Here is a 576,716-nt window from a genome sequence, read left to right as displayed (position 1 = left end):
TCAATCAGCAACTGTCTCTGCAACGAACATTCAAATGAAGAATCGCGTTATCCCGTTTTATCCGAGGTCAAGACTTCGCTAGGGCCTTCCGGGAATAATCTAGTCATTCGTTTGAATTTATTTGCTTAAAATTCAAAGGTTAGGAACTGGATAATGCAGCATTGCAGCAGCGTGAAGGGTCTAATCTAAACTCAAAACACCCTTCTATAAGGAGAGTCCAACCCCAGCAATATTAAAAATACTGACAATAATGCACGTGTATCAAAAACGTAAGGAATATATTCACAATTTTGTCATTGTCGGTTTGAGATTATTATTTCCTCCAATTGAAATTGCAGCAATAAAGAATATACTACACCAACGAAAGATCGTTTTATAATACCCCAATTTAAATAAGAGATAGATTTAAAATACGCTACACGTCATGACCGTCGTACTCATTTGTGAAAATGTGGTGCCAATAGTACACGAGACGAAACTATTAGAACAAGGTATGTCATGAGACTAGAACGAGACTGTTCGACTTTTGAGTTTAAAATATGTATTATAAATAAATAAAGTTATGCCCAGTGACTAATTTAAAAACTTTTAACTTATGTTCAAAGAGAGAGAGAGGGAGAGTTATCAGAATGAAGACAAGATAAACAGAAAACACAATAATAATATATTTTCGAACCGGACATAATATGTAACCGAAAATATTTTATAATAATATACTATCGGTTACATATTATGTTCGGCTATGTTTAAATTTTTAGTTTAATTGTTTTCTCGTAACAAATTGAATTTGTAAGGCTAATTCGAAAAGAGAGAGTTTGAACTGAGTCTGTTAGTTATCTGTATTTCAAAGAGACACAAGAGTATATCTAAAATTAAAACCCTAAAAATCAAAATATGCATTTTGCTTGCAATAATAGCAATTAGTTTGTATGATTCCTTCTCGACATTTATTGGAGTAGCTTTACTCATATAGTTGCTACAAACCCTTAATTTAATGAATAATTTTGTCTTTCTGTGTTTTCTCTTTATCTTGTCTTCGTTCTGATAACACTCTCTCTACCTTTGAACAATAATAATATATTTTCGGTTTCATATGTTCGGTTATGTTAATTATTATATATTATTACAATTACATAATAATAATGTATACACTACTCAACACTACTCAGAAAGTAATCTACTCCACTTACAATATTTATACTATGCATATTAAAACTGCTTGTAACGAATGTAATTTAGCAATATATCTTAGGCGTCCCTATTGTTCAGTTCACAGTTCATTAATCAAGTCATTGTGATGGTTCGGGATCTTCTTTGACCGCTCCCACTGGAAGCTGGAATGATTTAGGGCCTCACCTATTATATTCCCTACTGGCTTACGGTCGTTACTTCTTTGTCGACTATAGAATTAGATTAAATTAAATGTTTTAATATCAATGCGTATAAAATCTATATTTAATTGACTGTGATTGAAGCGTCTCTAAATTATTTTACGCTTTTAAATAAATCGTGTTATTCCATCGATTTAATATGTTAAAACTCACAAAAAAGAAATTTTGAAATTAAATGTTTTTAAACATTAATAAATAGTAAGTAAGTTTACGAGCATGAAATTGTTATTAAATGCGTTCTACTAAAAGTGGTAAAGTAAATCTAACTGCTTAAGTTTACTTTCATCATCATCATCACCATTAACAACCAACGGACGTCCAGTGCTGGACATAGTCCTCTTGATGAACTTCCAAATAAAACAAACAAAGCGGTCTCGGACCACCAGGTTTATTAGGTAAGTAATTTTGCTTTATTATGTGTCAATTTAAACTCAAAGATTAAATTACAAATAGTTGTTCGGCATTCGGCATTAAATATTTCTCGTAGATTAACTACCCGAGAAATAAATAAATAAACATGACGAACATTTTTATAACATACCAACGATAAGGTAACTACTGGCGATAAGCATTATACCAACTAAAGCCACCTAACTAATTAATACGAAATGCACTAGTCTGAATATACGAGTAATACAATCAATATAATATAGACAGAATCTAATTAAATAAAGTGTGCTACGTTTCCCGTCGTTAACTCTAATAGCACAATACACGCTGTCTAAGTTAGAATTTAATTTACGATAAACCTACGACAGTCGACATTTTATCATCTATATGACATAATCGCATTCCTCATCTTGGAAATAAGCGGTCTTATTGACCCAGATATGTATCACTGTCATCCTTATTGGCTCTAAAACACAGAAAGTTATTAAACGCTCACGTAATACAAGGAATAGGTAACGTGGGACCTGACATTCTTGAATTGCCTTTAGCAACCGCCCCTCACGTATAAGGAAAGTGATATCTAGTAGAATGCAGTTGGTTTTCATAAAAAGATTATGCGTACTATGAACCTATTCTATACGGTACCTGCTGTGAAAGTTTGTATTTTATACCCCAACGTATAAACTTATCTATACTAATATTATAAAGAGGTTTTGTGATATTGTAGAGGGTAAACTCTGGATCTAATAAACCGATTTTGACAATTCTTCTACCACTAGAAAGCCATGTTATTTGTAAGTGTCATAGGTTTATCCCCGTATTCTCACGGGAACGGGAAGTACGTGGGTGAAACCGCGGGGTATCGGCTAGTATGGTATTAGTTTGACATAATAATATTATGTATCTGTTAGTCTGTCGGTGGCATCATAACTTAGCAAACGTGTGAAAGCAAACAATAGTAAAATGTTGTCCGCAATCTCACTTAATGCTTCCCGAAAAAAAATATTCACAAATACCGCGGGAACCATGGATTTTTCCGGGAAGAAAAGTAGCCCATGTATTAAACTAGAGTAAAATCTATTTACATTCTAAATTTATGCCAAATCGCTGCAAAATTAGCAAAGTTTCATACAAATTTTTATATCCTATTTTATCCCTTTGGGGTTAGAATTGATCAAAGTCCTTTCTTAGTGGATGCCTACGTCATAACATTTACATGCATGCCAAATTTCAGCCCGATCCGTTCAGTGGTTTGGGCTGTGCGTTGATAGATCACTATGTCAGTCAGTCACCTTTAAGTTTTATATAGATAGGTATTTAGATTGAAAATTAGAAATTTAGGCGTTTTCATTGTTTATTTCAAAATTTCCAGACTCAAAACAGAAATAATTATAACATGTGTATTATAATAAATATTTTGTAACCAATTTTACTTTGTGGTAAAAAAGTTAGCGGTAAATCCAAAACTAAAAAGATTTTTCGGAATTTACCACTACCATTGGGCCCATCAACTAATTTTGACACAGGGCCCCTCAAAGGCACGCTACGCCACTGGGATTATGATGCGGTTTTTGTTTTAAATCTAACATAATCGAGATGGTTCCTAGCATAAACGATGAAGATCCGATAAGCCAATCCGAAAATAACAGTGTTTTCTTATTATTATTTGTGTCAAAAGTCGTTACTCTAATAGCTAAAGCTCGCGACATATTTTGAAACATAAATATGTCGCGAGCTTTAGCGTGAGCTGAAGTTGATTTCAATAATATGTACATTTGTCTTACGATTATACTAATTATAGTAGGTACATCACCCGACAAGTTAGCTTAGGAATTAGGTTATGGGTAGGGTAGGTCGCAGTACATGGTGGCAAACGTAATTTATACGTTATTCTTTCTTTTTTCTTCATGACTATTAGTATTAGAATTTTTGCTTATCCTATGACCTACATCAGGATAATTACTTTCTTTGTCATGCCTTTAATGTGAAGAATCCATATAAATGGCCTACATCTACTTACCGTTGAATAGAAGCCATTAGACAGAATGCCCGGGAGTATTTCCCATAACTTCAAGGAGTTGACGAGTCCACTTACAGGAGCCGAAAAATAAGATTTTTTCATGTTTTCATACAAAGTAATTCAAATATTTCCGACTATTCATGTAACACGCGCCTTTATCTATGCGTGCAATTTAAAATACGTAAAACTTGGATACGTCATAATTATAACACATTTTAAGATTTATTTACATATACATATAAAAATGTTCCTTGAACATTTTTAATTAATTTACGATAAAAAATATAATATAACCCCAGAGTTGTGGGAAATACTACCGAGCACCCTGTATATTACATCATTTTTACAATACTCTCGCGATCTATATTTCGATACCGTAAAATAAAGTACGTACGGCGTACCTAAGTACTTATTGTTATATTAACGACATCATATAATTGTAACGAGCGCATGCTTCGTAATCAGTACAAACAATAGGCCAATCCCGCCAACGAAGCTGGGCTGAGGGCAAAGACACCGCATTATCACTTAACGAGAACAAGTGACTTTAATTGTGTTTATAGCATTAAAGTAACACAATAGGAATGTCCTCTCTGAGGTTTGTTCCACGGTACGCTTGTTTTGTGCGTGAACACCAAGGAGTCCGTTTTCATGTTTATAGAGAAAAAATACAATAAGGAAGGCTTACTTTTCCTTACTGGTTATAGTACAGTTAATTAACGAAAAATATACTAGCAGACCCGGTCAAGATTCGCTCTAACTAATTAACTTTATTTTTTTTTCTCTTATTTATATAACCTTTTTAAAATTTTTAACAATGTTGATAAAATACAAAATATACTTAATACAAAACACTATAAAAAAAAATTCAACCCTCCCGCTGCGGGACATTTGAGTGCCCATGCAACCGGTGGTCAGGGTTCCAGAGTGAGGAACCTCCTCACAATACGCGCAGTCTCAAGAATAACTGCCTTCTGTATCTGACACTTTAAACTTATCATTATCATCATCATTATCAGCCGAGGGACGTCCACAGCTGGACATAGGCCTCTTACAAGGACTTCCAAACAACGGTCTCGAGCCGCCAGCATCCAGCGGCTCCCTGCAATTCCGCTAGGAGGTCCTCGGTCCATCTAGTGAGGGGTCGACCAACACTGCGCTTTCCGGTGCGGGGTCGCCATTTCAGCACCTTGGGACGTCCATCGAAATATGAAGCCTGCCCATTGCCTCTTCAGCTATGCAACTCGCAACTTATTTAAACTTGTATTATTTAATAATTACTTTTGCGTCTTTTTTGTTCAATCTTGAGGTAAATACGTCCAAAACCACCATGTACATATTAGTAGTAAATGTGATAACAATAGTTAGATTAAATTATAAAATACAAATTGCCGCTATTTTCCATACAATCGCATGCATAGACTTTTTTCTTCCATTATTCCCATGTCATCATAGTGGGAATGTGAGTGCATATAAGAACTTTACGTAATTGTATTGCATAAAAACAATGGGAACTCGTGAGAAACTGCCTGCACCAGAAAGTCCCTGCATAGAATATTGAGATATTAGATCCCCATAGTATCTACTAAACATTTGCCTAAAATTGTAGCCTATTACTAATATTATAAATGCGGAAGTTACCACGTTTAGACTGCTAAACAAATTTTGATGAATTTTAGTATGGGTTTAAATAGAACATTGGAGCAGAACATAGGCAAATTTTTGTCGGAAGGGAGAGGTTGAAAGTTAATAGGATATTTTTTATACGTTTATTATCATTATCTTCTATACTTATAATAAATATGTAGAGAGGTCAATTCTGTACATGAAATATATTTCCAAAATAACTATCAGGGGGTGATTAGTGATCGATACTGATGCCAAAAATGCAATCAATAAAATTTTGGTCTGTCTGTCTGTATGTTCGTTATAGAAACAAAAACTACTCGACCGATTTTAACGAAACTTGGTACAATTATTCTTCATACTCCTGGGCAGGTTATAGTACACTTTTCATCACGCTTCGTTCAATAGGAGCAGAGCAGTGAAGGGCAATGTTGGGAAAACGGGAGAAGTTACTCCATTTTTACAGCGATACTGTCCGCGACTTCGTCCGCCCTTAGACGTCTTTAATCCAGCCCGTACAGTACAGCATTAAAGACGTCTAAGGGCGGACGAAGTCGCGGACGTCTGCTAGTAAGTACCTACATACATGATTATTTTCTTGTGTTGTGGTCTTAAGCGTTTGATTTCCACGCCACAGTAAAATCTACTATACGTTTGGAAAAGAGAAATATATGGGGTCTACATGTCGAAATAGCCATATCCTCTAGGATTTTATTGTGTTTTTAATTTCATTATATAGTCCAGTCAGGGCAGCAGTGAAAAGTCATAAAAAATGTTTCAGCCAATATGGCGCATCGCTCGCTCTTAGCCTTCATTAGTGTTGAGAGTGGCGGCCAGTGAGAGGTCTACAGGTTATTTAAAAAAGTTCAAGCGCTTATTAACACTAGTGAGTAGTACTTTTGTTAGCTTTTATAATCATTATCAGCCTTTTTTATCGTCACACTAGAGGACCAGGCTTCCCTCATGATAAGAGTGACTAGCGGACGCCTGCGACTTCGTCCGCGTGCAAATCGATGTAAACTTTCAACCCCTATTTTGCCCCCTTCTATTTTCTTCAACAACTTCAACCTTTAGGGGCAGAATTAAAAAAAAACCTGGAATAGCATTATTTTTAGTATTTTTCTGGTAATTTACAACCTACTATTTTTACAAATGTAACATGAAAGTGAAGGCCTTTCAATACAAACTCTCAATTATTTTCAATTCCTTCTGATTTAATTTTCGCCACAAAAATTACTCGTATTATGATCTCAAATCATGTTAAGTATCATTTGAATTAATTCAGTAGTTTCATAGTGATTCCCGGTCAACATTAAATACGGACAGACAGCCAAAAAATACCAAAAATATATTTTTGTTGTAAATATGAATTTGACCTGTTACAGTTTTATTATAAGTATAGATGATATTGGGTAGACCCACTACGCTGATTCAATGCGGGTTTGCGTTTTATGGTTTCTATATCCACCTTTCGCCACTATCATTATATTAGACCATCTCTATGGTACCATATTATTGCATTTTAACCTATGTAATGGTACACAATTCGAGTCACACTGAGTGGTTTTCCAGTCCAATCAAAACCACTTTGACACACACAAAAATATTTGATCCACACTTATTGAGAGGGCAAGTCAATTTAATTTCATAGAATTCTTTTTTTTTATTCTTGACTACAATCTTACGTGATGGTAACGGTAAGTGATGATGCAATCTAAGATGGAAGCGTACTAACTTGTTGGGAGGAGGATGAAAATCAACAACTTTTCGGTTTCTACACGACATCGTACCGGAACGCTTAATCGCTTGGGGGTACGTCTTTGTCGGTAGGGTTGTAACCACGGCCAAAGCCTCCCACCAGCCAGACCTGGACCAATTAAGAAAACCTCAATCTGCCCAGCCGGGGATCGAACCCAGGACCTCCGTTATGTAAATCTACCGCGCGTATCACTGCGCCACGGAGGCCGTCAAATTCAGTAGACATTATTATATATTTTACACTAATTCTAGCAAACAGACCTTCACCCAAAAACTGTTTGACCCAAAGGTCGAGAATTCCCCAGAAATTCTTCAGTTTGATTTGATTAATTACAGTTTGTCGACAATAAAATAGGGATCAATAGGCCAATAGCTTTAGAAATCAAATTTCACAGCGTTCAAGTAAATGCTATTTATTAACTTTGCAAAAAGATATGAAAGCGCCAGTCATTCAGTAGTAGTTAAGAAAACATCAAGTAAACAAAACCGAACCAAAGTTCGTTGCTAATGGATCATTAAACTATACGTGTATGTGTGGATATTGGATAGAAGCAGGCGTTACTTTGCGGAAGTTCATCATGATTATATAATGATTTATTTATTTTGCTATCATCCGCGAAAATTCGGCGAACCCATGCGACAACGTCACCCAGGTCCGACAAAATACTCTCAAAAGAGAGTATTGAGAGTATTTTGTCGGACCTGGGTGACGTTGTCGCATGGGTTCGCCGAATTTTCGCGGATGATAGCAAAATAAATAAATCATTATATAATGTACTAGCTGACGCCGCGCGGTTTTACCCGCGTGGTTCCCGTTCCCGTATGAATATCGGGATAATATATAGCCTATAGCCTTCCTCGATAAATGGGGTATCTAACACAGAAATAATTTTTGAAATCGGATCAGTAGTTCCTGAGATTAGCGCGTTCAATCAAACAAACAAACAAACAAACTCTTCAGCTTTATTATATTAGTATAGATGTGTGGACTTTTTGTATGTCTTACAGGGTCGTAAATTTTGATATACTGCTTTAGCACTACTCTGTGCTTGTCCACAAAGAATTTCTATGTTTTACTAAGATAAGTTCAGTACTTAGTTTCATAAAAAGAATGATTGTACCTACAGAAGATTTTCCATTTAGGCAGACTGTCGGTTACTGAACGGCCCATTTACTAATTTGGTCTTTATTAACAACCTATTAAAATAAACATCAATGTGCCTATAGTATGCGCATTATCATCTGAGTCGTCCGGTCATAAAAGTCAAAAAAGATAGGAATGTGCAGCGCGCCTACCTGCGCACCCTAATTATCGATAAACGGCTACCTGCGCACGTGCTAATGATGAGTCAATAATGATTTGGACGATTCTGATTGGTCGGTTTCTAATGTAATTGCATTGCGTATTTTTTTTGCTATAAATGTGTTTACTGCAATTAAATAAATACATTCATGTGTTACTCGTTGCGCACTATGGATACTAATATATAATAAATTTGGCAGAAGACGAAGATTCTGATGATGAAGACTCAGATGAAGATTAATTTTATTTAGTTAATAATTATATAATATGAAATATGTATTATATTAAATCAAATATTGTTAATTTTTTTAATTTTGTGAACAAGATACGATAATAAACTTTACTTATCGATAATATGTCTTTCATTGTTACACCCTTCACTAGACGGCTCCATAAGACCCATAAGTGCAAGCGAGATAGATATAGAGAAATGATTTATGGCCCTAAGACTCAGTTGTTAATGCTATTAGTATAGTGGAGGTTTTCAATATTTTCATACTGTCACTATAACGTTGACGTAAACGCGAATTTCAGCAGGCAGGTTATCTTCTCCCGGATAAAAATCCAGGGTACGGCCCTCCAGGCTATCCCTCCTTGCCCGGGTAAGGCGCGGGGGATCTTGTTCCCCCGGTCATGTTCTTCCAGCCCCTTTCGGGGCTGAGGCCTTTCGGCCTAAGGGTAGTAGACGATGTCAATCAAGTGCCCCGCGCGGACTGCAATTTATATGTAATTGAAACAGTTGTGCAGTATTGCCACTAGATGGCGCTGTTTCAATTCCTTAGAAATCATCATCTACCTACTGTAATATATTCACGTATATGATGGGGATGTCAGTATGCAGCGGATGACATTTGTAACATAGAATCTCGATTTTATTTTTGTAACATAGAATCTCAAAGTTACTGAAAGAGTCTGCTGGTGCTGAATGAAAGGATCATGGAAAAACTTGACACAACAACGGTTTTATACAAGTCCGTCAGACACAACATGGATACAACATAGCTTTAATTGTTATGTCAGACAATCTGCCAAACCCGAACTATCTGCTGATGCTTCATCTGGAAATTGACGTAAAGGCAGTGCCTATACAAAATTTTTAGTAGTGTGGGGGAGATTCCCCCGGGGAGTGATTTTAGTGGACTGTATTTTACGTAACGAATGTAGGGTGCTGGTGGAAGGAGTTTATTCGAATGTTTCCTTCATTCTAATGGGCAGGCTCCTATCACCGATACGAAAGGTAATTCTAACAAACCACCTACCTTTCGATGATCTTCTGCTGCCCAGCTGTTGGAGTCCAGCTCCCACGCCGACACGTGTTGATGACGCGCACACGCACTTGGCCGCGGCCTTTTTACACCGTGTCTCTTTATCACGATATCGAACAAAGTCAAATAATAAATAATATCGATGATTATATTGTCACCCGAATTAAACGCCCGTTCCGAATAAACGGGCAGCGAATACAAAGCGAAAAAATGTCCGACGAATAGGCGAAAGGTCGACAATACAATTCGCGAGCGACTGACGACAGGGCGCTCACAGCTCCGAGCGCGGTGAGGTAGTCTGTAGAATACCCTCAAAATCGGCGACAAAAGTACCCACCAAAATTGAGGAATTTTCGAACTCCGAATTAATCGAATATTTACGAACACCGCCCACCGTTAAAATGGAATTTTAACCCAGCTTAATAATGAATGAAATCGGAGAAAGAGAAAAAAAAAATGAAAATGATTATATAAAAATAGAAACTGAGTTATATAGGAAAACGAAATAAGAACGAATAAGAATCTAAAACTATGAAGCTAAATAAAGTAAACTAATGGAATTAATCTGAATCTGATATAGGTAACGGAGACAACCTATGAACTGGTCGTTTCAAGAAACCGTATTCAGTTTTAACAGTGACGGAACGAATGACACCATCTTTAGAAAGGTTCACTTCAGGAACCCGGCCTAGCTTCCATTGAAATGGAGGTACGTTTGGATAGTTTGTAAGAACTAGTGTACCGATTTTAAGATTCTCGAAGTTCTTAGTCCATTTACTTCGCTGCGGAAACGTATTCAAGTATTGGATGTGCCATTGCTTCCAGTTACTTTGGATTAAATTTTGAATTAACTGCCAACGCGACAACCTCTGTGGTCCGAACCACCACAGTTTGTAAATTTTAATTTCTGACGCGAAATCCGCTGGGTTATCGAATGAACGAACGTGTCTCCATTTATCTGGAGAGACTATATTAAGAATCGAAACGACGCGATTTGCTACATAAGTAGACCAGTTATGGGGAGCAGCCCGTAACGAACATAAAACGAAGCTTGAATCGGTCCAAGCTACCTCCCGAGCGATTGGCACCTTGGACTTTATCGACTTACGAATAAATGTAAATAACGAAGGTAAGAAATTTGCAGCGCACAGTTCTAACCTCGGCAAAGATAATCTTTTCAAAGGAACTACACGAGATTTGCCTGATATAATATGTACAGATACATTTTGATCTGGATGTACAACTCTATTATATATAACTGCTGCGTAAGCAGCTTCTGAGCTATCACAAAATCCATGAAGCTCAACACAACAATCAGTCGAAGATGGAACGAAACGAGGAATGTGGATGGTGGATAGTTTTGGAAATTCTGAAACTATACGAAGCCACTTACGTTGAATGTGAATTGGAACCTCTGCATCCCAGTCAACGCCGGCTAACCAAAGTTCTTGAATAAGAATCTTGGCAGCAACAATGACTGGACTTAGAAACCCGACAGGATCAAAAATGCGAGCAATTTCGGACAAAATTACACGTTTTGTTACTTTATCGTGCAGAGGCTCTACGTGATATACAAACACATCCTTCAGGGGCTGCCACGCTAGGCCTAAAACTTTAATTGAACTGTCTTCATCAAGGGAAACTGTTGAAGACTCCACCTCCTTTACTTCATCAGAAAGACGTTGTAAAAACAAGGGGCTCTTCGAGCACCACTTACGAAGTTCAAATCCACCTCTTTTTAGAAGTTCAAAAAGTTGATTTTGGAGATGAATAGCGGATTCCACCGAATCAGAACCACTTAGAACATCATCCATATAAGTAGAGTAACGAATAACTTCAGCAGCTTCCGGAAATTCGGATTGATGATCGATAGCTAGTTGCTGAAGAACACGAATCGCTAAAAACGGTGACGACGAGAGCCCGTAAGTCACTGTTTTCAGTCTAAAAACTTGAGGCTCAACGAAAGGGTCTGTACGCCATAATATTAGCTGAAAATCTCGCGCAAAACGACGCTCCATCGAAAGTAAGCGTTTCATCGCTATCGAACGCAAATCACCAAGTGATGGTTCCCCTTCCCGAAATGGAAGTGATACGATGAACCTACCACATGTCAAGCGCTTGTGAGACTGAACGAATATTTCTTCACATCGCTGATCATCAGGCGATAGGACTACTTGTTCTGGAACAGACTCCCAGAATTTAGGAATTAAATTATCAAGACTGTTTTCTTGATCTGAGACGACGAAAGACGAAATCATTTTATGCGAATCATGATTACGAACGAATTTAAGGTCAACTTTTCCGATAAGAAGCCAACCAAGCGAACTAGAAATGGCTATTGGTGTACCAATAGGCCCACGAATAATTTCTCCGACGAAAATATCATCATAGACATCTCCTCCGAGCAAGATGTCTACAGATGAAGGCGAATTGAAATTTGGATCCGCTAAATGTAAATGTTTTATATGAGACCACGATTTTGTCTCAATAAAGTTTGACGGTTTAGCGGATGTTATATTTTTTAGAATTAATCCGCGAAGAGTAAATTCTAATCCTGAAGCCGTGTGTGATTTAACTACGGTCGTTACGAATCCCTTTGAACAAGTAGTCAAATCACCGATTCCTTGAATAGGTGTACCTAACTTACGACGAGTTAAACCAAGACGAGTAACCAGATCTTCTGTAATAAAAGAAGCTTCAGAACCTGGATCAATAAGAGCTCGAGCACGAACGAATTTTCCTGAAGAATCGCGGATTAAAATTACAGCAGTTGAAATTAAGACCATACTGTGATTTGAAGTAACATCTGTCGAATACAAAGAGACGACATTCGTTGACTCATTTGAGGGCAGTTCTGATTTCGATAGATCTTCAGATGTAGTTTTTGAATTATTTGCGAAATGTAACATGGAACAATGATGAGAAGCATCACACACTGAACAACGAATTTTTGCGCATGTATCTATAAGATCATGCATGGGCTTAAGACATTTCAAACAGAGACCATTTTCTTTTGCGAATCTAAAACGGTCGTAGGGTTTTTTCTGCTTGAACGAATAACACGAAAATAAAGAATGCGAACCACATTTACACAGCACGCATGTCGAATTCGACTGGACCGAATTACCAGATTTTGATTTGAAACTACTTGCAGTACTAGATTCAGGAGAAGTGACAAATGAGGACTTAGCACGAGTCGTATCTTGAATTTTTGAAAAACGCGTTGAATCTAAACGTGATGTTGAACGTAATGTTGACCTTGAACTTTCCCAAGCGATTATTTCGCGATTTAAAAATTCTTGGAGTTCACTAAAGCGAGGTACTTGATTTGTTGCAATAGATTTATCAAAATTAAGTCGCGTATCTTGATCCAACTTTCTATACAACATGTGAAATAACACGAAGTCCCACTCCTCAATAGGGAAACCCATAGAATCTAAGGCACCGATGTTTTCTAAGAACCCATTAAGAATAGTGCGTAGTCCGGAGGCGGACGGTGAATTTAAATTTGGCAGTTTATATAAAGCGTCCATATGCTGCATTGCTATTAATCGTTCATTTTTATAATTATATTCTAAAATGCCCCATGCTTTTCTATAATTACTACTGGTAATCGACATTCCTTTTAACAATTTACTAGCATCGCCACGAACGTACGATAATAAATATTGAAATTTAGCTACATCTGAAAGATCTTTATTGCGATCGATTAATGATAAGAACAAATCACTAAAAGAATTCCACTCTTTGTATTCACCGGAAAAAGGTGGTACCGATAAAGGCGGTAATTTTACTGCAGTATAATTTGAATTTAAATTTTGATTTACTTCCGGTTTTGGTTCGGAAGTAGATTCCTCTAAACCGAATTTAATACTCATAATTTCTCTAATTAAGTCATTAAAAGTCGAACGAATATTGCTATGTTCAGGTTTCAAAACTTTTGTGCTTTCCAGTTCCAAAGTTTCAATAGACGATTGAATTTGTTCAAATTGGTCCTGTATACGGGCGAGTCCCATACAAGAAACCATAAATTTTCGATAAGAATTCACGTCTGAGTTTACCTCCATACCTAACTCAATTATAGTATTCAATTCGCGCTCGATGCAACCTCTGCGATGCATTAAAGCAGCGTGCTCTGTTGATTCCGTCATATTGTAAAATAATTAATAAACTATAAATAAAAATAAAAAAAAAAATAATAAAAAAAGTTCAAGAATAAAAATATTTTTTATTTACCGAACTTGGCGTATTCACTGCCGTGCCCACTACGGAACGGCTTACTACACGAAAACATAAAAACTCAAATATAAAAAAAAAACAAAATAAAAAAATTAACATAAATTTTTGAACAATGTCGTGAGTCGTAATCGTATCGTATGGTATAAATGCTACATGAATCCGATCGAACTTACTTCACTCAACGTAATCTCAAAATTAAAACGAACTAAAATGGACTAATTCAATACACCTCGAGTAGGTATAAAGACCAATTCCAAACAATTACGATATATTAAAGATAAAATAATACGAACGGAACAGTATAATAACTGGCGAAACTAACGAAAATTAGTAAGGTAGGTAGGTACCTCACTTCTTAATAAAAATTACCTATCACTTTTACGAATACTTAGATTATTAGAATGAGTTAAGTTTATTATTATTTATGAGTAACGAAATATACGCGGCACTAATTATTATTATTATTGTATTATGCAGTTTTTAACGAAATAAATGGATCATCTAGAATTTGACCTATATAATTTAACTTTGAATGCGAAGAACGAACAAAGAATGAAACAATAGGTATGGCGTCATTCGAATTCCGATTGCAATGATTTTAGGTTATAAAATATAAGAAAATACGTGTATGGCGGGGTGTTTCGATTAAACAGAATAAAGAAAACTTAATATCTGGCTACGAAGGCCAATAAATGTGGGGGAGATTCCCCCGGGGAGTGATTTTAGTGGACTGTATTTTACGTAACGAATGTAGGGTGCTGGTGGAAGGAGTTTATTCGAATGTTTCCTTCATTCTAATGGGCAGGCTCCTATCACCGATACGAAAGGTAATTCTAACAAACCACCTACCTTTCGATGATCTTCTGCTGCCCAGCTGTTGGAGTCCAGCTCCCACGCCGACACGTGTTGATGACGCGCACACGCACTTGGCCGCGGCCTTTTTACACCGTGTCTCTTTATCACGATATCGAACAAAGTCAAATAATAAATAATATCGATGATTATATTGTCACCCGAATTAAACGCCCGTTCCGAATAAACGGGCAGCGAATACAAAGCGAAAAAATGTCCGACGAATAGGCGAAAGGTCGACAATACAATTCGCGAGCGACTGACGACAGGGCGCTCACAGCTCCGAGCGCGGTGAGGTAGTCTGTAGAATACCCTCAAAATCGGCGACAAAAGTACCCACCAAAATTGAGGAATTTTCGAACTCCGAATTAATCGAATATTTACGAACAAGTAGCTATTGTTTTGCTATCAATTAATGAACGTTAAGAGTCTGGCTAATTTAAGTAGAGGCTGAAATCGCCCGCCAAATTTTAAACAACCATTTAATCAAATTAAAAAAGCATGCGATTTTTTTTAATTTGGCGGGCGATTTCAGTCTCTACTTTCTTTAGCCAAACTCGAATTGTATGTTATTTCAAAATTACAGTTGCAGGGCTATTCTGTAACGATGTTTTGTATGACTCGCAAGTGCGGGTTTTGAGTTCAACTCTACCTTTCCCTGTCTAACACGGTACTACAGTAAGGGAAAGGTGGATCTGAATTTGAAACTCGCTATTGCGAGACATACAAAACATCTACACTGAATAGTCCCGCTGTACTTTATTTTTTTAAATATTCAAATGTCCAAAAATAGAGTCAGTTAGTGAAGTGGAATTTCTGATAAAAATAACCTTATCAAATAAATTGACATTGTGAAATCCACAAGACCACCCACGCTCGAAAGGTCAGATTCTTTGAATGTTAAAACTTAAGTTGCTCACGAAGGAGGGATATTATTCAAAAATTTTAAAATTAGCATCAACCAAGACAAAGACAAAGAGTTACAAACTGAAATTCTTTGTCAAACGTTATCGGGGTAACAAATGGGGCTAATTATTAGCAATTAGCAGGGTTGCATGAAACCTGCACGGAGCGGGCTGTGTCAGGCACGGCTTCGGATTCCTAGTAAACTAGGAAGTATCGTCACCCCGACTAACCTTAATCGTCAAGTCGACTTTTGAGATCTGTCTTTAGAAATTACAAATCGTAGGTAGGTATATGACGAAACATTAACTTTTGTGCTCCTAGACAAAAGCTAGATAATAAAGGGGAGTAAGAACACTTTTATTGGGTAAAGTATACATACCTTTTAATAGATTAATAGACTTGCGCTTGACTACAAACATGCCTGGTGGAAAGCAATGATAAGGTCTAGGTTGGAGCGCCCTTGCCTAGAAAATGCCTATTCACTCTTGTCTTGTGCACGAATCATAAGTGTTAGGAAACACAGAAGCCGGAAGGGCATTCTACATCTTCGCGGTTCTTATTAGAAACGTCGATGCGAAACGTTTTGTGCTATTGGTAGAACTTCCAAAAATAAATAAAGTTCTCCATTAATATGTTTGTTGAGCATTTCCAAAGATTTCTTCGTCAGTTAAAGCCTCAATAGCTCAATGATAGAAGCGGTTGGACTCATCACCGAGGGGTGGTGGGTCAATCCTCTCCCCGTTGGTCTATTGTCGTACCCACTCCTAGCACTGCCTTTCCCGACTAGTTGGAGGGGAATGGGAATATTGGTCATAATTAAAAAAAAAATTAACCAATTTATTTATAGGAGAATTATCACGAAACTTTCTCACTAAAATGTTTGTTACCATCTACCTAACTATTGTAGGGGGTTATCTCTGGACCTACAGAACCGATTTTGAAAATGCTTTTACCACTAGAAAATCATGCTATTTAAAAGTGGCATAGGCTATATTTTATCCCAATATTCTCACGGGAACTGGAACTACGCGGGTGAAACCGCAGTACTTCGGCTAGTTCATAATAAAGTAAAAACGTGTTTCGTATTTTTTATTTAAAATATTTATATTCGAATGGGAATAATGACTTTATCTGCAATTTGAAAATAATCTTAGATTAGATTTCTAATCTTAAATTACAAATTAAAACCAAAAAATAAAACCTGAACTTAGCGTCAAACGATTAGCATTAAGATATATACCTATATAGGTAAGTATATAATTTCCATAAAATTATTTATGGTCCAATATATCCAAGCAAGACTCTGAGGAAACAGGGATTTAGAGTTTAGAGACGCTCCTCGAATAGAGGTTGGTGGTCTAATAAATAACATAGACAATGTTATCTTATCGTTCAAGTGATAATTATTATCTATAGCACGTTACATGATAACTGATAAAGATTTCACCAAACAAGGTGTAAATGTAATATCATCATCATCATCATCATCATCAACCCATATTCAGCTCACTGCTGAGCTCGAGTCTCCTCTCAGAATGAGAGGGGTTAAGCCAATAGTCCACCACGCTGGCCCAATGCGGATTGGCAGACTTAACACACTCAGAAAATTAAGAAAATTCTCTGATATGCAGGTTTCCTCACGATGTTTTCCTTCACCGTTTGAGACACGTGATATTTTATTTCCTAAAATACACACAACTGAAAAGTGGGAGGTGCATGCCCCGGACCGGATTCGAACCCACACCCTCCGAAATCTGTGGCAGAGGTAAATGTAATATACCATTAAGAAAATATATTAGAGTATATACCTACCAACACGTATTACGTTGAATGATAATGATTTTCAAAGAAGAAAAGTGGGATAGGTAACTATTCTTAGTATTACCACCTACATGTGATCTATTTGCAGCTACATTAGCACGGTCAACGAAACCTATTGCAAAATCTAAATTTAAGTGGGTAAGTTTTATATTTACCGATCCACTAGATACTAAATAGATACCTAGTTGAAAAACTAGATAAGTAGGTATATAGCTAATATTTATTATTATTCTAATAATAAACCATTAAATAAAACCGCAAGATTAAAAGCTTTATCTTTATTAGGTGCTTATAATCTATATTGTAACTATTTAACACAATAGCCCAATTTATCAGATGTTTACTAAAAGGTTTACAAAATTCTACAAATAGATCTCGATGGGATAAGAAGATCGCCACTTTCTAAGAACTAAAGATACTATATATTAGTGCATTCTGCAATCATAGCTTCAAGTATATTCATAACAACTCTAAATTTACTAATTGGGAGGGGCATTTGTCTCTATAACACTAATTGGTAACGTAGCGCCCATTCGTTTTATCAAACTCACAAGGGCAGTTCGTGTGAGTAGAATTTAATGATGATATACCTAACTTTAAGGGTGGCATCTGTGACGGTATTTGCAACACGGACATCTAAATAAAACATTAATTGCATTTTGTTTTATATTTAAATGCAAAATAAAATAACTTACCACGCACGACTACCAATTTAATTAATAGTATGACTAAGATCGAGCTTAAAAATCGATAATTAATGGTCGATAGATTTAGTCTCTAATAACGGTGTACCTAATTCTTAAATTGATAATTGTAGTATGTTCTGTTTTATATTGACAACATTCAATTTTACAAACAAATATCTTTAATGTAGGTGCATAATGCTTTGCTTTTATGATTATACCACGATGTTGGAATGATTGTTGATTAAAGTAGTTTCCACAAAAATAGCTTCTTCCATATAAACCACAACAATGTCTTACGTGGTCTCACTTTGCTCATTAGGCATTCACTAGAAGGCTACATTTGTTAAGGCTATAACGTCAAAATTACGTAAGACATCCATTTACATATATGTGTATACTAATGTATGTATACAACTAAGTGTGTTTTGCTTGCAAATTTTCCCGAGTTTTCTGCTCCCAAGTCTATAGAAGTAAGATACTATCTCTATAGAACACGAATTTTTTTTATTTTTTTTATTCCTGTATGAAGTTAAACAAACAATTGGTTTCATAGTTATCATATCAAACCTTAGACCTTTATTCGTAAGGATCTTGTATACATAAATTGTAAATTCTTCGATTTTTTATTTTGGAAAGATAACACCACTGCTAGGGCATACCTAAATAATGATTTACAATTTTAACTAAGGATGAGTGAGTTTTAAATAGATCTCTTGATTGCGATTCTTTGACTAAACCACGAATTTAAAAAGTAAAAGCGTTATCTTTTAGCGTTTTCGGATCTGTGGACAAAACCCTTAGCTATTTTAATCAAGACTATTTAGATTTTAGAGCATCCTAATACAACTTTTTTCTACCAAAAACAACATTTTTAAATTTTTTGTTATAATGATTATTAATTAGTATCAAAATTACATCTAATTGTGATGTTCTGCACTCCATAAATTACCCGGTATCAATCTACAGAACAACTCTCAGTATGGTTATCTATAAAATTCGACTTACTCGTATGCGATTATTAGTTAGGGAAGTGTAGGGAGCTTATGTCTAGTCACGTTCAAAAGAGTGCTCGTGTTTGTAGTGCCTTTGTTGTGTTAGCCTTAGTTGTAGTTGGGAGAATTTTTGCGACTACGGTGTTTTAGAGTCCACGACACTACATATTGTTTGTTGGTGTTATCAATCTGTGTTGTATACCTGGTCACATCTATATATATGAATCCATATATGATATGTGGTTTAATTTTTTAGATATTATATCCTTGGTCACGCCATCACGCGTGAACGGCTGGACCGATTTCAAATTTTTTTTATGTGTTTGTTATTGTCAGGAGAAGGTACTTATGACAGAAAAAATAAAAAAGGGGTAGGATAACGGTAGGGGTAGGGGTTGGTTAGGGTACTTAGGGTAGGGGTAGGGTAGGGTAAATTTACATCGAGTTTCACGCGGATGAAGTCGCGGGCGTCCGCTAGTATTATTAAAATTTCTTAGAACATAATATTTATCTATGATTTCTGTATTGGAAGATAATGCTGTGTATCTAAGCGTAAGACTTTAATCATAAGTAGTTATTTGTAAACGTATGTTTGTATTTCTATTGACGAATATATTTTAATCTCAATCTTCAGATCAAAGAGCCGATGTAGGAAAATTAGGGTTCTGTGGTGCTGGAATGGCGCCTCCGCAACGGAAATAATTACAGCGTTATCTCAATATCAATCGCTAAAATCATCATCATCACCATCAACACCATCATCACGTAAAGGGGATGGACTCATCACCGAGAAAAGGTTCGATTCCAGCCCGCTGGACCATTGTCGTACCCACTCTCAACACAATCTTTTCCGACTAATGGGAGGGAAAGTCGTTTTAGACGTTATTTGCAAAAAAATAAAAATATAGAATTGCAGGTTACCTACTGTAATTATCTGAAAGGTTTTAACGAAGTAGGTTTCCGACTCCTCATTAAAACTACTTTTACTAAAATATAAGATTTCAGTGGATCAAAAACCCTTTTCAAAAACAATTGGCACTCTAACATAGGATAGGTACATTTCTAACTAGCTTCTGCCCCGTATTTATCTGCTGGAACATCGGGTCATGCTCTATCTCCAATACTCGACCCAATCTAAAATTGATTTTAATTTGTTGCGCGCGACTTGGTTTTTAATTTGTTTGAATAGAAATGGATAAAACATGGCATATATTTTACAATAAAACGGCGAAAATCAAAATTGAAAATTTGTTTACTGAGCAGACAAAAAGTAACCGAAACTCATAACTCCCAAAAAATAATTGCATGAGAGTTATTAAAATCAATTTTCGCCCTGTTTTTTAAATCGTGAAAGGTTTTTGCCTAACAAGATTTTTGCTCGTACGAACCCTTTGATCAACGACATGGAATTAATTAATAGTAAGAGGAGAGAGTACCTACTCTACGCTTTTACTCCCTCGAGGGTTGGATTCGAATAATTAATGCCTCGTTTCTACATAAACTTCGAAACTACGTAGGCAAGTTTTTTGGAACCATTTAGGATTACCGTACTTAGGACTTGGTAAGTGAGACTTAAGTGCTACGAGTAGGTAAGTAACTACAGAATAAATACAATATAGTTAAAAACATTAACTTAGTATGAAGATCGTACTCACCTGAGTCCCAGAGTCTAGACTTTTAACTTTAAAACCTACCTTCTGAACCGGTGGGACAATTACTACTGACTGACAAGACTACTTGAAAAAATAAGAATTTGAATTTGAATTTTTGGGTTGCCGTGTTGTCGACGCTGGCATTTACGAGTAGTGACGTCTTGACAGACGATTTATGCACTGTCTAGCGACACTTTTACGTATACTTCGTTAAACGTACGACGACGACTTTGGGGTCCCAAGGTGCTGGAATGGCGACCCCGCATAAGAAAGTGCAGTGTTGGTCGAATCCTCACTAGGTGGACTGAGGACATCATGTGGGTTGCAGGGAGCCGCTGAGTGCTGGCGGCTCAAAACCGTGTCGATTTTAAGTCCATGCAAGAGGCATATGTCCAGCAGTGGAAGTCTATCGGCTGTTATTGATAATGATGATGATGACTTTGTTAAATAACCTCACAGAACATAGAACGCTAAAGCCTGAGCGACATTTACAAATGCAAATAATATGATAAGGATATTAGTTGATTCTATATATATCACTAGAGAAGAGCCGATAATTAGGTACAGTTATAACCCAGGGGCGAAACAAACAAGCTAAGCTTTTCCTTGGGCTTAACAAACCAACGCTCATATTACATAATATTAAATACATGTTAATTATAAAAAGTTAATCAATCTCTATTATATTGTAATGTCTAACTTATTAGCCATTATAGTACAATGTTCACTGTTATTAATAATACCAACAAAGTTTGTTTTTACGATGCTAAACCGGTATGTTAATCTACCTTTATGTGTAGTAGAACTAGTACACGGACAATCTAATAACGAATTTTGAAAATTAACTTTTCTTTACATTTTCCTATTCTGTATTTCCAACCTAAACTAATACCATAGAATGTATGTACAATAATACTATAAATGCGATACGAAGTCAGTCTGTTACGTTTTCACGGCTAAATCCCTGAATCGATTTTGATGCGTTTTGGTAAAGAGGTAATAAATATAAATTGTACTTTGCAGCAGATAAAAATAATGGAAAGGGGTGAAACATGGGTTGTAAATTTGTAGAAAATTCTTAATTTTTTAAAGGTTTTTTTTTATGAAAAATTGCGCAATTTTCGAAACTCCTCTCCTATCAAAGAGTTAAAAGAGATTGAAAGATTGTCTAAAATAGAAATCAGTTATTGCTAAAATTGTTTTGTAACACGGCAGGTTAAAGACCTATATACAGGGTGATTCGGTCTTTAGTGCGGATATTTTTTTTCGTGGTTCTGTATCATTAATAGAATATAAATCTACAAACAGTTCGATACATTTTATGTAATTTTTTTTTTTAATTTATGTCTCTAAAATAACAAAATAATGTACATATTATTACTAAACAAGATATATTCAGCTTAAAAGTGATCTGGTGACGTTCTTTAGGTATCAAACGTAAATAAAATAAACGCACAATAGGGTGACCCTTAAATTCTTTTCAAAAGTAAATAACTTTAGCTAACGATAATTTTGTTATTTTTGAGTTAAAAAAAAAAAGAAAAAATACGTGATCATTAAATTTTGTTTATGTACAAAATATAAAAATATCCGCACTAAAAAAATTTTCTTCCTGTATAAAGACGATAAACCATTTATCGTGTTTTAAGAATTTTAAATTTTCATCCCTAGACAATAATTTCAAACCCCTACATTTTATCCTCATTAAATGAGTTGAAATTTTTATGAAAATCTAAAAAAAATATGATAAAATTTAAATGACGGCCTCCGTGGCGCAGTGGTATGCGCGGTGGATTTTCAAGACGGAGGTCCTGGGTTCGATCCCTGGCTGGGCCCATTGAGGTTTCCTTAATTGGTCCAGGTCTGGCTGGTGGGAGGCTTCTGCTGTGGCTAATTACCACCCTATCGACAAAGACGTACCGCCAAGCGATTTAGCGTTCCGGTACGATGTCGTGTAGAAACCGAAAGGATTTTCATCGTCCTCCTAACAAGTAAGCCTGCTTCAATCAAGGGCTAACTTGTAAAGATTATAAAATAATAAAAAAAAAGCGTGATGAAGGTTAAAAGGGATAAAATTAACACTGATCTTCTCGCAGATGATGTTGCAGACGTCCGCTAATAATATAATTATTAATTAGGTAGGTATTTGGCTGATAAGGTTTACCTGTGTTGTGTTTGTCTACGTGCTTCTTTTCGATAGACGGCGATTCATTTACGTCCGCCATATTTTCACTTTTCACCTGTAAATCGAAATGTTTTTCATGAAATAAGTACAATTTTATGTAAGTTCTAAGTGACGCGCGGTTTTACCTACGTGGGTAGCCTTCCTCGGTAAATGGGCTATCTAACACTGAAAGAATTTTTCAAATCGGATTAGTAGTTCCTGAGATTAGCGCGTTAAAGCAAACAAACAAACTCTTTAGCTTTATAACATTAGTATGGACTGTATGTTTATTTTAACGACTTTAAACGAGACATTGAAACATTACTTGTACTATTTTCTTAAAGATTGACAACAAAGACAACAATAAGGTTTTAAAAATATTCAACACGCATTTGGGTATTTCAGCACCGTAGGTACATAGACAATTATGAAAGTCACGGCTTCAAACTCACTTGCAAGCAACTTATCTTACTTAAGACTTATCGGTATTTTCAATGAAAATTATGTCCGTTAATTCACATGGAAAATGAAAACCTAAATTACCACGTATCTATCATTGAGTACAAAATGTCGAACCCAACAGTTCTGTCGTGAACGGAAATTGCATACCTATCTCAGATTACATTATCTACAAATATTCACAAAAATGTAGGTAGGTAGGTATTATTCATATTCTAGACTTAACAAATCAAATAAATACTAGTTGTTTACTGCCAAGTCTTTTGTCAATTACGCACCAATTCACGGACGCGTTTTCACGATTTATAAATATGTGTAAAATGCTCTACATATTTTTGGTATCACACAGGTATATTTATAATACTTACTTGTATATATTAAATATATAAAGCCGGCACGTTATCACTAATCACACACTCACACAGCCCGACAACGGATGACGCGCACTCGCGAACGAGATTTGAATACTGCGCCGTCAAACAACTTCTATGGGACTAGTTGAGTCGGAAAGCGTAGAAGTGTTGCCAGTGTTGCTGTTTCATTTACCCAACTTCATCTGTAAATAAAATTGATATTTTGTTTTTTCATTAGATTAGATTATGTTAATACTATAATAAAGGTACGTCAGATTATTAAAATATCTTAATTAATATGTTTTTGAATCCGACTTAGTAGATAGATGCTGATGCTTCAATAATGTAACAGCTTTTACAGTATATATATTTCTGATCATAGAATATTATGATTTGATTTGGCTGAACGTACAAAGCCTGGCATGGTAACCTAACTATTGGCATAGTTTATGTAATTTACTTTTAGTTTTGTTATTAAATTATTTAAAAACCATAATAAGTAATTAGTTCTTATTTTTAAATAATTTAGTTAGGCAATTTAGCTTTTATTTTAGTATTTTGAGTTCTTATAACAACATCATAATTATTATTATCAACGGTCCACTATAGGGCAGGCGTCCCTCCTTTACTCCTAACAGAAGTTTATAACTACGTTCTAAAATGTTAAGCAGTGTTTGCTTAAATACATACAATATTGTTTTTCTACTAGTATTTTACCATCAAACAGGGTGAAACTGTGCTGGCCACACCACATTACAGCTTCATGTCGAGGGCACGATATTATAATCCGAAGTAAACCGAACGCACCCGATCTCGCTTATTGATGCCGCCAAAACATTTCCCGCGCCATTTTCCCGGCCAGAGAGTGGGAGATCATTTAGGAAATTGTGAGTTTGCGTAGATGAATCTGTGAATACTCTCTCTAATGAACATAGATCGTAGTTACTAAGTAGGTTTTATGTATCTAGCACCTACCGACCTATGGTATACGAATATGTCTATTATGTATAGTAAATAACACACTAATATTGTAAATGTCAAAGTATGGAATTGAATTTGAAATTACGCAAAAACTGCTGGATGGAATTGGATATTTTTTGTATAAAAATACTCGTAGTAAAGAGCCGGTGAACACCAAACTTTCGTCATTTTATAAAGCTGAGAGCTTGTCAGCTCATGCTCCTGTCTCCTACCATAGGTATAGATATATTTATGTACCTAAGTATTATGTACGTTTGTACATTAGGTTGCACTGGGACTGGCTAACACGTGGTTACACTGCAGCAAAACAGGGTCTTTGTGCTCATATGCAAACACGTTATCCACGCTGTATTATCTCAAAGTATGATAAGATTACAATATTTTTAAAAACGATAATTAATCGACTAATCCTTAAAACAACTCCTTTAAATGCTAGCCACTCACCATCAGTCCAACACACAATCAGTTTTATCGGATGTCCTGCCGTTAGCACTGCAGGAAAGGAACTTATTGGTATCAAGATGGTATCAACAATCAAGTTTACAGTTGTGTGAAGTTTACAGGATATATTTATTGGTGTTAAATATTTTTGATGTGTGAGTTTTCCTCGAAAACTTTACTTAAAAAACGACAGACCATTTTGTTTGAAGAACCCCAATTTTTGCAATCCTATTGGTTAATATTTCACCTTTTCTCGACTTCGCTGCCTTTTTTAAAATTTATTCTTTACAAGTTAGCCCTTGACTACTATCTCACCTGATGGTAAGTGATGATGCAATCTAAGACGAAAGCGGGGTAACTTGTTAAGAGGAGGATGAATCCACACCCCTTTCGGTTTCTCCACATCGTACTAGCTAAATCGCTAAATCGCTTAGCTGTACATCTTTGTCGATAGGACGGTAACTAGCCACGGCCAAAGCCTCCCACCAGCCAGACCTGGATCAATTAAGAAAATCTCAATCGGCCCAGCAGTGGATCGAACCCAGGACCTCCGACATGTAAATCTACCGCGCATACCACTGCGCCACGGAGGCGTCAAGTGAGTGCCTCGCTCCACTTTGGTGGAGTGGCAGCTTAAGAGTCATAAGTTATTCAAACGTATCTAGTGCGTTGGTGGATGTAGAAAAGGAAAATACTGATATTTTATAGGAAGCTTTCGAATTTCGAAATCAAAAAGTTTTCTAAGAATTCTACTGTGCCTTTAGAGGGAGTTGTTGATATATTAAAAGGTCAACATATCACAGCTAGTAAAAAGCAGATCGCAAGTCTCCTTATATTTTTTTGAGTAATGTCTTGATACCATATATTTAAGAGTCGGTACAAAGTATGCTTGATACTTGATACCAATATTTTTTTAGAAACATTTACTGCTTAAATAACTGAAAAAATCAATAAGGGAATTGGGTTCTTAGAAGGCTTTTATACTTCTTTATGAATGGCGTAACTATTATATATTATAAGAATAAGGTGATAGAAAATATATAATTTTGGTAGCACTTCAAAGATAAATATTTGAAAGTTCTTCTTTTAAGAATAATATTTTAAAAATTTAAATAACGTGAGGAATCAAGTTCTACGAATTCTATAATTTATCAACTAAATCGATATAATGTAGACACAAAAGAAGGAAGGACCGATCGTTTTAATAGTTTATTATAAAATAATTTACGTTTTTTTTTTAAATGTTTTTATGTCATTATAAACGTACTTATAAATAATAATAAATTTAAAAACACGTACAACGTGCGTTCACAGTACTTTCTTTAATCTTACTTTATTAAAGTCATAAACATATTGTACAAAATGTATATAATTGATGTTCCGTATAAAAAGGGGTGAGTCGTTAGATGGTATGTACGAGGAAGTTTCGCAAGGTGGTCAGTGCGAGGGCGTGCCGTAAGATGAAGGCTACGGTGGAAGGTCGAAGGTCGAAGGTCGACGGCCTCCGAGGGGGCTTAGCCCTCCGCGGGCGCTGCTTCCGCCGCCGCCGGTGCTGCCGCCACTTTCTGAGGGCCCTGCCAACCCGCAACCATTTTTTTGAGGAAAGCTGCAAATTGGGGAAACAATATCAGAGTCTGACATATATGCATTCTATTTCTGTTAATAAATATAGTGAAACGAACATATTTTACAGTAGATTCCCTAGAATCTTTTTCTTGGAACAACATAGCTTTTTTTTAACTGGCGAACTGTTGAACAAATGTAGATACAAATAATGTTGTTATAATGTAATTACCTCAGTTCGGTTTCTTTGTTTTTAAATCTCTTGAAAATATTGGTGAAATGTTATTAAGCCTGAAGAGATGCCATAAGTAATGATACTTTTGGTATTCTACTTACTTATTTCTTACATAATTTTCTCTATTATTATCATAGATTTTATTCCCTTTATATTTTCAATCATCAATTTAATAACTTCATTTTAAATTGTAATAATCTTACTTAATTAACTATATCTGATTTGCAGAAAGAACTTTTAAAAATCAGGTTCCTAAAGTATATAATGTAAAATGTTATGTTTGAAACAGAAACAGTAGTTATACACATAATTGTACACAAAAAAAGCGTCAAACAAGAAATATTATAGATAGATCCATAAAACGTAGACACGACAAACGTATAGAAGAAATGCTGGAATAGAACAAAATATAAAAAATTGTAAATGAAAAGTAAGCTTGCGTAAGCGACAACATTTATGAGCATCAGCGCCACTGTAGCGTTTCACTTACGATCTTATAGCTAAAGATATGACGACATTTGAAGTCCTCTACGCCATCACCTTCTTCAGGAATGCTGTAAATGGAGAATCGGTAAAACAGGGGTTCACACGCACAAAACAAACTACTATTTAAATATAGCATCTATCTGGTGCAAATAAGGAATGTAATTGTGCATCTGGATACTAAACAGGTAATTCCAGTAACTTTAGGAGTGCAATTTGCCAGTAGACACATGTAAATAAAAGGACATGATCTACCGGACAACTAATATCTATAGGTGCATCTAGTGCATGCTTAATATCTAGGGGAAAACTTAGGTAAGTATGGTCACGTTTATTCCAAGGCCATCAGTCAGGAATAATTATAATTATGTATATAGTAGGATAAGGCACTAAAGCGTGTTTGTACTTTTAAAATTCTGGTAAATGGATAAAACAAAATCTTTAAATTCGTGTTCATCAATTTGTGCAACTACTTTTGAGCATTTATTGTGAATTGGTAAAAATGTACGAACAAATAATGTTTCACCTTCCTTTATTATACTTACATGCATAAGGGATCATGCCGTCTTCATCTTCAGGTTCCATGCAGTCCTTTACAATTTCGTTTACTTCTTTCTCTTCGAGCTTCTCGCCTAAAAATGATTAATAATTGATATCATTAATTAATTAAAATTATTTACATATTCGACTTTATTCTTTCGTCTTCCTGGCAGAAACAACATATTGATTGGAAAATCTTAATTTTATATACAGTAATCTCATTATTATACAACATCGACGTTATCTTTAGCTCTACCTGCATATAAAATAACATGGCTATTCGCCAAATATCTATTCTAGTGAAAGTGGTTCGTCCACTTAAATTTAAATAAAAGATTTGTGGAAGATTTTTATATATGCATTTGATTAAGATATATGAATAAGAATTATGTTTTGTTTCTAAAACAAACAAAATTCGAACAGTGGCACTTTCAACAAACAACATACATATTTTGCAAGAATATGAGATTACATTTACTTTTAAATTATTGATGGCTTCCTTAACTCGGCGCAGGTGAAAAACGAGAGGCACTTTGGAAATATTTCAAAGCATTACTCGTAAATGAATAAAATAAACAAGTTCCATTAAAAACTAACCTAACGCAAGAAGTGTGTGTGTAAGTTCAGCTCCGAGCATAAGGCCGTTCTCGGCTTTGTCGTAGAGTTTCAAACATTCCAAGAAGTCTTCATAGCCGCCCTGGTCTTTGTCTTTCTTGCATTGGCTGTAGATGGGAAGGAACTCTTCAATCTGCAATGCAATTACAAAAAAACATTTACATTAGTTTACGTCATACTTGTGTTAGATTTTTAATTATTTAAATAATTATAAATACATAAGACAACATATAAAAACTCCTTCTTCCAGATAAATGTTTTAATCTGTACTGTTTATTAATGATAATGGTTTTATTCTGAGGTTGGTAGGGTATTGTGACATATACTCTATGTAAAAGAGGCGAACATGCGATTATGTGGCGTGAAGTTTATTTAATTAATGTATTATTATCCATCTACCAAAGTAACGATTTGTTTAAGAATGAGTAATAAGTTATTTGAAATACAGTTTATACATTCCAGCTTGTGTTATTTTATTCCATTGCTTTTATCAGAAGTGAGAGTACCTACGAACACGATGTCATTACCTACATTAAAGTCGATCTACAGAAAGAAATGTAACGGCATTTAAATGAAGTGTGAATTTGGGAAACAGTGGTTTACATTACGAGAAATGCGATAAAAATCATACGTGTGTACAACCATTAAGTATGTATACCACTGACGGCTATGGGACGCACGCCGCACTGGTCCCGGTAAAAGTATTTATGCGATGTCGGTTGTCGATGCTTACAATATCTAACAAGAATGAAGAAACGTAAACGTAACACACTTATACCATGTTGACGATATTTATGAGCAAAACAGTCAAACAGTCCAACAGCACTCATAAGAGGATATTATTTGAAAAACTGCGAGAGAACAGAGAAGAACGTGTAAATTAATAACAAAATACAAAGATGCATGTGTGGTGTTAGCTGCAGAGTTATATGAGATGGAATCCTGTTGGTTTGACGGATGAGAAATACCAATGATGTCTAAATATATTAAACTAGGTGTCTGGTGAGTTTTATTAGTTTGATTAAACAGCCTCATAAATTATTCAGTTGTGACTAATATGAAATAAAATTACAAAGAATAAATAATCACTAGGTGAAACTAAGTATGGTTGATAGGTTGTCAGTTTGTCTGGCTTATTGTCAAAACATTTTTGTTAGATGACTATATCTAGGAAACCAAAATCATTTAAGTGAAAAGTACACACACACACACACATACACACTGCTCAAGAAATTAACGTATGAAGACAGACCACTCTAGGGTTGTTAGGATGTAGGACACTGGCATAATGTAATATTGAGAAATCTTAATTATAGAACTACATTACATCCGTTGCTGACATGGGACTAAAATGAATTAACTAAAATATTGTTTTTTTTTGTGCCTGTAACTTCAAACTATACATTTGTTATATGTGAGTTTTTATGACTGAATAACATAAAAATTAAAAATATATGAAGTTTTATGTAATGGTTCAAGTATTATTTTAGGCCTTGATGTAGGTACCTGATAACAAGTTTTGAGACAGCTATTACAATATTTTCAGATAGGATTTGCTTAGATATATCATTATGTAGATTACTGTATGTACTTAATATAAATTTTTTTAAATCTTTTAAGAAATTGGATTGATAGATTTCTTGAAAAATAAATTTGTAGTTATGTTTGAAAACCTATTTAACTATTCAAGCGTTGACAACATGCCTTCAGCCTATTTAGTATAGAACAGTTATTAACAATCTGCAGCAACACAGTAAATGATTCTTATCCATGAATATTATTATATTCGGCTTATCTACAAGAGTACTAAGAGATATTATGATATTCATCTTAATGAAATCTTATAATTAATTAAATTGGAGATTTTTTTTTAGGGTGATATTAAAAAGTTACTTGTGTGACAATTGAGTAATAAATAATTAATTATAATAATATCATTGATCACAAATTGTCTTAGAGCCCAGTCTGTATGGACTTCAAGTAAAGAGACACAGATTGCCATAAATAGGTTGTAAAATATTTGTCTAAGACATATTTTGACAGTTTTGTGGGTGGGTGACGTTGGGCTCTCTTTTCATTAATGGTCATGTGCAGATGTATAGATTCTACATACAAGTAAATTAACCATACTATTGCTGTTGTTTTAGATTCAATCAATCAGTTTATTATTTGCAGATACACTAGTGTATTTAATCCATGTCTCATTTGTTTATTTCTAGCATTTTATTAGATTGCAACATTTTGTATAATTATGAAAATTAGTAATTATTATGGGGTTGTGGTTAGAATTATATATTTGGATGGTTACAATGATATGTGCATAAGGTTTTAACTAGGGTATACTAGTACACTAAAGGTAAAAAAAAAAAAATTAGAAAATTCCTTGGCCAACATATTAAGTGGTATAGGTTTTGAATATAGATTTGTATTGGGTCCTTAGGTAGTCAGTACATTTGTGCATCTACAAAGTGCACGCCACCGAGTTGTTGGTACCTGCATGCAACTGATGGGTGGTCTGCATCAAGTATGAATCAATATAGAGACTTAAATCATTACATCAGTAAAATAATTAATGGATATAGCCAAAAAAAAAAAAAAAAAGAAATTTAACAGAATTAAAAAAAAAAAGAATATACTAAAATTAATGAATAGGTAAAACCTCTGATAGCAAACTAGAGGTATATAACAAAGGGGGTGGTCTGGTCTAAGACAGGTTTATGCTACTATTATTACAAAAAAGGGGGTAGTCTGAAGATAATTATACAATACATAGTCAAATATCATCTTTTCTTATCTAGTGATAACTACTAGGATTGGATTACATACTAAAATTATTACAATCATAAATCGCAATATTTTCAAGAAGTCTTTATTATCATTAAAAAAAAAAAAAGCATTTCTTTAAGAGAAAGAGTCTTTTGTCTGAATTAAAGTAAATTGATAGATTAACACATGTTTAACATTTTATTTCATTTTATGTACCGGGTCTAAGGTTCATTCAATTATAGACTGATTTTCTCTTGGATGCTAGGTATGCTAGTTATGTTAAATTAAATTATTTGTCAAACAAGTATGATATTTATCTGAACGATTAAGTGACTGAGCTATGTGATACTGTGTGAAAATATTTGATTACAGATCCGAGATGCATGGATATTGATTGATGAATATGGGATATATGAGATTCTCATGATAATCATTGGGTTGAACACAGCCCTATTCGACAGTTGACCCAAATCACAAAGATGAGAGAAGTTACACTATGTATTGATAACACACGATTTAAATTTAGTATTTTTATTTATGATATGATGATATTATAATTATGTATTATATTGAGAGTTATTAGTTTTGATATCATATATACATATATTTTAAATATTTGCTCACATCCATGATGTTATTCATTAATTATGACTTACTGATGACGATTTGTGTTTTGGTAAAATTTTAATATAAGGATAGATGTATTACACAGGCCGACACGATTTTCGTTGTCCAAGATATAATTATTTTTTTTCTACTGATTTTGTAGTGCTGATTACGAAATCAGACCTAATTTTATCATATCACATCAGATTTTTAGTAAAATTAATATATTCGCTAGTTTTGATTTTTCAGTGAAATTTTCGAGTTTTGGCACTCTTTCTTTGAATTAAGCGACCTCTCATGAGAAATTACTTCAGTTATAACAACGACACACCTATTTGTAACGCGTTTCGTGGAAATAAGCTGTTATAGTGCCTTTGTTAAAAAAAAAATATATATATATTTTAGTTAATGGTTTTTTTTTTGTTGTTGGAAAACGTCTGATAAACATAACGTCTTCTATAAAGTGTCACAATAGTCCAGATATATTTTGTTACATTTGTTGAAACTTTATGATTCTAAGCAAAAACTGAAAAATTTGTGGAAAATATGTATAATAAATATGTAGCTTATTTTGACTTCAAAATACAAATAAAATCGTGGACTCTGCAGTTTGTACTAATCGTGTTGAACAATTAAGGCAGTGGACACTGGACATACAGCAAAAGACAATCTCTACCTTTTGGTACTACCTATGATATAGTGAAAGCAAGACAATCATACAGATATTGTTATTTTTGCTGTATGTTAGAAGCTTTTAAAGTAAAATTTGTTTTCCTTTTTGTAAAAAAAAATTGATGTGATAGAGTAATTGTGCAGGTATTTTTGTGTTCAAAATACTATAAATTACTGATAATTTTTACTGAAATCAAAACAACGTTCAAAAAGTATTCATTTGTCGGCCGGTGTTATCGATAATATTTTAGATAGTATTATAGTATAGTAGTGTTATGACGACTAATATATCGTTATTTGTTTTGTGAATGATTATGGATATATTTGTTGTATAATAATTTCTCTATTGATTATTACACAGCAAAATAAAATAAATAAATAAATATAAAAAGATTCCAACGAATTGATAAACTCCTTTTTTTTGAAGTCGTTTAAAAATGTATGTATATGTATTTATATCTGATTTTATATTTTGATTATCTTCTATCACATGTCATCTGGAAGTCTAACACGATCATGAAGTCCTGTAACTATATTAGTTCTGAACTTGATGGTGAGGGGTTCGGTGCAGATGCAACACATCATCTGGAAGTCTAACACGATCACAAAGTCCTGTAACTTTACTAGTTCTTGACTTGGTGGTGAGGGGTTCGGTGCAGATGTCACACATCATCTGGAAGTCTAACACGATCACAAAGTCCTGTAACTTTACTAGTTCTTGACTTGGTGGTGAGGGGTTCGGTGCAGATGTCACACATCATCTGGAAGTCTAACACGATCACAAAGTCCTGTAATTTTTCTAGTTCTGGACTTGGTGGTGAGGGGTTCGGTGCAGATGTCACACATCATCTGGAAGTCTAACACGATCACAAAGTCCTGTAACTTTACTAGTTCTGGACTGGGTGGTGAGGGGTTCGGTGCAGATGCCATTAATCGATGATGACGAATTTGACAAATATAAATAATGTTTTGAAATGATGAAAATAGATAAGTTGATTGACAAAAGCTTCACATGAACATTATGTTTATTTATAATATGTATCACTCTTATTCTTATTTAACATTTTTATGATAAAAGTATATAGAAGAAATCAAGAATTTCATTATAGTTTCATTGGATTCTTTTAAATAACTTATGGGATGCTGTGTGATAATTAATTATAAAATTTTATTGTTAACATTGTTCTATTTATAGTTGATATTATAGTAATGTCATAATTTCATGATATTCTTGTGTTGTTTGGGGACAAACTTTTAGTAAGGATGGCCGAATATTAGAAGATAAAGACATTACATTTGTAAATATTACATATCGTCTATGTACTTAATGCTTTAAATTAATCTACTACTCTGTCTAAGTTAATTACAATATTTAATAAGTCTCTGTCTAGAGTAAAGCTCCCTCTTGTCATCTGGAAGCTCAGACAAATATTAGAAGATAAAGACATTACATTTGTAAATATTACATATCGTCTATGTACTTAATGCTTTAAATTAATCTACTACTCTGTCTAAGTTAATTACAATATTTAATAAGTCTCTGTCTAGAGTAAAGCTCCCTCTTGTCATCTGGAAGCTCAGACAAATATTAGAAGATAAAGACATTACATTTGTAAATATTACATATCGTCTATGTACTTAATGCTTTAAATTAATCTACTACTCCGTCTAAGTTAATTACAATATTTAATAAGTCTCTGTCTAGAGTAAAGCTCCCTCTTGTCATCTGGAAGCTCAGACAAATATTAGAAGATAAAGACATTACATTTGTAAATATTACATATCGTCTATGTACTTAATGCTTTAAATTAATCTACTACTCTGTCTAAGTTAATTACAATATTTAATAAGTCTCTGTCTAGAGTAAAGCTCCCTCTTGTCATCTGGAAGCTCAGACATACATAAGACCTACCTCGCTAGATGTTGTTTTTCGTCAAAGTACATGATTTACTTGTATGATCTAATGCGATTATAAGAACTGTCTCTGTAGAATCGAGGTTTCATAGTTATAACTTTATATTAACATAACTTTTAGTTTAGTTTAGGAATGACAAAATGACAGACAATTTTGTCATGAATTTGGGTAATTGGACTGAATCTGGAAGTGATTAAAGATTGAATTTATTTCAAATTTGTAAAAACAAGAATTAACATACCAGTTTAACTGAATTTAAGTGTTTGGATTTTTATCAATAGAATCACTATCAAAATCTGTATAGGTCTGTATTCACAATTTGTAAATATTGAATGAGAAATCTGTTAAACTATAATTATATAATTCTTAAAGAATAATTAAATGTATTGTAGGATGTTTCGACATATTGTTAAATCAAGGTTTAAAATTAGAAAATATCTGTAATGACAAAATTGAATTTTACTACTTGTAAATCAGTGAATTTAACAAGTAGTAATAATAATAGATTAATTGGGACTCACTTTTGTTATAATTAGAAATTATTGGAGAATTAATGAGTTGTGGTAATAAACATAAATTAAAATTTTAAATACTATGAGACATAGTTCAGTGAATCTTTATAATAATGTAATGTTAGAATTTATTTGTGTTTACAAAGTTTGAGGACAAACTTGTAGTCAGTATGGCCGAATGTTAGATTTTTAATTATTTAAATAATTATAAATACATAAGACAACATATAAAAACTCCTTCTTCCAGATAAATGTTTTAATCTGTACTGTTTATTAATGATAATGGTTTTATTCTGAGGTTGGTAGGGTATTGTGACATATACTCTATGTAAAAGAGGCGAACATGCGATTATGTGGCGTGAAGTTTATTTAATTAATGTATTATTATCCATCTACCAAAGTAACGATTTGTTTAAGAATGAGTAATAAGTTATTTGAAATACAGTTTATACATTCCAGCTTGTGTTATTTTATTCCATTGCTTTTACTTGCTTATGTTACTATTTAATGGTACTGTTTCTGCTTCTATATTACTTTATTTTTAACTATAACCCCTTTGATATGCGTACATAGTTTCAAAAGTAATTAATATTTTATGGAATCAATATGGTAATTTTATAAGCAATTAAATGAATATGTTTTAAATCAAAGTATTTAGTTATGACGATACTTAAAACTTGAGGATCCCACGAACAAATTAAATGATAAATTAAACAGTCACTATGAGGAGACTAGTAGTGCAACTAAGAAGAGATGAGGAAAAGGAGGGGAGGATAAAATAATAATCATACTGTAAGCTTCTTCTCGCCCTTCTTCTTGGTGCCTCCAAGTTTTTCAATAGTGGCCAGTGTGGGGTTGGAGTTGAGTGCCCTCAGGATGTCGCCCACATTGAAGGCATCGACTTTGCCACTGCCGTCGAAGTCGTAGATGGAGAAAGCAAAGGTTGCCCCTGTTGTATACAATAGTAACATTAATATGTAAATAATATATGTTTATACGTTATTTATCGAACAAGGACTAGTCTATAATTTAGGAGCAAATGTCCTTGCACTGAATTTGCACGTCTACTTCGAAAATTAGAATTTTGGTCAAAATGTTAGTTTAATAATTGACTGAAAAACCTACTGATCTAAATCAGATCTGGATCTGAACCAAATATTTTTTTTTGTAAACCATGATGCTGTCGCACTAAAATTTAAAATAAGTTCAAGAGGTGTATATGCATTAAGGCATATTCTAGGTAAAGGATCTCCATGGCATCAGGTATGATTGTACTGAAGTACGTCTATCTAATGTGGAAACATCTGAACGTAATAATAAATGATAAAAGAAAATTGACTCTGCAGGAAATATCCGCAAAGGAATAACAACCGTTTCTTAAAATTGAGGAAGTCTTAATTGCTTAAAATTAAATTCCTAATTTAATTTCACTTTAATATAAGTTTATCCACGTAAAATTGTTATCTGAATCTAGATTATGTTTGTTTACCAACAAGTTTAAGCGCCTATTAAATATTTTTCATCATCGCATTAAATTTAAAAGAAAATCCTCAATCTAAAGTTATTCATCATCCAATTCTGTTTATCTATTTAGATATACGTAACTTAGTAGTATAATTCATTGTATTATGATTAATTAAGTAGGCTTGTCAGCTTGAAATAACTTGAAATTAAATTTCGTATTGTTCAGTGGAAGGAATTTGCGAAAACATTCTTTTCATGGTTCATGTGACAGTGGGCGGACTAGCAATGCTATACCTTTGCTTCCACGAGTTTAGATTTGTACACAGTGACTCACGACTCACTGTCTAATTATAAACCGATTGTTACCGTGTCCCAATTCCGATAGGTTTCCTCCACAGCTACTTATAACTTTTTTTCAAATATATCCCGTCTGTCTCGATTTAAACCCGAATGTCTGATATCGCTATTACGCGGTTATTATTTTATTTGTCTACAATGAACTTGATTTCTATGTTAGCATCATTACTTCACATGGATAAATCTAAAATGATGATTCCAAATTAATCGACCTTGATATTGACAGCCGATTGTAAATCTTACCACGAGTAGAAACTAATTCAGAATCTGTAGCACTTTCGATAATTGAATAAGCAGTTTTGACTTCAAAAGAGAGTAATTACAAGCAGTCGATAGTGCTTTATAAAATAAGCAAGGTTCTTGCAGTGAAATTTGAGCGGAGTTTCTCTGTTTGGGCGGGCGGGTGGAGTTAGACCACGTGACGCAAGAGTTTAATTTTGGACCGCTGAGTTCTCGCATAACGCGCACGCCGCTGTCGTACGAGCATCATATCTCTTAGCAACCCGAACCATTTATGAGAATTGCGCTATACTTAGAATTACGATTACATTTCCCTGCAATTCTATTCAATTAGTGAACTAAAGTATGTAGTGTATTAAAACAGCGATCATGTAGTTCTTGACTGTTAATATAAACACAAAAGACATGTACAGTTAATAGATTTATAACACGATCATCGTGCGTTTGAGATGCATTTTGAAATTATTACACTATTGTTATTTCGTATGAAAATAAAATAATTAAATATTTTTATACTCACTTTCAATGTCGTTCTTGCTGAGGTCGCTCTGAAATTTACCAAAAATGATTTGTTACTTTCATTCAATAATTTAAATTGTGTAGGTTTATGATAATATGGTAGAGGCATTATTTTGTGTTACGTCACGACACTTAAAATCAATTTATCATCTCTTGCTTCGCATTCAACTACTGTATGACACTTTGCTACGCACATCACTGTTTTCTCGAATTATTTCTTGTAATAAATAGTGGTGTCACTTCCGGTCAGCGGAATAGATGACACCGTGTAAACGCCGGTGGTATTCACTTTTTTACATTTATAATCCGTTAGAACACTGAACTCCTTGTCACAATTTCATTGGCTGTAGATCTAACTCACCATTTTGTGTGGTGTTAGGTGGTTCCCTCCCGGTCTTCACTGGCAGACGTTCAGACAAGAAGTGGGGCTTGAGCACTTTTCGCTGGACTGTTTTAACTGACTCAGATGGCGCTCTCGTATGGATATTTGAGATTTAGCCCAGGAATCTGCAATCGTTCTATTTTCGGCGGAGTTGAACTGCGCCGGCGGCACCCTCAGACGTTCCTCACACACTAACGTGTGAGGGAGATGACAACAATTTCCCAACGCCTCACCTTACGGTAACGAGAAAACGGACAGTCCCGATGATGAATCCTCATTTACGTTTAACTATTTCGATCCAATCTCTCCTGTATATAACATGCATGAGGAATCTAAGGTGTCGGAGCATAGGAATGCCTATGGAGGCGTGACGACTCGTTATTTATTAATAAAAAAACAAAAAGAAAATGTATTTTTATGGAAAATTTATTGTATTAATTAGAAAGACAATTTTAAAGGTTAAAATTCGTCGTTTTCGTTTAGACTCTTCTTTAAGGCGAGTTCCTTCCAGCGTGACGAATTAACGAGACTCTCGTTAATAGTATTAAATTTCCAAGCCAAAGATGTGGAAGGGGTGGGGCTTCCTAAATGCCGTTGGTCTAGAAGACTAGCCGCTCTGCGTCGCACGTCCGGCGACAGAGGGCAGAGGCCACGAATCGATCCAGGCGCACGCGGTACCTGAAACAATACTAATATTACGAAAATCTTTCTCAACAACATCTAGAGTCTTTGGGAGTACATCATAGTTACGTTCTTCATCATAATCAGCCTATTTGGATGACCCACTATAAAGCCAGGCTGACACTTCAGGTTGTTCTAATGTGCGTTGATTCGGAAAATTCAGATTCAGATTATGTTAATGATACTGAACGCGACCGATGGCTTAACATGCACTCTGAGGCAAGGGAATGTAGGTAACATCACCAAATTCTCACCTCCGGGTTGCTACTGAGAATTTCTAAGAAAACCTACTCGTATTTACACATCTCGTCTCAGACAGATTTCATGATCGGAAGCCACAGACTAACCACTGAACCAACGAGACAGACAGAATTTGGCAGATGCAAGTACGAGGTCACATAATAATTATTATTAACTGTAGTTAAACGCGAATGTCAAGAACTGTCTCTCAATCTGTTATAAGATCTTATAGGTGTACGAACGATTGTATATTCAATCGAAGCCACTGCTTTGCTAGGCTTTGAGGACTTTGACGACCTCTGTAGGGCAGTGGTTATCGGTGGATTTACAAGACACAGATCCTGGGTTCGATCCCCAGCTGGGCCGATTGAGGTTTTCCTAATCGATTAGGAAATTAGTGTAGTTACCACCCTACCGACAAAGACGTACCGCCAAGCGGTTTAGCGTTCCGGTACGATGTTGTGTAGAAACCGAAAGGGATGTGGATTTTCATCCTCCTCCTAGCAAGTCAGCCCGCTTCCATCTTACATTACCGTCAGGTGAGATTGTAGTCAACGGCTATCTTGTTATGAATATATGAAAAAAGGTTAAAATTCAGAAGATCAATAGTCAAAGAATAGCAAGTTCCACACAAACATGAGTTCCACATAAGTATGTAATTTAAAACAAATGGGAATTTCATGCACAATTAATTAACAGAGGTACGAAATTAGATGTATAATGTAGTGAATAAAACCAAAGTTCTTCATCAACAATATAATATTAGTTTTATTTTTTTTTTGTCTAGTAGCTTTGTTATACTGAAAATATCAAGTACCTTTCGTTTGCCGGGCAACTTGCGTCTCCACCACCATCCTCTGAAGCATGACAACAGCCTCGCTCCTTGGATACGACATCGGTGCACAAGACTGCTCTTTCGAGAACCAGCCACTGAGGTAGACATTGCACAGGAACCTAATTCCTTTTTTTCCTTCAATACACGAAAAATATTTCGTAATGAGTGATAGTTACAGCTAAGTTATCAGGTTCACAAGAGCTCTTGTTATGCAACGTATAACATTTATAAACATAAGCATAAAAATAAAGCAACTTTTGCTTTTTCTAATTTGGTTATCCAAATTTTAAGTTAGCCAAAGCAGACTTTAAAATTAGACCGCAAATTCTGTACCGTAGGTAAGTGCTCTTATACGGGCTAGCTGGCTCCGGGTAATATGTTTAACTCTGAAACGATCACTGTCTGATGATAATGAAAATAACCATGACTGATGGCTTAACGTGCTCTCCGAGCCACAGGGATGTATCACCACCAACTTCCCACTTCCTGGCTGCTGTTCGAAATTTCTCGGAAGAAAGCCAAGCCAAGCATTTTTTCGAAATTTCATATCCCCAACATATATTCCGAACCGCATGATTCGAAGCCACTTATGCTATTGAACGATTGATAAAAGATCAAAATTCATTTATTTAAATTAGGCGTAGTTGGCAAGCACTCTAAACGTCAGGTAACAATATTATAAGGTGATAATAATTAGTCGAACACTTAAAATTAAAGTTACGAGGGCTCCAATGTTTGATAATACAATGCAATTATGAATTAGAATTACAGTAAGTTTTACGTGGTTATAGAGTAGGTAATGTTAATACGAAATAAAATGGTGCTACATGAAGTCTGTGATGCGTTTTTATAAACTGTGAAACTACTATTTGGCGATGACTGTTGAACAATGAAGTAATGCCTAGCTATATGAATTTTAGTCGTAGTCGTGTCGTAATTCGACACTGTAATGATTTGTATAATCTATTCTTATAATAAATCTGTAGAGAGGTCAATTCTGTATATGGAATATATTTCCAAAATAACTATCAGGGGATGATCGATACTGATGCCAAAAATGCAATCAGTAAAATTTCTGTCTGTATGTATGTTCGTTATGGAAACAAAAACTACTCGACGTATTTTAACGAAACTTGGTACAATTATTCTTCATACTCCTAGGCAGGTTTTAGTATACTTTTCATCACGCTACGATCAATAGGAGCAGAGCAGTGAAGGGAAATGTTGGGAAAACGGGAGAAGTTACTTAGATGATTAGTTGTTTATCAACAAGCGTTTTTTACAATAAATAATACGTTGTAGCTAATAAGTTTGTAACGAATATTACTTGATGTAGCTCTACATTTTCTGAAGATGTATTAGCGGTTAATAGTTCCACTTCTTGCATTGGCACTGTCTTTGGATCTTGCAGCACAGGTTCTTCCTCATCCGAACATGGTTCATAATCGCCTGTATTTTGTGTAGTGAAATTAGCGTAATATTATTTCATAAACAAAAGAAATCTGCAGTTTGTACTTACGATTCAGTGTTAAATAAACATTTTCATAAAAAGCAACTTCATTATCATTTTTCTCATTTTCATTTGCAATCTAAAATTGTAAAAATAATTATATAATACGTACAATATTGCTGGTTTGTTACCTACTATTCTTTATTGTCCCTACAACATGAATTAATCGACCGTGAAAACATAGTCTAGAATTATAGATCCTATTCCTAAATACTGAAATTCGACAGCTTTTATAAAACCCAAAAGAAGACGTAGGCGTCAACTAGTAGGTATTTTGCAAGAATAGCATTTTAAAAATAAATATCAGATTTTGCTCAATGTCAAGATTGATTCACGTGCAAAAGTATTATTTCGGTCTAACTACATATATTTCTATATTCCTACTTAAAACTACTTAACCCTAGGCTTGAAATCATTAAATTAATGACTTAAGTACCCCATTACTTGAGCTCTTCTCATCATCAATCTTTTTATCGCAAACGTCATCTTCTTTTATCTTTAGACATGTATCTTTAGGAACATCAGCAATGTCATTTAGAAAAGAATAGCTTGATTTGTCAGTGAGATCCTCGCTGTAGTGAGATAGAGAGTCATCTTCCTGACCGTCTTGTCCAAATAAAATGTTAAATGCATTGCTAACAAAAGAATCTATAATGTGTTCCATAGTATTTATAACAAAGTCGTTGGATTCAGAGCTTTTATTAGCTGAAATAAAATCTGTTTCATCACAAACAATTACGTCATCAACTTCGCTAATATCAAAAAGATGATTTATAATTATAGATGGGGACTTCTGTAACGTAGTGTTTGTCTGAAAATAAGTAACATAAATTACGAATAATAACGGCATTAAAATTAAAGAATAAAATCCACTTCAAGAAAAAACTTGTTTGTTTCTTTATTCCTATTAAATAATTATTATAAAAGAGAAAAACAATAAACACTTTATTTTATGTATAACTAAAAATATCCCTATTACCATAAGTACCAAGACACATAAGGTAACTAAGGCATTATTATATTAAAAACTAAAATTAATATGTGCTACGACATTATACGACCGTGACTAAACCTGCAATAATAAATAAAATAAAATAATTTTATTACAGGCCAGAGTCCAGGTACACAATACACTTAGTATAGAAATACAGAAAAGCAGACTAAAATTAAACCGAAAAACATGATTACAAATTAGAATTAAAATCAGAGAAACACAGAATATTAAAATTAAAAAAATGAAAAGGCACCGGCAAAAAATAAAAACAAACAACTAGCTTAGGTACATGAACCTAAGTGTCTATTAATAAGTGAATAAAAGAAATGTCTGAACCTATTGGATATAGGCCAATAGTTACGGAGATACCTATCACTTCACTTACCACATCAAATTCTTCATCACCTTGACCTATTATCATATTTGAATCGTTCCTAAATTGCCTGGCCAGAGCTGTAAAAATATTAATATTATTTACAAGGAGTCTATAGGCGCATACATTAAAATGATAATATAAGTATAAATTATTTTACGAACAAACGAACAGGCACAAACTGAAATCCAACGCAGATTTCTCCATGCACAAAAAAAATGCCACCAGTTAAACAGGCCGCTCAGGCCAGGTCACAATAATTTATCTAATCAAATAGATCATAAACTACACTACACACATGTAGTATTCAAATGTACAAGTTTACCAAGTCTTCATCGTTTACAAATCAATCAGATTTTTTTATTAGGTGCGTATCAACTTAAATAATGCATGCATGGAATTAGAAAACATTGATATATTTTAGTTTACAATCAGAAGCTATAGTATATAACTCTGTGTAAAAATGTCTGTATAAAAATCTGTGTTTAATAATTTCAGATGAAACAATAACATAAAATTGAAAATTTTGAAAACCCCCGAAGGACATCCAATTATTAATTACACTCTCGATCAAGTTATCAATATTTGCTTTCAGTTCTCTTTCATATGAGACCCCACTCGAGTATGTTTGCATACATTCGGTTATCATTCCCCACTTTCACATCCCACAACTTTTAAACGGCTCAACTGATTTTCATCAAACATGTCAAATTGCACTCGCACATTATTCACCTTTAATACGAAAAAACTAAATTCAAATCGCTTCATCCGTTCGGGAGCTATGATGCTACAGACAGACTGGCAGATAGACAGACACGTCAAACATATATCTCCCTTCTTTTTGCGTTGGGAGTTAAAAACACAATATGCTCTGCCCAAACCCCCCTTTGACGCCCCTGAGGTCCCATTAAGGAGCCTACGGCACTTACAAAATAATCAACTTTTGTATACAAATCAAAATTCTGTTTACCAATTGGTTGTTCTGGTGTAGACGTGACAATAGTATTTAATAGATTTTCGATGTTATCGTTTAGATATTGGGTGTCGCCGTTTGATACCGTCGTAAAAGTCATATCTTCGTCATAATGTTGAACGTTCAAATGGGGACTACGTAACTTTTTTAAGCTTGATATGTATTGCCAGTGTAGACCTTAAATTAATTCATTAAATAACCACTACGTTTAGGATCATCTTATTTTATAACAGCAGAATATATCCAAAGAACTGAAATAGGTATCTAATCTTCATCAGCAATATGATTATCATCTAAAGGACACTGCTGGACATAAGCCTCTTGTATGGACTTGCAACCAGTCGTCTCCCCGACTAGTGAGGAGTGGGCCAACACTGAGCTTTCTGAAGCGCTTCTGGTCGCCACTTTGGGTTTCCAACGTCTATCAGTTCTTTGATCTAGCTTTAAAATGTAAGAATGAAGTTTTTCGGCAGGTTAAAGGCTCAGAATAAAGAAAACTCGCTTTTAAAAGATATGATCGCGCATAGGAAACCGTTGAAAATACTCTTTTCTGGTTTAATTTCACGAACAAGCGATTAGTCACTCTGTGTATGCCGTGTTGACGACTGACGTGCAATTTTTGGACACCATGAGTGCCTTATAATGACGCCTGAACGTGGTTTCTGGTGTTTTCTGTATTCTGAGGTTAAAGGGTAGAGCCGAAGCTTATAACTTAGGTAGTCATTAAATTGAAGTGTGCATTAAGGACTTACCTGAATCTCTAGCAGCATTGGCAATAATTGAGGCCTCGTCTAGTACCTGGCTTATCAAACTCACCGCCAGCACAGCTGCAAGGCATCCAGGATCGCCTTCTGGATTTTCAATCTCTACAACAATATTACCAATTACTTTAATATATTTATTTATTTTTAATCTTAAATTAAAAGTTTAATTACCCCTTGTCATTTTCTGTAGGTATTAATAAGAATTATGTCACATTTATTTCAAATTACTTACATAATAATTTCAAAGTTTTATATACTTCGAGATGACAGTCCCATGCCAGTTCTAATAGAGAATGATCTCTAATAAGGTATTTTACCATCAAATAATATTTTTTCTTTATATTTATAGTTGATTTAACCTCTCTACCGACTCGTAAATCTATGCATACAACAATGGCTATAAATTAGCATAAGGTAAAATAAGTAAGTAAGTATAAATTATAAATTAGCTAAGTATAAATTAGCATTAGCCATAATTTACTACTTGGATAATAATGGTATTATGTGCCTAGGTGATTGAAATGATAAATTAAATTATTATTAAGAGCAATAGGTACCTATCCTTAATGATACATAGGTATTTAGAGGCACAATTATCCGCCCTCTTTAATATGACGCGAATATATTAAAGTGGGCGGAGAATTGTGCCTCTGAGTATATGTTGCGCGAAGTTTAGAGCTTAGACCCGGTTAGTAAAATTATCGTGTTATCTAAGGCACGGAAAGTCTTTGAATTATAATTTACCCAACAATTATAATTTATATATACTTATTCGATGTTACCTACCAATGACTAAAGCGGAGTTTACTTAAAGCTTCATTCAAAAACACAGCTTCTATTTCTGTACCGCCCAGCCAATCGCTACAGTAATCTTTGGCCTCAAACTATTTTAGCCAGTTTCTCGATTGTACTAAGAAAATTTATGGCTGATGAAATTTCGTATTGCATCGTTTTGTTTACCAACGAATATTACCTACAGAGTACAGATATTTGCCATATTAACAGCTATAATATACTAAAAACTTAAAAGTTCAAATTAAAAAAAAAAACGACTGACAGTTATGAATGTACACTTATAATAAACTGTCCTACCTAACAGGTAGAATTATGTACATTGAAGATATTTTAAAAAAATATAGGTCAATCGATACTGAAGCCTAAAATATTATTTTTGATTTCTGGTCTGTCTGTATGTCCATATTTTTTGATGAAACTACGCAATGAAAAAAATGCAAAATGTAATGTAATTCAAGAATTTTTAAAATTCAACCCATTGAAAGGGGTTGGTGAAAAAAGGGTCTGGGTGTGCTTATACATTATATTATGTAAGTATATAATTAAATCAGCTATATTTATCATAAATTAATAACACAGGCTTTAAGTACCTAGTTATGTATGCTTAATTGCTTACTATTAACGCTTTTGTTGAACGAAAATTGTTTTCATATTGTACGTAGACAGTCAATGGAAAACAATCTATAAAGTAGGAAATGTAAGTGCCGCCACACCTTATTGGACTCTATTTATAAATTGCCTGCCGCCTTGTGAACATAAAGCTACATTGTTAATTCTATTGCCTTTACTGGCCATATATTAACCAATTATCGTAATGAAATGTTTAGTGTTCTTTAAACCACTACCAAGCCTAGGCCTGTCTCGTTAGTCCAGTGATTAGCATTTATGGTTTGATCACGAGGTCAAGGGTTCGAAACCTATCGAGCTATGAATTACCTACTGAGTTATTCTTTCTTATAAGAAAATTTCCGTTGGTATCCGATCTATTCGATTCATCACGGAGTTGGGAAGTTGGTGATGTCACTCCTCCATGCCTCGACGAGTACGTTAAGCAGTCGGTCTTGGCTTCTAAGGAACGAGAGTGTCGGTCTCTGCTTAGCGTGCTTTTCACGGCTCCACTGCTGCTTCCTGACTCAGTATTTCATAACTCGACATGGAACTAGAATCCAGAACCTCGTGATCCGAAGTCATATAGGCTAACGGCTAGCCACTGGACCAACGAGACAGTAGCAATGAATAAATACGGGGCCCTTAGTCATGAGCAATATGAGTTCGAAACTAATCGGCCATACTACAATGTTGTATCACGTGAGTATTGGCCGTGTTTCGTTACAAATTAATTAATTTCTAAGTATCACGTGTCTCAGTTCAATGAATTCAAGAAAGATCAATCAAGACTTAATTCTGTATGTATAAATTCTGCCAGTCTGCAGTGCTGCCAAATTAGGTGGTGCTATGAGCCCTCTAATTCTGAGAGGAAACTCGTGCTCAACATTTACACGATATTGAAGGGGGTGGGTATAAAAAAAATTAGACCAACAAAACTCTTGGCAACATCCAGAATACTCAGCATTCTTTTTTTAAAACTTTGAGCAGAGTGCGGACATATAATGCCCACTCAACCCATTTCAGGGCCTGGTCAAAATATTGTAACGAACTTTACCTAGGCTGGACCGGTGAGGCTGCCATATTGCCGTTGCTATGACAACGAGAGGCTGCTGTTTCACATCTATATGCGCACAAATCAATAAAATCTTTGTAGGGTTGTCACTATCTGACGACTATTAATCTTAAGTGTAAATTTTAAGCTTTACCTACCTGAATGTGACTCATCTGTCCGGTATCGAACTCTTCATTGAAACACAACAATGAATATTACCGGCAAAAATAGGCATGGTAGTATTTCACCAGACGGCTACTGCTACTGTCTGCTACTGTCACAAAAAGTCTATACTATACTACTAAATAAACATGAAATCGATATTACGAGTAGTTAATAATATTTATTACCTAACTAATTGCTTACTTTAGATTAGGTCTTGAGTTCGATTATGAACCTACTGGAAAATATTTTTTATATGTATGTACCTAATTCAGAACGTCAAGTTCAACTATTTGTAAAGACTACCGGTTCGTAAGGCAGGTTCTGCTGTGAAATACTTAACAGTTGCTCTGTAATTATTATTAGGTAAGTACATAAAATTATTTTATACTCATGTGAAGATAAAAGCAATTGTACTGCTTGCTATTTTATTACATTGCTTAAACTTATACATTGGCATGTCTATAACATAAAAGTGTTAACCCTAGCTCCTCGTCTCGTAGCGAATGCGCAAAGCCTCACTCTCAGGCGAGCCTCCCGGCACGTAGCATCAGTCCGCCCCGCGTAGTTACGTACTAAACGTTCAACCCCTGGAAAAAAAGCCTTCCTTTGTGACCTAATTTTGCAAGTGCGTCTTTTCTCAGCAACAAAACCGCGGTTGTTTACCTAATAATGGATACGTATTTAGTTTTCGAAATTAGTTTGAACCTGATTTTATTTGTTTTACAGTAAGTATGCTTATTTATTTATATAAAATAATATAAATGAATAATTGCTAATTGGGTTGTCTATCTCTGTAGTAGACAACTTTACCAATTGAAAAAAAAATACGCATCATTTACTTAGGTTTCAAATGAACATTTTTATGTTCAAGTACATTTAAGATTCCCCTACATGATGTATAATTAGTATTTACCTATTTAATACCTTTACAAATATGACTACGGTGGATTAGAAGTTGATGATTTTTTATTATTCTATAAATTATTATTTCATCATCCCGGTACAAATTCTGGATTTTTACTTGTATTTCTCAATAATGTCGATCTCAATAATAGATCGACTTACCCATAAAATGTACGAATAAATTAATTGATAGGTAGGTAGGTAGGTATATCGCTTTTCTCAATAAGTTGTATGTATTTACTTCCTTAATGATTTTGGTTTTGGTAGGTGAAAATTGTGTTTAATTTTGAAAAGATATACCGAAATTAGCTCACTTCTTATACATTACAAGAAAAATTTGAAACCTTTAAATTTTTAATGTATCTATAGGAGGGCAAGATGCTTAATTATGTGTGAAATATGCATATCAAATGAAAGTTATGAACATCTCAAATATTATTTTTAAAATTATAAGTTTAGTATTCACGTGAATAGGCTCACACGAGTTCACCTCACACTTGTCCGGTTTTTTAACCGACTTTAACCGACTAACGAAAAGGAGGAGGATCTACGTTCTGCTGTATGTACTCGTATGTTTTTTATGCCATATTTCCGTATGCTGTATTTCGGTTTGCTGTATGTACTCATATGTTTGGAAAATAAATTCCTTTAACAAAGCATTATACGTGGGCCAGAGACCTAATACCTAGCTACCTTACAAAAGGAACTAAACAATCTTAAATTTATCTTTAAACAATTTTAAAAAATGTAATGATGCCTATTTAATTTATAAATACGAGTACTTTAACTATTACTATTGCTCTAGGGTCCATTACTTTGATTTCTGAAAATGAAAATGAAAGATTTATCCGACGACGACACCAACAATGACGACATCGTTCCAATCGCCGTACAAATATTTCTATGGAGGCAAACGACGCCTTTTATGCGACCAAGATTTGGAAAAGTTCATGATTCGGCGTGCATGGTTAGTAAAATATTTTTTTTAACAGAATATTTGCCATATCGAACCTCTCGGTGATGAGTCCGACCACTTTGTTTTTAATAACTGTGTATTTTTAAAATCAAATATATTATACATATCTAAACCTAACCTTTACCTTCCATTCCAATAATTTAATAACAATAAATAGGAGCAGAGCATCAAAGAAAAGTGTGGCAAAATTAACACACCCTATCTACTAAAAGTATTTCAGATTTTTTCTACGACCTACTTTTAGCTTATCTACCAACCCCCTAATTAATCTTTATTAAAACTTAATTTAATTACAATACCTAATACGTAGAACCGTTATAAAATTATATACGTACGTTGTACATATATATTCCTGCCTACAATCCTGAAAATGTTGAGTGTTTTCGCACGTTCAACATATTATGCTTTCATTAATATTTATTTAAAAACAAAATAAATAGTTTACCTTTGAAACTTTACTATATCTACCGACATATACATATTATATATAAGTACATGATGCAATTACTATATATGAGTTATTTATTTAATTTACTATGTCTATAATTTAATTATTTATTAAATTATTACAATGCTATTACAAAATATAAATACAAAACAGAACACTATTAAAAATTTTTAAATATCAATAAGTTGCTTATTATTGTTTATATTTATATACTACATAATTCTTGTAAATATACATACCTACAGTAATTTTGAAATGTAGCATCCAGTAGTGTAGCTAGGCTAGTCTACGCAGCGTTCCTCGGCTACAGCCTTGCACCAAAAGGTGCCCTAAATATATACTAAAAGGGCCTCACGAGACCTTTCAAGATGGGTTTTGCTATAACCTTCAAAAAGCTGCAGCATTAAAACAGAAAGTGATAAATATTTGGAAAAGAAATATTCAATGAAAATAATGAAACTGTTTCTTAAAGAACAATTTTATTATGGTAACCGTAATTTACTTTACTTATTAACCGTAGTTATTGTTAAATTTAGAAAATACTACCAGTTGTCTACTTGGGAAATCCGAGTTATTGGCGTGTTTTGTAGTCTGCAAAAACATACATTTATTGAGCACGTTTTTCACAATTAAATAAATACTGAAAGATATGTGCTATGATGCGATTCGTTCACGTTTAGATTAGTCCACGCTACGCTACTGGTGGCATCCACTAAATATTTTGCATCATCTCTATATATCTATCAATAAATATAGGGACTTTCTAAATGTTTTGTCAATGTGATGTTTGTACATACAGCTGTAACGCATATTGTGTGTATTTGTTGTGTGCAGTTCTGTCAACGAGCTCCGGGACATCATGTAAGTTTGTAAATAATAAGAGTTTTGTGCTTTCCTTATTATTTAAAACTATTTAAATAGAATTTTGTTTGTGGTAATATACAATAGCGAAAAATTGTTAATTTAGCTTGTTTATTATGAGAACTTATCACATTATATATTATATATTACACATGTATTCCTTTAGCCTTAAAGTGCATGAATCCTTAAGGTTTTGAATAATAATATTTTCTATTCTACCACTACTGTAGAACAAATGTAGCTACTTTATTTTCAAATAAACTAAAATCTAGATCCATATAACGTTTTATTTTTTAAACAGTGCCAATGACATATTATTTTCCAATGTTTGACTTATCAGGAGTTCGGCGGGAAAACCTAGAGGTAGCTTTTATTTAATTTTCATTGATTTGCTGTATTTTAGAGTTTTATAGAATGCATTTTATTCAATATAGTTCTGTAAAGGTGCACAAGAGAAGTATATACTTACTCTACTCCTTGGAAGCGGTGGTTGAGCAAAGAGTGTTTTTAAAGGTTGCCTTTGCCTTAATTATACATTACATGACTCGATTCAGAAGAACGACGGACGATGGACTATATAAAAGTGTGATAAGGTTTTATTAAAACACAAAACGTACAACTTAAGTATTAAAATAGGCAAACATTAAAATAAATTAACTAAATGTATAAAATTAAAACAAATTGAAACTAATAGTTAAAACTAAAAATATTTCACGTCACGCATTTCCGCATTGAATTGCGATTGAAATTCTTTGCAAAAGAAAACTAGCCCGAGAGACGCCTGTTGCCTCCCTGAGAAGTTTGCTAATATCCTTGTGGAGAGTCTGGGCGCTCCTGCCCCACGGACCTAGTGTGTTGACGCTAAACGAGACGAATTCATTCTGAGGGTCAGACAACTGTATTTCAGTATCTTTTGATGCTGCCGCGCATCTACCGCCGCCCTGAAACGTCCGCTAGTCGACTGAATTGCATGTAATGTTTAATTATAATAATATGAATACACCTAAGACATGGCTGTACTGTGTAATACCTTTGCCTTTTCCTTATAGGAAAGTTTAAAGACAAAATAAAGTTGACGTTGACTGTTGACAGTTGACAGGTAGTTGTTTATTTATTTGTAAACAATAGACATATTTCGGTTGAAAATTTTAAATTTCATTTTCGAGTTTTAACGCTCTAAAAGTAACATTTTTACAATTTTATGATATTTTATATTATCATTGATACTTACTACTAATAAATTACTGACACCTAACGTAATCTTTTTCATGCATTCCGCTTTAGGAATTAAAAGAAGCTTGCAAGGTAATGTCTAAAATATGTTCAGATTTTACTTTTTATATATATCATCATTCTTAATTCAATATTAAATTAAAATTTAATTACTGAAGAATAATTAGGCCTTTGCTTAAAAGTACATAAATATACCTATTTTAGCTACTATTGCATTGCTATATAATTTGTGAATATACTGCATTTGAAAGAAGAAATCCAATCTAGAGGTGATTTTAATAGATTAAATACTGTAATAGTTTTATTTCTTTAGACATTATTCACTTTAATTTATTACATACTTAGATGTAATATTTTTAAATTACTTTCCAGTCTTTTGAGAAAGTGTTAGTGCAAAATCTTCGCTTTGGACTGGCAACTAATCTCACTGATGCTATAGAGGCAATCCCAAGATGGCGACTTATACAAGCAGCCTTACCACATGTGATGCATGCCTTAGCAGGCCTTCTTCACAACAGGTAGATCCATGCTAATATTAAGTAATTATACAAGTAAGATAATTTTAAGAAATTAAATATCATGTGTCTCAAATGGTGAAGAAAAACATTGTGAAGAAACCTGCATACCAGAGAATTTTCTTAATTCTTTGCGTGTGTGAAGTCTGCCACTCTGCATTGGGCCAGCTTGGCGGACTATCGATCTAACCCCTCTCATTCTGAGAAGAGACTCGTGCTCAACGATGACAATACAAGTAAGTCAGTCTGTGAAAAGGTTACAGACAGTATGTTTTTATTTCATAGCTGAACTTCTGAACTGACTAATGAATTTTGGAATAGAGATAAATGATGAAACAGGCATACTTTTTGGCCAAGAAATTAATTTAAAACCAAAATAAAACAAAGAATTTGTGAAAAAAAGCTCTAAACATAACTCATTACCAACTTTGCCAGAATGGTTTGACAAATTACTGCTACTAGTTTGTTTTATTAATTTTCAGAGTAAAAGACAATATGCAAACCCTGGGCAACATAGAAACAAAACTTCTGTACACCTTACATTGGATATTACTTGATGCTTCTGACGAATGTGCTGACAATGACTATGAGACTGGAAAATATTTCTCTAGTCCCTTTCACTATTTATTTTCTGTGCCAGCAATGACTGTAAGTTGTATACTATTTCTAAGCTAATGATGCTTTAATAAATAGGGCTATGTTTCTAAGAAAATTGGTTCATCAAAAAGACTTCATAGCTAATTGTACAATTGGTCCTGTCAGTCCTGAAATATAAAAAGTATCCTTTAGCTTATCTTTTTTTAATTCACACTTGATAGTGTAAAATGCTAGCTACACTGATATTACAAACCAGAATTAGCTTCACTCTTGATGGTGAGTGACAATAATATAATAAAAAAATATTTGTTTCAGCTGTTTGTGTTTCTGTTTGCACCTATATCACAGCACTTAAAAGAGTCAGATTTCACTAGCAACTACAGGTTAGAGAATGGACTAAAGCTGTGGCAAGCTCTTTGGGAGTTTAGGCACCCAGATGCTTCTTGCTTCACCACATTAGTCAAACCTAAACCCAGGCCGCTTGGTGGAAAGTATTCAAAAAGACCACAACAGGGGGATATATTCATGGGTCGTAAGTATTTTATCCTTATCTTGTTTATTTGTAAAGAATTTTAAAACCAAATCTCAAAATTGACTCTAATGAAATGAAAAATACCAAGAGACCTATTAGAATTACCTTACCAACACTGATCGAGAAAGGCTGATAAACAGCGAAATAAATTTGTTTTATATATGTGTTATGCAAAGTACACATATAATATAATATAGTCTATGTTTATATTTGCATACAAGCAATTGATGTAAAGTGATTAGTTGTAATTTTAAAAATATTTTTATTTTATATTTATTAGGTAAATTTTCAAAAGAAGAAAGTGCAGTAAATGGCAGCCCCCCAAGTCAGAATGTATCAGTATCGCAATCTGAAGCACCGTCGAAACAAGCGAGTACTGAAGAAGAACCTTGGCTGTCATCACCTAAAGATACTGTTTTCCCAGAGACCATCCCAGAAGAGAGCTCTAGTACAGAAGAGGAGCATGTGGTAAATATTTAATATTGATTACCCATAAATAACAATTCTTTATACTCAACCAATTTAATTGACTTATTTGTTGAACCCTATGGTTCCTCTATGTCTATGTGCTTATATAGAATGTTTCAAAATATACGAGATGAATATCTTAGCAATCCATGATTTCATTGTGCGGGTGCTGGGTCCATCACATGGCAGAAAGAAATCTTCGAGCAAAGTCCAAGACTTGTGACCAATAGATGTAGGGTTAAGGAATTCCTTGACAATTGTTTAACACTCCCTTTCTCCGATAACGATTATGAAAACACATGCATACATTCGTTTGAATGGATTCTATGTATAGATGGATGGACCCTAAAATACATAATACAAAGTGTAAACAAATTGTCTTTGCAGTTTATATACCGCCTACCGTCAGAACAGAATTATAGCGGCGTAAATAGAGGTACCTACACAGTGTATGCAGCTGATCCCAGCATATTTCAACTCCGAAAAACAGATCCCACAAAACCCACTCTGCCTGGTATAAAACCATTACCACAAATCACTAAAATGAGGTAAGTCTTTAAAATACCTACATTGAATTTTAATAATGCACACTAATTATATTTTTGTACTAGCTGATGCCGCGCGGTTTCACCCGCGTAGTTACCGTTCCCGTGGGAATACTGGGATAATATATAGCCTTTCTCAATAAATGGACTATCTAACACTAAAAGAATTTTTCAAATCGAACCAGTAGTTCCTGAGATTAGCGCGTTTAATCAAACAAACAAACAAACAAACAAACTCTTCAGCTTTATAATATTAGTATAGATGTAGCGAATAGAGAGCCATGATATCTCAGTAGATGTAGATAATAAATAATAAATAAATAAATAAATAAATATACTTAAACAATACACATCATATCACGTAGATGACCTCTGACTTCAATTCAGAGGGCGTAGATTCGGCCAATCAATCAACTATCACCAACTTTTCAGTTATGTGCATTTTAAGAAATTAAATATCACGCGTGTCTCAAACAGTGATAGAAAAATATCGCGAGGAAACCTGCATACCTGAGAATTTTCTTAATTCTCTATGTGTGTAAAGTCTGACAATTTTCAATGGGCCAGCGTGGTGGACAATTAAGCTAACTCCTCTCATTCTGAGAGACTAATATAAACTAAATGTTATACCTGCATTCCCATGGAAATAGGAACTAAGCTGGTGAAACCGCAAGGTTTTGCTAGTTAAAAATAAGCTTAAATATCACTCAGTATAAAAATTTATTTTTACCCAACAACTAACATAGCTGTTTGTCAGCTGTATCTAGAAACAATAAACAAATTACTAATATGATACCTTCATTAGCCCTAAAAGAGGCTGTGAAACTTGATAACCAGAAATGGTTAATTTTTCTGAGAGGTTATGCCCAGACAAGGAAAAGTATCTGGAAGCCCACATCTCCAATTAATCCTGGTTGAATAGAGAAAATCATTTCTTCATCACCATGGCCTCGCTAATATCTTAATAATGATATTGGTTTTTTTACTGTAAATTATCACCACAAAACTTTGATATTAATATTACAGTTCATCAGACAAAGAGTCATTATCTGACAGCGGCGGCGGACCAGTAAAAGGCACTCCCACTGCTGAAAAATCTAGCAGCATCAAACAAATACAACACGTAAGTGAAAACCGCATTATACCCATTTTAAAGTAACTAAAACACGCACATACAAAACATTAGTATAAACATTTAATAAGATCAAGCCTTATGTAAGTATCAGTCAGGTCATATTTATGTTTCAAAATCCATTTTTTTGTTTTAGGTATCTGCTGCAACTTTTTTGGATGTTGCCACTTTGCGATGTCTATTTGCAGCACAATGGCAAGAAGAGGGAGTTTATTGGGCTTTACACTATTTATACAATAGGTAAGTGCCTTTCAAAGAGCATTATGAAACTCATAAAGACTGTCAAGTATTTTTCAGATCATGTTCAAATAATTAGTAATAAATCTAATTTAGTTACACCAGAGCCGTGGACGATCTACAATATTTTTTTTCTGACTTTTAGGCTACGTGATATTTGCGACGACATGTCAAAACAAACCCAGCCTCGAAGAAGAAGTAATTCATTACCGATACCTAAAATAGAAGTATCTATTTATCAAAGCCCAGATATAAAGGAGCGAGATTCATTAAAAAACTTTATGGAGGTTCCGGAATCCAAAGACATTTCGCCGATAACAGAAATTCCGTACAATGTACCTAAAATAGACGATGAAAACATTATGACGCGAAGAGCGAGCGAAAAAGTTAAACGGAAAATGAAAATGGCCGACCTAAAAGCGTTTGTAGAAACGAAACTTTTATCGAAATCCGAAAAAGCTTTAGAAAAAATTGGCCAAGAAGATCATAAATTTAGTTTTCATACTGCAGTAAGAATGATATCTGTAGATATATTTTTTCTTAGCAACAATTATTTTGTAGTTCTCACATGTTAATATAATCCTAATTGTAAAATCTGTTATAGGAATACCATCGGAGTCTCGATAATGCAGATGATCGCCCTAATTCAGCTCTTGCAAGCAACTTTCCTCCCTTGGCACCCAGACTTACTGGTGACCTTCTTCAGTGCAATCTTATAAAAGGGAAGAGCATGCCAAGTCTTAGGTATGTAGTTTTCAAAACAAATCTACCATTACGATTTTTCCATATTACGTAATCGTAGTTTTAGTAAAAAAAGCAATTTTTTAAACTTAATATAAATTCAGAGATTTATAACTATTTCTCCTCTCTAATAAAACCTCTAGAAAGCTTAATTTTATATTAAAAATAAATCTGCTGCTAGGGTGAAATTTCTTAAAACACTGCTGTTTACTGAAAGTAGCATAATGCAGTGCTCTCACTCTGATACACTGTTGTACTGGCGGTGTATTTAACATAATGTCCAATGTTAGAGTATCAAGGCCAACTTAGGCCAATAAGAAAAATTATTAGATTTTCTCTCAAGAAATTCTCAGTAGGTAGCATTAAGTTAAAATAACTGTGTTAATATTATGGAGCGCCATAAAAAGCTCGTGATCGGCCCCATCATGCTACTCGTTTATGTGTCTGGAAAACGTAAATTTGTTTGTGCATAAACGAGTATAGCGAAACTCACTTGTAAATTGTCTTCTACGTTACATTGCCTCAAATTTGCCGCCAATTTTATATGATGTAATATTAAAAAACACACACTGTGCCTACACCCAAGCACCCTGTATATACAATATCGTGCTGCATTATACGACCAAAAATTAGGATTTCTAAGTTATTTTTGATTATCATAAGCTTTCAATTATTACAGCTACTATTAATAAGTATAGAATGCAACGATTATTTTTTTTCAATTAACTTGTACTTTATTATTTAAATTAGTATAATAGGACAGAACAGCATGCAGTATCTAACACAATCATTAAATAAAGAACCGATTTTTTTACTATTTTTTCTATTTAAATTGAATTTTTCTCTCTCTCTCCCGTGTTGTTTGCGCTTAATCCTGTACACTGTTCGTGGACGAACAATACGCTAGCTGTCTTATAGATGAGCTAGCATCTAATGGGTAAGTCGGTGAAAGATATGAAACGATCGTAGAAGCTTATTTAGTAGAAGAATAGTAAACAACAATTATTGACAATAGTAAAACATAATGATTTGTTGATGCCTAGACTTAGCAAATTAATAGTAGCAATTATAACTGAGTAATCAAAGGCTTAGCTTAGTAGGTATTGTTCTTAAAATGCAATTATAAAATAAATACCAATTGAAATATTTGATATTTGCCTCGTACATTAAACAATATAATATAATGTTAATCAGCGAACCATATAAAGCTTTTAGAATATAATATGAAGTATTACTAAGTTTTCATAACAAGTGCAAGATCATTGCAATCATGAAAGCATGTTATCACTCTATTATCTATCACAAATAAAATTAAACAAGAACGACATTGCATGAATGTAGACGAGAACTGCTTGACAGATAATAATAAAAGTAACAAGAACTAAAGATTTTCATAGTATAACAGAATAACTAAATATAAGAATTAATGCAAACATTTAAAGTTTTACCCAATTTTGGTACTAGGTACCTAATTACCTATGTATGAACACTATGTATGAACCCTCTACATTTGCACAATTAAATTAGAATTTGTCATATTCATACAACATTATCATAAAGTATAAAATCAAACTAACAAAGTGTCAGTCAAAAGATAATAAATTCAAATTAAAATGTTGTTTATATTTCAGATACATTGGCGAAATCAAAACTGAGCGCGCCCAAGGAGTTGCTATTGCAAAGCCATCGACCCTTCAAAAAAAGAAAAATCCGATCATAACTGTAACAGAACATACACCTACGCCATCACCTGATTATCTGTCCAAAACTAGACAAGTAAGTTAATTAAATAATGTTTGCTTCATCACATAACCATGACATATGTCCTATGCAGGATATAAGCCTTTTGTATGTTATTTGAAACACGACGGTTTAGAGCCGCCTGCATCCAGAGATCCCCTACGACTCGCTATATGTCGCCAGTCCACCTGGTGAGGGGAATGAAGTTGAAGTATATCCTGGACTAACAAATAGAAAAACCTACCTTGAGGAAACCATGGATTTTTCCGGGATAAGTAAATCGAAGCCAGGATTTCCCTGATAAAAATCATTAAATACACAAATGTGCCAAAGAGGTCATCAATAATTTTTCCTCTCTGCAGGGTTCGTTAGAATCTCAAATGGACTCAGTGAGCATGCAAGGGTCACAGCATATTCCAACACCGGAGCGCAAGCCGAGCTTGACAAGGTCACAAACTGATTCTAATATAACATACATTGTGGAAGAAATACAAGAAGCACCCGGCTCTCTTTATTATATCACTAAAGAAGGAGACATTGACTTTCAAGTTGTTCTTAAGGTATCAGTATTCAATATGGTATTTCTGTTTGTTATTACAATAGCTGACGCCGCGCGGTTTCACCCGCGTGGTTACCGTTCCCGTAAGAATATGGGGATAATATATAGCCACAGCCTTCCTCGATAAATTGGCTGAACACTGAAAGAATTTTTCAAATCGGACCAGTAGTCCCTGAGATTAGCGCGTTCAATCAAACAAACAAACTCTTCAGCTTTATAAAATTACAGGAAAAGTTGAAGGCGTGCCTTATGTTTAGTTAATAACCATCAAATAACTTGCAATTCATTTATTTAAAGTATTCGAAACGTCAGTTTATTTTGTTATTTATATTGATAAGTAAATTGAAAACTGAAAATTAATATTACGAGGGTTGCAAACGCGCCTTTGCCCGAAAAGAGTTAGTTTTTATGATCTTCTAAAACACGCCACTCTTACTAGTATACCATTTTAAAACAAGAAGCGGCTGTGATTATTTGCTGCAAGGTGGAAACATTTACCTAAACGAGCATCATCACAAATTTGAAATTATGCCGCCACCACCACGTAAAAAGCAGTTTATGTATTTTTAGGCAATTTATTCGGTTTCGATCATGGATAGTTTCTATATAACAATGAGAGTAATGGAGGTGATGCTGAATTTAGTTGATACGCTAATGGAAGTCGGTGTACACAAAAACTGGCAATCTGATGCTGATCAGGACCCACAACCAGAGACAATTGATCCTTTAGCGGATTTTCAGAAGGATAAGGACAGCAAAGTAAGTTATACTTTATGATATGAGGAGGCTGTACATATTTCCAATTTTAAAGTAACATTAAATTTAATAAGCGTTTAACTAAATTATTGGTTGTTGCAACACAAACCAGTCGGCTTGGGAATTTCCGATATCTTTCACAATTCATCACCATTTAACCCAGTACAAAACCCTTATATGCCTAATTATGTTTTTTTAACCTTTCTCATGATTACTCACTATTGTTAGAAACCATTTAAAATCTATTTAGTAGAAATGTGATTATTTTTTGCTACTTTCAGAGAGTTGTAATATTTTATTGAAATTTCGTTTATAGGAAAGAGATTCAGGAATACCTTGCGCTCAAAGTCAAGATTCAACTAACGTTGAAGGTGGCGACGGTAAAGAAAAATGTAAGGAAGAAGAAAATTTTGACTGTCCGTATTACATGATTATGTATATTATTCTTAGGTAAGCAAGTGTGTTGTGTGATTTGTTGTGCAATAACTGTATGCGCAGGATAAGTTCTTTAAGCAGTGGGGTCTACTATTATTGTGCGTTTATTGGTGTATTAAGTAAAAATTGGGACTGTTTACTTAAATTATATTAAAATCTTACATGATTTCGTAATTTTATTTAATGTCTCTGATTAGTTCACCAGTCATTAGTGCTTTGCACGCCACTTCGTAGGAAGACTACGGGTTCATATTTGATGTTATTATTTTAGGTTGCTACGTCAGTTAGGCTGTTCTCATGGCTGTACAACGGCTCTAAGGGGGCCTCAGGCCGAGTGTCTCCGCGTCCAAGCAAGAAATTCTCTCCGCCAATTACGTACCGAGTCCGTCACCAAATTCACTTTACGTCTCAAAGAAATGACCAAATTCGCCCCTATAAGGGAGGTGTTGGACAACCTTCATTCCACTCTGGGTTATTGCGCTGAACCGGCTTCGATGGTCTCGCCAATAAGTAAGTTCAATGTTTTTTTGTACATTTGAAAAAAAGTTGAATCCCTAAAATTATGTTTTATCTTATACAGGCCAACAAAAAAGAAACTTCACAAAATCTCCAGACATGAATCACTTACAGGCGGGTTACGCTACAAATTTTGGAGCCGGCCAAGGCCCCAATGCTAACAGAGCTTTGGAAAACTTTATAGTAGAATCTACATTCAGAGTACTGGTTACCAGATTTGCACTAATGCACCGAGAATTGAAGTTGCTGGATAACTCGGTAGGAACTTTGAATATGTACTATGTGATAATATAGTTTGTCAGTTTAAAAATCTTGGTGGTGGTTATATACAAAGTACAATTTTCAGGCCTTGTATGCAGAAGTACGTTTACTGCTAAGCTATGTCTTAGAAGCTCACGGTGGAGAGTTCCGTGTAGTAGCTTTTAGTGGTCTAATGGACACTGCAGAACGACCTGGGACACAACCTAAAGAATCTCACATGCAGACCACTAGGGTTATAAGGTTTGTCTTGTATATTAAACATTATTAATGAGAGATTTTCCTCCTTAATCTGTCCCTATCGCAAAATTCGTTACAACGCACGTCTACTAACAATAAACTACCTCCCTGCCAAATTTCGACTTTGTACATCAAGCAGTTTACGAGATTTCGTGATGAACTTCTATATATTTTAATAATTAATAAAGAAAGTTTTTCCGATTTAGGTGAATACATGATCATGGCTCATCATCAAAGAGTTGTACTGGAAGTCGTTTTGTCGAAAGCTTGACAAAACTTTAGAAGCTTTTGGAGAGATTTTGTATCCAAGGCCACATTCAGAAGACAGTAATACGTGTTATTAAGTTTAGTTTAATTTGTATCCCATCCGTTTAGAGCTTCAAGATTAAATTCTTTTTCTACTTTTTGAACAGTTAGTTAGATATTTTAAAGACAAAAATATTAAAGAAATAATTAAATAATTGAGGGTATTTTTATTTTTACAGGCATATTCCGAGAATGACTGACGACGAGCGCAGTTCTGATACGGGCGCAGACTCGGGTTGCGCTACTGACGACCGCAGTCATAAAAAGTTCACATTCAAAAAAAGAAGCACTTCTTCAACCGGCGCCCACGTGAGTTTGATAAATGTACTATCAGGTTTTATGTATAACATATTTAAAACTTCTTATCATCTCTATACAACCCTAAGTCCCCGCACCACCCTAAATCCGCATACACAACAAAGCACTTCTTCCACTCAATCTGTATCAACTCAAGTGAACTATAAAATACATGTGCTAATGCTAATATTACATTATATACACCTTCAGAACGTATATCCGCTACTCTCCATAGCCATCTCATCACGCTTTCCCTCCGCTGTTGTTCTTTCTTTTCTACTTTGATTGGAATGATTTACAAAGAATACGACTAGTATACGACTCTTATGAATTTAGAAATAAATTTCATTTTAAACCCAATTTTTAATGCAACTTTATGTCGAACCTAAAATTTGTTAGTACATATAATGAGTTATCACATTTCACAACGTTATAAATCCACACCAGTTGGTAGAAGATTAATGAAAGAAATCTCATTGACAACGTTACTCAAACATTCCCAGATGCGTTACCTAATTTTATAAGTATTACGCCCTGTTCTAACTGTCATATATACAAATCACCGGGCGTGTAGGTTTGTGGTAAAGGCTTATAATTATTATTGGTTTGTGTTATAGTATCGTGTTATATATACGTATGTCGTTAAACATTCGTGTGGGATTCCATTTATTTAACCTATCTTTTCTCTTGGTTGTAGAGTCTCCTAGAAACGGAAGCAGGAGATGAATCTGCAAGTCAGTCCCCATTGTCAGTACGAACAAGAAGGTATCAACTCACGCCGCGACAATCTGAAAGGACGATTCCTTCCGCGTCGTCAGCGGATATCACACCCCACCACACCATAGCGCATTCCAAGTCAATACCTTCGAAATTTCATATAAGTGGCATTGGTAAGATATCGTGTATTCTATGTCCTCGTTTGATAGACGGAACACATTTTCTATCTACCATTTGACGTACATTTACGGCGAGTCTAAAAAATCACATATATGATATATTTATCATTATTATTATACATGAGATGAGTGCAAAAGTGAAAAACGGGCACAAATGCGTTAAATTTGTAAACTGATTGTATTTAGTACTATAAAAAAACTGATCCAATTTTCAGTAAACTGGTTCCGTCAAAAGCCTCAACCACAGCCTTTAGCGCGAAACGGAGCGGGTTCTGGAGAGTCTCTGCCTATATCGGGCAGTATGGCCTCTTTGGCGCGGCCGTATCACACGCAACCGATACATGTGTCTCGACCTGTGCATGTCAAACGACGCGTCGGCTATACGCTCAACAGGTATTTACAACTGCCTAAGTTTTTAGCTCAACGAGTTGCGAAGCTGAAGTGGCAATGGGCGGGGCACATAGTTCGAAGAGCCGATAGACATTAGGGTCCCAAAGTGCTGGAATGGCGACCCCGCACTAGTAAGCGCAGTGTTGGCCGACCCCCCACCAGGTGGGCTGACGACATCAAGCGAGTCGCAGGAATTCGCTGGATGCAGGCGGCTCAGTATCGTGATGTTTGGAAGTCCTTACAAAAGGCCTATGTCCTGCAGTGGACGTCCATCGGCTGATATGATGATGATGAAGTTTTACAAATACAGAGGTTATTTAAAGGTGTATTTATGTACCGATACTATTATTATAAACACTCACAAGCTAAAAGAAAACAGACTAAGGTGGTACGTTACGTTGTTCGTAAACCTGACGACAATGTGCTAAAAAGCGTTTTTCTAATGGGGAAGAGAGGTAGGGGTAGACCTCTGACTACTGTCCAGAAAGGTTTGCGAAGTGACGCCGATTGATTGGAAAAACAAACCCCGTGTAGAATATGCGAAGTGAAAAAAGAAGAAGATACTATTATTATAAAGAGGTAAAGAGTGTGAATTTCCGAATTTGTGATGTTGTAGGGGTAATCTGCAAATACTGAACCGATTTTAAAAAACCTTTATAAATCAATAAAAAGCCACTTCATATGTGAGTGTCATAGGCTATATTTTGTCCCTGTATTCCCAAGGGAACGGAAACTACGAGGGTGAAACCGCAAGACGTCTGCTAGTGTTTCAATAGGAATTGGCTCTTGCATTTGTATACATTCGTTGCTAATCTGTCTTCGAAGGTCAGGTTAGGCTTACTATTACAATTTTTGGTTACTTTGATTGTAATGTAAATTATTTGTATATTTCCTTTCAGAGCGAGGAAAAGAGTCGAGGATAGATTAAACAGGTTTGGTCTCAGAAAAATTGGGAAAAAACGTGACGGAAGTATTGAAGAAACCACTGGAGGATGTAATATAATTTTAATATATACAAATATTATAAAAAGAAAAGATTTCATTGTTTGTTTGCTTGCTTTGAACATGCTCCGAAACTACTACACTATATACATAATAGCTACACTATCCACGGGTGCCAAATTTTATCTACTATATATTTTAGTATATTTTATTTCCGTATTCCTACAGAAAATGGAACTACGCGGATGAAACCACGTGTCGTCTGCTATTTCAACGTTCTTAAAACATGGAATATCATTGAACAAATATGCTCATATTTACATTATTGTGAACTTAAGGAATGTTGAAATACCATACCAAAATCTTTTAATTTTCGTAGTTTATAACTTTTTTATGGTTTTTGTTTATATATTTTATTCAGATTTAATAAAAATAAAATTTGTTGTTGATGTCTAACTTGATTTGTTTTCTCTAATTTGTGACAATTTTTTTCGGATTATGTTGAAGACATGTCCCGTCGCGGTTCTGCTGAGGGTGGTTCTGGTGGTGGGGATTCGGAAGTGGTAGTGTTGAAGCGACGTAGACTGGTAGCCGCCGCGCCGTTGTACGCCGGCCTGGCGCGTTTCAGCTTCATATTAGACGCTACACAACCAGGTGGCACGCCTGATGCGCTGTTTATGGCTGCATTATTAGATCTTGTAAGTGCTATGGAATCAAATTATATTTATCTTTTAAAAATATTCTTAACCATTTAGGCAACATCTTCGCTTATTAAGAAGAATGACTTCTGTATGTATTGCTTTTTTTTTAATTTGAAAGTGGTGTATTTCTTATATCAGTGTATTGTTTGGCGTATTTGTTATAACGATTTACAGGAATTAGGATTCGATGATTGATGAATTTCTTAGATTTCTGTAAATCTACAACAAACTAAAGTAAATCACACAGTAAATATTACTGGATACTGCAATCCTTTACGAATACTTAATGCCGTTTAATTGTTACAGCCGCATACGGTAGTGGTTGGGCGAGCTGCAATACTTCTTGAGTGTGCATTTTTAGTCCATAACTGTAACAAAGGACAGTGGCCATATTGGTTGAAATCAAACATGGCCAAAAATCCTTGTAAGTTTCTCAGTTTGTGTTTTCGTTAATTACTTTATGTGAAGGTAAAGAGGCAGTTGAATTAAATCTTCATTATATCTTTAACAGTATCTTCTGGGCCCCTTCAATTGAGGCGGCAACGTTTAGCTGGAAAGCTATTCTACCAATGGGCAGAAGTAAGTGAAGATAAAACCTACAGCATTTGTGATACTACTGATTATGATTTCTCATTATTTTGTGACATTCACAGGCAATAGGGAACAGACTCGAGGACATGTTGAATGAGGACAAAAAGCACATAGACACTGTTGTTAACCTTGTGAACGATCCCGATGGACAAAGAGAATTGTTACAGCAAGATGAAGAGGAAGATTTCTTAGATGAAGGTAAAAACTTGTGCCTTCAGATTTTTTTAGCAAATAAATGTTTTGAGCACTAAACACATGTCAATGTTAACCCACTAAACATACAAAACTGGCACTAAATCACTCGAAGATTGAGTATATTAGTGCATTCTTGTATATGAAACGCTTTGCGAAGCACATTGTATCGTTACCCCAATATTATCATGTAAATGTGTGAATTTACCAAGTTATACAAGACCCCTATTTGCTTAAACCATTCTTGCATGATTACTTGTATGCTACGAGTCTCAGACCAGTAACTTTTTTTAAAGGACCTGCCTGCTAGAGGTAACCCTCTGTCAAAACTATTTGATCATGATCAACGTGTTCATACGAACTGCGTCTGTCAGATCGATGTTTCATTGTGTTAAAATTACACGTGTGTATATTTTTTAAGATTTAAAATTAATAGTTGTGTGTAGTGTAAGGACACAGGATATATTTATTGGTGTTAAATATTTTCGATGTGTGAGTTTACCTCGCCCCCCCCCCCCCCCCCTCAAAAAACAACAGACAATTTTGTTGGTGAATTTGAGTTGCTATAAAAGTCCAATAGAAAGTAATTTGTCTGAGCTACGAGTACCTCAAAAACTACGTTTTGAAATGGTAACAGAAATAAATTTACCTTTTGTTGTAACCACAGCCAGTATTCGATTGCCTGGGAAAACTATCGGTGCGGAATGTCCTCGAGCACTTCGTATGATTGCTTGCGTCTTGCTGTTTGAAATCACCGCTTTCCTTCGAGAGACCTACCAAAACTTGCCTAAATCATGTCGATCTTCGTTGAAAGAAAGAGGGCCTTGGGACAGGGTATACAGGTACGCTTTTTGCTTGAACAATCCATAACGTTTATTTTTTTGGTAAGTAGATGCAATTACTATACATATATATATCTATTCGTTGTGTCATTGATTTCTTTTATTATTATTTTTTGCGAAGGTGGATGCAAAAGCGGAGACGTTTATTGTGTAATAATAAGTGAGTTCATTATGTTTCGTACATTAGTAATGATTAAGGAGTGCATAATTATGATCAAACTTTTCATTTTAACAGGGCTCTTAGCAGTCAACACACATTAATGCCAGTCGAGTATGTTGTTTATATAATGCATGTTTTATTGCACAATATGTGCATGCACATAGTTTTGTAAATACAGTTATTGAGATCACGGTTTAAAAGTCAAATTGTAAATTCACTGATAGTTTTGAGATAATAGTTTAGGTTTTTCACTTGTAATATTATATAATTATATCTAATATCTAGGCACGGGATCCAGTAGTAAACGCAGACAACTCGTTCCTAAAACTCATTTATGAACTATGTATTTTCAATTCGAACTTTAATTTTATAAATTAATATAATCGAAAACAAGTCAAATAAATAAACGGTTCAGCTCATGTAAATTTAATAAAGTACTAGTTCTCATTATTAAAAAATTGCATTATAGTCGCATATTTTTTAAACATGGCTTTTCCAACTAACCTACCTTTCCCCTTCACTAAGCGAAGCTTTTTGATAGGAGTGGGTACGACAGTAGCCCAGAGTCTAGCCCCTCACCGATTTTTAAATCTATCCAAAGTTAGAAACATGAGATTGCCCATGCCACGTACAATAAAGCAAACTTCGTTCCAGTTGCCACCAGCGCATTTTGCGGACTAGTTTAGTATATTCCGATAGATTCTCCTGAGTTGAGCCATTTACTTATTTCATTATTTACTTATGAAAACCACTAAATAAATTTAAAATTATAAAACGAAAAAAATATGTCTGCTTTTATACGTAGATCCATTAACAAAAATAATTAACAAATTTTACCGACTAAAGTGCTACCAGAAACGAGTTTACAAGTGCATGGTATGCTAAAAGGAAACAAAATAAAATGGAAAAACAATTAAAAGTAGGTAAAATATAAAATTATTTTTGAAAGTTCATTAATTTTACAATCGAAAATAGTTTAGAAATAGAAACATCGTATTCTGCTTTGCTACATTGGCATGCCAAAAATTATTCGAGAATAAAATTATGGTACAGAGAAAGTACTCTTTATAGTTCCAAATAGTACTCCTAATATCGCTAAAAAATCATTACAAGATTTATATTTGCACTGTATATAAATGGACGGTTGTTTCCGATACAGAGAAGCCAACCGTCGATGGAGTATGGCTTTATCAAGTATGGGACATTCTCAAGCTTCGGCTCAAAGTCTACAATCCATTGCGGGGGCCGAAACAGAAAGGAAAATCTCTTTTGTATTACACGAGCCAGAGAATGTATCTGGTGGCAGTAGTGTAACGGTAAGCATATTATATGATACACTTATCAGTAAGCTTTTTGTAGTGTCTATCTCTATTCTTATCTTAAAAACCTCAGACAGAGTTACTGTGCTCGCCTAAACCCCCGATGACACTGCTTCGGTTCAGTTAATGAAATGAAATGAAATGAAATGGAATGAAAATGAAATGAAATTTTATTATTTTATAGTTTTACAGTCTCTGATGTGGCTGAGACCTTCTTTTAAGTTAAAACCTGTATCAGAAGGTCTCGCTCTTCCTTAATAACAAATTTAAACTTAACTTAACATGCAACATGCAATAAACGCTGGTTTATATGCGTGCGTGCGTGTGTATGTGTGTGTGTGTGTGTGTGTGTGTGAAATTGTATCAGATGTTGTACTTAATATATGTATGTAAAATTATTTACGAATTTTTAGGAGATCTTTGATTATCTCTTCATACAAGGAGTCACCGTTCGTTTCCAGACATAATTAAAAAGTTAGACTAGCCTAAAAATACCACTGGCATGTACAAATATACAATATACTTATTTTGGCTGACTGTAAGCTATGTTTCCTTTTATTAATTGCATTAGTTACCGGAGGCAATTCCAAGCGACGACAAGAAATCAAGGTTGGGATCTCGTGCGAAAGGCATCGCCCGCCGCAACACTCAACAGCATGCAGCTTACGGGTCATTCAAACGACGTTCTATTAAGTTGCGGCAAAAAGATCCTCGAGAACTTGATGAATGTAAGTAATTTTTAATTTAATTTCTGCTTCTTTGTAGTGTTCTTTCTACTTATTCTTTAAAGTTAGGTTTAGTGAGCCGTGTTCTATATTAACTAGTAGATGTACATTGTAGATACATCAAAACCGCCACGTCATTTCGTGGCTTCGTCGTCTCGCCTCTTCCGCTATTTATGATGTCATTTACGCTTCTATAGTATCTGATGAAAATATATTTTTAGGATCCCTATTGCCTTTCGGTTTTTGCGTATGATTGTATATTCGAAGATAGGGTGAATGAGATATCTAAATTGTGCTTCTCCACTAGATCTGAAGGAAGGCAATATTAATGTTACTAATACCTTCCTTCAGGCATGATTTTAGCTAAGCGCTTGCACCATTAAAATTATTTATGAACGTTTTTTTTCAGTTGTAACTAAAAGGTCCGATTCGATACAAAGTAGAAGAAAAGTTTCTTCGTTATCTGATAGAAGTGACACCTCCGAAGTTTATCCTGGAGCAGGTAACGCCGCGGAATTCATTACAGCTTTTTTCAACAACGAGTGCCTGCCTGATTTGAGATTAGATTTCACAAGTTTCATCTTTTGTTAATACAGAAAACTATTATTCCTTTTAAAAGATTGTGGGAAAAGATTCTGGATTTTGCACCAAAATTTTCGCCAATGATTTCAGGAGGTACAGTGATAATGCCAAACGAAGTCGACAGCGGTGGCGAAGAAAGCCCAGGAGTTTTATCCGACGATCACGATCACCCCCCCGATAGTCCTGATAGCAACTCGACCGACCCACCCGACATAAATAAAGGTTTCCCTTGGCTTAAGGTTAGACAGATTTACCACTGAACTATATTGTGAAGTTAATAAACCTCTGAATTTTTCTGAAAATAATAATGATGCTTTCAACTTCACAGAACTCATTTATCTAAACTACTTATTTATACTACTATTACTAGTAAAGATATACTTTACTTAAACATTTTCAAAAAATTTGATCATGTATTGAGGTAAAATCAGTCCATTTAAATTTATAGAAACGACTTTAAAGATTAATTATCTAAATGAAATTATTTTGAAGTACCTTACCAGTAAATAATGCAATGTCACAACACCGAACCACACAAGGAGGTTAGAGTCTATGAAAGGGAATGTGTCTGCAAGAGAAGTAGATTTTAGGAGTAGTTTGATAACTTAACGTACGTTAGATTTGAATGGAAGAGAGTAACATGTCGACTCATTTAAGTATTATAAAGAAAAGACGCTGAGATGTATACTGAAATTAACACAATTTACAGGTGATAGTAAAGTTCTTGAACTCATTCAATTATGTATGCTGTCACCAAAATTTTTGCCATCCGTATTGCTTTAGACGCAACATGCGGGCAACTGTTCGACTTACGAAATCTGTTCAAAAGGTAAATACATTGCTCAGTTAAACTATTTTTTAACCCGCTATGGGCAAATGATTAGTATGTTTTGAGTCCTTCATAAAAATAAGTAAAATTTTCCTCAAATCAATCAACAAAATGCAAAATAAATTAAAGGTGAATAAATAATTTTTAATCATTAAATTTTTCTATTCTAAATACTTATTTACATCTCAATTTGAAATGTTTCCTTACTTAACCAGAAATCCGAATAAGAAAAAATAAAGAGTCGTAAAATATTATATGGCTGTTTATGCTTGTTAAAATAAAAATGTTTTCAGATATATGGAGAAAAATTCGGTCCAGAAATAAATACAACTAATAACGACGAGGGACCTGGCGGAGTCAGACGAGGACGACGCACACGAAAACCATCTGAACACGCAAGTGATAGGTAGGACAAGTGACTAATAACTATCAAATCGTATTTACACATGTGTTTTGGAGATCTCTCATATCTCATATTTCACGTTTATTTATATTTTATTGTTATGTTAATATCAAATGTTATCCTTCGACTTGATGAGACGTAAACGCGAGAGAAAGCCAAAAAATTAATTTAATTTTTATAAAGCAATTTTATGATCAAGAATTCAACAAATAAGTAACCTTTGTCAGGAAATTGTAATTTCTAGTTTTATGTTATTTTACGTAATTTCAATCATGCTTGCAGAATCGATCGATCCGTCATAGAAAGCGCCGGTTTGGCTTATCGCACGTCAGGGGTGGAAGCAACTGTACCCAATAATGAAACCCCGCCTGTCACTAAACCTGGCAACATTCCGTACCCGCCTCTCGAGCCGCCGCCTATATTGAAGTACATTAAAACGCATGTAAGTTAACATTAATCCACATGATTATAGGCAAACCAAACATTTGAGTCCTCGCTCGCGCAGTGCAGGAGTGCAGAGAATGGCAACTGAAACATGTGCTTTTCAATGAATTAATTTAATTATTCTAGTGTTCTTTCCTATCATAATTATTCTGAGTTAAACCGTGTGTTCCCTAGCCCTGGCTGCATTAGAAATCGTTCTGAGCTTCAAGTTCCCCTCTTTTACCTTAAATTTGCGCCTTATAGCCTTGTGCCCTGTCATTGAAAACACGGCGATGATGATTAACCCCATTATTAGGACAGGTATGCGACGCTTACTACACGCCGCTTTCCGCATTATTCAAAGGCGCTCTCACTCTCCGAGGATGTCCTAAGCTTATAATGAAGAAGTCTGTAACCTATACTTGGCCACAAAAATCAGGCTGATGATGTTTAACGTTATGGTCAGGTACGCGACGCATACCACGCGCCGCTAGCTGCGTTGCTCAAAGGCGCGACCACTCTCCCCGAGGACGTGTTCGCGGACGTAGCGGGCGCGGCGTGGCACCTGCTGCTAGAAGCGGACCGCGAGTTGAGTGCGTGCGCGGCGGGACTGTTCATTCTCACGGCAGTGAAGGCGCCCGCCGCCGCCGCACACCTGATGCATCGACATCTCAAACACCCAGATCCTACTGTCAGGTAATATAACCTAATTTACTGCAATATGTACCCTGTGAATTCGATCCCCAATTGGTTTATTATAACATAACACAGCTTATTGTTACTCGCTAAGTTGAAGGGGAAAGGAGATATTCGGCATTTAAAAATATGTCAAATATTTTATGTTTATATAAAAAATAATGCTTTCTGAGATTGCAAATTAGTCAATTGTGAATTTGCAAAAGTATCCAGTATTTGCTAGTATTTGGCAAAAAAAAACAAACGTATTTTTTAAATCAAAATCTAATATATTATCAATAAAATTATGTAAGCCAGCCAAGAACGTACTTAAGCTGTGGTTTGGAATTTTGTAGATACAAATGAAAAACGAATGGACTTTTCATACGACTTTTCGTTTCAATCATTTCAGAATCAATGCCATATTACGATTTCAAGTAATGTGGAAACTGCGATACCAAGTGTGGCCTCGAATGGAAGAGGGTGCGTCGATGACATTCAAAGTGCCTCCGCCGGGGATCGAATTCACTCTCCCTTCACCGAAGATAGGGATCGAGTCGTTAGCTGTAGTGGATCCGCCGTGGAGTCCGCAAGTTAAAGACAAGGATATGGAAATGACTCTTAACCAAGAGAGACATGTAAGTGACATAAAATTCTTTTTTGAAAGCTATCGTTTGGTATTTTATTTTAAACTAGCTGACGCCTGCTACTTTTTCTGCCTATAGACCTCCTTAATTTGGCCCTCTCGTAAAATACGTTTGTTTTTAAATTTTATATTGCTTCCCTGTCAGGTTTCAACTTTGTACGTCAAACGGTTTTTGATATTTCGTGATAAGTGTCCTTTCGCTTGTGTATACTCGTATATAGATTATCAATTTATTGGCAACAAAAGTCAAGTTAACTAAAGAAAGTTTGATTCGGAATAAAATACAAAAATGTAATTTAAATAATTCTACAGCACATGAAGAGTTGCATAAAAGCTGTTTCCTCGCAGTTGTGTGTTAATTTCCTTGTCTCAAGATAGCGGTCTAAAGTCTAAACATTTTCTTCAACTTACAGCGATCATTAGTGACTGCAACAAAAACCCGCAAAAAGCAACAAACAGAAGCTATAAAGAAAGCTTTACAACAGCGTGACGATAAGAAAAAGGCTGAACGAGAGAGCTTCCTTATCACTACCATTCCGATAACTCGTCAGGCAGCGAGAGAGCCAGCGTTGGACCATGCTGCCGACGATCATATTGAACGTAAGTATATTTTGTGAGTATGTATATATCCGCCAAGCAGCACTGAAACCCGCGGTGGATCTAAGTTCCAAAAGATGTGACCCTGTAGACTTGTAGAGGGATGATGGCTTTTCCAATATAAACCTTGCATCAAGTAAAAAGATATGGTACAGTTCTTTACCATACCCACGCAAAATTGTGCATAAATCATTTCATAACTAAAATGCACGTTATTAACGTTACCTACATCCTTAAAACACGAAATTCTAATTTAATATCTCGGCTGACCATCCTATATATATCCAGCTACTTTGCAAAACTTTTATATATTTTAGGAATTTCGCAAGTTTACAGTCGGTGCTTATAATAATTTATCTACATAATCTGTTGATAGCAATAATTTCTATACAATTTTACTCGTGGACTTGCAGAGTTACAGTAAAGATTGACCTAACTTGGAATATTAAGTAAGTTTTTACTTTTAGCTCCAGCAGACGAGGAAATAGTGGAAGGTGTACGTGGATCTCACCACACTCAAGTAGCGTCAGCGTTGTTTCCTTCTGTGCTGTGCTCTGCGGTGGCAGAAATCATATCACTGTTGGATGATGCTGCAGTTTCTCGCGAAGGGTGCTCGGTGTATGAAGTCGCCTATCAGGTAGCATTTTCTGTAACTTTTTAAAAGGATAGAATCCTTTTAAAAAGTACACCTTCCAATACAATAGATAGATTTTAATTTTGTAAAGCCTCCATAAATTGACAGAAAGAAAAAACGTTTATTTTAAAATTGTGCCACACACTATTGTAGTGCCTGATACCAGACCTGAACCTCTTAAGCAAGTCAAGACCAAACGTATTTTAAGCATCAGAACACCACTATGTTGTTATGTGCTTATGCTTATATTCAGCACTTTTAATTTTGTTTTACAAGTAAAATCTGTTTGCTTAAAATACATTTTGTAGAATACACAGTAGTTGGATATAAGTATATCACTATTTCACTCAACATGCCTTGTCAAAAGAAACTTTGTTTAAGAAAAATAAAATGTAAGTTTGGTCTAAGAACTACTTTACTTTAAAATATCACATTTTGCAGGTTATATGGGGATGTTTAGTAGAAGATTCGGCGCTATTTTTACGTCACGTACTCGAAAGATTGACAAGAGACCATCAAGACGAGATGTTTAAGCTCCTACGACACTTGATACGATTCATACCGAGATTACCACAACAAGCAGCGTTCGCTTTGTACAACTACATCATTGGTTATGTTATGTTCTACGTAAGATCGCCGCATGAGGATGGACAGAGACTTATCGGCGCTGCATTATCAATACTGTGGATGGTACGTATTCTTCTGATTAAATCGTCATTAGCAGCCTATTTTATTGGTCTACTAAATGGCTCAGGCCTCTCTTCTTTTATGAGAGGCTTAAGATTCACCACGCTGTCCCAATAAGGGTTGGCGAACTGATAATGACAAAGATCATATTTACACACCTGATTTCGATTCCGGGCTGATAATTTTATGTAGAATTTCTCGAAAGGAAATAACTCAACATTTCATAGCCTAACCCAGGGCGCAAACCCAGGACCTCGTATTCTAAAGCCAATTAGGGTAATAACTAGAACTAAAAATCTGTCTGCTAATTCAGTAAATCGTTGAAAAGTTAATATTTTTAGAACCTTTATAACGAAATGTGTAGTTAACTTAATGAATGTATTTGTAGGTAGTGCACAGCGTTCACGGCATAATGTTTAAAGATTTAAAACAAATATTGCGTAAAGAACAATGTGACGCTTCGATCCTGTTAACTGCAAACGTACCCGCTGCCAAAAAAATTATTGTGCACGGCCCATGTAAGTCCTGATGTATACAATCCAAGCTTTATGAAATATAAATGCGAATACCATCATAAGCTTATAACCGTAGCTTCTGTATATGTAAAATCGCTTATAATAATATTCATAAAATAAGCTACAAATGATGCATATGACCGCAAACATTTCAAGAAACAAGTAAAAATTATCGTATATTTATAAATAATAGATTTATCATCTTGAATTGAATTGATTCATAACCATGTTTTATTTGACAAAGTCCTATTTTGAATACTTTTTAGCTGACAACGAAGGTAGTATACCATCGCAATTTCCGGTACAGGAAGACACCCAGTTCTGTCAAATTTTAAGAGAATCTTTGGATTACTTTGGCATTCCAGAAAAATTACATGAGGAGCATTTTCTGGTTGATTTTAAAACACGTAAGATTTGTTGATCACAATCATCTGTAAATTTTTAAATGCAATCTGTTAAGTAAGTGCAAGTACTTTTGATTTATCTCAAATGTCTCAATAATAGAATAACTGTATCTTGTATATTTTGTTTTTATGTATGTTCTTATGTTTGATATGTATACTTAAATTAAAGATGTTGGTTTTCAGGTCAAATTCACAACGCTCAAAGTTACGTCCGTGACCACTATTTCTTCAAACGCTCCCAATACCCCCAACTGGGGCTCGTACATTTGGAGCCAGAAGAGGCATTCGAAAAATTACAACAGCAGGAACTGCTGCAAAAATTTGTAGAAATCGGAAAAGTATCGCTAACTTGGGCTATTCTTAAAAATGTGGACATGGTAAGTAAAATTACAATAACTATAAAGGTAGTACAAAAAAGTGTGATGCTCAGAAGAATCTAATTAAAATGAAAGTTACGTAAATATGTAATGTATTTTTCAGGTAGTTCAACGTGTAGTATTCCTTCACGACGAGCTTATGAAGTTGCCATCGTTTCCAAGAAAAGCTCTGGAAGCGGATCTAGTTCTGTATAGCCGTGGACCTTTGGGTTCGACTCTACTGGGCTTAGATGTACTGCACAAGTTTATGTACGTTGTTTTAGTCGTGCTCAGACTTTTGGGGGAGGGTGAATGTAAACGTTAGAAGGGGGGAAGGGCTAAGCAACCTTGCCTTAAAGATTTAGGCATCTACAAGGCAGGCGCGCTACATCCAAGACCTCATTATTGCTTTCCATCAGGCATGATTGAAGTCAAGCGCAAGTCTATTCTAAATGAAAAAAATATGAATCGATCATACAAGTGGAAGGACGTGGTTTCTGCCTATCCCTTAAAAACAAGGCGTAATTATGTGTATATCTGTTACATTTACAAGTTAGTATAAAATTACATTTATTATTTCACTTTTAGGTGGGTTCGTCTAATAGCCCGTATGTTCGAAGCGATGGCGGGGAACTTTACATCCTCAAGAGACATTCACCTGTTTTTAAACGTACTGAACGGTGCCTTGATGCTTCATAGTGAAGATTCACTTATTCTCCGATATGTTATAGCAACATATGTCAACGCAGCTTTTAATTTCAAGAACATATTTTCAACTAATGGGTACATATGCACAATTTTATTACTATTGTCGATTCAAATTCAAAATCAATTAATTTCAAGTAACCTTAGTTTACAAGCTCTTTTAAAATGTTATGTTACATAGTAAAATTATTAGTATTTTCTAGCTATCTCCTCATAATGCCGACACTTCTACAAATATACTCCAATTTCCAAACAAATAAATTAGTGACGACAACAATAGAATATGCCGTGAAGCAGTTTTACTTGCTCAATAGAAAACCATTCATTTTACAAATGTTCGGATCAGTGTCTGCTATTCTGGATACTGATGAAGACGCAGCTTTTGGAGACGCAAGCAAAGTAAGTAAAAATTCCAGCTAGTTAGTTAGTTTCTTACAGATAGGGTGTATAATAAACCAATAAGTGCAATTAGTTGATATTCTTTTTTACCTCAAATAATAAAAACTCGTGCCAGTAATTGGTTGAGACACTTTAGTGATTGCAGAACTCCAATCCACTTAAGTCATTGAAATATACATAATTATCTCCTATTTTCTTGTCTTGAGCCAAATAATGTCTTTCATCAAATCAATTTTCAAAAATGTCCCATATTTTTTACCTTTTAGGTTCAATCTAGCTGCCTCTTCAATCTTCTTTTGAGTTTAGAAACCCCATCGCCAGACCCCCTTCATATAGCAGAGCTGATCAAAGAAGAGAAGCCGTTGAAGCCCATAGACTTCTGCTACCGGGACGAGGAAGAAATGGTCAATGTGCTTGACTGCATCAGCCTTTGTGTGATGGTCGTGTCGTATTCTGCAGAAAGTATGCGTGGATATCAAATGCTTGTAAGTTATGATTGTTTTATAAAGAAAATATTTAAGTGCCTTTAGCATGACCAGAAACATCAGATCAGTTTTTCAACAGGGCAAGCGAAATAAAACCATTTAAAAACCTGGATTGGAGCCCCACAAGTATTTTTAGCCGTCTGTAGAAGTAAGAGTGTGTGGACCATCCGCACCTGGATCTCCATCCGTCCGGGTGGGGATATAAGCCTCCTTGTCCGGGATAATTACATGGAAACTTGCTTTCTCGAGGATCTATCCATCCTAGCCACTTTCAGGCCTAAGAATAGCCTATAGATCAAATCCTGTCAGTGTCTCTAATCCAGGCAGTGCCGGAATCCTGTTGTCTAATTCAGGGTCCTACACTGTCAATAATATAGATAACAACGTCATGTGCTGTGCTATGTATAGTAAAGCATTGAACTAACATGCTATGGTAATGGAAAAACTTAAATGTTAATTTTTCTGGCCAAGTTAAACTTACAATACTAACAAAACTAAGGACACAAGGTATCCTAATAAATGAAATCTGATTATTATATTCAAGCTTTTTGAATTGACTTCAGAATCGGGAAATACAATTAAATTTCAATATTTATGCAAGCTTTCACTTTAAATTTATTTTTGCAGATAATACTCGAAGCGATACTGCCATGCTATGTGAAGCAAATACAACTTCCAACCTACAACCGAGAAGGCAAAACTGAGAAAGAAATCATTCAACAACTTGCCATAGCTATTAAAACTCTTGTCAATAATTGCGAAGGATTGTCCAAGTAAGTTAAGAAAATAATGCGAAGCGAGGCATTTTTTTATATTAATTATGGCCTTTGTTGATTTAAACTCTAAACCCTTTTGTATAAGTTGTTTTTGGCAATTATTTTCATATTGTCGATAGATCATACAACGGCCCGTACCGCACATCTCCAGAACACAAAGGCTCCTCGCAGCGCGGCTGTCCCAGACCGGCAGCAACTCCGTTCTTGGCTCTCGATATACTGGACGATGAGTCGCACTCGCGTTACGTGAGCGACCACTCTCGTATGCCACCCGTCACTGATTACACGGGCACTGAGGATTCTGAAGTAAACTATTCACTTTTGCACAAAATTAGTTTATATTTATAGTAGTCAAATGTTACAGTGATTTCTAAAATTTGTAGTACGAGTATAGCATCTGAGACAAATTGTATGTGTGTATTTTTTTTTTAAGTTAGATTACTTCTGAGCTTACGGCCTCGGCTCGAGTGCCTTTTCCAGTCAGGGGACCATGACGTTATGACCATGACGTTGCCAGTCCTGTAGCCTACAAAGATGCCACTGTCCTAAAAGTACTAAAGTTACTGACATCGCTCAAAGTGTAGCAAAGCTGAAGCTGATTGGGGTCCCGAATTTTTAGAAAGCGACCCCGTACCCGGAAACGCGGTGTTGGTTAAAAGTTGGGCCCAGTTTTGACATAACTTTAATAAAAGCGCAGAGAGAAACTAAACAGCATGCGCAGGTATGAAAGTATCTTAGCAGTCTATGTCCAGCACAGAGTAGACATTAATTGACTCATGGGATAATGATGATAAAATTAATCTAGCTAATATGGTACTAAAATAACTCTACATTCAAGTGACTTGTCAATTTGAACATAAGTTGTGGTTGCACATATTATCTTTAATTACTTATACTTTTATTTATATTAATTTATGTCATACAGCTCGTACGTGCAGAGTATCGCCGGCCTCGAGACGTGTTGCTCTCATTAGTGGGTGATTTTATCGACCGCGCCACAACACGCTTGCTAGATTTAAACGGATCAAAGGGTAGCGGTGGCTCAGAAGGGAAACCTGTCGAACTCCTCGATTCGAAGTCACATGCGGTATAAAAATAACCTTTAAAATAATAATTTTAAATTTAAATAATTTAATTTTAATTGAAAATAAATAATTTTACTATATAGAAGTCGCCTGTATGGATTCCCCAAAATATTTCCATAATTTCCTATTTCATCCAAACCGTTTGTGAGAAGACGTCTCTCTATTTCTGACGTCATCTTTTCGTTTTTTCGACCCTAGGCACCTTTTCTGTGACCCATTTGGTCCAACTTTCGTTCTCCATCTTCAAATGCCCAATCAAACAAATATGTCCAATATTTTTTCCAAACAACAATGATTCTTCGCTGATTATTATTACCTTTGCAAGTGCATATTCGACGATTTCCCCCTGTAACGTAATTTCTCGCTCTACTGTCCGAATCACTTGCTTCTCCTATAATTTAAGAAACTTATAAGTTCGTTTTACTTCAACATATTTAATGATGATTTTTCAGAGATTAGCCGAAATTGCCCATTCATTGTTAAAAGTGTCCCCATACGATCCGGAATCTATGGGTTGTAAAGGTTTGCAACAGTACATGATGCAAGTACTGCCAGCTGCTGATTGGGCTGATGATTCTTTAAAACCTGCATTGATTATGATTTTGCGGAGGCTCGATAAAGTCTTTATGAAGATAGCAAAAAAACCTAGTATTAGAGTGAGTATGAAATAAAAATCTCATAGTATTTAAGCGGCTAAAAATTATGTTTGTCGCCGATAGCTTTCTTGCGTCAAAGCGTAGCTTGACTGATTTCGCTAGTTATCAATGATGTTAGGAGTAAATTGCTGGAAAAAACTATAATGATAAAGAGAACTGTTAGTGAGTGCTGCCAAAGTGCTATCTCGTTAAAGCAATTGTGTTTTCAGAGAAACACTGATTGGGACTCTGCAGCAATTTTACTCAAGGGAATTTATGAAACGATGCTACGTTGCCCATATATAGTCCACTGGCAACAAGTCAAAACACTTCTAAACACTGTTCAGGTAAGACGTCTAATATTGAACTTATTGTACGTATTGTTTGTCTATAACATTTGTCTCGTTTATTAATGAAAATATGTTTCAGGCATTAATAGTATCAGATAATAATAGTGGGGAGAATTTATCATCCGCGACGGCTGCTTTGATGTCACAACCACCGCCGCCACACTTTGGCAGCACTGTCGTTCGTTTGATTGCATTGCAAGTTGGCCATACAGGGGTAAGCACATCCTGTATTTATCGTCAACATCATTATCAGTCGAAGGAAGTCCACTAATGGACAAAGGCTAGTAGCTCAAGAGACCATCGTGTATTGAGTTTGAAATTGTTCCAGTAACCAATTTGTGTATAAGATATTGTGTGCTTGTTTCATCATATTTCTTTAATTTGCAGGACAGCTACACCTTAGAACAAATGTGCGGCGGTAGTCCAATATTTCAAACTGCTGAAAAAACTGAAAACATGCTGATGAATTTGATAATGCCTTTGAGTTTAAGAGTTGGCGCTGGACGAAAAGGTTAACCAACTTATCTCATATACTACAATTAAAGCTCGATATTGGTATTCTTAAAGAGCCTAACTACAAATTACATCAACAAGTGTTAGCTTATATTCTTGAGAACAAATAAAAGTCACGGTTTATACTAGATGATACCTGATGGAAAACTAGGATCGATTGAGGTTCACTTGCCTAGCCATAGCTTTTTCATTCTTGCTTTGAAGACAGTCATATCGAACTTAGATAACAATGGGTTACCCTTAGTTTCTTTTTATTCCCTTAGTGTATTAAATGTCTGAAACAACTAGAGAAACATTCAAGTCTTAATAACTAGGCAATAGCAATGGTATGATACGACTTACGAGTATGTTAACGTTATAGTGCCGGTGACTCTGAAACGTCGAGTGCTAAAACAATACGCAGATTGATAAATACGACCGACCTGCTTGCGACTGTAAAACGCGTATACTTGTGGAGTTTTGAGGTACCTGTGCATTATTGGTTTTTAATGGGAATAATTTCTTTCACGGTATAGATGTGCCGCCGCTCCGTCAATCGGACGTATCGTACCTAGTGTCGGTGGTAGTTAGTGCGTTATGTCCGCCCGCGCCGCCCGGACAAGCGTTCGCAGTCAACGCCAAGCTGGGCACGGATGCGCGCGCCAACTCGCTCACCTTCACTGGCAGTCGGGACACGAGGAACACCACACGTTTGTCCAATATTCTGTACAGGATCGCATTTTTAGGTACGTTACGTTCATTGGGCCTAGTGACAACATTATTCAAGACAATACTGCTCAAAGTTTGTTTTCATGCCGAGTCGAACAATGAAAAAAATTACAATCTAAAAACCGATTTTTGATAGAGTAGATAAAGAAATATCACTTAAGTATAAATATAGTTACAGTTAAGTGGTAACCTTGTCGGACATTTTTCACGGAGCATCTTTGTCATCGGACGTACCGAAATCTTGAAAATGGCAATCTTTGCATGAAAACGACCCCCTCACCGAGGTTCGCTACGATCATATTTTGTCCGATTCGCTATTTCACATACACAAAATTTGAGCAGTATACATATTATTTATTGATCATGTTCAGATAAATATTTTATCGGACCCAAGGACACTGTTGTCTACTAATACAGTGTTCTTCAAGAATTTCAGAATAGTCCGACAAGGGGAAATAAATCAGTTATGAAGTAGGTATATAAAGCGTGTAGGTATATAATATCATAGAAACATTTTATATGTCTTTGCAGCGCTGAAAGTGCTATGCGCATGTTTCACCAGCGAACTATGCAGTGAGTGGGGTAGAATCGCAAGAGCCATTCGGGAATTAGGACGCCGTAACGAGGCAGCTCACCATTTGTGGGACTTCCTCGAATACATCGTCACGTATCGCACGCCGCTCTACATCCTTTTGCAGCCTTTTATCGTGCACAAGGTAAGTAAGATTTAACTATTTAACTAATGAAGCCGTATTTCTATCGTACACAGTAAGTAATAGAACGAAAATATGGCATTCCCTCTAATGAACTATATAAAGAAACGAAATAAAGCGATTCAATATCCTGGTGCATCAAACACAATAGGCTTCTTAACTAAACAGAGTGTTTGTCCAAGTCATTCTATTCAATTTTTGATTTTATGGCTTGCTGCTGTATTAACTGGGTACAATTTACTTCGCCAATGTCGCGTGGTAAGGAAGACACTGGGAATCAAGAATTGATTATTAATCAGCTTAATTTTGACACTATAAATAGCGGTTTTTTTTTGTTAGTGTGGTTGTTAGTCACATTTCTGAAGTCCAAATCATTACTTAATAATTAGTCTGACGTTTATTCCTTTAGTGACATCAAGTAACATCGTGACATCGGGTCGGTTCGGACGGATAAAATGAGAACTACAACCACTTTTTAGCTCTAAAAATCTCCATTACAGCTATCACAACCGCCAATCGGCGACCACGAGCGTCATATGCAGTTCGTGGTGCGCGAGCGCATCCGCGGCCTCAAGCTGCCGGCGGCGCGCGCGCGCGGCTCGCTGCTGGCCGAGCTGGCGCGCGAGTTGCGCATCATGCGGGACACGCACGACAACTACAAGTTCGGTTAGTTCTTTCTTTGAAATCGTTGTCAATTCATCAACAACAAGGGACGGATAGTAGTAAGATACAGGCGAACGAAATGCGTATGTTGAGATGGATGTGTATTGTGACATGAATGGATAAAAGGAATGAGTTGGTATATAAGAGGAAATCTGAAAGTGGCGACAGTGACACAAAAATTGAGGAGTAAAAGGTTAGCTTTGTTCGGACATGTATTGCGGAGGGATGAAAGTCATATTACTAGAAGAATGTTGAATTGCAAGTGAAAGGACACAAGATAAAAGGAGACCAAAGAAAAGATGGTTGAGAGTGTGCGATAGAGGACATATGTGTAAAAGAAGTGGATGATGTCTTGAAGATTAATAGACGTGAATGGAGGAGATTGACATATTTTGCCGACCCCATCTAGGTGCGATAAGGTACAGGAGATGATGACTAGTCGCACTAGTCTACCAAGGAAAATAACACAGCAACAGAGAGCCGATCAATGGCACGCATCGAAATGTCTTCAAACAACACAGTTATGGCTCAAGACCGTGTTGTTTGAAGACATGTCAAGAGTCGTAAACGTCAATCGGCGGATAATGATGACGATTACATCAAGACAATTTGAAACAGGTGCTGTTTGTGGCTCGGAATTGTGGTATTTCGAAGTTCTTACAAGTGGTCTAAGTCCACTGAACGCCCATCGGCTGATAATAATCTATAGGTCGCTGGTTCATATCCGGCTCGAAGGACCACTATTTATACTGAGACGTTTGTATGTATAACTTAAAAGACTGTATAAAAATGGAATATAATATAATTTAAACTGATTACATCGAATAATTAAGTATGTGCATCGGTTAGTGGTATGCATCCGAGTTCAGAGTGTTCGGGCCGCGCGCCTCCGCGGCGGTCACGGTCCCACCCCCCGCGTCTCCACCCGTGCGTAGATGGACGATGATCGAATTGTGACCATTACATCAAGCTGATAACAGACTTGACTCGGAACTCGTATGCCCAGCAGTAGATATCCATCGGCTGATAATGATGATTATATGTACAGAACAACTAGAGAACCTCGGCCAAGGCGGCGGAAAACGCGCCTCGGAAGCGGTGCCGCGGTCGGGGCTGCCCGACAAGCAGCAGCAGCACCGGCCGTCGCTGATCTCCATGCTGGTGGGGCGAGCTGCGCCGCGCACGCCCGACCACCCATCCGCGCCGTTGTCGGCACAACGAGGTAACTCTCCTTCCTTTCCTTCAGGCATAATCTATTAATACATATAAATAACATTGAAGTGTCTGTGTTTTAAAATTTCAAAGTAACTGTGTTTTCTCAATTGCATAAACACAACTAAACCTTAAACGATTATTTTTTTAATTTTATCTGTTTTTCAGGGATAGTCTCTGGAACCGGTTATTGAGCAACATACTCGTAGGCTACTCATTATTCCAAAAAATCCGTGGTTCCCACCGGGATTTGTGAAAAACTGAATTTCACGCGAATAAAGTCGCGGGCGTCCGCGAAAACTTATATTAAAACTATAACAGATCTAATTTGTACATTGAGGATATTTTGAAAATACTTATTGGAGGGCATTTATTATTAATACTAAAGTCAAAAATGTATCCATCTTTTTGTCGACCGTGTATCATGCTGGGACTAGACTTCGCGCCACGAAAGAAGTCCCACGGCTAAAACCTGAACTAAAATTTACAGCGCCTTACACGTACACAAATGACATTAAGACCGCCATTACCAAATGACAACGAGCGCCATTATGACATTAGCGCCGCGTCTACTGGGCTCGGAGTCTACAAAATGAATTGTTGTGAAACAAAATCAGGATATATTTTTCAGAAACCCTTTTGAATCCTTATGATGGAAAAAATTAAGAGTTTCACGTCCTAATACAGACTTACAATTTTAGACAAACTATTTTATAATTTTCTGTTACATATATTAATTCCCAAATAAACATGGAAGTTTCATTATATGAATTTGAATTGAGAAATCTATATTTTCCTTACAGAATCACTGTCTAGTAGTTCAACAACAAGTCAACCTGTATTCGACATACCGTCCAACAACAACAATGGCAGGTTTAGTGACAACAGTAACAACAACATCAACAATGCTAATATAGGTAACAAAATCCACTTTACTATTAATACAAAGTTTATATTGCTAATTGCTATTTATTTACCTGACAATGTCTAATGCTTTGGTATCATGTACGAGTATATGTATATCCAATTTGTCAAGTTTTAGCGAAAATTAAAAAAAAGTTATTTATTTAAGTAATACACGCCTTATATGCCCGCTAAAAGATAACGAAATAATTTTACGTCCCAGCGAAAGAAATGGCATAAATACCCATTTACCAAAATCCATATTGATCGGTTCAGCCGTTTAGCCGTGAAAAGGACAGACAGACTTAGTTTCGCATTTATAATATTAGTATAGATGTAGTCAAAATTAACTCGTTATCTTTCGGCGCGCAACTTAGACCTTTTGAAGTTCCGCTGTTTTTGATGTAACAACACCTTATTCTATTAAATAACATATACTTTAATCTAAATATATATCTTTAACCAAAAGTTCATTTCAAACTAATACGATCGGTTTCTCCACAGGAACAATAAACAACAATTTTGGCGGAGACCAAAAACCTGTGCTCAGTACACCTCCATATGGAAACGTCCAACCAAAACTGCGTTTCGTACCTTCAGTCGAGTTCAAACTGACTACGGGTATGTTATGATAAAATCAATTAAAATTATTGCCGTGTAATATGCTGCTGCTGTAAGCTGTGATAACCCAGTGAATATGACCTCTGCCTCCGATTTCGGAGGGCGTGGGCTCGAATCCGGTGCCGGGGCATGCACCTCCAACTTTTCAGTTGTGTGCATTTTAAGAAATTAAATATCTCGTCTCGTCTTAAACGGTGAAGGAAAACATCGTGAGGAAACCTGCATACCAGAGAATTTTTTTAATACTCTGCGTGTGTGAAGTCTGCCAATCCGCATTGGGTTGGCATTATTGGTCTAACCCCTCTTATTCTGAGAGGAGACGAGATCAGTAGTGAGCCGAATTAGGGTTGATAATGTTGATGAACATAACTGTAGTGGGCTGTTGAACCTGGCTAAAATGATGGTTAAATATATCTCACAGGAGCCATAGGCGAGGCGGCCCTGACTCCCCTGTCGCCGGTGTCAGCCGTGTCGACGGGAGAGTCGTGTGAGGAGGCGGGCGAGGGTGCGGAGGACGATCGGCCGCGCCTGCACCGAGCGCATGGACCCTCCAAAAAGACCTTTAAGTTCCGGCGCAGTCGACATGCAAAGCCTGAGGTAATAAGCTTGAAGTTTGTCTCATCATCATATATTTTTTTTTTAATAACAGACACTTCGTCAACGAATAAATCGGTGTAAACTCTCACAGCCATATTTACAAACATGGATTATTATTTAAACCTCAACTTTCTTGTAACTAAAATTAATAGCGATGATTTGAGGTTAGGTGAATGTACGTTACAATTTTTAAAATATTTCCGATACTTCCAACATTTATCATCAACATGATATTTCAACGGATATCGTAAATTTTTTTTTACTAACAGACACTTTGTTAGCGAATACATCGGTGTAAACTCTCACAATAATATTTACAAACATGGATTAATATTTAAATCTCAATTTTCAAGTAAAATTAATAGCAATGATTTGAGGTTAGGTCAATGCACGTTACGATTTTTAAAATATTTCCAACACTTCCAACAATTATAATAATATTTCAACCAATTTACACAAAACTTTGACAAATTATATGCCTAAACTTTCCTCATATATCACTCTATCTATTGGTGTAAATCGCATAAAAATCAGTAGTTTTCCAATTTATCGCAAACAGACAAGGCGTCCATCGGCTTTCAAAACTAAGTGCCCTGCCCATTACCACTAGCTTCGAGACTTAGGTTCTTCTGCTGATCTCCTCACGCGGAATAACTCCTAGCATAGCTCGCTCTATCGCCCGCTGAGTGACTAAACCTTATTATGAGGCCCACGCAGTGTTGGTCGACCCCTCACAGGTGGACTGACGACATCAAGCGAATCGCGTGGATTCGCTGGATGCAGGCGGCTCAGGATCGTGATGTTAGGAAGTCCCAACAAAAGGCTATGTCCTGTAGTGGACGTCCATCGGCTGATATGATGATGATGTCTTTTCTCTTCACGAAATATGTTGCTGTCACATGCAAGGCCTACAGTTAGGCCATATGCTTGGTCCGTCGATTATTACCATAAAATATACATATATGTAGCCATCTACACACGTTCGCTTGGAGTCCGACGAGTGTTCATCGCCTGGGCCCGAAGGCACGCCGCTGCGCCGCGCGTGGCCGTCTCTGCTGCAGCCCACCACTACGGTCACCGATACATCCTACGACAGCGAAATATCACAAACGTCCTCTACTTCTGGATATAGGTTAGTTAAATAGACTTGTGTAATTAACCTAAAAACCTGTGCTGTACTCGTATATTGTATAACAATAATTTGGCAGTTGTGAAGATTATTTAGGTTATTTTAGCTTATAGGTAAACAATGATGATACAATTTTGCAGTATAATATATTGTAAACTAGCGGACGCACGCGGCAAGGAATTCAGTTTTTCACAAATCCCGCGGGAACAATACAACAGAAAGACAATCGACGTGCCACATGGCTACAAGCCCAGGGTTGGCATATGCAACTTGCGGCTCGAAGGTTCAAATAGGCCCCACAAGATGTGGTCTAGAGCTGAGAAGTACTCTAACATTTAAAAAAAAAAACGAACACGATTATTCTGGGGCCCCATCTAATGAATTAGCCATGGGTCTCAGATGGCACAGTTACTCAACTACAGAAACATATAGCAATGGGGTATATAACTGCGAAGTACGTCGTGTTGAAATGACAGAGCGGACTAGCAGCTTGGCGCATATCTACATATAGAAGCTATTGAGTTTTATACAGACCTTGATACGTTATAGTTACGCTATTTGCCATGTTCAGAGCAGACTTGAAGATTTACGCATAAACCTACTAATATTATAACCGCGAAAGTTTGTATGGATGTTTGGATGTATGTTTGGATGTTTGTTACTCTATAACGCCGCTACTACTAAAGCGATTTAGATAAAATTTAGAATGGAAATAGATTTTACTCTGGATTAACACATTGGCTACTTTTTATCCCGAAAAACCCATGGTTTCCCAAGATTTGCGAAAACTGATGATTTTGGTGATATGAATGTTTATTACTCTTTCACGCCTCAACTACTGAACCGAATTAGCTGCAATTTGGTATTGAGATATATTATAGCCTGGATTAACACATAGACTTCTTTTTATCCCGGAAAAATCCATGGTTCCCGAGGAATTTGTGAAAACCTAAATTCCACGCGGACGAAGTCGCGGGCGTCTGCTAGTATACCTATAATTGTTAACAAAATATATATTTTCGTACTGTAAATGTACCAGGGAGAGTTACAGCCTGCAGGCGTCGATGTCCGAGTCTCCCGGCGGGTCGGTACGCGCGGTACGCAGCGAGTCGGCCACGCCACACGCCAGCCCCGACGGTAAACAGCTCGTATGTACCGCCTCGCAATACCCCCTACCCTTTCCCCTCTCACACTCTCGCTGTAGCTCTTTCTATTTCTCTTTTCTCCTAATAAAACTGTCACTGCTATGCTCAGACCAATTATAGATGGACCAGTATACCAAGCACCAGCACCCAAATTCACGAACAAAATTGTCTGTCATTTCCGCAGGATAATGTGCTACTAGTTTAGTATATATCTTATACTTAACTAGAAGTATTTGGCCGTTTTTTACGCCATTCAACTAAATAAAAAGGTATTTTTAGAATCGCATTAGATCGTTGATCATATATTTTGACAAAAAAGTATGGTCTAGCAAGGCAGGTCCTATACAATTGATCTGAGCCGCTATGCATGCATCCTTCTTACTGCTTTTAATTATAAATTACTGAAGATTTGAAGAAGAATAGATCACGTGACCTGTCGATAGCTAATGTCATTCCCATACATTTTTCTGGCTTTCGAAGCGTTTGCGATCGTAGAAAGAGAAACGACGTACTACTTGACTACAGGGGTTGGCTCTGCTCGGAGTTTGGGACTTGTGACCGACAGTGTAGGGTTAAGGACCTCCTTGGCAGTTAACTAACACTCCCCATCTCAGTTCGTGTTGTTCTCCCTGAGAGCAGCTTTGAATACCCGTTCTAATATAGAAGGCTAGTTCTAGAGAGGTCAAGATCATTAAGCAAGTTATTAAGAGATTTTGCCGGTCTTACTTCTACGGCATACAAACTAACCACATTGGTACCTAACCATTTATAATTACCACAATAGTTAGTTCATTTGAAAGATCGTAATATTTCTTTACTTTGGCCTAACCCGGTTCCAACACCGGAGAAAGCTCATGTAGGGATATTGATAGTTGATACTATATTTAGTTTCAACTGGCTATTTTAAGAATCATTGTTATAGTCCTCGTATAGTCTGGTCATTTTAGTCCAAAAAGTTGGAGTGTAGGTACACTTAAATTCCCAAGTAGCTGAAAATTTAATTGTAATTAAGAACACCAAAATAATGAATTTATGTAAAGTCCTCATATATTTAGATGCTCTTACTTCTCTGTTAGTTAGTTTTTGAATATTTCCCACATTGTTTATGCTTAGCTTTTACTGTGGTTTGTTTGCTTGTTTGTGGTTTGTTTGATTTTATATGATAGGTATACAATATTTCCTAAAAAGTTTGACGCAATATTCTACAGCGTGGAACATAGGGAACATCATTGTAATTTATATAAAGCCTGAGGGAGAGCTCCAATTGCGAATTTTAGATTCGCAATCTGGAGTCCACTTGAACATACACAAAAAATTTCAACAAAATCGGTCCAACCGTTCATAAATCTAAAGATGAAAAACAAATGTTGCAAGACTAAAAAGATTACCTACTTTTGGCGCATATTTAGAAAAACGGCTAGTTCAGTTGATTGGTATCCGTGAAATCGTATTACGTTGAGCTGCTATGTTTAATTAATTAGTAATTCGTCATCAAGCCGTGAGGCTCGTAAGACTGCCTCGAGCGATTATAAAATATCAATAGTTTATTCATAGACAATTTTTTATGCTTTTAGTATTTTGCCGGTTATACGCTACAGTATGCAAATAGAAATATGTATATTGTTAAAAACTTATATGTTTACATTTTTTCCTCATAGGTCATATCATAAAAATGCAAATTCATATTAATGTATTTAACACTAATAATTTTCACAGCTTCTCTAAGCTGCGAATCGGCCACATCGTCTGCTGAAAGGACTGCGTTACTCGGCGCGGCGAGCCAGCGCTCTCTCCTGTTGAGCAGCGAACTTCGAGATGAAGATACTCTGCTATAATCTACACATAATAAAATCAAAATTTTTTTTTTTTTACAAAGAAAGAAAGAAAAACATCCAAATACTAAATAACATAAGTAGGAGTAAAATTTAAAAGTCATGAAATTGCTAATTAAATAATTCAGTGCGCTTTCATTTGAGATCCCGCTCGAGTCTTTTTGTAGACATTATTCTTCCCCACTTACAACCCTCCCCCCCCACATACAACTTTTAAACAGCTCAACTAATTTCATTGAATATAAGAAAACTCGCACGTGTCACCTTTAATACAAAAAAAACTAATTTGAAATCGCTTCATACGTTCGGGACCTATGGTATCACAGACAGACATATGACACGTCAAACTTTTAACACCACTTTTTTGCGTGCGTCAGGGGTTAAAAAGACATCTTTCACCACGTTTGTCAGTCAATTCTCAATAAATCCTTTAACTACTGAATGGATTAATTTATTATGAAACTTGACTAAACCTAATGTGATACAACGTCGGAGTATGCCCACCTAATTTCGAACCCATACGGGGCCCTTAGTCATGAGCTGGTTCTTGCAACGCGGCACGATCCAAACTCCGTCAGAACCGATCAGTTCGAATAAGGTTGTATGACGTGAGTTTTAGTCGTGTTTCATAATAAATTAATATGAATAATACACTCACGATAGTTTAAACTCTGAAATACTGAACAGATTTTTCTGCAGTTATCACCAATAGATAGTGATTTATAAGGAAGGCGTATTTAGGTATATAATTTGTCTAGATTTTGTGTAAACCAAACCGCCTGGGAGCTTCTATAACACTAGGTAATCCCTCTGAGAGATAAGAAAATAATGTACTGTATTGTAGGGTAGTTCTCTTTTAAAGATCTACAAAAAACTTGGTGTTAAAACTAGTTATCTTATAAATTGACTGAGATCATGATGAAGATTTTAAATTACAAGTAAAATAATGTCATATTACTGGATAAGGAATTGTGTAGTCAGCTCTGAACAACATATAAATGTAGTAATTAAAAAAAATACAATTTATAATATTGATCTAATCATATGTTATGTATGATGGAGGTGGAATTTCCAATCAATATAATATAAATAGTTTACTCATTTTAAAGCCTAAGAAAAAATTCAAAAATAAGTGTTTTCTATAGATATGTTCTTCTAATAGAGATTTAATTGATATAGCTGTGATTATGATATACAGAAATGATTTATTATGAAGATTTATTTTATGTAATAAATGTTTTGTAGATGTTTTTGTCAATGGCTGTTTTATTTTTATCCTATCTGATTTTTAATAAACTTATTCTATTCTAATCTTTAAAGTTTGAGTAAAAGATCATTCTTACTTATAGAATAGGAATACTGGGATAATATGTAGCCTATAGCCTTCCTCGATAAATGGGCTATCTAATACTGAAAGAATGTTTCAAAATGCACCAGTAGCTCCTGAGATTAGCATGTTTAATTAAAGAAACAAACTCTTCAGCTTTATATATTAGTATAGAGTATAGATAACTGTTATTATTAACACTTATTGAAAATAAAACAGTATGATTACTAAAAGTTATTTATTAAATTACAAAATATCACAATCATGGTTCTTTACACAATATAAATGGTTGAATGGCTGTTAAAACATCAGGATCCAATGGTATCTCATGAATGTATTTTGAAAAAGTAAGTACAATTTTATATAAACTTCTTTTAACAGCTGACAACAGAGCTGATCTATTTTTTATTGCAAGTGCATCATTGAGAATATGCTTTCTAGGTACAAGACCAGGTTTAGTCAATTTATCTAAGTTCTGTTTAAGACTAACAAATGCTGCTAATACTGTAGGCAAGTCATGTTGCACAATACCATATTGATCTTCTTTTAATGATGATGATACAATATAAGCAAGACCTTCACATGTCCACATAACTGGCTGCGCTTGGATAAGAATAAATTTCAATTTAGTATCCACAAGCTCCCCAAAGAAATAACTTATTCCTGGTTTTTGGCATAGTTTCTGAAGAAAACTGTTGAACTCATCTTTTACTGCTGTAGCAAGTGTATCGTCAACGATAGTTGTATTTTGAGTTTTTAATTCCAGCAGTTGGGGAGAGGCCATATTTCGTAGAGATCCTGTATACCGAGTCGGTGAAGGTGCTACTTTAGGGAATCCAACCTTACTCTGTATACCATTATCTACAGTACAAGAATCTCTGTTGATACTTTCTAACTCCTTATTGAATTCATTAATAATGTACAAACATTTCTCTAACAAATTGTTCCAGTTCTTGGGATGCCTGCCTGGCTGGGAGAGGGTAAAGATTTGACCTCTTCTTGCAGGGTCAGTCCTTGACAAGTTCTTCAAATCCAGTGCCCCCAAGTAACTGGTAAACTGAAGTCTTTCAGACAGTGCAGTGGCCAATGTCATATCTTTGTTAGATTCTATAGGAAACTTCATAGGTTCCGTAAGCACTACATTGAAAACAGTCTTCATTGTATAAATTGAAATGAAAAATAGACTAGCATAAAACCAGAGACCAATCCATATTCCTGAACTTATTAAATTAATAATATTGTCTAATGGTGGATCTTCCAAGTACAAACTGTAAACATCAGAAACAACACTCCTTGGTTTATTGCCCCATACAAAGTAGAATAAACAATAATAAGCCACTGGTGTGATGGAATGCTGGAACCCCATAGAAACAATGTTGCTTATAACAAGTTTAATTTGCTGAAATTTCTCTTGATAAATATGTGGGAATGTCAACACAGCAGCTCCAAACAAATGTGATTTAGTAAAATAATGTAATCCCATCCACATCCCGCCAATCTGCAAAAACAAACTTTGCTCTATCAAGCATTGTCCATCATAGTTTTCACATTTCTTCTTCAAAACATTAAAGTTGCTTTTAGCCAGTGAAGAATACAAGCTCATAGTAAAATATCCATTCAGAGCGTACAGTGTGCTAAATATAATATTCTGCAAGGAGAACATGTTTAGAAACATTGAGATTCTAGTGAAGTATTTGGGCACTGGCATCGAATATTGACTTCCGTATAAGTAAGCTTGAAAACATGATACTAATCCAAGCAGTACAATGTTCAGACTCATCTTCCAACTGAATATATCATTAAATGTTGACGTTATCCATGTTATAGGGTGAATCAAATCAATCTGAATAAAAAACACCAACAATATGGCTAATATAGTTTGCAGACAAATGTTCCATATTACTGCTTTTACTAAACGTTGAGAGAATATTTTGCTCTTAGTTTCCATACCGGTTTTAGGTTAGGTATCCTGTATTTTAAATATTATTTTAATCACGATAATGCACTTCATTCAAAAAATCAAAAGATGACTCATAAAATCCACTTCATGAGATATAAATTAAATAACGACAAAGAACTAAATTACGAAGGCTATTACTAATTTTTCAAATTTATTTTATTTGAAAATGCTAACGGCAAAAATCACAGTTTGACAACTGAGACTGACACTGACAGTGACGTGACGAGTTACAAGATGTAAAAAGATTTTTTTTATTACACTGACTATAAAGCTATGAGGTTCTAGCTTTATTGAGCCTGTCAAAACTGTAGATTAAAACAATCGTTGTCTGTGAGACACTGCAAATCAACTTATTTAAAAAAAACTTAAAACCTTTATGAATGATAAACATACATAGAGTATTGCTGTAAATGTCAATTGTCAAATCAAACCATAGATCAATGTAGTCTATATAGAATCTTATCAATGCTGCCAGCTCAGTGGAATTTCCACTAAATGTGGTGGCTTGGACTCTCGGACCAAATTAGTAATCGAATATTCTGTGTAATGAGAGTAAGTAAGCAATATGTTTGTAAAACTGTTGAAGATTACACGTGTATGTATTGCAAATGACATTTATAGTTGTGTGTAGGATAATAAAATATTTATTGATGTTAAATATTTTCGCAGTGTGAGTTTATCTCGTTCCCCTCAAAAAATTACAGATCAGCTCGTGAATTTGGGTTTGGTGCAACTATAAAGCAAATTTCTCTGTCCTCGTCACAATTTGTACTAGTTCAGCCAAAAATTCTAATAGCAACTAGATATTTCCAAAAGTAAAAAATAAATCACATACCTTGTAGTTATTATTTGTCCCTCATATATTTATTAATCTTTTTTTTTAATTTTTAACAATGTTAAATATAAAAATATAATACAAAACAATATTAAAAATTAAAAAAATATATACCCTCCCGGTGCGGGACATTTGAGTGCCCAAGTAACCGGTGGTCTCAAGAATCACTGCCTTCTGTATCCGACTCTTGATCCAACAGTTAAGTGAAAGCTTCTTAAGATGTTGTCGAAGCTTTTCGCTTTAAGACAACATCCTTGACCGACCATATGACGACCCAGACGTAGGCTTTTTAACTCACGATCTCGGGGTGCCCGGACTGATACACTCAGGCCAAAACCTCGCACAGCATTACAACTATGACGAATCCTAGTTGTAATGCTGTGCGCTTGTACTGCCGCCACCTCGTCGCATGTTTTGTGTTTTTTGTGTTATTCATTGGATTCATTTTTTGATTTTTCATTTTAATTCTGTTCGTATTCGGTTTGGTATATAAATATTTTAATTTTATTTGTTTGATTGTTCAAAAAATATGTCAGTCACAACGGATGGCAGGTGTCAAAGTATTATTATTATTATTGGGTACTTTACTGTCTGGCATGATGTGTTGGTGGTGTTCTGGTTTACCCTATCACAATTTATGGATGCCTTAAAATTAAGTTGGCAACACTAAATCTAATAGTCAAGTCAACTAGTCAAGTCAAAATGAGTCAAATCAATCGCGTTTGACTCGAGTTGTGACTTCTTTTCAAGTTTTCACTTTTCTAATAAACATTTAACATATTTTTAAACGAGCGAAGAAGTGCTGTAAACTTTTACAAATCATAAATAAAAAATAAACTAACAAGTCTTCGTAGCGATGTAATCGATTTTTCTGTGAAACGTTTCTAAAATTATTCGTGCCATTTAGAAATCTCGACCCATAGCAGGGAAGCAATATTCTCGTAAACAAGTGCCCTACATTTGTTTCTTTTCTCAAAATGGATGAAAGTCGTCTATTCGGAGTGGCTTTTACTAAAGAAGTCACCTAAAACCGTGTAATGGAAAGCCACAACTTGGGGTGTATATGCATTGAATAAGCATCTGTTGTTATGTATACTTTAATGGAGATAGCTCTCACCATAGTAGTGCTCACTACACTCGTGATTGTTGTGTTTGCCTGTGTGTGTGGCTGCAAAAACTCCAACCAAAAGTAAGTATTAAACAGTTTTTACACAACACATTATACTTCACATAGATTTCATTTATGGTCACTTTCAGCCACTAAATATTGTTATAAGCGAGACAATACTACTTTTTTACTAAATAAAATCCCTTCATTACAACACTCATTGATGTAACTTAATGTTAGTAAAATATAAAATAAAAACATAGATCAAAAACAACTTTGTAATGAAGTACTTTTTTTACATATGAATATTTGCCATATATTTTATTTTATATGACTAATTTTCCCATTCCCCTCCAACTAGTCGGGAGAGACTGTATTAGTGGGTACGACACTAGATCAACGGGGAGTGGATTTAAATACCACCCCTGGGTTATGAGTCCGACTCTAAATGATACATAAAACGGAATAAAATAAATAGTAATAAAACCTTTTAAAGTTCTGCTTTACAATTTTAATATAGTTACATCTTAGATTGACATATTACAGATTTTTTGTATTTAACAGAAGTGAGTTGGTTGGGACGGCCGGTGTTGTCAAAATCCGTTTGGATGAGGAGGTACCTTCCCCGGTGCCCACAACTCCCGCGTCTGTCAAGCGGTTTGTCTCAAAGCATGCCCTAGACATTACATTAATGGGGCTAACATAGTTGTTAAAACTAATCTCATATTAATTAACATTAATTACTAGATCATCAGGCCTAAGAATTATGCCACAACATATCTTATGAAGAGAAAAAGACATTGTTGACCAATAGCGGTAGACAAACCATAAATATTGCTCTCCTTTGTACTATTGCAAAAAAAGAGAGAGATATTTCTGGTTCAGTCATGTATTATGTAATTTTGTCTTCATGAGATATGTTGGAGCACACATCATAGGCCTACATAACATATTTATGTATATTATTTATTCATTTTGTTTATTAATTGTCTTTTCTTATTGTTGAAAAAATTATAATTATGAATAATACAATAGAACCTCTTTTTATGTCAAACCTGGATAAGTCAAAACCTTCACAACTAAATAAACTCCAAAACCTCCATTACTCGAAATTTTAACTCTCTATAATCAAATCAAAATAATCTATAAATATTTTCCCTCCATAACTTGAAAAATATTCCTGTTTAATTATATAACACAAATTATTAAAAGTCTCATTTTATGTTCTTCTTAGGTTCTATTGTGTTATAATTGTGTTATAATTGTTCCCGCTGTTGCTCTTGTGCATATAATATAGCCTTATATTAGATAGCCTAATAACCTTTATCAATTAATAGGCTATCAACACTGAAAGACTTTTTTCAATACAACTGTAGTTCTTGGGATCAGCACATTGATTATTGTGAATGATTATTTTTTTTATTCCATAAATATACATAACAAGTTTTAGTAATACACATACTATTTATTATTGAAAGGAAAATAATAGTTTTATGATAAAATATTTATATAATTTATATAATTTATTTATCTATATATTTATAAAAAGCACACCAACAATACAAATTAAACATTAAAAAAATCAAATAAAACATGTCACATGAAAGAATTATGAAATGCTTATGCATATAAACAATAGGCGCACATATCATTTATATAATTATATGTCAATATTATATAATTAATTAATAACTCCCATATTATAAAACTTATAACTAGTGAGTAAAGTTTTTACTTAGAAGTTAAAACTCTGTATAAAATGCAGAATAATTATATTCTTCTTCTTTGTCGCTGCGCTCTTGACAGAGCGGTCGTGGTCTTTAGGAGGTGTTGGAGGCAGATGTAATATGCCTCACGAGCATTCGCCACTTAATTATATTACCTATTACTTAATATGTAACACAAAAACTTTAGTGTATTTTTTGAATAGTATTAAAAATTAACATGGTTTTTAATTTTTTTATTAATTATAACATGGATAATTGAGGCATAACTGGGTTTTCTTCTCGTTTATTTTCCACTTAAATATAAATTTGTGTTTGCCAGGACAATGGTAAATTTAAAATCTTATTAGAAGTTGATGTTTATTTTCTAAAGTGACTCATAGAATCATTCACAAAATCAATACAAATATTACAAATTTGAAAGTAAGATTTTCTATGTTTTACCTTTCATAGCTAACTATATCTAAACCTATTTAGATAAATTTTGGTTACTGATAACTTGAACCCTGGAGGAGAACATACTACATATATCATGCTATTGAGATACAGAAGATAATATATGTAAATAATATAATTCAACAGTCTATAATACATATTAACCATTGAAATTATTCATAAGGTCAAAAGCAAGCCCTCCCCAAGCAATACATAGCCCCCCGTCTGATAAAATCTGTGCATTATTTTTTGAAATAAGTTTGACCATTTATTTTTTAAATATAATCAATATTACCTGTCCCTTCCAATATGTAGTTTTTGCTTGTATACATAGGGTGGTGATTGAACCCAAAACCATTTGGGTTCAATTTTACTTGGGAGTTACTTAACTGTGGCACTATTTTGTTTTGTTTGTTTTCAATACTTTATTGAACAAGAAACATAAACAACAAAGGAAACATGATTGAGGCATTTTCTACCAACTACTGAGATTTTTTATACAGCTAGCCAAGAAAATATGACCATTGAGGCTTTCAATGTTGGTATTTTTTTTAATTAGCCATTAGGTATATCAGAGTGACTACAGATTACATATTATATTGATATCCATACTAATATATAAAACTGAAGAGTTTGTTTGTTTGCTTGAATGTGCTAATCTCAGAAACTACTGGTCTGATTTGACCATTTGATTCAGTGTTAGATAGCCCATTTATTAGGAAAGCCATAAGTTATAGCTATATTTATATATTATCCCCGTATTCCTACAGGAACGGGAACCATGCGGGTAAAACCGCGCGGGGTCATCTAGTTGAAGTATCTAAAGAGATAATGTACCTGACACAGCTCATTAGCATATTTAGATGTTAAGTTAATATGCTATTGTGTAGCAGCTACAATTTATTTTAATTTATTATACTAACATGTTCATTAAACATCTACTTTATTAATGTTGTCCAATGCTAATTAATATTGCATGTGTTAAACTGTTGTTTAGTTTTATTATTGGAATGCTACATGTAAATAGCTGTTATTATTTTTATAGTACCTAATAAATAATTAATAACTTTAAACAATCTTTTAATTGTTTTAATCTAGTTTTGTTATTGTGTCGATTTTTCACAAATCGGTACTGATTGTGTCCATTCTTCTAACTTTTATTTCTGAAATTTTTTTTCTTTAATGATCTGACCCGATTTGTGAAAAATTGTGTAGAATAACGAAGTTGGATTTAAATATGTAATTATGATAATTCCCACTTTCACAAAAAAAATATTAAATAATCCTACAGTACAATATAAGAACCATCACAGAAAAATAAAAAATGATTTTATCTAAATTGTAATTTTCAGAATTAACGAAATTCAGTATCATAATTTTCTTTCCTTCATAGGTAAACCCTATATTATTTCTCGTACTACATCGTCTTCCATCATACTTCAGTGTAGTTAATAGCCAGAAATATATAGAAGAAGTCTCATTTTTTAAACATGATTAATTAAAAATAAATCTGGATGTAGGGCGTCGACGCAAAACAGCCAACGCAGCCTGCCGGAAATACCACATCCCGTTGGTAGACATGACAGCGGAGACACCGCGTCGGAAATATACGCTACAGTTACAAATGTAGAGGAAGGTAAAAATATTTTTAGTAAGTTTCTGTATATTCTGGCAAGTTCGTTCATGACACTCCCATTGTATGCGGGCGACGAGGGGAAAGACTCTCCCTGGGTCCCTTTAAGGGTGTGAAATCGTGCGTGCGGGGAAGTGAGGGCGTCAGTCGTGGGGTTTTTCATTCATCGCTACAGGCCCGCTCCCGCGTCAGGAGTGTTACGAACGAAGTTGCCAAGCTATAAGAGTATTTTTTTACTCTTTACAAGTTTGCACTTGACTACAGTCTCACCGGATAGTAAGTTATGATGCAGTCTATGATGGAAGCGGGCTAACTTGTTAGGAGGAGGATGAAAATCTGCACCCCTTCCGGCTTCTATACAATATGGTACCGGAATGCTAACTCGCTTGGCGGTACGTCTTTGCCGATAGGGTGGTAACTAACGACTGAAGTCTCCCACCAGGCAAACCTGGACCAATTAAGAAAACATCAATCGGCCCAGCCGGGGATCGAACCCAGGACCTCCGTCTAGTTATTCCACTGCGCATAACACTGCGCCACGGAGACCGTCAAAATGAGTTGGAGGTGTAAATATCTCAGCCCGACCCAGGATTCAAACGCAGGATCTCGTGATCTGGAGCTACCAGTAATCTATCCTGTGGACCAACGAAGCAGTTAAATTATGTAAATGGGTCAATTGTTGTTGGTATTTGATTATCTATGTATGTAATACCTACAGTACTACAATTACTTCTCAAAACAATGTCTCACATTCTAAATATTACAATTGACGACTGAATTCAACTTGAATTTCCGAGAAATTATTGTTCTCCTCGAATAGTGTAAGACATTGAATACAATACAATACCAACATTGTAAACTTCTGTGAATCATTTGAACGGATCTCGCATTTATTACGAGGTTCAATTGACAAATTAACCATTTATCCCTCCTGAGCGGAAAAAGAAAACTTACGTACCTAGATGCAATTAAGTAATTGCATTGTCTTGCTACTGAATACGATCGAGTTGGATCTAATCGATGATCATATCAATAAACATTACATAAATTATACATTAAAGGACCGCTACTAGGAACTGATCGATACGTACATCTTAATCGATTAGTTTATTTTCAGTATGTTATCAAGTTCTGCATTCTTCCAGGTAACAAGGCCTTAGTGGCCGCTTCTACGAGCCGGGACCATCCGTATGAACACGCATATGCTAAGCTACAAAATGAAAGTCATAATGTGTAAGTATTTTTTTTTATTATTGACAAATTAATACTTGAGTACAATAACCGATGCTTAGATGACTAGTTTACCATGCAACCCTGATTGACATCATTCCGGAAGGTTAACCGCTTGACGAATACATCTTTGCCTACAATTCTAGCGAAGCACGGAAAAAGCCTACCAACAAACCAGTGCGGTTAAGTTTATGCTCTCTTGGTGACTTTCGTGATAAAGTCAATCGAGCCTGTCGATTCAATAACAAACGTTATTGAATGATGCAAAATCTATTTTGTAGCATTTTGTCTGTAGCAAAACTATAAACGTCAAAGGAGTTGGGAAGCTTCCATTTTGAAGTGTTAATTTCTTATGGGGGTGTAAACCACTTGGTAACGTAACGCGTTACATCTTTTTCATGACGTTGGCACGTTTAACACTATTGCACTTGACAGAGCAAACTTTGTATTAATTTTACGACCACAGACTATTTTAACTATTCTACTAACGACTATTTTCCATGTTGCTGCTGTCAAAACGTTCTTCACTTGTCTCCGACAGAGGATTTTTAATTTCATTCAATAATTAATTAATTAAAACAATTAGTATAAGTCGAGCCACGTTTTTTTTATTTGCTGCTTAGCCAAGTTAACTAAATAATATAAAATCCTAATTTTCCACCAATCCAATCTCAATTATTCAAAATTAGCATCATAACATTCCAAGTGGAAATCTAACCCAGGTCCTCTCGGATGCACAAACGAATGCATCGTTTAAGTAGAGGTCGAAGTTGTTTGTAACTTGATGCATGAATGTAAGAAGCATGATACCAGCAATTATTGTTCTAATAAAAAAGGCGATCGTTTGTTTTGCACTTGAGAAATCTTCACATGGACGCGATGAGTATTTTAATCTCTGATTTCTCCAAAGCGATTATGATAAACTGCAAGTATAATCGGATTTTTATTGGCATAATATTCCCAGCACTTAAATAAATTAAATAAATTGAATTAATTTTTCATTAAAGTTTGTTTATATATGAAGTGTGATGATTGTCCACTTGAAAGTTGATTTGGGGGATGAAAGTAACATCACAAGAAAAATGCTGCAAATAGAAGGACAATAGAGAAGAGGTCTTAAAGCCAAAGAAGAGATGGTTGGAGTGTGTGTAAGAAGATAACTGTGTGTGTAAAGGGAGTTAGTGATGAGTTGACGCGTGAGAGAGGTCAATGGAAAAAGAGGTCATATGGTGCCGACCCCACTTAAGTTGGATAAGGGCAAGGCAATGATGATGATGTTTTACATATCGCTATCCATCCATTGCTGGCAAGGTTTTTTTTTTGTTTTTTTGAATATCATCGTCACCGATAGACGTCCACTGGTGGACATAGGCCTCTTGCGTGGACTTTCAAACAACGGTTTCAGAGTCGCCAGCATCCAGCGGCTCCCTGCATCCCGCTTGATGTTCTCAGTCCATATAACGGGACATAATGATAAAATATAGTACCTACTTAATAATAAACTTAAAGGAGCAAATTTGTATTACATCCGATATAGTATAATTTGAAAACGGAACGATTTACCTTTAAAAAAATATAAATGCACAGTACATACATAGCCCATAGTGCTCGAAATTTTATCTGGAAAGATAGAAAAATTATGTAGACGTATGCTCCATGTTTGCGATGCCGCGTGCATGTCGCTATTAAATAGCAATCCTCATTTGCAATGGATTAATTAAATGCGTTACAATAATTTGATTTAAGTTTGCGGAAATAATCATTACATAACGAGACGTATTTTTTTTTACAGAACGGTGGAAATAATACCAGATCAAAGTTCCGATAATGATATTCAAATAGAGGAAAGAGAAACAGCTTCTGCGGCAGCAGGTATCTATAATATCTACGATATTTATCTTTTAATTGTTAAGCCGTGTTCGATTTCTATCGTCTATCAACATGATAAAATTTACTATAACAGATTCATTATGAAAGATTTATAATCTCTATTAGTTATTTGTATAATCTGTTTATTTACAAACTTTAAATTTGAATCTTTCAAACATCCCTTGCAAGAAGGTTGACTCGTAAAAGATATAAAGAAATAGATTACAAGAAAAGATATACAATAAATACTATATTTAAAGGGTTTTGTGCGAATATATTACAGTAAAAGGTAAGCCTTATGGTATTTATCATAGGCAGCTTGTCTTTAATATATCAATTTAAAATAAATATTGCAGTCGTTATCATATTATGCAATTTGTTTTTAGAATCATGTAAACATTTCAAGATATTAAGACCACTCATATCGTATTTTTCGAATAAAAAATTCCATTCGCTGATTGATCATCGAAGATCAAATCTATACATAATTTCCTTGTAATATACAATCTTGAGATTTTGCACAAGTAATAAAAGAAGATTATCTATATATGCAATGATAAATTTATACTATAATTACGGGTAGTTTACGTCCCAAAATCACAGCAAAAAGTGATTCGAATTTAGCTTTAATTCCATTATACAAGCTAGGTCTCACAAAAAAAATATATTAAAACATTTTTGTTGTAAATAAAATCTCTACAATTTTAGTAACATTCAATCGTAAAACCAAACCAGACATTGTTTGTAGAGGGGTTTTTAGGGATCTGTATCTCATTACTAGCTGACGCCGCGCGGTTTCACTCGCGTGGTTCCCGTTCCCGTAGGAATATGGGGATAATATATAGCCTATAGCCTTCCTCGTTAAATGGGCTATCTAACACTGAAAAAATTTTCAAATCAGACCAGTAGTTCCTGAGATTAGCGCGTTCAATCAAACAAACAAACAAACTTTTCAGCTTTATAATATTAGTATAGATAAACACAAAATGTCATTATCATTAAGTTTTTACAGCACTGTGAGACAAATACTATTCTCCTGTATCCGTAAGCTCTACAGCTTTCTTGGAGTCTGCAGAATCAACTTGATAACTCAGGGGTTTTGAACTTTTTGCTGACATCATTATCCTGTCCATATTTCTTCGCAGTCTTCAGGCTATGGTAGACTTTAAAATTGTGGAAATATTAAAAGTACTCTTTCATAATCAAAGAACACTTATTTCAAGTAGCAAGTATTCTGTTCACAAGCACTTTTCAAACGTCAATTTTGACTGTTTTTAAAGACTCTACGATAGGTTCAGAAAGCAGATTTTGCTAAGTTCTTTGTAACATACAATTTTAATCACTGACTTGGCCAAATTAACAGTGGTTTACTTAAACACGTACAAACATAATACGAGAGCTAGAACCCTCTCATAGCCCCACCGTTTTATCCTCACTTGACCGAATTGTGCCCATTCAATTGAAATCTATGTCGTCAAACCACTTCGTGATGAAATATAATAGGTATCTTAGTAGGTACTAGCGGGGACGCCGTCGACTTCAACAACGCATAAATACATTTATATAAAAATACACCTCTCTACTTAACGATGAAAAGCAAGCTGCGTATTTTAAAATATCTAAGCGTAACAATAATTGTTGGAATTTTCAGAAAAAGTCTTGCCGCCTGTAAGTTTTCATAGAAAACACTGCCTAACTCCTTCAATGCAAGTTGACAAAAGTCCGTGATGGTGTATCTTTTAAGGATACCAATAGTCTAAGAGACGGTGAACCACAGACCTTCGTCATTTTATAAAAGATGATAGTTTGTTAGCTCATGCTCCTACCATAGGCGGTTCATAGTACGGTAGCAAATTATGGAGTTTAGATCGTGGTGGCTTTGGAAGTTAGTAGGTTTCAAGGATCCAGATCGTCAACCGTCATAAGTATAAAGTGTAATTTTTTTACGTTTTCCTCTGCATAATATGAGAAATTATATCCCCTTTCGCCTGACACCTAGAGCTTTATGGCAACCCTACACTAGAGATCCTTAAAGTTTTATTTTAAATGGTGTTAAAGGTTGATGCGAAGCTAATTGACTGGTGACTGGGTATGTAATTTTTCTTATCATGCTGATGAAAATGCACATTTATTATTTATACTTAGACGGTTGAGGGTCCGGATTCTTTAAGCCTGCTTACTTCCAAAACCACCACGGTCTAAACTCCATAGTAGGCCACCGTACGTACTTACCTATGGTGTCAACATGAGCTTACAAATTTTCAGCTTTATAAAATGACGAAGGTCTGACGTTCGCTGGCTCTCCGTCTACAATGTATCTACAAAATATGGTCACGTAAAATAAAAATTTTAATAAAAAAAATACAGCCGACTTCAAAACCTAAAAACGTACCCACTAAACTAAAAAGCGAAAAATAACATTATAATATGTTCTACCTGCTGATCAGTATGAAGGCGGTGCTAAGCCGGTGATGTATTAATTCAAGCCATGTGAGCATATCTTATAGATTTAGATTTTGCAGACAATGTTGTTTCATGTGGTCCTGTCAGAAATGGCTTAAATTAAGACAACACCGGCTAAGCACCGACTTCATACTGATCAGCAGGTAGAACATATTATAATGTTATTTTTCGCTTTTTAGTTTAGTGGGTACGTTTTTAGGTTTTGAAGTCGGTTGTATTTTTTTTATTAAAATTTTTATTATTTTTCAATTTTTAGGGTAAAATTTCATCTCAAACGAATACATCAGACCACTAATGACAGTCACAACCCATCTTGGTGCAAAATTCTTAGCAATACAAATTAATCAAGCCCAAGCACAAGGTAGCTACCGTAAACCGTCAAGGGGTTCCCTTCATTGACCTTGGTCTTCATCATCAGACCCCTAATAACAGACACAACTCATCTAGGTAGAAAGTTCTCAGCAATACGAATTAATCAAGGCCAAACACAAGGTAGTTACTGTTAACTGTTAAGGAGTTCCCTTAATTGTCCTTGGTCTTCATCACCAAACCCCTAAATGACAGTCACAACCTATCTATGTAGAAAGTTCTCATTAAGACAAATTAATCAAGCCCAAACACAAGGTAACTGCTGTAAATCGCCAAGGAGTTCCCTCGTCTGTTTTATGACTCCATCATCAGATCGATTTTAAACCTTCATAATTTTGTATTTCTTAAAGGCACTAAATGGAAAAGCTCACGAACACACTAGACACCCATATAATATTTGAAAGTTCCCCTCAATTTCTCCAGGATTCCATCATCAGATCTTGTCATGATGGCAATGGGACCAAATGGGGACTATACCGTTTCAAACAAAAAAAGAATTTTTGAAATCGGTCCAGGCGTCTTTGAGTAATCGGTGTACATACATAAAAAAAAAAAAAAAAAAATACCGACCGAATTGAGAACCTCCTCCTTTTTGAAGTCGGTTAATAAGAGTTTACACAGATTTTCTTGCGGACGAAATCGCGCATATTGTATTTCATTACAATGTTTAACAATTGTCAATTAATGAACATAACTTTCTCTAATATTATAAATGTTAGTTTAGATATCGGTTATCACTGAACACACTTGAATTTGAAGTGGTGTTGTGATATTGATAATGTAAATTGGATGTATTAAATTGCTTTTGTTGTCACAGTAATCCTAAAACTGTTTAAAAATGATTTGAAAATCGTATAGTGCTTTATTTTAATTGTTAATATTCATTCATAGTATAAAATTTTAATTAAAGATTAAGAAAATCAACTTTATTTATTATTTTAAGTTACATCTCCATTATATAAAAATACATGTCATAAATTAAATTTCAACATAATAATTATTACAATGGACCTCGGCGGATTTATTCATTTCCGGTCAAAAGTCTTATTATAGTAAACTTTTTCAAGCAAAAAAATAATTTAATGATGTCAAAAACCCATTGATTTTTTCTTTAATGTTTAACCTTTCACTAAGGTGAAATGTTATCTATACCTACTTATAATAAATCTGTAGAGAGGTCAATTCTAAACGTGAAATATATTTCCAAAATAACTATCAGAGGTTGATTAGTGATCGATACTGATGCTAAAAATGCAGTCAATAAAATTTTTGCCTGTCTGTCTGTATGTTCGTTATAGAAAAAAAAACTACTCGGGACCATCGGGAGTGTAACGAATGAATTTGCCAAGCTATACGTACCTACCGCGTTGTAGTAGCAATTGATGTCAAGGGCAATTTGTTAAAATAGTTTTGATGAATATTGTTGTCACTTATTTGGATAAGGATTAATATCATGTCTATAAAAAAAGTACCGTAAAAAAGTTTATAGTGAGTTAAAAGACAACAATTCTGTCTTACATAACTTTAAACGACTATCTAAGGCAGGGCACGCAACGAAAGCTCTCCAAAGGAATATATATTTCCAGTTTTCGCCAAATTTTTCATTAATGCTCCTCTCCTATAGATCATAGCGTGATGTTATATAGCCTATAACTTTTCTCGTTAAATGGACTAATCAACACAAAAATAGTTTATTTTCAGCTGTCAATGATGATTAGTATAGATTTGACTTCCATTACTATACTTAATTGTCATTGAAAAATGCAAATAATGCGATGTACTCAGCAGAAGCGGTGCTGATATCGGCGTCAGTCGCCATCAGCGGGCAGCTGCCGTCGAGCCAGGAGCTGCCCTACATCACGCCGCCGTCGCCGCGCGCGCCCGACACGCACTTCAGCGGGGACTCCACCGACTCCGCCAGTACGTACGCCAGTGTGTTACTGGGAACATTTAGCAGCAGCAGTGCTGATATCGGCGTCAGTCGCCATCAGCGGGCAGCTGCCGTCGAGCCAGGAGCTGCCCTACATCACGCCGCCGACGCCGCGCGCGCCCGACACGCACTTCAGCGGGGACTCCACCGACTCCGCCAGTACGTACGCCAGTGTGTTACTGGGAACATTTAGCAGCAGCGGTGCTGATATCGGCGTCAGTCGCCATCAGCGGGCAGCTGCCGTCGAGCCAGGAGCTGCCCTACATCACGCCGCCGACGCCGCGCGCGCCCGACACGCACTTCAGCGGGGACTCCACCGACTCCGCCAGTACGTACGCCAGTGTGTTACTGGGAACATTTAGCTACGCGAGACTTCTGACAAAACAACACAAGAATAATATTTTTCATCAGCTTATTAGTATAGCCTGCTCAATGCAGGAAACAGGTCTTTTTCTCCATCTGTGAAAAGAAGGAAAAGGATGATAATTAATAGAAAGAATGATTTGGTTACAGAGGGTTACACCAGCATATCGGTGCGGGAGCCGCTCAGCAACATTCGGGCGCAGAACGTCAAGCCGTTGCAGCCGCACTATGCCACAGTATCTGATGACTCTGGTTGGTACATTCGATTAAGTAGACATTGTAGTAATTTGTGTTAGTTTATTTCATTAAAATTCATTGTAGTATTTTAAAGGTTAATTCTAGATTTTAAATCATATGATATTTGTTGTTTTTTCTAGTCCTATTTTGTAATCTACTCGATATAAAACCTCAAACCATAATACACGCACTATGCTACAGTATCTGATGATTCGATGAAGTAGACATTCTAGTATTTTATTTCATTAAAATTCATTGTAGTATTTTAAAGTTTAATTCTAGATTTGAAATTATATGATATTGATTTTTATTCTACTCCTATTTTGTAACCTACTCAATATAAAATCTCAAACCATATCAAAAAGCTATTTATTTCTACAGGTCGTTTGGTAATGTTATTATCACACGGGTAAACAGTGCTGCAATTTTTGTTTTATTAATTTTTAATGACTTCCATGAATTTTCCATTACTTAATGAAATCAAGTATAATTAATTAAATGTTTCCATGAAGCCTGAATTCAGGCTTCCTTAGAAGAGACATATCCTTATATGCCACTGCACGTAATTAGTCCATTGTAGCACTCGTATTGACTATTGTGCAATTAGTTTCACCTTGTTGCACAAAAATCACTCGTGTACCAATTTCATTACATGACAGTAACATGAATAACTATCATTTGACTCAGATAATTTAATTATCTGAGATCATTTCAAATTTATCTAGGTTTCGGGCATATATGACTAAATTGGCTGCAAATTAAGTCTTTTTTAACTTCCCGCAATGTATCTTTTTTCCGAACATCCTGTATATCTTTAAAAATAAGAACGCGGTCCACAGATGAAATGTACGAAGCGATCGAGGGCGCGAGCGTGGGCGAGGGCTCTGACACGTACGCGCAGATCGCGCCCGAGCCGCGCCGCCGGCAGCCGCCCGCTACTGAACCCGCTACCACGCCCGCGCACGCCCACGCCTCCGCGTCCGCGCCCGCGCCCGTACTACAGCCGGACGTGGTGCACCACGCTAGGTAACTTGACGTCTTTGGGATTGATACCACCATGGGCGTAGCCAGGATTCTATCTAGACAGGGGGGGGGGGGTCAGCTATAGTTAACCCCCCCCCCTCTCCCTATTTGTAATGTGAAATGTGAAATACTCAATTTAAGTATTTAAATATACTTAAATTGAGTATTTCACATTAAAAATTGATAATGTCCACTAAAACTAGTTTTACGGCCGAAACCGAAACCGAATTTAAGCCTTATAAGGCCCCCTTCGCAAACGCTTCGAAAACTAGAAAAATGTATGAGAATGACATTTGCTATCGAGCTATTTGTCCCCATCTAAATTCACTGAGAAAAGAAATATAGTTAATGAAACGGGGCATGCGTTAACAAAAGAGTGTACGAGATATCAACAACAATACCCAAAGATTACCTTTTAAAAAAAGTGCTATTCCACTATCTCTGTATAGAGATTCATTTTTTATTCTTTACTATAAAGTTGACTCTTATGTAAGTAGTCGGGTGAGGATTGAACCTATGTCCTTTCGGTTGTATCCGGTAATTTATATATCTGGTAAGCAAACATATAACCCCGTCTCGCGGCAACTTTGGTTAATTAATTTAATGATAAATTATTTTCTTACTATAGGAGAAGTGCACCGCCTGAAATCGGAACGTCAACTTCTAATGCTACACATTCCAGACAAGGTAAATTAATAATGTACCGTTTTACCTTACTTTTAATTGTTCTTCTGATATTAAGACTGATAATGTATGAAGTCTGCCAATCCGCATTGGGCCAGCGTGGTGGACTATTGGCCTAACCCCTCTCATTCTGAGAGGAGACTCGAGCTCGGCAGTGAGCCGAATATGGGTTGATAACGATACGATACTTCCTAAAGTCTCCACACTTAAAAGTCCACAATTGGGTATTTGAATACCTTTTATTTTTATGAGTCATTCAGGAAAGTGTCCGCGTGAAACTCATTTTATAAAAATCACGGGCGAACCGATTTTTCCGGGATAAAAAGTAGCATAAGTGTTAATCTAAAGTAAAATCTATTTCCATTCCAAATTTCAACCAAATCGTTTCAATAGCTTCGGCATAATAGAGCAACAAACATACTAACACACTTTAATAATGCCTATAATAGTGTGATATTACAATTTCAGCGTCAATGTCCTCGTGTTCAAACTCAACTGGAGCGCTCGGCTCGCCCAAGCCGGAGAAGCGACAAGCTAACTCCCCACTGCCGCCACCCCCCCACACCAATCACCCTACCCACCAGTCACACCAGTCTCTGCCGCCGCACCAGACTCACCAGTCTCACCCACCACATCCACCTCACCCGCCGCACCAGTCGCACCCGCCTCACCAGTCGCACCCGCCGCACCAGTCGCACCCGCCTCACCAGTCTCACCCACCGCACCAGTCTCACCCAGTGCACCCGCCTGCGCCGCGCTCCGCCGACCCACTCGCGCAACGACATCAACGGATACTGAGCACTGGTAATTATCTTTCTATATGCATATGTTTGTAATAATGATTATAATGGTATATAACGCCTATATTGAATGTGCTTAGTTAGAAAATGCCTATTGGCAATTGTATAGTAGATACTTGTTGTCAGTCAAGTAATATTTAGTAAGATTTTTCTATTAAAATGTCTAAAGTGTTAAAAAGTTATGTAGCAAATAAATAAGAATGATAAGTAAAATAATTGTTAAATATTCCTTTAGTGGTCAAAAACTTTATATCGGCATAACAAATAAAACACATCAAGTGTTTCGTAGCAGGAAGCATGGCTCGGGATCATGGTGCTTGGAAGTCCCTACAAAAAGCTCATTTCCTGCAGCAGACGTCCATCGGCAGATGTGATAATGACGAGATTTTTACTTTTACTGTCATTTGTTATTTTTGTTTTGGTGTTAATTTCCTTTGTCCTCGTCAGGTGACCTCCATTTCAATCACGACAAACTGCGGCGCAGTCTCAATGAGAAACACCAACGCAACAACAGTTGCGTCAGTTCCTCCGACTTCTACGGTTGCAACTACCCTGTCGAGAAGCATCGCTTCAGTTCCGGGGATTTAGTCCGGCCGCTAGTGGCCAGGGAACTGAACTTTGACATAGACCAGAAGGAGAATGTGGCAGATAATCTGTACAACTCTATCGACGCCCCCGGTGGTCCTGGATACAGTGACTATTCCTCTGCGGAACCCAACAACAGTCTCGGTTCCGAACACCGCGCCACAGAAAGCCCGTCGCGTAACGTCGAAGAGATGTACGCGAAAGTGATGAAGAAAGCGAAAACCAAAGAGGAATCGCAAAGGAAGTCGAAAGATTTGACGAACGACGCTGAGTCTAAAAACGCAAAGTATCGCGGCGACGATCCCGGCTACGAAACCATTGATAAGAAGTTGTTCGCAAACCACGGATACGAAACCATCGCTAGGAAAGAACGTAAGAACTCCAACCAAGACCCGGGTTACGAGACAGTGAAGGATATAAACAAAAGTGGATCAGGCTTCAGTAACAATAACTTGTTGAAATTGAATCACATAACAGCAGATAGCGGTCCCAACAGCATCATGAGCAGTGACCCTGGCTACGAACATATATCTAAAGGGGATGCGAACGCTTCTGACTCAGATCCTAACTACGAAGTGCTGAGGAATCAACCCTCCACACCCCCTTACGCCACGATCGCACCCAACTACAAAGTACAACCCACTTATTCGACAGTGAACAAACGACCGGCACACAACTGGCAGGCGAATAACAATGACGAATCTGTCGTTGAACCGAACTACGAATCAATGACCAACGATCCGTTGTACACTACGGGCAGTGAATCAGATCCGAATTACGAGTCGGTCCGGCCCAAGGATCCTAATTATGAAAGCGTCAACCAGGATCCCAATTATGAATCCTTGAGGAGCAAGGATCCGAAATACGAATCGGTCCGTTCTAAAGACTCGGCGCGTTCCAAAAAGGACCCGAACTATGAAAGTGTTAAATATTTCGAATTGTCCAAGCGTGAGCCGCCTTACGAGAAAGTGAACTCGGAACGAAACGAAGGGCCCAGTGTGGACCGCTCGGATTCTTCTGCGGGATACGAAAAAATCAATGTCCCTGCGACGAAGGATTCAAAAAACAGTATTAATAATGGTGCTGATTGCACTGTGAGTGATTATTTCCAGGTTTAATTTTGATATAAGACTATTTATTTAAATAATTTGAACCTAGACGATGATACTGCGTGTATGTTAGTGTTTCAACCGTACCTAGGAATCACTTTGAGATTGTGTGCTTTTTTATTTATTGAATATTTTTACAATAACGCTATGTATTACCTCAAAGATAGATTAAATCTAATATCTTCCTTAGGTATCTGTGATATATGTATTATGAGTGTGAATATTGTTTTACTCGATTAAGTTTTTTTTTTATTCCCATGTCGGTGACATTTTATTTTTTTAAACGGACGGAATTTAAAAATGTTTGTAATCTCCATTTATTAGCGTGTTCATATTTTTATATACGAACTTATTATACACGTGATTTTTATATCTACCGCATGTACAAAGTGTATATTGTACATAAAATACACGTTTTAGGTAAGATGTTTTACACGTTTTCTTAAGTTGAATACATAGTGTCATCACTATCAGCATATCTTTGGTTTTTTAAACGGAATAGGAAGAAATATGGCCTAGATTTTAAAGCTTATAAACCTTTATACTATATCTGTTACTAAATATGCTTGATGCCCGAAACAAACACAGACAACCGAAAATTCTATTATTAATTATTTTTCTTTAAGTTAAATTTTAATTAACATCAATTAGTCTCTAAACCAGTTCACGTGTTAACCGAAAACAATAGTATAAAGAAAACCGCTTCTGTACGCTTAGATCGTTTAAACTACGCAACTAATTTGAATACGGTTTTCATCTAATAATGTGATTTAAGAAGAAAGTTTATAAGTACATCACATTGTTTTCCACGCGTATGAAGTCACGGGCGTCCGCTAGTGATATACACCGTTAAGTTTCCTTCGTCTTAAACTGAAATCCCACATAATGTACCCAATGTATATTCATCATCATCATATCAGCCGATGGACGTCCACTGCAGGACATAGGCCTTTTGTAGGGACTTCCAAACATCACGATACTGAGCCAACTGCATCCAGCGAATCCCTGCGACTCGCTTGATGTCGTCAGTCCACCTGGTGGGGGGTCGGCCAACACTGCGCTTACTAGTGCGGGGTCGCCATTCCAGCACTTTGGGACCCCAACGTCCATCGGCTCTTCGCACTATGTGCCCCGCCCATTGCCACTTCAGCTTCGCAACTCGTTGAGCTATGTCGGTGACTTTGGTTCTTCTGCGGATCTCCTCATTTCTGATTCGATCACGCAGAGATACTCCTAACATAGCTCGTTCCATCGCCCGCTGTGTGACTCTGAGCCTTCTTATGAGGCCCATAGTTAGCGACCAAGTCTCGGAAGCATAGGTCATCACTGGCAACACGCACTGTTCGAAGACTTTTGTCTTCAGGCACTGAGGAATTTCGGACGAAAAGATGTCGCGAAGCTTCCCGAATGCAGCCCAGCCGAGTTGGATTCGACGGTTGACCTCTTTCTCGAAATTGGACCTACCTAACTGGATCATATGTCCTAGGTATATGTATTCGTCTACAATTTCGAGTGCAGCGTTCTCAACTATAACTGGGTGGAGCGATACATGAGCATTACACATTATTTTTGTTTTGCCCATGTTCATTTTCAGGCCCACCTGTTGAGAAACGCTGCTGAGGTCATTGAGCATGGTACTAAGGTCATCCAGAGTCTGTGCCATGATGACTACATCATCCGCGAACCGCAGTTGAGTGATGTACTCGCCATTGATGTTGATGCCAAGTCCGCCCCAGTCCAGAAGCTTAAAGACGTCTTCCAATGCGGCGGTAAATAGCTTCGGAGAGATCACATCTCCCTGACGCACTCCTCGCTGCAACTGGATTGGCCTCGTAGTCTGATCCTGAATACGGACTGACATAGTGGCGTTCTCGTACAAGCACTTCAACGCTTGGATATACCTGTAATCAATTCGGCATCTCTGCAATGACCTTAGCACAGCCCAGGTTTCCACCGAATCGAAGGCTTTCTCATAGTCCACAAACGCTAAGCAAAGTGGCTGGTTATACTCGTGAGTCTTCTGTATAACCTGCCGCAGCGTATGGATGTGGTCTATGGTGCTAAAGCCTTTTCGGAAACCGGCTTGTTCGGGAGGCTGGAAGTCGTCAAACCTATTAGCGAGACGATTCGTAATGACTCTCGAGAACAATTTGTAAACATGGCTTAGCAGCGAGATGGGTCTGTAATTCTTCAGCAAGGTGTTGTCACCTTTTTTGAAGAACAGAACCACCACACTCCTATGCCACGCCTCAGGCGTCGTGCCCTCGTGAATGACGGAATTGAACAATCGCTGAAGGACTTTAAGTATCGGTTTTCCACCCGCTTTCAGGAGTTCTGCTGTGATTCCGTCCTCACCTGGCGCCTTATTGTTCTTCAGTTGTTTGAGAGCCACACTAATCTCGTATAGGCTGACGTCCGGGATATCTTCGGTATAGTGTCGGGTCAACTTGGCTCTGGGGTCTTTAGCCAAGTTGTCAACAGGCTGCTGAGTAGTCATGTATAGCTGTCCATAGAACTTCTCGACCTCACTTAATAACTCGGGCTTGGAAGAAATAAGATTACCGTGCTCGGTCTTCAAACGCGTCAGCTGCCTCTGTCCAATAGACAGATCTCTAGCGAAAACTTTCGAGCCGCGATTGTTTTCAATCGTGTATATTGTAATGTATATTATCCAATTCAAAAAAAAAAATCAAGGAATTACGATTACGATTATCTTAAAACACCCTGTATTTTCAAACACCTTTTAAAACATCCTGTATTTTCAAACACCTATTCGCCGTGATGCCGCTATGCGGCTCGTCGGTTCCTTAGGTCATTTAGCCTAAACTATACTAATAGCATTAACAACTGAGTCTTAGGGCCATAAATCATTTCTCTATATCTATCTCGCTTGCACTTATGGGTCTTATGGAGCCGTCTAGTGAAGGGTGTAACAATGAAAGACATATTATCGATAAGTAAAGTTTATTATCGTATCTTGTTCACAAAATTAAAAAAATTAACAATATTTGATTTAATATAATACATATTTCATATTATATAATTATTAACTAAATAAAATTAATCTTCATCTGAGTCTTCATCATCAGAATCTTCGTCTTCTGCCAAATTTATTATATATTAGTATCCATAGTGCGCAACGAGTAACACATGAATGTATTTATTTAATTGCAGTAAACACATTTATAGCAAAAAAAATACGCAATGCAATTACATTAGAAACCGACCAATCAGAATCGTCCAAATCATTATTGACTCATCATTAGCACGTGCGCAGGTAGCCGTTTATCGATAATTAGGGTGCGCAGGTAGGCGCGCTGCACATTCCTATCTTTTTTGACTTTTATGACCGGACGACTCAGATGATAATGCGCATACTATAGATCAAAGTTCAATGACTTCATACAAAACAGAATTAAACAGGATGTTGAAATTTTTCATAAATTAATTTTTCTTTTCGCTGTGAGTTTGAGTGTGAATTAGCTTGAGGTCATTTTTAATGTTGTTAATAGGTTTCTTGTATTGGACTAATAAAAGTCGGGGCAGCTTACAGACGATGGAACTAGCACTGTGTATAAAGGAATGAATGAGCTTAAGTGACTGATACACAGTATTTGTATCTGTCACCTTGATTGATTGAATGAATACGATGATTGAATGTTTAATTGATGATGAATAGATGATTGAATGTATGAAAAACATGATCAGATATTGTTCAGAGTGTAATTATAAACGTAACAAATGTACTAGGATTGATTGTGGTTGTCGATGCATGCAGCGCAAAAACATTGTTAAACCACTTTAATAAATATACATAATCGGAATTTTAACTACAGAACCGAAAGACACATTCAATATGCTATAGTCAGTCTATAGGAAAAATCTAGATTATAAATGGAGTCTACTTTTAAAAATTGCTGTATGTATATGTCGATCTTTACCTCCAAATATCTCTTTATCGTGACATATTACTTGACATTTTGACGTGACAACGTTTTAAAATTCGAAGGAGCCTCGAAAGAAGATGACGTCATACGTCGTTCCCTCGCTCTAGGCTTGCCAATTTTTTTTTTAAAGAAATATAGTATATTCTGGTCTATGAAAATTATTAAACAGTATTTCAGAAAAACGATTTTTTTTTAATTCTAACCATTCCACCAGTATTTTCTTCTGACATTGTCACGTTCAACTATAGTCAGTAAACCGACATTACAGACAACCGGTTTTTATTTGTTTGTCCTATCATCTATGTTTATATAGGAGGTTCTATGTTTGTTTTGTCTTGAAAAAAATTAAAATATCAACGAGTCCATTATGCCAGTCTTTAAGCAAAAAAAGTTTAAACCCCATTGACTTTAAACACATTTCCTGTTACTTACTACTGTAGTTTTATGTTACTCTTTTGCGAGAACTGATTTGGATTATAAAAAGTTGTATAAAGCATTTAACTTTTACTTATTTTGAAACTCTTTATAACATTAAAAACATAATTATGTTTAAAATATTAAATTAGAATTGTATGATATTAATATTATGTTTATTCTAGTTGTATTTTGTTACTTTTACACAAATTATGTTTTTTTAAGTATTTTTAACATTAACTCGACATAAATGTTTAATATGAAATATGATAAATTGATAAGGTAACTTATAAAGTAGTACCTGAATATTTTGTTTTTGCTAATAATAATAATTTATTATAAAAAGTTTAACAGATCAGTTGAATATGGTATGTTCTTATTTATGTACTTTTATTATAATTAAATTCAAGTCACACAGTTTATAATTCCTGCTGAACTTTGTCTTTTATATTATGCAGTAACAGATTCCGTTTCAAAAGTTAATTTTTTAAAAATATGTACTTATTTAAATTAATAAAAAAGTAACTAACATACTTAATATTTCATGTTAACAGTTTCTAAAATAATAAAAACAAAAGTTTTGTCATTTTATTTTTAAATTTAATTTCGCAATAAAAATCCGAAAATGATTATTTTTACCTGGGCACATATTGTGCTTCGGTAGTGTTTATGAAGCGAAATAATTACTTCACACTAAAAGTGATATTTTGTGCATTCATTCATTCATTCATACAATACAGAAGCATAATATATGGAGATCTCAGACCAATTATTCTAAAGGACATGCCTCGCTAGACATTAATTTTCTGTCAAAGTTTATGATCAATGATCTAATGCGATTATAAAAACTGACTCTATAGTATCGATGTTTCATAGTTGTAATCGTGTTCGTCGGTTAAAGAGTTTCGTAAAAATACCTTTATGTGTAATTGAATGGTGTAAAAAACGGGCAAAAACTTCTAGCTTAAAAGATTTATACCAAATCTAAGCTCGTTTTCCTCAAAAACAATTACAGAAAAATCGTTTGTGAATGTCGAAAGGGTCTGGTCCTACTATAATTGGTCTGAGATTGAGATGAATCTAGAATTAATTCACCGAGTTTATACCTCGTATGGGTAATATTTTAGCTATTTTTTAATGTAAAATGTGTTATCTGTCTAAGACTGTGTTTCGTCGCATTTTTTTCAATAAGTACTGTAAACCACCCTGTAAATATCAACTGCTTACTGCATATTTAATACTTACTATATTTTTTATGTATTATTCTACCAATATATTATGTACTTTTTATAACAATATATTACTCTTATACATATTATTGTCATTCCATTTGATTAGATACAATCATGAAAATGATATTAAAGAAAATAAAATAATGCCATACTTTAAAGATGTTTGATACTTACTCGTAACAACCTACATATTATGTCATTTTATATATGATCATTGTTAATTATAGACTTTCAACATGACAGCATTCCGTAATGACCGGAACACTATAGCTTGGCAACTTCGTTCGTAACACTCCCGATGGCGCGAGCCGGGGGGCGTGTAGCGATGAATGAAAAACCCACGACTGATGCACCTCACTTCCCCGCACGCACGATTTCAAATACGCGCAGTCTTTCGCCCCCCCATGCCCGCATGGGGTTGTATCAACGAACTTGACAGACTATAAATCGATTGGCGCACGCACCTATTTGCCACTGTGGTCAATTACCACGGCCAAAGCCTACCCATTTTCATAAATTACGCAATTCATTGATACTAAAATACACTGCTCAGGGTAGGCTAACCCTGAGGACCTATTATGAATCGTAAGTATAAAGAGTTTTCTATTTAGTGTAATTTGTTGCTTTGTCTTCCTGAATTATTAATCTTGTGAATGTCACTGAAGAGTTTGTATGGATAGATTATATAGATCTATTTCTAATATTTTAAAGAGGAATCATTTAATTGTTTGCATTGAATGGGCTCTGAAACCACTGAACCGATTGTCTTTAAAAATGCTATAAAATTTTATCCCGTATTCCAACGGAAACCACGCGGAGTCTCCTAGTAAAATATAATTAAAACCTCAACGGTGAAACGGTTGGACTCATCACCAAGGGGTGGTGGTTCGATCCCCGCCCCGTTGTACTATTGTCGTACCCACTACAGTATTTCCCGACTAGTTGGAGGGGAATAGGAAATTAAAAGATTCTACGTTTTTAGGGCTCCGTAGTCCACATAGAGGGAAACCCTTATAGTTTCGCCATGTCCGTCTGTCCGCGGTTTAACGCAAAACTATTAATACTAGAAAGCTGTAAATTAGCATGAGTATGTAAGTAGGTGTGACTACATACTACCTACATCAAAAATGTGACCAAATAAAATTTTGAAAAATGTTTTTTTAAGGTACCTACCTCCTCTACATACAAAGTGGGGACGAATTTTTTATCCTCTATCCCATTGTGTGGGGTATCGTTATTGGTATTTTTGGCTTTATAAGGGTTTAAAGTGCTAATTTAATCTACGGAACCCTATACCGCCGTAACTCAACATGCGCAGTCGGTTTATATATTATATTTATATACTTTTATTTTGAACGAAAGATCCATAGACTAGATAGATACTAGTTACTCTAAAAGAGGTATGACAAACTGACAGTGACAAATATTTGTTGACGTTTTGACAATGACATTGACAACTGTGAAGTGATATTTTGATTTTTGACATTTAGATCTAAATTCTAAATAATTTTCAATAAATTTTGTTTTGTGGCGGCTTGTGGAAAAAGTTCAAGCCACTAAATATATAAAAATAATATAATTTATTTAATAACTTATTAAATTTATTCACATACAAAAGAAATAAGCTTAAAATTGTAAATACGGATGCAAAATGTCTGGTTTTACGAATCAGAATGAATATTCTTGGCAAAGCCAAAACAACAGTGCCCCTTTTAATAATTCCAATGCATTCGGAGACTCTCAAACTCTAGGTAAATGCTATATTACATATTATACTACATGAAAAAGATATTGTATCTTGGTGTGAAATAATAACCAAAAATATTTGTTTAGATTTTCAGAATTTCACAGCCGACCAACAAAACTATTCTTTTGATCAAGGACAAAGTATTCCTGTGAACAACAACCAATACTACAATCCAAGTTTATTCACCCCAGCACCTATACCAGGAGAGCAGCCTACAGAAGCATCAGATTTTGATGAACCACCACTACTGGATGAATTAGAGATATACCCAGATAGAATATTAGAGAAAACTTTAGCCGTACTAAATCCATTTCATGGTCAATCAAAAGCAGATGATGCAAATTTCTTGCTAAGAGATACTGATATTGCTGGTCCAATTGCATTTTGTTTAGCACTAGCTGTATGTCTATTCCTATCAGGCAATAAAGCTCATTTTGGTTATGTTTATGGATTGTCAGTGATGTCTGTTATATTGATGTACTTCTTACTATCTCTAATGAGTCATACAGAAGGAGTATTTACTTTATTGAGTGTTGCGAGTGTATTAGGATATTGTATGCTGCCAATGGTTGTCTTGGCATGTTTAGGTATTTTTCTATCGCTTGAAGGCACTATTGGTCTCAGTCTGTCGGGTGCCGCAGTGATTTGGTCTGCCCTGTCAGCAAGTCGCCTATTTGTTACCATGTCTGGAGATTTTGAGCAACGGCCTCTCATTGCATACCCATGTGCTTTAGTCAATGGTGTATTTGCACTTCTCGTCTTATTTTAACTCATTAATGTTTAACCTATAAACTTAAGATAAGATATATTTTTATAAAATGTATGTTTTTACCTAAAATATTTATATTGTGTAACCCCCGTTCTCATTAAACAATTGGGTTTTACCAGATAGATGAATATGAAATGTGCTTTCATGTCTTAAGAGTGCAATAGCCAAAATTAGAAGATTTTTGGTTTATAAAGATCAAACCTAATAATGTTACTCAATGTAAAACTGTCAAATTGTATATATTTGTTTGCTAGTTCATCTAAATAAAAGTGTAAAACTGGTCCAAAATAAATTATATGCAATCTAACATTAGTATTTTTTATTATACAGATATAGATTTATAGAAAAAGATATAGAAATATGTATAGTTGTAGCTCTACAAAAAGACAAGTTGTTATTTAGTACATGCCTAGACTAGATAAGCTTTAAGTCTTGTCTTCAGTTGTGGTGAAAAGGAAAAAAATCACCCAACTATTCCAGCTCTGAAAATACCAGAGAATCAATTACAAATGCAAGACTTTTCCGGTAAATACATAATTTGGCAGTGCGGGTAGGGTTAAAAAGAGATCATAATCTAACATTATTAACATAGTGCAACAAATGAAGTATTTTACATACATTGTTCAAGTATATACATACATTGTTTATATGTTTCATTAGAAAGGAGGTATGACATTTAAATCATAACATATAATGAACTTGTACTTTCAAGGTTGACACGTTTTAATGTAAAAGAATTTCCAGGTAATAATTATAATCAGTGGTGGGCAATAAGGCACTCACTAGGATAGGCAATTGTGCCTACCATAGTGTGAGTGATGAGTGTGTATAGTTAATAATTGTACATAATGGAAAATTTCTTAAATACACATTTGTAATGATTCCTCAGGTCATGTAAAGCTTTTATGTATCTATGAACTAAACGCCACTGACAATAATTATGCATTACACAGATAAATCAAACCAGTCATATTATCCCATGGAATATATTAATATATACTATTTAACATTCACTATTACATTTTATTATATAAAGTTGGTCTATCGCTAAAGAAGTTCTTTAAGATCAAAATTTGTGCAAATGCAACACAAACTATAGCTATAGTTTCGAATGTCGACCACCATAGCACTCTCTCGTTTAGATGTTCAGCTGCTTTGCGCCCTTGAGCCTCTTTCAGCCTGTGGTGAGTTTGATGATCAATGATTCTGTTTAAGGCTGAATGAATTTCATCTGCTGAAGTCTCAAGCTGAAAAAATTAAGTTATTTATAACATAATTTATACACAAACTTAACATTGTATTACAATTGAAATCATACTCATAAAATCAAATTATTAATTGAAAATTTTCAATTAATAATTTGATTTTAAAATATAATTAAAAAAAATTAAAAATGAATTACTTTTGTAATAAATGTAATATGTAAATATTACATTTATTACAAAATGTAATATCACTTAAATGTGAAATGTGTGTAAATAGATTGGGTGATTTAAATGTTGATAATAATTAATCATTATGTAATTTGCACTAGGGATTTAAGTTATAATTTGAAGAATAAGAAAAATTTATTCTGAAAGAACTTGAAACTTGTATTTAAAATGGTTTGAACAGTTTTGTACCTGTGTGAGTACTGTGGCATGTTCTCCAATACCAGGCAGTGGCTGCTCGGGCCCCACATTTAGCTCCATATATACAAGTTTGTGTGAAAATGTACTGAATTCATTGCTGAAGCAGACTTTGTACACTCCTAAAAAATATTAGTTTTTTTTTTACCAATACAGAATAAAAGATAGAAATAATAATAGAAAATTAATAGAACTTTCTAGAATCAAGTGGTTTAAGTGTATTTTTATAACCAAACACATCCAGTTATAACCATCATTCTTATGACAAACCTCACTTGTCTCTGTCCTGGTTTTAAATGTAAGCTTGCTAGTGAAGTTGCTGGTTGAGGGTCAACTTAACAAGTATAGAGCTTTTAGAACTCATGAGTTTTATCAGCCTATTTTAATTGTCTCATCTATTACAGGGCCAGGTCTCACTCCTTATATTAGCAGGATATGAAACTTAAGACCGACTACACAGCACTGTGGGTTGGCAGGCTTGTAGTGACTTGAGTAAATATGTTAATAAGTGTATGTGGATCACCCACTTCTTCTGACAACAATTTATATATATTTAAAAATGGTTTTCGTATATTATCATAATCCACATGTACCTGTGTGTTGGGCTGTGAAGGGATGGGAATCATATTGCATTTTTTGTTGTTGATATATTATTTGTTTGTTTGGGCCTTCAACTTTCACATCCACATCATACTGCCCTCCTGTTATTACCTACAAATTAATAAACACCACATAATATTATAGTATGCTAATTCACTAAATTCTACAATAAAAATCTAAAATGGTCAAATAAGAAAAATATTTTGATTGGATTAGTGAAAAAACCATTATCACATAATTTATCAAGATAATTAAATGACAACACTCATTATTTGGTTGATGATACTAATATAAAGGTTAGTTTGGAGAAAAACATTAGGTACATTATTTACAGCTCCATAGTTGATTTGCAGGTTTATGCCTTTAAATTTCACATTCCTACAATTAATATAATGATTAATATCATTATTCGTTATGTAGGTAGATATGTACCAGGAATTATTACTTCTTAGCATGGAGAAAATGTTATAAGCCAAATGATTCGACATCATTTGGCCTGTAATCAAATCAGTTATACTCAGGGCTTCACTTGTGTAATCAAAAGATGATCATTACCTGGTATTCCAACGAAGCAGATGTATTTTGCTCGATTTCTTGGTAAAAACATTCGACGGCATTATCGGGTAATTCAAATGTAAGTTCTACACTTTTGGAAAAAATACCACTAATTAGAGTGACTAGTATCGTAAACAGGAGAGGTGTGATCAACATTTTTGGCTTTGGTTTTTCATAAAACAGTAATTCTTTAAAAATAATTTACTCGAAATAATTACTAGCCAAACTCCAAAGCATTACATGACATTGACATTTGGAACAAGACGTCAACGTTTTGGCATTTCGTACACGTATGTATCAACAGCAAGCACAGATTATTAAAATGCATGCATATCTTTTGCTATTTGCCAGAGAATAGGCTAATGGTGCGTAGACAGAGGAACATATAAATATAAAAATGTAAAGCTTTCTCTGAATACAACTTACATTTTAAGAAAACCTATAAATCAATAATACTCATAGATTTAAGATAATAGTAATACTACCCTATCCACTGTAAAATACATAAGTCATGTAATTTCAATAAAATCAAAGTAACTTTTAGCAGAGACTAAAAATAAAAAGAGTAAAATACATACCCTTAGACCTCAGACTAATTACAAAAGGACCTATCTCGCTAGATGTTACCTCTCTGTCATAGGCCGTACAGACTTAGTATTTTAGTCGAGTACGAACAACTTTTGGATTTACCGTCCAAAATCAAAATGTAAGAGGATATAGATTAGTGGTGTTAAAAAATATTTTCGTTGTGTGAATTTCCCTCTCAAGAAATGACAATTTTTGTGCGATGCATCACCATACATATTTATAATTCCTAAGTCTGCAGCTAATCTAAGCTAACATATTATTAAAGCGAAAGCCTGTGATTTAATTGACTTTGACAGTCAGCAGGTAACAGAGGTCTAACTTTCAATCATCCAAGGTATAAAACGTGTTGTTTTCAGGATCACAGATTAAGACAAATCATAGCCTCAGTCGCTGGACAGAGACAGACAGTTTCATGGCACGCTTTCGCCAGACCAATGGCTTAGCTTGGCAACTTCGTTCGTAATACTCCCGATTGTCGATGAATGAAAAACCCACCACTGATGCACCTAACTTCCCCGCACGCACAAAATCACACCCGCGCAGTCTATCCCCCCGTCGCCCGCATATCATGGGAGTGTCATGAACGAACTTGCCAGACTATAATCTAAAGATGGAGGAAGAAAATCGCTGATGCGAGGCCGTTTTCTTTCTATTGTGTTTAAAATAACTTCAAAGTGCCACCTCGAAGCATTTGAGGTAAACGAACTGATATGTTTCGAAATTTATTTAGATAAATTACATGTATCAATGTAATTTAATATCAGTTACCTTATTTTCTTACCTCTCTCAGTGTCGCCGCACAGAGACCACACGCGACAGCCACAAACGCCGCCAAGAAGCAAGAAGGGGCCACAAAAGTAGCTGAAGCGTGCTACAGCCACTCGTGGCCGGTGGTCGACACTTGTGGTCGGTGGCTACTACTTTTTTAATACATGCAGTATCATAATCGCGCGAGTGGCGTGTTTTAATTTGGGTTGTAAATAATCCTTCTAATATTATAAACGCGAAAGTTTGTATAGATGTTTGGATATTTGATTGGATGTTTGTTACTATTTAAAGCCGCTACCACTGAAGCGATTTGATTCTGGGTTAACACGTAGGCTACTTTTTATCCCGAAAAAATCCATGGTTTCCCGAGTTTTGCAAAAACTAATGATTTTTATGATATGAATGTTTGTTACTCTTTCACGCCTCGACTACTGAACCGAGTTAGCTGAAAATTGGTATTGAGATATATTATAGCATGGATTAACACATAGGCTACTTTTTATCTCGGAAAATCCATGGTTCCCGAGGGATTTGTGAAAAACTAAATTCCACGCGGACGAAGTCAAGGGCGTCCGCTAGAGTACATAGTATATTAACAACAACAAGACTCGTCTGATCTTTCTCTAAAACTCGAAAACGGCATAACTGATGCAGGACATGTAAAGAACATTCCTAGAACGTGCGGCACATCAAACTACACGTGGGTGGTAAGCCTTGTCTGTACTTACATCGGCCACCATGCCTTTTAGATAAGAACACAGCAATGCTGTTTTTTGACCAAATTAAGTATAACGGTAATTTCCCAAACGAGCTGTATATCACAAAAATCCCTACTACTAGAAATTATCATAGGATAAGAATTTGAGAGACATTTTCTCCGGTGCTCAATATTCTTTAATGATCAATAACATGTTTAACCGCCTTATTAAAAAAAGAAGGTTTCTCAATTCTTTTCAAACATTAAAATAACAATAATGTAGAATAACTTTGACAATGTTTATTAAATAATATTTAGATTTTAATAAGTTATTTATCTATAAGAAAATGATACCAAAAAACAACAGTAAAACAATTTATTTCGAAAATTAAAATTGATATAATCGGAAATTTAAATAATCACTTACAGGTATAACAATATTTCGCTTAAAGTTTAAAAATAAAAAAGCCATGATTTTACAACGAAAAAAAAAATAATACAATACTGTGATTATGTCTTAAAAGTTATACTTAAGTGCAAAGGGGACTATATAGTCTTCAAAATGCAGACAATACTTAAATTCGTAGTGAGTTGTTTAGAATGCGAGACCGGCGTCCGCGTATGTCGTCACGATCTTCTCTATGGAGTTGGCGTACGCGGCTGTTCGCAGGTCCAGACCCAGGTCGAATTTCATGGCAGTTTTCATTATGGCCTGAAAATAATAAAATATAATTTAACTTTGAGTGCTTAATTTTATTGGTATTTTAGAATTTAAACTATCGTGAGTTTTATTCATATTAATTGTTTATGAAACACGGCTAAAACTCATCTATACTAATATTATAAAGAGGTAAAGTTTGTAAGTTTGTAAGTTTGTAAGTTTGTAAGTTTGTAACAATTTTTTGAAATTGGGTAATCTTCGGAACTACTGGACCGATTTTAAAAATTCTTTCACCAATAGAATGCTACGTTATCGGGGAGTGCTATAGGCTATATTTTATATTTCTATCATATATAACTACTGAGATATCGCGGGTTTTCTCTTACAGGTCAGACCGAAAAACTTACTTATTCGCATGCGCTGCCTCAACCATTGCGTATAACTGAAATAAATGTATGGAGGCTTTTTGAACCTTTAAAAGTTCTACAAAAAAGTCCGCGACACCATATATCTATCTTTTATATTTTAGCAGATATAGTACCTTTAGTACTTTAATAAATTATTTAAATTTTAAACTAAGGTTTACGTCATTATTTACACAACTAAACTTAAATCCTTATCAAAATAAATTATTTAATAATCACAAGGATATTATAGAGATAAGATTTGCCCTTTACAGTATGTTAATTAGTTATATAGTTTCGGAGATAATACAAAATTTCTGAAAGTCGCAGAAATGCCGCTATATGACGCCCCGCGGTTTCAATTACGTGGTTCCCGTTCCCGTATGAATATGAGGACCAAACATAGCCTATGACACTCGCAAATAATGTAGCTTTCTATTGGTAAAAGAATTTTCCAAATCGGTCCAGTAGATCCAGAGATTACCCCCGACAACCACACAAACTATACCTCTTTATAGTATTAGCATAGAACTCGCTTGGGAAATTATAGTCTTTTAGTCATTGCACCACGCACAAAAGGCTGGACCAATTTTGCTGAGGGTAGGGATAGGATAGAGGTAGGGAAGGGGTAGGATAGAGGTAATTAGAGGGGTAGGGTAGGGGTAATTTAGGGAAAGTGTAGGGTAGGGTAGGGTAGGGTACGGATAAGGTAGGAGTAGTGTAGGGTAGGGGCAAGGTAGAGATAGGGGAAGGATATGGAACGTATAGGGTAGGGCAGGAGTAGGATAGGGGTAGGGTAGGGTAGGGGTAGGGTACGGGTAGGGTAGGGTTAGGGTAGGGATAAGGTAGGTGTAGGAAAGGGTTAGGGTTAGCGGTAGGGTAGGAGTAAGGTAGGGGTAGGGTAGGGGTAGATTAGGAGTAGGGTAGGATATGGTATGGATAGGTTACGGGTAGGGTTAGGGTAGGTGGGGGGAGGGAAGGGTTAGCGTTAGCGGTAGGGTAGGAGTAAGGTAGGGGTAGGGTAGGATAGGGTAGGGTAGGGTTGGGTAGGTTTATGAGCAGGGGAAGGTAGCGGTAGAGAAGTTTACATCAATTTTTACGCGGACGAAGTCGCGGGCGTCCGCTAGTATTATATAAGGTCGGAGTATGCTAGACTAGTTTCAAACCCATACGGGGCCCTTAGTCATGAGGTGGTTATAGGTTTAGCAGTGTTTCATAATCAATTAATATGATTGGTGTTAGTTTCTCTTCTAGTCTGTCCACATTCCACATTGTTATAAATGCGAAAGTAATGCCCGAATACTTAATACATGGGTTTTCATCATATTTTCGTTTTCGCAATCATATATAATATGTTATTTTCAACGAAATAACATAATTAATTTCATTTCATTTTAAGTGGCATTGGTACAATAGTAATTTAACGATAAATGTTATTAACATATAATTAATTTTAGTCATAAGTCTGTCTGAGTCCTTGCCTGTTACATTTTACGGCTATACTGATGAGTATATTGACGTAAATTAGAACAGTGTGCCTAGTGGGAGTTTTCAATGTTTTCATACTGTTACTATCGCGTTAACGTGAATTTATATGGAATTGAAACAGTAGTGAAGTAGTGCCACTAAATAGCGCTGTTTCAATTTCTTAGAAATTCGCGTTTACGTTAACGTAATCGTCGCAGTATCAAACTGCCACTAGGCCCTCAGAACATCTCTGAAGGCAGTTTATTTGTGAGGAGTTAACAGAAGGTCAACTTACCCTGGCGGACCTCTCCATGGTGTAGTCGAGGCCGGAGTGCACAATATCTTTCTCGGAAGCACCAGAGATCCTCTTCTGGAAGGACTCTGAGGCGGTGACGGGGATGCGACCGCCGACGCGGCCGAATCGTCTCTCCAAAGACTCTTGTACAGATTCTGCAAAGAGATAAAAAAAAACATAATAGCTTCACGATTATGAGACCAGATTCAAATACGAGGGAACTTGAGTTTGAACCGACCTTTACTTACCCAATATTGTACACAAACACAGGCAATTCGCTTAGTTGACTAGTAGTAGTAAACATAACATACACTAAAGACATGATAGTATTATAACACATGTATGTGTATATGTGTATTTATTTAGTATGTATACTTTTTTAATATTACTAATTTACGAGAATTTCGAATTTGCCTTAGAGTTTTGTCTTGTACTTTTTTCGGAATTTAACATTATACATTAATTTATAATTTATAGTGAAAATGAATTTCAGAAGTAATTCAATGCTACTATCCATTTAGCGATCAGATAGCAGTTAAATAAATTAAAAAAGTGTATTTACCCAATAAGTGGTAATTGGATTCACGTTCATATTTGAATGTGAGACGGCCGTACGAGACGTGGTTGAGGTTCTTCAGCCATTCGAAGAAGGAGACGGTGACACCACCAGCGTTGATGTACAGGTCCGGGATGACCAGGATGTTGCGGTCGATCAGGATCTTGTCTGCAGCTGGTGTTGTCGGGCCGTTGGCGGCTTCCGCGATAATCTGGAGACATATAGTATAAATTAGTATTCCGCTAACTTTATGTATTCAAGGAAACGAACGTACACCATGGATAAAGCAATGTTTGTTTCATAATTTCATTATGGGTCTTTGGTGGCCTCCGTGGCGCAGTGGTAATCGCGGTGGATTTACAAGACAGGGGGTAGATAGTAGGTAGTTGAGCCGATTGAGGTTTTCTTAATTAGTCCAAGTTTGGCTGGTGGGAGGCTTCAGCCGTGACTAGTTACCACCCTACCGGCAACGACGTACCACCAAGCGATTTAGCGTTCCGGTACGATGTCTTGTAGAAACCGAATGAGGTGTGGATTTTCATTCTACTCCTAACAAGTTATCCTGCTTCCATCTTAGATTGCATCGTCACTTACCATCAGGTGAGAATACAGTCAAGGGCTAACTTGTAAAGAATTATAAAAAAGGTATATTTTGTCAATCTAATACAATTGTCAAGGTAAATTTAATGCCCGGAAACAGATACTAAACTGCAAGTTGACAAAGTAGTGGATTTACCCCACATACTTTGGAGAGCATGAAAGGCTTGACATCTAAAAGTGGTCAAAGAAATTATCATTATCACCCTAAGCTTGCGAACCTTCATTGGAACAGCGTGGTGAGTCCAAACTCCATATCAATGGTGGATGTAAAACAGACTGACAATAATAATTAATGAAACACTGAAAATTGTATTTATACTGAAAGTAAAAGACAGCTCTTGTTCTAGTTGTTGTTAACTCTTTTGTTTAGTTTAACTTTGTTCCTTTAGTAAATTAAACAAATAAGTAAAAAAAATGTGGGTATTTCATTTTTCAACCCACCATTTTTTAGCTTAATATTGTAAAATTACTTAGTTACAATCACATGACAATTACTTTACAATACCCAGTGAAATTACAAGTATTTCTAAAAGATTTGTTATTTTTCATTATCACGTTTCTATGACCAAACTAATATTGGCACAGTTTACTTCGCGATATCGGAATATGAAATTGATAAAGTGTAATTACGCAACCTTGAAGCAATAGAGCCACCTGTTTATATAACAAGATGGAAATATAGTACAACAAGATAAAATGAAAAACTTAAAAGGTATAAAGTATGCGGTTTACGTAATTTTTTTTTACAATAGAAATTCCGCATTGCGTACTTATTAGCGCACAAAATCCAGGTGAACGACCCATTTAAAATTGGATTTTTGTTGTTGGACAAAGGCCAGCAACGACTATTCGACTATTCCAAACGGTTACGTTGAGTAGATTTCAAGAATAGCTTTCTGGTAATACGAATTGTCTGAAATATCAGATAGTCAAAGATTTTATAATACAGATGTGTCCCTAGCGCGTCAAAATTGAGGCGAACAAAAGCGGCTAATTGACCGCATTTCATTGAGTCGCTTATTAAACGATATTTAATCAAATAATGCCTAAATATACATATACAATGTCGAGTTGTGTACTTAGGAACTTTAAAAACTGTATATACATAATAATAGGGAAGCCGAAGAGGGTAGAGAGATATTTGCAGTTACTTGAGTGCGTCAGATGAACATAAAGAAGTATACCTTGCACGTTGTTGATTACCTCCACCAAGTATGTGTATACCTTATGAGAATCCCTTATTGCTGAGTATGTTTAGGACAACCAAAAAAAAAACTAACTTTAAAAATACTCAATCAGCACGTCAGATTAAAATAAGGTAGGTGAGTTGATAGGTAAAAGCGTGAATTTCAAAAATTTGACGATTTGAGCGTAACGTAAAGGAATGGGAGGGTTCCAAAGATACAAAATAAAACCCCTTATATCGAGCCACAAGCGCGAATAATTTTTTACTTATTTTGAATGAAATAATCTCCTGAATAATCGCTCATGTTTTCTGATGATTTCAGTAAGCCAAAGTAGTAAAAACTATCTTTAAAATCTGTAGTTTTTTCCCACCGCTGAAAGCGAAAAGAGTACATAACCATTTATTCTTTCTATCATCTAATATACCAAATCGAATCGATTTCAATGACGCTTTATTAACTGCAAATTTAGCATCCTGAGCTCCACTTATATTATAAATACTTATTGGAATTAAACACAAATTATGCGCGTGTGCGCTCAGCAGAGTCGCTGAATTCGGCTCACTTTTTGCTGTGATTTTGTATGCATGTAACATGTCTATAGTATAAAATGTCATTACAAATAGTGATATATGAGTTAACTGGTAAGCCCTTTGTAGTTAGTCTGAGCGGATTTAGAACAGCCTTGAACATAACACTTGTTTGCCTGGCAACTAATCGTCCCACTGTCTCTGCACTTATCTAATCAGGTCTTTTATTAGGACTTTGGGATGTTACTAAGCGATATTTATTATCTGCATCGTATGAATACGTGATGAAACTTATCTGTAGCTATCAGCATCGATCATTGAACCTATTTTTAAACGACTTCAAAAAGGAGGAGTTTTTTGTGTAGTATGTGTGGAGTTGGTATGTTTGTTTGTACTCATTAAATATTCAATTTAATGGTATAAAAATGTTAGATCATTTCAAGGATTGAATACAAAACAGACTTCTGAGAACTTTAAACAGGTTTCCGGACTTACTTGCTAACTATGGGCTTCATTTAGGACTTGCGAGTCACACAGCGGGCGATTGAACGAGCTATGTTCGCAGTCTCTCGTGTGATCCAATCAGAAATGAGATCCGCAGAAAAACCAAAAAGAAGCGTCTTGAAGCTGGTGTGGAAATGGGCGGGGCACATAGTTGATTCGCAATACACACACGTGTAAATTTTACACATCGCTTCGACTCGTTACACATAATATTCGATTACTTAAATGATGTTATACTGTTCCGGCCGATTTTTAGATATTGTATTTATTACAAATTTGATATATGTAATTAAAAATTAAAAATGAATCATAACATCTTTTTTAAACTCGAAATTGTTGACCGATTTGAATGTCCTTAAATCACAAAAACCGGCATTTCTATGGAGCTCTTTACACAACGAAAACGATTACAACAATGAAACATTGATTCTATAGAAACAGTAAGTATTTAAAAACGCGTTAGATCGTTGATCTTATACTTTGACAGAGGGGTAACGTCCAGCGAGGCAGGTCCCTATGTAATTCGTCTGAGATTCTCACACTGACCTTAGCGTTGATCTTGTGCGCATTCTCCTTGTGGATGACCTGCTCGATGGCAGCGGGCACAAGGATGTCGCACTTCTCAAACAGCATATTCTCTCCTTCGTACGGCTTGGCGCCGGGGAAGCCCACGATAGTGCCGTTCTCGATCCTGTAGTCTTCCAGAGCCTGATGTGTAAAAAAAGGAAATTAATTTTTAAGACACGATTGCGTGAAGTAGACAAAGAAGTAAATAGACAAGTGGCGTGCCGTTGTTAAGTCGAAAGATAACGATTTTGACATCCCAAACCATCCCAAACACTGCCTACCTCATTAACTTTTTTACTTCACTTGGTTCGTATAATTCGCAAGACTTTTAGGTTATAATTTCATACTCACAGTATATTCTATACTAAAAACTTAATATCTATAACTAGCGGACCCGGTCAAGCTTCGTTTTGACTTCTTCCCTAACCTATCCTATTCTACTCCAACCCTACTCTACTCCTATCCTACCCTACTATTTTAGTATTATTCCGAATCGTTTGTATGGGAGTACAGAATAATTTTTTTTAGACTAAAATTTTCTCTCCGTAAGATCCATCCTCGTACTTCAAGGATTATTTTTAATATGAATTAGCGAAATCGGTTCAGCCGTTCTCAAGATTTGCGCTTAGGAAGATTCAAAACTTTTATATTTGTCAAAGATGATTGAACTATCGCCTAATGTTGAAAAAAATATATAATAAGCCTAATCTAGTTTCCTTGCAAAGTCTACTCACTATGGTCTTCAAGCCAGGAACAGCATTGTACACTGACAAGCACTGTACAATTTTTGTACAGTGCTTGTCAGTGTTGTTTTATGCAGCCTAAAGTTGTGCTTTTTTCATAACAATGTGATTTGGATTTTTAACCGACTTCCAAAAAAGGAGGAGGTTCTACGTTCGGCTGTATGTATGTCCAGCGATCATTCCGTCATTTATAAATCTTGAAGATTCTTTTTTTGATTTTGATTTTTTTTTTTTTTTTTTTCTGTCTATTTACTTCTCTATCTATGCGAGAAATTTTGAACATTTTTAAACCCCATGTCATGTTCACTGTCATTGTTTTGTTTACTGCGATATATAAACTACAAATTACCGAATTAACAAAGTATGTGGATCAAATAAACATAAAGAGGAAGGAAAATATTAATTAGTCAGACGGAAACCGAACTATATCTGTTTTTTCCTGGTATTTTGTCTAAAGTCTTATTAAATATTTTGCAGCAAACGAAAATTAATTTACACAAGGAAGTGTGTTCGTATGTAAATCTCTGTTGCGATCGTAAGTGTGACAATCAAGGTCTATGACAAATCGGAAATGACTTAATTTAAGATAGCACACTATCACAAACAGACTGTATTTTAATTTTTACACAATTATGTCATGAAGATAAGAAAATCGTATGTTTTTATCTGGTAGCTTTTATTAAATTCTTATCACCACTTGGATACTATAAACCGTTACAAAACAAGATTGTTATCTATTTTACGTCACATTTAAAGGGAGGTGTGACGTCGTTAAATATACCTATGTCTATGTATTAATATAAAATACTAGCGAACGCAAAAAACTCTGTGTGAAATGAAATACATGCATGCACGCATGCACGCTCGAATGACAAAATAAGTACGAGTATATCATAGCTTTAATATCATTCCAAGCTATTAAATCATTGGTTCCCAAAGTGGTTCAGGGACTCCCAAGGGTCCACGGGAGACTCAACAGGGGTCTGTGTTGTCGTAACAAAAAAATTGGGGTTCACGGTTCGTAAGCGGCGATCCATGAAATTGTATCTATTTTCATGCTGAATGGGTCGTTTTTTATATAAAACGAGTGAGAATTTTTCGAGTTCTTGTGAGTACATAGATGTAAACAGCAAAGTTTTTTGATTGGCCAACTTTTCTTATTTACATCCACTCACAGCACAATAATTTAATTAATTCAGCAATTAATTTTCACTTTTTTTCGAAAACTGATAATTTTGTTGTTAATTTGATTGGAACTGAGTCGCAACGTAAAATTCCTCAGTTAATTTTCTCGATAATTTGGGAAATGGTAGAAATGTATCTGCTGGTTCGGTAGACCCCCACCGAACCGTCTAGATTTGTAAAGTGGTCTATGAGAAAAAAATGTTTGGAAACCTCTGTATTAAATAATCAACTAATATAAACATTAACCTAGTAATAAATTTAAGTAAGTAGGTATCACAATACTACATAATAATAAGTACATATTATTGGATATTAAATTACTATAAGAGGCTTTTGAAGTATCAATTGAAAATCCCTAGAATAAATATCATCGATAATAGCAGTTACGTATGCAGATTAGAGGATTAGCTGTGCTGTGTGTTGTAGAGAATAATAACTCACTTACTCACAAATACCGTGGCTTTTTATTGATAAAATAACATACAAAGTTTCATTTTATTATTGGATGAACAAACTTCATGTACCAATATACATAAATGTAAATTCGTGATGTTGACTATGACGGCCTCCGTGGCGCAGTGGTATGCGCGGTGGATATACATAACGGAGGTCCTGGGTTCGATCCCCGGCTGGGTCGATTGTGATTTTCTTAATTGGTCCAGGTCTAGCTGGTGGGACGCTTCGGCCGTGACTAGTTACCACCCTACCGACAAAGACGTACCGCCAAGCGATTTAGCGTTCCGGTACGGTGTCGTGTAGAAACCGAAAAGGGGTATGGATTTTCATCCTCCTCCTAATAAGTTAGCCCGCTTCCATCTTAGACTGCATCATCACTTACCATCAGGTGAGATTGTAGTCAAGGGCTAACTTGTAAAGATTAAAAAAAAAAAATTACTCTAGCCAGAGTGTCAGTCAAATAGCCTTATTGAATTGAATCGAGACTTAAGTCTATGCCAGGGCCTATTTCATTAGGGTGACCTACATTGATAGGTTTCTAGTTTTTTCTGTCTTAAAATCAAATCAAAGATTTTTTTAGCTACCTGAAATTAAATATTTTCTTTATTACACGTCAAGGAAGCATCTAACTCCGATCTCACCTGATAGTGGTATTTCGTAAGTTTTGAATATAATTTTAAATTGTTCCTACTACGCTTCTACGGGAATAAAAATTCTATGAAATTCACGAATAAATTGGTAAGTGGCTTTTTATTGGTAAAAGAGTTTTCAGCAGGTAAAAGACTTTACCAGCTGTGTATAATATTAGCATAGATTTGACTTAGTAACGATAACTATCAGATGTTTTGATAACAATTATCGAGATTGACAACTTTAAGATGAGATGGATGGATCTAGGTATTAGTTTAGATTATAAGGTTGTGTTGGCTGTGTTCGTGGCGTTACCCAAACTGTGGTTCCAACTGAAAATCAGCGCTACGTGTCCAAATTCAAATGGTCACGTAGCTTTATGCTGAGCTGGTGCCATTTTCTGGGTTATGCCACATATCGCAGGTTATTGTCCTGGATGTCATGGTGTACTGGAGATATTGTGATGTGTGGCATAATTTCGAAGTAAACGAATTTTTCTTTCTTTCTATCTATGTGGATGGGTGGATGGATGGATCTGGGTGGATGGATGGTTACCTTGGGGTCGATGCCGTCAGGGTTGTGGATGGCGCCGTCGTGCTCGATGACGCCGATGCAGGTGGCGCCGGCGCGCACCAGGTAGCGGCACGTGTGGAGCCCCACGTTACCGAAGCCCTGAACGATGAACGTCTTGCCGCCCCAGCCGGGCGTCGTGCCTGTACACGGTATTTGTTTATATAAGCGGATAAAGTCTCCGTTTGTCGCTGATAGCTTGCGTAACTATACTATAGTCTGGCAAATTCGTTGATGACACGCCCATGATATGCGGGCGACGGAGGGAAAATACTGCGCGGGTGTGAAATCGTGCGTGCGGGGAAGTGAAATGCGTCAGTCGTGGGTTTTTCATTCATCGCTACACGCCCCCCTGCCCGCGCTGCCTTTTCGGGAGTGTTACGAAAGAAGTTGCCAAGCTATAGGTAGCTAATGGGGTTAAGTTGTCAGTTGTCAGTTCACATCGAGTCTAAAGCGTTTCACAGTCGTCGTGTTGGTTTGTTTATTTCCTCGGGTTATAGAGACCAATCTAACAATTTAATTACAAAAATCCTTTCAGCGGTTTAGAAGATATGAGGTAATAAAGAATATTACATACAAACATATATAAGATACGCGCGAAAAACATAACCTTTCTTGCAGATGGGTAAAAATACAAAGAAAAGAGGACATTCAATCAAAATTAATGATTTCAAATAATCAAATGTATTATGTGGGATCATTGATTATTTATTATTTAAGAAATTGTTAAAGAAAAAAATAAATAAATACTAAACAGAATAAATTAGCGAATTAGGTGATACCTTTAAGGCTAGTTTCAAGTTATGATAAAAATAAAAAAATAAATAAAAAAAAATGATGAAAAAAAAATAAAATAAAATTGTGAAAAGACATACCAATCATGCTCATGTAGTTAGCTTCATTGATGAAGTTTTCTAGACCGTGGAAGACACCTCTGCCGGTGGCAGACACTCTGCCGTGGATACCACCCTATTGCAAAACAAAATATAGGTATTATTATACATCTAATTTATTTTTTTATAAACTTTTACACATCCCACTAATATTATAAACTCGAAAGTTTGTATGGATGTTTGGATGTTGTTACTCACGCACGCTCCTGTTTGCCTTATCAATCAAAAGACAAGGTCAACCCGCTTCGACATACTAAGTTGAAAACTAAATATAACACACAGAAAGTAAGCCAGTTACGAGTGCTATATATGTAGTATTCGTCTCTCCTTTTCGAGGGAGAGATGACGAAGAGAAAGGCCAAAGCAGAGATTAGCGGACGAAATGATACGGGTGGCAGAAGGCAAATGGACAAAATCTGCAAAGGATCAATTATGGGAATTATGGAAAAGTTTGGAAGTTTGGAGTAGGTCTTCGTCCTAAAAGACAATCATACAAATTCTGAATCTCTTATTATTGTTTATTCGCAATCGTAGATAGTTATTATTGTAGCAGCAATAACGCACTTAAGCAATTAAGCATTCCCACTATGTAGAAACTAGAGACAGACAAGAGGTTAGAAGTTGGTTAGGATAAAACTGGTACTTCTAACAAGTTAGCCCACCACAAAGAAAGAAAAGAAAGGAGTCAAAGAAGAATAGGAAGAACTGCATCTTCACTTAACATCAGGGAGATCATAGTTAAGGGCTAACTTTTTTTAAGAATACTTCGCCATATTTCTTAAATATAACCAGTATTTCTGTTCCCCTCCAACTAGAAAAACTGTTAGGATTGAGCTTGATTCGATCCCTACCCAGCGGGGAAGGATCAAACCACGACCTCTCGATGTTAAGTCCGGCCCCTTTACCGTGCTGTACGAGTACATACCTGGTTGATGGGTTTGCCCGTGACGCAAGCGTGGGCATTGATGTCCTGGAAGCCGATGGTCTTGGCGTACGTGTCAGCGATCCACGACATCTCGCGCTCGCCAGTGCCCATGTCAGGGGCGGGCACATCCACGCCGGGCCCTGGAAATATTTCGCCGTTGAGCAAACTTCATACGAAACAAGACCGTTATGACAGATGCACATGATCAAGTTTACGGACGGAAAGCCGTAATAGCCCAGTGAATATGATCTCTGCCTCCGATTCCGGAGGGTGTGAGTTCGAATCGGGTCCAGGGCATGCACCTCCAACTTTACAGTTGTGTGGATTTTAAGAAATTAAATATAACGTGTCTCAAACGGTGAATGAAAAACATCGTGAGGAAACCTGCATACCGGAGCATTTTCTTAATTTTCTGCGTGTGTGAAGTCTGCCAATCCGCATTGGGCCAGCGTGGTGGACTATTGGCCAAACCCCCTTTAATTCTGAGAGGAGTCGCGAGCTCAGCAGTGAGCCGAATATGGGTTAATAGTCAACACTATTAACCCATACAAATTACGGACGTGGGACTGTAGTGAAAAAGTTAATATCGAAGTATGGATATTTATTTCACTGCCCACATCTCTATTTATGCAGTGCGCTGCAAACTTGACGGTATACTTTACCGTGTGTACCGATAGGCCAAATTTAAATTTATATGCAATTAAGAAAAGGGGCACATGTCTGATAATTTAAAATGTCCAGAAATTAAAAAGAACACTAATTATTTTTCAAACCAGTGTATAGGTAATTTCTAAAAGTAACTATTGAAGAAATAGCATATTCAAATGTACTAAAACCATCTATGCAGGATTATTATGTATCTCGGCGCTACTATTATTAGCTACTATAGCTAATGTCAGTTTACGTAACTATGTAATTTCGTTAAAAACCCAATGTTAGATAATTGCACAAACGAAAATACGATGTAAAACGATGTAGTGATTCATTATTTTGAATGGTACACCTAGATACATAATAAACCTGCTGATTGGCTCGGCACGTTTTGGTATCAGTGACGGGGTCGCGGACAACAGCGGGTATCTTTCGAGCTGTGGTGCAAAAGTCTACAATAGATAAAGTCAAAGAACAAAAACCGGCCAAATGGACAGACGGACGAATAGTCGAACATGGCGAAACTACAAAGTTTCTTTGTGGACTACGGAACCCAAAAAAAGGAACAATGATTAACAACTTGTAAGAAGTTATGTAGGCTTATATAACCTGGGGTCTGGTGAAGCCATGTTAAGAAGGTGGCCCGCCCTCCTTATATTAGACTAACGGACATAAAATCAAAGCATAAGCGTGCATTATGTTCGCCCATATAACAACGTAAAACTATAAAAAAAACATGGTTGTGAATAATAATGCTGACGCAGCTTCTTGCATTTCCGTTGCGGAATGTTTATCTAAATACGTTGACTAGTGTTTGCAGATCACATCGTCTTTGCGTTACACAATGACGTGTTATGATAAGAAGCTCTAGGTATTGCAGGTTATGGTTACGATAAAGTTGCTAAATTGTTGAATTTAACTTTAAAATGTACAAACACGAACGTCAACGTTATATTTGTGTTTTATAATTGAACTGAATGAGCAGTAAGTTAAATTAATTATACTTGTTATCTAATTAATCTTATCAACGTTACGTTGCAAGAACAAGAATTCGTCATTACGTTCGTGCGCAATTAACTCTTCTTGGCGCAGTTTATTTTAACTATGAATAAGATTTCATTTTATAATATACTATACACAGTTCCTGAAGGAATTCGGGGATAAAATATAGCCTATAGCACTCCGGGGATAAAATATAGCCTATATCCACTTCCCAACAGTGAAAGAATTTTTCAAATCAGTTCAGTAGTTCCAGAGCCTATTCAAAACATATAAACAAACAATCAAATTTATCATCTTAATAATATTAGTACAAGAAGTATAGATTTTTAAACCAAAAAAATATATTAATTTTGCAGCATAATTATATTTCAGTTACGAATGGGTATCGGTCAGACAAGCCGTCGAGCGCTATACGAGCACAAAGAATTTGTTTGTATTAAGATTGCAATAAAATAAATAAATAACAAAAAAACATCCTTCTGCGTTGTTTGTTCGTCGTAGTTGCGACTCACTTTCCTTGTTGCTCTGCCAAAATAGTCGTACTGAACGGCATACTGCAAAGACACGCAAAATGCGATCACATGACTTCGAAGTAACTATAATAATTATACGCGTATTCGATGCCTATATCTTTGTTTTGTCTACTGCACGTCTGCGAATTAATTGCACTGCAAAAAGCAATCGCCACAGGATGCGACTGATAATAATTTTGCTGAAGATAACTATACAAACTAGTCGATGCCCCGCGGTTTCACCCGCGTAAATCACGTTCGCGGGAGAATACGGGGATAAAATATATGCTTATGCCACTCACAAATAACGTGGCTTTCTAGTGGTATGGTAATGAAACTTTTGTTTTTCGCCTTTCCAAAGACAACAAAATCATGTGTTTTTAACCGACTGCAATAAGGGTTATGTTTTTGTTAAGGCATAAATAAACAGCATTGTGTAGAATAGGTCTCGACCTGCCGGTAACAACGGTTTGAAACTGCCTCAACTATAACTTCGACGATAATTTCGGCAACCTTTATTTATTCTAGAGTGAAAGGTATTGTTAAAACTGTGGCGTTATATTGTTATAAGGATTATTTTAACAGGTGAGGTTTTATGGATTAACTAAGACTATCAATGTCACTAAAATAACTTATTATTCGTTAATTGAGTTAGGTAATATGTATAGCATGATGTATACAAGTAAAATGTAATTAGACAATTAATCACTAATCACATTCAGCATAACTAATTTAAAAATTTATTAATATTATCTATGTTATTAGAATATTAGAATTGAAAGTGTGATAAAAAATATTTCCTTATTTGTCCATTCCCTGTAAGGTTATACATCTACTGCCTAACTACGAGTATGCTGTATTTATTTAGTAGTTCTAAATATAAAAATGTAACATTTAAAAAAAAAGAAAATATTAATTATGACATATGTTTTCTGTGATATTACCTACGTGCTAAAGCTTTTAAACTTGCCGTATTTTAGTTATATATCCTACTGCATGTTATTAATTATGTCTAACAGAAAACCATTGTATACATAACAACAAGTTAAATCTAATGTCTATAAAATCACATTCATTAACTGCGAGTCGGCATTGGTAATTGCTTACTTGTTCTTTTAATGGATTAATGCTAATATCGCAGTGTTATTTGAATTTGCACATTTGCCAGCCAGTTTTATGTGAAAACATTAATTAACTTTGTTTAATGAGAGTATCGATAAAAGATTACTTTGCTGTAAGTTCTCCCTGACAAGAAGTAAAATAAAAGTTTTAAGACGAGATATTTCTCCTTCCTTATCAAAAAAGCGTAAAATCTGTATTTAGGAGTGGGTATAATGATGCAGAAAGTAAGGAACGAGCGACTTTCTAAACACTTTTTCACTTAACCATTGGCATTGACCTGTTTTTCCAACAAACCAAAACCGAGGAAACGAAATTGCCATTATAATGTAAAATCGCTAGGTACGTAATATTCATGGCACGACCTTTGAAGAAATTCACGGTTCTACGACCTGAAACCTATTATAGCCAAGTAAAAATTATTTTATTACATTTACAGCGTTGGCAAAATTTAAGCTATTAGGTATGTACCCGTAGATGTACAGATCGCACACAGAATAATATACGAGTAATTTATAACCGTAATCTTATGGTATGTATATACAAGTAATTTTATTAATTTTAACAAATATACGAATATTAAATTTAACGTATATACGAGTAGTTTATAATCGTAATGTTTTGATATGGTTAGTGATGTATATCTTATGGTATCCTGAACAAATACGGATGGCCCACAGAATATAATTTATAACTAAATATAATAATACCTAATCCACGTTTTGGTAAAACATGGTTACTATTTATCCTGATTTATCTGTCTTTATATTATTTTATATACTTTATAGTATTTATTTATCGAGTGGCAATTACATTTTCATCTCAGTCGGCGATATTAATTACTCCTGTGACTTTGAGGTAACAGCCTAACGAAACCGATAGCAAAGTTTTACGAGAACTCAACCAACCTTGTCCTTTTCAGAATCACATTATCAAAATCCAGAGTATATGTTATGTTTATATATCTTTCCATATAAGATATCAGGTTATATAACATATCAGGTAGGCGCATCTACGTCAGAGAGCTTGTTCATTGGCAATTTGCAACGGCACGAAGATATAATTTCATTCAAACCGACGCGGGCGAACGGTTATTGACTTTAGACGACCATGGCATGACCTTTAGGTGTTGGTACAGATAGTTTGTAAGTTCCGATAGTGTGTGGGTTGTAGATTATTAAAAACGATTACATCTAAACACCATAAATAAATTCCATTTCAGTTTAGCTAACACTAGCCGACGCCTAGTGGTTTCACCCGCGTAGTTTCCGTTCCCGTGAGTTTATGGTCTCAAATCGTACCAAGTTTCATTTAAATTCATTCAGTAGTTTCAGCATGATGCCCGGTCCAAAAAAAACGGACAGACAAAAATAATAAATATATATTTGTTGGCTTGAGTATCTATACTAGTATTATAAAGCTGAAGAGTTTGTTTGTTTGTTCGATTGAACGCGCTAATCTCAGGAACTACCGGTCCGATTTCAAAAATTCTTTCTGTGTCAGATAGCCCTTATCGAGGAAGGCTATAGACTATATATTATCCCCGTATTCCTACGGGAACGAAAACCACGCGGGTAACACCGCGCGGCATCAGCTAGTAGGTTATATAATACCTTCCAATTTTTAATGTACAGAATATGTATATTAAAGATATTATAGAAGTAAATATATGTTTGGCTTTCCTCCGACGCGACGGTAGTCATGAATACAGTTCTAGGTCGAAACAATCTCGATAATATGCTGCTAAATGTTTATACACATTATCTCGTCCTACATATTATATGCAATAGTAAATATTTGATTTGTTTTGTAAACAATTGGACAAATTACATAAGAATATGCGAATTACAAACGTAGCTTACGATACCGAAGTAAACAAATTACTAATCGTAAGGCACGACAGAATTTTTACAAGTTCAAACTATTTTATGATACAGACGTTTTATAATGGAATACTACATTTTCTAATGTGGCTGAAGATTTAAGGTTTCAGTCGGCGCCTGTGTTTATGTAGCCTTGGCCTTGTTTCAGTTTAAATGTGTAATCTAGTAATATTAACATCTATGTATTTTAAAACCAAGTCCTCTGACGCGTCTTTAAGACATCCGTCTGTCTGTTGAAAAAAATTCAACAAATTTTAATGTGATTTTCAGCAATAGGCAGAGAGAATCATGAATTAACGAGAAAGGTTTAGGCACATAATTTATCAAGGTTTGGTGTAAATTGGTTGAAATAATATGACGATATTTGTTGCAAGTATCGGAAAATGTCAAGTGGTCTGAGAGCTGTCCCAGACGACCGTCATAAAAACGTCTATCCCTTTGAGATAAAAGTTCCTAAATACACTTAAGGCCCCTTTTACACGTGCGGCGAGCTGGCAGAGGCCGAGGAGACTGCTGCCGTCGGCAGCTGTCAGTGTCGGCGGCAGCCGTAGACATGTCAGCGTCAATGATCTGCTTCTGCCGTCGACGTCTCTTATAATACAAAGGCTATTTGCAAAATGGATACCGAGAAAGTTGTTTTTTTTTGTGAAGACTTACACAAAAACGTAAAAGAAAAAATATGTTCATTTTTGTCATGTAGAAAACGAGATGGACATTTTTTGCACTCTATCCATTTTTACGGAAGAAACGAACAAAAAGTTTTTAATTGTTTTCGAATGTCAATGCTTCTTTTGACGAGCTTACAGCTGCTTTTGAAATGCAACGACAAATATAGACACATCAATTTAATGTAAGAGAAATCCACGTACCAATAAAGCCCTTCTTTGCCAACTCAAGTGTGAATCGTCGGGTGATCTTCTCCAGTTCATGCTCGGAGTATTCCTTGGGGTTGATCTTGATGCCGGCCTTGGCGCCACCGAATGGCACATCGACGCAGGCGCATTTAAACGTCATCAGGGCCGACAGGGCCTTGACCTCGTCCCTCGTCACATCAGTTGAGAATCGTATACCTGTAGGAGAGTAAAAAAACACCTTTTAATTACAACAATTACAAAAACATCTTTTCAACTCTCTGACCGGAAAAGCCATCTTTTATATCACGAAATTGGTGCGCAAAACCCAATACTGTAAAGTGAACTGTAGGTATGTCATATCAAATGTTTTAGTTGCATAGTTTTTCGTGGATTTTTCATTGAGATGTTTTTATGTTGCACATAGCTGCATAATTACATGTACTCAGTACTGAGGAAATCCCCGCTATTTCAAGGCTCTTTTTATTTTAATATTCGAATCTTTTGCTTGCTTATGCTACATACAGATTGCCAAATTTTATGTAAGCCCATCACTTCAAAACGTCTGGAGCAGATGACCTATTCACTATTTTGGTGTTTATTATTAAAATAAACATCAAACCAATTGAGAAATGTCATCTACCTGCTGTATAGTATCCACCAGTAAGCACCGCGTGACATTTGTTAGATATAATCTAAATGTCAACATATCATACGTCAAAGATAGTGAATTAGACTGCTGGACTAATGTTGATGAAACTGTCTGTGTTGAAGAAATTGTATGCGAGTGAATATGAATATACGCACATAGGCAACAAGTCGGTATGTATTTAGGATTATTTCTCTACTTCATTCCATTGTTTCTTTAAAATATACTAAGTAATTAAATGCACTTCATTATGTATGGAGGTGGACTTCTTAGTCAAAACACCATTAGTGTCGTGTATTGTGATAGTGAATGTGAACAAAAGCATCATCATTTTAATATTTTGGAGGCCGACAACTTGAAAATAAATAACAATTTACATGCCAAACTGTGATATAACATTCGCCACGTAAAAGCGAGTGGTAAGACTAATTTATTTATTTCTGTCTGACATTTTTAACCCGATTTCCGAGGTATTTATTTCTTACGAGTATGTGATATCCAGAGTTTCCTTATTTTGTTTAATGCTGAAAGTATGCCTATGCTTCTATTTCTACCTTAAGTAAATAAGGATCGCGAGAATTGACTCCATCAATTGGTAAAAACCGCATGAAAATCCTTTCAGTTGTTGTTGAGTTAATCGCAAATAGACACATAGACAGATGTGACGGAGGCTTTGTCTTAATATGTAAAGATAGGAGCATATAGTACAAAAGTTCAGCTTTTACAAAATGGCTGGTCAAGGAATCGCCAGCTTTCACTCTTTATGTATTGTTTGACAGCTCTACAACCCAATCTAATATGTTATTGTGAATGTGATGTATATTAAACGAGATCATAAAGAATATATGCCCTCATCTGTCATTTCTTTCGGATTACACTAATATTATAAAGACGAAAGTGTGTGTGTGTGTTTGTGTGTGTGTGTGTGTCTTTGTATGTTAAAATGTAATGTTTCTTGCAAATAAATGATTCTGATTCTGAATAAGTATTAATATTTGTAATTATAAGTTTAATTATAACAGATCTAGGTAGGTACGATTGTGTACTTGCATACATCATGAAGTCAACTCTATCAAGATTTTAATTTATTTTTCTTTTTGTTTAAAAATTAAGCTTCTTAAAGTAATAAAGGTTTTTATCACTATAATAACGCTTAAGCATTCTTTTATTATAATTCTTAAACCTAAATGTATTATTATAGGCAATTATTGGATAACAAGAAACTTATCTCCATAATTTATGTTAAGAAGTTTCTGTGACATTTTTTCAAGTAATATAAGTAATACTTAAATTGGCTTTTAAAGTACTGTTTCTTTATATCAGAAGATATTTTAAACATTGCGAGACACATTTTCTTTAAAGTATGTGTAAAAACAAGTTAAGTGTGTAGCTACATACTTCTCTTTCTTTTTAAAGAAAACATAATTATCCTTTACGTAATTTTATTTACATTTCATTTACGTTTTTTTCAAGTTGTAATTCTTACAACTACTTACTAGCTCATAAGATTTAATTTTTCAAATTACATCTATTAATAGAGATGCTAATAGTAAAATCATTTTCTAAAAGTATCATGATATCTGCGATCATCAAATTTGCAGCGCTGCCACAGATCCCTGAAAAAAGCCCCAAACAAAACGGCACGAATTAATGACGTCGTTGATTCGCTGATCCTTAGATTTGCATGGGTGTTCTAACAAAATTACGTAAGGTTCGAGTACCTAAAAATGTATGAATATTCATCTAATTACGATAAAATAATTTTAGTAGATTTTGAAATGTTATGATCTTATTTATTTTGCAAACATCCAGTCAATCTTCGTTTTATATTAGTTATTGTTAACCTTATTTACCCGAATGTCAATAAATTCAAACCTAGTCATCATCCCCATTATGGACCCCTTGCAAAAAATTGTTTTTCCGGTAACAATAATATGGACAGTTGAAAGACGCGAGCATGAATGGTTGAATGGATTCGGCTTTCCTACGCATTGCGACGGTATGGTATTTTTATACCCATAGTATACCTACTTATAAGAATGAGGCAGGGCCTCCGTGGTGCATTGGTATGCGCGGTGGATTTACAAGACGGAGGTCCTGGGTTCGATTCCCGGCTGACCCGATTGAGGTTTTCTTAATTGGTCCAGGTCTGGCTGGTGATAGGCTTTGGCCGTGGCTAGTTACCACCCTACCGGCAAATCTTAATCGGTCCAGGTCTGGCTGGTGAGAGGCTCTGGCCGTGGCTAGTCACCACCCTACCGGCAAAGACGTACCGCCAAGCGATCCGGTACGACGTCGGGTAGAAACCGAAAGGGGTGTGAATTTCCATCCTCCTCCTAACAAGTTATTGCATCCATCTTAGATTGCATCATAACTTACCATCAGGTGAGATTGTATTTATTTATTTATTTATTTATTTATTCGGAAGCCAACGTTGTATACAAAAAAAAAACTTATGACTAATTAAACATAACATGCATTAAAATGTAATATGCTACATTGTACACCCCACTTATAGGCTAACTCAACATGCGTTTATTTTAATACAATTCTTAATTTACCATTAAAAACAAAAGAAACAAAACTAAATCTACCTACCACTAAAAATAAAAAAAAAGAAACTAAATGAAAGAAAGAAAAAAAAAAAATTATTTATTGTAGTATATTTATTGTAGTCAAGGGCTAACTTTTAAAGAATAAAAAAAAGCATCATTTATATTTTTATACCATGACAAATGCCAATTACGGATATTTACGCGGCTGATACACTATTTCGTGATTTTGATCACTTAGCGATTTCGCTAAATATCATATTGACACAACATTATATAAGCTAACGACTTATATAACAAGGTGATGCTAAACACGTCACAGCCACGCCTCCCGTGCGGCGGCCTCGCGTGAATATATTCGTGGAATTCTTTTTTATCGCTCACTTTAGGCCAATAATCACCTTCACCTGTTACATGCCTTTGTATCATATCCTATGATTGATAAGTTTCGAGCAAAACAAAACATATCAATCATAACTTTTTATATTGTGTGATAATATTTTATCACAACTCATTGTATGGAAAATAGTTTATTGATTATAAAAGGAAAAATAATAGGTAGATTTATGTTGAAATGGGAACTGTAATTATACCTAAATGTGAATTCTATATCTGAGACCAGCATTTTACTATTAATAGAAGTTTATTAGAGTATTCACATACACCTTTCTTGTTTCTGCTGTTATGAGTAGAAACATATTTGGTTTTTAAATATAACCAATATTCCTATTCCTCTCCAACTAAGGAAAGAATGTATTAGGAATGGTTACGACAATAGGCTGAGCAGGGAACGAACAATCACCCCTCGGTGATGGACCTGACCGCTCTTACCGTTGAGCTATTGAGATAGTTGGAGATGCATGAGGTTTTTACAGATCGAATATTTCAAGTAGCCCTATGCCTTAAAGTCAACAGCTGTTGTAAGTGTTCCTTGAATGTAAAGCAAGTCCTGTAAAGTGTTTGTCTTATTGTGAAGTGGTTTTACACTAAACATTAGGTGAAGCAGTGGCGTGCACAGGGCTTTTGAACTAGGGTAGGCATTATACATACTAATTGCACAAAATGGAAAATTCTTTTTTGCATTTTTACATCTATAAAGTACACACCACTGAGCTGAACCATTTGCTTCTTCTGTCAAGTATCATATTGCTATGAATAAGAATTATATTTTATTAAGTTAGATATTCTTTGCAAAAATAACCAAGTACTAAACCATAATGTTAATAAAGTCATAAAGGTTCATGTATTATGTATAACTCATGAATAGCATAAACAACAAGCTAGTTTGTTTGCATAAACAGTACTTCAGGATGTTAGTAATTGTTTCATTAAACTAACAACATTTTAATTAGTTGACTTATTTAGGTAACAGTATCTGTATGAGCGATTTTGTATTCCCACAACTGGAAAATAAGTGTGTCTGGATTATTCATACATGATATAAGTATTTATATGTAGTATAGAATAGTTTTGAATATTTATTAGTGTATTTGTATTACTAATTGCATCTTTTTGTATAATATCAACAATGTTTGAATTTAAAAAAGAGTATAAATAAATGAGATAGCAAGACTGTTCACACAATCACATTCTAAATTCAAATGTAAGTTACTCTTAAATTTGTAATTGAAGGCAATTACAAATGATTTGTTAAAAGTAAAACTACTACCTGGGGGATTATGATATTTCAGTTAAAAAAGATGGCTTTCAGTTAAAAAAGAGACAGTTTGTGCCTTGTTTATGTCTATAAGGCCTCAAATACACTACTCGCTTCAACGAAGACCTGAAGGGACCTGAACGGAACACTATAGCTATATTACAGCCCAACTCGATGTGTACTATACTGTGCTGTGCATTTTCTACCTTCATTTCTAATATGTTTGTTGGTAAACAGTACACAAGAACCATAATAGCCCAGTGGATATGACCTCTGACTCCTATTCCAGAGGGCATGGGTTTGAATCCGGTCCAGGGCATGCACTTCCAACTTTCCATTTGTGTGCATCATCAACATGGTAGACTATTGGCCTAAACCCTCTCATTCTGAGACGAGACTCGAGCTCAGCAGTGAGCCGTTGATGGGTTGATAACAAAACAGTACACATCAAGCAGGGCTGTAGTATAGGTGCTTCATGTTCGAACCTCAGGGTTCAGGGTCCTTTGACTTAAAGCAAATATTAACAATAACCGCTATAAACCTATGAATAAAATAGCTATGTAGTTAATTGCAGTAGAAATGGGTGCAAGAGGAATACCAGTGAATAGACTAATACTGCAAAAAAGAAATATTTGTAGTTTTGTATGTAATAATAATGAATTTTACAATGATATTATCTATTAATTCTAACATTTCAACCAATTATGATAACTATAAATTATATAATGATGGACAACTTTTAAGCAAATAATAAACGAGATTAAGTATTAATTAAACATTAATATTATTATCAAGTATTAATATAATATTATTGAGTGTAATTAAGTGAATTTTAAATAATTTGTAACTATTACTTTAAGAAAATAATGTGTACATAATATAAATAAAAAACTTGAGGTTGAGAGGTTGATAATTAAACACTATGGGAGTGTTTTTAATCAAATTTAAAAGTTCCTAATAAATGAGTGATTGTTTGATAACTTTATTAAATCACTGTAAAGAAAAATCTACAGCAAACATAAAATTATACAATATTTATTTCCAAGTACAGTCAAATACACATTTTTCATAATTTAAACATAATGTTAGAACACTATGAAACAGAATTTTGATAATTTTACAAATTATCAAGGCAAATAAAATTGGAAAGAGCAGAAAGAGGTTATGTTCATGCAGATTTTGATAGTACGTAACATAATGAGCGGCATCACGTGTCTTCGGCCGAGCTATAAATAAAAAATCTTTAGTGACAATAACTGCGACAGATGGATCTGTATGGGTGATGTAAGCTAAAAAAAAGTTAAAAACGAAAGTGCCTACCTCCTTTTGTTGGGGTTCTGTGGGAAGAATGTTGAGCTCGATACCCGAGGATCATTTCGTAATCGCCAGAATCGCGACGCAGCGGGAATTGTATTTCGATGATGTGATCACATGGCTGCATCAGTTTCAGAATACCGGCGACCTTCTTCTTCCTCTCTTCGATGGAAACCCTAGATTTCATATCTTCGACCAATTTGTCTTCAATCACTTGACACGCCCGATGGAAAAAGTACTCCACCATGTCGAAGAATCGTGGATTTGCACTCGTCGGTATATCTTTGAGCCTGTCTGGGATTTCATGGCTTGCATAAGTACGGCAACTAACGTTCACTGCGGCAGGCACGACTCTTAGCATATTATTCACTCCTTCATTTTGAATGGTGTTTTTGAGGGGCGGCACAACAGTTTTGGCGATATTCTTTAGATGTAACATTGTTTCTGATTTAATTAAGTACTTAGTCGGGTATGGTTTCGGGTCGCCCTACACTTTAAAATTATAATACACGAACTAACGATTAAAATGGAATTGCAGAGACGACCCGCCCCAACGAGAACCGCCCACAGAGTACGAGACAGAGACAAGACTAGAACTAGAGCAAAGAGTAAATTAAATTAATACAAACTAAAGCAAAGAATATATACTCCAAGCAGAAGAAGGGAATCTACATACACGAATACGTTGGACATAGCAGCGACATTATTTTCGCATACGAAATATTTTTGAATTAAAGTCAGCGGCAATTGTAAATGGAGATTATTGTATTTTTTTATCGAGGTTAATTAAAACGCTTACTTACTATTAAAATAGTTGAATAAACCAATGAGAAACACGGAAAAAAAGACAAAAATGTTTTTCTAATATAACCCGGAATCGAACTCAGGATAATTGGCTACTTGACTGTTGTTACAATAAAATATAAAATGAATTGAATAAGGTAAAAGGTTTCATAACTGACCGTTTTCATGCTATAATTTAATTTCGATTTAAAAAAAATTTAAAATAATAAAAAAAAAGTGTGTCAGCTCCGTCGCACGAATGGAGTTTACTCTTTTCAATAGCAACGCCTGAAAAGTGAAAGGTGCGCAACCGAGGTGCAGCGCTGCGTGCGCGCCCGCCAACAGCATGCACGTGCGTGCGGACGCGCTAGGCATGTGCACGCTATGGCGGCTACGTACGGTGAAAGGTGCGCAGAATAGGTTGCGCACAAAAAACGTACCGAGGGGTATAAATGAAAAATCGATTGTTAAGGAGTAACTCCAATAAGTTATGAAATGACATGCGTTACGTTTTTTGTGCGCAACCTATTCTGCGCACCTTTCACCGTGCGCTATGCCGCCAACAACTTGCACATCGCACCCATGTGCACGCTGTAGGCGGGTGCGCACGCCGCGGCCTGCTGCACCTCGGTTGCGCACCTTTCACTTATAAGGCGCGAGTATTGAGACGTGCTTCGAGCTAACTTTTTGTTTTTTTTAACATACACACTTTTTTTTGTTGGTAAACAGTGCATATCGAGTAGGGCTTTAGTAATACTTATGTTAAAGAAGACTAAATGTATAGAATTGTAAAATAACTAATAGACTTTATAATATACTTCACATTATATATTTTACTCTTACAATGATATAATCATTAAACAAACAAGCCCAATAACATATAGTATATAGGTATAGTCGCCTATACAGCATACCCTATGTACTTCTCAATACACTCACAGCTAAATTAGAAAGTTGCGCACTAAAGGTGCGCAACTTTCCACTGCGCAAAGTGGAAAAAAAAACTAACTTTTAACTTTTTTTGGTTAGTTCAAAAAGTGTCACGTTTTTGAACTAACCAAAAACGTGACACTTTTTCGTTAGTTCAGTTGGTTTTACCCCTCGGATTTTTCTCATACCGGGCGCCTTATATATAAAAAATCGATTCTTAAGGAGTAAACTCCAAAAATGGTGTTTATCGAGAGAAAAATTGTTGTGACTATATCTAAAATAAATAGTTGAACTGTATCCGACTATTAATCCAACAGTTAAGTGAAAGCTTCTTAAGATGTTGGTTGAAGCTTATCGATATAAGACCATTGACTGAAACTTTTTCGGTTTTAACCAGATTATCGTCATGTGGAACAATAATATCAACAATTATTGCACGACGCACTGACCGATCGACTAGCACTATATCAGGTCTATTGGCAACAATATATCTGTCAGTAATAATCGTTCGGTCCCAGTCGAGCAACGCACTGGTATTATTATTATTTATATTACCAAGGTATGTTTATTTTTTGACGTGACAACGTCTTATAAATTGGTTTGCCGGGTGACATTTCAAGAAACTGCGTTACGCTCACGTTATGCGCTCACAATGAGAGCGAGTGAATAAAATTTTGTTAATATGAAATTCAGTGCGAGATTCTTTGTATAAATTAATGTTTTAAATATAATTCTTTGTATAAATAAATGTTTTAAATATAATTCTTTGTATAAATAAATGTTTTAAATTGTTACTATTATTTCATCCTTCTTCCTACTATACGAATGAATATTTACATTAAAATTATTTTACCACTCAAAGTCGTTGTCACGTAAAACTTTCGCCCGTATACCGACTTTACAGGCAACCAATTTTTTTTTTTTTATTTTATGTTAAAATAATCATGAGTTAGATTCCGGGTAAAAATAAAACTTTGTTTTGTTTTTCTCAATTGGTTTCTAAAACTATTTAAAAAATAAGTAGGCGTACCTCGATGAAAAAAAGAAAATCAAAACCAAAAAATCGCCATTTAATATTGCCGCCGTTTTAATTCTAAGATATTCCGTTTGCGGAAATAGTAGCGCTGCTACATCCAACGTTTTCGTGTATTCAGTTCTTCTACTAAGAGTATATATTCTTTGGATTTGTCATTTGAGTGACATTGACAATGACAATAAATTCTTGATTTGACGTTGACGTGTGTTTGCAATTTTGCAAATCAAATTGTTTGTTTTGTTAAAAGAATAAAAATAGATTTCGATGAATTGCATGTTATAATAAATGTAAACCAGTCCAATTTTCGTTGTACAAAAAAGCAACGCAATTACCTTAATTATTTTTTAATGTCTAAAATAATTATTACTTTGTCTCATAGCCACATAATTGAACTGCTAAAGTTCTAAATAATTCCGGTATGTACAACACGAAAATATTATTTTAATTTATAGGTAATTACTTTAATAATTAAGTTTGCTTTGTTACAGACATTTTTGTTTAAAAGATGACCATCGACGAGAACGAAGTTGTATTAAATTATATTAATGGTTTGCCTGACGAATTACTGTTGGATATTTTCAAACGTTTGCCCCTAGAAACCTTGCTCACTTGTGAACATGTATGTAAACATTGGAACAAGCTGGCCAAAGATCCTGCGGTGTGGAAGCATATTTTATTAATATATTCTGGTAAGCCTGGTCAAAGTGAAATAAGTGAGAAAAATCTAGATATTATAACTTCAAATCCCGAATATGTTTACCGCATAAAGATTCAATATGTTTATAATTATTCTGTAATTAAATCTGTGATAGAACATTGTTTTAAGTTAACTAGTCTAGAACTTGTTATGTGCCGTATTAGTAAAGAATTTGAAGAGGACATTCTAAAATGGCCTAATTTACGAAAAATAAGTTTAAAAAATTCAATTTTACTATCTAGCGAAGTAGATTTTTTGATAAAGTTTGATAAGTTTAAAAGGTTAAACTATTTAGCCCTCTCTGATTTTGGGTTAAACTCTCTAAATTGTGAGACACTACTGCAATGTGATTATTTGACTCATATTGCAATTGAAAAAATCAAAGATTTGGATTTAGATTTTATAAAGAAATTAATATTGTCGAAGCAGAGATTATTGAAGACTTTTCATATTTATGGTGGGAGTTCTGTTGATGATAGTGTTTTACAATTGTTAGCTCAATGTACAGAACTAAAGGATTTAGCCATAATAAGAAGTGAAAGTTTAACAGATAGAGGTTTGAAATGTTTAATGTCTTTGCAAAGAATAGAGCACTTGCAGATCTGGAACAACAATAACTTTTCTGATTTAGCTCTTCTAACAGCTCTGGAAAGCCCAGCACTAATTACTTTAACAAGTTTGAGTTTATCTAGAATACAGAATATCACACCAGTTATTGTTGATCTTATATCTGACAGTTATAAGAATCTCAAATTCCTAGCATTATATCAGTGTCCTAGAATTATCAATACAGATTATGAGAGGCAGCTAAAGTCCAAATTTAGAAATATTGATGTGGTCTTATTTTAAAAAATACTAGCGGCCACCCGCGACTTGGTTCCATGTAAAACTCAATGTAAACTTTCAACTACCCCTACCCTACCCCTATTCCATTAATCTTTAAATTTTTTTCTATCATAAGAACCTTTTGCAAATAACAAACACATAAAAAAAATAGTGAAATTGGTCCAGCTGTTCACGTGTGATGGGGTGACCAAGGGATATATGGATTCATTTTTATCTATATAGATAATAATTTATAGGAGTATAAAAAATACCATGTAAAATTCACAAACTAAGTATATTCACAGTATAAATAATGGCATTTTCATAAATCAGAAAGGGACAAGTAAAAGACTAATTAATTCATTATTTAACTAACACAAAAACAAAAGATCTTGATTGTGATAAACAAGAGGACCTATTCACTTTTAATATCATTTATCTCTTATAATAAAAGGACGCACAATCAAGGAAATTTTCACTTAAAAACTGGCCAATTTTGCTTTGAAAGTTTTAGAATTATTGGTTAAGAGAATTATACCTAAATATAGTCCAATATTCAATGAAATCCCAAATTCAACCTTAAGAAGTTAGTTTAAGGTTGAATTTGCAAATGAGACTACTTGCATTGCCAAGAAGTTGTGTTTGGCACTCATTGAGTGGGGATGTTTTTTGGTCGCTGATTATGCATCCACTTTTTAATAAGAGATTGATGATTAATATTTCAATACATTTGACATCAAACACTCAACTGACTTGTAAGATGTTGTCATTGAGAAGTATCAATATTAAACTATGTTGTACTAAAGTTTTATTCAATTTTAGGTAACATGAGCAGGTACATTTAGCAACTTGCCACACCACCAATCATTCTTGTGCACTCCTAGCATGTGTCAATAATACATCTTGTGAAGAGAGTATATTGTCAACCAATAGCAGCTAAAACTATCACTCTTTCACAAAATGAGAGGAATATTTTTGAGTTCACCACTTTTGGTTGGCAATATGTCTTTCTTTTGTCACAAGTTATGTTTGTTACACATGCTAGGTGTCCTGATTGGTCTAAATATATGGATATATGGAATCCCTCTATTATCTCGTATTGTATCTCACCTCACCACCAATAAATGTCTGATATCTTATTCACAAGTTTTGTCTTTGTCAAAAAATATAAAGTAAGAAAGTGATACTTATGAGAAGGAGGCCAAACAAGCCTTCGTTTTTTTTAAATGTGACCAATATTCCCATTTCCCCTCCAATTAGGTGGGAATGACTGTTAGGAGTGGGTACAACAATAGACCAACGGGGCAGGGATCGAACCACCACTCCTCGGTGATGAGTCTGACTCTTACCATTGAGCTATTGAGGATATAATATACATAATGATTTGTCCAATGTGGCATGTTGCATATAGTGTGCCATTTGCATACTTTTAAAATAAGATACATTTTTAACAAATCATGATTCTTTTAAGTATTTTGCTCTTACAAAATAAATTTATTTAAAAATTATTTACAGCTTGTCCAATGTTAAAATCCTATATATTAGATGACCTTGTAAAGGGGTCTGTGGTCAGCCAAATAAAGTAAAAACATAAAAATGAGACATGAACATAGATTGTTGTGATAATTCTGTGATGCAACACTAAGTTACTATTTTTAGTAACTTATGTTATACATATTTGTAAGTTGTTTCATTGTTGTATTGCATGTACTACGGAAACCCTACCCTTTATGTATATTCTAACACAGACTTCATATTTCAAATGAAATGAAAAACAAAGAGATGAAAATTTCATTTTTATTATTTCTTTAGCTAAAAGAAATATCAACATATGTATAATTTATAATAAGTAATTGAAAAAGATAGTGCTATTTATTTCATATTACTAATAATGTGATGTTTATTATCCCATAAGTGTTAATTATACCTAGTGTGTAGTAAAATAAGTGAGACAATCATTTCTGTAAGTGTAAATAGTATGAGATCCAGCATAAGGAATATATATTTCTAATGCCGGATCATAGACTAAAAGATTTGAAGGGCATTCAAATCTGTGAATGTGACTGGATTAAATTCAAAAATTTTTATTGAACAGATTTAAATCAAAATTTGATAATTGTATACTAATTATTATTTTTTTTGTAGAATTGTCACACATTTGAATGCCATGCAAATAGTATAAAATATTAATAATATTAGTTCAGAAATAATCACAGCAATATCAATAGAATAGTATGATTGATTTTAAAAGTACCTACTATAAGTATTTAAAAAAAATAGACTCCACAATTACATAAATACCAAAAATGTTATCAATAATAATAATAATTATAAATATTATTTATTAATAATGTTGATGATGACTATGTATTTTACATGAATTTTTATATCACTAAAATCTAGACACATTTAAAATTTGTTTGATTTTTTAGAGTGACCTTTTGTTCATATTTTAAAAATTTCTGGTACATTCACATTTTTTTTTGGTTTCACACAGGAACAAAAATTTTCAACCATTCTTAATTATGAAAATATTGTAATTGTTACCTCTTACCTCTATATCTAGGACATCCATATTTACAAGATCTATATTATTTTACATTCTAGTACTGCAGTACATTAAAAAGGTATAGAAGAAAGAAATCATTGTTTTATTTAAAACTTTCTACCATGTAGATCTTTTTATTTGTTTTATTAGCAATGGTATAATTTATATGTTACTAGCTTTTACCCGCAGCTTTACCTGCGTGTATGTTATTTACAAGCTAAACTGTCTTCTTAAAATTCCGTTTCCTTGAAATTTTTTATACAAAATTTCATATTGACTGGTTGTGTCAGCATGAAATGTTGTTAAAACTTGAAGTCTTTACACAAATTTACTTTCACATTTATAATATGTATAAGTAAGGATTAAGTTTAAGGTTTGATAATAGTTAATGAGTATGCAAGTCACCACTAGTGATTTTAAAGTTTATAGATTACTAGAGAAATCCCGCATGCGCGATAATTCCCATGATTTTCCGGTAGCATAGATAAAAAGTAGACTCTGTGTTAATCCATGGTAAAATTACCATGTCTACTTTTTATTCCATTTCCATTCCAAATTTGAGCCAAATTGGTTCAATAACTTCGGCGTAAAGGAGTAAACACATACAGACTTACACACAAACTTTCGCCTTTATAATATTAGTGGGATGTGATATCGAAACTAATATTTTAAAGAGGTAAGATTTGATTTTTCGTTTGTTACGAATAAACTTCAAAAATTCCTTCACCACAGGAAGACTGCATGACTGCAGACTATATATTTTTATCCCCGTATTTCCACCATTACGGAAAATTCGCGGGGGAATTTTAGAAAACATAGTACAAATAACACTAATCACTAATATACATTTTAAGCGTATGTAACTAAGAGTTATTGCTTGTTTATAAGTATGAAGTAAACCATCAAAACACACCAATCCATACAAAAATTGTCAATATCAAATCACTGGTGCATTATGGTCCTTATTTGTTACAATTATTTGAAATACCACCTAAAGATGGTTCTAACAAAATATATACCAAAATATAAAAAAATATATACCCTCACAATAAAGAAAACACCAAAAGGTATGAAGACGTTGACAATACTCTTTTTCAGTGTAATTTCAAAAAGAAATATACCCTCAGAATAAAGAAAACACCAGAAGGTTGAAATTACTCTTCTTTTCAGTGTAATTTCACGAATAAACAATTACTCATTCTTTGTATGCCATGTTGTATAACATACAATTTTTGGACACAATATGTCCTTTAAAATGACGGCTGAACGTGGATTCTGGTGTTTTCTGTATTCTGAGCTTTATACCCTGCCAATAGACAATATTTTTTACTTTATTTTGGGTATGAATGACACTATTTCCTGTGAAATATAAACACATATTTGTGTATTTTAACTTCATTGTCAAGTGTGTTCATAATATTATGTTCATTTAGAAAAAACCATTTAGGTGAAATAAATTTAAAGTTCATTCATATACTTAACAGTAATTTGGATTTTTCGAAATTGGATGTTTCGGTTACGTACGATACTAAGGCTGAAACTGAAATTAGATTTCGGTTTCAGGCGTAAAACTAGTTACAGTATCAATTAGATAGAATCCTGGCTTCGCCCATGGTCCACTGATATAGAATAACTATACTATACTTCTCGGACCAAGGCGCGTTTGGAACCCTCGTAACTTTAATTTTAAGTTTTCGACTTCAATTACCACCATTAAATCATGACATTATTTGACTTTTCAAAAGTGCTTGTAAATTAAGCCCAATTGAAATAAATGAAATTTGAATTTCGAATTTGATAAAAAAAAAAAAAGTTATACATTAACAGCCAGTTTCTTCATGTAAAGCTAAAGTAATAGTAAAAGTAGTAAGTAGTAAAGAAGACTTTATTTTTCAGTGAACAAGACCGTCACTTTTGATTAATGACGTTACTTTGACTGTTACTTGCGATGAAGAAACTGGCCTTATAGTAGGGGAGCCCGGGATGCTAAATTTGCAGTTACTCGAGCGTCATTGAGACCGATTACATTTGGTAGATTAAATTATAGGAAGAATAAATGGTTATTTACTTTTTCCGCTTTCAGCGGTGGAAAAAAAAACTACAGACTTTAAAAACAATTTTTATTACTTTGGCTTACTGAAATTGTAAGAAAATTTTAGCGATTAATTAGGAGATTATTTCCTTAAAAATAAGTAAAAAATTAATCGCACTCGTACCTCGAGCCCTAAAATATAAGGGTTTAATTTTGTAACTTTGAAACCCTCCCATTCCATTACGTTATGCTCAAATCGTCAGATTTTCGAAATGTGCAGTTTTTAGCTATCAACTCACCTACCTTATCTTTATCTGACGTACTGGTTGAGTATTTATGAAGTTAGTTTTTTTTTGGTTGCCCTAAACGTACCCACCAATATTAAGGGCTCATACTCGGTGGAGGTACTCGACAAAGTGTAAGGTATAGTCCCTTATGTTTATCTGCCGCGCTCGAGTAACTGCAAAAATCCCCTCTTCGGCTCCTCTACTATTAAGTGAATTTGTTACTCTACGTCATTACAAATTAAAACATTTACAGTTATGCTCGTGATATATGTCACCGTTTATCATCGTTTCCGTCCGCGCATGAACTGGAGAGCCTTCTGCATGAGGGGCGCCTTTTTGGGCTTAAGGGCGGAGGAGGAGGGCGTGAGGACGGGCGCGGGGGCCGCCCGCCCGCCCTTCAGCACGTTGGGCGCGGCGGCTAGGGCGGCCACGCGCGCTGCCGGGCTGGCAGTCGCTGCGAATGCTGTCCCGTGTTGGGCCTGAAAAACGAAAGCCCAATATTTATTTCAACCCCTATTCGGCTCACTGTTGAGCACGAGTCTCCTCTCAGAATGAGGGGGGTTAAGCCAAGAGTCTACCTTTGTGACCCAATTTTTGACAGACTTCACACACCCAGAGAATTAGATAGAAGATAGAGGAGGTTATTGATTCTCGTTCGTTCGTCATTTAGTCGTCTTTTTTAAACGACTTTGTAATTTCACACGAAGTCACTTAGCCAACTTAACCGGTTGTTTCTGGTGTAAAAAGTAGTCAAATTGCTCAATAAACTCCTCTATATTCTAGTGAAAGTTTTATATTTTTTTATTACGATTGATGTTTTCATAGCTTCAAGAAACTAGACCTGTGCATATGGTTTTTCATTTCAATTCAATACACCATGCATTACCGGTATAAAGGGTATTGACAGACAGACCAATGTACAGACATATATGATATTAGATATTAGACCTGATATTAGTCGTAAATCCATATAGATCTACTTACTTGTTTCTTCAGAATGTTTCTCGGCGGTTTCACCACGGAGTCCACGTACGCCATTTTGGTTTGTTTGATTGGTGCCTTCTTAGCCTCTTGAGCAATCTTTATGTTGTTTGTGAGAGATTTCAATCTTATTTCTTGTTCTTCTTGGCACCGCTATAAAAAAAAAATATATATTTAGTAGGTATTTATTATATTATTCAACTAACGGAATTAACAAATCCCGCGAGAACCCCCTTTTTATCCCGATAACATATGGATCTTTTAGAGTGCTACAATCGCTAATCACGTGCTGTGGGATACAATACTTTTTCTACAATCATGATAAAAGAATCATTAAAATTTGGTAAATAATACATAAATGACATAAGGCACGACTTCTCGATTTTTGTATCGGCATAGTCTCTTAGATTTGTCTCTTATAAGGAAGCCTGAATTTTTGTAGCCAAAAACATGGAACTATTTAAAAAAAATCATTGTAGCATGGTTTACCCATGTGGTAACAAAAATTACCAAATGACCTGTAGAAATTAATAACTTAATGATATACTTTGAGGTTTTAGATTAAGTAGATTACGAAATGAAAGTAGAAAAAGATTTTTTACTCACTATGTACATTTCTCTCCAGCTTTCGTACTCTTGTCGTTTCTTATTTCTGAAGCTTTTCTCGCAAAACTTCTGCCACAAATGATCAGTGTCCTCCATGAGATAAGGGTTGTAGTGCTCCAACATGAACAGCTGTTGCGGGGTCGCTTTGTCTACCACTGGCTTCAATATCTCGTATGGAACACCACCCGTATATTCAAGAGCTAAGAAATACAAACATAATAGGTTAAAAGCGGTTTCTGTACCATTTGATAAGTGTTTAATAGGATCTTATCTACAACTTTCGTCATTTAAACTACAATTTAGTGAAAATTATCTAAAAAATCATCATTGCTCTATTTATGTGTCAATGCTGTAATAGTTATGCTATTATAATATGCCACCGTCATATAATAACAGGGTAGGGGGTAGTACGAGTGCTACAATCGCTAATTACGTGCAGTGGCAGACAATTCTTTTCCCAAGATGATAAAAGAATTATCATAACTTGGTAAATAATAATATATTAAATTCTCCTCAAATTTTGTATTGGCGTGGCCTCCTAGATTTGTCTAACCCTCAATTAAATAGCATTGATATTTCAAAATTAATGCACATAAATGGGACCTACCGTCAATATGTTCTTGAAGGATTTGTACACACATTTCATACAAAGATGTAATTTTTCCCATCACTTTGTTGCCAGAGTAAACTTTTGTTCTGAAAATAAAATAAAATATTTAGTTATTGGATAATTCTAATTTGTCCTGCCTCATTTTTCCATTGGTTAGCTATGCGGCTTCTGGCCATGAGGTCCTAGGTACAAGTCCTTGGTTGGGCTATAAAAATATGAAACTTTTATTATTCTTTCTTATGAAAATTTGTTTATAATAACTTAGAAGATTTTTCACAAAGTCTTTGAACCACTTGTTCTTGAGATAAAATGTTTTGACGGACAGACAATATTTTGACAAACAGAAATTCAGACGACAGACCTGGTTCAAGGTACAAGCTGAAAATCAGCACTGTATGCCTAATATTTGCTTGATTTTAGCTCAGCACAATGCTGAGCTAAAACCTTTTTAAGCTTGTGCCAAACATGGCTGAGTGGTGTTTTGATTCTAAATTCTAAGTAGTCGAGGTATCAGGCACATTTTTTCCTATAACGGTACAGTTTTTTTTCGTTTTTGGTTTAGGTATCAAAAAAAAAGCAAAAATCAAAAATCATTTATTTCAAGTAGGCTCAGTTTACAAGCACTTTTGACACGTCAGTTGACTATTTGTAAAGATTCTACCACCGGTTCGGAAGGCAGGTACTGCTGAGAAGAAACCGGCAAGAAACTCAACAGTTGCTACTTTTTAAAAAATCATACAATATTATAATTTACAATTGATGATAACATTAAAATTTCTTATAGTTTTACTGTTTGTGTGAAGGTGGAAGCTGATCCAATGGCCTCCAAGTGCTTTTATCTTTAAGGAACTCATCAAATTTGTAGTAACCTAAGTAAGTGTTTTTTAACACATTGCTTAAAGTTATGCATTGCTATCTTAAAAACTAACCTTTGGTTCTTGGAGGATATGGCAGCGCTCATAGCGTGCTCGTCCGTGAAGTGTGGCAGACACTTGGGCGGCGGGCGCGGCCGGTAGTTGGGCGATATTTCTGGTAAAGCTGATATTTCGAGCGCGGGCAGCGGCGCCAGCTTAGCGGTTGGCGCTAAAAGCGTCGCGGGGCTTAGCTGGTGACAACCAATTGATAATAGTCTAAGATCATTGCAAATATACAGGGTGCTCGGGAGTAACTCCTATAACTTCAAGGTAGCTGGTGACAACCAATTGATAATAGTCTAAGATCATTGCAAATATACAGGGTGCTCGGGAGTAACTCCTATAACTTCAAGGTAGCTGGTGACAACCAATTGATAATAGTCTAAGATCATTGCAAATATACAGGGTGCTCGGGAGTAACTCCTATAACTTCAAGGTAGCTGGTGACAACCAATTGATAATAGTCTAAGATCATTGCAAATATACAGGGTGCTCGGGAGTAACTCCTATAACTTCAAGGTAGCTGGTGACAACCAATTGATAATAGTCTAAGATCTGGCATTGCAAATATACAGGGTACTCGGGAGTAGTTCCCATTACTTCAAGGTGTTGACGAGTCCACTTATAGGAGCCGAATTGCATCTATACTAATATTATAAAGCTAAAGACTTTGTTTGAACGCGCTAATCTCAGAAAACTGGTCCGATTTGAAAAATTCTTTCAGGGCTAGATAGCCCATTTATCGAGGAAGGCTATAGGCTATGTTATCCTCATATTCAAATAATTCCGACTGTCCATGTAACACACGCCTTTATCTATCCTTGCATTTTAAAATACATCAAACTTGGCTATGTCATAATTATAAGGTTTCATATGAGTGACACAGTTTTTTATCTATTTACAATATAATATTATTTAACCCAAAAATATCAATTGAACACATGTTCCTAGAACATTTTTCATACAAAATCTAGGAAACCATGAACTAGATCAAAGGCACGATAAAATTACGCTTTTTCGTGCCAGAGGATCGAATATTGAGTTTTTGTAAGCAAACTGCAATTTTATCATGATTTTATATACTCACATCTTCGTTACATGAATTAGGTGATTGTGTACTATCTCTAGTAAAAGATTTCTTTTTGGATTTAGCTGGACTTATCATGCCCAGAGCTTCCGCGAAACTGGCACCTAAGAAAACAATAAAAATAATTTATTTAAAAAATTCCAATTATTATCATTGAATAATGTTATGACAAAAATGTTGGTGTTTGCTTGCACTTACCTGAACCACAGTCAATGCCATCATCACTGTTCACATGTTCACCATTCGTTTTAGATTTTGTCTTTGGTATATCATCTTTTGATTTGCTGCTGGATTTGCTAGAACTAGAACTACTCGATTTATGTTTACTTTTCTTACTACTTGCCTCATCATGGTTACTATCAGACTTTCTTTTGCTGTCACTAGTTTTTACAGCTGCATCATATGATGAAGAATGTTTTTTATCACTTTTATGACTGCTTTCTTTCTCTTTAGAGGAACTAGACTTGTCTTTTGATTTTTCTTTACTCGATGAACTATGCTTATCTTTACTACTACTGCTGCTAGCACTTATTTCTTTTGACTTATGCTTATCACTTGAGATCTCTTTTTCTGATGAGCTTTTGTATTTGTCTTTATCAGATTTACTAGAACTATGTTTGTCAGTGCTGCTTGAACTTTTTTCTGGTTGTGTTCTATGTTTTTCCGAAGAACTGGATTTATGTTTTTCTGAACTACTACTGGACTTGTATTTTTCAGAACTACTACTAGACTTATGTTTTTCAGAACTACTACTAGACTTATGTTTTTCAGAACTACTACTAGATTTATGTTTTTCAGAACTACCACTAGACTTATGTTTTTCGGAACTACTACTATGTTTATGTTTTTCTAAACTACTACTCGTTTTTTGTTGCTCAGGCTCTTTTCTAGACTTATGTCTGTTTGATGAATCTTCACTGTGACTTCTTTCTTTCTCTAGCCTGTATTCTTTTTCTTTTTTCACAATAGACATATCCACTTCTTTGGAACTTTTGTGTGAATCGGAATTATTTGGTTTATGATATGACGATTTTTCAGAAGAATGTTTTGTCTCTGACGTGTTATTTTTGTACCGTTCTTGTCCACTTTCAGAACTAGATTCATATTTATGCGCATCATTATTACTGCGAGAGGACTGTTTAGTGGAAGATGAACCATGCCTTTCAGTTTTTTCGATTTTCTCTACTTTTACTTTAATATCTGGTTTTCTTTCTTCCTCAGAAGACTGTGAGCCTTCACTGTCACTTTCACTTGAAGTATCATCTTGACTGTCTATTTCACTATCAGATGGTTCTTGTTTTACTCGCACTTCAGGTTTTGTGTATTTGTTATCTTTTGTACTTGAATGTTTTACTTTTTTTATATCATGATCTTCTTCCTAAAATATATTAATAATAATTTAATGAAATGATTAAATACAAAATTACACATGATAATTATACTTTTTCGATTGGTTGGTTAATTACCTTCAAGATTTACATGTACTTTGTCGTAAGACTATAAAATAAATACATAATATATTTCTTATAACATGTAAAGTAAATAATTGGAGAGTGTAGTTTTTGATGCTACTATACATAAAATTAAATATACAATGATAGTTTAATAAAATATTCACCTCACTGCTGTGATATTTTCTCTTATTCCCACTGTGATCTCCATTTGACTGTGTATGGTGCTTTTCCTCGGTTTTTTGTTTTCTATCATATTTCTCTTGCTTGTCATGTCTATTTCGAGACTCTGATGGATTACTGTCGTAATCTCTCCTATTATCATATCCATTGTGGTTTGTGGCTATAAAAATGGACACATTTCACATTAAACATATATATAATTCATATTTGTATTTTTATATTTATACACGTAGTATAAATAAATATACCTTTTTTTTCTTTTGTTGCACTATCCCGCATTTAATTACATTGATTCCTTTATTCAAAGGTTGTCTGGCAGATATTGCTATAAGAAATAAGACTGCCTTTGCACATACTTGATTTCTATGTTTTCTTTTGTTTTCACAGTTGTTGTTTTTGTTTTGTGCAATAAAGTATTAATAAATAAATAAATAGTAATGACTTTCTTAATTATGTATATTTAAATTTATGTGTAAGTCGTACAGGGTAAAGACAGTTCTCAGTTTTACAAGATCAAATCAGTGTTGGGAGCAGTAATCAATCAATCAATCAATCAATTTATTTCTTTGCAGATACATGCATTATTTATACAGGTGGTCGGTAGATGTAGATGGTAAATGTATCTTGCCAATTAGGCATGCAAATTATTTATTAAATATTTAATGATTCAAATGACAATTTCACCATTTAAAATTTACATCTTTACAATTAAAATATGTATGAAAATAACAATAATATCAACTTAAATACTCATTTACACTGTAGAATGCCTGTTGAGTTAGGTATTTATATAAATTATTTTTAAAGCAATTTATATTCTTTTCTTTCCTAATTTCTTTTGGTAACTTATTATAAATTCTTACTGCCGCAATGAATAAACTATTATGGTACAGAGTACTTTTATGTTGTTCGCATCTAAATTTATCATTGTCGCGTTTATTTTCATAAGGTATAAATATTTTTTTGTTATTAACTACAAACATGACTATTTCATAAATATATAATGATGGTACCGTTAATATTTTTAATTTTTTGAAGAACGGTGTACAACTGTCTCGTTGATATAATTTACAAATTGCTCTGATGCATCTTTTTTGCGCTATCAAAACTATTTCCCCAGTATATGATACCGTACCCTAGTATAGATACTACATAACCATGGTATGCAGTCATTAGAACATCATGGTTTACCTTTTTTGATAACATGTATAAACTATACGACGCCTGATTAACTCGTTTAAAAACATACTCAATGTGATTTTTCCATGTCAAATTTTTATCTTGGTATTGTCAATTTTATTATTTATATAATTAATATAGTATATATTATTATTACAGTACACCCTGTATACTGCCGAATTCCCTGATATGCCAAGTATCCTCACTGCAACGTTCGCTGATGACTCTGCGGCGCTACACACAAAACAGAAAAACTATCTCAATGACATTAACCAGTTGATGGGAACATCGAGAGTCAAAGCCAGCGCGGCCTACGCTACCCACATCACATTTACACTTAGGCCCGAAAATTGTCCAGAGATAAAGCTTGGTAAAGAGAGTCTACTACAAAACAACGAAGCTAAACATTTAGGTATTCATGTAGATAGGAGGTAAACCTGGCAAGCACACATAAAAAAAGGAGAGAGAAGAGCTCCGCATTCGCTAGATCCTTGATGTGATTACTCGGCCGTCACTGTATGAGTCCAGACAGACGCTTAATAACAAGTTACTGTATTGTACAACTGCTTTCTAAAACCAATCTAGATGTATGGCTTGGAGCTGTGGGGCATAGCCTGTCCCTCCAATATTGAAATACTCCAGAGATATCAGAAGCTACTTTCTATACAATACTAAACGTCCCCTGGTTCATCAAAACAGCAGACATGCATTAATATCTTTAAATGCCGACATCCAAAAAATGACATATAACACATAAGCAGACTGCCAAAGCACACAAATAGTTTTGCTAAATTACTAATAACACCTGTAAGACCAAAAGGCTAAAGTGATCCACTGTGGAAGAGTTGTGTGGTGGACAGTAATGCTCAAAGAAATGACTACAACACAGAGAGTCGCTTAATGGAGTGACCTTTAACCTAAAACATCCTCTGCTATAAAAAAAAGTTTGTATAACTTGGCAACTTCGTTCGTAACACTCCCGATGGTCCGCGCAGGCCGGGGTGCCTGTAGCGATGAATGAAAAACCCACGACTCATGCACCTCACTTCCCTGCACGCACGATTCACGATTCACAGCCGCGCAGTCTTTCCCGCCGTCGCCCGCATATCATGGAAGTGTCATCAACGAACTTGCCAGAGTATAGTCAAGCAAGTGATCACCGATAGATATAACTAAACACCAAAAAAATTGTATGTTTATGTGAAGTGTCTGCATTTTTATGTAAAGTGTTGCCTTTGATTTGTGTTGGGGCAAATGTTTAATTTTTTAGTTGGCTGTGGTGCAGTAGTATGTATACAGTATAAATGTGTTTCTGTTACACTGTACTAATGTATAGTGACCAAAAATGATGGCCAAAATGATGGACAAAGAACATACAGTTCTTAGTCTCTTATGACTACTTGTAAGTTACAGTACAAACTCGGTTATCTAGACTTGTTATATAGATTTACAAATATCACAGCTGTGATCCAGTCACTTATATAAGTATAGTCTATTTACTCATATATAGATCAATCTGAGCATGCATTGGACATATTGATATAATATGCAGTGTGGTGCATAATGTGTGCACTTCATTATAATATAAGTAGGATAATCAATGTGACTAAAACATTGATTATTGATTTTTCATTGAGTAGCAAAACCGTTTGCTACTCAACGAAAAATTTAAAAAATAGATTTTAATTTACAGAATTATGTATCTGGATTGTTGATTTATCGGAATACCTTTACAACAACAATGATAGTAAAGCCATACTTGTTGTGCGCAACCAACAAACATTAAAAATGAGGGTACAAATCGCAAGTCATTACATATCTAATAATAATTAAAACTAACTTAAATTAATGAAAATAAATTTGATTAATTAACTTAGAATAATTAGGTAGTTAATAATTATATTTGAATAACATTTTATGGAAAATCAATACATAATTGAAAATAATTAAGTTATGTAATGACATGCATTTCATACTTTTAATGTAAAGTTTTATTATCAGGTATAAAAATTTCTTACTGTCATCATCAATGTTTTCCTCTTGATCACTTTCTTCAGCTGCTACCATCACCTTCCATTTATACACGAGGGCTCTCGCCGCCTGCCCTACATCACCAGGCTCCTTGCGTAAAGCATTGACAGTACGACCAACACCTGTCTCTTGTAGGTGTTGGACCGTCACCCCTAAGTTGTATAGTTTATCTATACATTTTAAAACCTGTAAAAACATAAATAATAGTTTTAGACATTTTCCTTTGTTATTTTGTATAAAAGTTATAACAAAAATGTTGTAAAAGATGAATTTTTAATTTAATACAATTCACTAATGTTGTTAGAACAACAAATCAATTCTATTATTAGTAAAGTTCTTTGTAAGAGCTCCGGAGTAGTAATACCACTGTCAAGACATGTTCTTAGTATGACCTTCTAGATGTTGTATATGTCTATTATAGGTGATGGATGGGGTCGGAGATAACACCAGATGAGCCATTTACTAGTTTTGTAACTATTTATATTATATTTTAATTACAAAGAAATTTAAGATTATTAAATAATATGTGTTTCAAACAGTGAAGGAAAAACATTGTGAGGAAACCTGCATGCCAGAGAATTATGTTTCTGTGTGTGTAAATTCTGCCAATCCATATTGGGCCTGCGTGGTGGACTATTGGCCTAACCTTCCTAATTCTGAGAGGAGACTCGAGCTCAGCAGTGAGCTGAATAGCCATGATGAGTATATATGCCAAAGACAGGCATATTCATTATATGCTTGTGACACACAATCTATCTAAGGAAGCAATAGGGCAAAGGTGAGTCCAGTTGGGCAAATATACCTATTGAAAGGTATCATTTGAATATTTAATGGTTTTGCATAGAAGGCATCCTTTTATATTTTATACTACTCAATGAAGTTTTAATGTTTAACATTATTTTATGTATATACTATTGTGTAAGACTATAAGTAAGTGCACAATTGTGACCCAGCAGGGCAGATTTAAAATAAAACATTATATTGGCATTTCATACTGGAAATATTATGATTTATCTATTCTTTTTCTGGCCGGGCCTTTTCTGCACTTAGCCAGCACAGATTGTTGTTTTATGTCTTCTTAGATTACTTTAGAAGTTGCTTAAGAAGCTTAGCAGGCAGCCAAGGTTGTCAATAGCATAGAATATTTAAAACAATTTGTTTATTCAGTTTTATTTGACATTATGGTGGCTACTGTTGCTAGCTGAGCTGATAAGCTAGATGTTGTAGTAACCACCACTTGACTAAAGTTTGTGTGTTGTAGCATGGTGCGGGTGATAGTTGCCTGTATGACATTCACAATACATACTATTATTGTGATTGCGGCAACTGTCAAGAGTGAAAGGAACTGTCACCCGCACTATGCTACAGCCCACAAACTGTACATGGATTGTAAATAAGGCCAGTTTCATTGTGACAAGGAGATTCTAATATCGATAATTATATCAATTTTATTTTTTTGAGATAAAATTTAAACATAGATAAATACATCATATAATCATCAGAACGTAAACAGAAAAATACACTAGATTACATACTGTGCAAAACAGTTTACCATTAGCTATCATATATTTGTGACCTTACTTAAATATTTGTGTATTCATTATGTTCATAATTAACAACCCATATTTGGCTCACCATGCTAGACCAAGGTCTGATTGGCATGTAGAAAATAAAGAAAATTCTCAGGTATGCAGGTTTCCGCACAATGTTTAGTCTTGATCCTTTGGAGACACGTAATATTAAATTCCTAAAATGTACACAACTGAAAAGTTGGAGGTGCATGTCCTAGACCAGATTTTAGCATATTCCCTTTAATTCAAAGACTGAAGTCATATCCACAGGGCTATTGAGACTCTATTTCCCTGTGTTTGTTAGTATTAGATAAGTATAAGTGCGCCAATGCATAGCTAAAGGTGGCAGGGCTAGCAAAATGCTACAGGTTCCTGGCTCGATAGGGCTTCTGGCCCAAGATAGAGTAAGCCCAGAAGTAATCTAACATTCAATAAATACAATACGATTTTTCTCGTTCCTTATCCAATAAATTTGCATTGGACCACTGATTTTAGTACCTATTGTTACTTTGATGACATATACCTTCGGAGATCTTAGAAAATAACATTATTATTATTATTATGAGTTTTACACTCAATATCTCTACCAAGGAACATACAGACATAATATGTCACACTTCCAGATAGGTTAGTATAATTTAAAGGGTAATTTATTAGGACTTCCAAATAAAAATTCCAACATATTGATTTCCATTGTGGCTAATGTCATAACATTAAAAATTTATTAAAATTTTAAATCTACTCTGATTTTGTTCTCTCACGAGAGTGCATTCCTTAAATGAGCCATTTTAAATGAATATTGCGTTTTAAAATATGTAGATATTTATTGACTGTAAACATCAATTTACGTTTGAAGTTGACCAAAATTACAATATTAGTGAAATTTAAGCCAGTTTTGAAATTAATGTAGAGATCCATTAGGCCTCGTGACGACGAACTTTATTTTTTCAACATTATCAGATTCCATTATCCATGTATCGTGAACTCGTGCACTCAAAGCAGATGTACTTACTTTTTGTTCATCATTTGGGTATTTTTCAATTGAATGCTGGTAATGTTTAATTAAATCCAAAATAGACGCCATAACACCACACGTTTACACAAAAGATATTTTTTCAATGATTTATAAAATAAGTGCCAGCTGGTAAACGGGCACCATTTTTGATACACACATGTCTAAATATGACGTATGGGATGAGTTACGTTGCGATTGGTGAATTAAAGGATGCGTTTTGTTTATGCTTCACAATTTAGCATTTTCAGTGCATTTTAATCAGCAATTTCGACATTTTTAGAACTCTTGGTCATAACTCATAGTACTATTTGTATGCTCTTGGTTATATCTATGGTCATGAATAATGGTCCATGGTCCTCTATCTTGCGAACTGTAAGAAGTTTAAAAAAAATGGAACTTAACATAGTGAGTAGGCCTTCTAGAAGATCGGGGCCCGACCGTCTAGACGTTACTCCTTTTTCAAATTATAAGATCAACGATCTAATACGTTATAAAAATTGTCTATAAAGAATTGATTTTTTTAGTTGTAATCTTTTTCGTCGTATACGTACGGTTTGTGTAATCAAATGGTGCACGGTCAACAACTTCTAGTTTACTAAAATATGAAGTTACGTTTAATTTGTAAGTAAGTATTTCTAACATAATAATATCTTTGTGATAAAAACAATATTAATCAATTCTTCAGCTGGAACATCAAAAGATTGACCAATATATAAATTATGTATTATCTGTATCAAAGTTACAGGTGTGATTGCGATTTGAATTGATAGTTGTGTGTAGTGTAAATACACAAAGTATATTTATTGGTTTTACCGATTTTCGATGTGTGAGTTTACCCCGTCCACCTCAAAAGTCGATAATTTTATTAGTGAATTTGGATTGCCCATACCTGAACTACACAAACCGGTATTTTAGGGAGTTCTTTATACAATGAAAACGATTACAACAATGAAACATCGATTCTATAGAAACAGATTTATAAACGCGTTAGATGATGACTTTGACAGAGTGGTAACGTCAAGCGTGACAGGTCCTTATATAATTCGTCTGCGGTTTCATCCTAAAGCGTAGAAGGAGAATTATATGTTAACATCCTTTGACATTGTTACATCCATCTAACATCCGTATGTCTTTCTCCGTCTACGTATTTTCAAATTCTCCTAATTTTTGTGTCCTCCTACTCCCAATGATAATTTTATACTATAGATCGGTTACGTCCAAAAAATGATCCGAAGAATAGGCTACAACTTTTGTCTTTAATTCCAATGTATATTTATGTATACTTTTATAGTTTTTACACTACCTGAACACACAACTCGACCTTGTAGACGCTACAAAGGTATTATTTGTTTAAATAACGTTCGTTGTTGACCACAACTAACATTGAGTTGTGTGTAAATTTCCTCTTTTGAGCGTCTCATTTTTCATGCGCTAGTAACACATTTAGCAGTATTTAACATCATTCATCATTCATCATCATACTCCTACAAACAATTGATTCATTTATTAGCACTACGTATCATATTAACTGTAAATGGTTTGGGGGATGGACCCAAAGTATCCATATTAATCTGTGCTAGAGCCCAAATTAATGGATCTTCTTTGAGGATCTTATTAATGTCTATTTTATTTCGAAGACACGTAGTCTCCTTCATTTATCTTATTATAACACCGCATCAAGTCTCTATAATTTTCCTAGTTGTTATTTCGCCTTTTGCTCTCTGAACTTCGACATCGTTTTTCCTAAATACGTTGTAATCATGCGATTACTTAGTTTCACGGTGTACCATTTACGTATAGTTATAATACCATGTCAAAACTAATCAAAGAGTTCAGCTGCTATTACCTAAATTCCTAGATGCGTTATTGCTTGTGAAATAAGTATAGGTATCTACCGAGCTATAAAGTTATATTGTAGTTAAAGGATGTTATCGCCGTTTAGTATTGGAAATAGTAGTCTGTGACGGATATGACGTCGCTCGATCTCGTGTTGGCTTCAGTGTGCTCGTGGCGTTCGAGCCGTCCACATCCCTTGTTGTGTAATTCTTTATGGGTTACTTGGGATAGGCGGGGAGAGTGACTTGAGTGGAAAAGGGGAGTGTTTGATATCAGTCAAAGGATCCTTTAACCCTACATACATCGTTCGCAAGTACGTGACTTCACTCAAGATCATTCTCTGCCATTCTAGGGTCTTATTTTGGTTACAGTTTAATTTGTTAATTAAGTTGTCCTGACAAGTGTTGTGAATCATAACCTTTGTTTGACATTACTTTTCATATTTTTATAATCACCTTTGAGTCCACTAAAAAGGACAAACTTTTCTTCGTACCTATTCAATAATTTTGTTGCTTGCTTAGCTACATACCTACGAAATTACGAATACCTCAAAAATATATACTTAATTCAACGACAAATCGTAATAAATATGATAAATAATAAAATATTACTACCCGCACTGGAGGAACGTGGCGGGTGTAAGTTCCAAAATCCCCTACAAGAAACGAAGCGTGGCACTAGTTGGTTGGTCAATAAAATAGGCTGTTAATTATCAAATTTAAAATAAAGTAAATTAAAATAATTATTATTTATTTTTAGAAGAGGGTAGTCAGAACAAATAACGACGGCGCTCGCTTGTTTTAACAACGCGACGTAACGACGGCTCGTGATTAGTTAATGCGGCGAAGTGGTGGTGGTGGTATGGCCGGTTGCAGTATTATTTTGAATTTCGTGCAGGGAACAAGTGTTAACATTCTCGTGCGTGTAAATTCAATTAAAAGTTATGCTGTTTTATAATTATGTTTGTATATTATATACATGTTTTTTAAATGAAATTTATAATATATTTGTATATATATAAATAATTAATTTATTAAAATACCCGCGACTTTTCGCTGGCGTAGAACCCTTCTATACAAAAGCGGAATATCCCACTAAGCATTTTCTTAACCCTTTTTTTTGAAGTTGGTTGAAAATACAGCAACTGGTTCCTATTAAGTTGTTTATAGTCTTGGCGCTTGATCGAAGTTTATGATTCGGATTCGCTAAGCGCAGCATGAGACGTTATGTAAATAACTACACACGGTCTAGCGGGCATTGCAAAGGGCAAGATGTAATGACCGGCGCCGTCGTCCTACGCAGTACGTCTGACCCTGCGTGCCCGCAGCCCTTGTCGGGGCAACCCAACTCGAGCGACATGTAAAGGTGATAGCACACATATCAACTGCCTTGTTGGGTCGTTGGTCCAGTGTTCAGCCTATGTGGTTACGAATCGTTCGAGTCCTGGATCCATGGAACTACTGAGCTTTCTTTCTTCTAAGAAAGTTTTCAGTTTGGAAGTTGGTAGTGTTACAACTTACACCCCATGCATCGGTGAGCACGTTAAACCGTCGGTTCTTGTTATTGTCATTAACATCTGATATTGACCGATAATTTCAGACTCATCCCTCGCATTGGAGCAGGATGGTGGGTGTAAGCTCCATCCCCTTATTAATAAGGAGGGCGGCCTGAACCAGCAGTGGGCCGTTAAAATAGGCTGTTAATGATGACGATGACACATATACCTACACTCGGAAAGCAATCAGCACTGTATCAATTCGAGCCGTCTAGTATTCTTTGTAGGAAACTCACTCCTTACTGAAACACATCCTAATCGGGATCGTAATGTACCAAAATCGCCTTGCTTCGGGGCAAGCTTATGGCACTATCACGTATCTCCGTAGCCGAGCACATATTTTCTTGAACACTTTCCCCTCTCACCACCTTCGTATCGCCTCATTTGCAACCCGCGGTCGGCGTGTTTACGCGCGACGTCATCTAGCCATAGCCAAATCGAGGCGATGGTTAACGGCGAGGCGGTACGGTTATGATCCCTTCCGAGTTAATATTATGTGCTATGACCAGAATGTCGCCGACTTGCCGTTACCTGTCAACTATTTACCTTACTACACCTTGTATTAGAAGCGTATAAATCTTGAATAGCTATTTTCATAGTCCATACAAATAAATGTCTGATTATTGTAAGCGGCAAAGTGTTTTGATCTGTTGGTACTTATAATACTTTGGTTTACCATAGCCAGATTTACTCATATTCATACTCATATAGGTTAGTTTGTTGGGCAATTTGGCAGACAACATCGTGGCCAAAGGAGATAACAGGTTACAATGATTAATAGTGGAGTCCATAGATCTAGTAAAGGCACCCCCAGTTGACCGTTGAGTGTCATATTCTCAAACAAATAGAGGTTAAATTCGACACTCAGCGGCTGAATCAGCCCCTGGGGGTGCCCCTACAACGTCTATGATTTCTACTGTTAGACAATCAAATTGTCCAAGTATGAGGCCGACCTACCTAGTATTTTATTTTTCTTTTGGGATTAATATGAGGAATAAATCCCCCAAAATTATAAACGTGTGTAATTTTGGCAACCCTACGAAAACCATCGATAAAGATTAAACTTTCAGGGTCTCTAGTAAAAGGCTACCACGAATTACTTGTCTGATAATTGGGAATATTTACAACTTTACCGGTGAACGTGCCGCAAGCAATAACCCAGGTTTCTTACTTGGAGCCAAGTTACTTGTATCGCTAGCGTTGTGGACTGCTTACATAGTCGCTGAACACCAAGTGAGATAGCACAGTTGTTGAATAAAATCAAAAGAAAAGGTGCAATTGACAGAAATAGGAATAGAATATGAATATCCATGTTTATGTTTATTGCAGTGTTATTTTACTAAACATAGGTGAGTACCTAATTTAAATGATTTATGTATACGTAAGGGTAATCCTGAGCGACGCGGCGTCAAAAACAGTAAGACTCGATCTGAATGGATTCAGCAATTCCGAATATCCGAATGCACTCGAATTGTGGTTTCAAACCTTGCATCTAGATGCATAATAAAACAATACGAATATAAGATCTGGAAATTCCTGTGTAATTTGCGATACGCAATATAAAACAATTGCTTTATGTTTGTATCAGGCGCAAATAAACAAACCGTTAGAAGTGCAATATTTTGAACGGTTCTGTAGGTCAATCGATTTATGAGTACAAACTCCTCTTGTTAGTTGAATGCGTTTTAATTAAGTGCATCTGTAAACTTGCGAATTGTTGATTTTCTAAGAGTACTTGCTCGAGATGTTTATTTAAATAAAATTATTAAAGGTAGTTCCGCTGTCTCGTTGGTCCCGTGGTCCATGTGGCTTCAGATCACAAATATTCAAGTTCGAAACTTTATCAGGCAATGAAATACTGAACTTTTCTTTCTTCTAAGAAATTTTCAGTAATAATTCTCAGCCCGGAGTTGGAAAGTTGATGATTCACTACACCCGTGCCTTAGATAATTTGTTAAGCAATCGGTCCCGGTCATAAATTTGAAATTGATCTTGGTGGGTCTTAGATCTATCATATCCTCTCTTCTTTATGACCCTCGTTATGAGGTTTGGTCCTATAGTGGACCGTTAAAATAGGCTGAAAATAAATAAATAGTTTCCCTAATATTTACTTAGTTTCAGGTTAATCCGCATAAAATTAAAATCGCAAGTAAAAGAAAAAGCTAGAAAAAGCTCGAGATTACTGCTTTTAAAATATAGAAAGGTAACATTCGACTCATCAATATTAAGGGCGAAAGTTGTTTCCGCCTGTCACTATGCATCAAAACTAGATTTACATGCGGAATGACCATTGCATGTAGGTAAACTAGTGAACTCTAAATTACCTACTTGAGAATAGTCGGCATGTCACTCCCGGTGAATTATGGCTCGGTTAATGCGGACGAAGAAAGGGCCAGCGCGCTCACGTATTTCCAGGCACAATGGTTGGTTTCGTACGCAGCTAGATCGTTATCATTTGGGAATCACGCTAACAAGGCAACGTGCTAGGGAATGGGAGTCGGAACGTTGAGCCAAATTCAAAATGGCGCGGAAGCGTTGCTGCAATCTGCCCGCGTCGGTCGCGAGCGCCGTACATCGAGATGCTTGTATGTTAATGGGACCCTTACCGTGCGACCGCGCAACAACCTGATGGGATAATATCCAACCCCATATAGAGTGATAGGGACATAAGATACAGGCATCGATAACTTGGCTACGAACGAACGTAAGAGACAATCGGTCTGGATGTCCTTGTCACTTTCGTTACACCATTAGATAACAGATACATAATCCGAACTAATAATCCCATTATCTTGGTTGAAGATTTTCAAGTTCCTCCTCTTTAAGTTCAAGATTCCATGTTGATAGACATTTCAAAAGGTAACGAGATTATGTAAATAGGAAAAGGTAATTTAACTCAATATTCCTGTTGTGCGACTTTAATTTCCTGGATCAGGGAAGCCTCGTCGATTCATATCTGGATTATCAGTCTAAAGTCTGGTTTTAAAGTAGTACCTATACAGAGTATTCGTTGGGAACTTTTGTAATTAGTACTTCGTTTTTTTAACACAACGAGTAGATAATGTAGTTTTTACTAATACTCGTTACATATTTAGTTATATGATTTGGAAATACTCATAAGTATTTAATCAAAATCGAAAGATGAATTTAGTAGGTTGGTAGTTGGTACACGATATGTATTCTTTTATATTTCATCCATTTTGTGAAAGTAAAGAAACTAAAATGAGTTAGATATTAATTCTTCGAACACAAAACAATAAAACATTTTTCAAATTTTCAAAAAAGATAACATTCACACCTACCTACCTAAAAAATTAAAATTTACTGTAATGTTTGAAGTAAATTTAATTAAAACTTAATAGTTGCGTACATGAATTGCTAGTGCAAAGTTTTAATTATTCGTTTCATTAATCATACAGGTATTTCATTATAAATGATCCAGTAACGAATAACAGGACATGAAAGCGGCGTTCAGTGCCGAGATAATCTGATCAGTCGCGATTCGCGCCAAAGCCTCGCTCGGGAACAAGGGCCCAGTAATCTAACAGTATAATTGCTGATAGCCGCTAGATTTATTAATTTATAACCGTCGTAAACAGTTCCTCCTGCAAATTACGAGTCCATCATTTGTCTGCTTTATGGAGCTAAGAGGTCGCACTTAAGTATGTTGGTAGATAGATTTTCGAGGGAGCTACCCAATGATATTTTATACTGTAGATGTGTTACGTGCTTACAAAATCACCGCAAAAAATGATCCGAATTCTGCTAATCCACTGAGCGTACACGTAATAGTATAAAATATTTAGAGGTTCCTATAATAGTTGCAGCTTTAGCACAAATAATTGAAACCTACAGTTATATCAGTTTAGATCGTGCCACGTTGCAAGAACCAGCTCATAACGAAGGGCCCCGTATGGGTTCAAAACTAGTGGGGCATTATATCACGTGAGTTTTAGCCGTGTTTTATAACCGATTATAATGAATAACACTAACGATAGTTTAAATATAAATGAAACCTGTAGGTTTATATTTTTGATGAATTATTTAAGAGCGATACAAATGACTAAATTAAGACTTTTGTTATGACGTAGTTATTCGAAATGTAAGCAGAGATTTTACGAATTTACAATTTCCTCTACAGGTGACTATTGAGCATAGAGGTGCGTTGTTTTAAAGACTTCGTTCGAAAACCAACTTTAAAATTACGGATGAGTTAAAGTCAGTACTTAACTTTACCTTTTAAAATAACTTACGACGTGCAAACATCTTTTACTACGTTCCAACTCAGTGTTGTCTTAACATTAAAGTAATAACAGCTTCCAAGATATCCATGTACGTACTGCGCCTGCATTCATGCAGGGCATTAGGATTAGGCTCTCAGATAAGTATAGGTAGTATTTCAGCCGAGATCATCTACTCGCGCCTTATTACATCGCCATCAAATTGATCGATGTCCTGTCCGCGATTGAGTTGTATGATTCCTGCAACAGCTCTGCTGTAATAAAGGGCTAGTGTATTTCTTAGCTAATAACAAATGATGGAACGACTAAGCTTATATTGTTTGGTGGACTGTCCACGATCAATTCCGTATCTAAATGGAAGGTAGTCTGAAAATTATTAGGTATGTCATTATACAGACTAGAGAGAGCCATAATGGCCCAGTGGATCTGACCTCGGCCTCCGATTCTGGAGGGTGTGGGTTCGAATCCGGTCCAGGGTATGTACCTCCAACTTTTCAGTTGTGTGTAAGAAATTAAATATCACGTGTCTCAAACGGTGAAGGAAAACATCGTGAGGAAACCTGCATAGCAGAGGATTTTTGTTTTGTTGGAACTCGAGTTCAGCATGAACCGAATATGGGTTGATAACGACATACAGACGATAATAAAAATATTAAGGTATATTGAACGTGTCTGACTTGTTAGTCCAGTTGTTAGCTAAGGATTACGAGGTCCGAGGTACCTAATGGTGTGAAATACTCAACTTTTCTTTTTACCAAAAAATTTAGATTCAGGCCGGAGTTGGGAAGTTAGTAGTGGTGCACCCCCGTCCCCCACTACTAACTTAAAGCACGTTAAACTATCGGACCTTCTGCCATATTCTGTAACTTTAGATAGTTACTGAATACGGCACAATATAATTATAGAGTAAGTGGATATTCAAGAAAACTACCAAGTAGCTATTGTTAGTATTCCTAAGTTACATCTTTACGTATTCGCCATTTACTTATCAGTATCATCAGCCTGTATGCTCCGTCCGCTGCTGGACATAATTCGAGTGCGCGCCACCACACACGATTCTCTGCCTTCCTCATCCAGCCACTTCTCACTACCTTCTTAATGTCGTCGGACCATCTATCTGGAGGGCGGCCTACACAGCACTTGCTGGTACGTGGTCTCCAATCTAGAATACGCCAGTCCCAGCGACCATCTGTTTTACGACAAATATGGCCCGCCCACTGCCACTTCAGTTTGCTAATTCTTTCCTTGCTGTCCTTCTGCTCCTATTTATTGGTAACTTTCAACATTAGTAACCAGTACATAATGGAAGCCATACATTTTGCCTTATAGTATATACGGAGTATCTGGAGCAAAATGGACCTATAATTGCTAAGTTAATAGCGTTCCAAGAGATTTTGTAAACAATGTCATCTGGTGACTATTGAGAACCCATCAAGTATACTATAGAGTAGGTAGTAGTAGTTAGTTGGAAGTCTAATTGGGTTTTACGTCATACGGAAAAAATGCGGTTGTCATTAATTTGATGTACTTACTTAAATTATATTTAATTTTTTTTTTTAATTTATTATTTACATAAATTATATTGGGGGGCTAATATACACCAAAGTTAATAAATAGGACTGCTGGCCATTATCATTAAAATGTGATAATAATCTTCACAAACTCAAACATTACCCTAAGCCCACCAACACTAACAAAATTCCATATCGCCTCTTTTACAAGGAGGGGGGATTGGCTTTGCAGTGAGCCTGTAAAATAGGCTGATGATGATGATGATAATGATATGCTTTGATAAACCTACGAGGCATTCGAAGTAATATAAGGAGAGTAAAAGAGGTATTACAACCTGGAAAATGGAATTAACAATTAATATGGTGGAAGCTTTACGAACCTAATTCCCAAGGCGATTTATTGCTAATGCGATGGGCACATAAATGATTTTAGTGCCGTTTGGAACTCCATGCTTGTTCCGTCGAGAAATTCCTTGCGAAGTGTAATTTTCCTCTGCAACTAGGTTCAGCTGTAATTTTCATTACCCGTCCCAGAGGTTCGCGACCTACTCTAATTAGCTTAGATGCTTATGATTAAACGGCTCGGTCACGATTTGTCGATTTACTTCAAATCAGTTGCGGTTTTGTCTTGATAAGTTGAACATCAGTCAAGACTGTTCTCAACACATTTACAGCGAGATTTGTTTCAATTCGCAAACATAACATATCTAATTGTACGACCTAGAGCTATCTATAGGTAGCATATCGTCATAACTAGTGTAGGTATGTATATAATGTATTTATACATTATATAAGTAAATATTTATATGTAGTATAAATATATTTATGCTAACTTAGTACCCATAACACAACTGTTCATTTATGAGTAAAATACAGTTAATATAAGTTTATTTTGTGTTACTCGTATAATGTACCTAGTATTGATTGATTTGTAATGTTGATATATAAATATATATAGATAGATAAATTGTCCTTTTAAAAATTGGTGATATCTAAAGTCTAATATACTGGAGATATTTTAAGAATTCAAAGATTTTCATACCATTGATTGTAGGTAATTATCTATAGCTTCCTGAACTATATATTTGTAACATATTTTTTCGATTGCTGTTTCAGAGCAAATACGAGTTTAAATAGGGGTTAAAAGAAATATGTATTATGCTAAATACATAATTTCTTTTGAACCCCTTGTGACGTCCTACTTGTCACCAGGATAAGGTAAGGCTAAAATCCAAACACAAAATAATTTATTTGACAAACTCGTGCGTGCACGTCCGCTCGGCTGCCAATGCCTCCTCGTTCCCCCCTCTCCGCGCCCCCTGCCTCGCGCCGTGTCATCACGACTTTATCGTTTAATCTATGGTCATCACACCTCTCCTTTTTTGACAAATTGAAATATTTAAATATAATTCATATACAACAATAATTAACTGTAATCATACTTAAAACAAAACTAAACATCTTTAATGCGTCCGCAATTATAGAAATTATTTAATCGCTGTTAAGATCACTTATTTTATCCGAATCATCTTCATCACCTCCTACTACTCCCCACTGACCTTCAATTCGTTTTAAGTGAATAATATTTCTCCTTAATTCTTGTCCTGTCTCATCGTTTCGTATATTATATTCAGGGCCTTTGTGGTTTAAAACCGTATGTGTTGTTGGATTAAAGTTTGTGGTGAGTTTATTCTCCTTTACCATGTTTTTGACATATACCTTCTCTCCAAAGCCAATATCTATATCTTGTGCCTTCCTTCTCCTATCTCCATATTCTTTCCCTTTCTCTTTCATTATTTTGTCTTTATCTTTAATTTCTGAAATTGATGTGTTTTCTAAATCTATCAACGAAGGAAGTTTATCCCTAAACTGTCTGCCAAAAAATAACTCTGAGGGAGTTTTACCAGTAGTAGAGTGGGGGGTACTGTTGTACATAGTAAGATACAATAGTAAATCCTCATACCAATTTGATTTCTCAGATTGACTAATTTTAAGACGTTTAAGGATATCCCGGTTTTGTCGTTCAACTTCGCCATTTTGTTGAGGAGAGTATGGTGTAGTATAAAAAATATTTATTCCTAAAATTTTACAAAAGTTTTTAAATTCATCGCTACTAAAAGATTTAGCATTATCGGCGGTAATGCTAAAAGGCGATCCTAGCCTAGAAAAAATTTCTCTTAAGACTTTAATTGTTTCAGCAGATGTTATCGTTTTCATTGGTTTAATTTCTTTGTATCTACTATAGTAATCAACTATAACAAAAAGATGATGTCCGCTAGGCAATGGACCGAGAAAATCGATTGCAACGTCAATCCAAGGCTTAGATGGCAGCTCACGACGTTTCATTGGTATTGGAGGATTCGGTGCAGAAACCAAAGTGCAACCCTTACAACTCTTTACAAATTTCTCAGCATCACTGTCTATTTTGGGCCACCATACTTTGGTTCGTAAACGTGCTTTCATTGCACCAATACCTGGATGTCCCTCGTGGGCTGCCTCCAAAACTTGGTGTCGTAACTTTAAGGGAATGACAATCTTAGTTCCTCTCAACAAAAGGCCTTCATATGTCCAGAGTTCAGTTTGAAATATTCTATAAATATTTATTAATGGGTCCCAGTTATTGGATGACAAAGCTTCATTAACTAGTCGAATTTCATTATCATCTAAGGACAATTCCGTTAATGTTTTCATCTCTAAGGCACACGGTCTAGCTAGTTGAACAATTTGATCTATGTGATTTTCATCCTCAAACGGCTGGGGATTATTTGTAGCACATAATCGAGATAGACAATCGGCAATATTTGTTTTGCCTGGCTTATATAGCACCTTGAAATTATAAGCTTGAAGACGAAGCACCCAACGCTCAATTCGGGCACAAGTTTTCAAGCGGCTGCCGAATATAACCTCTAGCGGTTTATGGTCGGTTACTAAATCAAACGTATCTTTGCCGAATAGATATATATCGAAATGTTCAACTGCCCAGACTAATGCAAGTGCTTCCTTTTCTGTCTGACAGTAACGTTTTTCAACGTCAGTTAGGCTTTTATTGCCATAAGCAATTATACGAGGTCCGTTACTGTCGGACTGAATAAGCACTGCACCTAACCCTACCGGACTTGCATCTGCCATAACAGTAGTTTTATCGTTCAGATCATAGTAGCCGAGAGTGTGAATATTACTTAGAGAGTCTTTGAGCTCTTTAAAAGAGTCGGTCTGTTCAGGACCCCAATATGAACCGATATGTGCATTTTTTTCCTAATTTTAGGGTCAATAATCTTCTAAGGGGTTCAGATTTAGTAGCTAAATTTGGTATCCACTTATTTACGTAATTAACAAGGCCTAAAAAACTTTGCACTTCTTCAACCGTTGTCGGGTTCCTAAATTGTTTTACAACCTTGACATATTTATCTAGGGGCTTGACCCCTTCTATTGATAACTCATGGCCGAGAAATTTTATACTTTTCACACAAAAAACACACTTATTTTGGTTTAGAAGAATATTGCTTTCTTTTAAAGTAGCTAAAAGTTTTTCTAATCTAGCATTATGTTCGGCTTTATTTTCTCCATAAACTACAATATCGTCTATAAAGTTTACCACGCCCTCGCACGGCAAAAGGATTCTTTCAAGTATTTTTTGGAATTGCTCTGGAGCACATGAAATGCCAAACATTAATCTTTTATAGCGATATAAGCCTTTGCTGGTAATAAATGTCGTTATATCTCTAGAATCCTCACTTAATTCAACTTGATGGAATGCGTCTTTAATGTCCAATTTAGAGAATAGCTTGGCTTTTTTAAATTTAGGAAGCAACTGATCCATTGTAGGCAAAGGATAATTTTCTCTTACAATAGCCTTATTTGCGTGTCGCATGTCTATGCATACCCTAATTTCCCCATTAGGTTTAAGCACTGGAACTATCGGCGAAACCCAACCAGATGGAACTTTTACTGGCTCAATTATATCCAATTTGACGAGATCTTCTATTTTTTTATTAATTTTTTCCTCCAGTGGTATGGGTACTCGCCGACAGGGCTGAGCTACAGGCTTAAGCAATTTATTTATAGATATATTAAGTTCCACGTTTTTAATTTTAGGAAAACTAGTTTCGCTTACCGCGTTTATTTCTAATCCTAATTTAAGCACTTTAAGAGATATGGCAGTATCTTTTCCCAACAAATCTCGTGTTCCATCTTTTACGACATAAAATGTTGCCGTTTGTACCTGATCTGCTACTTGAATATCAGTATCAAAGGATCCAGTTACGATAAGAGGTTTATCACTACCATAAGCAATAAATGTTTTATCCGGCTTAGCAATTTGATTTCTAACTGCCACTTTATACTTTTTTAAGTAACTCCAAGTTTTGTCACTTAAAATATTGTGTTTGCTGCCGGAATCAATAATCATATCAATTTGAACTCCTCCTACATTGCAGCTCATTAAGGCGTCGTCGTCAATGTGAAATATATAATTAACATCAGTTTTGATATGAGATGTAGTATACGGTTTCTGGTTAGTTTCAGATTTCTTTTGGTCATCGCTTGCTATCTTCATTTTTTTCCTCGGATAATTATCTGTTGCCTTTAAAATAGAACTATTCCTTTTGCTAGCTCGAGTTCGACATTTATTTCTAAAATGTCCTAGGAATCCACATTTTAGACACTGTTTATTTCTTGCCGGGCAAATATTACTGTCTGCTGAATGGCGCACACTACCACACCGAAAACATTCTGAATTTTCAGACTTAATGTATTTTGTGTCAATTTTATATACACCAGATGTGTTAGATGCTTGACCGAAATCATCCAGTTGCCGTTCAACGGCCTCAATGGCATTTGCCTGAGCTATTATTTTGTCAAGAGTAGCATCATCGCCCAGTGTAAGTATTTTTTTTCTTAGATCTTTAGAATTACATTTCTCTACGATCTGATCAATAATGTTATCCTCATTATTAGAAAATTTGCATTTACTACTTTGATGACGTAATCGCACTAAAAATTTATCGAATTTTTCATTTGGCTCCTGTTTTAATAATCTGAATAAATGTCTTTCATAAATTTTACTTTGCATCGGAGAGAAGAAAGTATCAAGTTTCTTTATTGCAAAATCATATTCATCAGCATCAGTGTTTTGTTCGCCCGGTAAATTATAGTATATTTCTTGTAACGCCAACCCTCCCAAGTGGAGTAAGTTAGCCTTGCGTTTTTTTGGATCGCTTATATCTGACGCTATTAGAAATATTTCTAAACCACGTTTCCATTTCTCCCACCGCAAACCTACAGATGCGGAATCGCCATCGCAATCGAATGTTTCTAAGGATGGTATATGGGACATTGTTTGTGACCTGTAGCAAAATAATTTCGTTGTTAGTACCAACCGACGTCCTTGTCAGTTTACTACTGTTTTGCTAGCACCAACTGGATTATCCAGTTTGCTACTGTTTTTTTTTTTTTTTTTTTTTCTTAGTACCAACTGACGTCCTTGTCAGTTTACTACTTATACGTATATTATAAATCGTATGTTTTTGCTAGCACCAACTGGATTATCCAGTTTGCTACTGATTCGTTTTTTCTTTTTTTTTTTTTTTTTTTAAGTACCAATTGACAATGTCAATTTACTACTGCAACATACATGTGGATTGTTGTAACACTCGTTAAAAGGCTTAATTTTAGAGTGCGAAATGTTTGCCTTGACATCCATATTAAACAAAACAGTTACGTAAGTACCCAAAATAATTTCAAATTTATGTTGTATTTCTTCTCTCTGACCGGCTATAAAACAACAACTTTTGATCAAATATTTACAACAGTCACAATTCTTCTATATCTAAATAAATCTAATTTTAACAACTTGTACCCTAAATTTGTTCATTTAATTTACTTTATTTTATTATTATTATTGCTATTTCCAAACGACTCTAATCGTGGTAACAATTCAATTTACAAAGAATCACTCATACTGATTTTAAAAATTGTACTGTACGGTGTGATACCTTTGCCTTTTCGAATTGACATTCGAAATTAAAAAAAATAAAGAAAAGAAAAAATATTCATAAATTTTTTCAATACGCTTATTCATTTATTTAACGTATTTACTAAATTGGAATGTTTTTTTGTTAGGATTAATGATTTATTATTTTATTTACATTTTATCAACTAGAATACACGTTATTGAAACGGAATTTGCTCATGCAAGTTGCAACCTGTACCTAATGGCGCCGGTTTTTTTTCGTTGGGTACTTACATAGTATTTTATTTTATTCGATGATCTTTTCCACATTTATTTCTAGCGCTTACCCTTTAGGACTCGTCGCCAGTTGTGACGTCCTACTTGTCACCAGGATAAGGTAAGGCTAAAATCCAAACACAAAATAATTTATTTGACAAACTCGTGCGTGCACGTCCGCTCGGCTGCCAATGCCTCCTCGTTCCCCCCTCTCCGCGCCCCCTGCCTCGCGCCGTGTCATCACGACTTTATCGTTTAATCTATGGTCATCACACCCCTAAATTTGTAATAAACGTGCACACAGAACATATTAGCAAATTAGAACTTCTAAAGAAGCTGGTGGGAGGCTTCGGCCGTGGCTAGTTACCACCCTACCGACAAAGACGTACCGCCAAGCGATTTAGCGTTCCGGTACGATGTCGTGTAGAAACCGAAAGGAGTGTGGATTTTCATCCTCCTCCTAACAAGTTAGTCCGCTTCCATCTTAGATTACGTCATCACTTTCCACCAGGTGAGATTGTAGTCAAGGGCTAACTTGTAAAGAATAAAAAAAAAGCTTATAACGTGTTAAATTTTATATATCCTTATTTATCTTACAATTTTAAACAGTTTTTATACCCCATGAGACTTGGAGACGGATATCAAATAAAAGGGACGTAGGCACGAAAAGGAATGTAAAATTAAATGACATCGTAAAGTTCTATATTAGAATCATTAAAATAAAGGATATTTAACCACTTCAATGAAAACCCTAACACTAATTAAATGTAAGTTAGATCTGATTCACAGACGTTTTAATTTATTTCATGCATTTAGATCCTATCAAAGTTCCAAGTCCAGTCCATGTGAACTTCATTCCTGATTTGCATGTTTATCTCTTTTTCTCTACTAATTAAAACAGCAAGGTGTCAATTTATGCGATAAGCTTGATTGATTTAATTGCAAGACTTTTATTTGTAGAAAGGGTAATAATTTGTTGTTAGATAATTGTATCTGTATTTAAATAAGCAACAGACTGTTCAGATACGTTCCAATTTTTAATATTGGTTATAGGAAAATTATAAATAGCTATAAAAATAAATGATTAAATAATGCATTTATAAACCTTAACAACTTGATATATTTGGGTCTAACTGAATTAACTGAAAAAATAATTTCAATTAAGGCAATTTTTAGTTCACAACGTTGAGTTCTACGCTACAGAACCCAATGGTATGTTACACGAAGGCTCATAGAGAAGATGACTTAGAATATTACAAATATTTTTCTTTTAATATATATAGAGTTACACTTATTTTTTTTTTAACAATACTTAAAAAGTATAGTTAGATGTAGACAAAACTATTATATTTTTTCATTTTATATTTATATGGGAACCGTAGTACCGTTTTATATTTTAGTTCCCGTTAGTAGTTAAATAAAATATAGCCCATTAGAGGTAAAATAATTTTCAAAATCGGCTCAGTAGATCCAGAGATTATCCCCTACAATACCACAAACTTTACGTCTTTTTATTATGAGTATAGAGTAGGATACTCAAATATTAAATTTTAGATTTCAACGCGCACACAGCTGCCTGTTATGACACTAACGAACACTTAATATTATAAAACAAAACCAACCGGTAAATATTTGTACAAACTGAAGATTTTTCTTATACTTACTCGTTTAATTAAATTCTCATTCAAGATACGAAGTAAAATAAAAAGTTCAAGTTTGATAAAATATACCTACTAAGTAAGTATTTCAAAAGAATCAAAAATGGGTTTTACATAAAGAGTTTATCTAGAGAGGGTACGGTAATACTAATAATGCAATGATCTTATTGGAGTTTAGTGTAATTTCTAAAGCTTTTAAAATAAAATGAATAGGTATATTCACAAATACATCGTAACAAATGAACCGTTATGGGTTACTCCAAAGAATTCATTGTACGACATTCTAATTAGGCAGTCCGCCCCGAGTTATATAGTGACTAAAAATACAGTTAATAACTTCGTTAAAAATATTACACTAATTGCCGGTTAAGTCATACGCTTCGGGCCGCCTTCGCATTCTAGAGCAAAGAATACATATCCTTGCCCAGTCTATGCTATAAAACATTGCTTAGGGCACTGCCCACGGAGTCTTAATCGGTCCCCTGGGAACCTGCTCTCTAATTACGTGGGACCCTCGTAATAGTCTCGAAAGCTTTTATTAATTTGCGTCGCCTACAGTATATTAAAGTTAGCAAATACACGTATCTACTGCCCTATAAGGCGATAGATGTTCACATCACATTGTAGCATGCAGTCTGTGCCCATAAATTTGGCACACCTTATGTGGTTATTTATTAAATCTATTGCACTGTTAATAGGGTAGTACGAACGTATTAGTATTTCTAAGTTTAAAAAAAATTGTTGATTACGTTAGTCAAATTATTGTGTCTACGGTCCAGTGGTTAGCCTATGTACATACCTACATCCTACATCCTACTCCATATATCCTCTCTTACAAGGGAGATTGGTTGTTCTATTTGTCTGTTATTTAAATATTTTTGTACAACAGTTATAGTCCAGGATCCGTGGAACATTTTTACAATTATTGATTACTATTTATCTCGTTCCGATGCTCAGAAGTTTTTCTTACCTGGTAATCCAGTTAGTTACCAGAATCAAGATCATTAGTAAATAAAAAAGTTGAGCGTCTCATCTAGATGAAGTTACTCACGGAAAATTAATTTGATATTAATCAATTGTAAAAATTCCACAGATCCTGAGCTATAGGTATGTATACTGTGGCTATAGGTATATATGTTATAAGTATAAAAAGTCAGATTAGTTATATGCTTATAAAAGTTGGTAAATCCAGATTGGATGAACTGATATTGATGACACTTCTATCAATATACAATACAATCTAACGACTAATTAACTAATTTAAGTTCACAAGTATGTGTCATAATTGGTTATATGGTAAAAATAGAAATAAACAAGAATTTCCTACATTAAATCAAAGGCGTAGTAGGCAAAACAAAAATAGAACGTACCACAGATTATACAATTACATTACCATAAGGTTTTAGCTGCCTACTATCTCGAGACGCAGGGTACAAGCACAAAGTAGTTATCCTATTATTCGTAATTTCTTGCTTTTTTGAATGTTATTTTCAGATGTTCTATAATAACTTGTAAGTTCAGTTGTTTACTGCTGAGTAAGTGGGGTTTTCAGAGAACAGATACTTACGAGTAGGTAAGTATAGGTACTCGTAGGTACTAAGTAGTATTCGTTATCAACCCATTTTCGGCTCACTGCTGAGTTCGAGTCTCCCCTCAGAATGAGAGGGGTCCAATAGTCCACCACGCCACGCACGCCACGCAGAGAATTAAGAAAATTCTCAGGTATGCAGGTTTCTCACGATGTTTTTCCTTCACAATTTGAGACACGTGATATTTATTTCTTAAAATGCACAAACTAAAAACTACAAAGTAGGAGGTGCCTCGGAATAGATTCGAACCCTCACCCTCCGGAATCGGAGGCAAAGGTCATATCCTGGGCTATCACGTATCATGTATATACTAAGTAGTATAGTTTATCTTTATTTAATACTGGTCACGGAAATATAGAGTAGACAGTAGTACCTAGTAGTAGTAGGCATTGCATATATGGATTGAATACCAATGTACAAAACATCATTATCATTACATTACATAGTATAAAATGAAGCTTAGCTTAGCTTCCGCTGGACATTCGCTTATATCTTATAAATTATTCAACAGATTTTAATGCAGTTTTCAACAAAAGATAGAGTTCTTAAACAGCAAAGTTTATATGTACAGAAGGTATATGTGTACTTATATATAGTACAAAATTATATCAGATACTTATTTAAAAAGCGGTGGCACACCGGATAGCTTGCAATACGTTTCGTCCCGGTTGTCAGCGGGCGTCGAGCGCGGGATGTACCTAAAAATTATCCTGTACTGTAGATTAATCATAATATTATTAGTCACTCCACACTGCCCCATGATAGTATCTACATCGTGCAAAACCGGGGCGGGTCGCTAGTAATTGATGTATATGTCATTTATTAATACATATATATATGTTTATCATTAACATAGAATCTAAAGTACCTTCCAATTTAATGTTACCTTGCATTTTTCTTGAGGCCTCCTGAAGATGCTGTCCGTTTTTGTAGATTTTAGAGATTATTATAATTTACAGCCCTAGTGCAACAAACTAAGGTATTAGTGAGTAGTAGTAGTAAGTGTAATCGTGTGTTGAGTGCAAATGAACGCGTGCAGCCTACAAAAAAGAATCAAATCTAACAGATGATCATGAAGTGACCGATGCAACGTGACTTTCTCGTAAATATATCTGGCACAGTAGCTCAGATCGGCAGGTAAGTAACGGATTTACATCTGCCGCGTCCTCGCACGTAGTATTGTTATTGTTTCCGTTCACTTATGCAGGTATTTTTCCATTTGCGCCGGGCCTGCATTGTAGTTGATGTAGGTTGTGGTCGGTCCGTGCGGTTCCCGTTCATACTTATATTGACCGTGTCGCGGTCAAGAGTCCTCTCGCGCGTCTTACAGACCAGTGTTTGCGGAGCGGCTTTCACTCGCCGCTCGTCTCCCTTTACACCTGTCAATTAAGCGTGCCGCGGCCCCCGTGGCAGCTTAAATATCGCACGCCGCAATTACAACCCACGTCCAATTTGCTCGTAGTAATAAGTCCGCCGCACTTTTTTGTCAAGCCAAAAAAACTAATAACTACGTGCCAATACTGTTATTTTCGTTTTGCATATCGGTTTCGGTCTATTGATAGACGCTCGCCCCGCGCCGTACGGTCCGCTCGCGCGATCAGATATCGGTTCGTCCATTAGAGGAAAACATAAAACATACCACCTGTAATATGTACCCGCATCCGTCAAGATGCTATCTGAGTGAAATAAATTAATGAATATTGCCGAGATGAATCAACAGTGAGGAATCATGACGATGCAGATCGCAACCGACCGCACTTCGCAGTTCGGTATCAGAGGCTAGAACAATCGAATGGAAACATGAGCTTCGTAATAGCAGCAGACGAAGTGCTCACAAAAAGTTAGTGCACAATTATTCCGAGTGCAACGTCTTTTCGTAATTGAAATGGATCGTAGGTTCGACTGACAAGGTGGTCGTTTCTGTCCGATGTGGTTTTACTACTACAATCTCGGCTGGTTGGACTAATTGGGTACGGGGAGCGTAATAAGCGAGCGGCCATTAGGGTCCGCACGCGTAGCGCCCGGGCGGCGGCGGCGGTCGCGCGCCCTCAGAGAACGCATTAAAGCTCGCCGCGCGCGGTGACATCGACCCGCACCGGCCCGTCGCAGCGGATTTGCATGATCGACGATACTCCACTCGGAGTAAAAGATGATTCATACAAATTCTTTTCAAATTTATTACCAGCGAAATATGTAGATATCAAATATCAGAATTCACAAAAGGATGCGAGCTTTTTATAAAATATCAAAATGCATAATTTGTTATTCGCTCCGTGGAAGAAAAAGCATGACAATATTTGCATATCGTAGGCGCTGATCTGACTTTTAAAACGCGGCACCTGCTAATCGCCGGAACAGCGTAACGAAACGCTTTCAAAGTGCGTGCTTTTATTTTTTTCTCAGCTTAGTCTTACTAACATGTTTTAGTTATGCAGCTACTTTCCTACCTAGTAAGAAATAAAGCAAAGTAATCAAGCCGATAGTTATTTAATCAGCAAGCTGCGAAGAATTTACTATTTTCAATTGCGAATCAGATTCCATTGCGAGGTATAGAATCGATGGGTATCAAGCTTATTAAAATTTTGGATGGTATTTTAACCAATAAATATTATTTTAAGTGCCTTCGATAGATCTCTGAGAGCAGAGTTGTCAGTGTGACCTAATAAACGAATAAAAGAAAATAATAATACTTGAGACATTCTACAAGTGAACAACTCACTGGTTATGCGTGTAGTGGCAATTGACTTACCAATGCATACTGCATACTCGTGCTACAACTTAGTACCACATGGCTACTATGTCAATAGGTAACTAGCATTTGAATAAATCAACTGTGAAATTATTATTTTCTTAACTATAAAACTTAACAGTACCCGTAGTTAATGGGCGTGTGAATTTATAATTGCCGTGAAATATGACGGGGATGGGTAAAAAAACAACTTTCTATAAATAACAAAACTATATATAATATTGTAATGTGTACTTATTTATTTTCCTTAATAATAATAAACGTTCATCAAACATGAGACTTGGTACATAATAGTTTCGATATATTTGCAAGTAGTGACGTCACTGTTATCGAAACTTTAAAAATATTGTCTTGACGAATTTATGCACTTATCATTGATGAAAAATATTTCCGTATGGACAATTATAAAAGATCGTGGTATGAAGTACCTACATCTTACAAGACTTGGAAGTTAAGGTAGTTTAATATCTATTTGGCGTTTGTTTTCTTGCAAATACATAGAAAACATGGTATCATACCGCGTGTGCATTGATAAAATTAATGAAATTCTCGACGTTGTTCAAACCTTCACAGTCTGGCATAGTTTCCATGTCGACCTTAATTACCAACTTTGCACACTTGTACTATATATAATTACAACATGCTTAGCGTCCGATCCAGTGAAACAAACTTTATAATATAACTTGTAAAATGTAAATATAATTATAAGAACATATATGGGCATTGGTTCAGTAATATATTTTTGTGTTGTAGCCAGCGACAATGCGACATATACCTACAAGAACAAATCTAGTAAGAATCTCTCGGTGATAAAGATTTTTCCCGTATTCGAGGGACAGTACTTTTTTTATAAGATTAGGTAATTTTTCGAATAAGTCCTATGGCGACGTACGAGTAGGTAAATGTTACAATACACCTTCTACTGTGTTGCCAAACCAGAAATATAAAAACTTGAATTACTGGCGACATTATGGTTTCTGGCAGACTGTGCTTAGTATATTAGTAAAAGAAATTGGTTCCTCTGTTTTCCACCGGCCTACGATTTATCTATTTTTACTCTGACTATACATTAATATTCAAAATATTAACTTATTATATGAGTATATAAACGTATAATCATATCCTAAGTACATACAAAAATAAGAGCACAAAAGCAAACTTTGTACTCCACGTTCAAGTTATTCTTATTTACTAAACACTCATAGCGCTTACGAAAATTTGAATACGAGTAAATTATGCATTTTGTGAGAATACAATGACTAAATCTGTGGCTTTAAAAAAGGTAAAACCCACTCGACTTATTCAATGTGTGCTTCAAATTACAAAAGTAATTTGAAGCACACATAAGTAAACATCAGATTAGCTCGATAGCCTTCATTTTTCAAAGCCACTGAGTTAGTGGATAGTCCAGCAGATCGGTTAACAAAAGTCAGCTCGAAACACACATAGGTCGTTAGATTAAAAACAGACTTTCTTGGCTATAATTTGTGAGCGTGATAAATGACACTATACATCTTCATAACATTGAATAAAATACTCGTATAAAAGACTGACATACTCGTGAGCAGAAATAATTGATAAACTTACCTATTAACTACTACGCTTTAAAATCAGACGCACGGAATAGAGGCACAAATCGATATACATTTCAGGAATTTAATAATAATAAAAAATCAGTTTATGCTCAATACTTCAGAGTTTAGACTGTGCGTACTTTATGCAGTTAGTGGCTAAACGGTTGCCGACTTACACAGCTAGCGGTTGATATGCAACGAAATTACGATCTGCTTCAGTAAGCTCACTCGATAGAGCACCGCAAAAATTTGCCGCTGATTTGCGGCTCAAAGTCTACCGGTATGGTAAATATCAAAGAAACTGTTAGCTTACACTTTATGTCAGCAGTCAGCGGAAAAATACCACCATTGATATTATTTTTAAAAGGACTAAGGATGAAAAAGGATAAGATAAATAGTTTACAGATTCATGAGGCCTCACAAGAAGGTCAGAGTAACTCAGAGGGCTATGGAGCTATGCTCAGAGTCTATCTGGATGTTCAAATGAGAGATGAAAAGATTCGCAGAAGATTTAAAAAGATACCAACCTCAATGAGTCATAAAGCTGAAGCCACATTGGGCAGGGCATCGCAGTGGGGTACTCCGGGTGGGGTACGGGCCTCGTGGCTTAGCCTCCTTGCTCGAGTAAGATTCGAGGGAACTTGTACCCCCGGTGGATTTTTCCAGCCCCTTTCGGGGCTGAGGCATCTTGTCTTATGAGTCGAGTTTGCTTGTTCACTGCCCCTGGGCGGATTGCAATTTTCGCTGAGGCGATATCATGTCATGTAGTTAATCCCGTGCTAGTAATGATTCAGTGGCCACCCTGCCCCGGGACACATAGTTCGAAGAACTGAAGTGCGTTGGAGTTTGAAAGTGCAAGTGTGGCGACGCCGCACTAAAAACGAAGTGTGGGTCCTCCTACTAGGCATTGATATGGAACGGGTTTCGGAGAGCTTGTATCCATGTGACTCAACATGGTGTCTGGTAGTCCTCACAAGAGGCCAATGTCAAAAACGTGCATCCGCTAACGATGATAACCCCATGTCTAAAATTAGAGCAGAGTGATGCATCGTAGGAACTTTTCTTTGACTCACAGACGAGAAGTTTATGCTTAAGGTCTAGGCGATTGTTATATGTAAGTGGGTATAATGTGTATGTCACCTTATATTAAGCCCGTCCTATTTTTTTGTTCGATCAACTAGAAGCATATAATAAGTATGAGTATCAAGTCTATTAAAAATGTAATTACCTATGTGAGTGTAAGAAGATACCTACACATGTTACTCGATCTGCATGGTACATAATATTATGATCATGAAATCCTCAATTAATGTACTTTTATATACACTACTACTTCGCCTTAAAGCCATTTATACAAAGTAACAGCCATCATAGTAAATAGTACAAGAGTTAAACTCAATTACATTCATTTCAAATTATAATCAACAATTTTATTAGATGCCATTTTCTAAGTATTACTTTAGAAATAGATTTGTATGTTAAAAATAGCAAATATTTCGAACATTAACTTACTAATATAAATGCATTTAAATTTTGGAGTTTCGTTTTGTACTAGTACGGATTTCTATAATTTATCGAAAGTTTTGTTTCCAAAAAAAAAAAATAATTGCAAATAAGATCGATTATAATTATAGAAACCGACTGTTTAGCACATTGCGAGACAAAACTCAAAAGAAAAATGCGTTACTTATAAAAAAAAATAGCATTTACATTTTACTTGCTATCAAAATAAAATTGTATTGTCTTTTAATAAAACATTTGTTGTTGGTTTATTAGACATTTTAAAAATTACTCACACCAATCCTACACTCAATAATGTTTTTATAAATTGACACAAATATACAATATCATAAACCATTAAGATGAACTTTTTTTGATACACCGAAGTTCAAAGCACGTAATAGCTTGGAAGCTTTTAAGGTATTAAATCACAAAGTATAAAATCTTTGACATTGTTTTTTACTGTTAATAAAACAAACATTATAGGAATCCAAGACTCAAAAGCAAAAGTTACGATAGACAAACACACCTTAGTCACTATATTATGTATATTATGTAACTCAGTCAGAACCTGAGTAAGGCCGGCTGGACAATGTTAATTCACTTTACATTTTTACATCTACCTAAGAAAAAATAAATGACATTTAAGAGTCCCGTGGAATTATCACAGACTAAACAACTAATTAAAATGCTTAGGTTAACTTTTAAATTCTGTAAATCTTTCAAGCAAGGCATAACGTTGACTTGGGACTTTAATGATCTGTGATATAAACACCGGTTCGCTTCTAACAACAATCACGATTATTTTACATGATGAGGGGCGAAAAGTTTCGTCACATAAAGTGTTATTGATTCTTGAAGATTTCCCGTTCTTGTAACTAAAATCAGATGTGATCAGATTCTAGATGAGGACAAAATCTTTGTTATAAAAAGCTGGTCTCTCACAACTTTAGGGGACGTCTTGAGAGTAATCACATTACCATATAATATTCTTTTTTAATATTAAATACATTTCTTCGCGTATATTTTTTTTTCCAAAATGGCGTCAGTATTTAAATCAGTCCAGCCATTACACACTAACTCTCGGCAACTGTGGATGTACCTACATAGATATTTATATTAAAAAAATAATTTTGAAATATTTTGTTAAAGTTTATTTTAATAATAATAACTACTTAAATTAAATGTGATGAAATGTCAAGATGGCCTCATACTCCCTTAATAACACACCAATTTGTTGTCACTCCTTTCTTTATCACCCACCTTGTTTATATATCAAAATACAGTTGTAGGTACTTAAAAAATAACATAGGTGGTAGTCAGAGTTTTGGTTTAAATTTACTACATTTTTGTGTACAACTGACATTCTTAAATTATTATTATTTTTATTCAAAATTCATTTTAATATTCAAGAATATATAATAGACTAGTATAAATATAAAAAGCTACATAAAAAAGCTGAATTAAACATTTATTTTTAACAAACAGTGAAAATCGAAACTAAATACATATTAGGCACTAGAATCAAAATATAGCACATGAAATATATGTCTACAATATAAAGATATTTTTGGTCAAACCAAAAATATTTTTAAATGTTATTAATATATAAACCTAACTACTTAAATACATACTTTCCTTAATATACATACTTTTATTAATATACATTAATTACTTAGGTCTGATACATTTTCAAGTTTCATGACACTGTTAATATTATTATGCTTTCTCTATATATAAGTATAGTTTTAAATACTTTTTTAATTTTCATTTATTTCTTTTAAAAATATACGAAATCCAATAAAAATATAGTACTTATGACTTCCAACGCCCGTCTTTACCTTAGTACTATAACAAAATCGAAACGGTTTTTTTGAAAATAGAATATCTATACTTAACATAAAAAATTGTGGTCGTGACATCCTTCAAGTTTAAAACATTATTTACTCGATAAGATTTATCGAGCGATAATTAATATTATATATAGAACTTATCTATCTATAATAATCCAAACCTAGTACTAAAGTAAAATGTATGTAAATTGAAAATATATTCGTAATAGAAAAATTGGGTTTCACAAGTTTGGTACTCATTAATTGTTATATATCCATTCCGGTGAATTATTTTATAAAGTCCACACATTTTTCGTAACCTACAGAGATATCTACTAGGTCAGACTTAAAAATTGAGGTATACTTTTTAAAAAATTTGCTCTTTACAAGTGTCAATATAAATGTTTGGTTTTTGAATTTCATTATAGCGCAAGTTACTTCCGGAAAATCTGTATAGTAGTATATTTTCAATGTCCGTTTAAAGACAAAGACAAAATATTTCAAAAGTTTAATTTTTTACTGGCCTCAGAGATTAGGCAATTTGGGGTATATTCCATTTGCTTGTAAAACGTAATTTCGTACTTTTATGTAATGTCCATTTGGAAAAATTATAATCTAAATACATATGCGCACGTACACATAAATACATTTGAATTAAATGGCAACACAGCACATACGACGAACGTGTAAGATAATATTCGCAACGTCCCCTTAACGAAAAGACTAATAAAAGGCACATATTTTCAGCAAACAATGCATTGCTGCTTAATAATAATAATTTAAAATACTTAAATGAGTAAGTGATAGCTTTAAATAGATAGTAAAATAGATTTTCATATACATAATGCAAATAGGAATTATTAAACATAAAAGAGTAAGTTATAAGTTTATATCATTATCAGCTTATTTTAAGGTCCTATAACAGGGCTAGGCCTCCCTTGTTATAGAAGAGGGAATATGAAGCTTACCACGCTATCCCAATGCAGTTAGGCGGGCTTAGGGTGATCATGTTAAATTCATTAACGATCACAATCAGATGTTAAAGATAATGATTTCATATAGAGTTGATAACAAAATTTTTTTTTTATTGTAAACAAATTATTTTAAAGGGGAGGGGGGATAAGGTGGAGTCGCAGGCACTAGCAAGTGAAGCATACAGTGCTTGCTCCTTATAGCTTCCCTCTGTCGTCAAACGAGATATCTCAAAAAAGTTAAATCGAAATGTGCGAAATCAGCGTAGCAAATAAATATTAGGGAGAAATTATGAAATAATTTGGTAATCTTTATGTCAATATAGTAATAGGTGCATTATTTACATAAAGCTTTATTATTAAATTTATATATCTCCATATGTTTATGAAGATAAATAAATTTGTGACAACTTTGAAGCAATGATTTAATGTCATCTATTTTCAACTTCCATTTATTAAGTTTGTAGACGGAAGACATAGATTAATATAAAGTTCGACAACTTGACCACTGTTCCCAATCATTTTTTATATTAAAATACAACTTAAATTAAAGCTAAATATAATATTATACAGGTCAGTACGGAATTCATTAAAAACAGAAAGAAAAATACTTGTGAATAGTTGTCGACATCGCTAACGATATTTTAAAGACGACCGTTGCGTCGTCACCGTTATGTAAATATACGGTCTATAACGAACACTGGCAATTTAATATCTTTAAAAGTAACTATGACATGTTTTTATGGCAAGAAATGTAATTAATATAGAGAGACTGTGCACCGTTTTGAAATCCCATCCGAATTTCAAAGTATACGCAAGTTAATGGAGGCGAAGGTTAACGGAGCGTTAATACATGTTCGCGGCTCCGGATTAGGTTTTTTGAACGAATTCCAAACACCGTCGTCGCAGCAGTTTCGGGTAATTAAGCGGTCTGTTATACGCGTAATTACATGTGAAAATAGCGCTTCATAAATGGTGCGGGGTCGTTGGACTGGCGTGTAAAAAATGTGGTAAAAACGTCGGTAAAAAACGAGCGAACGCGTCCGTCAAAACATCGCGTCACGGGATTATGGATGTATGGCTCAAGGCGCACGCACGCGCCTTCACCTCCACATTATAGACTGACCAGATAAATAAAGCCTGGTTTTGGGAGCGCCACTAGCTATTTTAAGACATATGTTCTCTCACTATATAAAGAGAATTTGAAGTACAACTCCCCACCATGCTGTCCCAATGCATCTTTGTGATAATGTTACAACTCTGTAATGATCTTTGTGAAGTATCAGATGAAAACCGGGAACAACTTCTTCAAACGTGGTTGTGACACCACCAACTCCCGAATTCAGCTATTACCTACAGATATTTTTTTGGAAGAAAGAAAAACTAGATGCCATCGCTATTTCAAATGTCATCATAAATAAGTTTAAAGCAAAAAATGTCTCCATTTACTCTCGTAACTATTAAAATTGCAAAACTATAGTTCATTTAATGGCAGTCCCAATTGATATTCTTCTTCTTCTATTCTCTTTAATTTGGAAGTTTTAATTTTTTTTTCCTTTTTAATTATTACCATAAAAATTTTCATTCTCGTTTTTTATGTAAAGTGACACGGTTTGAGGGACCGTTTATATTTTGTACCTAGTTATTTTCTTTCGAGGAAAATTGAGTAAAAAGAAAATAAGGTCTATTATTTTTTAAGCAGGACTACAATACTTTCACGACGGCATTTAAAGGTTAAAAATGTTTCAACCAGAAGCCTCTATTGTTCAGTTCAATAAGGCTCAAGGTGCCGAGTTGTGATCAAGCTGGAATCCTTTGTGTGCTAATGAATGTTCAACACAGGTGGTTCGTGATCCACCGCCCTCGAGTTAAACAAATATGATGTCACCGTGACAGTAATGTACGCCCGTTAATTTATCGTTCATTGTGATCTAAATTTGAAAATGTTGCTTTGTAGTTCTTGTATCGCGATTTAAATTAGAGCTAGCGTTCTAGCCACTGCTCGCTGCTTCTATTGTTTTGCGGTCTCGGTTTCTCACGTCTGTAGTTTGACCAAATTGTACCTAACGCAGTTTTTAACTGAATACAAAAAGGAAAAGCTTCTGAATTCGTAGCAATCTTTTATTTTTCATGAATATTCTCCTATTAATCGAAGATGTCTGGACTAATTTGGATTTTTTTGGATGATAGAGTTTACTTCCCAGGTGATACCATGCTTATCTGATAATAGGTTCTTGGTGAAATTGACGGTGCACTTCGAATTGCAGTCGGTATTTGTTTTTTTTACACAAAAACTTCAAATTACATCTACACGTTAAAAAAATTACACCATGGTAAATTTTGGCGTGTGTCTAAATTAAATTATTTTGGAATGTTGGTTTCCATGATATAGAACGCTGAACAACAATATGAATGTGTTACTTGAAAAGTTATTGTATAAAAAAAAGTCAAATTTTAATTTCAATATGCCAAACATAATAATTTTCATGGAATCAAACATTTATGGCAAGGTAATGTTGTTGTTTCAGACATGCCTATTAAATTATATACCTCATACTTCAACGTTTATAGATTTTATCTTACATAATGAGGAATCATTATCATTGAGTAGGTTGACGAGAACCGAGCACCCATGATCGGTTTAAGCGAATCGTTAAAATAATAATACACGCTTTTAATGTCGTTACATTAAAACCAAGGTAACTTTTATTCATAACAAATTATGAAGTACGTTGCTACAGCAGCGTGCACTTCATATATGCATTAATGCAATAGCTACCCTGGAGATTAAAGAAAGCGTCCGTAAACAAGAAAAAAAAAATTCGTCGGTCATTTTTATGAACAAGAATTAAGATTGAAATTTCAATTTTGTTCAAAGTAAAGTGGACTTGATCACTAATATTTAAAGTTCACTTTACTTTGAAGAAAATTGAGGTTTAAATCTTAATCTGTGTTTATTAATATAACCTGTGACGTCTAATGTCTAATTAGATTCGCGCGATTCCTTGCTACAGTTGTTCTGCATCAGAAAGTCGGTTCGGCTTTTTTAGTAGTCCAACGACAGAACATTTGTGTGAGTAAAGTAAAGGAACGTCAGCATAGTAGAAATAAGTTATGTAGTGATACAGGAGGAGGCATAATATAAATCTATTGTGATTCTGGCGCATACAAACTGTTGCTTAGCAACCTATTACAGACCTCTGATAATTTCTAAACATCTTTCTGTTTTACTAACGCTCCTTCAGTTTTAAACATTAACGCACCTGTAAAACGCTCATCTGTACACCTTACAATTATAACCGAAGCCAAACCGTATTCCGAAAATGGAAGATCTCAGCTTTGCAGGAAATTATAATTAAGCAAATAAATCTGAAATAGCTCAAGTGTATGTACGAGTAGTAATTTAATTTAATAAATACTAGGTATCCGTGGGAATGCTATACTGATGACAGTAATTATGGGTCTGGAGACATTTATTAAAATGTTAGGCAATTACAGAGTATCACATCCAATGACTATTAAATTTCAGTCGAGAAACAAATTTTCCATAATACAAATTGTAACATTAATAATAGCACCTTTTCATTTATTTTCGACCAATTTTTATAACTATAGAGACGAGTGTGTACTTAATTGTTTTTTTTTGAGTTTTTACATTTTCGCGTAAATATTTTACAGTCTGTTGCAGGTAACAAAACCTCATGTGATTTTTTTTAACTTCATAAGGAATCAACGTAGCGCCTGGACGCATTGATGTTTTCTTTCATGTAAATCGCTGGAAGATGTCTGTGGTGAGGCCTTTAAAGAAGTCGAATACCTCTGGACTGTCGCTCTCGAGTTCTGTAACATTCTGACTGGCTACCTGAAAATTAAAAAAAATTAATTAGTGCATTATGGAATCAAAAGACACAACATCCAAAATTTTGGAAAAGTTTAGAATACCTCAAGTAACTACTGCAAAGTGTCGACATATACTTTCTCTTGACCTGACTGCCATATTTTGTAATACGATGACTGTGAGACCCTAGGTGATTCGAGGTGAAAAAAAAATAATAATATTTCCCAGTCTTTTAAATATGACCAATATTCTCGTTCCCCTCCAATTAGTCAGAAATGACTGTGTTAGGAGTGGGTAAGACAACAGTCCAGCGTGCGGGAGATAGAACCCACGACCTCTGAGGAGGACGTCCGTTTTACCGTGAAGCTAGTGAGGTATATTAATCTAACTTTTATACCCTGTTTATACTCTGAGCTCTTTTACATCTACACTAAAAGCAACGAATACTGAATTAAAGCTCTTAGGTGCTCCTTCATAAACTAATATACGAAAAATATCAGTAATAAACATAATTGTTTATTACTCGTACATTTTTTCATTAGGCAAAACATTAAAGTCTTAACATAAAGTAATGTAAATTACGTTTTATTAACCCCTATAACTTACTCGCAATTAAAGATAAACGACTCGTTACGTATGTAATAAATTACATAACCAATACAATTTGTTAGATGCTAATAAATAAACGCAATAAACAATAATATTGGAATTGATATGTCTAATGAATGGTAACCGTTATTAACTGTTCTCGTATATTTGTATATCACCGCACTATTTCAAATCGAATCGGAGCCCTGGATTTATATCGTTCGTTAGTGGATCGCCGACGTTTACTAGGGTTCGATATCAAACATCTATATACGGAAATCGTTAGTAATAATTAAAACATATCTATTTGCATAAAAACTAGACACGTACTATCTTTCCCTTTCGCTCCGATTGCTAGTTACAATTTGCATGACAAAGATAATAAGCGAACGTAAAACAGCATTCGGATGTGTAAAACTGTGCTTAATGAACATAATAAGAACAATTTACTACTTTTTTCTCGGCACGTTTACGCAAATGGCGAAATGATAGCTCACAAAACGCGTGAAGATAATTTAATCATGATAATACACTAAACTGGCCCGGGGGCAAATCGTCCCGTTTAGGTGTTTAGAGGTAATAAGACAAAAAAAATTGCGACCCACATTTTTAAGACAAGAGATAGTATCACAAAAACTTAATGAATGGGACATAGGCAATGAGTGTGTTTCGTGCTCATTGTTGTCGATTTCTCATAGCGATTTGCTAATAACTGTTATTAGACCGCCTCCGGTCAGCTCTGGGTGTTGCGTGCGGACTACCGGCCTTGTCGGCGAGCAAAAAATACAATTATACCGAAACGGTATCACTAAATTAGTCTTATTAGGAGGTGATATGAGTGTCGCGGCGAGCGAAGTGTCTATAACCGACGTCGCCTTTTACCATAATAGGTAATGTAACGCTAGACTTAATTTAATAAGAAGCCGCATAAGTAATTCTAATTAGCTAACCAGGGATCATCGAACCTGTTCCCTTGATCTCGTCAAACGACTTCGGTGTAATATTTTCGCACAACAGTGACGGACGGAGACGCCTGGGGCGGAAAGTTTGCGTCCACATTTTTTACCGTTCAACACATCAATCTAATTAATTAATTAAAGCTCATATTACATAGTATTTACTAACCAATCGGATTTTTTGCGGACTCTGATCCAGTTTGCTCGCATGTGTCGGATTACTACATACGAAAACGTATTTGTATGTAATACTTTTACAACGCATTCACTGGTTAAAACTGAGATTTTGTTCCTGGTATATAATATTTATGTTTTTTTTTTTAATTTCCAAATCTTCCAAAGAAAAATAAGATGTAGACCCGTGGGAAATTTTTTTCCGGGATAAAAAGTAGCATGTGTATTAGCTAAGATATAATCTACCTCCATTACAAAATTTAGTCAAATCCATTCAGTAGTTTTTGCGTGAAAGAGCAACACGTCACGCATGTTGCAATAGTGATGAACAAAAAATAAACCCTGGCTGAGTTTGTTGTGGGCTCTTCTCAGATCAAGACGCGTTTGGAACCCTCGTAATTTTAATTTTAAGATTTCGACCAATTATTATCACCATTATCTAATAATATTGAAACCTATATACCTGACGTTTTGAAAGTGACTGTAAACTAAGCCTAATTGAAATAAATGAACTTTGACTTAATGTTGATGTATACCAGGTACTATATATATATATAATACATCCACGGGTCGATATTTTTTATGATCTATATTCTCACAAAGCTTTTTTAAATGTTGATAACATGTCTATGCTTTGTCTAATACATTAAGTTTACAGATTAACAAACATCATGTCGAAGTAGACCAACATAAAATTTACATAAATTGCCAAATGTCATGTTTTAGTGAATTCATCCAAATTTCAAGCAAATTAAAGTCATAGAACGCCATCATCATTGTTTTTAAGCTTGAGAACTTACACTATTACGTTTGGCCAGATACTACCGATACAAGTGTGAACGAGTCGTACAAATTGTATGCATTGGATACAATTTGTATGACTCGATATGGAATGGGAGTGGGCAATGGGAAATCTATGATACGTAGTTTAATAAATATATGTTTCAAAACAGCAAATTGAATTTAGCAGACGGATGAACGGATTTTGATACGGTATTTGTTTAAATAAATGTGATTTCTTGATGGTTCTATGTATTATGCACGAGTGGATTGGAATTGTTACGAATGTATTAGCGTTTTTCCATTATTACGGACGGACACTTACACAAAATTTACATTTCTAGATTATTTTCTAGCGGACGCCCGCGGCTTCGTCCGCGTGGAATTCAGTTTCTCACAAATCCCACGGGAACCATGGATTTATCCGGGATGAAAAGTAGCCTATGTGTTAATCTAGAAAAAAACCATTTTCATTTCAAATTTCAGCCCAATCGCTTCAGTAAGCGCAGCGCAAATTCGGAACAAACATACACACTTACACACATTTTCGCCTATAAAGTATCAGTGTGAATGAATTTTGCGGAATGTAAAATAAAATCATATGATGTTTCTAGATTATTTATTGGATTTTGTGGTCTTTTTTTAATTTAACTTGTTATATTCCTGAATAGTCGAGTTCAGATGCACCTCAATGACACCGTGAGATACCCTTATCGGGCCGAGCACCATTGATCCATGCCACGAGTCACGTACAAATAATAAATGCATGAATAATTTATCAATAAACTCGGATTATAACCACAAATCATGGTATTAGACACACGGCATATCGTGTTTCTTTTCAAATATTTTAATGTACGATTGAAAGAAATATGGCACAATATTTCATGACCCAATAGCAGTTTCAAATAACAAAACAGCTTATTTTAAGCACGAAGCCTCTATAAACCTATTTGGAAAGCCATTTGATAATATTTATAACATTTTGCCCTATACCTTTGTCTGCGTGACAAAAGCTATTTTAGGATTTGAACTTCGGATCAAATTATGATAATATTTTCATATCGAATGATATCTTACTTTAACTCATACAAATGTTTGAACTCATAGAAAAAGAAAATCTATATTCGGATGATCAAGTTGATCATCACCTTTACCTTGGAATAACATTAAATGCTCAATTTTCGTTGAAATATTATTATCGAAATCGGATTGGATAGGAAGAAGATAACATGAACTCTCTATTGCATTGCATTTATTACTTTGTTTTATATAAGAATTAAAGTTAGCATGCAAGAGGTGCTAACTTTCATGTTTTAAAAAAACTTGCCAATTGTATTTTTTACTAGACCAGAAACTGAAATTCAGTTTTTCACAAATCTCACGGGAACCATAGATGTTTCAGGATAAAAGTAGCCTATGTCTTAATTTAGCATATAAAATCTATGTTTACTTGAATTTAAGCCAAAACCATTCAGTATTCTTTGCGTGAAACAGTAACAAAAATCCATTCAATCTTTCGCCTTGGCGTTTAGTAGGATGTCAACAAAAAAATCACAATTATAAGCCTCTTATTTACCTGTACAATAAAAAAAATAGCAGATTAGCATTTACCAGCAAGGATGATCAATCCCAAAAATATAGTCACTCGAAAACTTCACACAGTACGGACATAGGATCAAAGATCTCACTCAGTCGAGTCATTGCTCACCTGTCCAATAGCTGAGAGGTGCAATTTCATTAGTTGCGATTCACCATATTCATTAGGCCGCACTTGAAGTCCAGTTACGTCAAGCTAACGTGTTATTTGTCCATCTGATGGATTGGCGGCGACAGTGGTGGCGGAATGTGGCCTTATCAGAGAGGAAACGATTAAGATCTGAGTAGTTCGTGTCGCGATCGCAGGGGTCATTACGCCGAAACGCCTGGACCGGCGTCGCCACACAACGGTACCTATAAGAGGCCGCTGTGGCGCTTGGGGCACTTTTTTGACAACATAATATCACAGCTTTGTTTACGGTAGCGGAGGTAATTAGCGAGCTATACAGCTGATAATGATCTGAAGATGATGTTTTAGATTAACACGTTTATGTCGTGTGATTGTGATGGAGCATCAATTTGTGGGGTCGTCTTTTGTGACGCGGAGTGTCATTTCGTTGTTAGAGAAATTGATACTATGACAGATCTTTGAGAAATGTACATACTTGAATGGATCTAACGATTGTAAATTTACTTGTACCACTATAACAAAACATGTAGTTGTGTATTAACGCGTAAGTGTAGGAATGTATCCCGTATAGAATACTGAATTATTGATACATCAAAATCCTACGAATTGGCGCTACATGTTCGTTTTTCCGAACAAAAGAAACTAGTAACTTTGGCAAATCTCGTAGGTTTGTACCAATACCACCGACAATGCTCGTAAAAAGGGGGTTGAAATTCATTTTCACGTATTGACTTTTTTACTAAAGCAACAATACGCAAACGTTTTTTACCTAGTTACTCGTATCTTTTTATCGTTATCAAATACTTAATCGCAAATAGGTATTCGTAATGGCAAAGGAACAAGTGTTATTAAGAAGCCTACACTTACAGTGTTGATTATTTGTTTGCAATGATTATTTGTTTTCTTTAAGTATTACCTAATAAAAAAATGTAATTATACTCGTAGATTTCCTTTATGTAAATTAAATAAATAAGTTGACCCGGCGAATATTGTTCTACCATATAAATGTCTCTTATACAAAAATACTAAAATCGCAATTAAAAATGGGTGTCGTGTTAGAAAGGTTACCAATACCTTACGAACTATTCTCATACCTATCTAGATACAAAAAAATCATTAAACTCAATCGAGCCGTCTAGCCATCGAGGAGGAGGCAACGTAACTTACCGTAGGTGATATCAACTTTAACCATATAGATATAGATAAGATAAATATCACTTTAGAATTTTTTTTAAACTATTTTCAAATATTGACTTAAAAAATTCATTACAGTTTTTATTTTTCACCAACCGCGTAATACAGTCCTCGCCTGCGCAGGATAGTGGTGAGGGTCATAACAATAGAGGACAGCGAAATTTTTTTTTGTAATAAATTAAATGATAATACAAATGTGCACGGTCCATTATAACGAACCGTTCGGCAAATTCATGTCGCGAGACAATATGGTCCGGCCGCGGTCGGCTCAAACCATACATACAGTCATACAAAAACCCAATGAAAGTCGAAAGTCAAGCTTTCACTTGTCGGCATTCATTGTCCCTCGCTATTCCACACTCATTTTTTAACAATAAAGTTTTCATATAGTTAATGGTCGAATTATTGGTAGAAGCCTAGGTGATTAGGTCAGGTAAGTTATTACAGACGAAATTGCTATGCGGTAGATGTCTGTCAGTCACCATTGACGGTTTATTAGATATTTTATTCATTTCGTGATGCCGTGTTATTATTTCTAACATAATAGAACCGAACATTTGAGATTAGAAAAAAGAAAGAATTCAGTTTAAAGTGCTTGCCATACATAAATAGGTTTTAGTTCATATTACAAAAAAAAAAAAACAAAGAGCGTTTTATAGCTTTATAAGGAAATTTTGTACTTTTTGCAGTGACTTTTCTTTTTCTTTCCAAAAACCCTTTGTAACGTAACAAAAATACACTACTGTACAAATAGCTTCAGTAGTTTCGGATGTCAGTCAGTTACTTCTTTATACACCACACTGATATTATAAAGGCGAAAGTATGCGTGTAAGTGTGTTTGTTTGTTCCTACTTTACGCTGCGGCCACTGTACCAATTTGGCTGAAATTTGGAATGGAAAGAGATTTTACTCTGGAATAACACATATGCTTATGCTATACTTTTCATCCCGGATAAAGACATGGTTCCCGCGGGATTAGTAAACAACTGAATTTCAGGCAAACGGAGTCGCGGCTGTCCGCTAGTATAGATAACAAATGTAAAGAAAATTAACAATGAGCTATTAAAATTTTTCGGTTCCGTAACGCGAGAGATAGCTTTCAAAGAACGATTTTATTGTACGAACAGTAATAATAAACTTAATTGCTGTTATTATCTCATATAGAGCTGTAAGTTCTTTTTGTATTCAATAAACCGTTGAAACAGATAGGTAATGGATTACTTTTAAATGTAAATAATTAGGTACTAATTATGATTACAGGTTCTGTTCCAGAAAGATGGTTTACAATTAAAGGACTTACGGCCAGTTTCTTCATCGCAAGTAACAGTCAAAGTAACGTCATAAATCAAAAGTGACGGTCTTATTCACTGAAAAATAAAGTCTTCTTTACTACTTACTACTTTTACTGTTACTTTAGCTTTACATGAAGAAACTGGCTGTTAATCAGAGCACACAGCATGTAAAATAAAGGTATGTCAGCACGACAGAAATACATCGTTAAATTATGATGATGATGATTTTTCGTCACCGTACAAAAGTGACGAAAAAATAAAGAACAATCGAAAATTCGTTGCTTAGCAACCTCTTATAGTCTGCGGAAATATGCATATAAACATGCTTTCTTTTTCATTACTAACGCTACTTCTGAAACTGAGAAAAATCCGTAGAACAACGAAATTAATCGACGTAGCCCAAAGGATTAGCAAATTAAAGTGGCAGTGGGCGGGCCATATCTATCGCAAAACAAACGGCCGCTGGGGCAGAGGTGTCCTGGAGACCACGAACCAGCAAGCGCAGTGTAGGACACCCTACAACTAGATGGTCCGATGACCTTAACAAGGTAGTGGGAAGTGGCAGGATGAGGAAAGCGGACGATCGTATGTGGTGGCGCGCTCTCTGAAAGGCCCATTTCCAGCAGTGGACTGATATAGGCTTATGGTGATAGCTTCTTCAGTCTCACATATAAACACCTGACTACACTTTACTAATACAGCCAAAGACTAACGATCTTTCAAAATTTATAATATCAATTATTAATATTATAATATCAACTATCTTAGCACCCATAGCACAAGCTACTCTGTATGCTTACTTTGGGGCTAGATAGTGATGTGTATTGTTTAAGTATATTTATTTATTTATTTAATTGTAACAATGTCTATATAGAAGAATGCCGTTAGTGTATGCTCCTTAGCAACATGTACTCGTACGTCGGTATGAAACATTATGTGAGGTTCTAAGTACTAACAGACTTGGTTTAATAAAAAAGTCCTGTAAAGAATTTGTCTAGATAGCGTAACACTGTCAACTGCGACCTTCACAAATTATGAACAGTACGGTGAACTCAACGAAGAAATTTACAGGTAGCAGTACATAGGTACAATGGTCACTTTTATGTGCATTTAACTTTATGGTGGTTAAAGTATGTTCGCGACAAAAAAAAAAAAAGTAAAAGCATTGCAATACAGACTTAGAGAACATTGCAGACTGGGCTGATTCAAATCAACTTCTCTTAAACTCAAATAAGACCAAATACATGATTCTTGGTACTAGGAGAAGTATCGAGAAAATTCCACACAATGCTCCCCCAGTATGTATTAGGGGCGAAGTTTTAGAACGTACAAATGAAACTAGGAACTTGGGTGTTCTAACTGACAGTGACCTTCGGTTCGAAAATTATTTACTTAAAGTAGTCCGAACTTGTTTTTACAAGCTAAAAATTTTATACCGCGTGCGACATTTTCTTGACATACGAGTGCGACTTAAGGTTTGCGAGTCTCTAATATTATCAAAATTAAATTACGCCGATGCACTGTATGGTCCTCGCTTATTAGCCCGTACTCAACGATTAGTGCAGCGAATACAGAATGCTTGCATTCGGTACTGCTACGACATCCCTCCCAGATCTCACATTTCACCATATATTAATAATGGCAACTTGCTAAATATGGCAGCTAGAAGAAAATTGCACTTGGCAACTCTTTTGTTTGGCATTCTTAAAGACAAAGAACCAAAATATCTCTTCGATAGATTGCATTGGGACAAAGAGTCTAGCGCCCGTTCTAACAGAGTCTGGACACTGAGAGCACCTCAACACTTTACTGCTGCGTTTCGGGGTAGTTTTAGATACGCTGCCACCAAGTGCTGGAATAATCTACCTCCCCCCATGCGCAATGTCAGTAAGTCCAAAGCCTGGTTTAGGAAATCGGTAAAAAACCTTTTACTTTTACAACAGCAGGGTAAGTAACAGTCTCCAATCCCAGGCTCCTCACCTACCCTCTTTAATTAATATTAAATAGTCTCCGCGAAGGTTTTGAGGAGGTAATTTTATTTATTTCTACTCTATATTATATTTCTCACTGACAACTACTAATAATTTATTTAACACATTATATATATATATATATATATATATATATATATAAATATATATGTATATATATATATATATATGTATATATATAAATATAATTATAAAGGTATATATATATAATTATTTATTATGTTCTTATTACTAATTATCAATTAGTAACACTTCTTCTTGTTGTTTCCGCCCGCGTCACCACATGGTTCCACGGAAGACCAGCGCTGCGCTGGTGCATCCATCACTAGCGTAACACATGCTGAGTGGAGACCATTTTGGTACCACACACATCATTTTTTTTTTGGATTAAATTTAATCATTAGTTTAATATCTTTAAATTATTAGTTTACTATATTTTTAAAATTTCTGTCTTTTGTTTTAGGTATTTGTTGTCTTTTGTGTATTATGTGTGTGTGTGTCCAAATAAAATAATTTTCTTTCTTTTCTTTCTTTCTTTCTTTCATTGCGAATGACTGAAGCTAGAAAACCCACTCATATATTCTTCTTTCATTATTGACATAATAGTCCATTTTATCTAATAAATGGAAACTGTATCAATTTTTGACTATTTTTTATCCAGCTGTAAGTATTTTGAGGAAACATGGCACAGTTATTTTTGTTGATATAGGGCTTCAATCATAGTCCTAAAATAAATAATGTAAAACAATCTTAAACGTTTGTATCATAATTCTGTAAAGTGATACAAAAGATATAAAAAAAAACTGCAAAATGCGTCTGTATCATTAAAGTAAATTTTTTTTATATTAAAAAAAAACTATTGTATTATGATTATAATATGCATAACTAGCGGACGCGTCCGCGTGGAATTTTGTTTTTTCACAAATCGCTCGGGAACCATGGATTTTCCGGGATAAAAAGTAGCCTATGTGTTAAACCATGCTATAATATATCTCAATACCAAATTTCAGTTAATTCGGTTCAGTAGTCGAGGCGTGAAAGAGTAACAAACATTTATATAATCAAAATCATCAGTTATCGCAAATATCGGGAAACCATGGATTTTTCCGGGATAAAAAGTAGCCTATGTGTTAATCCAAAATCTATTTCCATTCCAAATTTCAGCCAAATCGCTTCAATAGTAGCGGCGTTAAAGAGTAACAAACATCCAAACATCCATACAAACTTTCACGTTTCTAATATTAGTAGGATTTGTAATATTTGTGAAACATTTTCTGCAATTACCTACATATTATGTGAATAAGCTTCTACGTTTTAAATTCGGTTAAATAATATAGTTACATATATAACGCACTTTACGCGATGTGTCTCGTAAAATACACTTTATAATAAGTAACATAAATATGGATACATACATTTTCGGGTCCAGTTATTTTTGGCACTTCCTTGTCAAATTATTGTCAAGATGACATGACATGATAAGAACGTGACATGAATGAAAACGTTAATATTGTAACATTAAAAAGCACATGTAATTTAATACTGCTACTTGTGAAATGTTGAAAAACTTGTATCAATGTCGAGATTAATTGTCTTTTACCATTTAAGTACATGAATAATTGTGTTTTTGGTGTGAGGGCTAAGACACGACGCCGTTGGATGGTACAAAATCTGCATCAACCTCTTTTTTAATCAATGACAAGTTAGCCCTTGATTGCGTCCATAGACGTATATAGAGGGGCGCCGGGTGGGTCGTGCATTATCCTAGAATGGACCTGTGCCCACCCTAGGATTCTGGGCTACCGATATGGAATTCTATCATGATACTAATAATAGACATGATGTCGGGGGCCAGGCCCACCCTAGGAAATGATTCTAGATACGCCAATGAAGTGTCTCTTTATCTCACTTATTAAACATTGCATGCAGTGCATCGAGTAACGATGCAGTTAAAGATGGTAGCGGGCTTACTTAAAAAAGGTCCAAGTTTATTCTACCTATACCTCTGTCGGGTTCAAAGCGGCATCGTACCGGTACGCTTTATCACTTGGCGGTACATCTTTGCCGGTAGGGTGGTAACTTACCACGGCATATGCCAGACCACTAGACTAGGCCTGAGCCAGTCTAGAATAACCTGAGCTGAGGATTAAATCAAGGACCTCTCTGTTGACCTTGACATTAATCGCTTCATAAAACTGAAAAAACTTATTTGAATCGCGCTTGATGAATTTTCTTTTTGTTTAACCGCATGTTGGTAATGCAGTTTGGTATTGTATTTAGGAATTCATAATTGCCATGCTATAAGTTTCTTACAAGTGGCACAAGTTGGTAATTAAGGTCGAAGCGAAAATTTAAACAGCCCCAAAAGATTAATTATCAATTCACGACTGTATGAATTATTATACTTCATTTTCAATCAATTAAAAAAGCATTAAGTTAAAACCACCATATAATGCACAGTGGGTGGTGAGGTATCTATAGCATAGTACGAGTATACATAATATAGAAAAGTGTAATTTAAAATTATATTACTCAGTCAAACAATCAGTCTTTGGCTACTTAACTAGACGAGAAAATCAGTCGATGGAAGTCCACTGCAGGACATAGGCCTTTTGTAGGGACTTCCAAACATCACGATATTGAGCCACCTGCGTCCAGCGAATCCCTGCGACTCGCTTGATGTCATCTGGTGGTGAGTCGACCGACATTGCGCTTACTAGTGCGGGGTCGCCATTCCAGCACTTACGACCGAGTCGACCCGCTTGATTTCTTCAGTCCACCTCCACTAGGTGGACTGAAGAAATTAAGCGGGTTGCAGAGAACCGCTGGATGCTGGCGGCTCGAGACCGTTTTGTTTGGAAATCCATGCAAGAGGCCTATGTCCAGCAGTGGACGTCCATCGGCTGATAATGATGATGATGATGATCAATGCGTATATAGGTCAAGTGAAACTTGACCTATATACGCATCACACAGCGGGTAAAGGAAGAAGTTAAAGTACAAGAATATAATATTATTTTTTTTACTCAAAACGACGTACTAGTATTTCATATCAAATGTTTAGTTAAATGGTTGTCTAATATATCAATATTTAATTATTTATATCAAAATTGCCGCACAGATAATTATTTACACAGTCTCATGTACTCGGCAGGTCATCGAAAGCTAATTTTCATTACACGCCCCTTCGTCGTCGCCAATAAAAGCGACTTTGTAGCTTTAATAGAAACATCGTCTAGCTATTAGCACGAAAATCATATTTGTATTAACAAGCTGCTAACTAATGATTTTATAAGCGAACGCTCGCGACGTCGTCCGCCTGAAATACGGTTTTTTACAAATCCCGCGGGAACCATGGATTTTTCAGGTATGTATTAATAGAGTAAAATCTTTTTCCATTCCAAATTCCAGCACAAATCGCTTCAGTAGCTTTTGTAAAGGAGGAACAAACATACACACTTACACACAAACTTTAACCTTTATAATATTGGTGTAATTTACTAGCGACGTCCGTGACTTTGTGCGCGTGAAATTCAGTTTTTCACAAATCTCGCAGGAACCATAGATTTACTGGAATATAAAGTACCCTTTATGATGTTAAATAACTTCGTTTATCTTTCAGTGAAGTATCATTGAAACCCGTTCAGCCGTTCCAAAGATTAACCGAAAAATAGACATACAGACAGACAATTATTTTTAAAAAAGCTCATTTATGTTTTGATATCGTGTAAATAACTAAAATCACTTGAGAAAGCAGTAATTTTGAAAACACATACAGACACTTACTTTGGTATAGATTGTTAGCGTTTTCACCAGCTTTGTTACCATTCTGTTGGGATATGGCATAAAATACTCGCTGATAATGCAACTTTCTGTCGTTGAAAGGATTGAACTTTGTTTTATAATATGTTTAAATGATTGTACTTTACTTACTTCTTCTGCTGGTGGTACTGAGAGGGTGGCCAGTTCTGTTGCCTGTCACAAATCTCCCCAAATGACTGCGCGCTTCCCTCGATCAACCGACGCCAGCAGGCCAGACTGTGAATGCCATGAAACCGCCGTTACAGCAGACCTGATAAAAAAAATCAAACTTTAAAATTTATTTCCACCACGTGGTTATGAACACTACAAAAGCTGATTGATGATGTGAGATTTAATCCGCACGTTACATAGTGGTAACTACAGGCGTATTTGTATAGAATGTCATACAAGTGCGTCCACTGATCCGCATCGAACGGATTTTTTCTACCGTTAACTTAAAAATCCGTTTGATGCGATGCGACCGATACGTACGATGCGGATCGGTGGACGTCTGCCATTTGTGGTACTTCACAAATATTATGTCGGTATGTAAATAATGTACCCAAATAATTTATAGTACTATTATAAAACACTACTTGCTACAAGATGGTTTGCATGAAATCGTCAAAGAGCTTTGACATTTCCAGTGTCGACTTAGCGCTAAATATGGTTCATAGCGAAATATCTTCCTAACACGGGCTCACGACTGGAAACAAATGGCCTTTATTGCATCCATGAGCTTAGTTGCCATAGAAATTGTATCAAACTCATTTTGCATCAGTGTTCATACTAAAAGTATGTTTAACTCAAAACCACGGTGTCATCTAGATCAGGGTAACAGCTGACAATCAGCGCCATATGCTTCAGCATTTGCTAGGTTCATGCAGAACAATGCTGAGCTGATAGGTGCCTTTTTCAAGGTTGTGCCAAACATAACAGAGTGGTGTTCGATGCGTTACTTGGGTTATGGTTTTTTCTTGCCCAAGTTGAGGCGTCCGACAATACAATAGTGCTCAGGCATTGTGGTGTGTGGCACAATCTTTACTAATATTATAAAGCTGAAGAGTTTGTTTGACTGAACGCGCTAACATCAGGACTTACTGGTCCGATTTGAAAAATTCTTTCAGTGTTAGATAGCCCATTTATCGAGGAAGACTATAGGCTATATTTTATCTCCGTATTCCTATGGGAACGGGAACCACGCGGGCGAAACCGCAGAGGCGTCTTAAAATAAACGCCATTTTTTTCTTTCTAAAATACGACGCTCTTGATTTGCGCCATTATCAAATACTCATGATACAAGTGTTACGGGGCCTGTTCCCCGACATAATCTAAGGTTAAAAGGTCATAAAATGCCAACAGATAGTGCTGTTTTATGACGAAACTGGTGCATTTTATGTTGGAGTCGGCTGGACCGTTACACTTCTGAGAACACTCGTGGTGGCTATGAACGGTATCCCACGTTATAAGGTCGTACATTACAAATATTATGTCGGCGCTTGTATTCGTGTCACTAACACTTATGAGATACTCATCGTGACTTTTATTAATACGCAGCGCCTAATGAGACCGACAAAAAAATTAAGAATACATCATCGGTGTTGGCAGTTTGCTATTGTCAATGAATCGCGGTCAGGCTTTACTGTATATGAGTTTGGACAAACAGATTAAATTATAATCGCCGAAATATATAGTTGGAGAGCCAGCGACAATCAGACATTCGCCATTTTATAAAAGCTGACAGTTTGTCAGCTCATGATCCTGTCACTTTGGGAGGTAGCAGGATTTATTAAGGAACCAGTGTTAAGTAAAAGGTGTATTTTTATATTTTCCTCAGCATAATATAAGAACTTATATCGCCATTCGCCAGTAATTTAGCTTCGCGGCAACCCTTCGAAAAACACTAAGTATTCAAGATAAAATTTTAAAGGTCTCTAACGATTTTTAAACTCCATAATTTGCTATCGTAGTTAACTATGAGCTCTTTTTTTATTCTTCACAAGTTATTCCTTGACTGCAATCTCACCTGATGGTAAGTGATGATGAAATCTAAGATGGAAGCGGGCTAACTTGTTAGGAGGAAGATGAAATCCACACCCCTTTCGGTTTCTACACGATATCGTACCGGAACGCTAACTCGCTTGGCGGTACGTCTTTGTCGGTAGGGTGGTAACTAGCCACGGCTGAAGCCTCCCACCAGCCAAAACATATGCTACACAGTACAGCTTCTATTACACATGAGCATACACTATTAATATGAACTGACAAAATTTCAGCTATCTCTTAGTCTAATATGTACATAAAAAGGTATCGATAGTCTACGCGGAATAGATGATTTGGTGCGCCGTTTCGATTGTCGGAAGCCGCTATACGGTTTTATATCTCATTATGCAGGTTAAGGTCTCATAAACAAGAATTAGAGTGAATTTGCTCGGTTCGTTTACACATACCGCTCCCGGTTGCGTTTAACGAGCTAAGGAATATCCGATATGGTACTAGGAAGCGACGGTAATACCTAGTGAAATAGCGTACAATTGTGTTTGAAACGCATACGCAACAAAAGGGATATAACAGTATATTATTTATTTTATGGAGATAACGAGATATACGGCCACATAAAATACATTGTTAATCTTATGTTTTGGCGTTTATGTATTATTAATAGATACACACCGACCAATAGACAGCTATTAAGTTTACAATTCTGTTTATAGATGGCGATCGTTTTTTTCGATTCGAAAGAAATTACCATATTCATTCAACGTAGTTTGTCTGAGTTTTTAATCAGTAAAGAAACAATTTTTTAATAATTGGATACGTTACAACGACCAATCGTAGGGCAAAATTTAGTAACGGTAATCAAACAATAAATCATACTGGCAATGAATATTGAAAACATTATTAAATTGCTAAGTGGATGTAAGTAATTATTTTTATTTACGATTTGTGGAAATGTTATTAAATGGCATCAGGTAGGTAAGTTTTTAAAAGTATAATTTAATGGTAGGTAGATATAGTCAAATCGTAATGCACGCGATTGACGATCAATTATTCTCACGTTTCTGCAGCACCCACGACTCTGATCGTGTATTGGTCACTGCGTGCATGACGGCTCGACTTATGAAACGTCTACGCTGCCGTTGGCGCTGCAGAAACGAAGACTACTTGACCGTCAATGGCTGACTTAAGGTAAAGCGGAGCGGGAGATTTAAATTAAATTATAATAAAAGAAAAATATGACACTATAAACAAAAATTAATAAATTCTTAGAATTTTAATCTTAACTTCACGTTAAAATACAAAGCTTTAATAAGGTTATAATATTAATATATATGAGCACTGTTCGATATTTTTGGTGTTTAAGAATATTAATCTCCTGATATAAGTGTCTTACTTTGTCACTTCGGTAATTAAGAACATAAATAATTGATCTCATTTAATGGTCGCGTCATAGAATAAACCCATACCTAATATATATGAGAGAAATATTTCATACTTATAGACAATTAGCAGTCTACCACGACTTTGTTCAGGTGAATGTTTAAATATGCAGTGATAAAATTACTAATTTCTGGCTTTGGCCGTGGCTAGTTATCACCCTACCGGCAAAGAAGTATCGCAGGGCGATTTAGCGTTCCGGTACTATGTCGTGTAGAAACCAGAAGGGGTGTGGGCTTCCATCTTCCTTCTAACTAGTTAGCCCGCTTCCATCGAAGATTGCATCATCACTTACCATCAGGTTAGATTGTAGTCAAGGGTCAACTTGTAAAGAATACAAAAATAAAAAGAAACTTTCATTAAAAAAATATCGATATTTTGTATGTAATGATCATGTACTACTCTACTACTGAATAAGAGCCAACAAGAAACTGAGCAGTCGGTCTTTTTAAATCTTCTTATACATACCTACCTGTAAAAGATAACTTATGGAAGAAGAGGTATAAGGATAACATAACTGATCTGTGTCGAGGAAAACACCGTTCTACATTGTCGAAACCAGAGGTTCCCAAACTTGATAGGGCTCCGTCCCAAACAAAAAAGGACGAAGTCCGGGACCGTACCCCTCGACCGTATAAAAAGGGGAAAATAATTCGCTGACGCACTTACTATTTTCATAGGTTATTAAATTGTCATCATCACATACAAAAATAAATAATCATTGTAAATTAATAGTTTCTGTTACAGTCTGCGGCCCTCCGGATGTTATAGCTTGGCAACTTCGTTCGTAACACTCCCGATGCGAGAGCGGGCGAGGGGGCGCGTAGTGACGAATGAAAAACCCACGACCGACACACCTCACTTCCCCGCACGCACGATTTCACATCCGCGCAGTCTTTCCCCTCGTCGCCCGCATATCATGGGAGTGTCATCGACGAACTTGCCAGACTATAGCACAATCGGTCAGTTTATCTTATGTTGTAGGGCTCGCGACCCACCTCTGGGTCGCACCCATACTTTAGGAACTCCTGGTCTAAACGTAGATACCTTAAGATTGACGGTATAAATATGGGCAGAGTCTGTAGCTATTCAAGTCACGTTTTGATACATAACCGCATTACACGCCTACCGTATTCGGGAACAGGTTCCCCAATAAAGCAATTTCAAGAATCTATTCGCGGTCGATAGCCTCGTGTTCACAAAAACCTAACCAACGCGTTAACATCAAGTTAACTTCGGTAACCGACACAGACTCAGCAGATATCATTATTCTATTTTAACGGCGTAATACGAGTACAAGGTCTGACCTACCTTCTCTTACAGGAGAGGTGATAATGGAGCTTACACCGACTGCTGCGGCTCGGCGGGTTGATAGATTGATAATAATGTTAAATTCTTTAACGACCACTCTGATGTTGATAATAATGATAGGACCTTGCTCTAGAAATTACCGCCAAGTAGAATGTTGAGTCAACTATTATTGTTCCGATAGTCGTTTTAGTCAATGGTCATAGAGCGAAAAGCTTTGACCAACACTAAGAAGCTTTCGCTGAGCTGCTAAATCAACAGTCAGATACAGGAGGCAGTGATTTTTTAAGACGGCTCGTATTGTGAGGAGGCTCCTCACTCTGGAGCCCTGACCATCGGTTGCATTGCTATAATTAAAAAAGGATAATTACGTAAATTACGGGTACCTACAGCTTAACGAGCTCTCTGAGGTATGGAGGTCCTTTCCAACTTCTTAGAAGAAAGTTCACCTATGTAATAGCTGGACCTAGGACCAAACCCAGGATATCGTGATCTGAAGCCATATAATCGATGCACATGACGCAACGAGAGAGTTCTCAGCAGTAGAACCTCGTAAGTATAAGTTACTGAATACATCTCAGAGGAGCAATAATAATATACGAGTATTTATAACCATATACATTGCAGTAAACGGAAACTTACACCCGTTACTTAAGTAACCTTGGTTATCATATCATCATCATTAGGTACTCGGACCCACCGCGCATTAGTAAGGTCTATCCTTATAAGAAAGCAGATTTGTAGCTTAGAGCCACCATGCTGGTCCAATGCAGGTTGGTAAGCTTCGGGTGATAATGCGTAAAACGATCATTATTAGATATTAAAGTCCGGCCGCTCAGATATTGCGTTTATGACAGGTCGGGATCGAGTGGGCGATGTAACTTCGAAGTAACGGTAATATTTTGAATATATTTCATTAAGTTTAAATAACGAGTAGTAACATTAAAAATAGAATAACTATGCTAACTTACAATAAACGTATTAATTTTGGGCTAAAAATTAATTAATTAACAAATATAAAAAGGTGACACTGACAGCTGTCAGAAATGCAATCTCTGAGCGGCCAGACTTTAATAATAATTACTGGAATCAACAGCTTAAGGCGCTTTCCGAAGCATGAATATGTAATAAATCATCAATTTTCCAAATCCGGACTGTACTAGAATCATAGACAATCAAATATTATTATGCACTAAGGAGTTCCAAATCCGGAGTGTACTAGAATCATAGACAATCAAATATTATTATGCACTAAGGAGGACCGAGTCAAGCGAGTTGCAGGGAGCCGCTGGAAGATGGCGGCTGGAGACCGTAGGGTTTGGAAGTCTATGCAAGAGGCCTATTTCCATCAGTGGACGTCCATGTTAATGAATTATGATTAACATGGACGTCCACTGATGGAAATAGGCCTCTTGCATAGACTTCAAAACCCTACGGTCTCGAACCGCCGTATTCTTCATGATGAAGAATACATCATCATCAATAATCAAGTGGTTAGCGGTGATGAATACGAACATTATAAAGTTAAGTTTGCTACATGATAATGGTCCACAGATAGCTTGCATCACGGACACATTAATTATCCTAAAAATGAAAAAGTTATCGTACGTACCTATCCTTGAAACTACTTTAAACCGCACAACAGATAGAGTTCGCGAGTGTCTTCTAAGAGCATATTTTTAGCCTCATATAAATGAAATAGTACTAAACCTACTCGTATTTGTCCACACAGTGTTGCAAGAGGAAATTTGAAGCAAAGCTGGAATTTTACGAGAACCACGACTTAGCGAGTTATGTGAGCACGCACGGGACATTAGTTCGGTTTGCAGTTAAAAGTGGTTCCGTATCTAACGAGTTAAGGAGCTTAATAGAAGGTTAATAGATACAGAACATGATAAGCCAAAATATGGGATGTTAGATTTTAATCTAATAAGTCTTAAATAAAGTGGCTGTTGTGCGAATATACCCGATTGCTAGAAAATATTTTCTAATAATAATAAATTTACCGAGTAAAAGTTAAGTGCTTTTAAAAGGCCCACCTGTTGGACAAAGGCTCTGTTCAGTTGAGAGGAAATTTGTGTCAGATGAGACAAACAATTTTCAAATTATTTTTGTACACAGATAATATCAGATTTGGAAAGGAACATACGTTTCTGGCCATTTTACCTAATTTTAGAATGTTAATTGCCGATCTATCGTGTTGTATGAATTAATCAACATCATCATCATCATCATCATCATCATCATCATTATTAAACAATAGAAGTCCGCTGTTGGACATAGACCTCTTGTTCATCATAACACATTGGTTCATTACCACGTCCATGGTGTTGGTGATGTCAATTTCCTCAATAAGCCTCAATAGCTCAACGGTTAGAGCGGTCTGACTCAACACGGAGGGGTGATGGTTCGATCCCCGCCCCTTTGGTCCATTGTCGTACGCACTCCTAATACAGTCTTTTCGGACTAGTTGGAGGGGAAGGGGAATATTATTTAAAAAAACATCATTAACCTGCAGCAATTATGATTGAATTATAACAAAACGAACAACAATAATTTTGTCAAGTTATTTTAGAACGGAACTTGACAAATCTACGCGGCAACTGCACCCACATCCGACATAGTATATCCAACTTTTCATTCCGATACTAGAGATACTTGTGGACGAGATTTGACTCCACAATATTCAATTGCAGCGATTGCCAATGTCCATAGAGAGATTGCAAATGACTTTAAAAGTTCGTTTATCACAGTTTCTGCGCGGAAAAGACGCACGGCAACCTGTGTGGTACGTTAACATTTATTGCCCACAATTAAATTTAATATGCCGAAGAAGAATTCACTTGCTAAGAATGAAAATGAATGCTAATTGCTAATACATTCTCACATTAGCGTAATCTATCTAAGTCCGAACTGCCTTGTTGGTCCAGTGGTTAGCCTATCTGGTTTCGGACCAAGAAGTCCTGGGTTCGAATCGGGTTATGAAATAAGCTTTTCATTCTTGACATAGCAATGCACATTTTTAGCCAGAATTTGGGTATTATGCCTCGGAGAGCGTGTTAAGCTGTCGGTCTCGGTCATAATCATTAACATCTGATAGACATAATTATCAACCCATATTCGGCACACTGCTGCGCTCGAGTCTCCTCTCAGAATGAGATGGGTTAGGCCAATAGTCCACCACGCTGGCCCAGTGCGGATTGGCAGACTTCACACACGCAGAGAATTAAGAAATCTCTGGTGTGCAGGTTTCCTCACGATGTTTTCCTTCACCATTTGAGACACGTGATATTTAATTTCTTAAAATGCACACAACTGAAAACTGGAGGTGCATGCCACAACCTTCGGGATCGGAGGCAGAGGTCACATCCTCTGGGCTATCATGGCTCAACATATTCAACATATATATGTATATATAGTGATTGTTAAATATTCAAAACATTATCATTTTGGTGAGTCTAAGCTTGTTTCTTCTTCTATAAGGAGAGTAGCATGGTCCTGAAGTGGGCCGTCAAAATAATGATAATAATGATAATGATCTACGTCCAAATCACCATTTCTATCAGCTGAGATCGCACTAGAACGCGGTGCTGTCAACGATAAATAAATGTACACAATTTTCGGCTTCTTCACAATCAGATAAGACAATTAATTTACTTTACGTCCCACTTATTTTATATATTTCATTGAATTCCAGAAATAGCATTGGTGACTAATATCCGCTCTTTTAGTTGCTGGTAGCACTCGACACTATTAAAGATAAAGATTAAAAATAGTATCTAGTTACTTTAACAACTTGCACGGCGAGCTTCTAACATGGCTAACTCGATTTTAACTTTACGACTTAACGTTATTAAAAGTAATATAAACTGCAATGGCTGTGTTATTTTGGGAGCCGTAAGTGCGAGTTACATAAGTTTAAATATTAAACCGTTAGAAGTAGAAATGTTTTCTTAAAGACAGGAAAGGAATGCATATTTATTTAAATTCAGTTAAAAAATTAATGCTGTATGCATTGTAGTAATCTTCTAGCCTTGCATTGGAAAAACGGGTAACGTAAGCTGAAACTTCACACTTCAATATACAGTAGATTATCGAGCACGGTAATTTTTTGGTAAATTTTCGAAAATCAAACTTAACTTGGTCGGTTTATCGCACCCTAAACTGCATACTAAATTTCATGAACATCCTTAAAGCAGTTTAAGAATACGGGGACAATGCCTATGACACTTAGAAATAACCTGGCTTTCTAGTGATAAAAGAATTTTACAAAAAGGTTTCGTAGATCCAGAGATTACCGCCCTACAACACTACAAACTTTACTATATACTATTACTACACAAGAATTGCTCGTAAAGGTATTGGAGATAGTTTTTTTTATAGATCTACTTTTATTCTCGGCGTTACCGACAAAATAAGCAAGTACCTAAAGTTATACAAATTGACTGTAGATATCACATATTAACTATAATAAAGTTGCTAACATCATAATTCTTAACTAATACATAGGATAATCGTATTAGACTTTCTTTCCAATAAATGTTTCGTATGAGTATTAGATTTACCTTTAGTTTAAGATTTTATCGTAAAATATGAATAAATCTTGATAAATGAAATGGAATACTTATAGCTTAGATAACGTTAAAAGCTTAATTTTGATAAAATCTGGATTCCAATCTAATTGCTAGTGGGATTTTACAAATAAGATTTGATTAATCTTGTAGTAAGACATAGATTGGAATGAGTAGTAATGAGGAAATATGCTTAAGCCTGCATAGAAGAGATAGAGAGAAATAGCTTATGTGTGAGGTAAACTAAATACGAATTAATCTATACTAATATTATAAAGTTGAAGAGTTTGTGTGTTTGATTGAACGCGAAAATCTCAGGAACTACTGGACCGATTTAAAAGTTCTTTCAATGTTAGATAGCCCATTTATCAAGGAAGGCAATGGACTATATATTATCCCCGTATTCCTACGGGAACGGGAACCACGCGGGTGAAACAGCGTGGCGTCAGCTAGTTAATAATATAACTACTGCTTAAGCTGCGAATAGCTAAAAAAAATAAGAGCTGATTGCTACTATTAATTCTATAAGCTTTGCATAATAATTCGACAGTTATTTAAATTGCCAATTAACATCCTAACTAATCTTAACGTAACACTTTTTTGTATCATTCGTCTTAATGTGATTTTTACGAGACGATTTCATACATTTCATTAACGACTGAATATTGTATCAAATTACTGAGGAAATAATATAATCTAACATGCACCGACTACACGCAATATCGCAGTTAAGTATAATAATAAAGCAGAAAGAAGCTCTACATCACTGTACGATGTTAATTATGTCGCTATTTACTCCCACATTATATTGCTTTAATACAACTTTGAAGTGGGCAGTAAGTCGGTACTTAATAAACTGCTGGAATTATTTAAAGAGATTTCACGTATACTTTGTTGAGCGGCAATTGATTAGGTTTCTGGGTTAAAAGCGAGCGATAAAATGAAGTGATAAAGTATAAAACAAGTTGATTGATTCGCGAAATAAAGCTTCTGACTTTTTGCACGTTACTCACGGAGTAAACTTTCACGTGTCGATAAATAATAGGCCCGGAATTGGGTTAAATACATCACTAAAATATAATAAGTGTAGCCCGTAAATCTTGCACTATAAGTATCAAGTAGTCAATCAATATAATAAAGCCCGATAATGGCGTGCTTAACCTTTGAAAGTAACGCTAAATTTCTGTCCCACTTTGGTGTCTCGGCAGTGGATCTTTCCAGTGGCGGATTTACAAGTTTGCCGCCAGTAGCCTGTTTTTGATGCTTCAATTACTTTAGTTTTGATCTTCAGTTATACAGGTGGTTGAAGCATCAGACACCACAATAGTGCTGACTTAGGCATTGTGGTGTATGGCTTAATTTTCAAATAAACGTATTTACTTTCTTTCTTCTTTCATTTCTTTCTAATGATGATTTTTTTTTCAAATAAACATTTTTGGGCCAAATTTACAGCCCCCTAAAATTTGCTGCCTTAGGCTTAGCCTGTTGGTAAATCCGCCACTGGATATTTCTTTATCGGAGTCCGGAGTCTTGTAGCTATTATGTTAAATAATTTTCCCAAGGTGCAGCCACGGTATCTTGGATGATACAAATCGGCGATAGCGGCGATGGGGCTACGCAATAAATCATAATGTTCGCGGACGACAACACTAAATACGTGTCGCACATAGTGTTGCCAACATCAACTTTCCCAATTCCCCATAAATCAAACCAAAACTCCCCGATTTTGGAAAAATAAAATTATATAACCCCACATATTCCTCTAAAAATAGAGGAAAAGTAATTTTAATGGATTTTTCATCTATATTTAATAATATTTTTGCCATATTACAATGTAACATTTTTTATCTAAACAATCATCCTGATTTTATTTAGTATTCATAAAAGTAGATAGATAGTATAGTTGTAGAATTAAAAAAAATACCTGCAGTTGGGGAAAACTCTCCCGTGAGGAAAGAAGTTAGGTACATTAAAATTATAACAATAACTTAAAAACAAGGCCTTAAAGTTAGAATCCAAGATTATCTTACATACATTTGACACATTGAAAATATGTTTAATATAAATGTTATGTTATTATGTTATGTGTTTATCTATATATATCTTGAAAATGTGTTCAGTTCCGTCGTGACCACGATCAATGCAACTGGGACGAAATACCGATATTAAAAATCCCGTCGTTTTATCGTGATGTGTACCCATTTAAATAATATTCATAATGTTTATTTATAGAAAATACGCTATGATTGCTCCCCAGTTCAGTCTACTGCACCGCGTAACAACTTCATTCTTTAGGTCCCCACATACAACCAATCCACACAATTGGGCAATTGTCCAAAATTGATATTAAATTCCCCACAATTTAGGGAATTCCCCACATATCAGCAACACTCTGGCACATGCTAGCGACCGCACGCTGCGTGCGGACAGCGGCCGAGCGGTGCGGCGCACATTACAAAGATAACATTCAAACGCCCGATCGCCACCCATCACACTGACATCGCTCCGCAGTACAACTCCGGAAACCTTCTCTCCCCGTCCGACTTCGATCACGCAAGCGCAAACTGAAATTCAAAGCGAACTCTATATTTAACCTGTGACCCTACGTACGTGAGTTGAACGGCATAAAATGAAATGTTGCGTTTTATAATTGATCAAAAGTACAATTTTTTAAAAGTTTTGTTTAAATTGCACTAGTAGGTACTAGTTTAGTGTACAAATTTATAAATTACAAGTATGTACCCGTATATACCTAAGAGGACTAAAGTGAGATTTGATGAAATACGCGATGTATTTCGTAACTTTGTTACTTCCTATTTCGAGGTCTACAGAATTTTAAATTTTATATTTATTATCTCATCCATAATAATAGTAAAATACGAAAGTAGGGTAGGTATAGGGATAGGGATAGGAGTAGGATAGGGTAGGAGTAAACTGGGGTAGGATAGAGTAAGGATAGGGAAAAAGTGCACATACGTCAAAGCGAAGTTTGAACGGGTCAGCTAGTATCAATATAGATTTTTAATCAGCTACGGTAATTTATAAAACCAAATTAAGATAAACACTTCAAACTTACCTAGAATGTAAAACTGTTTCATGTTTGCGGTTAAATGCATACGAAGTGCAGAACAATAGCTGAGCGAAATGGAAAATAATCTTTATTGTTCATCTCACTCTAATTCGAAACTGTTCCATTGAAATTGATTCACATAAAAGGAGATAAAATTAAAATTTACGACGAACGGTGCAAGCTAAGGTATTGAAGTCATCCAATAGTAATATTTGTTCAACACTGAAATTGAGTTACATGAATAAATGAAATAACGAAGTTTGAATAAAGATTGCTAAGCATATGGGGAGGAAAGATTGTTATTAGAGTTTTCTTTTAACTACAAAACCGATAATCTTGAAATATTTACGGGTCAATCTTTAAATATAATTGTGCATCTTCTAACATAGTTTATAAGTTATCTTAATGTAACTAACCAATGGGCCTTTGTTGCCATAAATAAAGAAATTATTATTATTATTATTATTTAAAGACAACGTTCACTCGTTAATAAGTTACAGCTAAGTGGACCTTACCTTACCTTATCAGCTGATAGACGTCCACTGCTGGACCTCCAAGCACAACTGCCAGTATCCAGCGGCTAAGTGGACATTTCGCCTTAATTCTTCTCTCAACGCGGATTTTTGGCATCAAAAGTATCCCATCCTATCCTTCCCTTCGTCATAGTACCTATGAGCTCAAATCATACCAATTTCCATTTAAATAAATTCAGTAGTTTCGCCGTCATGCACGGTCGACAAAAGACGGACAAAGAGACGATATATGTATGTATGATTGATAAGTCATAAATTTAATAAAAATTTTCAAAACAATTACCTATATTTTTTGTGGCAATTATAATTAACTATGAAATGACTATAATACCTACTACATTGTCGTTTAATCCATTCGGATTTTACTACGAATGTTGACTTTAAAAAAAAAGTGCCTTTCTCGGTAGGTACAATGGTATATTGAAGTCATCAAAAAATTCTTTGTGCTATCTTATGCGGAATACTTTGCTGATTTCAATTAGGACTTTCACTTGGCAAAATCTTGTTAAACGATCTAAAAAAATAAAGATGGATCGATAGACTCTTTATTCTTTATTAGTCATCACAAACATTTATTGGAGAGTAGATATCTACGTTCTACATGTCTTGAACAAAAACGTTATATCTTGATGTATTTCAGAGATCTCATTTAGTATTAAACTTTTATTCAAGATATGCATATTTTATTCTAGATACCTATATTGTGGTTTAAAAAAATTGTACTTTTTTTTTGTATTTAGAGAGTTGTTATGAAGTTTACTAGTCTCTAAGTAGTATAGCTTGATTCATTAAGATCAAATGCAAGAAAAAGCTTATCCAAAAAATCACAGCATTTCCCATGAACGGAAAGCAGGCGTTCATTAATGCTGCATACAAGTACTTACAATTTGACTGCACTAATGTAATTCCTTAAAGCAGTTTCTCACAGTGTATTTCAGTGTGTGTATTGTAGCGATTCTTCTCCAATGCATTTAGAGTCTGAACATTATAATTCGAGAGCCAATGATGCTAAAAGTGTACTCATTTTAGCATCGCGGGGACCGATTAGATTAGGTCTATTATACTCGTATGATCGTAAAAACAAGTGGTCTTTTACATTTTTTTTTTGTTATTTTGGGATTATTTTCTTCAAAAAAAAAAAATAGGAACTGTATTTGGCTCATGGCTTGAATTTTATATTCACAATTTGTTGCTATTAACTACCTACCACCTTACCCTATTCTGACGTGCTATTTGAGTATTTCTAAAGTATGTATTTTTTTTCTGGTCGCCCTAAGCGTACCCACAAATATCGAGGGTACGTTACGTATTAAGTAGAGGTGGTTATCAGCATGAAAGCTTCCTCCCTTCGGCTTGACACGCTCAAGTAAACCCAAAAACCCTTTATCGGCTCCTCAGCTATTACCGAAAGTAATTAATTTACCGCACCAATAAATCAGCGGTGCACAATGGTTAACACCAACTAAACACAGCCACCGGTATGTGTGTGGGAAAGAGAAATTTGCACCGGGCGGTGAGACAGCCCGATGCAATGTTGACCTCACGATTTCAATTGTCCATGCGAATGTTACAAGGGAACTAAACGATGTCACGAGCGAGACAATTCTAGTTTTAAATTCAAGGTCAGATATGTGGCCGCCGAGACGTTATTACATGTCAAAGGGGCAAGCGCGCGTCATACGACGCAGTGAAGCTTTGCACATCAAAGCGAATTGCCTGTTTTGCGCCTACAACCTATTCTTTTTATTGCGTTTATTGTTCGGCAGAGTAGCAATATGCCGTTTTTTCTTTCAGCGAATTTTTCACCATTTTTTTTGGTTAACTCTATGGCAATTACTATAAAATATAAAAAAAAGCTTTTATTACATACATCAGGTTAGTTCCAGTTAGGTTGGTTCAGTGGTTAGCATATATATATGTGTCTCCTCTCAGAATGAGAATGGTTAGGCCAATAGTGAACCACGCTGGCCCGATGCGGATTGGCAGACTTCACACACGTAGAGAATTAAGAAAATTCTCTAGTATATTTTCTCACGATGTTTTCCTTTACCATTTCAGACACGTGTTATTTAATTTCTTAAAATGCACACAAGTGTGAAGTTAAGAAATTATGATACATATACTAATTAGTAAGTATACTAATTAACGTCAAAAACATTTTACAAGTCTTTGGATATCTTTGCATTAGAAAAACCGACGTGTGATTAGATATTGCAGTTATGATTTAGCTTAGTTACATTTCTGCATTAGTTTAATTAATCTATATCGCAAAAAGTTAAGCTTGCAGGGATTGCGTTTCGTTCCTTAGTGCTTAGATAAATGAACTAGTCCCTGTCATCCGTTCTAAATAAGTAGTTCCTTTATCAATGGTGCTTAGAGCTGAGAAGTTTATTAAGAGTTTAAATTGTTCCTGACTGTAGTGAGATTAATGTTTAATAATATAGTTTATAGGATAATATTGTATGCTGTGTTAGAATATAATGTAGGCATCTACATTACGTACACGTATTAAAATAAAACTATAAACATTTAAATGATTGGCTGTTTGTTTCACTGCGTTCTATTCTAATTTCTATAGTATCTTGAGTAAAATGTTAATCTTAAGTTGTTAGATTAAAAATTCTTAATTTTCATCTCCATTAACTCGATGACTATAATTGGATGATTGTGTTATAAAAAGCCTCAAAGCTATGCTTGAAGTTTCTCTACGTAATCGAAGCAGAAATGAGGAAATCCGCAAACCAACCAAAGTCACTGACATAGCTCAGCGAGTCGCGAAGCTGAAGTGGCAATGGGCAGGCCACATAGTTCGAAGAGCCAATAGACGTTGGGTCCTAAGGTGCTAGGTGAACCGAGGACATCTAGCGGTTTGCAGGGCGCCGCTGGATGCTGGCGGCTCGAGACCGTTTCGTCTGGAAGTCCATGCAAGAGGCCTATGTCCAGCAGTGGACGTTAATGATGATGACGATGATGAATTAGACGACAGGATCTATCCATTTCATTGAGAGTGCTATCAAATTATGCAGTGGCTTTCCTTCTGCAGTGTTCAGAACTAGCTTTAACATGGTGTTATACTGGGGAATGATAAAGTCACAAAAGCAAACTCTTCGTTGGTGTCTCTGAACATACTCGTACCTAAAAGTAGTACTCAATGATAGACGATAAAAAAACAGAAAGTCAAACTTTGCAATGAAATTACCAACTTTTAGCAATTATCTAAGTAGGTATTCCTCATGCACTTTCTCACATCGATGTCTAGTGAAAATAAAATAAAACAGAAAGTTCAAATGATTTAAAAAGTAAAGATTTGAATTGACAATAATAAATTAGAGACCGAATTTCTTTTTAGTCTTCGTGTAAAGCTTCTTATTGTTAGATTTAAAAATAAATAGCAAATGCATTGAATTGATGTTCAGCAGCCATTGTCTTCTTGTTTAAGATACACATCTCAGTTTTACAAGTACTCCGTGAGTAATAGACAGCGAAGTGGGTGCTATTTAATAATAACTGATGTAATTTGAAATCTAATATTATAAAGCTAAAGAGTTTGTTTGTTTGCTTGAACGCGCTAATCTCAGGAACTACTGGTCGGATTTGAAAAAACCTTTTAGTATTAGATAGTCCATTTATTGAGGAAAGCCTTCCTCGATAAATGGGCTATATATTATTCCCGTATTTCTAATGCCTTTTTTAGGCCCATGCTGATGCTATAAATAAATATTAAAAATATGAATAAATATTAAAAATGATTTGGTCGGTCCATTTCCTGCAGTAGACGTCCATCGGCTGATGTGATGATGGTGATTGTTGCACTCCCAAGCTTTAAAGAGCAAGTTAAGACGTCGGTTCCGTTCATTATCATTAACTTCTGATAGCTCTAACACACGGTCAATTTAGCATGACGCGGCAGACTTCATCATGGCGGCAGAATGGAAATTAAATTTTTGTTTCAAGTATACATGGCATGCACACCACGAGCCACATACCATAATGTTTACTAGACGGCGCTTCAAGTTCACTTTACACTTGACAGCAGACCGAGTGAGGCTGGTGATGCACACTCGAAAATTATCACTCTAGGCTCACCAACACAACGATTAAGAGACGAATCAAAGCTGTACTTACTGGTGGTCCTTTAATACAGCCTCCAGTCTTCCGGAATGCGTGTTCCAGACATACGCAGCGCCGTCCGCAGCGCCCACCGCTAGTAACCTGCCGGCCGGACCGAAGGCTGCCCTCGACCAGTCGCAACCCACCTTGAAAGACTCGTGACTGAAAGAGAAGTGTGATGTTACATTGCGTTTAACTGTGACTGTAAGAAAAGTGTGATGTTACAAAAATTGGCTTTAAAAAAACAATGTGATTTATTCCTAGCTACTCGTAAGTCTGCTAATAGGTCGTTTTCTTATAGTCAAATCCTACTCCTGTGGGAATAAGAAATACAATTCGAACATCTTCAAGAAGCAAGAAAGAACAGGCATCTTCTACATTATGCGCGCTCTAACTGATTCCCAAGTGACATAAGATGACAAATGATCGATGACAAATTGATGCTAATATTTGTTACCAAAATAAAAATTAGAGTTATTTTTAAACATAACCAATATTTCCCTTTTTGTTCCAACTAAGCGAAAATACTGTGCACGATATTAGTCCAGCGGACAGGAATCTAATTCAGGCCCTTTCTTAGCGGACTGAGCGTACTTCTTTCATGAAAAGGACTCTAATTTCCTATCGTCCGATTTCTTGCTTATGAGATGGCACCTTTAAACATTTGGAATCCGTGGCAGTATATTAACAATGTTTACAAAGCCTCAATAGCTCGACGGTAAAGGGGTCAGACTCATTACCGAGGGGTGGTGGTTCGATCCCGGCCCGCTGGACTATTGTTGTACCCACTCCTAACACAGTCTTTCTCGGATAGTTGGAGGAGACTGGGAATATTGGTCGCATTTAAAAATATATGGCAAATATTTTTTTTAAATATGTAGAAAATATTTTATGCGTGCATCAATAACATTGAAACTTAAATAAAATAATACTGCCGTTTTACATAAATGTTCACATTTAAATATTTAATGCCGCAACAATTGCAACTTTCGTACACCACATTTAATTTTTTGGGTTAAATTTGAATACGATTTCCGGTTTCGAAAGCGGTACAATAAATAAAAAATAAAACGGAGATAACGATAAAAAATTCGCCACAGCATCTAAACGGTAGAAAGTAAAACATTTAATATATTGTCAATTTAGTATTTATAATAAATTCCTAATTCAACTTATTTATCTACAAGATAAGTTTTGTTTCATGTTTTTAAAGTAAATTTTAAATATTGCACGACTTAGACTGCCTGACATTAAGGCTCCTGCCTTAAATTAAGGATAGTTCTAGCTTCTCACCGCCAGACCAACCAATCACACTAATAGGTATTTAGGTTTGTTACTTCTTTACGCCTCAACAACTGAACATAATATTTGGCTGAAATTTGACATGTAGATTTGATTAGCACATAGGCTACATGAAAAGCTGCGGGTGTCCGCTAGTTAAAAATTATCTACTTTTTATTAAATCAAGAAATCTCTTTACAAGAAGAGAATCAAAATTAGAATATTTGATTGTTTCTTTATTCCAAGAAATTCTCAATAAAAAGATCCAAACCTGGAGTTGGGACATTGGTGGTGTTACACCCACTTCCGAGAGCCATCGGTTCCGGTCAATATCATTAATTAAATATTTAGTTAACGTTATGCTAGCCGCTCACCATCCAATAAGCCTCATGCCTGTAGCGGTCGTCAAAACTGATCGTGTGTTGGTCGCGATGTTCATAACATGATGCAGATCGCGACCAACACACTATAAGTTTTTCGGATGTCATGCCGTTAGTGCAGCAGGCATGTGGGCTTATCGTACCATGAGTTGCTAGCAATACAAAATCAAACATTATCTGGCAAATCACATTGAGGCACCGTGATAGATCTAAACTTCACATCCCTTGTCCTGTAATTAGGAAGGCTTTGTACTATAATAGGCTATATATATTTTTTTTCAATATTATAGTTATGTTCTTACCTGAACGATCGCACTATTGTGTTCATCCGTAGGTCTATGAGCTGTATCGTATCGTCTCTGACGCACGCTAACAAATAATTGCTGTCTGTAAATAAATTTAGACACAGTAAAACCTTAAAGCTCATATATCAAAATCAAAAGAATAATGTCGAAAATAAATTATATGAAAGGCAACGACCGCTGTTTGAAATTGTATATAAAATTTTATTTACACTAAGCTTTAATAAATGTTGATTGCATATTGATACAAGAGCCGCGCGCAGCGAATATTTCAATTCTGTCGAGGATAGGAAATAATCGAATTGCATAGCATGTCTCAATTTAATCTGTAGTATGTCCTTTGAAAGCATTCAATATATTGTACAATTATTGTACATAACTTTAATTAGTCAGGCACGCAAATTAAGCATGTATACAAGTGGAAATATTAGATTTTTTTACTAATTGATAACATTTGCAACAATTATACTTACGTTATCTAATATTTAATTTTTTTCTTATCATTTATATTTAAAATTTTAAAATTGTGTAAAATTTTGGAATATTTTTTGTTATTGCAAATAAATTTTAGGCGCAAAATAGAACGTTTGCGGCTTGTGTCAGTGTACGATTGTCTCCAAGTCGTCAGTCAAAATAAGTTGGTAGGCAATTTATTTTACGAGTCAAGACAGCACCGGTAAACTTTTAACTGCGACTGTGGAACGACACAATTTTAATGTTTCAAGTGAAAAAGCTTAAGGTCATCTCAATTAAGACTAGCTACATCTGTCGGCGAGCAGGTTGGGAAAGTAACTTCACGGGGCCCTTAAGCCCTCATTCGCACGAGAGTTTTTTTAACGGACGTTAAAAAAGCGTCCATATATAGTATGAAATTAAATGAACGTTTATTTCCAACGCCCAAAATTGAAAATGCAACATTGTTCGAAAAAAAAAGCATTGTGTTTTGAAAACGCTGTTGTGTGAACATACTCGTATACTTGGGAATGCATTTGTTGTATTTGAACGCTTTTTCAAGGTCCGTTAAAAAAACTCTCGTGCGAATGAGGGCTAACATGGCCGCCGCTGTTTTACAGGAAAGCCGTGACCGTGAAAGAACCATTAGAAATTTTATACGCTGCGGCGGCACATAAAAATAGCAAAGTATTCAAAGATACGAGCAAGAAAGCAGTTTCATTGCCATTAACTTGGACCACATTCACAATTATCTATACTGATATAAACTTTGAAACAAGTATAATTTATTTTAGTTATTTTATATTTCCGTACATTTAAAGCAACCAGAGTATTACTCACTTGTTCTAATTAACTGTTATTTTTAATTTTAATTTGGCATTTTTTTATTCAATACAATATAATGTATTAAATTACAAAAATTGCCAAAATCATGGTCAATTCCTTCAGATAGGATTCTCACGGGTCAGTCGGATCTGCCCGTAACAACAAATCATAAAGTTACGAGCATGTCTACAAAGATCTAGTGGTTATAATAAACTTTGATGCACGAGAAATAAAAATAAATAAATAAAAAATTCTTAGAATTTGATTGCTAACCATTTATATAAACAACATGAAATATTTTTATCAATATCTGTCCAGTAGTTATGAAGTGGACACATTTTAGTAATTTGTAAAAGACAAGGTGTTCATTAATGTAATTTTCTTTTGAAGATGCCGTTCTAAATACCTGTTTTACATTTATACTTTAATAGCAAGTATTACGGTAAAATTATTACGTACTCTCTCGTAGATCTTCGTAATTAGGAATGTCTAATCGTTGTCAAAGATAATGATTTAAAATTAAAAACTTTAATCCCTTCATTACATTTAAGCTTAACTCAGAGCTCACCAAAATGAAAAAGTGGCAACGCATTTAATATCAATTCGAATGACTTCTTTTTATAAATGTAAGTTATGAATAAAACATTAATCGTATAATCACAAGTACATTTATATAGAGATAAGATGGTGGCTTAAGTTGGCTTAAGCAAGTACTATGCAAAGCAAACAAAAATGAAGACCGGGGCCCCGTTATCCAAAGCAATGGTAATTTAGGCTTGTCACCGATCCGCATTGCTCTGTCCGTCAATGCTGTCATATAGAAATGTATAAGCGCTGTAACGGGCAACTAGAAAAAAATATTTACCAAGATGCAAGAATGATTGCGAAATTATGCGGACGAAGTCGTCCGATTGGGTGATTTATCTTGTGCATCACGATTCGACAGGCAGATATGAGAATACTTTATTATTTTGTAGGAGAGTAACCTACCATCTTGGGTATATATTTTTTTCCAGCGTCATTTGTAATTAAAATATTTCTAATTAACGAATACCTAGAGTTATACTATGGGATATAGATAATGCTTAAGGTAATAAGTGGCGTATTGCGTGCGTTTTCGCCGCTCGGGCCTGACTGGTATTTCGCTCTCCCCCCTTATTTTAAATACTTTAAAGTTTAAATATTTATTCAATGGACCTAATTTACATCGTACAACTTATTGCAATTCAAGATAATATCTCTATTTAAGATATAGTTAAAAAAATCATTCTTGGTAATACGGTGGACCATCGCGTAGGAATGAGTATTTTAGTTCAAGGATAAAACAGCAATATGTTTGGTACATTATACAGGTCGTGTACAGCATAGTTGATATATGGATACTGACACATTCTTTTTTGATTGCCCTTTTAATTAAAATGTGATTATATCAGGTTTCTCATGACTTTTCTATTGCAAAGTTATTTATATTCACGTGGGAACAAACTTAATCTCTATGTTAATGTGCACCGTGAGTTACATCCGCCCCAATAACCACATATTTAGATCACGAGCGAAGTTTGTGTGACATGTAGGGTGTCAACCAGCCACGATTTCTGTAGTAAACGTCCAATACACTGACATATTTAGAGTGAGCGTGATGCGTAACTGTGAATGGTTTCCCTATTCATTTGTCGGCGAGGTCTCGACTGCGACGAAATCGACGTGATTTAATCAGCCGCGCAGGCAGTGACGTCCCGGCACTTCGATTGATTGAAGGTATCAATCTCGCTGTTTCGTGCACCGAACGGACCGTTACTGACAAAAAAGGGTTCGATCGAGACACGCGTAACGGAAATGGGCATCGCATACCCGTCACGTCGTTGCGCTGACACGAATTCCGATACTAATATACTGTGCATTCAATTATCTGTGAATACAAGTTTGGGGCAATAGAAATTAAGAAGCCATTCCCAATAGCACACATCCAACAGTTTAGCGGGCAAGAGTGTATAGTTATTTAGCAGCGGTCGTGCGTACGGCGCGGTGTTTAATTATCTCGCGGTGATCGATATCGTGATAATGATAATATGCGCACCTCTGCTGAGGTCGAGCGACGTGACCTTGCCCTGGAGCATGATGTGATTGGCCGACATTTCCGTGCGTATGTCCCAGAAGCGTATCCGCTTGTCGAAGTGCCCCGAGATGATGGTGGAGCCCGCGCCGTCTGACGTCACCAGGTCGTTGCAAGACGATCCTGCGAACTTAGTTTCTGTACCTGTGAACGGTCGAAAAAATACACAAGGGAAGTAGTAAAAGAAAAACGCTGCGCCGCTCACGCAACGCAAGCGCATTATTAACCCGGAGGTAGCGGATAGAGGTAACGTGAGAAAATCGCGTGTTGCAGCCTTAATAACTATAGCTATCTATGTTGATTTAGGATAATTTTCTTGTAAGTAAAGTGCAGGCCGCGATACACTGAATCTCGTTAAGATAGTCACCGACAGATTGAGGGAGATTTAAATTAAGATAAATTAATTGAACAAATGGTTACTGACTATTAGTAGGTAATTAATTAACAGTCTCGAGATAAAATCTGTTAACGAAGCAACCAAACGATTAAGTGTTTTTCTATAGTATTATTAATCATTTAATGGTTTTCGATGTGTCTAGTACACCTGTGTGTATCTTTTAATAAAATAATTTATCTGCTGGTGAGAATTATTGTGGTTAGCTTCAGTATTTTAGTTTAAGTATATGTTTTCAAATGACTTACACATTCTACTCCTGAGGTCCCATATTTTAAGCGTTCTGTCATGGCTGCCAGTGATGACTTTGGTTGGTTCTCCGAGAAATTTTGCCGCCATTACTTTTCCGCTGTGTCCCGTTAACGTGTGCTGTGGAAAGAAGGAAACATTAATTTGATTTTCTGCTAGTACATTATTCTGCACCTAAATCATCAATAGATATAAGTGTTTGTCTGTGATTTCAAAATAACTGTGTTTTCAAAAACACCTTCAATATTTTTTTGTCTGTCTATATCTGTTTGTCACGGCTAATCTTTGGAACGGTTAAACGGATTTTGTTGGGACTTCCACAGAAGATACAGGAGGTATAGGATTTTTTTTTATCCCATTAAATCCATGGTTCCCGCGGGATTTGTGAAAAACAAAAAGCACGAGGACCAAGTCACGGGCGTCCGTGCGCTAGTTTTAAAAATGAGTATGGTAGTTTGTTTATATCTACTATGTTAACTGCAACTACCAATTGCAATAATATTTTCAGGGGAACTACTACACAGAATTTACACAGAAACTAAAATTATCACAAGTTCATTAATGTTAGAGAAGTTTGTGTACAAAAAGATGTAAAAATACTTCTTTCTACTTTTTTCCAAGAATCTATTAAATTACCAATATTACTGTTCCTCTACAACGAGTCTGTTAGGAGTGTAAATAGCCGAAAAAGACTGTGGGTGACAATACTCCAGTGAGCTGGGAACGAATCACGACCTCTCAATGATGAAGTGCATGCGTATGGTGGAAAAAGTAATTTTCACCAAACGGTATTTTTAAAGGCTCTATTTGCTACAAGGCTTCTTTATAGAATCGCAGCATTCACTGGAAGTCCCGGCGTAAAACCTATTTATTCCATAAACGAACCCGAGGGGTCTCATCAGGCGATGCTTCTGCGCTCGCCCAAACCCCCCGGTAACGCCGCTGAGGTCCCATTAAGGAGCCTACGGCACTTACACAATCAGAAAAAAAGAACGTGGATGGATTGACGATAATCTAAAAGCGTCTCCTGTGAGACTTGGATGTAAGTTTACAAGGAAGTTAAAATGAGGAACATGAAGTAGATTCAACCCGATTTAATAGCTTCCTACAAAAGTTCCGCTCCAACATAAAGCACCGAACAACGAACAATAACCATTTACACGGGGCACAAGCAACGATTATTATCGTCCCTTCTGCAGATTCGTGAATCTCGGTGCAACTAACCTCTTGCGCTATATTGTCAACTCACGAAGAACCCCAGGAACGTTTGCATGTAAACTATGGATTAATTTTTCAATGTCTGCGAGATTTGTGGGTCAAAGTTATTCGTTCGTCGCATTCTCCTATTTTTACTTCTTAGATATTATACCGTGGTGATTAGATATTAGATTTCTAATGGACGTAATAGATATTAGATATCTAATCTGTGATTAGATATACCGTGGTGATTATAACGGCGGTGGTGAGAGCCAGTGGATATGACCTCTGCCTCCGATTCCGGAGGGTGTGGGTTCAAATCCGGTCCGAGGCATGCACCTCCAACTTTTCAGTTGTGTGAATTTTAAAAATTTAAATATCACGTGTCTCAAACGGTGAAGGCAAACATCGTGAGGAAACCTGCATGGCAGAGAATTTTCTTAATTCTCTGCGTGTGTGAAGTCTGCCAATCCGCATTAGGCCAGCGTGGTGGACTATTGGCCTAACCCCTCTCATTCTGAGAGGAGACTCGAGCTCAGCAGTGAGCCGAATATGGGTTGATAATGATGAAATATTATACTGTGATTAGAATCTATGTAATATGGTTGGATGGGATCAACGGATGTGTCATCCACATGACACATCCCTTGATCCTATAGGATTCGGATAGGATTCTATAGGATCCAATCCGATCCAGGATAGGCGTTTTATGGGTCCAAGTGTCCACCACTTTGACCCGTACAACGCTCCTGTTCGAATTAATAGGCTCAATAATGTTACACATATTTTTTAAAACTTTATATAAATATCAATAAGTACCTAGTCGTAGTCATGTAGTACAAAATAATCAATTTCATTTGCAAGATAAAAAAGTATTCCTTAATTAGCAGTGTCAAATTAGTGGTAAACAAAAACAAGTAATTATAATAGTAATGTAACATAACTGTAACTTAAAGGTTTCATCTTTATGTTATTATAACGAAAACAAAATAAAACTACATCGTTTTAAACACTGTTGGGGCTACTTAAATAAATTTATCTCCGATACAAGAAATCGCCGGCTACTGAATGACACCCGATAGCGTTTAAAAGGCAATGTTTAACAGCGACTAACGATTATTGGTCTCTTTAACGGCTTCGTGATCAACAAAGAGTATCGTGTGCTATATCCACGTATCACGAAAGAAATGGCGCCGGACTATTTGCATACTACGAGCATAACCGCGATTAACGGGTCCAACGCAATACGACGTAATTTAATAGCGAGCGTACGACGCGTTATTATATTCGTATTGTAACATTTGTAACCTAATGTATACAGTGGCGTGCACTTCATACACGCATTAAAGTACTGCATACCCTAAGAGAGCCGTGATTGCCAAGTGGATATGACCTCTGCCTCCGATTCCTACAATTCCTGCCTCCTACCTTCAACTTTCAGTTGTGTGCATTTTAAGAAATTAAATATCACGTGTCTCAAACGGTGAAGGAAAAACATCGTGAGGAAACCTGCATACCAGAGAATTTTCTCAATTCTCTGCGTTCTGCGCGTGACTATTGGCCTAACCCTCTCATTCGGAGAGGAGACTCGAGCTCAACAGTGAGCAGAATATGGGTCGATAATGTTGAATGAATGATGATGATGATACCCTAAAAGATGTTTTCTTAATCCTTACTAAATGAAGATTTTCCCAGTTTGGTTATTTTTTTTTACTAGTGCATACCCTGATCGAGAACCATATGCACGCCACTGTATGTATGGGTTCATTGTAAAACGGATGATATTATACGATTAACTAGCGGATTCCCGCGATTTCGTCCGCCTTTAGACCTCCTTAATCAGGCCCTGGTGCAAAATCCGTTCTAAACGTACGTCTTTTACGTCCGTCGTCGTCGTACGTCAAATTTCATCTTTGTCCAGTGTTTTTTGAGATTTCGTGATGACTGACCTTTCGCATTTATATATTAAGATTTTCTCATGATAAATAATGTTCGATGATCGATAGGACATAGAACGCAAACTTGAATACAGTCGGAAATGTATTAGCACAAGTTTTAACTGCCGGATTTTTTTCTTTTCCTTTAATTTTGAGACTTTAGATTTTGTTTATGGTTATATGGGTTAAAACAGGAATGCCTTATAGAATTCATCGTTTTGTCGGTTCGTTTCGAAAGTTACGTACGTAGTTCCGGAGATTAGCAATAAATAGATAAACAGACAGGAAATTTAAAAAACGTTGCACACTTCCTCCTCCGTGTTATGTGTGTAACATATCAAAATTTATTAAAATGATTGCACTTTTAAAGAATATTTGCCACATCTTTTAAATATGATAAATATTCTCATTCCCCTCCAACTAGTCCGAAAATACTGTATTAAGAGTGGGTGCGACAATAGTCCTGCGGGCGGGGATCGAACCACCACCCCTCGGTGATGAGTCCGACCGCTTTACCGTTGAGCTATAGAGGCTCTACCTTTGATAGCCATATTACAAAATGTAGGTCAACCATGAAAAAATACTTATTACTACTAATATTATAAAACTGAAGAGTTTGTTTAGTTAAACGCGCTAATATCAGGAACTACTGATCCGATTTGAAAAATTCTTACAGTTTTAGATAGCACATTTATCGAAGAAATCTATGGGCTATATATTATTTCCGTATTCTTACGGGAATTGGAACCACGCGGGTGAAACCACTGGTCTTTGATATTTATATTGTGATGGGGTAATTTGGATGAAAACGATGCCTTTAACGAATCGTTAACATAATTATGACAGTAGCACTATATCAAGCAACAACGGTTCAAACTGTACTCATGATTTATGACACGATAACGTATAACATTGTAGATGTTCATATCGTAAAATATTCAATCTTCCGTTATTGTCTATTAAAATGTGATGCATTTGGCCATTGTGTTATAGTGCTAGACCCAAATCAGGCCAATAGAATTTCTCCCTAGAGTGCATAAAAACAACAGACGCAATAGACGGAGAGCCAGCGACAGCCAGACCTTCGTCATTTTGTAAAAGCCAAAAAGTCCGCTCATGCTTCTAACATAGGTAAGCACGGTAGCCAGTTATAGAGTTTGAACTGTAGTTATTTTGGGAGGTAGTAGATTTTAAGGATTCCAACCCTCAACTGCTTAACTATAAGGTGTTACTTTTTTATATTTACCTCCGCATAATATGAGAAATTATATCCCCAGTCGCCAGTCTTATCTTAGCGGCAACCCTTTGAAAAATACCATTTAAAATTTTATGGGTCTAAAATTTTAGCTTTTATTATAAAATAAAAAATAAAAAAGTCTCAACAACTCAGTGGTAAAGGGGTCAGACTCATCACCTAGATGTGGTGGTTCGATCCCCGACCGCTGGACTATTGTCTCCCACTCCTTTACTGTCTTTTCCCGATTAATTGGAGGGAAACGGGAACATTGGTTATATTTAAAAGATTTGGCATATGTTCCTAAAAATAAAATAAAAAAAGACGAATGTCTGGCTGTCGCTGGCTCCTGGTCTACAATAGAACTCTACGTAGACGCTAATAACCAATTAAAAAGTAAAGAGCGAATAAACTGTCAACACAACTCGTGAGATAACCGCCCGGATCTGTCTCTCGCTCTTAATTACCAACAAAACGCCTTATTATCACGCAGCTTTGTCGAGTTCCCTTCCATTTTAGTGCTGAACAATAACATAAAGTAAAGAGTAGAATTGCTAGCACTATTTTCCACATGAATTCTATATATTAGTTGCGTATAATTTTGATACATAAAACTTTATGATTATTGACTTCTCTGATACAAAAAGTTTCGTTTTGGTGAAGGCCACAGACTCCATTTCTGGTGCTGGTTTAACAATGACAAGCTTCGTTTATTTATATGTATAGGGTTGGATTAATAGGTGGTTACGAAAGAAGTCTCGCACATTTTTTTTTATGCAATATAGGCTTGCACTTGACTAGAATTAAGCCTGATGGAAAGCATTAATGCGGTCTAAGTTGGAGCGCGCTTACCTAGAAGATGCCTATTCACTCAAGCTTTGAAGGTGTTTAAATTATAAGTGTCAGGAAACACAAAAGCCGGAAAGGCATTCCAAATTTTTACGAGTTACCTGGACATCCACAATGTAAGGATGTCACTGCTCGCGACGTCGTGCTGTTTCGTGGTAGAAAGGAGAAGGGGGAACTAGATAGTAAAGTTCCTGAGCACACTCACCAAAGTATATCTGGTAAAAAACTAACAGACCAGCTACATTGCGACAGTGTTGAAAAGTCTGCAATTTCGCCTGTGTCAACAATTCATTACCTTTCATTGCTTCTAGCGCGGCGATCTATCGAGTCTAATGTATCAAGCTGATATTTTGCAGGACCATCCCAGAGTTGACTGCAGTACTCCATATAAGTAAGATAAGTCAAAGCAAAGCCTTATCGAGTCCACTAGTTATAAAAAGTGTCAATGTGTCATAAATACGAGTATGAAGCACATTCAAGACAGAAAATTTGTAAAAAACGATTGCCTTCTTGTGAAATTCCCATCAAAATCAGCTGACATTTATTGTTAATCAAGATCGTGCGAGTATTACGAAAATAATTTTCTTCATCTCAACCGACTGTCGACACCATCCCATCGTTGCAAAAAAGTAATCAATAACAAGTTTATTCAGCAAAAAATGGTATACGTTGTCGTCAACATATTTACGGGCCTGGTTAAGCTGTCAATAATTCTACATTACATGTGTATGTAGGTGATAAATTCTTGTAAATTTACTCGTTGAAAACTAATTTAGCCTTTTCTTCGTATCCATAAATATGTGCCGAGACAACGGTTCATGAATATATTAAAGAAAAATTAATGTAAATAAAAAGTAGTGTACCCAGTAGGTAGCGGCTATAATGTACTGGTAAATACTAGAACTGTTTTAGTCCTCGTGCGAAACTAAGCGAGAATAATGTCGCGTTTCTATGTTGCCGCGCGCGGATATCGACTAGCGATAGCTTGCCCAAATCCGTGCCTGCGACTACATTTCGCGAGGAGGAATTAATTAAACGTAATCCGCAAGGCGCCATTACCCACGGAGCGCTGTCCACACAGAGAAACAAACGGTACCTTAATCCTTATCGTCGCGTTCAAAATTTATAGTATAACGGCTAATTAAGAGTGGCTCCCTACACTTAGCTCCACCACCGCATCACGAATACGTGGAAGGTAAATTACACGAGATGTTTCGGGTTATTGCTGACATCAGTACGTACACTAATTGAAGAGGTTAAGGGATATCATTCCGACAGGTCTAGCCGACTCTAACGAGCTCATATAAATGTCCTTCCGACCAAGCGCCCATGCGAATGCGTTGACCCTTCAGTTTATTAGAGGGAATTAAACATTCATATAAGGCTCTCCGCAGTTCAAACAATAGACAATTAAATAAAAAACAAGAAACTGTCGCGTTTAATATTGCATTCCATTTGTTTGTTTCTTAATTATCATTCACGACATGCATACATGTTTATTTAATAAAGATGTAAGATCGCAGCGTAGTCGGCCCTTGTTCGAACCGGTAGCAAACATGGGCCGCGAGCAATCATCATATTATGATCAAAGAACACCAACGCTGAACCGACTAAGGGCACACATTGCATTTACCAATAAGCGCGCCACAGTGGCTGCCTATCCTTACTTTATAAATGCGAAACTACTTGTAACTGTATCTGTTTGTATATTTCGTTATGAACTGATTTTGATTTATTTTGATATAGAGATAAATTAAACTTTGGAGAAGAAGGTACAGGGCTCTTTAATACTAAATTCAAAGTTTAAACTTTTTATTGAACGCAAGCTTATAGGAAAGTCTTATTATAGTGTTAAGGCTTGGTATTGAACTGCACTACACGATTGTGTGACTTTGTTAAGTTGTTGTGGGCTCTTTTTGGATCAAGGCGCGTTTGGAATTTTAATTTTAATTTTTGAAAACTTTTATGTTTTCGATTTTAATTACCGGTCGGTTCAAAAGTGCTTGCAAACTAAGCCTAATTGAAATAAATGAAATTTCATTTGATTTGATTTAAAATAAAACTAACGGGTCGAAATAGGGGTTAAAAGTTGGAAGTAAGTTTTTAAATTTTCGAGTTATATTTAAACAATATACTGTTTCAAGAATTTAGGAAATTCCACCGGAGGTAAATTCAAAAAGAGGTGATAATACTTTGCACCAATTTTCTTTGCGAACAATACATAATTTTTATTTAAAGATTTTATTATTTTTATTTAAAACCAATTATATAACAGTGAAGTAATTTAATAATAATAATCGATATGTATGCATTAAAGTTTTCATTTTCAAAACCAATTATAACAGTGTAGCAATTTAATAATAATCGATAAGCATTAGCTCCCCAGGGTGGGTATCAGACATTCGCTACACTTATCTCTGTGCTATGGATTTGAATATCTGAGTGGCTGCTAGAATATATAAATAATGCACGTGCTCGCAGCGAAATAACTTATTCCTTATAAATCAGTTGATTTGAATTGCACTCTCTCATTAGCGATTCCAGTTGTGGTGCGTTGGGCAGAACTACACAACTTATTACTTTAGCTGGACAATTAAATGCATTCGCAAAATATCTTATAACATTGTATGGAAGTTATGCTTAGATGTTTTTGCGCTTAGTCTGAAGTTTAAAATAATTCCTTGTATGTGAGATATTTCTATCTGAGACGGGTGTGAGTTAACTCGATACAAATATTGTCAAGTATCATAGGTATAAAGATAATACAAATATATCAATTGATTGGATGGATTAATCTATACTAATATTATAAATATACCTAGTCTGCCAATCCGCACTGGGCCCGCGTGGTGGACTATTGGCCTAACCCCTCTCATTGTGAGAGGAAACTTGAGCTCAGCAGTGAGCCAAATATGGGTTGATAATGATGATGATGATGAATATTATAAAGCTGAAGAGATTGTTTGTTTGCTTGAACGCGCTAATCTCAGGAACTACTGGTTCGATTTGAAAAAAAAAATCACTGATGGGGAGCTACACTATCTCCAAATGCAACAGGCTACTTTTTATTTCTTTATTCCTACGGCAACGGGATTCACGCGGGTGAAACCGCGCGGCGTCCGCTAGTCAAAGATATCACGTACATACTCTTTAATATAAACATACTCTTTTAATTCTTGGTGGCAAAAGTATGGTTACAGAAATTCCATATAAGATAGAAATAAATTGGAATGGATCCCTAAATTTTAACATGAATTCTAATAATTTGTGTAAATCATTTTTAGAATGTGCAATATTAGCATTCTTTTAATGGTCTATAAGAGAGATATGGACCTTAGATTCACCATGTTGCTCCAATATGGGCAGGTGGACTAAAGCTGACAATACTTGCTCTTTAATGATCACTATAAGAGCTTAATAATTAACTACCAGGATCGAAGGTTTAAACAGACAATTTCTTATGTGAAATTGAAAATCAATATTTCATAGCCTAAATACCAGCTGGTCTATTTTGGTCTTCATTATAAACCTATTAAAATAAACAACAATTCTATTGACAAAATGTCATCTACATACTATGATACATAATACAAATGTCATCCGGTGCTTACCTACTGGTGGATATCATATAGTATGTAGATGACATTGTCAATTGATTTGTTATTTGAATAGGTTGATAATAAAGATCAAAGTAGTGAATAGGCCAGCAGGACTTCATAGAGCTGCATAAGCTACTGGACAAAGTTTTTAAATAATAGGCCAACGAGAATTTACAACATAATCAGTGGCAAGTATAAAAGACGCTTAAAGATAAAATAATTCCTAAGCACAACGCAATTACTACCGTTGAACGCTCGTTACGCAAAATCCACTTTATCAGTTATCACATTGTCTCCAGGTGTTGTACCGGTCACGTACTCGGCACTTACTCGCACGAGTACGTACCCCCGTATCTTAGGTTCCGTGCACTTCCTCATCGATGTTATCGCGTTGAGTAAACTACGGTGGATGACCATTAAATCATATGTGTCCGCTATATGGGACTGACGTGGTGATTTAATCACTTGTAGTGTAGATGCAGCGAACTGTACACGCATGTGTTTGTACGCCGGTCGTTAAACTATGCCCAACCGATGTACGGACATATTTGCAATTACAGCTTTATGTGTGAAATTTGATGAGTTGTAAATATGGTAAGGTATTTCTTGTCGGTATAAGTTATAATACTAAACATAAAATCATTTATGTGAGGCTGTAGCTAAACTAATTATTGGTACTAATGTTAGTTCTGATTTTAGTTTTCGGTGTCAAACTTATATATAGTAAACTAATTATCTTGTAATATTATGCAAATATTATGTACGTGATTCAAAAAATATATACAGTTCTGCGAAAAGTAGTGTTCTAGAATGTAGAGAAAAAAATATGTAGGACGATAAAATTAATTTCAATGGTAGGTCCATAAATTAATAATAGTAAAGTAAATGTTAAAGATACTTTGTTTGTGAAATGTTTAATGTATATACGCTTAAACAGCTATACTTTTTTGATAAAACTTGGTACTATTATAAATATGACTTAAGTAAAGTAATAGGGGATGAAAGTTAGAAATTAAAAATATAAAATTTTGATTCCGAAATTTACGCTTCTTCTTCAGTTATTATATGAAAACTAATATTGAGCAAATTGTTTACAAACCATATAATAATTTAGTCTATAATTTCAAGTATAGGCACACATGTTTGCAATACATAACTTGCCACTACTATTTATGGGTCAAAAAGTCCCAAGTAATTTATTTTCAAGTTTTCACCTACGAATAAGCAACATAAATCACATAAATATTTTTAAAAATTTAAAATGTAAAAATGTAACACATATTTGCTGCTTATTTTAATTTAGTTAATTTAAATTTATTTGTACAATTATAAGCTGTGACGTCACACGGGTCTCAGCTGAAAAGCGCCGTGTATTATACTTGCACGTAATGCACGGCATATGCTGAGCTGTACACCCTTTCTTTTTAAGGGTTACAGACAGACATGCTGTCATAAGGATAGGGTAGGGTAGGGTAGGGCAGACTGTCCGTAACTTTTAGATTTGAATAAATTTATTTTCTTTCTTTCTTTCTAAATTAAGTTCTACTCTATCTAGTAAATAATAAGTATAGATAATATATCAAATGAAGTATCTTAACAATAATCGCAAATCAATACGCTGCTCCAGTTCAATGTTGCGTTTGTTTCGTTTATTACCCGTCTGATAATAACGATTGTTTTCTAAATGTTTACATAGTTAATGGCTAACTCGGGGCGTTTTCCAGCGCGCTTATCCTAAAGCTAAGATACTATAACGCAAGGAACTGGTGCAATAAAGCCAACGATAAGTATTAGTTATGGGATTATAACTAACAGGAAGTCAATGATCTTGACTAATGTATTTATGATATCCAATAATAATAATAATGAACAAGATTAAATGGAATGATAGACACAAATTTGTTACAAATTTCTATTACACTAGTCATTTTGAAGTAGGCACTGGTTGTACAGGTTCAATGCCAAGCATCCGCTGATAATAATTATTCTAAACTATAAAGCGGAATGCATATCAAGAATTGCGGATACGTTATTTCTGATGTGTATCTTGATTTTTATCGACCAAACTTACCGTTATCGAATTATTTATTACTAAATTGCATCAGTCATCCATCCGTCGAATTGTTTTTGAGTTAAATAGTAACAAAGAAACAATAAATTACATCTAACCTTTCAAAATGAAATCTTAATTCATTTACTTCAAGTAGGCTTTTGAAGCAAGCACTTTTAAAACTTTTTACAATACACATTAGCCTAGATAGCTAAATGTACCTGGGCTTGTAAACAAGTGGCAGGTCGATTCTCTTTCTACAAACGCTAACGCTACGAAAACTAAAAAAATATATGGAAATGACAGATCCGATCGACAACTTGATCATGTGACCTGTAGATACCAAATTTGGCTGGTGGGAGGCTTCGGCCGTGGCTAGTTACCACTCTACCGGCAAAGACGTACCGCCAAGCGATTTAGCGTTCCGGTACGATGCTGTGTAAAAACCGAAAGGGGCGTGGATCGCCTTCCTACTCCTAACAAGTTAGCCCGCTACCATCTTAGATTACATCATCACTTACCACCAGGTGAGATTGTGGTCAAGGACTAACTTGTAAAGAATAAAAAAAAAAGTCATTCCTATTAAATTTTGAATTTTCGAAGCATTTGCGATCGTAGAAAGCGAATCGACTTGGCTACAGGTCCTATACCTAATAGAACTATATATTTATAAGTATGATAATATTTAATTTATAGTTGTAATGATTGCATTATTAAAGTAGTTCAGAGCGAAGATTTCTTTTTTTTTATATATTGCAAGCAGTACAAAATATTTTAACATTTTGCATAATGGCCTGGAAATTGGCCAATTAAGCAAGTTTCATTCTGCATAATTTGAGCAGAGATGTGCATGATGTTAGACGATAAGGCAGATACTGAGGTGCGGCGTGAGAATACTTGCTTTATTATATTTAAATATATGAGAATCAACACGAATTCGTGAATCGATTTTTTTTACGTATATTTAGGGACTCAAGATTTCTTAACTTTTTTTACTCAATTATTAAGTTTCTGGATATACTCGTAAGTCTGTATTATTATCACTACTTAACAAAGATAATCTTCCGAAAGTAAAATTCTAGTTTTCCGAGATTGTTTATGGTTATCGATTATTTTTCTAATAATTTGTTTAGCCTCTAGTCAAAAGTTCATTTTCTAAGAGAACATAATTCTATTTTAAAATGTGGTTTATTCTACTGAGTAAAACTAAATCCTACTATCTATACTAATATTATAAAGCTGAAGAGTTTATTTGTTTGATTGAACGTGCTAATCTCAGGAAGTACTGGTCCGATTTGAAAAATTTTTTCAATGTTATCGAGCCTATTTATCGAGGAAAGCTATAGGCTAAATTTTATCCCCGAATTCCTACGGGAACGGGAACCACACGGGTGAAACCGCGCGGCATCTGCTAGTAATCTATACTAATATTATAAAGAGGTAAAGTTTGTAAGTTTGTAAGTTTGTCACATTTTTTAAATTGGGTAATCTTCAGAACTACTGGTCCGATTTCAAAAATTCTTTCACCAGTAGAATGCTACATTATCGGGGAGTGCTATAGGCTATATTTTATATTGGTATCATAAATATTAGCCGAGTTATCACAGTTTTTGTCATACAGGTCGGACTGAAAATCCTCTTAAACAGACTTATTCGCATGCGCTGCCTTAACTATTGTGTAAAATCGAAATTAATGTATGGAGACTTTATGTATCTATAAAAGTTCTACAAAAAAGTCCGCGACACTATATGTCTATTTTCTATATATTAGCAGATATAGTACCTTTTGTGTTTTAAAAATTATTAATTTTATATACTTAGGTTTACGTCATTATTTATACAACTAAACTTTAATCCCTATTAAAATAAACTATTTAATAATCACAAGGATATTATGGAGATAAGATTTGCCCTTTACAGTATGTTAACTACCTAAATAGTTTCGGAGATAATACAAAATTTCTAAAAGACGCAGAAATTCCGCTACATGACGCCCGGCGCTTTAATTTACGTAGTTCCCGTTCCCGTGTGAATATGGGGATCAAACATAGCCTATAACACTCGCAAATAACGTAACTTTCTATTGGTAAAACAATTTTCCAAATCGGTCCAGTAGATCCAGAGATTACCTCCTACAACCACACGAACTTTACCTCTTTATATTATTAGCATAGAAGTCTCTATTTCTCTTTGTCATACCACCACTCTCAAAGGACTGGACCCATTTTGCTAAGGGTAGGAGTAAGATAGAGAAGTTACAGGGTAGTGTAGGGTACGGGTAGGGAAGCGTAGGGGTAGTGTATGGGTAGGGTAGGTTTAGGGCCGGGTTTAGGGCCGGGTTTAGGGTAGTGGTAGAGGTAGGTTAGTGGTAGGGTAGAGGTACGGGTAGGATAGGGAAGTGGTAGGGTAGGGGTAGGATAGGCGTGAGATAGGGGTACGGGTGGGATAGGGGTAGGAAAGGGATATGGTACGGGGAGGGTAGGGGTAGGATGGGGGTAGGGTGTAGGTAAGGTAGGGGTAGGGTAGGGGTAGGTTTGGGGTAGGGTAGGGGTAGGGTGGGGGTAGGGTGGGGTAGGGGTAGGGTAGGGGTAGGGTAGATGTAGGGTAGGGGTAGTAGTAAAGTTGACATCGAAATTTACGCGGACGAAGTCGCGGGCGTCCGCTAGTTAATATATAAATACAAATTATTCACAAGCTTTCACATATTTAACATTAATGTATCTGTACTAATTTCTATGAACATTTTAATTTGAGTTATTAATTCATTAAAACTTATTAACACATTCATTAAAATATACGATAAGTTTCTATTTAATATACACTCTGACAAATTTGCAAAATAAACAATTATGATTTAAAGCCCGATTTTCCTACTTTAGCGAATATTAAGTTTCATAAAGAAAGTTTTATATTTATAACGCACGGTTATTTCAAAGATGCTAATCACGAAGAAAACCCATATCCACACGTTAACCTACAAAATATTCGTAATATAAAATCTGTCTGGCGAGATCTAGTCTGGAGGCATTTAATTAAACAACATTACGAGTTTATAATTATTTGCCATTTATTTACGTTATCTTTTAAATCTTGTTATGAACGGAGAGCCTGCGATGGTCGGACATACCTTATTTTAGTCTATACTAAAGCCATACTCGAGGATTACTGTCTACTAACAATCAAATTAGAAATGTAGGTAGAAACGCATGTCATTTCATAACTTTTTTATTTTAAATTATATATTGTTGTTTTATAAATTATCTTTCAAAAATATATTAGTCCTATTCTTGAGTATGGCTTTAGTCTAAGTTTGAAAGTCTATGCTCCTACCATAGGTAAGTACCATGGCAAATGCATTTGGAGGGCCATAGGTGTCAATGGTCCAGATCCTCAATCGTCCAGGTATAAGCCGTATTTTTTTATATTTTCCTCAATATAATAAGAGAAATCATGTCCCAAGTCGCTAGTCGCCTAGCTTCGTGGCAGCTCTACGTAAAACATCGTTAAAATTTTTATTCAAGAAAACCTATATTTACCGTAGGCGTGCATAAGGTTTTTAACTAGGGTATGCAGTATAAGTAAAATTTGTATTGAGTCCTTAGGGTAGGCAGTGCTTTTTTGCATTTATGACCCATGCTCCTACCCAAGTGCACGGCACTAGATAGGAGCATGGGCTGACAAACAATGAGGCATGTCTGACTATCGCATCCCGTTCTATTAGCAATAGTACTGTGGGGACGTTTAGCGTACAGCGGAGCACTAAAATAATATGAACAGTGTGCAGGCCGTAGACTGTGGACAGAACATGCCTTAGATGTCGAGCTTTTGGTTGTGCGGGGGTCACTCGCGTTCAAGAAAGGTACAACTCTCATTCATTAGACAATATATTCCATTCATTCACTATTATAGTTTCAGCAAGAATAAGAGAAAAGATAAATTCAAGACTCACTTTATACATCTTTACAACTACTTTGGCGAGTACGCACTTATTTATGGAGGATACATGGAGAAAGCAATTTAGTACTTGCTACAATCTACCTGCGACGTTGTCTATTACTTTATAACGATTAAGAGCTTTTTAATAAAGCGTTATCTATACTAATATTATAAAGAGGTAAAGTTTGTGGTATTGTGGGAGACAATCTCTGGACCTACTAAACTGATTTTGAAAAATCTTTTACCACTATTAAAAACCATGATATTTGTGAGTGTCATAGGCTATATTTTATCTCTGTATGTATGGTTGCCAGAAACTACGCGGGTGAAACCGCAGGGCGTCGGCTAATTTTTAATATATTGTATGGGACAATTCTTCGACCACATTCATGGAACTTCTACAATCAAATTCAGTTATGGAAATATTATAGAATTAAGTTGAATCTGTGGCTAGGATTGTCTCCTCGTGAGGGTTTTCTGCGAGGGTTAGGGTCATGAAAATTTGCATATTCATTTAATTTCGATTGCGATTTTACATAATTATATAAAACTAAAAGACTCTTTTTTTAATATTTTATTAATTTTATAGCAACACATTTTGGTCATTACTATTTTATTGTTATCTACTGTTGTACATGAAAGAAAGTTTGATTGATCTATCAATTAAGATATTCGACATATCAGTCGACATTTAACGTTCACTTTGATATATAGTCGAGACAAGACCTCAATGTTCAGAGTGCACTCATATTTCGTAGGAATGCCAGTCGAAAACAATGCCGCAAACGGCACGTGTTATAATAAATCAAACAGATTTTATTAATTGATTGTAAGATCTCTCGTTTTATTTTGTAGTGGCCAATGTCCATAGAAAGTCCACGGCTTTCCAAGCCCTGAGGTCACTTGACGTCGCGTCGTTTAAATTTACTCCATTGCCATGTCAATTGCCTTTACTTTATTGTGCGGGCTGGTTAACCTCAATAACGGTTATTTGTTGATAATATTATATTCTAAACAACAGGCCGACGACAGCATAAGGGCGAGAACATACTTGTAACACAATACGTTTATCGAATCGAATCAAATCAGTAAATGAGTCTAAAATTATGTTAAAATTCCTTTGATCTGAAGGGCATGGATGGTTGCCAGACATCATATCAGCCGATGGACGTCCACTGCAGGACATAGGCCTTTTGTAGGGTCTTACAAACATCACGATACTGAGCCACCTGGTGAGGGATCGACCAACACTGCGCTTACTAGTGCGGGGTCGCCATTCCAGCACTTTGGGACCCCAACGTTCATCGGCTCTTCGAACCATGCGCCCATTGCCACTTCAGCTTCGCAACTCGTTGAGCTATGTCGGTGACTTCGGTTCTTCTGCGGATCTCCTCATTTCTGATTCGATTACGCAGAGGTTGCCAGTGTTTATATTTATTACAGACAAATGAAACTTAACACCTACGACTCAGGTTGATAGACACATCACTTGGTAATGATCCTTTCATATCCTGCCAATTTTTGCTTTAAAACAATAGGTATATTGATGTATTTGACTCAACGAGCAGAGTAACTTATAGAGTTTTTGATCCAAGTCATAAATTATCGTCACACTACAAACATTTGTAATTATAAATGCGACATTGTTGGAATCCATCTAACTGAACAGATCCTTCGTGAATGGGAAAGCGATAGCGTCAGTCAAGTAGACGTTCATATTCGCATCCGCATCACTTTAACCGGGTCTCCCTGAGAAAAATTCTATCTGCTCGTATATCTACAGAATCTATGTTGTTCCCCTGTCTGTTTTATTTACTTGAAAAGTGATATTACCATCTCAAAGACGCGGCGCAGTGGGGCACATAAAATTGTAGTCTATCTATCTCTATCTCTATCTTCAGTTAAGTTTCTATTAATGCTACTAATATTATACTTGGGATATCTGGACGATCGAGCTCAAGTGGTTATTGAAGTTTTGTTTTCAGTTATAACGCCACCCCTTAGATTTTGAATAAGTATTAGGTATTTGTATGATACAAAACCATTATGTAGGTATATATTATTTAATAAACATTACGACTTCAAACCTTACTACTTCGATGATGTACGAGACTTTTTAAAATGCGATTTTTGTAAAACATCATTACCGACTCTACCACCGGTTTGGAGGGTAGATTTCTACTGAAAAGAGCCGTTGCTCATTTAAAATAATGATAATTTACTATCTTAACATATTTATTTATAATTTATAAGTTACTAGCGGCCGCCCACGACTTCGTCCGCGTGGAAAAAACTTAGCTTCCGTGTAAGACTTCATACCAAGCAATATACACCTACCGATGTAATTCTCAACATACACTAATTCCCAGTTCAACGTTTTTAGGTTAAGCCAATATTGAATGGCGCAAAAAGCTTAATGGCTGTAAAACACTTTCTGTATCGTCAATGAAGCGAGCTGTCGAAGCTAATGAAGACTCAGCACACAATGCTGCAGCAAACAATGGGAAGTGGCGCTAAAAAATAACCTATCTGTTATTACGGTCATTCTCACATATAATCTGTGGATAAAATCGCGTGATCGACTCACTTCAGATATTCAATCATCTTTAATTTATGTTAGCAGGCTGAACTCTTTTTTATCAAGTATAGCTTAAGATTATTGATAAATTTAATAACAATTTAACAAAGTAAGATACACAATCGATAAACAGTTTCTAACTTTAAATACAATGTTGCATCAAAACCGGAAATTTCGAAGATTCAACTTTTATAGTCCTAAAGTTGTATGTCCACGCTAACTCCTAATAAGTAACCGATATTAAATTAATATTGTTGTTTTTGCTTCTAAGAATTACTTGATCTGCTGGTTTATTCACTATTTTGGTCTTTATTAACAACAAAATGTCATCTACATACTGTTTAATAACCCCAAGCGCTGGATGACATTTGTTACATAGAATCTCAATTTCGTATATGTCAAAGATAGTAGATTAAAGATTAAAAAATTTCATTTGAAACAAAAAAAAAATCAAAAATTTTCTTGCGCAACCTTACTTATACTTTCTAAGATAAACCACAAAAACCAATTGTATCTCTTTTTCAAAACGGCGCCAGCAGGAAAAGGGAAGAAAAAAACTTTACACACCTTGAAAAAATGAAATAGATGACATATTAAACAAGGTCAAAAATGACATTTAAATGGACTAGGGGTCAGTTAGTAAATACTAAAATAGTGTCATCATATTGTCATATAAATTTCACAAATTTATACAGTGTCCACGGTAAATTGCGTGAGCCTGTCCATTTATTATTAGTGCATGACAATAGTGACCGACATTTATTAAGACACGTACTCAGTAACGCGCTTTGGTAGGGACTTTCAACTGATTGACATCAAACATGAAATCAGCGACATATCTACCCACTTTTTCTGTATTAGGGCACATTAACGATTAATAAATCTATGTGCATATCAGTTTAGGTATTTAGCATAATCCAAGACCAGGTTAATAGTGAAAATGGCGATGAGTAGGCAGACGCTGTAACTATAGCAAATTGTGGCAACAAAAATGATTGCCTTGCAGCAAGCTTCTGCCAGTATAGTATTCATAAAACCATTAACCTACAACATCTAGCTATAAACATTTTTATAACATCCTGTCTAGTACTGTAGCAATAAAGTTAATAACTTTATTCTAACATGGAAGCCAAACTTTTTATACTTTTCAGCGACGCAGTGGGAACATAAGACAATGAAGATGCAGACAAAAAACATCTCAGTGATTCCATTGTAAAATACAGATATTAATTAACACGAACATAAAATTACCAAGTATACGATTAATAAGAAGAAAAGTAAAATTGTCACGATCAATATCATATTAAATACGAAATATATTTGCGGAATTAAAAGATTTAATCTTTTTTATATTATGCCGTGAGAAACAGATCAAAGAGAACAAAATTATTGACACTGATTAAAATAATTAACGATAAAAATAAAGGAAAAAAAAATCAGTTGATACGACTGAAATAAGTAGAGCATAAAAAATATTTAAATTTGTGTAAGTTGACGTGAAAGTATGAAAATATCTTGAATTTTGTACGTAACCTACTCTGAATGATATTAACTTGTAGAATATATGACTACAAATTAAATCTAATATATACAATTTTCGTGTCGCGTAGTTTGTAACCAAAGCCCTCCGGAACGGCTAGACCGATTTTTATGAAATTTTGTGTACATATCAGATAGGTCTGACAATCAACCAACATCTATTTTTCAATATACAAGGCAAAGCAAAGTTTGCTGGGTCATAATAATATAAATGTGAATTACTGTCTTATCTTAACGAAATTAAGTACATTAAACAAGTTGCCACAGGTTTAAGCTTTTATCCACGAAGTATGAAGGTGTGTCATAAAAATATTAAATTAAATGAGTTATACATACGAGTCATCATCATCTCATTATCGGCTCACTGCTGAGCTCGAGTCTCCTCTCAGAATTAGAGGGGTTAGGCTTTGGTCTAACCCCATACTCCCACGCTCCATCACGCTGGCCCAATGCGGATTGGCAGACTTCACATACGCAGAGAATTAAGAAAATTCTCTAGTATTCAGGTTTCCTCACGATATTTTTCCTTAACCGTTTGGGACACGTGATATTTAATTTCTTAAAATGCACAAAACTGAAAAGTTGGAGGTGCATGCCCCAGACCGGATTTAAACCCACACCCTCCGGAAGGCGGAGGTCATATCCACTGGGCTAAACCCTACCTACGAGTATTGCTATTAATTGCAGCAGAAAATTGCAATTAGAACATGTGCAGGCAGCTCGAACCACCATACTGTGTCGTGTTACAAGGAACAGGAAAAGCTTGTCGAAACAGAAAATAGAGAGCCCACATATATTCAAGTTCTCTAAGTGGCGACCTAAGTTCAGACGCTTGTACTTGGAGTGTACACAGCGTGCAGGGCGGGATACTGTGAGGCTGCCTTCACATGTATTTAAATCAATACATATAAATGAAATTGAAGTGTCTGTCTGTGATTTCAAAACACTTTGTTGTTTGAAGTGCTTATAATAGAGAGCCTACATATACATTCAAGTTGTCTAAGTGGCGACCTAAAATCAGACGCCAGTATTAGGAGTTTACACAGCGTGCAGGACGCAGGATGCAGGATACTGTGAAATACATGTCCTATAATTCTTTAAATCAATACATTTAAATAAAATTGAAGTGTCTGTCTGTGATTTAAATATAACTGTATGTATGCTTATAGCTATTTACACGACACTAAAACATATTCAAGCTTTTTTAAAAATTTTCGCCTGTCTTTCTTTCTGTTTGTCTGGGTTAATCTCTGGAACGACTGAAAAAAATTTAACGGGACTTTCATTCGAATATGGAGCAACATATACTTTTAATCCCGAAAAAATACATAGTTCCCGCGGGATTTATGAAAACTAGAATTTCACGCGTACGAAGTTGGGGGCATTGCCTAGTAGGTACATAGAACTGGAATTTTCACTGGAAAGTTTCCTTTTAAGGTTAGCTTAGCTAAAAGTATCACAGGTTAATAACAATACTTGTAAAAAGAATGCCCTTGAGATAACTGTATCAATTTTATTAGCCAATTGTAAAGTGGACCACCGTGTTTTGCGTGAGGAAATCTTGCCCGTAAAAATGCCTCATCACCAACAAAGGCCATCAAGCATTTCCGATTACACGTGTTTGAATTAAAAACTGTACATTCAATTGCGAAACCATGTTTGTATGCATAGCAGAAATTCATAAAAATCCGTATCATTCGAGTTTTCGCACGCTCACGTGAAATTGTTCGACTGGGTTGAAAATGTACGCGGTGTAAAAAATTGGGCGGTCAAGAAACGATGTGACCGTGTTACAGATGTAGTAATGCCTTTATGGCGTGCCGACACCATCTCTAATGTGGTTATAATGGCGATATCGGGCGGGTCCGTGGTGCTAAGTAATTGATAGAGCAACTGGCTATCGTCTAGCGATTAGGAGCTAATATAATAACTTATTGTGTTTATTAATAATTGCTTCATTTTGATTTATGTTTCAACTTCACTGGTCGTTTTATGTATAGGCGAAATATATCTCTCAAATAATAATTTTCACCTCTGCGTTGCACATAATGGGCCGGCAAAGCACTTACAGGAATTTGCATGTACGGGAAGAATGGACATCTTTATAAAGTTGTAAAATGAAATAACAACAAGCAGGAAACGGCATCTCGGCTTGGGCCGCCTTCGCTATAGACGACCATAAAAACATTGGCAACATCATTTCCACCTCAAACAACTTGATGTGCCCATTGTAAAGCCTATAACAATAAACAATACGTAAAAATGCTTTCTATACAAAACCGTGGTACTAGTAAAAGTAAATTCTGTGCATTATCATAATCACAATTACCCGATAATCGGTTAAGATCAATGGTCAGCGCAGACTGAAATAAACGATAAGATTCGATTGTTTGGCTAAGGTTTGCGGCGTCTGTTTTTTAATGGGCCATTCACTAAATTATACGTTTTCATCACGAGAAAGTTTTAAACGGGATTCAAATTCTATAAATTGTCTCTCGCAGTGAAAGTGGTCATCGTTTTGTGGAGACGAGCCTTGTAATGGGGATAATTCTATATTTATATTTTTTGTTCCAACAACGAGAGTAAACTATGCGGCGCATCGTAAAATGTAAGAGCGGCTTAGATTGAGAGGTTTCACCGTCAAGGGCTGCCTCGTTATTGTAGAGCAAATATCGTTAAATCGGGTAATGGCTCTCGGGCGTTCTCAGAGGCATGAACATAACGTTTAGAAGTGGGCGCGAAGTGTTCCGAGTGGTCTTGCTTACAGTGTAGGCAAAGTGTAGCGAACAAAGGATCGTTCATTCGTGGGAGACAATGCCGACTCCTGACGGCCGAGTCGCGTAACGTGGGGTGAATGAATCCAAAATCAGTTCACGCTGCAGCCGTTGCCGGCAACTCAACATTTGACGACTTCCTATATTTTCACACAATGTGTTCAGGCTTTAGCTTCGTGAAGAATGTTGCCTAAACGCCTCAACTAAACCCAACTTTGTCTTTTAATATTTATTACATTTGGTTAGGTTTCTGTAAAACGTCATGTTGAGGGACTGTACTGTGTAAATTTTATCTAATTCGCGAAGCAAAATTTATGACTAACGTAACACGTTATACTAAGTTTACTAGTAGTCGCAAAAACACAAAATTATTTAACCTGTTTATTTATTTTATACACTGATCTATCTGGGTTCTGATGCGTAAAATAATTTAGCGACAAAAATCTCCAGTCTTTTCTGCTTAAAAATAATTACTTTATACTTAGCGATTATCTGTGGCGATAAAGTTTAGTCCACTTCATCGGACGAGAAAAAAAAACAAACGAAACGCAAGAAACAAGTTCAGTGGAACATTGAGAATTTAGTGTATTAATTCTCCCCGCCTTTTAAGGTAAACGAGGTCTAAATACTCGTAAGTAAGTTGATGGATGATACGTATAAGGAGGATGTCTGATGCGGGCTGAGATTTTAACGTAAAAGCGTTATCTTGGAACTTTTCATCGGCTCACATGCAAATTGACCCAAAATCACGGTCAATCTCGCTTCGGCTGTGGTCCAAGTGAAGCTCAACATCTAATACCTGTATTTATTTATTTACTAGCAGAAACTCGCAGTTTTTAACCAATTTCAAAAAGGAGGAGGTTCTCATATCGCGTAGAATTCGTTCCCGTAGGAATAAGGGGAAAAATTATAGCCACTCAGGGATAGTATAGCTTAGCTTCCAAACAATGAAAGAGTTTTTCAAATCGGTTCAGTAGTTTCAGAGCCTATTTAATGCAAAAAATCAAATCTTTCCTCTTTATTAGTATAGACCTATTTACTTATTTATGGGTTGTCTCAATTACCAAGCATCTATGTGCAATTTGTTTACTTATGCTGTGAGTTACCAGAAATAGAACTATCTAAGTTGTCAATTTTTTAGTGCTTCAATTTTCATGATAAGCACAGGCCTTATTGCTAGTCTCGACAGACTGAAGCAAAGAAAGCGACAGATCGGTAAAAAAATAATAGTACTGGCACTAACTATGTATGTTAAATTAATATAAAAAATATTCAGACCAATCCTGAATTATAAGAGCGTCATACTTCGGCATTATACCCTGTAGATGTAACAAATAAAGTAAGTTTGTATTTACAAATAGAACATGTTGCAGCTGAAATAAAGATAATTGTATCTTTTTATAAAGAAATAAATATTACTGGGTAAAATAATTTATGTAACAAAATATTTTATTTGCCTTAGGAGACAATCAAAACGCATCCCCCTTAATTGCAAGTCTAGACGTAAAGTGTGAAAATCTCAAAAACGAGCACGGTAGCTAACAATCGTTGTAGATAATGTCCAACGTGGCTGACACTGCTAATGCAGCTAAGTACGCGAGGCAGCCCCGGCTATAAATATAGCAAGCGATAGCGACAAAAACTACGATAAATCTTCTAGACCGAATGTATCATTAAGCTTTTCAGTGGTAAACGTTGTAACATGGCATTAAGACTGCTACGAGTACTAATGTTAACGACCTTTACAAATAATTTCCATACACTTTGACAGACATCGTTGATCGCGAGCTTTTCGTGTTTTTTTTTTAAATTAATAACTCAAAAATTATTTATCTAAATTTTTAAGTCAAAACGGTAACTTTGTTGCAAACATTATGACCTATTTTTAGTGCCAGTGCACCCAGATAGGTTGAGGAAAAATTCAAAACGTAATATACATATTTTTAGATATAAAGAAAATATACAAAAATAGAAAAAATAGGAAATGGCAAATTTGACTTTCTCAAACTGAAAATCTATATGGTATTTATTGTATATGGTTTTATTAGTCTGCATTTACAAAATGTTTTAGGTTAAAAAAGATTTACATCTTGAGTTTTTCAGTGATAAATATGGCATGTTAAAATTATATTTATACGTTTTGCACATTGACTAATACATAACATAAAATCACTGAAGCTAACGCTAGGACTACTAATAACTAGCGGGGACTTAATCAAGCTTTGCTTTGACAGCTACGCAAGCAACCCAACGCAAAAAAGCTATCGGCGATAAACAGAGTTTTTAGCCGTTTATATATTAGAGAACCCATTAGAATACGCCGTACGTTCGTTGCTTGTTGCATGCAAATGTCTCGCGTTTGCGGTAAAGTGCGGAAGGTGCGCGGTTCTCGCTATCGGCCCGCGGCCATCTGCCTCCGTACATCAAATTAACGGTGCGGAACTGGGAACGGTAAGGTCGGTAAGGCAAAGCGACCACACGCCGAATTTCACACCTACGAGTATACGCACTCGATGACTAAGTCGTTCACATCGCAAATATTTACATACGACCCGTCACTTGAGACTTAGCACACACTTTTCAGAGTACACTACAAACACAAACTTAATTGGGTATTAGCGCCCGTCTATGTCTTTCAATGTAAATAGGTTTTATAATAAAACTAGCTGACGCCGCGCGATTTCAGTCGCGTGGTTCCCGTTTCACGTAGGAATACGGGGATAATTAAGCCTATAGCCTTCCTCGTTAAATGGGCTATCTAAAGAATTTTCCAAATCGGATCAGTAGTTCCTGATTAGAGCGTTCAAGCAAACAAACAAACTATTCAGCATTGAATTTAATTATCTAAAATTGAGTGTATAGAATAACAGAGTTAAGAAAATTAAAAAATATATTTCTAAAATGTTTGCTTGTTTTCGCTTTTCTCAGACATTAAGAAAATTATTTTATTGCAGTGCAGTATTTATAACAAATCATCATCACCATTATCATTATTAACATCCGTTGGACGTCCACTGCTGGACATCAAGTCATCATCATCATAGGCCTTTTGCATGAACTTCCAAATAAAACGGTCTCGAGCCTCCGTCGATAGCAGGGAGCCGCTGGATGACGATGTCCGGAACTGACTTCTTTAGGAGCTCTCCGAGACACGGGAATGAAACTACTCACCCACTATTTTCCCAAATGTGGCTGTTACTGATACTTGAAAGATCTCAGATCAATTATAGAAGGACCACTATCACACCCAAATTCACGAACAAAATTATCTGTAATTTTCTGAGCTTAGATTTGGTATATATCTTATACTAAACACGTTTTTTAAGCCATTCAACTACACAAAAAGGTATTTTTACGGAGCTCTTTAACCGACGAGCATGAGATTACAACTATGATACATCGATACTATAGAGACAGTTCGCATTAGATCGTTGATCATGTACTTTGACAGAAAAGTAACGTCTAGCGAGGCAGGTTCTATACAATACGAGTAATTGGTCAGAGTGAAAGATTGACAATAACAATAGACATATTTTTAATCCGACCCGATTCCCTATGAAGCTTAGTCAAAAAAGTTAACTAATCAATCTAAAACGCACCACCATTAGGATGAGTAGGATCATAGGTTCATTATAATCACAAAATAAGCATGAAGACTAGATTACATTAGCTTTTAGTTTTTCATTTTAAACGTGTTAAAGTCAATCGTGCTTTATTTGCATAATTTATTAGTTCCGATAAAATAGAATAACAAATATGTCCAGATTAGACTGAAGTTGCTCTCAATAAACAGTCACGATTTGTTGGGACCTGTAGAAATGTAATTTGTAAAAGTCCAGCTTCAAATATATGGACGCTGTTCACTGGTTTCCAATTATTGTAATATTTTGTTGTACTGCAACAATGTAACAATTGAAATTGTTATTATTGATCATATAATATAAAATATAAAAAAGCCATGACAGAGAAATATAAATATAAATCCTTTATTCTAACAAGCTTTTAAAATTTTTATTTAATTTAAAAGCCGTTTTGAAAAGTTGAGTGCTATTATACATGCTATATATATGAAATAAATGTACCGTATATATATATGAAATAAGTGTGAGCCGTGATAGCCCAGTGGATATGACCTCTGCCTCCGATTCCGGAGTGTGTGGGTTCGAATCCGATCCGGGGCATGCACCTCTAACTTTTCAGATGTGTGCATTTTAAGAAATTAAATATCACGTGTCTCAATCGGTGAAGGAAAACATCGTGAGGAAACCTGCATACCAGAGAATTATCTTAATTCTCTGCGTGTGTGAAGTCTGCCAATCCGCATTGGGCCAGCGTGGTGGACTATTGGCCTAACCCCTCTCATTCTGAGAGGAGACTTGAGCTCTGCAGTGAGCCGAATATGGGTTGATGACGTAAATGTACCATCGGATATTTCAAAAGATAGATTTATCACAATAAGTAAATAATAGAACTTCGAATCCATGTTGTAGCCATCAGTTAAAATTCATTCATACAGCGAAGTGGCTAAAATGTCTCTTTTTTATAATTTTTTTCGGCTTTGTGCTGTCAGAGAAAATAATACTCTCTTTATTTCCTCATTAAGCATAAAAGTTATTTTGAGCAATCAAATTTTAAATAAAATAAAATTATGTATGTATTAAATGAATTGAGCAACTTTGTTATTTTTATTTTCTCGGAGTACCGAACACGAACCGGACCGTTATTTTTAACATTTTTGTTTCCGCTGGGATAGTTTTAATAAAATAATAACATTGCAAAACCTAGGAACTAACGTAAATTATAAGCACGTACCGTTAACAACTATGCTATACTTATTTTTATTACGGCTTCACTCGACCAATAAGGAAACTATTTTTATTATTAAAATCTAAACTTTCCTAGTAACCGCATATTCCAGTGGCGTACGGTGTCTTGGAGGGACCCTTTATTAAAATTAGTTTACCCACTGAAGGGTTAAAAGTTCTCAAAAAAGAAACAAATATGCTTGCTTAAAATAAATATGAAAGTAACCTAACAATTTTTTTTTTCTGTCTGAGTAGATGCCGATAGCTCCCTGCGGAACCACTACGGCGTCACCGGGGGGATTGGGCGAGCGCAGAAGCATCGCCTGATGTGGCCCGAAGGCTGAAAGAAAGATAGAGGACGGAACGGACCTAACACCTATGTAGGATGTTTCCTATACGCAGGAATAAAGAGATTTTTTGTGGATTACATTTTACTTAATTTTGCTTTATGTGTAATAAGGGGTCCCTGTAGTCCGGGGGCTCCGTATCACAAATACGGCGGTAGCTACGCCCCTGGCATAGTCAGAGATCATAATAATAATGTCCGTAATTCATCATTGGTTTTTGTCGCACAAAATATATGGGCACGGCCGCGTTTAGATCTTGTAACTGTTTTTAATGAGCACGTTTTTTTTAAATATTGGAGTAAGCCATCAATAAATCATCAGGACAGAAATGAATTTTGCATGAATATTACTAATAAATCAGCGTCTCATTATGTCATGACAAGTTGTAAGATTTCATTTTAGTTTTCGAATTCCCGCCTACCTACGTTTTTTTTATTCATACCAAATCGAATCAGGTGATAAGTTATACATTTCTTATTGGATTAATCTTTTTCGTAACGGTTAATAAATTGTAAATTAATGCCTTATAAATTATGTATAAATAATAGGGATTTTATAAGTGTTGAATCGATGTAATTTTTCTAATGCAATGACTAATGGTTGAAAAGAAAATACCTACCTAATAGTCGAATAACATAGAATTCTTTATAAAATTTTTTAACCTGTTTGCCACGTTGGTATGGCGAGTTACCTGATGATGAAGTATCTGATACTACATCTTAAATTAAGGCGAAATAAATTTTGCATTAATTCAATTATTATTACCAATTTATTAACCTTAGTCAACGAATGAGTTTGGCCACTCAAAGAGATCTTGTTTGCGCTTAAGTTCCTTTCTTAATATTAATAATCTTTGATGCAACACAAACCAAAACAAATCTCTTATGAGGCAATTTATTTTCCAATAAACATACTCGTATGTACTTTATGATGAAGTTAAGTGTTTAGTTCTATTACGTCAACTTTTATTATCTATTTATGTACAGTAAATACATAATATGCATAGTATATCAACGTACTACATAAATTTTAAGTACGTGGGCAAAATTCACTAGCTTTCAAAGTCACTGTCTAAAGAATGATTATTTGTCGTCATGCTCAATCAACGTCAATCGAGATAATATGAGTTATATGATATTATCTGTCACTCATACTTTACTCTCTCCACGCGTCCGGAGTTAAGGTCATAGCACATTATATCACCTATCAACTCGAGCTCCCCAGCAATCTTTGTACGAAAATTTAGGGGGAAATCCAAGTCGAAATATAACTCGAATAGCATTGAGCCGCGGCTCATGTGGGAATATATGTATAACAAAAGTCTATGTGCTATTACAAACAATAATATCTATGCTAAATTTAATGCTTTCAGTTGATTATGTTATCACCGCGTTGCAACGATTTGCGGTACGGACGGCTTCAGTGTGCTCGCGGCGTTCAAGTCGTCCACATCTATTGTTGTATAATTCTTTATGGGTTACTTGGGATAGGCGGGGAGAGTGACTTGAGTGGAAAAGGGGAGTGTTAGATATTTGTCAAAGGCGTCTTTAACCCTACACATTCACAAGTGCGTGACTTCACTCAAGGTCATTCTCTGCCATTCTAGGGTCTTATTTGGTTATAGTTTGATTTGTTTATTAAGTTGTCCTGACAAATGTTGTTAGTCATAACCTTTGTTCGACATTAGTTTTCTTATTTTTGAAATCACATCTGAGTCTGCTTAAATTAATGTGATTGAATAAAAAACATTCACTCATCTAAGCTGCCGTTTCTCTATTCATCTAACGTGACGTTTCAACAGTGCTTGTAAAGTAACGTTGTTTGAAAATAAATGAATTTTGAATTTGAATTTCGAATTTATAATATCAGTATCAGTACAGATTTCTTGCACAAATGTAACAAACTGGCCTCTATTCGGGTATGGACAGAAACATGAAAGCTGCACTGCGCATAATCGGGCGGGCCGGGTGGCCAACAACTTAAAAGCACTCCTACACGCGTGCATCCAATCAGTGCTTCATTAATATGCCGCACAAACTTCCTATGTGCTATTCATTCACTTTATGAGATTGTGGTTTCAAAATATGTTGTGGAAATTTAACTCGAATTAACGTATACTTTGGTGTAGTGTCTTGCTGGCTGCAGCACAGGTTTTTGCATAGTACAAGCTTCGAGCATGCAAGGTGCATAGGTAGCCCTACAATCTATACTATCTGCGCTGTAGCATGGTGCGGGACAGTTGCCTTATGACGTTCACAATAGGTACGTACTAATATCGTGAATCGCGGCTAACTTTCAAGAGTTCGGAGGAGAGACGAACTGTCACCCGCACCATGCTACAGCGCACGAGCTATAAACACCTTAAATCTTAGACCTCATCATTGCCTCCCATTAGACATTTTTGTTATCATCAACATCATCATCATCATTAACAACCTATATTCGGCTTACTATTGAGTACGAGTCTCTTCTCAGAATGACAGGGGTGCTTAGTCCACGCTGGCCCAATGCGGATTAGCAGACTTTACAAACGTAGAGAATTAAGAAAATTCTTTGGTGTGCAGGTTTCCTCACTATGTTTTTTCTTCACCGTTTGAGATACGTGATATTTAATTTCTTAAAAATATAACTGAAAAATTGGAGGTACATTGGAGGAGGCCCCTAGAACCTCCGCCCTCTGAATCAAAGGCAAAGGTCATATTCATCTGGCTATCTCGTCTCGTGTATGTCACATGGACTATAAAAAAGGCCTAGGTCGCTAACTACGAGCACCATAAGAAGGCTCACAGTCATTCAGCGGGCGATAGAGTCTCTGTGCGAATATGCGGCTATACTTGGAGTATGTCTGCGTGATCGAACCAGAAATGAGAAGATCCGTAAAAAAACCACATTTACCGACATAACGACATAACCGACATAAAAAGTCCTAAGATGATTTGGCAATAAGCGGTGCACATAATTTGAAAAGCTGTTGGACATTGGGGTACCACGTTGCCCCCACCAGGTATACTGACGACACTATAAACGTGTCGCATGGATCTACTGAATTTGGAAGTCTCTACAAAAGACCTATGTCTATGGTAAAGTTTACCAAAGTGTGGTGCTCATATAAGAAATTAGTCTCTATGCCCTGTATAATGTGATAACGTTGATGAAACATTTAGTAACGTTACAAATAACGTTCATTGGAAACATTGTGAGCCCAGAGCGACCGCATCGAAAGCTTTTATGATTTTCTGGCAAGCGCTAGCAATCATTGCTACGTACGGACCACTGATAAAAAACTGGTATAATATGTGTCTCCAGGAAAGAGTATAAATTCTTGTTTGCGCTACTAAAGTACAGTTACTCAAGTAAATGGCTCTAATCAAGTAAACAGTCCGTTTAAATCCACACTAGGCGAGATTAGATCACTTTACGGGTAAAGTGTTCAGGAAGTAAGGCGGAGGAGACAATGCGTGCGCGCGCACATCCGCGAATATTTCATGGGATGGTGTACGTAATTAGAGGACGGCAGGCGACGGTATCGCGGCATCCGGCGCCGCGCTATCATGTGAGAGATCATCTCCCGCCTGAACCCGCTTGCACTTAAGCCAAACACATACAATTAGTTTTTTGCCGTTTGGGAAAGATCGCATTGAATGTACCATATCTGTAATTACACTACCTTATACAAGTACCTACAAACCTAACTGACTTGTTGTTACAGTGTTTAACCTATGTACTTTGGATCACGAAATCCTGGGTCAGGCTATGAATACTGAGCTTTTTTTAAAGGATTTTTTTAGTAAAATTAGTAATAGTTGGGAAGCTGGTGTTACACATCCCACACATAGTGTTTGTCACAAAATCAGACATTATCACACACTAAGCCCGCCAACTTGCACTGTAGAAACATGGTGGGTCTAAGCTATACCATATCCCCTCTCCTAAAAGGAAGTTTAAGTCCGATTATGATGATACATAATGCCTGTTTCCTCCCACTTACGAGTATAACCAAACTCCATAGCTGACTACCGTCTATCGTACTTACCTGTGGTAGAAGCACGCGCAAACTTCCAGATTTTTTCAGTCTATCAACTGTGTAGTAGTGGTTCTCAACAGAGAGGATCTGGGTTCAAACCCAACCCAAGTCAGTTTAAGATTAACTATTTTCTAAATTTGTTCAATTCTGGTCCGGTGGTAGGCTTAGGCCGTGGTTAGTAATAGTAAGCACTCTATCGATAGAGATGTACCGTATGTAAGCTATTTAACGTTCCGGTACGATGCCGCGTTGACCGTCAGATGTGTGGGTAGACTAATCTTATACCTCTTCCAAGTTCGCCCTCTTCCATCTTAGACTGCAACATCAGGTGAGATCGCATTCAAGAACTAACTTGTCATAGAATAAAAAAAATAGTTTTATATAAGGACGTAGACTAGCTACAACATTCTCTCGTTGTATTAGTAATGTTGCAAAGCCTCCATATTTTATTCATCTTGACATCATAATTTCAAAACTGTATTACCAGTGTGTACACTATCGAACAAATAAAACTTGTTCAACGCACAAATAAAATTTGTTCGGGATATGCGCTAGCGTGGGCGTCAAACTTTCAAATCAAATATTTGCCCGACGTATACTTATTTTACTGTCTAGTTTATTATTGATAAAAATATTTCACTTTGTTACTTAAGAACTTGTCTCGTCAAGAATATTTATCACCTGACTCGAGGGATTTGGTAATGACTAATATTCGTCAATCATGAAATACAAGTATATCTAAAAATGTTTGGTATGTTTACTCTTAAGTCAATTTCAATACTCGTAAAATCATATCTTTATTTATTGTAATATGATTTTGTATATCCTTATATACTGTTTTTCAATTCCTTACAATCTTCGTACCGATTTTTTTAAGAAAAAAATGCATTGAAGTAACAAACACCTTACTGAGAAAATCACAGATATACATGCGATTCAAATACAGAACACACGTTTTCGAAGTCGGTTAACAATAACTTATATCATTACGACACGCCACAAATCAATTGTAAATGTTTAAAGTATCGATCTCCTGAGTACGCCTCTAAATTATTACTAAAGAGGTTTATCGATTATATTTTCAAATATTTATGGAAGTCATAAATTCTCGAATCGCAAATCGTGCCGAAACGGTATTTTCCCGTCATAAATTTTGTTGGCTATGAGTTTGTGATAAACACCAATAAAAATTGGAACTTTGACGTACCTACTATAAACACAAGACGAACCAAATGTGAGTCTTAAGTGTCCTAAGGGTTCCGTAGGTATGCAATAAGAGATAGCTTTTCAAGAAGTATTTACAAGAATCTTGTTTTTAGTAAACAATTTATCCCACACTGGAGTAGTTATAGTAATAACTCTAGATACGGTTATACTTTGAACACCAGTAAATGTTAGCTATAAAATAAATAGTAAGTAATTGATCTGGTTGTACTGTCAGATCTCAATAAACCAGTTTACCGATTGTGTTTACATATTTCACTTTTCATATCACGGAATCCTGAAATTAAAATTATAATGATGATGGAGTTATCTTGTTTCCACTAACCTGCTGGGAGCTTCCGTCGAGTACATAATCAATATATTGTGTAAATTTAAAGGACCGACGACCACTTCAAGATAAATTATTATTAGTTCTCGACACGTCATCTCTTTTCCTTTCCTTTATACTCGTATTCTTTTACATTTTAGACAACATTTACATTACGAGTAGCTTTGCCAAGTAGCGTAAGAGAGTTGCCAGTAAATATACAATTGCGTTAAAGTAAGTACGGCAAATACGGAGTTTAGGTTGTAGTCTTTGAAAGAAGTTTCTTTTTTTTTTTGATTTTTTGGGTATCCAGAAGTTTATATTTTAATTTTTCCAGGATTTTATTATTGTAATTACAGATTTTTAATTCTTTTAGTTTTTTTTTTGTTTTTATTTTATGATAAATTAAGAATTGTCTAGAATTAAACACATGTTGAGTTAGCTTGTAAGTGGATTGTACAATGAAGTATATTATTTTTAATGCATGTTATGTTTAGTTAGTCATAAGTTTTTTGTATACAACGTCGCTTCCTAATAAATACATAAATGTTCGAGCCGTTTCAAAGTAATTATTATTTTATTAATTTGCATTTATTTGAATTACAATCATTAAACAATTTTATAGAATTTAACTACATTGAAACTATCCTATGATATAGTGATATTGATAGCATAGAAATCTCATGGCATTTGTTTAGTTGGAGAGAAGGTGTTCGCCACGCACGGGTGGCGGCGGTATCAATGCGGTCGGCATTAACTGTCAATAATTAACATTGGTAGTTTAATGGTCGTAGACGGTAACGGCTCTTGGCGATCCGGATAAAGCATTGTACTAGTAAGTGATAGATTACGGTACAGTTAACAGTCTTCTGCAATTATAAATAATCAAATATTTTTTTAGCTTACTTAACCTATTAGGCGTCATTCGCACGAGAGTTTTTTTTAACGGACGTCATAAAGCGTTCAAACATAACAAATGCATTACCAAGTATATGTTCACACGACAGCTTTTTTAAAAGACGACACTTTTTTATCGAGCAGTGTTGCATTTTCAATTTTGGGCGTTGGAAATAGACCATGAATTAAATAATTACGAACGTTAATGAAAGCGCCAACGCTGGGTTTTTTAACTCTAGTGCGAATGAGGATTTAGTCTATAGTAATATTATAAAGAGGTAAAGTTTATTGAAGAGGAAAATATCTGGATCTATTGAACCGATTTTGAAAATCTTTTACCACTAGAGCTTTCTAGTTATTTAAGAGTGTCACGTTATATTTTATCCCCGTATTCTTACGGGTTCGGAAAATAGGCAGGTGAAAACGCGAAGCGTCGGCTAAAGTAAAATATAGGTAATACTATCTTAGTATAACTGCTGATGTTTGCTGATGTTCGTCTACTTGTAATCAATATGGAAAAATAAAATTTTACAGGTTAATAAAAAAAAAACAAAATTTTTGTGTAAATACAGTTTTAAGAAAATCATTTCTTTTTCTCTTAGTGCATCGTGGTGGTCACATATTGTAGCCAGCATGGTTTTCATTTATTTTTTCGTAGTGCATCGTGGTAACCACATATTGTAGTCAGCATAGTGTATACATTGTGTGTAGTACATATCGCTCATAACTATGTGCATAACAAATGCAGACAGCTAAGCAAACGTCCAGTGTGCACTTGCAATACAGCTTAGCGTACAAAGGAGTGGCAGACAGTGAAAAATAAGTGAAGAGTAACATCAAGACCGTAATTCAAATACCAAATTAAATATTTATGTCCTTCATCTCTTTTACTTTTGTGCTTCCATCTCGCATAATATGATAAATACAAACTTGCGAACTTATCGGCGGCATATTTTATTTTTCCGTGTGTGGGCACAATCTCTACATAATTCCAAGCGTATCGGACGTAATAATGCTTTGTTGCCATTTTAATAGTGAATTTATCTCGCATTTCGCTTACGTATATTTTTATTGGTCACAGCTGCACGTTTCAATTTACGAGTCTTTCAGACGTACATTAGCAGGTGCCTACAATAATTTTTAATATCCACACAACTTTTTACATCAACACAATCCATAAGAAAGTAGCCTCTGATAAAGCAGGTTTCGACTAATAAATAAAGTATGGATTTTTCTTTTCATTTTTACGTGCCAGGCCTGTGCTAGTTATTTAGATTGCAACTCAACAACAGCTACAATATCGAGAGAGGTTTTGTATAAGGAATATTTGCAGCTATGATTTCCAACGTCGACAATCGCAGGGTAACGATTGAGGTATTGAGGCTTATGAATGATGTATATGAGCCATATATGAGCATTTTGATTCCGGGAATGGTAAACAGAGAAAACGAGCGCAAAATTCAGCGGGCTCAGAAACACAGAGGCCAGTGGTTCTCGGTACGTTATCCATACGATTGTATTTGAACTATGCGCAGTTGAATTATCACCGTGGCTTCGTGTGTCGGGGCCTTTGGTCGCGCTTCCGCGAACGACGCGAGTCGCGTGTCCCCATCGATATGAGCATGACGCTCGCGGTCCTTTTGATAATGCTAATGTTTGAGATACGATGAACGAGTCCCGATATCCGAGCCACATACAATGACCGCGCTGGCTAAATGGGCATCAGGCAGCTGATTTAGATGGAATATTTACTTTCCAACGATTGTGAGACAGGTATTTAAGATATAGATTGTAGAGTATGGCAAAAACCACATATCATGAGATGAGAGATCAATAAATGTAAAATAGATAAATATTATTGAAAGCGGTCTTCCACTTTAAGAGATTATCTACTTGTAAATAGCATATTGTGAAGCGGAAACGTCTGCTTATTATTCTAATACAGTTTTATTCAATTCTATTCCTAATCTGTTTTACATCTAGACTGTAACCGGTTGGCCTGTAACTTTCGCAATTCGTTTGGGACCACGTACCGTTTCAATATTTCCCAAGATAATTTAAGGACCTATCTTCAATACAACTACAATTTATCAAATAACAAGAAACATCGACGGTCGACATGAAGTGTCGACATATAAGAGAAAATAAAACAAAGATAAAACTGAGTACATTTTCTCGAGCAAAAACACATGTAGTTCTTTGTTGAATACTGCAATTCTCTTTTTTCGTTCTAAATGTTTTTCTTTAGAAGCTGGTTACTAAATAAGGTCAACACAGTATGAACACAGTTTCTGATTAAAACCAACCAGTATTTCATAACGGGCAGGTATGATTACAGGACACGCTCGGTTAAGTGCGTGGTGATGGGGCAAATCAAATTATTGCGTCGGCTAATACTTTTACGTGTGCATACGTAATGGAGTAACGTACGTGCCGTCATTACGATGCAATCATTTACAACTAGTCTATTAATTAATTAAAAACACTGATTGGTACAATAATACCCCATGAAAACAGTTTTAGTCTTAGTCGATCGTCAGTTTTTAGTATCGGTTCAGTGCACCGACAATTACTTTTTTCTACTCCAAGAAGCATACAATAGCTGCGTTTAGAGTAAATAAAAAAGTGTACAAAAATTATCAGATACTCGTATTATTATATCTGTATTTATTCTGTTGTAAGCTCCCAATAAGACAACCTCTTTGAAGTTAAAATCTGAATAAATTTTTAGGGTAATCTTACGGGAACGGAAATTACCTACGCGGGTGAAACTACGAGGCATCAGCTAGTCTATACTAATAAAGCTGAAAAGTTTGTTTTTTTTTGTTAGTATGTTTGCTTGAACGCGCTAATCTCACCAACTACTGGTCCGATTTGAAAAATTCTTTCAGTGTTAGATAGTCCATATCACGCGAATACCAATAGGAGCGGAGCACCAATGAAGAATGTTCCAAAATCGAGGGATTTTTTCCTATAAAGAGCTTACGCTGCGTGCGGTTTACGGTTAAAGTTTCGCGATCAAAAGATCATGTATGAAAATTGTTCCCCTTTAAAAGTTCTAAAAAAAAATCCGCGAGAGTTCCCACGGGATTTGCGTAAAACTGAAATCCACGCGGACGAAGACGCGGGCATCCACTAGTCTAAAATAAAGGCCTCCGTCCAACTTACCGTCAATAATTAGGCCGGTGAAGTCGGAGAACAATTACGTACAAACAACATTTTATAAAACTTAATTCAACGAAATTGGTGTAATAACTATTCATCCAGTTTATAAAATAAAGATGAAGTTTAAGTTGAAGCCACCCACATTGAATAATTCTCTCAATTTGTCTGAGTTTATCAGACACTCGTAAAGTCGGAAAAACCAGTCAAAGCTGTTATTTAAATTCGTCTAATACTGATATCGAAAGTTAACCTGCAGTAGCTAGATAGTATATCATTTTATGAAAGCTTAAAACATTTTTTTTTTCATTTATTTATAAAAGTTATATTTAAAGTTTCTCAGTACAGCTACATCCTAATACCAAAGTTTAGAAGGCAATTATGGAGATTAAACTGCGGTGGCTTTGGAAGGTAATAGATTTAAATATATCCTTAATTGTCGAAGTATAAAAAACATTTTTTGATTTTTACAACGGGATATATTCATGAATCCCTCTCATTCTCAGAGGAGACTCGGGTTCAGCAGTGAGACGAATATGGGTTGATAACATATTCATGAATGAATAATGTCTTCAATCAGCCAGACCCATAGCTTCGTGGCAACCCCTTGCTAGATACCCTTAAAATTTTATTTTAGTTGGTTACCTTTATGATTAACATGATTTCTGAATTTTGAAAATTTTAAATATAAACGGTTTATACTGGGACGTGGTTGAGAGTCTGGACCCATGAAACCTTCCAAAGTCCAAACTTCATAACTGGCTACTGTACTTACTTCTTTTTTGCATTCGACTACAATCTCACCTGATGGTAAATGATGATGCATTCTAAGATGAAAACGGGCAAACTTGTTAGGAGTGGGATGAAAATACACTGTTTTCGGTTTTTACACGAAATCGTGCCGTAACGCTAAATGGCTTGGCGGCACGTCTTTGCCGGTAGGGTGGTAACAGGCCACGGCTCAAGCCACCAGCCAATACTTAAAGTAGGACTACAATAAAATGTGGTATGTCTGGCTAAAGCAGGCTTCTAATCCAATGTTTGAAGGTGTTATCTTTATTTACAATCAAACTGATTGAAGTTTAATTGGCAGCTTGGAAAGGAAGTGAGCCTACGCTCTGAGTACTGAGTAGGTATTGTTGAACATAAACGTGGGTGACAAGGGTCAAATATACTTGAACCCGGCAATAATCACCGTTCGGATGTAGCAAATGCTTTTACTGACAATGTGTTCGAGTATTCTCTACGTTGCCTCTAATTGGTACTATTTTCCATAGGTCAAGAAGTTATTTGTAATAACTAATAAGAATAAAAGTTAATGGAAGTTCTTCGTAGTACTACTAACTATCATACTTTCATATTATAAATGCGAAAGTGAGTGTGTTTGTTGGTGTATTTAAGTAGTAGTAAAGTTCTTATCAAGCCGTGATAGCCCAGTGGATATGACTTCCGCCTTCGTATCGATGGGCGTAGGTTGGAATCCGGTCCGGAGTACCTCCAACTTTCAGTTATGTGTATTAAAAAAATGAAATGTCACGTGTGTCAAACGGTGAGGAATTTTCTAAATTTCTACGTGTGTGAAGTATGCCAATCCTTGTTGGGGCAGCGAATCCTTATAACCCCTCTCATTTTGAGAGGAGACTCGTGCTCAGCAGTGAGACGAATATGGCTCGTTATTGATGAGAGTTCTTGTGCCATCGATTGTTCGGGGAAGCCATACCTATTAGTGGCGCCAAGCAGCATTGCTGCATTCCACTCTAAAGGGAACTCTTATTCATTTCGGTTGCTGGTAAATTAAACACTATCGGTATTTATTTACAAGGATTATTATTTAAACCTCAATTTAGTTCAAAGTAAAATGAACCTATTCACTACTGTTTAAAGTTTACTTTATTTTGTAGAAAATTGCGATTTAAATCCATGTTAATCCATGTTTATAAATTTGGCCGATAAGGCTTAATAAGACACGCATCAGGTTTTCCTTATATCATATCCTGCAAAACGATGGTTTTCACTGCCTGATGTTAATGTGTTCCGTCAACTATGACTGTAAAAAAACACAGAACTTTATATACTCTTATTATTTTACTAGCTAGTAAACTCCTAACGATCATTTGGCGCAAGATGAATGTGCGAACAAAAAATAATTAGCAAGGAAATTCTTTGTCTGATTTACTTTCACCCATCTATGAATGGAATGATTAACGAACTAATTTAGAATTTTTCTCTCTTTTTGCCCATACCCCGGGTAGTGTGGCGCTAATTAGCCCAGGCACCATCGGCTGCCTCATGACGTGATATACGCGGTAAATTTATTTCTAGCGCGGGACTAACAAAGCGGTTCATTAAATAAAATGCAGAACTTTCATTTCGCAGACGCATAAGCATAACAAGTAACATATTGAATAATTACACAGTTCTCTTGTTATTTCAGATATTTGACTTTGAGTTAGCTGATGCTAGACATTCACCATCCGATAAGTCCACATAACTGTGCATAAAACTGATCGTGTGTTGGTCGCGATCTGCATGATGTCATGCACATTGCGACCAACACACACGATCAGGTTTATCGGATGTCAAGACGTTAGCGCTGCAGGCATGTGAGTTTATTGGATGGTAAGTGGCTAGCATGAGATGTGGTCATGTGCTTCAAAGAAACGAAGATCATAATTATTGTCTTGAAAAAAGTACTATTACTGCGAAATTAAAAAAAGAGATGGGCTTCTAAGCGAGTAAATTTCTGCATAATGTTATTTTCAAATTTAGATTTTAGTTATGATTTGTTTAATAAAACGGCTCGTTAGCTTTTTTTCATGTTTTATTAATCACTAGCGGACGCCCGCGACTTCGTCGGCATGGAATTCAGTTTTTCACAAATCCCGCGGGATCCATGGATTTTTGCGGGATGAAAAGTAGTCTATGTAGCCTACTTACACACAAATACAAACTTTCGCCTTTATGGCCCACTGCGAAACGGCAGACTTCATACACGCAAAGAATTAAGAAAATTCTCTGGTATGCAGGTTTCCTCACGATGTTTTCCTTCACCGTTTGAGACACATGATATTTATTTTTTTAAAACATTAGCTATTTATTAAATCGTAGAAAATATTTCAAGAAGTTTGGGCCAACGCTTCAAATATCAGAAAGTAGGCGTTCAAATGCTCCAATTTGAAGTCTTTAAAAAACAAAGGTACTAACTTATGACATATAATTTTGATATGAGCAGATACACAGAACAGATAGTCCCCTCAAATATCATCTTTATGTAGAGCGACGTTATAAAAAAAAAAGCTTTCATCTTATGGGAACTATAATTGAAAGATCACGTATTTGCACTTTGCACCTCCGCTCGTGCTGTACGAGTTTTGGCGTTGATGGTATTTGAAGTATGACATATTGCTTTTACTTTATGAGTCCCGAGATATAAGACGAATTGGTCACGTAGGAGCAATGGGCACAGTGTAGAAATAAACTTTAAGTACTAAGTACGAATTTTCGTGCAGAATGGGTGAGTGGGATTTTAGGTTTCTTAACTACCTTACTTCATCAACCCATTTTACGGCCCACTTTAGGGATTGGCCTTCCTTATAGTATACAGGATATGGAGCATCGAACCACCTCACTGCTCAAATACAACCCGCATTGGAGCAGTGTGGTGGCAGTATTTGAGTGATAATGTTAAGTTAATAGCTACTATCAGAATTTAATGATAGTTTTAACGTGCTCTCCGAGGAACGGGGATGTAACACTACCAACTTCCCATCTCCGGGCTTAGAATTTTTACTGACAATTTCTTTGTAGAAAGAAAAGCTCAGTAGGTATTTTAATGACCCAACCCAGGATTCGAACTCAGGAACTCGTGATCCGAAGCCACCTCCACTGGACCAACAAGGTAAAAAGGTCACATAAAATAGAGCTAATAATTAATTGATGAAGGAGTCGGATGACCTATCTGTGTATTCTATAACTATGTTATTTTATTCTTGACAGTGTGAGCTTTAAACTCGTCTCTTTCTAGACATAAAGAAGTAGAGATAAATTCGAGACTCCGACTGTCGAGATATGAAAACATCAACAAAGAATAGCGCTACAGAAGTGGAAATCCGACGGGACTTGCTAAGGATATCGTAGAATACACTGCACTGCAACTATAATACAACAACAGATTTATAGGTGTGAACTTCTACCCCATACCCTATAACAGAATACAACAATGCTGATTGCGACAGAAATAATCACACTTCACCGGAGAGCACTATTAATTGTAATACCTATCGTGACCGAAGGAAGTCTTTTCTGACATCAAATCAACTCGCACGAAACATTTTTTAGACACGTGTCTGTTACGAATGTTTAACGTGTGAAATACATTTCCTGTGTTGGCGAATGTCTTCTGACACCTAACACAGTATTTCCAAGACAAAAAGGAGGCATGTACGAGACAAGCGCACCCTAACCTAAATTATTGCTTTCCACCAGCCGTGACGGTTACTTAGCGCATTCTTCAGTCTGGCATAAAAAAGTCTCCTGAGGCAGCACAACGTTTATACTGCCTTAGGTACATACGTTAAGTTGATCGCACATTGCTCCATGAGAACGGAACCCATTGCATAATTTAGTATGAGTAGAATGGATCTCACAGGACGCGTCGAATAAATCGAAGTGTTCCACTGTAATGTACGATTAACATAATTAGTTTTCATGTATAGAAATAAAAAGAAAAAAAAACTGAAAGTACGAGTAGAAAGTCTCTAAAAGTTTTTTCTTCATTAGTAAATGTTTAATACATCTGTGCCGGTGAAAAAAATTGTGTAGAGATCCAAATGGACACAATGCATAAGGCGTCGTACGTGATCGACCGACAGACCTACTCGATTTAATCACATTAATTGATACAACCGTTACGACATAATGATGATGTATTGTGGAAATAATTTGATATTTTAAAGCGTTGTGATTGTTGTGTGCACAAAAAAAAACGAAATTCGTGTACCGCAAGTGGATGAAATGATAAAGACTCTCCCATATCAAGCGTATCCTGATTTAATTTTAATTTCCAAATAAAAAATATTTTTTAAGAAAATTATTTTTAATTTGTGTTTTTTTTTAAATAATTAGTGCATAGATAAGTGCGAGCATATAAACGTGGAGTTCATTCATGCTTCCACGTAGTCGACTAGACTACCATTTACAGCTTTTACTAAAAACAATCTTGATGTTTAAAGGTTTGTAGTTCTAAGCGGTGCTGTTGTTATAGCATTATTGTGTTTATTTACATTATTTACTTATGTATATATAGTTCCTGAATACAAAACTCGACATTGTAGACAATATTTATTTAGGTAAATATTTGTTTAAATAACTTTCGTTGTTTATTAGGCGACTAAATGAAATTAAGACAATTAGGCGCTTTTGTTTGCCTGAGTTTGGAGGCGCTAGTGACATATCTAATAGTATAAAATATCTGGGTAAAACACGGTTTACCCTCAAACTAAACAATTGTAAGCATATTTTTATTGATTGTCATTATTTATATTTTCCGAATAAAGTCAATAGTTAATGAAAAATGTTAAATTATAATAGCGAAGTTGATCTAGATTGAGTTTACTAACGCTCGTCTTTTAAATAATAATTGTAGCTGCCAACGATAGTGTGCAATGTGCAAGGCGCGGACGGTGTAGCCAATTAATTATATAATGATAAACGATCCACATGTACCGCCAGCCTACATGATAAACGATCTCATGACGTCTCCGACTGCTAGTTCTATACGTAGAGATAAGTTAAATTGATAAACGACGATAGTACTGAAAAAACATCTCTCATCAAATTAGCCTAATTACTGTCTCTACGCATAGGCCTAGAAATAGAAATAATCAGCTTTGATGTAAAGAATCTGGAATGCGAGTAGATTACGAACATGATGAAAAATAAACACTGGCTGAGTTTATTGTGGGCTCTTCTCAGACCAAGATGCGTCTGGAACCTTCTTAACTTTAATTTTAAGGTTTCGCCCATTTATTATCACCATTATCTATTAGTAGTATTACCTGACGTTTCGAAAGTGCTTGTAAACAAAGCCCAATTGAAATATATTAACTTTGACCTTGTCGACCTAAGTTTCAGTTAAAAAAATACAAATTCAGTTTTACAAGGTCAGTCGTCTGTGCAATCGACATCTGTCTTAGTAGTATAATCAGCTCAATAGAATGATTTTCACGGTTAACACAGGTCATATTCCTGCTAGTAACCTAAGTGTGACACTTTCGTTACGAGTAATTCATCCTGCTTTAGGAGACATTACTTAGGTAGCATTGTTACACCATATGTGGAATAACCTTTATATATATTTCGTTAAGACTAGAAATTCGCGAGTTGCACTTGAAGGCCAATGCCATCAAACATGACTAATATAATTGCTCTTTCCCTGCTATGTAATCTAAAGCAAATTACGCATGAATGAGATTCAGTTTTTTTTCGGCCAAGTTATACCGGTTTACACCAAGTCAAAAAGAGAGATGCACAACATTTTTTGCTGACGTGTGCTTCATTAAACATTATGGTTCTAAGAGATAATGGTAGTGTCTCATTATACTTATTATGTATGAATCATTATATCTGTATTTCCTAATATGGCGTATAATGTTGTATAGATTTTTTTCCATGATTTGCTTTCTCTGTATTTTAGAGTTCAACGGGATGTCGGTGTTTCCTGGAAATATATTTGTGTTGTGTTTGAATTTATAATAGTTTTAATAATTTATAATAATTTATGCTTGAAGTCACGTCAGACTTGTTTTACAGTTAAAGCACTATCAGCTAAAGTAGCAAAACGCATTAATTACATTAAAAATAGTACAAAATTTTATACTATATACTTGTAATTAGTAAATCCGTTGGAGGTTTTGAATATGAAATTATTTTAATTTTAGCAGTATTACCCTGATAACAGTTATACGTATTTTAATAGAAAGGAGGAAATTATCACAGAACTATATTTTTTTATCTCTAGATCACATTAAATAGTTCTAATACTTTAATAAATAATTAAATTTAGAAATTATAATTAAGCGAAGCGACAGTTATATTACTTTAATTTAACAGAAAGACAATTCTCACGCGGCACTACAAAGATATACGGTAACGGTACGAATAACCAAATTCCAGCATGCACTGATCCAGGAGGTAATTAGGCACTGCGGTCACGATTACAAGCCGAAGTGAAAACATTAAGACGTGTGAACCCATAATTTAATACAAATCTTTTGGAGCGTTGAACTTACAGTAATTTAAGTGGCAAGAAAATGATCTAAGCACTTTAGTAACTAATTTCGTTACCGAATCGAGAGCGGCCATTGGTTATTTTAATGACCGGGGTTGTGGGCAATTTTCACGGACCAATTGCGTACGAGATAAGATCGCTCTACTTGCCAATCATAACAATGCTACTTAAGAAAATACTTTATATACTCACTGCCGACTTTCAATTTTGGAAAATTAATAATATTGATATATTTCAATTATGTTTTACGGTATAATACCTATAGGAATACATTTAAGAAGCGATATGAAGGGGCATATCAAAACGAAGTAAATAAAGGTAGCACTTTTTATATCCATCTATATCATTCAGTTACTATGATGTGCAAGTTTTAGTTAGTAATTAAGTAGCTAGGTATACTTAGTAAAAATCTTTGAAAAACATCAATTGTAAAATAGCTTTTTTACAATATTATAACTAACAGAACCATGGCCCACCTGATGGTAAGACAAAAACCTACCTATAAACAGAATAACACTTTGAAGGGCATGAACGTCTTACAACTACCCGGTGTCGACATCATAAGCGTGTAATTATACCGCTAGGTAGGCAATGACATCAACATGAAGCATATGTGTAATTACACACTACTTCTATGTACTAGTAGCGAATACTGAAATTTTGTCGTAGGTCACCAATTATATCACAATATGTGTTTTTACTTTTTGGCTGAGTAGGTAAGTTAAATTATTTACGTCCGTGAAACTTGTGGATTTTTAAAAGGTAACCCGATAGAAATCGGGTTTTTAGGAAGCATCGCCCCTGCTATGTACTGCTACGTAGGATTTTAGCAGCAGAAATGTATACAGAGTTCGCCCGAGTAACAGTTAGGTGTGACGACTTGTGTCCGCTCCGGGGGGAGCAGTGCCGACAACCAAACCAGAGTAAAATTTATTTATCGGCTATCCCGAGCATCGTAGCCCGAGGAGGGCGGCTTGGAAATTGAGCAGGCGATGTGTTTGTCGATACGGGACAGTGCCCACTTCCTAACATAAATTCGGTGTGCGGGAATCGGATATTATTATTCAATCGTACGATCGAAGTTCGCTCGGAGGCCATAAGTCACGGCGACGCGAGCGCCGGCGGGCGCCGTGAGTAGTGGCGCACGAGCGCGATGCCATCGGCGAACCGCTAGCTAGACCAGGCAATGTGAGGAGTTCAGTCTGCATAATATGAATACTGCACTCTCTTCACAGTTTTGAACTCAGAAAAGCATGCAGATTATGATTCTGGATGTTACCAGGAGGTTTGTTGGTACATACTTTTTGTTCCCTTAAATATCGAGTAAATGGACTAAACCTACGCGAATCAATTTTATTGTTATTAAGAAGATTGTTTCTTGTGATTAAACACACTATATCGAACCAATTTAAAAAAAGTACTAAAAAGTTAATAAATAACAAGAATTATTTAAAACGCACATCACTCCAAAACAACTGGATGAATTCAAATGAAATTTTCGATTTGAGGTCGTCATATAACGCACACTTAACTCCTCACAGCGCCTGATCTAAGGCGCACTCCGGCTGCTTTGACGTAGCGGAGTCAATTTATACATCATTTTAGCATACCGCTGGATTCGTCTGTGACTTATAAAGGTAGACTTCCGTTAGACGCCGACACTAGAGACTCATTAGGTATAACACTTTATGAAAATATGTCTGGACAAATCTATTAAGATTTTATCACGGTGCACACATAAATTTTTAGTGCATTTATAAGTCATTAACCTCTTCATCATTAATAGAGAAGAGGGGGTATAAAGCGCAGACTTAGACTCACCCAAGTTGCTCCGAAGCGGTATGGCCGGACCCAAGAAGATCACTGTCAGATGTGAATGATAATGTCCGGGATTGAATGCGGACCCGAATCTAGGACCTTGTAATCCGAAACCACATAGGTTAACCATGATCATTTCACTACTATTGATAATGCGTAATTCTAAAAAATAATTGATTTTCTACCTATTTTTGACATGTTACTTGGCATTAGTAAGGATAGCGTTATTGTAACAAAATCGCCTCTTCAAAGTTTCTATTACGCCAGCTCTTTCAAACTGCCATAATAAAAACAATGAAAGCCATGTCTTTGATTGGTTCTTAGAATAATAATTAGAAATAACGAGGTAAGCAGCGCGAACTTATTAAAGCAACTATGTTAAAAGTAATTAGTTATGTAGGCATGGTTTACGAGTGAATATCTCTCATAAAACTGCACCATGAAGTCTTAAACCGCTGTTCAGGAGAGAAAACCTCATAATGAATGCGCAATTCTGTTTTAAACTGTAGCCGGTTTTCTAGCCACTTTGCGCGAGTGTCGTATTCGTTTTCCGGTCGCTTCCGCTACGCAAATTTACCTCTTGGACATTTTAAACACAGTCACGGCTAAGATCAAAGCAGTGGTTTTTATAACTCTTCCATGAATAAGCTCATTTTATAACCTGTAAAGTCTTGTGCAGCCTACGCTCAAGTTAGAATTTAGTTTTATATTTAGTGCATAAAACTTTAACGGATTATATTTTATATCTATTACGTGACTGGCTGATTAGGCAAAAGTGGGAAGAAGTGAACATATAATGGCGCTATGATGTCAGCCAAGAATTTACTCATTTCAGCAATTCAACATTTAACAATATTATAAAGAAGTGCCTTATTGGTCCAGTGAGTTTTGCTTCTAAATTTTTTTCGTTTCGGTCTCAAACTTTCATCAGCAGCCCGAAATTGATTGATTGAGACGGTGCTTGTAAACTCCATGCTTTTGAGAGCATGTTAAGCCTTAAGGTTTTAGTTATTATCATTAATATCTGATATACGTAGTTAATATTACAGATTTAAACTTAAGTCGCCATCTTGTATAGGGGCAGTGCGGATGGTCAATATTTCCCAATTTCCTTCTTAGATGGATATATGAGAAGAGACTCGTGCGTTGTGCTTTGCATATAATGTTGAGAACCAGATATATTTAATTATTCGTTCTACTGCAAACAGAGGTATTATGGATTAGTATAACTCAGACAACACGGATCTAAGTTGTAGAAAAAATACCAATACAAGCTGTAGATGTGATATAACATTCGTTCCTTTAACTCGTTCCGGGTATAAAGGAGAGAATGTAACAATTTAAATAACACCGAGCATAGCAAGCAATAATATTATTGAATTCCAGCAAAGGCTCATTGACAAGGCACCGGCACCAAGAGGCATCGCAACCTACGCTTTATTAAGCGCAAATGGTGAGTCGGTCACGCTTACGTGGCATTAAAGTGGCCAGTAAAGCTAACGCGGGTTCGGCGTGGTTGAACACGGACACAGTGAGGACTTCATAAAGCCGACCCGCGGAACTGACTGTTATGTACTATTGGACTGAGAGCCTGCGATTGCCAGACATACCTTTACATTTTTTAAAAGCTTTTATTTAACTTACAATGAATGCGTTGTATGTCATGGTGGAATCTTTGAACTTAATTTTGAAGTAGATATCATCAACTGATTGAGATGAAATTTTGTATACTCGTCACTCGTTGTTATATGACGTCATTCTAAATCCAATATAGCGCACCGCACAAGATGGCAATGGCAAGATGACAATAGTTATTTTTAATGCATTTCTACAATATGAGTATCTAATAAAAGGGCTTATTAAGAGTAACTTGAAAATATGAACAGACTCAGACACCTAGCCAGCGATAACTAAAAAATTAAAATGAATTAAAATGAAAAAAAATATTTGAAAATTTCGTAAGTACGGCAGCAAATTATGGAGTTTGGACCTTGGTGACTTTGGAAGATTTTAAGGGTCCAAATCCTCAATTGTAATATATAAGTATAAACGTAATTTTTAATCTATTCTCTGAGATATCATGATAAAAGAACCCTCCAGTCGCCAGACGCTTATTTTTGTGGCAACCATTCTCTAAAGATCCTTAAAGTTCTCTTGGAAAAAAAGTATAAGGATGTTTTGCGGGTTTTGCCTGTGACTGGCTATTACATACAGGTACATAGCTTTTGATATTGTGCCGAGAAAAATTAAAAACAAAGGGTCTGGACCCTTAAAGCTTCTGAAGTCACCACAGTCCAAATTCCGATATTTGGCTACTTAGCTATACTAAGATCATAGGCTGACAAAGTTTTATTCTTCCTAAATGAGGTATGTCTACTGCAGGCTCTCGGTCTATATATAGCACAGTGTTGTCATGCGGACGAACCGACGCACTGTTTCATGTCAATTTGAAACGTGAACTTGAAACGTTTGCTTTGTAAGGAAGGCGCTAAGTAAAGTATGATTTAAATGTTCAAATCATCTAAATTATTATTAATGTTAAAAGAGTTGAAGCCTCAATAGCTTCGTTAACAGGCCGGACCTACACCCAAATGGACTAAGATTCGATTTCCGGCCGTAGAACTATTTTCGTAGCTACAGAATATAGATAAAGCGCTTCAGCTAGCTTCATGGATACGTGGTATCCACGTCATAGAGGCTTTCCGATTACTTGGATTTGAAGAATATTGGTGGTATTCAAAAATATTTTATCATTATAAAATAACAATGAGAAACAGCATTTTATTTATAACAGCACAAAGCTTTTATAAAAATGAGTTTTTGCACAAATGCGCTAACTTTTAGCACCAGAGTGTTAGCCATGTTCAATGTGCCGAATGAGTTTGTTTTGTTTAGTTTTAGATTTTCCATGGCCATATTCGAAATTTATCAACAAAGCTGCTGCCTGGTAATAAGAATTAAAAGTCAGGAAGTATTTATAGTTAAATAAAAGATTGTAGGTCCGTGTGAAGTGGTCGTTAACCACCTACAATTGGTACAAGTGTTACAAGGAGGTTCCGTACCCAAAAGGGTAAAACGGGACTCTATTACTTAGATTCTGCTGTCCGTTCTTCCGTTTTTTGCCAGGCTGTGAAAGACGGAATGTGAAAAACGTGATAGCTAGCCGGAATTTTCACAGAAGTATTTCTGATGACAACAAAAAATAGTAAAAAGCAGAATAAAATATTTAACGGAGCCCCCATACAACAAATGTGATTTTTTGTTGCTCGTTATAGATAATGAACTCTTTGTGCGTAAGTCCAACTAGCACTTGCCGGTTTTATTGAAATTGCTTTTTAGTCACAAAAATTAACAATACCTAAGAGTATCTTACAAATTACAACTAAATCCATCATATTTACAAAATCAGTGAATGACTCCACTGCTTTTTAATCATCATCATCAACAACCCATATTCGGCTCACTGTTGAGCACGAGTCTCCTCTCATAAAAAGAAGGTTCAGGTCTTAGCCCACCACGCTGGCAAAATGCGGATTGGCAGACTTCACACACGTAAAGAACTAAGAAGAACTCAGGCTTTTAAATCATTGAATATGAATTTTTCTCATCTCACGAGAGCGAAAAGTTATTTTCTTTGCAGACACTTCCTTTCCCACGCGGGCGAAGTCGCGGGCAACCGGTATTTACTGCATCAAATTGTTCAGGATGAGCTTTAATGTCCATGTAGCTTATGGGTTAAATTAAAACTTAAGTGTACGACAGTCAAATGAGAGCATTAACGTTCTAACATATAATAAGCAGTAAACGTCGGGATGGGTGAACTCGGCGTTGGCTCAAACGCATTTATGGCTAATTTTAACGCGGATGTAATTGTACGACTAAGACTAATTAAGTTTTTTTTTTCTCTGTTGTAAAGTACCAATTTGGTACTTCATAAAATTACGATCTAGCCTACTATGTGACGACCTCCGTGGCGCAGTGGTGTGCGCGATGGATTTACAAGACGGAGGTCCTGGGTTCGATCCCCGGTTCGATGTCTGGCTGGCGGCAGGCCGTGGCTAGTTACCACCCTACCGACAAAGACGTACCGCCAAGCGATTTAGCGTACGATGCCGTCTAGAAACCGAAAGGGGTGTGGATTTTTATCCTCCACCTAATAAGTTAGCCCGCTTCCATCTTAGATTGCATCATCACTTACTATCAGGTGAGATAGTAGTCAAGGGGTAACTTGTAAAGAATAAAAAAAAAAAATTGTTATTTATCTTTAACCTAAACTTCTAATATATTATTATTATACTAAGATATGGTCCAATAACTAATCTAATCTTAGTCTTTCACTGACTATAACGTCTTTAGGTCACATTTGTTCACGTGATCTTCCATAATTAAGTAAGTGCTGTTTAATTTTAATAAAACATTTATGTAACTCAATCATCACGCATTCACTAAAAGATTAAATCAAACATTTTGTTTTCCTAAAAAAATCAAATAGCAAAGTTAGAATCAATTTAATAACTTTGTAAAATTTTAGTATTTGGGAAACCAAGATATTTGTCTGCAGCTTCCCTGGCATTAATATAAAATTTGACAATCAATTTTAAGCCGGACGATTGGAGTGGACTGGCGAGAGAAGAGAAGTATGTTTTTTTTTTGTAAAATTTTAAAGGACAGTAGTAAAGGTGTCACAAATCAAAATCGTACAATACTTTTAAACTTTATTAAGGAATTTGTTATTTTAAATTTTGATTGAACATCAGCGGTCTATTAAATTAATGAAAAAAATAATGATGAATCCAGTTTCAATTACGTCCAACGATAGACACATTTTCCAACGAAACACATTATTATTTTTAAAGCAAAAAGATGGATAAGTTTTCCCACGTCGCCGTCATCGCGGTGAAGTATCTGACCTTTCTAGAAAAAAGAAAAAAGCTATAAATCGAAGCTTATCCAATACATAAAAGGTCATGGGACACGCGGGTCCAATGAGAGAAACAGCTTGAATGGCGTCTAATTGATGCCACATGCATTGTGAGCCACGCCATTAAATATGTGCTCCTCATGGAATATTCATCGGGCTATTGTCTGTCGGCGTCTGCGCCAACGATTAATGTTCTGAAACCTTCTGAAATAAAAATGTATTGCAAAGCCACGGCTGCTGTCAAGAAGGTGTACTCAATTAATAGAGCTGGAAGCCTGTCGACCTTCAACGAAGTTTCGTACTGAAGTACTATCGGGATATTGGATCACGATTTTCCCACATTATACTACAATTATAGAGCCGTGATAGCCCAGTGGATATGACCTCTGCCTCCGATTCCAGTCCGGGGCATGCACCTCCAACTTTTCAGTTGTGTGCATTTTAAGAAATTAAATATCACGTGTCTCAATCGGTGAAGGAAAACATCGTGAGGAAACTTGCATACCAGAGAATTATCTTAGTTCTCTGCGTGTGGGAAGTCTGCCAATCCGCATTGGGCCAGCGTGGTGGACTATTGGCCTTACCCCTCTCATTCTGAGAAGAGACTAGAGTTCAACAGTGAGCCGAATATGGGTTGATTACGACTACAATTATTAATTGCATGAAAATTTACTTTCTATTTCACTTTACAATATCATTCAAAAAACAGCGTGACATAATTATGGATAATACAATGTATAACACATAGCAATTTTATATTTCCATGGCAATACCGATAAATAAAGCTGATGTTTATCAGGGATAATATAGGAGTATAATGGTGAAAATTTTCAAATCGGTCCAGCAATTTGAGAGCTTCAATTGAAACAAACAAACCAAATCAAATTCCTCTTTACAATGTTTCTAAAGAGCAATTTGATAGCGAATCTCCCGCGGTTTTATTACCCCCGAAGTTCCCATTCCTGTAGAAATGGGGATAAAATATAGCCAATTGTCACTTGATGGTAATGTAGCTCTCCATTGGTGAAAGAATTTCTAAAATCAACCCAGACGTATTCGTAACAAACAATAAGCAAAAAATGTAATTTAACTATTTTATAATATTAGTTTAGAAAAATTAAAAAACGATTTCTTCTTAGGCTTAGACGTAGTCAAACCAGTTTAGCATGAAAAAAAAAGGTTTTCCTACATTACCCCGTTACAGCAGTCCATCATAAAATGATTACCTGCCTACAAATATTTAATCACTGCGCCTTTGACGTTAATTGGGATAAAACTCGCCGGCGAACAACAAGTCGCACCAACGCGAGCCGGTGTTACGACACGTGTCCGTCGGGCACAGTACCTGCGGCCATCAGTTATTGCACTATATTCCCGTTATCTACATAAAATTAATAGCCATCGAATGAATTCCATCCAATCCGTACATTAACAGTGAAAAATGATCAACAACTATAATAATAAAAATGAAGATTGGTCGTGTTTGTACGTTGGTTACGAAATATGTGTAATGTGAGTCTGGGAAACACGAATTATTTTTCTTTTTAAAATATTCTACTAGTAGACGCCGCGCGGTTTCACCCGCGTGGTTCCCGTTTCTGTAGGAATACGGGGATAGAATATAGATTATATCCGTCCTCGATAAATGGGCTATCTAACACTGAAAGAATATTTAAAATCGTACCATTAATTCCTGAGATGAGCGCGTTTAAACAAACAAACTCTTCAGCTTTATAACCTATATACCTTCTTGTAACTTTAACGAAATACTCTTAATGTATTAGTATACATTAAGAGTATTTCGTTAAAGTTACAAGAAGGTAATGTTACAATAGATTTATTTTGTTTTTTTCGTAGATTAGTTACAAAATGACATTGTGTCTACAGAACACGAAAAATATTAGATAATATTACCAAGAATAATTCGTTAAAGCTGCATGAACGCTACAAAGTTACCAACATTACGCTATGCTTATTGAGTAGAATTAGCACTAAATGGGTACGAAAATTAGCGATTATGATATAGGAAAGCATTTAGGCTACCAGGGCTGGAAATGATTACGTAAACTTTACGGTGAAAAGGTTAATCATGGGCAATCTGGGATCGTATATTACGATGGAGTATTTTATATCTTTATTAGTGCAGGCGTAGTAGCAAAAGTCAGCAGCTTTTGCTATATAACCATAAGACCGTTTACGATCCCGAGATTCCAATTTGTGTATAATTATGAGCTTACATCACTTGTTTATTTCAAATGGTTATTACTGTACGCCAACATGGGAGATTTATAGAGTTTTAAAATATGTACAGTTACTTTTAAATGTTTTAATTATATACGTCGAACGCCTTTATGTGTGGTGTTCGAAGGGAGATATTAGTCTTTTATTGTTAACAGATTTTTGTTATGGAAATTATACGTTTACAGAGATTGGTAATATATTATTAGGAAAGGAAATTCTGTTATTATATTAGTCTTAATTCTAAACATCTTTTTTTATTACAGAAAAAAAATCAAGTGGTTAATGAAGATTAAACTTAAGCACAGGCAGATACAGTGTACCTAAATTACTTTAGATATCTTTTTCTATCTTTCTTATCAAAGTGGTGCTAACTTATCAAACTATGTTATTTGCCGGTAATCTGTATTATTTCAATGTATTAGAAACATATAACTCTGTTTAGAGTTTCATATCGTCATCTATAACATCGAAAATCGCATGAAAATCCGTTTTGTAGCTTTTGTGAACAGACATACAGAGACACAGCGGAGGAGTAAGTTTTATAACAAGTAAGTATAAAAGAGGTTAATTACAGAAGTTTCTATGTGGGTCAGGCGGAAATATTGGGCCTTAGAGTCTCTGACTGGGTATCCTACTTTCGTTCACATCTCTGCGTATTGAGTTCAATAATGCACGGATTAACCCCTACGTAGAGCCATTAGGAGAGGTAATGAGATAGTAAAAGCACCTTATTGGAAATGGTTCTAGCCACTCTAATCAAAGTACCAGCAACACTTTAATGCGCTGATCATGAGCCTAAATCGACTACTCGACTACTATCTTTTCGTTAATGATGATGCAGTATGTGAAATAATGTTGATTTTGTGACGATGGGGTAGATGACTCATATAAAATTTAATATAAACAATATTAATTTCGTATAGCATATGGAATATGGAGCCGAAATGTATCGATATTACTTAATATAAGTTAAGGATTTCTTATAAAACTTAATTCAAAAATCATGTATTTTTAAATTTTTTCCAAACCACGAGAACGCTCTCGTCCATTTGTGACGTCACGATGTTATTTGATGTCACTAGAGGAATAAACGTCAAACTAAGGCAATATTATGCTTCTTTCAGTCTTGTTATTATACGGTTTAGTGTAAACGGGTTTACGTTACACAAATAAAATATAGACCATCATGGCTGATAGCGTTTTGGCTCGTACTGTCAAAAATATTTAAAAATTAAAATTTTTATGTATTCATGTCTTTAAAAAATATATTGATTTCTTTTCGATCTAGTAAAACAATAATGAATAATTTAAGACCCTTTTTAAAAACTGTGTCAACTAGCCTATTTGTGTTAAATGTGGGTACGACAATATTCAGCAGTTCAGTAGGACGGGGATCGAACCACGACCTGTTGAGACTTCGATTATAATTATTATACATATAAGTATTTAATTTTATTTTTCTTTTAAATGTTTAATAATAATAAAGTGCTATGGTTGAACATTACTAATATACTAATATATACTAATGAAAATAATTCGTTATTAGTTATTTTAATTTCAGTCACGGAGATTTTATTTGGGCGGAGGAATTTCGAACCATGATACTTTTCCAATCCAGGTTGACGGGTAAGATACACACCCTCATTACCCACTTTTTAACGGCATTATCTGACAATATCGTCAGCTGATTACTGACGACATACAATAAGATTAGTTGTACACTATTATTTTAACGTCCCACAAATCTGATCTACGGAGCTCACTGTAGCTCTCGTATCTAACTATCTCGCAACAAAAGTATGTCGCCTAGAACAATCTGAAAAATTTATTAGAACAAAAAAGTTCGTGCTCGGCTACGCTATCGGGAATCGGATGACACGAGACGAGTGCCGAAGTAGCTCGGCGTAGATTGAATTGGACAGCCGGGATGATATTGTTGGAATTACAAGCGTTTAATCGTGGAGAATGAGCGCGCGACGCAGCGTCGTCTGTTGCGATGTGCTGACGGTCTGCGGCGGCCAGACAATTTCATGAAAACTGTAAGTTCGTTAGTCTGTGGACCTCTATAGGTAAATACGCCAATTGTGGAGTTTGGATCGAGGCAGATTTGGAAGGTAGGTTCCAAGGGTCAAGATCCTCAATTGTGAAAGTATGAAACGTAAATTTCTCAATATTTTTAACGGATATGATATAGGAAATCGTGTCCCCAGACGCCATTCACTTGGATTCGCGGAAAATAAATTCCCTTCGACAAATAACGTTAAAGTTTGTTAAACAGAACTTTAAAGGTCTATAGCGTGGGTTGTGTGTCGCTAATATAAAAGTCTTGATAGATCAAGTAGGAGAGTGAGTGAAAGATAGCGAGATGCACGGAAGAATGTTTATTACAGCACAGGCACAAGTATAAAGTTCACAAGAAAGAGTAGGTACATCAAACACTAGAAACTATAGCTATTTAGCAGATACGTAATTAAAGAGAATAGGTATGCGCGCGAAGTATAGCCGAAAGCAGACTTGAGACTACTCGCCGCGCCGCGCACGGCACCGAGCGAGCCGCGTGCGATACCGTTAACTAGTAGCCTGTGTGCGTCGCAGTGTACAATGCACGCACACTAAGGCCGCGCGCTAAAATCTAATATATTAAATAATTACATTGGCTAACAACGCATATTTATGTAAAATGTAATGTTAAATCAATTTAATAGACATTCAAATGTAATATAACATAATAAAGATATTTAATGACTTTCAATTATGTGCCTATGTGATTAAGCTATACAGTACAAGTATTTACGCGTCCGCCACAGGTCTCTAGCGAAAGGTTACCACGAATGTAAGGGTCTGGTAAATGGAGACATTGATATCTTATAGAAAATACTAAAAAAAATAATTTTACACTCCAATAATTGAGGATCTGGACCCTTGAAACCGGCTTCCTACAAATCCACCACGATTCAAACTCCATAATCGACTACGTTACTTACCTATGGTAGGAGCATAGACTGACATACTGACGCCTTCATAAATGAGATATGTCTGGCCATCGCATGCTGTTCTACGACGCCGACAATGGTCGCGCCGTCATGCCGAACGTCGTCCCCGCGTCCGATCACGACCGCGACATCGGAAATCAATAATCGAATGATTTAGCTACCGCGCCGCCTGCGAACTTGATTAGACACGACACTACTAGCTGCATCTCCAACGAAGGTTATGACAACGATGGTTCAGCTCGAGGAGTATGTCAAGTGTTCTGCAGGTTCCACCACTGCCATACACCTCGACCGAAGTATTCTTTGGCATCCCACAGCATCTTTTTTGCATCTTCCAAAGTCTTATTCACACTTTTTGGACACATCACCTAGATTTATATATAGTACGGGAGGAATGGCGACGGATTATAAAGCTTGCCACCACCCCTAAAGTGACGACTATGACCACTCTGTTAGTGAGTGCAGCGATGAAGAAGAAGTTTTCTGACGTCATTGGCCGAATTTAGCCGGCGAATTGAAACAAACATAATTAAACGAAAGCCTGCGATGGCCAGATACACCTCATTTTATGAAGGCTGAAAGTTTTTTTTTTTTTATTATTTTTATTATTCTTTACAAGTTAGCCCTTGACTACAATCTCACCTGATGGTAAGTGATGATGCAGTCTAAGATGGAAGCGGGCTAACTTGTTCGGAGGAGGATGAAAATCCACGCACCTTTCTGTTTCTACACGGCATCGTACCGGAACGCTAAATCGCTTGGCGGTACGTCTTTGTCGGTAGGGTGGTAACTAGCCACGGCCGAAGCCTCCCACCAGCCAGACCTGGACCAATTAAGAAAATCTCAAAATGCCCAGCCGGGGATCGAACCCAGAACCTCCGTTTTGTAAATCCACCGCGCATACCACTGCGCCACGGAGTCCGTCAAAAAACAGGTCATGCAGGTTTGTACCGGTACATAATTTTGTCTCCATTCGCCAAACCCTTATCTTCGTAGCAAGGAGCAGGAGCATGGGCTGCCAAACTTTCAACCATCATAAAATGAGATAAGTTTGGGTATTGCAGGCTCTAAGTTTATAAGTCGGGCGTCGGTCGATGACTGATTTAGAGTAAACGTAGCATGAGAATAGTAAAATCGTGATAAAATTCATGTTTACTTGTTAATGTAAACATAAATACAGCAATGGTACATACAACTCATGATGAAGACAGTCAAGCAAACACTAGCTCAAACTATAGCCTCATGCGTTTTGCTCATATATGTGTTTTAGATTAAAAATGCACATGTGCCTACTTTTTTTAGAACTTTTTAAGAGTAACAACATACGTTTTTTGCGATTTGAACGCAGCGCACACAACGGAAGCTTTCAAAAGAAAAATACGAGAATTTTTCTTTGCCACATTTTTCATTGATACCCCATTGCTCCTCATTTTGCGGGTTGTTAGCTTACATACAGACTACAGCCTCGAATGAGCTTATCAACACAAAAATAATTTTTAATTTCGAACTAAGTATTCCTAGATATGCGCATTAAACCAAACAAAAAACTCTTGAGCTTTATGATATTAGTGAAGATAGTATACTACCTATAGTATAACAGTAACTGGCACCTACCGAGTAATTAGTACGCGATAGTTACCGCTTCAGTTGTTAAAAAGTAGCTCAAGCTATAATGGCTTGACCGAAGTAAATGTGCGGCCAGCCTTACAAGTCATGAAACCACGCTAAAGTCAATTTACAGTAATCAATATGAAACTTGTTCACATTGACGTCTAGAACTGGTCCACACATAGCTGCGTAGTTATTGAGCTGAGCAATAACAGCATTCAAAGATGTAATCTTACTCTTAATTGAATTTCGTCGAAGGTATCAAAGCAATTGACATACCACAAAAATGATCAAATTACGCTGGGCCCGAGCGGCTCACACATTTGTGAATCAGTACGTGTGAGTTGGAAATTATTTCGTGTTACTCACAACTACCGTTCATTTCTGCTAATAAAATGTAAGGAATTCATATATCAGGAAAAGATTGTCAAGTATGGAGAAAAGTCAAGAGTTCAAACGTATAGCGAGATATCTATGGAAGTGCACGAATGCAGACAGTTGGTTTCAACGGCACAAATGCTATTCCCGACATATTGATCTTATAGGTCATAACGGTGTTTTTATTTACAGGCCAAATACTAAATCTGGGTACTATAAAAGGATACTATAAAATTCCAATTAGGCTTAGTTTACATACACATTTGAAATGTCAGGTTTTGTCTTTTAGCAGTGAATCTACTACTGGTATTCGTTGATATGCAAGGCATATATTAAGGAGAGCCGGAAAAAAAATTAGCAGATTCGTCGTCATCGTCATCAACCCATATTCGGCTCACTGCTGAGCTCGAGTCTCCTCTCAGAATGAGAGGGGTTAGGCCAATAGTCCACCATGCTGGCCCAATGCGAATTGGCAGACTTCACACACGCAGAGAATGAAGATAATTCTCTGGCATGCAGGTTTCCTCACGATGTTTTCCTTCACCGATTGTGACACGTGATATTTAATTTCTTAAAATGCACACAACTGAAAAGTTGGAGGTGCATGCCCCGGAGCGAATTCGAACCCACACCCTCCGAAATCGGAGGCAGAGGTCATATCTTGTACTTAACTTGTAAAAAATCATCATAATTATTATCATTTACAAATTATTTCCACTTCCTGTGTGAAGGTGAAAGCTGATTCGAGTACTCGTATCTTTATTTTTAAGAAATTCACCAATTATTATTAGTCTATAGTAGGTAACCTCGACTCGTCATAAGTTTTTAGCACATTGCTTTTTTCGTTAATATAAAACTGTGATTTTTGCGAAAGTTGTCAAACTTATTGACAGGAAGTGGAGTAGGTAAACATTGAGAGAGTCCTCTTCGAGCGAATGGTTGAATAAATATTTACTCAGACGTCGAATTACGTTGATGGCACGTACGTGAAGTTAAAAATACCCACCAAATTAGCCTTCTTTTATTTTGTTCTCAATAAAAATGCGAGCGCAGCCGTGGAACAAAGTCTAATTACCGCCTATGAGGCGTTGCGATTACATGTAAGGTCTATGTAATAGATACCGCGGGAGCTTTCCCTCAGTGTTTTCTCGGATGCATCTTCAATAAGCTACTATTACCATGATTTATATAGGATCGATTATTGGTTAGCTTATTTAATGACAGCCGAGGCCTTCTGGCGTTGCATATGGTGCCACGGTATGATAATAAATGTATGCACCGGACCGGAGAAATCAAACCTTTTTTTCATCTAGTATATAATTTTTTCAAGCTGCAATGTTGAGAATGCATGAAAATGATACTTTTCGAATGAAAAAGCAAAATGGTTTCGTATTAGTAACCACAGAGAGGTAAAGTTATTTGCGATCAAAATACGACTTGATATTGAGAAAAAAGGTAGAGTAGGTGTTGAGGACATTTGACTTCTACGAACTACATACCGCAAAATAAACGTATTACTAGCAGACGACGCGCGGTTTTTACCCATATAGTTACCGTTCTTATAGGAATATGGGGACAAAATATAGCCAAGGTTAGGTACTCGAAGATTATGTAGGTAAAAGATTTTTTAAAGATGTTGAGAAGTTTTTGACCAGACAGTTCTCCAGTTCTGTATTAGAGTAGCAATGGCACAGGATAAGTTTCTGTTTGCCTCAAATGTCAGCCAGTCCTTGGATCATTGGTGAAAATGTAAAAATAATTTTAATTGCAGTGTTATCAATATTAATTGTAGGTATACTCGATAGATAAGAAGATATATTAGATTACGCATCAATCTGCAAACTATAACTTAGGCCAAAATTTGAACACAGCCTATTGTACTTTGATAGACACACATCAAATTATAAGACATCAGAAAGTAGATGAAGGTTATCACGCCCATGATTGACAGGAATTTCTCTCCTGTCTATCATACGAGATAAACTTCAAGTTGCTCATTTTATTCCTTTCAGACGGACTCTTTATCAAACGCAGATTCAGTTTGTAATTATTTTTACTGCTCATGGCACTTTGTGATTAAAATAACTGACAACTCATTTATCTAAATCAGCCTACTTAGCTGGGCACATTCTAAATCAATCTATTTGTTTCGGTACAGTTGGGCATCGCTAAAAAAATGAATGCAACGTTTTTCGAATCATTATAAAAACTATTTGTTAGATATTGACCTGCTTGATTTTTAATCATATGCTTGAATATGTTTAGGTATTAAATCAATGCCCATTATATTGTTTAAAAGTGGGTCGTAATAATTTGTCATTGTAGATATTTCTCTATTTTCTTCTTAGGCTCTAAATCTTTACATCAAAATATACATGTCAAAATGAATTGACAAGCTTCACGAGAAACCACAAAATAAATAAATAGCTCTTCAAATATACTATGCACAAAAATTAAGGGAGCAGAAAAAAAATCCAAATTTTTGGGGGATTTTCAACAGGCTGTAACTTATACAAAAATGGTCGAACAGCAAAAAAAAAAAAAAGCAAATTGTAGCTCTAAATGTTTAGTTTTTGGATCTGAGTTTGAAAATTTAAATATCATACTTTCAACTTATAGAATTAAAAGGATCTGGCTTCACAAGCTTAGCTTAGACCATAAAGAAAACCATCAAAAGGTATATTACACCAGAGAAAATTATATATTTTCAGCAGTGACACTGGCTCTCATTCATACTGCGTAATTATAGAGCACTGCTGATAAAGCTAAATGAAATATCTTTGATATGATGGAAAAGGTTTCCAATTAGGAATACCGCTCTGTAATCAGGAAGTAATCCCATTAATTATGAAAATGAAGACGTTTTGAAATGCGGCGCTTTACAATTATAATTATGGTACCCGTTAAAATTACCCTGCCCATGTTGACATTACGCAAACGAGACCATATAAATCACTACGCGGAAATTGGTAATTTGTGGATTTTGGGAAAAGGAAAATGGATCGGCGTGAAGTTGGTTTACGATATCATAATACGTTACAATAAAAACATAGATTTAATAATCAGTTCAACAATATAATTATTAAATTTTTTTTTATAAATCATGTAATAGAAGCAGATTTGGAATGTTTATAATACTTCAAATAGTTTCATTATAATAAAATTATTACAAATATTATCTCAAATACCATAAATCTAGTTCCCAGCAGAGTATTTTTACTAACTATATACTAACTAAATATATTATTTTAAATGTTTTATTATTTTCCTATGCAAAGTGGACACAACTTTGCAAATCTTTTAGGTAAGTACTAAAAATACTTTCACTGTACCGTAACTTGCAGAACGTGTAAACATTGGTTTCGGTTATAATCATTAACGTTTAATTTTTATTGTTAACGCGTTAGACGAAGAAAAGTATGCGCATAATTATTATTGTATGCTGCATAAACAAAAGTTTCTAAATCAATAAAATGAAAACTTAAAACTTACAGAAACACGTCATTATTTTTTGACAAAACCTAAAGATAAGATAAGATGTAAGTTAAAGGCTAATAAAGATTGATAAAAAGTGTCACAATAGCGATAAGAAGCTACAGTTCCTAAAAAGTAGCTGTAGCTTGCACTAAAGAAACTCTCCCTGTGTAAACCTTTACAGTAAAGAAGTACACAGAACAGAACATACACAGGACACAGAACAGTAAAGAGTAAACAGATGATATCGTACTGAATATTAATACAATACAATCATCAATTCATACATTACAACCCATATGGTTCCAATGTCAGTAAACATACATTATTGTCGATAGATACATATAAATAAAATTGAAATGCCTGTCTGTGATTTCAAAATAGTTATATTTTATCAGTGTTATTAAACAATACTAAAACACAATAAAGTTTTGGCGAGCCGTGATAGCTCAGTTGGTACCTTTGCCTCCGATTCCGGAGGGTGTGGGTTGGAATCCGTTATGTGCATTTTAAGAAATTAAATATCACGTGTCTCAAACGGTGAAGGAAAATCAATCGTACCAGAATACCAAACCTGCGTACCAGAATTTTCTTAATTCTCTGCATGTGTGATGTCTGCCAATCCGTGTTGGGCCAGTGTGGTGGACTATTGGCCTAACCCCTTTCATTTTGAGAGGTCGAAGTCACGGACGACCGCTAGTAGTAATATAATAATTTATGCCGGCATTACTGCGAATCATTTAATTTTTTTTGCCCCATGTCGATAAAAAGCATGTCCCGCAATACATGAAAATGTGTTATTCAATTCATTGTAATTTTGAACAGTTATCTCAATTACATATAATTTATCGCCATTAAGATTGTGCACTATTTGTGGACACATTGTAATGTGTGCAAAAAGTTCGAATTGAAATTGCTCCTACGTCTAGCGGAGTATGAATATAAGTACAGTAATTATCCAATTCGACGGTCGTTAAACGTATGTTATTTACAACCGGCCTGACCGACAACAAATCCTATTTTAAACCGTGTAATGATACAGCCTTTAGTGTAACACTTTAGTAACAGACAGATGTGAAAATAGTCTACAATGTAAACTGTTACGGTGGCTAAAGATAAAATATACAGATGCGATTGCTGAGGGAGCATTAAAAAAAAGACGACAATTGATAAATTGAATGCATGCAGCTTGAATGAACCACCTCGCTATGCGCAGGTCCTGTTTGACTTGGCTCGGCTGGTGCTCAATCAATTACTTACTCATTACCCAATTAGTACGTTCTGTTACTTATTTGAGAAATCGTGCCTCGGTTACTGCGGCGTTCGTACGTTTATATTATGCCCTTATTTATTGCACTTAAAACGACAGTTTGTAAGAATAAGACCAGAGTTTATGCAAAGCAGGTTGGCTAACCACATAAATTAAGTCGACACCCAATTTTAACGACTCGCTTCACACTTGGATCAGCGACGTGCGCGTCGATGAATCAAATAACCTAACGGTATTTAGTAGTACGCTGTGCCGTGTTTATAATTAAAAAAAGGGTGACCAGTTTATGTCAAAGTTTTGGCGAAGTTGTAAATTATGCGGCGCCTTGGCGACGAGCACCAAGTTTATGAGCGACGTTATGATGAATTTTTATTGAAAACGGATTATCATTGTCAATTGCAACAGGCTGTAAATAATAAGTAGGTACATTGACGCCGATTATATGATATGAACTTTAAAAAAATGTAATATAACGTATAATACTGACGATAAATTTATATAATGTGGAATGCAACATTGTATCATCAGTCATGGAACAATATTTATTAGGTATAGCATTGCAGTTGCAACTTCACCACATTTTTTATAAAAACTTGAACAGTAAATTTCGACTAGCTGATAGTGTTTCTTGACAAAATTTCACTTAATACTTTTTACTTTATTTGAGATTGACGTTTTAAATATTCATTTAATCGAGCTTTTAAAGTTGGTTCTCAAATGGGTACAAGAATATTAATTAACATCAATTCTTAAAAAAAAAGAATGTTTATATATTCTAGCATTCTTAATTTTATCATCAGGAATCGTGATTTTTCCGGAATGAAAAGTAGCCTATGTGTTAATCTGGACACATAGGCTACTTTTCATTCCGAAAAAATCACGATTCCCGATAATAAAATTAAGAATGCTTAAATACTTTGATATAAAGAAGGTTGCACATTATTTATCTCACAAGTTTAGTTTTTTTACACAAAGCCAATAAGGACATTGTCAAAATTATATTCTTTAATACGTAGTCATCATTATCAGCTCATATTCGGCTCATTGCTGTGCTCGAGTCTCCTCTCAGAATGAGAGTGGTTAGGCCAATAGTTCACCACGCTGGCTCAATGCGGATTAGCAGACTTCACACACGCAGAGAATTAAGAAAATTCTCTGGTATGCAGGTTTCCTCACGATGTTTTTCCTACACTGTTTGAGACACGTGATATTTAATTTCTTAAAATGCATACAAAACTGAAAAGTTGTCGGTGCATGACCCGGACCGGATTCGATCCCACACCCTCCAGAATCGGAGGCAGAGGACATATCCACTGGGCTATCACGGCTCCAATACGTAGTAATACTATCTAATAGGATAAGATAATGTCCACACTAAATGCGTTAGTAAAATAATAATAATAACAGAGGTGCCAATTAGTGGAAGTCTGCCGCTGATTTTAGACCATTTTTGGCATTGCAGGACTACAGTCCATAAATGTGCTGTTAGTGTCACCGAAGTGCGAACGACTAACTATTGTACGTCCTGCGATGCATTTTGATGAGCAACCCGTCGCACTGTCTACCATTGACATTACAACAACGTATATATAAATCGCATCCAGACATGTACGCTGCACAGGTCTGCGATTGTTATTAACGCTGGTTAAAATAAAAAAAATAACGTTATTATGATAATTTTGTATGGTTTTCCCGTTGTCATAGAAATAAAGTTTCGCGTGTCTGTGATAGATTAATTAAGCTATTGAAAGGATAAGCTAAAATTTAATTAGCTTATTAATTAAAAGTTATTTCAAAGTACCTTGTGCCATTAATACGAACTTAGTATCTCTTTGAATTAATTTACTTATTGAAATCGGTGAGACAAACTACTGCGATTTTGAGTGACCTTTGCGACTTTTGATCGCGAGGTCCTGGATTCGAATCGTCGTGCTTTGAATATAAGTACATGAGAATTTTCTTTTTTTATAGAAATTCTGCTCTACAGCAGAGTAGGATTTGGGTGGTGCTACACTCCCATATTTTGGAGACTAGGTATATCTAGATCATCAATCCCAGTTACCATCATTGACATTTGACAGGTTAATAATGATGTTAATAGTTAATAATCGATATCGATAACAACAATGCTGTACTGTTACTAACTATAATGAGCAAAAGCAGAATGTGCATTAAGAACCACGACGTTATTTATCTGAATATAAAAATTGACACTATCAGGAGAATTCAATCTAGTTATGTATTCTGTGATCTAGGTTTAAATGTAAATAAACCAAAATGAAAACCAGATGACCGGGCCGCGAGTGGAGTAAAATATTTTAACCACTACAAAAAACGTGAAATATTTCACTCTACGCCAACCCAATTACAGTGAATTGTTAGCACTCATTTGCGTAAATTTGCCGAGTTAATCGTCTTCTTGGTGTCCCTTTAAGATTTTATCTACGTCTTAAGGGTTAAAAAGGGTTCGTTAAAAAACACGCATTGATTAGCCCACATCGGCGTTACATTATTTAGCGAGGCGCCAATAATCAGCGCCGCGGTCTGAGGTATGCGAGCCTCCGCAAATAGACGCATTAACCTGTCACCGCATACTCACCAACTAACCTACAAAGCCCTTGGGATGAACACGAATAACGTATAAAAAGTTATGTTGATTCTATCGACACGACTATAATATTCCATTCGGACCGCGTACATGTGTCCACCGGTACTTTAAAAGGAATGTGTTTCTGATTATTATTATCACTATAAGCCTATAACTAATCACCGTACAAAGGCTCCCTCTATTATAAAAGAAATTTGTGTGGTCTTTTACATTTACAGAGTTTACAGAAGGACTCATACTATATATATTTTCATTAACAAACTGCATTATCAAATTTGTAATTAAATAATATGAAATAGTTTAAGGTTAATAACCTCGTTATTGATACAAGTTAGGAGGAGGGTAGTTTAGGTACCAAAAGGTGTTACTAACCGTATTTTTTTTACCGTTGCTCAATCAATAGTTATACCACTTAATGTCCTAAAAATTGCGTGGTACTTATTTTTTATAGTAATATGTCCAATATTTCCATTCCCCTCCAACTAGTCGGGAAAGACTGTGCTAGGAGTGGGTACGACAGTAGACCAACGGGGCGGGGATAGAACCACCACCATTGATGTGGATTTTCATCCTCCTCCTAACAAGTTATCCCCCTTCCATCTTAGATTACATCATCACTTACCATCAGGTGAGATTGTAGTCAAGGGCTAACTTGTAAAGAATAAAAAAAAACCCCCCGGTGATGAGTCCGACCGCTCTTACCGTTGAGCTATTGAGGGTTAAATTGACATTATCTCTTTTCGACGCTCAGAAATTATTAACTTTTTCCTGGTAACTCAGTTAGCTACTAGAATCAAGAATTTTCGGAAAATAAAAAGTTGATCGTCTGATCGAAATGTTACTACTCATGAAAAATTAATTTGATAGTAATCAGTTGTAAAAAATGTTCTACGGATCCCTGATTATATAGTTTGGCTAAGCAGACTTCAGTAAAATGTATAATTACCAGCTGTTACTAATTCGGCCTAGTGTATCGTCCATTGCTTTTTGCTCGTTAAAACACGTAAGAAATGTTAACACCAACTTCTAACCAACCAGAACCATTTTGTATAAGGTACCTACTTAAAGTTGCTTAACGAGTACAATCGATGCTTTTACGTACTAGCTAACTAGGCCACACCGGTCTCATTTATTATTACGACCTTAGCATTTTTTATTTTTGTTGGCCCTAAATGCCTCGGCGTGATAAATATCTACCTACACTGCAGACTCTGGTCGTTTTATAAATATCTCCGTCGCCGTAAAAGTAATAGACAATTAATTGTGGTATGCAGAATTCATTTACAAAGATTATAAAATGATAACTTATTTTAAACGAACGTACAACTTGGTACTTTTTATTATTTTAAATGAGTTTATATAATTTGCAAACGATGTAAAAATAGATAAATACCAATTACCAATACTAAACTAATTGTTTGTGTTTAACTTCGATAATATCGGAATTTCATACTTAGCCAACGGTTCATCCCGTACAATTTTGTAAAAATCATTTTAACAAGTTGCGTCACCACCGAAAGAACCCAATTTTTAAATCTGAAGCACTTAGAACTGCGTAATTTACTCGATTGATTTATTTCAGAAGGGACACTTCCAGATTTGTTCCATAGAATTTTTACAAAAATAAGTTTATTAATAGGTTTTTAAATCAAAATTGCTGAGTATGCAATTCAATCGAAACTAAGTTTCGACCAACCACGCCAAATACAATCTTAAATCCGTGCTGAGAACTTCTTAAAAGAAAGAAAAGCTCTATATTTCTTAGCCCCACCCGGAACCCAAACCTAGGACTAAATGACGAAGTTCGCCGTCAAGAGTGTAGCGATAAAGAAGAAGATGCCACTCACAAATAACGTGGCTTTCTATTGGTAAAATAATTTTTAAAATTAGTTAAGTAGATCCAGAGATTGCCCCCTATACGACCTCACAAACATTACCTCTTTATAAAATTAGTACAGAGTACAGATTCAGATCACGAATAAAGGTATCTTCGTAAATTTTCCTTCAACCGCGTTCCGAATATCAATGACATAGTTAAGCACAATTAGGTGTTTTCTAATACGCGAGTCGTTCTCTATAAGGAGCTTCCTCATTAGACAGCTACACGGTTGTGTAGTCCAAGCCTATTAAGTATTCACCTTTGAATATCTAAAGTCCACAATTCCACATATTAAACGAAATCTATACTACAGTTTAGTTAAGAATAAAGATTATCACCATTATCATTATAGACGGGATATGGAGCTCGAACCAACCATGCTGTTTGAATGTGGGCTTAAGGTGATACTGTTAAGTTTGATACGTTAATCCCAACCGTAAAAGATTTTAATGATAATGACCGAGTCATGGCACATCTAACTTCTCAACTCCAGGTGGAAATTTTCACTGATTTTTTTTTTGGTAATAGAAACTATCAGTTCTTCATAACCCAACCCAGTACTCGAACCCAAGATCTGAAGCCATTTAGGCTAACTACTGGACCAAGAGCCAGTTAAGAATACAGATATCAATAACGTTAAACAGCATGAGTATTGAGTAAGAGTTATGCGATTTGGTTACTCGTTCCAGATTAGCAATGCGAAGATACGGCAAGTCCTTCCAGCTGTATCACAGAAAACATATGTATTTTCCCTATATACTTCCGTATAGCTTATACTGTAAGTATATTCAAGTAAAAGGATGAAAAGACATCTTCTAGATAAGCGCGTTCCACCTAAGCCCTGATGGGTTAAATATTTATTTTTATGAAAAAAAAACAATAAATGAATGTAGAGCTAATATGATTAAACTGTAGAGTGATTATTATAAATGTTTTATTACGTTAATTGCAATAAGTTGTATCATGTAGGTACCACCTACATACATATGCTGGTGTTAAATAAAATTATATTTTTGAAAGCAGAATCGTGAGAAAAAGTACAATATGCAGCGTATTGCATTATAACGAAAACACATTAAGCTTTCTGCGCCGGACTAACACTGCACGATATCCACTAAGCACCACCCACACTATCACTAAACGGATCCGGTTGAAAGAAAAATATACATAAAAAACGTCGAGCTATTTTTGTAGAGTATAAAAATAAATTGTAGCGAAAACAAGAAAACTGTCGTCTATTTATAAACTTTATTCCCCTATATATAACAGGGGATTCATTCACCGTACCATAAAAATGATACGAGCTTCTAACAAGTCCCGCGAAGAATATATTATGGTGGTAGGGAATTGAAGGGCTGTCGGTCGGAGCGATTTATCACCGGGCGGATCATCGCCAAGCGGTAGTGTTACCGCGGTTGGATGAAGTGGGATGGTGATATGATTGTGTGTTTGTGGGAAAGAGATGTAACATGCCGGGGATCGGGCGGCAAGGACGTCTTGCAAGGCCGCCCGCGTGTCGTTACCCCGATTATTTACTGCCCCCGGTCAAACGGACCCCTGTCAAGGGCTACGCCAATCAAATGCCCTTACAGATCTAGAAAATATATAAACATATCGCAACTACTACATATAAATTTAAAACATATTCTATACATTTTAGATCAAAATTCACAAAAATAAATAGTAAATGAAAATTGTCAGGCTGACATCGATCTTATTGGCGTAATCTTCACTCAATATAATGGGGATGCTGACTATGTTCGGATATATTGATTTTTATGAGACATTCGGGTAAATAAGGTCAATAATAACTAATTAACACATAAAAATAAAGACCGACAGGATGTTTGTAAAATAAATAAGATTATAAAATTTAAAATGATTCAAAAATCTTTCAACAGAATTAGTTGGTAATTCAAATATTTTTAGCTTTCTTACATTCAATGTGACATTTTTTATTATTTGAAGTATAAACATAAAGAATGAAATAACAAAGATATTAGTAATTTTTCTTTGAACGCCAATACAAATTTAACGATTTCTCGCATCGACGACGTCATTCTTTCGTGTTAGTATGGAGCGGTTTTTGATCGATCCGTGGCAAGCGATCCCTGTAGCTACGAGTTAGTGTATATGTGTGTGTATAATAATCGCAGATACCCTGTTACTTCTATTAAATTGTTTTACTATTAGCATACTCTTATTTTTTATACAATTTAAAAAAACTGTCATCATTCTTATTGTTGAAGGCTCAATATCTTCATAGTTAACAGGGAGGATTCAAAACCGAGGGGTAGTGGGTTCGACCCGCCTATTTGACTACTGTCCCCACTCCTAGCATATAATTTACGAAAAACTGTACAAAATACGAGGGGAACTGGAATATTCGTTATATCTAACAGATATGGCTAACTATTTTTTTTTTATAAGTAAAACTTATTACGATTTAGCTTACTATCAAACTAAAAGGAAAATCATGTCTAAAACTGTTAGAATAGATAAGAGCTAATTTTATAGTTGTGTCTACGAGTTTAAGTGCGAAAACTTAATATTTTATAAATAAAACTTACACATAAAAAATATAAATATTAACTATACCGAGTTCTAATCTATCTAATTGTTCTAATGAAATTTATTGTCATTATTTTAGGAACAAGTTAATTGTAATATTATTAACATAAAAATGGAACTGACTTCAAAGATGTATTTCAGTTATTTCGATTTTAAAACAAAATTACTAAACCGAATTTTATGAAAACGAAACCAATCCAATGAGTAGTATACTCTTCTCTTTCAATTAAAAAAGAATTTTCAAAAATGACGAAGTTTTGAAGTAACAAACATTAAAAAAAATATGCGTCGAATTGAGAACCTACTCCTTTTTTTTTGAAGTCGGTTAATGATAAATTATATTGGCTTGTGAATTGATATCGGCTTAAGAGACAAAACTAAATGGAATCCTCTAGACTTTTCTATTTAATCATAGAGAAACTTTACTCTAACTAGAATCATTGCTCGGTCTTTAGTCATTCGTTATTTTTGTTCTCATTTGACAACCAAACATATTCGCGTCGCCGGCGGCAGATAACCGAGTGGTTCTATGAATATGATCATATATCGACGACACTTCGATTAATCATAAAAATCATTGTTGCATTACGCCCACGTTTAATTGAGCACGGTGTTTTTTAATCCCAACACGGGATGGACTCTGTTATTAAGTTGCTGATTATTGCCTTAGATATGGGTAGACAGGAAAGTTAGCCATACTCGCATATAAGCTTTAAGTTAATGCAGTGACACAGTGCGTATTTAAGTCGTTATGGCGCATTCAAACTAAATACAATGGTGATTATCGGGGCTCCTGGTCGCGAAATTAATTGGGCACTCAATCGTAACGAGTTCCAACCAAGAAGTAGGATACTTTACTAAAAGGTTTAAGCTGGGTGTAATTATGTGAAATTGGAACTATTAAAACACTTGTAAGATTTGCTTAACTAACACTTAACATTAAAATTTTAAATTCGACTCGACTTGCAGTCATTATAAAATCACCGTCACAAGTATTTATTTTATAGTCACTTTTTGTGGATTTTAGTTGCATTTATATGCATAATAATTATATTAGTTAAAACACATTTAATTAAAAACCAGTTATTTTGCTAAAAACCACAGAAAATGGTTTGCATTAAACCATTCACACCTTTAATGTGATTATTATCTACGAAAGTATGGTTAATTTGCATAATTCATTTTAGATATAATAAATTACTTGCTAGCTTATGACATTAAACACTGCTTCTAGATTTCTCATTAATGATACAGATGTCTGTACAATTTGTACCGGACTAAACAAAACTCGGTGATACCACTTTTTCTTACAGTTTTTCTCAGTTCTATTTATGCAGTAGGTACTAAAATAACATCTTGTTCAGCCATCTAATTGGCACATTTAAAAAACCTTATAACAATCAATACCTTGTACAACAAGTGAGACTGATGTTGCAAAAAGTAATATAAACTCTTTAATTGACCGCAGTGCAAAAAAAAATATGTGCAACTAGGGATTACCTGTTTCATTCGCATATGATTTCTAATTCAAAGTGAGTTTAATTCTTTAATCCCTATTACTTTCTTAGTAATTATGCTTGCTAGATATCAAAATACAATGTAATGAAAACTAAATCTAAAGTTTTATCCTTAGAATGCTAATTTTAAGTTGACTCGATCTATAGAGACAGAAAGAAAACTTTGAATATTATGCACATTGTTTTAAGGTACAACAGCATTGTATGAGGCGCTTTTAGTAAACTCCTAAATGAAATTTTAGGTTTGTGATTGTATCTACTTTCACCTTTTTTTCATAATGTAAAAACAATAGAAATCTCTAATTATTCAAAATTCTCTAAATGAAGATATTTTGATTATGAGTTTAATAAACAGTAGTTTTCACTTTAATCTTATTATGAAATAAATAGTATCTGAGGTAGTGAAGGGTAGGGATAGGGTAGGGGTAGGAGTAGGGTAGTGAGGATAGGGATAGGGAAGAAGTGCACAAAAGTCAAAGCGAAGCTTGACCGGGTCCGCTAGTTTAAATATAACAAATGAATGAAATCTTGTATTTTCAGTGGCTTCGTGAATTCGTACAAATATCTGTTTTTTTTTTTCAAAATTACATTGAGTTCACTAATTCGTAGATAAAAAAAAATATCTTCTAAACAACAGGCTCATCAATAAATATTAATGAAATTTAATGTATAAATACGTTTTTGGTTTATAAATAACTGTGTTTTCTCAATAGTTATTTATATGAGAATTTTAAAAAGTTTTTTTAGTTTTACACGAACTTTTTAAAATGTTTGTCTTGTCTGTCTGTTTGTCCGGGCTAAAGATATAGAAAATTATTCAACACATAGGCTACTTTATATTGCAGAAAATCCATGGTTCCTGCGAGATTAGTAAAAAAATAAAATATCACGCGGACGAAGTCGCAGGCGTCCACTATTATATAATTATATAAAAAAATATATACACGGTCGAATTGAGAAACCTCCTCCTTTTTTTGAAGTCGGTTAAAAACGATTTACTGAAGATGATTGACCTGGTCCTTGCTCAAACATCGCCAGTCGGCATCTCTGTTTTTGCTGTAACCTCTTTGGTGCGTGCAAATTACGTGAACACCAACGCCTTGTAAGGTCAGTGTGAGGCGACTTTAGCGACTGCGTCACAGTAGATATATTACAAGCAGTAGTTGGACTTCATACTAAAGGTCGAAACGCGAGCTATACCTACGCAGCTCGTACGTGGGGTGATCGTGGGGTGAAGACCGTTGCGACTGTGCCGCGGTGACGAACGCAGTGTATTGGATTTTTTAATTATGACGACTAGGAAAAAAGTTATTATTTTTATAAAGTTTGATTAATATTTTGTATTCTAAAGGCATAATTTAATAAATATATATATAAATAAATGCTTAAATGATAAAATTGTGTAAATAGGTAAATGACGTAAACGTTAATATAATATTATTAAATAATTATTTATTAACTTCTTCATTTAGGTTGTTTTCTTTGATTATTATGTAATACATAGATTTAAATCTTATGACATGTATGTTTTGTATACCTGTATTTTAAGGTAATAAAGAAGTTACGTAAAGAAGTTGTTTGAATTTAACAACATTATTGTGTTGCTCATACTTTAATGTATTTGAATAAAAAAAGTAAAGAGCCAGCTGATATCAATATACCTATCCAGATTTTTTTATTAAACTACTAGCGAACCCGGTCAATCTCAATTTGTTTTTTGTAGTTCCTTCCCTACATGCCAAGTCAGGGTCAATTTTTTATCGTCTATTCTATAGTGTGGGGGTATCGTTATCGGTATTTTTGTACATTACATAAGGGGTTAAAGTGCTAACATAATCTACGGAACCCTACACTGCGCGTGGCCCGACACGCACTTGACCGATTTTTTATTATTTGGTCACCTAGTGTGGCGGTAATAGATAGATGGCATCACCAAAATAAATATATGAAGGTCCTTCAAGATCATTGATTAGTATCAGCGTTATTTAAATCTACCAATCAAAAAACAACACGCATTTTATTGATCACTTCCTATTTTACTACAATTTACAAAGTATTTTATTTGTTTATTTAAAAAAAAGTATATTTACAATCACATAACTAAATGGAAACACAAAGTTGGCAAATGTAATTAAAATGCTGGAGACAGGCAGCCCTATCACATGTTTACGGAGCGCGCGGCTGTAGGTATTTATTTCAAAAATATGGCCGAGTTATTATACTGCTTGTAATATATCTACTGTGACTGCGTGGTGGTGACAAAATCGAATCCTATCACGCATTGACTCACGCACTATCCGGATCGACGGGTTTGTTTTATCTTTAGATCTTGATTTATAAATTAATATCGTTTAGCTATAATTGGAACCCCGGTTAGGGCACGAATTTTATTGCTCAGTACGAGCTATTAACTTTTCACTTTGCGTTGTTAATCTTCCTGTCGAACTGTTTTGATCTTTTGTTTTTCTAGAGACGATAGAAAAATATAAAAAAAAAAGAATATAAATGTGACTTATAAGCAAGTGACCTAGATCAAACGGTGTACTTTATAACAGGTTTAAATAAATAAGTGCTGAGGTGTTTTTTGATTTGAATACTTTGAGATGTGTTTAGATTTTAAAGTTTCAGCATAAGGCACTTACTCGTAAGAGCTGTTTCTTTTGTATGTGTAAAGCCACAGGCTAGATGATCACATTGGTTACTTTTCATCCCGGAAAAATCCATGGTTCTAGGACTTGTAAAAAAACTGAATTTCACGCGGACGAAGTCGCGGGCGTCCGCTAGTAGTGTATAAAATTTCAGTTTATATTAAATCTGTGTATTTTTCAGGTCAACGAATTCAGCAAATATTAAGGCATTCAAGTTTTTAAAGTAACATATTAAAACAATCGTCTCGTTTTAAGATATCTTTTATTTCAAGAATCTATATCTAACGGATCAAAATATATTCATAAATTATACATAATAAACTTAAATACATAATGTTGTTATGTAATACGGGTTATAACTTATAGGAAATTTGTCACCAGGTGCCGTTTCCTCTTACAGTTTCGATGATTCAGAAAATTTATTATTAAAGGAGCGTCGATCGTGTTCGATAAAAAAAAATATTGCTGCCAAGAATAACAGTCATACGTATTCTACTATAAAGATGCAAAGTTATTATCGAAACCAGTTCGATTAAAATTCAACGACTTGTGATGCGATCGAGTTTACGAAAAGATATTGACCTCGACCGAGGTGGATGGCTTATGATCGATGATAGGTTGAAAGTTAGCGCAGGTAATTGATATGTTTGGTGGCGCTAAACAGGTATTCGGCTCTCAAGGATGTTTGGCTTAAGTAGCTGTTGTCTATCAGATAATACAAGTAATTGAATTAAGATAATAATTATTCTTAATTTATACTCAGATTATAAAGAGGTTCACGAAGTTGTATCTCCAGATCTACTGAATCTATTTTAAAAATTATTTTACTAATAGAAAGGCATGGTATTTGTGAGTATCATAGACTATATTTTATCCTGGTATTCCAACGGGAACGGGAACTAGGCGGCTAAAACCGCGGGGCGTACGCTAGTTCAATAATAAACTTGGTTTCATTGCACTTATTTGTTCTTATGTATAGAAATGATGCCGTACATTCTTATTTGTTTTTTAGAATTTGGCACAGTGTTTGTGCATTGGCCAAACAATTTGGGTCGTACCAGTTATTGAACGCGTTCCAAATGTGGTTTTAATCAAACCTATTCATAAGTTTCTAGTATTCATTTCTCTTTAAACAAAACGAGCATCAACATTTCACGTTACAATTCGCGAGACTGATTCCCCGACGAGTGATATGCAAAAAACGAATAAAAGATCAAATTTAGGAGCAAAAGATATAAATCAGAGCGCGGACAACACAAAGCGAATTTGAAGTGAGTAAAAGTGTGGCGCCCGATTGAAAGCCTTCTATTCCTATTTATGATATTGAAAGATGATCACTGAATGGTAAACTTTTTCTTTATGCCTGTGTACCATGCAAATGCTGTTAGTCATTCACCAGCGTGAGACCTCTGACAGCGTAGATTAACGAGCTTCCGCCAATAAAAGTAACCAGAGCACGTTATAATAGTTTGTAAAGTACCCTCATTATAGAGAGCCTCTCGGACACGTTTTAATAACAATCGTACCAACTTACTGTTACGCTTTTTTCGTATTGATCGTTTTTGCCCGCGGGTTCGCGCTATAATAAAACAAGAAAGAAAGATTTATTCAAATTGCACATCATAGAGAAAAACTATGATAAATAAAACATTGCAATGTACAAGTAGCGTAGTTATATAGAGTAGTTACGATGCCAAAACAGTTTTCACTCACATGTACGTAATGCTTCCGTGAAACCCGTAAGGTGACGTTAGGGCGGTTTTCATGTAAACGTATTAATAGGAAATCAGAAAGAGATAAGTTATTTTAAAAGTTTACATTAATAAGCATATAATATATAAACACAAACAAATACAATACTGTATATTTCGTCAATCAGTTCAATGTCGGACAATACTCTGAAAGTTATTTCTGTATCTCTCTGGAACTGTAGTTTTTTCCTAGGTAGGTATATATCCTTTCTCTAGCCCTGATAACGTGTATGAAGTGATATATAAGTACATATATATAAATAAATGTTTCAATATGAAGTACATATATATAAATGTTTCAATATGAAAATTATCATTATTTTAAACATTCTTAACAAACAAACAATAATTAACTCTTTTATAAGTTAATTCGATCCGTATAATAATTTTGAATAGAATGACAATCCGATTGAAGGTATCGATGTCCAGAAGCGTCGTTATAGACAAATTGTAACGGGTTGCGGCGCCGGAACAACGAGCTGCTCATTAAGTCGATCAATGTTGGGATCAAACGTTGTGCGGAATCATTGGCAAATTAATTTGGCGGACGCGAGATCGAGTAACGGTGTCGGCGTGCCATTGACATTCGTCAGGTGGTCGCCGCGCACTGGACAAGCCTCGTACCTACGCGTCGCAGAATATCACCAGCGTTGCCAATTTGTGGGGCATTCCCCAAATAGCGGGGAATTTTAACTCAATTTTGGACAATTTCCCATTTGAATATACAAAAAAATCGACATATAAAACATCTCATCATCATGAAATATCGATAACCACTTGACGTACAAAGTTAAAATTTTGCAGTTTATAGTTAGTAGTCAATTCAATATTCATTTATTTTAGGTTCAGTAGACGTCCGTTAAGAACGAATTTTGCAAAAAGGTCGGATTAAGGAGGTCTAAGGGAATTCGAAAATTTCAAGTGTATAAATATGGTAAGACCATAATTATAGATATAATTTATTTTTAGAAGTTGGGGGAATCGTGGTATATTTTTCCCCAATTTGGAGAACTTCACGAATCATGTCGTAGGGTGTTTGGAAAATAGAAATTGGCAACGCTGAATATCACGCCCATCACAGCCTTCCATTCTAAACAATATTTCCTATAAACCATCTATCTTCATTCGATCCTATTGAACTGTAATTACAAATGATAATGCTTCCAAATAGTAAAGTGCACGGTGTTAATGCGGTTTTATTATGTTGAAGTAACGTTTCATTAAATAACGAAACCGCACGTCTTGCCAGTAATGAATGAGTCGACGTTCTGTTGCAAAGTTCGGTTAGCGGTTTTTTTTTTGCTAGTGCTCTCTTTATATTTGCTACTGTCCAAGTTTGAAAGGTGAGCAATTTTGACAGTGCCAGGTTTCATGTTTCACTGTAAATCTACAATATGCAGCGAATGTGAATATGAAAAGCTCATAAAACAAAAAATAAATAAATATACTTAAAATAAATATAATTAAAATTAATATACAATTATATACTACATATAAATACTTATATAATGTATAAATACACACAGACACTGGAAAACAAAAAAAATGATAGGTCAGCTAAAGCGTTTGTAAAGTAAGCCTAATTAAAATAAATTAATTTTGATTTGGTTTTAAAGCAACATTTTTCCAGGAAGTGTCAGAGTTAAACACACTTTGAACTTGATGAGTAACACATTGATTTCTATTAGAAGATTGAAAAGAGCACTAAACACTCTAATAATTATATCTGACGTAGAAGCCATCTCTATTAATATCGCATTATAAAGATCATAAAATTTATAGCCCAGCCGTGTAGAGCCAAGTGTACTCTTACATATAAATGAAGCACGGATAATGCTGATCCACGATACATTTTTATAGAGTGCGATGTGCCTTTATACACCTAATGAATCTTCCACGAATGATAGGGATCAAACTTGGAAGATGTTTTAAAAATACCCCTTATATGTTTTTCTTTTATTTTCATTTTATCATGCGAGCCGTAACCGTACGGTCGCATATAAAGAACAATAATTTAGACTTAGTTACGAGTTATTATTATAGCTATTTTAGTACACTGCGCAATATCCATAGATAACTACATTATTTTAATGTGTTTAAGAGCTTAAGTTAAATAACGGAACGTGTTCTGTCATTAAAATGAAAGCTTTTTTATTTTGAAATCCCAAGTGTAGTTAAAAATGGCGCGACTCAAGAATTGGATTGTAAAAAGTACTATTTATAGGCCATGCAAAACGAAGACAGCGTCTTTGTAGCATTTTTTAATACAAAGATATCGTGTGTTAGTGTGCTTCTATATCGATAATAAAAATCGAAAGAAATGTAGACACTTAAAAATATAGAAGAACCCTTCGATAATAAACTCGAGGTTTTAATAATTAAAACGAACAAAATTTAACGCACCTAAATAAACATTTGCAGGTTATTTTTGGTACATATATTTAGAAATTTATATTTTCTTATCTTACAAAATATGTTTAATACTCGTATTTAAAGGTCTAAATCACAACTACAAAAGCGTTTCCGCAGAGTCTAAAAGTGCTGTACTTATAAGTACAAACTATTCAATTAAATCATTGTATTACGAGTTTGACTCTTTTAAAAAAAAATTAATCCGCTGTAGATAAAAATAACTAACCCAGCAATCAGGGCACGCCACAAATATGCCCTGTTTTTGTTTCAACCTTTATATTTACTCTACACTTATACACTACATACGTATAAGTATAGAGATAGTAGCTAATTATGCGTTTTTATAAGCAAAAAATAAAATGATTCTCTTCATATTAAATTACATTATCAACTTAGTTGCTGTAACAAAATACCTTGACACTTTTAGTTCATTGGCGGCCAATGATATTATTAGCGAATAAAATTTTCTAGTGTGTGCTACTGAGTGAGTGTTTAAAGTTTCATAGGTACATATTTACATACACAGGTGGAATAAAAATATTTCCCACACAAAACTATTTTAGTTTCTGTATTTAATTGCTACAAATTAACGACTCTTCTGGAAGATCAGCTACGCGAATTTTTAAGTTGGTATTTTCAAATGGGACAGCAAACCGACACGACCCGTGAAATGCCAGCCGTAGGACCGACGGCTTTACGTGCTCTCCGAGGCACGGGGGTGTGCCAACACCGCCAAGTTCCCACCTCTAGGATTCTATTAAGATTTTTCTTATAAAAAATCCTAATAACGTATTTTTTTTAGCCTGACAGCTAACCACGGCTTCAATGAGGCAGAGAGCTAATTAGCTTTATTTTACAAGTACCCCAAAAACGCGTTACTTTACAGTGAAAATCATAGGCGTTGTAGGGGGCTCCCTCAGGAGATCATTCACCCACTGAGTATCAAATTCTCAAACTGAGGTTAAATTCGACACTCAGCGGCTGAAAGATCCCCTGGGGGTGCCGCTACAACGTCTATGTATTCCACTGTAAATCAGTAAATTTATGCACCATTTCTACGTTTCGAACAAATGAAAGACATTTCAGAAACTTTCGTCGTTTTAAGTAGGTATGTAATTATAAAATATACTATAAATGTGGTTGGCGCAGTGTTCAGACTAGATATCGATCAGAGTCTCGAACGAAGGTTTTTTACAAATACCACCGGGAGACATTTCTTTCAATTAAATAAGACAAAAATGTAGAATTGCAATTCAATTTTATAAAGAAATACGGCACGGCGGTGAAAAAAATAATCACGATCTTTTAGGACGTCCTAATTGAAGATTAAAAGGATTTTTCTGTATATTTATTTTAATAATGAGAGAAAGATCATGGCACATTTAAAATACCAAAATAGCATTTTCTCTCCTGATTATGTTATTGCTGTAGGCTCAATAGTGGGACCTCACCGGGGATGCCGTGCGAGTGCAGAACCATCGTCTGATGGGGTCGAAACATGGAAAACTTGGACCTCGGGTTAGAGAATCGTTCAGGAAGTCCTGAGTGAATCAATCCTGTATATACCTTTGTTATTGTGGCTAAAACCCAATTCCGGACTCCAGATGACGTTGAAAATCGGGGAATCTTCGCCGAATCTTTACACCCTCAATAGCTCAACAGTAAGAGCGGTGGAACTCATCACATATGGGTGATCGTTCGACCCCGCCCCGTTGGTCTATTGTCGTACCCTCTCCTGATACAGTACTTCTCGACTAGTTAGAGGGGAATGGGAATACTTAAAAAAACATGGCAAATATACTTTGTAAAAAAAAAAAATAGTAGTAATCGAACCTCGAACTCGATCTATTTATTTAACAAAATTTTTACTTTCAATACGAGTATGTTATTCCCATATACTCGTATGAATGTCATAAAACTTAACGCACTTCTATCTAAATGCATATAACATGCAAACAATATTTTTTCTCTCTTAGCTTCGACTTAATATTTACACTTGGTACGTGGCTATGCGATGGGAATAGCTTCAACCTCTTAGCCACGATTAATTTAAAAGGTAAATAATGGTCAACAGGTCCCTTACTGCTGTAACGGGAAAATATCTTTGGCCATCGTATCCTCTCATATTTCTGTTTACGCTTTTATTACTATTTTAAGAATAAGCTTTTTTACACACACAAATCTTCGTTACAAATGCCTCGTAGATTTAGAGGTAGCCTATGTTGCTACATATCATGAGGTCCAAGGTTCAAGTTTTGTAAGTAATATTGATTTTTTTTTATTATTTCAAGAAATACTCAGTAGCAGCCCAGAGTAGAGAAGTTCGTGGTGTTACTTAACTGTACCTAGATGAGTATGTTAAGCCGTAGGTCCTGGTCATCATTATCATCATCATCTGATAATAATAATTACAGAAACAGACGTTATCACAGTAAATATTATACATACGAGTATATTTACTATGCCCTAAGCCCGCTAATCGGCATTTGAGATGAGTAGTGGGTCTAAGTTCTAAGTCGTAGAAGGGGAAAGGGTTAGCCATTCCGACATAAAGAAGGTAGTGAGAAGTAGCTGTCTAGCAGTGGACTAGTATAAGGTTGATGATGATTATTAGCTTTATAATGAGCAAACTATAAAAAATACAGTAAGTACTATTCCTAACACAAACTTGTAACGACCACTGCACACGACGGTTTGAATGATAATAATTTAGTATGACGACGGCTCATATATACCTAAATACGGTTATTTTGTCTTGTCGGGCGTTCGGCCGGACTTCACCAGTTGGCATCTGTCCTGCAATACGTCACGCTTTCTTTTATTTTGGTGTCAACCTCGAGTGCATTCGGATTAGTGTCAACTATGGTCCCATTGTCAGTACGTACGAGTAAGTTAATAACTATGGGAGAGCAACCTTGTACGGTCAGAAGTCTGACCAATCAATCAATGTATAAAATGTCAGACAGAAAATTGAGCAATAGGAACATTTAAATCTATATATCACACAATTATAAAGGCGATAGTTTGTGTGTATGATTATTCCTCTTTTATACGCTGCAGCTACTGAAGCGATTTAGGTGAAATGTTAACATAGGCTACTTTTCATCCCGGAGAAATCCATGTTTCCCGCGAGAGTTTGAAAATCTGAATGTCACGCGGACGAAGTCGCAGCTTGACGTACAAAGATGATAATTGATGACATTCCATAATAAGAGCAGATTTTGTGACAGAGCCGGATTAAGGGCAAAAAAAAATCGCGGGTGTTCGCTAGTAATAATAATATGTTTTTGACTAACGAGCGGCGATAAGTGGGATCATTGCCGAACTGTCTACAGCACCTTCATAGTGCGTATCGGGTACTTGTATTATATCAATCTTTTTAGACGAACTTTGTCCTAAGTACCGAAAGCTAAATAGGTATTTAACGATTTAAATACCCAACTAGGTTTTCGCAAACGCATTGAAATTGTTCAAACGGTCAAAGCTCCATTAGGGCTACTGAGGGCAAGAAATAAGAATAATTTATTTCTCTTTTCCACAATAATAGCAATAAATTTGATTTTTTGCACATCTATATTGTTGAACATTCTATGAAAAAGTGATGCTTTATTTTCACGGTCCCGTAAAAAGTGAAATAGTAAACAGAAGTAGTAGTAATAAGATCTTACTTCTATGAAAATCTCTAATAGTAAGTAGAATTAAGAAGATATTAGTTACTCTTCATTCACAAAAACTTGCAATAAATTAAGTTTTTACACACTTATATTGATGTGCATTCTATAAAACAAAGAGTAAAGTGATACTATACTTTATTTTAGATACGTAAAAATTTAATGAACCGTATATCACTGTAGTAGTAGTAGTAGTAGTAGTAAGTAGTAAGATACTGTTCGCGAGCAAGCAGGTAGACAATAAAGGCTGATGATGCACTGACACATATTTGCAATAATAAAGGCGACAGCCTTGGCGCTCTACATTTTGTTCGTCAAATCACCTGCTCTTAAGATGTCTGCGATGTCAAAGAAAATGGCTCGTGAAAAATGGAAAGTGGAGTGAATTTGTCTAGCGCAGTGTGTTAGTGTTGACCAGTAACGGTAAATATACTACAATATGACATTTACGTGTGATGACATTCAACACAAATGAAATTATTGAGCGTGAGAAATGTAACTATCACTTTACAAATTACACCCCTTGACAGTGAATCACTATGATTAACGTTTTGTGAGCCAGGCATTAAGTTTAATTTTTATACTGTGCAAAAAAGATTTTCAAAAATATTTTAGACATTAGAGAATTATTCGTAAATTAATGGTAAAATAATTATTGACATTTTGGTAGTTTTTTCTTGGGTGGGTGGGTTTTCTTTTTCAGCACAATAGTTGGTTATAACAGTATTGCGAACATAAAGATATGCTATATATGATATTGTGGAATTAAATTTAATAAAAAAATCAAAGAATAAAAATCTATTTAACTACACTGCAAATTATCATCTTTTCGATAGAAGAAAATTTTTGAAAGTGTATCTCACTCAACAACAACCTAAATGGACAAGTTTGTTATTTGAAATCGCATACATTGTACTATTATCGTACACACACCTTTGTTACAAACTAGGTTATTAGAGAAAAAATATAATCAAATACTTATAAAAAAACTGATCAAAAAAACATAATCCGATGTTCGTCGTGTACAATACGGTAATGAAAGGTTGATGATAGGTCGAGCGGTGTAGGAATTAAGAAGTAATCAGAAGCTATTGTGCGAGAGGCTCGAGGTACGTCAAACATCATTTGGTATCCTTTACGTCAAAAGAGGCTTATACAAATTCCACTAGCTTTTCATGGCAGGTACGCCGCACTTTCTAAAGTTTGATCGGTAAGTGTGCCAGAGGGTTATATTGTTACTTACGGTTTCGATAAGACGGCTGACCGGCCGATGCTTAAGGAGTAAACGAACGACTCTCCGATGTCAGATACGTACCTGAAAAGTAAAATACATGACATAAATGGTGAAGGTACCGTATAAGACGCGCGTTAGCATTTCTAAATGTATCATTCACACCAATTCATGAGGATTAACTTGACCCCGGCGAGAAATCTGTAATTTCTTGCGTATAAAATGTGGTAGGTATGTTTAAATTATTTTAAGTTATCGCCCACCAACTTAATACCGTTGGCATCTATGTTAATACCAGCGGTCGGTGTAATGTTGAATTGATGTTATTTATTTTGAATACTTAAGAAAATTTTAAAATATTTATTTATATAGGTATGTGGGTTAATCTTATTTTATTAATGAAACATTCGTGACGTTAAGAAATTTATACCGACGGAACACAAAAGAAAGGCCTAAAGCTTTTCCCCCATTGACGGCTTAAAATGAACATTACATATAGATATTAAGACAATTTTCTATAACTGTATACAAGGCCTTAGCTCCGAAGAAGTAATTTACAGGTAGCGCTGAGCAATGGACTTGTAAAGTTGGCAATACACTAAAAGAGACAATCTTAAAACAACATTTCACTTCGATAAGATAATTGCGTCCATAACAGAAGTTATCGCGAGAGTATTTTCATTTCTTATGGTTTAAAAAAAGGTTTTAAGGTGAATATAGTCACAAACAGAAACCGAACATTAAATGTAATATCAAATGAAATTATGCCTTTTTAAATTCATCTTAAACGAATTTAAAACGTATGCCATGCCTTTTTTTCATATAATCTGTAAAAAAGTTCAATTCAGTTACATTTTATAAGCTAGGGATAGACTGAGCATAGGTATATGCAAACATATTCATTTTAATAATCATCATCATCATCATCATCATCATCATCATCATCATCATCATCATCATCATCATCATCATCATCATCATCATCATCATCATCATCATCATCATCATTATTATCAGCCGATGGAGGTCCACTGCTGGACGTTAGCCTCGTGGACCTCCAAGCACAACGGTTTCGAGCCACCAGCATCCAGCGGCTACCTGGAATCCACTTGATGTTCTTGTTCCACCTAGTGGGGGGTCGATCAATATTTAATTTTAATATATTTAGAATATTTCTTACACCCTAAACGCTTAGCCTCAAAAAACAGTGCATATTTGGCATACATTGCGTGTACGATTCACCTTAATACAACAATCTTTTTTGTTCGTTAATAATAAAAGTTATTTAAAACTACATCGACATTAAACATGATACCTTAACTAGATATGAATATATTTTACGATGTATCTTAAGAACGTAAGCAGTAATCATAAAGATGTACATACCGAGCGAGGCAGTGTACAAGCTCTATTATTTTATACGAGAAATGTATGTATGTAATTCATTTGATTTAATTTATATCGGACTCTATATTAATAACAAATTTGTTATGTATACGGTTATTTAATTCAGTGATAAATATTAAAAATGCCCCGGGGAGTGCTCCAATTGATTTTATTTTTTGCTGTTATGCAAAACACATTCGTAAATAGCGGGGTATTACCATAATATATAAGGCCTCAGAGGTTTCTTTATGTAAGGCGCCTACAGATCAATTAAAAACCTGCTTATTTATTGGTTAAGATACTTAAACAGAAGCACCGTGTATATCAATATAAGGTTTTACTCGTAATTTTGCTCTTGTTATATTCGCTTACTGTTTTATGCCGTCGAGTTGTTTGTACATGTATCAGCTATAAGGTGCTATACATTATACTTTCAATAAGATATACAGTAATAATGTGATTTATGCAGACCCTTGACCCTCTCGCTCTGCCCCCCACTGTGGTCTTTACAGTGGCTTGCTTTCTGTGAAGGCAAAGGGCACCGCCGGCAATATCATTTGAAATTACCTCATTTAGATGCATAGGTACAAAATTAATGTAATATAAATCATACAGCCGACTTTGTTTTAATAACGTGTATGCGTAATATATGACTGGTTTTTATAACTATTTCTTGTGAGTTATTATTACAAAATATATTTTCGACGGCCTCCGTGGCGCAGTGGTATGCGCGTTGGATTTACAAAACGGAGATCCTTGGTTCGATCCCCGGCTGGGCCGATTGAGATTTTTTTAATTGGTACAGGTCTGGCTGGTGGCTTCGGCCGTGGCTAGTTACCACCCTACCGACAAAGACGTACCGCCAAGCGATTTAGCGTTCCGGTATGATGTCGTGTAGAAACCGAAAAGGGGTGTGGATTTTCATCCTCCTCCTAACAAGTTAGCCCGCTTCCATCTTAGACTGCATCATCACTGACCATCAGGTGAGATTGTAGTCAAGGGCTAACTTGTAAAGAATAAAAAAAAAAAGTAATTAATTAGAACAAAGGCTGACGCTCAACTGCATATTGCCTAAAAATCCTTTTAAGACAAAATACTTCGGGTATGAATTACACAACTTAGTTCTTCGTTTATGTAGCTGTCACGATTCATTGTGGCTTAATTGCTGTCAGATGTCTAGCAAAACTATTTACTTTTCCGGTAAGATGCCATGTGAAAGTGGCTTAGCGCTTAGCTCTTTTAAATTTGCGTGCTATTAACTCTGTAACGATTCATTATATCAGGTGATTTTGCGGCTTGGTGCTGATTTGTCATTGAATAAAAGAGTCGAAATGTGCTATGCGACATCGCGTAAACTACCCATGGGACCAACGAGTCATATATAAACGAACCCAAAACATTAAAAGATCACAATGTGTTACATAAAACGTGCGATCGTGCACTAATTAGCGCGTGTTAAAACACCAAAACATCACGCGTGGCATCGAGCGCAACACAATACAACGAGAGCTTGCAACAGCCAGACATACCTCATGGTACGGTACCATAAAAAATGATGAAGACTCATAATTTTAACGTATCATAGGTAAGTATGATAGCCAATTATGACCACGGTGGTTTCAAAAAGTAGCATTAGCAGGTTTTAAAGTTCTCAATTGACCAAATATAACCGCAATTTTTAAAATACTTTCTACGGTATATCATAAGAAATCATATCTCCATTCACCACTCTCGTGGCAATCCTTTGTTAGAAACCTATAGTTTGATATTTAAAAATATTTTTCGAACGATTGCCGCAATCAAAAAGCTAAGTGACTCGTGAGTGGGTATATGATTTCTCATATTATGCCATGAAAAATAATAAATAGTACGTTTTATACTTTGACGGTTGAGGGTATGGACCTGCTACGTTCTTAATACAAACTACATAATTGGCTACAATACTATTGGTAGAAGTTCAAAAACAAACTTTCAGCTTTCATAAAATGTGGTATTTCGTAATTATTTAGGTATCTTCTAGTCCACAATAGTGCAACTTGATTTGGTATACATGTTTGTTCGTGCCGATTGCAGCAGTATAGGTCCCAATATATTATGCCATGGAAAATATTAAAAAAAAATCGATATCGCATCTCATCCCATCCCATTCCATTTTCGAACATTCATCAAAAGGAGCTTCGTTCCAAGGGTCGGGGGGCCTTTTAGGGACGGGGGGCTTTTTGGGGTCAGGGGCCTTTTGAGGACCTTGGAGCTCACCAGCTGTCTTCATGTCACGGCTTACAACTATAGCAAAAACAGTTTCCTTTAAAAAGCGTCGCGGTAAAAAGCGTCGTTACAATTTTTTGGATTTTTCCGCCTAGCCCCACTTTTGCAACGCGCGATAAGGAACTTCGTTCCAAAAGTATGTTTAATACTTTCATGGTTACGGTCTGGAACCTACTGCCTTTCAAAACCACCCAATCCAAACTCCATCGTACCTTACTTATGGTGGAAGCATAGGCAAACTTCAGCCTTCATAAAATGAGGAATGTCTGGCTGTAGCAGGCACTTCACAACAGTGCAACTTGATTTGGTATCCATGCACGGTGTTCGTGTCAATAGCAGCCGTGTACCGTTCCAGACCCTTTTGTAGGGCCCAATAGTATCTTTTATTCGTATTTAAAACAACGCCGCACGTGCCGTATGCGCGGACACCGATAACACCAGAAATACGTACCGGGCCACATTTTAAACACGCCTTTTGTTTAAGGTGAATCGCTTCACTTTATTTTTTACTAATTAAGTTAAGCGTCAATAATAATCAGTAAATATTAGAGCCTCAATAGCTTCATAATTTAAACGTTATCAACTCAAATTTGGCTCACTGCTGAGCTCGAGTCTCCTCTCAGAATGAAAGGGGTTAGGCCAATAGTTCACCACGCTGGCCCAATGCAGATTGGCAGACTTCACACACGCAGAGAATTAAGAAAATTCTCTGGTGTTCAGGTTTCCTCACGATGTTTTCCTTCACCGTTTGAGACACGTGATATATAATTTCTTAAAATGCCCACAACTGAAAAGTTGGAGGTGCATACCCCGGACCGGATTCGAATCCACACCCTCCGGAATCGGAGGCAGAGGTCATATCCACTGGACTATCACGGCATAATTTAAAGGTTGTACTTAATTTAAAAGGTCAGGTTTTAATTCCCACCTGTTATGGCTATTGTATTAACCACACCTAGCATAATATATACTTACTTACCATCTAAAAACGATATAAATCTCCCACAAATTATTATTTACTAAAATCCTGTGAGCTTTTGATTTATAGGCTAAAAAGTAGCAATGCGGGATGGATTGTTTGTCTGTGATAGTTTGTTATGATCTATTCGTTATTAGGCGTCAAAGAAATAAACAAACCCACATTAGTATAATCAAAATATTAATTACGCAAATCAATAAAAAACAGCACGGCGAATTACACCTATACGTACATTGCCAAAAGAAATTGCCAATAGAAAATAATAGAAATAGTCCATAAATCATTCTAGCGCATTTGTATTTTCATGTTAGTTTGAAGTTATCTAATAGAATAGTTAAAGTCGCCGAAGCGTGTATCATTCTAATAAGATACTGTATTGCAGTTGATTTCTGAATGAGATAGCTTGGACAGACATCAAGAGACCCGCCCACCTCACAAGCGACCGTATTTAGCTTTTCATTTTCGGAAACATTAAATACCGTAAAGCTTCAAGTACTATAGAGACAATACCCCTTAACAGGTACACACATTCCTAAGATAGAAACTGTACCGCTATGCATTTGCCAGTAAGCGCCTTAATTTATCAGCTTTGAAGAGGAAATCTGCATTTCAATGAATTTACAACATAACATGTATTTTCGTTTCCTTTACCACGGTTCCCAATTAAATATCGCTTCCATCTTTAGTACATGACGGGAAAACATTGTTGGTTTAAATTGTTGCACAAGGAATATTCATGTTACGTATGTAGTATATTAAAACGACATGATTCATAAACTAAGCCTAATTTAAATTGTAAGATCTAATTTAAATTTAACGCAAAAGAATTATTATAAGATTTTAACGATATCTGTTTTTTATTTGTATTTGTCTTTTTGTTAAACAGACTATTTAGGGACAATTTTCTAGAATTTAGCTACTGAAAGTAGAGAAAAACCCGGCAAAATAAATAAACTCATAATTATGTGTGAAAACATTATTACCTATATACAAAAAAATTCAAGTATCAACTAATCAGTAATTCCAATATTTTGGCAATGAATCTTAGTCAAATTCTAGCATGCTAATGTAGAGGTATCAAAACGGTTAGTAGTACATAGTATTTTGTCCAAGAAAAAGTTTTCAATTTCTTTTAATGTTTTTGTTTGGTTAACTTAGTATTATGCACGATCTACGATTAACCCAAATTCCTAACCAATGAGGTCTACGTCCCACTATGGTATATTAAGAAGTAATTTATAGTACTAGAAACTTATTCTTACCTCCGCACTCTCCATACTGTTTATAAAACTGTAGTTTTATACTAATTTATGATAGTATTTACATAACTGCAAAACAGTTTGTATTACAGCACCACCTTAGAATACCGTTAATTCGTAATTTTTCTACAACATTATCGTTATCTAACTTTAACGTAGAATCTGACTCTACATTAAAGTTATCCACGATTATCTAAGAAGAGCATGTCAAAAAGAATATGAAATCACTCGAAGCAAATTAAATCTACTAGTAAAACAGCGATGCTCGACATCCTCCTTTAAGCTTTCAAGTTAAAAGTAATGTGCTGGTAAAAACGCCGTAACTGCCAATTGAATATACATCTTTGCTCGTAAAAGTAATCCTTGTCTTCCGGGAGCCTGTTGTTACGCACAATCTATTCAAATACCACGTTAATACAAGCTGTACAATACAATTATTCACATTGGACTTTAATTCTTACAGCTATTTACATATATTGTACACTGATTTTACAATACATAATTTGTATTTTAATTTTTGTATGGTCAATATTAGTTTCCTCGTGGCTAATGGTAATTCTAGAAATTTAAAATCTTATTTATACCATAAATCCTATATACATTATAATTAAATGAAACGTAGTTTAAAGAAATTCTATTGTACATTTTTTTATTACCTTTAGGTAGGTACGAGCCGTGATAGCCCAGTGGATATGACCACAGCCTCCGATTCCGGAGGGTGTGGGTTCGAATCCGGTCCGTGGCATACACCTTCAACTTTTCAGTTATGTGCATTTTAAGAAATTAAATATCACGTGTCTTAAACGGTGAAGGAAAACATCGTGAGGAAACCTGCATACCAGAGAATTTTCTTAATTTTCTGCGTGTGTAAAGTCTGCCAATCGGCATTGGACCAGCGTGGTGGACTATTGGCCTAACCCCTTTCATTCTGAGAGGAGACTCAGCAGTGAGCCTATTATTGGTTGATAACGACACCTTTTAGGTACTAATATTATAAAGAGGTAACGTTTGTAAGTTTTGAGGTAGAGAGTAATCTCTGGATCTACTAAAATGATTTTGAAAATTCTTTTATCAATAGAAAGCATTTGTGAGTGTCATAGACGATATATTTTATTCCCGTATTGCTACAAAAACGGGAATATGCGAGTGAAACTGTGGCGTCTGCTGGCCATACATATTTTTACTTAAAGAAACACGATTTCTATTTTAACTTTTCTCGCACAATACTAATGGGATCTTGGAATGGCCCTTTACAATAAAAAAAAGAACTTTCTTTTTTACGACTACATTATCAAGCAGTTTTATGTGATGCATATTTATCATATTGTTATATATTTTATCAGACAACAGAGCGCGAGAAAAGTCCTATTCATGCGTTTAGCCACTTAGCACGCGTGGCCCCGATCGTGATGCGAATGTAGTCATGACAGATGAGGAAAAAGTAAAATTGATATGTACCCCCTCGTTCGCAGTGACTAAGCTTACTTTCAACAGGACTTCGTTTAGGTTTCTTTTACAATTTACATTATAATCGAGATTTCTTGTTACACCCGAAGCATTTGTACGGATCTTAAAACAGTTATTTAAGAAATTGTTGTAATTATTTCAGGAATAAAAAAAATATTGCAAAAACGAAGACTCACAGTTTTAGTAAATTGGCAGATTGAGACATCTACGACAATATTTTGATTTGATTAAAAATTAATCGGAATATACAAACATAAATATAAATATAACTAAGGAAAAACATCGTGAGGAAACCCACATACCTGAGAATTTTCTTAATTATCTACGTGTGTAAAGTATGCTAAACCGCATTAGGCCAACGTAGTGGCCTAACCCTTGTCATTGTGAGAGGAGACTCAAGCTCAGCAGTGAGCCGAATATGGGTAGATATTGATGATGATGAAATATAAAATAGTAAATAGGATCGATAATATTGGCTTTTGTAACACCTAAAACTGTCTCTCTTGTTAATTGGATACTTTATTATTCTTTTTATTTCTTTATTAAGGAAAACAAAAAGCTGTACATTTTACTTATCTAGTTATTGACATTAAGCCAATGTAGTTTTCACATTAATATAGATAAATTATTACAAAAGTACAAATAATAATCTGATAGATATACTTAGTTATTTAGTTTTGGTTTTGTTATACCAAATAATACCGTGTAATACCGTGGACTGTTGTCAAGACGATATGTCCACGCGTCTGTCTGAATTTAATGAGGTTGTTACAAGAAAGACCATGAAAATTGGCTCAAAAACGAGTATTGTGTGCACGAAATATATTTGCATATAAACAAGGCATCATTTTTAAATATAAAGGAGTGTCTGGGCGACACAGTAGTAAAATAGTGTCGGCTAAGTTACCCTACTTTTCTTTTTTTTTTGGCGTTGCGCTCTCTCGTGTTACATTGGGCGTAAAAAGAAAACTGGCTTGACGTAGCATATTAAATTTAGTGTAAACTGCTAATTTTATGAATATTATTGATAGATATTAATCTATGTATATTACTTTATTAATTGCTATGTTATGTTCATATACAATAAATAATAGCAATTCTTTGTAAGTATTTTTTTTCAATTTATGTTTGTCCTACAAGGAAAAAGGGGTCTATTTTATTATAATAACAACAAGGGCCTGATGATTCTGACAAATCCTAAATTAACTAGGATATATTTTTGTAACTTTATATTTAGACATCGTCCGTATATATCAATGGGCGCATTATGCAAACTATGGTTTTGCAGCAAGTAATATTTATAAACATAAAACAAGAGCGACGAAGTGAATTATTCCTTGGCCGCTTGTATGTTGAGAGGCAGTTTTAATCTATAAAATAATAAGAACCGGTCAAATGCGTGTCGGCCAACAGGCAGTGCAGGGTTCCGTAGGTGCTCGTTAAAAGAAGCGTGCAGAAACTATTTCGAGCAGACCTTTATACTCATAATTGTATTATGATTTTCTTTTCATTATGAAAATGATGACCAGGTAAAATTTTTGTGATAATAAAATATCCTTACCACGTGTATTCTTAAAAAAAAAACAAAAATAAATACCTGGAACCCGATCCAACCTATCCAATGGAATATATAATATAATAATTGGAACCAACTATATCAAAAAAACAATGCAAGGGCATAAACACGTCAAATCTCGAGGAGTTCATATGAGCGTCATCGTCATATGGAAATTAGAAAGATAGCTATTTTGTAAAATAGAATTAAGCGCCGTATAGATGGAATGACACGACAAAATCATAAAAGTTAAGTCAATAATTGTATAGTTCCATAGGAGTAAAAAAAACAGGTTTCTTTTTTATAGGTGTCTTGTTAGTTGTTGTACGTAGAAAAAAAAACCTTTATAGGTGTACCGTTTTCTTTCTACGGAACTCTAAATCATTGATGTATCTTTTTATGACATAATAATACCTAAGATAGCTTTTATAAATAAAGACGAGTCAGGTCCATTACAGATGATGGTGTACTAAATTACGACAGAGTAGTAAAATGAGCTGTTTTTACAATGAAAGTAGTAGTATAATCTTTCCTTTCCAAACTGAAATAGAATGACTAATAGAATTATTAATACTCGTAGGGAAATTTAGAAACAACTTGAGAACCTCCTCCTTTTTGATGTCGGCTTATGAATATAAAAAAACAAATCTTTGTTGGTTACAAGACATACAAAACATACAAGGTTTTACAAAAATAAACTAGCGGACGTTCAAGACTTCGTCCGCGTAGAAATCGTTTTTCCACCACTCCCTAATTCACCTTTTAATTATTTATTTAACCTTTATTACCTTGTCAAATATTTTTCAATATTTCGTGACGAGTGACCTTTCGCTTTGATATGTGTTTGTATATATTAATTTTGTAAGACTTCTTTAGTACTCATATAGGAGTTTGCTGTGACTAATTTAATTATTTAATCATAGCTACGACAAACTCAGTGTCAAAAGTTAGTAGTCTTCCGTTTAAACATAAAATTTATTTTATTCTGTGAAATAAAAACAATTTTAGAAAATACATTTTATAAAATCTGCTTTCAGACGAGAGGCTTGATTTGTTTCGATAAAATATAAGCGATTTTTATGTGAATTAAAATAAACATTAGTATCATAAAAATTCTATCAATTTAAATATAAACGCTTTAACAGTGGGCGAAACTGCTTTTCTATACATAGTTTGGTTTAAATTTATTATTTCTAAGTGGATATTTAGATCGGCAACTTTTCTATACCGATTAATAAGAATTTATTGCTAAAATGAATCATCTGATATATCTGATCGATTATTCGGCATAGTGACATTTACAAAGTGTATTGATCAGGTTTTTAGAATATTAATGCAATTTTTTAGACTGTAATGTAAAGCTTAGGTGAAATTTATTATATACATAGAATACAAAATTTAATTTGCTAATTTTTTTGAAAACTTGACCAATATTGAATTATCGAAAGCCGCTTGACATACAAAAGTGAAATTTGGTAGGGAGGTAGTTAGTAGATGCCCGGATTTTGCGATAGGGCAAATTTATGGAGATCAATGGGCGGATGAAGTCGCGGTAGTCCGCTGAGTTCGTTATGACATATTCAAAAAATGCCTTCTTCGCTTATTTCATTAAGTTACTGGACAAGCTGTCTTCGGCCGTGGCTAAGTTATACCTAAAGCAAAGACGTACTGTTAAGCTATTAACTTTCAGTTAGATAACTAGTATGAAGTGTTGGGAAGTGCAAAATAAATGAAAAAGTTAGTGCGTATATTTCGTTGTTTTGGTAGTCCTTGACGTCAGCTATCGGCCTGTAGAGTAGGTATGTCGTGGAATTTACGGTACAGCCTATATATGAACGAAATATTGAAAACCACTTGACGTACAGAGATAAAATTTGTCAGAGAAGAATAGGAATGAACTTGGCGACAGGGCCGGGAAAGCCTAAGACCGGGCGAAGCTGCGAGCGTCCGCTTGTATTTGAAATAAATTTAAAAGGGTAGGCTTTTATATTAACTTTTATCTCAAGACTGTTGGGTGACTAATGGGTTTATCTCGTTTAGTTATCCTATGGCTACTATTCATTACATTATCAGAAAAGTATCATATCATTGAATTGTCAAATGATACGCGAGTATATACTAAATGAAAATCTAATTAAGTGTCAGGAAGTAATTAGGCGTCCAAGGCTTAACCCACACTGGGAAAGTTAAATTAATAATTCCAAAGAATTAAGAACCTCCTTCTCTTTTGAAGTTTGTTACTAAAAGCCTGTAGAAAGCCTTTTATTAAATGCGAGTATGTCTCAAGCCCGCAAGGAGTTTCACACGCACGGCCAGTCAAGTCAGCGAGGCTATACTCTTTGATGTAAGCTGGCACCCGAGTCGGCAGCAGTGCATTTACATGACAGCCAGTAACAAGCAATTTTCCTAATGACTAGCGCGGATACTATTTAAGATGTATTAAAATAGACACGTCCATAACGACTATTTTTGTCAAACACCCGAGACCGTGGATAATGGGAAAGTTGATTGCGTATTTAGTTACATTTTTTACCTTCGTTTTGTAAAAAAATGCAGGATGCATTTTGTAGAAGCAAACTGAGCACATCATCATGCGTCGTTTATTATCAGCCTCCTATTTTATTACAAGTAGTAAAACAAAATAAACGTTATATTAGTGAGAAATTAGGGACATTTTACATGTAAATTACTTGTTTACAAACATAACTATTTTTAACGACTTGAAAGAAGCCTTCTTTTAGGACCATTATTTAATGTTTGCTACGTTAGAACTCCGTTATTTATCAATCGAGAGTAAAATCTTGTTAGTTATCATTTTTAAAACACAATTTTTTATACAAAACCTGGTGTTATGTAACCTGTGTATTTTGATACATATAATTAGAACACAATAAAACTAAAATGCACTTTAAACAATTAAATTAAAATAACTAAAACTAACAACAATAACAAAAATAACAATAACTAAGACTTTACAAAATAATAATAGCATCTGTTAATTAATTTGTTGCGTGCTTCTTTATCAGTAACAAAGATTGAGTCATTTGTGTGGTTCAAGAAGCTGCCTTGTCTCCAAAGTAATAACGCGACAAGTTAGCGTCGTAAAGTACAAAGTTTGACATAAATACGAGCTTGTTAACATCAACAGTAACGATTTTCTTCATCAACTGATGAACTAACGGCCTTACATGTAAAGCGGTAAAAGTGACTAACTAATAAAATTATGGCAATACACTTCCTTCATTGTCGTAAGTTAAACATCACAAGTGTTATATGTGTTAAAGGAAAGCTAGTAAATTTCACTGGTTTTAATGTAGGTACGTCAATGCAATTTTGTATTCAATATCTTCTGGAATTATTTTATTATGGTGAAATTCAAAAAGTCAGTATGTGTGGGTCAAATCTTAGAAGTAAAATTTAACAAAAAGTAAAGTAAAATCTAGAAAAAAAATTTAGGTGAGTTGAAATTTCACAATAACTCATTGAAATTTCAATTCACCATTTTTTTGTCATACTTGTTCTAGTTATGCATGCATAAAAACGATAAAAATAACCTCTTAATAGACTTTTTTCCGTCTTATACTCGTATATTTAAATATTCCTAAGTTTGCATTTTAATAGTAAAAAAAATAATCTCTACCAACGAGAATTAAAAATTAACTCACGAGTTACCGACGGCCATGACACTTTAATCAAATCTTGATAAAAAATATACATATATATATATATATTTAACTAGCGACACGCTCCAGTTTCGAACGGGTGCTATGTAGATACTAATATTAGGATTAGTCTATACTATAGGATATCTTTATGGCATACCCCGCGCCCGCTACCTAACCTAGACGAAACGTACCTACGTCCCCATCAGCCACTGTGCTTCTCTGTGCTGTGTTTTTATATTTTTTGTACTATAATATGTATTTAGTTTTCTACAAATAAACCTTCCTCTTGAATCACTTTTTCTATTGCTGAATACTGCGTTGAAAAGTTTAAACAATCTAAGTGAACATACAACGGAAAAGACTTAATTTTTTACTGTATAACGATTTTAAAAATGTACCTACATAGTTATATTATTTCTGTTTTTAATTAACTATCTCATGTCTGTTTACGTAAAACAATAAACTATCGTCAAAACGTCTGCACTATGCCTTCAATAGCTGATTCCATGCAATTAGGTGCAATAAACGCTAGACATCCTGTGCGTATTTAACAAGATAGTGATCATTATGAGTAAACAAAAGTACGTACGATACGTATGATTTATAATGTGAAATGTTCGTACTTAACGTCAATTTAACTATCGTTGTTATTATCTGAACAGTCTTGGAATCCATTATACCAGTTATTAGTTTTATTTAGTTTTTTATTTATTTAGTTTATTTAGTTTTTTAGCTACAAGCGTCTCTTAATTTATAAAATTAAGAGACGCTTGTAGCTAGAGTAACAGAAATATAAAATATTAAGAAACTTTTTCTTGTAACTGGCAGGAAAGAAAAATAAAATTAAATGAGCTTATATGTATTTATTTCTTTAAAAAAAATGTAAAATGTAGGTAGGTATGTATTCTTAAACTATAAACGTTTCTTGAATACAGTTAAAATAGCAAAGCGAAAGAATACATAATCGCCCTATCATAATAGCCTCTAACAAGGCTTCAATGTCGAACGTCGAAGAATTATCTACTTGGAAGAAATAAATTCAATTACGCCGCTGATATTTTTACTTTATAAAATAAAAAATATCACAAATAATCATACCATTTCATTTATGCTGAAGTATGTGCTGTCGTAATGTGCATGTTAAATGAAGGCCTATTACAGTTTTCACCCTATAATAACCCCACTTACACACAGTTGATGGAAGCAAAAAAAAAAGGATTAAAACACGCAAAAAATTAACTATCTGAAGAATTTGTTTAGTATGCTAATTTTAAGCCAGCTCTAAATTACCTTAGTCTTATTTAAATGGTAAGTAGTAATCGGTGTTCGAAGTTATGTTTCATCATAGTTTTTTTGTACAAGTTGTAATTTTTACTCGTTTAATTGATTCTATATAAAGGTGTTTCGTATAAGAAATATATATAAAAAAATAACGATTTAATGAGTACTTTTAGACCAAATTAATAGTCTAATTGGTGGCCGTATATCAATTAATGGTTAACAAACAAGTCATTATAAAGTGGGGTCGAGAGAGATTGATGAGTTCAAGATTTCATGCAACATAGAGATTTGAGATGCCAGATGGTAAAAAATAGCCTACGATAACCACTATAATCACACTATTAATTTGAAAACTTGATTCCTTCACATTATGTACAAATAAAATAGTAGATGTGGATCTGAAGAGATAAATTAAAACTCATACTGACACGGCATCAAGTCCTCTCCTGTTTTTATTTTATTGTACCTACACTAGAATTATATTTCCTGGTTCAGTGTGTAAAAAATTTATGATTATGCGTTGATTTAAATGGAGCTCAAAGCGTGTGAATGTACGGGGTACACATCATAAAGGAAATAGTAACAGTAGTTAGTTACGAAGGAAACCTGCATGTTTTATGCGACGCAGAGCCTGTGCAATGCCTGCAGTGTCAATGTTAATAATAGCTATCACATACTAGTTACTTAAGATATATAGAGCAAACGTTTTAAGATTTAACTAAACCCATCTTTGAATCCTTGCCACACAAATAATTAGTGTTTGTTATTTATATAAATACATATCTATTACAAATGATGAGAGCCGTGATAGACCAGTGGATCTCTTCTTGACCTTGATCTCCGATTTCGGAGGGTGTAGGTTTCGGAGGGTGTAACTCGGTCCGGGACATGCACCTCCAACTTTTCAGTTTCGAACGTTTAAAAAAATTAAATATCACATGTCTTAAACTGTGAAGGAAAAACATCGTGAGGAAACCTGCATACCTGAGAATTTATTTAATTATCTGTGTGAGAAGTCTGCCAATCCGCACCGGCCCAGCGTGGTGGACTATTGGCCTAACCCCTCTCATTCTGAGAGGATTCGTGCTCAGCAGTGACCTAAATATGGGTTGATAATGATGATTATAAATGTAGAATACAGAACTGAGCATAGATGATCTTATTGTAGGTTATCTTTATCTATTGATAAAAACAGCCTGAAAATCCGTTCAATTGTCCTTTACAATATACTGACACACTGAAGCGGCAGTGGACATTGTTTTTAAATATATAGATTATAATTTAGAGGAGATAATATAATTAATGAAAGCTAATTAACAAGTTTAAAATTTAAATAAAATATAAACAAGCATTTGCATATAGGTACGTGCCGATCTTTTCTTAGTAAATTAGTAAGACGTTTCATTAACAACTTTAAATAAAATTCTCCTAATATTTAGCAAAAAAAGTCAATTAGAAGGGTTTTTCTGATTGATTTATTTTTATTTATGATTGTCACAAAATCAACAGAGTAGCTATGTATTATTTGTTGCGTGGTGCAGAGATTTGTTATTTAAATTAGGTACGTAGTTCGGTTTTCATATCTAAAACAATAGCTCGCAACACAATCTGCAGGTTATAATGTATACAGTACTTGTCTGAAAGATTATTTTGTACTGAAATACGACAAATTCATATCAACCAGTTATTAGCACAAACTTTGCGACATATCGCGCTCGTTAGACCATAAATATTAATCTAACAGCGTAGTTCCGTGAATTTTTAACCGACTTCCAAAAAGGAGGAGGTTCTACGTTCGGCTGTATGTATGTTTTTTTTTTTTTTTTTTATGTATGTCCAGCGATAATTCCGTCAATTGTGGACCGATTTTGAAAATTCTTTTTTTGTTCTGTAGGGTTTACTTCCAGGGTGGTCCCATTTTTTTCATGTCAGGATCTGATGATGACATCCTGGAGAAATTGAGGGGAACTTTCGAAAGTTGTAGAGACGGCGACTACGTTTGTTAGTGTTTCCATAAGGTATTTTAAACCACTACAACTTTATGAAGGTTTGGAGTTGATCTGATGATGGAGCCGAAACACAGACGATGGAACTCGTCAAGGATTTACAGCAGCCACCTTTTGTTTGGGCTTGATTAATTTGTATTGATGAGTACTTTCCACCTATATGGGTTGTGACTGTATTAAGGGTCTGATGATGAAGACAAGGGACAGTGAAGAGAACTCCTCGACGGTTCACAGTAGCTACCTTGTGTTTGGACTTGATAAATTTGTATTGATGAGAACTTTCCACCAAGATGGATGGCGACTGTATTAAGGGTCTGGTGATGAAGACGAAGCACAGTGAAGAGAACTCCTCGACGGCTCACAGTAGCTACCTTGTGTTTGGACTTGATAATTTTGTATTCATAAGAACTTTCCACTTAGATAGGTTGTGACTGTACACACGCAGTGGGTATGCTAACACTAAAAATAAAAAAATAAAAATTTTAATAAAAAAAATTCAACCGACTTCCAACTCAAAAAATAACTTTAACTAAAAAGCAAAAAATAACATCCTACTTATGTGCTACCTTCTGATCAGTTTGAAGGCGGTGCCAAGCCAGTGTCGTGTTTTAATTAAAGCTGTTTCTGGAATAACCACAGAAATTTTGTAGTTTAAACGGCTTGGCACCGCCTTCAAACTGATCAGAAGGTAGCACATAAGTAGGATGTTATTTTTTGCTTTTTAGTTAAAGTTATTTTTTGAGTTGGAAGTCGGTTGAATTTTTTTTATTAAAATTTTTATTGTATTTACCGAGTGAAATTAACGGGTATTTTATTTAATCTTCGTGCTAAAATATGCAATAATATTTGTAGATGTACTTTTCGGTTTTATTTATAATGATACTAGCGGATCTAAGGCTTTGCTTTGACTTATTCAACTTGACAACTTTACCCATTGGCAAATACAGTTACGCAAGCAACCAATAAGTATCGGCGACAAACAGAAACTTTAGCCACCTCTAATAAGAATTCTGGATCATTATGGAACAATGTTTACATCAGGCCAGATTCTTAGTTACGGGTATGTCTTTGTTACCTTACTAACTTCTTATTATTGCGATATTTTATTTGGATAAGAAAGCTACTTATTACAATCAATTAAAGAAATGTAAATGAGACAACGGTGTTGAACTACGGTGGTGAATTTTAAATTAACAAGAACAGTTTTTTCTTTTATTAGGTACATTAATTTTATACGCTTAATTCCTAGTAGTCTAACCTGTAGTTTGGAGTGTATAAATTACTTATAATATATCATAACGTGATATATAAGGAGCGACCAAAACGAGTGACAAACTAGTGAGAGACACCACTGCTAATTGATACACTCCTTAATCTCTTCAAAACGTTGAAAAACGAAGAAAGCTAATCTACGCTATGACTATTTTAGGAACGATGTCGTAAAGGCGAAATTTTTGGTTTCGCACAGTTAAAACATTTACATTAAAAGCATATTATGCTTAAATGTATTAAAGTTTTGACGATACACTATTAAGATAAAAAAAATAGTGCAAGGATCGCTTTATATGAAGATACATTTAGATACGTTATAAATATTCACTAGGTTTTCCTGATTCGATCTATACAGTATACTTTTATTATATAACGGTCTTGGTAATTAACAGAATTCGCTACTTATCGATCGAAAATAATTTACATTAGAAACTCAGATGCTCGTAACTCGTTCTTTGAGTTATTTGGGTACATTATGTTTTTTAATTGGTAATATGCAAATTAATTTATTGACCGGAGCGAAATCCTTCACAAACAGACTAATCAATTGTAACTTTTATGCTAGAAATGCGAAATTTTTTTGGCAGTTCTTTAACCTAACCTATAAAGAAACATTATAAGTTATATTTTATTAACCAACCGACAATGACGAGAATTTGCATTTAAACACGTCGTAATTTTCAGGTGTATGGATAAATACACGACGAACCTCCTTATCCAGAAAAAAGTATTGTTTCCGAGTGATACAAAAAATACTTTAATATACTTGCACAAAAGCAAAACACACATCACTACCTAGCCCTATGTAAGCTTTATACCTTTGTGTTATGGATACTAAGATAGCGAATTTTATCATATATATTTATATACTATACATAAATACTTGCTCATCATACGAATATTTTTCAGTTGTGGGAATCGAACCCACGGCCGTGAATGCAGAAAGCAGAGTCACTACTTACTGCGCCACGCGGCCCGTCAACTTTAGACGACCGTTCGGCGTAAATTACGTTAAGAAAGTTAAGTACATATCTATACTAATATAATAAAGCTGAAGAGTTTGTTTGTTTGTTTGTTTGTTTGATTGATTGAACGCGCTAATCTTAGGAACTACTGGTCCGATTTGAAAAATTCTTTCTGTGTTAGATAGCCCATTTATCGAGGAAGGCTATAGGCTATATATTATCCTCATATTCCTACGGGAACGGGAACCACGCGGGTATAACCGCGCGGCGTCAGCTAGTAATTTCATAAGTATACACTGGATTCAAAATAAAATGGACAACCCATATGCATAAATTAATTCACAATGTTATGATTGGTTCATACACCTCTAACATTGTAATTATGTTAATTATAATAAATACGAGTAAGTGTATCGAGATTATAAAAGCTGTAATGTGCAGGCACCATAAAGATGATAGAAGCTTAAGAATTTTATAGACATAGACAGGCCTAATTAGCAAAGAATCGAAAAATACGATGGGAAATAAGAATCTACCACATAATTATTATGTATGAAGCAGTGAATGGTCTTGAGAACGAACTTTACGATGCAATCAATCGACAATAATGATTTTTTATAACACGTCAAGAAAATGAACTAAGCTGCACAATGGACAATTGCATAAATAGGGGATTCAAAGTTAAAGTATTCATTGATATAAATTAGGCTTAGTTTAGTACTTTTGAAACGTGAGGTTGTTGGAATTAAAGTCGAAAACTTAAGATTAAAGTTCAGAAAGTTGCGCGCCTTAGTCCGAGAAGAGCCCACAGCAAACTCAGTCTGATTGATACAGGAATCTCTCTCTAGCCCACTGAACACTCTTGAGATTATAATTTTGTTGTACATCACAACGATATAAACATAAATAAGGATTTTGCAGACCAAAGCAGTTTGTCCGCCAACTTCACTCTAAAATCTTCCCTATATCAAGACTACCTACTAATCAAGATCAAGATACTAATTTTTAAATATAAGATTAAATATAATAAAAGCGCGGTGTCCCCACGGACACAGCAATATGCTTAGTGGAGACCCTTTTAGGATCACATCATGTAAGTTGCAATGTATTTTAATTATTGTTTTTTTTTTTTCTCTCTTTTCTTTGTATGATGTGTATTCTGAATAAACTATTCTTTCTTTCTTTCTTTTTTAAATGGAAAGAAAATATTAATATAATTTAATTATTACATTTTATTTTTCAATACACTTTTACGTTTATAAAAAACTTACCGATATTGAAAATCAAACACTTAAAATAGCGGATAATAATGACCTTGTGACCTGTAGTTAGTAGGTACATATTTAAAATCAATAGTTTACGGTTAACTGAGCTTTTAGAAACAAACTTTACAGTCATGTGACCTACTTGGTTGGTTTGAGCTTTAATTCTTAACCGACTTCAAAAAGGAGGAGGTTCTCAATTGTTTATTTATTTGGTCTAAATGTCTAAATTTTCAACTAGAAGAGACGTGGTAATAAATTTTTTGAAAATTAAGTAAATGCAAGTATGTACCTATTCGATGTTTGAAAGCAGTAGTTTGATTTCGAAATTTTATGTGAGTTTATCTTAATCGGACGCTTTTTGCAGTGGACGTGGTTGTCGGTGTCAGTGACGTCGGCAACAACGACAATACAGGATATGGTAAAATGAGCTTGTTTTGATGAAACACTATCAGTTTACTACACTATTTTAATGGCCCTAAAATAGATAGGATTTAAAGGTTAGGCCCAACACGCTGCTTCAATGCGAGTTGGTGAGATAAGTAAGGTTGATGAATTTTTACTCTGTGACGATCACTATCAGATGGTAATGATAATAACCGGGTCCAAAAGATTAACAGCTCTCTGAGGCATAGCCAACTTGAAGCCTCAATATCTCAGTGGTAAATGGGCCGGACCAACGAGAGGTGGTGGTTCAATCCCCGCTCGCGTGACTATTATCGTTTAACACAGTTTTTCCGACGAATGAGAGGGGAACGGGATTATTTGTCATCTTTAAAGAGATAAATGGCAAATATTCTTTAAAAAAAAAGCTACACAACCCCGAGCTCGTATTGGAAATTTTATTAAAGATGAAAAAAAAGTCATAGCGTAATCCAGGACAAGATACCAGGACATCGTGATACGAAGTCGCATAGGCTTGTCTAGAAGGTCTCACTCTTGAATCAATAATACCCATGATATAGGTGTTGCGGAAAAAAGAAAATGGAAGGACATTCCAGGTAATTTCAGTGCTTATTTGGAACGAGGAACCAAACCACTTAGTACGTGTCTAGGGATGTTGATTACGTAACGGCGTAGATCCCCAAGATGCGTTTCTATTCTGTGGTAAAAAAGTGACATAGTAATTAGAGCAAATAAAACCTGAGCATATTCTTTAGGACCTTACTTTACGGTACTGTGGAAAAAAGCGAGAAACTAATTAGATCGAATAGTATATAAATTAAGGCTTCAACTGTGTGTTTCGTTTGGATTATTGATTTGTACATACGACACCAAATCTCAAGGTTCAGGGTCAGTCAGGGTCAGACTATAAAATATTCAACGGTCCTTTCGTCCGAGAAATTCTTAGCAGCCCGAAGTCAGGAAGTTCTTGATGATACGTCACTGTCCTGAAAAGAGGACGATAAGCCTTCAGTCACGGTTATTATTATCAATATCTGGCTTCGAAACTACTGGTCCGATTTTAAAAATTCTTCCACCAACGGAAAAGTACTTTTTTAGCGACTAACATAGGCTTTATTTTATCCCCGAAATCCCACGGAAATGGAAAACACGTCGTTAAATACGCGGAGGGTCTGCTAGTCACCCAATTTAACTCGCTCTGGCTATCTAATAACAATAGTAAATCTAAAAACAATGGCGAAGGAGAGATACATGAAGGATTAGACATTCAAGTTTGGATTTTAAAAAAATCATGTAAGGATTTTTCTGTAGCTTTCTTTATAATGCTTCTTTTAAAATTGTCCTTATCTCTGTAAGATAATTACAAAAAGTTTCTAGCTACAAGTGACAGGCTTAAGTAGTTGGTTTATAAATTGACAACTTCGTCCACGCAGATTATCATGAAACAAATAAACGATAAGTGTGAAGGCCATTTAGATCAATATAACGAGGAGTCGCAAGGGCAGATCGGTATCGGCGGAGTCGCGCACGGCGAGCGGTGTCCGCGGCTCCATCGCTCGCGCCGACCGCCGCGACGTCCGGCCATCTCTCCCTTTCTCTCGGTTTATCGCTCTCTCTCTCCGTCCTTCGGCGGCTCGTTCCTCTTCTTCTTGCAAGGTTAAGGTTACGTCAGACGTGTTATGTTATAACCGTTGGGGCGCAGAGCTGCAAGTTCAGTGTCTCGTCGAGAGTGGCCGCGACACTAGGCTCGCGATCGACAGCACGCGTATTACGAGGACTGTGCCGCCTGTGATATACGAACAGTGAAAAGTTCATGAACTGGGTGTTGAAATTTGTTTGAACTGTCACGTGACGCTGACTCCTGAAAAAATCCTTTTTAGGCCTTCTATCGCTATAAATAGGTGAGTGTAGTAATACGAAATGAAATGTTTGCGAAACATCGATACTATTAACAGATAAAAATAAGAACTTTTTACTCGAATAACATTACAAATAGGGCGGGATTGACCAGCATGACCTGTCCTACAACTAGTCTATAAATATTTTATGCCAAGCCGCGGTAGCTAAGTAAGAACCACTCTTCCTACTACTGGATAATAGAGATATCATTCTATAATTTATACATATTAATGAACAAGAACATGAATAAGAACAGAGAAATATTTTTTACTAGTAAAAGCTTCAATAACTTTGTAAAATTGTTTGCATTTCAAAGTAGGTCACATAAAAATTTTCAAGGAAATTGGTTAACTATAATTATAAATTTGAAACTAAACATGCAACAAAATAAATATTTTAAAATATTATTATAAGCGTTTTGGCCGTAGCCCGCCGACTTGAAGTTGAGAGGTGTGGTGGGTATAAGCTATTCTCTCATTTTCAAATTTGTAATTAAAGGAAAATTTACTAACAAATATAATAATAATCACAAGTAAAACATTTAAAATACGATTTCTAATTTAATTAGATTTAAGGTTTGTATGTCAGGTGTTAGCTAGTTTTATAAAATGTAATTATAATAAATATGACATTAGCCTAGAAGAGTAGATTTGCTGAAGGGATAACATTATGCGATCCATTCAGTTTTACATAATATAATAAATGTAACCCTTTATAGAAAATGCAAATTTAAAATTGAATTAATAGTTGACTGTAATTGTACATTATAATACAAAATTCTGCAATTTCAGTTAGAACTCAGAACGTAAGAAAAAACAACATTAACAAAGATTACTTCGAAGAGGAAATGAAATTAATATTTAATTAGAAATATAAAGCAAACTGTAATATTCTCCGACAATATAAATCCAAGGTATAATATACAGATCAAAAAGAAACATAACGAGTGATACCGTTAGGGGTTTGCGAGGGTTTTTGCTCATCTCGGCGCACTCCGATCGTGTGTGAGATTGATAGGCTCCAGTGCACTTCAAGCTACCTATTCTCAGATAACCACGATAAATCAGTCTAAACTCCGGAGTACATCTCTGTTGCAATTAAATAGAGAACTTATTTAAAATAACTTTAGTAATATACTACTATATATGTACATATAGATAATAGATAGATAAATGAATAGCACGTAAACTCAAAATATGAACTTTTATAAACCAGTCAGAAAATTTACGCTGTTTCACTGCAATCGCACGTACTATACAGGCTACTCAAAGTTGAAACTAAGAATTTTTCAGACAGAACCCTTCAAATTTTATATTACAAAACTCTAGCAGATCCTCGCGGTTTCATCCGCATAGTTCCTATTTATACGGGCAATACGGGGATAAATAATAGTAATAATAACAAATAACTCAAGTAATTTTGAGTTTATTCATTACATACAAAAATACAAATCATTCCTCTTAATACTAGTGTAGATTAAAAATAATAACTGACAAATTACAAGTAGAGAAACCATAAGAAAGTCAAAACTTTATTAAAAATTTAATGAAAGTCTATTATATACCTGTAAAGCATTAATAATGAGATTATTTAACACAACGAACGAACAACTAGAAATTACTAAAAAAAAAGAAGAAACCAAATAGAGCAAATGTTATATAAAACAAGGTCTCAGGGAAGAGCGGATTTATGAATTTACAACCATTGCGCTATATAAAGCCATTCAGTGCTTTATTTCATTCCAGGAAAACTTTTTGTCGATTTATATTAAGTTTCTTCACCTTAAGTTACAAACGATTTATTGTGCAAGGGAACATTTTTTCAAGTTCTGTTTCTTTTAATAAGAACAAAAAATAAAAACGGAACGCTAAATAAAATTAACACGAGCATGTGAATCTTTGACGGTTTAATAAAGTATAATTCACTATCTTTAAGAAATATTTATGACTGCATTTGTAAATTTTTTAAAACTTTTTATAATCTAAACCATTGCATACAATAAATAGAATGACCATTCATCAAAAATTCAAAAATTCATCTCTTACTTAATTTTAAAATAAAATAATTTTAATAGTTTTTAATTTCATTAGAATAAATTAAAAACTAACATTAACAGTTATAGTAATGGATACATTATAATGTAAGAGTATTTTATATGTGTAATTTGCTCATTACATTATAACAGTTAGATGTAGTACGTGAATAAGCATTCGTTCCATATGAAAGATTTCAACGAGTTTACAGCGTCACTATATCAATGTTTTACGCACAACTTAGATATTAGGTTGATATAATAACATAATTTATGAGGTTTCATCATTTTTATACTAATAATTGTTTATTCTTAACGTTACTATTGAATATCACCTATACACACAAAGTTAATCCGTTCCGCTACCAATATTTCAAAGTTAAATAATTATTTACTAAGTTCTTTAATTTTCCAGCAAACAACTTCTTTCATCTTCTTTATGAAAATTTCGGGATGCATATTTTTTTTACGTCCAGACATTCGCAAATATTACAATGTGTTAGATAAAATTTAACTTAGAAAACATTAGCACTTTTTTACAGATAATTTTTGGATTTAGTTATTTTTTCTGGTACAGTGAAAAGACATTGAAAATTCAGTATTTTCATTTTAAGTTATTAAAACTTATGTAAGTAATAAATTTAAAGGAGTGACCGGGATTATTACGGAGCAAGAGTACTTATATGTAGCTTAGTTTCAAAGATAAAATTAAAAAAAAATTATTGATGTATCGAGAATATAGCGATTGTAGAGCATCTTGGCAAAAAATATTGTGAAAGCTATCAATCTTCTTCAAGAGCATCAAAAGTAAGACGCTTCCGCAAACAGACAGACCCTTTGGCAATATATTTAAAGGATATTGTAAAATATAACATACATTTAAGTCTCTGCATAATATTATGTTATCATTATAAAGATGACATAAACTGTCGATAATTATGTAGATGCCTATAAAACATTAGAAAATGAAACAGGTTCCGGTGCGCTTGTGGTATGATTTATTAATAAAAATAGCTGAGATAATAGAAGCTATTTGAATTACAAAGTTATTCTATCAATTTTATTGATCAACTTCGACCAATGAGAAAATAAGCAATTCGGAAAATATTTTGGAGTGCGTGTGTTTAATTAAAAAAAAATATGTGTTTTCTCAAGTGTTTGTGGTTATTTTTACGATACGAATATTTTTTATTTTATTTATTTGCTGAGAACATAGATTAACAGATGTTTGGCCATTTTTGGCGTACAACAATTTACCTACATATGACATAAAAAACACTAAATTATTTTTTAGTTTTAAATTTTCATGTGAAGAAATACAAATAGTCTACGGGCCTTATTAAGAGTACACTGAACATTGGCGCTACAGTATGTAAGTGCTTTTACATAATTGCACACAAAATTGATAGTAGTAAACGATTGGTCAGAGTTAGTACAAACGACCTGGAATGCACGATCGGGGTCGAGGGTCAGCATTAGTACAAGCCTTTAGATAGTTCGCCCTGGCCGTAGTAAATTGAGACACAGACAAGGAACGCTTGGAAATAAATCCGCTTATAGCTGTTATTAGTTCTAGCCTACGAGGATATTTTGAGACACAGTGGCTTCAACATGGCGATAAACTAAGCCTTTCTAAGCCTACTTGAAATACATGAATTTTGACTTGAATCGAATAAAATTGTATGTATTAAGGTCAAGTTAGTCATTTTCACGTTAAAGTTCCATATGTCACTTATCACGAAATCTCGAAACCTTTAAAAAGATGAAATTAGGCAGGGAGGTAGTTTGTAGTAAGTAGATGTCCGCTAAGAACGGATTTTGTGACAGAGATTAAGGGGGATTAAAGGCTAACGCGGACGAAGTTGCGGGCGTCCGCTAGTAAATTTTTAAACGTTCTCTTAAGAGTTTAACTACATATGGTATTGCGTGACTTGCTCGTACAAGTGTACCAAAGAACCAGTCGGTCTTTAGTTTATTATTACTTTCCTTGTATTCACACGCAAATCGATAATATGCAATTTTACGGCCCGATTCAACGAAAGCATAGGCTTTGGAGAGTCGGAACATAGAGTCTTTGACGGTTCATTTTGACCTCGATGTTGCTGGCTATAGAATGTAGTAATTAAGATGGTCACGTGAAAACGGTGACGCAGTGATTCGTGAGCATGCGCGCACCAGTGACACGCTACTCTAACAGAACAAACCTGCATTATCCAGACAAACCTCATTTTATGAAGGCTCAATGTATGTCAATCTATGTTAATACCATAGACAAGTACGGCCAATTATGGAGTTTGGACCGTGATGGCTTTGGAAGGTAGCAGGTTTCAAGGGTCCAGCTCCTCAATTGTCAAGTATAAAACATATTTTTGAAGTAAAACTTCTTTACGCAAGCTTGTCTAGGGGGGTAAACTGGTGAATACGCTACAAAATGTGTAATCGAGCGAGACGAACGGACAGGGAGCTAAAGAAGTTATATTCCAGTCACGTGGTCTCACACTCGTTTTTTTTTAATATTCACCTCGGAATATAATGAAAAAATCATGTCCTCAAACTCAGTTACTAAGCTTTGCGGCAACTCTTCGAAAAACATCGTCAAAAACAACAAGAACTTCAAGGGTCTCTAGCGAAGGATTATGCTACAGCTAACTCTGACGACTAGTCACATGATTCCTCATGATATCCATAAAAAAATAAAGAATTACTTTTTACAATTAGACTATTGAACATCTGATCTTTGAAACTTTACACAGGCCAATCTCCATTATTGGTTTCCGTACTTATCTTTGGTAAGACCATAACATGATAACTGACATTACAAACTTTCAACCGTCATAAAATAAGGTAAGTCTGGCTAGCACAGGCTCTTAGTTCACAAGTACTATCGAGTACAAGGCGAGATGGCGTCCCAATTCATTAATTGCCAACTTATTACTGATTCGATTAAAATTGCAAATCAACATGCCCCCGTCTATCGTGTCATAAGAAAATATGTTGTGAAGCGAGAACAAGAAGGGGTATTTCTTATCGCGGAAGTTTATCGTTAACAACTTTTCAACGAGAAAAATCTATCGGCAGTGCAAGATGCTTACACTAATGTATTCGTAACAGGTTTCCGTTTACGGAACAGAACTAAGAAATTGTTTCGTGGACTGGTTCGTTATATAAAACATGAAAACAAAACAAAAACCAGACTTGAAAATGTAATTGTATCTATGAAAAAAAAAATGTTGTAGGAAATATTTTCATGAAAACATCTCGTACCTACAGTATAATCAATACATATAAATGAAATTAAAGATTTTCTAGTTATTGATAAGATACCAAAACACAAACAATAACACAAAAAATAAATGGGCTAATCTCTGAGACGGCTGAACCGATTTTAATGAGATTTTAACTGGAAGATAGAGAAGGTGTTTTCGTATTTTTTTTACGAAAAAGTCCACAATTCCCGCGGGATTTGTAAAAACAGTATCACGTCAACAATGTCGCGGGCGTCCGCTATAAAACTGTGAGAAAATCCGAGTTTTTATTTCACTTTTGATATAATTAAGGGACTAGTACGCTGCGTTTACCTTTTTTACTGAAATCAAAAATAAAAAGGCATGGCCGGCGTCGTTCGTGTCGTGGACCTACAGTGAAGAAGCTTGCTCCTATTTATATAGTATCTCTTAAAGGGCGGTAAGGAGCGGTCGTGCGGGGTCAGGTCGGATTCCATCAGGGTTTCCATGAAGGATTTTAATTACGCTGCGACGAGTTGAACGACCCAACCGCTTCTATTAGGTGCGTCTGAAAGGCTTCGGCAAGTCTTTTACAAATTCAATAGAAGTTCAATTTGTGAAATGATTATACTCTAAATTAAATTGTTGAAAAAATATGTGGAGTCCGGTAACGGTAACTTACTATTTTTTCTCTTATTACGTCTATTGTATCATATGGCTAATTCTGTTCTACAAAATGGGTTTACAAAGATAGATAAATAATTATTTTCTAAGAATATTACTTATTCTTTTTGTGCGCACATACAATTACAAAACATCGAGAAACATAATTAAATAAGTATAAATAAATGCACAAAGACGCTCTCATAATGACATATATACTATGGTCTTTTAACAATTTTCTACAGACAAACTACCTTATTAGATTTTATACATGACTGCATAAATATGACGTTAATGCATTAGTTAAAAAATCAATATTTATCAAAGAAACGATTGAAATTGAAATACATTTTAAATTCACTGATTTGCGCAAACATCTTTCATGCGTCGTCGGCAACTCAAACCTCAAATATAATCGTAAGTAAGTACTTATCAATACATAAATACATACATATATAGATAAAATTTAAGTGTCTGTCTGTGATTTCAAAATAAGTGAGTTACTCAAGTACTATTAGTTATTTACACGGCACCAAAACGCAACTAAAATTTTTAAAAAATTTCGTCTGTCTGTCTGTTTTGTCTAAACTCTAGAATGGCTAAAATCGATTTTAATGGGATTTGCATTGGAAGATACAGAAGGTTATAAAGCAACATATAGGCTACTTTTTTCCTGGAAAAAGTCCATGGCCCCTGTGGGATTTAAGCAAAACAGAATTTCACGCGTATGAAGTCGCGAGCGTTCGCTAGTCGACAATAATGCCGGTGAGCCAGACAGTGGTAAAGCGGTCAAGTGTGTGTTCTTCATACGACGCACTTAACCAGTCTCAAGAATCCAACTTGTAGTATTTCGTTAAGCAGGTGCACGCACAATGGGAGCCTACGCGAAACATGTATTAGTGGTATTATCTGCGTCGTAAAGATTAATAAAATATTGTCTTGACAATTGGATTTGAAAGAAGTTAAATGAACCGATTCTCATGTGTAGTATACTTTTAATAGTATTAGATGTTTTTCCGTGATATTGTTTGTTTGTGAAACTCAATACAATTTTTATTATATATATTTAACTGAAACATTCACAGTTATGTTTGCAAGTCGATTGCGCATTCAGTAAAAGAAATTCATCTTACTTAAGATTAAACCTTTGTAAGATCGTAGAAACCATAAAATCTTAAAAAAATTGGCGTGGAGGTAAATTGTAATATGAAACTTTTATCCCAAAAACCAAAGAGTGTCTGCGGGATAGTAAAAATCCACGAAACTATGAATTCATGTAAAATCAATGAAGGACTAAAGGTCGTATTATTTCCATTGTATTGCAGGAATTGCCAGTGATTTACTACTATCAGTTGGGACCTATACTAAATCTTAGAGAACGACATCAGAAAAATTAAATGAGGTCCTATTTGCAATAATATAAGTAGACATCTTATGTAGACGGCAAATGACATTTTATAAGAAACTAGCTGACGCCAGCGATTTCTTGTGAATTTTTTTATTCGGATAACTTTTTTCTTACATTATAAACAAACAAAACAAGCCTCTATGTTCCAAGCTTCGGTTAAACTAACTGTGAAAACCACATGAAAATCAGTAATTCTGGATATTAGCACGAATAGACAGATAAAATGAAAGTTTAAAAATTTAGTTCTTCATATTCTGCTAATTTTTACAGCCCAACTGCCAGGAAGGGTTATTTTTAACACCCAATCGATTTGACGTTATTTCATTCAAAGTTTTCTTCTACACTATACTCATAATACACGATAGACAGCAAGATTGAAAAGTAATGAATATAAAAACAATAACAACAACTAGTACCTACTGAAATCGGTCAAATCAATCGGCACTAAAGAACATTGAACCGCCGGCCGTGATCAAGACATCTACAAAACAATCACAAAAAATGGCCGTCACAAAAGTGTGCTAAACAAACTATCAATAAAGTAGACCTTAACCATACACACTCGTGTCTAACCGTATTTTGTTCTAGATTTTTAGCAAAAATCTTTATGCAAAAAGTGACACTTGACTCCGTATAAAGTAAGATGAGAATGTAGAAAAATTTCTAAAAAAAGGATAGCGTGGGTGTGGTTACACTCTGAGTCAACGCTAACACGGTCACTATGACCAAATATTAACAAAACAACATATTAACTTGGTAATTTTGGCCACGCCGTAGCAAGGCATCATTAAAGCAATGACGAATAACTATGGTGTTTTTGAACACTCGTAAACCTAGATTTCAGATTAGCATTATATTATTTTCACTGCACGAAAGCATTTCGAAATATATAAAATAAAATATACGCGCAAAATACTCCACCGTGCAAACCGAATGACCGACAAAACGCGAACGTTTAAGTGAAATTACTTTCTAAAATCGTTAAAAGAAAGTAAAACCACTAAAATAAAATGAATACTGCACAACAAAGGACATTAATAAATTAAATGGTCACCTGTAGCCGTGACAAATCGTGAATACTTCCGCACAAAATAATGCAACATCACGATATCGTTTTCTACGAGTACAAGGCGTGCGATAAAATCCATGAAATTAGTGGTATATTGTTATCTTTGTCCTAGATAGCGTCGGTTGGACTAAATTATATTTGCGGGGGCGCACATTAGGTCGTAAAACGGAACGCTGTGTGAGACTAAATGGGGTAGGAGACTTGAAGTGCTTTCGTAGTCTGTAATAGTAGAAGTGGAGCGGACGCTTAACTCGCGGTGAACGAGGTCGGGTATCTCATACCCGGCGGTTTATAAAACACTAAATATTTCTGAACTGTTCGATTCCTGGAGCTCGGCTGGCTCAGCTGGAGGAGGTGGATCAGAGAGTGATTTTAAGTAAGCGTAACGTCGGCGTTATAGCAATTTCTTCGGAGTAAACTATACGAGAAAAACCCAATATATGTATATGGGACAAAACTGCTTCGAAAGAGCTTACCTAAGGTTATCTATATAAAGGAATTAGATGTAACGTCGAACTTAATTATGTAAGACAATTTTTTTTATTCAGTGTTCACAGTTGATTTAATTATCCCAAATGTTTTGATATTAAGTTTTTTTTCAAATATTGGTGGTATGTGCTTTCAAAATACTACTTTACAACTGCAGTTGGATTATTTTATTACAGCAATAAATATTAATCTAAAGTAATTTCAGTTATCAAAATCTACAAATCTTTATTTGGGTATGCCATACCCGTGAGGTGGGTAACAATTTTTCACCTCATTCACGCCGGGTTAAATTGATTGCGGGCGATACACGCGAATCGTCTAATAAAATCGCTAATGGAACGGTACCGGTGGCGTGCGTCGCATAACGGCTCGGCTATGTGCGGCTCCCACGGATGACGCATTATGCAACCTGTGTGTGGTGCAGCAGTTCCGAACACAATGCTCGCCGAACTCGGTCGCGATCGCATTCCCGGCGAAAAACAGGCACCGTAAGTGAAAACAGATGATCGCAAACGATCCATTGATATCGCGCATTGTCACGTCTTTCACGTACCGATCAATCACATGAGAAACATCTCCCAATAACAATATAAGAGTATAATTAAGTTGTTGCATCTAATTATTATAAAAATCAGTGTTTGCTTCGGAAAAAGCATCTTGTTAGTGATAGTAATTATTTTGCTTAGTAATTATATACGTATAGATTTACAAGGTGGGGACGCTATTTAAGTGTCTTTGAGCGATTATCATTTTCTCATGGTGAGAATTGTCTCGAATATAATGAATATATTTATCATGTATTCAATTAATCTCACACATTAATTAATTTACAACACTTAGTTCGCTACACGAACGACGCCATTTTAGTACAATATATTAACATATTTTTAATGCATATTTTATCTATGTATGGATACCATCAATAAATAAAAACATCAATAAATAGTTCATTTAGTACTGAATAAACTACAAAACATTTTTAAGGCATTTTTTTGTGTATCTGTCTAATTATTGGGTATATGATAGTATTAATTAAAAAAACTCACAGCCATTTTTAAAATCAACCTGGGGTCTTGCAAGGGTAGCTGGTTTAAAATAAAAGTATTAATTTCTGATAGCGTACATTAAAGACGATTACTAGTACATTATAAGTTTGAGAGACATTGAATAGGCAATCAATTTTAAACTTACAACGAAGTTAACCATTACTGACATTCAGGCAATTAAAGGTGCCGCACCGCGATTGGCCTTGCATGCACTCTAGGAATGAGTATTCAATTATTTTACGTACGTTCAACTATCTAATGACTACAAATAAACTAAAATTTTTGTTACATTCGTCATTGGCATTTATAAGGAGCCTATCCTTATTTAGAAGTATTTTAAGTAGTTGCAAATTTCTTTTATATTGAAATTCTATTCATACATTTTTGTGTAGGTGTATAATTTACATGTCTATATTATTTTATTTGGCACTTTAACACATTTTCAAAGTTTTTTGTCTATGAATCGCAAAACGTGATATTGCATTGAATATGAATATATATTTTACTAACCGACCTCCGTGGTTTTACCCGCGTAGTTCCCGTTCCAGTGAGAATATGAGGATAAAAAATAGCCTGTGCCACTCACAAATAACATGGCTTTCTAGAGGTAAACGAGTTTAAAATATCAGTTCAGTAAATTTCAAGATTGCCCCCTACAACTTATATTAGTTGTAGGGGGTAATCTCACCCTATAATAATTGAATATATTGCATTATGTACTAATTCGTACACAACACAAGTTAATGTGTTGACGTGCGAAGTTATAGACGTTATAATGAAAATAATATTAACGACCAAAACGTACACCGCACAAAATAATCATGACACCATAACGAGATGAAGCAATAAAATATACAATAACAAAAATGTAACTTAGCTAAATTAGGTGTGTGGTCGTGTCTGTGATTTTTGTGCAAATCGTATATGTACAGTGGCCTCGAAATGTTAGACTCCGTAATTTTGGAGAGCAGTAGGCGTAGGGTTATTGTACGGCGGTTAGCGGAATTCGGTTGCGGCGGCCCGTGACCGCAGCCCGAAACGCACGATCCGTAAATTAGTCAGGAGCTTCTTATGTATCTTTAGATTGCTTGCGGTGGAACTCGACTTTACACTTCACACTTCAATTACTGAGAGTCAGTATGTGACCCAAATATGCACGCTCCAAGTCCGTTTGGTGTGGTACGATTGTGGAATGTCATTTGTAGCGTGTGCCGCTATTTATTGCAGTATTGCACATATAGAAATGGCTTTTTGCTTTTAAATAAAAAGCCAACGCAAATGCTGTAATATAAATGTTGTATAAAGTGGATTGGCTAGTGCAACAGGTGCAGTCTTTTCTAACGCAATGCCTGAGCTTATCACGGTATTAAAACGCGGTTTCGCCGCCGCGTCGGGTCCATTTATACTCGTATCGCATCCCTAGACTGCTGACAAATGCTGTTATATTTTTAGCCGTATCGTTTTAATTTATTACCAAGGTATTTCAGTCACAAATATTTACTCTACTAATCAACTATTTTACTATGTTATATTAGTTGTAGTGTGACATACAGCTAATTCTAAAACTTGAGGAATTTGAGATCTTAGATGCGAAAGGCATATTTTTATACTTAAAATTGTAAAGTCATAATTTTAATAAAATTGAGGTAGCATTAAATATATTCAGTAAAATTTACAATCATAATAAAGACGAACTAAAGGAAGAGATTGGAAACCTATCTATTAACCAAAACATTACCTGTTGGTTAAAGTACCTACCTCGCGTGTTGGTGTTTACCATTCTCAACAAATGATAATTTTCAATACTTACGAGCGCTAGTTACAAACCTTAAGGCGTTAGCTGTACTAACGAGAAAGTGTAAGAATACAATAATTTCTGAAATGGTCTGAGGCCGCACACAGACTAAATTACCGGCGTATTCCTAGAAAGAACGAATTACGCAACACTCAAAGGGAATTCAAATCACAATTGTTCCTTCGGCAGTTAAAGTCGCATGAAATATGCCTTCGTACTTCGTCTATCCACTCTATGTTGTAATTAGTTTGCTATAAAAATAGACAATACAACCTGATATAAAACGGAGATTTATTACAAACGGAAATTCAATCCATTTAAGTCGTTAAGTTTATATACTTCAATGTACGAAATAAGTGTTGAGTGTACTCAACGGCGTCAGTGATTTTATTATCTGTGTTTATCCTGGCGGCATAAACCCGACAGGCCTATCATCAGTTTCGATTAATTTATCCGTGGATATACAAGATCATATATAAGCGCCTAGTCACATGGGCGCGGAAATGAGTGCTTTCCGAGATTGCCGTGATACTATCTGAGACGAAACGATCAGTGCGCGCTGTAGGAACAATACGCAATTAATGAACAACCCGCGCCTCATTCTGCGTAACAAGCAAGTGCTATTTCTCATCACTAATGAACTGCTATCCTCAGATGTTGTCTTAGGACGTGTTCAATCCGCAGAGGCCATCAAGGGCAACAACTACCTCTTTTCGCTGATGATAATCTAAGCGTACATTTGCCGTGCGTGACTATTGAGTAATGCCAAGTATTTAATAACTGTAAAGTAAATAACGAGCAGTCAACACTAATTAGGAATAGTATCATTATCAATGATTGTATAGACGTTAAAAGATGATGATATCGTGAGAGTTAATATTAAAATGCGAATGTTTTTTTTGTTAATTAACTTCTTACGACTTGACTACTCAACCAATCATTAGATATTTTGTATTTCTTAAGGAAACAGAAAACTACAAACTTTGTTCAGAATAAAACTACTGCTCATGTGGATACTTAATGACATTTAGACGGTAGTCTGACATAAAATTGATTGACAAAATTTACTCGAATGAACACCGAACCGCGTATAACTATTAGCAGGTAAACGTATCACGATCTGTAGATACATTTATAACAGAGATTAGTTTATGATTTCTGAAAAGAGCTTTAGTAGGTATTATAAATTATATTGTATGTGTTAGACGATACGGCAGTGTCAGGAATGTAAGCTTGTTAGCCAAACAACAATACAGCTGCAACTGGGAATGATATATTGCGAGGTGCTAATTACATGACGCCCGGTGGTAGCATCGATGACTTATGGGCAGTAGCGGCGGTTATTAGGACAATAAAGTGTTGGCGCTGTGTGTAGATGGCTGAGATAGTGCGTTGGGAGGTGTCAACAGGTCGCGGGCTGGGCCTATCTATCTAATCGGGCGTCGCCACGTCGGTGGGCGGCGATCGGGATAACACCGGCCCACACGCCAATTATGTGGGAAGAAGTTACGATTCCCCTGCCGATACTGCCACTGGACCAAACGGATTTACTCACTAATCGCGAGGGTTAATCGAAAAACTATTAGCGTGCCACTAAAATCAATGCATTTAGATAGCGCTGCAAGCTAAAACGGCTTTAGCTTGGTCTATAATAATATTTTAGTGTTGTTCGCGTGCTAAAGGCTTTAAGTGCCGTTTTCTTTATTGAGTAATTGATGAATCGATTTCAAGTTACGATACGTACGGAAGATTTATGTTGGAGAAAATGGTTATCTTTGAAATTTTGAGAGATGTAATTATAGGATTCTCTTTTACGTCGGATTTTATCAAAGCCACAGCACAACTCCTCAGACCGGCTAGCTATTTGGCTAGGATGCGGGTATAATTAAAATTATATACGCCCATATAAAGATTAACGGCAGAGAGTCGTACATACGTTTAGGTTTTTACCCGAATGTAAATTTATATACTAGATACTTCGTTTAAGTAAAGATATAACATTCTGTTTTAAAATAAGATATAGTGTGTAGAAGAATTGTAGTCTTCATGTTGTAATAATATCAATTTGAAACAAAAGCCCCAGACAAGTCCAACGAGTATTTAATTAGCATTTTTCACACCAACTCTACAGAGTCCATGGAACAGCTGCCTCTAATACAGCACCTAAATAAAACAAAAATCGCATCACGTACAACAATCAAATGCATCGTTCGGTGTGCGTCTAAGCATAATTGAATGTAAAAAAAGCAATACGAGCGCGACTTGCCCGGCTCAGTCACCTCATCGATGCGATGCAGTCAGCGACCGAAGGGTAATTACAATAAATACGGTTCACGTACAAGCAGGAACCCATCCGTGTTGCCTTCAGGTTGTAGTACATTTGCGGATATGAGTGATTTCTCAGTTTGTTTCTTATACGCACTTGTGTGAGAAATGTGATAATCGTAATACTTTCTAAACGGTTTACACTGTGACTGTTGACTGTCTACTATAATAAGAGTAGACACTAAAGCTAGGAGTTTTACGATTCACGAAAATATCTGCAATATGTGAGAGTTAGCTCACATTTTTGAATTAGAATTTTGTATTTTGAACTTTTTGTTTTACTACATTATGATAGAAATAACCATACCCCCACATATTGTCAATAATATTGTCTGTATGAAAACACCCTTAGAACAAGAATATCATACATTCGTTAATCGAATAGCAACGTCAAAGCACAGGTCAAAGTCAGAGATGTTTCACTCAAGAAGAAACTATTAATCTTATATCATTTTAATTCCTAATAAAGTATCTTACATTGTTGTACAAAGTAGACGAAGTATTTTAATCATGCGGTAAAAGCTTCCCAGCTTTAGTTTTGAGCTCTATATTTTATGTTATTGTAGTATTACTGAATACTACTCTTACTCGTAAAAATGTCAGTGTCACAATATTTTTCAAGTTAAAACTTATTTATATATATTAAACTTTTAAAAGTTGAACTTTTAGTTCAGTAAATTTTTTTTTAATTAAATACCTTATAGTATCATTTCATAAGATGTAATCAAGACAATAATAAACGTTGAATTTCCTTCGATTATTGTGAATAATTGCCGCGTATTCTAGGCTCGTATAAATTTTATCATTCCACGCTATCACATAAAACCAGTACCAGTAGTACCTACCACAAGTTCAATGCATACTCATTAATAATGCAGATAATAATTATGGCATACTTATTATGGCATTGCATCACAATACCATTTCTTGCCATGTTTGTACAAAACTGATTAAATGTTAACTATTAACAAATAAATATATGCAAATGTAAAAAAATCAAAACTGTAGGTACTTTTAAATTAAAATAGCAATACATTTTAAAATATTTCTTTAAATATCCTGAACTTAACTGCTGAGACATTACATGGGTGGCTTTAAAATGTAAACGTCTTTTAAAAGCAGTGACGTCTTAAATGCCATGTATCATCACCAAACCCATCATTAGGCTTTCGAAAATATATCGTATTCAGACACACCAATGTCAATCAATGTGAATTTCAGGACTTTAATTATCGTATTTTCAAGGAAGCGCGTCCTTAAGTAGGTTGTTTTTCATTTACCTATATTAAATTTTACGATAAAAAACAATTTTGAATCAAAAAGTAACTACATTAAGAAACATTTTGGAACTAAAATGTACCTAATATAGTACCTACCTAAATAAAATTCAAGATAAATATTATCCAAAATTTAAATCAACTATGGGAAAAACCGGAGTTTAATTGTGAGAATTTTTAAAAGGATAAACAGAACAAACAGACATTATATTATAAAACAGCAATTTATGCAAAAACATTATATTATGCAATTCATTTGTGATATCACACATAGACGCTTTTCAGATTTATTAGTCGTGTTGAAGAAATTATTCTTAAATCTGCACAATAAACTAATGGCAAACAAGAGGTCTAGTATTATTATTGTAATATGGGGTTAGATCAGTCTACTCTCACGAACTGAGTTAAAGAAAAAAAAAGCTTAGACAATATAGGTGAATGTACTCGTTGATGTATTTATGTAGGTGTAGTTATAATTGTTAAAGTATGCTCATTATATTGTTAAGAGTTAAGTGTCGTACCCACTCGCGAGGTAGAAAGGAAGAGTGCCTATCTTAGTTGCACCGGAGAAAGCAACTGACATAACTCGAAAGGGAACTTCAAATCCACACAGTATATGAACAAGGTGTTTAGATGAACCAACCTTTCCTCTTTTCATTACCAGACAGGACCGATCTCGGCAACTTGTAGTTGCACATTCCTGACATTGACGTACAAGTTTTTAATGTTGCCCGATGGGAGTAAAAGGGCAAGTCGGAGGATAAAGTACTTCCTGTAAATGTATTTTACGTGATTGTAATTACAATGTTTGTACCGAGTCTCGATGATACCGGCCGGCCGGCGAGGCCTGCGCGTGATCGGATTTTCTGTTCCCGTCGATTTTGTGAATTACTTTATTTCGCTGTTTAATGTCTCAACATAGAATATTTTCGTTAGCTAGCTTCGCTTTGTAAAATTAAAGGACAACAATTTAGTTTTATCGTATATTTATCGCCGACTAGATTAGTCTATTTCGCAGATCAGAAGTCGATTTATATTTGTGGTTCTTTAGTGCTGTACATTGTACTCGACGGTTACTTTACTTAGCAAAATAAATATTACACATAAAAATAAATAACCATACGAACTGATTCAATCATCATCCTAACAAGATTTAAGAAAGTTTTAGATTAAAGTTTTTATACAATTCGAAATTTCATATATTCTATATGAAATTTGCGAATGCAATTGATGGCGTACTCGTATGTTTATGTGCGCCGCTTTTACTACACATTGTTAGCACAATTTGACAACAAAGAGCGGAGCAATAAAGACGAACAGGAACTTTTACTCGCGATGCAAAGACACAAGGTTAGAAAGTGGGACCATGAAACGCGTCAGATAGTAAAACGTCCGGAGAATCGCGTGTCAACTAGACTAAACATTATCATTCCACGTACGATGTTAAACCACTTATTCGGTTTGTATGACCGTTATCCGGCGCACGCACGCCGCCTGCATCAATGGCATATTTTTCCTCGGCGAAACTCCACGCACATTTGCCATTCAAGGTTAACCCGGTCAGTGTAACTCATTGTTTACATTAGTGTCGCAGTGCACTAAGATCAGTGAACTGTGTGAAAAGTAATACTCGATCGTTATCCGCACGGATTATCCATCTCATTTGTACGAATGAGTTTTCAATGTAAAATAACAGAGACAGCATCTTCGGAATGCCATAAATGAGAACTAGGTATCGTTCAATCTGTGTTGTGATTGCGTTTTACGGTTTTTATTCCAAATTATGATCTCCAATGGCTATTGCCGAAAGATATAAACGTCTTAATACGTGTATTTACGATAATGAAATGCATAGACCGGTCAATAGGAGACATGAGGCTCGAGGGCGTGGGTTTATACATTTTAAGCGAATGTCGTTTTGAATCTAGATAGTGACACATGCGTGCCTGAGTCCTGCGACCGCTCTTGCCCACGGGCTGAACCATTACATTAATAGGAGTACTTCCATTAATTAGAAATGTATTCAATAATTAAAACATACGCCCTCTCATCTTGATGGATACGATGAAACTGTTGCAGCGGGAGCAATTTATTCTGATCGATTCATACGACATAGTATTAATTAAAGTTTCTCGACTGTTTTATATATACGTCAACGAGTTCATTAAACAAACGTTTATTTTGTATTTGTATGTAACATAATAAAATATGCAGGTAAAAATAGGCTGCTTATATCATGACCTATGTTTAATATAACGAACAAACGAGTAAAGAATTGCATTTCATAAAATCTACTCCTAACGAGTAGCCTTGTCTATACTTATATTATTAAGATGAAAGGTTTGTATTTTATATGTAACGGATAAACTCAAAAACTACTGGACCAATTTGAAAAATTCTTTCATCAATAAAAAGCTATATTATCAGGGAGTAACATAGGCTATATTTAATCCCTGTATTTGCTTAATAATGAGAACTAGGCTAGAAAAAACCGCAAGGTTCCTGCTAGTGTTATATATTTTTGCCTTACTTAAGAACTGGAGTTGTTTATGCCTTTAATATTAAAAAAAATAATACCATAGCCGGTACGCGGGGTTCCTAGTCTGATATAAATTTGTAAATAAGATCAGTGCAAACGGGATGTGCGTACTCATTAGGTTGGAAAGTGTACCGTATCCGCGAGGTCGCCTGTGCTGATAAACCTGTCCGGTCTTCTGACCGTACCGCACAAGTTTCTTGAACTGGTTTACTGAAAACGAGGTTTTGCAATGAACCTCTTTATTTAGATTATGTCGTTACCCTAAAAACACACGCTAAGCTTCAAGCTCGATAATCTTGGATAATATTAATTTATCATGTTTACATAATGTCTGATCGTATGGTAAATTTGCTTTTGATATAAAATTACCTTAGCCTTACTTTTGCATTGATTCAAAACACATACCTACTGTATCTATCGGTAGGTATTTGTTTGCTATGACCTGCATCGCGTTTAGAAAAACGCGATGATTAAATGTAACAAAAAAAGATGAAATACAATATTTTAACATACTAAAGAGTAAAACGGAAGTTACAACTTAAGTAACACCATGGTTTAAATATATCGAAAATTAAATGCTAAAATTTAAATTAATATATAACTTTTAATAATAATATTATAGGAGTAGTAAAATTGCCTATATGGCACTATCATTACATAGACTATAAAGGAAGTTATGACTTGTAAAACAATATACTATTGTAAGTACAGAATATGTTCTCGGTGATTAAGCAATACAGATGCACCAAAGCAATAATTCGGGTAATGATATGGTTAGATATGAGGACGAGGACAGTTTTATGGCGTTTTAAAATTTATGGCTCAACTGTAGAAGGCTGGCCATTAAAAGACAAAAGCACTTTGGAAAGCGTTAAGCATAAAACATTGAGGTAGGTTGGCGAATGTATCGCATAGGTAGTTAAACACGTAGAAATGCAATATGCAAACAAGAGGAATGGTATTAGAGCTTGTGTGGGTCAGACCTTTGTAATTTTATAATAGCTGAAAGTTGGTCAGCCATGCTCTTACCGTAGGGAAGTACGGTAGGCAATAATGAAGTTAGGATGATGGATTTTTTTTTTACAAGTTAGCCCTTAACTACAATCTCATGATGGTTGCTTTGACTAGTTGATTTCAAAGGTTTAAACTCTCAATCCCAAAGAAAATAATAAAATATTTTCTTTGGCATAATGTAATAAATCATAACGTCAATCGCCAAACACTCTATTGGTGTCCAATGATGTGTTTCTACGTAGCTAACTGTCTTGAGACATCATAACTATTAGCCGATGGACGTCCACTGCTGGACATAGGGCTAAGAGTAAGGACTACCATAGAGCCGTCAGGCCGCCAGCATCCAGCGGAGGATATAATGTATCATATTAGGTATATACTTTACTACTACTTAAGGTATCCCTCCCGACATGGTCCAAAACACCGTCGCTTATTTTATTTACCTGTGGTAGGAGCATGGGCTGGTAAACATTACGATTTTTTATAATGACGAAGGTCTGGCAATCACAGGCAGTAACACCAACAGGAATTTCAAATTTTAGTGTTATATGCTCACCAGCCAGTGTGCCCAATACGAGCAGACGTCATGCCATCCGTACATTTTAACGAGAGCGCGATCCCCGCGCCGATAGCGACAGTCTAATGAAAAGCTCTGAATAATGCATTAATACCAGCGTTAAATCGTGAGTACCTACAATCCAAGTAACGACTAGAAAATAGTAGATGCAAATTTAAGTCAACACCAACGCGGATAAGCTTCCGCTTGCAATTCCAGAAATGTAACTGAGCGCGGGCATGAGTTTAATATAGCTAATCGCTCGCTTTTAATGCTGTTAAACCATTGGTGTGCATGGGTTTGGACAACGAAAAGCAACCAGTTATAATCATGATAATCATGTATTTTCAATAGACTATAGCAATGCCAAGCCTTTTGGAGCTTTATGAAGGTATTCTTAAGTGTATCAATTTTAGAAATGCAGGCATGTGTTGAATATTTTGTGCAAGGGAAGGCTTATAATCAGACGAACATTTTAGGGACTAGGTTTTTTGGAGCTTTTAGAAGGAATTTGGAACTTAGACATCTACGCTGCTATAATGTGGATTTGCGGACACAAGGTGATAACGATGGAATATTTAACAACCACTGTCTCATTAATGTTAAGGATCGTGACACCAGTCATTACACTCGTAACGAAGGCTAGATGTGTTCTCTGAAGCACGATGAATGAGAAGAGATGACGAAACAGTACCAACTTCGCAACTCTAGGCTGCTACTTAAACTTTCTTGGAAGAATGATAAATTCAATATACTGATAGAAAAGAATAGATATTCTTTTATTCCATACCAGTATTAGGTCAGGATACCAGGTGTTTGTATATAAGTATATGAAATACACAATACCGAAAATTGGTGTTAAATCACTAAGCCACTTGTGGTTTAAGTCGGGAAGCCCTTGTATGATGAAAAGCTGTGTACGTGACTCGCGAAGCCCCGAGGGCTTTGGCCGTAACATATTCAATGTTTGAATCATAAGTTAGGACTGATAGCGATAGTGTTGGTAGTGGCGTTGCCGACTGCTGGCGACTGCGGCATCTGTGTCGTGCTTCGCCGCACGCGGTGACCTATGCTCACCCTCTCTATTGAAATGTCAGTACTCGGACCATTGACGAGACAATCGTAAAACACAATGTTAAGGTCACATCATGACTTCAATAAACAACTCCTAACATGGGAAACGTGATGTCGTCGACGTAGTCTTAAGCGGAACACCCCAAAAGTATGTCAACCTTGTACACAGCCAAGGGGAATACGTGTTAGCAGATTTTATGTTGCGGTTTTACCTTGCGTTTCCTAAAGTCTTGTTGTTCGTGGTGTTTTGTAATAAAATAAATTCAGGAATTTGTTTAACGTCATAAAATACAATCTTGAACATTTAACACTTACAAATGTCCCTTACCTAAACACATGTATGTCTTTTGCACCACTGCAATAGATTCTATATTAACAATATCTTGTGAAACTCTTTTAATGATATTAAGTACTTAATAACTATTTAATATTTTATTTTGATTTTCGATTTCAAGAATTAACTGAATATTTTAGCAAGCTCCTTAAAAGCTTATTCACAACACCGCAAGTGTTTACAGATATATGCCGAAACGCAAACGCAACGACAAAGCATCGCGATCGTTGCAATCTTGTGATGTCATAGTACACTTGATTGAGTTTTTTTTATTGAATTGCGCGTAATGCATCTACACGGTATATATTTATACATTACACAAACTAGTAAACGGTCAAAGATTGATTTGAGTCACTTCAGCCAAAAATTATAGGTGTAAATAACAATAGAAATCAAGTCCAAATATTTCATTTATCTTACGAGTAAATCCGCACATTATAACTAGCTGCGCAGACTAAAGGCTGTGTCATACGAATCAGCATTCGTATACGTAGAGCAAGCACATTCCAAGTTCACGCTAGTGTGAATAGGCTGTTATAGTTACCAATGAAAGTACTTCGAGGGTAAAGGGCAGGGCCAGAACAGAAAAGATAAGTAGTAGCCGCAACCATACTTACGGTTCCCGCGTTCCACATATAGCGAACAAACTATTGAGGTCGCTATGCCTTCTTCGTAAACACTGGAAAAGCATTCCTGCCCTTTACACCTCATATTCACCTCGGTATCCAGTTATAAATGATATATAATTGATCAAAGTTATTATATAAATATTTAACTTGCCCCCTTTTTACCCTGCATGAAGGGTTATTTCACTCATGTATTTATTTATCATTCATCTAGGTCTGCACCGTCTGCATCGAGTTGTCCATGGATTAAGTTGAATTGTTTATATAGCATTGCATTTCTATAATATATTAATTTTTTTTATTTCCCACGGAAATATAAAAATTGAAATACAGTCTGAGCCACAGCGAAACGTGGCGATATTATTGGAATCCTATTGATCTACTGCTATAATATGAAGCTACGATGTTATAATGTACATTAATAATATCAGTTATTTCAAATTTTTAATGTTGGTTTCATTGATCCTTAATCAAAATTTAAAACGACGTATGTTTCTTTTTCAAACTGTAACGTGTAACTTAATCTTAAATTTTCATCAATAAAGGTCTTTCATCTCACCTTCGACTTCGTACCAAAACTCTAAAAGTTCGTTTATTTTTATAGAATGCTATAAAATTATAAAAATAATTGCATCCTTCTGTAGAATGTAGTACAGTGTGTCTAGATCCGTGTTAGATAAGAAAATAGAGTTTATCATAGTGATTTATGTCGAAATAGCGCCTGACGTTCAAATTATTACAAAAACAAATAAAACAGGGGTTCAGCATCCCAGAATAATTTATCATAGCAATTTGTGTGTCAACAGGACACGGGGCGAGCCATCCAGCGCCAACATAGCGGGGTTTTACTTTCTTGAGGTGGCCTTAAGAAACTAGTTAAGAGAAAGTAGGATTACTATCGTACCAGTATTTATCGTTATATAACATTAACCAGAATACCCTTAGAGATGAATCATTGTGCTAATTTTAATCTATCTGTTAAACATGCAATTTCCGATAGTAAAACCGATTGAAAAACATCAGAAAATATTTTAACTAAAACACAAAATATAAAATTAACCAGTGTGCAACCAATTGCGTCCAAAGCTGGCTCTGTTTTATAAATATTTATAATGACCAATAAACAATACGTGTTCTGTATATTATAACTAGCAGACGCCCGCGACTACATCCGCGTGGAAACCTCTGACCCTTCTAACTCTAAAAAAGCCCGACAGTTCTATCAATTACCTACATATTTTAACCTTCCTAAGCCTTCCTTATGAAAACTATATGATTCTTTTCAGTAGTTTTCGAGTTTATCGTCAAGAAATAGATAGACAGGCAGAGGATTTTGTTTTATAATATGTATGGATATAGGGTCACGTATGGACAAGCAAAATCAAAATAAAAGATTCTCTAAAATATAATTAGCACTCAATAATAAGGCTTTCACTTATCAATAGTGTGACATACTTATGGAAGTGTGCAAATCAATTAGTTATACAGGAATAATTACTTCGAATATTTGCAAAAAAGAGAAAATATATGTATGCAAAAATTTACTTTCTCGTGTGAATTTTTCTTAATTCAGCTGAGTGGATGGCAGTATTAAATTCAACTTTCTTTTGTAGAAAATTGTATTTTTGTTTGTTGTGGTTAGTGCCGGAAGTTGCGGCTTAGAGCAGGTTACGTGGTAGGAGATATGGACAGACATTTTACTTTGTGGTGAAGGTATATCGTAGTTATATATAGGGTACCGCATACCTTTGGTGTCATCGTCACAATTTTTAGTACTAGTTGACGGGAAAAGAGGACTACTATTCTGAAGTGATGTGAAAAAGCATCTCCTATTAAAAAGTATTCTAAATATGAAATGCATTGTTTAACGTCTGATAATTAAAAATATATAATATGATTTAATGAATTCAATGTACACTATGCGTCCGTTTATTCGATGTATACGCGTCGGTCAATTTGAAGCATAAAAGAATGTGTCTCTAATTACACCAGTAACCATAAAACCCAAAATTGCACAATACAATTTAATTTATTATTCTTACAATTTAATAAATTTAAAATATAAGGTTAAGAAATAAAAGCAGAGTTAATCAAGATGGGTTTCGCGAAAACTGTATTTAATTAAATTACTTATGTACCTCGATAATTTTATTTCAGATGCAAGATTAAAAGAGAAATTTCGAAAATAAATTTACGTGAACTACTTAAACCTTAAATGAAGAATGTGAATCGCATCACGCGGCCAGGTTTAGTTTAAAAAGCGAACACGAAACCGCGGCGCGGTCGACAAAATTTAATCAAATTATTTCCGTCACAATAATTTTTTTTTGGTATCGCTTTCAAAGCGAGTTCAATCACCTCCAAGATAAAAGATACAAGTAAACGGAAAAGCTTTGAAATTTTATACTGAACTAGCGGATGTCCGCGACTGTCCGTTCCTATGAAATTCTGTTTTTTACAAATTTCGTGGGATTTATGGATTTTTCCGGGATACAAGTATGTTCTGCTCCAAGGATAATCTGTCTCCCGAACCTACCTAAAGACCTTACAATCTTTACAAATAGTCAAACATGAAGTTTCAAAAGTGCTTGTTACTTGAAATAAATGAATAATGATTACGGGTTTTTGAGGTTCAATTTTGCTCAATTTGGTATAAATTTCATCTAAATCAGTATAGCGGTTTAGACGTGAAAAGTACAGACAGACAGATTACACAGATAAAGTTTTGCATTTTTTATATTAGCATGGATTGACATCATCATTATTATTATCAGCGTATTTTAACCGCCCAGTATAAGGGCAGGTCCCCGTCCTTATAGGACAGAGATATTGACATGTTGTAAGAAGAAAAATTAAACCAAGATATATTTCAGCATGTTTCGGTGGAGGTGGGAACTTGCGCATGGTTTATTCGCCTATTGTTCAGAACACGCTTTCAATCGACATTGCCACAGTTCGCGTCGTATCCGTTTCTAGAAACAAAGCTTACAAATTTATGTGGTTCTCAACAAACCAACGGGAGTAACTGGGACGTACTGTTGATGATAGAACCGATAATTCTGCATCGTGTGTAGGTACAAGTCATATACATAAATTTAAAAAGGGATACACAATTAATAAATCAATTCAATATAATAATTTGATTAATATCTATTATTTTCGGAAAATCTATACATAACAGTATTTTGAGAAATACTTGCTTCAGTATTTTAATGGTTATAGACACAAAAGATTCCCGCTTTGTTAACATAGGCGCATACCTCCAAATGAGTCAATATTTACAGGTTATCGACCGCTCTGTCTCGAACAGGATTACGAAAAGGAAATACTGACGCAACGAACACTGTCCACGATCAAAACACAAACTGTTATAAGTTAGGCAAGGTTCCCACTAAACCGGGCTGGAAGATTTGTCGGAAACCGGATAGAGGTATTCACGTAACACCGGATCCTAAAAGAAAATCGTATAATCTAATACTCACATAACGTCTAGACTTGTGCGGATTAAAAACAAATGAGCCCGGCATTTTTGCCGGCCCCGGTATAATGTGGATAGGTTAGAATTGTACAGCCAAAGGCCTTCCGACAGGTTTACCGGTCCGGCGTAGTGGGAAGTGGGAACCCGGCCTTAGAAATTACATCCGATACCATCAAGATAAAAGTAAGAATCAAGCCGAGCACGCATGTTTTAGTACAGCAGCCGTTATCTAATGCGAATTTACAGCCCGAGATTAAACTACTTGAAAACATCGCGAACACAGCGAAGGGCCGATGAGAGGCGTCTTCGGTAATGGCTTCTTAAAGTAATGGAGATAAAAACACTTCCTCGTATTGCTCACGTGAGAATATTGCCCGGCTTCACGTGACAGTGACGGATGGGGCGCGGTTGGCGTGACCAGCGAGCACAGGTGTCGGGATGCGCGGTCCGAGAACTAGAGCCTGTAACAGCTAGACGTACCTCATCTTATGGATGTATCATATACATTACCTGGTATTTCGAAAGTACTTGTAAAGTAACATAATTGAAATAAATTAATTTTGAATTGGAATTTTGAGTTTTAAAATTCGAAATTATAAATGCTAAGTTCGTCTCCTACCATAGCTAAGTGCGGTAGTAAATTATAGGGACGTTGTGGATTTGGAAGGTTGAAGATGTTATCCTCAATTTCCCAAATATAAAACGCAATTTTTTTATATTTCCTATGGAATATCATTAGAAATCATGTTTCTAATTGCCAAACGAGACTTCATGGGAACTCTTTGCCAGAGACCCTTAAAATTAAATCTATAACGGCGTTTTTCAAATACTCACGACTACGATTTATTCACAGCTACTAATAAATGTCATTATGAGTAGGTACAGCGCGGGCTTTATAATTGGCTACCGTGCTAACCTCTGATAGGTGTATAGGCTGACAAACTTTCAAGTTTCAACCTTTGAAAATGAATCATGTGCAAAAAGTCTGGTTATCGCAGGCTTTTTGCCCATGATACGTAGTTACTCGAGGGATGCAGGATTCTTACACCTTCATTGCGTAAACGTTGCAATTTACACGTCAAACTAAACAGTATACCAATAACCTATCTGAGTAAAGAAAAAATATACAACATTATTTGACTGCGAAGTAGATATTATTCGTAACTTCGGGAAATAACCCAACTGCGAAATGATATTTCATTCCAATATTTATACAAGAGACTTTATTTATTTACTAGCGGACGAGCAACTTCTACGCGTGAAATTTAGTTCTTTACAAATCCTTTGATTTTTTTTTAATGTGTATGTTGTGTAACAATGGGACACTAAAGGTTGCGTTGTAATCGCGTTTTTGGATAATTTTCTATTTGTTAACTATTTTTTTTAATTCTCTTCGATTTAAGAGTTCTTCTTAAGATCATATTATTATAAGTTAACGCTTGAACCAGGACAACGTTTGTCGGATCTGACAGTATGAAAGAATAAATTGAAAAAATGACTTAACACATATTTGTTATTGTGTTAATTTTAATTGAATTCGTCTTATTTCAAGGTTCAGTAGCCACGCAGTGGAACGATGATTATGTATCCCATTATCAACCAGTAATATTTTTACTAATCATTCAGTGAACGTGGGATAGCGATGCACTCAGCACTACCAACAGCTTTATACGACGAGATTTGATTAATGAAAAAGATTGAGGAAATTGAGTGTTGGATGATAAGCGTAAGTTTTAATTAGGAGATGCGCTGTCAATAAGTCTTGACGAGCACAAATAGGCTTTTTTGTTTGTTTGATTTGGATGGAGACAATAGCATGAAAGATTTGTTTCGTTAAGCTGTAATTGGACACTGGACATCTAAACATAGTATATGACTTATAGCAGACGCTCGCTGTTTCACCGGCGTAGTTTCGGGTTCCGTAGAAATATGGGAATAAAATATAGCCTATATTACTCGGTAAATATATTACTTTTTGTAAATAATTGAAAATTGGTCAAATAGTTTCTCGTAAAGAAAAACAAACAAAAAAATCAAATGTACGCTTAGATCTTTTAAACTACGCAATGGATTTTGATTTGGTTTTCAATAACAGATAGAATGATTCAATAGGAAGGTTTACATGAATAATATAATAAAGAATGTCATAGTGGTCGTTTTCAAACGGACGATGACGCGATCGTCCGCTAGTATGTAATAAGAAATTGTGCGAGGGCGGATTATTGGGTTATTGTACGGATTATTGTTTTAACAATAAAACTGTAAGACGGACAACCGCAAAAAAAGTATAACCACGAGAGGATACCTTTACATGCGTGGTGTTGCGATCTCTACAGGGCGTTATTAATTTATTTCACCTTTGCTTATTAACGTGTCATGTTCATCTACCTACCTTAAGAGCTTTTTAAAAAGCTTTGAATATTATTTACACCAATTTGACCAAGCAGTAAACTGTCTGTTTTGTTATAGCCAGATGATTAGCCTGTGTGTAGCTTTAGAAAATAAAAGTTTTGATTCGAGTTATGGAATATTGAGCTTTTTATTTTTTCAAGAAATTTTCACTAATTAATTTCCAAGTTCAACTTTAGTACAAGTAGGTGATTGCAACGTCGTGCCTCGGAAAGCATGTTAAACTGTCAGTTTCAGTCATTATCGGTAACATCTGATACTGATTATAAAGTCAAGTATTAGCATACTAAGCCTGCAAACCCGCATTGTTCCCTCTCCTGAAAATATGGATGTCTGCTCTTATAGTGGGCCGTTTAAAAGCTGATCATGATGATGTTGAGCTATCGGTACCATTATATAAATTTTAATGCAATAATTTACAACACATTTACATAAGAAGAAGATGTGTCAAGTTGTTTTATGATAACATCTACATCTGTCAGCATGCATCAGACAAATTCCGTGGCAACGGAATACAAAATGAGTTTATCATTTGAATTTTGTTGCCTTTCTAAAACTTCCCGATTCAGGTGTCGTACGAAAAGAGCCGGTCCAGTGAGACAGTTAAATGTAAATAAGTCTATTCTTTTCTCGGGAAGGCTTTAAGGCGGCATACTAAATTACCTTTAACGCCATTTTAAACACGTAATTTGAACTATAACGCAACTCGCACAACTTGATTTCAGCTTTATCAAGGTTCAATCTAAAGCTATTTTTCTGCTCATTGGTGCTAAGTTTGTTATTTATCACTGCATAGTATAAAACAAAGTCGCTTTCTCAGTCCCTATGTATGCTTAAATTTTTAAAACTACGCAACGGATTTGGATGCGGTTTTATTTAATAGATAGAGTCATTGAAGGAAGGTTTATATGTACAATTTCAATAACAAGAAGGTTTTTATGTGGTTCCCACGGGATTTGTGAAAAGCTGAAATCCACGCGGGTGAAGTCGAGGACGTCCGTTAGTTAGGTATATAAACTTAAATGCTTTGTGCTTCCAGGAGCGTTGTTAAAAGTATAGTCATATATGTCAAATTAGTCTACAGATTTTTGTATAGTAACTACCAACCAAAAACTATATTTTATTTGGAACGTGTCTTTCTTACGTAAAGTTTGAGGATTTTCACAGCTTCAAGAGACTGTAAATCTGAGTTAAATTTATAACTTTACGCGCTCCCGAAATTAAGGGGCGTGTTACAGAGGAACGAACAGACAAATGGACAACAATAAGGGTTATACTTTCTTCTTTTAAGGTACAGAACCCTAAAAACTGTTATAAATATAGCCCTTCAGGCCTTCACAACTCTACCACTTCGAATTTCAAAAAACAAAGTTTCTCATGGTTACTAAGCCTGTCAGAGTCTAAAAATAATTTCGGTATTTAAAAGATTATTATGTTTGTTTTATTGCACTGCCGTAACACTTGAGTCACTGGAGCGATGCGTTCCAGCGTCTGATCTTAAATATTATTGCACGTAATGGCGCCGCGTCGGTGCGGGCACGTTTCAGTGCATATCTGTTACATTTCAACGACTTATGCAATACACCGACACTTACGTGTTTATCGGGTAGAGGAATATTCAATTCCTATAAATCTGTATCGGCGATATGAATATTATGACTGCCTCGTTGGTCCAGTTGTTGGATTTTGCCGCTTCGGATTATAAGGTCGTAGATCGGACTATCCCTTATCATTACCAACCCATATCCGGCTTACTGCTGAACTCAAGTCTCCTCTCAGAATGAGAGGGGTTAGGCCAATAGTCCACCACGCTGGTCCTATGAGGATTGGCAGACTTCACACACGCAGAGAATGAAGAAAATTCTCTGGTATGCAGGTTTTCCTTCACCGTTTGAGACACGTGATATTTAATTTCTTAAAATGCACACAACTGAAAAGTTGGAGGTGAATGCCCCGGACTGGATTCCACCCCACACCATTTGGAATCGGAGGCAGTGGTCATATCCACTGGGCTATCATGCACGACTATCACTCATAGTCCAAGAAATTGTTAGTAGTACTTCGGAGTTTGGAAGTCGGTGATTACATTTTCGTGCCTTGGAGAGCACCGTCATCAGTCCCTGTCATTGTTTTTTGTTAACATTTTATAGTAATCGTTATCGAGTTAAACAGTACCACCACACATTAAAATTATTACAATATTTATAAACATGAGATGAGCTCTAAATAAAAATAAACGAGAACTTATGAATTCATATTACTGATATCTAAAATAACATCAATCAAAATATAAAAACTTTGAATTCAAAATAATTCTATGAGTGAATTCTTATGATACAACTACAAGGCTTGAAGAATTTTTCTACAGTCAATAAACCGATAAATTCAAATCCCATAACTGGTCATTGATGATAGCTTGTGTGTAACGTGTAATTAACAATAGTTCTTTCTTTGTTCTGCAGGACAGGCGGCGGCTAGCGGGAGCAGCGAGTAGCCGAGATCTAGAGGTCAGTAACCCGTGCACTTTACTCTACGCTATGGGAATTCGTGAATCTTCTTAAATAACATGTCATTACAGCGTATTAGCTGTTAGGGGAGCACTTACGGCAAATGTATGGAAAATAACACGTCTACAGCTCGGAGTTCATCCATTATTTAATATGTTAAATTAGTATTATTTTACCACTACCTGATGCCACGCGGTTTCAATCGCATAGCTCCCGTTTCTATGGGAAAATGGGGACAAGATATAGCTTATGTTAATTGCTGACGATGTAGCTTTCCAATGTTAAAAGAATTTTTAAAATCGGTAGGGTAGTTTTTAGTTACATCGTAACAAAATTTAACTCTTCCCTTTCCCTTTCCCTTGGGAATACGAAAATAAAATACAGTCTACATTAATTGCTGACGATGTAGGTCCTAATGATACTTTTTTAGTTAAGTAGTAATAAACAAACAAAATTTAAAATCTTACTTTTAATATTATCTTATTATAATTATAATTATTATCTTATCTTTTAATATTACTATAGCAGAACTCCGCGGTGTCACCCAAGTTGTTCCCCTTCCCATGGGTATTCAGAGATAAATTGCAGCCTATGGTAATAGTTGAAGATACAGCTTACTAATGATAGAGTAGATTTTGAGTTAAATCGTAACAAACAAAAAATCAAATGTTACCTCTTTATAATATTTTTAGATACTCGTATATTCCGCTCGCATTATAAAAGTTACGCTTTATGAGTGCAAAGAGATACAGCACTGTACTCAAATGTATTTATTGCTCGTTGTAAACCTCTCCAATGATATAATAGCAGTGTCAAATTAACTCAAATGACTCAAAAGAATAACGACCTCATAGTCAACGAAGTGTAAACATAAGACATACGTACAGTTATATTTTCTGGTAGTGCGTGCTTAGTGACTCATGTATCCGAAACATCAGTGTAGCTTTTTTATTAAAAATAAAGATAATTTTCACTAAATCGTTAATTTTATAAGTACACAATCTTAAAATAAATAAAAGGAAAAAACACATAAACGCACTCGATTTCGCGAAATTAACAAATAATCGCTAAACTCTTTACTTAAACACTGGGATACTGATGCGTGAGAGGTTTTTTTTTTTTTATTTAAAACCATTCATCGGTTACCGAAATCTTGAACCGGTTCGTAAACGTCATCCTGTTACTTTTTACCGTTCCCCGACACTCGACCCACTTTACCCCGAATGTAGTACGCGTCTTATCAATGCCTTATTAATATTAATTAAGCAAAATGTCTGAGTATTTTTAAATTTATTTAGCGAAACGGCAGACGAAAAAAGGAAACGCCCGTCGCCACCACAATGTGAGAAGTAAGTTCTATTCATGTGTCAGTTATATAGACACTATCACGTCGCCTGCAAAGAATATAAAATATTCTTTCTTCATCTGATATCATTTACATGTTCATATTATCTACATTTTTATGCACATTTAAGTACGTTTAGATGTACAACGGATGTTGTAAAGAAGATTAAATTTGCACTTACTTAAAAATAATGGTATAGTCGTACCTCTGTTATTTCTTTTTTATTTCATCTACGATACTGAGACCGGGCACACTATTAAGTAAACGACTCGTGTGAATTGAAAACTTTTATTCCATGTGTGTATTTTATTGGACTTATTTTGTAGTATGTTTATAACGCGCGTAATAATCTAATTTAAATATATTTACGCTACCATATTAAATTCACAGACGTATAATAAACACTATAAATTTTATTAGACTTTAATACTTTTCGCTGATATTTTATATATTTTTCTACAAAATAACTCTCTAAAGCTACGAGACTTGCTTAGTTGTATTAACAGTTGTGTGACAAACACAGTCAATTGTAGATACAAATTTGTATACGTGACCGACGCCAAGTATAGGTATGTCCTGCATACGTAAACGTTGAATAATGAAGATAGAAAGTGAATAGTACGTACAATAGAATAGCAACAACGAAGTTCGAAAAAGTAGGTCAAAGTATGAAAAAAAAAATGAGAATATAGGTGATTATTATAAACAGTGCTGGTAGGTTAGCAAGGAGATAAACATCATATCGTATTTTTTTTTAGAAAATACTCGTAGTTAAGGAGTTGATGGACTAGCAGGCTTGCTTATAGAAAATCGCCTATAACCGATCAATGCTTCGCAGGAAAGCCGTCAAAAAGAAAGAAAAGATATCGTCATAAATTTGAACACAGCGATGCTTGGAAATAAGCGTATATATCGTAGTTCTTAGTAAAAAGTCAGTTCCACAAAGCTCTACTACTATTTGAATTGGCTTTATATCGCCACGGGAATGTAATTTTCGTAAATGAAACCGAAGGGCACAGCCAGTGTGTTATTATTATTGACATAAAACGAGAGCCTGCGGTATAGAGATTTTTGTCATTTTTTAAGAGCTGAAAGTTTCTTAGTCTATGCTCCCTAATTTTGTAGTAGCCAACCATAAAGTATAGATTATTATTTATTTATTATTTTATATTATTCTACAAGATACATATTGAAATTAAGCCTAAACATAATGCAACACAAATCACAGTCAGTTTTACTGTGCACTTGCTATTATTACTTATACAATATTAAAAGCTAAAAAAACAAACAAAAAGAGAATAAACAAAAAAAGAAACAAAGAAAGATCGTGGTGTCTTTAGAAGGTAGCAAGTAAATTTTAAAAATCAATCAGTTTGCGTAGCTGCCTAATCTATTTATCGATTCCTACAACTCTAGTATATAATAAGGAAATAAGCAATACGATCCGATAGGAACAGAGTTTGGCTCGAGCCAATAAGACATTTCTCGTTATGCAAACAGGTGGGCACGGACGGGATCTAGATGGCGCAGGCGCACTGCGTCGAGATTGCCAATGCATTCAATCACTCGGCATATTGTTTCCTGATTGCTCTCTACAGATCAAGCAATGATTTAAATTTAAATAGATTTTATGTTAATTTAGCGACCGCTAAGAATAGAGAGGTCGATGCTTAATACAGGAAACGTCTGAACATTATCATCCTCGAGGCGCATGGCATGCGTCGAGAAGCAATCTTTGTGGAAGCCATAGAACAAGTAAAAGGCGGCCGGTCACTGCCTTTATGGCTCGACTCAAAGGCTTTTAATTGGCAATAAATTACATTATTATTAGCATAGATAATAGTCAACACAATGGCTTAATAATAATAAATTATGTGGATATGTGTTAATATCGTGTCTTTACTAAATCATTAAACCATAATTTATTGTAAGTTACAATTTACTGGTGGACGCAAGTGATTTCCGCGTGGTTTTAGATATTTTAATGGGATAAAAAGTAATTTATCTCTTCAAGATGCAATCTAATTTTGAGCTAAATTTCGTTTTTTTAACCGACTTCAAAGAAAAGGAGGAGGTTCTCAATACAACGCGTATGTTTTTTTTAATGTGTGTTACCTCTTCATCATTTTAGAATTTAACCAAATTTGATTTTTTTTTATATTACTTTCTTTATTATTCTATAAATACATATTAAAATTGAATTCTTACCATAGTGCAACATAAACCACAGTTCGTGTTTCTGTGCACCAGTTATTATAATAAATTATAGAATAATAAAAAAGTATTTAACACCTTTTTAGGGATAAAGTTGAAAATAGACAAACGAACAAAAATATTTTGATGTACAATATTACAGAATATATACATATATGATTATATATACACAATCAATTAATTAAAAATCTTTATAGTAAATTCTTGCGATTGCTGTGATACATTCAATTTAAAAGCTAATTAAAACCACCAGGCTGGACAGTCTACGCCTAGCCATTAATTATTTCTCTTTGATGACGGACCCATAATATCTTATTAAGCCAGTAAGCTGTCGTTCGCTTCATTTCTTCTGACATGAATGCATATAGTTGTGTAATACTTATTTTTCTTCAGACATTTCACATTACATGGTGATTATTTAGAAATATAACGTCCCACAACACTTTCTTGATGGTTTAAATATTCTCGTGCATAAAGTAGGTAGTTAAGGTTTGTTAGTAGCAATCCATCTGCTATATTAGCCAGTGTAATTAGGCGCATGGATATTTAAACCAAATGGACCACTATGCCATAGCATTTGACTAATGCAACAATTAGTTCAACTTGAAGAGTAATTGAAACTATACCACTCATAGCTTGGCATAATTTATTTTTTCTTTGTTTATTTATAGCCTAGGATCCGTGAAGCATTTTTACAATTGGTTCTTAACCAGATTTTTTTATACTGTTGGTTAATTAATAGTTATACAACTTAACAATGTTCTACAATTGCGTGGTACATTATCTCGTTCTGACGCTCAAAAATTTTTAATACCTGGTAACCCAGATAAACCAGAATCAAGAATTTTCGTAAATAAAAAATATGAAGCTACTTACGGAAAATTAACTTGATAGTAACCAATTGTAAAAATGTTCCACGCATCCTGGGGTAGGTATGTACATTGATACTAGTGTTTTAAAATTAAACTATTTATTTAATAAATGAGTAGGTAGCAACCTTATGTTTGTCCTTAATATACTTAATCTATGCCATTTAAAAATAACTTTTTTCTAAATGAATATTCGTTTCTCTTTACGCCAAATTTAAAACTGAAGATGAACGTCACAATTATTGTTAGGATTTATTATTTCATTCTTTCAGTAAAACTTAACAATTGAGACTCAGATTCGAATTTATCCTATAAAGTTAAATATTAATTAGAATTAAAGCACTATTACAGTAATGAAAAAGCTTGTACAAAGTGAGATATCTGAAAGATTATATTTTCAAGAAGAATTTTACTTTGAAAATAACTTAACCTATAACAAAGAAAAACGTCAAGTAAAAAATTAGATAACGAGGCGAAAAACGGTTCAGCTATGCCGCGTTAGAGCGGATTTGTTTTACTTTATTTCTGTTCGCTTTATTCGTACTACTTGGCGAGTTCTAAAATCGATTGTTAACTGATTTTAAACTAGAGCAACAATTATTTTAGTTCTTCTAAATTAAATAATAAGCTATATATTAAGTGAAAGATTAATCGACGCTACTTCTTTGTAGACGCAGCTTCTGTAATACTTTCCGTATTACAATGTACTGTTAATTGTAACTCTTGTAAATTGTTATAGTAGTTTCACAATTAACAACAAAAATTACATTAAATTAATCCACATAGTAAGGTTTTTGTGAATTGATTAAATACTATCGATCATCTAAATTGGACTAATTTCATAGTAAGTACTTCTGTAGGACTTCATCCAAGCTATCACAAAGAGATAACATTAGATTATTTTTATTTATTTTTCGTTACGATTTAACTCCAAAACTCACCATTAAAAAGCTACATTTTTACCGAGTAACCTAGGCTATATTTCACGTTCGAATACCGACAGAAACGGGAAATACGCGGATGAAATCCCAGGGCGTCTACTAGTACTTGTAATAGAGAAAAGTATTTTATAACAACATGTCACATTATTCGGATCGAGGTTGCTGAGCAATTAAAACCGCTCAAGGGCACGTAAAGTGAGAAAATTGCTTAACGGGGTTAAGAAAACATTTGTGTCGACCGCCGCGGCCAGAATTTTATCATTTCTCGAAGAAGCATGTCCCAGTGCAGTAACGGTCGATGTAATATGACATTAAAAATGCGAATAACGTCGAATTACCCAGATTCGTATTATGTGCCGCGTTTCAAGTTCATTTTACGAGCGCCGTTTGATGAGTTGCGATTGGCCGCCGCGCCGCATGCAAAGATGGGGACGCATGACTACAATACAATCCCGGGATTTGTGTGAACCTAATTGGATATTCGCGGTAAGCGGCCGATCCGAAAGTGAGATAGACGCTCTTGATGGCGGGGAGGCGGCGTTGTCTACCGTCCATCCAGTGTTATCACATCGCGACATCTTTATGTCGATCTGTTTTTCTACGCGTGCGCGGTGCGGTGGGCGGTAATGGTGTCCGTCTCAACGGGATTCGCGTCGGCATCGTTTCGTGCGGCCGCAATACGTCGCTCCACTTCAAATACGTGCGAGTTTCAAATTATCGAAATCCGCGTAAAAAGTGACATGTATACATAGAATCAAGGTTAAGATGAAAATGTGAGAGAAATGGGATGTGATATCTGAAGGTCGTGTGCGATTTATAACTGACATGATTAAGTGAACCCTTGTATCTATAAAATTAGGGTTAAGTAAGATACCTATTCTACCTAGAAATAAAAAGTAGATTCCAGACAGTGTCGATCAAATGTGTTCATGTCCTTATTCTAAATGTTAATTATTTTTTGTTAACTGTCATTTATACCTAGTAAGAAAATGTCTTATCAACTTTAAACTGCATCTTGAATAAGTTACGGTGAAATATTTTAGTTAACACAATAACACAAAATAATTGTATCATTTAATCGTATCACAATTAGTTCGCGGTTAGCGGGCGATGAATCAGTTACTTATATCGATGGGTGAATGAATTTGCGCCGCCAAGTGTTACCCACTTGGATTGTTTGATATCTCTACATCATGATGAATCGCGATATGTGCTTAAACAAGGCACTTAGACGCTCAATCGTTTGCCGATAACGGGGAGCGAGATGACGCGACACTAATTAATGCTTAAGTGTTTTAATATTTCATACAAACACTTTCAGTGTCCAACTTGTATAGGAATAAAAAAAAGTTGACGTGCTATAATAAAAGGTGTATCTCCATTACGATCGTCCCCAATAGAAGTACGACGTTCGATTGGCGTTTGAAGTGTAAACTCATCAGTATAAAAAAAGTTGTTGAGTGAATGTTATTATAGATTATTATTAATTGTACTAACTTACAGAGCAACATAAGCTTTGTTTTTATTTAGGCACAGGAAACTATTAAGAGAATAGAGTCCAAATAGCATAAAATTGTAAATTTTGATTTTTAAATTATTAATTACACTCTCGATCAAGTCTCTTTCATTGCGCTATCATTTGATATTCGGTATCGAGTATATTTGCAGATATTCGGTTATTCTTCTCCATTTTCACCTTCAACAGCATTTTTAAACGGCTCAACCATTTTCATCAAACATGCCTAAGAGACACTCGCGCATAGTAACCTTTAATACAAAAATAACTAAATTCAAGAAATCGCTTCATCCGTTGGGGAGTTATGGCGCCACTGATAGACTGACAGACACTTACTTATAACACCCCTCTTTTTGCGCCAGGGGTTAAAAATAAGATGATTCTTTAGATAGTTTTTTTTTAGTTAGCCATATCTAACTTTAATAGCTGATTAGTTTGAAAGGACCTAGGAAAAATATAATCCTAGGGAAAATAATTTAAGTTCGTAAATATATCATGTTATAGTACATGATATATTTACGAACTTAAATTATTTTCCCTGTCCTCTTCAACCCTGACTACTGCAATAGTTTAACGGACTGAGATTAATTAACCTAGGTCCTTTCAAACTAATCAGCTATTAAAGTTAGATATGGCTAACTAAAAAAAAACTATCTAAAGGCTTGTTAACGAGAGCAAACAGGGTTTACTATAGCAGAAGTTATTAACAGCACATACTATATATAGTACATATACTCGTAAGTAATATTGATACTTTAATGAATTTACAACCGTGCATTAAATTGAAGACAATTTCGTTCATGAAAACTGGTCCAAAGTTACGTGACCCAAACACACTGACACACATGTGAATTTAAATAAAAAGAAACTTGTAAAAAGAAGGCCTTGAATTTTTAATTTCCCCACGTAACAATCTGTGTACAATATTTTCTTTTTAAAAATAAACTCAGCTTTTTCAAATCAAACGGCGCTTACGGTTAGTAGTACAAAAAAATTATTCACCGTTACTAGCTTTCGTGAGATTAACTTGTCGGAAGTTAACACCGATTATTATTTTTATTTAACACCATCACTCACCCGACTATAAATAGAACTTCATTGAGTATAAAATCGCTTGTAGTGGCATAGATTTTGTTTGACAAAAAATAAATCAACTGCGAAAGATTGACGGACGAGCATTTAAAAAGAGTGGCATTACCTGCATGAATAAGTTAGTTTTAATTTACTTACAGATGATTAGCATCAAATAATAAATTAAAAAAAGTAAATTTAACGTTTCGTCGGTTCAAATTGACCTAATTACACTACGGCTTTTACTTCAATCAATTAATGTTTTTATTCTAAACCTACTTGTGGGACCGGAAATAATCTTAATCGATCCGCAGTCATGTACTTGTTTAATGTGTGATATAAAAAGTGTTTCAGTAAAAAAGCTACTTAATTAGTCTTGAAATGTCGATTCGAAGCCAAATAGTATTAAGTATCCACTCATGTTACAGGAAGCGTCGAATTGCCGTTATGGCATTAGTGTTTTTGCATGCGTCATGTATAGGATATAGTAGGAGTACACACTGCAAGTGCCGCTCCCGTACACAGGGAAACCAATCAATTACATATTAGCTTAATGTCACCAAGATGACCCAAGGCAAGCATTCGCGCGGTGCGTGCAAAACAAGCAACCGTTGAGGTCTCCTAACTAACGGACTAGCAGCTGAGACTGGAATGTATTTGAGATAATGGTTTATTGCTGTAAACTATTGGTTCCCAAAGTGCTCCAGGTGGACCCCTTGGTTCCACAGGAGACCCAACAGGGGTCTACGTTGTCGTAACAAAAAGTGGGGGTTCACGGTTCGTAAGCGTGGGTCCATGAAATTTTATCAAGTTTTATACGGAATGGGGCATTTTCTAAATAAAACAAGTGAGATTTTTTTAATTCTTGTGCTGTAAGTACCTAGATGTTAAAAAGTAAAGTTTCTTTTTGGCCAAATTTGCTTTTTTTCTCACAGCACAATAATTAGGTAATTCAGAAATCAATTCATGACTTTCTCACTCACTCACAAACTGTTAATTTGCTTGGAACTGAGCCGCAACACAAATTTCTATAGTTTGTTAGTTTCCATAGTCATACACATTTTTTCGAAACTTGGGAAATGGTAAAAATTTAGCTGCAGGTGGTCCACCGGAACCACCTTGAATCGAAAGTGGTCTATGAGAAAAAATAGTTTGGGAACCTCTGTTCTAAACATTTTATGTTTATGAAAGTTCGAAAGTCGACACATAAAATACAATTCAGTCGGCGTGATAAATTTTCCTATTACAAAACGGAAAATGGGTCAGTCGTAAAGAATATTTTAATTGTCCGTATATAGATCGTGGTCGGAGTTCGGAGACGATAAAGCCCGGGGAACAATGGCAGTGCGCTCCGAGGGCGGGGAAGTCATGGTCGCCCCCGGCCACGAAAGCACGCCCTTTCTAAGTCGCCACAAAGAAAATTGTAACGATAACAACTGATTCAATAAATTGACCAATTTAAAGTTAATTTGCTAATGTGATTTAAATTTTTTTAAAGAAACAAGGAGAAAAAAAAGCATTCAAGGCATAGTCCTAATTAAAATAAATGAACTTTGACTTAAGTTCATTTATTTCAATTAGCTTAGATTACAAGCACTTTTAAAACGTCAAGTTATGTCATGAATTATGGTAATACCTAATTAAAGTCGATTTTTTTTTAAGTTACGTTGATTGAGTAAATTGAATATTTGTCTGGTCTGGGTGACATCCAGGTGGGTGGGATTCATCAGTTTTTCGCGGAAAATAGTAAAATGAAAAAAAAATAGTCACTATTGAAAACCTCAATGCACAATTGCACACGCTGTCGTGATGCTGATAACCCCGAACAGTGTATAGGTATAAGTAACTATATGGCAGGGGCATGGGCTCTGACATAATATAAATTCCTACAAGCAGTAACTCGCTAACACTGTGAAGCGCACAATAAATTTCAGTGGAAATTCTCGTGGCGACTCCGCGATCCCGTGCTCCATTTTGAGGGATGCACTCGAGATTAAATAAATAATATAAGTTGGTGTCGAGCGTGAGGTTCATGGGTACTTTGGATGATTACTTGTTCGATAATGAGTTTAGAGGTCCGTTAGACCAGACCGGTCGCATGCGTACCGTACCGTGGGGGAAATTCGCTCGTACCAATTAGTACCGTCGACATATATCTTGGGTAATTTCGTTTCGTGTATACACGACAACGGCCCGAGAACCTTATCCGAAACTGTGAGGGAACCGACCGTTTTACTCAGTCTGAACTCAAATAACCTACAGTTATTCGAAACGTACGAGTTTTCCCGTTTCTTGGCGCTCTTATCTAAACAAACTAATGTATCCGTGTATGAGATATATCGAAATGGGGTAACATACATCTGTCGGATACTTTGGTTGCTGATTTCTGAATTATTTCCTTCATGTGATATTAATTTTCCAGAACTTATGTTCCAAACAAATAATACTCGTCTATCTATAAATATAAAAGCGAAGGGTCAGTCATCACGAAATATCGAAAACCGCTTGACTTACAAACTTGCATTCGGCAGGGAGGTAGGTCTTTTTTTAAAAAGAATATTTGGCATAACTATCTTTTTTTTTAATATGACCAATATTCCCATTCCCCTCCAACTAGTCTGGAAAGACTGTGTTAGGAGTGGGTACGACAATAGACCAACAGGGCGGAGATCGAACCACCACCTCTTCGAGCTATTGAGGCTTCAGTTTATAGTTATAGGTAGACGTCAGCTAAGAAAGGATTTTGTGAAAGGAACGGATTATGGAGGTCTACAACAAATACGAAGTCACGGGCATTTTCTAGTATGATATAAACAAATTATCGATTTACACTTTCTTTCTTAATTCTTACTAATCGGTTTAACGGTCGTTTAACTGACGATAAAATTGATTTTGACGCTGAAATGTTTACAATTAACGATTAATAAATGCTCTCTTTGCCGATTGGATATGATTGTGCAATGATCAGTGAAGATTGAAATCATTTAATAACCGTACTTGATGTTGTAATAGCTAATAGTTAGCAGGCTGCCCGTTTGAAAAATGATGATGTACTTAAAGGCTAGTTTCTATTAATTTTACAGAAGACATCATGATACATCATAAAATGGTTTTCATGACGTTGACAATGATTGAATAACTTTTATAATTTCGTGAAGCTTATTTCATAATCGGCAAGTGCAATACAACTTTTGACGGCCGAGTGACGCAATGGGTGACCTTGCGTTTTACAAGGCCGTGGGTTCGACGCCCGCAACTGGAAAATAGTCTTTGTTTTCCAATGTTTGGGTAGGTTAATCAATATATATCATTCTTGTATCATAATTAATTTTCACATAAGAGTAAAATGGCTTGAACAGAGTTGATGAAATTTCATATTCGGTAGGTCTAAGAATAGGTTGTATTTATTTTAAGAATCCCTTATTGCCCTATTTTTGTTCTCATGAAATAATTTATAAGACAAAACAATGGTTGTTGGGGTGGGTCAGTCTATGTATATTACAGCTAGCTGAAGCCGCGCGGTTTCACTCGCGTGCTTCAAATTCACGTAGGAATACGGGTATAATATACAGCCATATCCTTCATTAATAAATGGGCTATCTAACACTGAAAGAATTTTTCAAATCGGACCAGTAGTTCTTGAGATAAGCGCGGTTAAGCAAACAAACTCTTCAGCTTAATAATATTAGTATAGATTATTAAGTATTTATGTTGTTTGCTGGCGGCTAGAGACCGTTTTGTTTGGAAGTCCATGCAAGAGGCCTATGTCCAGCAGTGGACGTCCATCGGCTGATAATGATGATGATGATGATGATTAAGTATTTTATGTAGGCACAATCGTCAGCTAACTTAGTGCCAATAACACAAGCTGCGCTTACTTTGTGGCTAAGTAACCGTGTGTTTATGTATTGATGTAACGTCCAAATATATTTATTTATTAACCTGCGAAAGCGATACATATTACGGATCTCGATGCCCGTGGACACTGCTAAAGCCGCAAACGCAATGCAATTTGTAGCCGGCGCTGCGGAAGATTGAAATAAACCTGTAAATCGAATCTATCACGTACAGCCCGCTATCATTATGACAGGCCAGTGGATTCCTTGCGGTCAATAGTCCTATACGTTGGACAGGAAGATGTCGTCATAATTTAATATCTACTAATAACAATCAGTATATATCTACGTAATAGCGGTTGAATGTAACTTCGTCTAGTAATTTATGATCTTTTCGATAAGATTTACACACCATTCTTTCATAAGATTAAACAAATTCTCAAATCAAGAGCTAATTGTGATATAAAAACACACATAAGACAGGATATATTGGCATTTTTGACAAATTAATTGACAGACCAAGCAGATGACCCAGTGGCACTAACATGTGACCAACGAGATAATCTCATTCATTCCTTCATTGTCTTGGAACGAAAAGGATTGTCCTACTGGGACAATACCTTCGCCATTGGACGATATTTTGTCTATTTCTCTTCACTTGGTTGCATGTGAGTACCACTGATGGTAAGTGAAGAAAATAATCAGCTATAAACAGAGAATCACTTCCCAGGGTATCCAAGGGACACGCTCTACGAAGCGCTGTTTCCATCAACCAGAGGCGTAGGTGTTAAGTCTCATGTGCTTGTAATTACACCGGCAACCATGCTCATCAGAGAGTTGGTGCATGGCGGCAGAAATAAGCACCAGAGTGCTTCCCCGGTGGGAACTGGCACAGAAAGATCTACTACTGAACACTGGTACAGTACGAAAAAACATTTATTCCAAAATTGTGTCACACACCACAATGCCGAAGCACTATCGCAGCGTCCGATGCCTCAACCACCTAAACGAGGTAAGACCAAAGCTGAACTAGAAGAAGCATCATGCACCACACTGTCATGTGTACTATTAGTGCGTTAGAGTACGTACATACACTACTGGCATGCGGTGGAGAAGTAAACACACCCAAGGGCAAATGTGATATGTCGTATATTACTCGTATACGCGGTATCAGATAATTACGTAGTCTCATATCAGCGAAACGTCGCAGGTTCGTTACTATCACCGTTCATAATTCTCGCGGAACCCCGTTTCTATTGTCCATATTTCATTGGATATCAATGAGTGTATCACTAGTTAGACGAGGTTCTATTTACGAGCGTGGGCATCGACGAGCTGTCTCATGCCAGATACTGTGGGGTTTGATAGTCGCACGTTTGCGGACGACAAACAGAACCCGATAGATCCGCTGCAATGATAAATGGAAATATTGGTTTCTATGTTTATAATATACGTTTTGTTATTATGTTTTGTTTTGTGAAGGCAAAGGTAAAGGCGGAGAGGAAATGAAAATACTTCAGAAGAGTTGGTTAGTGTGTTTGAAAGGGGATTTATGGGAGAGGAGTAGTTGGTAGACTTGGTGATTAATAGAAGTGAAAAGCGAATGACATATTGTTGTAATCCCACTTAGCATAAGGCCAGCTGGCCTACTTCCTATTTTAGTCTTTATTATCAACCTATTAAACGACAAGTCGATGGACAGAGTGTCCTCTACATACCTACTATGATACAAACTACAAATGACATCCGGTGCTTACTGGTGGATATCTTAACTACTATAAAATGTAGGTGATATTTTGTCGATTCGTTTGTTGTTTATTTTAAAAGGTTGATAATAAAGATCAAGAACAGGCTGGCGGGAAGATATACACATTTTATTTAATAAAATGATAACTAGGCTCAGAAATTAACACATGAATAAATCAAGAACATGAATTACTTCATGGATTTAAATTTTAAAATGGATAGTACTGCTTGAGTAACATGTAGTTTTCAATATAAAAACTATAGCATTTTCTATATACTTTTTCACCTAAACGAAAACGAAATCACGAATGAAAAAAAAATAGATTAACCACGACTTCACGGTTTATTTAGTCCGACCGCGTAATATTTTACGCTAAGAAAAACTGAGATTAAGTGACTAATTCGAATTTCATGCGCATTGAGGATTTGGACAATGTTGCCGGCGTAAGTACTAACGCGCGAGCGGCTTGTTCGTGCGAAACAGCGCGCCGCCTACCGTTACACTGCACCACTTTTCCGCTTAGTTAGCCCCGCTGAAGATGATTTAATCGTAAATAGTTAACAGTCCTTAATATTGCAAGTAAGCGAAGCCGCTTGAGCTTAAGATAATTCAATCATTGATAAAGCTTAAGATAATTGATAGTTAAGAGGACCATCAAACGGATTGCAGGGAGCAGTCTGAAACTGTTGTGTTTAGGCAGGAGGCCTATGTCCAGCATTGGACGTCTATTAGAAATGTGACGATGATTTGTCACATTTCTTAACCTTCAGATGATTCATCAATCAAAAAATTTTAACATCTACGACATCAAACGTATAGCAGGAATAATGCAACTTAAGACTGCGGTGTTTAGAAATCCTAAATCCTATCCAAAATTGGCTAATGCAATTTTAAAGCTTGTCAACCCTTAAAATTGCACGCTATCATCACTGCATTATTCCTAAATAAATAAAAATCGAAATTTATTTATTTCTAATTATTGCTAGTTTACAAGCACTTTTGAAACGTCAAGTTTAACTTTTGTTAACTCTAACGTTAACTCTACCACCCTTAGAAAGGCAAGCTCTGCTGAGAAGAGCCGACAAGAAACTCAACAGTTTCTCTACTTACCTAATTAATTGTTAAGGATGAGAAAAAAATATTGTTAGTTAAATAGATAGTTTAGTCATAAATAGCTAACAGTCCTTAATATCGCTCGCAATGTTTGTCGCTTTTCTCACTCTCAAGATGATTAAATCATAAAATAGTTAACAGTCCTTAATATCGCAAGCAATCATAGCCGCATTTCTCACCCTTGCGTATGTGACGATTGCTGTGTTTTAACAAGGCGAATGTCGTTAGGCCATCGTTAGCGCTGTCCTCCATACGGTTAAGTAATACAGGTGTAAGTAGTGCACCCGACGGCGTTTGTCACGCAGCGATGATAGATGAGGAAATAAACGAGTGATATTACCTAGTTAGACTGTGTATAAAGATGCTGGTTGATCGTGTACCGACTTACACGCCGACTTGATAAGCAGCGCCGATAACATCAACTTTACACATAACAAACGATGAGTTACACTTTACCGAAAATTGTCTCTTCAATGAAATGTCATCAGTGATGTTTACGGCTCACATGTAAAGTTACACACAATACTTACAAATTAGTAGTCACCACTTAGAAGTTTATTCTCTGACATAAGAATCTGAGAGTCGCTGGGTGAATGAGGTAAAATAGTGTGGATCTATCTGTCAAGTACATGTGCAGAATGACATGATAAAACACGCAGTACGAACGCGTCGAGTCATACAAATTGTTATATTTTCTTTAAGAAAATATTAGGGTGAATTTTCTCATCCATTTAATAGCACGTTGAGGCGTTTAGTTTTAGATTAAAACGATATCTACGTATAAATATATCATGTCTGTAAGTAGGCACTCATGACAGGCTCCGAACCGGAAATAAGAACTCAACGCAGCTCGGTCCCAATCCGCGATGGCAAGTGATGACGAGGATAAAGTGGCAGTGCCTTTCATCGGCTGTCATTGGATTTCCGTTTGCGAATGTGCCATGGTTTTTATTACATAAATGATTGACGGAATGATTACACTTATTTGTTTATTTGCATTTTATCGTAATGAAATATTTTTTTTGGCATTTTGCTTACTTTATTAATTTAGTAGAAGTTACCATGCACCAGAAAGCGCAGTGTTGGGCAGTGACGTTGACCCCCCACCAGGTGGACTGACGACATCAAGGGAGTCGCAGGTCTTCGCTGTATGCAGGCGGCTCAGTATTGTGATGTTTGGAAGTCCCTACAAAAGGCCTGCAGCCATCAGATGACATTATGCCGTAGTCATTCTTCAAAGTTGTCTATATATCTACCGTCAAATAAAACAAATATTTATTTATTTATTTATAAAACAACTGTTTACGCGTGTAAACGTAACAAACTAAAGTAAACATTACTCTCTAATTTAATCTATTTTTATTATTTTATTTTATACCTTTATATTTATTTTTAATTAGAAGTACGAAAATTAAATGTGTCGTTCATTTGATGAAAAATAATCGCTTAAGGTAATTAAAAAATATTTTATTTATTCATCCAACGATAACGTATTTAATAATTAAATATTTAATAAGAATGCTATAAGATGAATGAAACGTGTAATCACATTGACGTAGAGATACAAGTTAGCGTGTTGTAGAGTAGTTGCAGTTCCAATGCCCGCTACCATGTGCGCCGTGCGCCGTGCGCCGTGCGTCACAGCGTCACCGCGGGCGTTCGTGACAGCGAAGCGCGTGCAGCGCGGATGTCATGCGCCACTTACCATTGACGTAGTTATCGGTCATACTTCATTGTTCGCCTAGCGTTGTTAAGGCTTTGACAAACGCACGGCGAAACGAACGCGTGGCGAAGCGTTATTTTGTACGGTCTCGTTCAAATCTGGACACAATTGCGAAAGCGAACCGTTTCCGGGGCGGACCACGCGCCGAAAGCGAAGCAAAGCATGGGCAATTTACCTGTGTTAGCTTTGTATGAACGACGTAAGACCGAAAACGAATGCCAGTCGCGAAAACGAAGACCTCGAGAAGTTTCTTATTGCCTTAAGAACCACAATTGCCTCATTAAGGACTTTAAAAATCCATTGAAAAAGGCAGAAATATAGAAAATTATTTCCAAAGCAGACGCGGCGCTTCCGCCTCGCGTCGCTTTCGCCACAATACAATGCGTTCGCGCCTACATGTAAATTGACATCTCCGACTGAGTTCCCTTTCGTAACGTGTTCGCCGCGCGTTCGGTTCGCCGTGTGTTTGACAAAGCCTTTACAGCTCTGCGAAATACAGGCGTCTCGTGTAGCGCCATACGTGATGGTCGTGACCTGAGCGCGAGAGTTGCGCCAGTAATGAACCATTTGTAATGAAAGATTATACTTGCACTGACCGGTAGAGCTTTTCTTTCTTAATATTTCTGCCTTGGGTATGGGTGCTGCAGAGTTGAATGATCGCATTTAAATACAGAATGCGCAAAAGCTTCTTCGTATGTTGTGTGATTGAGTTGTTAAGGGGTATAATAGTTTTTGTTACTAACCAATTGTTTGGTGATATTTTACGTCCATTCGTGTTACTTGTTCCACTCGTTGTAGGTTTTATAGCAAATCCTAACATGTCAGCATTATTCTTAAAATGTTTCATAGCCAATTACAGTTAAATTATACAATCATCAGATAAAATAAAGTCAAATGTATCAAGATACTCATTGGGCAATTAAACAAAATTTTCTTCGTCGTATTTTAAGTTCGGCTTTAAAGAATTTAAATTCGGCTTCAAAGAATAGAGTTCTTCCATATTTGTACACTGGCTTGTATGGTTTTCGATCCAAATAAGTCATTAAAATCATTGGTACCGTTTTTTAAAATTCTAAGCGTTTATTTGGGTGACAGTTAGTTTTATTTTAGTCGCGAATTGTATGAGATCAATCAGTTAACACCCTGCAGAATCTTAAGTGAGATAATTTAAATAAATCAATATCCGATTACTTATTAATTTGAGAACAATACCAGTTTTAAAACAGCACGTGTATATGGCGCTAATCTATTAAAATATTTATGTTAAAACACTTTAGTTTTATGCCTTACAAGTATGTTAATTCATAGACCTATGAATAACAATCTAGCAATTTGGGCACATAAATAATCTCAAAAAGGCTATCGCCAATAAAATATATCTCTTTTTACTGAATAAAATAAACATTTTAGGACATAATGCGCTCTGTTATGGTTATTTATTCGACGCACTCATCTTAAGTTATGTTTAAGTTAAATAATCGATTCAAGTCCGATTGCGGTCAGTTGTACATAATATTTTTTTATACTTTCGTTTTTCTTTGATTGAATGAAGTGTCCTAAGTTCATTATGCTAGCTTATCAAGTATAATTCAGATTAACATTATCACTTGGATATTTATAAATGTCAAGTATAAATCGTATCATATTGTTGATTTCATCCCATCATTAAACGAAATTACACACTTCATAGTTTATAATTATAATATTAGTAGGAACATACATAAATGCAAATACAATATATGCTATGTAGGTACTCGAGGGTACATATCTATAATGTATTTAGTCCCTAAAAGTCACATTTCGTACTTCAGTTTAGCCAAATAAATAAAATGTTACATTTTCAAGTTTATAGCTAAGCTAATAGAAGACGCTTGCGAATCTGAGTGAAATTTCGTTTTTTACAAATCCCGTCGAAAACATGTTTTTGTCATGAAAAGTAGCTTAAGTACTGTATACCAAATTTCATTCAAATCAGTTCAGGTAAAAGCCGTGAAAAAGTAACTTATTTTCGCATTTAAAATATAAGTAAGTGAGCTCTAACTCTACGCGTATGCATGCGAGTCAAGGATGCAATAATTATAATTTATATACGATCTTAAAAACTTGTCGCGAGTTGTGATGTATCATCGCCTATCGGTCATGTCAGAACAGGTGTCCCGATTCGGAGAGTCGCGCCGTAGGTCAATAAACCTAAGTAAACAGAGCCCCAGCCCGTATATCATCGCAGTAGAGCCCGGCCCGGTACTGGGAAGTGGAGTGCGCGTTTCGACCTCCGCGAACGCAATAATTGAGCATAGAAATCAAATTACAGATGATTGATGATGCCGTTACGGCACGACTCTAGCCGCAAAGGCGACCGACAACCGGACGGACCGTGTCATTTGCATTATAAGAATTCGACAGAATGCGTTAAAAAAAATCGTGTCACTACAGTATTCGTTATGTTCAACCGATTTCAAAAAAGGAACTTAATCGAAAAACATTATTGTAGTAATATAAAAGCAACGAGATTGGAATAACTGAAATGTGCTAATGTGACATGACGGGTAGCTGACAGTAATTGTACCATTATTTTGTAGTAGAGGAAACATCTCGAGCGGTTCCCAGGACTTGTGACCTTGGGAGTAGCTTTTAAGGATCCTGTCAGAATGCATAAACACTCACCTTCCCTGCCCGACATATTCTCTATGCCCAAAACATTATCACTAGACAACTTATTATCAATTATTGAAAAAAACAGAGCAGACGGTTTCAACCTGTAGGTCGCATTCCCGTGGGCATTCGAGGATAAAATACAACCTATGTTACTCGCTGATAATGTAGCGTTCCATTAGTCAAAGAACTTTTAAATCGGTATAGTAGTTACGAAGCTTATTCACCATCAAAAATCAACGGAATATTTATATTATTTAATACCTTTAGGTCTCCAAGCGTTGCTTGCTTCTCAGTCAACTTCAAAACATTCGCCGCTTTATTTCACTTAAAGCGAATAGTGCTAAAGTTAATTCATAAACAAAGCTATTTCCTTAAAACATACCCCCGGGTGATGCTTCGTGCGACGTCAATCAAATTAATTGTTCTACTGTTGTTTTCCGTCGCCCCGTCCGCTCAAAGGGACCGACGCCAGCGGCAGAGCCTTATGAGTTTCACGCTATTTGTTGGTAGCTAAGGGCACCAACTATTTAATTCAAATCAATTATTGCTAACATTATCGTGATATTTCTGTATTAATAAAGGTGCATTATTTCGTTTGCTCCACATTATACTACATATAATAAAAGTAAGTCTTTTTTTTATTATTATCAAACAAAGTTTTGGCTAGTTACCAATCTACCGGTAAAGACGTACCGCCAAGCGATTTAGCGTTCCGCGACGATGTCGCGTAGAACCCATCAGAGTTATGGGTATTATTACCTGTATTTCTTTCAAGCTTCCATTTCCTTCTTAGACTGCATCGTCACTTAACATCAGGCGAGATCGCATACAAGGGTTTAATTGTAGTTGAATCAAATAAAAAAAATCCTTCGTCTTTCTGTTTGAGACTACTGGGCAGATTTTTCATGCGGCTTTCACTAATAGATAGTGAATTATGAGGAAGGTTTTAGTATATAATTTGTCAAAATTTGCGTAAATTGATTGAAATGTAACGAAAATAAGTGTCAAAAAAAGTAGCATTACCTGGAAGCTTCAATCGAAAATGCTGCCTTATCCCTTGAAGATGTTGCAAATAAGCATGGTGAAATATTTCTCCCTATTTGATATATATAAAAAAGACTATACAGTTTTATTTGCGTACGAAGTTTCAAATGTCCGTTAGTTAGATAGATATTTCAAGTTTTAGGATGTTAAAGTTAAAGGCGAACAAAATTCAAGTTTGAGAAGCAGTGCCCTAGACCTTTATAGTAGCAGAATTAATAGCTCTAGACTGTAAAGCTATTAACATTGCTACTTATGTTTGAATAACGGGCCCCTGCACCAAATGGTTGCAAGTACCTTACGACGTAACAGTATTGGGCAAAATTTACAACTTCTGTTGTTACATGATCGTAAAGTACCTATAAAACATCTTTTATCTGATGCTATCAAAGTTATAAATCGACTTAAGCGCGATTAATGTTATACAAGAGCTCGCCGCTCATTAAAACTAATTTCCTGTAAAAGTTGTATATCAGGTAAATCGATATGTTATAGTTAACTCCAAGATAACTGTAGTAAGACTAGTGCACTTTGTACGTAATGTTAAATGCTGAAATTATTTCGATCAGAACTTTTTTTTTAAAGTTATATTTGCCATATCTTTTGTAATATGACCAATATTCCCATTACCCTCTAACTGGTTTGGAAATTCTATATTAGGAGTGGGTATGACAATAGACCGGGCGGGCGGGGACGGGGCGGGGATTAAATCACAACCCCTCGGCGATGAATCCAACCGCTCTTACCGTTGAGCTATTGAGGCTCTAATATTTTTTTTTTTATAAATAATTACTTTTTTATCTATAGCAACTTTCATTAATAATTTTGCTGAAAAGTGGTCTATCTATACTAATATTCTAGTTACTTGCTAGTAAAGTTCAGAGGTAAACTTTGTGAGGTTGTAGGGATAATCTCTGGATCTACTAAACCGATTTTGAAAGATCTTTTACCAATAAAATGCCACGTTAATTATTACCAGTGTATAATATATTTTACCCCCGTATTTCCACGGAAATAGACACTACGCAAGTGAAACCGCGGGGCGTCAGCTAGTCGTTTATATTCTAAGGAAATATGGCTTCCTCATTGGCCTAGCGGTTAGCTTATATGGCTTCGGAGCACGAAATATTGATATTAGTAAAGATAACGAAAAGCTTGTACAGTAAACAAACAAGAAAAGCTGTAAGTACCTACGGAGTACAAATAGAAGAAAGAAGAAATTTTAAAAGGATAATTGAGAATAAAAATTACGTTCGCATAAAACAACAAACATAAAACGCAGCAGTAAACGCATTGCATCGTATCATTACGTCAAAAAAGAAAAGCAACAATAATGAGTCATATTAAAAACAATCTCCAAAGTAATGAACTTATAAAAGAAAAATAAATTTAATTGTATACAAAACCACAAAACACGAAGTGGACAGAAATAGAAATGTATTACAATGTCGCAGTCAATAATGCACCAGCCGACCACAAAACAGTCTTAACAAGCACTTGACTCAACTAACCCTAGGGACACAATACATGTTACTAAACAAAGTCAAAAGTAATAGGGATACAGATTTCCTTATGGCCTACGCCTGTTGGACCTAAGTATATAGAGCCTGAAATTGAGTTTGTGTTTAGACAATGAAAATATAACAAGAAATCGATATTATTTTATTTAATCATATTGGAACCCTCGTAACTTAATTTTAAGTTTTTGACTAATTATCAACATTATCTAATAACATTACATGACGTTTTAAAAGTTAACTAGCCTAATGAAATACATTAATTTTGACTTGACTTGACTTATTATTATACACATATGCTAAAAATAGTCTTTGCTGCCTGGTGAAAACACTAGCATGTTGTAGAAGATCAAAAAATGTTCAAATAGGTATATCTATTAAAATGTAGGTACATGTTTGTCAATCTAACGGTATTCATTCAGTTTATTCCGACTAGATTTCCGTTGACATACGTGAATTGATGTTATGGCATTATTGGTCCATAATTGGTCATTGACACTGGAACGTTAGCCACAAATTATGCTCATACCTGCTTGGGTATCTAACTAGAAAAAGTAGTATAAATAGGTGGTAAGAAAGAAAGCGTCTCAAGACGGATGCTTGCACCGAAAACCTAGTTCCGATTAACTCTGAAGTCCATGCTGCCGTGAACAATAGTGCAAAATTATAGGATTTAAGACTGTAGTCCCCCCATTGAGTTAGCGTGATTAATCGCGGAGAAAACAAGACGGGGTTAGTTAAGTCTGTATAATTTAAGTTTTCACTGCGGCTCTTATTACACGTCAGACGGAAACAGAATGCGTATTGGAATAACGCATATTTTGATTCCAAAATCAGTAGCAGTTCTCCCAGTTAATGTTACTTCTTGAGTATCTGTTTGTTTAGAAATGACGGACAACATCTCTGCTATAGAACGATAACAGTTATTAATCTTACTAGTGCAGTAAGTTCGCTCTGGTCAAGACACATACGGAGTATTTTAATTTCATTGGCTGTTTACTTTTTAGACGCGCACAAATAAAAATGAGTGATGTGTGTTTTTCAAACTTTAGTCATGTAAGCCGATGGACATAGGCCTCTTCCAAACACTCCAGTATCAGTTTACCTAGTAGATTTGCCATATTTTTTTATAAAACCTTCACTGTTCAAAGACATAAAGTATTTAAAATAGAAAGTATATTTAATGAATTATTTATTTAATAATTTACTAAAATAAACATATACGAGTATACTAATAGCCTGCTAATAGTTCGATTAACTGGAGAAATCGTCATCTTCTCTTATATGAAAATAGTGTCAACGATCAAGTCCATGTTTAACCTGCTGACCCAAAGGATTTTATCGAGAATTAATACATACAGTGCATCTAAACATCACCGTGGGGAATTCGCTTTCACTTAAACGCACGTTTATCCACGCAAAGGTGAATGTGTCGCGAAATGTTATCTTCTAATACGAGTAATTGCCCCTTTTAAGAGCCAGTCTTGCTTGGAAAGAAGTATTTTTAACCAGAAGGTGCAAGTTCAAATTCTAAACCAACTGACCCATTAATCACTACATTAATTTCGTGTCTTACCACTTAATACTTTAGTGTATAATAGATGGACTATCGTTAAGGCGCTATTGTGTCTCAAACTATAATAAAGACACTAGCAAAATTATCCAGTGACCTAATTCTTCTGTTAATAAACTGCAGCCGTTAATTGTAACGGCGCGGCGATTGCCACCATAACCGTAACATGTTTACACATATTAAGGTTAATACACTACACAGACGAGAAACAAATAGGCGTATGACTTGTCAATAATTACTATACACGAGGAGTTCTGTTATTACTACTACATAAAGAGCAGCGTTAGCGGAAAAGCTAGTGTGTTACACTGTAACGAAGTATACAGCAGAACTGTTCAAATAGGATATAGTTTACATACATTTTCTCGTTTCTGAACAGCTTTGAGGTACAAATATAGGCATGAGGAATAACACAATGAGCGACATTGACGCCTGAAAGCCGACCGACGGTTCCCTTCTACGGGTCGGGACCCACAATCCCGTCATGTCACACATAAGGAGAGTTCTGGGACCATTAGAACCGACACAACAAATTACAATTTCATTCAATGTAAATACGTGTAGCGTACTCGTAACTCCTGTCGATGCTAATGGTTGAATTTCGACACGCCCCGTGCTTTATCACGGAGGATTAAGCCGTTTGGTTTCATTGTGACAGCGGGCGTCAATTTATTCCATTCACCAGTTCTGAAGATACACTTAAAAGGCATTAGCGATAAGCTTTAACGGTGGTCTTTGTGTATATTACTTCTGGAATGCTGATTGCAAACTAGGCAATTCTCATGTTATATCGTCACAATAATTTCCTACATACGTTTAATGATAATGATCATTATGAATGCGAGTCTACACTACAGTAACTAATATAAATGTATACTCATCTCTATTATTACAATCTAATAAGACATATTGATACAAGTACACATATAGGTTATACAAACAAATACAAACGTTTTCTCTGATTACCTCAACATACCTATGTATTGCTAAGTGTTAAAATATTAAGAGTGTTCCCAAAAAGATAACTTCTGCATTTTATAAAAATCATTTGTTGCTGAACAATTGTAATAAAATCGATATAATAGTTATCGATTTCAAACAATAAATTCAAAATACAAAGCCAGACACAAAGCAAATTGTAATGGGGGTATCCACTTACAATATGGCGTATCAGGATCTAGGTACAAGAAATCGAAGGAGATATCCATAGTGTGCCAACCAGTACAAGTATGGTGAAACGTAAATAGCAGGTTGGAGGCATCCGGCTCATTGAAAGCGCTGACCCCATCTGATCGGCGCTCGCGGCCAGTGCACATTTGCAGCAAGTGATATCCGACATGGGAACACAATGGCTTTACTAGCAAAATCCCTTTAAGGTCCCTTCTAATAAGTATAATATATTTTATGATTTGTGAGAACTAACAGCACATGGTTATTTTGTAAATTACTCGCTGACTCGTTGAACTGCGTACCACCTATTAAAATATACACATACAATTACATATTTCACAATTTAATTTTTTCGATTTCGTGGCATTCGTTCATTTGGGGTTATCCTTCCTTATCCTATCCTTATTTTTGATTTCAAACCAATGCAGACAAAACAAATGGGTCAAGATGTGTTCATGATTAACAAGACTTTATACTCGTAATTTCTAAATATGTCAACGAAATTGTTCTCTTATAAAAAGGGGCTATTCTAGAGCTAATTTTTATAAGGAGCAAGCATTTGTCTCAAGGTGTAAGCTTTTGTTTTGAATTATTATCGCGATTGAATAGTAATTTTGCTTCCACGAGTTGTGGGTTAAAATTGATAATTATATTTAGATATATTGGTCACCGTGTCTTAGTCACCATCCAAATCCTACGCTAGTCTCAGTCTTCGATCACCTATGGCTATCATAGATTTAGGATAGTAGGTTACACGATACATCCTACACACAACGTGAATTTGCATTTCTTAAACCTGTTCTCTATAAAATTATTATTAGTTTGATACAGTTTATCGAACAACTTCTTTTTTTAGTTATAGCGGTCGCACACGCATATGGATCGTGCTTTCTTTGAGTATAGAATTTTGGAAGTAGGTCAGGACCTACTTATATAATTTCATACTTTTTTGAATAAAATTACCTACAGGTAACTAGCCGGCATCCCGCGGTTTCACCCGCGTAGTTTTCGTACCCGTATACAGGGATAAACCTAAGTATATTCACAAGAAAATAAATATCACGTGTTTGAAGAAAATAAATATAACGGTGAAGGAAAACTCCTTGAGAATTGATCCTGAGGAAACCTGCATACCAGAGAATTTTCTAAATTATCTGCGTGTGTAAAGTCTGCCAATCAGCATTGGGCCAGCGTGGTGGACTACCCCCTACAACCTCATAAACTTTACCTTTCAAAAAAGGAGGAGGTTCTCAATTCGACTGTATGTTTTTTTTTATAATATTAGTATAGATGAGGTAAGTTGTATATTTTGCTTAATACGATATTTTTCTCAGACACTAGGTGGATATATTATATTATATAGTCTTGTTCTAGATTTGTGTTTTTTTCTACATGTCCTATCCTTTTTTTTTAAAAATTTTTGAAAAGGAGGAGGTTCCAAGTAACATAATTATTGTTTCAGTAATTACGTGATAGCTTTATAAATAAATAAACATACCCATAGCTATTATTAGTTTCAAAGATTGTTGCTGAGCAAAATTACAGTCTTAAAATGTGTAAAAACTAGTTTAAAGATAAGTTCGTGACCATTTTTGTAACTATATTATGTGCGGGTCAAACACTGCCAGAGGCACGTAAGTCTTGATAGGCATCCGCAGCGGCACCTAATATTTCACTCCTGTTATTTTGCGATATTGACGTTGACGGCTTATTTTATTTACTTTGTTCTAATATTTCAAACAGTTTACATAGCTTTTGTGGACTGACGACATCAAGCGAGTCGCAGGGATTCGCTGGATGCAGACGGCTCAATATCGTTATGTTTGGAAGTTATATAAAAGGTCTATGTCCTTCAGTGGACGTCCATCGGCTGATATGATGATGATGATGATGAAATAGCGTTTTTGTGATTTACTTGTTTTTAGGTAAATACAGACAATTTAATACATTTTAATCTTTCCATAGCAAGTGAAGAAAATAGGTAGCCGTATTGTAATTACGATTTAATAATTTTATTAAATCGTAAGCTCATATCATCATGGTGCATTGATTTTATCTTAGTTTTAAGTCATACAAAATAAAATACTTGGATTTTAATTGTGTTTTGCATTGCACTTTCATTATAGTTACTTGAAACTATCTAAATTCGGAACATCGAAACAGACTTAAATTCAAAGATCAATATTAAAACGTGTATTAAATACTGTTGATATTCTGATGGTGTTCAGTATCTCAATCGTTTCCCAGTAACAATTTGAGCCACAGAGGAAGTGTAAATTAAATGTCAATCACTTTGAAAGTGACTGATGCGTGAAATTAATTCGGGACTCTGACTAAATCACTGTTATAATAAAATGCATTTAATACTGCTTTGTCTACCTACATTTTGTTTGTGGTGTATTTAATTAAATTCCTAAAACATTTTTGGTGAAAAAACAAAAAAAAATTAAACAACACTTTATCATATTTTATTGCATAAAGTTATCGTTAAACAAACATAATTAATTAAAAACGATCAATAAACAAACATAATTAATTTCATGTATTTACCACCATATTTTAATTTATTAAAATTAAATACAACTTTGTTTTATTGTGTTGCGTAAGTACCATTCACCATTTTAGAAAAAAAAGTACCACAGTTAATCTTCATATTGTGCCATGCACACTGAGATCTAAAATTCAATTGACTCTATCGATGCCACAGTTCTTTGGAATTCAATTCAATAACCCATTTAAGATACAATGCAACGATAGTTAAGTTACAAAAGTGGTAAAAAATCATAATAAGTGACGGACGGTTGTCGTTTGCTAACAATATACAATTTATTGGGCAGGCGTATATATTTTTACAATAAAATTGGTATACGTTATACCGTTGACTGAGTGGACAGTGCGAAAGAGACATGGACCGTTACATACATTGTATGGGAAACGTGAGCGTAACATAATGCAACGAGCTACCATCTACACGTATATTGTTAGCAATATCGATAAAAAAAAACTATTTAGAAACTAATACGATTTGATTGCCGGCCTTTTTTCCAACGCCTCTGATGGGGTTATTGCTCTTGCAGTAAACTAACAAACCAATTGGTGCGTTATATGTGTGTACGTATATGTAGGTCATGCACGTATGTCTGTTGAATATAGACTGAGAGCCTGTGACAGCTAGATCTTCGTCACTTCATAAAAGATGAAAGTTTCTTAGTCCATGCTCCTGCAACACCCAAATACATTAGGCAACTATGGATACCTGTAGAGCTAACATGCGACAAACGACTCGCAAAGTGAAATAGACAAAATTTTAACCAATTGTTGGTTAAAATTTTGTCTATTTCACTTTGCGAGTCGTTTGTCGCATGTTAGCTCTTGGCTACGTTTGTCGTATGTTAGCGTTGGTACGAAAGAGATGGGACTGGGTCAACTACGCCGTCATTAGTGGATATTTTGTCTATTTCTAATCACTTGGTCGCATGCTAGTTTTTTAGGCTTCTAACGCATATTATGAGAAATCATAGCCCAGTCGGTAGTCACTTAGCTTCGCTTCGAAACGCCAACACTAATAAGCACATATTATGTAATATGAAAAAAATAACGCTTTATACTTAAACAATTAGAGTTTCGTACCTATGAAACCTGCTACGTCCCAAAGCTATCATGACCTCAGTCAGCTTCAAAGTTGCCTACTGAACTTATTTTTGGAGTATGGTCTGACGAACTACCAGTTTTATAAACTAACGAAGTTCTGGCTGGTATAGGCTCTAAAACCAATATTGTTTGTTAAATTACTTTTTTTTAATTCTCTCCGAATTTAACGAACACCTCATATCATTAATAGAACCGATTCAGTAATTACAGACCAAAACAGTTACTTTAGTATAATAGCGGGCTATAGGGTGTTATTTAATATGGTACAGTTATTATGTATTATAATTAAGGATAATTATAAAGTTAACGGCCTGAGATAGGCATCATAAATGCTTTTACACTTATTCGTGGGAATGTTATGTGTGAATCATAATTAGACAATTCTAGTCCGAGTTGGAACGGAAAGACGGTGTGAAGACGGTAATTGTTATTACTTAACAAACATCTGAATTTAATTGTATTGCCTTTATTTACGACTTCGTCGGTGTGATTTTCTAACATTTTATATCGGAATATGTTTCCGTAATTACTTTTGTACCGGAGGCTATCTTTTATAGGATGACAAGTTAACATTTGATTGCGGTATCGCTTGATGACCAACTACAACGGTAGCATACTAATTAGCATCTTCGATAGGGTGGGAACTATTCGTCATCGAAGCCTGTCTCCTGAAACCAGAGCGAACAATTAGAGAAGGTTCCTGATTGAATTTCAAATTGGGCCAAATAGGCAATAATGAAAAGTCTAATCATGTATTTTTCCTTTTAAAGAATATTTTCCATGTCTTTTCAATATGACCAATATTCCCTTTCCCCTCCAACTAGTAGGAAAAGGCTGTGTTAGGAGTGGATACGCCAATAGTCCAGTGGACCACGAGCTGATGGTGATGAGTCCGGCCCTTTACCCTTAAACTTTTGAGGCTTCTTTCTTTATTGAAAATTTATGCAATATAAAAGATGCATCACATAAATGAAAACTGCAATCCCATTAAAGTGAAATTACAAATTGGTACAAATTGATAAATTGGAATTTCTTTTTGTTACAGATAACGAATGCTGCCCCGACTCATACCTCGCTGCACAATGCGGATTTTAATAAGTTTCATGGTGGTGGTGTGCGCTGCACAGGCGGCTAAGAAGTTCGAAGGGACCCTAAGATCGGCGGCGGAAGCCCCACCCCAAGATAACCTAGCCGTGGAATCGGGTTCACCAGAACCGGCAGTGGTTGTCGCCCCAGAAGAGTATACGAATCCAGGCGCTCCGCCACCTCCAAAACCTGACTCCGAACCTGAAGAACCTGAGGAACCGGCATCCGCCCCAGAAACAGCATCAGGTGGTGTTCCACCATCAGCGCCTAGTGGAATTTCAGCTCCGTCAGCGCCGGCTAACTCCCTTGAAGAATGTGATCCGGAAAAGATTGGATTTGAACTCGTTACGGGGTAATTATGTTAATTTTTTTAATGTTGTTATAAATTAACTTATTAAAATATCAAATCTTTGTCTGAGGTTATCTTTAATTCGACGAATTCTAGCATTTGCATTTGATTTGATTGAAACAAGCTAATGTTTCTAGGGTTTTATGTTATTTTTCTATTTTCAAATTCCTTCTCGGAGTCTGGCATTTTAACCGTATGAAATCTCTAAAAATTGTGAGCAAGTAAAATTGTTACGTAAGTGGATATCATTATAATTGGCCAAGTTCGTTCAATAAATTAAAGTAACGGACCAGGCAATTATAATCATTCAACATTTATCCACTTTACTTCAGACATTTATGAATTAAAAACATGCAAAAAACCTTGTTGGAAAACTAAAATTACGTTTTAGCAACGGTGCTATTAATATGTTAATGTTTCAGTTTAAAACGTATTTTTTAATTTATTCTCTTTCATCTTGTAGATACGTGTTCTCGGCGCCATCTCACATTCTAGACGACATCCCCGGCACACTGATGCTCACAGATTGCCTGGAGCAGTGCCAGGCCAACGACACTTGCCGCGCAGTGAACTACGAGACAGGCCTCTGCGTACTATTTAGCTCCGACGCCGACCAATTGCCAGGTTAGTCAATTGCCACTTTAGTAGGGTTCCGTACCCGGCCTCGCCTCCCGGGTGGGCCGATTGAGGTTTTCTTAATTGGTCCAGGACTGGTGAGAGGCTTCAGCCGCGGCTAGCTACTACCCTACCGGCAAAGACGAACCGCCAAGCGATTTAGCGTTCCGTTACAATGTCGTTTAGAGCCGTCTTAGTTTCATCATCACTTACTCGTACCATCAGGTGAGATTGCAGACAAAGGCTAAGTTGTAAAGGTTAAAAAAACGCCAGAGTGAAACGAGATCATGTTACTAAGACTCCGTTGTCCGTTCGTCGGTCTGTAACCACTGTTTCTCATCCGCGTCTACCCATCCGCATTGGCCAGCGTGGCCTATTAGCCTAGCCCCTCACATTCTGAGAGGAGACTCGAGCTCAGCAGTGAGCCGAATATGGGTTGATGATGATGATGATAATGATGATGAGGATGATGATGATGATGATGATGATGATGATGATGATGATGATGATGATGATGATGATGATGATGATGATGATGATGATGATGATGATGATGATGATGATGATGGTGATGGTGATGATGAATTATGTAAATGGTAAAGTAAATTTAATAATAATAAATGGAACCCTTCGTGCATGAGTCCGTTTCGCACTTGGCCGGTTTATTAAAAAGTGTAATACCGTAACAGCTTGTTAGACATAATAATTTATTTATTTTTATTTATTTATACTTTATTGCACAAAATAAAACAAAAACAATAACAAAGGAAAACATAGAAAACAAGTATGTGCAAAGGCGGTCTTATTGCTTAATAATGTGCAATTCATAAACAGCTCAATAGCTGCTCGAGATAGATCGAATCACTGTTATTGATTGACAGTCGGGTATTACTAGGAAGTTGACGGAACGCAATTTCGATCAGCGAAATAATAAAAAGGATAAAAATTTTAAACACAATAGCGAATCAATAGACAATAAATGGCGTACACCGAGTGTAACGTTATGTTTCTTCCATTGTAACATTACAATGTGCCAATTACTTTCATTTGTTTATTAAACAGCCAGTGCGTGAGTTCACGGCCTTTGCTTTGTTTTTTGTTAACTCACTCACATAATGGAAAATTAATGATGCCGTTTTGGATGTTGTTTTTTGTTTTTAGCTCAAGTGATAATAACTGTATTTTGTTGCAGGTGCTTTGACTAAATCTCAATTCCCAGTGTTTACTATTTATGCTCAAAAATCATGTTTGGGAGTCAAACCTTGCGAGAGAGCATGGTGTTTCGATCGAGTCCGTGGCTATAACCTCAAAGGATTCGGCAAGAGGACACATACTGTTGAATCAAGACAAATGTGCCTTGACTTGTGTTTGGGCGAAAACGAATTCGTATGCAGGTTTGTTTATTTTATTACCAAATTATCAGTAACCAATCTAATTTGCTGTTATATTTAAAGCCAGATGCAAACGCATCTATTCAACATTCAACAGCTAACGTAACACAAGATTCAATTTTGAATAAAGGTAATCTTGAATAGCGAATATAAAAACTTAGTAGCAACAGCTCGAATAACGATGTCTTTTACTTTTTTGTCGGAAATTATTCGCACCATATTGAAAAGAGCTATTTAGAATTGCTATTTTCGCAATAACAAACATAGAATAGCATTCCAAACAACACGACAATAACATTCAAATTCATTATTAAGGATTTATTTCTATACCACAATAGAAGGAAGTGGTAAGACAATCTTGCAAAATGTTGTCCATTTATACGGGAGAATGCAGATTAAGGGTATAGGAAAGGTCATAACATCTTTATTCACATTCTATTATTATTTATTCATTCATACTTTCGATAAGGAAGCCAAGATATCAAGATTGTTGGAATTAATATTATACGCTTTGTTGAATGTGAGGTTGATTCAATTGACTATGTAATAAACCGGAGGTTCCACTCAGGTATTGCCTTATCTAACTGCCAGAGATTTGCTATCAGAAATAACAGATCCTGAGGTGAGATAAAATGTTATTGACTTTGTTATTAATGCTTCTACCGATTAGGAAGTATGAGATCTTTTAGAAGTTACATTCTAATTCTAATTTAATATGTTAACAAAGGATAAGCAGAAACAATTTTAAGCAGATGCGTACTGTCATTGATGCATAACAATCTATTCCATATAATGATAATAATTCCAATACGTAGGAACATTTAGTTATTCGTCTCATTAACAATCAGTTTGTTTTTATAATAAATTTCTACGAAGTTGAGATGGTGCATCTATTCAGCCATGCATAAATCCTGCAATGAAAGTATTTTTAAATTGTGTAATGGTTATGGTAAACGCAACGTTTGCGGTAGATAAGGCCTGCTTTGTTTCTGGTAAAAGCGAATTTGTAAGTCTATTATCCCTAAACTGTACACAAGAATATAGCAATTAATTAAAATAGTTGATTGTACTAGCAGATGACTCACCTGAGTGGTATGAAAATCGTTTGAAAAATAAATAAATCTAATTTGGTTAATTGGACGAAAAATAAAAGATTTACGGTAAACTAAAAACCATACTCGGTTAGGAGTAAATGGAATTAAAACTGCTTTAATCGAAACGTTTATTTTTAATGAGTATAACTTAGTGAATGTAAGGATGTCGATCAAACAATACCAATTATCCCTTTTATGGTGCTTCAGGAATCTTCGTGGAGCATTTAACTGGATAAATCATCAAGCGCCTATTCCTGCTAGGACTTTTTGAATTTGAGAAACGGCTATTATATACAAAGCAGGGAGGCCAATTGCAAAGTCCGCTTCTAAGACGTCTAACGAAACAAGACACTGCTCTATTGTGTTTGCTTCCTTACTCAGGATTTTTGACATCATTAACATAAATTGTTGGTACAGAGATAAATTCAACGTTGTTTGATACGCTGTTTGTACTTTAATAACATATGAAGGTTAAGGCTAATTAGCGTTATTTGTCGTAGAACCGTTTAGAAATAAAGTAACTATTAGATACTTGGGTTTTGAACATAAGGAATAACTTTCGTGAAATACAACCATTATAAACATTATGACATTTCGCCTTTGTTATAAACGTTGAGAAGCTTCTAATATAATATAATATAATAGATGTGTAATGGAAAAAAAACATGTCAATCAATAGAAAATACCATTAATCTTCTTTGTAGGTGGCTACACAATAGCTCTCTTAAAACTTAAATACGATATGCTACGACTGCTTTGGCTAAACCACCTAAAACATAATGAACGCTAGAAGATAATTTGATTCACAAAAAAATGGCTTACATATTAAAGAAAGTCAGTAGTTTGGAAGGGCATACCGTTGGGTACAAATCATATCTTCATTGAGTTCGGAGCCAGCTTACCCCGGGCGGCGCAAATCGCGATCTCAAGCAGTCACGACATTTGGCAAATATTCCGTGGACGTGGCGATGCGCGGTGTGGGAGCGAGCTGCCCTATCGCTTCCTACTTTCACGATACAATAACCGATAAGGCACACATTGCTCTTCGGGACTCATTGAAAGTCTATAAATTCAAGGAGAAACCTGTCCTTAAATGTCACCGCCGTGTTTCGTTGTTTAAACTACACTACCTTTCTAATTTAAAGTAAAATCTCGGTTAAACTTTAGGTTTAATCATTAGTACGGCTCAGGAGCTGGGAACAATAAATTGGAAATCTTTATTTTTTGTATTAAGCTGCAATAAAGAAATGAGCATTCATAAATTGACCTTGACTAGTCATTTAAGAAATCAGAAGCGCGCAATAATAATTGCGATGTATTATTTATTTACAACTACATACAAGTGATAGTGCCTTCTAAAGATTAATATTTTAAAGGTACGACTTTATTATTAAATTGTAGAACGAATAAAACCACGTGAGCAAAACTGCGATCGTAATCAAGAATTCTATAAAAGATGCCTAATCTATTCTGGTCGGCCAGAGAGAATTGGTATCAGCAATCTACAAGTTTACAATAGTTCAGGAGGTTAATATCAAGTAATTGAATTATTGTCTATAAATGGTCTATTCCACGCTTAAACAAGGATCACCGAGGACGCCGTCTTTATAATAGATAATAATACTGTTATTACGGATGCGGCAATAAATCAGTTTTTCTTGTAGTTATAAAGATTATTATTATATTATATTTTATACTATTCTTGCCTTATATATTTCTGAATCTTTTCTAGCACTGTATGGTTTCAGAACGTAAAACAAAATAAAGTTCTGGAACCTGGGCTAACTCTAAATTTGCTAAATGCGTACCTGGAAAATATACGCGACAAAAGCGTATTAAACATGTTTAGTTTCAAAAATAATTTTGCTTTTGTAAGAATAAGCGAGCAGTCCCAGCCTGTGCGTACTGACCTCGTATACTTTTAAAAAAAGCGAAAATGAACACTAGCTTTACAATCATAAGTAATTGATTAAATTTTACTTTCACTTCGAGCATTGCAGTAAGTGAAATGGATCCTGCACTGCCGTTTTCGCATCGGCGGAGTTACAACTGTACCCCCAAAAATCTGTAGATACTCGTACTTTCATATAGTATAGTTACGCCTCATTATATAGATAGTTTTAAGGAAGCGAGCGAAAGCGCTAAAAAGTTAGAAAAAATTGCAGTTCGTGTGAATTTTACAATGGAAAAAAAGAAATCAATAGGTAAATAAAGAGCTGATATAATCAAATTATTATTACAATCATATTAAAGGCATTCAAATAGATCTTTCGTTTAAATGCGTTCCCATAGGCGTACCAAGGGGAACGAGATCAAAATCGACGGTAAATCAAGAGAAAATATTGAACAAGATGAACAAAGATATTATTGTCCTTGTGCGGGTGGTCAGTATAAAGCAATAAAGGTCTTGAGGTCAAAGTTACATAACTAACGTCCGATACGAACCCTTAATAAAACCACAACGTAGCAATCCTTTGCGATCCTATGTTGCACGTTTTCTTTGAAATATATATTAAATTTATGATTCACTTCATTTATTTCTGCGTGTAGTTATTACTTTGTTTAATATTTTAAGTTAATAAAACATGAAAATTGGCAACAATAAAATATTTTTAAAAGCTTAACGCATTTTAAACCCATCATAAATCAAGTACGGTTTAAACAAACAACTTAACGCATAATCTTGAAAAAGCGGAGAATAAAGATGAGGTTATATCTTGAGAAAGTTCACACAGTAAAATAGGAATGTAGCAGCTATTAAAAATGCACATTGTTGCAGATCGGCGAACTACAATAACAAAACGGGTGACTGCGTTCTGTCTAACATGGACCGCCTTACTTTAGCTGGCACCAATTCTTTTCAACCTAACGAAGGTAAAGTTGGATTTAGCTTTCATATTTTAATCGTAATTCATTTGTATGCAATATTAAGTGTTAATATTTATGTACAGATATCGACTACTTGGAGAACAACTGTGTAGAAGAGCCTACAAAGCTATGCGAGTTTAAAAAGATGAGCGGACGTATATTAAAGACAGTCGACTCGGTGTACCAAGACGTGCAAACAGTTGAAGAATGCCGGGAGTTATGTCTTAATTCACCTTTCCGCTGCCATTCCTACGATCACGGTGACACGGGTGATCATGTGTGTCGTCTTTCTCATCATTCCAAAGCTACGCTCGCTGACATCCAGGTAAGTGGAAACATAAACTATACGTGTAAAGGAGAAATAGAAACTTGTTTTTACGACCTTTTCTGTTTATAGGACCCTTACTTGGAAGTTCCCGAAGCGGCCACTTTTGAGTTATCCTCGTGCTACAATGTATCGATTGACTGTCGTGCCGGTGACATGGTTGCACGTATTCAAACATCGAAACTGTTTGACGGCAAAATATACGCAAAGGGCAGCCCGAACTCTTGTGTAGTCGATGTTAAGCAAAGTCTCGAATTCGAATTACACATGGGATACAATAATATTGAGTGCAATGTTAAGCAAAACGGACTTGGCAGGTAACGAATTATACAATAATATTTTTGCACTTATCCCTCTAAATCGATTAGAATGTGATGAGTTATAGGATAAATCTGTTTCAGGTATTTAAATGACGTGGTCATCCAACATCACGATACTATAGTAACGTCTTCTGATCTTGGACTAGCGGTGACTTGTCAATACGACTTGACCAATAAAACGGTAGCAAATGAATTTGATCTTGGAATTCATGGCGATATTCAGACAGGCATTTCAGAAGAGGTCATTGTCGACTCTCCGAACGTAGCCATGAGAATTACAGACAGGAGCGGCGACGATACTATTGCTTCAGCTGAAGTCGGTGATCCCCTGGTAAATATCTCACTTACAATTATTATGCTCTTAGAATTAGCTGTGTATATCGCGTTTCTGTCGGAACATCGAGTTAAATAGTAGCCTACGTGCTATTTCAGAAATTAATCCTTGTGTGTTCCACATTTATCCTTTGGTAGGTTTTCTTCAATTTTTGTTCCGTTCCTGCCAAGTATTCAAAAATATGGAAAAAAATAAAGAAAACCGGTTAAGACGTCAAGTTATGGCGCGACTTAGGGAAACAGGGATTCATGTTTATAAAAGTACCTACTTATAGATAGATTATTTGGCAACACTAACGAAATAATTTATTTTATCCAGGCACTTCGTTTCGAAATTATGGACCAGAACTCTCCTTTCGAAATATTTGTACGAGAGCTTGTGGCTATGGATGGCGTAGACTCCAGCGAAATTACGCTTATTGACAGTGATGGCTGCCCAACCGATCATTTCATCATGGGACCTTTGTACAAATCGACTTTAAGTGGAAAGGTAAATAATATAACATTACAACGAAACAAACATAAAATGTGTCTTTTTATGTATTTATGTCTCTTTTTTCTTTTTTACAGACGTTGCTGTCCCACTTTGATGCTTTCAAGTTCCCATCATCCGAAGTCGTCCAGTTCCGTGCTTTGGTAACGCCTTGCATGCCCACTTGTGAACCAGTCCAGTGCGACGGAGGACCAAATGAACTACGATCAGTAACATCATACGGACGCAGAAAGAGGCGTTCTACCTCATCGGCTCCCACCGACGACATGCTCTTAGTACAAACTATCCAAATCACTGACAAGTTCGGCTTCGACAAGCAGAAAGCTAAGAATGTAACGGAAGACGCAGTTTTCGTGCGTGAAACAGACGTCACATGCGTTAACGCATCAGGAGCCATGTTGGCGGCGGCTGCGTTTATTGCGGCTCAACTAGTCGTGCTCGCGGCGTGGACTTGCAGTTGGCAGCGTAGACGCGCAGCGGCCAAAGCTGCGGAGCTTTTGCCCGGACCCAACGCCCCGTCCGCCCTTTGTAAAGTCTACGACGCTAGTTTTACTCGTGCACACCAGAGGCACTTTTGAGTAGATTTAGTTGTGTCGACGTGGTCAACGTCTGCAATAGTAGATTATTTTCTTAATTTAAATACCCCCGTCGTGTCCAAGGCTCGAAAAGATATCGTAGTTGCCTCTGAGACACGTTCATCTTCTTTCGAAGCGTAAGACGACGACAGCGGTTATTACTGTAAGTGTGAGCGCAACCGCTTCTAATGCCACGTCAGGCACACGTAGAGCAATTTGCGCGACACGGAGGCGGGGACGACCTATAGAGCGTGCGCACATGTGGATGGATGCTAGGAATAAGGCGTTGTGTGTGTGATTTTATGAGTGTTTGTTGCGATTGGGTACGCTGGCTTGTCGCCATCTCTGGAGTCACAAGCGGGACCAGGCCGTGAGTCGTTATCGAGAATTTGTCGCTTATTTACTTTACGGTTGGACAATTTTGCCGACGTTCAAATACGTATTGTACCATAATTTTAAAGTAGGATAAGCATAATTAACAATTCCCAGTACCTTTTAAGTAGAAAACTGAACACGCGACCTTTAGTCAAGCAACTGTAGATTTACGGCCATTCCGACTTCGTAATTTATTGAAATTAGTTTAGTGTTTTAACGTAATTTATGTTCGGTTACGAATGAACCTATATTATAAAAAAAAAACTTAATTTAAACAAATAGATGCTTACGACTAAAATGTGCTATGTTCATTAAAACTATTTTATTATGGTGTATAGTGCCTTATACAATTATTATTATTATTATATTTAGGATTGTGAAATTAAAAAAATTTAATCCGTCCAAATTGCCAATTACCTGCAATAAACTTATTTTAAATATTTCGGAATTTTATTTTACTTTCCCTAATATGTCCTATTTTCCATTTTTAAAACACATTATGTACCTATTTATACATTTACATAATTTAAAAAAGATGTAAACTCGTAACTGCGAAGGCATTTTAACGACTTCCTTCTTTACATTTTGAATTGTTACAATTATTATAAATAAATCTTTCCTGCACGTATCTCCTAGTAAGTAATAACCAGATTTCTTAAAAAAAAGCCGTTTATCCTGCGGCTTTATCCTTAAGGACTATCACACATACTCGAATATAAATAATAACAGGCGATTATAAGTACAAACAAACCCGTCTATTTTTATTCCATGATGGCTTTTCTGTTTAATTATTTATTGAATCCAGTATGAATTTAAAAAGAAAAAATATTTTTTTGTATGGTCATCATTTTTAGAGAGAGAGATAGAATACATTCAATTAAAATTAAACGATCCATAGATTATTTATATTTTTATCGACGAAAAACTGTTAACTTTTTTACTTCAATGTAAGCTTTAGTAGGTAGGTAGGTACCTAATATATTTGGTGGCTGACCTAATATATTATGATTTTTTTTCATGAGAATATTTGCTATTTTTTTTAATATGACCGATATTTCCCCTCTGCATCGAATTACGAAATATTGTGTTTAAGAATTAAGAAAATTCTCAAAGTTTCCCCTCGATGTTTTTCCTTCACCGTTTGAGACACGTGATATTTAATTTCTTAAAATGCACACAACTGAAAAGTTGGATGTGCATACCCCGGACCAGATTCGAACCTACGTCCTCTGGAATCAAAGGCAGAGGTCATAAGTCACTGAAAGTTGTACATTTAGTTTAATATGTATTTTTGTCTCTTTACAATACGCAGTCAAATAAATACAATCTATTTTATTCTTTTAAATAATCATTTAGACCTTATAAATTAAATAGTCAAAATAGACAAAAACGCCGATAATAAAAATATAATAGATTTTAATTTATAAAAATAATTGACATCTAATCGTGCTTCATCGCATTATAACGTATGCAGACGGCCTTAAAACAAGTTCTAATACATTAGCCCTTAATAAAGTAGCGAAACAGGTATCCACATGGCGGACCTGTGTTATTAGAAGGAAGCATTTCCCTGCAGGGTGACAGTAACAGGTTGGTAATTTACAGATATCCTTTCCTACATAATATTATAATGTTAAAGGGAAAACTATTAAATTTCCTTGAACTCCTTTAACATGGAACTTTTAAATATAACTAGGTATGTCATAAACATTCTGTTTTCATTTACCTGAAAATGCAAATAACTTATAGCAAAAAAGGCAGACTCGATTTTTTTTTTACTTTTTTCATGTATCACGTACATGAAACTGGAGATGTTATTTACGAGTTTTTGGAGTTTTAGAAAATCGGTTAGTATAAAATATTTCGGTCAGTTAGTATACCATCTTTTCATTTTCATAAAAAAGAGCAACTTCAATGCACTTATGAGTTTTAGACTTTATAACATATTGATTACTAACTCGTAGACACCTTTACAGTAAAGACCTTTGCTTGTACCTATGAAAAACCGTCATCATCATAATCAACCCATATTTGGCTCACTGCTAAGCACGAGTCTCCTCTCAGAATAAAAGGGGTAAGGCCAATAGTCCTCCACGCTGGCCAAATGCGGATTGGCAGACTTCACACACGTAGCGAATCAAGAAAACTCTCAGGTATGCAGGTTTCCTCGCGATGTTTTTCCTTGACCGTTAGAGACACGTGATATTTAATTTCTTAAAATGCTTGTTTAATCTTTTGTACCTATGAAAAACTATAACTGGATACTAAAAAAAAAATTAAAAAAATCAACAGAAAAAATAATACAGCAAGTTCTATTTACTGATTGTTTGTAGGATGTAGCCTAGCTAAATATATAGTGCTGTGTTAGATACATATTCGAAGAGCCGAAAACAGTTGCTCTTTTAAAATCATCATTCGTGACAATATTTATTATCATTACATAAAATAATTTTAGGGTGAAGATGAATATTATAATGTATGTGTGTGTATGTGTAAATTCATATTTATCGCAGTTTAGAAACGCTAACATAAATACACGGTACATAAATTGGTACCGCCAATTAATTAAACCAAAACCAGGTGAATTAAGTAGGTACCTCATTTTAGTTATTCTTGGTTATATGAGCTAAACTTGCAGAGTTCGAACGTAGATAATCAAGTTCCACACATGTGGGGGGCGATTTATAATACCTATTATTTAAACATATAAGTAGTACTGACTGACACATTCCATTTAACTGGCTTCGACAAGAAAATTCGAATTTAGAATTATGAAGCGGAGGCGGAGGCCCCGACAAGATGAAATGCCTTGGAAATACATTAGTCACCATGTTATAAGATATCGTATAGGCGCATGGCAGGCCTGTAGAAGTATAAAATATACAGAATTGACAGTGGGACCTCGGCATAGACATATTTTGTTTTTCAATAAAATGTCTACTGTACTGTTGGTCTGTTATCTTGACATGTATCTTTATTGTGGTGCTAGAAATTTATCAGTATTGTAAAAAATTGGAGTTACAATAAAATAATATATCCAATTTATTATCGTGATTCCATTTTTTTAAACCAAGTTCTACACTTGAATAAGCCGACCCTATAACACATACTCGTAGTTCTACATAAACCATATTTTTTTTTATTCTTTAAAAGTTAGCCCTTGACTACAATCTCACCTGATGGTAAGTGATGATGCAGTCTAAGATGGAAGCGGGCTAACTTGTTTAGGAGGAGGATGAAAATCCACACCCCTTTCGGTTTCTACACGGCATCGTACCGGAACGCTAAATCGCTTGGCGGTACGTCTTTGCCGGTATGGTGGTAACTAGCCACGGCCGAAGCCTCCCACCAGCCAGACCTGGACAAATTAAGAAAATCTCAATCTGCCCAGCCGGGGATCGAACCCAGGACCTCCGTTTTGTAAATCCACCGCGCTAACCACTGCGCCACTGAGGCCGTCAAACCCATATAGTTACCCTATAACAGTAAGCTACGTAAGGAAAAGGTCGTTCTCAGGGGCGCAAAGAAAACATGCTTGGACTTGGACAAAACATCATTAAAGAAAGTATTTTGTAAGTAATAAAGTAAGTATTGTTGTTTATGTAATTTGTAATTCATTGTAAATCATGATTTTAGAATAGAGTAAAAAATAAATACAGTAATATATATAAATTCTTAACTTTGATAATGTCAATTTACGAAAATATAATAATTCGGAGAAGGAAAATGTTAAGCTTAGAACTTTGATTAAGTTAAACGTGCATATTATATAAGTTATTCTGGCTACAGAATCAGTTTATTTCTATCATTTTAGTATAGACATGGTCATTATTGGGGTCCATGTCACTAATGGTTAAAGAATAGTCCTCTTTTTTAATAAAAAACATTTTTTTTGCAAAATAAGTTTTATTTTGTAATAGCAGACGCTCCACAGTTTCAGCTGCGTAGTTTGTGTTCCCGTGGAAACACAAAATAGCCTATTTTACTCAATGATACACTTTGTATCATTGAGTAAAATAGGACTTTAAAATCAATATTTTAGTTTAGACTTGAAAGAGTAACAAACAAACATACACACTTTCGCATTTAAAGCATTAGTTAGGAAGTTAATAGCTACATACCATAGAGACAAAAGGAAATTTTAATTACTGTTACTTACAGTTCCTTTATTTTATTGTACACGCAAGCTATTAAAGTAAATGAAGAACGAAGACTCCCCTTCATCACGAACATAAAACAAAGCTATACATAAGATTAACTATAAGTCTTTTTATAGTAAGAAAAGTATATATAATGGAGATTGGAATTTCAAATAAGTTATCGTAAGACAAACTGCGGCAGAAAAAAGACGAGTATCAACACACGAAGTATGTCCAAAGAATGCGCAAGTTAGCACAAAAATGGGCAAGCGATTTGACCAGTTCTCGACCAGTCTGCGAACGGTACGCATCAAGGAGATGAGATCTCTCATGTTTTGCGTGGAATAATCACGTGTGAGGCACACCTCACGTCGGCATTCGTGCCCGAGATTAGATCTTTGGTAGACAACGGCACGCGACTCACAGACACGTGCCGACTGACTACGAGCATTAGCAGACACTGCTAAGAATCTAACTTATAGTCCGAGATTGAGATTACTGCTAAGCGTAAGTAGGTAAACTGCCTTGTTGATCCAGTAGTTATACTATGTGGTATCAAATCACGAGAGCCTGGGTTCGAGTCAGGCTAGAAAATAATGAGGTTCTCCTTCTTCTAAGAACTTTTCAGTCCGGAGTTGGGAAGTTGATGGTGTCACCCCTTATCCTTAGGAGAGCACGTTACGCCGATCACTAGATTAGACTAGATGTTGACCCTACAATGTACCTACGTGTGTACGGAGATTTCGTCAGGTTTGACTTCATCGGATTTTCCCTGAGGAAAATAAATCCGTATTAAATAGTATCCGTACATAAATCTATTAAATGATCCGCAAATCTGAACATGAATATTTGGAAGGCGTTACCTTCTAAATATTCAATAGACCAAATTACAGGGGTGTAATACTCGTAACATTAACTTCCATACTCTGCGCTGAGAAATTACACTGAAAATCTCTTTGAACAAAGAAAAGCTCAGTATTTCATAGCCCAATTCGAACCTAGGACCTCTTGATCCAAAGCCACATAGAATAATCACTGGATCTATTCTGCTCATACAGTCCATCGAAATTATTCCGACAAACTCGACCCGTCTTCAATACTCAGCCAATCATTCGAGGCGACCATAAAATAAAATCGAAGAACGCAGCATTCTCCATAAAAGATAAAGTCGTTCACAATAGCATATGAAATATTCATAAAATAGAAAGGTTACGTATTGGTCGTAACTTCATATAATAAAAAGCAAAACAGAAAAAACAAATTAAAACAGGCTACAGGCTCTGAGAGCAATTTCTGAAACATTTTAATGTAAATCAATGCCAGTGCTTCAATGTGAGCAAATCTTATATTAGAGATATTGCAGCTACATTTTAGTTAGAATTATTCTATCCATACTTTGTACTAATTTTACAAATATGTGCGAAAATGAGATTTTTTTTATTCTCTACAAGTTAGCCCATCACTACAATCTCATCTTTTGGTAAGTGATGATGCAGTCTATGATGGAAACTTGTTAGGAGGAGGATGAAACACCACACCCCTTTCAGTTTTTACATCGTATCGGAATGTTAAGTTGCTTGGCGTACGTCTTTTCTGGTAGGGTCAGCAAGTCTGTCTGTATAATACCTTTTCACGGCTAAACCACTGATTTAAGTGAATTTTGGTACAGTGATAAATGGGACCTTGGAGCCGAACATAACGTAGACTACTTTTATCCCGAAAAAATCTATGGTTACCGCGGGATTTGTGAAAAACAGAAAATCAACTAAACAGAGTCGCAAGCTCTATTGTACTATTCGAGATAGATGATATTGACTAATGAAATACGACTAAATACATTATACTTATAGGAAGAAGAAGACTTGAGCTTATGAGATTCATGTCCAACGACGAAAAAAAAACGATTTCACTGTTTAGTCGCATGACTTCGCATAATCAAGTACGAAACATTTATCATCGTGTTTGGCGTCGATGCGAACTTCGTGACCTAAACTTGTTTATAATAATTTATAGAAAATGGAAGTGAAGACACTCATAACAATTTACCTCCCAAATAGCTCCATTGTTCCGGTAAAATGTGTAGTTTGGTCTTCAACATGAACTAGAGGCACACTTTAAGAAAAGAAAGTTGAAATATACCAATGTTTTTAAAATATTTAGATTTCTATACATCACAGTTGTCACTAATCAAATGATGATTACCATTTTGAGTAAATTTGATGAAGTTTAGGCATATAATGCAGAAAATGATGACACTTTTACATAATTACATCCTATATTCGCAATGATTAGAGGTATTTACTTAGAAGGTAATTGCTGTTTTGAGATTACAAAGTACGAAGAAAATTAAAAATTAAACACACCTTGTATGCACAAAGCGCTACAATATATACAGATTACAAACCATTGTTGTATATTATGTTAAGCCATGCGGAACAAGGAAATCCGTAGGAGAACGAAAATAATCGATGTAGCCCAAAGGATTAGCCACCTGAAGTGACAGTGGACGGGCCATATCTGTCGTAGAATAGAGTAGGAGTAGTGTCGTAGAGTAGATGGCCGCTGGGGCAGAAGCAGATGGTCCGACGACATCAAGAAAGTAGTGGGAATTGGCTGGATGAGGAAGGCGGTGGATCGTGTGTGGTGGCCTAAGGCCTATGTCCAGCAGTGGACAAATACAGGCTGTTGAAAATTATTGATGATGTTCCTCCTGTTCAACTTAATCAATTCATATTTGTTTCCTAATTTAATACAGATATTCAGCAGGTCAAAGGAGCTCACAATCTGGTCGAGGGTGCATTTTCTCGAGTGGAAGGCATTGCAGTGCAGGACTTACGCAGGTCTCTAGCGCAGTCGCAGGCATCCAACGAGGAGCTTAAGTGATCATTTACATATATTTAAATGATGAAAATTGGTGCTATTATTATAGAAGCAAGTCACGAAAATTTCAACAAATAGGTACCTATGCGAAATAATCATACCGAATTCATTGCTTGAATATGTAATCTATTTTTGCTCATTACTATGGCGATTACTCGATACCTGTAACGGATGCTCGCGGTGCAATTTGTGGACTTATTTGCATCGAAATCGTTGAGAGCAATCGCAGTCACGCAGACCGCAGTGCGAAAACAAACCTCTTTCGCCCGTAAATCAAAAGTCACTCCTGTAAGGTCTATGTAAGTTTTAAATCTCTGAATACATTAAAAATGGAATCGTGAGCAGGAACAGAAATAGTATAACAGTCATCAACCTAGACGACTTTGTAACATGGGAAAGAAAGTAAACTAATCCAAGTTTGTACAATAGGTTTAGGTACTTAATTTTGTTAAAAATTTAATTAAAATTTTTGTAAATAATTGTAAATACATATTGAGTTATTGAATGAATAATTAAATTAATTGGGTTGGAAACAAGTTGGATCATACATTTTCCTACCTACCTATACACAAAAATAAGTCATTATTATTTTCATTTCGTCAACTCAGATGACAAATCTGAGTTGACGAAATACGGCTACTAATACATTTATTCAATTTCATTTCCGTTTTACATAATATGCCACAAAAATTTAAACGAGTACTGGAATGGCTGACGCCCCGCAGTTCACTCGCTTGGTTCCCGTTCTCGTTGGAATACTGGGATAAAATATAACTTATGGCAAATAACATGGCTTTCTACTGTATAAAATGTATTTTTTTCATTAGCTGACAACAATTATTGAGAATTTTTATCATAGCATCATGCTCGCAACTCAAACCTGACAGATTGTCAGTGATCTTCGAGTAGTAGTGTTCGTTTAAAACATTCTTTAAAGCAATTTAAGGAAAAGTCTTCTTTGATGCTTCTCTGTTTACGATTAATTGTTTATTTTTAACTAGTGTCATAGTGAAATTTGACAATATTACATGAAATTGACAGCTTACACCGGATATGAATTTAATTCCACTTATTTTTATTGGCTGTTTTGTTTAATTTGTAGACGAGGGTGTGAAACAAAAAAAAATATTTATCTAAATAATGCATGTTCCAAAATTCTAAAAATTATTTTCTAAACAGCAATTTGAATCTTCTATCCCTAAAAAATACTATCGACTCGAACTTTTCGTTATTTTTTTTTCCTTTTTTGCAATAATTCGCTAGTCACATTTGTGACGAACAAATTGTTTTTTGCCGCACAACCAGCGGGCGGCGTGAAATCCATCCATCATTGTTATTAAATCAGGTTATCATTAACTAGCTGAAACATGACTGACAGTTCCTTATTTGTTAAGCGGCAGTAAAACTGGTAAGTTAGTTTCCTATAAATCCACGACAGGACTATCAGTCAACTTATTTTGCAAAAGTGAATAGTTTGATTTGTTATCAACATTGACGGATGGTTTTCCAGGGGCACTTAATATTAATATATTCATTGTTTCGAAAGCTCGGATACAGTTTAACTGATTAGAAAGCTACTGCGTTATCAATCACAATATGCTTTACGGTTATGTGCAATTGATTTGAATAGAAATCTTAAACTAAATTTATTCGACTTGAAACCTTTTCATGTTTCGAATGACCCTCAGTAAATTTTGAAACAGTGTATAATCTCAAAAAAATACCTACATATTTATAAAATCTAAGACAATGTCTACGGTGTAGGTACAAATTATATAAAACGCAACTTAATTTTGCTTCTTTCCTGACAAAAGAGTGCGAAAGTCTACGCAGAAGACAATAAACTAATATCTAATTTATCATGCTCAATAATTTATCATTTTAACAGACAGACAGTAATTTAACGATTGGAAGTCAACAATTGCAAGATCCATAATTATCGAATGACAAATCAATTTAGAGGATTAAAAAAAATAAAAAAAAATTCTTGGTGTAGGTACAATTTACACAAGAAGACAACTTAATTGAACTTCTTTTTTCGATGACAGTAAATTAATATCTAATTTAAAGCACTTAAGAAATTGTCATTTACAACAGACATATAGAAAATCTGTTAAACTAATTTAACGATTGAAAAGTCAACGATTGCAAGATCTATAATAATTATCGAACGACGAATCAACTTAAAGGATTAAGGTCTGATTTTTGCGCCGCGACATTTCTTTCATTTGCGCCGACACAACCAATTCAATAGCGACAGCATTTCTGTTCATCCATTAAGTGCGTCAAGTAAAACGACATTTACAAGTAAGTCCGGTCGGAATGATAAAATTTAATAACTTAATACGAAGACATGATTAAGATTGCGAAACAGTTGCAAAACAAGAAGTGTTGCATTCCTACCTAAATTAAGATCGCGTAGCGGTCCCGACGGTTATTCGTGAGTAATAAATCGCTGTGCACAATAAATGTTACGAATAACAATAATATACAATGAAACGAGGTTTTAGTATTCGCGTCGGAAGTGATGAGTGAGATCACGAAGCGGTCTCGCGGACGCGCTAACAATCCACTAATAGGGATCGCGTTCGTGACCCCGCCTCCCGTACTCGACAATATTATCCCAACTGACGGATTATAATTGACTTATTGTTACACTTGACCGGCAACAATGAACGTAACAATAAAGGCAAGCTATAGGTTACTTTTTTTTTAAATTGATTTCCAAGAACCGAAGCACCCAGCTAAAGAACGGTGCATGGGTTTTTGTGCTTCGTGCGAATTTTTAATTTGATTTGTGCAATAGTATAATTATTTCCATTTGATGCGCTCTCGTACAATGCTATCTGATACGGGTCAATGACTTAGTATTTAATAACAATATCTTTATATTTATGAAACACAATATAAAGGTAGTTTGCCAAGAATAATTGTCTGTTAGTCAGCAAAATTTGCAAATACATCTATTGTACTTCCCCAAAATTCCCCAAAGTTTCACTCTTAATGGTTTAGCAAAGCATGAAGATGGCCTACTTTAAGGTACTATCTTAAAAGTTCCAGTGTTTTAAATTAACCACAAATTTTAATATATTTGAAAAATGTTTATCTGTTTATCTACTTGCCGTTCATTTCAATTGATATAATAACAATTATTGTTGACCAGAGTTGAAATGTTGGCAGTGTTATGTGTGCTTTGGAGAGTCCGTTAACCGGTCGGTCTAACTCGTTGGTACTAGGTATATAATTAACATCGGTGTGATAATTAACAGAGTCAAACAATATCACGCTTATGCACATAAGACCATCATGGTGCAAACAATATCACTCCAAACCCGCCAATGCACATTAGACCATCATGGTGGGTCTAAACCCAAAAATCCCCTCTCCTACAAGGAGAAAGGCCCGACCCTGCAGCGGGCCATTAAAATAGGATGATCGATACTGGTGATTGAATTCATTGATAGGTATTCCTTTGAAAATAAATTTCGTTTTATCAAAAGGTCTCCTCTCTAATGGGAAATACTGTAACAGTATTTTTTTTCTATTAAGGTAACTGTTTCGCTATTGTGTTGATACTTCTCAATTGAAAAATTATGTTTGGTCATTATAGAGGACGTGGAGTTATGAAAGCAATTTTAAGTACATTTGAACTCTTTTTACCAAATTATGGCAAATTACAAATTATTATTATAAGAAATTTGACTAGCCGCATTTTTTCTTAGCTACAACACAATGTTAAAGACGAGTATGTTCTGTACATAACTACGTAATTTGAAATATGTCAGGTTACAGTTATAAAATACAAAGCTACAGTTATAATTAGATTAAAAATACATGGTTTTAAATAGCTTCATGTTATGTACATCTTACGTCATTCTTCAAGAAAACTCGAAAACCGCTTGACGTTCAAAGATGAAATTTGGCAGTGACGTAGGTTACAGTTAGTAGACGTCCGCTACGAAAGGATTTTGCGATAGGGTCGGATTAAGGAGGTCTAAGGGCAGACGAAGTCGCGGGCGTCCGCTTGTACTTTTATATTCTAAAATGTGAAAACAATATAGAACTGAATACATTATTAACTTATTATTATTTTTTTTTATTCTCTACAAGTTGGCCTTTGACTACAATATCATCTGATGGTGAGTGATGGTGCAATCTAAGATGGAAGAAATATGTCCTCGTATCTTTAATATTAAACTAGCAGACGTTACGCGGTTCAAACGCGAACTCCCGTTCCCGCAGAATAAGTTGAGTTGTTTTGGAGCCTATTTAATCAAATCTTTACTTTTTACAATATTAATAAAGATTAAATTAAACTACTAATAAAATAAATGGTTAATGAGATGAGATGCCTAAAATAAAATCGAATACAGCCATAGTTACGGTAGAATAAAGAATGAAATACACGCTTACACACACACATGATTAATGGGGTTAATGGCCAATTAACATTGGCCATTAACCCCTCCAATCGTTCCCCTCCAATTAGTCGGAAAGACTGTGTTAACAGCGGAAACGATACCAGGCGGGGATCGAACCCACGAGGAGTTGAGTCCAGCCCTATTACTGTTGATCTTTTGAGTCATACATAGTAGGTACGTCTCCCGAGGAAGCTCTAGTTCAGGAGTGAAAAGATTATAGAGGGTTTTTACCAGACCTGGGTAGGGGTGCCACTTTTATTCGTCAGCTTGTTAGGGTTTCTAACCTCAAAAGGGAAAAACGGAACCCTTATAGGATCATTTCATTGTCCGTCTGTCTGTAAAGACTCTTTATCTCAAGAACGCGTAGAGGTATCAAACTGAAATAATATCTAGTCAGCACAATAAAAAGAAACATAAATTGATACTTGCAATATGCAAAAAAGAATACTTCCAGTCGACCTAGAATCTTGACATTTTCTATAAAGCAACATTTTATAGCACACTTATAGGAAAAATTGCGAAAGGTTACAATTTTTAGCTACATCACATGATATTTTATTTTTCAACGCAAAAACGCAAAAGTACAACCCTTTAGACCGCATATTAGGAAACTCTCAACTAAGTACTTGCAATCGAAGCAAAACCTAAAGGCTACTTTACGTTGTGGATATTCTCATCAGGCATCTTGTACAAAACGTTGCATCCTCATTACTAATTCGCACAAGCAAAAATTTCGAACGCCCTTCCGGAGTTTGTGTTTTCTGACACTTATAATTTAAACACCTTCAAAGACGAACTTATCGTCATTCAAACTGGATGTGTTGGTGAATATAACTATACAATATACATTTATAAGTATTTCTTATTGTTGGTTTCGGTTATTATCAGACAGCTTGCTTGTATTGTTAGGTAAAGTGATAAAGGATTACTGAAACGATGGATACCTTTGTCTTAAAATTATGCACCTCCAACTTTCCACATTATAGATTTCATTAAGCAATAAAAATACCATAACTTTTACCTACCAGGGTTTATATGGAACATTTTTTCGACTCGTGCTTTGCCGGTTTTTTTTCGCAGTGCTATCAGACTATTTTAACGGTCCACCATAGCAAGTTGCTCAGCAGGTTCGGGGTAGTCACTTTTACATATATGACTGGGGCCAACGGCTTAACTTGCCTTTCGAAACGCAAGCAACCAATAACTTCCCAACTCTGGGTTGATTATTTTTGGAAGAAAGAAAACTCAATATTTAACAGACTCAGGAAAATGTCATAGGCAATTGTAACAAAACAAATGAATTATTCATGCAAAGTACAAGTCCGATGCAAACATTTTGACGTATCGGAAATAAGCTGCAGATGTCGCTAGCTTGGCAAATTCGTTCGCAACACTGCCGATGGTCAGCGCGGGCCGGAAGGGGGGTAGGAATGCCCAGCGCAGTCCTTTCCCCCGTAGCCCGCATATCACGGTAGTAAAAATTCATGGCGCGGTGATGGCCTGCCACCGCACCTCTGCGTTACCGCTTATACCTACAATCTTGTATTGCGTAGCTTAACGCACAATGTTCCGAAACGTCACAAAATCGCTTCTTGAATATTCTTTTCAAATCTTCTTGAATATTTGACGCAATATAAAGTTTCAATAGGCTAGTTGACACTTTTTTAAATGGTTTTAAATTGTTCATCGTTCAACTAAATTGATTTTTTTTAAATTAAGTTTTATAAGAAATCCTTAACTTTTATTAATTAATATCGATGTATTTCCTATCCTTATTCCATGTACTGTGTGAAATTACTATTGTTTATATTAAATTTGATATGTGTCAACTAGCCTATTGTATGACTAAACGGGTCGACTTACCCTTAACCTCTGGTCGCCGACAGTCCACACGCGACTCGCGAAGTCGTTGGAAGCACCCACTATGTACGCGCCGGTCGCGTCGAAGTCCACCGACATCACACCCGCGTTGGAACCGACGAGCGTGCCTTTGCATTCTATTACTCCAACTATGAAAACAATACAAACAAATCACACTAATATTAGAAACTCCTGGCGAAGATCTGGTCGTAGACGTACTGGTCTTGGCTCGAGAACTTACGCCAATGGTTCGATATTAGTACCAGATCACTGTTTCGGGCAGCAGTCATCAGCTAGTAACAAAGGTTATATTTTATTTCCGTACTCCCACGGATAGGTACTTGGTCGCTAACTATGGACCTCATAAGAAGGCTCAGAGTCACACAGGGGGTTATAGAACGAGCTATGTTAGGAGTGATCGAATCAGAAATGAGGAGATCCGCAGAAGAACCAAGGTCACCGACATAGCTCAACGAGTTGCGAAGCTGAAGTGACAATGGGCGGGGCACATAGTTCGGAGAGCCGATGGACGTCAAGGTCCCAAACAAAGTCAAAGTGCTGGAATGGCGACCCCGCACTAGTAAGTGCAGTGTTGGCCGACCCCCCACCAGGTGGACTGACGACATCAAACGAGTCGCAGAGATTCGCAGATGCTGGTGGCTCAGTATCGTGATGTTTAGGAGTCCCTACAAAAGGCCTATGTCCTGCAGTGGACGTCCATCGGCTGATATGGTGATGATGATGATGATGATGATGATGATGACTCCCACGGGAGTGGAAACCACGTAGTTGAAACCGCTAGTATACCTTTATGCCCAATTTTCATTACACAGACATTTTTCCAGTTGTGGGAATCGAATCCACGAACTTTAAAGCAGACGACCTGGTCACTAGTTAGATTAGATTTAAGCAAACACATGTTTTTACTTACTTTTAGAGACATTCCATAGTTTAACCTTCCTATCAGCGGCCCCCGTCGCCACCAAATGGTCTGTTGGACTCCATTTAACTGCATTCACTTCACCGTCGTGAGCGTCCTAAAATAAAATACTATTATACTCTAAAACGTATATTGTATTTATAACCTACGGATTAAGGATTAAGGTGGTTGTTGTTAAATACAATATGCAACCGTAGATTAAACTTGTCAATCGATAAATCATTTATTATTGTCTTACCCTTCGCTACAGTTTCTAATTTAATAGTGTTTTTCGAAAGATTGCCATGAAGCCAAGTGTCTTGCGAATGGGCATATCATTTCTCATATTATACCGATAAAATATAAAAAAAATATACTTTACTAGCGGACCCGGTCAAGCTTCGTTTTGACATAAGTGTACTTATTCTCTATCCCTACTCTACCCTTCTATACCTCTACCTCTACCCTACCCATATCCTACCCCAATCCTACTCCTACCCTACCCCTACCGCTTGACTCTTAAAAATTTGTATGGGAAATAGAAAAGGGCAGTTTTTAGGGTTTTCCCGGAAATTATTTGATTTTTTCTCACCTTTTAAACCTTCCCTATACCTTCACGAACATTTCAAGACCAAGATAAGATAAATCCGTTAAGCCGTTCTCGAGTTTTAGCGAGACTGACGAACAGCAATTAATTTTTATATATATAGATATTGAGGGTCTGGATCCTTAAAACCTGCTACTTCAAAAATCCACCACGATCGAAACACCATAATCGGTTACCATACTCACTTATGGTAGGAGCATGAGCTGACAAACTTTCAGCTTTTATAAAATGACGAAGGTCTGGGATCCCGGGCTCTCTTTCTATAATGTGTTAAACATACAAACGTTTTTTATTTACTATTAAGTAAATATAAAAACGTTGGTAGAATGAAACAAGTTAAAGCTTGACTGTGATATCATCATGCAGTATTGATATTCTAGTGTTCTAACTTAAAAGGAGTTCAAATTATTTGTTAATCATTATCATCAACCAATGGAAATCCACTGCTGAACTTCCAAACACTGTGATTTTAAGCTGGTGACATCCAGCAGCAAGTAGCGTAAATAACTTTGATTATTTAGACTATCTATGGACCTGTTTCGCACCCAAATTATCCAACAAAAAAGTCGGTCGTTTTTTGAGGAGGACGAGGTAAACTCACACATCGAAAATATTTAACACCATAAAATATATTGTGTCGATACACACACCTGTAAATTTGACTCGCAATACACACACGCGTAATTGTTACACAGCTAACATCGCTTAGAGTTAAACTATCCACAGAATATATACACAGAATATTCGATTACTTGATCGTTTTTTTCTGTTCCGTCAAAAGAATCGATTCTTTTTAGAAATTGTTTTTATTACTAATTTGATAAAATTAAGGTAGAAATACATACAAATGAAACGTTACTACAAGAGGTCTTTGCCAGAGAGGTAACTGTTAGCGAGGCAGGTCCTGTTATTAATGGTCCTGTTAAAAATAGTGAATACTCACAAATCGTAAAGCAACTTTTGTAGGCAAAGCTGTGGCGTAGTACGGCAACGAGTCTAAGATTTTCTCATCTGAACTGCCCGCCGAGCCTATACTGCTTCTACTGCCTGCTTCTCTAGCTGCCTCTTCCAGTTCCTTACGTACTTTGTCACTCTTTTTTCTGAAAGAGAATAAATAAAATGCATTCATTCTGAACATATGCCGATTTTATTTGGATTTTTGGCTTTTCTGCAAAAGCTGTATGTACAAGCATTAAGAGTTCAACTCTCCAGCTATCGGCAGAATATTCCATTTAATCATTTAAAACTACCGTAACCGTTTAATTCCTTGTTTTCCATTCCACGTACCATCTTACAATAATAAGTCAAAACCAAATTATTAGCTCACCTATATCATTTCACAACCTCACAGTTAAAATGTGCAAAATGCACATGCGAAAATACCATGCAATGTGGCGTAAACCATGCAATTTTTTTTAAATATTTAAATAAAAACTATGCAAGTTAAAAATATTTACATAATCGTAATTAAAGGTCAATGTTATACCAAACCAAAAATCAATGGAACTGGGTTTTGTTATTAAATGGTGGGTAGTTGACTAAAAAATATATTAACTATTTGTTATGCATACCACTTGTTACAAAATAAATTATAATTTTAACAGTCAACAACCCTCAATAATAAAGACATTCGTATATACCGAGAACAATTTTCCTACCACACCTGTCAAACCATTCAAGGCCGAGTTACTTCCAAACATTTACCTCTTATAATAAAAGGACGCAGAATCATATAGAAAATTTCACTTAAAAACTGACCAATTTTGATTTGACAGTTTTAGAATTATTGATAAAGAAATTTATACCTAAAGGTCTTTAAATATAGTCCAATATTCTATAAAATCTCAAATTCAGAGCAAATTCAACCTTAAGAATTGAGTTTAAGGTAGAATTTGCAAATGCGACTACTTGAATTGAGTGCCAAGAAGTTGTGTTTGGCACTCATTGAGTGGGGACGTTTATTGGTCGCTGATTGTGCATCCACTTTTTAAAAGGAGATCGATGCTTCCAAAGTAATTTTAAAAACATGACTTGAGTCTTTTTACAAACATAACAAAGCTGTTAATTGCTACTTCGACCGATACTTGTACCGTATTGCCGTGCCCTGACAAAACACTATATATTCACTTTTGAGAAATTGCTGTTCATTTTTATTTAAAAAAAGAAAGAACAATATTTGCCATATCTATTAAATATGACCAATATTCCCAATATTGGTCACATTTTTGGAAATTCTGTATTAGGAGTGGGTACAACAATAGACCAACGGTACGGGGATCGAACTACCACCCCTTGGTGATGAGTTCGACCGCTTTACGGTTGAGATTATTAAGGCTCTTTGTTTTTAGTCCCCTACTATTTGTTAGAAACATATGACTATTTTTGTATACTATTAATACATTTCTCAGGATATTTTTGAGACTGAATGCAATACAATGTCATAGCAAGGCAGCTTACAGGTCAACACTTTTTTAATTTAAAATTATTTGACAGAGGTGAAAACAGTGGGTAGACTGTATAATAACTGCAGACATTTGCAGCACCTCCCTTACTGCAGCCATTTGCAATTTTGCTATAACTTTAATCATAGTTATTAGTATATTAAGTATATTTTATACGAATGTCTTTTATACGTGAATATTTAAACTATTTACAAGATGTAATTTCATTAATAAAACTCATGTGCAAACCAAAAACTACCACGTTATAATTATGAATATGAAGTAACAAACTATTTACAAAAAACAACTTATACTAAATTCAGTTTAAATACACTTTAATATTGATATAATCCAGTTATTGTATTAAAATCCAAATTATAAAAAAAAATGTGAACAATAATTGTAACAAACCAATAAATACTGTTAAGAGAACAATTTTGAAAAGTAAGCAAATAATAATTCAAAAGTATAACATAATAGGATACATTAGATAAATTGCAAAGAACGATAAAACGAAATTTTTCAAATATTGTAAAAGTGAAGTACAAAATCAAAATAATATATATAATTATAATGAAATGTCCGTCATATCACAACAATGATAGATGGTAGAAATTGAAAACAATGAGTCAGTTTCAGAGTGCAGTTAAGACATATATGGGCCGTTGTAATGAAGAAGTAAAATGTCCTTTTTTAACGCCACAATGCCTTCATACCACCAAGACCTCATTCACATTATGTCGAACTCACCCGAAACTAACTCTACCAAACGTGTTGATGAAAAACGCAGAAGGGTTGCTTGACCTGTTGAACAAATTAAACAAAAAGATGCAAACAAATTCATACGCAATGATGCAAGCCGCTATAAACTGCGTATCACACGCATGGCCCATCTAAATAATGTATTATCTAAAACACACTTTTCTAGACTAACTTGTAAACACAAAATACTCATTTAATAATAGTTAAAAAGTGCCATTTAACAGGAACAGTGAAAGACAAATTAGTAATTCTTAGTAAATAGATTATACATAAATGTATAACCTAAAATTTTAAAATTACAAATTTTCTATTATAAGATAATAGATTATACACATTACATTGCATTTCTATATTGCAGTGAAGTTAATATTTATATGATGTTTTCATTGAATAATAACTAGAATTTTAATATAAGTGATAATATGAAAACTAAACGGTGCATGTTTTACAAGTTCTAATATCAAGTACATTCAGTCAGTATACCAATCATTCAGTTAAAATAGTTAAACAATCCACCTTAACCCCGACCAAAGAATACAAACTAAGGAAGAACCATCACAGATTCTTTGTCAATATAGAGAAAAAAATATTATTTTCATATTGCAAAATTAAGAAAAGGGTTGTTACATGCAAAATGTTTTCACAACACGATAATGGAAGCCATTGTAACTTTTTAAAACAAGCGGAAACTAATGCCGCTCAAACGAAACAATAAAATAAACACAACAGGAGGAAGCTTACTTGAGAAAGTGTTCATTTTCTTCATTCATTTTGTCCGCATCCTTTGCTTTGTACTTTATAAGTCTTTCAACGAGAGACCGATTTTCATCCTGCAATTAAATAGTACAGTTTGTTTTGGTTTCATTTAGTTTCTTTAAACGTATTCACTAATAAATTATTACAACCTTTGTTTGTCTATACATTTTAAAAACAATATGGCACTCGAAAAGTATTTACATTGGATGAAAGTAAAAATATCGCAACTAATGCACTCAGTGTGTCGACGTTAAATTTTCAACTGGCTATGTAGGTGTGTAATATCATAGGAGATATACAAACCAATAAAGTTTTATATACAGCCATTACCACGTGGATGATACAGTGTACAGGATGTTATATTTTCAGTCGAATTTAAAATTCCATTATGCACGAAAGGCATAGAAGACATTTCGAAATAATAAATTTTAAAGGTCCTAGGTTCAAAAATGTTGTAATTATATATTTTATTAGTAGGACATGTAAAGATTACTAGTTAAACACATATTTTTTTAAATAAAGACTTTGTTGGGAATGGGCACAACAATAGTTCAGCGGGGATCGAAATAATTTTTTTATTCTCTTCACCTCCAGGCTCTATTTTAGTTAAAAAATTGTTATGTAAGACACAATCACATAATTACATGACCTAATGGTATTTTAATATCTAAGCAAGAGCCGACATTTCCAACAAAGATATTAAGGTCTGTGTTAATTACTTCAAAGATTAAGTTGACATTATTGTTGACATACTGTGTAAGTTCATAGATTTTTCCGGTAAAAATAAATTATTATCAAAGTAAGTAGTCTATAAGGGTATAATCATAATGGGTATAAATATAATGGTTTAAACCCGATCCAGTGGGCTACTTGGGGTCTTGGTTTCAAGGCCTGGGTAAGGTTATGAAATATTAAACTTTTCCTTCCTCTAAGAATTTATCAGTAATTGTTGTATTGTCAGAGCCTATAGTTGGAAAGTTTGTGTCTCTCAGAGAGCACTTTATATCATAGCCCTGACATTGTCATTATCGAGTGATGTGATCGTTAAAAATACATCATCATCCGTTGAGTTGCACTGAAGCAATGTCCGTACAAAAATCCATATTTTTGAACATATTTTGATTTTTCAACAAGCTGCAGTCAAACTCTTAAACATTCAATGCACTTGCAACATGCATTTTTGATCAAACTGTCAACATAGCAAGCTTCATTTGAAAAGTTCGTGTCTAAAGATGACCAAAATACAGCAGATTTAAATAAAAGTATTTTTTTACAATTGCCAAAACTTAGTACAAGATACTATACAAATGTAGCTAACTAGTAAATTAATTAATGAATATTAAAACTAAAGACAGCAATCATCCTAAGTGTGATACCGAAGACCATGAATTGACTTGGCATGTTGCCACAATTTCAATAATGCAATAAAAAAATTTAAGATCCAGTGGAATAGTTTGTTTCCAGTGGCGTGTACATTCAGTATAGATGCGCAACGTAAATCCGCGAACGTCATGCGGTGAATTATGTGCCAATGGACAACGATGTGTTGGTAAAAAAGTTGCTTTAATTCTAACACTCTTACAAACAAGTGATTCATGTGTTTATACACTTTCGTTTGTTAGCACAGATAATACAAAAATGCCAAAAATAAAACAAATAGGACCACATTCAAACTCGTGAAAATATTTTCATAAAAATATCAAGGCCTGTCAATCATGACGATATAAAAAGTGAACCTTGAGTTTTATCTCTTTGAATCTTTCAAATACCTACCAATCGGTTAAAAATAATTTAGCGATATAAATTAATTTTACGATGAATTCCTATATAATTTAATAATTTTATACTTTTAACACTTCTGTTTATTTAAGAACTAGCGGACGAACACTAATTCGTCCGCGTGGAAACTCTGAACTACTTACGAGATTTCTTAAACACATTTGAACCTTATTTTTAACCGACTTCTAAAAAGGAGGAGGTTCTACGTTCGGCTGCATGTATGTTTTTTTTAAGCACTCTATTGTTAAAAACTGCATTAAAATCTGTTGCGTAGGTGACAGATCTAAGAGTACAAACGTGGGAACAGGGACGTAGCTACAGTAGTAGTATGTTTTGACTTGACTAACTTGATAGGAGTGTGGATATTCATCCTCCTCCTAACAAGTTAGCCCGCTTCCACCTTAGATTACATCATCACTTACCATTAGCTGAGATTGTAGTCAAGGGCCAACTTGTAAAGAATAAAAAAAAGTATCAGCCGTATCAATGATACGAGGCCCCCGGACTACATGGCCTGTACGTGTGAAAGCAAAAATTACGAAAATCAAAGGATAAAACTGCATAGAAAACCATGTTATACACCATACTTAATTTTATAAAGAGGTAAACTTTGTGGAGTTGTAGAGGGATCTGGATCTACTGAACCAATTTTGAGAATTGTTTTACCACTAGAAAGCCATGTTAGTTGTGAGAGTCATAGGCTATATTTTATCCCCGTATGCTCACGGGAACGGGAACTACGCGGGTGAAACCGCGGGGCGTTGATTAGTCTACAAATATTCTAAAATACCAACACGTAAGTTTGTTCAATCTACAACTATATGAGTATATATAAGCTAATTTTGACTAAATTTATTTACCTGTGCTTTCCTCAATTTTTCTTCAATGGCAGCAAATGCAATTTGTAATGCCTGATGCTCATCCCTTAAAACTTGATTAAGTCCTTGTAACTCTGTCATGTTTGTTTCATACATTTGTATTTCTGCTCGCAATGAAGCTATTAATGCTGTGTTTTCTGAAATTCTGCACAGAAACCAACATTTGAATTTTTTTATTTAGTATTTTGTATTGCATGGATAAAATGTATATTTAGTAGTATTTTTAACCATTACATGAGAAATTAAGAGATATTTATCAAGAGTGAAAACAAACTCGTTTTTTGTTGTATCATTAACCTAACAAATGAACTAACTAAAAATGGCTATGTGGTTAGTCTGTACGCTGTAGAAGTAGGTGCGAGAGGATTACCAGCGAAATCTGTCGATAACTTGCTTAAAGATCTTAAAGACCTCTCTAGAACTGCAGCAAGTTTTATATTAGAACAGGTAGCTAAAGTTGCTCTAGTAGGATCATACCATATTTGGTTAGACAGGGAGAACAGCCCGAGTGGAGAGGGGGAGTGTTAATCAATTGTCAAGGAATTCTTTAACCCTACATCCATTGGTCAAAAGTCCTGGACTTTGCTCAGAGTTTTTCTCTCTGCCACACAATGGACTTGGCACTTGCATGGTGAATCCATGATATTCGTCTCCTAAATCTGTGTCTTGTGTCCTTCAATCTGAGGCGTAATTAACACACAATGGCAGATGAAGTGAAATCACAGGTGTATGAGGTGTGTTAAGCCTCTGATTGGTAACCACATGTTCTTACTAAAGACTGCTTGGTTTCAGAAATAAGTACTAGCAGACGCTCGCGACTTCGTCCACGTGAAATTTAGTTTTTCACAAATTCCTCGGCAACCATGGATTTTTCCGGGATGAAGAGTAGCCTGTGTTAATTCAAAGTAAAGTCTATTTCCCTTCCAAATTTTAGCCAAACCAATTCAGTAGTTGCCGTGTTTAAGAGTAACAAACTTCCAAACATCCATACAAACTATTTACTATATACATTAGTAGGATTACTGCTAAAACTCCATTACTTACATTACATCCTTAGATTGTAAACTTTTTTCTAAGTCGTGGACTCTAGCATTAAGGTTAATGATTTGCTGTGAACTTTCTCCTCGTCTTCGATGTAGAGATGTGAGCTCTTCTTGTTGCAACAGAATTTTCTGTTCCAGAGCTTGTATTCTCTCATTAGAAGCAACACCTGGAAAATTTTATAATTTATATTACAGTACAACTGATATCATTATATTTTTGCATATAAAGTAGAATGAGAGAAACTAATTAAATTTCTTAGACTTGGTCCATATTATTATTCCATAGTGTCTTTATTATCACAGAAATGTATTTTAAATAGTGGAGATGATAAAAATATTTTGACAGCGTTTGTTGTGGGCTTAAATGAGCACATATTGAATGCTTATAACTTTTAGTAAGTTGTTTCAGCATGCATTCAGCTTTACCAGCCTATTCTAACGGCCTACTACAGTGCCAGGCTTCTATAGGCCTCTATATAGGAGATGAGATAATGAGCTGAGACCACCTGCCCCAATGTGAATTGGCAGGCTTAGGGTGATAATGTTAAATTCATTAACTACTAAACTACCAAACATTAATAATTATTATAGTATGAGATCTGGCATAAGAAATGTATACCCTCATCTGTCATTTATTTGGGATAAGAAATAAATGATAGTAAATATTCACATTGACACATTGCACATTAATACTACTGAAAATTTCTTAGAAAAAAGAAAATTTTGTAGCTTAAATAGTCTGACCTGGATTCAAACGCAGGACCCTGTGATTCAAAACATAAACTAACCACTAGACCAAAGAGGCAGTTATCAATATTAGTATTATAAATTTTTGTCAAACAAAAAACAAGAAGTATAATTTTAGTAAGTGAAATCTTTTAAATATAAAACTCTTAAGCTCTTATTGAAAAAAATGCTTTTCAGTTCAAGTACTAGACCCAAACAGAAGTGTTAAAATAAAACTAAAATTAAACCATTAAAAAATAATGTGTTTTATTCATAAAATTTTAATAACCATCATAAGTCACAGTTGTGTGTGCAAAGTAATTTAAGTAAATAGTCTTTGGTCAATTAATTAGTATAATTGAATGTAATTGTGTTTACTTTAAAATGTTGCAATGTTAACATAAGGTCACACTGTATAAGGAATAAGTAATGTAGCAGTGTGGTATGTAACCAAGGAATTATACTGTTACAAATAAGAGAAAGTAGTATGCTTTGTTTGATTCAATATGATTACTATTCCAAGATTATTTTCATTATACTTTTAGCTTACTTAGTTTGTTCTCTTTGTTATTATTACATCAATGCATGTCCTTGGGTTTGTCAGTAGATGTAGATAACTATAAAAAATCTATGTTTTTCTTTTTTTGATCTGACTTATCTCTAGATCTACTGAACCAATTGTGAAAATTCTTTTACTACTAGAAAGCCTCATTATTTATGGGTGGGTAAGCCACATAATCTCACGGGAGCAAGAACTATGCAGGTGAAACCACGAGGCAAAGGCAAGTTATATATAAATCACAACAGATTGTCCCATGGAAGCCAGATTTTGTCATTTTAATTTTGCTCTCCTTACACTTGTTTATGAACAATTTATTGATTTACTTATAGATTGTACATCCATATAGACAGACTAAATTTAAACCTAAAAGAGCCAACTTGTTGGTTATCAAGAATAGAATTTAATTGCATTTTCTAGAGGCAGAACCTTTTAATTATATACTATTCACACATATTTTGTGTCAGATGATTGTGAATAGTTTGATATCAAATGTTCGACTTTTGGAACATCAGATTATAATCTGCAGACAGTAGATAAGTGTGACCAGCTCTCGGGGCATTCACAGTTGGTTCAAAAACACATATATTATATATGTGGTATGCACGATGGTCAACAACCAGGCCGAATGCAGAAAAGACTCTAACAAGAGAAAAGATAAAGATGTAGTACTAGCTGATGAATCAATCTAAAAATATTATCTTTTAGTTTATTAAAATATAATATTTATTAAATGAATAATTAATACTAACCTCCACTGTTTAATACACTTTCAGTACTGGAGAATCTAATTCTTTCATTCAATAAGGTAAGTTGCAGGTTTTCATTTTTTAGTGTACTAACATTATCGAACAGTCTACTTTCTGAAAATAATAAATAAATATTAGTATTAAACGATCTTTCAAAGTTAACTTGCAATGATGACAACAGTTCCATCCATCATTTTCGCTTATCTCTGCGGTAGGAGTGGGTAATTAACTAAGTTAATATTAACTCTAATTAATATTCTATCTAATAAATTACCACTATATTGCACCTATAAAAATGACAATAGGCGCAAACAAAGACAGTTTAATAAAACTTATGTTACTTACGAAAAGCTATGATATCTTGAAAAGAATCTCGTTCTCGCTTATTTCTAGCTTGTAGCTCACTTATAATATTATTCTTCCAATCTACGCCTTCCATGGTAAAGGCGTAAAGCGGTATATTACAGCATGAATTAATTATAATATTTTTTCGAAAGTTCCTATTTGAAAACAAACAGATGTCATGTCAATTTCTACACGACAAATACAAGATTTATTATAACACCAAATAACTCGTGGTAAATTATTTCTTAAACAATGCAAATAACATATGACCGTAATTGTTTCAAAAACTATTAATTATTATTAATGAATCGAAGTTCAGAATTTTCGTAAATAAACTTTTGTCAAAAGCAAAATACTAACCACAGACTTTTTGCTTTGACATTGGCACTGACAGTGACATTTGACACCATTGTCTTTATTTTCTACAAGAAAGGACTGGATTCTAGGCTTTTGCTGACAAATAAACAAGAAACTATTTTTTTTTATCCGCATAAATAATTCGAACTGCATCCGGGTGCCCAATACGTTAAAGGCAAAATTTTGTTTTGAGTTGTCCCAGTCCCATCTCTTTCGTATCAACGCAATGAAAGAAATAGCGTTGTTTCCGTTCCGGTTGCGTCGCCATTGCTTTGCCTCTTATTACTAGCGGATGCCCGCTACTTCGTCTGCGAGAAAATCAACATAATATACACTTTTGACCCTCTTCATGCCACGTACTTATATTTTCGCATGTTTTACCCTTAGATGTATATTAAATAGTCCACTAATATTTTTTTATAAATATACCTAACTCATGACATGAACGATTTATACTTTGGATTTATATTAAAAAAATTCAACCGACTTCCAACTCAAAAATTAACCTTAACTAAAAAGCAAAAAATAACATCTTACCTATGTGCTACCTTCTGATCAGTTTGAAGGCGGTGCCAAGCCAGAGATGTTTTAATTTAAGCCGTTTAAATTACAAAATTTCTGTGGTTTTTTCAGAAACGGCTTTAATTAAACCATGACACTAGATTGGCACCGCCTTCAAACTGATCAGAAGGTAGCACATAGGTAAGATGTTATTTTTTGCTTTTTAGTTTAGGTTAATTTTTGAGTTGGAAGTCGGTTGAATCTTTTTTATTAAAATTTTTATTTTTTAATTTTTAGTGTTAGCACACCTACTGAGTGTGAAAAAAACAAGGTAGCTACTGTGAACCGTTGAGGAGTTCTCTTAACTGTCCTTCGTCTTCATCATCAGACCCTTAATACAGTCACAACCCATCTAGGTGGAAAGTTCTCATCAATACAAATAAATCAAGCCCAAACAAAAGGTACCTGCTGTAAATCGTTGACGAATTCCATCGTCTGTGTTTTGGCTCCATCATCAGACCAACTCCAGACCTTCATAAAATTGTAGTGGTTTAAAATATCTTATGGAAACACTACCAAACGCACTAGCCGTCCCTACAATTTTCGAAAGTTCCCCTCGATTTCTCCAGGATGCCATCATCAGATCCTACTACTACCCTGGAGTCAAATCCTTCAAAATAAAAAAAAGAATTTTCAAAATCAGTCCACAAATGACGGAATTATCGCTGGACATACATAAAAAAAAAATGCCTGTGAGTTTTCACTTCAGAAATTACAAAAGTCAAAAAAAAATCTAATTTTTCCCGGGCTATGCGTGCGCCCAGAAGTTAGAAATATCCTTTATAGGTGAAGTCACAGTCATATTTATTTTTCGTTTCTTTTGTAAGAAATCTTAACCCTTCATTTGGGCCCCTCAACAAATTTTAATACAAGGCCCCTCCAAGGCACGCTACGCCACTGCTACAATCCTAGATGAATTATTAATACCTAATCCTAAGTATGTACCTACGTAGGTAGGAAATCATCGATGTCGGTTTTTTCGATGTGGAAAAGTATTTCCTTTCTATCCGATTAAATTGTAAGCTTAGTTTAATTTGGTTTTCGATTCAATCATTGAATAAGTAGACATCCATTGTGTGAAAAGAATGGATGAATTCCGTATTCATTTGGACTTTGCTTTGACTGTTACTATTCAATTAGGGATTGGTGATTCAATTATAAGTTTGAGACATTTGGCATCCCGGAAGTGCGCAGCGATTTCTAAATTAATTCCCACGTACCTATATACTCGTATTATTTACTTACGTACTCATAGAAGTTATAATAATTATTGTGGATTAGTGTATTCTTTGAACTTAATTTTGAAGTAGATATTTTCAACCGATTGAGCTGAAATTTTGTATACACGTTAAGTTTGGATGACAATGCAGGATATGTTTTATGACGTCATTCTAAATCACCCAAGATGGTAGAATAGTTATTTTTAATGCTTTTCTACAATATGGGTATCAAATGAAAGGGCTACTCATGCGTTGACCGCGATGATCAGACACCGAGACCTAGCCAGCGATAACTAAAAAATAAGCCAGCGATAAGCAAAAAACTTTTTTAAAAAAGCTTTTACAACGCTCTAAACAGAAGAAAATATTTATTCTTTAAAAATTTTAACTATCAATGTATAATCATTAGGTATATACAATTTATATGTTAACTAGTACCTACTATTTTAATTATGTAAATTGATCTGGTAACTTTATTATATTTTCAATTTAATTAAGTACTGATATAAGTTGTTATAGAGGTTAGAAAAAAATATTTTCTTCTTTTTAGAGCGTTTAAATGAAAGCTTTTGATAAAAAAGTTTTTTTGCTTTTAATTTATTTATTTACCTACTATTAACATTAATATATAGGTAAGTTACCTGCCATCAGTCTCCAGTTTTAAACCGAGACTCTGGACTAAATAATACGGTTTTGGATTTTTTCATTTAGATATGTAAAATCTGGAGCCTGAAGTTGGGAAGAATGTACCTATGTCCAAAATCAACGTAGGTAGATTAGTATTGAGGAAAGTTTTCCTTTAATCTGACTTTTATCTGGCATGTGCTTACTCAACTAACAAGTCTGTGCACGCCATAACTGTATTATTTAGCTAAATACGAACGAGAGTGAAACTTGAAATTACTTAACATTTAATACAAGATTGCATAAAGTCCACGGTGAGCTATTATATTATAATACGTGCATAAATAAAAAAAAATAAAAAAAAAAAACATTTTAATGATACAGGCAAAATTTTAATTAGGTAGCTATATTTTATTCTGTATCAGATCCCTTGTCATTTACTCCATGAACTCTAGGTTGACCTGCAAAAAAAAAATAATTAAGTAGGTACAGTTTTCATCGGTAGGTTAGGGTAAGGGGTAGGGTAGGGTAGGGGTAGGTTAGGGGTAGGGTAGGGTAGGGGTAGGTTAGGGGTAGGGTAGGGTAGGGTAGGAGTAGCTAGGGATAGGGTAGGGGTAGTTGAAAGTTTACATAGAGTTTCACGCGGACGAAGTCGCGGGCGTCTGCTAGTAAATGATAAATACTTACGTTCAGGCTCGAATTCATTGGGCAATATCCCTTTAGTGCTCAAACGTCGATCGTCGTCATCAGAACCTGCAAAATTATTGGGTAGATAAGTTTTTTTTTTCATTCTTTACAAGTTAGCACTTGACTACAATCTCACCTGATGGTAAGTGATGATGCAATGTAAGATGGAAGCGGGCTAACTTGTTAGGAGGAGGATGAAAATCCACACCCCTTTCGGTTTAACGGCATCGTACCGGAACGCTAAATCGCTTGGCGGAACGTCTTTGCCGGTAGGGTGGTAAATAGCCACAGCGGAAGCCTCCCACCAGCCTGGACCAATTAAGAGAATTTCAATCGGTCCAGCCGGGGATCGACCCCAGGACCTCGGTCTTGTAAATCCACCGCGCACACCACTGCGCCACGGAGGCCGTCAAAGTACAATATTTTATATTAATAGTGATACTGTGTATCGCTATCGGTATTTTTGCGTTTAATCTACGGATCAATCCCTACAGAGCGATTTAAAAACTCTAAAGCGATTTTCGATGCTGTTATTACTCGAAGTATGGCAAGAAACTGCCCCTGACACCTTAACGGGCTACCAAACCGCGTTGAATTTGTAATCAAGTGCAGCACAGCTAATATGTCAAATAAAAATTGTAGCAAATAATATAACTATAATTTGTTGCTAACCTGATGTATCAAGATCAGAACTGTCGCTCTCTTTAGCTTTTTTAATATGAGGAATAATTTTTCCATCGTCATTCTCATCACTCTCGCTGGAAGATTCCGATTTCAATGCCCTTTTCTTTTTATGATCTCTGAACTCTGGAACCTCTGAGAAAAACAGTAAAAGAGTTGTTTACCACATATCAAAATATCAACGCCGTGCATTATGCTTCTATGTAGTGCACGGCATATACAGAGCTGTAGGGTTCTTTTTAAGGGTTACAGACAGACATGCTGTTAGAAGGATAGGGTATTAATAAATAAGATATTAATAAATTATTAATAAATTTATATTTATATATAATTAAATATATTAATTTATATATAATTAAAATAAGATATTAATAAATTTATTTTCTTTCTTTCTTACTTACATAAAACATGACTTGAAAAAATGCATGCATGCATGTGAAAAAGGATCTAATATCTTCTTTATTCGTCTTGTGTAAACACAGAATGTCTATTTTTTACTTCTACCGTATAATTTAGGTACCTATGTATCTACGATAGAGTAGAATTGTAGTTACAGTGTAGTACCTACTCATAGATCTATGTAGTACCTACCTACCTACTACGTATTATTCTCACCTTCAAAGTCTCGTATTCGTAGTGATGGTGCTCCATTTTTCCCACGCGTTAGATCAAATCCTATTTTAAGATTTACTGAAAAATATGACCATTTGATAAATATTTTTAGCATAAATGTACACTTTTTATTATTTGCTCTTTTTTGCCTTGAGTGACCATCGAATGCTGAGGTCATTGAGCATGGTACTAAGGTCATCCAGAGTCTGTGCCATGATGACTACATCATCCGCGAACCGCAGTTGAGTGATGTACTCGCCATTGATGTTGATGCCAAGTCCGCCCCAGTCCAGAAGCTTAAAGACGTCTTCCAATGCGGCGGTAAATAGCTTCGGAGAGATCACATTTCCCTGACGCACTCCTCGCTGCAACTGGATTGGCCTCGTAGTCTGATCCTGAATACGGACTGACATAGTGGCGTTTTCGTACAAGCACTTCAACGCTTGGATATACCTGTAATCAATTCGGCATCTCTGCAATGACCTTAGCACAGCCCAGGTTATGTTGCCAATGAAATGAAACTCGGCATCACAATTTTATTAACAGTACAGTAGGTACCTACAAGCAGAATGCAGCGTTGAGGGCTAAAATTGTTTCTATAAGTAGGTCCTACTAAATATCTACTTACAAGTTTTATCGTCTTCATACTCCTTGAAAGCAGTAACCCAGCATAAAAAAACCTGCACAATATACACTTTTTGGTTAGTTATCAGAAGATAGTTAAGATTAGTTATCTACAAAAATCGTTGCATTTTAAATATTAGACTTTAAATTATATTAAGTCGTAGGTTTCAGGTACTAGCAAGCACTGAGTAACCTACCACAAAAACAGCTCCTGTTTTACTAGTTGACCAATACATGACTAAAGGCTACTTATAAAATAAGAATTATTTTTTATTAAGTTTGCACGACCAACGACACGCCTTGGCTTTAATTAGAAGTAATAAAATTAGCTACTTACGGTGTTTACGGACCATTTCTTCTATCGTACCTACCATAAAAATTTAGAACAGCGGATTTTCCCCTGGTTACTTTTCTCAGTGGGCGTTAAAGTAATTAAAGGCGTATCACATATACCTACCTACCTAGGTTTTAGGTTTGTCTTGATAGCTTCCGCCAAAAGTGAAAGATCATCACAATATGTCGAGTGGTCACATAGTAGTACCTAACCACGACCACTCTTCCAAGAGGGCACGAATTTTTTTTATTCTTCATATGCCCTTGACAACAATCTCTCCTGATGGTCTAAGTTGTTAGGACTAGGATAAAAAAATTACCCTTTTCGGTTTATACACGATACCGTGCCGGAACACTAAATGGCTTAGCGCAGGGCCGGACCGTCCATACGGCGAACGGAGCGGTCGCTCCAGGCGCCGAAATGGTAAAGACTTGTCTTTACCATTTCGGCGATCGATTCATATAGACGATCGAAAAGAAATTTATTTCTTTTCGATCGTCTATATTTAAAGCGAAGAGATAAACGCGACGTGCGCGAATTTACTTCTAATAGAGGCGTCTTTCTTTACCTATGGTGCAGGGAGTGCGTTGATTTTAACCCGGGTATATACAGGTAATAGAGGGCGCTAGGGTGATGATTGCACCCGGGCGCTACGTGAGCTAGAGAGTCTTTACCTATAGTGCAGGGGGTGCGTTACACCCGGATGTTGCGATCTCAGGGGTGCCCAAGCGCCACTCGCCGCGCGGGTTCTATAGGTACTAGGGGGCGCTACGGTGATGGTTGCACCCGGGCGCTACGTGAGCTAGAGTCTTTACCTGTAGTGCATGGGGTGCGTTACACCCGGGTGCTGCGATCTCAGGGGAGCCCAAACGCCACTCGCCGCGCGGGTTCTATAGGTACTAGGGGGCGCTAGGGTGATGATTGCACCCGGGCACTACGTGATCGAGAGACGGTATTGTGCCTGATTTTCAATTGGTCTGAGTATGGTCAAACTCTTCGCGTTCCATAAGTTCGTAGCCTAAGTAAACCAGGAAACTACAAAGCTATAATTTTTTAGTTAATTTATTTTTCAACTTTATTTAGAGCTCAATACACTTATTTTGTTGGCCTGGAAACATTTCTATACCAGCTATTTTTTTTCTTTAAACTCTTAGAAAATGCACAGACCAATAAAACTCGATAAGTGCTTTTTCTAGCTTCGGAAATAGATAAAAGTCTGATGGAGACGAGACTAGATCATATGAATATGGTGGTAAGGTAAGAATTCTAAATTATACTGATGAAACAAAACTTTTCTTCTCAATGACCATGGCCATTTTTCTTTAATTTGTCCTCCGAAACATCGCAGCAGATTTCACTATTAAGCAGAGTTTATATTTACGCCTTTTTTTAGTAATCCACCGTAATTACATCCCGCGAATCTCAAAAAACTAAGGCCATTACTTTTCCAACACGCAATACCGCTTCTGCCTTTTTGGAACATTGGATCCACTTTTTAGGCTGTACTTTTGTTTCTGGAGTAAAGTAATATACTCAGTTTTTAACCATGGTCACAAAATATACAAAAAGTATCTGCCTCAAACAACTCCAAGCAGTTGCGAAAATTCGTCAGTCGATCGCGTATTTGTTCAACTCAAAGAAGCCAAGGCGATTATGTGATGTTTGCCAATTGCTATTGAGATGCCAATAGCAGCTATCTTCCTAAAAGTCAATCTATCTATCTATCTATTACTATAATAAAAGAGTAGAAATCGAGTGTCTGTACTTTTCCCAAATTTAACTAAAATCAAGTTAGGGCAATTAGAAATGAACAATTGAATACGAAAACATTTTTTTTAATTTTCTTGTCTGTCTGTCTGTCTGTCCTTCTGTCTGTATGTTCGCGCTATTCTCTGGTTCTACTGAACGGATTTTGATGCGGTTTTCACCAATAGATTAAGCATAGTCCAGGGCAACATATAGGCTTTGTTTCATTAAGATCGGACCGGCCTTCGGCCGGGGGTTTGTAATAGGACTTTCGAATGTGGCTATGGCTGGGCATTTTACCTAAGCGCAAAAAACGTGCGGCCTTCGGCCGCGCACTTTATTGTACACCGGCCTTCGGCCGGGGGTTTGTAATAGAGCTTTCAACTGTGGCTATGGCTTGGCATTTTACCAAAGCGCAAAAAACGCGCGGCCTTCGGCCGCGAACTTTATTTTACACCGGCCTTCGGCCAGGGGTTTGTAATAGGGCTTTCGACTGTGGCTATGACTGGGCATTTTTCCAAAGCGCAAAAAACGCGCGGCCACGAACGGCGCGAACTTTATTCTACACCGGCCAAAGGCCGGATAAAGTTCACGATATATACGAAGGCACTAATTCACCTTCAGTTTTTAACATGACTTTATAAATGTTTTTTTTTTTTGCTAAACCTTTCTTCTTCAAGTTCTTCATTGCAGTGATTAAGTTTATTATTAAGATTAAGATACTCGATTTTTTTTCATGTTAAAAAATTTGATTGAATGTTTGACGGGATCGCGTGGGGAACGTAACGAATGCAAATGAATGCATAAAATTTTATTCTATTAATATAGCTATACATTGAATAATGTAGCTTTAACATGAGGGTAATTTAAAAACAAATAATAAAAAAGAACAACCGACCTTAAAATCATAAAAAAGTTTCCATTAAATTAAAAGCGAAACATAACATCGTATGTGCTACCTTCTGATCAGTTTGAAGGCGGTACCAAGTTAGTGCTGTGTTAATTAAAGCCGTATCTGAAAGAAGTATCTGAAAATCCAGTTAAAATCTTTATGATTTAAACGGCTTGAATCGAATCGAAATCGAACGGTCGAATTGAGAAACCTCCTCCTTTTTTTGAAGTCGGTTAAAAATGTATGACATTCCGATATAAATTAGGCTACGAACTTTTCAAACGTCCCTAGTATATAATGTTAGGAGCAAACAGGAAAGGCGCCATAATTGGATCTGGCTCCATTGTAAAATTTACCTCGGTCCGGCGCTGGCTTAGCGGTACGTCTTTGCCGACAAGCCACGACCTACGCCTTCTGGCCGACCAAGTTAGACATGGACAAGAAACCTCAATCGGTCCAGACGAGGATCAAACCCAGGCGCCACAGAGGCCGTCAAAATGTACAAGATGACTTCGAAACTAGTAATACCAATATTTATCATGTATTTTACTGAACCGTATTCTATAATAGATAAGCAGTAAGCTACACTATGAAAGCTAAACAAAATCCCCAGATTTGAAAATTGCAATTTAACGACCGACGCCCATTCACTGAAGATGGGGATTTACTTACCTAGCTTCCCTACATGTTTACCAGAAAATATGAATGGAAAATCGTACTTCCTAGGTTTTCTGCTATAAAGCGTTTAGGGTAAATAAATGCAATAAACATTAAACATGTTATAGGCACCTACTTATTGAACAATACCCAGTGACCAGCATTTAGTTATCTACTGTTTTAGCCACATTTATTTAGCAATGACCAGCATTCCTTATTCCTATTCAATAGGCTAGTTGACACCTTTTTTAAATGGGTCATAAATTGTTAATTAGCGTTCAAATAGATTGAAAATAATTATCATATTTTTTTGAGATATGAATATGACATAAAAATATTAATTTTTAAATATTTTCTTGACAATACGAGTCAAAACGCTCAGTCTTAATATTACGTGGACCTCACAACTTTATACGGTAGAAGAACTGATCTAAACCAATTTTCATTTTGATGGCATTTAATTGCGATAACGATAACGATTTTAGAAGTGAAAGGTAAAATGGGTTGATACCAACTGCTTAAGTTCATCGTTAGTAAAACTAATTTTAAAATTGTAGAGTAACTGACAGTAACATCTTTATCTTAAGTGTAAAAGGATTTGTAGCGCAAGCGACATTACGTCATCAACCCATATTCGGCTCACTGCTGAGCTCGAGTCTCCTCTCAGAATGAGAGGGGTTAGGCCAGTAGTCCACCACGCTGGCCCAATGCGGATTGGCAGACTTCATACACGCAGAGAGTTAAGATAATTCTCTGGCATGCAGGTTTCCTCACGATGTTTTCCTTCACCGATTGAGACACGTGATATTTAATTTCTTAAAATGCACACAACTGAAAAGTTGGAGGTGCATGCCCCGGACCGGATTCGAACCCACACCCTCCGGAATCGGAGGCAGAGGTCATATCCACTGGGCTATCACAGCTCTTAAGCAACATTAGTTAACATGGAATAGTATATTATTTATAATAATTTTAGGTTTTGTAATAGCACAAAAAATGTTCTGTAAGATGTGGTTTTTGTGGTTGTGGTAATCCAGCGGTTAAGAGTTGATTTCATTTGATTTTACTATTGAAAACAACAATTTTCAATAGAAAATTCAACATATACCTATGCACCTCCCCTCGCTCCCATCAAATGCGATGCATAACGAAACACTAATAAAACTTAAAAATTATACTTAAGTTCATCATTGTTTATGCTTTTATTTTTTTCTAAACAATATCAATTAGTGATTTTTCCTTAATATTTATTGTGGTTTATCAAGAAAATCATTAATATCAAAACTGGCAGGAAACTCACACAAACTCCTTTCATCTAATTCACAATTATTTTCCAATAACTCTTCTGTTAATGAATCTACTGTCAAAATCCTGTATTCCATAGTGCATGTTTGATAATAAAATGATGACCATTCTTGATCAATATTCATTATGTAATTCAATAATCGATTTCTCAGGGATTCTAAACATTTTTCAGGGTTTGTCTGTTTGACTGTTGGATCATTTAAGAGATATCTATTCATATTTACAAATTTCCATAAAAAGTATGTAGGGGACAAAGATGGGAAATTAACAGGTAGGCGCAGTACCTGATGACCGTGGACTTTGAAAACACGATCAATATCATAATCTTTGTTGTTTATGGTGCATCGTTCAATCAATTCATAGAGAGTGGGTTTATTCATACTTGAGTCACAGGGAATATCATTTTCTTTCAACCATTGCAACATGCGTTTTTTTGAATGGTATCTTGTTATAGATTTTGCTGGTTGCAACCCATGTATAAAGTTATTTGCCATAACAATAACACTACCAGGTTTTATGCTGTGGAGGACTATGTCAAACATCCATTTCTTAAATATATCTTCAAGACTTGTATCTTTGTCCTGAGCAATGTATATACCATTTTCATAACCATCTTTTGATATTAAATGGAAAAAAATCATACATTCTTTTTTGCTTGCGTTATGAGTTTCGCTTGGACTCTTAAAAGGAAGATGGGTAACAATATTTTTCTCATCAACATAGTAAATCTGTCTACCCATTTCTCTGTAATTCTTTATTTTAGTTAAATATTTAAATCTTTCAAATCTATTCTTAGCATTTTCAATGAGAATTAGAGGTGGACCTTTTAAATTTTTTTTATATGTGTATCCCAAGCTGTATATTTTGCTCTCAAAGGTTTTTAAATCTGGAGTATATTTCTTATCAGCATTAAATTGTTTACTACTCCTTAAAAACTCTAGATGTAGATTTGGAATCTTTAAATTTTTTTGCTCAATTAGAAATTCGTTAATGCACTTCATTAATATAACATGGTGGTCATCATCAAAATTATCTTCTGTATATGGATTGTCATCTACTACATGGTAGATAAACATTTTTGGTAATCCTGTATAAAAGGATACTCTTTCATAGCAATCTTCCAAGGGCACCTGTAATAAATTATTACTTTTTTCTTTCTTACATCTTTCTAGAACTGTTTTAACTATAGATATTACTTGTTGATCTACAGATTTTTCAATCTTGTTTGTTGTGGTTGCTCTGACTATATCCCTTGCCATCATCTTGACTCTGAAAAAGTAAGTAGTAAGTTTTATTAAAGTAGTAAAATTATACAAATATTATGTTATAATCAAATAATCAATTTCATTGTGATAGTTACATTCTAAACCCAGTAATCCATATTGGAGCAGTATTATGTTTCCAAATTTCTTTTCCAGAAGGGAGAGAAGCCTTGTCCTGCATTGGATCATTAAAAATAGACTGATCATGATGATGTCATTTTTTAATAGATATATTTAGTGTTTATTTATTAGGATTTGATTGTAATCTAAATTTACAATAAAGAATTGATTGAATATTAATACTTCAGTATTTACTTAGGGAACACTACTTGTATGTTGTAGTGGTCGAGTTATTGGTGACAGAGTTATTGGTGACAGAGTTCATTAGGGGACATAGTAACACTAAACTAAATATTGCCGCCAAGAGCCTAGGACTTCACACTTATGAGTTGATTGATGTTGAGCAACACCCATACTTACTCATATACTCTACTATGTAGAGTATACTCATTTGAAAGAGACCTTCTAGCCTGAAATTATTGTCTACTTTAAGTCTTGAACATAATTTGCTACACTTACTGTTTGAAATCTTTCAAAAGATAGAAGTAAAGTAAGTACTTAATATAAATGAAAGTTTATGAAACACATATTTGTCTTACACACAAAATATACTAAGCAGATTTCAGTAAATTTTTCAACATTAAATAAAGGTACCTACATCACAACATGAATAAAATAAAACGCACATATGATATGCGTTTTATTCTAATCACATTCGCTAGATTTTATATCGATACAGGCAAAAAGTTGCAGAATGGATACTTATTTCAAGTTATGAGGTGTTTATAATCGAGAAGCAAAACAAAGACACAGATCACTTAATGTTATACCAAGCTTAAAAATCAATCACAAATGTGTATACTTAATTTAAGCATTCCTGGTTTTTGAACTTTGTTAGATGGTTAAATAGTTAAATACCTTTGTCCTTCTTATTACTGCAAGTTGCAACTAAAATCAATGCTTTATCTGTTAGTTACTTATCGAAATTAATACTACTAGGTACTGGATAAGGAACCACTATTAACTGAAATAATTAAAATTACGATTTTCGGTATTTCTACATTGAAATCAAAACCGTTTTTATAATTTCAATAATAAACAAATTGGTCTTGGAATGGAAATTGAGAATTGAGAATTGTTTGTCATTGTCAAATGTCAATTGACATTTGAATATTTTGACAATTAAATGACATTGACATGACAACTACTACAGATCAAAGAATTTATACTCCAAATAGAATTAGTGAATCTGCATACACGAAAATTTTGAACATAGCAGCGACATTATTTCCGCAAACGAAATGTTTTGAATTAAAATCGGTGGCAAGTTTTTTATACATAGAAGTTTCATAAAACACTTACTTTCCTACTTTTAAAATAGTTGAAGAAACCAATTGAGAAAAACAAAAAAAGACTTGAATATTTTTTCTATTGTTACCCGTAATCGAACCCGGAATTATTATAATATTGTCGTTGAGTTAGTAAAATTTTGATCCAGAGAAGCTACAACTTCTATTAAACGTCAGCGTTAGTAAAACCTATCTAGCTTAGGTACACACAATACATCAGTGTAAAATAGATAATAATTGCGTAAAAGTAAAAAATAACAAAAAAAATCTAAGGTCGGCCTAACAAACTAACTAAGCAGTGTGGTGAAGCCGGTGAAACCCGTAAAAATACCGTCAGGCGTCTCCTTGACATCTGCATATACAAACTTTTTTCATAATTTGTATTTCAAAATGTAAGTAACACTAACAACAATTTAGCTACGTAAATTAATATAACAATCAATAATAAAATAATATAATATTATAATATAATAATAATAAATAACCAATAAAAAAATACTCCATCTTATTTCTTTAGTTTTTGAGAACAGTTATAAAAATATTTAAAACTTAAGACGCATTTTTCTTGATTATTATTAAAAATTACTGATGCGACGGTTTGTATCGCACTGGCAAGAGAACGTATATGTTTTTGAATTTCGTAGGTATCCGTGACGGGTACGACACCGTCATGTTCCTACGATACATCTGTATATTATTGATTAATCTGTGTTTGATTATTGATAAATGATAAAAATTTTGCTATGAGAACCATTTGAAAAAATAATAAAAATATTATTAATATTTTTTTTTATATTAGGCTAAATAAATGATTAAAACAAACGTTAATATACTGTGTTTCCATTTCAAGTGCTAAATAATGCAGAATAATGGGTAAAAGGCACCAAACTTCACTATTTTCATATTCGTCCATTTATACTGGACCACGTGAGTTTCGGTTTCGGTTTCGCTTTTGGTCGAAACTGAAGCCACGGCCGAATATTCGGTTTCAACCAGAAAACCAGTTTCGGTCGGACTCTATATATTTATCAACATATTTTTTTAGTTTTCATAGAACGGCTTTGTAACATTTTTTGTTAAGAATAAAAGAAAAAAAGTATTAAAAATAATTTTAAGGTTAATTCAATCAATCTGTTATTAGGAAAACGAATAAATACTAATATTAAAAAGAACTTTTTTTTTTAAATAATTTATTCAACTTTATAATTGGTTAAAATAAATTGTTAATAACAATGTGAAGATTTTCAACTTTTTGATTTTCCCGGTGGAAATATGTTCTGAAGCCCTTGAAGAATAGCTCCATTAATGGAAAGAAATCCGAGATTTGTAGTTTAGCAATTATCGCACTTGCAATGTTAATATTCTAGCTACCTGAAATTGTATAGTAACTAACGCCTATTGTTGAATAATCGCGATGAAATATTTTCGCCAGCGGATTATTATTCGTTCATCTATCCTGTAAGTGCCTGATGTTTTTTCAAATTAAAATTTTAATAGTTAACATGGGTTAATAATATTTTTTGTACAGGTGTAAGAAGAGGGTTTGGCTAGCGCAAATCCGAGTACCTACCCGTTTTCAGACGTATTTTTAACCCTTGGTAAAAAGTATGTATAAATGTTGATACAACAATATAATATCATTGAATCTATCGTTATTTTATGAAGTCAGCGAATCAGTGTGATGTGAGAGTTAGGTAAAATACCTACCTACTTACTTAAAGAATATGTAAATTCCTACCTAAATGGGTAGGTAACCTGTCCTATATATAATTATAGGTAGGTTAGGTGACCTACCTACATTTATATTTGTAGATGCTGCATTTTAACGTGGCTGACATCGTCTTTGCTTTTATATGTTCGCTATGAACTTCAATATTTTTGCTATCGCCCTTCTTGGAATGTCTCCAAGTAAATGTTTTGCTAAAATATGAAACTGTCCTGCTGGCATTTTGGGTGAGATTTCCCTTTTGCAGTAGTGATAATATCCTATTTATTATCTATCGATACTTTTTTCACTTGTCGTATATAGGTGTCTGTGATATCTACCTACCTTAATATTAGTTTTAACTTTAGTTTTTCGCGAGAGGAACTCCTATATTAGTCACATGACATCCCAGGAAGAGAAATAAGGTAGGTAAGGTAGGGTAAGGGAATTGTAATTTAATAACGTCGTAAAGAAAAAAAAAATTAAAAAAATGGCGGTGCAACCGGAAATAACGCTATCTCTTTCATTACGTTGGTACGAAAGAGATGGGATTGGGCATGTCGCCATTAGACGGTATTTTGTCTATTTTCTCTTCACTTGATCGCATGTTAGTGCTACTATATATTTAGATATTATTAGATACACAGAGCCTAGGTATACCTAGTCTAGAAATAGGTAGGTACATGTATAAGAATAATAAAAGTCTAATTCATTTACCTCGGGAATTTGCTTTGCATTGTTGACTCCAGTGCAATATATCACGGGTGCAAAACATAAACAAAGAGGTGACGGCATGGCGCCCGGGGATGTTTATCGGCAAATCTCGCGATGCATGTCGCTAGGAATTCCACTTTAAAAATTTTAAACACCCTACTGAATAGGCAAGCTTTTATACAGTCTATTTTTTAAACAGATAACCTCTCCTTTGGGTAATTTGAACTGCGAGAACTAAACAGTAGGTATCTGGGCTGACTGAATTATCTTCTTTCTAAGTAGGTTATAGTTTTGAATTATTCATTAAAAGACTGTGTCCTATTTATAGGATGTAATTAAAATAAAAACGTACTAACTAAACCTACTTGATATACAAGCGAGATATTAAGCTCGTATTTTAATTTATTCAAGAATGTCAATTTGGATAGTAGGTAGGTACATAATTCATTAGCTGAAAAATATTTCACGAGACAACAGAGTTTTCTCCACCACCGCCAAATTTCAGTATGTGGAAGGCATCTGACAATGATCATGAAGTCAAAAATATTTTGGAACTTAAAATAATAATAATTAGTAACTTAAGACACTGTCCAGATGAGGCGTTTTACGCGCGAGTCGACTGTCCAGATACCGCGTATTGCGCGCGTTTCTACGCAGGGAGGGAAACTACTGACTGGATGTCAGTACAAACATGGACTCTGAAACAGCGGTCGTGTTGTGGCTTGCATACCGTCGATGGAAACATCGTAAACGAAGAGAACATCGACGATTTAACGTGCACCAAATTGTACGTGACAGAATGACGTCATATAAGTCCAAAGCTTTCATGGCTCTATTGGAATAATCCGGTGATTAATTTCAAATGGCTACTCTTTTTTCAACTTCGTCAGAAAAAGTTCCGTATTAAAGTTATCACGCTCAATTTGAATTTCGAAATACGTCCTCTCGCAGCAGATTCACGCGTACTGTACTGTACAGTACTGGTACTTACTCTACTCTTTGGTACTGGACGCAGCCATGGCGCTCTAGTATCTCGACTCGCGCGGCGTTCGCGCGTGAAACGTGCGAGTCGAGAGTCCCGCTCATTGCACGCATTTTACGCGCGAGTGAGGAAACGACCATCCGGACGAGTTAAATGATAGATGTAGCGGTCTCGCGTGTAAAACGCCTCATCTGGACAGGCCCTTACTCCTAAGAAAGTATAAGCTTTTATCCTTGACTTCAGCCAAAACATCATTAGATACTCGTACAGTGGCTTGTATGATGTAATTATTATTGTACTTCAGTAAGTCGTTCTCCTAGATAGCGTTGTTAAGTGGTTAACACATAAATATATTGCGTAAAAGATATTTTAAACATAATTTTAAAAGTTGTAGTAACAGTAGTGAACAATATATCGGTTTTTTTCTGTATTATTTGAAGTATAGATTTAGTGTAATAATAAGAAAAGTAGGTCACCAGACAATTGACACCATTCATTGCCAAGATTCGACCGTTTGGCTCACTAGGCGAAGCCTTTATGCCAAGAGTTCATTTTGTATGACTGTTGTTTATGCGAGTGTATATTAGACGTATCTAACTAATATAAATCATGTTATCTAAGTAATAATTGGGTATAAACATTTTCTTTCTAGTCAATTATCTAAGAGACCCGACAAAAATCCTCTACACACATACCTATCTACTGGAGCACCTTCAGGAGCTCTTGACTCCACAATGATCAATTGCGAAGTCTGCGAAATAGTAACAAATAAATTATCCGCTGTTAATGATGAGCCGTTTTTTACCTTTCATGTCTAAGTTTTTTTTTTATTCTCTACAAGTTAGCCCTTGACTACAATCACACCTGAAGGTAAATGATGATGCAATCTAATATGGAAGCGGGCTAACTTGTTAGGAGTAGGATAAAATCCACACTCTCTCGGTTTCTACACGACATCGTAACGGAACGCTAAATCGCTTGGCGGTACGTCTTTGTCGGTAGGGTGATAACTAGCCACGGCCGAAGCCACCCACCAGACCTGGAACAATTAAGAAAACCTCAATCGCCCCAGCCGGGGATTGAACCCAGGACCTCCGTCTTGTAAATCCACCGTGCATACCACTGCGCCACGGAGGCCGTCAAATAAATAAGTTAAAATATAGGTACTTGTACCGACTCGTAAATCTATGGTTAAAATAGTACCCTGGAGCAAAACTTTTATCCCATCAAAATTAATGTTTTTTGCGTGATGTCTAAAAATCAGAACGTTGTCGCAGGCATCCGCTAGTTCGATATAAAAATCTTTGTAAAAAAATAATTACTAGGTACACGAAAAACACAGCGATTGATTCAGTGCAGTTTTTTTTGCAAATAAAGTGAATCGGCCGGAGCGTCTGAACTCGTTAAAGCGCAAGGCTATTGATGGAACGTCCGCTCCAATAACGACCACGGTGCAGCCGCATCCGTCAATGACAGGCGTGGAAGCATACCCTCATACTATCTACTGCGGACTTACCTACTCTGGTAGCGGATAGCAATGTATCTTCGTAAATATGAAAAGACCAGCAGTTCTGAATTTTCCGAACGTCAAAGTTATGCAACATACTTGGGTAACTAATAAATCTATCATCATTATCAACCCATATTCGGCTCACTGCAGAGGGGTTAGGCCAATATTCCACCACGCTGGCCCAATGCGGATTGGCAGACTTCACACACGCAGAGAATTAAGAAAATTCGCTGGTGTGTAGGTTTCCTGACGATGTTTCCCTTCACCGTTTGAGACACTTGATATTTAATTTCTTAAAATGCACACAACTGAAAAGTTGGAGGTGCATGCCCCGGACCGGATTCGAACTACGCCCTCCGGAATCGGAGGCAGAGGTTATATCCACTGGGCTATCACGGCTCAAAAACTCTAATAAATCTATAGGTACCTATAATAAAATTGTAATAGATCCAATTCTGTACATTGACATAATTTTTGTCTATATATCTGTCTGTCTATTTTTATTTCCGTCTTTTTGTCAACCGCGCACACATAAACTACTAAATGAATTCAAACATGGCATGATTTGAGTATACATACGAAGATCTTAACATACCTATAGTTAGAGGCTTTGAAAGTTTATATGAAAAGTATTTAATTTTAAAGTTGCATTTATATTTATATTACCAGAAAAATTGGAAAATAGATTAAATAATTTCCAAAAAGGGGGGTCAGATTTTCAATCATATCAGGTAAACAAACTTCATCAAGCCTATTATTACGCATTGATACGCACTACGATCACAAAAAAAGCTAAATCGAAATCGATCCATGATTCTTCAAGTAGCTAAGTAAATAAGTAAATAACACATTATTTTTATTGGTGATGATAAATACGTAAAATCAAGCGAAGTCTAGAATAGTGCCTCTGTAGGAAAATGTAGCCAGTGTCCACTGTGATCGATTGCACTTCAAAACGTACCTTCACTTATTGCAATGCAAAAGAAAATAATTGGAAACTGAACGTTCAACCAACTCTTTATATAACGAGAAATGCATCTGATATCTTATTGCAAGGGTAAACTAAAATATTTAAACTCATCACGCTGCTTGTAGAAGACTAGCAGATGCCCGCAACATCGTCTGCGGGAAAAGAGTAATAATAATAATAATAATAATAATCATTTATTTGCAAGAATTATTGTTTTGTAGGAAAGCTTTCATCCCATTTTTAACTCCATTACATTTTAACGATAGTCATTGTTCTAATAACTGTAAATACAGCTTGAAAAATATAAACCGAAAAATTAAAAAAAATAAACTCAGATGGCGTGCTCAGCAGTGAGCCGAATATAGTTTGATAATGATGCAGGCCTATATAGCATAATACAGGGTCAATAAATTAAATTAAGCTAAGCTTTGACGGCCTCCGTGGCGCAGTGGTATGCGCGGTGGATTTAAATGTAAATCCACCGCGCATTTTCCAGCAATTGTAAATCCAGCTGCCCAGCTGGGCAGATTGAGATTTTCTTAATTGGTCCAGATCTGGCTGGTGGGAGGCTTCGGCCGTGGCTAGTTACCACCCTACCGGCAAAAACGTACCGCCAAGCGATTTAGCGTTCCGGTACGATGCCGTGTAGAAACCGAAAGGGGTGTGGATTTTCATCCTCCTCCAAACAAGTTAGCCCGCTTCCATCTAAGACTACATCATCACTTCAAGGGCTAACTTGTAAAGAATTAAAAAAAAAAAAGCTAATACATACAAAATAAAACACAAAAGATTCTTACTATTCTTATTATTTTTACTATCTATTTTACACTACATTTAGAACAACTTACGAGTTTGCGAACGTACGCGCGTCAAGTTGACAAACCTAAGTGAGGCGTTTTCCAGCTTCCAAGTTTGCTTAATACCTTAAACTGGTAATGAAGGCATTAAGACGAGCTGAATGCATAAGGAATGAGCTGCCTCCACAAGCCCGTGTTTAATTAACCGCTATAAAATATTATGTTTTAGTTCTATTCATATTTAAATAGGTATGATAATGAATGTGTTTATATTTAGTGACACTAACTTCCAACGTCAAAGGTACTATGCAAGTGTCGCCGCACACAGGCCACACTCCCCTGGCAACGTACTGCCAAGTACCTAGGCGTTACCTTCGATAACCGCATGAGCTTCTCCATGCACGTTAACAAAGCGAGAAAAAAGGCCGCATACGTAATGCACCGCCTTTACGCTATGATAAATAAGAAAAGTAAATTGTCCCTCCGCTCAAAGCTAACGCTTTATAAAACTACGATCCGTCCGATCTTAACCTACGCTAGTGTAGTGTTTGCCCACCGTCCCAAAGCGACCCTTAGGCCGCTTCAAACCCTACAGAATCGTTTTCTGCGTCAAATCACGGGCGCGCCGTGGTTTTTACGCAATAATGACCTCCATAGAGATCTAGAATTACCGACAATAGCTAAGTACATGAAACAGCTCTCTCAAAACTATTTTGACAGAGCTGCCATCCATCCCAACCAACTAGTGGTTGAGGTCTGCAATTACACTCCCAACCTAAACGCTAACTGCAAGCAGAGGCGTCCCAAGAACGTCCTTTACGATCCAGACGATGACATAACTACCGACAATGCTTCCCAGGTAACACAATCACAAGCTACACAGCGTCTTCGCCGGCGAAGACGAGGTCCCCGATATCTAACGTCACCCGGACGTGGGTTTTCTAACTCACGATCTTGGGGGCGTCCGGACTGATTCACTCAGGTCACGGTTACCTCCTCCAGAATGGCCTTCTAAGCCGAGGTCCGAGTCTCATAGGAGACGCCCTTAGAGAGCCGTTCCGTCCTCTATCTTTCTTTCAGCCTTCGGGTCACATCAGGCGATGCTTCTGCGCTCGCCCAACCCCCCCGGTGACGCCGTAGTGGTTCCGCAGGGAGCTATCGGCACCTACTCAGACAGAAAAAAAAAAAAAAAAAAAAAACAGGCCACACGCGACAGCCACAAGTGGCCGGTGGTCGATACTTGTGGTCGGTGGTTGCTACTTTTTAACCCATACATGCAGTATCATAATCGCGCGAGTGGCGTGTTGCGGCGTTTTGTTCTGAGTTTAGTGGCTGGTGAAGGCCGCAAGAATATAACAGCGTCGATTGAAGCGTGTGGCGGCTACCAGCGTCATCCGTGTGCGGCGAATCCCTATAAAATGTATAAAAACCACAGGACATATGCCGTTGTACGTGGTTGTGGCCGGTGACCCGTGTGCGGGAGCATTTATGGGTATTTTTGCGAGTTGTTCCGTGTACTATTGTGTTTTTTATTCCTCACAAATTAGCCCTTGACTACAATCTCACCTGATGGTAAGTAATGATGAAGATGGAAGCGGGCTGACTTGTTAGGAGGAAGATGAAAATCCACACCCCTTCTCGGTTACTACACGACATCGTACAAACCTTGCCAAACCGCCAAACCTTGACCAATCAAGAAAATCTCAATCGGCCCAGCCGGGGATCGAACCCAGGACCTCCGTTTCCAAAAGTCGGACATATATATCAGCTGATTTTTGAGAGAAGTGACGTTGGACATAAGTTTATTTTATGTAGCCCCTATACGTCCATCGATGCCAGCAATCTTCCGGAGGTCTTCGTCGCCGGAACGCGATCTAATATAGGACCTTTCGACACCAACCACCGTCAAATTGTTCGACAGATATGACTAGCCTAACCCGTGGTCACTTATGACAGGCACTAATCATGAGAGTTAAAGCTGATTTACTAAACTTTTAACTCCATAAACATTAGTATAGTGTACAGTCGTGGGTACCACGTGTAGTGTCCGGGAAACATTAAAAAATAAATAGCTATCAATTAATAATAATTGCTGCTATAAAGAAGATATATTATAAAAAAATGTTGTTTTCCGAACCGTAACACGTAACGACATCTAAGTAATTTAAATAAACTGGTGAACCATACAATTTATAAAAATGTGATAAGTAGCAACTTTAATAATGTTATTATATTTAGATAGTTTATTTAGTTTATTTCCCTGGGAAATGGGGCGGGCCCTAATATGGGACGCTACATGCGTCGATACATTAGCACCGTGTCATATCAGGGAGACAGAATCAAGACCGGGAGCCGCAGCAGAAAAAGCTGAAACCGGTAAGTGGCTCAAGTATGCCTCTCTGACATAGAGTTACATATTTTGTACCTTTTGCCGTGAAGACCCTTGGGCCATGGAGTCGCAGTGCCAAAAAAATACCGAATCATTTTACCGCGGCTAGTTGCCTCGGCTGGCTCATTTTTTGCGCAAAGGATCAGCCTGGCTGTCCAGCGCGGAAATGCAGCCAGTATTCTTGCCACCATTCCACGTGGGCATGATTTGTATAGTTATTAGGAAAAGTTAGCTTAAGTTCCTTATTGTATTCTTTCTCAATAAAAAAAATAAAAGATACTTTCATTACATATTTATTATTTATTAGCATTTCATCATAGCTGGGCACCGTTAATCAAATAGTTAACTTCGTTAATCGTTAATCCGTTACAAAAAAAGTTAGCTTCGTTAAACGATAAAGCGTTACATTCCGGAAGAATTAACGCAAGTTAACGTTAATCGTTAATCCGTTAATATGACTGGTAATATTGCATTTTTATATCATTGTGTGAGATTGGAAATTTACCATTGGAAAAATAAAGGTGAGCACTGGGGAAAAGTGCCATATTTTGTTTTTAGTTGATTTTATCAATAATTTTAACATAAATATAGTAATTTGTTGATTTATTTGAAAAAAAATCTTTCATAATTTCTTACTTGTCTAAACCTGTTAATCACGTCGCGCGGTAAATAGTAGGCATTGGATTAACGATTAACGGACTTCTGCATATTAACGGAAGTTAACGGATCCGTTAACATTTTTAAGAGTTAACTTAAAAGTTAATCCGTTAATCAAAATGTTAACTTCGTTAATTAACGATTAACGGATTAACGAGTTAATGCCCAGCTATGCATTTCATTATAATTTATCATGTATTTTCAACAATATGATTCGTCTTAGAAAACTTGCGTTGTCTTCAGACAATTGAGCAGAGATCCCCGCAATACAATCACTTACTAATTAACTAAAGAACGTCATGTAATCTCCTTGTGTGCGTCCGGCCTTTCTTCGCTCCCCCAGAACAAAAAGAAAGTTAGATTAAAAGCGACTCATTGTTCTACCTTCGTAATATAGTCGGCAGAAGTGAAATCTTTATAATAAGAAGTAATTTCGTTCCCGGTTCTCGGAATTCTCCGGCGAGATTAGTTCTCCGAGTTACTCATGTCTTATTTTAGTGAAGAAAATTCCGTTGTCTATTGGAGACTGGTGCAATCTATCGCCGTAAACTATTGGTAGAGTTATTTTACCGTAGTGTAGAGATTTTGTCTCTATAATGTTAAATCGTATAAATTAAAAAGACACCTAAGATGTTCCGGTTTCGTACTGAAATGTTTGGTTGAAAAGAAATTTCAATTTCAATTCACATAGAGTGTGAATTACACCTTTAGTAGTCCAGTAATATTAGGTTTTATCTGGGGAAAAATTCCTTCTAAGCTGATTTTTCGTATACACCTTTATTACGTTGTTATTATGATGATGTGAAAAATCGACATCGATATCGTGCGGGCTAAAAAAGTTACAAACGTCAAAAAGTCACGATAATCAAATTTTCGCAAATATTAAAACTAATAAATAATTCTTATAAAATTGTCTTCAAAAATGTCTCTTCAGTTTTTCTGTAAAATTTACCGTTTTCGGATTAAAGCGCTGAGAAAGCGCTTCATGAGCTAAATTAATTAGATTAAGTACAGGCCTAGGAAATAATAAAAATGCACGTTTTATAATTAATTTATTTGACCATTTTATAGCGGCTAATAGCATGTATTTTATTAGTTTATTGCGCTTAACGGTATGTATATTGAGGAAGTGAAGTACTTACTTCACGACCTAATTATATTTGAAGAATTTAGCCGAGACCACATTGCGTAAACTAGACCACTGATTATTATTTTATTTAATACCTAGAAGACGCCACGGGGTTATTCCTGAGTAGTTTAAAGTGAGGTTAAAAATAAACTCACTTTTGCAATATTAAAATATACATTATGAAAGTATATGGGCATGGATATGGAAGATAATAGTTGACAGACTAACTAAAAGGTCCTCATGTTAAGGAAGATCACAGAACTTAGATTAACCGCTTAGATATTTATTTAAACATCCATATTTTGTATTGCTTATGTACAAGTATAACTAAGTCAATTGGGTTTAGGGAGGCCCACTCTGACGTCTCTTGTTATTCGCTGTTAATACAATATTGGATTTGAATTCCTTCAAGTTAGTCGAAGTTGTCCGATAGTAGTCTATAGATGCTTTCACTAGTCTCTACTCAAATTACCCTGACAGCTAATGCAACTTCATAGTTAGTTTTAATAGTTGATTACTAATACCGATATAAATATACCTTTTAACTAATTTTGCGTCTATATAATAGAGTTTCAAATCTCTAGAACCAAACACACTAAAATAAAGACACACACAGAAAAAAATACTTTTGAATTACTAACACAATAATGTTACATATTAAACGGGATCTCAATGCTACATTACTTCTGTGACCCTGGTACTTGTTTTTGCCGCGTAGAAAACTTCGCTCTAAAAATTGCGTTACAATATTATTAATTTAAATAAGATATTCAAAACCAAATAAAAATGTAATATCGCAAGATTAAGGGCATGTCTACTTAAAATAAGAAGCAAAGAACTCGACCCTATTTTTGAGAGGAAGGGCTCTCAAAGAAACCAATATTTGCAGGGATACTGCGGCGCGCCTTCACGCAAATAACAGGATATACCAATATAATAGTAGCATGACACCTACACCACCATTAGGTTTCCTAACACTAGAGTATACATTTACCTCATTGGTCCCGTGGTAAGCTGGATCAGCTACGTACAGTGAGGTCGAGGGTTCGAATCCCGGGTCAAGCCAAAAAAAATACTTCATTAGGATTTGTTTTACAAGAAAAATCTTAATAGCAGCCTGGAGTTGGGAAGTTGCCTCGGAGATCACTTAAAGCCGTCGGTCCTGCGATTTTTCACCAGTAGTTTCGGTCTGCCGTCCGATCGGACTATGAAACTGAGGGAAAAGAGATTGCACCTGTGCTTCGGTACACACTTGTGCATTATAATATCTCCTGCATGCATGGTTAGATTGGCCGCCGTGGCCGAAAAAAACATTCAGTAGGGAGCATATTATTTATACCTACGAGTACATCATATTCGTAGAAAAGTTACTTACTCCGTAGCTAGTAGAAACTTTCTATTTTGGACTTTCGAAATTTTGTTGCTTTGAATATTTTTACTTTTTAGATATGTACCTACTTACAGTTCTTAAATGTATACAATTCATACTCCGAGTAGGCATAATTTTAACCGACTTCCAAAAAGGAGGAGGTTCTACGTTCGGCTGTATGTATGTTTTTTTTTTTTTTTTTATGTATGTCCAGCGATAATACCGTCATTTATTGACCGATTTTGTTTCTTAAATAGGTTTCTTCGATAGATTTTATGGATGAACTTTACAGTTCCCTACATGGCAAATTTTTGGAAACAGTTAAAACCATTCATGCATCTTGACATTTCGACCATTAATTATTCGTCATCATGTCACTCCTGTGTTTGCGATCATAGAAATACTGGTGTTTTAGTGGCAATATATTATGACTAACTTATATTGATGTTTAGGTAAATATTAGGTAGGTACCGTGATCCTGAAGAAAAAAATACAATCACAATAGTTGTTTACTCCACTCGATGCAAGTACCAAAATTCGAAATTCTGAAAAAGCAATTTGCTATCGGTCGAAAGTTCAAAGAAACGAATCTCGGAATGTGCTATTAAAATTTGAAACTTCATTTTACTGAATAAATTGCTTCTTGACTTTCGCTATCTTCAAGATAAATATAACAAGCGGTAATCAGTAACCGCAAATATTATTCGAAACGGAATATCTTTCTTAAAAAGACTTTCAATCCGTTTCGTTCAAAATGTTTTTGGGCTTTGGTATTATTATAAAAACACTTCAGGTGTGATACACCTAATGTGAAAAAGCCTACATGTAGTACTTTGTTTATAAGCGAATACATTCCCCCTAAATACGGTACTTACCTATACCTATAGTTCTTTTTTAGTAGTTATAGGAGCTTAAACAGAATAGCCGAGGCTTATAGTATTTCCCGTAGGCATCCTATGCTTATGAAACTCCATAAGTGAAGTTCCGCTATTTAAATAAGTATGTTATCCCTTTTTAGGGTTCTGTAGACCACAAGGAACCCTTATAGTTTTACCATGTCTGTCTATCTGTCCGTCCGTCCGCCTGTCCGCGATTTAGCGCAGAGAATATTTTTACTAGAAAGCTGTAATTTATTTAACATAAGTATGAACACTAAAAATGGCAACAAAGTCGTAAAATGAAATCTTGAAAAATATTTTTTAAGGGTAGGTACGTTCTCTAAATGTAAAATGAGGATGTTTCTTTTCTCGTCTATCCCTATGTAATATGTAATAGTATTTTTGCATTAAAAGAGTTTATAGTACTCATTTAATCTATGGAATCCTACACTGCCGGTGGGCCGACACACACTTGGCTGGATTTTTAATTTTTAACAATAACGTCCCGTCATCAAAAAGCAGCTAAAAATAAACAGAGAAAGCGTATAAGCGTAGCGTAATATTTTTCACATCTTGAAATCAACTACCTACCTTCCGCGAAAATCGTGGTAGAAATAATCTCTTTTGGCTGATGCACTTCCGTGCACGTTAAAATAGAGTCAAGTTAGCGTTGTCTTGTTTATTTGAGGGTTTCATAAGGCCCCTTCCGATTCTATCTAGACTCACCTAGATGGAGTCACAAATCAGTAGAGGCCACACTGGACGGATCTGAGGACATGGTGTCATATAATACCTATTGTTATTGCAATATATCAGTGTAAATCTATATCTATACTAATATATAAAGCAGAAGAGTTTGTTTGATTGAACGCTCTCAGGAACTACTGGTCCGATTTGAAAAATTCTTTTAGTGTTAGATAGCCCATTTATCAAGGAAGGCTCTAGGTTATATATTATCCCCGTACTCTTACGGGAACGAGAACCACGCGGGTAAAACCGCGCGGCGTCAGCTAGTTAAATAGAAACGTGATAACAAATAAAGAATCTCGTACTTCTTAATCGTCATTTCCCACACCAATTGATTCGTTTACGTTGGAAAATATACCTCAGTCTTTATTAATGGTTGGCACTTCTTAAATTGAATCGTTTAATCGCTCCCGAGTGAAAGTGGAGTGAGAAATCATTGGCAGCTTCGACTCGTAATTATGTTTGAGCACCTCCGCGGGCTACTAACTTCGGTAGGGTACGATTATAAGAGTACGAGTATCTTTATTAACCCTTCTAAAGGCTGGGTTACATTGCTTGATATTACTTTTTGTCTAAATTCCGCGCGTATATGTGAAAATTGATTGTAAACAGCTTCTATAATCAATCTTAAGGGCATTCATACATAACCTAGTTACAGTGGCGGTCTTACCCATTGCGAGGCTCCGGGCGGCAGGTTTTTGCGAGGCCCTTTGTCTTCCATAAACAGTACTCGTATGTAATGCGAAAGTAGGTCTAGTTATTTGGTTTAGGCATTTGATATGTTTTACAAGAAATGCATAGGTTATAAAAAATATGTAAAATTTCAGTATTAAAACATTTTACAAAATTAAAAAAAAATGTAGATTATAAATTAATTGATGTTTGCGGCTTTTTCTTAAACTAAAATCTTTAATTAAGCCCAATGATAAATATGTACAACGGGCTATTTTTTCAATCGAAAATGAGCTATGTCATTTTTGATTGAAAAAATAGCAAAGGCTGAAAGCCTATCTTGTGTCATCAAATTATGTTTTAATAATTTTAAGCCTCGAATAACTCCCTTCAGCAGATCCAACTGTAAAAGGTGTCGTCGTAATAATTCTCTCACTCCGTTCAAAGCTAACGCTTTATAAAACCACGATCCGTCCCATCTTAACCTACGCTAGTGTAGTGTTTACCCACCGTCCCAAAACGACCCTTAAGCCGCTCCAAATATTGCAAAACCGGTTTCTGCGAGAAATCACGGGCGCACCGTGGTTTGTACGGAACAACGACCTCCATAATCCATATAGACTTGGATTTACCTTCAATAGCTAGTTATATAAAACAGCTCTCTCGAAACTATTTCGACCATTTCAACCAACTAGTGGTTGAGGGCTGCAACTATACTTCCAACCTCAATGTCAACTTCAAGCAGAGGCATCCCCAAAACGTCCTTTACGATCCAGACGATGACATGACGACCGACAATGCTTCCCGGGCAACACAATCACAAGCTACACAGCGTCTTCGCCGGCGAAGACGAGGTCCCCGATATGTAACGTCACCCGGACGTAGGTTTTCTAACTCACGATCCTGGGGGCGTCCGGACTGATTCACTGAGGTCACGGTAAGCTAAGCTGAGGTCTGAGTCTCATAGGAGACGCCCTTAAAGAGCCGTTCCGTCCTCTATCTTTATTTCAGCCTTCGGGTCTCATCAGGCGATGCTTCTGCGCTCGCCCAAACCCTCCGGTGTCGCCGTTCTGGTCCCACATGGAGCCATCGGCACAACACGAAAAAGTATACAATTCTCAGGACAATTTCAATAGTGGGGTAAACTTCAGCTATTTTTTTTCCATTATATATTTCAACACCGAGATAATGTCGTTGTTTCCTTCATACGCACGGATGAATATATTCAGTTCGTCGTACAATTAATGTCCATCAATATCACATGATTCTCCTAATGTTATAGATATTGACAAGATGCCGTATTGCTTTAAATGTCACTATCACTAATTTCCTATAGTCTTTTTATATTGGTCATGAAACCAAATAATTATGCTCTCATGATGTTTAGGTGCCTTGAACCTAGGATGGCAGCTTGCGCGCACCATGTCGACAATAATAAAAATAGTTTATTTTGAAAATCTCTTCTGCATTCAACTGATGAGCTTCATCTTCCCCTTCATAATCAAAATGCCATTTTTAAGGTCGTCTTCTGACTTCTTTGAACTTGTCAATATCATTTTCCTCGGCTAAGTATTTCTCTCGCTGTGACAAGGGATGACTGAAAACCATTTTCTGGATAACTATCGAGCCAATTTGTGAATGCGTTTAGGTGTTGTACATAACACATCTAAGTGCATGTTTTTGCTTTGCCACATTTTACTGTAATAACATTTATCTGTATAAGAATGTCACACCATATGGCAAGTGAAACTACAAATTCGTGGATAGTTATTATCTTTTCTATAGATATTTCTGCTAAATCCTTTAAAGCATCATATATTATATGGCTTAGTTAGTATTTAACGGCCCTTACCGATGCTACCCTGCACTCCCATCTAGTTTCAGAAAGTAGTTTTAGCGTTAAACAAGCATTAGAAATAGCCCACCTCTGACAAGCCGGCAAAAAGAATGTACAACCTTTGTAGCAAACCATAAAAAGATTTGCTTGGACACAAGACGATGCTGCATCTCCTAGGATGAGATTCCATCTGTGAGTCTCACAAGTTAAAAAAGCAAGTGGATTTATTTCCTTAATATGTTTAGGACATAACTTTTTTATTTAGCACAATTAATCCATGGCCTCTGCAGTTTTGCAATGATATACCTAACTGTTCCAATTCTGTGATTATAATATAATTCATTAAACTCTCAGCTGTGGTTTTTTCGACGGCTAAGAAACCAATAAAATGTTCTTAAAAGTTGTTGGTTAAAAAATCTATATTTTATTAAAGCTTGTGTTGTTGCGCGAGGCCCTTGCAAGAGCGAGGCCCCGGGCGATTGCCCCGTTCGCCACCCCCTAAGACCGCCACTGCCTAGTTAAACTGAATAAAATATATATTACGTCATGAGTGTAAAGGCTGGCACAACAAAAACAAAGACAAAATTTCTACAAATGCGAATAACCTTTTTTAGAGTTCCGTAGTCCATAAGGAACCCTTATAATTTCGTCATGTCCGTCCGTCCGTATGTCTGTCCGCGGTTTAGCGCAGAGACTATTACTACTAGAAAGCTATAAATTAGCATGAACATGTAAATTAAAAATGTAAACAATGTCGTAAAATAAAATCTTAAAAAATATTTTTTTAGGGTAACTCCTCTACATGTAAAGTAGGTGGATTTTTTTTGCTCGTTTATTTTATAGTGTGGAGTAATAATGTTTTTTTTGGGGTTCCTACGTGTACAGTGAGGATGAATTTTTTATCGTCTATCCCATAGCGTGGGGTATTGTTATCGGTATTTTTGCATAAGGGATTAAAGTGCTAACTGAAACCTACGGAACCCTACATTGCACGTGGCCCGACACGCACTTGGCCGGTTTTCTCTATTAATATTTTTACAAGCGATGGGATTGACGACTTGTCGCATGCCTAAAATCGACCCGTGTAAACCCTCCATTTAAACCTAAAAAGAAACTATTGTAAAAACAAATATTTGTAAAGTTTCATCACAACCTAACGTATTGTTACAAACACATCACATGGAAGATAAACATCATAAGAAAAAAACATTTTTATTATATTTATACCTATTTAACGTGTCTCGAACGGTGAAGAAAAATATCGTGAGGAAACCTGCATACCAGAAAATTTTCTTAATTCTCTGCATATGACAAGTCTGCCAATCCGTATTGGCATTGCCATTCGCTTTCATTCAGAGAGGAGACTCGGCAGTGAGCCGAATATGGGTTGATAACGAACGAACCTATTTAAATATATATAAATATGTTGGTTTCATTTAGATTGATCAGTACATATACCTACTTTCTATGACACTTTCAATTCTATAGCAGATAATGTAATAATAAAATACGTCCACTAAGCCGTCGTACCTAATGCTTAGGATTTAACGCGGCTTACTGGCTTACAAAGGGTGCAAAATGTATGTCTCACATATGCCTACAGTCGCAGCCTCCACACAATATTGCTATTCATTCATGACAGTGAATAGGAATGCGCGATATTATAAATTGCAACATGTGTAATACATACAGCTTTACTAGTAGGTATTAATAAAAAGGAAGTGTATTTTTAGCAGTCTGTCAATGATTTTTATGAATGTTGTGGATTTATGATATTCTCATAACAAAAGTAGATATGATAACTTTTGTCGTGAAAATAAAACAGAAAAAATACAAGTTTATGTGACTGCCTTTCGTTTCTCATTTATATTTGTGAGTACTTGACTGTAAAACCGGGTTCAATAAAACATTAAGATATTGATAATAAATGTAGGTAATATTTGAGATATTTGGAAATTACACTCTTAAAGGATTAATTAAATAAAGCATGTAAATTTTTATGAAAATCCTTGATTATTTCCCGGATTAACACATAGATAGTTGGATCAGTGATTCACGTACCTATGTGTTTAAAATTGAGATTTGCTTTCTTCCAAGAAATTTTCAAAAGTTTCAAGATTTGGGAAGTTTGTCCCTTTATAATTATTAATAACATGTGATTGTGGTCGTTATAGAGTCAAAAAATATAATATGAACCCGCCAACCCGTATTAAATCAGCTCGGTGATTTTATGTTCCAAGTCTCGAAAAGAAGACGTGAAGACTGGCCTTAAAATACACTGATGATGTTGACAACAATTTGAAATTTATAATAATAGTAGTATTATTATCTACTACACAACGGCTTTAATTACTCTATATCTATGGTACGTAAACCTAGCAACCTACTATTCTATAAAATCTATGATCGGTTTATCTTAACGGCAGTGACAACTTAATTACTCGCAGTTATTGGAGATCGTTGACCAGAGGTGATCGATTAACACTTAGGAACTTTAAGTGCGGAAAAGTTTGTCCGTTTAGTTAGCGCTCAGTAAAACTCCAAAGAAAACTAAACCAGAAGCCATCCATCAAATAGTTCATATACTTGAGATAATAATATTTTACTCTATTTTCGTGTTAGAGAAAGCTAAATTAAATTTCAATCATAATACCTATTAACCTAATAATTTTGCTAAAATCTGGTCTATCTATAATAATATTATAAAGAGCTAAAGTTTGTATCGTACGGGTTAATTAATCTACTAGACCGATTTTTGATTTTTGTTACCTTTAGAAAGCCACGTTATTTATGAGTGTCATAGGATATATTTTATCCCCGTATTTTTACGGGAACGGGAACTACGCGGGTGAAACCGCGGGACTTTGGCTAGTAATTGATAAGTGATTAGGTACATAATATTGTTATGTATCTACATAATTAGTTATTAGAAGCCTCAAACCGCAAAAGGACCTGACTCATCACCGAGAGGTCCTGATTCGATGCCTGCCTGCCGAACTATTGTCGTTCCCACTCCAAACCAATGATATAATATATTGAATAATCATTGCTCCAAACACAATTTTTTTCGGACTGTACTTTGATAGTGTGCCCATCGATCGTAGATCGTTAGATGGGCCTCAAAACGTCGCGGAATTGTCTTTGGTTTCGCACATTGGCTGATTTGGATGCTGTGGATCGCCGAGCCAGGAGACTCATTGGCACAGATTCACCGCTTTTGACCAAACTCCAGACCCTTGAGCATCGGCGGAAAGTTGCCAGTTTATCGGTGTTTTATAGGATATATTTTGGAGAATGTGCTCAGGAGCTATTCGATGTCATACCACCTTCGCCTTTTTACCATCGCACCGCAAGACATCAGGTGGGTTTTCATCCCTATATTGTAGATGTCCCTAGGACCCGTACAAAACGCTTTGCGTCTTCTTTTCTCATACGCACGGCTAAGGTTTGGAATACCCTTCCCAAGTCTGTGTTTCCTGAATATTATAACTTGGGTGAATAGGCACCTTCTAGGCAAGCGTGTCCCATCTTAGACTGTATCTACACTTACCATCAGGTTAGATCATGGTCAAACGCGAGCCTATTTGCATTAAAAAAAAAACAAAAAATTGAGTACGTCATCACTCGTAACACATATCTCTTTATTCATGTTGTAGCTTGTGTTTTTACACTTCCAAAATGAATACGAAGGCATAATTAAAGGATTAAAAAAAAAAATTGTAAATATTTTTTTAAGTCCATGTCCACTTACAGCATGTGCTTGTTACGTACGTATAAGATGTGCGTGCACATAAAATTGTGGCTTCTTTAGTATGGAGGGTCCCATCTAACGATTTATATCGATGAGTGTGCCATGCCTCCGTAGCCTTAAAGAAAACGTCTGTCGGTCTCGGTAAGCGTCAACTTTAGCGTTTTCTATGTTCTCGTCACTCAAAGAAAACGTTTAGCAGTCGATACCGATCATAAACACAGTGATAAATTTTACAGGTATAGAGGGACCATATAACGAGGCCAGACGGGTGATCAGTCCTAATTAGGGACCACTCCACACAATTCCCGGACACAGGTTCACTAGTATCTCGACAGTGTTCCCCTCTCAAACCTTCCTGTAGCTTTCATGAACCTAGCAATATCTCATAAGGTGAGATTCGTCAGGTCTGCTTCATTTAATGTATCCTCACCTAATAACTCCCATCTCACCAGCGCGAACATGTAAGACTCAGTTATAAAGTTGGTCTGCTCCTCACTACAACCTGGACATGATGGATCTTCTATGATTTTCATTAATTCAAGTGTCTCTTGAGCAAATAATGTCCTGTTGTCATGCCTGCTACCAGTGCTATATTGGTTCTGCGAAATAACAATTTTTGAATTTTTTTTTTTAAATTTTGATGTTTAACAGTAGTTTTGTTTTGTGTCGAATAACTTCAGGAACATTTTCGGTTGTCAGTATTTTGTCGAGCTGTCTTATATTCAACTTCCGTGAGTAACACAGTGCTGGTTACATACTCATAATAGTGAAATCACAGGGACAGGGAATATTGGTCAAATATAGTTTAAAAATCGAAGACTAGGTGAACATTGTTCTAGATATTCTGTCATTAAAATAAACAGGTTTATAAATACCCTTGTTTCACAAATACATTCACGTGTACTACCATTCTCACACTCAGCTAACCACAAACCACATACTACGAGCGAGCACTCAAAGTTATATATAATTACACATAGCACTAGTTGTTGGTGTCACTAGAGTAGCTATAGAGTTATCTTTTACATACATTACCGTAATATTAGGTTGTTTAGTGTTGTCATATTCATATTTGAATGCATGGGTTTTCACGGAATATAGAACACAATGGAGTGAAGTATTTGGTATCAATTTGTAAGAAAGCTTGACGATCGTCAAGGAATTACTTAACCCTACATCCTGTAGTCACAAGTCCAGGACTCTGCTCGGAGTGTTTCTCTCTACCACGCGATGGACCCGGCACCTGCACGGTGAAAACATGAAATGCTAAGATATTCGTCTCGTTTAGCGTTGTCATATTCATATTTGAATGGATGGGTTTTCACGGAATATGGAACACAATGAAGTGAAGTATTTGGTATCAATTGTAAGAAACCTTGTGTTTAGCATCCATTTCAGAATTTTAGTAGTTACTTGTAACTACTATCTAGAAACTGTAATAGACTTGGTCGCTAACTATGAAGTTTGAGCTTCATAAGAAGGCTCGGAGTCGACCAGCGGGCGATGGAGCGAGTTTCTCTGTGTGATCCAATCAAATGCGGTGATCCACAAAAGAACCAAAGTCATATATAGCTCAGCGAGTCACAAAGCTAAAGTGGCAATGGGTCACATAGTCCTAATTCGAAAAGCCGTTGCATGTCGTACCAGGGTGCTAGAATAGAAGGCGACCTCGCACCGGAAAACGTTGGTCGACCAGGTGGACTGACGACATTAATTTTTTGCAGACAGCCGCTGGATGCAGTCTGTCCAGAAACTTTGTGTTTAGAAGTACACTGCAATAACGATAATTGAAAGATAATATTGTTAATTACAAAACTGAATAACCTGAAGGAAAATCCGTCAGGGCAGTAAAAGATTTATGTGGATCGGCTAATGTGTAGAAATAGTTATTGGCGTTTATTGCCTTCGTCCAGTCGTCTCCTCGGCCATTAAATCCGTCGGAATGACAAATAAAACGATCGAATCGATTTCACATAAACGGTAAACGTGATCCGTTCACAGATTATATGAAGTCTAATTTGACAACGATCGTAAATAGGTATAAACAAGGAACGAAACTAATACAAAAAAATCCATCTCTATCTTACATCATTTTATAGAGGATAGGTATACGTTAGTTTAAGTTCCCTGTTGCATTCTTTCTCAATAAAAAAAAAACAAAACGAAAAGAGTTTTTGTGTTTAGCTACTGAACATATTTTTATTCTTCTACTTCTTTCTTATAGAAGGGTAGTATGGTTGCTCTAATAAGGGTTGACGGGCTTAGGACGATAATGTTATATTAACAACTGCTATCATGTTAATAGCCGGTTATAATATCACTTCACTGAGGCAGTAATAACCATGGGTTATAAATGCCTTATTGATTGCGTGATTAGCTGGTTCAGCGATGAACAATGAGGTCCAGGGTTCGAATCCCGGGTCAGGCCAAGAAAAAAAAATTGGGATTTTTCTCACAAGACATTCTTAATAGTTAGGAATTTGGAGGTGTTGGTACATCCCCGTGCCTCGCAAAGCACGTAGAGCCGTTGACGTCGGCCCGGTGCGCCTGACCCTTCACCGGTCGTGTCGTTCTGCCGTCCCATACGACTATGAAAGTGATTATTATATTTTAACACCACCAACTTCTCAACTTCTGGTTGAGAATTTCAACTCTCAATTTCGTATTCGTAGATGAAAGAAAAGCTCTGTGAATAGCCCGACTCAGGCTATAACTGAGTCGGAAACAACATAGGCTAGATCGACTAGGAAGCTATAATTCGGAAAGGAAAGTAGTACCTTAACTAACGTTTTTTATTTCTGTTTTTCTTTAATTGTAGTTTCTTCTTGTTACGTTTCAGATAGTCACTGACTTTCAAGGTACAGTTTACGTGGGTTTACTCTAGTTTGGAAGTCAGGGCGCTTAATAATTGATTGTATTTCGGAGTCAAATAAATTATTTCAAATTGTAACAAAGTTTTAAACCAAACTTGTAACGATTCTTAAAACTACTTAGTTAGGTATAATTCCCGTCGTAAACACTATAATACTAGATCACAGTAGGTACGTATTTATTTTATAGGTGTTTTTAACCATGTTACGCTATATAAAATAAACATTTTGATAATTGCAGTTGGCTTATGCTATTTTGCTATTGGGATCAAGAGGTATTGGGTTCGAATTTTGACTTGGGCTGGTAACTGTAGAGTTTTTCTTTATTCCAAGAAAACGTTATCCTATATCTCGAAGTTACTAGTTTAGGTATCGTAACGGACGAAACAAAACATAGAAATAATTTGGCAAAAGTGAGCTTGACAGGACGTATAGGTGAGCAGCAAGGGATCTTGACAGTTGGGTAATTCTTAACGAACTGAAATATTCAAATATTCTGTCAAAACTGACAGTTTCCCTTTGTTCAGTACGTATAAGTTACGTTTCTGCTTCGGCCTATTTGTAATAAATGGTTACAAATAAAATATACTCGTATTATAGGACTCAAAAAGTGATTACAAATATAATAAAACTAATGTCGAACAAAGGTTATGATTCACAACACTTGTCAGGACAACTTAATTAAAAAATCAAACTGTAAGACCCTAGAATGGCAGAGAATGACCTTGAGTGGAGTCACGCACTTGTGAACGATGTGTGTAGGGTTAAAGGATCCTTTGGCTGATATCAAACACTCCCCTTTTCCACTCAAGTCACTCTCCCCGCCTACCCATCTCTCGACACTTCCCGTGACCAGAAGGCTGGCCTATATTTACTTATGCCAGAGAATTAGTATTGTCGTACAACATGGCAATACTGCCAGCCTTCTGAATACTTTACCAATGAATTCGGATGAATTCTAAATTCAAAATTCAAAATTCAAAATTCATTTATTTCAAGTAGGCTCAGTTTACAAGCACTTTTGACACGTCAGTTGACTATTTGTAAAGATTCTACCACCGGTTCGGAAGGCAGGTTCTGCTGAGAAGATACCGGCAAGAAACTCAACAGTTGCTCTTTTGAAAAAGTCATACAGTATTACAATTTACATTTGATAACAATTAAATTACAATTTCTTATAGTTTTATTTCCTGTGTGAAGGTGGAAGCTGATCCAATGGCCTCCAAGCACCTTTGTCGTTAAGGAACTCATCAATAGTGTAGTAACCTCGACTAAGTAAATGTTTTTTAACACATTGCTTAAAGTTGTGCATTGGCAAGTCCATCACAGTCTTGGGGATCTTGTTATAGAAGAGTACACCCAAACCCACAAAAGATTTTTTAACTCTTTGGAGACGATATGCAGAAATAACTAACTTATGTCCGTGTCTAGTAAGACGTGGGTTTAGATCTCCTTTTCGTTTGTACAAATTAATATTTTGTCTCACATAAACTATACTGTTATATATATACTGACAGGCTACTGTTAAAATGCCTATTTCTTTAAACTTTTGACGAAGGGACTCGCGTGATTTTAGTTGATATATTGCTCGAATTGCTCTTTTTTGAAGTACAAATATAGAATGTATATCAGCAGCCTTGCCCCACAACAAAATACCGTAAGACATTACGCTGTGAAAGTACGCAAAATAAACAAGTCTAGCTGTATCAACATCAGTAAACTGTCTTATTTTTCTCACTGCAAAAGCAGCTGAGCTGAGTTTACCTGACAGTTTCTCTATATGAGCACTCCACTGAAGTTTAGAATCCAAGGTCACTCCCAGGAAAACTGTGGAATTCTCTATTTCTAGTGTTTCACCATTGATCATTATAGACTTATCTAATTTTATAACATTTGGTAATGAAAACTCAATACATTTAGTTTTCTTTGCATTTAAAAGTAAGTTGTTAACAGTGAACCAATGCGACACATGTGATATGGCACGGTTTACATCGTCGGAATTATCTTTACTTCTGTCACTCTTAAAAATTAGGGATGTGTCGTCAGCAAACAGTACTATCTCACAGATGCCGCTAACATGGTGTGGTAAATCGTTTATGTACACTAGGAATAGAAAAGGACCCAGAATTGAACCCTGTGGGACGCCCATTGTGTTAGAAAAACCGCGAGACTTTGAATCATTTATGCATACCTTTTGTGTTCTATCACTAAGATAAGAGGCGATGAGATCAAGTGCAACACTTTTTATGCCATAGTGGCTTAACTTAAGTAAAAGAATGTTATGGTCAACACAATCGAATGCTTTGGACAAATCACAAAATACACCAATAGCATTCTTAGCATTTTCCCATGCATCATATATATGTTTTAAAAGTTTAGCACCTGCATCAGTTGTACTGCGACCTTTAGTAAAACCATACTGTTCAGGATGAAATAAATTATTTAAATTAAAATGACTTAAAAGTTGATTTAAAATGATTTTTTCAAAAACCTTACTAAGTGTTGGCAGTATTGTAATTGGTCTATAATTATTAACATCAGTTTTGTCACCTGATTTAAAAAGTGGTAACAGTTTGCCATGTTTCATTAGGTTCGGAGAGATACCCAAATCCACGCATTCATTAAAAATAATAGCTAAGTGGGGAGCAATGACATCAATGATGTTAGATATTACTTTCACTGACATGCCCCACATGTCTCCAGTTCTTTTTAATTTTAACAGTTTAAAAGTTTTTTTAATGTCTGATACAGTTATATGATGAAATTCAAAAAGAACGTTGCACTCTTTAACATGGCCTCTTAATATCCTCTGGGCTTCCGTAGCAGAAGAGTCCAGTGAATCTGTTAACAAGATAGGAACATTCTGGAAAAAGTCTTCAAAGGCATTAACAACCTCGTTAACGATGTTTATCTTTTTATCATTGACAATTAATTCAAAACTCATATCACGTGGTCTAATTTTGCCTGATTCTTTATTAATTAAGTTCCAGGTTGTTTGTACCTTGTTTTCAGATTTTATTATTCTATCTTTGATGTGTAATGATTTTGCAAGAATACAAACACGTTTGAAAATTTTTGAATAGTTTTCTACATGTTCTAAATATGTTCGCGTTTGATTATACTGTTTCTCCTCGTACAACTCGTACAATCTGTCTCTACTTTTGTAAATGCCTACAGTAGCCCATTCGCTAAACTTTAATTTTTGAGTAACATTAATACGTTTAAAGTTAAAAATTTTACAAAACTCTTTGTCTATTGTCTTGAACAGTGTACCAAATACCCTGTCTGGGTGACTATTTTCAAATGAAAGACTTGGAATTTTTGAAGAAATTATGCTTTTAAATCGCTCTAATTTACCTTCAGTTATCGGCCTATACTTGAACCATTGGTTGCTATTGGATTTATTGTTTAAAATAGTTATTATTTGACCACTATGATCGGAGCCTAATTTATTTATTATCATCTTTTTTTCAATCACACAATTGTAAAATATATTATCCAGACATGTCCCTGAAGTAGCCGTTATCCTAGTAGGTTCATTAAAAGCATGAGTCAAATCAAAACATTTGAATAAGTTAAGAAATCTAACAGACTTTGATTTTTCTGTTAGAATATCAACATTAAAATCGCCACAAATCAGTATTTGTTTGGAAGATGTGCACAAACGTCTCATTACATCCTCCATTACCTCTTCAAATTGATCAAAGTCAGCAGGAGGGGGTCGGTACACGCATACTATAACAATTCGTTCCAACTCCACACAAGATAGTTCAACAATGTATTCCACAGAAAGACTAACTATGTCTTTTCTATCCTTGTATTTTAGGTTATTAAGTAAGAGTATTAAAGAGCCACCATGTCCAGCCCTTCTGGAGAATACACTTGACAATGAAAAATTTTTAATATCAAGTACTGATAGTTGTGATTTTGTGAGCCAGTGTTCCGTAATACATAAGATATGTATATTGAATTTCTCTACAAATAGTTCAACTTCTAATTCCTTGCCGTTGATGCTCTGTATATTTTGGTGTACAATGTTAAAGTTACAGTGCACCTCCGTTGTCATATTTTCTAGTTTAAAGAATTTTTAATTGTAACAGTACTAGGATTGGTACTGCAGTCATATATAGAAATATTTGTACTATTACTACAGTTTGTAGAGATGTCAATAGACTTCTACGACGCCAAAGTCTTTAAATATAATTTTATATTTTCTTTTTTGTTATTTTTAGGTTTGAGTAGTTTATTTAGTTAAATATTATTGTTTTAGTTAGTGTAAGTAATTGTAAATATTTTCATCATGCAGTGATGAATATAACTATACTAAACTTTGTAGGTTTTTTTTACTAATTATGGTACAAGTAAATATTATGGAACGAGATGGCGTAATATTTCGACGTCAGAGACCGAATGGCGAGATATTCTAAACCGAAATTCAATTATAAGTTTGGGGTATGAGTGACCATCAGATTAAGGGCATACCCCAAGATCAAAATTAATTGGCTCATCCAGATATTGTGCTCAAGAACCCTCATCTCAAAGGATTTATGTAGCAAGGGACGACATACAAATCTCTTTACCGAAAACTTGTTTAAAGTATTCAACATTATCAAGTATCCACCACTGATCAAAAAATATTTTATCTAATTCACTAACCTTCCATTTAATCGTCCATGTATTGATTGTTAATTATTTTTCAACAACTAAACTTTAATAAATTATGAACACAGAATGTGTTTCTGGATTTGAAATATTCGTTTGTTAATTTTAATACACTAGCGAACCGTAATGCTAACAACCAAACGAAAAAAACGCTATCAGCAACAACCAGAGTTTTTACTCGTTTTGTGTTTTACAACATTAATTTTATAGCCTTCACTTGTTTTTAAAGTGACAGACTCAAATCCAAAACTTTAGAGGTTAGATCCTCGCATTCCAAGCTTCCTTTCTTCCTAAACTTGTATATGCTAAGGAAAAAAGGAGAAAGGAATACTCAATATGATAAATCAATATTCTTTTTATGAATAAAAAAAAAATCTATAAGTGTTGCTGTCCAAAGAGGCTGAATATTTTAATAATTTGCTAAATGCCTCTATTACGAAGTCTTGGAGCACCTAAAAATCATCTGAAAACATTATAAATCAGGTTCATGCTCAACATGACAGTTCACAATGTCTCATAGCCTGCACTATTAATACGCCCCATAACAAATTCTGAATGCGTTTACTTGCCTGCATTGCATGTCTGGCATGCGAAATGGAGGGATTTGCACGGAAGACCCCACCGCATTTTTAATTCACTGCACCAAGAATAGCATTTTAAAATGTGTAATTAAGTATTGTTATATACCTTTTTCTTGTAGAACAATGCGGATTTTTATATAGTAGATTTATTATTTTTACATATTTATAACATTTACTAAGTTACTAATTTATTTTAGAATTTAACTTTAACTTTACTGATTTATGTAATACTAGCAGACGCCATGCGGTTTCACCCGCGTAGTTCTCGTTTCCGTGGGAATACAAGCATAAACAAGTAATATGATTTTCTATTGATACAAGAATTTTCTAAATCGGTTTAATTTTTTTTTTTTTATTCTTTACAAGTTAACTCTTGATTACAATCTCACCTGATGGTAAGTGATGATGCAATCTAAGATGGAACCGAGCTAACTTGTGAGGAGGAGGATAAAAATCCACACCCATTACGGTTTCTACACGACATCGTACCGGAACGATAAATCGCTTGGCGGTACGTGTTTGTCGGTAGGGTGGTAACTAGCCACGGCCGAAGCCTCCCACCAGCCAAGTTAGTTGATCCAGAGATAATTTTTCCTACTACCTTACAAACTTTACCTTTTTATAGTATTAGTATAGTAATGTACCTATCAAATAAAACATTTGAAACATATGGAACGTTAAGATTAATTTAGAAGGAGTGTTAGTCTAGTCGTTTAAGCGTATGTTGTGCTACTGTATTTAATTGCTTTAGGATGAAAAAATCAATAGCTAGGTTACAAAGACATGAATTGTACTTACTATAATAGCTTTAGTTTTCCTTTAGAGATCCTTAGATTACCTTGAATTATTATGTGTTAAATTTACCTTTAGGTTTTAACCAATCAAGATTTAAACATTACTATCTTTTTTGCACATGAATAAGTATCACACGTGTCAAATAAGACAAAGGGTCCAATCATTAAAACGCAGAAATTCGAGAACCTTTTTCAAGAAGTGGATTCACGGGTCAAGTAGCACATCTGTTGCCGATTCGCCTCTCGCCACTGACTGAATAATGGAATTAACGAGCTGGTTATGAACAAACGGCGTCTTCATTTTCAGTAGTACGTTTGTTCTCCCTTGCCCTATTTTACTGCCACTCCGTTTCACGGAATGAAATAATGGACTCATTTGGAAGGTCTCCGTGCCGTCTTGGGAATATTATAAAGTTATGACAAGAACTTACTGAAAATGGACTATTTATATCACTTTAATCTGATGTTTTTGATTGAAGTAGGTGCCCTGTATAAGAAGGTAAGTAAATAAACACTAATCCATCTAATAATTTAACTTTAATTTACATAATTTTATTTTATTGTAATCAAATATTTGTGTACCTATTAATGGTGAAACATTGTTACTTATTACATAAGAACATCTTTGTATGATTAAATGTAATGTTTCTTGCAAATAAATGGTTCTGATTCTGATCTAAAATAAGTTACAATTTAATTTTTTTTTCATACCCCGACCGACAGTCGTGAATTAAAGCGACTTTTATGAATAAAATTATTTTCATCATAATAAATGATGCTGCAATATGAAGGCTGAATGAAAGAAAAATATTCACTTGTATATTTTATTTTAATATACAAATCAAATCCTTTCTTTAGATACTCTACTCCGGGTTCCGCTGAATTCAGTATTACATTTGATAGCGCACTATTACATTTGATATAATCGCTTACTATAACATTTAATAATTCACTCTTCCATCACCCTACATACAAACATCTTAACACAACCCCGAATATATGTATGACGGCCTCCGTGGCGCAGTGGTATGCGCGGTGAATTTACAAAACGGAGGTCCTGGGTTCGATCCCCGGCTGGGCAGATTGAGATTTTCTTAATTGGTCCAGGTCTGGCTGGTGGGAGGCTTCGGCCGTGGCTAGTTACCACCCTACCGGCAAAGACGTACCGCCAAGCGATTTAGCGTTCCGGTACGATGCCGTGTAGAAACCGAAAGGGGTGTGGATTTTCATCCTCCTCCTTACGAGTTAGCCCGCTTCCATCTAAGACTACATCATCGCTTACCATCAGGTGAGATTGTAGTCAAGGGCTAACTTGTAAACAATAAAAAAAAAAAAAAAAAAATGTATAAACTTTCAAAAAAAGGCAACTAAATGAAAATCAGTTCATTCGTTCAAGAGCATACAAACAGAGTTACATACACGTCAAACAAACGAGTAAAACCCCTCGTTTTTAAATCGGAGGTTAATAATTTTTTACTACAAAGTACCCCTTTTACGAATTATACAAGGAAGGAAAATAAAACTTTTAAAACAACAGTTTGAAAAGATAGAATTGATTCAGAAGAAAGTAATTCGCAAAGTTTATTAAAGAACATTAATTGTAGCAGAAAATTAAAGAGATGTCTGATCCAAGAACGCGTAAAGCGAAAAATCCGGTGAGATGAAACGCGATTGCCTTCTTTCAAATAAAAGTGGATAATCGAAAATAGGAATACATACTAAGAATTTTTGTTAATATTATGTATACATAGTACATATGAGACATGAGTACGTTGTTAAAGACAGAAATGTAGAATTCTGTACGTCATGATATCTGTTAATTACACAAAAAGCTCGTGCGGATTTACTTGACATCTGGCTCGAATGATGTTTGTACTGTATTTATATGAATGTGTATTGGTAGGTATTAGTACGAGTAATATATTGTTACTATTCGTGTGTATTTTTTTTAACTTATGTAGTTTATATTATATTTATATTAGGAAAAATCTTAAAAATACAATTATACACAGAAGAGTACCTATTTGCTGAGGTACTTACTTTAAAACTGATGGAAAAAGATGGTAATACTTACATAAAAAGGTGCGAGCGAAGTTCACTCATTGAACTGACATGGTTTCGTGATCAGTTTAAGACTTGTTTTGAGTATTTATGAAAAGAGTTGAGTGTATAAACAATAATTAGTTTTATCCATTTAGTCTTTGGTCTATTAATCTTTGCTTCAATTTAATAAAATTGAAAAATATACAAAGGAAATATATCTTTGTCATATCCAATATTCACTTAACTATATTCCGGATTGAGATTTGTACCTGCGATGACTGGGCATGAATAGACGTTTCTAGAGTTCTTCATTGCGAAAAGTGTCCACTGTCACCGTAATGGGATTGTTTTTGGGGTAACACGAAAGGCCGCTACATTTCAATCCAATAAGGTGGATAGTTTGATAAATAATTCAGAAAGTTGTAACACGTAAGTGGCACTTTTGGATAACGGCCACCCGGAGGCCAAAATTTGCTCGCATCACTGGGGGAATCACGGAGTTACATTCGTCTTGAGTTTAATTTCTTTATTATTATATAATGATTTATTTACTTTGCTATTATCCGCGAAAAGACGACGAACCCATGCGACAACGTCACCCAGGTCCGACAAAATACTCTCTACGTACGTTTGCAATTGCACGTTGCACGTTGTAGAATCAACATCTCCTGAGGATGCTCCGGTTTCGGGGTGAAACGTACGTAGAGAGTATTTTGTCGGACCTGGGTGACGTTGTCGCATGGGTTCATCGACTTTTCGCGGATGATAGCAAAATAAATAAATCATTATATAATCATGATGAACTTCCGCAAAGTAACGCCTGCTTCTATCCAAAATTTCTTTATTGTTATATATTTTATATCGACATATTGTATTACTTTCGTAGCTTAAAGAGTTCGTCCGGGAAAGTGTTATCGCCATGATTATTTCTGCAATCCGCAGCAATGCCGTGTTGCAGCCGGAGCCACTTTTAGGATTTAGGTGGTAGCTTTCCACTTACCATCAGATGAGTCATGTGCATGGTTCATTAAGTTTTACTATAGAAATACTAAACTGCCTTTAATTATTGAGTGGCTTGATTTTATCTACAGATGCTCTTTCGAGTCTAAGTCCGCCCAGTATCTTCAGTAGCAGTCCAGTTATCTACCTAGTTAAGCCTAGCCTTGGACACCATGTTAAGCTGTTTGGAAGGCCTATCATCATTAGTCATAATAGAATGCTGATTCTTGACTCTAAATCGACTTATTCATAGAATTTGTGCCTTATTATTTTCAGCGTTATTATTTATTAAGATAGATATTTATATATTTGTGTTTAGAATTTCTACATATATTTTGTAAGATTTTTATCTTTTTCTAACGGCATCATTTAAAGGAGCTAAGATAAGTACACTCCAAGTCCAACTACTAAAAGGTCGGAGGTGATTTTGATATTCTATCAGTCTTATAAATTATGAATGAAAGGCAACGCGTCCCCTTCTACGGACGGGTCGTAATAATCTCACCTTCGCTGTATTGATAGTGACCTACTATACATCTATTGATATTGAAGCTTATTCATAACTAGCGGACACACGTGACTTCGTTAACAAGAATATCCGTGGGAGCTTTCATTCCCTATTTAAAATCGATTAAATTTTCAACTTTGTCCCACCCACCGTTTTCCTTGAACATAACTTGAAAACTTTCAACCCTTATAAATAAAGGTTAAAACCCCATAGGGGTGAACTTAATAATAAAACTTGAATTACATTATACTTTAAATTTAACCGATAGTGTAAGAATTACTACGTTGTATTTATTCAGCAGTTCATGTACCAATTTTATAAGCATAAATATAACTTGAAAAAAATAAGAACTATCGTATTTATTTTCGTGACAAAAGTATGTTATTTTCCAAGGTCTCATATTTGTGTACATCAGAGCTAGTCAAACACATTCTATTTTATATTCTGTCTTATTAAAATTCTTCAAAATTACCTTTATTAAAGCCTTCCATAGAAATACCTTTATCTATTGGTAAATCTGAAATCCGTTCAGTAGTTTTTGAGTTAATAGCGAACAGACAAACAGAAAGACGTGGCGGACGACTTTTCTAATATGTATTAGGACCTTGAATAAGTGCCCGCTGTTTTTTGAATAAACAAATGATTTATTTTATAAATATTATAATATTTAACTGAAAGTATTATTCACCACTAAAGAGCACTGTCTCTGATCTTCTGAGCGGTATATTTTCTGGTCAAAGAACCTATTTATCATTTGAGGTTTTCTACGAATCAACCCACTTTTGAATATCTTCATATGCTTGCATGCTTCGTCAGTCCATATGCCATGGACCAGAATATGTATTTCATACTAAAAAGAGATGTCTGGTGAATGATGTAGGTGGCAAACTTCCCCATTTTGGCGTTTTCAGTTTGCTTCTTGGTAGTAAAGCTACATTAAGCCTAGCGTTGTCATATTATGTAACAAAATACTTTGGCATGTTACTGCTTTAATGGCGGTCGTCTTTTATTAAAATATCAGACTTAAGTGTCAGTTGCTGATCTCTTGTAATATTCTGATCAGTTTCGAGAAACTCGTAATAAATAACACCCTGCTGATCCCATAAAATATAGAAAAAAAGCTTCAAAAATGAGTACTTGGTTTTGCTGACCATGTTGATATAATTCCGGGCTTGACTTCGTGATCTTCTGTAATTAATTATCGTACTGTATCCACTTTTTAATAATAATTAGAACTCGATTCAAGAAACTTTTCATTTTCTGTCATTAAAGCAGTAATTCATAGGTGAGAAAATGCCATCTGATGTCCTTTGTCTACAATTCATATGACATATAAAACCCTTGCTGCTGGATCATTCTCAAATGCTTTTAAATGTTTTGAAACTGTTGATTCATCTACTTTTTATGATTTTTCACTATTTACTAAAGTCTGATATGGGTCTTGATCAAGCAATACTTATCTTCGAACCTTTTCAATGCTCCTCCTATTGCTGTATCCTCAAGTTCAATTTTTTTATTCTTTTCTACGTGTTGCATCCGATCGAGCATTGTCGTCTGTCGTCACAAGTATCAATAACAATTTAGTTGCAGGTTTCCTAAGAATATAATTGCGCAAATACACTATACTTGGCACACAACCATACATACTTATGACCACAAAACAACGTTGTTTACTCTATCTATGTCTAATCCCAAAATACCCTGTAGTTCAAGGATACAGACTAGAAGAGACACTACGGTCTGAAATTCCATGAACATATTCCTCGTAATGCCATTTTATTACAGAACGGCGAGAACTTATAACTTTGTATAATAATTGTATAATATGTTTAGGATTCATTTAAAATTGAGTTTTTTTAATTTGTCTTAATATTTTCTTCAAGTAGTACGCGTGCCAAAATATATTGCATTAGTAATAAGCTGATATCTATCCCCGATATGTCCCCAATAGAGATTCCAGTGTATGCCGTCGAGACGAAATGGATATAGGCGTTAGATACGCGTGACACGGGACCCGCGTTAAAAATGTATTGATAGAATCACAGCATGAGCTCGTAAGGGCACTTTTGTGTGTAATTTTTTTCTAATAAAACCTCCCCTCTAAGAGACGCATTAAGTAGGGGCTTTGGAAACGCGTTCTTACTGTATGATACAAAGACTTTTAGAAAAATGCTTCGCTATTCTTTCTTCCGTATTAAGCCAGAAGGAATTTCTGTAACTCGGGTATTGAGGGCTTGGCTATAACAATATTTAGTTGGTTACAAAATTATGCCATACAGTTCAACATATTTTTCGTAAACATGTGTGAAAAGTTAATCCATGTCTCGATAATAACTACTCGGAAATTAATTTAAAATTATGGTGTATCATTAAATTTTCACATTACGTAAGACGATTTTTTCAATAAATTAAATTAATATTCAATGTAAAAGATCTTTGCAACTAACTAAACGTTCAGGCAACATTACTTGAGGAGTCTCCGTAATGGTACGGAAAGGTTTTTTGCCGAGTCTGGTTGCCGCTTGGATTCGGCAGTTTTTCGTGAAGAAGTGCATAATAAATCACCATCATCTTCCTTATTCCTTCCGCAAAGTAATGTTTGCTTCTAGGAAAATTCAAACCGGTTCTATGTAACTATCTTTGACAAATATTACTTAAATTGTCTATTGCATTCAAATTGGTATTATTAATGTGAAACTAATTCTGTCTGTCTGTCTTTTACCTGTTTACGGCTAAACTGCTAGACTTATTTAAATGTAGATGTTTGATTGATATTTATTAAACAGTTGTATAATCATTCATGTCATAATAGAAATTATTTAAGTAAATAAAGTATCATAAATTTATTAACATAACTCATAATACAAGGCAATGTTAATTCAGTGTCTTTATTAGGGAATTAGTTCCTCGTTTCAATGTTATTCAACTTAGTTGGGATTATCCCGTGCCGATACGTAATTTAGTGGAAAAGGTTGCGACCCTGCTAGTTTGTATTACCCCAGCAGTGATATAGGGTATTAAGTTCCCGTCCCTGCCTCCCTTAACGCGTAAACAAGACAGAACCTTTCGTATCGTCCTTACAGGGTTAATAATTTAGGAGAAGCTTTCTGTGTTTAATAGTAGGACTAAATTGGTATTGTTCCATCATTGTTTCGTTAAGATACAGCATTCACATTAGGAAATACATTTTTTGTATTAAAAAAAGTATCGTAACAAATCATGTCCACGTGGGCTGATCGCTAGAATACTGGCTGCATTTCCGCGACAGGATGTAGCAAAAAATGAGCCCGTCTTCTCTGTTAGTATCAAAAAAATTACATACTCATTACTCACTCTTGATAATATCTTGGTCATTACTGAGTGTTTTATATTACTCGTATGTTTTGATTAGTATTGTTTCTACGAGGCATCAAAAATGAACGCTAAAACGAGTAAGTATTTAGGAAATCAAATATTTTTAGAAGAGAAATTTCTAGAACTAATGTAATGATTTCAGACTCTCAATCGATAGGATTAATTTATAATATTTATTCCAAATAAATATTGCTAAACATAATATTATTCGTTAATGTCGTTTCAAGTGTGTTTGTTTTATTGATATTGAATAGGTTTTTAAATGGCAGTTGAATAGGTGTTTAATTTATTAATGTTGAATAGGTGTGTAATTTTCAAATATTTGATCTTTTTTAGTTTAAGAATTATGTTTACAGTTTTGTCTATTTTTAGATGCTGCTTCTTTTTGTAATGTTTTACTTGCGATCAAAAATGATTTCTTATATAAACTTCAGAGTTTATTATTATCGCGGATTTTTGTTTAATATCTCCTGGATTATTTTACTTATTCAAAGACAAAATATTATTTTCTTTTTACTGCAATTTAAAAAGTATTAATTTGCAGAAATATTAAACGATAACTTTCTTGAGAAACTAAGATATTTCGCGGTGTTTATTTTTAAATATTTGCTTACAATATGTTTTAAATTTAACGTATTTTCGCGTTTAAGTTTTTGTAGCCCGTTCATTGACTTTTAATTGCAACTGTATAATATACGTTGTTTAGATGTACCTAGTAGCCAAAGTAAAGTAATCATAGTCCAGTAATTTTAGGCATTTTATACCCCAATCTGGGGAAAAATTCCTAGTGAGCTGAATTTTTGTATACACCTTTATTACGGCGTTATTATGAAGTTGTGAAAAATCGACATCGATATCGTGCCGGCTAAAAAAATTACAGAGGTCAAAAGGTCACGAAAATCAGTTTTTTGCAAATATTTCGCGACCTATTGCTCGGACGTCAATAGAGGTCATTATAAAAATTGTTCCTCATAAAATTGTCTACAAAAAATGTCTCTTATAGTTTTTCTGTAAAATTAACGGTTTTCCGATCATAGCGCTGAGAAAGCGGCAAGAATGCACTCACATACGGTATTGTATACCGTACACCAAGGCGTAAACTCTATTGCTTTTTAGTAATGTTTGTAAATGTCTCTTAATCTTTTATTTTACATTTAGATGTTTCCAGAAAGATATATTTATCGTATAGGGGTTTAGGTTTTTAGTAAGACGTACTATATCTCATTCTAATGACCTTCAATGGCAGATGTTTCGTATTTCATTGTTCCGAGACCCATCCCTTTATACCTGCTACTGCCATTCAGACTGCATGAAGTATACTCATAGCACGCACTCAAATACTTGATCAATCTACATCAATTTTTTTCAAAAAACCAGGAAAAAACAATGCTGAAACAAAAATATACTCGACTGATAGCCTCAACAAGTATCCACATTGCAAAAAAAATATTCTGTTTCTGCATGCCATGACCGGATGCGATACAACTTCAGCACTTTTTGGGAAAGGAAAATTGAAAGTCATGAAGATGTTTGAAAAAAGACCCGATTTAAACAATTGTACAGAAATATTCCAACAAGAAAATTGCTCTCGAGATGTCATTGTCAATACTGGAATACATTTTCTACTAGCTGTATACGGTGCTCCAAAATCAGAAAATTCAATTGATAATTACAGATAAAAGCTACAGCTTTGCTAAATTAACAAGACAAAGTACAGCTGTAAAATTTCCTTCATTACCACCTACTTCTTCAGCTCAACAGCATATTTTTCGAGCATATTACCAAATACAAACCTGGCTAGGAAGAGACATCGATCCAGAACAGTGGGGTTGGGAGTTAAAAAATGATATGCTGCATCCAATAATGACTTTATTACCACCAGCACCCGATGAACTACTGAATACAATCTTTTGTAATTGTACAAAAGGTTGTGGCGGCAAATGTGGATGCAAAAAAATTGGATTGAGATGCTCAAAAGTTTGTGGGCATTGCCGCGGCCAGTCATGCTTAAACGCCGAGTCAACGAATGATGAAAATGATGAAGATGTAGATTTAAATCAAGAAATAACTCCACTTGACATTTTGTCAGTAGCCAATAACGATAGTGAAGCTGAAAATATTGACAATGAATAAAAAAAAAATTATTCGCAAAAATTTATTTTTTTCGGTATTTTTCAAAATTTTGATAAAAAAATATTAATTGTTAATTAAAATAAACTTTCATTATATATCATGGATTATGCCTACGGGGGAAACCATGTAAAAAACGCGCCTTGCATTCTACCTCGAAGGTGGTGAGGAAACGAGTGCATCGTTACAATATAGTCGCTTTCTCAGCGCTATGATCGGAAAACCGTTAATTTTACAGAAAAACTATAAGAGACATTTTTTGTAGACAATTTTATGGGGAACAATTTTTATAATGACCTCTATTGACGTCCGAGCAATAGGTCGCGAAATATTTGCAAAAAACTGATTTTCGTGACCTTTTGACCTCTGTAATTTTTTTAGCCGGCACGATATCGATGTCGATTTTTCACAACTTCATAATAACGCCGTAATAAAGGTGTATACAAAAATTCAGCTCACTAGGAATTTTTCCCCAGATGAAACCTAAAATAACTGGACTATCACTCAATAGAATACGGTTAACGAAGCGTAAGCCGTTTCGCAAATTCGATAAGTTAGGTGAAATCGCGTAGACACATCCCGAATAATCCGGGTTTGATCCTATTAACGCACGGCTAACGGGGATCTTGTGACATTGTCTGATCCTTGTATGGATCCAACGGAGGTTTTAATTCCTTTCATTTTTACATTTTACACTCCTTTTTTTAGTCATGTCATATGACTTTGGTATTGTTTTTATTTATATTTTATATATACTTATATATTATATACTCTCTATTTAAAAATAACGCTACACTTTAGATCGCAACTAAAAAAAAACATTTTTTGTGACTATAATATTCTACTCAATCATTAATAATGAGCCGTGATAACCCAATGAATATGATCTCTGCCTCCGATTCCGGAGGGTGTGAGTATCGAATCTGGTCCGGGGCATGCACCTCCAACTTTTCAGTTGTGTGCATTTTAAGAAATTAAATATCACGTGTCTCAAATGGTGAAGGAAAACATATAGAGGAAACCTGCATTACAGAGAATTTTCTTAATAATTCTCTGCGTGTGTGAAGTCTGCCAATCCGCATTGAGCCATTGGGTGGTGGACTATTGGCCTAACCTCCCTCATTATGAGAGGAGACTCGAGCTCGAGTACGCCGAATATGGGTTGATATCGAAGTAATCGTCGTTATCGAAGTAATAATACATATATATTTCCAATTATTTATAAACCGTAGTGAAATTTAGTGTGATTTTTGTATCTTGTGATCTTGAAAACCCAGAACATAGGTAAAGTTCTAAAGCTAAAATTGCACAAAATTTTCAGTAAATTATTACTGAAAATTTTGTGTTTTAGTAAAGTTTATAGTTTTAAATTTCCAAGTATCTTTCTCCGAAATAGTAGATAAAGGAATAAAGATATTTTTACAATTTCACTAAATAATGTTTGTCTTATACTATCACTTCGTTTATTTAATCTTTTAGACATTTATACTTCCTTCTTCGTCCAAAAACACCAAGCGCAACTTGGTCGCCCCAATTTTAAACTACTAGGTAATTGGCACAATTTATAACTAAGATGTAGGTATTAAAATCCCTCCTCGTCCTTGCGTTCTATTCCTCATTACTGAAGGTCGTGACCCTAAATACAAGCTTGCTTCTTGACGATGTAGCGCCATGTGGCTCGGCTTTTCGCGACTTGCAAAGCCGAGTCGTGTACCTTGTCGAGAGTGGCGCGGATTTGGTCTGACCAACGCATCGGGCTACGTCCACGAGATCTCTTTTCTTCCACTTTGTCAGTGATCACTGGTTTATTCTAAGTTATCTCCTTCTTTCCTGGCAATTTGGCCCAAGTATTTGAGGATCCTCTGCAGACAGGTAGTGGACAGTCTCTTTGAGATGTAAAGGTGTTTTAGCACCGATACAGTGGTTCTATGTCCACAGAATACAGAGCATTCTTCTCCAGCACCACATCTCGTAATCGTTGAACGTCCAGGTCTCAGCTGCATAAATTAATATGGGAAAGATCAGTGCATAGACAAGACGCTTTATTTGTTTTTATAGAGATGTTTCTGTATTTCCAATGTATTAACATATTGTTACCTAAATTAGAAGTGCAAATATCTATAAGAGGCTAATTATATTTATAGACTCGTGGCGGCAACTCATTCCTTATGCATTCAGCGCGCCTTAATACCTTCATTACCAGTTTAAAGTATTAAGCAAACTTTGGAGCTGGAAGACATCGCATTGGGATTTGTTTAAGTGGCTCCGCTCTCTCTCTCCCTCTACGGTAACAATAACTAGAAATATTTAATTTTCGTTTAAACTACTAACTTTCACTTCATTTTAAATTTAATACCATATTAAAATTACTACAATTTTGACGGTCTTTGTGGCACGGTAGTGTGCGCGGTGCGCAAGACGGAGGTCCTCGGTTCGATCCCCGGCTGGGCCGATTGAGGTTTTCTTAATTGGTCCAGGTCTGGCTGGTGGAAGGCTTCGGCCGTGGCTAGTTACCACACTACCGATAAAAACGTATCGCCAAGATGAGATCAGATGAGATTGTAGTCAAGGGCTAACTTGAATAAAAAGAAAAAAATTATAATACGATATTAAAAATACAAAAATAACTTCTTTTAAATACCATAAAAATTTACTTGAGTTATTATCATGTTTAAAGTTAATGAAATTCTGTCACACTACTGAGCAGAACAAAAAATATTATTAATTAGTTTTATATTAAACTATTAAAATTTAAATTGTAACATTAATTGTAGGTGTAGTACCTACAATTAATGTTTCAATTTAATTTTTTTTAGATGTAATAATACTTAATAACTGACTGACTGATATGACTAGAAGATCCGTAGAAGCGTATCTCTTGTTTTAAACTTCACTTTGTTCTGTTTACCAGGTGGTATACCTGTAGTCCAACTTAATTTGTGTGCAAACTTTGATGGTTATTTAAGTAGATATAGGGGTGCTTTGTTCCACAAAAGGGGAGGTTTTCTTGCCCTTCCAAGGGTGATTGTGGAGTGTTAATAGCCCAGTATTAGGGCCATGCTTATGAGTTTCATTAGTAGTGAAGCCACGAGCGATTCATACAAGAACGTGCCTTTATTAGAAGAGACGTGGCTGTTTTGAAAATTACCTGATAAAGAGCCGCAGGCGTATGAACCGGCGCGTTCATTGGGAAAAAACACTCGCAGTACTTACGTGCCTGAAAATACATCATACTGTATCTCATTAACTGAAGTACCTAATGACCGAGCAATATAATCTATACTAATATTTATAGACTATAGAGGTAATGTTTGTGGTATTGCAGGGGGGTAATTTCTGGATCTACTGACCCATTTTAAAAATTCTTTTATCACTAGAAAACCACGTTATTTGTAAGTGTCTGCTTTATTTTACCCCAGTGTTCTCATGGAAACGGGAACTACTTACGTGAAACGTAGGCTAGTGTTATACATTATTTACAGAAAACTGTTTATCTAAACAATAATATTATAAGGAGGTATGATTTTATTTTATGTTTGTTTGTTACGAATAGACTCCGAAACTACTGGAACAGTTTTAAACTTATTTCACCAGTGGAAAGCTATGTTATCAGCGAGTAACATAGGTGGATGAAACCGCTGGGGGTCTACTTGTTACTTGATAGTTTCAGCGCAACATAGTTTATATTATGCGTTATTACACGTAATACAGTTTTTTTGTACTGTAATGTTAGGTGTCTAGATAATACACCTTTTGTCGTCCCGATTTTAATGAGCTATTGCTCATATTTCTATGAATTTTATCACTAATTTACATGGTTTTAAGTCACACTATCTATAAAACTTACCGTTTTATCTACTTCAAAACTTAGGTAAGTGTTTTACATACCTATAAGTTAATTTCTTTGATTTTTTTATGCTTACGACTTTGATGTTAGCTAGAACTCGGCAACTCAATAGATCATACAATGAAATAACCATTAAGGACGTACTAAATTCGAGAACAAAGTATAACGCTTACTACCTAATGCGCAAAAAGTGACTGCGAAGAAACTTGGTTTTCTGTGCGCTTTCATGTAATTTATGTATGACGGCGAAAATGCCAATTTATTGCTGAGTAATGGCACCGTTTGGGGATCAGCAAATGGTTGCCGAATAGGAAGAGAAATGGGTCCAAACGTAAGCTAATAAATGTATTTATAATTTATTCACCTGCTAACACCAGTCCAAATGTTATCGTGTTTGGATATTACTCTATAAATTGTATTTCCATAACTTAATTTTGATATTGAGCGTAGTGTGATATGATTAATTAGCTCTATTAGATTTTGATAATTGTATTGACACCAGTTGATTGGATCAGGCTTGGCAACTTCGTCGATGACGCTCCCATGAGATGCGGGCGACGGGAGGAAACTGCGCGGGTGTGAAATCGTGCGTGCGGGGAAGTGAGGTGGATTTTTTTAATAATATTATAAATTACTGATGCAACCCTTCGTGTTGTAATGATTTGAGAATGTATTCGTATTTGAATTTGTATTTGGAATGGCTGCATCGCTCTATCTGCCTATTATTCTTTAATCTGTATTAAAAGCAATAATTTATTCAAGTAATGTAAAATTTTACTTAGCTAAGCATAGCTACGCAAAGCCACATAGAGGAAGACATCTAGCAAAGTACGTATATTTATTTTATTAAGTACTAGTAGACGCCGCGCGGTTTCACCCACTTGGTTCCCGTTCTCGTAGGGATAATATATAGCCTTCCTCGATAAATAGGCTATCTGACACTGAAAGAATTTTTCAAATCGGACCAGTAGTTCCTCAGATTAGCGCGTTCAATTAAACAAACAAACTCTTCAGCTTTATAATATTAGTATAGATAGCATTGTTAGTTGCTATTTATTGAACAGATGATTCCAATATGTTTGGCAATGGAACCTTTGATTGCGGTAATCACGATTTGCTGACAATGTGCAGTCAGCACATAGATCCCCATTTTAATCTAACTTTCTTTTGCTGTCCGCAACCATAGTATAGCCACGCCTAGGTACACGAGTAACACACGTTCTTTAATTAAAACGTTTTAACCATATCTGCGACCAAATATCTACACTTGTTGGAGAATTTATTAATAGAAATTATTATTTTTTATTATCTACGAGTATAATTATGTTTTCAAGAATATCAACCGTTGGTTAATTACAAGATAAAATAATATTTTGCATTTACAGGTAAGTCTTCATTATATAGTTACAAGTTTTAAATGTATAACATGCATTTAACACTAAATTAATGTACTTAAACGAAAATGTTATTTTTTTTTTTATAGGTAGCGCTCAGCTGAGGCTTCAAGACATATCGCCGTATGTACAGACGCACATGGCGAAACCATGGTATCGATGTTGATAATGAAATCTTAAAAATTATGTGTAAAAATTACTATTTTGATAATAATACATCATTAGCGTACAAATTGTGTGTAATTTTAGTTTAATTTTAAATATCTTCCTTGTACAAAATGTTGGTAAAGGAACCACATGGGAATCTTGCTACAGGGGACGAGGGATAACCCACATCCAGTGTCGAGTTTTACCTCGGCTACACGACCTTACTTAATTGTTATAATAAGGAATTTTAGACATTTTTCGGTTATTTTTCGTTATTTAGGTAAAGCCAGAGAATAAATAATACTTGGTTTTTAAATAAACTGGATATTCAAGGTTTATTTAATGATGATAATGATGAATATTAAATGTTTCATTATTTTAATGTACAGTTATGTAACTACTTCTAATTCATTAAACCTTGACACGAATGGCGGGACATAAAATAAATACCCAATAACATAAAAACACATAATGAAGGATAGCCACTGCCATTGATTGACATTGATCTCTTATAATAAAAGGAGATCGATGTACTAAGCTACGTATTTGTCGATTGGGGACATTATTACCCATGCTACCAACCATATTACATTTAAAATACGTTTTATACTTGGACAATCGAAAGTCTGGATCTTTGAAACCTGATGCTATCTTCATAATACAAATTCCTACAAATTTCCATAGTTGCCTAACTGTACTAATTATGTACCTAGAAGAATGAGTTGACAACCTTTCAGCTGGCCTATTCACTAATTTGGTCTATTCTAACAACCTATCAACAATGAAAATCCAGTCAACTAAAAAATGTCATCTACCTTCTGTAAGATATCCACAAAGGGTTGTCAGTAGACGCTGGATAACATTTTTACATGGAATCTCAATTTCGCATAATAAGTCAATAAAGGTCTTATATAAAGTGACGGAGGTCATAATGAATTAAGCCAAGGCAATTCTTCGTGAGACATTAAAATATTATGTATTAACTTAAAATATCTATTAAGGTACAGGTACCTACAAACAGGAATCCTATTTTACAATATTTAGAAGATATTACAAATACATAATTATTTTCACATTACACAGGGTACATATTTTTAGTTAGTTCGTCTTTTACACATTTTGGAAACATTTCTTCACAATTCTCCTGACATTCATGACGTTATTTCGAATTGTTTTCTAAGGTGATAACACTACGGGTGATACGTATTTACTGGAGCGGGTCACAGATTTGTAAATTTCTAAATGTTATGTATATGAAAAGAAAAATCTACGCGGTCCCTCTGAACTATGAGCTAAAACGTATTAAACAAACAAACTTTCATACACATTGATGGATGGCTATTTACGGTTGATAGATTTCCTTCAGTTTCACTTGGCTCTCATCCGAGAAAGTTTTCTGCGCGAGGCTCGTTATGTGTTAATCAATAATTATTATTTGTGATCAGAGTTAGGAAATCAGAAGTATAAACATAAAGATGTAGCTACAATTTATGTATGTTTGTGTAAGTCCCAGAAATCGGTAAATATCAGGTTGTTCAGCTTTTTTTTCATGCATCCCAATACGTACATCAACTAATTTATAACAGAGTCGATGTCAATGAAAAATTAATAGCATTATAGATTTTCTACTTAGTAAGTAAACAGCGTGGATTAAAGCACCATATCACGTTCCTACAAAGAGAGCCGCACCTGTAAAATTCATCGTAAATAATGTCATAGAAATGTACTAATAATGATTGGAACTCAGAATACAGAAAACCACCAGAAGCCACGTTTAGATGTCATTCTATAGTGCGCAGTGTGTCCAAAAATTGTACACAACAGCCTGCACTCGTCGCACTTCTCACCCGCGTAATGTTGCTAGTACATGAGGCTGTTAAATTTTTCCCTATTTTGTGGTAAAAAATTATAATAAATATAAATAAATAAATAAATATACTTAAACAATACACATCACTATCTAGCCCCAAAGTAAGCATACATTATATACTACATATAAATACACACAGACACTGGAAAACACCCATGCTCATCACACAAATATTTTCCAGTTGTGGGAATCGAACCCACGGCCGTGGATGCAGAAAGCAGGGTCACTACCCACTGCGCCACGCGGCCGTCAAATAATAATAATGTTAAAAGGAAAACAATAAGTGTACAGTTCATCACATTAAATGTTAACTTGTATGGTAAACAATAAAAACAGTGGGACCGGTTTTCTAGTGATTGCTAAGAGTCAGCAAGAAAATGAACTCTAAAAAATTCAAGACAAGGACAAATAAATAATAGATATAATATGATGGTTATTATAAAACTTATCAACTAACAAACTAAAGAAATACATATTTACAATAATAATTTTATATATTCCATATAATTATATTATATTATTATTATAAATATGTATTTCAATCGCGTGCACAGTTATTATTATCTCGTCTTATTTCTCTAATTTTTATGTCTCTTAAAATTCAAGTATAAATAAGGCCATTTAATTGGTTTAATATCTTTTAAGAATGTGTTTGTAATTGTTATTTGTAAAATTTTAAAGCTTTAAGATTATTTTACACTTTCTTTATCTGCGCTGATTACCACAATTTTATTTCAACTTAATTGCCGGAACCTATGCCTACCTATTTAGTTGATTAATATTTTACATAAATAATAAATCCTTGAATTGAAATTAAAAGTAGGGAAAATCAAAACAATTACATTGGCAACACTTACAAAATGAAGTCATCGGTTTCTATGACAACTAAATTCACGTAAAAATTATTCATTATTATATCATAAGAATATTTATTTGTGCTACTTACACGTGAAATGTGATCCTATTCAGTTTCTTTTTTTTACCAACGGCATTTTTACACGAAGGAATAGCACAAGACGGCTTAATTTAATTAAATTTGTCACCTGTATAGCACGTCAAACAACACGACAAACACAGAGTGAGTAATCGTAAAATGTGTAGTTGAAATGGCTTCACTTCTTTGCGCTATCACTCCTTCTGGTGGTTTTCTGTATTCTGAGGATTGGAAGATGATTTTTGGATGTGGAATTGTGGACGGTTGTTACATCACATTTTTTTTTCGTGTGGAAACTAAAAGAATATCTGTTATCAGAAATGTAATGTTGAATTTTTTGAAGTGAGGCGTGAGCACACCTTAACCACAACTACAACAAAACTCATCATCATTCATACAGAAATCGTACGAAAAATATAATTTTATTTATACGGTTACTTCGAGTAGATAAATACTTTATTCTTATTAGGCCGGCAATTAATTAGCCGGACGACTAGCATACAGTTTAAGTAACTTCAGCCTTACTACAAATCAAACTCCCCTCTGAAATCTGAAAAAAGGTACGCACGTAGGTATGTATGATACATGTCAATGGTTATTTTATAACTTCGTCTATTAGTCCCTACAGCATATCGAGATATTACAACAACAGTCATGTAAGAAAGGAAACTTTGAGCAAGCATGTTCTTACTGCAAACAAGAGTCAAATGTTATAACAGCTAAACAGATAGCTCTATATAGCCTACTAGTAGACGTCCTCGACTTCGTCCGTGTGGATTAAATTATATAGGGAAACAAATCCACCGTTCATGATTTTTGCGTAAATTTATTTACGCAGCCCACCCAATGTTAATTTTATACTAAAGATCGGTTACATCCCTACAAAATCACCATAAAAAGTGATCCGATTAATAGGCTATAACATTGAGCGCACACATGTATAATTTTGTCTTTAATTCCATTATATATTTATGTATATATAGTTGTATAAAGTAGATGCAGCGATATATAATAATAATATAGCCTTCTTATATAGGACAACACCCAAATATTTTTTAAATTCCGAGAAGTATTTCCTAAGAGAAGCGCGATCTATCAATGAAATAAACAAACAAACTTTCCAGCTCTATAATATTAGTATACCTAAAAAGAAATTCCGCTAACATGTAATGTAAACAATGACCGCTATACAGCAAGAATATAATATTTAATTTCGTTGTAAAGTCTGTGTTATTTCGAAAATTCATAAGTGAACAATAAACAGTAATTCAATAGCGTAGTGAGTATTTTCTTACACACGCTTGCTCAGTTTGCAATACCCCGGCGGGTGCTTTGCTTTTAACAATGTACTTACTATAGTACGCGCGTTAACAACTGAGTCTTAGGGCCATAAATCATTTCTCTATATCTATCTCGCTTGCACTTATGGGTCTTATGGAGCCGTCTAGTGAAGGGTGTAACAATGAAAGACATATTATCGATAAGTAAAGTTTATTATCGTATCTTGTTCACAAAATTAAAAAAATTAACAATATTTGATTTAATATAATACATATTTCATATTATATAATTATTAACTAAATAAAATTAATCTTCATCTGAGTCTTCATCATCAGAATCTTCGTCTTCTGCCAAATTTATTATAAGCGGCGCGTGATCTCTAATTAGAGCTTTTTGTAAATCTTTGTTTTGAAGTTCTTCGGCATGCCTAACACATTTGGCCCAGTCTTCTCGTGTGACATTTTCTATGGCTCGGTGGAGGTGATTTTCGACGTCTGCTATCTTGAAGGTATTATTATTCTTCGCAACTTCTCCCTTTACTTGTGCCCAAATTAATTCTATTGGGTTATATTGACAGTGATATGGAGGGAGCCTTATTACTTCATGACCTCGTTCATTTGCCAGATGGTCTAAAGCGTAGACCTTCTGCGGGTTACTGGCTTTTACTTTTCTTATTAATTCTTCAATAATTTCGTTGCTGGAATATGGAATCTTTTTCTTTGTCAACCATTCTTGAATTTCAGCTTTCCTCGTGTTTCTTGTGGGTATCTTTTCCAACTGTATCGAATGATAGCTTGCGTTATCGACAATTATAACTGAGGGCTCTTCAAGTAGATTCAGGAATTCGGAAAACCATGCCATATATGTTTCGCCATCCATTTCTGTGTGGTAATCAGCATCCTTTGATTTCACCGCTTTAAATATTAGCTTCGCATCTGGAACGAAGCCAGTCCTTGCAGAACCCGCATGGCAAACTATTAATCTTTGGCCTTTTCCCACAGGCTGATTCTTGAAACCTCCTTCATCGTTGCTTCCAAGCCACATCCTCTTTCTTGCATGGTTTTGATTAATCCATGTTTCGTCTAGATAGAAACGTGGTCGCTGATCGTTAGTTCTTCTAAGTAAATCCAATTTCCTTAAAAAGTCCATTCTAGCACAAACAATATCAGTTCTTTCCATTAAATATTTACGTCCTTCGCTATTTTTCTTATACTGGAACCCAACCTCCTTCAGTAGTATTCTCATTGAAGTGTTGCCGCATTTAAAATCGGGTAATTGTTCACGGAATTTTTCTAAAATTTTCGCCACGGATGGATACTCTCCATTCTCATAAAATGAAGCTACAGTTCGCTTCAACACACTTTTATCAAAATCGTCAATATTAGTGACGGTTTGTGGTTTCTTAAAATTTGTTCTTGGTATACAGGTACTGCCTGATTGTGATACTTCCGTCTTGATTCGGTCCACTGTCGCTCTGCTCACACCACAAACAAATGCGGCCATTTCACGTGGTTTGTTGAAATTTAGAGAAGCCACTTTATTCGGATCACTTTTCAATTCATTGAGAAACAGGAATACGTTGTGAATCAGTGTTCGAGCTTGAGGGCTAATATCGCCATGTAATTTCTTCAGATCAACGTTAGAAAATAAAGTATCCATAGTGCGCAACGAGTAACACATGAATGTATTTATTTAATTGCAGTAAACACATTTATAGCAAAAAAAATACGCAATGCAATTACATTAGAAACCGACCAATCAGAATCGTCCAAATCATTATTGACTCATCATTAGCACGTGCGCAGGTAGCCGTTTATCGATAATTAGGGTGCGCAGGTAGGCGCGCTGCACATTCCTATCTTTTTTGACTTTTATGACCGGACGACTCAGATGATAACGCGCATACTATACTTATTTATATTTCGCCGTTCCCGGAGAATAAAATGGTAACTGCCATTACACGTGTTTTAGTATTACGTAATAGCACTTTCAATTACTAAAATACGACGAGCACTTTTGTATCAGAGTTATATTAATTAAACACTAATTGGTAAACCATACAGTATATTTAGCACATTTATATTTCACATATTATAATTAACCTAATAAACTATTTATTAAAAACTTGTAAATTGAAATGTGGCGGCGTCGTTGCAACGCGGCGACAACATTTATTTAATTTTTGTCATCTATAGGTATTGATACATTTGGTCAATTTTTTTTCGTAGTTTTTATGCAGTTATTAAGGAAGTAGCAAAATATTACAATAATATTCCAGTAAATAGAATATAGTCACTGGTATAAAGGTATGAGAATAAAATGGTAATATAATATTACCATAATTTATTACTACTTCTTCGTGCAGTAAACAGCCATACAATTGTCTTACGGTACTCAAAATTCAAGACTTGATTATGATAAAACCAGTTATCATTTTATTCTCGTTCAAAATCTTCCAGTCGGTGCGCGAAATTCATCATCACTTACACTTATCGTTTTATTCTGTAGATTTTTATCCTACAGATAAAAACGGTATGTGCAGAGTACAAATATTGGATTTCGGTTAGACTGTACGGCGAATACAATGGTAATGGGCAATATGAAATTGAAAATACGATAATGATGATATATTTTCGGTAACTTTTAATTTTTTAATTAATAGCTTTATTATTATATCTAGTATTGTCTAACCTTTGTTCAATTAGGCTTAATAAAATCTATAAAAATTGGCTTTCATTCGAGCTTTTTCACTTTTTATCAAAGTCTATTACTTTGTCAACAATTGTCAAAATTCGGTTTTTTATTTTTCCTGAAAAATTAGCTTTTTGCAATTACAATTTTATTCTCCGGGAACGGCGATTTTCTCGTACGTAGAAACTGCATCATTCACGGTTCATTAGATTCTCTGCCGACGGCCCCTTGCTTTCATAACTTATAAATATTAATATTTATAGCGGATTGTGGATCCTTATTGAGTACTGTAATAGAAATATTTGCTTTTCGTATGGTTTTTTTAAACAACGTATGAAGCCACAGACGACAACTTCTTTTAGCAGCATCCCTTACCTTTGTAGAAATCTGAAGACTTTTAAATTAAATAATAATTATGATATTCTTAAGAAATTTAAACTTTTAATAGAGTTGCACGATCTGACTTCAAACACATTTGAATGTAGAAAATGAGAATATACTCGTATAGCTCTTTATCTAATCACGACGGTAGGATTTCTGTAAACCTAATTTGTACCAACCGCACTAACTTTACCTCTTTTTATTATACTAGTAAGTATAGACGTATCATCTTAGTTTGTTTTTCATATCAACACCATTAAATATATGCAGCAACAGTCGAAGATATGTCAGCTTGTAGAGAATCGAATAATCCTGAAACGCATTTCAGAGAGAACATCACAAATTGGATTATTGCGAAACTTTTCTTTCTCAATAAGCTCTAACTGTAAAACACAACGAAATAGGTATTATAAACAGGCACGTTTGCGTCGATGAGAGCGATGCTATCTGTATCTTAAATCGATTGAAGCATAAACGGAAAATTGCACGTTTGCGCACGGATAACTCTTTGTTTGTGAAAGCACTCAAACACAAATTACTCGTTTTAAATTTCAAAGAAAGCACGTACATTTTCTTGCACAGTTTTATAACTAAACGTACCCGTGTGTACGTCTGCTTTTTGAATACGATTATTGGTGATGAAAAAATCGATTTTCCATTAAAATTGCAAAAACAAATGGTCGCCCTACTTTCAAATCACGTACGAATAAAACCATGGCGTTAACCTGTATTCGATCCTTTTATTATAAAGGAGTTCCAAATATTAACTTTAAACTATTTGATTTAACAGTTCCTCTAGGTATCTACCTACATACTCGTAAAGCTAATAAACATATACCTCATACTGTCTGACTGTTTGTAACATTTCCACTCAATCAATGTGCAAGGTCAAATTCGTAACAAAAGTTAAACTTGGAGGGTGGAATAAACGTCGAAATTTGCCTTTTAACTCTAGTATCTTTAATATCAAAAGACAAATTACCTCGTTGGTCCAGTGGTGCTATGCGGCTTCTGATGACGAGATTCTGTTTCCAGTCTCGTCCTAGATGAAATACCTATTGAGATTTTTTATCTCACAAATTCTGAAATTCTTATCGCTGAGAGTTTAAAGTTTATGATGGATACACAAAGCCTACACCCCTTGGAGAAGTAGAACTCGTCAACATCGTTGTAGCAGCATGTTGCCCCTCCTTAAAATAGGCTGAAAATTATAATGATATTTTAATATTTTCTCATTATGACGAGAAGAAGAGTTTTAACTTTAATTTTTTTCTTTTATTCTTTACAAGTTAGCCCTTGACTACAATCTCATCTGATGGTAAGTGATGATACAATCTAAGGTAGAAGCGAGCTTGTTAGGAGTAGGTTGAAAATCCACACCCCATCTTATGGTCATTGATGATACAATCTAAGATGGAAACGAGCTTGTTAGGTGTAGGACGAAAATCCACACCTTTCGGTACGCGACATCGTAGCGAAACGCTAAATAGCTTGGCAGTACCTCTTTGTTTTTAGGGTGGTAACTGCCACGGACGAAGCTTCCCACCAGCTAAACTAGAAAGTAAAACTGATTAAATACTCAAATAGTAGCAAATGTAAAAGTTGAATGACAGTAATAAATACACACAATCTCTATTGCTGCTTTAGTTCATTTGGGTGCCCTATTTGACAAGCCATTTCACGAAATGAAGTCAATGTAATAGGCTCATTTGGAACATCGACGACGGGGACGGTCAGAATATTATTATTCCTCAAGACAAAGTTTAGAAGTGTTTTTTAAAGACGGTTGAACTATGATATTCTTTTTTATTTTAGTTATTTAAGTACTGAATAGAAGCAGGTGTTACTTTAGGCAAGTTCTTTTTTTTTTGGCTGGTGGGAGGCTTTGGCTTTGTGGCTTGTTACCTCCCTACCAGCAAAGACGTACCACCAAGCGATTTAGCGTTCCGGTACGATGTCGTGTAGAAACCGAAATGTGAATTTTTATCCTACGCCTAAAAAGTTAGCCCGCTTCCATCTTAGATTGCATCATAACTTACCAACAGCTGAGATTGCAGTCAAGGGCTTAGTGCTTTTTGTATATTTATTGCTGTAAATAATAAAAAAAATAAACGTATTTTGCAATTAGCTGCGAACAACCAACGAAACTTTATGTGACATCGTCACTCAGATCTGGCAAAAAAAATATATGTACGTTTCATTTTGAAACCGAAGCATCTTCAGAAGATGTTGATTCTACAATATTCAGTTGAGAAGTGATTTCAAAATTATTTTCTTTTATTTTTTATGACCGCCATAAATAAACAGTGTATTATAAAAATTTGTTGGAAAGGAAAACCCATTGAATATTTTTTTAAAGTATAATAAATAAAAACAAAGTAAGTAGGGTATTTCATTAAGATTTCAGCAAAAAAAATGAAAATAAATCGCAAATTACAACAATCCCTCGCAAACGTAATAATTCAGGTTGCAGGACCGCTTTATTTTCTTCCCACAAAATATGTTTTGGTATTACGGTCGGTCGTGACTGATTTATTCATCCATGAATGGACGGAGAAAATTGAAATTTTCATTAACCGTTGAACATTGAAAAGAGTAATGTTAAGCGTACAAGGTAGTGCCGTTCACGACCAAAGTGTACTTATGGCTCCTTCGCCGCTGTAACTATGACTAACTTTATATCCGAAACTTCGTCTAAATCTAATTTTTAATGATTAATAACATGACGTTGCTTACTAAGAGTACGTATGGCTGTGTATGTATGAGTAACTTTTGAAATATGACTGTGATTTAAAAATTTCCTGTATTTTCTCAAGCGCTTAAGGTTATTTACTCGATACTAAAATACAAATAAACATCTTCAATTTAAGTATGTCTATCTGTCTGTCCGGGCTCATCTCTGGAAGATAGATAAGGCTATTGAGCAACATAAAGTTCCTATATCACAATCAATGTATGCGGAGGAAGTGGCGGGAGCCCGCTAGTCACAATAATATTTTTTATAGTTTTTCTGTAAGTGTGTGTGCGTATGCTTGTTATTAATACATACTGCAACTACTGAACTGATTCGGTTGAAATTTGGAACAGAGATGGAAAATACACTGTATTAACACTTAGGTAACTATCTCGGAAAAATCCTTGATTCCCGTGATTCCCGTGATTTAAGAAAAACTGAATTTCATGCGGACGAAATAGCGAGCTTCTGCTAATCAAATTAATATTATCAAGACGTAAGGTCAGTGTGTAAATGTGCGTGTAAATATGTGTGTGCTTGTTACTCTGTCACGTCGCAACTACTGTGTGCTTAGTGGGAGTTTTCATTATTTTCATATTGTTACTATAACGTTGACGTAAACACAAATTTATATGGAATTGAAACAGTTGTGCAGTATTACCTCTGGATGGCGCTGTTTTAATTCCTCAGAAATTCGCGTTTACGTTACGTGACAGTAACTGTGTGCCTAGTGGAAGTTTTCAATATTTTCATACTGTTACTATCACGTTGACGTTAACGCAAATTTATATGGAATTGAAACAGATGTGCAGCAGTGCCTCTAGATAGCGCTGTTTCAATTCCTTAGAAATTCGCGTTTACGTTACGTGACAGTAACAGTATCAAACTGCCACTAGGCCCTCTGTTTTAGCGGAAATTTGTAACAGAGATATAATATACTCTGGATCTGTGTGATCCAGAGTATATTATATCTCTTAAGGACTTACTTATCATCCCGGAAAAATCCGCTAGTAGATTAATAAAAAAATTTTATTAATCCGACAGCACGGAGAACTATTGTCGTACGATTAGCGCTAAACATGGGTACCGTGGACAAACAGACCGCATCCGCTGGCTTGTGTCGATGGTGGCCATAAATCACGGACCCTCGTCCGGTACACAATGGACATCGCGTCAAAACGTCACCCTCTGAAGCTGTTTATCCCAACGCTAACTATAGAATTTAGTGTAAATTACGAAGCCGTAAAAATTATCTTTATCTATACCAATATTATAAAGAGATAAAGTTTGTGGTATTGTAGGGGGAAATCTCTGGATCTAAGCCGATTTTGAAAATTGTTTTTTTTTTTATTTTTTATTCTTAAAAGTTAGCCCTTGACTACAATCTCACCTTATGGTAAGTGATGAAGCAATCTAAGATGGAATCGAGATAATTTTTTAGGAGGAGGATGAAATCCACACCCCTTTCGGTTTCTACACGACGTCGTACCGGAACGCTAAAAGCTTGGTATGTCTTTGTCGGTAGGGTGGTAACTAGCCTCCCACCAGCCAGACCTGGACCAATTAAGAAAACCTCAATCGGTTCAGCCGGAGATCGAACCCAAGGACCTCCGTCTTGTAAGTCTACTGCGCATACCACTGCGCCACGGAGGCCGTCAAAGGCTTTTACCACTAGAAAGCCACGACATTTGTGAGTGTCATAAACTATATTTTATCTCCGTATTCTAACGGGAACGGGAACTACGCAGGTAGAACCGCGGGGCATCGGCTAGCCAATACTATAATAATCCGCTTCCATCTTAGTTTGCATCATCACTCACAGTTGAGACTGTAGCCAAGGGCTAACTTGTAAAAAGTAAAAAGAAAAAAAAAACATTTGCAATGTTTAAATTAGATTTAGCAATTACTTTTAAAAAATAACTAGAATAATGAGCGTCAACTCGCCAACAAACTGCCTGTACAGTTTGGCGAGAGTATCGATATGTAAAATAATTGTTATATCTTATCAATAAAATAATTAAAAAAAAAAAAAAAAAATGGAAACATACAGACTTTAAACGTTTATATAATAAACAAACTTAGTATGATAAATTGGAATTGGCCAAATTGATAAACAACAGACAACTGGAAATGAAGACGTCATTTGTTCATTATCAAGTCGTTAATTCAATTATGGCGTCAGATGAGCGAGGAGAATCGGCAACAGCTGTGTCACTGGTAAATCCAGAATCTTGAAAAACTTCTCTAATTTCAACGTTTTAATGAGTGAACGTTGTAACTTCGTCTTTTTGATTGTACTAAATTAAGAAGCTGTAACAATAATAAATATAAATACCAGCAAACATGAAAGACGTGACAGCCTAGTGAATATGATATATACCTTCAATTCGGAGGGTATTGGTTCGAATCAGGTCCGGGGCATGCACCTCCAACTTTTGAGTTACCTATGTGCATTTTAAAAAATTAAATATTACGTGTCTCAAACGGTTAAAGAAAAACATCGTAAAGAAACTTGCATACCCGAGAATTTTCTTTATTCTCTACGTGTGTGAAGTCTGCCAATCCGCATAGGGCTATTCACGTAACCCCTTCTTATTCTGAGAGGTGACTAGTGCTCAGCAGTGAGCCGAATATATTTTGTTAATATCGATGATGACCTACCAACGTCAGTTCCCGTCGGAATAGGAGCATAAGATACTCGTGTAGCTTATTTTATCGCATGCACCAAATTCTGGAAAATGACTTTGGATGGCCTCTTTGGCGCAGTGGTATGCGCGGTGGGTTTTACAAAACGGAGGTCCTGGGTTCGATTAACGGCTGGGCCGATTGAGGTTTTCTTAATTGGTCCAGGTCTGGCTGGTGGGAGGATTTGACCGTGTGTTAGTTACCACATTACCGGCAAAAGGCGTACCACCAAGCGATTTAGCGATCCGGTACGATATGTCGTGTAGAAACTGAAAGGGATGTGGATTTTTATCCTCCTCCTAACAAGTTACCCCGCTTCCATTTTAAATTGCATCATCACTTACCATTACGTTAGATTGTAGTCAAGGGCTAGTGAAAATAAAATGAATAAATTTAAAAAAAACTCCACCACCATGGTTCGCATCGTTCATAGTTTGTCCAACTCGCTATCAATATTTTGTTTTTGAACGAACGAAAAAAATTCAACGAAGTTTGAGTATTTTGTCTCTGGGCCCAAGGACTATTAATGCTTAGTAGACTACTGGCCCGTGGCAAAAATTTATGAGTCATTTAAACCACTACCTGTTTAGAAATATAGAAAAGCGTCAAATAATACCATGCTTGTGGCGCACATTTTGTACGGCACTATGTGTTTTCTTATTATTTTCCATGGATCTATCGATGGTAAGAATGCCATACAAAAATGTACTTCCTCTACCAGCTTTTGAATACTCACCTGCACTCAGTTGGACAGCTTACAAGTAACGTAAAGTAATAACATTTTTCTCTACTGAATGTTATTATTTTATGCCCTTATATCTTTCTTATCAGATCTCTTGGTGGTTCAAATGACCCGTAAATTTTTGGCACGGACCAAATTAGTTTAAAATCAATTTTAAATTTAAAATAAAATAAAATATTTAAAATATAAAATCAAATTCAGTGGTCATTAATAATCAAAGTTAAAATATGGGTATCGTTGGCTAAACAGACCGTATCTGTTGGAATCCCGTCGATGTCCTGCAATAAATTACGAACCCTCGTCTGGTACACAATGGACATCGAGGCGAAACGTCAGCCTTCAAGTGTTCATTCCAACGCTAAGCAGGAAATCAGAAAATTCTAAACATTGTTGTTTACCTATTATTTAGGCTTTGATTTATCTAATCGCACATAAATTAAACAGCGATATAAATATATTCTAATTTTATAGAGAATTAAGAAGTATATTTCTTTTACTACTAGAAAGTGAGTGTCATAGGCTATATTTTATCTCCTCAAGCTCACAGGAACGAAAACTACGCGGGTCCAAACAAACCACAGGGCGTCATTTGTAGACAAATAAAATACTCAATTGAAGCGCGAGTAGTGGAAGACAGAAAATCTTTTTGAATGGCCGACCCAGTGATGCATTATGGTAATATTTTACTAGAGCAGACCCAAAAGATATTGTCTTGTCTCATCATCATCATTATTATTATCAGCCGATGGACGTAAATTTTATTATTAAAGCTTATTATGTTATTAACAGTGAAATTCATAGACGTTCTAGGGGTACCCCCAGGGGCTCATTCAGCCGCTGAGTGTCGAATTTAACCTCTATTTGTTTGAGAATTTGACTCTCAGCGGGTGAATAATCCCCTGGGAATCTTACAGGAATTCATAGACTAGCCACTAGTCTATGAATTCCTGTAAAAGCTTATTGATTTCCAAAATATTGATGAAATTGGATTATCCTTGACAATATTCGTTTGCAACACTGTCAAAACCAAAGCTTTGATGTCTATAATAGATGAATACATCTACATTTTCAAAGCCTGTTATCAATTTATAAGATTAGAAATTCAGTCATGTAAAACTGAACGGTGGTTAATAGGTAAGTGAGATATCGATTTCGTCGAGACAATAAAGGCCACTGCACTGAGATTGGTCGTCGTTACATATTAATGGGAATAGCGGTTCGAACTCGTGTTCCAGCTACTTGGGAGAACTGATCCATATAAAGGAGGAATATTGAACCAAATAGGGGTTCGCCGCTAACTTCAACTAAAAGTTTAGCGAAATCATTATGTATGTATCCTGTATATAGCAACTGCTTCGTTAGAACAGTGGTTGGTCTGTATGTCTTCAGATTATAGGGTCCGAGTCTTGGGTCGGGCTGTAAAATACTGAATCTCTTCTAAGAAATTCTCAGCCCGGTGTTAAGTCCCCGTACTGTGAAGAGTTAAAATTAATTTTCTTCACGCACTCAAAAATGTATACAATTTTACTGTTTGTAGAGACTCTCCCATCTTCTTTCTTCTCTGGATCACACTCTTCAAGGGAGTTTTTTTAGTCGGCAATAAGCTCAACAGTTACTCTTTTGAAATCATCATTCTTTACGATGTTTATTAACACGACATTTATTAAATTCTTCTTGCTGTGTAAAAACCAACGAAACCGATCAAAGTTAAATAATATAGGTATCAAAATTAACTGACTCCAGTAATATATCCAGTAATAATTATATGTATCCTAAATACCTTAGAATTATAAGTACTATTAGGTACTTGTACCGAATCGTAAATCTATGCTAAATACCATCAAAAAAAATCTATCCGGGTATAAAATTAACATTGTCAATTTTTTTAATGAAACTTCTTTACATTTAAATTTACTTGCTCCACCTCGGAGCAATTTAGCTTGTACCTCCGCTCAAAATGGCCCCTCTGCGGGCTGTAATAGGTTTCTTAAAGGGAAATCGAGTTAAACAGGCGTGATTGACTTAATTGCACTAAAGTTTATTTCTCAGAAATACCGCTGGTTATTCGGATATGCTAACCAACTAGGTAACTAATAACCAAATAAGTAAGTTTTTAAAATTAAATTTATCCATTTGTAGCGTTGTTGTTCTCTGAACTATATAACAAAGCTAACCAACGCCCCGCGGTTTTACCCGCGTAGTTATTCCCGTAAGAATACGGGGATAAAATATAGCCTATGGCACTTACAAATAATGTGATTTTTTAGTGGCAAAAGAATTTTCAAAATCGATTTAGTACATTCATAGATTACCCCCTATAACCTTTTTATAGATAAAAATAACTCAAGTATCTATTTGTAATTTTAAATTAACAGATTTTCGGTAAATACATATAATAGCCCAGTGGATATGACCTCTGCCTGCGATTCCGGAGAATGTGGGTTCGAATCCGGTCCGGGGCATGCACCTCCGTCTCTAAAGTTGTGTGCATTTGAAGAAATTAAATATCACGTGTTTCAAACGGTGAAAGAAAAACATCGTGAGGAAACCTGCATACCAGAGGATTTTCTTAGTTCTCTGCGTATGTGAAGTCTGCCAATCCGCATTGGGCCAGCGTGGTGGTTGGCCTAACCCCTCTCATTCTTTGAGGAGACTCGAGCTCAGCAGTGAGCCGAATATGGGTTGATATCGATATATAAACGGCTGTACAGTATTTATATCAAGAAACTAGTTTTTGATATTTTTGTCTGTCTGTTTGACAAGCTTTGTACAGCTTCTGCTTAATCTCCGTAACAGCTGGACTGATTCGGAAGGAACTTTCGCTGCCAGATGGTTGTTTAAACATTTTAAGATGTTATTACACATAAATACCTATATATTATATACAATTGACGTCTACTGCAGGACATAGGTAGACCTTTTGTTGGGACTTCTAAACATCACGATCCTGAGCCGTCTGCATCCAGCGAATCCCTGCGACTAATGGCGTCAGTCCACCTGGTGGGAGGTCAACCAACACTGTGCTTTCTAGTGCGGGGTCGCCATTCCAGCACCTTGTGACCCCAACCCCAATCGGCTCTACGAACTATGTGCCCCGCCAATTGCCACTTCAGTTTCGCGACTCGTTGAGCTATGCCGGTGGCTTTGATTCTTTTGCGGATCTCCTCATTTCTGATTCGATCACGCAAAGGATATAGATAGATATAAAATAGGTCATGGCAACACTCATATACAAATACATATACATATTCATATGTTAAACATATATTTATAAAATTATACTGAAGGAATGATCTGATAAATTAGATAGATAGTACCTATAAGTAGAAGCAGTCTGAGCATCCAAATGGGCGATTTGCATTTTTTTGCGGCGATACTTACGTTCGGAGAATAGAAACTTCACAGGTATGTATTATCGCGTCACTTTCTTCTAGATGTGTGCACATTTCTAAAGGGACCTTACATTATAATCGAACAGTTTTATCTATTGTGAATGTGAATAGTGTTTTTATGTTCAGTTACAAAGGCCAGCTTTTATCAACGGAAGTTTTTGTAAGTTATTGTTGTGTCACCAGTTTTTTCAATTCCAAAGATAACTCTCACTAATAGTACAGGAGCATGTGCCGATTATACATTCGTCATTTTATAAAAGCTGAAGGTTTGTCAGCCCCGACAGAAGTACCTTCCAAAGAGCTGTAGACAACAATGGAATTTGGAACATGTATTTTATTGAGAAGTCATCATCATCATTTACAACCGATGGACGTCCAATACTGGACATATACCTCTTGTGTGGCCTTCAAAACAAAATGGTCTCCTGAAACCCGTGGCGGTCTACCTAGCAGGGGGTCGACGAACACTGAACTAATGGATTTTGGAATTTAGAATGGCAACCCCGCACCGGCAAGTGCAATTTTCTTGAGAGGTAAGTTCAAGTACCAAGCGTATTTTTGAAGTGAAAACTTTTTAGCGGCGTTGTACTCTTTCTTGGGATGGGTTAAAAATTTAATCTAGCGTGAGGTCCCGTGATATAATTTGTATTAGGTATCTCTAAGAAAAAAAAAAACGCTTTATACCTGGATGACAGAGGATCAGTCTTTGTTATCTTATTGAAGGACTATCCGTTACCGTCTATCTCCTAAAGTAACAATGGTCCAAATCAAATCAAATCAAATCAAATCAAAAATCATTTATTTCAAGTAGGCTCAGTTTACAAGCACTTTTGACACGTCAGTTGACTATTTGTAAAGATTCTACCACCGGTTCGGAAGGCAGGTCCTGCTGAGAAGATACCGGCAAGAAACTCAACAGTTGCTCTTTTGAAAAAGTCATACAGTATTATAATTTACAATTGATAACAATAACTGTTTACATTTCTTATAGTTTTACTTTCTGTGTGAAGGTGGAAGCTGATCCAACGGCCTCCAAGCATCTTTATCAAACTTCATAGTCGCTTGTGGTAGGAGTACGAGCTGACAAACTTACAGGTTTTATATTATGACGAAGGTATGACCAACACTAGCTCTTAGACTATACAAACTAAATGCGGAGGTGTAAAAATAAGCATTCTGTGCGCCATTCAAATTCAAAAGCAAATCAGTCGTGTGTTGGAATTTGGAGAGATCGGTCATTTTGTTTGTGTGTTAAATACTGTTCTATGATGATTTATAACGAGTTTTATGTGTTTGGTGATAGAAACCGGCAAGTGCCGGTACATTTGAATTTTGGTAAATATATTTTAGATCGACTGCGACAAATGGGAGACAAAGTGGCACTAGTAAGTAATATTAATCATATTCATTAATAAAAAAAAATTCGTTTTTATTCAATCTACATTTATAAGAAGCTACAAAAAACCAGTGATTTCACATTTTTTGTTGAAATACGAGGATTCAATTATACCATGTTTTACTCCTTAGAATATTAGGGATGTGATTCCACTATTTCATACTCGTCGATGTAGTATTCGCCTGTAACAAGTTTGAGTAGAATTTGAACTTTATTTAAAATAAAATGTCATTAACAACGAAGTTGCCATTGAAATGACCGATCGCTGTAATTTTACAGAATGCAGAGTTTTCTATCAATGAAAGTCGCATCTAATTAGATGGAAAAGAAGGACAAGAAATATTTACAAAATTGATTCCTTGAAAGAAATACCGTATCACAAAAATTACCTACAAACAGTCACTCAATTTTTTTATATAGGTCGTATCTATCGGTCGTTCATTCATTTATTCAAAATTATCTTCTACAGATAAATGCAACAACTGGAGAAGAATTGACTTACAGAAGGTTTGCTCAGTATTCTGTCAACCTGGCTACTTCCCTGACAGAGTTAGGGATTAGAAAAGGAGATGTCGTCGCGATAGGTTCAGAAGAACGCAACATGTTCGTGCCAACTGTTCTAAGTATTTTTTTAACTGGAGCTATGTGCGTTCCTTATGACTTGAGTAACGGAAAAGGTAGGTATTAATACTTCTTAATAAAATTGACAAATATTTAGATGTTACAAATTACATAGTTGATTATTAAACCTATGGCCCAGGGTTCTTTTTTTACGGGAGAGCCTCCTTTTGACTGCCTTCGTAGCGCAGTGGTATGCGCGGTGGATTTACAAGACGTAGGTAGGTGGGTTCGATCCTCCGATTGAGGTTTTCTTAATTGGTCCAGGTCTGGCTGGTGGGAGGCTTCGGTCGTGGCTAGTTACTACCCTACCGGTAATGAATCGAAAGAAACCAAAAGGGGTGTAGATTGTCATCCTAACAAGTTAGCTTGCTTCCATCTTAAATTGCATCATCACTTACCATCAGGTGATATTGTAGTCAAGGGCTGACTTGTAATGATTAAAAAAAAGAGCGGATATGAAGTCTAATCTACTAGCCGCACTATTGCTGCTTTGGGTGATAATCTTTTACTTTGGAATCAGATGTTAATGATTATGATCAGGATCGGCGGCAAAGCGTGCTCTCTGAGGCACGACCAACTTCCTTTCTCCGGGCTCCGAACCCAGGACCTCGTGATACGAGCTATAGACTAACCACTCCCACAGCAGTGTAGGTTCATTAATGACTTACCTGAAGCTTAATCCGAAGCTTACATAGGATGTTATTTTATTCCATAGATACGTCTTATATCTCGCTCGTATAGCGGCAACGCGAAGCCTTATATCGAGAGAGAGAGAGATTTTATATCGATGCTTAATTTGTAGGTATTATCAATATTTAAATGAAAGTAGCTTTGCTCAGTTTTTTTTACGTAAAATCACAAGTTTAAATTCCAGTAAAGCAAACTAATTGTAGAGTTCATGATATACTTTGTTGTTAACAACACTTAAAATATTGCTTGTAAAAAAAAATTTTATTTATAAACTTTTCTTTTTCAGCTATACTTCGAAAAAAAATGTCAGTAGCAAAGCCGACTTACTTTATAACTTCTAAACTCTTCTGGGATGAATATCAAGAAGTAATCACGTCTTGTGATACTATAAAATCTTATATTACTTTGGACGATAGCCCACAAAATGCAATCTCAATACAATCGTTGTTATCAAAGGATGTTGATATTGATCGATATGAACCAGCAAAAGTTCTTGGACAAGTGGACACGGCGTATATATTATATTCTTCCGGTACGACGGGTTTGCCTAAAGGCATACGAATTACACACCTGAATTGTATCGTGAATAGTTTGCCTGATAAGTAAGTTATTTCGATTTAATTAACTCATCATCATTATCAACCTATTTTAAAGGCCTACAAGTACGTTTAAATAGGCTGAATAGGCCATCCTCTTTATAAGAGAGAGGATATGACGCTTAGACCCACCACGCTGTTTCAACGCGGGTGATAATGTTCTGACGGCCTCCGTGGCACAGTGGTATGCACGGTGGATTTACAAAACGGAGGTTCTGGGTTCGATCCCCGGTTGGGCCAATTGAGATTTTCTTAATTGGTCCAGGTCTGGCTGGTGGGAGGCTTCGGCCGTGGCTAGTTACCACCCTACCAGCAAAGACGTACCGCCAAGCGATTTAGCGTTCCGGTACGATGACGGGTAGAAACCGAAAAGGGGTGTGGATTTTCATTCTTCTCCTAACAAGTTAGCCCGCTTCCATCTAAGACTGCATCATCACTTACCATCAGGTGAGATTGTAGTCAAGGGCTAACTTGTAAAGAATACAAAAAAACACGACCAAACATGACCGGAACTGATGGTTCAAAGTGCTTAAAACTAAAATCTTTTTAAAGAAAATTTCTTAGAAGAAAAGCTCAGTATTAGATAGCCCAACCGAGGACTCGAATCTAGGACCTCTTGATCAAAATTCATATAAGTTAGTCACTGGTCCAACGTAGTTTTAATATTATATGGAAGCATAAAATCGTCAGTTCTAATAGAAGTGTAGTGATGAAACTTGTAATTTATAGTTTCTTTTTAATTTCAGTTTCTTAGATCATAGAATCGAAACAGCCTTTATGTTTGGAAAATGGTATCACAATTACGATAACTTCTTTTTTTACAAATATCTATCTACTGGAAAGAAAGTGATTTATGTTAAAGATATACAACTGCCCAACATTTTAAAATGTATAGAAAAGTATCAGGTAATCATTGTGATATATTGAACTAAAACTAAACTTGGACATTTTTATAAAAAAAATGATATTTTTTTTAATTTTTTTAGGTGAATATAGCAATGTTTCTGCCATTTACGATTAATCTTCTAGTCAAAGAAGAAAACTTAGAAAAGTTCAATTTAGATTCGTTAAAGTATATATACTCACGGGCATCACTTCTTCATAAAAAGACTATCGAAAAAGTTAAGCAAAGGTTAGTTTATGCAGCTCATATAAAAGATGCACGTTTTCATTAAATTTTTATGGTCAGAAAAATATAGTAGTAAACTTTCATTTCAAAATGTTATAGATTGCCTAAACTTCAACACGTTTTACAAGGTTACGGAATGTCAGAATGTGGGGAACCTGCATCAGATATTTGGGCAAACAATGGTCCTCGGCCAGGAAGTATTGGAATGGCCGCTCCTGGTGTTGTTTTTAAGGTTCGTGTATGTACTAATATGAGACGAATTATCTTAGCATTCCATGGATTCACCGTGCAGGTGCCGGGTCCATCGCGTGGTAGAGAGAAAAACACCAAGCAAAGTCCAGTGAGTAGTCACTGACGGATGTAGGGTTACGGAATTGACGATCGATCAACACTCCCCTTCTCTGCTCGTGTTGTTCTCCCTGCCTATCCAAATTTGGTAAGATCCTATTGAAGCAGCTTTGGATATTCGTTCTAATATAGAACTAGCTGCACTTCTAGAGAGGCCAAGGTCTTTAAGCAAGTTATTGAGAGATTTTGCTGGTAATCCTCTCGCACCAACTGTTACTATAAGATATTCTTAAATTGTCTTTTAAAATACTTGTATTTGAATACAGAATAATTTATATTATTTGTTGTGTAGATTGTTGACTTGGAAACCAATGTAAATCTAGGCCCAAATCAACTCGGAGAAATCACAGTGACGGGCCCAATGTTCATGAAGGAATACATAGACGTTGATCCGTCTTCTTATTTAGATGAGGAAGGATTTTTCAAAACAGGAGACGTGGGATACTACGATGAAGACAAATATATGTATATTGTTGATAGAAAACACGAAGTTATAATTCATAAAAGCCATAAGGTATAAACAAAGACAACGAAAAATATAATATTGTGTAAAGTTACTTTAAGATTGTACAAAAAAATATTATTTACAGTAGTAAACTATACTAATGTAACAACTGTAATATGAATTTAAATTTAACCAAAAGGGGTGTAGATTTTCATCCTATCCTAACAAATAGCCCGCTTCCATCTTAGATTGCATCATCGTAAGTGATGATTAAAATCAGGTGAGATTGTGGTCAAGGGCTAACTTAAAAAATAAAAAAAAATATAGTTGAAATGCATCTATTTATAGTACTACAGTAGCAAATCAAAAGTGTAATATTATTTGATCGTGAATAAAAATACTAAAATGAAATTTATAACAAAAAGCTTATGCAGCATACATACATACATTATATATATATATCTATTATACTATTTACAGATTGCACCTCTAGAGTTGGAAATTCTCTTGGAAATGCATGAAAAGGTTCTCGAAGTCGCCGTTGTCGGGAAACCTCATCCTGATTTCGGAGAACTTCCCACAGCCTTTGTTGTTTCGAAGCCAGGCTCAAATGCAACGGAGGAAGAGTTAGTCAATTACATCGCTGTACAGGTAATTCGGAACTATTAATAGTACCGAGCCGAGATATGACCTCTTCCTTAGATTCGGATGGCGTAGGTTCGAATTTGGTCCGGGGTATGCACCTCTAGCTTTTCAGTTGTGTGCATTTTAAGAAATTTAATATCACATGTCTCAAACGTTAAAGGAAAAACATCGTGACGAAATCTGCACAGCTGAGTTTTTTCTTAATCCTCTACTTTACCTTACCTATTTCCTAATTCTCTCTATGAACTCTACCAACCCGCATTGGGCTAGTGTGGTGGTCTATTCCGAGAGGGGACTCGCGAGGAGCTCACTGGTAAGTGAGCCGAATATGGGTTATTAATGATGACAAATGATGAATAGTGAACCAGGCCAGAACACCATAGTACTCATTTGCGGCGGAAATAAGCGTAGTAGTAGTACTTCCTAAAAAGGTTTATTTCTTGTAAACTACTGGAGACGAACTAAATACACAAAGAACTCTAAAAAGAGTCTTTCATGTTAAAAAGAATAAAAATAGCAGTTTAGACTAAATCTCTGAACTTACGACGACAACTTAACTTTATTTATTTTATTTATTACCCATTGCATTCCATTAATTATACGTTTATGTATTTCAGGCGCCTTCATATATGCACTTGTACGGAGGGGTCAAGTTTATTGATAAATTGCCTAGGAGCGACAGAGGAAAGGTTCTACGTCGGCAATTGAGGGAAATGTTACAGGAATAACTATAAATTTTTAAACTTTAAAAAATTAAGTTTTTAATAGAAAATACTACTAAAAATTATTATTTATTTCGTGAAATACACAGTTTATACTAACAATTTGTAGATCAGCTGTTTTTGTATTCATATCTATACTAATATTATAAAGCTGAAGAGTTTGTTTGGTTGTTTGATTGAACGCGCTAATCTCAGGAACTACTGGTCCGATTTGAAAAATTATTTCAGTGTTAGATAGCCCATGTATCGAGGAAAGCTATAAGCTATATATTATCCCAGTATTCCTATGGGAACGGGAACAACGCGGGTGAAACCGTGCGGCGTCAGTTAGTTTCAAATACAATGATAGAGTCTCCTTCTTATTATAGAAACGATACTGCTCATGATTAATATCAATAAAATTCAAGCTGGAAATAAATAAAAAATGGATGAATAAATGAAACTCACGCAAGTTTAAGCATCGCTTTATTTTATACACATTTGGCAGTTTCATTTTGTGGCAAGTAAATAATATACAAAACATCCTATTTTATTTCTAGACTAAGTTGTCTAACATTTACAGCGTAATAATTTCAACCGGCGCCATATTTTAAAACCACTAAACGTAGGCGTCCACATACCCGCAACGTACACGGTATCGGACGCATCGCATCAAAGGGATTTTTAATTTTACGGTAGATAAAATCCGTTCGATGCGACCCAAATGCTACGGATCAGTGGACGCACTTCTATGACTTTCTATACAAAGAATACTAAAATTTGTTTGATGCGATGCGTCCGATGCCTACGATTGGGATCTGTGGACGCCCAGCTTATAACGTAATAAAATTAGAACGATTACGAATAGGTAAAAATTTCTTAATTCTTACTGAGTAATATCTTACAATGATCTTTCTTAACCTTGATACTAGAAAATTATAATATTTTTATAGAATAAAAATGAAGTATGAGTCTGCAATGGCCGGACATACCTCATTACCTCAATTTTTTTCAGCCTATTATCCACAGATAGTACAGTAGAAAAGTACAACAGTACGGAAGCCAATTAGATAGCAGGTTTCAAGTGTCCAGACCTTCAGTCGTCCAAGTTTATAGCATATTATTTAATATTTTTCTTTTTAAAAAAATAATAGCTACAGCTTTAAATAAGACCAATATTCCTATTTCCCTCCAAGGTTTTTTTGTGGCAAACCATGAAGCTAAGAATCTAGTCACTGTCATCTAGCATCTGAAATCTGTATTACTTATATTTATTATCATGCCTAGCTCGGACTATTCTAGTGTGTTGATCGAGTACGAACGATTTTTGGATTTAAAGCCCAAAAATCGTTTGTACTCGACTGGAATACTGGAGTAGTCCAAACTAGTGCATACTGTGACAACCAATAAGTGGGTCTGCAATAATTGCACTAACTTATATATTTCTTTATATTTTAATGTAAGATTGTATTGTAACCTGTTGGTGTCCTGTTTAAATAAATAAATAAATCATAGCAACAATCTAGCATAATGTTCATTATATATCCTGCAGAAAATATTAAAAAAATACGTCTTATATTTGAGCATGTGGAATGTGGTTACTTGAAATCTGCTACCTTCCTAAGTCACCACGGTCCAAACTCTATAATTGGCTACTGTACTTACCTCGTATATATGGTAGAAGCATAGACTAACAAGCTTTTCGAATTCGTAAAATGAGGTATGTCAGGCTACCGCAGTCCCTTGTTCTAAATATTGTAAACTCGTTGGTTAGGTGTAGGTTATATAAAAACTGGACGATGCTGTTTCATTAGAAGTTACCATAATGGCGTATGCATAACTTAATTAAAAATAAATTAATAAAAACTGTACAACACAACAGTAATAATTGACTTATATTTCAAAGATTATATTAAAATATACCCGCGAATATCATAAAGCTTTTCAAATGTTAAGAGATCTTTCATATTCCCTTAACGGTGATTTAATAATTAAAATTACCTCGTTGCGTATTCGTGAAAAATATAGTTCTGTTAGTGATGTGTTAAAATATTTATACGAGTTAATATAAAACGTTGAATAAAATATAACGAAGTAATACTAAGTAGGAAAATAATAATTCTTACTTTAACTGAGGTATAAACAGTGGCTTTACATTAATTTTAGATATACATTAAGCTATAAAAGGTTCTATAAAATAATTAATGTACCTTTCGTTTAAAAACTAACTTACGTACGTTAGTTTTTAACATTTTCTATCTCGTGTGCATTTTTTATACTAATTAAAAAAAAGCTTTTACCGCTATTTTCGATGGATTAAAGTAACTATATAGGCATCTATCTCAAAAAATGTTGTTTAAAAAAGCATCTACTAGTGCTGTATCGAACATAAAAGCCTATTGACGTCGAATCAACATTTATTGTCTGTTCAGCCACAAACAAATTAAGTTTTATAGGAACTTATAATAATTGTATTAAAAAAACGTATTTATTTACATCACAGTTATCAAGAGAGCATACGTGTCACTGCGCTTATCACAATAAGTATTAAAAATAATAGTGTCTCTTTATTCGTTGTAGAAGCTGAGTTTTCTTCATAAAAATCTGTAAAAGAAAATTTTCGTTAGCGTATTTTCTATTAAAGCAGAAAATAGGTCTGCCTTGCAGGGATTATGAATTTCGAGTTAAGGCGCATTAAAGCAAATGTGTTGTAAATTTTAAATTTGAGCCGAGCTCGCTAATTAGTCATTGTAATGACTTGTAGCGGCCGTGTTTATAAGAGAGGAACGGATAATATTTTACTTCTTGTATATTTTACTAAGAAAGCATTTTTAGTTCATAACGAACTTTTTGATGACCTCTCTGGCACTGCTTTAAAACTGGTTTCTAAAATAGCTCAGGTCTTGGTTGGTGATAATGTCAATATATGCGTGGAGAAACAAGTTAGAGATATCAGTTGAATAAATTTCTTTTTAATTCGGGCCTATTTTCGTATCTTTGACCTCAAATTCTTCCGTCCATCGGCATCCTCATTAAAAATCAGGTGCGAGCATAGTAAATAGACTTATTTTGTTTTCTATTAAAAACATAAAAAGTCAGTAACTTTTTGACTATGGTAGTTTTTATCGAAACATATTTTTGGGTGTATCCCATAAATGTGGGGATGATAAATTTTATTTTTACTCGTTTATCCTACAATATATCTTAAGGTTATAGGGTATCATTGGAGAGATCTTGAAACATATTGTGGGTATATTAACACTATTTTTCGATTTACGTATGCGTTTGTGAAATATTAAGGTTTAAAATGTATTGTTAATCAAAAGTCCCACCTAATGCACTTAGCCAGAGTAAAGATCTATAACTTAGCGGTTGTTCATGGATTTTTAAATAAAACTGTTTCTCTAATTTCCTTTATACATTTCTAATACCCATGAGTTTTCTTCGCTTACTCTCTAATATCCATTGACGATATAAATTGTACTTGACTGGCACACCTGAAAGCTATAAATTTAAACGGTGTCGACAACTCCCGATTCCCTTCATTCCTGTATATTTTGTGAATTATTTTTGTAAAACTGACTGGTGAAATTGTTATCAAGTAATTTTTACAATATGTTTCGAATTTTAATAGCTCCATAATCTATACTAATATTATAAAGCTGAAGAGTTTGTTTGTTTGATTGAACGCGCTAATCTCAGAAACTACTGGTCCGATTTGAAAAATTCTTTCAGTGTTAGATAGCCCATTTATCGAGGAAGACTATAGACTTGTATTTTATCCTCGCATTCCTGCGGGAACGGGAACCACGCGGGTGAATCCGCGCGGTGTCAGCAGTATGAAATAACACGAGCAGTGATGATTGAAACCCTAAACACTGTCATTCTATCCGTATTGTGTGGGGAGCAACACTGCGGTTATTTAATATCCTTTACTTTGAAGAGTTTGGTCTGGCATAAATAGAAATACAAGTATTATACGAGTATAGTAATATATTCTACTAGCGAACGCACGCGACTTCGTCCGCCCTTATACCTCCTTAATCCAGACCAATCGCAAAATTTCTTCTTAGCGGATGTCTACTAACTACAAACTACCTCCCTGATGAATTTCATCTTTCTACATCAAGCGATTTTAGAGATTTCGTGATTAGTAACCTTTCAGTTTTATATATTTAGATTAGATTAAAACCCTGCAATAGCCAGACTAACAGTGGAATTCAAAGACGTTGCAGGGGAACCCCTAGGAGATCATACACCCACTGAGAGTGGATTTCTCAAACACATAGAGTTTAAATTCTGCACTCAGCGGGTGAACGATCTCCTGGGGGTGCCCCCACAACGTCTATGAATTCCACTGTAAGACATTTGAGGATTTGGACCCCTGCAACGTTCCAAAGGCACCACGGTCCAAACTCCATAATTGTACCGTTTGTCAGCTTATACTTCGTCCTTAGACGAAGCATAGGCTGACAAACTTCAGCCATCATAAAATGAGGTTTGTCTGGCTATGACAGACTCTGAGACCTTTAAAAATATCTAAAGATAGATTTTTACAGGAAATATAATGACTTTGTAAGTAATATTTTGATGTCGCAATAAATTGAATTAAGTGATCAATCAAGGCGACCTTTATCTGGATAATGATTTGTTTTATTCTTAACTTTCTAACTCAATTTCCAATCAAAGCTAGCGATGAATGACAATTTAACAACGAATAAAATTAAATGAATTTATCAAGTCTTTTAGTAAAATCTTTATAAATATATTATTTGTTTTCAGCAAAGAATTTATATTGTAGTGAAATAGAAACACGACGTCAATAAGTAAACATCCCTCTTAGATGTCGGGTAAAAGTTTAGTTCAGAACATGATAACATCTAATTTTGCTAATAAATAATTTACAAAAAGACAGATCAAGCCACCACAATGCATGTCATGGTGTATCATTTAGTTCGCTGTTATCATTTTTGTCTAGCACAAAAGAATACGTTACCAAAATCTCTTATTTGTTCACCAAACGCTTCACCTTGGAATGTAGAGCTGACTGCATCGTTTGGTTGTGCTATTTGAAGTTGACCTGTAAAATTAGTAAATATTATAAAAGTCCTACTAAATTACTACTTAATCCTCTTTTGGAAAGCCCTATTTAGTAAATCCCAAGCAAGTACGATGTCGTGTAGAAGCCGAAAGGGGTGTGGATTTTCATCCTCCTCCTAACAAGTTAGCCCGCTTCCATCTTAGATTGCATCATCACTTACCATCAGCTGAGATTGTAGTCAAGGCTAACTTGTAAAGAATAAAAAAAAAGTAAAATAAAACTGAACCATGTTTGTTTATTCAATAGTATACGAGTAGCATCAAACACTATAATTATTTTATCTACTACGACGTTCGAACTTGAACAGCTATGTAAGGATAATACAGTAAATATATTATATAATTTCAATCAATATTGTTAAAATTAGAAATTAACATATATCCACAAACACAATATGATATAATCTAAAGTAAAAAGCCGCAAATATACGCGTTGCGCTCGTTTGTTGACTTTTGAATGGAATAGGAAAATGAGCTTGGTCTGGGGAGTTTAATAGAGTTTACCTTTACCTAGTATAAAATATTGTTGCCTTTACCTATATGATTCAACTTGCTATAGTGGTTCATAGTAGTGTTAGATAGATAGATATAGTTCTATCTATCTATATATAGCCCGACGTAAATGATGAATTTTACAGTTAGACAATCTGAGGTATATTTTGAAAATGTGACTCGTCACAACGCAACATCAATGATAAAAGAACGGTAATGAAAATGGTATATCTTCAACGATAAAAACGCACCCTTTTTCCTGATCGTCTGATTATCCAGGACGGACTTCAACGTTGTCGTGAAGACAGACGGCGGCGCCGGGATTTCTAAAAATAGACGTGCGCTTGAGAATATTTCAATTTAATATAAATTCAGATTTAAAAACGTGGATGAGTACCATCGAGTTTGATGATGCCGTCCGTCTCGCCCAAAGAGTTCTTCGCGATACACTTGTAAAATCCGAAATCTTCTTTGGTGATATTGCGAATCTTGAGCATCATAAATTTGTTGTAGCCGCTATCCACGGGGAACGCCTCGTACTTGCCACCTACAATTTCCATTTCTACTTAAATATAAAACCTGTGTCAGTTTTCTCAATTCAAATTTAAATTTTAACATAAAATATATTATAATTATTTTTATCTGGCATCTTGACACATTCACACAGATTGTGGTTTTTTGGACAGTGTAATGGAATGTACTGGACAATAGACTAAATTAAAATGTTAGAAATTTACGTAATGTCAAAAATTTCCACCTTCACCGCAGGTGGAAATCGAACTGTGCTTGTGTAGTAATATGAAGAAACAGAAATGTGTTCCGTTTTCTAACACTACCCAAGCGATGTGTGAGTGTGGGATGCCAGATAAAAATAAATCACTTAAAGGTTAACACAAACGTTGACCAACTTTTGTTATTAAAATTTATTTAAGCTTATGCTTAAACCATCTAAGCATACTTTAATCATTATTTATGCTTTAGAAAGTTTGTGCATACAGAAACGATGAATTAGAAAGCAGACATATAAAAGGGATTGATGACGATCTAAGATGACGGAGAATAGTTGTTGGATAGGGAAGGCCAAGTTCCTAGACCCAGGACGTTCCTAAAAAGGCAAGGTGAACAGTACGCCAAATCAACGTGTACCTATAAAATGATTGAGAATGGATAAAGAGATGGAGATAAATATGCAAGAATTCTATGAGGAATTGAAAAGAAGTGGTCTCTGTTTACCTATAGGGGAGTGAGGTGTATAAATTATATATAGATATGTATTAGTTAAAACTTGATTAATTGATTGTATAGATGACACTGTCTTCTCAAATCCTTCTCATTCCCTTAGGTTATGATGAAATCGTCAGATTTTAGAATTTCACACTTACCCACCTGACGTGCTGGTTGAGTATTTCTAAAGTAATGCTTTTTTCTGGTTACCCTAAGTGTATCCACCAATATCGAGGGCTCATATAAATAGTGGAGATCGTCAACAGCTTGATAGGTTAATCCCCTAGGTTCATAGGTATGATGCGCTCGAGTAAATTCCAAAATCCCCTCTTCGAATCCCCAGCTATAACTAGATATCGGCTTATTGTCTGGCAGTATGCGACTAGCATTACACAGTAGACGCTATGATAGTTACGGAATAAATGGACCGTTAAGAAACAAATGGGGTGCAATAGTGTGATAGGGTACTACGACGTTCTCATAAAGGGGCAAGTTTGTGGTCTTAAAACGTAGGTATGGGAGGATGGGCATTTAAATTTACTGCTTTCAGATTTATTACTACGCCTGTTAACCGCGTCGGCGCCATGGATTTGTAGTTAGGTGATTTACGACTGTCCTGATAAGGTATTATCCGTTCATCCAGACAGATTTAATGGAATGCCTGAAAAATCAAAGTCATGTACGTGTTCCTAGTGGGCTAGTGATGATATTTAAAACCCCCCGTCAACTACTAGAACATTTGAAAAACCCCGTCAACTAATAGAACATTTGTAAAATCCCGACAACAATTATTTGAAAACTCCCGTCAGCTATTAAAACTTGCATAAAGTTCAAAGTTATCAAAGAGCATAAACAGTTATTCTCACATAGCATGTTATGTGATAAAATCAGAGACTCGTCTACACATTTCCATTAATTGAAAAATAAAAAAAAGTTCAAAGGTGCAATGAAGTAATCCGTTTAAAATTGTAACAGTTGTCATACTTGTGGACATTTGTAGGTCACATGTGTCTAAACGGAATACAGCGGGGTGTGAAAATCTTACGAATCCAAGTCGAAAATCCACATTTGTTACATAATTTACTGGATAAATGTATATTGAGCTCGTAAAGTAGTCTCAATTTGCGTCGTTGATATAGTTGTGCTTAAGTTGTGGTTGAGACCGTCAGACTTTTGAGTCAAAAGAAATTACTGAATTTTGTTGAAAATTTGGAAGCTTGTGGTTACTTGCATATGGAAATGACATAGAGGTCATTTAATCAATTGGTATGTCTGGTTTTTACTAGAAGGTATTTTTTTATAATTACAGAGATGAATTTCATTACTCTAAGCTCCGAGACATGCAGTACTGGAGCAGTGTGGTGGGTCAAAGCTCCAATTCCCCTTCCAACTACCGTAGTGTTGTGTATATTGAAAACGTTGTTCTTCGGCTGTAGCAGTAGATTGTATATCTACTATGTATAGAACCGAGTCATTCAGATGCATTAAACATCTACGGTTAGGTCACATTCGTTATTAACACATATTCGGCTCACTGCTAAGCTCGAGACTCCTCTCAGAAAGAGAGGGGTTAGGCCAATAGTCCGCCACTCTGACCCAATGCGGATTGGCAGACTTCACACACGCAGATAACTAAGAAAATTCTCTGGTATTTAGGTTTCCTCACGATGTTTTCCTTCACCGTTTTAGACACGTGATATTTAATTTCTTAGTTAGGTCTTATTACTTCGAATGAAAATAATGAAAATGAAGCTATAGCCGGCCTTGAATAGCTTAATAAAGTTACTAATTCCATAGTTCATAACAACTGCAGAGGTGTCAAAAAACCTTTATAAAAACACGCAGAGTTTGCAGAAGTTAATTTCCCTTGCAAACGGGGCAGTCGCTGGTGTAAAGTGAAAAGTTTACCGTCGGACAGCCAAAACTACGGCACCGTAGAAATTTAGAAACAATTTTGTACATGTAAATTTAAGTTGTTGCATTTACGATTAATACATATTAAAAAAATGTTCATATAACATGACTTGAGTGTTACATTGTGATATACTACCATATTCATCTTCATATCAGCCAATGGAAGTCCACTACAGGACATAGGCCTTTTGCAACGACTTATAAACATCACGATCGTATGATGATAAATTTTGACAAACGCTATCGGACGGTAATGACATGGGGTGTGTGTGGGGATGTGAGTTTGAATCCGGTCCGGGGCATGTACCTCAAATTTTCCAGTTGCGTGCATAGATATGTTAAGAAATTAAATATCACGTCTCTCAAACGATGAAGGAAAAACATCGTGAGGAAACCTGCGTACCAGAGAATTTTCTTAATTCTCTGCGTGTGTGAAGTCTGCCAATTCGTATTGGACTAGCGTGGTGGACTATTGGCCTAACCCCTCTCATTCTGAGAGGAGACTCGATCTCAGCAGTGAACCGAATATGGGTTTATAATGATGATGATGAATGTGTAGTACGGTATTTTACATTACGATATTGTTTGAGTGGTTATTTTGTAAAAGTATTAATACATTAATTAACAAACAAGTGATAATTATCGTTAACACCTTAGCGAATTGATTAACTTAGCTGAGACGTGCCATTTAACTTTAGTACTTAATGAGTAAGAGAGGTCAGACTCAGATATTAATCAATCTCTGCGATTGATTGCTTACCGATATACTAGCCTTAGCCTTACCACCTTTTAATTTCAAGAGACTTGAATATTGATTAGATATAATATAGGTATTTTTATTCAGTGAAAGTGGAGTGGCATCACACAATAGAGACGATAATGCAGTCAAACAATTTTAAGGAAGTGCAGTACATTTAACCTATACCACTGACTGGCGAACCTTATACTGATTTTTAGACATTTGGTACAATTTGGTAAGAAAACAGTACAAAATTAGTGTCCTGATAGAAATATTAAGGCAAAAAGTATCAAGAAACATACCAACAATGTTAAGAACACATTTTTCTATGCGTTGCTATACATATACCTACTGTATATTAGGCAGATGGTAAGCTTCATATGCCCTTGATTTTACCTACTTCCCTCCAGACTGGAGTGTTTTTTTATGTAGTATAGGCTACAATCCAGCCTGATGGAAAGCGATGATGTATCAAAATTAGTTGGGGGGCCCAAATGAAAGTAAAAGAATTCACACAAAAAAACGGGTTATTATTACTTTTATCATTTCTGAAGTGAAAACTACAGTTTGAATATTTTTTTCCGGGAAGCACCAGATAAACAATCTTATTTAGATTGTGTACTACTTACACACAAACGTAAGGGGCCCCTGTAGTCCGGGGGCCCCGTATAATTGATACGGCTGATACGACGGTAGCTACGCCCCTGGGTCTAAGAAGAAGCACGCTTGCCTATAAGATGCCTATTCACTCTTGCTTTGATGGTGCATAAATTAGAGAAAAGGAAAATGCTGATCGGCAGTACAAATAAATGCAGCAAACTTACTCAGAACTATCCCTAACTTTTAAGCCGACTACTAAAAGAAATAGATATATTGTTGCAAAAACAGAACGCACCAGAACCGCTTTTGCTCGAAAGCAATATTTTTCATAATCTAGTTATTTGTATAACATAATTAACAGAAAACTGAATATATATCCTTTGAATTTATATACTTGCAAAAAAAAATTAAAAGAATACTTATTAACACAAAATTATGAAGAAGTTGAATCTCTACTGAAGCGTATTACATAATACGAGTACAAGATTAACCTAACACACACGCACACACACACACACACACACACACACTAACACACACACACATACACATGTTTTTATTAGTTTTATTTTTACAAACTATGATTAATTTAAAAAATTGTATTACTGCTTGTTATGGAAGAGCGGAGTCTTCTGTCACAGGAGTTTACAACTCTTAAAAGAAGACTCTAGCCTTTTATTATTTGTTACTTATTAATGTTACTGAAATAAACTATTTTTTTTTTTTATTTATCAGAACTCCATCACAATGAGTTGTACTACTTCTAATAAAACTAACAAGAAATTAGACTCTTCAAGCAGTGGAATAATTTCTATCATTGTATAGTATAAGTACATGTATATAACGTTGTCCCTTACTAAAGGAATAAAACCATTATTATATTTCCATTTCACAGCGTTTCTCCGCCCGACTGAATGGCTACAATGTCGCTTCTTCCACTTCCAACACGAACTATTTTCATTATCAGCCCATAAATCAATGATGAATCGTGGTATTATATTTGACAGAGACACATGTTATTTAAGCCGACATGATGAATGTATTGTGGCAGTACTATTGTTCCGATAACAAGTTGAGATTTAAATGTACGTGTATTTATATGATGTTCGTAGCTGGTATGATCGATTGCAGTTGTAGTTTGAGGCTGATTACTATTCATTGGGTTTTGAAATAATATTGGCAAATATATTTCGAATAAGGTAATTTTAATGATATTATAACTTGAACATGAATTTATCATTTACTTGTAAATGATTCAACATGAAAACTATTTGAATTTAGCTATGTTTGTGTTTATTAAATATTTAACTACTGAATATAAATGGTACTAACACAAGAATATAAGTATTATGTATAGTTATGGTATCTACGTAAGCCCCTGTTAAATTTACCTTGCGGAGATTCCTACAGCAGTGTCCTTATAATATTATGCAGTGGTACGTATCGTACCATTTTATAAGGCTGAAAGTTTGTATGCTTTTTTTGCATCACTTGGGCAAATAATGTTCCATTTTCACTCTGCGTATATTTAGGGAAAAGCATGACTGAGCCCACGACAGCGCTTCAGAATGTTATTTGCGTTTATAAGCAAAAGTTTCGGTAAAATAAATGAGGTGTAGATTTTAAACAGAAAGCTGGATAAAGCCATGTGTTTTCTAGCCCCAACCACGTAATCTTCATCTATATTACTAACATTTTACGCATGGGAAGGGTGGAAAAATGACCTGTTTTCTGAATATTATGGGTGTTGAAGTTTTGTAGGATAGGTAGTTAATAAGTGGGAAAGAATAAAAACATTAACAATATGAATTTTGGGAACGTCAATAACTTCATCCGCGTGAAATTCAGTTTTTTTTAAATCTCCGTGAGAAGCATTGAGTTATCTGAAATAAAAAGTAGTTTACGTATCCAAGGTTTAATGACCATTCAATTTCAGCCAAATCTATCCAGTAGTTTTTGTGTGAATGAGTAACATACATCCATGAATACAAATCTGTCTATAATATCAAAAAGAATAACTGTTTTTTATCAAGTGCTTATACATAATACTAAAACAGAAAAAACCTTGTTTACAATTTTGTATTTTTGCCTGTCTGTTGTCCGGGGTAATCTTTGGAACTACTGAACCAAGTTTATTGGGAATTTAATTGAAAGATATAGGAGGTCATTGAGCAAGCATGGTCAATAGCATGTGGTAAACTAAATTTCACGCAGATGAAGTCGCAGACGTCCGCTAGTGTTTTTGACATGACAACCTTTATTATATGGAATGTAATATATTCAAATAAATCTCACCGGAAATGATCATGTCCCCGCGGTCCGTGGTCCAGTAGTTGATAGACGAAGGATACGCTTCCGTGTGACACTCCAGAGTCACATCTTGTCCGACGTAGGCGCCTTCCAGCTGATTGGGTATCGACAGCATTGGGGGAACTGTGACAAAATGTTCAAAAGAGTTTTGATATGTATCAATGTTTGATTATATCAGACTGGTAGTTATCCAAATCTGATATACCTCTGTAAGTAGCCAATATGCAAGTCAATGTACAAAAAGTTTTACACGCGCTTGTGTTATACATTCAAAATTCGGGGCATGCAACTTTTCAGTTATGTGTATTTTAAGAAATTCAATATCACGTATCTCAAACGGTGTGGGAAAAACATTGTGAGGAAATTTGCATTTGGCCAGGGTGGTAGGCTAAGGCCTAAACCCTGTCATTCTGAGAGGAGAGTCGTGCTCAACAGTGAGCCGAATATAGGTTGTTAATGATGATGATGATGATGATGATGGTGATGATGATGATGAGGATGATGATGATGATGATAATGATTTTAATAGATATTTTAGTGGAGATATGCAAAATAAATCAATTATTTCCTATTAGTTATAGTTCATAGAAATGTATGAAATGTAGTTAGTTTTATAGCAAATCCTTAACCTTGTTCTCTGTTAGGTAGGTAACTCTTTAGTGGAAAAGCAAGTTTATGCGGCAAAATACAATGTAAGAGATTGTTCCGCTTCCTGGTTATGAAAGTCTATTATTATGGTAATAATAGAGATTATAGTTCGAATACAGATATCTGTTATTACCATACCAGGTTCTTGATCCATAATAATATATTATAAGGAACCATGGGAACTTTAAATTAACTCTGCGTATCAGTGAGATTCGAGCTCAGCAGTGAGCCGAATATGGGTTAATAATGATGATGATGATGATGATGATGATGATGATGATGATGCTGATGATGATCAGTAGATAAGTAGCAAATATTTATATTTTAATTATTGTATGATTTTATTTTTTGATTTGGTACTACTCCAATACGTAGTAATATTAGTTAACAAAATAACAATATAAAGCTGAATTAACTAAAGTTATATTAAAATAGGGTAAATATAAAACTGCTTTGGCGATGAAGGTTTAATTTAATCAAAATACGTTTAGTACTTTCTGCGAAAAATACATTTAAGACATTAGGTATATAGACCATGGTGCGTACCTGGTATTTATAGCACGTACACAAGTTCCTACTAATTTATTTCAAATCAATCAATATCTGAGGTATAATGTAAGGACAACAAAAGAAAAGTCTAGTCGTACTATATGAACGCGTAGTTCCAAGAATGTGATAGAGAAGTATGAGGTTGACGTACCTATAGGTAACATACTTACATTGTACCATAAGCATTATTCGTTTGCTTATCGATGGAGGCACTCCGTTAGACGCAATGCATAAGTACGCCCCCATGTGTAGTCGGGACACTTTTGATATGGTAAGCGTTTCCCCATCCACCACGTTTACTGGTAATAAAAAAAATTATAACATTAAACGATGTACATGATAGATGGTCTATAACACTCAATATGTAACTCGATATGAAGACCTGGTTTCAAGAAAGCTTTTCGTTCAAGAAAGTTTTTTTAGTAAAATTCCCGAAGTTGCGAAAACGATAGAAGAAGAAAGAAGTATATGGCATACTGAGGTTTTCTTTCTTCTAAGAAATTTTCAGTTGAATTCTCAGGCCGGAGTTAGGAAGTTTGTGGTCACCGCTGTGCCTCGGAGAGCATCTTAAGCCATCAGTTCCGGTTATTATCATTAATATCAGATAGTGGTAGATAAAGATAAAAATAAATCATCACCCTGGGCCCGTCAGCCTACATTAGTATCCAACTATGGAGTTTGAATCATAGTAGCTTTAGGAAGTAGGTGATAAAGATCCAAGCCCTTAATCGTCCAAGTATAAGCCGTATTTATATTTTCTTATAGAAATATGAGAAATGTAGGCCCCATTCATCAGACATGACTTCATGACAACCCTTTGATAAACGCGTTAAATACTTCAAGGGGTTGCCATCAAGCAAGGTGACAAAAGCTTGTATCTTTAATGAACTGAAGAAGATCTGGTCTCACATACCATCAAATCTTGGCAAACTTTAGAGACTATGCTAGTTTCCCGGTCGATCGTAAATAAATGTTGTAAGTCATACATTGCAGTATTGTATAGGTTACATTATATCGAAGTTAAGTGTATACGCTTCTATGAACGATGTGCAAAACAACAAGGTCACGGTCGATTTCGCTGATAGAGGTCGGACTGGCGACATCGTAAGTTTCCGTGAAAATTGCGGAAGCATTTTACTTATTTCTATGCGTAGCACGTACGGACACAATCAATAGTAAGTATAGTATAGATTTGGATACCAAATACCAAATATCTATTCTATACTATTACAAGAACGACTTTTGTTTTTCTTCTCCTCGTAGTCATAGGCGTTTTAGTCACTGAAATATCGTATTAGTATTACTCTGATATCAATCAATAACTAGGTATATAATGCTTTTCGAAAAACTTTAACTTTCTTACTATTAAATACAATATGAAACATTATTCATGAGTATTACTCATTATACCATTTCGGGCCCTTTGTCATGAGCGTGTTCAAGCAAAAATTAAAAAAAACAAGCTCAAGCCTAAGAGCGCTGTGCCGTATGAATTCGAAACAACAATCACGTAAGGCCAAGATGTGGTTTAATATAGTGTCTAATATGATGAATAACGCTCACAATAGCTACTTTCATACAACCTACAAATCAGCAAAATCAATTTCGATCGACTGACACGAAAGTGGGGCGTTTAATATTTAAAACAATAATTGAGTACACTTACCCGATTCTCCATTATAATTAAAGTCTTGGGCGTCCTCCCTCCTCCACATAACGTACGGCTCGGGGTACCCCGACGCGCGACACACCAAGGTCACGTCGCTGGCTTCCCTCACCACCATATCCGTCGATGTCATGTTGTCGATGATCGATGGGGGAACTGGACATGTCGATAAGTAATTACGGTGTTTGCTTCGAATTACTATAATACTTTTGTTGTAATGTACTAAGAGACTGCATTAGCCAGACATACCTTTTAATGATTTTTTTGTTAGCTTATACTCCTACTATCAACGATATTTCATACTAAAAATATGTTATTGGAGTTTACTACTTAATAATCGATTTTTCATATAAATAGCCCCCGATATGAAAAAAAATGGGCAGTAAAATTCGAAGAACGAATGACAGCGTTACGTTTTTTGTGCGCAACCTATTCTAACCTTTCACTATAAAACGCTAGCCGCGGCCTGCTGCTCCTTGTTTTCACTTTCAGGCGCTAGTATTGAGACGTACATAGTGTATGCTGCGGGGTAACACACCTATTTAGACAGTCGATCTGAAAGAGTAAACTTCATTCGTGCGTCGGAGCTGACACACACTTTTTTATTTTATTTTTCATTTATTTACTTAATATTCTACAAAATACATATTTAAATTAAGCCTAACCATGATGCAACACAAACCACAGTTGGTTTTACTGTGCACTGGTTATTATTACTCATAATATTAAAAAAAAAAATAACAAACGTTACGTGTCCATAAAATCACCGCAAAAAGTGTTCTGCAGTTAGCTACTTTACACATACACAATTTTGTGTTTAATACCATTATTTATTTATGTTTACAGATTTTACAGTTCCTGAACCTACAACTCGCAATTGTGTACGATATTTTGGTATTATGTTTTTAAATAACTTTCGTTGTTTACTATGAGGCTCAATTAAATTAAGACAATTAGCCGCCTTTGTTCGTCTCAGTTTTGAAGAGCTAGTACCGTATACGGTATACGGTATATACGGTATATACGGTGTATACGGTAGCCTGTTATAGAGTTTGGCCTGTAGTGGCTTTGCTAGGTAGCGTAGATTTCGATGGTCTAGACCTTCAACCGTTCATGTTTAAAGCGTTTTTTTTAAATATTTTCCTCGTCATAATTGAGAAACCAAGTCATCATCTTGAGGAATCATTTCTCCAGTCGCCAGTCATTTAGCTTCACGGAAACGTCTTGAAAAACACCTTTACTTACTACTTAAGGGTTTCTAGCGAAGGGTTGACACAAAGCGTTTGGAGATATGATACCTCATGATATCCCGTTGAAAATATCTAAACATTATACTGTACACTTAGATAATTGAGGAATGAAACCTTAAGCCATCATGGACCAATCTCCCCAATTAGTTACCGTAATTGCACTTGCTTATGATAGGAGCATAGGCTAACAAACTTTTAGCGGTCTTAAAATAAAGTAGGTCTGGCTACTACGGACTCTCCTTCTATAATAACGTGATATTTATCGAACTGTGTAATACTACGAGGCGATAAGTTTAACAAAATGTAGTTTTGTACTTCCTACTCATGTTTCTTTATGGTCTAAGATCCGGCATTAGAAGTATATCTAATAATAATATTCTACTGTTATTTATTAGTGATAAGAAATAAATGATATATTCAGAGATTATAAATGATATATTCATTACAAATAGGATGCCCAGTTAAATTTTAGTCAGACACATTATTCCATCTCAAATCTAGGAAACCATGAACTAGATCAAAGGCAACATTATACAGTTAAATTAAGCATAAAATAAGCTTTCATTTCACATATTAGACGACTAATTAACTGATGGGAGTGTTTTTTAAATACCATTACTCAATTGTTTATATCTGGCAACTCCACAGATGCAGTGAATGCAGCAACACTTACGTTTTCAATTATGTTGGGTGTATTCTTTTAACCAGGATACGATTTTTTAAATTAATCTTTTAAATCTTTTAAAAATCTCGATGGGTGGGTATATAGGTTGGCATATGAATGGGTATATGAGAATAATTAATCTTTCTTAGAAATTCGTTGAGACATTCTGGGTCTATAAATTGTGTAAGTACTCTAGTGTAGGTATACCTACCTATACCAACATTTTTTACAATATCAGATTTAGGTTTTTGACATGTTGTACATTAATTATATGAACTTGTAATGTGTCGTTGATTCAATAATAATTTTAAAGAAAAATTAATTTGATTTTCAATTTAGCCTATTTAGTACTACTTTAATAATCTCATCAAAGATTAATGAGCATACAGAACGCAAACGCTATTAACATGACCTGCTTTTCCATTGATTTGTCTGGAAAGGCATAAAAAGTATGACTTATTATGGTAAGCATAAAGTAAATTGGCGTAAAGTCTCCTTCAATGGAGTCTGCACAAAGATAAAGGTACCTACTTGTCTTCTAAAGATCTTTGCATTCTATGACCCATTTCTGATTTAAAAATATATTATTTTAACATTTACCAGTAACAGAAGTATTAAATCTGAAAACGGAACTTTAAAAATGACAAAAATGCTCGGAGGCAATCGGATCTTTCACGTTTCCACAAAAGGCAGAAATGTGTGCAGTTTGTTGGTATTTAACAGATATTTTTTAAAATAACTACACAGTCGAATGTCTTTTCATTTTTTTAAAGTAGATTCTTCATTCCAAACCAAGTCACTACAAATAAACATTATTATGGTTAGATTAAACGAATTTAAACTTGAACTAATTATTTTATTTGTATCTAGCTTTAAATTTTTTATTTAGTACTATCAATGATTGTAATTTCCATTTCAATAAATTAAGTTCGGAAGGAAGTCTTTTGGCGTCAGGTTCATTGTTCTTTGAAGTTAAAATGAATCCTTCTAAATTGAAATGAAAAGTTTGAGATTCACAGACTATACTTTAACATTCAAATCAGGGTTTAACTTACTTTGCGGACTTGGGGTAATAAAAATATTTTATTACTTTTAAAAACGGAGTTCTGAAGCTCTTCAATTGTTTTAAATAGATAACTGTAGTCTACGTGGTTGTAGAGTTATTGACGCGCATGAAATTACTATTCATGAGTTTATTCTTTAACCCCCGATGCAAAAAGAGGGGTGCCAAAAGTTTGATGTATCTGTCTGTCTGTGTGTGGCACCAAAGCTCCCGAAGAAATTAAGCGATTTTAATTTCGTTTTTTTTTGCATTTTAAGTGACTTATGTGCGAGTGTTCTTAGACATGTTAGATGGAAATCAATTAAGCAGTTAAAATGTTGTGAGCGGTGAATTGGGGAAGAATAACCGAATATCTGCAAATATATTCGAGTGGAGTCTCAAATAAAAACACGCTGAAAGAGAATGTTGATGACTTGGTCGAGAGTGTAATTAATATCTAATTTCATGATCCTCGAGGGTTTGTCAAAATTTTAAATTAATTATTTGATTTTTGCTATCTTTTAGTTATCAGTTAGTCTCTTGCTATGTCTGTTTATATTTTTGTCTTGTTGTGGGCTAGTTCTGATACTGATTAGTTAGCGCGTTATCAAATGAGCTATGAAACCATCGTCGTCGTCGTCGTTATCAACCCATATTCGGCTCACTGCTGAGCTCCAGTCTCCTCTCAGAATGAGAGGGGTTAGGCCAATAGTCCACCACGCTGGCCCAACGCGGATTGGCAGACTTCACACACGCAGAGAATTAAGAAATTCTCTGGTATGCAGGTTTCCTCACGATGTTTTCCTTCATCGATTGAGACACGTGATATTTATTTATTATAATTTCTTAAAATGCACACAACTGAAAAGTTGGAGGTGCATGCCCCGGACCGGATTCGAACCCACACCCTCCGAAATCGGAGGCAGAGGTCATATCCACTGGGCTATCACGGCTCACATGAAACCATGGTAAATTATAATTAAAATTAAGACAGAATATAGACATAGGGAAATGATTGAAGGCCTGATGATAATAGTACTGGAAGTATGGTATAGTATAGTGTTATAGGTGTTTTTTTCTACACACAACGGCCAACATCTAGGCCAAGGGAAAAGGCCCATAAAAAGGAAAGGAAGACGATGGATAACAATTACGAGTATAAATATAATTTATGCCAACACTGTAGTTGATTCTATAAATTATTCAAGACAAATTTTTGACCTTAAACATTTAATGTAACGACTTAAACAATGCAAATTGAGTAACGTTTAACTTCTTCATCATATCAGCTAATGGACGTCCACTGCAGGACATAGGCCTTTTGTAAGGACTTCCAAACATCACGATACTGAGCCACCTGCATCCAGCGAATCCCTGCGACTCGCTTGATGTCGTCAGTCCACCTGGTGGGGGGTCGGCCAACACTGCGCTTACTAGTGCGGGGTCGCCATTCCAGCACTTTGGGACCCCAACGTCCATCGGCTCTTCGAACTTTGTGCCCCGCCCATTGCCACTTCAGCTTCGCAACTCGTTGAGCTATGTCGGTGACTTTGGTTCTTCTGCGGATCTCCTCATTTCTGATTCGATCACGCAAAGATACTCCTAACATAACTTCTTAGAGGCACTTTAATACAACTTCAAAGCTCATGTACAACATTCAAGGCATAATTAGAATAAAAATTAAAACTTGTTGACTAACTGTTGTTCCGCGACAAGTTCAGTCTAGACTTGCATATTATCAAAGTGTTAAGTAGGTTAATGCAGGTGGGTGCTTTCACGCCGTTAATTAAATTATGTACGAGTAATTATAGATGCCAATATGCTGTGTCAATTTGTTTTCTATAAAGAGGAAAACGTTGTTTATAAATGTATTAGTATTAACAGCTGTAATAAGAAATAAACCAACAATATAATGTAGATTAAAATATAAAAATATTTGGTGTTTTGTATTTTTTATGTGCCTACTGTGTTTGTGAGCTTATAAATAAAATTTAAAGTAAACTTTTTAATACTTAATTTGACAAATTAAATAAATAAAAATAGTATTAGATGAAGTACAATAGTTATGATGTTAGAAGTACAATAATGTTGTTAAATGGAGAACTATTAGTCTATGTTATATAATTAGTCTATTATCCAATCAAAAGGTCTTAAGATCAGAGTTCGTTGAAATACAAAAGGTTATTGGGGTCAATCTTTCAAGAAATTCTCAAGATAAAGAGCACACTGGAGTAGAAAAGTTTATCCGACAGACGTTCTTTTGAAACCAACCGCCTTCTATAAAAACTGTTTTCATAAAAAATATAAGACTAGATAGATCTGATTAACAGCACTGAATAGCTCGAGAGCCGTGATAGCCTAGTGGATATGACCTCTGCTTCCGATGAGGGTGTGGGTTTGATTCCTTTCTGTGGCATGCACCTCCATATTTTCAGTTGTGTGCATTTTAAGAATTTAAATATCACGTGTCTCAAACGGTGCAGGAAAACATCGTGAGGAAACTTGCATACCAGAGAATTTTTGTCATTCTCTACGTGTGTGAAGTCTGCCAATCCGCATTGGGCCAGCGTGGTGGACTATTGGCCTAACCCCTCTCATTTTGAGAGGAGACTCGAGCTCAACAATGAGCCGAATATGGATTGATAATGATAATAATGAACAGCACTGCTTTTCATGAGTGAAACTTAATAATAATATCTATTTACATTACCTTTCAATAAAATTCATTGGATGGTTTTAGAGATAAGAAAGACGTGCATTTTATATACTATAAACTAAAATTACAAGGCAGTCAAGAGTTGTATGTTTGTTTGTTTCGAATAGGCTCCGAAACTTCAGGACCGATTTTAAGACAGACTTTCACAGATAGAAAGCTACATTATCAGTGAGTAACATAGGCTATATTATATCCCTGTATTTCCACGGCGATGGGAACCACGCGGGGTTCTGCTAGTATCTAAGTAGGTAATAAGAGTGATACAAACCTACTACTTGTAGATATCCTTTCCTGAACCGCATCGGGTCGGTGTTGACCTGACACATGTACCAGCCTCTGTCAATCTCTTCGACGTTCTTGATGTGAAGGTACCACGAGCGGTGGTCGTTGTACGACAGGCTGATGCGAGGGTTCTGGGTTATTATGTTGTGGTGGATGCTGAGGATGGTTTGGGTGTCCATACGAACCCAGGCGACCTGGTAAACAAACAAGATACAACATTTTTTAGAGACTGAATTAGTATATTATCATCATCATCATATCAGTCAATGGACGTTCGCTGCAAGACATAGGCCTTTTGTAGGAACTTCCAAACATCACGATCCTGAGCTGCCTACGTCCAGCCAATCCCTGCTACTCGCTTGATGTCGTCAGTCTACCTACAGGGAGGTCGACCAACACTGCGCTTTCTAGAGCGGGGTTGCCATTCCAGCACCTTGAGACCCCAACGTCCATCAGCTCTTCGAATTATGTGCCCTTAGTAAATGTTTTTCAGATAAAGATACGAAGATTACTTACCTGGAAAACACAACTACAACTATTGTAAAATTTTGTTTCTCATATTTTTCCATTCAGTTCTTTTGTGTGCGTGTGAAAATTTTAAAATTCCTTTTAACAATGTTGAATACATACTCGTGATGTTGAATTGAATTTATTACGTGTCCTGCATGGTGGAGTTATGTAGAAGTCTGCGTGTACTACTAGAAATATCAAAACGAAGCATACTCGCTAAGTAATGAAGGTATGCGGTTGAGAAATGTTAATATTTATGTCATAATAGTACAACCATTTCTGCAGAAGTATGTTCATGGTAGTTTAATTAAAAATATGAATTTAAAAGTTCGTAAAACAGTCTATAGCAACTCAAGAACCTCACTGTTTCATGCAGTAGAGTCTACAAGTCTAAAGTCGGTGTAACAAAAATAATATTTAAAAAAAACAAGTTCAGAATTGGGATATAGGATACGTTACGTTACGCATACTGTAAATCGTACTACATATATTGAGCGATGTCTAATGACCATTACAGAGTCACAACTAAACAAAAGCTTCATAGTTATAGGCCTGACATCAATGCCGAGGGGTATTGGGTTCGATCCATCTTGTTTGGGCTCTCAAATGTCCCGCAGCGGGGGTTGATTATTTTTTTATAAATTGTTAATAGTGTTTTGTATTTTATTTTTATATTAACATTGTTAAAAATTTTAAAAACAGTACTAGTAAATAAATGAGAGTATAAAAAAATAATAAACCATCGTATAATAAAATCTAACATTATAATATGTTTCACAAAAGTGATTACCTTAAATCCTCGTAAGTTATCAACCACGCACGCCAGCAATGCGTCTTTGCCAACAGTGACTGTGACATTAGGTATTGGCTCAGCAAACCTCGGATACATAGATTCTGAAAGAGAAACATTCATTACAGTGCCGACATTGACTACGTACAGAAGACTTATATGTTTACTTATAATAAAACTTCCATAAAATACATTGATAAGATGGGCCCAGCACGAAATGGTCTGAGTCAGCATTTGTTCACGTTAATTAAGCGAACGCGAGCGTGGCGTCAATTATGAAATTTTATATCCACCCTTTTAAGAGGAAATTTTTACCTGCCTTGGTTAATTGATTGTCTAGAAATTAATGATGTCAGGTAGACGTTTATTCACTTAACTTCGTTTTGTGACTGTTTACTAAAGAAAATACCAAAGTAAGGAAAGTGTACTAAAACAAACGACTGTGCAATATAATAGGAAGTATATTATAATACTTAAGTCCCTACCTGATTTAATAAATACACGTATCGACGAATAATTCGTACTGATATAAAATTTCGATTCAAAATTTGTATAAACAATTTTGAATAACAGTGTAATTGTTAGAAGTGAGTTTAGACTGTCAATTTACAGTATCTACTGAAAAGAGCCAGAAATAAACTCAATAGTTGCTCTTTCACAAAATCATAATTTACAATAAATTTTCATTCAAAAATTGTTGTTACTTCTCGTATAATAAAGATATTCGGATTGTCTGTCAGCTCAAAATAAAACTCATCAATTGTAATCGTTGTAGTCTCAGCTATATAAAAATGTGTTTTAATTTAGCACGATATTACTTGGCAGATTAATATTTCTTAGACAATTTTAATATGAATTTCGGAGAATACGAGTAGTTTATTTCTGTTCTAACATGATGTCGATTGTTAACATTTTTTTTCAATTTATCTGGAGAGTAATATTTTGTTTTACGAGGACTACGTTGGTATAGATATGTTGATAGATAAAACCCATAAAACCACGAGTATAATACAATATTTGCCATAATAAGCTATGATGAAGTTGAACAAACTCGGAAATTAAAAAAGTTAATGTAGATTTGTGTTACACTGAATAATTGTCCAATAAAAATACGCCATAAGCCATTGCCATTGCTAAGCCATTGAGAACGCTCAATTCAAAGGCTTATTTTTATTGGTCGATTATTCAGTTCATAGATTACTAAACTATTCAGCCGGTGTAAAATGCATATTACCAAGTAGGGGCACTTTAAAATTTCCATTTAATAACTAATAAACGTAGTAAAACCGAGTGGAAATTTCGTATTTATATTATAATAAATAGTACCAATATTGACCTACTTTACCTGTCCTATACATTAGACAATGGCCTAAATGTAATCGCGTTTATAGCCACTCTACACTAAGATACGAGGTGCCTTAATAATTCAATTCAGACAATAACAGAGCAACCCACTTTTATGTTCGCTTAAAGCTGAGAAATTCAGATTCTTTATTTAATATAGTAGTAGTGGAGGTAATAGTAAAACGTGCCGCAATTCCAAATCACGTAGGTATTGCACTCGCGTCCGCCCGTGTCGTGTTCACAGGTTTAAGGACATGACGATCGCTGGGAGCCGGCGTGTCTGCCGCGCCGAGGGGTGCATGATTTATGTTCACAGCGCCACGACAAATGGCGGTTTGTCGTTCGTATCACTCTTTCTCTCGCGCTGCCAAAATAATGTATCGCACCCCTTAAAAAACCTTCCCGAATTTAAGTGTCGGTAAACAAGGCTTTAAAGATAAAATCGCTCCGCAAATAAATCACGATTGCGTTATTTATACAAATTATATTTTTTTAACGAAACGTTTAATATAATTTATAGCAGACTTTTTGAACTAATATTATAATTAATGTATTTTCATTCCATAAATGTGAATGGTAAGAATAATGTTCTTAAATAAACCATTCATAGTTGAAGAATGTTTTGAATTTAATTCTTTCATCATCAACATTATCGTCATGATCAGCATCATCATCTATCTTATCCATTAAAGTGTATCAGCACAATATGTCATCCTACACCATTCAACTGTGTCATACTTCTCCTCATCACATCCTTTTACACATGTATCGGCACACACTCCATCTCTTTTTTGGCCTTTCTCTCCTCCTGTGACCTTCCACATGCAATGTTAACATTCTCCTTGTATAACTTTCATTACTCCGTTGGTTCCTTCTCAAAGTTATAGTCCCACTTTTAAACAACTCGGCTTTGTTTGATCAATACTAGTGACAAGGACGCCTTCTTTTTATTATACACAGACAGCATATAAGTTTCTATAAATTTTAGATATTTAGCTTTATGTTCCTGTTATTTTACTTACAATTTAAGAGACATCATGATATTGATTGATCATCATGATCATGACGTTGAAAGCGAAGATTTGTAAAAAGTATCTACAATATTATTATAATCTGTAAAAAAATTGCAGATACGACAAAAGTAAAAAAAAGCATTGTGTTAAGAGAGAGTTAGGGTAGGGTAAATAAAAAAGGAAAGAGATTTTTCGGAATTTGTCGCTTATCCATTGGGCCCCCCGAGCTAATTTTGATACAGGGCCCCATTTGATAACATGATCTGAGGCACGCTACGCCACTGGTACGTATTGCAATTCTACGAAACTGTAGATTAGAAGTTCCACCATTTCCTGGGACCGTAGACCTGAGTTATACTGTTTTTGTAATTATACGTATACATAATGATAATAAATACATTCCCGAATTAAAGGGTCTTGGCAAACAGACAGACAGACGAACAACAAAATGACTTTATATGGGTTCCATTTTTTCCTATTGAACCCTAAAAATTGGTATACAAACATTACATTTATATAGTAAAACATTACATTTAAATTACAAATATTTACATTTATATAATAAAGTAGTAGAAGAGTTGAGTAAATTGCAGCTTACGAGTAAAGCTTTCAGAGAGGTTTCCTTGGTTTTCACGAAATTCTATAATCTTTAAAATTTGTTTCATAAATTACATTTCAAATCGCCGGACAAAATTGAAACACCTTTTTATTGTACCTATGATAAAATAATATTGGCTAATTGCATATATTTTTTTTTTTTTTATTGAGAAAGAATACAATAGGGAACCTAAGCTAACTTATCCTAATAACTATACAAATCAAGCCCACGTGGAATGGTGGCAAGAATACTGGCTGCATTTCCGCGCTGGACAGCCAGGCTGATCCTTTGGGCAAAAAATGAGCCAGCCCTTCTGTCACCGGTCGAGGCAACAAGCCGCAGTGAAATGGTACGGAAAAATTTTTTGGCACTGCGACTCCATGACCCAAGGTTCTCCACGGCAAAAGGTACAAATATGTAACTCTCTGTCAGAGAGGCATACTTGAGCCACTTACCGGTTTCAGCTTTTTCTGCTGCGGCTCCCGGTCTTGATTCTGTCTCCCTGATATGACACGGTGCTAATGTGTCGACGCATGTAGCGTCCCACATTAGAGCCCGCCCCATTTCCCAGGGAACCAGCGTCAATCCAAATAAATAATTAATAAAGATAATTTAAAATTATCTTTATTAAAGTCAACAATTTTTTTTTATCCTTTACAAGTTAGCCCTTGACTACGATCTCACCTGATTGTAAGTGATGACGCAGTCTAAGATGGAAGCGGCCTAACTTTTTAGGAGGAGGATGAAAATCTACACCTCTTCCGGTTTCTAAACGACATCGTAGCGGAACGCTAAATCGCTTGGCGGTACGTTCTTGCCGGTAGGGTGATAACTAACCATGGCTGAATCCTCTCACCAGCCAGTTCTAGACCAATTAAGAAAATCTCAATAGGCCCAGCCGAGGATCGAACCCAGGACCTCAGTTTCCACTTCGTATACAACTGCGCCACGGAGGTACTACTTGATTGGGTATACGCAATGAAGCATAGTAAGTCAAAATGCAGAACTCACCATCAAAAACCTTTATAGGTGCTACTGATACTACATTCTGTCCATTGGGCAGTTCCCGACCTGCAATTAAATTTATGATTGAGGATCATCATCTATTTAAGTTGATGTATAATTATTGTACTAAAATTTTCAGCGATATGATAATTATAATTATCCACGTACATTGTGTATCTAATTGGATACTAATTTATTTTATATCCGTTTATAGGTACCCCATAATAATATACAGTTTCTGAAACACAAAATAAAAATCTTTGCCTATTTTAAAGTTACTACTTTATTGCAAAAAATTGCGTCGATCCGTTCTACCGTCGCTGAAAGTATGAAAGAAAAACGAAACTACAAACTTTTACAGAGTATCCGTAGGAAAGATATTTTATTTCAGAGCTAAGCATTAAATAGGTATCAATGTAAAAAAAATAGAAACAAATAACGAACGCTTTGAAAAATACTTTGCTAGTGGAATACTCTACAGAATGGGAAAAATATTTTCATTCCGTGAAGTGTCCACTTACGTCCAAGAAAAAACTTAATTAGAAAAATTGCGAAGTTAGTAAACTAATTTGTTCTAGTTTAATACGAAGGCACACCCACTTTGTAAAAGAATTAAGTGTGTCATTATCATATTAAAACATCATCCATTTAATGGTATCCGCATTTTTCGAGTAAAATAACACGTGAAACTTTACTGCGTCGTTAAAAGTTTCCAACGTTTAATTGCCTCGTGTATGTATCCACATGTAATGAAGGTGCTTTTGTATTATGATAATGCACGTAATAAATGATAGTCTATTTGTTTAGATGTTTTTATATCATTGGTAATCTTCAACACACTTATATGAAACTAGCGGACGCTCGCGATATTGTCCGCCCTTAGACCTCTTTATTCCGGCCCTCTCGCAAAATCCGTTCTTAGTGGACCGACTACTACCTATAAACTACCTCCCTGCAAAATTTCAACTTTGTATGTCAAGCGGTTTTCGAGATATCGTGATGAATGACCTTTCGCATTTATATACGAAGATATGTCACGTATAACCATTATCATAATCAGCCTATTTTTAATGATTTTCGATATTGCCGCTTTTGATCGACAATATTGTCTCTTACGAAACGAGATCTCATGATGCGCATAGTAGGCCTACTGGACCTCATAATCATGTTTTGGACCCTCAGACCAATTATTGTATAGGACCTGCCTCGTTTGATGTTACTTCTCTGTCAAAGTACATGATCAACGATCTAATGCGATTATAAAAACAGTCTCTATAGTATCGATGTTAAATAGTTGTAACCGTGTTCGTCGGTTAAAGAGCTCCGTAAAAATACCTTACTGTGTAATTGAATTGTGTAAAAAACGGGCAAAAACTTCTAGTTTAGTATAAGGTATATACCAAATCTAAGCTCGTTTTCTTCAGAAAATGACAGACAATTTTGTTTGTGACTATGAGTGCGATACAGGTCCTTCTATAATTGGTCTGAGTTCGGACCTCATTGGACCAAAATATCAGTTCAATTTGGCATACAGGTAGGTCATAAACTAGATGAATACGTAACAATACCTTTTACCCCAGACTGTTTTTTTTCTTATCTTTTTTCATTGTATTTACACAGGTGCCCAGCTTAGCTTGGACACAAAGGGACGCAATATTATTTAGATTTTATTTCATTGAAATTGCACGAAAGGATTCTTTTTCAAAATAAAATTAATTTTACGCGAAGAAACTAGCTCGAGTTTTTCCCTAATCCGGTTCAGTAGCACCGAGTTGATGCCTAAAAAAATATAATAATCTAACAAAGGAACTCACTTCCTACTTTTAAAATTATATAATTAAAATGGATTTTGTGGTTGAAGTACGCTGAATTAACATAGATATCGTAAATAATCAGGGCCCACAAAATTTAAATTTAAATGATTCTGTGGTTGTGATTGTGACTCCATAGTCCATATGTCCGTGGTTTAATATTCGTTATAGGTATTGTAATTCCATTATTTGTATATTAAATCATTGAATCTATAATATAATATTCCAACGTCAAAACGTTATTTAGCTGTGATTTAATGTAATTTTCTTGTTTTTTATCGTCATAGATTCAGAATTTTCTATCTTTTGCTATTTGAAAGGATAAATGTCTTACTTAAATTTTTGAATTAACTCGAAAAGGTAAGTTAACTTTTTTTAATATTATATGCCCTTTGAGTTATTTGGGAAAAAATCGTTAATACGAGTAGGTACAATTATTAATATTATGATTTATTAACTGATAATGTATAGTAAATTGTAGATAATTTATTATGTTGCAAACTTTTTCAAATGTTGGCCAAGTGTTTAAAATGTGTTACTTACGTTTAATAAAGGTGTGTTTCATTCATTAATATATTTTATTCACCAATGAAACTGAACTAAATATAGGCACTCTAGTAATAACTAAGAACATTAAGTTAAGAGTGTACCTAATAATAGATACAACGAACACATTAATAAATTTTTCCAAAATTAGTCCAGTCATTTTATACATTAAGTAGAAATGGGTTTTGTTCAACATATACCATTACAAGGAGTGTTGACAGCACCACTTTGCGACAGAGATGTTCCATTGGAGGCAGACGGTTGAATAATTGATATTTACTGCGATGGCAACACTGCACTAGGTATAAGGAACACACTTTAAGTTATGACTTTCTTGTTGAAATGCAGGTACTCGTAACTCACACGATGTTGTTATAGTCTTGTGTGAATTTATTACAAGCTTTTATTCAGCTCGCCCTGTTAGGGATGGGTTAAACTTTGAGAGCTATTAGCCACATCCTGACATACTAAAGTTCATCATCATTATTTTAACGGCCTGTTAGGCCATGGGACAGGCCTACCTTCTTATAGGGGATATGGAACGAAGACCCACCATGCTGCTCATATGCGGGTTGGTGGTCATGGGATGATTTTTTAATGATCACAGATGTAAATAATATTGACAGACGAACAAATTACACAGACAGACGACAGATTACAGACAAAGGCATTTTAAATAAAAAAAATAAGGCTCTAGAATCATTCATTATGTTTGAAATGTTTCCATTATCAACCCATATTCTGCTCACTGCTGAGAACACTCACACACGCAGAGAATTAAGAAATTTCTCTGATAAATGCAGGTTTCCTCACGATGTTATTCCTTCACCGTTTGAGACACGTGATATTTAATTTCATAAAATGCACGCAACTGAAAAGTTGGAGGTGCATAGCCCCGGACCGGATTCGAACCCTCCAGAATCGGAGGCAGAGGTCATATACACTGAGCTATCACGGCTTTGAAATGTTTGCATACTCACAAATAATTTTATCTACTGAAAATATTGAACTCACGAGTGTATGACATACGTTAACGTTCTCCACATAATTGGACATAACGTTGTTTTTAATTAAATCGGTGTAATAAACTGTGCTGGACGTTTTTCGATTGCCCATAATGAGCGTAGTCATCTCGTGCATTAAGTAGAATTGGTTTTTGCTCAACACATAACGAGGCGCGCTGACAGCCCCTCTCCACGACAGGGTTGTTCCATTATAAACAGCGGCTGAATAATTGTCATCCATTTGGGTGGCTAGATGCGATGCCACTTTGCTTGGAATTTATGATTTCGTTGAGTGTTTAACGACCCCATAACTTAATATTAATAGTAATAGTTATTATTAAACTCTATTTGGAACGAAGTCCTTTTATGCGGCTTACAGTAGAGTGTTTTGATGAGATGCGTGTAGTTAAAGGACAGGCGGGTCAAACCTCAGAATCACAAGCCCTGGTCTGCCCGCGACTTCGTCCGCATGGAATTCAGTTTTTCATAAATCCCGCGGGAATTATGATTTTTAAAGGGATAAAAAGTAGTATATGTGTTAATTCATGGCTATAATCTATATCTATTTCAAATTTAACGATAAACGAGTATAATCAGCCACTTTGCTTAGCGTTTGTGGACTATGAGAAAGCCTTCGATTCGGTGGAAACCTGGGCTGTGCTAAGGTCATTGCAGAGATGCCGAATTGATTACAGGTATATCCAAGCGTTGAAGTGCTTGTACGAAAACGCCACTATGTCAGTCCGTATTCAGGATCCGACTACGAGGCCAATCCAGTTGCAGCGAGGAGTGCGTCAGGGAGATGTGATCTCTCCGAAGCTATTTACCGCCGCATTGGAAGACGTCTTTAAGCTTCTGGACTGGGGCGGACTTGGCATCAACATCAATGGCGAGTACATCACTCAACTGCGGTTCGCGGATGATGTAGTCATCATGGCAGAGACTCTGGATGACCTTAGTACCATGCTCAATGACCTCAGCAGAGTTTCTCAACAGGTGGGCCTAAAAATGAACATGGCCAAAAGGAAAATAATGTGTAATGCTCATGTATCGCTCCACCCAGTTATAGTTGAGAACGCTGCACTCGAAATTGTAGACGAATACATATACCTAGGACATATGATCCGGTTAGGTAGGTCCAATTTCGAGAAAGAGGTAAACCGTCGAATCCAACTCGGCTGGGCTGCATTCGGGAAGCTTCGCGACATCTTTTCGTCCGAAATTCCTCAGTGCCTGAAGACAAAAGTCTTCGAACAGTGCGTGTTGCCAGTGATGACCTATGGTTCCGAGACTTGGTCGCTAACTATGGGCCTCATAAGAAGGCTCAGAGTCGCACAGCGGGCGATGGAACGAGCTATGTTAGGAGTATCTCTGCGTGATCGAATCAGAAATGAGGAGATACGCAGAAGAACCAAAGTCACCGACATAGCTCAACGAGTTGCGAAGCTGAAGTGGCAATGGGCGGGGCACATAGTTCGAAGAGCCGATGGACGTTGGGGTCCCAAAGTGCTAGAATGGCGACCCCGCACTAGTAAGCGCAGTGTTGGCCGACCCCCTACCAGGTGGACTGACGACATCAAGCGAGTCGCAGGGATTCGCTGGATGCAGGTGGCTCAGTATCGTGATGTTTGGAAGTCCTTACAAAAGGCCTATGTCCTGAAGTGGACGTCCATCGGCTGATATGATGATGATGAGGCGGCTCAGTATCGTGATGTTTGGAAGTCCCTACAAAAGGCCTATGTCCTGCAGTGGACGTCCATCGGCTGATATGATGATGATGATGATGATTTCAAATTTGAGTTAATTCGGTTCAGTACTCGCGAGATGATAGACAAAAAGAAGTAACAAATATACCTACTATCAAAATCATCAGTTTTTTGCAAATCTCGGGAAACCATGGATTATTTCGGGACAAAGTAGCCTGTGTGTCAGCCAAATAGGTTCAGTATTTGCGGTGTTAAAGAGTAACAAACATCCAAACATGTAAAAACTTTCGCGTTTATAACATTAGTAGGATCGTTATTTTACAATAGCATACTTAGTAAAATTATTACACAAAAGTAAGATGAGATGTTCTGTATCACAGTTAAAATCTGTGTATGTCAGTAAATAAGTAGCTCAATTGTTATGAGAGGCTCGTAAGTCCTAGAGTGTTGTTGACTTGGGGTGACTTTAAGTCAATATTCGAGTCCCCTTGCCAACTACCAACTTGGTCATAAGTGAATTGGTTATTGAGTATTTTAGCAATTTTCTTTTTATGAAAGCGTGAAGGAAAATGTCTTAAAAGTTTTTTTTTTGTTTAAGACCAATGAATGGATTTTACATCAGTCATCCCAACTCTTGCGAAAATACTTTTCCAAAGTTATGAGGTTGAGGAAATAGAAGCAATTAAAACAAATTGCTTTTCAGGTGAATTTAAGAAAAAGGTTGGGTGGGAAACCTTTAGAACAATTTGAAAAGTTTTGCTTTGCTGATGAAGAAACCGTACAATTTATTTTGAACTTGTTTACGTAAAAGGAAGGGTGTTTCTTTTGTAATGAAGAGAAAAAGTATGATATCTTGATTTATATAACTACAATAAAAAAAATTATTACGTTCAAGACATCTACTTTTTATGGCAAAAGGGTTCAGGTAACTTGCCTTATTTCAAGAGTTAATGATACTTAATACTAGATATAGGTACCTTTAATCTATTGATAGATTAAAAAACGTGTAGAATTAGGCACCTGAATTGCCGATAAAAACTGTTACACAAGAATAAAAATAAAAACACAGACTAATTGTGCGTGTAAAATGTATTTGTGAATAATAAATAATCGATGTATATAAAAAATAATATACGCACACTATTAGATGTTATTATGAAAGAAAATCTTTAAGCTAAATGAAATATATTTGTATTTGAAACCAAAAATAAATTATTTTATATACAATATTTACCAGTAAAGCTTCTAAGCTTTAATACTATTTACCTAGGTTTGTCGGTTAGGGCAGCGCTCAGTTGTGGTTTTGCGGAGTTCTCAAGTTAATTTCAAAGCGTGTTGCATATCAAAATTGCTTCAAATATTGTATGCATTTGCAAGTGTAACATTAAAAAAAAAGTGTTACCTTATTTTTTTTTTATTGGCCTAGCGGTTAGAGTGATTTCAGACTAGCGCATTTTTGTGCACGAATACGGTCGTTTCAGCATACGCGATTACACGCGCGCTACATTACGGGTTTCAAGAAACTGCACTCGAGTAAACGCGCATATTTCGGCGTGTCCGCTCGAACCGGTGGTGTCATGTCAGTATCTCAAGGAGGTGGCTCTCGCGGCTCGCGCTTATACGAGCTTAGAAACGCGTCAACGCTCGTACGAGTTGAGCGTGTGCCAAAAGGCACGCCTATACGCGCCTACATGCGGTTCCAAAAACGAGCTCATACGCGCGTTTAAAACGCTAGTCTGAAACCGCTCTAAGTCTGTGCTGTGCGAAAACCTGCGTATCAGAGATTTTTCTTAATTATCTGCGTGTGAATTATGTGCATGATTAGGTGTTTCGGTAGTAAAAACATTATTTCCGCTGGGTTCACAATACTGTATAGTTGCTTAAACATAATATTATCTTTCTTTCAAGAAATTCTTAGAAGCGGCACGAAGTAGAAGATGCCTTCCAGAGCACGTTTAGCTTTTGATCTAGGCCATAATAATTAACGTCAGAGTGTAATCATCAAAGAGCTTAATTTTAACACTTCATCAGTGTTGATATATTATAAGTTCCAAATATCCTCTCCCATAAGGAAAGCGCAGTGAACGTATAAAATAGGTTGATAAAAATGAAAATATTTGTGTAAGCTACCCGTATTACATTAGACAATATGAAAGCGCGTGTGTTTGTTTAATTTTACTTTTTTTGCTTAATCACGTCAATGCGTCAAAGATTTATTGCATTGTATGTAGTTCGTATTCACACAACTATTAAAAGATTCCATAATCTAGCTATTATGTCACACAACTCACACATCAAAATTTGTAATGAAGTGATTAAAATTCATATAACTGAAAAAAAAATTCAACAATAACTACTAGAATTTACAGGGAAAATCAAATTTTTATTATGTATCTTTATTTATTTCTTCTTCTTTGAAAGCTGCTCGCCTAGCGTCGTCAGTTTTTATTGATTGATTAATACAAGACACAATAAATGGTTTGTCAAATTAAGCACCATTTCAGGAATAGATGTACCTATAAATTATTATTTAAGCTCGTATGTTAACAAATTTACGATCTGTGTGACGTAGGGACACCACGCCTTGCCTTTGATAAAGATAATATGCCTACTTATATCCAAAGGCTGGTATACCCTATTATTAAATTAGGTTTTATTAAATCTCCAAAACCTAGGAAAATATTACAAATTCTATCGATTATGATAGTAGACAGAGATGGTGGCTAGTAATTTGGGGCCTAGGGCGGCCAAGACTACAAATACGCTACTACTTATAACATTATCAAGGGCAATGCGTCGCACTAAATATTAATTATCACCCTATATTCGGCTCACTGCTCAGCTCGAGCCTCCTCTCAGAATGAGAGGGGTTAGGCCAAGAGTCCACCACGCTGGCCCGATGCGGATTGGCAGAATTCACACACACAGAGAATTAAGAAAAATCTCTGATACACAGGTTTCCTCACGATGTTATTTCCTTCACCGTCTGAGACACGTCATATTTAATTTCTTAAAATGCACACAACCGAAAAGTTGGAGGTGTATGCCATGGACCGGATTCGAACCCACACCCTCCGGAATTGGAGGCAGAGGTCATAACTGGGCCATGATGGTTCTTTTGTCATGTATACCTACTACGTCATGATTCGTACAGAAATGCAATGAGTGTATGTGTTGAGGTACCAGGATTAAATCTAGATATAGAGATATCAAAGGCCGTGTTTTGCTTTTTTATGGCCACTAGCAGTTGACCGATTGAAAGTGTGTGAATCAGTTAAATCGTCCGAGAACAAAACATGAATCAGAGTATTCAGATGTACGGGAGTGAATAACAAAGTAAGTACCGCGTTCGCTTTCAATTTTATTCATTGGAATAAATGTACATTGTTTCTTTATTAGTACGCAAATATTTCAGAATTAAGTTAATTTTGGTTGCGATTTAATTCTTGTTCCAATTGAATGAAACATAATACTTAATGAAATGCCAAGATAACAAAGCAAAAAAAAAGAAAACACCTTAATTTTAATATCAAAAACTGATAACCACAATAGTTAGATTGCATTCTGCAAACAGTTGAAAATTACCAGTAACGTATTGACATTAAAATCGGTTTAGACTATTTTTGCCGACTATAATAAACGTATCAAACGCAGACCTGACGATTACAAGTGAGTCCCTATCTAAAGTGAGAAAGATTAGAAATAGTTCCTTATTTAATATGTTGAAATACTGTGCTAAGTCAGTCGTTTCGAATTTGGCTGACACGCCGCCACGTGTCGCGATTATACTTCATCCCTCATCCCTCATATAGCTCACCATTGAATCCCCATAATTATATAAATAAATAAACAATGGATTTTGAAAGGCGCAATCACAAACCAAAGCCGGAATTAATATTTAAAATGCGCTTCGCAATATGAATAATGCGTCACCCTTTAAAACGATTCTCCTGAATGCGAGATTTACGTGACCTCGGCGAATGAAAACTTTTATTCATTCACTGCTGCATGGCTGGAAATAGCATACAAATGTTCTAAGTTTAATATCATCGTTATCAACCATTTCAAATGGCCCTATAGCAGATACCTGCTATTTGCTCTCTGTGGCACCACGCTTAGGTGATATTGTAGACCATTGCTGCAATGCTGGTTGTCAGACTTAGGTGACAATGTCTGACTATTTGCTCTCTGAGACACGGAGGTGTAACACCACCAATTTCTTCTCCAATGCGGGTTGTCATACTTAGGTGATATTTTATGACTATTTGCTCTGTGAATCACGGGGGTGTGACATCACCAAATTCTGTTCCAATACGGGTTGTCAGGCTTAGGTAATATTGTATGAGTATTTACTCTCTGAGGCACGGGGGTGTAACACCACCAAATTCTGCCCCAATGCGGATTGTCTGACTTAGGTGATATTGTATGACTACTTGCTCTCTGAGGCACGGGGGTGTAACACCACCAAATTCTGCCCCAAAGCGGTTTGTCTGACTCAGGTGATATTGTATGACTACTTGCTCTCTGAGGCATGGGGGTGTAACACCACCAAATTCTGCCCCAATGCGGATTGTCTGACTTAGGTGATATTGTATGACTACTTGCTCTCTGAGGCACGGGGGTGTAACACCACCAAATTCTGCCCCAATGCGGTTTGTCTGACTCAGGTGATATTGTATGACTACTTGCTCTCTGAGGCACGGAGGTGTGACATCATCAAATTCTGCTCCAATACGGGTTGTATTGGAGCATCAATGACGTCGGTACACCGGCGAACATTTTGCCCTAGAAGAGTTATAAAAAAATATATTATTTTTCAAGAAACAAACTTAAGCCAATTAATTAACCAGGTCCTTATTTATACATTATACTATCATGTCCATATACTTTTATACTTTTATCGGCCACCAGTGGCCGATGAGCATTTCCCTTTAATTACTTTTTTGCCCTATTTTTATTCGTAATTTTTCCTAATAATATGTACGAGGAAAACTTGTGATCTTACATGTCCAAGAGTTAAATGCTTTTTCATTTATTTTTTTAGTAATACTAATACTAAATATAATAATAAATATTTTATCTAAAGATTGTCTGGCAGATATTGGTGCAATATGACCGCCTTTGCACATACCTACTTGTAGTAGGTATACTATGTTTTCTACCACTTTCTTTGTTATTGTTTTACTTTTGTGCAATAAAATATATAAAAATAAATAAATAATAATCGAAATAACAACCGTAGTGCGCCACCGGCAGGCTTATTTACTATCTTTGACGTATGCAAGTTGACATAATACGGTAAATAAAAATAAATAAAAATAGTCATCCGGAGCTTACTGGTGGATATCACTCAGTAGATAAATGACATTTTGTCAGCCCTTCTGTCACCAGTCGAGGCAACAAGCCGCGGTGAAATGGTACGGAAAAATTTTTTGGCACTGCGACTCCATGGCCCAAGGGTCTCCACGGCAAAAGGTACAAATATGTAACTCTCTGTCAGAGAGGCATACTTGAGCCACTTACCGGTTTCAGCTTTTTCTGCTGCGGCTCCCGGTCTTGATTCTGTCTCCCTGATATGACACGGTGCTAATGTTTATTTTAATAAATTGATAATAAACACCATAATAGTGATAGCGATAAGAACGGTCTCTCGGTCGGTTCTCCCTGTAGAACGGTGGTCCATACGGAACCCAATGATAATAAAGTTAGCATAGAAGTATATACTTAATGACGTTCTATAAAGAAAAGTTAGCTATTTATTGAACGGAAAGAATATATTTTATCTACACACGTCTAAAATGGCATTTGAAAAGAATAGAAGCCCAGCTTTATAGTCAATCGAATAAAGGAGATTGTAAATCTTTGGAAAGACTTGTATCTAGAAAACTAAAGGCATATCTAGTTTACTTGTATTATAGTATTGTCATATATTTTAGAAAATATTTGTTATAATGTTGTGTTACTTGATTTAGTTATTCGTTGATTGTGTTAAGTGTCGAAGTCAGCTTTTGACAAATCCCGCGGGAACCATCGATTTTTTACAGTAATATCTATTTCCATAGGGGACTTCATCCGCGTCAATTCAGTTTTTCACAAATCCCGCATTTTGGATCATAGATTTTCCGGGATGAAAAGAAGCCTATGTGTTAATTAAAAAAAAATCTATTTCCATTTCAAATTTCAGTCAAATCGCTTAAGTAACAAATGAGAGCAAATGAGGAACAAACACACTTACACTCAAACTTTCGCCTTTGTAATATTAGTGTGGTTAGTGTCAGAGAGAGGCCTAATATATAATGATGCCGAAGTCTTCACTTAGGCCTTAAATAAATTGGTGCGCGTGATTATAAATTATAAATAAAAAACACGAAATAAGCAAACGTAAAAGCAGGCTGCTGCCGAAGATATAGATTAGGCATAAGCTTAAAAAAAAACCCGAGTAAAACATTTCACGGAAATTCTTTGTTTTCAGAAGCTACAAAAATATGACTATATTATAAACAACCTAGTTTCAGTGACACGTTGATAATTTATTCCATTCCGTTACGTGGTATATTTCCTACCTATTGTGTGGAGTAAACAACATAGTTACCTACGTTGTAGTTTGTTGTTTTGTCCCGCTTTTAATATACATAGTATAACTATAGGTAAGGTATACCTATAGTGATACTTTGACGGCCTCCGTGGCGCAGTGGTATGCGCAATGGATTTACAAGACGGAGGTACTGGGTTTGATCCCCGGCTGGGCTGATTGAGGTTTTCTTAATTGGTTCAAGTCTGGCTGATGGGAGACTACCGGCAAAGACGTACCGCCAAGCGATTTAGCGTTCCAGTACGATGTCGCGTAGAAACCGAAAGGGGTGCCGATTTTCATCCTCCTCCAAACAAGTTAGTCCGGTTCTATCTTATATTACATTATCACTTACCATCAGGTGAGATTGTAGTCAAGGGCTAACTTGTAAAGAAAAGAACCTATTTACTCGTTTTTTAAGGCTAGTAGTTGCCTTTGCTTGCGTTGAGTTTATTTCTAAATGGTTTGAAATAAGAAGATTCCATATTTCGTCTACATGTAGGGTAGACCCAGGCAAAACGGATCATTTTATTTAAAAAAAAACAAATTTTTCACTGAAGTTTTTGGTATAAAGTATAAATGTTTATTTTTATTACGAGTATACATTACTAATAATTTGAAACAAAATTGGTGCAGCTATACATACTCGTACAAGTGCTTAAACTGCACAAACTAAGTTTTATACTTGTGAAAATCGCAAGAAAATCTTTCAGTTGTTTCGGATAATTTCATCCTAATGTTATACAGACAAACAGAATGGTATGAACGGTATATTATGTATTAGTCTCGTATAAAACTGTATATATTATATATGTACAAAATTTAAATAAAAAATAATTTAAACATTTTGATTTTTTTTAACATCCAAACACACACACACGCCGTAGGATAAGTCGGCTATATTTATTGCAATAATGGAATACACCCATATCTATTACTTAGAAAATAAATTAAACTATACATGCACCAAATTTTATCGAAATCCGTTAAGCCGTTTTGACGTAATAACGTTTCGTACATCCGAACACACAAATACCATACATACTTTCACATTTATGATATTAGTAGGTTTACTCAGCTTTATTATTGCAGTAATGGAATAACTATCACTTCGAGATGACATAACATAAGCAATATATGTACTAAATTTTATCAAAATCCTTTCAGTCATTTTGACGTAATTAAGTAACAAACATCTGAACACATAAATACACCACCATACATACTTTCACATTTATGATGTTAGGGATTACTCAGTTTGATTTATTGCAATAATGGAATAACAGTCACTACGGAGATGACATAACATAAGCAATATGTGTACTAAATTTCATCGAAATCCGTTCAGTCGTTTTGACGTAATTACGTAAGAAACATCTAAACACACAAATACGCTACTTTATACTTTCATATTTATGATGTTAGTAGGATTACTCAGTTAATTTATTATTTTAATTGTTGCAATAATGGAGATGACATATCATAATCAATATGTGTACTAAATTTAATCGAAATCCGTTCAGACGTTTTGACGTAATTATGTAACAAACATCTTAACATACAAATACGCTTACATACTTTAACATTTCTGATGTTAGTAGGATTACTCAGTTAATTTATTATTTTATTTGTTGCAATAACGGAGATGACATATCATAATCAATACGCGTACTAAATTTCATCGAAATCCGTTCAGTCGTTTTGACGTAATTATGTAACAAACATCTGAACACACAAATACGCTACTTTATACTTTTACATTTATGATGTTAGCAGGATTACTCAGCTTTATTTATTGCAATAATGGAATACATCCATAACTGTCACTGCAGAGATAGCAGGATATCCGCGGATGACTCAGATCGACCCCTGTCCGTTTTGTTTGTCTTCCTTCCCCTTGTTAACTGAATTATGTTAAAGAAATGCGAGAGCTTGAAGCTTCTTACCCCGAACCCTCTGAATAAATCTTACTTTTCAAGAATTCCCCCGTCTCCGAGTCGTCATCTCTCAGTTATAATTATTTGGCTCACCTTTATTTTGTTTGCCCTCTTAATGTTTATCAAATTAAATTATACGGACTCTATAATTAAAATAACTTGGCTTAAATAAATGTTGGTAGAGAAACTTGGAAATAGAGTTTTTGTTCAACGCTTGCTTATTATATCTTAGAATCAATTTTGTTAGAATATAATGAATAAGTATATAATTACTATGAAATGGTTAAAATTAAAAATAGTAGGTAATGTTTCAAATAAAAATTTTAATACAATATGATTTATTTCACTTTAACATTGAAAGAACGATGTTATGCAATTTATCGAAAAATTAAATTTTTAAACCAAAACTTGAAAAATATTGCGACAGTATGGTGAACAATAAATCAAGCCAAGACAGTAAATAAAATGTATCGACAAATAAAAAAAAAACCTTTCCTCCGTTCAATAGGAACTTTTTCACAAGTTGCGGGACGAACTCAATAAAAATGCTAATTGCATTCCGCTCACCTGTCGTACTGCAGCAGGCTGTCAATAACGTTATCCATATCACACAATATAAATGTATAAAAAAAGTCATTTTTTGGTAGTCATATAAAACGGTTGATGGAGCAAAGCTTTTTTGAAGTTCACCTATGCTCGCGGACATATGCGGGGTGGGTTGGGGCAGCGAGCGCGCGTGCCATCGTTACCCTGCTCGCGGAAGCACTGCCGCGGGGCGAGCCTTCGCCGCGCTAACTACCCCGGCCGGATAAACAAGGGTGAGAAAACCGGGTACGGGCAGACAAAACGTCTCGCTGCCCATTATATCCTGCACCGAATAATGGCATCGTAGAATAAAACAAAACAAATAAATGAGCAAACCTACTACATAGAACGTTGAAAAATGCAAAGTACATCTACAGGTCTATGTGGTGTATGCGTAGTATGAAAACTTAATTTGGGGATTTTTTTACTAATTTTTGATTTACTAATTTTTTATAATATAATCTACAGGTCTACGTAGCGTAGTATGAAGAGGTAGAACATATGATAGAATGTGTAAATATATGCATACCTGAGAATTTTCTTAATTTCTCTGCGTGTGTAAAGTCTGCCAATCCGCATTTGTCCAGCGTGGTGCAGGCCTAACGCCTAACCCTCTCATTTTGAGATGAAACTCGTGCTCAACAGTGAGCCGAATATGGGTTGATAATGATGATGATGTATACAGTGATATCAGAATCTATGAATGGATTGATTAGAAAATAATTACTTGTTTTAGAACTTGATTTCGTGTATCCATCAGGTAGTTATTATTAACATGCTTTTAACCCAGTAGCTTATGTGTGATCACGAGGTCCTGGGTTCTAGTGTAGGGTTGGGCTATGCAATATTGTGCATTTCTTACGTATTTTTTTAGAAGTTACCTGGAGTTTGTATTAATTAATAATGTGGGAAGTATTAGTCCCTCGTACCCATGAGAACATTTTAAGCCGTCGGTCCTGATCAATTAAGGTCAATTTTGGTGACAATTAGAGTCAAGCATTATCGCTACAAGCCCCCCAATTGCATTGGAACCGCTTGGTGGGTCTGTGGGGAAAATAGACTGTTTGAAAATGTTGAAATTTCATCACAAAAATGTTAGAAATTCATGACGTTATTATTTATTTTATTATTTATTGCACCAAACAGAAACATAAAATCCAAGAATAGTTCCAAAAAAGGACGCTTATAGTAGAAGTTAGAGTGTAAAGGCGGCCTTATCGCTTAAGCTGTTTCTCCCAGACAACCTTTAATGTCATACTAGTAAAACAGATAGTAAATTCGTATAACATTAACATACCGGCACATAATTAATCATAACGCAATGGTAACACTTAATTGCATGTAATAAGTAAAGTGAATTGTTCCGGTCCATTCATCTTCCTCATTAACAACTTGCTTGTTACTGTTAGTTATTTGTGACATTCAAATCTTATTAAGTTATTTTCAGACTAACGTTGTTTGGCATTTTATGAAATTTACTATTTTTTCACGGTATGTAAAGCTAGTAGCGTCAATAAATTCTCAAGATTTATATAGCTAAACTAAATTAGTTATCAACCCATATTCGGCTCACTGCTGGGCTCGAGTCTCCTCTAAGAATGAGAGGGGTTAGGCCAATAGTCCACCACGCTGGCCCAATTTGGATTGGTATACTTTACACACACAGAGTGTTTTTCGGTTTCTTCACGATGTTTTCCTTCACCGTTGAGACACGTGATTTTTATTTTCTTAAAATGCACATAACTGAAAAGTTGAAGGTGCATGCCCCGGACCGGATTCGAACCTACACCCTCCGGAATCAGAGGCAGAGGTCATATCGACTAGGCTATCACGGCGTCTCAACTACATTAACTTAATACTAATAATATAAAAGGTCTGTGAAAATAGTCTAATACAATGATAAGTCTCTACAAAGAGGTCCTTTATTATGTTCTTGCTTTATAGTCCTTCATTTATTGGCACTACTAACCTAACGAAACCTTCATAACATTAGTACTCGATACTGAAATAAATACCAAAGCTATTTGATTAAACGTTGTACCAATGCATCTGGAAAATGGCTCCATTCAGAGTCTCAAGTACGTGGAAAGTGCAACGTTATTGTTGTATCATGCACGGGACTGTTCACAACGATCCTCCACTAGACAGTAAAGACATTCTCGACACCGCTGTGTTGTGTGACTATCGCAATAATAATGCTCTTCTTAAAACACTTAGAGCTTGCGAGAGCCAGATATACCTATTTTCAATTAACCTATTTTACAGGGCCAAACCTCCAAAATGGAATATAATAAAATGCTCCAATGCTAGTTGGCAGAATAGGCTAGTTGACACTTTTTTTTAAATGGTCATTAATTGTTCATTATCGTTCTACTAGCCAAAAAAAATTTTTTTGACGTGACAACGTCTTTTAATTCGATGGAGCCTGCACACTCGAAAAAAGATGACGTCATGCGTCGTTCCCTCGCTATAGGGTTGTTTTTATAAAAAATAAACAATATTCTGGTTTATGAAGATTATTAAACAGTATTTTAGAAAAACGAACAGTATTTTATATATTATTGTAATACGAAACTAAGTGACTGGCGACTGGGGACATAATGGGGATGATGACTAGGTTTGAATATATTGATTTTTATGATACATTCGGGTGAATAGGGTCAATGTTAACTCATTTATACATAAAAAGCAAGGATTGTCTGGATATTTGCAAAATAAATGAGATTATAAAATTTCAAAAACTATTAAATTTTTTTTATCGTAATTAGATGAAAATTCATACAGTTTTAGCTTCCTTACATTAAATGTGACATTTTTTAATATTCGAACTATAAAGATAAACGCACAAATAACGAAGATATTAGTAATTTTGTTTGAACGCGCATACAAATCTAACGATCATTACATTGCCTATGACGTCATTTTTCGAGCCATTTTGTATGGGGCGTTTTTCAGGGATCCGCGGCAGCGCCGCAAATCTGACTCTTTAAATCTCTGTAGCTCCGAAAGTAATGATCGCAGATACCCTGTTCCTTTTACAAAATTGCTTTACTATTAGTATACTCTTAATTTATATACAATTTAAAAAACTGTCATCATCCCTATTAAATATATTGCATTAAAATACGCGTTACATTTGAAAAGTTGAGGGTCTGGAAAGTCTGAAAAAACCCTTGAAACCTGTTATCTTTCATAGCCACCACAGTCCTGACTCCACAATTGGCTACCGTACTTACCTACGTAACCTAGTATAGGCAGACAAATTTTTACACTTCCTAAAATGAGGTATGTCTAGGCATTGCAGGCTCTCGGACTATAAGTGTAACTGTTACTCACAGCACGCTCTAGCTGTTTCATTGAGTTGTTAAAGAGGAGCAGAAAAACATCAAGGTTATCAGTTGGCCCGAAGTATTCTTAGAATGTTTTGATAACGTTGTTATTTATTTGTTATCACTTTAATAATATATTTCTGCAGTTGTAGGTATGTATGTTAATACATATGTAGAAAAATATTATAAAAGTTTTATGCTTACTAGAGTACTAGGGAAGGGAAATTTTGGCGGCCTCCGTGGCGCAGTGGTGTGCGCGGTGTATTTACAAGACGGAGGACCTGGGTTTGATCCCAGGCTGGACCGATTGAGGTTTTCTTAATTGATCCAGGTCTGGCTGGTGGGAGGCATCGGGCGTGGCTAGTTACCACCCTACCGACAAAGACGTACCTTAGATTGCATCATCAATTACCATCACGTGAGATTTTAGTCAAGGGCTAACTTGTGTAGAATAAAAAAAAAAAACAATCTACTTATATATTTAACTGGCTAATGACGGTCAAATGATCGTGGGTCAGGTTTGAAATATCCTTCCAAAGCTACAGTGGTCCAAACTTATAGTGGTCTACGGTACCTATAGGGACAAGCTTACTATCTTCTCGTTATAGCTTGATTATAAAACGACGGAGAGGTGGCTTTTAAATCCATAAGTATGTAATAAGTTATGATAGCCCAGTGGATATGACCTCTGCCTCCGGATTCCGATTCCGGAGGGTGTGGCTTCGAATCCGGTCCTGGGGCATGCCCATAGCACCTCCAACTTTTCAGTTATGTGCATTTTATTAAGAAATTCTGTTTGTCTGTTTCAAACGGAGAAGGAAAAACTTCGTGCGGAATTCTGCATACCTGAGAATTATCTAAACGGATATGAAGTCCGCTAATCCGCATTGGGCCAACGTAGTAGACTATTGGTCTAACCCCTCTTATTCTAAGAGGACATTCGAGCTTAGCAGTAAGCCGTACAGGGCCGGCCCGTCCATACGGCGAACAGAGAAGTCGCTCCAGGCGCTAAATCCTAGAGGGCGCCTAAATAGTAAAAAAAAATATATTTTTTTTTAATTTGTCTATATTTTAAGCAAAGAGATGAAAGAGACGCGGGCGATATCGCTTCGCCGGCTATTCGGTATCCGGAAGTATGATTTTAGAAGTTATTGATTACTTAAAAAAAATCCTATTCGACCATAGATGGCATTTCGCCTGATTTTCAATTGGCTACTCCAGAGTATGGTCGAGATCTTGTCGTTCCATACTTACATATTATTAGGAGTATTCTATTATTGGTATAGGTATATGTTATTAGGAGCAAACAGTAGAGAAGCCATAATTGAATCTCGCTCCATTCTAAAATTTACTTCAGGCCGAGGCTGGAGCCGTATATGGGTCGATAATGATAAATAAGTTATTGAATAAGTCAAACATTAAAATTTATGAAGATTTTTTTCTGGGTAGTGTTCTTTGATCATGTAATGGCTTGGAGTCAGCCGGCGGGTCGCCGCCTGACCGTCGACGTCGCGTCGCGTCGCTCCCGCCTCGCAGTTTATCGACCTCGGAATGTAGGATAACGACGTTTGTTACGACCATCGTCTCTATAACGTAGCAGTGGAGCAATGGATGTGCTTAAAATAATTGCCAGTTGTTACTTCACAAAGTTGTACAACCGTCACAGTCATTTTGCGAATTGCTTCGAATCAGTTTATTTTTTTACTGATCTGATTATGACTGCGATATAATTATTTATCATGTTGACAGGAGACTAACCGAAAGCCATGATAGCCCAGTGGTGTAGGTGCGAGTCCGGTCCGGGGCATGCTCCTCCAACTTTTCTGTTATGTGCATTTTAAGAAATTAAATATCACGTGTCTCAAACGGTGAAGGAAAAACATCGTGAGGAAATCTACATACCTGAGAAATTTCCTAATTCTCTGCATGTGTGAAGATTGCCAATCTGTATTAGGCTTGCGTGGTAGAATATTTGGCCTAACCCCTCTCGTTCTGAAAGGATACTCAAGCTCAGCAGTGAGCTGTATATGGGTTGATAAAAGCTGAATATGATAATAATGATAATGATGAAGGAGAAGGAGACTAACGTATCTTTAATCGAATAATATTTGACTTTAAGCAATCATATACCATTTAGAAACCTTTCTGAAATCGTCAGCTGTAACCAGTGTCTCCTGCGTTTTATGAGTCAGTCCATAACCTAGTGGGAAGTCGACCGATAGTATTTTTTCCGGTGCGTGTTCAGTACCTGGTAATAGTGGCACATTCAGTGTTCCAGGAATACGCCGGAAGTGCATCCATGTACTATAGATATGTAGTACGGACATCTTACATAGAGTGAATTTCCTGTGCATTCTTGGAATACTGCATTTTTTTATGTTACCTATATTTAGGAGCTTGAGAAAATTTTGCTACAAGAAAATCCGCTACTCGGTACTAAAAACCGTTATTCCGGAAATGCTAGATTTATCTCAAAGTGATCCAGATTATTAATCTTAGATCTTCAAACAATGCAGCGTAAACCAAACTGAAGGTTGGTTTCCAGGAATACTAGTCGGGAATACCTATTACTGCAAATTCACATGAGTTTAATCTGTTTGTCTATATCAGAATTACCGATACGGCGCGTTTTAGTACCTATATGCTCGTATTATCTATCGGAGGATGCACTTTGGTTCATTCAATAGTCATTATTTATTTTTTTTCAATTAGGCTAAGTTTAAAAGCACTTTTGAAACGTCAGGTAATAATATTATAAGATAATGGTGATGATAATTAGTTGAAAAATTAAAATTAAATCTGTAAAACAATCTCATGATTAAGTACACCGGAATACGAGGGTCTATAACAATTATATTGAAAATACTCACAGTACGTTAAATTGTAATTTGAAAATAATGTATTTGCGAAGGTGTAGTGGCAATGGACGGGGCACGAAGTTCGTAGAGCCGATGGAAGTTAGGGTCCCAAGGTGCTGGAATGAAACCCCGGACCAGAAAGTGCAGTTTCGGTCGACTGTAGCTGCACTTTTTGGTGCGGGGTGTCGAACAACCCACTAGGTGGACCGATGACATAGAGCGGGTTACAGGGAGCTGGATGTTGGTAGCTCGAGACCGTGTTATTTGGAATTCCTAGCAAGAGTTCTAAGTCCAGCAGTGGACATCAATCTGGCTGATAATGATGAATTATATTGATAATAATAATTAATTAATGCTTGTTTAATTGTTGCTAATAAGGTCAGCTATTAGTTAAAATAAAACGTAAAACTATATGAAATTAAATACGTCTTTATTACAACAATTTATATTAAATCTGTGAGAACTTCTCATTCTAGACACATAATTAGGTAGGCGTTAAGCTTCATCATCATCAACTTCATAGTACTTAGAAAAGCTTTCACATAGGTAGACACGTACGAGAAAGTTCACTTAGTACATGTCTACAATCAAATTTCCGTGACTTCTACACGATTTACCAAACCTAATAAACTGTACGAAATGTTCTTTGCATATTTACAAAGTTACGCCATTAATAAACTCTGAATTAATTTTAGCATAAATAAAGACTAGAATATAAATAGTAATTATTTACATAATGGTTCAATTAAATCGATATTCCAACGGTAAAGGGAACTAGGCGCGTAAAAGCGCAGTGCACATATTGAATAGCTGACGTCGCGCGATTTCACCCGCGTGGTTCCCGTTCCCGTATAAACACGGGGCTAATAATAAGCCTTTATAGCTTTCCTCGATAAAGTGGCTATCTAACACTAAAATAATTTTTCAAATCAGACCAGTAGCTCCTGAGATTAGCGCGTTCAAGAAAACAAACAAACTCTTCAGCTTTATAATATTTGTATAGATAATCTTTACTAATATTATAAAGAGGATATATTTGATTGTGTGTGTGTAGCTCTGAAACTACTGGAGCGGTTTTAATTTATCTTTCACCGATGGAAAGCTACATTATCAGGGAGTGACATGCGGGTGAAATCGTTGGGTTCGGCTAGTTATATCTTAAGTAAATTTCATATTACCAAATTTGATTCAAGTATTTTAAACTTCAAATTCTATTAAATTATCATTAGCGCGCCGCTCATAATGTACGTGACTTAAATCCTGCGATTTTGTCGATCACTTTGGTAAAGATTTGCGAAAGGTTTAACTGAAATATTGGTCTACCTATTATAAGATCTATAGATACAAATTCAGTTTGTTGAAACGTTAAAATTATGTTCGTTCGTTCGTTATCAACCCATATTCGGCTCACTGCTGAGTTCGAGTCTCCTCTTAGAATGAGAGGGGTTAAGCCAATAGTCCACCACGCTGGCCCAATGCGGATTGGCACACTTCACACACGCAGAGAATTAGGAAAATTCTCTGGTATGCAGGTTTCCTCACGATGGTTTCCTTCACCATTTGAGACACGTGGTATTTCTTAATATGCACACGACTGAAAAGTTGAAGGTTCATGGCCCGGACCGGATTCGAACAGCGGAAAATTCGACAGCATTGAGCCGAATATGGGTTGCTAATTATGATGTAATTAAATATAATTACTGTTTTAATTGTCATATGGACACCAACAGGAAGTAAAAACTGATACCACCAAGTTATGAAGTGTGACAAGAAACAACCAATACAAAGTATAACAACTGAATTATATATCTACCTACGCACTGTAAGATTATAGGCTCCAAATAAGAAGAGCCGATGACAGTTAATTATACTAAACGGTACTAAACGATAGAGGCTTACTAATAGGATTAATGTTAACCTGGGCCCGAAATAATAGAGAATTGGATCTTTACTTAACACGTATACGAACGACAGGGGAATGAGCACGGAAACGAGCATGTGTGCCCACGAATGGAGTGATTCCCAGTGAAAGTTATTATTAAATGTAATTATGATCCATACGACATGAATTAAGCCTTAAATTATTAGTTACATGTGTTTACTTTTCCTGTTATTTTAGGATTGTAGTACAGGTCTGAGATTTATAAACGGCTGCACATTTCTGTTTTTTCTTCTTCGTTAGGTTCTTCAACACGTAGCGGAGCAATTTGCTGCAATATTTTTTTTTAAATCAGACATACCCTCATCTTTAGCCTTGATCATATTAGGATTTATTATGGTTACCTTAATTTCTGCTTGTATTGACGTTACACGTTTATGCAATACGAATGATTGAGAAAGGAAAGTGTCTAAAAACAAGCAATAATAACTCTTTAGAATTGTAAAACAGCTCGGTCGATTGGGTTTATATTAAAAAAAATAGATCGTAGGTATTAGTCCGTTGCTATTCCTAATAAAGGAATCTATACTAATAACATAAATGCGAAAGTAAGTCGGTCTGTCTGTCTCTTACCTTTTCACGGCTAAACGGCTTAACCCATCATAATGATTTTTATAATGATAAATTGGACCTTGGAGGATACTTAGGGTATTTTTTGACTTTAAAATAAAAATAGAAGGGGGTGAGATAGGGGTTGAAACTTTGTATGGAAAGTCTTCATTTTTAGAGTTACAGTTTTACAAATTTGTACATAAATCATAAAAAGTACGAAATAATGTGATTCAAGAAATTTTAAAATGAAATAGGAGTTAAAAGTTTACGTTGATTTCCACGCGGTCGAAGTCGCGGGCGTCCGCTAGTTTGCTATAGAAGATCAAAATTGTATTGTTATCAGTAGAAATTACAAAAAGACATATTATTTTTATACAATACTGCATAACATTATACTAGTACTGGACTTTTTCCAAGATAATGTGAGATGTAGGTCATTATACACTAATGAAATATGGTCGCAATGCAGATGTTAGGCTTTCTATCTCTTGGGGCACTTTATTATAATAAAGATATTATATTCTGTGCTTAAACATCAGGTGTATGAGTTGTGATAATTTTATTATTTTATATAAATATATTATTTAGTTAAATATACTTAAGTATTATTAATCTATATAAGTATATATTTGCACTTTATATAGTACTAGCTGACGCCGTGCGGTTTTACCCACGTGGTTCCCGTTTGCCTAAGAATACGGGGATAAGGTATAGCCTATAGCCTTCCTCGATAAATGGGCTATCTAACACAGAAAGAATTTTTCAAATCGGACCAGTAGTTCCTGAGATTAGCGCGTTCAATCAAACAAAGAAACAAACACACTCTTCAGCTTTATAATATTAGTATAGATGTATTTTATGAAAATTATTTGTTATTTTTGTATAGTTTTTAGAGTGTAAGTAATTTTATGTTATTGTGGTTTATATACTACTTAGTAAGTAAGTAATTTCTTACCAAATTGGAACATAACAAACAAAAATATATTAAAAATAAATTAAAATCAAATATAACATAAAATGCATAAAAAATACTAACGGCCTACAAAAATGATTATTATATTTTGTGTGGCATATGAACACTCTAGCGTAAATGAATTGTTGAAAATTATACTTTTCATGCGGCTTCATGTAATATTATAATAACTCGGCAAACGTATTTCTGATATTACAGCACGTTTGAAATCTGCATAGCTTAAATTTTAAGTTTAAGTTCTATAATTATTACCTTAACTAATGTTAAAAAAATTACAAGTTGGCAAAAATTAACAATACTGTACCCAATACTTTGACGGCCTCCGCAGCGCAGTGGTATGCCCGGTGGATTTACAAAACGGAGGTCCTGGGTTCGATCCCCGGCTGGACAGATTGAGATTTTCTTAATTGGTCCAGATCTGGGAGGCTTCGGCCGTGGCTAGTTACCACCTTACCGGCAATGATGTACCGCCAAGCGATTTAGCGTTCCGGTACGATGCCGTGTAGAAACCGAAAGGGGTGTAGATTTTCATCCTCCTCCTTACAAGTTAGCCCGCTTCCATCTAAGACTACATCATCACTTACCATCAGGTGAGATTGTAGTCAAGGGCTAACTTGTAAACAATAAAAAAAAGAAATAAAAAAAAATAAAACCCAACATAATATTATGATTGAAGGTTAGTCTGTTGTGAATTTGTAATTTTATTAAATATCAGTTATAAAGTTTAGTATTGTTCTACATTTATCATCTATTTCTAGCAATAGTTTGGGTTAGGGTTATTACCAACTATAAATTAGAGAATCTAACGTGCACCTGAGTTTGTGTAATAAATTTAAAGTTTGGAATCGCTTTCGCTGATAAATTCCTGAAAAAGGACGCTTTGTGCGATTGTAACGAAGAGAAAGACGAACACAAAATAAAGTTTCTTTTGAATTTACTTTTCTTAGAAATGTATGACTGAATCCGGGGGCTCATCACTTTCTTATCGAAAATACCAAGTGCTAATATAATTATTATTTTAAGTGTGATAACCAAAGATTTGATACTATTAGATATGTTACTAGTGCGTCGAAACTGAGGTACGCGTAGGACATGAGCTGACAAACTTTCAGTTTTTAATGACGAAGGTCTGCTGGGGTTACGGGCTCTCCGTCGATTGTTTTTATTCCAATAATCTCATAACAATAGCTTCTACGAGAGTCTGGTTTTTTTTTTATTCTTTACAAGTTAGCCCTTGACTACAATCTCACCTGATGGTAAGTGATGATGCAGTCTAAGATGGAAGCGGGCTAACTTGTTAGGAGGAGGATGAAAATTCACACCCCTTTCGGTTTCTACACGGCATCGTACCGGAACGCTAAATCGCTTGGCGGTACGTCTTTACCGGTAGGGTGGTAACTAGCCACGGCCGAAGCCTCCCACCGGCCAGACCTGGACAAATCTCAATCTGCCCAGCCGGGGATCGAACCCAGGACCTCCGTTTTGTAAATCTACCGCGCATACCACTGCGCCACGGAGGCCGCCCTGGTTGTGGGGAGTAGCTGGTAAAATTATTAAAGTAAGTTTGTTCGTCTGTTTCGCTTAACTTACGTTTTTGGTATTCAACTGAGTATCAATAGGTTTTGCATACACATTGTTAGGGGTACTGGAATATCTTTCATCGAGAATAATGTAAATGAAACATAGAAGAAGAAGAAAAAATATTTTACACCCAATCAAAGCCACGTACGGTAGCTAGTAATATGTTAAATCAAGTACAAATTTTGGCTAGTGGGAGGCTTCGGCCGTAGCTAGTTACGACCCTACCGACAAAGACGTACCGCCAAGCGATTTAGCGTTCCGGTATGATGTCGTGAGGGGTGTGGATTTTTATCCTCCTCCTAACAAGAAGTTAGTCCGCTTCCATCTTAGATTGCATCATCACTTAACATCAGGTGAGATTGTAGTCAATGGCTAACTTGTAAAGAATAAAAAAAAGAATTATACAAATGCTAAATGATAATTTAACCATTTTCAGTTTTAAATTATAGATTCACCTTTTATGAACTTCGCTGACTTGCATAAATGAATAAGTTTTTTCAATCCGATTAAATCAGTCTCTTTTACCTAAAAGGACAAAAATTAAAATTGGCATCTACTTGTTGAATATCAACTAAGAATAATTTGGCGCTACAAACCTAATTTTCTTAGTAGGTTTTTTCCTGTTGAAATTCTTGTCACGTTCGCTCTGTCGCTTGATTTGGGAAGAGAGCTTTAAATGAACAGAGATATGAGTATCTTAGGTATACTATTTTTTTAACACATTTTCTAAGCTTTTTCAAGAAATGAACACTACCCGATCTAACAAAAAATATAGTCTAAATAGGTACTATTTTTTTCTAATTTTTTAATTTTTTTTCAAATTAGAAACATAGTAGGTAGGAAAGTAGATAGTCCAAAATTGTATGGAGTCCAGGATCAGTCATTGTACTCTAGCGGAAATAAAAGAAGATATTCATTTTTTACTATTTTTGGTTAAACAAATCTACTAATTTACTTTAATTCTTTCGAAATAATATTCATTATCTCCCAAGAAATGCAACATTAGTAAGGTTAATAATGGCGGATAGATGACGTTTTCAATGCAATAATCGGTTTGACGTTTGCTGTCAATTGTCATGTCAAAGTTGCTCTATGGGCGCCATCTTGATATAAATCAAAAGCTTTAAATTTTAATGATACGGGGTACAAGAGTGGACCTGAAATGGACCATCTCCTTTTAAATTTTAACCCTTGACACTTCTCCCTGCAATTAAAAAAGGAATGTGCAAACAATATTTTTCATATTTGGAATCCGAAGTTCTCGCGTCATTTGTCGCAAGATGCTATTAAAAATGTATGTACAACATTCTAACAACGAGTCGGTATTTGATAATTTCCGGTTGCATTTAGTAGCTTTCAATATGCCTCCGATGCCAAAAAAATCTAATATTTCACGAGAAGGGTCCTAATTGCTTTTTAATGTCCAAATCATGAGCGAACAGCAATGCTCACATTGTTTTCTCACTTGAAATGTTGACTTTGTAAAGTTATCTGAGCAATTTGGAAATCCAGTGTTGCCAGATAAGTTTAATAATAATTTAATGTGTCGACTCGTCCGAAGTTCTATCCGCTCTGAATATATCATGGAAGTTCGCGTTCTATATGAAAGTTGGTAAATCAGCAAGAAAATGCAGATTTAAGAAAGCTATTTCCAACAAAACGGTTCGCATCGGCTCAGAAATTGGTTCTCCTTGCCGCTCCACTGCTCGAAGAAACTTGCTACGCTGAAACCTATTTTTATTATTTCGTTTTCTTTCGGTATGTTATGGATGTTTTAATCTCTGGCCCAATATTGTCGTGGAACGATAGCGGTATTTCTTCGATAGAATAAAATAGCGATTTTGAGAAAATATAATAGCACAATATTGATACTGTTACCTTTTTATATTTGATAGAAATACCTTATTACTTACGTGTATCATAATACCATTTGAGGTATGTCTTTGAAAAGAAACGCGTTTTTAAGCTTTTACAGTTGTAACAAATGTAGATAGTTATTTACTATTTTTCATTTACTGTAACTTCAAGTTTCAACTTAAATGAATATTTGCATTAATAACATATTAGAAATCTAAATGTTTACGGGCATTCCTTCTTTAGTTTAATTCAAACTGTATGTAGGTATTATACTTTTATTGCAAGTGAAATGAAATCGTATTATTACTTGAACTGTGTTTGTTATTAGCATACAATTTTCATTATTTTTAGGTACTTGGTAATGTATTTATTAAACTAGCACTATCATTTGAATTATTAAAACCTAACCACAGTTACATGTCATACTTAACATTTGTAAGATTTTAGATAGGTTAGTACGAGTAAGTATCTAATACAAGTTTTTATTTTTCGGGTATAAATTCCAACTGTTGATTGATGCAATGCATCTCAAAGATACAAATATGGCCCGGTAAAGTTTTAATAAATTATTAGCTGATGCTTACGACATGACCTGCGGGCGATTCGGGTCATAGTTGTTTCAAACTGATTTATAATTCTTGGGCATTCTTGACGAGTTCATAGTAAACTTTCATCCCTTATTTCAGAGCCTCTAAAATATTTGTCAATAAACTATAGCCTACGTCCGTACATCGTCATCTATGTCTTTGATATAAATTTAATTAATGGAGTTTAGACGGTTCTCCAATGCGGGTTTTGGTGATAATGACTCTATTGCAATCACTATCAGTTGTTAGTGATCATGACCAGGAACGTCACCTAACTGTGCTTTCCGAGGCATGGAGGTGCTATAGTTAAAGTAGAATCAATAGGGTAGAAGGAAGAAAAGCTCATCTGATAGTCCGACCCAGGACTTGAATAAACGCCTCATAATCCGAATTCATAAACATTATCTACTGGATCAACAAGGCGTACAATGTACAGTATGATATTAGTTCTGATATAAACGTAAAATAATGAAAATGCATGTATGAAATGGCAAAGCACACTCATATCGGTACACCATGTTTGGATTGCAGAAAATGAAAAATAAAATTGTCCCAAGTCAATTTCAACGTTTCTTTTGGAGCAGACGAAAGCCTTATCTCTCCCCGCCTTTATTATTTTCCAAGTCCGACCGCAATATTATGCGAGACGGCAAGGCAGATGAATCAGAAAACATAAATCTGACGTTCTCTAAACATGTTTGTGATGAAAACGTTTTACCGTTAGCGGTTTATTTTTATTTGTTGCGTTTACGTTAATCGTCTTTTAACTTTGAAACACTAGTAAGTAATATTTTTACTTTAGGTAAAGTATTTTTATTTATTTTGTTTCAAAATGTAGTTGATGCAAACAGTCTTTTTCTACTCAAGTTCTTGTGAATTGATTTAATGGATATTTATTATTTAAAAAATATCCTACTGCGCAACCCACCACCTCCCATGGCCCTTTCAACCTCTCGGTAATTTGGGCCGAATCGAGGGAGGGCGAACCCGGTACTTGCTCTTTGCGTGTTCCCGGGACGCCTTCTTGACCCCCTACAAGTTATTTTCTCTTTTCGCTCCTTGTCCCTCGATACACACTCTCCCCCTTCTGGGGCTGGACGACACACTGAGCAGATATAACTAATCTCTAATTGATATAATCTAAAAAGATTTTATGTACCTACCGCCAAGAAGTCCCTTCAAATAGAAGGGTAAGGGGCCTTGTAAGTGGCTATTTAAATATGTGTGATAATAATTATTGGAAAGCAGAAATTAAGGTATAATTTTTTGGCATAAATTGTATATTGATAAATCATTATGACATGTCGTAGTTCCCATTCCTGTATATAGAATACGAGAATAAAATATAACCTATGTTATCTGCCAGTGAAATACTCGTCAAAATCAGTTTTTTAGCAATTTCATAGATTAGTCAAACAAACAGACAGACAGAGGAAAATTTTAAAAATAGATTATTTAATAAGTATCGTAGGTATAGATTTCATATGCATTAAGTGAAAACCTGTCTATTTAAAACTAACAAAACTCTGCGTAGTTCCATTTCTAAAATACTTTCTTTTTAGTTTCAGAGCCTACAATGCAAACAAAAAAACAATTAAATATAATATATAATAAATAATACATAACAAATTGATACTTCAATATTATTTATTTGTATATATTAAAGCTCGAGCTTTTTAAGTTACAACAACGTTGAAAAGAAAATGTATTCACGTGAAATATAGCGAAGAAAAGTTTCTTTTCCCAGCGGCACGCATATTAACAACAATAAAGCCGCAGCCGGCATTCGTTATTGCCACCTTCACGCATTTGGTTTCGTCACCTCCGTGTACGGTTTTATTAGTCTCCTTGACGGTTATCACGGGAAAATGTCTAACTCTCTGGCTTTTGTGAAATTATTCGCATAGGTATCCCGGGCCAGGCATAGCTCTTGCTTCTGTTGCCGTCGAATCAGAGAAATCCTAGATATGTTTGAAAATACAGCTTTATTTACGCCATTCCTACGTTTTCAAGCTACCTATCTGATTCAAAATGGATTGCCGCTTTACAAGCGTAGATACCTACACTGTGATATAAATTTTCAATCACTTTATTATGTTTTTATTAAAGGTATTAGTGATCAAATGTAATTGGATAGGCCAATCATTTTATACAGGCCAGATTCGAGTTAATAATAGAATAAAAATTCCTAAATGATTTCGATTATTAATTAGAATTACTAAACTCTAATTAATAAGCAATAGGATGTTAATATAAAGGAATGGTGATTTGTGTTATGATTAGCAGAAGAACTTCCTTAATTAGAATAGGGAAACGATAGCCCAGTGCGAGAGACGTGATAGCCCAGTGGGTATGACCTCTGCCTTCGATTCGGAGGGCGTAGGTTCGAATCCGGTCTGGGGCATGCACCCCAACTTTTCAGTTATGTGAATTTTAAGAAATTAAATATATCGTATCTCAAACGGTGAAGGAAAAGATCGTGAGGAAACCTGCGTACACGAAAGTTTTCTTAATTCTCTAGGTGTGTGAAGTCTGCCAATCCGTGGGTGCCAGCGTGGTGGACTAAGGCCTAACCCTTCTCCTCCTGAGAGTGCTCAACAGTGAGCTGATTATGGGTTGTTAATGAATTAGAATAGAGATTGTTTCTTGCCCTTTCAGTCCCTTTGATCCAATTATATTTATGTACTCGTATATATATATGGTTGCTATTTTTTTTTTTAATTACATCAGCAATTACTTCGGCCTTGGTCTTTTATCTAGGTCTAATAAGTGTAAACAAATTCTTTGACCAAAATCGCGTGGTTAAACCAAGTCCGGTTTAGTTGATTTTGTTTCTTTAAAACAAAGACTGAGGAAAATTTGTATTCCAATCACACACCGAGCTTGTTTGTTACTAAGCTCGAGTGTACAAACGTTGCGAAAAAGTATGTATCCGTGGACGGTGGACCTCTCAAAAGCTTTGCACCTTATTTAATTTTTTTAATTGGTTCTAACGTTGTCGTAATTTTTTTTTATTCTTTACAAGTTAGCCCTTGACTACAATATCACCTTGTGGTAAGATGGAAGCGGACTAACCTGTTAGGAGTAGGATGAAAATCCACACCCCTTTCGGTTTCTACACGACATCGTAGCGGAACACTAAATCGCTTGGCGGTACGTCTTTGCCGTGGCCGGAGCCTCCCACCAGCCAGATCTGGACCAATTAAGAAAACCTTTATCGGCCCAGCCGGGAATCGAACCCAGGATCTCCGTCTCGTAAATCCACCGCACATACCACTGCGCCACGTAGGCCGTCAATTGGCCATAATATGAAATTGAAAACGATTTCAATTTCATAAATAATGGTTTGTGTATAAATTTATTATCTAAAAAGAAACGTGATGTAAATTCACTTACTTACTTGAATATAGTAGTAGTAGTGCTAAATTCTTTGGTTTGAAATGTTTGTTTTTTTTTTTTTGGATGTTATATTTTGTATATTGGTAAGGTATGGTTGCGTTGAATATATTTATGTACAAGATGCGTAACAGACAAAATACAGCGCATTGCGGAACCTATCACTTGTCAGCACTGCAAAGTTTTACTTTATTATAAAACTGGTAGATACTGCGCGGCTTCACCCGCGTGGTTCCCGTTCCCGTAAGAATACGGGGATAAAGTATAGCTTATAGCCTTCCTCAATAAATAGGCTATCCAACACTGAAAGAATTTTTCAAATCGGACCAGTAGTTCCTGAGATTAGCGCGTTCAAACAAACAAACTCTTCAGCTTTATAATGTAAGTATAGATTTGTTTGTTTGGATGGTCTTGCTAATCTCATTAACTACTGGTCCGTTTTGACTTGAAATATTTCAGTGCTAGATAGCCCATTTATCGAGGAAGGCTGTAGGCTATATTCATTCCCCGTATTCCTACAGGAACAGGAACCATGCGGGTGAAACCGGGCGTCAGCTAGTCTGTCATACAACTAATTCCACTATTTAAGTTTATTAAAGTCGAAAGAGCTCAATTTGCATAAACCTCGCTTGCTAGTTCCATGCGAAGAGTATATCCGCTTTACCGGGACTATTTTGTATCTGATTTATTTGTATGCACGACGCGACGTGAGTGGCTGTAAACAGTCTGTGCTGAAAATTTTAATGGTGATTACTACGTCATGTATTTGTTTTAGCTAGCGAATATTTCAACCCAGATTTCAGATATTGATAATATATTTTGCCACAGCACGGAATATGTTTTACAAAAAAAAATCACGTAGTCAGTCACGAATTAAAACAATAATTTAATTTTTATGTAGCACGTATTTGTTTATGATGTTGTGTGTTGATGTTTACTTTATTGTGGTAGAGGCAGAAATATCAAAGTTTTTCAGACAAACAGTTGAATAGGTAGGAACTACAGAAATATTAGGTACTTGCTAATTATTTTATTATGGAATGCGGCTAAAACTCACGTGATACAACGTCAGTGATCGTGCCGCGTTGCCGTGTTTCATATAAGTTAATATGAGTAGATAATACTCACGAAATTCCTTGCTAAGATGCAATCCAAAACCCCAAAAATCGGATGTGCAAACAAAAATTTGAATTGCGATTGAATACGTACAATGAGTACCTACATACGTGAATTGAACCCAGGTCCTCTCTTAAAAACCAAGGCTTTACCAACAGAACTACAGAGCTCGTTAAAAATCTTACTCTAGGTCCATTTCCACACATCAATCAAGCCTCCGCTACGTCATCGATCATTTAAAAATCGTTGGGTATTATTTCAGACGAGTCCATCATGGCGTGACTGATACGTCCTACATATTTTTACCCAACTACGGCGAAGCGAAAAGTAAAAGTTTTAATTTTAACAGTCATGTATGTTTGTATTTACGTAACCTCCGTAGTGCCTAAACTATTCATCTGATTTCGATGATTAGGGTATCGATTTTATATAATCGATTCGTTTTTATGGCACGGGTATTTTATTTAAAATATGTTATCATTATCAACCTCAGACCAATTATTGTATAGGACCTGCCTCGCTAGACGTTACTTTTCTGTCAAAGTATATGATCAACAATCTAATGCGATTATAAAAACTGTCTCTATAGAATCAATGTTAAATAGTAGTAATCGTGTTCGTCGGTTAAAGAGCTCCGTAAAAATACCTTTTTGTGTAATTGAATTGTTTAAAAAATGGGCAAAAACTTCTAGTTTAGTATAAGATATATACCAAATCTAAGCTCGTTTTCTTCAGAAAATGACAGACAATTTTGTTCGTGACTATGAGTGCGATACAGGTCCTTCTATAATTGGTCTGAGTTATCAACCAGTATTCGGCTCACTGCTGAGCACGAGTCTCCTCTCAGAATGAGAGGGGTTAGGCCAATAGTCCACCACGCTGGCCCAATGCGGATAGGCAGACCACACACACCTAGAGTATTAAAAAAATTGCTATGCTACAGGTAAAATGAATAAATGCTACATTTTAAAAGACTATGCCTATCTAATAGGATTATGCCTTGAAAAAACTTTGCTGAACCCTGATTTCAACTGATTTTTTTTCTGTACTCTAGTCGTCGATGTTACAATTTTGAAACTTGGTTTTGAACTGACGCCTTGACTCAGTGTTTCTAAACTAATGTTTTAAAGAGTAAAGATTAAAGTAAAAAACTACGTTATCAGCAAGTATCATAGATTATAAGTTATCACCGTATTCCCATAGGAACTGGAACTAAACGGGTGATAAAGCGAGGGATCTGTTTTATACAATTGTAAGACCCTAATACTTGTAACAAATTCATTCTTTTAAAACATTCAACAACAAGGAACTTTCTGGAAGAAAAATACCGACTTGCGCCGTCACTATCCATTCCCCTCGTCACGGCCACTAACTGCGTGTACGGTGTCTCGTTTGGATTTCTTGGGGAAAATGCAACTTTCCAGCGTAAACAATGGCCTGACGCTGATGCATTTTGCTTGTTTGTTACTTGAAATTTTGAAATACAGCAATATATGTAACGCGATCTGTTTTACTCAAATGTATTTGTGGGTTGTCGAAAATTTGTCCAAATATTATAAAACTAGCGTCTACTACTAACAAACTTCGTTCGCGTAGGTTTCAGATTTTTACTAATCCCGCGGGAACCATGGATTTTTCCGGGATGATTAGTAGCCTATGTGTTAATCTAGAGTAAAATGTATTTCCATTCCAAATTTCAGCCAAATTGCTTCAGTAGTAGCGTTGTTAAAGAGTAACAAACATCCATACAAACATTCGAGTTTATAATATTAGTAGTTGGATTCTTCTAAGTCAATTGTTGATGATAGTTAAGCAACTGTATTTTATGTATTGGTGTAAGTGTCGGCTAGATTGTATAAATATGCCGGACCAATATCACGGGGTGTTTTTTTTATAGGACGCACCGAAGCATGGAAGATTTCGACGGCCTCCGTAGCGCAGTGGTATGCGCGGTGGATTTAATGACGGAAGTCCTGGGTTCGATCCCCGGCTGGGCCGATTGAGGTTTACTTAAATGGTCCAGGTCTAGCTGGTGGGAGGCTTCGGCCGTGGCTAGTTACCACCCTACCGACAAAGACGTACCGCCAAGCGATTTAGCGTTCCGGTGCGATGTCGTGTAGAAACCGATAGGAGCGTGGATTTTCATCCTCCTCCTAACAAGTTAGCCCGCTTCCATCTTAGATTACATCATCACTTACCATCAGGTGAGATTGTAGTCAAGGGCTAACTTGTAAAGAATAAAAAAAAAAGATGGTTTGGATGAAAATGCCCCATCTCCACTATACTGAGAAAAAATTCTAAAACGCTATAAATACTTAAGATGAGTAACAAACCATGTTGTATAGGTACAGACTCCTCATATAATGTGGTGTTGCTTATAAGCAGTACAGTACGCTGCACTATTACTAAGTATACTGTATCTAATTTCCGTATACTGTAGCTGTAGTAACTAATAATGTCCTTACGTAATTAGATCATTTGAGTAGTTTATTTTTCTCAGTGTATGTTTACAATTTGTCCAAATACCACATGAAAGTACCTATTTTATTCCTAAGGACTACCTCTACCTACATCCAAAGATAAACAAAAAATAAAGTATCTCTATCAGATATCTCAGAGATCAGAGCCGAGAGAGAGTGGATATGACCTCTGCCTCCGATTCCGCAGGGTGTGGGTTCGAATCCGGTCCGGGGCATGCACCTCCAACTTTTCAGTTGTGTGCATTTTAAGAAATTAAATATCACGTGTCTCAAACGGTGAAGGAAAACATCGTGAGGAAACCTGCACACCAGAAAATTTCTTAATTCTCTGCGTGTGTGAAGTCTGTCAATCCGCGTTGGGCCAGCGTGGTGGACTATTGGCCTAAACCCTCTCATTCTGAGAGGAGACTCGAGCTCAGCAGTGAACCGTATACGGGTTGATAACGATCAGATATCACAAACATTTTTTTTATCAAAGTAATTGAAATGTCTCGATAATGTAATAAACCTAAAGACACTATTAGTTCGTCGCGTACAAGCAAGCCGCTACAAACACAACGAAGTTCGATCAATACTAATCGACGTAATTAAATACATACAAGTAGGTTTCCTCTCTCTGCGAGTTTTATTAACTACTTACTTATGTCTTTGAGATACAACTTTGCGAAGTTTGTTGAAATTATTTTATTCTACCCTTACTTCTGACGGTTTCTACGCGGCACACCAGAACACTGAATCTGTTGGCGGTAAGTCTTTGGTGGCAACTTGCCACGGCCGAAGCCTACCACTAGATCAGACCTAAGACAATTTAGAAAATATAAAATCCTTTACTGATCTGTCTTAGGTATCGAACCTAGGACCTTTCTATTGAGAATTCTACTACACTACCAATACTACCAACTGCGCAAGATAGGTTGTCAAAAATTATGATTCAATATATCCTTTCCAGTTTTTCGAATACTTGATCGGACTTGACAAACTCAGCTTTTCTTTCTTGAAACTCTCAGTAAATTAGCCCCGAATAGGGATGTTGGTGATGTTACACCCCGTGCCTCGGAGAGCACGTTAATGTCATAACGTCATTATCATTCTAATCTTACCAACCGGCATCGGAGCACGGTGGTGGGATTAAGCCCCTCTCTACTATAAGGAGTACTCTCGACTACCCTGTATAGTTGACCATCTAAATGATGATAATGATGATCATAATTTCACCAAGTTAAAGTACCTAAGTGCCGACTGTTCCCTCAGTTACGAAGTATCTTAAGTATATATTAGACTGTTTATCAATATCGTTACAGAGCTAGACAGGTCGTCGCCGGGAATCTTTCCAGGGAGTTGTTTTATAGCTTGGCCTCGAAATTATGAGCTCAATAGCGGGCGGTGACACGAAGATATTATACACACTATCTTCTTACATTACTTTTCTTTTTCATGTCTGTAAATAATACAATAACCTTGGCTACGAGTTTAACGACACATATCTAGGAATGAGGAGTAAATCATTAATAATTCTGTTTTCCTTATGTTTCATACAAAATCGTGGATAAAATTTAATGTATAAAAATCTAGCGTCATGGTGTTCGTGCTCATATTCCTCTGTAACGGCTCGGCCGATTTTATTGATTTTTTTTATTTGGAAATTTCTTTTTACCCCTTAAAAATCACCATTTTTTAATGGAAATCGTTACTAAAATATTCATGATAGTTTTTTTTGTATGAAATAAATTTATATATCATAACTTACAAGCAAAACAATATTTACCGTTTCAAAAATTAAATTATAGAATTTGTTATATCCCTAATACAAAATCGGAATACAAAATGTTTAATATTTTATTTGGAATTTAATTTAATATGGACTGCGTTATAATAAATAATAGCATTAATAATAATTATTGTCCAGGGGAAAGAAATTTCAATTGAATTTGGGAGGACGAGGCTTTATTAACTTGTTAATTATTAGGCAGTTCTGTTAAAATGTTTCGCAATAGAAATTCGTCTCTAGATGTACATTACCAATGTTAATTTAGGAGGAAACCATGCCTAATATTATTATATATGGAGTTTCTTTATTACGAAACGCAAAATATTAAAATTAAAAACGAATCGAAACGACCGGTTTGAAGTACTTTGTAACGTTGTAGTTTAGGACAGGCAGGACCTGGGTTCGATTTCTTGAGCTTGGGTATGTTTATGACGTTATTATTTCTAAGTGGGCTAAAGTTTGGTCTGGTGCTATAATTCAGGCATGTTAGGTTACGCTCATATCCACGCAAATGGATTGTTACCCAGTAACTGTACTGATTTAGGGTTCTGCCATTTAGACATCAGTGAAGGGTTGACCAGTGCGTTTTGCCAGTGATGACCTACGGATCCGAGACTTGGTCGCTGACTATGGGCCTTATTAGAAGACTCAAAGTCACTCAGCGAGCGATGGAGCGAGCTATGCTTGGAGTTTCTCTGCGTGATCGAATAAGGAACGAGGAGATCCGCAGACGAACCAAAGTCACTGACATAGTTCAGCAAGTCACAAAGCTGAAGTGGCAATGGGCAGGCCACATAGTTTGAAGAGCTGATAGACGTTGAAGTCCCAAGGTGCTGGAATGGCGACCCCGCACCGAAAAGCAGTGTTGGTCGACACCCGATTAGGTGGACTGAGGATATTAAGTGGGTTGCAGGGAGCCGCTGGATGCTGGCGGCTCGAGACCGTTGTGCTTGGAGGTCCATGCAAGAGGCCTATGTATGTCCAGCAGTGGACGTCTATTGGCTGATAAGGTAAGGAAGGGTCAGTAATGAAAAAAGTATGTATATTGGAGCAATAAAGGCAAAATAATTATTATTCACTGCTTGATTACTTAAGCGCTACATAAAACCAATTCTGGTTCTGTTGAAGTACTGACTGATTAGGCGTCGTATTTGAATCAAAGAGTGTGTTTGTCACCGAAGCTGTGTGTGACAAAAGCGGTAATCACCTCGTCCTAAAACAAAACAAAAGCTATCGG

The 576,716-nt window shown here is 35.4% G+C and overlaps 15 protein-coding genes and 1 long non-coding RNA gene across 34 annotated transcripts; 6 read left to right on the top strand and 10 right to left on the bottom strand.

The window, feature by feature from the left end:
• Window positions 1-26,489: 26,489 nt before the first annotated feature.
• LOC112043607 (myosin light chain 1) lies at window positions 26,490-38,280 on the bottom strand. 2 transcript variants are annotated; one of them, XM_024079094.2, is made up of 7 exons: window positions 38,148-38,280; window positions 37,788-37,815; window positions 35,998-36,155; window positions 28,718-28,868; window positions 28,126-28,212; window positions 27,588-27,651; window positions 26,490-26,905 (listed from the first exon to the last, which is right to left on the bottom strand). In XM_024079094.2, the coding sequence occupies exons 1-6, from the start codon at window positions 38,148-38,150 to the stop codon at window positions 27,626-27,628; spliced, it is 453 nt and encodes a 150-aa protein (XP_023934862.1). In that variant the 5' UTR covers window positions 38,151-38,280; the 3' UTR covers window positions 26,490-26,905; window positions 27,588-27,625. The 2 variants fall into 2 exon arrangements, with proteins under 2 accessions (XP_023934862.1, XP_023934861.1); XM_024079093.2 differs by lacking the exon at window positions 27,588-27,651.
• A 296-nt stretch (window positions 38,281-38,576) lies between these two features.
• On the bottom strand, window positions 38,577-42,261 carry LOC112043597 (uncharacterized). Its single transcript, XM_052883847.1, has 5 exons — window positions 41,871-42,261; window positions 41,444-41,513; window positions 41,252-41,373; window positions 39,907-40,059; window positions 38,577-38,846 (listed from the first exon to the last, which is right to left on the bottom strand). The coding sequence occupies exons 1-5, from the start codon at window positions 42,096-42,098 to the stop codon at window positions 38,628-38,630; spliced, it is 792 nt and encodes a 263-aa protein (XP_052739807.1). The 5' UTR covers window positions 42,099-42,261; the 3' UTR covers window positions 38,577-38,627.
• Window positions 42,262-42,519: 258 nt separating this feature from the next.
• Window positions 42,520-45,507, bottom strand: LOC128198424 (uncharacterized). The gene is made up of 4 exons (XR_008251142.1): window positions 45,325-45,507; window positions 44,527-44,640; window positions 43,772-43,951; window positions 42,520-42,881 (listed from the first exon to the last, which is right to left on the bottom strand). It is a non-coding gene; the product is annotated as an uncharacterized LOC128198424 (long non-coding RNA).
• A 2,193-nt stretch (window positions 45,508-47,700) lies between these two features.
• On the top strand, window positions 47,701-90,691 carry LOC112043609 (protein unc-80 homolog). Of its 9 annotated transcripts, none has more exons than XM_024079096.2 (68): window positions 47,701-47,883; window positions 48,867-49,028; window positions 50,320-50,346; window positions 51,631-51,651; window positions 51,952-52,097; window positions 52,577-52,742; window positions 53,007-53,223; window positions 53,504-53,691; window positions 54,079-54,239; window positions 55,263-55,359; window positions 55,505-55,608; window positions 55,751-56,114; window positions 56,210-56,349; window positions 57,254-57,283; window positions 57,978-58,122; window positions 58,449-58,646; window positions 59,216-59,404; window positions 59,718-59,851; window positions 60,108-60,346; window positions 60,417-60,610; window positions 60,699-60,853; window positions 61,336-61,480; window positions 62,151-62,343; window positions 62,565-62,742; window positions 63,639-63,733; window positions 64,189-64,379; window positions 64,689-64,806; window positions 64,894-64,961; window positions 65,036-65,171; window positions 65,833-66,007; window positions 66,129-66,167; window positions 66,243-66,278; window positions 67,327-67,483; window positions 68,058-68,214; window positions 68,621-68,713; window positions 68,884-69,032; window positions 69,503-69,622; window positions 69,916-70,028; window positions 70,308-70,467; window positions 70,915-71,144; window positions 71,536-71,761; window positions 72,183-72,369; window positions 72,834-73,003; window positions 73,442-73,690; window positions 74,076-74,205; window positions 74,469-74,609; window positions 74,790-74,983; window positions 75,087-75,232; window positions 75,551-75,745; window positions 75,871-76,066; window positions 76,333-76,551; window positions 77,179-77,324; window positions 77,447-77,633; window positions 78,253-78,414; window positions 78,865-79,068; window positions 79,278-79,394; window positions 79,477-79,611; window positions 79,785-79,908; window positions 80,426-80,635; window positions 81,150-81,334; window positions 81,832-81,997; window positions 83,043-83,216; window positions 84,010-84,123; window positions 84,614-84,730; window positions 85,152-85,327; window positions 86,296-86,459; window positions 87,496-87,593; window positions 89,318-90,691. In XM_024079096.2, exons 2-68 carry the CDS (start codon window positions 48,891-48,893, stop codon window positions 89,434-89,436), a joined length of 10,257 nt encoding a protein of 3,418 aa, XP_023934864.2. In that variant the 5' UTR covers window positions 47,701-47,883; window positions 48,867-48,890; the 3' UTR covers window positions 89,437-90,691. The 9 variants fall into 9 exon arrangements, with proteins under 9 accessions (XP_023934864.2, XP_023934865.2, XP_023934863.2 ...); XM_024079097.2 differs by having other exon boundaries at window positions 55,751-56,129; window positions 61,336-61,465; XM_024079095.2 differs by having other exon boundaries at window positions 55,751-56,129.
• A 292-nt stretch (window positions 90,692-90,983) lies between these two features.
• Window positions 90,984-92,934, bottom strand: LOC112043599 (nucleoporin NDC1). Its single transcript, XM_024079083.2, has one exon. It carries the CDS (start codon window positions 92,706-92,708, stop codon window positions 91,023-91,025), a length of 1,686 nt encoding a protein of 561 aa, XP_023934851.1. The 5' UTR covers window positions 92,709-92,934; the 3' UTR covers window positions 90,984-91,022.
• A 1,312-nt stretch (window positions 92,935-94,246) lies between these two features.
• On the top strand, window positions 94,247-116,868 carry LOC112043612 (uncharacterized). 3 transcript variants are annotated; one of them, XM_024079107.2, is made up of 11 exons: window positions 94,247-94,744; window positions 95,228-95,320; window positions 98,343-98,458; window positions 99,601-99,688; window positions 101,478-101,557; window positions 106,175-106,306; window positions 106,830-106,931; window positions 107,756-107,942; window positions 108,568-108,626; window positions 109,092-109,427; window positions 109,871-116,868. In XM_024079107.2, exons 1-11 carry the CDS (start codon window positions 94,644-94,646, stop codon window positions 111,124-111,126), a joined length of 2,550 nt encoding a protein of 849 aa, XP_023934875.2. In that variant the 5' UTR covers window positions 94,247-94,643; the 3' UTR covers window positions 111,127-116,868. The 3 variants fall into 3 exon arrangements, with proteins under 3 accessions (XP_023934875.2, XP_023934874.2, XP_023934876.2); XM_024079106.2 differs by having other exon boundaries at window positions 106,172-106,306; XM_024079108.2 differs by lacking the exon at window positions 95,228-95,320 and having other exon boundaries at window positions 106,172-106,306.
• A 1,307-nt stretch (window positions 116,869-118,175) lies between these two features.
• On the top strand, window positions 118,176-119,533 carry LOC112043614 (protein YIPF5). The gene is made up of 2 exons (XM_024079109.2): window positions 118,176-118,461; window positions 118,544-119,533. The coding sequence occupies exons 1-2, from the start codon at window positions 118,362-118,364 to the stop codon at window positions 119,224-119,226; spliced, it is 783 nt and encodes a 260-aa protein (XP_023934877.2). The 5' UTR covers window positions 118,176-118,361; the 3' UTR covers window positions 119,227-119,533.
• A 663-nt stretch (window positions 119,534-120,196) lies between these two features.
• Window positions 120,197-122,278, bottom strand: LOC112043615 (transmembrane emp24 domain-containing protein 3). The gene is made up of 4 exons (XM_024079110.2): window positions 122,010-122,278; window positions 121,448-121,565; window positions 120,849-120,976; window positions 120,197-120,473 (listed from the first exon to the last, which is right to left on the bottom strand). Exons 1-4 carry the CDS (start codon window positions 122,163-122,165, stop codon window positions 120,243-120,245), a joined length of 633 nt encoding a protein of 210 aa, XP_023934878.1. The 5' UTR covers window positions 122,166-122,278; the 3' UTR covers window positions 120,197-120,242.
• Window positions 122,279-124,424: 2,146 nt separating this feature from the next.
• LOC112043616 (glutamate dehydrogenase, mitochondrial) lies at window positions 124,425-149,047 on the bottom strand. Its single transcript, XM_024079111.2, has 9 exons — window positions 148,429-149,047; window positions 142,269-142,469; window positions 136,233-136,372; window positions 135,290-135,383; window positions 134,400-134,557; window positions 130,810-130,971; window positions 127,452-127,656; window positions 126,890-127,044; window positions 124,425-124,774 (listed from the first exon to the last, which is right to left on the bottom strand). The coding sequence occupies exons 1-9, from the start codon at window positions 148,859-148,861 to the stop codon at window positions 124,658-124,660; spliced, it is 1,665 nt and encodes a 554-aa protein (XP_023934879.1). The 5' UTR covers window positions 148,862-149,047; the 3' UTR covers window positions 124,425-124,657.
• Window positions 149,048-151,335: 2,288 nt separating this feature from the next.
• On the top strand, window positions 151,336-154,331 carry LOC112043602 (F-box/LRR-repeat protein 7). Its single transcript, XM_024079086.2, has 2 exons — window positions 151,336-151,587; window positions 151,660-154,331. Exon 2 carries the CDS (start codon window positions 151,677-151,679, stop codon window positions 152,715-152,717), a length of 1,041 nt encoding a protein of 346 aa, XP_023934854.2. The 5' UTR covers window positions 151,336-151,587; window positions 151,660-151,676; the 3' UTR covers window positions 152,718-154,331.
• Window positions 154,332-154,476: 145 nt separating this feature from the next.
• Window positions 154,477-169,371, bottom strand: LOC112043617 (transcription elongation factor B polypeptide 3). The gene is made up of 10 exons (XM_052883744.1): window positions 169,186-169,371; window positions 166,590-166,788; window positions 163,377-163,552; window positions 161,957-163,136; window positions 161,759-161,862; window positions 160,687-160,862; window positions 159,755-159,843; window positions 159,148-159,347; window positions 158,545-158,694; window positions 154,477-158,039 (listed from the first exon to the last, which is right to left on the bottom strand). The coding sequence occupies exons 1-10, from the start codon at window positions 169,255-169,257 to the stop codon at window positions 157,842-157,844; spliced, it is 2,544 nt and encodes an 847-aa protein (XP_052739704.1). The 5' UTR covers window positions 169,258-169,371; the 3' UTR covers window positions 154,477-157,841.
• Window positions 169,372-190,769: 21,398 nt separating this feature from the next.
• On the bottom strand, window positions 190,770-433,097 carry LOC112043619 (autophagy-related protein 16-1). Of its 2 annotated transcripts, XM_024079115.2 has the most exons (15): window positions 432,740-433,097; window positions 432,398-432,508; window positions 430,362-430,527; window positions 429,300-429,462; window positions 426,646-426,734; window positions 425,893-425,946; window positions 423,645-423,801; window positions 422,107-422,212; window positions 421,179-421,324; window positions 235,800-235,920; window positions 235,122-235,301; window positions 231,767-231,851; window positions 229,819-229,965; window positions 212,906-213,044; window positions 190,770-200,292 (listed from the first exon to the last, which is right to left on the bottom strand). In XM_024079115.2, exons 1-14 carry the CDS (start codon window positions 432,831-432,833, stop codon window positions 212,951-212,953), a joined length of 1,713 nt encoding a protein of 570 aa, XP_023934883.2. In that variant the 5' UTR covers window positions 432,834-433,097; the 3' UTR covers window positions 190,770-200,292; window positions 212,906-212,950. The 2 variants fall into 2 exon arrangements, with proteins under 2 accessions (XP_023934883.2, XP_052739703.1); XM_052883743.1 differs by lacking the exon at window positions 425,893-425,946.
• Window positions 340,005-408,315, top strand: LOC112043618 (uncharacterized). Its single transcript, XM_024079114.2, has 11 exons — window positions 340,005-340,206; window positions 370,025-370,069; window positions 399,097-399,489; window positions 399,950-400,110; window positions 401,294-401,495; window positions 405,366-405,460; window positions 405,538-405,779; window positions 405,852-406,096; window positions 406,181-406,430; window positions 406,752-406,922; window positions 407,003-408,315. Exons 3-11 carry the CDS (start codon window positions 399,104-399,106, stop codon window positions 407,501-407,503), a joined length of 2,253 nt encoding a protein of 750 aa, XP_023934882.1. The 5' UTR covers window positions 340,005-340,206; window positions 370,025-370,069; window positions 399,097-399,103; the 3' UTR covers window positions 407,504-408,315.
• A 2,785-nt stretch (window positions 433,098-435,882) lies between the features above and the next one.
• On the bottom strand, window positions 435,883-445,520 carry LOC112043604 (uncharacterized). 4 transcript variants are annotated; one of them, XM_024079087.2, is made up of 7 exons: window positions 445,280-445,520; window positions 438,303-444,308; window positions 438,110-438,161; window positions 437,485-437,559; window positions 436,861-437,004; window positions 436,189-436,254; window positions 435,883-435,962 (listed from the first exon to the last, which is right to left on the bottom strand). In XM_024079087.2, the coding sequence occupies exons 2-7, from the start codon at window positions 438,339-438,341 to the stop codon at window positions 435,913-435,915; spliced, it is 426 nt and encodes a 141-aa protein (XP_023934855.2). In that variant the 5' UTR covers window positions 438,342-444,308; window positions 445,280-445,520; the 3' UTR covers window positions 435,883-435,912. The 4 variants fall into 4 exon arrangements, with proteins under 4 accessions (XP_023934855.2, XP_052739821.1, XP_023934887.2 ...); XM_052883861.1 differs by having other exon boundaries at window positions 437,485-444,308; XM_024079119.2 differs by lacking the exons at window positions 435,883-435,962; window positions 436,189-436,254; window positions 436,861-437,004; window positions 437,485-437,559; window positions 438,110-438,161 and adding an exon at window positions 444,400-444,476 and having other exon boundaries at window positions 442,907-444,308; window positions 445,280-445,507.
• Window positions 445,521-507,051: 61,531 nt separating this feature from the next.
• Window positions 507,052-512,609, top strand: LOC112043622 (uncharacterized). The gene is made up of 9 exons (XM_024079121.2): window positions 507,052-507,241; window positions 507,722-507,929; window positions 508,850-509,165; window positions 509,906-510,065; window positions 510,146-510,291; window positions 510,388-510,520; window positions 510,929-511,150; window positions 511,562-511,732; window positions 512,344-512,609. Exons 1-9 carry the CDS (start codon window positions 507,122-507,124, stop codon window positions 512,452-512,454), a joined length of 1,587 nt encoding a protein of 528 aa, XP_023934889.2. The 5' UTR covers window positions 507,052-507,121; the 3' UTR covers window positions 512,455-512,609.
• A 291-nt stretch (window positions 512,610-512,900) lies between these two features.
• On the bottom strand, window positions 512,901-553,239 carry LOC112043623 (lachesin). Of its 4 annotated transcripts, none has more exons than XM_024079124.2 (11): window positions 553,026-553,239; window positions 538,890-538,949; window positions 534,924-535,027; window positions 533,610-533,817; window positions 527,670-527,825; window positions 526,174-526,302; window positions 524,792-524,929; window positions 518,417-518,581; window positions 518,271-518,345; window positions 517,457-517,507; window positions 512,901-515,031 (listed from the first exon to the last, which is right to left on the bottom strand). In XM_024079124.2, the coding sequence occupies exons 1-11, from the start codon at window positions 553,162-553,164 to the stop codon at window positions 514,934-514,936; spliced, it is 1,323 nt and encodes a 440-aa protein (XP_023934892.2). In that variant the 5' UTR covers window positions 553,165-553,239; the 3' UTR covers window positions 512,901-514,933. The 4 variants fall into 4 exon arrangements, with proteins under 4 accessions (XP_023934892.2, XP_023934890.2, XP_023934891.2 ...); XM_024079122.2 differs by having other exon boundaries at window positions 517,424-517,507; window positions 553,026-553,238; XM_024079123.2 differs by having other exon boundaries at window positions 517,424-517,507; window positions 518,417-518,566; window positions 553,026-553,238.
• Between the last annotated feature and the right edge of the window lie 23,477 nt (window positions 553,240-576,716).

Source organism: Bicyclus anynana, chromosome 10 (genome assembly GCF_947172395.1).
Source record: "Bicyclus anynana chromosome 10, ilBicAnyn1.1, whole genome shotgun sequence".
Taxonomy (NCBI): Eukaryota; Metazoa; Arthropoda; class Insecta; order Lepidoptera; family Nymphalidae; genus Bicyclus; species Bicyclus anynana.
This window is presented reverse-complemented; position numbering and strand designations above follow the sequence as displayed.

Excerpts from the sequence above, each read along its gene's own strand:
- LOC112043607 (XM_024079093.2), bottom strand. Across the intron at positions 36,156-37,787 it reads CAGCAAGAACGACATTGAAA|GGGCAACCTTTGCTTTCTCC; the intron begins GTGAGTATAAAA and ends TGTATACAACAG. Across the intron at positions 26,906-28,125 it reads CGGCATGATCCCTTATGCAT|CTTTCCTCAAAAAAATGGTT; the intron begins GTAAGTATAATA and ends CCCAATTTGCAG.
- LOC112043597 (XM_052883847.1), bottom strand. The coding sequence starts at position 42,098 with ATGGAACACATTATAGATTCTTTTGTTAGCAATGCATTTAACATTTTA. Across the intron at positions 41,514-41,870 it reads AGAAGAGCTCAAGTAATGGG|ATTGCAAATGAAAATGAGAA; the intron begins GTACTTAAGTCA and ends TTACAATTTTAG. Across the intron at positions 40,060-41,251 it reads AAAATGTAGAGCTACATCAA|GAAAAAAAGGAATTAGGTTC; the intron begins GTAATATTCGTT and ends CGTGTATTGAAG.
- LOC112043609 (XM_024079095.2), top strand. The coding sequence starts at position 48,891 with ATGAAAATGAAAGATTTATCCGACGACGACACCAACAATGACGACATC. Across the intron at positions 66,279-67,326 it reads CACACATTAATGCCAGTCGA|AGAAGCCAACCGTCGATGGA; the intron begins GTATGTTGTTTA and ends TTTCCGATACAG. Across the intron at positions 75,233-75,550 it reads GATGTACTGCACAAGTTTAT|GTGGGTTCGTCTAATAGCCC; the intron begins GTACGTTGTTTT and ends TTTCACTTTTAG.
- LOC112043599 (XM_024079083.2), bottom strand. The coding sequence starts at position 92,708 with ATGGAAACTAAGAGCAAAATATTCTCTCAACGTTTAGTAAAAGCAGTA.
- LOC112043612 (XM_024079106.2), top strand. The coding sequence starts at position 94,644 with ATGTATACTTTAATGGAGATAGCTCTCACCATAGTAGTGCTCACTACA. Across the intron at positions 95,321-98,342 it reads ACTCCCGCGTCTGTCAAGCG|GGCGTCGACGCAAAACAGCC; the intron begins GTTTGTCTCAAA and ends ATCTGGATGTAG. Across the intron at positions 106,307-106,829 it reads GGACTCCACCGACTCCGCCA|AGGGTTACACCAGCATATCG; the intron begins GTACGTACGCCA and ends ATTTGGTTACAG.
- LOC112043614 (XM_024079109.2), top strand. The coding sequence starts at position 118,362 with ATGTCTGGTTTTACGAATCAGAATGAATATTCTTGGCAAAGCCAAAAC. Across the intron at positions 118,462-118,543 it reads CGGAGACTCTCAAACTCTAG|ATTTTCAGAATTTCACAGCC; the intron begins GTAAATGCTATA and ends ATATTTGTTTAG.
- LOC112043615 (XM_024079110.2), bottom strand. The coding sequence starts at position 122,165 with ATGTTGATCACACCTCTCCTGTTTACGATACTAGTCACTCTAATTAGT. Across the intron at positions 120,977-121,447 it reads CTTCACAGCCCAACACACAG|GAGTGTACAAAGTCTGCTTC; the intron begins GTACATGTGGAT and ends AATATTTTTTAG. Across the intron at positions 120,474-120,848 it reads ATGCCACAGTACTCACACAG|CTTGAGACTTCAGCAGATGA; the intron begins GTACAAAACTGT and ends TAATTTTTTCAG.
- LOC112043616 (XM_024079111.2), bottom strand. The coding sequence starts at position 148,861 with ATGTTACATCTAAAGAATATCGCCAAAACTGTTGTGCCGCCCCTCAAA. Across the intron at positions 134,558-135,289 it reads TAACTACATGAGCATGATTG|GCACGACGCCCGGCTGGGGC; the intron begins GTATGTCTTTTC and ends TACCGTGTACAG. Across the intron at positions 124,775-126,889 it reads CCATGGAGAGGTCCGCCAGG|GCCATAATGAAAACTGCCAT; the intron begins GTAAGTTGACCT and ends TATTATTTTCAG.
- LOC112043602 (XM_024079086.2), top strand. The coding sequence starts at position 151,677 with ATGACCATCGACGAGAACGAAGTTGTATTAAATTATATTAATGGTTTG.
- LOC112043617 (XM_052883744.1), bottom strand. The coding sequence starts at position 169,257 with ATGGCGTCTATTTTGGATTTAATTAAACATTACCAGCATTCAATTGAA. Across the intron at positions 159,348-159,754 it reads CCTTCAAGAACATATTGACG|CTCTTGAATATACGGGTGGT; the intron begins GTAGGTCCCATT and ends TGTATTTCTTAG. Across the intron at positions 158,040-158,544 it reads GAAACATTCTGAAGAAACAA|GCCCAACACGGGACAGCATT; the intron begins GTAAGTAGATCT and ends TTCGTTTTTCAG.
- LOC112043618 (XM_024079114.2), top strand. The coding sequence starts at position 399,104 with ATGCTGCCCCGACTCATACCTCGCTGCACAATGCGGATTTTAATAAGT. Across the intron at positions 405,461-405,537 it reads TTCTTTTCAACCTAACGAAG|ATATCGACTACTTGGAGAAC; the intron begins GTAAAGTTGGAT and ends ATTTATGTACAG. Across the intron at positions 406,431-406,751 it reads CTGAAGTCGGTGATCCCCTG|GCACTTCGTTTCGAAATTAT; the intron begins GTAAATATCTCA and ends TATTTTATCCAG.
- LOC112043619 (XM_024079115.2), bottom strand. The coding sequence starts at position 432,833 with ATGGAAGGCGTAGATTGGAAGAATAATATTATAAGTGAGCTACAAGCT. Across the intron at positions 430,528-432,397 it reads AAGTGTATTAAACAGTGGAG|GTGTTGCTTCTAATGAGAGA; the intron begins GTTAGTATTAAT and ends AAAATTTTCCAG. Across the intron at positions 422,213-423,644 it reads CAAAAGTTGCTTTACGATTT|GACGCTCACGACGGTGAAGT; the intron begins GTGAGTATTCAC and ends ATTTTATTTTAG.
- LOC112043604 (XM_024079119.2), bottom strand. The coding sequence starts at position 444,301 with ATGATGGCAAGGGATATAGTCAGAGCAACCACAACAAACAAGATTGAA.
- LOC112043622 (XM_024079121.2), top strand. The coding sequence starts at position 507,122 with ATGATGATTTATAACGAGTTTTATGTGTTTGGTGATAGAAACCGGCAA. Across the intron at positions 507,930-508,849 it reads TGACTTGAGTAACGGAAAAG|CTATACTTCGAAAAAAAATG; the intron begins GTAGGTATTAAT and ends TTTCTTTTTCAG. Across the intron at positions 510,292-510,387 it reads ATCGAAAAAGTTAAGCAAAG|ATTGCCTAAACTTCAACACG; the intron begins GTTAGTTTATGC and ends AAAATGTTATAG.
- LOC112043623 (XM_024079122.2), bottom strand. The coding sequence starts at position 553,164 with ATGTCCGCGAGCATAGGTGAACTTCAAAAAAGCTTTGCTCCATCAACC. Across the intron at positions 527,826-533,609 it reads AGGATATCTACAAGTAGTAG|TTCCCCCATCGATCATCGAC; the intron begins GTTTGTATCACT and ends CGACATGTCCAG. Across the intron at positions 518,582-524,791 it reads CGGGGACATGATCATTTCCG|AAATGGAAATTGTAGGTGGC; the intron begins GTGAGATTTATT and ends ATATTTAAGTAG.